The sequence below is a fragment of the Aythya fuligula genome, chromosome 5 (genome assembly GCF_009819795.1).
Source record: "Aythya fuligula isolate bAytFul2 chromosome 5, bAytFul2.pri, whole genome shotgun sequence".
Taxonomy (NCBI): domain Eukaryota; kingdom Metazoa; phylum Chordata; class Aves; order Anseriformes; family Anatidae; genus Aythya; species Aythya fuligula.
The window spans coordinates 19,654,426-20,189,410 of NC_045563.1; the positions used below are offsets into that span (position 1 = coordinate 19,654,426).

General features: G+C 57.7%; 57 protein-coding genes, 2 long non-coding RNA genes and 3 other non-coding genes across 79 annotated transcripts in view; 24 read left to right on the forward strand and 38 right to left on the reverse strand.

The window, feature by feature from the left end:
* The first annotated feature begins 3,121 nt into the window (after positions 1–3,121).
* Positions 3,122–4,066, forward strand: LOC116489510 (olfactory receptor 8I2-like). Its single transcript, XM_032187933.1, has one exon. The coding sequence runs from the start codon at positions 3,122–3,124 to the stop codon at positions 4,064–4,066; it is 945 nt and encodes a 314-aa protein (XP_032043824.1).
* Positions 4,067–6,253: 2,187 nt separating this feature from the next.
* LOC116489511 (olfactory receptor 1052-like) lies at positions 6,254–7,228 on the reverse strand. Its single transcript, XM_032187934.1, has one exon. It carries the CDS (start codon positions 7,220–7,222, stop codon positions 6,254–6,256), a length of 969 nt encoding a protein of 322 aa, XP_032043825.1. The 5' UTR covers positions 7,223–7,228.
* A 3,928-nt stretch (positions 7,229–11,156) lies between these two features.
* On the reverse strand, positions 11,157–13,569 carry FEN1 (flap structure-specific endonuclease 1). Its single transcript, XM_032189120.1, has 2 exons — positions 13,524–13,569; positions 11,157–12,910 (listed from the first exon to the last, which is right to left on the reverse strand). Exon 2 carries the CDS (start codon positions 12,907–12,909, stop codon positions 11,764–11,766), a length of 1,146 nt encoding a protein of 381 aa, XP_032045011.1. The 5' UTR covers position 12,910; positions 13,524–13,569; the 3' UTR covers positions 11,157–11,763.
* Positions 13,570–13,669: 100 nt separating this feature from the next.
* On the forward strand, positions 13,670–14,983 carry TMEM258 (transmembrane protein 258). The gene is made up of 4 exons (XM_032189147.1): positions 13,670–13,729; positions 13,952–14,061; positions 14,158–14,310; positions 14,830–14,983. The coding sequence occupies exons 1-3, from the start codon at positions 13,727–13,729 to the stop codon at positions 14,282–14,284; spliced, it is 240 nt and encodes a 79-aa protein (XP_032045038.1). The 5' UTR covers positions 13,670–13,726; the 3' UTR covers positions 14,285–14,310; positions 14,830–14,983.
* Positions 14,984–15,559: 576 nt separating this feature from the next.
* Positions 15,560–77,249, reverse strand: MYRF (myelin regulatory factor). Of its 4 annotated transcripts, XM_032189089.1 has the most exons (28): positions 77,097–77,249; positions 52,878–52,965; positions 51,720–52,055; positions 47,685–47,746; positions 43,181–43,493; positions 42,572–42,744; positions 42,263–42,386; positions 33,091–33,286; positions 32,577–32,653; positions 32,167–32,277; positions 31,788–31,878; positions 30,067–30,267; positions 29,267–29,375; positions 28,693–28,802; positions 27,188–27,348; positions 26,599–26,671; positions 26,191–26,279; positions 25,958–26,026; positions 25,213–25,293; positions 23,171–23,256; positions 22,795–22,956; positions 21,941–22,046; positions 21,753–21,841; positions 21,114–21,201; positions 20,698–20,772; positions 20,444–20,546; positions 19,939–20,013; positions 15,560–19,562 (listed from the first exon to the last, which is right to left on the reverse strand). In XM_032189089.1, exons 1-28 carry the CDS (start codon positions 77,140–77,142, stop codon positions 19,476–19,478), a joined length of 3,381 nt encoding a protein of 1,126 aa, XP_032044980.1. In that variant the 5' UTR covers positions 77,143–77,249; the 3' UTR covers positions 15,560–19,475. The 4 variants fall into 4 exon arrangements, with proteins under 4 accessions (XP_032044980.1, XP_032044978.1, XP_032044981.1 ...); XM_032189087.1 differs by having other exon boundaries at positions 21,753–22,046; XM_032189090.1 differs by lacking the exon at positions 51,720–52,055 and having other exon boundaries at positions 21,753–22,046.
* Positions 77,250–90,903: 13,654 nt separating this feature from the next.
* Positions 90,904–155,205, reverse strand: DAGLA (diacylglycerol lipase alpha). 6 transcript variants are annotated; one of them, XM_032189092.1, is made up of 20 exons: positions 155,121–155,205; positions 126,830–126,968; positions 126,069–126,280; positions 123,570–123,671; positions 122,824–122,962; positions 119,374–119,461; positions 114,852–114,986; positions 114,105–114,182; positions 112,739–112,863; positions 111,447–111,603; positions 111,067–111,150; positions 110,864–110,941; positions 106,648–106,728; positions 104,295–104,437; positions 102,617–102,685; positions 101,549–101,621; positions 100,270–100,466; positions 99,778–99,907; positions 98,575–98,756; positions 90,904–97,870 (listed from the first exon to the last, which is right to left on the reverse strand). In XM_032189092.1, the coding sequence occupies exons 2-20, from the start codon at positions 126,922–126,924 to the stop codon at positions 96,943–96,945; spliced, it is 3,096 nt and encodes a 1,031-aa protein (XP_032044983.1). In that variant the 5' UTR covers positions 126,925–126,968; positions 155,121–155,205; the 3' UTR covers positions 90,904–96,942. The 6 variants fall into 6 exon arrangements, with proteins under 6 accessions (XP_032044983.1, XP_032044984.1, XP_032044986.1 ...); XM_032189093.1 differs by lacking the exon at positions 155,121–155,205 and adding an exon at positions 129,846–130,196; XM_032189095.1 differs by lacking the exon at positions 155,121–155,205 and adding an exon at positions 129,258–129,387.
* A 19,640-nt stretch (positions 155,206–174,845) lies between these two features.
* Positions 174,846–197,627, forward strand: SYT7 (synaptotagmin 7). 5 transcript variants are annotated; one of them, XM_032189105.1, is made up of 13 exons: positions 174,846–174,916; positions 183,387–183,490; positions 184,812–184,891; positions 186,121–186,252; positions 186,819–187,034; positions 189,339–189,704; positions 190,909–191,034; positions 193,241–193,376; positions 193,767–194,037; positions 194,169–194,338; positions 194,889–195,003; positions 195,095–195,294; positions 195,407–197,627. In XM_032189105.1, exons 1-13 carry the CDS (start codon positions 174,886–174,888, stop codon positions 195,509–195,511), a joined length of 2,052 nt encoding a protein of 683 aa, XP_032044996.1. In that variant the 5' UTR covers positions 174,846–174,885; the 3' UTR covers positions 195,512–197,627. The 5 variants fall into 5 exon arrangements, with proteins under 5 accessions (XP_032044996.1, XP_032044992.1, XP_032044993.1 ...); XM_032189101.1 differs by lacking the exon at positions 186,819–187,034; XM_032189102.1 differs by lacking the exons at positions 186,819–187,034; positions 190,909–191,034.
* Positions 197,628–199,623: 1,996 nt separating this feature from the next.
* LRRC10B (leucine rich repeat containing 10B) lies at positions 199,624–200,481 on the reverse strand. Its single transcript, XM_032187936.1, has one exon. It carries the CDS (start codon positions 200,479–200,481, stop codon positions 199,624–199,626), a length of 858 nt encoding a protein of 285 aa, XP_032043827.1.
* Positions 200,482–203,256: 2,775 nt separating this feature from the next.
* On the reverse strand, positions 203,257–205,145 carry SDHAF2 (succinate dehydrogenase complex assembly factor 2). Its single transcript, XM_032189143.1, has 4 exons — positions 205,106–205,145; positions 204,330–204,559; positions 203,699–203,808; positions 203,257–203,545 (listed from the first exon to the last, which is right to left on the reverse strand). The coding sequence occupies exons 1-4, from the start codon at positions 205,118–205,120 to the stop codon at positions 203,415–203,417; spliced, it is 486 nt and encodes a 161-aa protein (XP_032045034.1). The 5' UTR covers positions 205,121–205,145; the 3' UTR covers positions 203,257–203,414.
* Positions 205,146–205,624: 479 nt separating this feature from the next.
* On the forward strand, positions 205,625–212,369 carry CPSF7 (cleavage and polyadenylation specific factor 7). The gene is made up of 9 exons (XM_032189116.1): positions 205,625–205,717; positions 207,602–207,820; positions 208,036–208,139; positions 208,418–208,563; positions 209,822–210,230; positions 210,325–210,443; positions 210,532–210,700; positions 210,808–210,981; positions 211,086–212,369. Exons 1-8 carry the CDS (start codon positions 205,664–205,666, stop codon positions 210,974–210,976), a joined length of 1,389 nt encoding a protein of 462 aa, XP_032045007.1. The 5' UTR covers positions 205,625–205,663; the 3' UTR covers positions 210,977–210,981; positions 211,086–212,369.
* Positions 212,370–212,647: 278 nt separating this feature from the next.
* On the reverse strand, positions 212,648–213,761 carry TMEM216 (transmembrane protein 216). Its single transcript, XM_032189144.1, has 5 exons — positions 213,739–213,761; positions 213,541–213,642; positions 213,349–213,441; positions 213,035–213,236; positions 212,648–212,962 (listed from the first exon to the last, which is right to left on the reverse strand). Exons 1-5 carry the CDS (start codon positions 213,749–213,751, stop codon positions 212,947–212,949), a joined length of 426 nt encoding a protein of 141 aa, XP_032045035.1. The 5' UTR covers positions 213,752–213,761; the 3' UTR covers positions 212,648–212,946.
* Positions 213,762–214,052: 291 nt separating this feature from the next.
* TMEM138 (transmembrane protein 138) lies at positions 214,053–216,489 on the reverse strand. Its single transcript, XM_032189142.1, has 5 exons — positions 216,457–216,489; positions 215,653–215,887; positions 215,393–215,564; positions 214,562–214,637; positions 214,053–214,421 (listed from the first exon to the last, which is right to left on the reverse strand). The coding sequence occupies exons 2-5, from the start codon at positions 215,778–215,780 to the stop codon at positions 214,309–214,311; spliced, it is 489 nt and encodes a 162-aa protein (XP_032045033.1). The 5' UTR covers positions 215,781–215,887; positions 216,457–216,489; the 3' UTR covers positions 214,053–214,308.
* Positions 216,490–216,548: 59 nt separating this feature from the next.
* Positions 216,549–219,108, forward strand: LOC116490165 (cytochrome b ascorbate-dependent protein 3). 2 transcript variants are annotated; one of them, XM_032189131.1, is made up of 6 exons: positions 216,549–216,653; positions 216,949–217,157; positions 217,305–217,513; positions 217,597–217,751; positions 218,229–218,391; positions 218,548–219,108. In XM_032189131.1, exons 1-6 carry the CDS (start codon positions 216,565–216,567, stop codon positions 218,569–218,571), a joined length of 849 nt encoding a protein of 282 aa, XP_032045022.1. In that variant the 5' UTR covers positions 216,549–216,564; the 3' UTR covers positions 218,572–219,108. The 2 variants fall into 2 exon arrangements, with proteins under 2 accessions (XP_032045022.1, XP_032045023.1); XM_032189132.1 differs by lacking the exon at positions 216,549–216,653 and adding an exon at positions 216,700–216,717.
* A 475-nt stretch (positions 219,109–219,583) lies between these two features.
* TKFC (triokinase and FMN cyclase) lies at positions 219,584–223,950 on the reverse strand. Of its 2 annotated transcripts, none has more exons than XM_032189111.1 (18): positions 223,919–223,950; positions 223,046–223,187; positions 222,787–222,976; positions 222,595–222,705; positions 222,339–222,520; positions 222,177–222,255; positions 221,890–221,979; positions 221,749–221,783; positions 221,588–221,672; positions 221,403–221,492; positions 221,185–221,301; positions 220,915–221,040; positions 220,674–220,811; positions 220,377–220,483; positions 220,193–220,296; positions 220,081–220,114; positions 219,884–219,973; positions 219,584–219,791 (listed from the first exon to the last, which is right to left on the reverse strand). In XM_032189111.1, the coding sequence occupies exons 2-18, from the start codon at positions 223,049–223,051 to the stop codon at positions 219,639–219,641; spliced, it is 1,737 nt and encodes a 578-aa protein (XP_032045002.1). In that variant the 5' UTR covers positions 223,052–223,187; positions 223,919–223,950; the 3' UTR covers positions 219,584–219,638. The 2 variants fall into 2 exon arrangements, with proteins under 2 accessions (XP_032045002.1, XP_032044999.1); XM_032189108.1 differs by having other exon boundaries at positions 223,882–223,944.
* A 65-nt stretch (positions 223,951–224,015) lies between these two features.
* Positions 224,016–240,218, forward strand: DDB1 (damage specific DNA binding protein 1). The gene is made up of 27 exons (XM_032189091.1): positions 224,016–224,185; positions 224,709–224,857; positions 224,958–225,074; positions 226,089–226,310; positions 229,249–229,363; positions 229,472–229,569; positions 230,929–231,087; positions 231,494–231,577; positions 231,758–231,874; positions 232,237–232,339; positions 232,500–232,575; positions 232,655–232,763; positions 232,940–233,118; positions 233,218–233,381; positions 233,470–233,577; positions 233,947–234,154; positions 234,624–234,719; positions 234,984–235,095; positions 235,678–235,801; positions 236,153–236,317; positions 236,666–236,760; positions 236,917–237,087; positions 238,044–238,153; positions 238,363–238,532; positions 238,875–238,977; positions 239,186–239,309; positions 239,466–240,218. The coding sequence occupies exons 1-27, from the start codon at positions 224,125–224,127 to the stop codon at positions 239,547–239,549; spliced, it is 3,423 nt and encodes a 1,140-aa protein (XP_032044982.1). The 5' UTR covers positions 224,016–224,124; the 3' UTR covers positions 239,550–240,218.
* A 2,564-nt stretch (positions 240,219–242,782) lies between these two features.
* On the forward strand, positions 242,783–248,377 carry VWCE (von Willebrand factor C and EGF domains). The gene is made up of 20 exons (XM_032187937.1): positions 242,783–242,892; positions 243,324–243,418; positions 243,515–243,604; positions 243,729–243,857; positions 243,937–244,053; positions 244,130–244,246; positions 244,403–244,531; positions 244,613–244,935; positions 245,012–245,105; positions 245,175–245,257; positions 245,668–245,755; positions 245,890–245,975; positions 246,113–246,230; positions 246,446–246,531; positions 246,896–246,992; positions 247,099–247,181; positions 247,421–247,511; positions 247,613–247,695; positions 247,801–247,891; positions 248,244–248,377. Exons 1-20 carry the CDS (start codon positions 242,783–242,785, stop codon positions 248,375–248,377), a joined length of 2,244 nt encoding a protein of 747 aa, XP_032043828.1.
* Positions 248,378–248,802: 425 nt separating this feature from the next.
* Positions 248,803–250,801, reverse strand: LOC116490159 (pepsin A-like). The gene is made up of 9 exons (XM_032189123.1): positions 250,746–250,801; positions 250,515–250,659; positions 250,270–250,387; positions 250,080–250,198; positions 249,793–249,992; positions 249,428–249,544; positions 249,196–249,340; positions 249,020–249,118; positions 248,803–248,952 (listed from the first exon to the last, which is right to left on the reverse strand). Exons 1-9 carry the CDS (start codon positions 250,799–250,801, stop codon positions 248,803–248,805), a joined length of 1,149 nt encoding a protein of 382 aa, XP_032045014.1.
* A 726-nt stretch (positions 250,802–251,527) lies between these two features.
* On the reverse strand, positions 251,528–253,779 carry LOC116490160 (pepsin A-like). Its single transcript, XM_032189124.1, has 9 exons — positions 253,724–253,779; positions 253,279–253,435; positions 253,043–253,160; positions 252,762–252,880; positions 252,458–252,657; positions 252,237–252,353; positions 252,026–252,164; positions 251,797–251,889; positions 251,528–251,677 (listed from the first exon to the last, which is right to left on the reverse strand). Exons 1-9 carry the CDS (start codon positions 253,777–253,779, stop codon positions 251,528–251,530), a joined length of 1,149 nt encoding a protein of 382 aa, XP_032045015.1.
* Positions 253,780–255,983: 2,204 nt separating this feature from the next.
* LOC116489514 (pepsin A-like) lies at positions 255,984–259,874 on the reverse strand. The gene is made up of 8 exons (XM_032187938.1): positions 259,617–259,874; positions 259,355–259,472; positions 258,603–258,721; positions 257,474–257,673; positions 257,275–257,391; positions 256,965–257,109; positions 256,535–256,633; positions 255,984–256,136 (listed from the first exon to the last, which is right to left on the reverse strand). Exons 1-8 carry the CDS (start codon positions 259,872–259,874, stop codon positions 255,984–255,986), a joined length of 1,209 nt encoding a protein of 402 aa, XP_032043829.1.
* A 4,516-nt stretch (positions 259,875–264,390) lies between these two features.
* On the forward strand, positions 264,391–267,569 carry VPS37C (VPS37C subunit of ESCRT-I). Of its 2 annotated transcripts, none has more exons than XM_032189121.1 (5): positions 264,391–264,508; positions 265,565–265,680; positions 265,761–265,932; positions 266,428–266,510; positions 266,776–267,569. In XM_032189121.1, the coding sequence occupies exons 2-5, from the start codon at positions 265,588–265,590 to the stop codon at positions 267,514–267,516; spliced, it is 1,089 nt and encodes a 362-aa protein (XP_032045012.1). In that variant the 5' UTR covers positions 264,391–264,508; positions 265,565–265,587; the 3' UTR covers positions 267,517–267,569. The 2 variants fall into 2 exon arrangements, with proteins under 2 accessions (XP_032045012.1, XP_032045013.1); XM_032189122.1 differs by lacking the exon at positions 264,391–264,508 and adding an exon at positions 265,239–265,269.
* Positions 267,570–269,610: 2,041 nt separating this feature from the next.
* CD5 (CD5 molecule) lies at positions 269,611–274,000 on the reverse strand. The gene is made up of 9 exons (XM_032187939.1): positions 273,949–274,000; positions 272,330–272,605; positions 272,191–272,253; positions 271,780–272,079; positions 270,820–271,104; positions 270,606–270,737; positions 270,168–270,221; positions 269,803–269,925; positions 269,611–269,696 (listed from the first exon to the last, which is right to left on the reverse strand). The coding sequence occupies exons 1-9, from the start codon at positions 273,998–274,000 to the stop codon at positions 269,611–269,613; spliced, it is 1,371 nt and encodes a 456-aa protein (XP_032043830.1).
* Positions 274,001–277,027: 3,027 nt separating this feature from the next.
* On the reverse strand, positions 277,028–280,169 carry CD6 (CD6 molecule). Its single transcript, XM_032187940.1, is given in 11 exon segments — positions 277,028–277,110; positions 277,657–277,675; positions 277,677–277,792; positions 277,906–278,001; positions 278,080–278,190; positions 278,268–278,387; positions 278,472–278,612; positions 278,898–279,197; positions 279,288–279,596; positions 279,708–280,034; positions 280,112–280,169. Coding segments are annotated over 11 exon segments (1,680 nt in total).
* A 2,321-nt stretch (positions 280,170–282,490) lies between these two features.
* Positions 282,491–287,651, reverse strand: TMEM132A (transmembrane protein 132A). Its single transcript, XM_032187941.1, has 12 exons — positions 287,513–287,651; positions 286,858–287,072; positions 286,551–286,778; positions 286,102–286,454; positions 285,859–286,005; positions 285,409–285,601; positions 285,184–285,327; positions 284,901–285,103; positions 284,443–284,719; positions 284,153–284,344; positions 283,796–284,074; positions 282,491–283,612 (listed from the first exon to the last, which is right to left on the reverse strand). The coding sequence occupies exons 1-12, from the start codon at positions 287,571–287,573 to the stop codon at positions 282,956–282,958; spliced, it is 2,949 nt and encodes a 982-aa protein (XP_032043832.1). The 5' UTR covers positions 287,574–287,651; the 3' UTR covers positions 282,491–282,955.
* A 1,237-nt stretch (positions 287,652–288,888) lies between these two features.
* TMEM109 (transmembrane protein 109) lies at positions 288,889–289,850 on the reverse strand. The gene is made up of 3 exons (XM_032187942.1): positions 289,632–289,850; positions 289,434–289,536; positions 288,889–289,338 (listed from the first exon to the last, which is right to left on the reverse strand). Exons 1-3 carry the CDS (start codon positions 289,848–289,850, stop codon positions 288,947–288,949), a joined length of 714 nt encoding a protein of 237 aa, XP_032043833.1. The 3' UTR covers positions 288,889–288,946.
* Positions 289,851–290,967: 1,117 nt separating this feature from the next.
* Positions 290,968–294,842, forward strand: PRPF19 (pre-mRNA processing factor 19). The gene is made up of 16 exons (XM_032188372.1): positions 290,968–291,103; positions 291,209–291,358; positions 291,500–291,576; positions 291,659–291,800; positions 291,877–291,950; positions 292,027–292,089; positions 292,199–292,240; positions 292,333–292,407; positions 292,678–292,753; positions 292,985–293,094; positions 293,251–293,406; positions 293,487–293,556; positions 293,720–293,805; positions 294,171–294,341; positions 294,520–294,625; positions 294,709–294,842. The coding sequence occupies exons 1-16, from the start codon at positions 291,085–291,087 to the stop codon at positions 294,804–294,806; spliced, it is 1,515 nt and encodes a 504-aa protein (XP_032044263.1). The 5' UTR covers positions 290,968–291,084; the 3' UTR covers positions 294,807–294,842.
* A 654-nt stretch (positions 294,843–295,496) lies between these two features.
* On the reverse strand, positions 295,497–299,483 carry ZP1 (zona pellucida glycoprotein 1). The gene is made up of 11 exons (XM_032189017.1): positions 299,321–299,483; positions 299,010–299,131; positions 297,489–298,929; positions 297,035–297,205; positions 296,759–296,946; positions 296,565–296,662; positions 296,351–296,478; positions 296,075–296,264; positions 295,856–296,006; positions 295,685–295,769; positions 295,497–295,603 (listed from the first exon to the last, which is right to left on the reverse strand). The coding sequence occupies exons 1-11, from the start codon at positions 299,481–299,483 to the stop codon at positions 295,497–295,499; spliced, it is 2,844 nt and encodes a 947-aa protein (XP_032044908.1).
* A 1,761-nt stretch (positions 299,484–301,244) lies between these two features.
* On the reverse strand, positions 301,245–302,881 carry LOC116490259 (acyl-coenzyme A amino acid N-acyltransferase 2-like). Its single transcript, XM_032189290.1, has 3 exons — positions 302,419–302,881; positions 302,084–302,286; positions 301,245–301,832 (listed from the first exon to the last, which is right to left on the reverse strand). The coding sequence occupies exons 1-3, from the start codon at positions 302,879–302,881 to the stop codon at positions 301,245–301,247; spliced, it is 1,254 nt and encodes a 417-aa protein (XP_032045181.1).
* Positions 302,882–304,706: 1,825 nt separating this feature from the next.
* CCDC86 (coiled-coil domain containing 86) lies at positions 304,707–306,194 on the reverse strand. Its single transcript, XM_032187944.1, has 4 exons — positions 305,962–306,194; positions 305,735–305,864; positions 305,225–305,299; positions 304,707–305,063 (listed from the first exon to the last, which is right to left on the reverse strand). Exons 1-4 carry the CDS (start codon positions 306,192–306,194, stop codon positions 304,944–304,946), a joined length of 558 nt encoding a protein of 185 aa, XP_032043835.1. The 3' UTR covers positions 304,707–304,943.
* A 5,501-nt stretch (positions 306,195–311,695) lies between these two features.
* On the reverse strand, positions 311,696–314,198 carry LOC116490327 (membrane-spanning 4-domains subfamily A member 12-like). Of its 2 annotated transcripts, XM_032189411.1 has the most exons (7): positions 314,052–314,198; positions 313,528–313,647; positions 313,327–313,383; positions 312,814–312,945; positions 312,335–312,448; positions 312,180–312,263; positions 311,696–312,074 (listed from the first exon to the last, which is right to left on the reverse strand). In XM_032189411.1, exons 1-7 carry the CDS (start codon positions 314,139–314,141, stop codon positions 312,054–312,056), a joined length of 618 nt encoding a protein of 205 aa, XP_032045302.1. In that variant the 5' UTR covers positions 314,142–314,198; the 3' UTR covers positions 311,696–312,053. The 2 variants fall into 2 exon arrangements, with proteins under 2 accessions (XP_032045302.1, XP_032045303.1); XM_032189412.1 differs by lacking the exon at positions 311,696–312,074 and having other exon boundaries at positions 312,196–312,263; positions 312,335–312,441.
* A 1,145-nt stretch (positions 314,199–315,343) lies between these two features.
* Positions 315,344–315,780, reverse strand: LOC116490235. Its single transcript, XR_004253350.1, has 2 exons — positions 315,666–315,780; positions 315,344–315,590 (listed from the first exon to the last, which is right to left on the reverse strand). It is a non-coding gene; the product is annotated as an uncharacterized LOC116490235 (long non-coding RNA).
* Positions 315,781–318,493: 2,713 nt separating this feature from the next.
* CBLIF (cobalamin binding intrinsic factor) lies at positions 318,494–320,513 on the forward strand. Its single transcript, XM_032187946.1, has 8 exons — positions 318,494–318,575; positions 318,696–318,875; positions 319,039–319,182; positions 319,278–319,421; positions 319,497–319,901; positions 319,990–320,134; positions 320,216–320,334; positions 320,423–320,513. Exons 1-8 carry the CDS (start codon positions 318,494–318,496, stop codon positions 320,482–320,484), a joined length of 1,281 nt encoding a protein of 426 aa, XP_032043837.1. The 3' UTR covers positions 320,485–320,513.
* Positions 320,514–321,723: 1,210 nt separating this feature from the next.
* MRPL16 (mitochondrial ribosomal protein L16) lies at positions 321,724–323,094 on the forward strand. The gene is made up of 4 exons (XM_032188743.1): positions 321,724–321,791; positions 322,130–322,192; positions 322,276–322,424; positions 322,567–323,094. Exons 1-4 carry the CDS (start codon positions 321,749–321,751, stop codon positions 323,050–323,052), a joined length of 741 nt encoding a protein of 246 aa, XP_032044634.1. The 5' UTR covers positions 321,724–321,748; the 3' UTR covers positions 323,053–323,094.
* Positions 323,095–323,196: 102 nt separating this feature from the next.
* On the reverse strand, positions 323,197–326,589 carry STX3 (syntaxin 3). The gene is made up of 11 exons (XM_032188394.1): positions 326,543–326,589; positions 325,809–325,889; positions 325,635–325,734; positions 325,481–325,555; positions 325,325–325,392; positions 324,490–324,598; positions 324,293–324,366; positions 324,065–324,199; positions 323,749–323,859; positions 323,545–323,645; positions 323,197–323,475 (listed from the first exon to the last, which is right to left on the reverse strand). Exons 1-10 carry the CDS (start codon positions 326,570–326,572, stop codon positions 323,568–323,570), a joined length of 861 nt encoding a protein of 286 aa, XP_032044285.1. The 5' UTR covers positions 326,573–326,589; the 3' UTR covers positions 323,197–323,475; positions 323,545–323,567.
* Positions 326,590–327,667: 1,078 nt separating this feature from the next.
* On the forward strand, positions 327,668–332,645 carry PATL1 (PAT1 homolog 1, processing body mRNA decay factor). Its single transcript, XM_032188392.1, has 17 exons — positions 327,668–327,682; positions 327,854–327,965; positions 328,064–328,353; positions 328,986–329,180; positions 329,263–329,364; positions 329,470–329,559; positions 329,700–329,914; positions 329,989–330,078; positions 330,250–330,433; positions 330,643–330,766; positions 330,856–330,953; positions 331,037–331,096; positions 331,183–331,331; positions 331,534–331,693; positions 331,990–332,145; positions 332,271–332,362; positions 332,453–332,645. Exons 1-17 carry the CDS (start codon positions 327,668–327,670, stop codon positions 332,604–332,606), a joined length of 2,286 nt encoding a protein of 761 aa, XP_032044283.1. The 3' UTR covers positions 332,607–332,645.
* Positions 332,646–333,175: 530 nt separating this feature from the next.
* On the forward strand, positions 333,176–337,872 carry OSBP (oxysterol binding protein). The gene is made up of 15 exons (XM_032187947.1): positions 333,176–333,305; positions 333,408–333,591; positions 333,840–334,048; positions 334,128–334,375; positions 334,454–334,652; positions 334,968–335,070; positions 335,144–335,198; positions 335,293–335,424; positions 335,506–335,751; positions 335,823–335,943; positions 336,039–336,142; positions 336,243–336,338; positions 336,440–336,621; positions 336,694–336,914; positions 336,989–337,872. The coding sequence occupies exons 1-15, from the start codon at positions 333,176–333,178 to the stop codon at positions 337,129–337,131; spliced, it is 2,373 nt and encodes a 790-aa protein (XP_032043838.1). The 3' UTR covers positions 337,132–337,872.
* A 260-nt stretch (positions 337,873–338,132) lies between these two features.
* Positions 338,133–338,205, reverse strand: TRNAK-UUU. Its single transcript has one exon. It is a non-coding gene; the product is annotated as a tRNA-Lys (tRNA).
* Positions 338,206–338,612: 407 nt separating this feature from the next.
* TRNAL-UAA lies at positions 338,613–338,695 on the reverse strand. Its single transcript has one exon. It is a non-coding gene; the product is annotated as a tRNA-Leu (tRNA).
* A 288-nt stretch (positions 338,696–338,983) lies between these two features.
* TRNAV-UAC lies at positions 338,984–339,056 on the reverse strand. The gene has a single exon. It is a non-coding gene; the product is annotated as a tRNA-Val (tRNA).
* Positions 339,057–339,509: 453 nt separating this feature from the next.
* On the reverse strand, positions 339,510–341,316 carry CABP4 (calcium binding protein 4). The gene is made up of 6 exons (XM_032188396.1): positions 341,083–341,316; positions 340,563–340,593; positions 340,172–340,315; positions 339,976–340,085; positions 339,664–339,811; positions 339,510–339,569 (listed from the first exon to the last, which is right to left on the reverse strand). The coding sequence occupies exons 1-6, from the start codon at positions 341,314–341,316 to the stop codon at positions 339,541–339,543; spliced, it is 696 nt and encodes a 231-aa protein (XP_032044287.1). The 3' UTR covers positions 339,510–339,540.
* A 1,403-nt stretch (positions 341,317–342,719) lies between these two features.
* Positions 342,720–343,835, forward strand: GPR152 (G protein-coupled receptor 152). The gene has a single exon (XM_032187948.1). It carries the CDS (start codon positions 342,720–342,722, stop codon positions 343,833–343,835), a length of 1,116 nt encoding a protein of 371 aa, XP_032043839.1.
* A 210-nt stretch (positions 343,836–344,045) lies between these two features.
* On the forward strand, positions 344,046–347,624 carry CORO1B (coronin 1B). The gene is made up of 11 exons (XM_032188393.1): positions 344,046–344,073; positions 344,630–344,832; positions 344,930–345,052; positions 345,144–345,273; positions 345,370–345,551; positions 345,666–345,785; positions 345,862–345,966; positions 346,044–346,189; positions 346,276–346,333; positions 346,443–346,742; positions 346,993–347,624. Exons 2-11 carry the CDS (start codon positions 344,632–344,634, stop codon positions 347,116–347,118), a joined length of 1,491 nt encoding a protein of 496 aa, XP_032044284.1. The 5' UTR covers positions 344,046–344,073; positions 344,630–344,631; the 3' UTR covers positions 347,119–347,624.
* A 2,360-nt stretch (positions 347,625–349,984) lies between these two features.
* Positions 349,985–353,096, reverse strand: RPS6KB2 (ribosomal protein S6 kinase B2). Its single transcript, XM_032188408.1, has 15 exons — positions 353,007–353,096; positions 352,520–352,554; positions 352,335–352,455; positions 352,160–352,228; positions 351,921–352,068; positions 351,759–351,816; positions 351,548–351,648; positions 351,383–351,473; positions 351,203–351,293; positions 350,993–351,100; positions 350,825–350,887; positions 350,666–350,743; positions 350,445–350,552; positions 350,245–350,357; positions 349,985–350,156 (listed from the first exon to the last, which is right to left on the reverse strand). The coding sequence occupies exons 1-15, from the start codon at positions 353,076–353,078 to the stop codon at positions 349,985–349,987; spliced, it is 1,428 nt and encodes a 475-aa protein (XP_032044299.1). The 5' UTR covers positions 353,079–353,096.
* Positions 353,097–354,577: 1,481 nt separating this feature from the next.
* CARNS1 (carnosine synthase 1) lies at positions 354,578–360,695 on the reverse strand. The gene is made up of 10 exons (XM_032188941.1): positions 360,625–360,695; positions 359,782–359,799; positions 359,153–359,384; positions 358,940–359,029; positions 358,337–358,821; positions 357,932–358,112; positions 357,402–357,487; positions 357,002–357,233; positions 356,640–356,911; positions 354,578–356,476 (listed from the first exon to the last, which is right to left on the reverse strand). Exons 2-10 carry the CDS (start codon positions 359,782–359,784, stop codon positions 355,259–355,261), a joined length of 2,799 nt encoding a protein of 932 aa, XP_032044832.1. The 5' UTR covers positions 359,785–359,799; positions 360,625–360,695; the 3' UTR covers positions 354,578–355,258.
* A 1,539-nt stretch (positions 360,696–362,234) lies between these two features.
* Positions 362,235–364,551, forward strand: PPP1CA (protein phosphatase 1 catalytic subunit alpha). Its single transcript, XM_032189288.1, has 7 exons — positions 362,235–362,319; positions 362,652–362,783; positions 362,873–363,103; positions 363,347–363,451; positions 363,539–363,762; positions 364,027–364,161; positions 364,266–364,551. The coding sequence occupies exons 1-7, from the start codon at positions 362,265–362,267 to the stop codon at positions 364,374–364,376; spliced, it is 993 nt and encodes a 330-aa protein (XP_032045179.1). The 5' UTR covers positions 362,235–362,264; the 3' UTR covers positions 364,377–364,551.
* Positions 364,552–364,580: 29 nt separating this feature from the next.
* Positions 364,581–366,751, reverse strand: RAD9A (RAD9 checkpoint clamp component A). The gene is made up of 11 exons (XM_032189289.1): positions 366,701–366,751; positions 366,521–366,591; positions 366,266–366,391; positions 366,050–366,164; positions 365,872–365,971; positions 365,676–365,785; positions 365,500–365,606; positions 365,353–365,417; positions 365,185–365,286; positions 364,891–365,107; positions 364,581–364,812 (listed from the first exon to the last, which is right to left on the reverse strand). The coding sequence occupies exons 1-11, from the start codon at positions 366,732–366,734 to the stop codon at positions 364,714–364,716; spliced, it is 1,146 nt and encodes a 381-aa protein (XP_032045180.1). The 5' UTR covers positions 366,735–366,751; the 3' UTR covers positions 364,581–364,713.
* A 2,753-nt stretch (positions 366,752–369,504) lies between these two features.
* CLCF1 (cardiotrophin like cytokine factor 1) lies at positions 369,505–378,192 on the forward strand. The gene is made up of 3 exons (XM_032189510.1): positions 369,505–369,520; positions 376,491–376,657; positions 377,701–378,192. Exons 1-3 carry the CDS (start codon positions 369,505–369,507, stop codon positions 378,190–378,192), a joined length of 675 nt encoding a protein of 224 aa, XP_032045401.1.
* Positions 378,193–379,706: 1,514 nt separating this feature from the next.
* On the reverse strand, positions 379,707–380,379 carry LOC116489822. The gene is made up of 3 exons (XR_004253320.1): positions 380,274–380,379; positions 380,087–380,204; positions 379,707–379,806 (listed from the first exon to the last, which is right to left on the reverse strand). It is a non-coding gene; the product is annotated as an uncharacterized LOC116489822 (long non-coding RNA).
* Positions 380,380–380,917: 538 nt separating this feature from the next.
* LOC116489820 (glycine N-acyltransferase-like protein 3) lies at positions 380,918–382,973 on the forward strand. The gene is made up of 6 exons (XM_032188509.1): positions 380,918–380,974; positions 381,093–381,174; positions 381,573–381,680; positions 381,752–381,872; positions 382,168–382,288; positions 382,380–382,973. Exons 2-6 carry the CDS (start codon positions 381,097–381,099, stop codon positions 382,798–382,800), a joined length of 849 nt encoding a protein of 282 aa, XP_032044400.1. The 5' UTR covers positions 380,918–380,974; positions 381,093–381,096; the 3' UTR covers positions 382,801–382,973.
* Positions 382,974–383,287: 314 nt separating this feature from the next.
* Positions 383,288–384,020, forward strand: POLD4 (DNA polymerase delta 4, accessory subunit; the record flags this gene model as incomplete). Its single annotated transcript, XM_032187949.1, has 3 exons — positions 383,288–383,435; positions 383,526–383,637; positions 383,716–384,020. Coding segments are annotated over 3 exons (285 nt in total), but the record flags the coding sequence as incomplete, so codon positions are not given.
* Positions 384,021–384,836: 816 nt separating this feature from the next.
* On the reverse strand, positions 384,837–390,010 carry SSH3 (slingshot protein phosphatase 3). Its single transcript, XM_032187950.1, has 14 exons — positions 389,996–390,010; positions 389,210–389,247; positions 388,937–389,090; positions 388,329–388,447; positions 388,188–388,259; positions 388,006–388,071; positions 387,242–387,430; positions 387,041–387,134; positions 386,833–386,961; positions 386,707–386,753; positions 386,477–386,623; positions 385,889–386,089; positions 385,461–385,731; positions 384,837–385,281 (listed from the first exon to the last, which is right to left on the reverse strand). The coding sequence occupies exons 1-14, from the start codon at positions 390,008–390,010 to the stop codon at positions 385,084–385,086; spliced, it is 1,740 nt and encodes a 579-aa protein (XP_032043841.1). The 3' UTR covers positions 384,837–385,083.
* A 205-nt stretch (positions 390,011–390,215) lies between these two features.
* On the reverse strand, positions 390,216–394,550 carry ANKRD13D (ankyrin repeat domain 13D). Its single transcript, XM_032188510.1, has 15 exons — positions 394,404–394,550; positions 393,828–393,963; positions 393,612–393,736; positions 393,289–393,334; positions 393,073–393,216; positions 392,668–392,857; positions 392,515–392,581; positions 392,355–392,436; positions 392,009–392,070; positions 391,798–391,928; positions 391,559–391,716; positions 391,341–391,472; positions 391,033–391,196; positions 390,839–390,918; positions 390,216–390,577 (listed from the first exon to the last, which is right to left on the reverse strand). The coding sequence occupies exons 1-15, from the start codon at positions 394,491–394,493 to the stop codon at positions 390,349–390,351; spliced, it is 1,836 nt and encodes a 611-aa protein (XP_032044401.1). The 5' UTR covers positions 394,494–394,550; the 3' UTR covers positions 390,216–390,348.
* A 440-nt stretch (positions 394,551–394,990) lies between these two features.
* Positions 394,991–401,823, reverse strand: GRK2 (G protein-coupled receptor kinase 2). Of its 2 annotated transcripts, none has more exons than XM_032188508.1 (21): positions 401,672–401,823; positions 401,470–401,546; positions 401,065–401,138; positions 400,683–400,784; positions 400,500–400,574; positions 400,032–400,093; positions 399,697–399,748; positions 399,335–399,426; positions 398,990–399,089; positions 398,813–398,891; positions 398,559–398,689; positions 398,103–398,197; positions 397,919–398,026; positions 397,779–397,845; positions 397,313–397,413; positions 397,151–397,217; positions 396,979–397,074; positions 396,723–396,885; positions 396,488–396,624; positions 396,182–396,292; positions 394,991–396,003 (listed from the first exon to the last, which is right to left on the reverse strand). In XM_032188508.1, exons 1-21 carry the CDS (start codon positions 401,782–401,784, stop codon positions 395,842–395,844), a joined length of 2,064 nt encoding a protein of 687 aa, XP_032044399.1. In that variant the 5' UTR covers positions 401,785–401,823; the 3' UTR covers positions 394,991–395,841. The 2 variants fall into 2 exon arrangements, with proteins under 2 accessions (XP_032044399.1, XP_032044398.1); XM_032188507.1 differs by having other exon boundaries at positions 394,992–396,003; positions 396,182–396,295.
* A 1,629-nt stretch (positions 401,824–403,452) lies between these two features.
* Positions 403,453–441,987, reverse strand: KDM2A (lysine demethylase 2A). The gene is made up of 22 exons (XM_032188883.1): positions 441,940–441,987; positions 441,505–441,532; positions 440,161–440,265; positions 427,602–427,740; positions 426,314–426,392; positions 425,310–425,356; positions 424,753–424,931; positions 423,973–424,079; positions 423,307–423,400; positions 421,959–422,112; positions 419,929–420,044; positions 418,677–418,803; positions 417,196–417,611; positions 410,363–410,446; positions 409,088–409,354; positions 408,734–408,865; positions 408,567–408,656; positions 407,005–407,717; positions 405,779–405,942; positions 405,291–405,449; positions 404,923–405,138; positions 403,453–404,780 (listed from the first exon to the last, which is right to left on the reverse strand). Exons 1-22 carry the CDS (start codon positions 441,957–441,959, stop codon positions 404,599–404,601), a joined length of 3,618 nt encoding a protein of 1,205 aa, XP_032044774.1. The 5' UTR covers positions 441,960–441,987; the 3' UTR covers positions 403,453–404,598.
* Positions 441,988–443,354: 1,367 nt separating this feature from the next.
* Positions 443,355–444,687, reverse strand: RHOD (ras homolog family member D). The gene is made up of 5 exons (XM_032187951.1): positions 444,529–444,687; positions 444,133–444,220; positions 443,838–443,947; positions 443,607–443,741; positions 443,355–443,522 (listed from the first exon to the last, which is right to left on the reverse strand). The coding sequence occupies exons 1-5, from the start codon at positions 444,685–444,687 to the stop codon at positions 443,355–443,357; spliced, it is 660 nt and encodes a 219-aa protein (XP_032043842.1).
* A 733-nt stretch (positions 444,688–445,420) lies between these two features.
* Positions 445,421–447,288, forward strand: LOC116489984 (mas-related G-protein coupled receptor member H-like). Its single transcript, XM_032188795.1, has 2 exons — positions 445,421–445,560; positions 445,811–447,288. The coding sequence occupies exon 2, from the start codon at positions 445,847–445,849 to the stop codon at positions 446,762–446,764; it is 918 nt and encodes a 305-aa protein (XP_032044686.1). The 5' UTR covers positions 445,421–445,560; positions 445,811–445,846; the 3' UTR covers positions 446,765–447,288.
* Positions 447,289–448,501: 1,213 nt separating this feature from the next.
* On the reverse strand, positions 448,502–450,322 carry LOC116489950 (mas-related G-protein coupled receptor member H-like). The gene is made up of 2 exons (XM_032188749.1): positions 449,860–450,322; positions 448,502–449,587 (listed from the first exon to the last, which is right to left on the reverse strand). Exon 2 carries the CDS (start codon positions 449,549–449,551, stop codon positions 448,598–448,600), a length of 954 nt encoding a protein of 317 aa, XP_032044640.1. The 5' UTR covers positions 449,552–449,587; positions 449,860–450,322; the 3' UTR covers positions 448,502–448,597.
* A 4,009-nt stretch (positions 450,323–454,331) lies between these two features.
* Positions 454,332–455,321, forward strand: LOC116490361 (mas-related G-protein coupled receptor member A2-like). The gene has a single exon (XM_032189468.1). The coding sequence runs from the start codon at positions 454,332–454,334 to the stop codon at positions 455,319–455,321; it is 990 nt and encodes a 329-aa protein (XP_032045359.1).
* Positions 455,322–475,433: 20,112 nt separating this feature from the next.
* Positions 475,434–479,786, reverse strand: LOC116490395 (proto-oncogene Mas-like). Its single transcript, XM_032189525.1, has 2 exons — positions 479,746–479,786; positions 475,434–476,408 (listed from the first exon to the last, which is right to left on the reverse strand). The coding sequence occupies exon 2, from the start codon at positions 476,385–476,387 to the stop codon at positions 475,434–475,436; it is 954 nt and encodes a 317-aa protein (XP_032045416.1). The 5' UTR covers positions 476,388–476,408; positions 479,746–479,786.
* Positions 479,787–487,846: 8,060 nt separating this feature from the next.
* LOC116490011 (olfactory receptor 4S2-like) lies at positions 487,847–488,776 on the forward strand. The gene has a single exon (XM_032188836.1). The coding sequence runs from the start codon at positions 487,847–487,849 to the stop codon at positions 488,774–488,776; it is 930 nt and encodes a 309-aa protein (XP_032044727.1).
* Positions 488,777–493,464: 4,688 nt separating this feature from the next.
* On the forward strand, positions 493,465–496,014 carry LOC116489528 (olfactory receptor 1509-like). Its single transcript, XM_032187952.1, has 2 exons — positions 493,465–494,357; positions 495,942–496,014. Exons 1-2 carry the CDS (start codon positions 493,465–493,467, stop codon positions 496,012–496,014), a joined length of 966 nt encoding a protein of 321 aa, XP_032043843.1.
* A 9,830-nt stretch (positions 496,015–505,844) lies between these two features.
* LOC116489529 (olfactory receptor 5AR1-like) lies at positions 505,845–512,353 on the forward strand. Its single transcript, XM_032187953.1, has 2 exons — positions 505,845–506,753; positions 512,219–512,353. The coding sequence occupies exons 1-2, from the start codon at positions 505,845–505,847 to the stop codon at positions 512,351–512,353; spliced, it is 1,044 nt and encodes a 347-aa protein (XP_032043844.1).
* Positions 512,354–525,951: 13,598 nt separating this feature from the next.
* Positions 525,952–534,985, reverse strand: part of TPH1 (tryptophan hydroxylase 1) — a 12,360-nt gene continuing 3,326 nt past the window's right edge. Inside the window, exons 2-11 of the mRNA XM_032188903.1 lie at positions 534,752–534,889; positions 533,630–533,813; positions 532,094–532,194; positions 531,359–531,426; positions 529,657–529,853; positions 529,039–529,174; positions 528,385–528,511; positions 527,193–527,288; positions 526,427–526,560; positions 525,952–526,126 (exon numbers count right to left, since the gene is read on the reverse strand). Coding sequence (XP_032044794.1) covers positions 525,952–526,126; positions 526,427–526,560; positions 527,193–527,288; positions 528,385–528,511; positions 529,039–529,174; positions 529,657–529,853; positions 531,359–531,426; positions 532,094–532,194; positions 533,630–533,813; positions 534,752–534,889 — 1,356 coding nt within the window. The remainder of the gene's footprint in view (positions 526,127–526,426; positions 526,561–527,192; positions 527,289–528,384; positions 528,512–529,038; positions 529,175–529,656; positions 529,854–531,358; positions 531,427–532,093; positions 532,195–533,629; positions 533,814–534,751; positions 534,890–534,985) is intronic.

Below are 534,985 nucleotides of genomic sequence, written 5' to 3' on the forward strand. Positions count from 1 at the left end.
CTGAGTTTTCTGCCTTGGAGCATTAACCATTCCAAGCAGAGCCTGCTTAGGCTTTCCTGGCAGTCAGTGGACAGGTTGGCCTCCTGAAGGGATGGGTCAGATTTTGGCTCTCTGCTGCAACCAAGTTAATGCAGGAAGGTACCAAAAAATAATTCAGGCTTGACCTGAAATAATTCAGGTTGCTGCTGACCTGGCATCAAAAAATGTGTTTAGATGAATAATATAGAAGGTATTTAGACGAACATGTAAGCCATTTTATCTACATTTTCCATATGATGCTCCATCAGTTTTTCTCAGAGTTCTGCTCCTTTGCATCTTGTGTGTGCTGGGTCTCTCCCAGCCTCCTTTTTGGAGAGAAAAGAGCGTTTCTTTCCAGTAGTGTAAAAAAGGGTTAATTCTCCTACCTGCTACCCATCCAGCAGACCACAAACTCCCAAATGTATGTAGCCCCCTTAATTAACACATATACATGGGACTGGATTCTATACCCACGTTTGGTCAGATGAAGTAATTTCAGTGACCATTTGGGTACTAAACGGGATGAGGTGTGAGATCCAGCTTTCATCTTCATACTGTGTGGGAGCACTTTTGAAATTGCTACGCTCTGTCTGACAGAACTATTATTTACCACTTAACACGTCACAAATACTTCTCAGCACTTTCTGGTGCACCGGCAGTTTAGGTTCAGGGAGAAATCTGAGCATTTTGTTGGGAGATGAGTGCCTCAGACTGATGGGATACATGTCCAGACCCCACTGATGCCTTCTGCTTGATGCTTGAGTGTTGGGATGTTTATGACGATGGAGAGGCAGCCCGATATGTGTTTGAGTCATGAGCCGAAGGACCAAACACAGCCTCTGGGAAACCTCCACTCAAAGTTTGAGGAAATAACCAAATAAAAAAAATATATATATCTGTTTGCTTACATGTATCATGTATTACTGAGAGTTTTATGTCTCAAGTGCGAGCACATTAATATGAAAGCTCGCATTAACAAATAGATTTCAGATCACATGAGTCTTCATTGTTTCTCAATATGACAACTTACTTATAAACAACTAAATTTGAAAACATTTCAAACTATTTTTCCAAGCCCTGGTTCAGTCCAATATTGAAAATAATACTAATTACAGTGCATCCCTGCTCTCCTATGCTTCAGACTTGGCATTACTCAGGGAGCAAGTCCCAAAGGTCAGCAAATGACATCTCCCTTATAAACACACATACATCTGCCTTATAACCATGCTTATATAAGGCTCAGAAAAATAATTATGTGCAGACACTTGCATAAAAAAATATTTGCATCTCGCCTGTACATCCCTACTGAAAGAGCTGGACTCTACAGCTTTCATGCCATGGCTTTGGTGACACAGATCAGAGCCTGTTTTGAAGATGCTGCTGGACAGACTTGATCTCTTTCCTTAGGAAAAGGGTAAGAACTACTCTGTTGTAAAGACAGACTGGCGAAAGCCCCTTAGTGGCAACTTCAGAATGAAATAAGCTCCAGAACAGCTTTTCAGCACTAGGCCATCTGTAGCTTCATTTTCTTTGTCTTACCACACTTCAGGAAAGAGCTGGAGGCAAGAGTAGAATCATCTGTGTTGGAAAAGACGTACAAGATCGTCAAGTCCAACCTTCAAAGAGAGTAAAGAGAAAAGATTCTGGAACAAGTGAGCACAGGGATGTACAACTGAGAAAGGGGGGTAGATAATAGAGGACTTTGGGGGTACTTTTGTTTATACCTTGTAGATTTTATAATTGTTTTGTTTTCCAGTGGTCAAGTAGCAAGCCTAATCAAAACAGACCAAAACAAATAAGCAAAAAGAAAGAAAAACAGCCTAAATTGGTATTTCTGTTTATATGGCTGACCAGCAGCCATTGTCACACATTTCCGTTGGGATGAGAAGAAAATCCAGAAAAAAACCTTCTGCTCCATGAAGCCCTGCAGTGTGTGCTCATGCTCAGAAGGAGCTTCATCTGTGTCGGCAAGGTCTTTAACATCTTGAATATTCTGAACTTTGAAGCAGGTTAAGTAAGGTCTGCTTTGCTCCAGGGCTGGGGCCTCATGCGGGAGGTGGTTGTAACAGATGATCTCTTTGGGATGGGATTGTACATCTAGAGGTCACCATCAGTCTAATTCCTTTGATGAAACTGGATGATTTGTGCCCTTAAAAGCACACTTATTTCTGTTGACAACAAATGGAGGCTATGTCTACATTTCCAGCCTGTGTTGTCCTAGAAGATCTTAGTTCAGTAGAATAAAATGAGTGACCAGGAAATATGCTCAAAGAACATGCTCCTGATCCCACCTAAAACTGATCCAGAAACATTTTAGATGGCTAGCTGAGGTGTAGACATCTGTAGGCAGATCTTCCACCTGCAGAGTGACTGGACATGGGAAATGGAAATGTCCAGGTAGCAGCTAGCTGCAACTTCTGAATTTTGGCTTATATATTTATTTTAAGACCATTTTTAAATAGGTGGATGTTTGAGTGGGTTGTAGAAAGCTTGCTGCAAGCTCAGCAAAGCTGTGCCAGAGACAACACCTCTGCTGTTCCCCCTACCTAGCACTGACAGGGATTTTTCTTCAAAAACAGACAAATTAAATAAATAAATAAATAAATAAATAAATAAAATACCAATTGCAAGTGCAATACTTTGCGTCAAAATGAAAAGGCTGTACACCAACTGGTGATGCTATAGAAGAACAATGATTCTGTCTGGGGGAAAAAAAAAGAAGAGAGAAAAATCCTTAAAATTTCCAGAAAGCAGTAGTGGGAATTCCTAGCTTCTCTCTTTTACACATCTTGGAATATATTTATTTGACTTTGATTTGTTACACTTGAATAAACTTTATGGCTCCTTAGTATACATGTATGCTATATAAATCACAGCAGTGTTTATTTGCTTTTAATACCTGTGTGATTATAGCCTTCGCTTGTTTGACTTGGAATTTTGGCTAACGACAGAGTCACCTTATAATTTTCTAAAAATTATACTACTTTCTATTGCATTTACTGTATGGGTGAAGCTGTGATTCTTCCACAATATTTCTCTCTTGGAGCTTTATTTCACTGATTCGTTTTATTTCTATACATCTTCACCATAACTTAATAAAAATATGGATGGTGAAAACTTCACAGCTTTGTCTGGCTTCATCCTCTTGGGATTCTCTGGTGTTCCAGAGCTACAAATGCCCATGTTCATTATTTTCTTATCATTGTATGCACTATTGGTGATGGGGAACCTGCTGCTGATGCTGCTGATTAACACTGACCCCCAGCTGTACGCACCCATGTATTTCTTCCTGACGCACTTGTCCTTCATGGACTTCTGCCTTTCCTCTGCTGTCATCCCCAAAGCCCTGGAGACCTTCCTGTTTGGGACAAGCAACATCTCTTTTGTGGGCTGCTTTGCCCAGATGCATGTTTTCCTCATGCTCGTCATCTGCGAGTGCTTTCTCCTGGGGGTGATGGTTTACGACCGGTATGCAGCCGTGTGCCAGCCACTGCACTACACTGCCCTCATGTCCTGGGCACGTTGCTACAGGATGACCATGCTGGTGTATGCTGCAGGCTTCCTAACCTCGCTGGTACACACGGTGATGGCGGGGAGGTTGGCTTTCTGCCGGGCGAGGAGCATCGACCACTTCTTCTGCGAGCTGCCTGCCCTCCTGCACCTCTCCTGCTCCAGCACCCGCCCCAACCACATCCTGCAGGTCTGCAGTGCTGAGCTCAACATCTTGGGCTCCATCCTGGTGATCCTGGCATCCTACACCTGCATCCTCTACACAGTCCTGCGGATGCCTTCTGCAGGGACGCGAATGAAGTTGTTCTCCACCTGCACCTCCCACCTGGCTGCCATCACCATCTTCTACGTGCCAGGGCTGGTCACCTACATGCTGCCCAGCAAAGCTAGACCACAGGGCGAAGAGAAACTGGTTTCTGTCTTCTACACTGCAGTGACCCCCTTGCTCAACCCCCTGGTCTACAGCCTGAGGAACAGGGAGGTGAAGGGGGCTCTGAGGAGGCTGTGGGGCCAAAGGCTGTTCCCACATGTGCACTGACTTTGAAGCCACATTGGGAGCTCTGCAGCGCTTTGGCGGTAATGAAGGAACAGTCATCAGCTGGCGTTATTGTTGAGCTTACAGACAGGGAGATCACACAGCAATAACAGGTACAGAGTACCACACAGCAAATCATCCACTTCAAACAATCACGATGCATTTTAATCATGGCATGAGCCTTCAATAGTCCGTCAGAATAATTGTCAGCGCTTGTGCAGCAAAAACAACATGGTACCCTGATGTTTTGTGTATAGGTCATTTTCCCTGCTGTAAAGAAGAAACATCAGAAACCACAAAGCCATGGCATTAGCTCAGGGGACTTGTATCTGTACCAACAACTTGCCATGGGCACACGTAGATTAATTAGAACATTGCCAGAAGCACATCCCAATCAAAATCTTCACATAGATCTTCTTGGGATGTGTTTTTGTTTGTTTTGTTTTGTTTTTACATCTACTTATCTTTTCTTTTTGGATAATTAGAGTCTCAAATTCTTTGTGTGGCAATCACTGAACAACACCTGACAGAATTATGTCTCTTCTGCAGGGTGCAGCATGACTGAGGTGAAAGGTGTTCTAGAGAGAACAGTAGGCAGAAAGATTTTTTTAATGTTTAATCAAGACATGCCCTATATGTTCAATGAACTATACAATTTATGGAAGAATGTGTACAACCATTGTTGCTTGTATAAATGCTGAAGTCAATAAATAGTGACTTATTTAAATAAACATCTTTGTAAACTACGTTGTTGTTGTTTTTTTGTTTGTTTGTTTTTCCTAAAAGAGTCATAATGAAGAACGAATGAATGAATGAAATGGCAACCAGTTAAAACCACTATAGAGCTTTTAAACAAACCTTGTGGTGGAGCTTGTATGAAAAACAGAGGCATTTGGGCAAATCCCCACAAGACAGAGAGAGGGGCTGCTGAAATGCTTATTCGGGGTGACTCAGGATAGTGGGGCGAGAACTGTCACACACAGCAGAGGAGCTCGGCACTCCTTTCTACTCCATCCTTCCACCCATGGTGCAGAGGAACACGTCAGAGGAGGTGAAGCGCAGTGCTGGACCTGTTTAGGGTGCTGGGTGGGAAACAAAAAAAAAACGGTTCCTATCTTGCTGGGGCATCAGAAAGGGCAGCCACGGTCATTGTTCCCACCTGGGGCATCCACCTTCAGCCAGACGTCCACATGTCTCTTCACTACCTCCAGGGATGGGGACTCCACCACCTCCCCAGGCAGCCCGTCCCAATGCCCAACCGCCCTCTCAGTGACTAAATTCTTCCTGACCTAAACCTCCCCTGGAACAACTTGATGGCTCCCAATAGCAAAACACATGAACTGCTCCTCAGGTTGGGCAAGACCATCTAGTGTCCAAGCTGAGAGTAACACAAGCTTTTGTGAAAGGGTTTACAAAGAATGTTGGTTTGTTTTCCTGGTGTTGTCTCTTGTGAAGTGAGCCCTGCTAAGCTGGATGCTCTGGGCAGATTTTATTTTATTCTATGTTATTCATCCACAATGCAGACCTTTACAGCTGAGAAAAAATATAAAATAAAATAAATAAAATAAAATAAAATAAAATAAAATAAAATAAAATAAAATAGTTAAGATATTGTAATAACCAATGCAGTTGTTAAGCTTAGGTCATGATCCCCATGGCCATCAAAATAAATCATGGTCACTCAACTATTTAGCATCTTGATAAATACACCAGATCACAACATGTAGACTTACTGCCCTCATCACCTGCTCACTCAGTGTCTCTGCTCCCTTTCTCTTTCCTTACTTTCCACAGCACATCCTCCTGGAAGAAAATGAGATTATTTTCTTGTAGTTTGCAGAAATGAGGCTTTTTTTGGTAATACCTCCACAAAGCCCTCCAGTTCTTGAGCTTGCTCCTGGAGGGAATCACTACTTGAATTAGTGCAATTTCTTATGAAACTGAGGCTAAAAGGGAGAATCCTTTTGAGCTTATTTGTACCACCTTCTCTGATATTACCTAATTTCTGAATAAAGCAAGAGATGACAAGGAAATGCTTATGAGACCTGTGAAGGCAGGATGTTGGGTAACACGGAGTCTCTGCAAAATTTAAAGCAGGGTTAAAATTTGCTGCATCTGTTTCTCTACAAGTATGTGACTCCTTACTACTCTGGAGAGCCAACACAAACCTCTTGCCTCTTTCCTTTTACATCAGCTGATCGGGGTCAACTTGGTCAGTGGGCAGCTCGCAAAAATGTTTTTTGCCGTGGCTCTTCTGAGCACATCCTTGACCTCTTTGTTCCTCAAGCTGTAGATCATGGGGTTAAGCATAGGGACAACCATGGTGTAAAACACTGCGGTGACTTTCTCCATTTGCAGCGAGTATTTGGAAGCCGTCTGCATGTGGCTGAGTCCAGCGGGCACGTAGAACAAGGTGACGGTCAGCAGGTGGGAGGCGCAGGTGGAGAAGGCTTTGTGCCTGCCTCTGGCAGAGCTGATCCTCAGGATGCAGACGAGGATGTATGCGTATGAGATGAGGATGATGAAGAGCACGGACATGGAAATGGTCCCATTGAAGGTTACAAGCAAAAGCTCATTGAGGTGGTCATCAGCACAGGTGAGTTTCAGCAGAGGGTTGGTGTCACAGAAGTAATGGTTGATGACATTGGGCCCACAGAACGGCAAGGGCAACAAGCAGCACGTTTGGGTTAGGGAGTTCAAAATCCCTCCCAGGTACGACCCAGCCACCAGCTGCACACAGACTCTCTTGGGCATGGAAACAGCGTAGAGCAGGGGGTTGCAAATAGCTACGCAGCGGTCGTATGCCATCACAGCCAGCAAGAACACCTCTGTGGTCACGAACACAAGAAAAAAGAAATGCTGGGTGAAGCAGGCAGAGTAAGAAATGGTTTTATTTTCAACCAGGAAGACAATAAGCAGCCTGGGACAAAAGACAGAGGAGTAGCAAAGATCAACAACAGACAAATTGCAGAGGAAGAAGTACATGGGAGTGTGCAGCTGGGGGGTTGTCGTGATCAGAGTGATGAGCCCAAGATTGCCCATCAGGGTGATGAGATAAATCACTGAGAAGACTATGAAGAGAGGAGTCTGCAGCTTGGGCTCACTTGTCAGTCCTAGGAGGATGAACTGGGTCACCACGGAGCTATTGCCTTCAGCCATATCACCACGTATCAGAGTAGCGTACCTGTTGGAAGGAGGAAAAACTGGGTAGTATGTAAGAGCAATGGCATGGCTTGCATATGATGCTGCTATCAGCAAGTACCTTATGTTGATTGCCCATTAAAAGTAAAAAGCTTTGATAGTCAAGGCACCAGCTAACTCTGGTTAGGTTCCCAGCAAGCCCCCACGGGCAGAGCAACTCACACGAAGCCCTTCAGAAGCTGCGTTTTGTCCTCTTTAGTCATGAGGCTGAATTTAAAAATGAGTTTTCCTTTTCAGAAAAAAAAGCCAGTAACGCATGATTCGAAAAAACATTTGGAGACGCTGTGGTGGATTTGTGAGGACTTTACAAATGTGCTGCCTTTCCCCATGAGAAGGCTCAGCATGCCAGGGTCATGAAGTCGCAGGATGGAGTAACTTCTCCCTAACCACTGAGAGAAGGGAACGTCCCCCAGCCAGTGTGGGAATTCAGAGAAATGGGGTTTTGTTACACTTAACGTGTGTCTGCTCCAGCTCAATTAGTATTTACATGTTTTTTCTCCTCCCAAGATGGGCATTTTCAGGCTGGGCTTCAGCATTGCAGGACAAAGATGTGACTTGTACACAATACATATTTAGTAGAAATCTGTTCGTTGTATCCATGGAAATCCAGGCGGTGAGGAACAACAACAAAAAATTAATCATGTATTAGAAGGCTCCATACAATAGAAAGAAAATTGGTGCCTTCACTTTTCAAACCACAAAACACTGTGCACGTGGTATTTTTCTAATCAAGACCCTCCCGTCCCCATTACTCACTCTTTCTAGTAGAGCACAGCAGATTTCAGGAATCCTTCCTATGCCTGGAAGCCTGGTTCCTGGTATAAAAAGCTGTTCTCATGTTAATTATCAATAAGATGATTGTGATAAACTGCAGTGGAAAACTTTGTGTAGGGAAACGTAGGGAAAAAGAAAAAGGTAGTGGAATGAGATGACCCAGAAGGCAGGCAGGTGGGTGGTACTTGAGATGAACAGCAAGGAAAGAGGGGCCCTAATTCAGAAGCTCCTTGAAGCAAACTTGTGCCACCACATCAGGAAAACCTCCTATGTGTGGCTCAGCACCCTCGTTCCCCTCCTTCTGCTTCTCTGCAATACGGAGGCCTCTCCCTAATGCTCAGCTGTCTCATAGTTTTCAAAGACCCTTGCTCTCCCTTATTAAAGGCACGATTAGCACCTACCCAACTCGAGCGTGCTGCTGTTTTCTCTACAGGACATTGCCCTGAAGCATGACAGGATGCAGGGGGCAATGCCTGGTGGTTCTGCTCATGCACCAGGCATCAGTGAATGTGTTACTTAATCACCTGTGTTGTAGTGGTTCCCACCAGGGAACCCAAATTTGAGATCTATTGCCACATCCCACTTTTCCCACATGCAGCTAGAGTCCTACTTACCGTTCCATAGCAGACACTGTTCTCAGTTTACAGATCCCTTCATGAGTTGCCAACAACCACAGATAGCTGCTAGGATATTTCTAGGTTTTGGCTGCAGCTGCTTTTCCCTTCCACTAAATGACCGTTTTCCTGAGTGCACCTGGACATCCTTACCACATAGAAAATCCACCCCACCCTAGTGCTGGGACCAAGTTCTCTCTTTCCCAAGCAATGATCAATATTCCATCGGGAGTTGCTCCAGGCACTGCTGCACAGTTTTATTCTGCTTAGAGAAAAATCCCCATGGCCAAAACTCCCGCAGAACCAAAAGTTGTGCTGATTCCTCACAGGCTGAGACCTGTGCAGGTCTCCCAGGCTGCACGGCTTCTGTGTGTGGCCATAACATGCTCCTACCCTTGTCTTCCCTCTGTCTGCTCTATTCATTTTATGTGTTCAGGGCAGGAGAGTAGCTCTTCAAATGTTTTCTCTGAGATTTTGTCCCAATCAGATGGTGACGCCTACATAGGAAGCCTCCAGGTAACATCTAGTCATTAGAATTTCAGATGTACGGAAAATGTAGAGTCCAGGTATATTTTGCTAAGCTTTTGCTCTGTATCAATAATCTTACAAGCTTGAATACTGTGTGATTTAACCCTACACTGGATTTGAAGTGTGTGCCTACAGTCCTGCTTTCCCTGCATAACACTGCGCTCTTACCTGGCATCCAAACGTGTTTCTGCGATTTGCACACCAAATGTGCACGTTGTCCTAAGGTAGAAAGAAGAAATGGGATCCATTTTTCTCCATTCTTAGAAATATTCTGATATTAGACGTGGAGGGAAGTTTGCAGATGTGCCGCTGAGAAGCGAGGCAGAACGGCCACAGCAGCCTTTTGACCAGGGCGGGTTACGTAGCGTCCCCAAGGGCTTGTGCAGGGGGGCAGCTGCGGGATGCATTTACTCCTTTGGCTCTCATTGATAAAATCCCCAAAGTAAATCGCAGCTCAGCAAAGTTTCACGCCAACCACAAAGGGGATCATTAGAAACTCTCGTAAGAATCTGGGTAAGCATGGACTTGGATCTGGTCTCCCCCGGCTAACCATGTGGAAAGTGCTCATTAACGTTTGTTTGTTCAGCGCTGGTGTGGATGAGGTGAGATGGGTTGGGGGAAGGAACCTTTATTTTGGCAAAGCCACGGAGGGAAAGAAGCTATATGACAAAGCTTGATGGGATGCCAAGGTTGGGCAGGCATGCTCCCCAATTCCCGTGTTAGGAAGATGGCTCCTAGAGAAGTGGAAGTCTGCTCAAAATGAAAGTGACTACTTCTGGGTGCCTGCCTGAAGGCACCTATCGGGGACATAGATACCCAAGCTCCTTATAATTCAATCAAGAGTCTGATCTAGCTCTCCAAGCTGCTTCTGCAGGCAGTGAAGGAGAAACACATTCCGCCCTGAAAATGCATCAGAGGATGCGTCCCATCTGTGACTGCAGATCAGGTTCCTAACATTTAGACAAGCAAATGAGAACAGATTTGTAATTGCTAACAGGTGTGGGTTTGTTTTTGCTTTCTGTTAGTTTCTTCATTTTTGGGCAGTGGTTACATTTGTTCCCTTCACCATGAGATCTTCCCCGTGATTTAAGACGCAGCAGTGCCCACAGCCAAGGAGATTGGCACTGGAACCTTTGTCAAATCCCCCAGACTCTGTGGTTTTGAACACACCAAAGAGCATGTGAGTAACAAGGCCTTTCCAGCCCAAGCAGTGACTATTTGGCAGCTTTTAGGTGTAACATTAGCTTTGAGCACTGTACGTAGCCAGAGCACTTGGAGCACCTGAAGCTTCAGATCAATTTCCCTACTGAGTGGTGGAGGAGGCTTAAAAATCAGGGTTATTTTAACAATGTTAATAGAAGCCCCCTCTGAAACAAGCCTGGTTTCTTGCTGTATAAGTTTGTAAAGAGGTGACCCACAGATCTGTTGTCAACAACTCTTTCAAGTCACTGTTAACACCTGGATTAAAACATGGATTTCCTGTATTCAGGCCTCAGCTTGATTTATTGCCTATTTTCATTAATGAGTTTCCTCATGAAAAATGAGATTTTACTTTACCAGTGCAACCTTCAGCAACAAGGTTTAACCTATCAGTCCAGAGAATTTAGTAAATGTATTTGCATATAAATTTTATTCTGGAAAGAAAAAAAAACCACACATCGTTTTGACAAGTAAAAGGTTATGCAAAATACAGAACAAAATTAAAAAAAAAAAAAGGCATTGTTTTTTTTCTCCTTAGTCTGGGATCTGTGTCTCTGTGTGCACAATGTGGAAGGATGTGTTAAGAAATCAAGGGGCTGAGGAGGTTTCCATTTTAGGTTTATTGACATTTTTCTTATTAAACATAAAATTGAGCCTAGCAGGGAGATTCAGGGTTGGAGAGCTGCAGTTTCAGGTCAGCTTGTCAGGTCAGCTTATGCATTAAGAGCAGGGCAGGGCTTTGGAATCCATGATACAGATTTTTTATTTTTTTTTTTTTAAAAGAAAAATGACGACAGTAAGGGAAGGAGGAATCCAGTACCTGAGGTCCTCACTAAAGGGAGAAGCTTACCTCATTATTTCAAGTCTCCTCCCAATTCCACCTTGCCTTCCGTTCATGTCTCCCCATTTTCTGCCTTTGCTGCTTGCACCTTACCTCTTTTTAGATGAGCCGTGTCAGGGAGAAATCTCTCCTCCAATACCTGTACCTGGTTCACTCTGTAGGTGCTCAGCTTTTTACCTCTTAAATCAAAAGGGGATTTGTGGTTGGGTGTCACCTCCCATCCCTGAGGCCTCAATGTGAAAAGCCTCCAAGTGACAGAGGCTGCAGCTGAACTGCTGAACGCAGCCCCCTTGTTCCTCACCCACCACCTTCTCACCCCTTCCAGCTCCCCCAAGCTGCAGATCTCAGCCCTCTTTGCCCCCCAGCCCCGCGTCTTACTACCGCTGCTGAAGCACTCGCATCTTTCACTAGCCTAGCCTTGTCAGAAGGACTTTGACAGCAACCTACCAAGCAGTGACACACAGGACAGAAAGACAACTGTTTGTTATTAGCCAAAAATTCCCAGTGGAGCATAAAAACTAACGGCTGGGGTTTGAGTCTGGTTATTTCCCCTTTTTGAACTTGGCTGCGGCACTGTTGGTCTTGGCTTTCTTCTTTGCCGACCCCTTGGACTCGGGCTCCTTGCGCTTGGCTGATGTGATGGAGCCCGTCACCTTGAAGAAGTCATCCAGCCGGCCCTGCGTGCTGCCCTGACGGCTTTTGCTCAGCCTTTTGACGCCGTTGCGGACGCGCTCCTCGTTGAACTGCTTCTCCACGCACATGAACTGGACGAGCTCCTCTTCGTTTGGCTCCGTCCACTTCAGCTCAACATCGTCAGGGTTGACCACGTCCGGCTCTAGGAAGAGCTTCTGGGCCTCTTTGTGCAACCAGTTCTCGGGCAGAGGGTACTTCTTGGTGTCTATGTGCTGAACGATCGCCTCAATGGTTTTGTGCTGCCTGATGAGCTCAACGGCCCGCTTGGGCCCGATGCCGCGGATGCTCTCGCAGTAGTCGCATCCCAGGAGGATGCACAGATCCACAAACTGTTCCCAGGTCAGATCGAGGTCCTGCAGGATACGGTTCAGGTGGAACTCCTGGATGGGCAGCTTCTTAGCCTCGCTGGCGGTAAGATGCCGCATCAGCACGGGACTGCCGAAGGTCAGGCAATCCATATCTTCCGTGGCGGCCGCATAGACCTTCCCCGCCTTCACCAGGGTGGCGCAGCTGGCTTCCGCCTCCCCCGGCGCCTCCACGTAGGGGATGCCCATCAGCATCAGCAGCTTCTTGCACTCATCGGTGTGCTGCTGGGTCACCTTGACCAGCCTCTTGCTGAACTTCTCGATGTTGGTCTCCTCTCCGGCCTGCTGGGCCTCCTGCAGGTGCTTCTCGGCCTCGGCCCGGCGCTCGGTTCTCTTGGCCAGCTCCCCCGACTTCAGCTGGGGCGGCTTGCCGTCGAAGACGTACACGGGCTTGATGCCGTTCTCCACCATGCGGATGGTGCGGTAGAACATGCCCATCAGGTGGCTGGTGGTCTCGCCCTCCTCGTTCTGCAGCACCTCGGCGCCCTGCCGCACGGCGATCAGGAACTGGTAGATGCTCATGGAGGCGTCGATGGCCACCTTGCGCCCGAAGTACGCCTTGATGTCGTTCTCGCGGATGGCGCCAGGCGCCACGTCGGCGATCAGCTTGGCCAGGCCGTGGATTCCCATCCTGCGGGGCACAGGGGCTGCGCTCAGCGCCCGTGGGGGCTGGGAAGGAACAGGGGGATGGGGACGGCCCCCCACAGCACCGGGAGTATGTGCCCTGCGGGATGCAGACCCCGAAACTGGTCCCGGTCCCAGTTCCAGCCCTGGCCCCAATCCCTGCTCCCGGTCCCTGGCACTGGTCCCGCTCCCAGTCCCTAGTCCTGGTCCCAGCCCCCAGCCCTGTTCCCAGGTCCCGGTTCCCATTCCCAATCCCGATTCCAGCCCCTGGTCCTGGTCCTGTTCCCAGTCCCTGTTCCCATATCCCGGTCCCGGTCCCATTCCTGTTCCCGGTCCCCGTTCCCAATCCCGGTACCAGCCCCTGGCCCCAGTCCCGTTCCCGTTCCCTGGTCCTGGTCCTGTTCCCATTCCCGGTCCCAGCTCCCGGTCCCGCTTCCCGTCCCCGGTCCCATTCCTGTTCCCAATCCTGGTCCCGGTCCCTGCTCCCAGGTCCCTGTCCCCATTTCCAATCCCGGTACCAGCCCCTTGCCCCGGCCCCGTTCCCATTCCCTGGTCCCAGCCCTGGTCCCGGTCCCGGTCCCGTTCCCAGCCCCCAGCCCCGCTCCCCCCGCCGCCATTACCCTCCCGGTGCCGCCGCTCCCGCGCTCAGCCGCGCGGCCCGCCGGAGCCAATGAGCAGCGGCTCCCTCCCGCCGCGCCCCGCCCCCCGTCCCGGCACGCTCCGCTTCCGTTTCCGCTTCCGCTTCCGACGAGGGGCGGGCGGCGGCGGGAGCCGGGGCGACGTGTCGGGAGCGGACGGGACGGGCCCGGGAGCTGGGGCGGCAATGGTGGGAGCGGCACCGGGAACGGGGAACGGGGACGGGAACCGGGATCTGACTGAAGGGAACCGGGACCGGGGGCTGGGAACCGGGAATGGGGCCGGGGAGGAGAGCGGGGCCTAGGCCGGGACCGGGAACCGGGGATCGGGGGCTGAGGAGGGGACGCGGGGACAGGGCCCGGGGGCCGGGGATCCCCGGGAGCCGCCGCTGCCCGCCGCCGTGCCCCCGCAGGAGCTGGAGGCGATGAGCCGGTACACCAGCCCGGTGAACCCGGCCGTGTTCCCGCACCTCACCGTGGTGCTGCTGGCCATCGGCATGTTCTTCACCGCATGGTTCTTCGTGTATCCTGCGGGGACACCGGCACCGGGACGGGCTGGGGTGGGGGTGGTGTCGCTTCGCTGTGCCCCCGTTGTCGCCTTAACCCCCCCCGCCGGCAGCTACGAGGTGACCTCCACCAAGTACACGCGGGACATCTACAAGGAGCTGCTGATCTCGCTGGTGGCCTCGCTCTTCATGGGTTTCGGTGTCCTGTTCCTGCTGCTGTGGGTCGGTATCTACGTCTGAGGCTGCCCGGCGCCCCCCCGACGGCTGTAAGCTGCCCGAGACCTTTGTGCTGTGCGTGCATGGTGCCTGCGTGCAGGGGGTGCCCGGAGAGCTGCCGCCAGGGCAGCTGCTCTGTACCAAACCCAGATTCCTTCGGGGGCAGATTTAGGGGATATAAATGGCCGTGCTCTGATCTCAGCCTCCTCAGGGCAGCCCTGGGGTTTAAGCAGCGCAGCGGCCTCGCAGCACACGCCTCTGCTGCTGCTCTTCCTCCATCAGCTGCGCTTCTGCCAGTGCTGAGCTGCAACGCAGCTGCTGGCTGATTTGGGTGGAGAGGGGTCCCGTGCCCTCCAGGGCAGAACCGGTGTTCAATTTGAGGCAGTGCGCTCCTCTGCTCAAGGAGTGTTTCTGACCCAGCAGAACCTGGTGGGGGATCTGCCCCACGCTGTGGGGCTTTTTGTGTGCTCACACAGCCCTGGCAGGCTGCAGTTGGAGCGGCTGCAGCAGCGTCCAGGGCTGCTCTGGGTAAAGCTGTCTCACCTCCTTCCTCTCTCCTTTGGTTCTAGGTGGGAGGCCCTGCAGAAGCTCTTTTTATATTTCTTTTACATTTCTACAAGGAAGCCTGTGTCAGGCATGGACTGTGCTCCTGTCAGGTGACTGCTGCCAGCACAACAAACCAAACCTGAATAAAGCTGGCTTCGTGATGCACCTGCCTTTGGACTTGCGGTTTGTCTTTCACCTGGCTTTTCTTTTCACCGGGCTTTTTGAAACAGCCTTGATTTCTGCACAAAATCCATGAGCTTTGGGATGGTCCCTGTGTTGCACCTGCAATTCCAGCAGCCGTCTCCTTGGCTGATTTCAGCAGCTGGAGCAGCTGTTTTGTAAGGAATCGAGCACAGTTTGTATTTCCTTCTAGGCTATTGAACACACAATTGGAATTGAGCTGCAGAGTTACTGCTGTGAAACTGCAGCTGGTGGTGTGTGACACATCCCTGGTGTCAAACTTTCCTATTTGGTAGAGGAGCTTTCCCTCTGCGAGTGCTCTCAGATGCTTTTGGGTCTGGACCTGACCTTTGAGGCATGAGCCAGAACTTAAATCTGGTCAAAAGCGTGTGTGCTGCGTAGCAGTGAGCAGCCACAGCCTGCAGTTATCCTGACCCCAACCTGTGCACGTCTGGAAGCTCACGCTGAGCAGGTGGCACTGGGGTTCCTCAGTCTTGTGACAAGCAGCGTATAACTACTGACCCAAAAGGCTGTTTTTTCATAGCAAGGGAGGAACGCAGCCAGGAGCCATCCTTGGATACAAAGCAGTATTTATATATTTATTTATATGGGCGTATTTACCTTGAGCATAAAACAAAGTCTAAATAAGCCAAACAAAAAAGTGGGGGATCCGGAGACTCAGCACTCAAATTCGGCAAAATATAAATATAAATCAGAAAGAAAGGAGGGAAACCACGCTTGTTTCCCACAAATAAAAACCGATAATCAATAATACCTGCTAAGAAGGCAATTCTACAAACTTGCTGGCAATATACAGTGATTAAAGCTGTGACAGCAACATTTAAACCAAACAAATTAGTGCTTTACTCTTTTTTTTTTTTTTCCTTAATTCTTGCAGTGGTGGCATAGTCTCTATTTACAGGCTTTAAGCTCTAACAGTAGGACAGAATGTTTGTGAATTTGCTTTTGAAACAAACTCCAAAAGAGCCAAACTTTGGCAAGTGGCCTCGTATCCACGCTCGTCTTCCTTCCTGCCAAGAATGTCTAGAGAGATGAAGCATCTTGTTTCCAGCTGAAGAGAGGGTTTTCCCCAGGCTGTGAGGCTGGAGACATCGGCTCAGAGCTCCCTCCGTCTCATGCAGGGAAAGGCCTGATTGTTAACTCTCTTGTTACTGATTGGGGATGGGGAACACAGCTGTAGTTACCGGTGGGCAGGGCAGGAACCTCGAGGGGCAGCCTGTGCAAACAGCTGTTTCTGGGGGCTTAGAAGCAATCCCGTGACCCTTTCATCACTACAACTCCCCCTCTGAGCTCGTTCCTGCCTTGCTGTCATACTGCTGTGCAGCTGCCCGTGGAGCTGGTGTATGATTTGTGGTGTACTTTAAGACAAAAGATACGGTTTTCAGCAACATAAGATGCCGAAGATGGCATTCTGAAGCTCTGATGCTGTGGATCGCTGTCAGCCCGTGTGGTTTTCTGCTGTAAAACAGCTGTATGGGGGCTCAGACCACCCTTTGCACGTTAGCTATTGCCTCCCCTCATTTATTGAGCTAACTGGCCGCTGGTTTTGAGGCACGCAGCATTCAGCACACGCATGGGAAACCACCGTTCCCTTGTACAGTCCTGTTAGCAGAAAAAGGCACTAGAGATGTTCCCGTAGCCCTTAGGCACTTGGTTCGCTGGGGCCCTCATAAACCCCATGGCTAAGCATTGCGGGGACACCTGAGAGGCTCCATCTCCCCCTGGGCCACTGCTGCTGGCGTTTCCAGTGATTGATTGCTTCCTCCCCCCTCGGAGCAGCTTCCCCTGCGGCAGGGGAGAAGCAGACCCGGCTCTCAGCTGCCCTCAGCCATGACCATCAGTGAGGGGGGCGGTGGTGGGGATTGCAGGCAGCACTTTCAGCTCTGGCCCTCACGGCACTGCCCGGTGCCCCTGCGGGGGCTGAAAAAGGGCACGGGCATCGAGACCAGTTTGGCAGTAAGGGAAAACAGTGGCTGAGAAGGGTCTGAGAAGGCCACCCCTCAGCTGAGCAGCCCTCGAGGAGCACAAGGCATCGCTCACCTCAGTAAGGACTTGCCAGGCTGGGCCACTGATTGCCAACTGGAGAGTAGAAGCTGCCAAGAAAGCAACTTCACAGGTTAAGGCTGGGCAAGAACGCCTCGGGCAGGTGGAGAGAAGAGCAGCGAGCATCCTCTCCAGAGCGCTTTGCTGCAGGGTTTCCCTACCAGCTGCAGGCAGCAGAAAAGCCTGGACATGGAGCTGACTGACCTGTGTGTGCGTAGGCACCCCCATGCCTTTGGACCTCTTGCTCTCTCTCCAGGCTCCCCAGAGCGGGGCAGAAGGCCTCCGTGAGCTTCATTCCCACTTGCCTGCCTGGCATTCCCTGCTCACCCTCCGTTTCCTGGCTGCCCAGGCTTCAGTGCGTTTTAGTAACCGGAGCGCATCACCGATGTAGGTCGCTGTTTGCTGCCCACAGGCACGGCACGGGAATGAAGACCTGACCTCGAATCTGCCCTGCAAACAAAGGAAGGGGCCAGGTCCTCTGGAGGCAGGGACACAAACCCCCAGTGATGCTGCAAGGAAGCACAAGGCTACGGCTGCTCTGCTGGGAGAAACTCAGAAGGGAGCTCTGAAGCAGGTGACAGGAGATAAAGCTGCTCCCCAGGCTGGGGAGGGAAGGCAGGGTAGGGTCCCACGAGGTGCACGTAGGAACCATCTATCGGCTAAAACATCTTTGCAGCTTCTTTCTCCGGCACAGCCGAGCCAGCTGGTGGTGGCAGAGGGACTGCTGCATCCATCTCCACTGACAGGAACAAAATGCAGCAGCCGGAGCCTGATGCACTTTCCCAAAACCAGTTTGGTTTGAGCCGCCTGTGTCCAGTGACGGGGCCGCAAGGGGCAAGGTTGCTCTTCTCTGAAGCCAGCTTTAGAGTTTCCTTCAGGACTGGAGAGTGGTGTTTCCCCCTCACTGCCCTTCCACAGCAGTGGCTGCTGCTTCCTTGGAAAAACGAGTCACAGCTGTATGGTGGCTCAGCCTCCAGGAGTGCAGAGGGCTCCTTCTTCAGCGAGAGGGGCTGGGGCAGGACGCGTGAGCGCTGGTCACTCTGACATGTCCCGGCACAGCTGTAGCAGTCAAGCTTTACTGTGGAGCTCAGCAGTGGCCCCCTTTGGTTTCCTATGTGAGACACGACGTAGCTCAACAGGGACAGAATTAAGAGACCCATTTTTATACGGCTTAAAAAAAAAAATAAAATTCAGTAGTTTAGCAAGTTAAGAACTTGTAACAGTAAAAATACCCAAAGTACACTCAACATCACTGCTTTCTGAGAACGGTGACAGCGAGGACCCACAGTCACTGCTGTTGTCTCCTCCTTTGTGGGAGAAAATCAGCCTCTTTTTGCCAGTGCCTGGCAGAGATCTGTTAGCCTGGTGGTGCAGTGAGACCAGGCCATGCAGCCCCAGTGACCCAGCCTGGCTCTGCAGGGTGAGCTGTGTGTTGCCAGTGGTCATTCTCAGCACGTCTGGGTGGAGCAGCTGCGTTGACTCGAGACGACTGGGCAGCTCCACATGCACTGCAAGAGGCCACGCGCTGCTGGCAAACGAAGGAAACGGGTCCCCACGACACTTAACACAGGTGGCTTGGGGTTAATTTTTCTCCCATGGGTTGATGGCAAGCATCCCCACGCGTGGTTTGGCCTGGGCACAGCCTCAGCAGCATCTTCAGTGGGGTTCTTAGGTTTATCCATCCAGACCTGGATACGGTGACGGAGCACAGCGAGGAGAGGGGGACAGGGAGGGCAAACGTGGAAGCTGCACCTTCTCTTGCTGTCTGCAGAGAATGGTCTGTTCAGGGTTCCTGGGGTCTCCAGGGGTCTGCGGAGGGGGGCTGCAGGGGATGGCCCTGGGCCAAACTAGAAGGAACAGCAACTCCAGTGTACGACTTCCAGTACGTCCAGGCACAGCCTTCCTTTCCAGGTGAAACTCCAGCGTTTCCCTCTTGGAAAGGGCTCCAGTGTTGAGCAATTCCAGTGTTGCGGAGAGCTGACGTGGCACATCTGGGACCAGTGGGCCAGTACAGGATGGAGCTCCCATCCGTGCTGCGGGACGTGGCAGATCTGTCCACATTCAGTCCAGTGTAATGCTTTCAAATCCAGTGTCACAGGGGGCAGGAGAAGCGACGGGAGACACAAGCGTCCCCCATAAGGGATGGAGAGGTGTCCAGGGCGTGTGGGGTGGCAGGAGGTGGTGCTGGGTGAGTCCAGGAGACACTGCAGGGCTGGTTGTGTTTCTGTGGCTTAGGTCCTATGTTCTGTGTGTGCTGTGCTTCAGTGTCTGCATCGCCAGCCACAGCCAAACCAGCTCCACGCCTGAAGCGGGTGATGGGGGTAAGGTGGGGCTGGGGGCTATTGGAGGAGGGTGTACGGGAGTCTCCCCAGTGTCACCAGTCCCCCTCCTCTCTCCAACCAGAGGGCACTGGTGCTGCCAGGACTCACTCACAGAGCCAGTAAAACTGGAAATAATAGTCAGTGAAAAGGTGTCCCATCTGCTCGGGAGTAGTGCTGCAGTTGGCTCGGCCCTATGTGAGAAAGCAAGAAAAAGAGCTTACAGACAGGCAAGATGCATGCTCCAAGGGGGGGGGATTGTGCCTGAACTTTGTGCTGGCACAGACAAAGATCATAATCTGTTCTAGGCCTGCGTGTGAGCAGCTGGCTCTGTCGCACTGCCCTTCCCCATGTGTGGGTAGGCACTTGTTCCCCCCCCTCCCCGCCCTGAATTACATCCCTCTACTACCTGCGTGGCTTGGAAGGGAACAGCCATGCTGGAGAGGGCTGTGGAAGGCTCCCCACACAATGTGGGCACGAAACCTGTGCCACGATGGTGCCACATTCCCATCGCTCTCCTTCCACTTAGCCCTGGACAAGAGGAAAGGCAAAGCAGCTGCTGGTACTCACAGGCTGCGCTACTCTGAAGTGGTAGGTGAACTCCCTGAAAGACATCATCACGAGAGGCCAACGGTGCGATGTTTCCTGGGGAAGAAAACAGAAGGGGGGAGATGAGACCCAGGCTGAGCATCCCGGGATGTCCTCCTAGGGCAGACTAGCAAGGAAATGCACAACCCCCCTCTGTCGAGTGACCCTACAGCTGTCTCTGGAGCAGAAGTACCACCTCCAAGATCAGCAATAGAGCTGGATTGAGAGTGGGGCAAGGAGGTACTTAGACATTTTATCCAGCTCCACAAGCATCAGAAGCACTGAGTACTACATGACCAGCTGGTGCAGGGATATCTGAGGTACATTTACAGCAGGCAGTGCAGAGTACAGCTATCAGAGCACAAAGTCCCTTCAGCAACTCTTGTGCTGCCCTGGCCAGACTGCTGTAGTCCTTTCTGGAGGTATCTGTGTTGTGTTGGTGGTGATGCTTCACAAATGTGGATTCTGTGAGCCCAACCCTCCCTACCTGCATGTCCGTGGCATTGGTGGAGCTGTCTGTGCTCACGGTATCCTGGCAGGGGTCGCTGGAGACAACATCACAAAGGGAGATGGTCAACGTGGAGGAGGAGCTGGGGAGACAAGATGTGGTGAGACCCTGGAAGGCACCAGCCTCTGCTGTCTCTTACAAGGCTGGGCAACAGACACCGCAGTGACATGGCACAGTATCCTGCTGACTTCGAGGGTACAGAAGCACCAAAGAAAGCAGCCCTGCCCACTCACTTCATCTCCAGGGTCAGGTTGGTGTTCACTGCTGTGAGCTGGCTGACAGGGATGCGGTAGGTGAAGTTCCCAGTCCTACAGGGAGACAGAAAGTGCATTAGACCTGACCGCAGCATTGCAGCTGGCTGAGAGATGGTTGGGACAGGACCCAAAGTCTCTGTTGGGTTGGGACTTCAGAGGGGAAGGCTTCCCAGGCTAATTCCCAAGGGAGAACTCATCATCAAATGCAGTCTTCCTGCACTGCAGGTGAAGGAGCAGGGCTGGACCCCAAGCCCCAGCTCCTCTGTCCACGGAGCGGCAAGGGCTGCCTCTGGGTGATGGTAGGAAAAGGCCCAAAGCTCCAGGAGCTGCCCACCTGCTTCTGGAGCTCCCCAAGATGCCACCACCGTGCCAGCAGCTATCCCAGCCTTGCTCACCTGCATGCGTTGCTGGCTGTGCAGTACTGGGACTGGATGGCCATGTCGATCTCCAGGATCCGGATGGAGCGCAGCACTGGGCTTGGCCCTGCAGGTGGGAGACGGGCAATGTAGGAACGGCAAAGGGATGGCAGCTGGGGCAGCCTGGGTGAGGAGGGCTGGAAGGGACGCCGGGCACTGAGACTGTCTTTCTGCATCCCCATGCCATCAGAGAGAAGGGTCACCCTGCTGCAACACTGCGCTAACACCACGTCCAGCCACAGAGAGCCACGAGCCTGAGGCTCTGCTGCCAGTGGCTGGTCAGCAAACTCCTTTCCCTCTGCTACCAACATGACTGAACCTGTGTGTTTCTTTCTCTAAATCTAATTTGGAAAAGGCTGAGTGGTGGGGCTATGAAGGGAGTTGCCGTAATGGCAGCCTCAGAAGGGAACCAAGGGACTAACTCGACCAGAAAGCGTAGGGCAGCAGGGGGAGGAAGCGCAGAGGTGGAGATTGAACCCGGCTGCACTGGAAGAGCTGAGGATGAACAAGCCACAGCCCAGGGACACAGTGAGGGACCCAGACAACGGAGGATACCCCAAGAGGCTGCCCGGGGGTGCGGTGCTGCTGTGGGGATGGAAGAGGAGAGGGCCCACCTACCATCCGTGCTGGGATCCTTCGTGCGGGGCCACTCGCTCACCGGCTGCTTGATGCTGCGCTGCTGCCGGGCCTGCCCCAGTGGGGAGTTGCTGCGGGAGAGCGAGAGGTTGGAGATGTACTTGGATTTGCCCTGGAGGTGGGTGAAGGGGGAGGAGGGGCTGGCATTGGGGCTGCCGAAGCTCTGAGACCTGTCAGGCGTCTTTGGCCACTTGGTGTAGGAGGTCGCTTTTCCGGTGACGCCCCTGGATTTGGCTTTGATATTTGTCACTGGCAGGAGTGAGGTCTGACTTTGGTCTGCGAAGGAAAGGGAGAGAGGTTGCGCTGAGAGGCAGAGGCTGGCAGCATTCCTGCCTCCAAGGCCAGTGCAGAGAGAAGGGCTGTCAGCTCTGGGCTTGTCCTGTCCCAGTGTCTCCTCCAGCATTACACCCCCGTGTGTAACAGCCTCCGTGCCTGGAGGGAATGGTGCAAAATCCTCGCAGACAGGGAAGCTGTGACAGGCTGTGGGAACAAAGAGCGGGCACTGCACTGCCCTTGCACAGGGCAGTATTTAAGGCATGACTCCAGGGCTGTTACAGCTCTGCTCTGACTGCCTGAGGTGCTGTTGCTCCTGCAATGGTGATGGAGTAAGAGCTTGCAAAAGCCCTGCTTGTGCAGCCAAGAGGCAGCGCAGCTCCTGGCCTGCCCAAACCCTGCTCAAAGCAAACACAGGCCTGGCATAGCCTCTCATGGCCGAGCTCCATGGGGACCTTCCAGTCCCCACTTACCCTGGCAGCATGATCAGGGATGTACAAAACCACACCGCACAGGCAGCAAAGGCTGAGCAGCCTGGCAGTCCTGCTTTGCCCCCTGGCTGCATGCTGGAGCAGGTCTCAGCCCCTCCAGGCAGTGGGTGTGGAGGAAACTGGGCACCTTGCGGAGGCTGCGTGTCATTTTCATAAGGTGAAGAGGTAGGTGAGAAACTAGGTGAGGGATCTGAGGTGACACAGTGGTGGGACGGACAGCACAGAGTCGTCCCAGCACCTCCTGCTGGGCTGGTACTTACCTGTCCTGTTAGTGGCATGAGTAGGGCTGGTCTCAGACAGGGCGATGGAGGAGACGTTGGTGGGAGCAGCAGAGCAGCACATGGAGAAACAAGGTGGGTTGAAGCACGCTAGCACACTGTGACCGGGGGAACTGCTGAGCAAGTCAGGCACATTTGCTGTGACTGCAGGGCAAAGAGGAGAGACACTTGGAATAAGCCAAGGGAAGGAGCATCACATGCCATCAGCACCCTGTCTATAAAACCACAGCCCCAGGACCTCCCAGCATGCAGACAGCTCCACGCCAGTGAACCCATGGCAAGGAGCTACAGCTGTGACCATCACCCAGCACCACAACCCCTGTGTGTCTGCTGTGCCCCCTGCCATGCTGTGACCTACCATGCTGTGGGGGGGTCTTGCTACTGGCTCCGCCTGACGCAGCTGTGGACCGCACCATCTGCGTTTTATCAAAGTTCTGGCTTGCCCTGAAATGTAGGAAAACACGAGTGAAAACCTCCACTGCAGGGAACCACGGTGTCACTTGTACGGGAAGGGAGAAGCAGCTGTAGCAGTGAGTGGGTCGATGGGACCAGGTACACAGAGCAAGAGCAGGCACAGAGTGCAGTGGTAGTAGACTGGACTCCGGCAGTAAACTGGAGTGCTCTGGGAAAGGAAAGCAAGGCAGGAGAGAGGCACACAAGCCACAAAGACAGCTAGGAGAGCTAGGAAATGTCACAAAAGATGGTGTGGCTGTCCCATGGCACGGACAAGCCTAATCTGGTTCAGAGGACATGAGCAATGCTCCCTTGGTGCTCACTGTGGAAAAGACTACTCAGTGAATTTACTTTCTAATAGTGATCTCTGGGGTGGATTTACATGCCTGGGTCTCAAGATTTGAGATGGTTCCTCACCTTGTGTTTGTTTTTTTGTTTGTTTGTTTGTTTGCTTGTTTGTTTAGAAATACACACAATCCCACCTAGATTTGTCCTACTCAATTTCAGGCATTTCACTGAAGCTGAGGAAGCCACAGGCACCTCATGTGGGTGGTGGGGCAAATATGAGAAGTGAGTAACCACTGCCTGGTGCTGTTTTTCTCCCCTTTTCATTTTGTCTAGGCACCAGCTACTGCCTGTGGAGAGATGGGATAAACACAGCCTCTTGCCTTCACAGACTGCAGCTGCCCACCAGGCAGAGATTCCTACTCAGTTCCTAACAAAAATTAAAGATTTCACCTCTCCAGTCCCTCCTCATTTCAGTTTTCTCTGTCCCACATTTTGCTTGTCCTGCCTGTCCCCTTAGCACCAATCAAGGTTTATCAAAGATAAATGGAGCCTTTGTTCATTTAGAGAAACCCAAATACCACTGTCACCTGCAAGACTTACCTGATTACATATACTTCTTTTTTTAGTTAACAGAGACACAATAGTGGTCTCCTGGAGGACATGTGGACACCAGCCTCTGGAGCCAACCTTCATCCCAGCTGAAGATCTACCTCTATCCCTCAAGGTCCTCCATTTCCTTTGTCAACACTTTCCATGCCTGGTTTTATCTTGCATCCCATGAGCAACTACTTTTTTAATAGCTTCTTGTGAAACACTGCTGTGTAGTTCTAAAAAGAACAAATTAACACGCCTTCCACTGCTCTTTATGCAGCACTTTGTTGAAAGGGTGCTGATAGACAAATAAGACCTGTTTTCCTTTAAAGGGAAGTATGTTGCTGCAGCCCTGCAGATCACATCAACAAAGATGCTTTACGTGTCTGTTCCTAATTAGTAGCTCAGCCAGCTTTCCTGGTGTTGCAGTAAGATATTTAAGGCCATACCTCTCAAACACACTTTCTATTTATTTTTCTGAAGATATTGCTTTTCCTGCAGTGGCAAAATATAGGAGTGGAGTTTATAAACCAGTTGGACACTTCAGTAACTTGCCTGTTAGTGAGTCAGACACCAGGAGAACTGAGTCAGTACCTTCCCAAGCATTCCCAGTAGTAATGGCTCATATAAAGAAACAATTAAGTTGTGTTGTGTTTTTTTTTTGTTGTTGTTGTTTTTTTTTATGTCCTTCTTTTGCACACTAAGCTGTCCTATAATTGAGAGTGACCCTTCATAATAAAACTACTCATATATGAAGAGAGGGTAGGAACATTTTTTGGGCTAATTCTTCAGTTTCCATCCTTTTTAAATACTCCCTTCACGTCTTTCATACTGCCTGCTCCTGCTCTACCTGCAGTATGTAACTTCTTTATTTAGCCTTTGATTCACTGCCTCTTCAATCCACTATTCCTCCTGGAGCTCCAGCTGCTGAGCTGTATTTGTATCCCTTTCTTTGCCTTCATGTTTTGCCTAAGATTCTTTGTCTTCTGTGGTGTGGATGGAAGAAAAAGAGGAACTGAGAGAAAGGATGCAACAATTAAATAACAGTAGAATGAAAGAGTAACGTACCGTGGGCATAGAGCGACCGGGACCCCGGGACCCCTGTGCCGAAAGAGGGCCAGGAGACAGGCAGTGGGCACAGCAAAAGAGCTACAGGGCAGTGAAGGGAGAAGGGAAGAAAAGGAGGGTTGGTAGAAGTGAGGAAGGGCAGGGGGGAATGAAAGAGGGCATGGAAGATAATGGAAATGGAAGACAAGAAAGGGAAAATTAAAGTGAAAGTAGAAAGAAAATGGGTTGGATGGGAGATGTAACCACAACAAGAGGGAGAGGACAGGGAAAAGAGAGAAAAAGAGACTCATTATCTGGTATCGTGAGCTCCCAAAGGAGTGAAGTGTGCTGAAACTGAATGCCCAGCCCAGGCTAACCGTGTGCACACTGCTGGGGCCATTCCCTCGATACTCTCTGCACATTAAGGACACTGCTTGCAGTCTGTACCCTTGCCTTATGCCCTTGCCTGGTCCAGCCCCACCAGAGGCAGTGGGACTGTGCTGTTTTAATCCATCAGAAGAGGCAACCAAATAACATTCAGACAGGCCATGAGTATGTGAGCAGACAAACATCAGGACATTTTCTTTTTCTTCTCTGTTCTCACTTCTTGCTGCAAACAATGTAAGGCTTGGATACATGGACACATTTGGCTGGCTTTACAGCGTGGCTCACTGGAACCGTGGTCAGTAACCCCACGGTGGCTGCTCTTTCTGCCTCAGACTGCCCCAGGCACCACATCCTTCCCACAAAGCCCAGAGGTACCTACCCATCGATGTCCACAAGGTCCTCCTCACTGCGCAAGCTCAGCACATAGAGTGTGGACATGGACACCACACTGAAAAGACAGAGAGAGGTACAAGCTGAGGACAGGCATGAGACCACTCCTTGGAAATGAAGCAAACTGTGTTTCCAGCACTGCCTGTTCAGTTGGCCCAGCCTAGACCAAGCTGATGAGCTGGAGAGAGATGGTGAAGCAGCAGCCTGGGTATATGGTCTCACCTGAAGGCCATGATGATGACCAGGGCAATGATGGTGCCTTGCAGGAAGCGCTGACTGATGCAGGCCTGCTCCGGGACAACTGATGGTGACTACAAGACAGAAAGCGCAATATCAGCTCAGGACTCTTTATCGCTCTGGTCCTCTCTGCTTCTGAACACGGATCCCACCCATCACATTCCAAACTTTCCTCCTGTTCCCCTGCAAGCCCTGAAACCCCTCAGAGCAGAAGCCAGATAATGCCTTCATTAGGCATGGACGAAAAGGAAAGAGAGATGAGGAAATGGGAGCAGTCCGGGTCTCTCCCTCTGCAGCATGTGCAGGAAAACACTGGAGAACCATGCAGAAGACTGATCCCAAGCAGACCACCTTCCCCTGCACAGCAACACTCAGCTGGGAGCAGTCCCTTACCTTGCTGGCTACTTTGTGGGGCCTCTTTTTGTGGGGCATGCTTCCTGCACGGCTGAACTGGCTTCCTGCTTGGCTGCAAGGAGAAAGGAGGAATCGAGCTGAGCTGTGCAGGGACAGGCCCTGCCACTGCACCTCGAGTGGTTCTCAGGCAAAACCGTGATTCTCTGCCAGGGAAGAAATCTCTTTGTGACATGACAGGCACAAACCCTTGTCACTCAGCCTGCTCTGGGGTGGAGGGGGATGCTGGTGCATTGGCTCAGAAAGCCTGAATTCTGCCCCAAACCTTCATAAGCTGACATAGGTCAGTATAACAATTTTGGAAACGCAAGAAACTCTTTGCTCTGAGAATGCCACTCACTAATCTGGAAAAACATGGTGATGATTTCATAGTGTTTTCTGGGGGGCTGGTCTGAGAGCAGGATTTTGGTATGTGTATGACAGATCCGTGAGCTCTCTGAATCTACTGCAGACCAAATAACTTGCCAATGCCCCATCCCTCCTTCCCATCTCCTCTTTCCCCAAATGGGCTGCCATTCAGGGCTGCCTGGGCTCGAAGAAGAGATCCGTTTTGGCTCCCTTGCCCTCATACCTGAATGTCCCAGAGCTCACAGTTGATTTCATGCTGTCGAGCCGTTTGAGCTTGGCCAGCTTGTGACTCCATCTCTCTAGCTCATCGATGCGAGTCTCCAGGTTGTCTGTCAGTTTGCACAGCTCCTTCACAGCTCCCACGTTCTCCATAAATATACGCTCCTGCCAGGGAACAGGTCAGAAGTCTGAGTGGCTGGGCACATGGAGGCACGCCTTCTCCCCACTATGGATCCATCCACTCTGACTGCTCTCCTGTGCCCTGTTTCACGGGAAAGCCTAAATAACACCCCCCCAGCACTGGGGGAGTGGAAACGAGACCCACCCAGTAAGGCACACAGCCCCTGGTTGCGAGAACAAGAGTTCTGCTAAAACCCAACCCAAACAATAAGTGTTAGTTCAGGATCCCTGAGAACTGTGTCCTCTGCTGGTGTTACTCCAAGGAGTCCTCAGTCACAAAGGACAGACACAAAGTACTCATCTTCATCAGGAGCCCTTGGTTAAATTAAGTGAGGAATTCTCCCCACTTGCCCTTTCTCTGCCACTTCCCAGCCCTCCAAGTCTGTCTCCTGCTTGCGGTGCAAGCTGTTGGAGCTATTTTGCATCATTATCCAACATCCAGTTGATTCAGATCAATGGAGAGCCCAAATTCAGAAGCTTCTGGAGAGCAGCCTTCCCCTTGCAGCCCCTCTGGTAAAGGCAAGGCTTTCCAGCACAAGCACATCCCTCCAGCACAAGCACAGCTACATCCCACATACTGCTGCTGGTACTGTGGCATCACCCATGCCTCCTATCCACCCTCAGGATCTGCTACTCCATATCCCCGTGCAAAGCTCCCTGAGGCGAGGCAGCACCTCACTGGCATGCTGATACAGCACTGAGCTCAGAGGGTTTTGGACACTGTGGAAAAGCCCATGGTCCTGGCTACTGCTCGCTAGTGATGTAACTGCAGGGATCTAGGCTTCCACAAAGAAAAAACATGGCACTAAGCTCAGTCCTGGCCATTCATCCTCTGGGCACTGAGGATGGACTGATGCAGGAGAAAACTGGCAGCTTTGGGAGAACGTCAGGGATGTGTGCTATAGGAGGCTGTCTCCTCAATGCCCAGAGCAGCAAACAGGCTGCCACAGGTTATGGTGAGGTCAAGTAGCCAGGTGCTCCTGGTTATCTTGACATAACCACCTTATCTTATCTAGAAAGGAGAGATTATGACTAAGAGCCTCCCTACAGGCGGCTGCCAACAAGGAGTCCTTCCCGAGGGAGATGCTGCCAACTTTCACCAACATCAGGCTAGTTCCTCCCTGCAGATGTCTGCTGTCCACCCAGGTCTGCTCCTGACATCTGAAAGATCAGCCAGGTCTGAAACTTGTACAAGTGGTATTGGCTTAGAAAGATTTCCCGGGCACCATTATTTCCTTCTTCCACTTCCAGCTCCGCAACTCCCTTGACCCAGATTCAACAACCTCCCCAGCTTCCCCACCCTTCCTGTCCCTTTGGGCTGCCACTGACCTTGTTTACCACCAGGAAGTTCTCGAGGGTCTTTCCATTGGAAAAGACCAGGTCCCCAGTGTCCTTCACAGCTTCAGGAAGGATCTCCTTTACCTCCTGTGCAATGACACCTGCGTGGAAATGATACAGTGGGTCACAGGGATCTGGACAGCACTCCTGCCACAAATCTTTCTCTTGCCCGTGCGGTTGTTGGCAGGAACCCTCCAAGCTGGGGATAAAACAAAGGCTGTCTTCCCCTTCACCCCAGTCTGGGCAGGGCTGAGCAGAGCTCCTAAAGAGGCCCCATCACCTGGGCATCCCACAGACCACTGAGTCTCAGCTGTGGAAGAAGAGGCCGTTCAGACAAGGCTGGGTACATGGGAAATGCCTGTGGGAAATGCCACTTTCTCTCCAGCTCACTAAACAAAGAGCTTTATTAGATGCCTATGCTTCAGTTAGTGAGAGCCCCCCCACTCCAGCCCTGTGCCTGGTGGGGCTGCCCCATGAACAAAATTCTACTGTAGGTCATAGAATATAAGGTCTGCTGCCACAGATGTAAGCAGGAAAACACAGCAGGGTGACACAAGGCCCGTACCTGTCTCAGAAGTGTTGTCAATGCCCACTGTGGCTGCAAACTCGGGCTTGTAGTTGTAGTGTACTAGTCGCATACGGGAGATCCTCTTTAGCTGCTCTGTGGTGTCCACCTGGCACAAAACAGACATGTGCAACTCCTAAGTGGGGTGTTGCTTCTTAAGATCCCATGACTCTGACCCCAGGCAGCAAAACCCACTACAGTTCGTGTTAATGCTTTTATGACAGGTCCCAAAGGCAAGAGGTACTCCATGAAACAGCCCTGAACCCTACTCAGACCAGCCACGGGGACAAAGAGCATTTGCACTGGGATTAATCTCCAGTTCTCATCATTGGATATGTTCCTTGGGCAGAGAAGCCAGGAGGAAACCGAGCCCCATTGCACAACCAGGCACAGGGCAGAGGCAGTTTTCATAAATATGAGACACAACTGCACCAAGCTTTCCTGTACAGGGACATCCAGCTGAGAGGACTTCAGAGCAGAGCTGAGCCTCTCACTCAGGCTCTGGCAAGCCCCAGTGTGCTGCCTGAGGTATTCACTTGTTTTCAGGTTTGTCTGTTTTGCACGTGCTAGTTGTGGTTAGCAGTGGAAGTGCCAATATTCTTTAAGACATAATGGACTGGCTGTGTTTGGGACACACAGAGAAAGACAGAGTGCTAACGTCATTCCTCACCAGTCAATAAGAGCTCAGGCTTCCTATGAATTTGTCAAAATCATCTGCTGAAACAAGCTCACAAGAACACCTACGCTTTCTGCAGTGCCTTTTCAGATCCCTGATCAGCCAAACCTAGCCTGGCTCTTACCTCCTGGATGTCCTCCTTCACTCGGACGTCTGACGGGTGCATCAGTGAACCCATGACCTTCACATTGCCATGGACCACGAGGGCTTCATCAGGGCGGTCTGTGTTGATGCCAACCCGGCCATGGTGGAAAACAGTATCAGGGAGCTGTGCCCGCTGCCAGAGCACGTCACTGTCGCTCTCAAACTGGCCAGGGTTGGAGGCCTGTAGAGAGACAGGAAATTGGGAACTGGGAAACAACAGTAAGTAAACCAAGAAGAAGAATGCTGCAGTGCTGCTGGGCAGAGGCATTCTGAGACATGGCCAGAGGGGTGTCATCCGGAGAGCCCCACAGTCCTGTCCCACTATGCACCTTGCAGAGGAACTGGTTTGAAGGGAAGGCCACAGGGAACTGGTGGACATCAGAGAGCTCCAAGCACACTGTCCCCCTTAGTGTGTGTGGGAAACAGCTGGGAAACAAAGTTGGGGATAAGCAGAAGCACTGTGACAGCACAGCTGTCACGCCTCTGCAGAAGGGAGCCAGGAATAGGGAAGGTCTCAGCTGAAACTGGGGCATGTTGATCCAGGTGGCCTGAGAAGCCAGAGGGGAACTTTGGGATGAAGAGTTCAAGGCACAGGATCTTGGCAGGGATGCCCTCTCCATCCCACAGCTCACCACATGATGGCCCAAAGAATATCTCAAGGCCAAGCTGTGACAGCACCAGCAGGAGGGACAGCAAGCAGTTGAGCAGACAGTCACAGCAGAGGCAGAAGAGAACAAGCAAGGCCATGGAGGTGTGAGACAGCTTTGCAGCAGCACAATGGAAAGTGGCAGGGGCAGGGATCCATTGCCAGCTCTGGGAACAGATCCCAGCCTGCCCTTGCAATCTTGGCATTCATCTGCTTGTCCTGTCTAAGCCTCTTCCAGCAGAACCAAATTTATGCCCACTCTGCTCCTCTCTCTAAAGGAAAGTCCTTGCCTTCTTGAGCTGTCTGTTATCTCAGCTTTCAAAGCTCTTCCAACAGTTCCAACCAGAACCATGCAGGACAGCTGGAGACCATAATTGATATGGCTCCTGAGCCCCAAATCCTGGGGTTCTGGCCTGCTGCCACAGTTTTGTAACCCACTCACAGGTTGGGATGGGGTAGTCCAGGCTGCCTGCAATTCTGTGAAGTTCTGGGCACCCTGGAGGCTATGTAACTAACTCATCATGCCCTTGTCTGAAGACCCCAATGCCCCTCTGTGCGTGTTTTACCCCCTGCCTTCAGGCCACAGAGCTGGCTGCTCTCCTAACAGAGCCCTGGGAGGGTCTGGGGATGGTGCCTCTCTCTTCCTGCTCCTCTGCATTCCCATTTGAGCACTGCCACCTTAGCGTGTGCAAAACATGCAGCCCTGAGAAGGCACCCAGTCTTCCTGCACCAGGAGGTCTTGTCCCTGCTACAAAGTCCTAACAACTGTTCCCTCACTCCCAACAGCTCTGGCACTAGGGCAGGGCTGGGACAAGAGGACACCTTCCCTGTCCTGCACCAGGTTCTTGCATGCCCTGAAGCTGCTCTCACCAAACAGATGTGGAAAGGCTGGAGTGAGAACCCAGGCACAGACAGGAATAGCTACAAGCAAGGCAGTGACAGTTTGGAGAAGGTATTCGAGGGCTGGGTGGGGAAAACCAGAAAGAGAATTGCCCAGGTCACCCAGTGAAGGGCTGGAGGCACCCACAGAGGCTGAGGGAGGAGGGAGGACTTACTCGGACGATGATGCGCTCAGAAATGTGAGCTGCGAGTGTGTAGTTCTGGTTCTGTGCGTGCGCTTGCAGGGCTACCACGAGCATGAAATACCTGCCAAGAGAGGGGAGAGGTCAGGGTGCCGTCCTGCACTGGGAACTGCTGAGTCTGCCCCAAGGCTGAGGCACCAGGCTGTCACAGTGGGCTCAGCACATCCCCTCTCCCCTGTCCGCAACCCCTCATAGAACAGGGACAACCATTCCTGTGGCCACAGCAGACATCTCTTTTCCTCCACACAGACAAGGAGGGCCAGTGATGGACCTGCCACGCCCCCAAGGCTGGGGACTGGGACATCCAGAGGCCTTGAGAACTCAGAACAACTTGAAGGTGTCTGCTCCTCACCTCTGGTCTGGGTTGGGTTTGCCTTTTTTCCGCATGTTGTTGGCCGTGGTCTCACTAAAGTGCAGCCGCCCCACAGTGACCTTGGTGACCTGTTCTGGAGGCAGGTTGACCCTGGGGAAGGGGAAACACAGGAGAGAGTGAGGATACTGCTGGAGAGGTGGGTCCTTAGGGAATGGCCATCTCCTGGGCTGCTCCACAAAGGTAGGTCTATGAACTGGGCATAGAGTGGAGCGGGGAATGTAAAGAAAATAAAACTTTGCTGTGGGCAAAAGAGGATAAAACTGGAGGGTGTGCTACCCACAACACAGTCCCTGAGGCCTCTAGCTCAGCTCCCTTCCCCACCCTCTCCTGCTAATGCTTATTCCCCAGCAGCAATTCCCCGACATGAATGCAGCCTGGGCAATACTCACGTGACAGGGTTGAAGGGCCGTTTGCTGCGGTCAGACTGCGACTGCTCTATGTTGATTGACTGGTTCAAGGCCTCTAGCTGGAAAGAAAGGTTTGGGTACGTGACAAAGAGCCCTTCCCCTTCCCACCGCCTCTTCCCCAGCCTCCGCACATGCCAGCTGTCTGCCCAGCCCCTCCTGCAACGCAGCACAACTAAGGTGCAACACCGAGCTTGGGTGCCATTCTTGTCCAAGCACGGGTGCCTCCCTTGGCAGGGAGGAGGTTGAGGGTGAATGGATCTTCCCAAAGTGCCTGCAAACCTCTGGAGCCAAAGGTGAGTGAGAGGCAGCCCTGGGTGTAATTGAGTCTGTCTTAGGACTCATATTTCAAGGTCTGCCTTGTTCTGGCCTTCAGCACTCTCCTACAATCACCCTTATGACTTAGCACATGAAAGACACGATGTCGTCTGATCCCAGCTGTTTGCCAAGCTCCCCTTCTCCCTGCTGGATTTGCTCCTGGCCCTTAGCTCCTGCTTGCCTTCACTCCGTGCAGCTTCAGGTAGAAGCACTCTAAGGGTTTCAGCCCCTCAGGGGTCTTCACATACTTGGGATCTCCAAGCATGCCGATGTAGACCGTGACCTGGAAGTGATTCTTCTTCTGGCACACAAAGGCGTCATCACCCACTGAGAAGTTGAACCCCTTGTCAGCATCGACACGGTACGTGAGCATGGGGCTGTGGAAAAGGCAGCAGATGTTAGACCAGAGCACTGAGCACACCACAAGAGGCTTACATTTGTGGGGGGCAGGATGAGCCATGCACAAAGAAACAGAGGCAACAAGGGGTCTGTAAGGCAAGGCACATGTCCCAGGTAAACCACCCCGTCTGGGAAGGCCCCTGGGCTCACTTCCACATGCCACCACAGACAAACAGTGACTGTGTCATGAATGGTCCCACCTCAGCAGACTGAGGAGGCCACCTCTCCTCACATGTACACCCACAAAATAATCCTGAGGCACAGCAAGCACAAAGAAGGAGGGTGTAAGAAGTTGGGGCAAAGGAGACAGCATCACGTAGCTGCAGAGCACCAGCACATGCTGCACTGGTCGTGCAGGCAGTCCTTCTTGCTCTGCACCAACACTGCTCCAGGATTCCCTGGTTCAGACATGAACCCAACACCTTGCCCAAGCCCTGCACAGAAATCTGTCCTGCCATGCAGGATAAGAGGCCGGAGAAGGTCCCTATCATCCCGTTAGAGCTGCAAGCAATGCTTGAACAAAGCTTGAGTCTTCAACCGGAAAGAAATGTGGTTCCTGTGATTAGGATTTGATGAGGTTGCTGGGGTGAACATCCCTCTATATGCTAAACTACAGTACTAACACAATAAAAGAGAAAAGTATAAGAGAAGAAGTATAAGAGAAGAATAAGAGAAGTGCTGCCTGCACGCCAGACTCCTGCCGACACCACTGACACCTGCCCCGGCTGCTGCCAGCAGCTTCCAGCTCCCACCAGCACATCCAGAGGAGGAAGAGGGGGCCCTGGCTGCCCGGCCAACAGGCACCAGCTGGGGAGGTTTAATCTGCATCTCCCTAACAGGCTGGTGACCATGGGAACGAGGGAAATATGTGGCCTTTGCAGCAAGTCCCCTTTCTCTCACCATCCGAGAGCCCCAACCTGGGCTGGTGGGCCCCCGGGACGTGCTGCCCGCCTGGAGGAGATGCCTCTCGGCTTGCTTCCCCATCAACAATTTCTAGCAGAACACCAGAATCCCATCTTTTTGCCATTTTTTTTGTACCTACAAAAGTATTCAGGAGGTGAAAGGTAGCTCAGCCTAGTCTGACATAAATCTTAAAAATTACTGAGTACTCTTCCATGAAAACAAACTACCTCTGACTTCCACCTCTAGGTCTCAGTACAGACAGATGGACACTGGGGAGGCGTACAGACTGACAGTGATGGATGGGGCAGACCACAGAGGACTCCAGGAAGCAGAGACATGCAAGGGCCACTCTCACTCCCCACACACCCACGGGCTGCCACCTCTTTTCCTCTGGGACAAGAGCCCTCGCACAGTTACTGCCAGGTGAAATCTGGGGGGACTTTCCAGGCTGTCGTGGATGCCTGTGAGCAAGCAGTCATTGCTCACACCCGAGGGACCGCGGCTGCCCGTGCCGTCCCTGAACACAAACCAGACGGTGGGAGCAGAGCGCTACCTTAGCCTAGAAGCATGAAAGGAATTCCCCTTTGCGGTCGCCCTCCTCCTGGCCACAACCCCGAGTTCTTCATCTACTTGTCTCGCTTGGGCTGGCCCTGGCACCCTCTGTGCTCGCCCATGGGTGCTGGAGCCCTTTTCCCAGCTGCTTCCACCAAGAGCTCCCTGCCCCTGAGCCACCCCTGCATGCCCATTGCAGAGGGTATTAACCACTTGCCGCAGTGGCTTGTAACAGAGAAAGCAGAGGAATGGGAAGGACTGGCTGAACTTCTAAACCACAGATGCTTCCAAAACATGCTCTGGTTAATGTCACTCAAACTGATGGCTGCTAAACACATGCCGAAAACAGGAAGACAGGCTCCCCCTGTCTCCAGAAACACGTGGCCCCTCCACAGGCCCGTTTTCAGAGCCCCCCTTTCCTCGAGCTCCCAAAGGACTGAGCTGTCCCAATGGCCGTGACCAGTGCCAACCTCCAGGGTGGGGTCCCTGCTTTCAGAGTGCACCCCACTGCAAATGGTGCACGGGCTGGGGTATCTACCGGATTGCAAATCCCTCCTGGAAGCAGCAAAGCCACGTCCCCACTGCCATGCAGCTTTTCTTTTGCCCCAGACCCTGTCCTCAGGAGCCAAGCTGGCAGCAAGTCCCTCCTGAGAGATATTCTTCAGTGGGTGGCTGCTGTGAGCACAGTGGGAATGGCCCCAGGCCAGGAGTTGTTCCTGGGATTAGGGAAGACATCAGTTAACGGCTCGGGGCCATTCCTGGGATTAGGGACAACACCAGTCAACGGCTTGAGGGCAGCCAGAGCAAGGCTGGCTTTTCCCAGAGAGACCTCAAGGGCCAGAGGGCAAAGCGTCAGGAATAAAAGGTCTGGGGTCAAATGGATTATTTTAGCCAGAAGGTCCCCACTGACAAAAGCAGATTACCACAGGACTCAGGAGGCCAGGATCAGAGGAGGGGAGGTTTCAGAGCTCTCTCCCTGTGCCAATTGAGGGTGAGAGGTTACAAACTCCCCACGGACCATGTCTGGCATCCACACTTGGAGGAGCAGGGAGTGCCCTCATCCACTATGTGAACACACAACACTAAGGGAAAGGAATTGCAAAGAAAAATCATGTCTCTGACAGAACGGGACCTGTATTTAGATCCATGCCAGAGAACGAGATTGTCAGAGGGATGTTCTCAGTCCATCAGCCATTCCCCTTCTGGAAGAAAAAATCTCCTCCATCTCTCTCCTTTTACAGGTTCCCCAGTATCTCAGCCACACCTAAGACATGATGTCTGGAGTCCCCCTAATTCAACCACTCACTAATTTCACGCAGTCTCTGCTTTGTTTCTCTTCCAAGGCACAAGCACCAGGACGGAGGACAGGAACCCACAGTCGAGCAGCACCACTGTGCCCTCTCAGCCAGTCTGTATCAGACTGATACGGCCACGGCCACACTGGCGTGGCCAGGGCTCAGCACCCATGGATGGTCCCTGAGACACACCATGAGGAGGTGAGACTCAGTGATCCATTACCAAGGTATTTCCCAGGCTGGACTTAGCCCAAGACACTTTTGTCACTCAACCTAAAACACGTCCAGCTGGATGGGACTGTGTCACGTTGCTCTCTGTCTCCTGCAGGATCTGCAGCAAGGGTAAGCTCAGTGCTGTTTGTAGGCACAGTTCTTCCAAATGAGGCTTCTGAAAGCCTGTGGGCATGGAGAGCACCGGTTTGCCTGATGGGAAGGGAACAGCACCAGCCCAGTTCCCAGAGCACAGAGGCAGTGGCCTCGGTGTGGAGAGGTTTCTGTGGAGCGCTGCACTACCCTTCCCCAGCTGCCTTACCTCAAACTGTAAACAAATGGGGAGAGGGAGGAGGGAGCCTGCTGGCATTTATCAGAGCACACTGTCAGGGAGATGAATTACTCCTGCTCCCAGGAGTAAATTAGTGAACTGCCTGGTTCCAGGCCTCTTCGGCACCGCTGCTGGAAACTAGCTAACCCTTTTGAAGGTTCAGCGAGTCTGAAACCACAAGACCAGTGCAAAAGGCCAAGGAGAAACATACTATCAATAAAACTAATCCAGAAACCTTCGTCTCCTTCAACCAACACAGATTCCTCAGCCCACATAACCAAAGCCTGAGACATCAGCCCACCACGCCAAGACACAGATTTCCAGACACTTCCACTTAAATCCATGCTGCAACCCTTCCTTCCTTTCTTCCCTTTGTCCTCTCCTTTGCTTCCTTAACCTAGCCTGCTTCTAGGAGGACTGTATACTGAAATGACACACGTGCCCCCCAGGTGAGCCTGGCTCCCCTTTGCTCTTCTCCCAGCAGAGAGGGCTGCTGCACCCCCTGCCTGGGGATGGGCATCTGTTGCCATTAACAAAACAATATTCATTTGTGCTACGTGGGTGTCAGAAGGCAGAAATGCTACCCAGGAAAGGCAGGATTAGTTCCAATTCCCCCTGTGGTGTTCCCATGTCATCAAGCTCAGACAACGGCTGAGAAGGAGCCTGGCCCCAAGGTATAGCACAGAACAGCAAAAAAAAAAAAAAAAAAAAAAAAAAAAAAAAAAAAGAGAAATAGCCAAAAGGCCCCTACCCTGCAGCTTTCTCCAGGAAAACAACTGAACAGAGATGAATTTTTCAACATATTTATAAGCAAGAGAACGCAAATATGATCTGATGTGACAATGTCCACTCACTGCATAAGAAAAAAGAGCTGTTAAATGAGCCTGAATGGTGCTGATAAGAGCTGGAACAGACTCTCATGGGGCTACTGATCATTACAAAACATAGCAGTAAACTTCTGAGGAACAAAAATCTTTCAGCATTGCTTACTAGTGACTTCACCAAGAGCAGCATGAGTAAGGAGAAAAGGTCTCCTCATGTCCCATCACCAGCCAACACTAACAGCAGTGCCATCAGTTCTTCAGGAAGCCTCTGTGCAAGGAACTGGAAAGAAAGGCCAGAGTGGCATCCACATATATGAAATGACAAACAAGTGGAAGGGGGAGGCAAGTGGCTGTCAGTAGATTCACAGGTGAGCCTGTGCAGCTAAGCGCTGGATGCAGCTCCTTGTGTATGCAGAGCACACTGCATGGCAAGGAGGTTGCTGTGAACTGTGTGCAACGTGCACGTGTTACTCATCCTTAGCCAAAGAGTTTGGGACCACGTAACTTTTATCTGTTCCCAGGCGACGCTGCCAGATCAGACAGCTGGTGGGCACGGTGAATGTACGTGCAAAGTCCTGACAGAAGGCTGGCAAGAGCCCAGCAGCTCGAGTTCCTCCCCAGAAAAGCAGTACAGAGAAGGTGGTACCATTGGTTGACACAGACAGACTGCTGGATCTCCAAGAAACTCCCAGATCCCACCAGGTTTCAGCATCTCACAGCAAGATGTTCACAGCAGAAAGACAGTCTCGTCTATATCTCAAATCTGGAAAAATCTCCTTCTCAGCTGATCAACCTCCAAACATAACAGACTTCGAGACACTTCTGTCCTGCTGTTGGCAGGGGGACCTGCTAAGGGACCCAATTTTGTGAGCGCAAGAGAAGCAGCATTGAAAATCATTTAGCTGTATTATTTGCCCTGTAAGATTACACTTAGCATGGAACATTGTACATAAATCCACAAACATTCTATTCTGCATAGGTTCAGAAACATACTCGAGTACTGACAAAGCAATTACTGCACTAACTCAACAGAAAGTGTTGTGCTTAGATGCAGGAGCAGATTCTCTTCCAGGCAGCAGTAAGTGCTGGACTGGCTTTCTCTGAGGCAGAACAGGAGGAAGATCAAACACTACGAACCAGAGAAACTCGCCCCCATGGAGGCTGGGTGCAAGTTCTTCTCCCTTATGTCAGGGTGGATTACAGTGACTGCTTTTTAGAAGTCAATCTCCTGCACATGCCAGGGCTCAGAGCTGCTCTTTGTGTGCAACAGTCACTGCTAAAACACTGGCAAGCTCTTGACTGGTGAAAGCCATGACAGGCTAAGAACCTGAACAGCTTCCTATGGGCTCGTGCTCAGTCTCTCTCCTTAACGTGCCTTTCTGGTCTCTTTTCTTAAGAGCAAGAGCAGGGAATATCAGATGATTCAGATGATTCAAATTCCTGGGGCTGTGAATAGGTTGTGGGCACCTGGATCACGGGGGGAGGAATATGTTCCCTCTAGGGACAGGAAACTATAACAGCACGTACAAACTGCAGGACAGCTTCCAGCAGAAAACAGACCAGGAATGGCTGGTCTTTGCTTAATGATCTCAGAGGGAACTAAATCATTGAAATATTCATGGATCTCAAAGAGACACAGATGCCTGCTCATTTGCTGAGTATACCCAAAAGGTAGAAAAGAAGAAGGAGACTCCTACCTGCTAAAACATGAGTTGGTTGACCAAAAAAAGCTCTTATAGAAGAAAGAAGGGAAAGTTAAGCTTTTGCAGTTCCTCACAGGTCTATTTTGGTGCAGTGCTGTACCAAGAGAACTGTCTAAGTGACTGTCCACTTCAAAACAGATGTAAGCTCACCATGCACTGCCTCTCCTAGAGCTCCCTGACTGCTAAGCCACCAGAAAAGAGCAGGAGCCCACTGAGGTAGTGCACAACAAAAAAATGTAATCGATCAATCCTTGACCTTAACTTTTTATTTGGGTCAAATCCAGCTCCACACCAAACTGCATGTGAGTTCCTAAAATCTACATGAAGTCATTTCAAAGGAATTTATCCATTACACAACTGGATGATGACCTAAATGCTGCAGAAGTAGGTTTGTTCTGGCTTTCACCCTAAATCCTAAAAGCAGGTATTAGCAAGTGACCCCAAGCAGAGATCCAAAGAACACAGTAGTGCAGAGCTGGGGTTGTGGGAGTTAAAAGCTGTGGTTTGCAGCAATCCAGCGACTTCTCTGCGCCCAGCAGTAAATACTGTGTAGTCTGCATCTGCCATTGTGTCTGTACAATACCGGGGTGCGTGGCAAATCTCTGGAACAGGAACCGTAACATCTGCAAACCGTCTGTGACAAGCTGAAAGAGCTGTGACGTGTTTCAGATGAGAGACCGTTTACCCAGCACAGGTAAACAGTGAGATGGAAGGAAAAGGGGGACTCATTATGTCAAAGAGAAAAGTGAGGCCATGTGAGAGGTCTGCTCCACAATGCATGGAGCTCTTTGGACCCTGCTGACTATAAAAGGTGCATTCATGCTTCTGCCACACAGCAAAAACAGTGCTGAGACTGACAGTGGAGGAGAGGCCACTTCAGGGACCAACAAGTTGTGACCAAGCATTGCCCAAGTCAGAGAAGGGGAGATCACCTCTCTTGATCTCCCTTCTCAGAACCCCTTTGACATGGGGTAAAGACACTGAGACTTACAGTTAGAGGCAGTACTGGCACAAAAACAGCCTGTGAGAAGCAAAACAGCAGCAGAAGCCAAAGGTGGCTTTGTCAGGTGGGAAAACCTCAGCACTGTAACTGCCCAGGGATGGCCAGGCCCTGGCTGAAAACCAGGAGATAGAGAAGATGTGTCCAGGCAGAGTTTGAGGTGGTGGGGGCCAGCTACAAACACTGCCCTGTGCAGAAAGCAGGAGCCTCGTATGGGAGCTACAGCACGCACGTACGTGGTCAGCTAGAGGTGGCCAGCTTCTCTTGTCCCACAACCTGCAGAAAAGCAAAGTGAAGGTGGAGAGCAGGGGAAGGGCTGCAGGACTGGACTTTGGAGCTACTCATGAGTTCCTAGAAGTAGCCCTCACATCAGTGCAACACATGATGGGAAAAGTTCGGCACTTGGGCAGGTGCCAGGCCATGGCACCCTAAAGACAAGATTTCACACCATGAAGGAAACACTGAAAGCTGAAGAAAAGCTCTGCAGAGGAGTTGCCCACTTCAGCAAACCACCAAATACATTGGGAAAGAGGATACCAGGCTCCATCATGGATTTAAAACTACTGTACAGGCAGAAACTGCATGAACTTGCCTAAACTACACAGTGAACACAGTCACAATGCAGAAAGCAGTGGAGAAAATTACCAGGGAGGGAAGAGGAGCAAAGTCTAGTGGGTAGCAAAGAGCACTCTGCTGTTGGTGAAGAAGGCAGCCTTGCGTCTCAGGGTAGAAACTACTAATTATCACGTTATTCATCTCCCTTTTTTTCCTTCCCCCATAGGAATAGGTCAACTGGGGTGTTGATATTCTACCTGAAGGTGGGAGATGCTTCTTTGATGGAAACAGTTTAGTAAAACGGACGCAATCACCTCCCCACGTTACCCGTCTCCTGCTGTGCTTGCGAAAACAACCACAACCAGAGTCTTTGCAAATGACAGGATGTCACCAAAGAAGTAACCAACTAATGGCCACTGCTCTGCAGGGCAACAACCCCCAGCACACCATGTTAGCAGCAGAGGTCTGAATTAAAGGCAGTATGATGACGAGGACAGACTGAGATCTGTGAGCAGGAGCTCTGGGGCTTGCAGCTGCAGCCTCCCTGCACATCACAGACCCTTCCCTGCCTCCACCACTGCTCTCGCCAGGTATCCTCGGTTCCCACCCTGAGCACCGTCTGGGCAAGCTATGCTCATAGTCTTGGGTAATTTGGTATCACAAACAACAGAGCACCCCCTCCTCCACGTCCCCTGAGAGGACCCTACCAGCCCCTGGCTGTCCAGAAAGAGGAGGAGGGGAAATGGGGGCGTTTGCTCAGTTCCTGGAACCCAGCCTGCTGCTTGCCAGCTCTCTGTCACCTCTGAGGAATGCAGGGAGGATCCACAGCGGTTTCCTCCTGAGCACTCTTTCCTATAAGGCTCATCCATGTGCTGTCCCCACCCTCCTCTGCCCCAGCCTCTCCTGCAAGCTCCTGACCCCCACTTCCCACCCAGCCTCTCTCTGCTCCCCCATCTGCCTCGGCCACCCCAGGCTTTCCTCTCCGCCCGCTCCCCAGCCTCTCTGGCCCTCTGCCTTCCCTCAAAGCTTCCCTCAAACCCTTCTCTTTTCCTTTCTTTCTCTCCTCTTCTCCTCTGCCCACCAACTACTCCCACTCCTCCTCAAGCTCCTTTCTGTGCTGCTCTCAAGCTGTGCTGAAGTGGCTCTGGATTACCTCCAGTCTTTCATGCTATCTATTGTCCTGTAAATCCTAACACACATTTTAAAATCCAGGATATTTTGTAAGCCTGGGAAGGGGAAAAGTGTGCTGCGGATCCAAACCACGCTCAGGCAAGGCTTGATTTGCCAAAACAACCCCCCATGAAAACCCAAGGTCTGCTGAACTGCTTTCTGCTGGCTCCTACAGAACCAGCCCCATATCTTGATCCTCCACCATCCCTGTAGAAGTGCAGGGAAGTGACTTTCCCAATGGCAAAGGCACCACAGAGAGAGTATCTCCACCACAGTGCAGGCAAGCAGAGATCAGAAAGTGATAAAAGACAAGCGGAAGCCCAAGGTGAACTTTGTGAGTGGATCCTCCCAACCTCAGTCCCTTGACACCGATAAATGAAAGGGGAATCTGACTTTGGGTGAATTACTCACAGTTCTTTGTAGTTGGCATCATAGAGAGTTGCCCATTTGTTTTGCTGATGCGGCTGCCACTTTATAGACTGGTAGTTGGGATCCAGGTAGGAACCATTTAAACTGTCATTGTCCTGAATCAGGCCTGCAGCGAGGGGGAAATACGTGTTTCAGTCACCCCAACACAGCATCCACTCGGGTTAGAGCACAAGGAAGCGATTTGCATCACCTGTGCTGCCAGCCTCCTGATGGCCAGGGCACAGTGCGAGGTCTGGGCCTGGAGGGACATGCTGGGGATATTAAGGGACTGGGGGGCTGAAAACCACATACCTGGTGAGAGCGGTCCCGGCTGGTGCCAGGGAGGTGTTTGGACTCTGTCAGGGTTGAGCGGCACGGACCCCATACCTGGCTCCTGCTTTATCAGCCCGTTGAGCATTTGTGCATTGAGGGTGTTGGGGGGTGACTCCGAGTGTTTCCTCTTCTTGGCAGGGTGCACCGGGAGGCTGTGAGACCAACGGGAGAGCAAAAGCTGAGCAGGAAAGGAAAAAGCTGCCATCTCACACACAAAAAACCAAGAACTTCTGTGCCTGGAGCCATGGGCTCTTTCAGCACCCTCACCTCCTTCTGCCACCAGGCTCTGCCCACCCACCCAGTGACGGCCAAGTCCTGTGCCTTGAGTTACACCTTGGCTTTTCTCTTGCCTCTCCCCACCACCCAGCTCCAAGCTGTGCACTGCAATCCCTGCCCCACATTCTGGGTCATCTCTACCTCAACACCTCCCCAGCCCATTCCCAGAGAACCAGGACACGCTGGTTAACTTGTGGTTAAACCCAGCAATTTGACTCATGCACCCTGCAAGATCCATCTCCCATTGCCCCCCATCCCGCCAGGTCCCCAAATCACCCCAAGACCACACAGCCCAGTGCCCCGAGGCCTTACTCTGCTCCGTGCTGCTGGAGTAGCTGGTGCAGCATCTGCGACTGCTGGGCATGGTGCAGGTCGGCCGGTGCCATGCCCTGCCCGATGCCGTAGGGTGGCATCAGGGGCTCGGCCTTCATGTACATGTCCCGCTGCAGGCCGGGGAAGTGAGGGTTGTGCTGGGGCTGGTGCGGGTGGGGAGGAGGTGGCGGGGGGCCCTGCAGGTGGGGGGGCGGTGGCGGCGGAGGTGGCGGTGGAGGGGGGTGCTCCAGGCGAGACGGGGGAGTCATGTGGCACATGTTCTCGGGGGTCATGGTCCGAAGGAGGTGAGGGTCTCGAAAGAGAGAGAGAGACAGAAAGAGGCACGCCTGTTAGAGCAGCAGGCAGGGCCACCACTGTGCTTCCAGCCCGTGGCCAGCCTCTGCTCCACACCCACCCGTCCGAAATTCTTACTGGACACTCCTCTCCCCTCAAAACCATCCCAACCTTGGCTACTTTCACAAACCCGTACCTCCCTACCTCTTCTGCCCAGCCTCAGCACAGCTGCGTCCCCGCAGCCACCGTCTGCTTGCAACAGCCGCCTTGCCCTGCTCTGACTTCTCCTCTCAGGCCCCGCAGTGCTCCTGGCATCCCAGGCACCTTCAGGGATACCCAGCACGAGAACTGGAGCACAGCTTCCCTTCTCGTACCCACACCACAGGCTCGGTGCCAACCTCAGACACTGCCCAGGCGAGCACGTAGCCAAGTGCTATCTGCGGTGCAAGGATGCAGCAGGGCAGTGGCTGGCCAGCTGACGGGGGGACACACAGCCCCACCAAACCTGGTGTCCTGCACTGTCCATCTTCTGCGAGGAGGTAAAACTGGAAGCACAAAGGAAGCAAGGCCCAGCATCTTGAAGCTCAAACAACCAAAACTCAAAGGAGAAATAGGTTCTCAGGCTGAGGGACAGCAGGGAAGATTTTCACAAACATTCCTGATATTTCCTAAACCTAGGTTACTTGCATGGCTGTTCTGTAGTGAAAGCATGTCTTTAGAAACTCCCAGGCAGCTCTTGTGTTAGCTTTGTACATCCCTTCAAGCAGAACAACCACCAGGCACAATATTCCTGCAGCACCAAGGAACTGCATGGGCCATGAAAGTGCAGTGGGAGGTAAAGGCTCAGCCCCAAAGCCTGTGCCTGGAAACACAGAGCTACAGAGAAAGCACCTGGACTTTGCCTAATTTTACTGATTCTAGGAGTGGCCCAAAGAACGTGCCCAGCAACATGTTCATGTGCCAAAGGCCAACAGTGCCCGGGGCTGCCCTGAGGGCACAGCCCTTGCACAAAGCCAGCTGGGCTGCCCAGAAACCAGGGGTGCCTGGACCAACCCCTCCGTAGTCCCTGCACAGAGATGTCCCAGGGATGTCCATACCCTGCTTGGGCCAGGGGCAGCCAAAAAGCCGTGTTGATGTGTTAGAGTGCTACTACACGCTACTAAGGACACTCACTGTGCTCTTCTCCGAGAGCTGAGGCAGACAAGGGAACAACTAGAGAAGAGCAGGGACAACTGAACACCTCCAGCTCATCAGCGTCACCGATGAGGATTTCTATGGGGGCAGCACTTGCTTGCCTTTTATTTTTTATATTTTTAATTTAAAACAGAACGAGACTTTGATCTCTAAATTTAAATAAACAAAAAAAGGCATTCAAATGTGATCCTATCTTCCTCCTCCTCAATGAGAAGCTGGACACTAAAGCGATGCCATGATTAGGGTTGATTTGACTATATCACCATCAGAATAATTGCTTGGCGTCCAGAGGGGCACGCAAATCCATCTCTCTGCAGCTGCTTATCCATAACGTCAATGCCCAGCAATGCCAGTGTGCAGCACAGGGCTTTAACTAAAACCAAAACCCTTTTGGGATTTAAGAACAAAAATTAAAGTGTGTAAAGTAAAGATGGATGATTGAATATCACTCAACTTGTCTACAGAATGCCTAGAAATTGACCAAAGGAAACAGTGCTCATAATTGTACTAAAGAAAACCAAACACATTGGTAAGAAAGCTGGTGCACTGGCAAACCTGAACAACCTCAGTGCTCATCTCAGAGCAGGTAATGACTTCTGTGTTCTCTGAGCCCAGGTGCGTTTGTATGACATTGCCTTCAGAACAGTCCTTCTCTTCCATCCTAACATTGAAACAGATCTTAGGCGTGCTCCAAAAGCCTGCACTTGCTAAGGAGATCAACAACAGGGCCCCTGAAGTGACAGCAAAAAGAGCAGCTAAGCTCAGGCTGCCCTCCAGGGACCTCCCCAGAGCCCAGCCCACCAAATCCGCACCAACACAGCACACGGAGACAGCTTTGGCTGAAAGCTGAGAGCAAGCCAGGTGCCGATGTCTGGCTGAAGCACTCCACCTGAAAGAAGCTGGGACCGAAAGGCCCCAGCAGCCCCAAAACGCGCAGCTGAGCTGCTGACGGAGAACAGGAGCCCTCTGCTGGGCCCCCGCCTGGGGAAACGGGTGGCCTGTTCCCCAGCTCCACAAAACTATCTTCCACTGACCTCTACAACAGGACAAAGCTGCTCTGTTTTCACAGCCTGGGGATGTCTCTACATCGGGCATGTTCAGGTGTCCCTGCAGGGTGCCAAGGTCCCTGCGGAAATGAGGCGCTTGGCCCCGGGGTGGGAAGGGACAGTGACTTCCAAACACCAGACAAAGCTTCTCTACACCCTGCTATGGACACCCGGACATGTAAACTAAGCACCAGCACATTGCACGAGGGAGAAAACACATGCAGGGACCAGCCAAGGCTGTTACAGGCCACTGGCACACGGAGGGGATAGCAGGGAAGACGTCTGCTTGGTCTTTGCTAGGCTGCTCCCCTAAGCAGGTGCCACCAGCCAGCCTAAAGCCGGACACTGAGCTGGGTGGACTTTGGTCACTCAACCACCAGCCAGCAGCTGATTAATGCGGCCAAAACTCTTGACCAGAGATCAGAAAACTCCTCCTGCTGCGAGGTCTGGGAAGGAAAGGTGTATTTGCCCAGAGCCCTCCTACCGAAGGCTGCTGTGAGGAGAGCTGCTGCTGCCTGTTCTGCTCCTCAAAGGCTTTCTGCTGCTCAATGAGATCCCAGAGCATCGCTCTGCTTTTCAGCTGGGCACAGCAGGCACCGTGCATGCCATCCCCCTTACCCAGCTCTGCTCCTGCCTTCCTGACCAGCACTCGGCTTCCAGCAGTGTCACCCGGGGCACAGACTAGCACGGCTCAATGACACGGCCACCAGGCAGCTTTGGCACCACTCAGCCGATGGGTGAAGCTTCTAGGAGCCTCCCAACAACCCGCAGACCGAGCCCCTACAGACAGCTGCTTCAGGGCTTCCTTAGTGACTGTCCTGTCCCTGTGGTGTGGGCAGCCTTGGCACTGGCAGCTTTCAAGGGGCAACCCGCACACGCGTGTGCGAGAACATGCCCTCATGGCAGACACTCTGGACACCGCGTCTTCGCCATCTCCACAGCACATCACAATTTCCACAGGCTTCCAACCCAAGGAGGGGACTGGGGCTGATGCGTCTGCTGAAGGCAGGACACATGCTCCCAGCTCGGGTGCTCTCCGCAGCCTCCTCTCCTCCCCAAGCAGAGGTGCTGCCGCTCCGCCAGTACGTCAAAGCAGCTCTCCCTGTGGTGAGCAACCCGGCCTCTTTGTTATATTTAAGGAAGGGCCAGGAGGAATTCCAGGGATTTTTTTTTAGCAAGATAAACAGAACTCTTGACCTCTTCCATCGAGAAAAAAAAAAGAGCAGGCGCTGTTCCTGGTAGGGACTGGGCTGGAGCCTGGGGAAGAGGGTGCTGCTGATGAGGGGGAAGGGAGACCAGAAGCAACCTTCCCTCCTCACCAAGGAGTTTCTGCCACCATAGAGCTGTGAAGGTCACCACAGGGACTGAATAACGCTTGGTGGCTTCCCTGAGGGGAGCCGGGAGGGCCTGGCAGTGCCCCTGGCTGTGCCTGGCCGGCTGGGAACTAGCTCTCCCTTGCCATTTGCAGGGGCAGCAGAAGACCCCCAGGATCAGCTGGCCCCACTGGAGGGAAGGGAAGGGCTGGGAAGGAACTTACTGCTGAACGGCGGGTTCATTTCGGTCTCCCCGAGCCAGGCTCCATTTCAGGGACGCGCTCGCGCTCCTTGCCTTTTGCTCACCCAACGCAGAGGGCAGGACAAGGAGGCTCGCAGGCTCCACATCCCACCCTCCTGGGGACAAGCCACACTGCCGATCTCTCCCCACGTAAATGGATTCACACCTCGCCTTCTCTCCTGTTCCCTCTCTTGCTCGCTCTCCCCCCTTGCAAAGACTAGCAGGCGAACAATAGGCGAAAGTCTAGGGATATTTACTAACTGATAATATCCCCACGTATTGCAGCCGCCTGTTTTCTCCCGTCTGATAAAGATTTCAGAGCCAACCACTTTCACAGAACAAGAAGGGGGAGGATGTTGGGTTTGGGGTTTTGATTATTAAACTTTTCCCCCCGCCTCTCTCTTGGAAGCACTTACCATTCACCTGCTGAGGGGAGTAGGCTTCTGATCCAGAGTCCGGGGGAGAGTCAGGTAAAGTGCTGCAGAGCGATCGGGAAAGAAAAGGGAAGGTCATTTTAAACCAGCTTCCAGCACAACCGATAGGACCAGTTTGATCACGGCACCCTCCAGGCTTTGGTTGGAAGTTCCAGAGTGGATCCCCATCACCCCAAGCGTGGCCAGCGGGCAAGCTGGGGACTGCCATCGCTGTCACCACTGCCCAGATCTCCGCAGTGCTGCCCTGGACCTTGGCCACAGGGACAGACATTATGTTGGTGTGCCTACGAGACTGCCCCTCTGCTCAGCAGCTCCTGTCCAGTTGAAAGAAGTCAAACGGAAATATTCCCCAGAGAAAGACCCTGCGCTTCACCACGGGTCAATGGGTGGCTCTGGGGGAGCTGGGACCTGATGCGTGAAAGCAAAAGCTGGGAAGCCTGTGGGCTGGATTCTGCCGTACGACCTGTACGCACCTGAGTGCCACCACAGCTGCCGGCTGTATCACCCTGGCTCTACTCCACTGGCATCAGGAGCAGGATTTGGCCCTGACTGCCAAATGCAACCAAATAAAAGTGGGAGCGTTCTACAGCACACCCACGGCTTGGAGACTGCAGGACCGATGACTAGACCCACTGTGTGCAGTGTCAGCAGAGGTGTATGGCAGGGAGCTTTTTAGCTTCTGCTTCTTCCCTTATTTTACCTGAAGCCAGAGCACACTCCAGGCCGCTGGGCCCTTCAGCCATCTCCAAAGCTCCTTCAAAATTAGTTTGAACCAATTTTTTCCTTCTCCTTTGCCTAGCCCCTCCTCAACATGCATGCTCCTGCAGAAGAATCTTCATCTCTTCATCTTGGCCTCGTACATCTTCAGGCCAAGGTAAATCTTGCACTATGCTGGTACACAAGCGATCAATTTGTTCGTCTCAGACACCAGTTCTTCTTTGGCAGTATTTTGCAAATCAAATGCATGGAAAAAATTGAGATACCAGCTAGATTGAACCATGGTCACCACAAACCAAAGCTGCAGCAGGGATAAGCAGGGAGATGGCAGCTCTGGTGGCTGGAGCAGTCATTGTCTACACTGTAGAGAAAGCCCATGCAATATGCTCTGCCTCTGTGAAGGCCTGTGGCAAAGAGATATCATGGTAGAGAACGTCTTGGCAGGGAGGTGTCTTGTCTGCCCACTTGTACCCTCTGCATCCTGGGTGACATCCAGCCGTGACAAGCCCCACCATGTTTCAGCAACCCAGCTCTCTGGCAAAGCCTGTTCCTTCTAAGACAGGAATGGCTGCTTTCCTCCCTATCTCCCAACACCACACTTCTCATCACAAGCAGATTCTACGCGGAGATCCTTTTCCATTCCCCCATCTTACACCATCAGCTTGGTGGCAGCAGAATAGTCCCAGACAAACCAGTGCTTCTTGGACAAAAGCTGTCCAAAAAGCAAGGAAGATGCTTAGGGCTGCAGGGGAGAAAACTACAGCGCACCATGCACACACCATTCTGAAACCAGACCCCGCTGCTCCTGAGGGCACCCACAACAGCTGTGAACCAGGACACCCACCAGCATCTTCCTGCACCAGAGGAGTCCACGACGCAGTAAATGGGTTCTCCGTGACCAGGTGGTGTGCAGCAGTTGTTGGAGAGGAATGGGCTGGGGTAACCCCGACAAAGAGCCTTCAACATAGTTCCCTCATGCTCCACCTTCATTTAGTGGCACCTTTCCATTCCCCTCCTATGCTTGGTCTGGAGCATGCATCAGCCTTATTTTCAGGCCCTGTCCAAGCTGTCCACAATGTCCTATGATATTTCCTGTGAGTTTATCAGGATTTGTGTCTCAGCAAGCCTTGTTTTGGACAACAACAAAAGGGTGAGGGACAATTCAGGGAACAGTAGACACTGGAAAAGGAGTTGGAACAGAAAAATGGGCACTACCAAACTCACGCAGGCAGGTTGTGCAGGCACAGCCAGCCTATGGATGGAGTTTGTTGGTACTCAACACTGAAACATCTTCTCTAGGAAAAGCTTAGTACAGCAGAATGAGTCATTCTGTGATGCTGAAGAAATGCTGCCACCAACGCTGAACCAGTTCATCTACACCCAAACCATCTCCAATAGTAAGGATTTGCTATGAACCCCACTTCCACTACATGCGATGATCACCAGGTCCCAGTGGAGCCCACTCACATAGCCACATGATCCACCAGAAACAAAGCTGCATCTGTCCCCAACAAATGCCCCAGCGACAGCCCTAAATGATTACAGAGTTCTTCTTTCCCCCACAGCAGTTTCTGATGTCTCCATGAGGAGTTTGTTGTCCTGGTACAAGTCAAGATGACACGTAGCCAGCAGACAGGTAATCTGGCCTGGTTTATGAATGGAGGAGTGCTATGATCTCGCTCATGTATTCTCACATCCTGGAGAATGCTAGATGTATGCAGAAGAAAGGGATATGACAAAGGCATCCCGTCGTACCTTTGGGTATAGTTCCCACTCAGCCACATGCAGCCTTCTGGGTATACAGCAACTGGAATAAACTACGTGCAGATCTGTTTAGATTGTCACATTCTGGAAGATCTTTTCACGTTCATGCAAAGGGCCAAAGTCATCCCAGTGGAGCTACATTAGAGCTGAATCATTCGTTCAGTGAGCTGGTGGCTTCCGAACCCAGGAATCACCACGCCGTACTGGCTGGCAACACTAGAGGGCACACAGCAGAGGGAGAAAAGCCAGACAAGGGCTTGTAGAGATGAGCAATCCTGGGCCCATCCTTGCTTCTTCGTCCCTTACATCCACAGGCTCCGCTGGAGAAGGCAGAGACTGGTTATGCAGAGAGCACAGCATGACCACCCACCTCCTGTGCCACGGGGACGGGTTGGACCACGACACTGTTCCTTGAGGTACAACCACCACCAACTGGTGAGGCCTCCTGCTGATGGATATGTTGCGGCACGCTTTGATTTCCATCTGCCCAGTTTCAGATCACCTTCTTGTTTCACTCCCCCGTGGCTGGGAGGGAGCAGCATGGACCAGAGGGATGAGGAGGAAGAAGACACAAGACATAGTCTTCTGTGTGGATCTCCAGGTAGCAAAACTTCACGGAAAGGACGGCAGCCTTAGAGAGGTCCCCCTCCCACCATGCCAGCTCCTAGCCCAGATGCCACTGCCATACTCTCCTGGCACACCACACCGAAGTGCTCTCCACCGAGGTGATCACTGCAGATGGCAGCTGCCACTTCGTCATGCTCTCGGCAAGGCCGTCACATGGAACAGGAACTGCATCCTTCCTCCTCCAAGGACTTGTTCTCCAGTTGAGTCCATCAGCACTACTAAAACTGTTATCCTCTTCCCCTTCACCATCCACAGCTTGTTGCGAAGGAATATAAATCCAGCTCAGACACTCTCTCCTCTTGAGTGGAGTCTCTAAAACATCAGGCCAAGAGAAATGCATCTTTCTGCCCAACTTAGTTAACACTTTCCCCTGGGATAGTCATGGGCACATCCTGGAAACTGAGTTTTATTTTGTTCAAATGTATTCTGCATCTCTTCCTTCTTAAACTGGACGATACCACAACATTTACCACAACATTCTGATTTATTATTTTGTTTTGGGGGGGTAGTCCTTTGGAGACTCAGAAGTTGGACTCAATGATCTTTGTGGATCCCTTCCAACTTTCCAACTCAAATATTCTATGATTCTATGATTCTCCCATCACGTGCTTGCAGATGTAGAGCATGGACAACCCAGTCATCCGTCTACCTGCAGAAGTGTGGGATGTCACTGATCCTCCCTAAATCCATGCAGACAGACAAGACCCAAACTGAACAACCTTTCAGGAAACTTCAGGACATACGCTTGTGAAAAAGCCTCTCTCTGTGAAGCAAGGGCTTAAAACAGACTGACGTAGTCAGCAGTTAAGGCACTGTGGGAAAAGCTACCTCGGGCCTCCGAGCACCACCAGCCTGGAGGAACACCAGTCCCACCACGTGCCCTTGTTCTGCCACCCCAGCCCCACTTACCCAGGTGCGTAGGAGGCCTTGGGCTCCGATTTGATTGGAGGGACCACGTTGTTTAGGCAGTGGCCACCAAGGTAGCCCTTGGGCACCACCATGCCATTGTTGTTATTGCAGTTGAGGTGAGCACCGTAGCTGGGTCCGCAAGGGTTGGCCAGAAGAGGACCATGACGGATCGGGATCTGGCCGCCCGGGGGAGGAAGGTGGAGGGAACCGCTGGGAGCGGGGTTGGTGACATGCCCAGCACTGGCGACGGAGCTGGGAAGAGGTGCGCTGATGGCAGCTGAGCTGGAGGGCTGGGGGTGCGCATAGCCAGCTGAAGCAGGGATGTCAGGGAAACAGCTGAGAGAGAGAAGGGGACAACCTCAGCAGCAGGACAGGCAGACGGTATCTTCCACCCGCTACCCAGCCCTTCAGCAGTGGGGACAGAGCCATTTGGGTGATCTGGGACACCCAGAAGATGAGTGAAACAGCCAGCATTGTGGTGGCACGAGCAAGAGCGTACAGGTTGGTCACCCAGGTCAATGGGACTGATGCAACCCCAATGGCACAAAATCCACCCATGGGGCTGTAAAGGCCAGAAGTGCCAAGGAAACCAACCTCAGAGTTTTTGAAGGCACCGGGAGACAGTAGGATCTGTGCTGCACCTTATGGACCAGCACAAGAAAGCTGCTTTGTCGCGTCAGCCCAAGACCCTGCTCCCACCATATGACCTATGGCCCAGACCCCACTGGCTGCTGCCCAGGTCTGTCTTCCCCCCCATTTGCCGGTGCACACAGGGAGACCCTTCCCTTCTCCACACTCATGCTGTGCTGGGGATTTAATCTTTCACACCAAGCTGCTACTGCTTGCTTTCACATTGCTCGAATTCAGAAAAAGTCTTTTGCAGTGCCTTCAAGGAGGGAGAAGAGAAGAGACAGAAGACAGTGGCTAAGAGACAAGAAATTCAAAGGCAAGAAGCAGGGAAGAGATAGGAGGAAGAACTAGAAATAAATAAGGGAATAAAGAGCTATAAAGGAGGACTCTAGGAGGGACAGAAATACAGCTAGGGCACACAGTGATTTCCAGATTATTTCTCACATTGCAGGACTGGAAATTGCTCAACACCTCCACAGAAAACATCAATGAATACTGTTTCTGTTGTGGAGCAAGGGAAGCACTTACATATCTGGTGAGTCCTCCTTGCTGATGTACTCTTCCAGGATGCTAGTGTCGATGTTAGATGGCTCCAGAGCTCCATTAATGTCATGGCCTGCAAGGGGAGAGGAGGCAGAAGCAAGAGCCATGAAAAGGGTATGAAAGGCAAAGGCCCTCTCCGTGCAGGTCAGAAACACCACCAAAAACCTTTGCTGAGTCAAGAAACCAATCTGAGAAGATCCTTTGTTTTGAAAAGGACCATCTGTCCATACCCATCTGCACCCCACTGTAAAACCAGACAGGAACAGTGTGTGTGGGACAAGTCAGGGTGGTGACACAGCCTGGGACGTTGGACACACAGGTGGGGCTTGTCTGCAGCAACCTGCAGGGCATGGTCCAGCCGTGGGTCAAGCGGGCTTTGTAGGGGCTGGGTTCAGGACACGTGGGAGAAGAGAGGTCATGGAGCCAGGCCTGAGCTCCATGGAGCACGAGAGCCAGTTCTTGCTCAACCACCACTGACTTGGCCCTGATGCAGCGCACAGCAGCTTTGTCAGCAAAGCTGCAAAGGGCACCAGCCTAGCTGGGGCTGCAGTTAATGGCTGATGGAGGGGCCACAGCACAGAGTGATCCGTGCAGAGGCCAGGGCCCTAAGGCAGGGCTTGGCAGTGCTTTGGGAAAGCTGGAGTCCTTCCCTTTAGACCCTTGCCTCTGCTCTGCAGAACGCGCTGGAATTTCTCCACCACTGCCATGATGGCTCTGGAGCGGCTCTGGATGCCGCAGGAGCCCTCCTCCCTCTCCTCTCTCCTGCGGGGGCAAGCGGTGGACTTCCCTCTCCTTTCTCCTGGAGGGCTCCTCCTCCCCTCTCCTGCTCTGGGGAAGCTGGGCCGGGTTTTGTTGACAGAAAGTGCTTTCTTTATCTGTCTCTCTGAAGTGGGAGTCTGCAGCCCTCTGGGGTCGGTGCCAGCCCTCGGTGCCAAAGACACTGCCAAGAAAGTGGAAGAGAAGGCCCGGCCCCCCCTGCCGCCCCCAGCTCTGATAACGAAGACGGGCCCTTCCCGAGAGGCCCAAACACTTCATGTCCAAACACAGTGTCCCCGGCCCAGGAGGAGACCTGCTCACGGCCCCCACCTCCCGCAGGCGAGGCGGTGGGGAAAGGTCAGCCATTGAACCGCAAAACCGAAAACGGGGGGTTTCAGCTCGCACCCGGCCAATTGCAGCACTCCCCTCTGCAAATCCCTTTCATACCAAGACAAGCAAATCGGCAGAAATAAATCCAGCCAGGAATTCTGCCAAACGGACAGGGTGTGTGTGCGGACGGGGGATCTCTCCTTTAGTAACCCTGCCGAGGGGGGACAATCCCAGGCATCCGTTCCATTGCAGGACACCTAACACTTTGTGCACCGTGCGCCTCCATGGCAGATCCCGGGGACAAGGAGGTGACACTCTCCTGTGTGAATCCTCATTACAAAGGGACACATCCAGAGCACAGACATGCAATGCTAGTGCTGGGCTGGCACTGCAGTGGGACGAGAACAAGGCAGGCAGAGCCTGTGAGGTCCTGAGCTGCACCAGCACCTCCCTCGTAGAGCCGCAGATACTCCTTCATGACAGCCATGTCCTCTCAACTCCTGAAGTGGCAGGGATGTGGTAGCGACCATGCAGTTGTCCTCCTTCAAGTTGTGCTTGGCTGGAAGGGCTCATTAAGGGCCAGCACCACGGGTGCTTGTGTCCCTCACTCAAGCCCCAGGATCTTCGCTATACCCTGCTCCTGATTCTTCGCCACCTATGGCTCCACTAAGGTACCTCTTGTGCAAAAACCACTCCTCAGCCTCCCCCCTGTGAGCATCATCGTTGGCCAAAACTTTCTGCCAGGGGTGAGCACTGCCCCTCTTTGCCACCTCACCCTTGGTCAGACACCAAGCTATAAATCACGATGCATTTGGCAAACATCCACCTCAAAAGCTATTGGAAGGCCCATCTTCATCTCAAGGCCCAGGGTGGGGGCCCAGGTTCAAAGAAGCAAAAAAGGCACTTGACCGATTTTGCTGCCTTTTCACAAGCTACTGAGCCTGTCCATAAAAAGATCTCAAGACATCTGACCCCAACAGGATCCCCTCAAACCTACAAACTCCAGCAGCTTCTCCATGGTGGAAGAGGAACCTGGGACCTGTCCAGAAAGGATGGGAAGCCCTCAAGAGACAGCAGAGCTGCTGGGCTCTGATATTTTTCTGCTACCTCCTCTTAGAAGTCACCTTCAGGAGCGCTCAGCTGAGACCCAGGCAAAGGGTGTGATAAGCAACCTGACGCGAGAGGTGCGTCAGCTGTGGCGCTGTGATAACAGAATGGCGGGGGGCTGGCTGCGGATGTGTGATGGGAAAAAAATCTGAAAAATAAAGGACTTTCCTTGGCCTGCGGATGGAAGCAGTCATGCCAGCTACAACAAAGCAGGAATGTTGGGGCAGCGGGTCTCGCCAGCATGCCCGCACGAGGAACATCCCACTACCCATAGCTTCCATGCAGGCCGGGCTCTAACCAAAAGCCAGCTTAGGTGATTAATTAAAAGCTAATACTTCTCCACAGAGTCACGAGCTCCTAATGACACTAACAACAATCCCTCCCCCTCCAACCTGGGGATTAGGAGGGAGTAGGAAGCCATGAAGCAGGGACCCTGGGAAGCATAACACCCACACGGCCCTGCACGAGACGGACTCCTGCATCCCCTTCTCCCAGCAGGAGAGAGATGGAGGAGCCCATGGAAGCCCCAAGCACTTCTGTGCTGCCGGCATTCGCCTCCTTGCCATGGGAAAACAGCAGCAATGCCCACGTAGCACCTCCTGCCCTACGACCCTGCCTCTATACCAGCACCTGCTCCAAAATGTTCACTAGAGGTTTTGTCACCTGTAACGCGCTGATGTCCCTGAAGCTCAACAGGACGAATTCTGCCCTCCAACCTGGAGCAGTGAGCCTGGAGAGGTGCTGCAGTACCCCGCAGAGCTGCCCAAAGAGCACCTTCTTGCAGAGCAGCTTATTAGCGTGCTCTGCACACGATGAGCATTGTGGGGCAGGAGGGCACCAGGGCCAAGTAATTCAGCCACGCTGTACAACCCCCCTGCTAACATGCTGACCTCCCTGTACAGACACGGAGAGGCTCATCAGATCAAACTCTTACAGCAAAACCTTCCATTTCAGCCCTCCTTCAGTCCGTGCTGCAAACAAACTCCCAAACCTACCAGATCCCTTTGTCCTGCCTTCCTCTTGACCCCCGCATTTCCACCCCTTCCTCACAAAAGGAAGGAGGAGACCCCAAAGGTAAACTCTGCCCGAAAAACAAGATATTAAACCCGCAGCACCCTCCTTGTGAGCAGCGCTGGGCGAGCAGAGGCCCCTGTACGTGTGAGAATGTCAGGAATCCCAATGTTTGGACTGGTTTTCTCTGCCTTCCCCAAACCTCCAAACACGATCGACATCCAAACGGAGGTGCTTCCTGCACTGCTGTCTCCCCACTGCTCTGCTTGGATGGAGTGAGTCTGCCAGCTCGTCTCTTCTGGTGACATCCTCTTGGCTCAGGGTGCTCCCTGTCCCCTTTTCAGGTGCTCTGCTGCATCCTGTTTCCCATCCGAGATGGGCACGCGGCCTCGGGGCTCTGAAAGAGTTAAAGGTGTCTGGCCCCTGCAAGTCATCATATTTACAGGTCTGAGAGATTAAAACCAGAATTTACCTCGAGTGATAGGCTGATAAGTTTATGGTATTTCTATTTATAACAGTCCCTCCCCCACCTATTCTTGCTCTGTTGCCTGTCTTCTAATCGCCCATAATCCTGCCTGGGTCACCTGCGGGTGGGAGGAAGGGAGAGAGCCGAGGAACTTCATCCTGGGATCTGCTAACGAGAACCAGATGTGGGAACCTGGAGATGACAACGAGGTCAACTGTTTTCACGGGCTGGGGAACATCAGTGAAGGGTGGGGGAATGCCAGCGATGAGGAGGAAGAGAAGAGGTTGTGCCAAGCCGAGGGCCTCCCCACGGCACTGTAGCCATGCACCAGAGGCTGAATTTTTGTTCTCAGTTTCAGGGACCCACCGCAGGGGTGCTGGTTTGAATTAGAAATGAAGCACTCTGCCCCGCCCTGAGTGCTGTGAAAGCCAGTGAAAAGAGGACTGCAATGAAGACAAATGAAAACCCACAGACACTGGTGAGTGTTTGCTGCACGCTTCCACCCCTCTGCCGCCATCTCAGCACTGTTTGGCTCCCAAAACAGAAAGGCTCAGGAAAGGTACCTGCGACAGCCTCTGCCACGCCTGCGCCGATGGTCTGCCTGTTTCCCCAGACACTTCTCCTGAAGTGCCGCAGACGTCAGGGCTGTAGTGCTGCTGTGCACTCACTCCAGACAGGACAAGGAGCTCCCAAGGCGCTGTGGAGGCCAAGCCCTGACCCCATGGCCAGGATGGGGGCAAATACCCGTGGTCTCCAGCACATATTGGAACAGGCGCCGAGCCTCAGGAGCACACCAGGCTGAGCAGGACAAATGCTGCCGGGCACTGCTCCCAGCAGCCAGGCTTTGCCTGGTTCAGCACAGCATCACTCAGCAGCGGCACACCATGCCCAGACGGTCAGTGCCGCAGCGAGGCGCGTGGCCCAACCATGTTCCCCCCCAGGTTGTGCAATCGGCAGGCTGGGCTGCCGCATCGGCACATTCCCGGGGCCCCACGCTGCTCTGCACCCCCTTCACCTTCCTCCCATGTTTATCCTTCGGCCCTGGAGGATTGGCTGCCGGCCGGGCCGCGAGCACGAGGAATCCGGGCCACGGCTCGCTAACCAAACACCGCCTAAGCCCGGGGAGCTGTGGGGCCAGCGCTTGGCTTCAGATCTGCTCCTTCCAGCCGGCTCTGCCCAGCACTGTCCTGCTCTTTCAGGGAATAGCATCCCCCTGTGCCCGTGCTGCCCTGGGATGGGATGCAGCGAGGGACAGGAGGCCACGACGGAGTTCTGTCCCTGCCCAGAGGCCTGGGTGACACAGCAGCCAGCTGGGGACAGTCAGCCATGGGGACAGAGCGCGCCTTGCTGAAGGGACAGCGGGATGAGCTCCCCCTCCTGCCACGCTCCCAACCCAGAGCTGCCCAGAGGGTGCGGAGGGGGGACACAGGAGGGAACGCGACCCCGCAGCCCCTGCCTCCCCCCAGATACCGGCCCAGCATTCCTCCTTAATTAATGCTCTTTATTACCTGACTGTAACGATAACCAGTCACTCCCGGCAGAAGTGGCTCCTGTAACCCGAGTGGGACGCCAAGCCAGACCTCTCCCCCGTCTCCCCTAAAGCGCTTTTGGGACCACCCTGGAGTGAAGCCTCTGCTGCCCACAGCACAGAAAGGCCCCCCGGGTCCCCTCCCTGACCTGCAGCACGTCTCCCCCCGGGGGTGAGCCCCTCCTGACACATGGCTCCCCTTCAGCCCCTCCAGGACAGCCTGCTGGGGTCTGCACAGGCTTCCAGTAGGGGAAACATTTATGTGGTGCCACACCATGCATCTCCATCACTTTGGGGACCTTCACTTGATCCAAGAGCAATGGAGCTGACCTGCACCAGCTGATTACTCACCCCGACATGCCATCACCAAGTGGCTCCAGCTGCATTAAGACACCCTTCTCCAGCACGCACAAACCCAGTGAGTGCCCCTTCCCACCACAAAGGGCAGCACTGCCTCAGCTGATGCAGAAGTACAGCCACTACCCCACATCTCCTCCCAGGGACATCACGTTGTCAGCCCACCACCAAGGACATCACCTGCCCTCCTGAAGCAATGGGGCGGATCCTGCATCCCCACTGACACAGAGGTGGGGTTTAGCCAAGGCTCAGGATTCCAAGTGCTATAGAAAGAGCTGTAGGGTCTACAATGGCCAGAAAGACCCTGGCGCAAAAACTGGGCTGAACACTGAGCCAGCAGCAAACCTCCCAGATTACAAAGTGCAACCAAAACATCGCTGGGCTGCAGCCCAATGCCAAGGCAGCAGCAGCCCCACATCACCTGGAAATCCCCCCTCTGCTCTCACACAGGCCCACATCTTAGCTTGTGTGCACAGAATAGATCTGACAAAAGTGCCTTCGGATAATCCAGGAAGTGTCCCTAAGTGTTTGACTTGTCCTGTCTCAGGCCCACAGCAACCCTTCCTCCCATACCTGTTGCTACTCCTGACCTCTTAGTAGGGAGGTGATATGAGCCAGTATATGAAGCCTGTATTGGTATACAGATAGAGATAACATCCTCTCTCCCAGGTTCTGGGGAAGACAAGGTGTGTGGCGAGACATCCCAAGGCAGAAGAGGAGCCAAAGGAAAGCACCACTCTACACAACAGCAGGGCAAGGGCATGTCCCTCAAGGAGCCTTGCAGTAAAAGGCAAGTGGCTCCATACAGAAGAGGTGAGTGAGCCCCATCCTCCCTCCTGGACCCTCTTCTTCCTCCTCCCACCTTCCTTCTGGCCTCTCTGCCTGTCAGCACCTTCTCCCTCTTCCAGGCCCTCCCAAATTTCCCCAGCTCCCATCTCTCCTTGTCCGCTCCCTCTCAGAGCCGCTATCCCTCCGGACCCGAGGCCCTTCTCCTTCCGGCTCCCCACCCTGGTCCTGGCCTCTCCTCCGCCCTTGCCAGCTGTGAACCTTGGCTTGGATAGAGCCATTGTCCTCCGGGCATCGGGGCCGAGGAGGAGGAGGGGAAGGTGTGAGAGGGGACACAGTGGAGCGTTTGTGTGTGTCCCCGCTGCCGTCAATGCCCTGCTTGTCAATTCATGCGCTAAGATGGCAGAAACAGCAGCACCCACACAAGCGTCGCCATTTGGCGGGTCCAAGGTGCCTGTCCAGGGGGGCACATTGCCCTGTTTGTTTGGAGAACCAGAGGCAGAAGATAACGCCTTTATCTCCCTCCCCAGGCTGAGGGTGCTGGAGGGCTGGCAGGGAGGACAGCAGGACCAGAGAAGGCCACTCCATCCGAGCGCACTGACGGCTCCCGCAGTCGGGCTGCAACAGCTCCGCTTGCCCAGCCTCAGGTGAAGGACAGGGCAGAAAAAAGGAGACCTCTAAGCCAAAGCTTCTGCTCTGGCACAGAAACCACAGCTGTGCTGCTCTTCTCAGCCACTGGCTATACATAGATATCAAATTTTGGGGACAGGAGCTTCTGTCGGGTGACGTCCGTGAAGGCCTGCCTCAGCTCTCTTCCCTGTCAGTGTAAGCTCTCTTCAATGAGAATTATTATCCAAACATATTGGCGATACATGAAAAAAAAAGGATATGCCAGTTACATATTAACATTAAGCAGAGATTATGACCCAGTGCCCCGGGCCATGGTCAGCAGTGACTGGGAAAGGAAATAAAGAGTCAGGGAGGCAAAGGGACTTGACAAGGCTGGCAGAAGGTGCCTGTGCAATGTCACTGCCCTGCTACTGCCAGGCAGAGTGCCCCAGGGACACAGCCCTGGACACTGACCTTGCTACAGGGCCACTGGCACTGCCGGGCTCCTAGAAAGGCTTTGAGGAAACTCAGTGGTCCAGAAGCCATGCTGGGGCCCACTTTCAGCCCTGTTATGAAGACCTGCACAGGAGATTTGGGACTTGGAGCTGCGCTGCTTCCCCTGGAAGCCCCCCAGCACAAAACAAACCTTGGGCGTGAAGTTGAACAATCAAACAGCAACAGAATACAAACCTACAGGCAGCCAAGCATCGCCAGGAACACCATGTCCAGATCAGGCGTCTCGTTCCTCCCTTCTAGCTGGGAGGCAACAAGGTCCCTCCTGTCCGGCCTGGACAGCCTCCAGAGGAGGCTGAGTGTACGAAGGCAGAGCTCTTTATCCAGATGGGACTTCTGCCAGGGATTGGGGAGGGCATTGCTGCTTTTGTGCAACCAATCTTTCACAAACAGGAGCATCGGGTCATTGAGATCTTCCTTCTCACACTGCTGGGACATGCAACTGTGCAGCATTTGCTCTCGGCACTATATGGCAATAGCATTTGCTCCAGAAACACTCCTGCAAAAACCACAAAGGGCACCAAGAGCTTCTTTTATCGCTGGTTTCCCCTACCATCACTGCAGAAAGTCCTCATTCACCTCTGCTTCACTGGTGGCACAAACCTCTCAAGACCCAATACCACTTCCCAGGTCCCAAGAGCAGAGCAGCACGACCAAAAGAAGCAGACAGGTTCAGGGCAGTCATTTCTTTCCCCAAGGAGGAAAGAAGATTCAACGCATCCTGCTTCAGCACCCCAAGTCTTGCTTGGCAGCCACAGAGTACGAACGGTGTGTTTGTAGGTACTGCCATGGGTGCACGCTGCCCTAGAGAGCAGTGGTGGGGTTGCCCAACATGAATCTTCCTGCTCTGCTAGTTGGGTCCGGTTCAGGACTGCTTCAGGAGCTGATGTGCCCTTCTTGTGCTCTTGAAGGAGGGATGGACTGAAGGACACTGTAAACACTATTTCTCTGACTTCATTCATCTTAAGACAATACAGACTTATATCCCCAAGTCCACAGAATTTTACTGTGTCCCCCACCAAACCCAGAACTTCTCGCTGCACTGGACGCATCCTTTGGACAGATGCAGTCCTGAATTAAGCTTCAGCAGATCAATTCATCTCCTGAGGAAGGAGAGACACTAATAAACCTGCACCCTTTTTACTTTGTCTCAGTTTGCATGATTTATCTCCATATCTTTACCTACTAAAGAACCTTCTGCTCTAAGAAAGCTACTTCTCAGCAAGGCGTCCATGGACTAGCTCAGTCGCCTTCATACTTTGCCTTTTCCAGAGCTAAACTAAACTTCTCTAGCCAATAATAAAAAAGGCTCAATTAAAATGGTTATTTAAAATAAATAAATAAATAAATAAAATTAGAGATTATTGCCATACCGGCTATTTCCATATAGGCTTCAGACTGAATGTTGTTTTGTGGTTTTGTTTTGTTTTGTTATTTATTTTATTTTATTTTTATTTTACTTGCTGTTTATATTTTCTGACCAACTGTGAGCTTTCTCCTGCACTGGAACATAGCTCCCGCACCAGGGATTTAGCAAACAGTTACCAGACAATACAAATCAGATACGGAACGTGCCGTTTGGATCCCATCCACCCTGCAGGCTCTCTGTGTGTTCTGGGTCTCACTTCAAAGCAGCACGCTGTCCGGAGCAGCGCAAGAGAAGAGAGGGAAGGTGCCTGGCATGCTGCTGGAGGACATGGGGTGGGGAGGGCAGCACAGAATATTCAAAGGCACTAGAGGACAAGGAGGTCAGCCTTTGGGAGGCACTGGCTGCGTGTGTGCCTGGAGGCAGAATGGCTCCCAACACACAGAATGAGCAGTGTCCACACAAAAGACAAGTAGAGGCAAATTCTGGCACTGAGAGGCGGGCGAGATGTACCCAAAGCAGCAGAACTGCGAGACAAACCTCATAGCAGCACGGCCTGGGCTGCAAGGGGCAGATGACAGCGGGTGAGAGGTATATATTCAAGTAATGAGTGCAGAAGAGATGCACAGGGAAGGTCAGGGACCTGGGAACCAAGCTGAAAGCCCTCTCCTGGCACCTCAACCTGGGCAGACCTCTGGGAGCCTTCCCTCCTGTCCTCAGCACGGAGGCCAAGCGGCAGCAACAGCGGCTGCTGCCCAGCGCCGCTCACCCAGCTCCTGCCACGAGAGCAGAGTTCACGCGCAGCTCCCGTGTTGCAGCACCTGCTGGGAAAAGCAGGTCCCGGGCGAACCAGGCAGCCCGCTGCCAGTGCTGTGACACAGTCAAGTTACGAGGGAAGGCAAATCACACGAATCGCGTGAGTCATTAGATCAACAGATTAACAAAACTCTTAGAGCCTTCTGTCCAGGCCAGCACAAGGTCACTCACTCCCAGCTTGCCCCGCGCCGTGCGTCTGGACTTTCATCGCTTCCATTCGGGAGACAATGCCGCAGGCCCACACTCAAAAGTCTGGCTTCTCTCCTCGAAGGCTGACCTGAATGCTCCCTTTCTTATCTCCATTCACTGCCAGTGCCTAAATAGCACAAGGATCTCACAGCTGGGCCATTCACTATCTCCTAGCCACAACTGCTCACAGGCCAACTCCTCCAGTCTCGACTGCCATCAACCTGACATTATCTGTCTCCTGCGACTGTCTCCAGCCTGTGCACAGCAATCCTCTCACTATCACCTTCCATTGCCACCCCAGCATCTGCCACAACCAGCAGCAGGAAGGCAGGCTGCCTCTCTCCCTGGCAGTATCTCTGGAATTATTTTTCCCCAGGTGCACCTTGCTTTGCTTTCCAAAAAGCGAGGGACACAGCTTCAGCTGGGCAGAACCACAGCTCTTCGGCTGACATCATCAGCAACGGTGCAAAAAGCCCAGCCTTCCTGCAAAACATGCTTTTTGTCCTTCCGCTCTGTGTTTGTGGTACCAGCAGCATCTCGAGGTTGCTGTAGACACCTGTTAGTGAGGTGACTGTAACAACATGCTCTGGGGCTGCTGGGACCAGGGCTGTCCATTCAAGTCCCTGCCCTGAGGGTCTACAGTCTTGAATTTCTGCAGTGCATTTCACTTAATGCCAAACGACATCCTAATTAGCAACTTCCCCTGCATGGAACTGGCAGGGAGAACAGAAGAGAGATCAAACACCGTATCACTGACAGAGCTAAAATACCGCTGCTTATACCAAGACATCAAAGAGCAGTGTAGTTACTGGCAGAGCCCCCCAGGACTGGTACCAGCACCAAAGCCATTCAGCATTTCTTACTCTTGATCTCTGCCTGGCAAAGTTTGTTGGTGACACACTGACTGGTGGGATAGCAACAAAAAGGAAAAAATATATATATTCGTTCTTACAGAGCGTCCAGAATCACCACCTGAATGCAGCATGTACAGGCTGGGAAACACATATAAAAAATTTCTAATAGAAAGGCTCCAGTATTTAGGACTAACCACAGCCATACGAGTCCTTGACATGACATGGCATCTATGGTGGTGACCGCAGAGTTCTCTGTGCACAAGCATCATCGGGCAGACATAGGAGAAATGGTCCTGGCTTTCTGCACACCACTGCTGGAGTCCACAGCCCGCTCGGTGCAGAGGAGGATATGGAAATATTGGAGAGGCTTTGGCAAAAGTTGAAGTAATGCTGCCAGGGATGTATATAAGAAGCTTTACAAAAGCAGGTCCCCGCCTGGCCTATTTGTTGCTGGGAGGCCGAGTGGTGGTGGTTCGATCCTCACATGTAGGAGCTCACATTTGGAGAAAGCACTCTGCTGGGAGCGAGTTGCAGCTTCACAGAGAGGATATGGCAGCTGGCGTGCGAGATTTGACAGTGTCAGCCACGAAAGGAGATGTTCCTGGCAGGGAAGAGCAGCTCTCCACGAGGGGTGAAACCTGCGAGCCGGGGCCCATCTGCTCCTCCGTGCCTGCAGAGCGCAGCCGTAACAGGCCCAAGGCCCTTGTGCACGACTGCAGTACAGACAAATCCTAACATTACTGGTCACCATCTTGGGACCTGTCAAAAACCACCCTCAAAGCGATGCTCTAGCAGCAATTAGACTTCTCAGACATCATGGAGGCCCCTCTTACTTGTAGGGCTGACAGAGCCCTGAATCCCACACCGCAGAGAGGCAGCAGGAAGCCTCTCAGCAAAAACACAAGAAGCTCAAGGAGACAAGACCAACCTTGCTCAGCACAGAAGGCCACCACCATTGCCTGCTCACCGACTGTCCTTCAGGTTCCTCACATCACTGGGTAAAGGTTTCAGAGGTAACTAGGTGATTACAAGTTGATTTAGGATTTTCCGCTCTACAGGAACGATCTGGAAAATATTTTCCTATTTCCTTATCCCCACTGTAGCTCACCAGTCCTGCCAACTGCAACTCCCAAACTCACGAACTGTCCACAGAAGGGGAGCAGAGAGTGCACTGACTTTGTCCCGCTGCCCCCAGCACCAGCACAGTGTGTGGGGCTCATCCCTTGCCCAAAGGCTTCTCACAAGAGAAGTGCTAAAATCTACCAGGGAGCTAAGCTCCCTCCAGGGGCTGCAGGACAACTCCTCGCTGACTGTGAACAGCAGCAGGAGCTACGAGTGAAAGATGACAGAAGAGGCTGGAACGGCTGCGGTGGTGGCGATGACCAGTTCTGGGGGGGAAGCCGAGTCAAGAGCATGAGCGATGAGAGTCAGCCACCCACCCAGCCCCACGGCAGCACAGCCACTTTGCTTTGTTACCCCACTCTCTTTTGTGACAGACCCCAATATACCTTTGGAACAGCACGGGTGTAACCCACAGCCAGGCCCTACCCCACCAGTGACCCGCTGTGCTTCCTTGGAGGGCTCACTGTGCGCTGGGCTCTGTCACTAAACAAAACACCCCTTTTGCACGTCCCTGGGTCTCCCCTAGCAGTCCCTTCACACACTAGGAAAGAGCAACACCATATCACCAGTCATGTATGTCAGTGCTATTGCCTTAGGTCGAGAGCTGAATTAGATGGGACATTTGGCATGATACGCCACTCAGGGAACTTCCCAGAGCCCTTCCACCCCGCTGCACCTGCAGACTGGAAGTGGGATGCCTTTGTCCCGGAGAGGCTGACCATCCGTCTGCCCCCCGTGTCATCTGTGTCATCTGTCCCCATCCTGCTTGCCACAGCAGGAGGGTCACGAGCCATGCGGGGACAGCAACTGCTGTCCAAGGTACCGCTGCTCCTGCACACCCACTGCCGCACCGGAGGGGAGAGCTGAGATGTCTCTTTCCCTGGACTGTTCGCACCCACCGAGCAAGCACAGCGATCTCCATAGGCTGTTTTTACTGTACTGGCTCATAGAGCATTGGATCCCATGACATCTCTGCTCACAAGGGGAGAAGGCAGTTCCCAAGATCACTGGCCTCTCAAGTCTTCGCAGGGGACTATGCCAATGCAGGTTTTTAAAGGTTACTGCAAATGAATTTCTGACGATCTGTGCTAAGTCTCTTTGACTCAGTGTCCCCCGGGGAAGTCCTCAGCCCAGGCAGACTCCCAGGGCTGAGCCAAGGGCAAAGGCTATTTTGCACAGTCCAATTGAATGTATGCTTTCCTGTAAAAGCCCCCAGCTACACCTATGTTTTTATTTATTTGTTTTTTCACAGCTAAAACACAACCCCACAAACACACATGATGAGAAGTCCCACAGTTCTCCCAGCAAGGCTCGGATGTGAAGATCAATATTGTGGGTAAATTCTCACTGGCAGCAAACACAACCATCCCATTGTTCCTCCACTGCTTTATCTGGAGGTTGTGCTGCTCAAGGCTGTTGCATGGGTCAGGCTAGAAGACCTGATAGTCCTCTTTGGCCCGAAACTCAGTTAAGCATCATTATTTTAAGTAAGGGTATTTCCGAAGTAGGAAATACCAGAAGGTAATTTTATCAGAAGATGCTGCCACTTATGCTGGGCCTTATGAAATTCGCAAGGAAAGAGGTGCAAGTAGCGCTAAGAACAGAGGCGAGAGGTCACTATCCCAGGCAGTCCTCAGCTGTCTCTGTAGGTAGCGAGGCTCATCTTCCACCCAGACCATCACAACTCGAGGGCAGAGCCTGCCTCTCGCTGCCAGCCTGAAGAGCTGCCGTGCAGCCAGTGGTGAGGGCAAGCACCTCAAACTTCCCAGAGGCTCACTGACACGAGGCTGCTGGATTTATTAACAGTCCCATGACATTGCAGAACAGCAAAACGAGATTTAACGCTGTTCTCCTGCATTGACAAAAACCAACATCCTGACCCCTTTAAACAACAGGTTGGCCACTACACAAATTCTACAGAAGTTGGGTTTCATCCCTGCCAAAAGAGAGAGCTCCACACGTTTCCTTCAGTGACCATCATCTGGGAGCAGCCTATGTTCCTGAAGCTCATTCCCCTTCCCATTTGCTACCGTGAATTGTTCACTGGCTGGTCATTGCCAGCTCAAAACACAAAATAAGGACACATCCGACCAACTTTCTCCATCCCGTTCCTATCTAGCTCTCAACACTCACTCTGTGTGGTTTAGTTTCCCAAACTGCAGAGAAGAGGGCTGACATAAAAAGCTAAATAAAACCTCACTACCACTCCCCCTCAGAGAGCCAACTGAAAGCACGCCAGCCTGTGTATGAGGGGCCAGACCTCTGCTAGTGAAAAGCACTGTGAGTGCCTGGTGAGGCACTGCTCTGCACCAAGGGGGGCAAGCGTTTGTGGTGTCTGGTTCCAGGCTTGCAAACCACCACAGCCCACCGTCACCGGTACCATCCTCATCTCTTTCAAAGCCAGACTTGGCTTGGGTGAAACACGGCAGGTTCTGGACAGCCCAGTGGTACAATCACTGACTTATTTGTGCCTTGGCTAAATTAAGAGAACTGTGCTGAAAAGTCACATTAAAAAGCTGTAAATTTCAGTACAAACATCTATCAGTGACCATCCATGATGTGTTTCAACCACAGACACCTCCTGAGTGTAACAGGGACATAGTGTCTGTGTCTGAAAGCAGAGGAGCAGAAAAGGTCCCTGCCCTGATGTTCCAGAAGAGCATCCTGTTAGACTGCGTTGACTTTTGACCAGTTTCCCCTCTCATGCCCCTGCAAAACCTCCAGCAGCTGAATATTTCATTCCAGGACAAGAAGCCCTGTCTGCAGGTCCCGCATTGCTCTATCTGGTGTTCCTTCAGCTCCCGCAATGCCAACAATGAAATTAGTTGTGAAACATCGTTTATCACCCCTCTTTCCCCTCTCTGTTTTCCACTATGCTGCATGTGAAAACTCATCACCATCCAGCTGTCCATCCCAACAACCCCTCATGAGGGTTGAACTAAAACAGGGGAGATGGACGGGTGCCCTCCTCCTGCCCACCCAGAACTCCCCACTGACCTCAGGTTTCGATTCGGATGGGATCTCATCAGGGACAGGACTGTTTCTGCTCTTACACTGAGCTGAGCATGGATCATATTGTCAGCAGGCAGCCGACTGTGAAATGGCTTGATGGCCCTTATAATGCCCTTCTTAGGCTTTTGCTTTACTTTAAGCAGGTGTTTCATTTCCAATAAAGTCAAAGCGCGCTTTTTAGTGCTTTATTGAATCAATGTCCATAACCATTGCTTGTCATAACAGAAGAGATAAGCCGAGATCAAGCTCACTGATAAATTGTTTGGTTTCCTGTTTATCTGGATTTCCAGCAGTTAGCTGTAATCCGCCCAACGGAGTAAAAGTTATAAATGAAAGCTGTTTATTAATAAGTATTGTCAGGCATACAAACCAAGTGAATCTGCATGTTCCAAATTAAGTTTTATTCTCTTTATGCAACGTTCACTCCTCAAGGCTGCAAGCAAGAGCGGCTCTGCACGCTCTACAGTCCTTGTCATTAAAGCAGACAGACAGACAGACAGCTTATAGGACCTAGGCTTCCAACTCTTTGGGAAACTGCCTGTGTCTTCCCCAGATCCTGTCCCATGCCCACCCCACACCTTCTGCATCATCTCCTCCGCATCAAGTACTATCATCTCTTTGGAGAAGGAAATCAGATCTGTTTGGCACTCCAAGTCTCACAAGGCAATACACCACTGCAATGTTAGGGTGAGAAGGAGAGCCTGCAGAAGAAAAATTCAGTCCCAGAAAAAACTGCTTTCATCACCCTTTTATAAAAATCAGAGACATCAAAGGCTAGACCATGGCTGTTGGCACTGCATGTGCCTATCAGCTCCTTACTCACTTCTGGTCCCTTCCCACTCTGCTTCAGCTAGCCTGCTCAGTCTCTATTCACACTATGCACTGGTTTGCAATCACAGCCCCTCTTGTTTTGCTCTTCCCAGTGATGCGGTTTGTGACTACTTAGGGTATAATTCAGTACATCTCCTTCAACACACTGCAAATGAATAATGAAAGCTGCAGAAGAAAAGAGGATTTGATAGAGCAAAAGGGATGAGAGATGAAGAAAGGGAAGAGTGGGGAAAAAGGAAAAGTTTATGCAGTCTAGAGAGGTTAGGAAAACCTTAACCACCGCAGACTGATGGCAGCTCTTCTTCCACTAAGCCTATCGCAGCAACTGGGGTGTGAGAGAGAAGCAATGATGCAGCACCAGAGGGAATGGCTCCCACCCCTGCCTGCAGCCCTGCACACCAGCCCTAGGCCTGGACACGTCATGGGTTATGATCACAGCTGTGCGGCACCACACCAGGACCTCATCCCCCTGGTTCCCCCTAGCCTCTGCCCTCAAATCCCAACACCAAGGCTATTTAAAACTCCGGTCTTGGCCCTTCCAACCAGCCCTCCTCCCCAGCAAAGCCAGCGAGTGTTTGCTCTCATTCCCCAGCAGGTCTGGTGTCTCTGCTTTGCCCCTCTCTCCAGCCCCGCAGCCCTGCTCCTAGACCTCCCTTTCGCCATTTTCCGTACCGGCATCAAAACAAAGTTCAGGGAGATAAGCGCAGACCCTGAGTATCACGTTGCACTTTCCCTCAGGAAGGAAGCCTTTCATTCAAACATGCCTTGAACATGCCCTGGGGCATGCTAGAAGGAAGGTGTGCTGGATGTGGAAGGGTTTAAAGCATGCCAGTCAGGAGGAGCAAGAGGTTGTATCCATGAGACCCGATGTGGGAGCCAACAGGTAGCCAAGCACAGCGTCCAAAGCAACCCACCCCCTACATCTAGGAGCGCCCCTTCTCCCCACACACAAGGGTCTCCTCCTCTGGGCTCTGCACCTCCCCTGCTGGTCTGACAGGCTCGTCTCTCTGTCCACCCCGAACTCTGGAAAAGCCCAAGGTATCACAGTGCAGGATCCTGCAGGATGCTGCCCCCTGAGCGGGCGCACAGGAGAGGCAATGGCAAGCACCAGCTTGGGCCCAAGAGCCACGAGCCCCTTCCTGTTTGTGTCTCCAGTCACAGCTGCTCCCCTGTCCTCTGGCAACGCACATGCTAGTTAATCATTCCTCAGACACATTTAGCTTATCGGAGGGTGCAAAGTCCAAGCCCCTACCAGCAACACCACTGGAGAGAGGCAAAGGGGTTACCCAGTGAGCTCTGCCACAGCAACACCACCCCGAGCAGGGAAATCCCAGGCAGAGGTGCACCGTGGGGACACCAAGCCACGGCCTGGGACCCTGTGAGGGTGGCACCGAGGACAGGCAGACTCCAACAGCACTGCTGTGGGCCAGGGGTCCGTAGGTCACACAGCCTTGCACCATGCTGGCACAGCTCCCAGCTCCAAGGAGTGTTTCGGTCTCACCCCAGCCACAAGGCCGCAGAGCAGAGCAGGACAAGTGCAGCACGGTCCCATCTCACTTCCATCTTCAACAGGCTTCTTCTGGTTTTATTCTCACCAAATGACCATGGTTAGAGAGTGACAGCAGGGTAGAAAGTGGTGTGGAAGCAGAAAATAAGAAGAGGCCACAACCACTCGGGTAGGGATGTACGTCTGGGCAGTGCCCAGCTCTCTGCAACGCTAACCTGGTGGATGCTCCATCCCAGGGTCCTTGCAGCCAGCAACACAGCAACTGGGATGAGTCCGGCCCCAGACAGCCAGCCCCAGCAAATGCTTTGCTCTAGCAGAAAAGTGAGAGGGCAGAGAGAAACCCTGCCTTGCCTACAGCTCTGTGCAGCTGGCAGGTCACTGGTCACAGGACACCAAAGAGGAGGCTCCAGGGCTCCACAGAGGCTTTCACCATCTCTCCTCAGCCCCCAGAGTTCATCAGGAAGCTGCTGAGATGCTCTGCACTTCCAAGTGAATGTTGCCAGGTCACAACATCTGCTTTTCTTCCCTTACCTTGCAAGCAGCCTTGATTCCAGTGAAGAAGCCAAAGCAGCTGGTGCCCCTGCTCCTCATGGGGCCCAGACACCAAAAAACATGGATGGGCAATGGGTGGGCTTTTGGAGAAGTTGGTGGTGCTGGTTGTGCATGAAAGCTTTCCTCCTCCAGACTCTACAGTCCCTTGGGCCTCTCTGTGAGATACCACAGGACAGATGCCAGCACACATCCCAGGTTGAGCTCAGTGAATGATTCTCAAGCACCAGCTCCTGCTTTGTACCTTAGGGGGAAGCTGGCTTTAACCTCCTGGGCAAGATCCACACGCTTAGATCCTACTCACATCAGTAGTTCTAACCCTTTTGCCCCCCAAAGCTATGTGAGAGCTTCCACATCCACATCTGCTCTCCAAAAGACCTGAACCACTCTCTTCCACTGCTGCCTTCTTGCACTCATGTCTGTGCCCAGCTCACTGACATCCCAGCAGAGAAACACCCCCTGCAAACACCTCTACGAAAGGGCAGCACCAAGGAAAGCAGAGATCACATCTGTGCTCCATGGCACTGGCACTTTTCCCTCAGTCCTTCCAGACCCCCAGTCCTCCCCCTCCTGTCAGCCATCTCCTTCCCTCAGCAGCCCTTGTGCAATCCCAGCCTGGGAGCAGCCCAGGTCAGCTCTGAGTCACCAGCACGCCCGTTTCCACCGGCCCGCTCACACCTCCACACACTTCCCTTCATCTTCCCTGATGCCCCCCTCTCGCTGCCACCTCCTCTCCTCCCAGGCCCTGCCTGGTCCCTGTCCAGCCACGGCTCGCAGGACGCCGGCCTGTGGAGGACACATTAACCAGAGCATGGGCAAAGTACCTCTCGCCGACCCCACTGAGCCTCCGCGGGCGTGGGCGCACGTCGCTGTCTGAATCACAACCCACCCCTTATCAGACATCCTCGGGGACCCGCCCTCCTACCAGCAGCTCCCTGGCCTCGCTCCATCTGGATATCCCCCATCCTTTTCCCCCAGGAGCTTTGGGGAAGCTGAGGAGAGAGGGGAGGGCTGCCCCCAGGGAAGTGCCAGCACACTCACAAGGCCACTCTGGAGGCGCCACCCTTGCCCCGAGAAGCAGACAAGGACAAGTGCTTTGGCTGAAGGCTCTCAGGACCTCCTGCTGCTGGCCCTGCCAGGACGGAGGTAGCAGCTCCCTCTGCCCAGGAACGCCTCCCAGAGCTGCAGAGGGCTCAGGAGAACGCTTTTCTCTCCTCTCTTCCTCTCTCCTGCACCCAGGGCCTGGGATGGAGCCGTGCTCCCCAGCAGCCTCACGTTACCTGCCCTCATTCATCTGCTGAGCGGATGCAGACACCAGGCTGGTCAGGCAGGGGAGATGGAGATGGAGGGCAGAGATGGGAGGTCCAGCAAATAAACCACGCTGGAAAAAGAGATGGAGAGGGCAGAGAGGAAAGAAAGCTGAGCTGTGGAAGGCAAGGAGGGATCTGTGCAGTTACCTGCCCGGATCCAGCGCATCCTGAGCATGGTGAGAGCAGATGTCAAGCTCCCGCCGTGTCCCTGCTCTCCCCCTCGGTCATTATGCTGCCTAGCTCAGCTTGTCCAGGTCCCAGGGCTGCTGCCTGCTGGTTTTTCTATTCCCCCAGGGAAGAGTGGGAGGGCCAGGGAGGAGGCTGGGAGGCTGCTGCTGCTGCTGCACTCTGGGATTTGGGCCTGCGAGGGGATTACCAGGAGGGATGGTCATGTGTTTGTGCTGTACCAGGTTCCCCAGGACCACTCTGTCACGGGCTAACTCTGCTCAGCAAAGCGCTGCGCACAAAGCCTCTTACCTTCCCCGCTGCGCCAGCCCGGCCCCAGGGAGATGGTCACACTGCAAAGCCACCACTTCCCTGGCCAACCCTTCTGAGAGCCAGGTCTCTGAACGGAGCACCTGGAGCAATGCACAGCAAAGATCACACCATGCTTTTCACATGGAGCCTGTGATTCTCCACAGCCTTTCACCAGTGCTTCCCCTCACTCCTGTAAGGCCAAAGAGCTCCGCACGAGCACTGTGGGTCAGCCTCGCTCCAGCGTGGTCACAGAGCTCTGGGATGCGCTCAGGGACGCAAGGGCAGACAGCAGCTGGACAGGCAGAGGCTGAACAGCGAACATGAAACCCAGCTCACAAAAAGCCATTCCACTCTGTAACTCAAAGGAACCACTCTGATCCTCTGTAGTTACATCACTACGTCAAGACCTGGTGTCAACAAATGCACATGGGGACAGCTGTCCTGGCCCATGGCCGGCTTCTGTCCCTTCTGCCACCACTCTTCTCAGCCACAGGAGACCACCAGTCTCCTCTCTGCACTCCTAAATAGCCAGGAAGCCTCCAAAGCAGCCCCTTCTTTCTCTACAACTCTTTTGTGCACTCCTCCAAGGTTTGTCCCCCGGCAGAAACAAGGTCGCCATGTGCTCAGCAGTCCCCAGTGAGCTGTAACTCACAGCGGGGGTCACCAGCACTGCCAGCAGCAAGAGCTCCTCCAGCTCAGGGCCGCCTTCCCCAGCATTTTGGCCAGCTCTGAAGAAGAAAGAACGATTCCTCATCCCTCGGGCTCACTGCTTTGCAGTTTCACATTGGCGAAAGCTTCACTGGTGGAGTCCTCTGCTGGTTCCTGCCCATCAGCAGATCCCCGTGCGGGCGTGCAGCACACCCAAGCAGCATGCAGACACAGCCCTCATGACGCAGCACGGCGGACAGGGTGCGAACCCACAAGTCCTGGATTCAGCTCTCTGCCTCAGCCCCCTCGTTTCCTCTCTCTGCACCCAGGGAAGACGGGGCGATGGCCCTGACCTCCTCCTGCAGGGCAGCATTTCCTACGCACACGTGGAAAGTGCTCCATAACACACAATAAAAATCACCAAGAAAGGAACCAATACCATTAACACACATATGCAAGCACTCCTACGGGTGAAAACATTCACTAATACAAACACACTTGCTGCCTCACTGATAAACCAGCCGGTGCTCGCCTGCTCCCCGAGCTGGGAGACTCCAGCGACTGCCCCAGCAGCGAGCACAGCGCCCTGTGCGCAGGGGCACACGGATACACGGCCGCCCCGCTTCCGACTGCTCCAGCCACTGGTGCACAGCAAAACATCGTGAGGACTGAGATAAATCTGCTGCATTTCACGGCTCTCACTGAAAATCCAGCCCTTTTTACTGTCTTTCCCAACTGGAGTTCAACTCAAAATCCTCTAAACTCTTTGCATTTGCTATTTCTTCTCCATCTCTTGCCCTATCCCTGTGCAGCCATCTGCCAAACCGCCCACTCCCCTGCCCCCCAAGCCCAGCTCTGCACATCTTTCCCGATATACATTCTTTAACAACCTCTTATCTCATAAATTAGCCGAGAGAGAGAGGGATCCCGAATAGCTGAGCTCTGTCGTAACTGTTTCCCTTACGCGAGTGGTAGGCAGGGAGGAAGGTAAGGTTTCTCGCAGGATGCCAGCCAAGGGTCAGACACTTTCAACTCCCTACTTTTCCTTTGATACAAAATACAAGCGCTCTGGATAAACACTCCCAATACTATGGAAAGACCAAACTGAGCTCCTTTACCTCCGTGCCAGAACCCCCAGCATCCCACACTCTCTCCTTAAAGGTCTCCCAGCCGCCTGCCCGCAGCTCTCCTCACCTTTCTCCTAGTCCTTTCCCAACATCAGAGCAAAGTCCTAGACGGTTCACATCATTCTTCTGCTTCTCCATCCTTGTGCAGTCTCAGATCTCGCTGTCAAAGAGCAGACAACTACACCCCAGGGAAATAACAATACCCTGCCCCAGCAGATGCACAGAGCCTGCTTTATGAAAATCAGGGCCCATCCCTTGAAGGTGAGAAGACCAGAGCCAGGACCCCGGATCTTGGGTGTGTTTGCTCCCCAAGACAAGCCCCACTCTGCAGCCAGGAGCCACGGCACCGTCGCCGCAGCCACGCACCAGGATTTGCCCTCAGCAGACACCAGCTCTCTGCCACACCTCGGGCGAGCACAGCCCCCACTCCCCAAAAGTCTGCGAGAGACCAGTTAATCCTTGTCTGACACTTTGAAATACCGAGCGCTGCTCAAGCACTAAAGGATTACTCTTAAATATGGTGCAGTTGCCTGCAGCCGACTCAGGTATTGTGCAAACCAGCTTCAGGCAAATGAAAGGGAATTCCCTAATTATTTCAGGGTTTTCAGTGTACAGGAAGAGGATCCTTTAGTTTGAACTCTCCACTTGAGAGAAGATGATCTGTGAGAAGAAAAAAGATTTTGCTATAAAAGAAAACTGCAGTTTGAACATGTGTTCCCTGCAGGAAGGGGAACAGCACACACCTTTGAAGAAGTTATAGGGTACTGAGGAAGCCAGTTCCACTAACAAATTTAGCCCTATAAATTAATAAACTCTAATAGGTCCTTTGTTCATCGTTATATTACACATCCAGGAACCATTAATCCTTCCACACACTGAGATTCCAGGGCAAATCCAACTCTGTGCTGCAGGACTGGCCATTTCAGGCGCTGCCCTACACTTCCAAATAACAGGGTCGGTTTGGCCGCTGACTCCTTCAGAGCACCACTACTGGAAGCGTGCACAAGAGGGAAGAGTCTCGCTCCTTCACCTCGCTGCATCAACCGAGCAGCAACCCTTCGCGCTCAGACTTTCTCCCCGTTTCCCTTCTTGCTCTCAAGCACCATGTAAAGAGCCACGTTGGACTCTGTGAAAAAGCTAAGCTCAGAGAAGTTCTTCAAAGGAAGACACACAAGTAAGCGAATAGCAAAGATGGAGACATCTCCTTCAGCCCTGGTTTTCCTCACTCTGTTTTTACATAGACAAGATGTTTTTGGTTCGAGAAGGAGAAAGAAAGAGAACTAGAACGACAGAAAGAGGGAGAAAATAAAAGAGAGAAAGACAAATATAACAAAGAGAAAGAAGGAAAGATAAAGAGAAGAAGAGTCCCAGGATAGTTGAGGCTGGCAGGGATCTCCTGAGGCCATCTTGTCCAACCTTCCTGCTCAAGCAGGGTCACCTACAGCACCCGGAAAGAAAGTCAGATGGACAGAAAAAGAAAGAAACCCTCCAGCCTAAGAAAAGATGCTCTGGGAGAGAGTGAGAGAGAGATTCCACTTTTTCAAGCAAAAACAAGAGGCAAACGGCTGAAGCTTAATGCCTGTAGATAACGTTGGGTGCTGAGCGAGGGCAGCGTGGGGTGCTGGGGAGGCACACGGTGTGCTGAGGACAGCAGGTGGGTGGGCAGGGTTAGGAGCTCGGTCCCAGTGGAAACCCCAAAACAAAACAAGCCCCCTGAAGGCTGAGGAGAAAACAGGCTGGGAGCACATGATAAGAACCCGTGTGGCGAGGCTTCCGTCCTCACTAATCCTGTCGCTCCCAGGAACCCAGAACCACAGCTGGAACAAAGAGGGGATGCTTGGGCCTCTGAGGAGATGCTCTGAGCAGCTCGAGCCTCCGCTCAGTCCCAGCCTCTCCGGAGAGCATCCTCTGCTCGTGGCACACCTTCCTCTCCCTCCACAGGTCCAGTCCTCCTGCCAGCCAGAGGAACGGAGGGGCTGTGGTGCTCCCACCCTGATGGTGCAGAGCGAGTGCAGCGGGCAGCACGCTGCCCAGTGCCCCTGCAGCCAAAGCACAGCACGAGGACCCCCGGGGGGGTCCCACGCTCCAGACCTGACCCGTGCACACAGACAGCTCTCTGCCAGCTACGGGCCAAGCCCCAGGCTGTGCTGCCACCAGCACCGGGACCCATTGACGCAACGAAGCCTCGCTGGGACGGGTGTTGTTGCCCCTCGACGGGCCCACGGCCCACACAACCGAAACGTCCGCCTGGGAACGGGCCCACCAGAAAACAAGGGGCACACGGCGTGGGGCACAGCACCGAAGGGAGAGAAACAAAGATAGCGAGCGGGGAAGAGAAGCAACGAGGGTCAACCAGGAAGAGAGGAACGTGCCAACAAAACCGGCCCAGGGAGAAGCTGCGCTGAGCCAAGGGAGGGACAAGAAAGGGCATGAGGGTCCCAGCGGCACAGCGAGCAACCGCGTCTCACCCCTGCTTGACAAATTCTCTTTGCAATCACTTTTCCACCCTGGGCTTTGGACTGGGCTGCCTCCAGTTCGCACTCTGGTGAAGGAGGCTGCGCTCTGTGATGGGGTCCGGGCTGCGGGCGGACGGCAGAGCCCTGCAGACACCGGCTGCGGGATGGTGCAGGGTCCCCTGCCAGCCCCCCGAAGGGTGCCGAAGACGGGCGACGTCCCCGCTGAAGCTCTCAACGGGGACCCCGTCCCGGGGAACACGGGGGGGCAGAAACTCGGCCCCGAGGCGAGCCGAGGGGGGGAGCAGGAGCCTCGACCCCCTGCGCCAAACTGGCTGCCAGGAGCCCGGCCCCGAGGCACGGGTTCGGTCCCCGCGGGGCGGCGGGCGGAGAGCGCGGCGCTGCCAGCCCGGGGGCGGCTCCGCGGGGCCCGGAGGATGCGAGCCCGGCCGGGACCCACCACCCCGGGGCTCCGCTTACCTTCAAAGAAGCGCTGCAAAGCCTCCGTCTCGTCCACCACCTCCATAGCTGTGCCATGCACCGGGCGGCCGGGCTACTGTCCGCCGCGGGGCATCCCCCGGGGCCGCTCCGCAGCGCTCCGCAGGGCTCCCGGAGCCGCCGGCCCGGGCTCGGGCTCGGGCTCGGGGCTGCGGCTCCGCGCTCCGCCTCCCCTCTCCTCCGGCCCCGGTCCCGGCCCCGGTCCCGCTCCGCCTCCGCCGCCCGGAGCCCCCCTGGCGGCCCCGACGGGCAGCGCAGCCGGGGGGGGGGCGGCCCCGGAGCGGTCGGGGGGCGGCCGGCGAGCGGAGTCGGGGCGCGGGGCGTAAATGAAGTCACAGTTGTCCGAGCGCAGTTAACCAAACGCCGGGCCCCTGCCAGGCGCAGACTGTGGGACCATTCTCTCCGGGGCAGATAAAGCGCACAATGAGGTTTTGTCCGTCCCCACAACCCAATTCAGAAGGGCAGATTCTCTTACATATATAAATATATTTTTCTCGCTCCCACAGCTGTGCAGTGACCAATTCTTCTCTGGGGAGGGGAGGGGGGCTGAGGTTTGGGGAGAGTAATAGGTCTATTATTTCAGGGATGGAAAGAAAGAGCTCAACAGCCCTTTTTTCTTCTCTCTCCCTCTTTCCATTAAGACAATTGTTATTCTCTGTTACCCCACGGCCCTTGTTCCTGGGCACACGCACTCACATCCCCCCAGCTTCGGGCACAAGCTGCGTGGGAAGGAAGCAAAACATTTTCTGTGTCGAAGTTTATTCTCGCCATGGAGCCCGAGGGCCAGCCCAGCCAGACCCACAGCTGCTCAGGGCCAGGCCAGGCGCTGGGCCCTACCAGGTATTAGACCCCAGAATTAAATGCTCCTGGATCTGATGAAGGACCCCACCAAATGCAGCCAGGGTTAACTAGTGACTGGGTTGCTCTCCAGCCCCTGAGCTTGCCCAGATGTCTGGGAAATTGCCTCCAGTCTCCTACGCACACAAGAAGTAGGTACACGCAGAGTAAGATACTCCTTGCCGTAAATAAGGGTATGCCAAGGAGGCCCTTTAGGATCCCTCATGTCTCGCATGCATCTCTGCCATGTCCCCGTGAGTTCCCGAGCATCACCCGGACCTCTCTCCTGTAATAATTTACAGGAGTGGCAGGAGGGAGCCGGAGCTTCAGCTGCTCAGGCACAATAAAACAACAGGGGAAGGCCAAGGCTATTCTGGGTCGCTTCGCTGGTGGCTGCCAAAGCCAGCAAGAGAACCTGTAAACAGCCTGAGCTGGCAGAAGATCAAGTCCCTGCCAGATATGGCGTTAGACCCTAAAGTTGAGTCCAAAGATGATCCAAAGACTTGAAAGGCGAATGACCCTCAGACCGATCCGCCTCGGATCCGTATCCCGCTGGATCACCTGCGCCGTTCCCTGCCTGGGATTCCCCACCCCAAGGAGTGAATTCCCGTGCGTTGACCGGCTTCAGGCAGAACTCAGTGACCTCTTTGCTTTCCCTCAGCAGCCACACCGCAAGCTGGGGCATGGCAGAGCAGCCAGACGCCGTTGTGCTCTGAGAGCATCCCGCTAGCGACTGGGATGCAGCAGAGCAGCTACCAGCCACGAGTTTGCCTCTCAACAAACACCCCGTGTACCTACGGGGGGAGCAGGATAAACAAATGCTCGGGTCATTTGTCCACACCACGGAGTTATCATAAGAACAAGCAGGCCGATGGCCCAGAAATAATTTCTGAAATAACTCGGTGTCTTTGGGCAACAGCACGAAGCTCGCCAGGTATTTGCGCACCGCGCACAGCCGGGGTATCCCAGACTCAACGTGGTTTTACCTGTGTGGTGCCATTACTGCCGTATCACACACTTCATTATCTTAGTAGTAAGAGGCGTCGGTGATTAATAACCGTTACTCCCACTTCTCACGGGGAAGGCAGAAGTCCCAGCTGGCAGCCCGTGAAACACAAGCCACGGTTCCTGATCCCAAGCCAGTGCCTGGTCCCTTGGACTGAACTCCCCCCCAGGGCTGGTGCACCCGTCTTTGCTGCACCTGGACCACTCAAGGTATCGGCTGTCCGCCCTTCTCACCTTCATTTTTTTCTTGCCTGTTTGAATCTCTGTCCCAAGGAGTGCTGCTGTCTCATTCCTAGACTAAATTAAACAGAAAAGACAGTTTGGGCACACGCTCCTGCTGGCACCAAGGCACGCACTCAGGCTCATCCCTTCTGGAAATGGGACAGTGCACCTGGTCCCTCGCTGCAATGAGCTCCGACCCTGGCATGTCAGGGTCGTACTTGTGCAACCCCCAAGAAATACTGGAGAGTTTTGAACCCAGAACCACTTCAAGGTATTTGATCTACTGTTGTTGCACACTAAGCAGCACCAGGGGATAGAAATCCAGCCCCCATCACAGGGGGCTGTTTGCTTTCCTTCCCGCTGCCTCCCCTCTGCCACTCTCCCTCCCGTTCAGCCCGTGTCCTCCCGTTTCCCCGTCTCTCCCCCTCGGATACACACACACACTCCCTTCCTCATTTCCTCCGGGTCACGCTCTCTGTAAACACTGCTCTCTCTATGCCATGTGGTTGGTCGGGAGCGCGAGCCAAGGAGGGGGTGGAGGGATATTACTCATGGAAGGTGTGGCTGTTGCTCCCTCCAGCGCTAAATTTCAAAGTCCAATTGAAAACAAAAAAAATAATTCAGCAGTGCCCCCCGCCCTGCCTCGCACCCCAGCACCCCAGCAAGCTTCTCAGACACAGCCCTAAGTCTTTTGGGTCTCTTTTTACCTTCCCTCAGCCCCTGTCTTGGGGGCCAGGTTAGCAGGCACATGCCCCCAGGAGCCAGAACCCGCAGCCCAGCTGAGGTGAGGTTCAGTGGAGCAGGGTGCTTGGGCACCAGACGTGGGGTTGCCCTGACGCAGCTGTGCCATCAGACACCAAAGGAGATGCTGGAGGTGCTGGAATAGTCGGTGTCTCACACCAATGGTTCCTGTGTTACGTATTCGGCACATGTACACCCCTGGGTTTAGCACCTTCACGATATATCAGTTTCAAAGGTGGTTAAGGGCCCACTCGGGTTACAAGAAGTGACGGTGCTCAATTTCACCACAGAAAAAAATCAGGGGCAGCGGGGCGTGCCCGTGTCGAAGCGGTCGTACACCAGCAGTCTTCGTGCCTTGTTCCTTTGTGTCCTCTTGGGAAGCGGGCTTACAAAACCGCCCTGTGCTTGCTGCTGTGCCTGCCCTGACTCCAGCCTGTGCTGGTCTGCCTCACCAGCATTTACTGGAGACACGACTAGGGCAAACTGTAAACATTTTACATGCACTAAATAGGACATACTGACACTTCCCCATGGACCCTGTGAATTGCGTTCAGGTGGCCTCCTTAGCTACACAGTTTTGGGATGCTTCCTTTTGGATATGTCAGCCAGGACTTGGATTCAGTCACACTGCACATGGTTAAAAAAAAATATAAGGCACTACGCACCGGGCTTAAAAATCAGAGAAACAATAATATGGCCAATCTACTGTCACCCTTGAAGCCTGCGAAGAAGGGCTGTAGAAAGCAGGCAATGTTGTTGCCAGTATTAGTACCTGTATAGTGTTCGGGTGAGAAGGGAGCTGCTGCGTAAGGGCTTCATGCGGGGATGGTCCATGCAGCCTCCCCTGAACTCTGCCCAGTTAACATCTGCTCGGGGCTTGGAGTCAGCTCAGCCCCAGGGGCTGTGCAGGACTTGTCTTTCCCATGGTTATCTGGCTGCACCGAGGGACAGGGAAACTTCTCTCCTTGACCCCACCTGACTTCCCTGGGGAAGAGCTGGTGCTCTTATCTGCTGTGACAATGCTTCTTTGAGCCAGCCAGCGAAGTCAGTGCGATCACACGGTGATCCAGAACCTCCAAGCCAAGACTACAGCTTCGATTAGTAACGCCACGGGAATGCAGGCAATGAGGGGAGCCAGCAAGCTGGTGCCGAGGCTCCTTCTCATGTAGCACTGGCCTTGTGCACCCGTGTGCTCGGTTGTTTTACAATGCTTAAGTTTGCGGGATGGTGCTGGCAGGCAGGGCTGGGGAGCTCGCAGACCTCACCAGCTCTCTAACTGGTTTGGGGCACTTTGGGAAACCCTCACATGAGCTTGGGAAGAGCTCATCAGATTGACTGACCTGGTTAAGGAATTTACAAAGCCCACAGCTGGATTTCAAGGGCCGCAAGGCAAGTGACAGTGCTTAGGAAAGACTCTGTGGGTGCAGGATTCAGACCTGCATTCTGTACAGCGCGCTGCTCCTCTGGGATGCCGTCAGCCACATCAGCTGCACGCTGCTCCTCTGTGCTACCACTGCACAGCTATCGGCAGCTTCCATTTTTGATCCAACAAAAGAAACCGCCAAAGATGATTACAGATTTTAAAGCTGTAAACTTTAGCTTGCTTTAAAATCACAACAATCTAATATTTCCAGTATTTATTAATTTATCAGGGCAGAAAGAATGAATTTAGAACTCTGAAGAGTCCAGAAGTCCCAACTTCCTAGTGCGCCAGAGAAAGCACCTACTTTCTTGTTTCACAAATCCCTGCTGCTATCCTATGTAATGCCTTCCAACCTTACCAGTGCTCCTGAAGTGCTCTCTCTCCTGACACGTACGTAAGGATGAAGTGCCGATAGGAATCAATGGGGGGTTGGAATCAATCCCCATCAGTTTTCAGTTGGAACCAGGAAAATAATAACACCCTTAGCCAGCGTTTGAGGCTGAAATCCCTTAAGGTAATGTAGTGTAGTGGGATGCAGAGAGGAAGGATGTTGGGATGGAGGAAAAAGTATTTGGAAACCTCACTGAGACAGGATGAGCAGCTTGAGGCTTGCAGCCAAAGGCTGGTGTGCAGTCTCTTGGATGAGCACAGCTGAGAAGGGGATTATTTTGTGTCTCAACAGCAGAAGGCAGGTGGGATGGAGGGTCAGGTTTTGACCTACACTGTGGTAGTGGCCAGCAAGATGCTGCTGCTGGCATACGTAAGAGCAGTGGTATCAAGCAGAGGATGCACAGCAAAGGGTGCGAACTAGCTGGCAGGATTACACGGCATTTCGGGTGCCTGCTGTTCTCTCCCATTCTTACCTCACTCGATGGCCTCAGGCAGAAGGCACTGCGGTCTGGATGGCTCAGAAGGGAGACAAATGTGGGGAGCACACGTGTGACATTTCTGCTGAGCTGGAGGCACAGGGGAAAGGACGAGAGCCTTAACGCTGCTCTGCTTCCTGCTACCATGCTCTATCAAAACTTCCTTTTGTTGAACTCAGACACCTTCCTCCTGTTCCTGTAATTGGGCTTTGCCTGAGGACACAGAAAGGCAGAGGGAGATGCAAATAGAGCAGCAAGAGGTAACACCAGCGCACAGTACAAAGGAGAGTGTCATTCGCTCGAGGGTCATTGGCCTTGTTAGCTCCAACGCCGCCGATACGGTTATCACGGATGTGTAAGGTACATCCTAAATTGCTCTGCCAGCACGCCAGGAGCAGCTTGCTGCCTGCAGAAGCAAACCCACTCCTCTCTGCTCTCCCTCTATTGCCAGACACCCCTTGCCACACCTCCAGCACTTCCCAGCTCAGCAGAGCTCACCCTGCTTGCACACAAGGCGACGCTGAACGAAGGCAAGGTGGGAACAGCCAGCTCTCCGTGCTCCCTGACATTTCAAACCCATTCTCCCTTGAACGTTGCTGACGTAACTGGATTCGGCAAGTCTAAATAGGCCAACTGAAGAACCAGGGATCGCGCCACAAGTCCAGTCAGTTGATTTCTTTCCTTGGTTTTGCACTTACACAAATATTGCCACCTTCAAGACCCTTTCTCCTTACCCTCCAGCCTCACACAGCAAGCATCCTTTTCTGTGGGCTCCTCTGAGGCAGCCAGCAGGCAATTCTATGAAATCAAGGTACACTGAATTCTTCCCCCAGCCCCCAAAACGCATCTCTTCTTCTCCGTGGGTCTGGCTGTCTCTTTCTTTCTCTCTAGGCTGCCCAGCAGCTTTCATCTTTGTGTTATAGCGTCTCCTCGCCTCAAACACTGCTGCAATTCTTCCCCTTGTCAGGGAGCATGGTTATTCTGGGAGCCCCCTGCCAGCTGTGCAGAACGAAGGCATTTCATAATGGAAGTTGTGCGGCCACCTAAACAAAACACTGCTTGCTCGGGCTGCCTCTCACTTGCAACTCCTGCCAGTTTCTAGGCAAACTGGAACTCCAGCGGGCCTTGCTGGGAGCCGCTGCCTCAGCTTGAAGGATGCAAAAATGCTCAGGGAAGAGCCTCCATTCCCAAGAGCTCTGATTTGTCTTTAAAAAAAAAGAAAGGGAAAAGATGAGCAGGGGTACTCCCTGTACGTTTGGGGCAAGATGTCTCAAATCAACACGCAGCCACAGAGGGCGACCGGTTTGGCTCCACCGGCAAAGGACTGCACGGAACAGAAACGTCCCAGCAGTGGGCTCAGAGGCCTTGGCAGAAGCGACAAACTATCAAAGCTGAGGAACATGTCCTCCAGTGAAGCCCCCAGAGATCAGTACTGATCAGCGGGGCTGGTGCAAGAGCACACACTCGTCCACGTACAAGCATCTTGGCCACCTGGGCACACAACCACCACCAAGTGGACCAATGCAGGCAGGTGGAGCTCGGCCAGCCCAAGGAGGTCCATCCCGTGGATTCTTCCTCAGAGGAGCCTCCTTTTGCTGAGTCCTTGTGCAGAGGCTGCAAACCTCCTCCGTGATCAGCCAATGGCCGGGGTGAGACAGCAGAGGATGCAACCTCACCCTTCCCCAACGCCCCGTACACACCCAAGGTAGCTCCCACACTGCTGGAGGCGGAAGCTGACTGCTGCAGGCTCGCTCTGTTATCTCCTCTTGGCAAGAGAACGGCGCTGATAAATCGCTCGCTGGTTATTCATTAACTGCCAGAGGTTTGTTCCCAAGATGGAGAGAACACCACCATTGATTTAGAAAAAGGATAAAGGAAGGTCACCAGCGAGACACCCATTCTGGGAGACCTCTGCGCCCTGGCACCCCAGCTGCTGGCAGGAGCACGGGGGCTCGCACGAGCACTGCTGGGATTCAGAACAACCAGGGTAGAGAGGGGAGCATGAGAAACTTGAAAACTCCTTGGGAAGGTGGGAAAGGAGCTCCTGCTGCGCTCCTTTCTGGGGCTTTCCCCATGGAGTTCGTGCCAGTTCACGGTACTGCTGAGGTCTGTTATCCCCAGGCCTGCACTCAGCAGCAGCACAGCAAGCAGTGGGAGCAGGCAGAAGGCAGCATTTTAGGGAACCCCTACAGAGGGCAGGTGCCCAAGGCAGGCAGCAGTGAGCACGGGCACAGCACCCTCTGCTGCAGCTCGGCCGAGCGACGCGGGGCACCACGGAGCGGGCACACCAACCGCAGGCAGGGAAGCATCGTACGCCAGCTTCTGCATCTCCAGACAATCAAATCCAAGCTTGGCTGAGCCCCTGTGCTGACTTTCGTAGGAACAAATGAACTCAGATGCTAGGCTTGCCTTTCAAGGAAGCTCGGTTACTGGAAGTAACAGCAGCATAACCAGAGATCGCTGAGAAGGCAGGGAAATTCAAGCAGTTATTGCTAGAGAAAAGCATGGGTATTCGGAGGTGCTTGGTTTCAGAGCAATACATGAAGGCAACGCAGCCCTTCACTCTGTGAGTCTCACCCCTCTGCATGCCCAGCGCTGCTGTTGTGGCCTGACACACCACCACCCACCCCTCTTCCATTTCTAATTTTCCAAGCTTCTCCTTACAGCGGGGCAGGCTGACCTGACTCCTGCTCGCTTTGTACTAATCTGGCCTCATAAAACAAGCAGAAATCACCCTGCAATGGCAAGCAGCATCCCTGTGTTCTCTACTGTACTATTAATTGAAAGAACTAAGTTAGCTAGACACACCACCTAGCTATAAATCCTTCCAGAGGTTCTTTTTATTTCCCTTAACATTCCTCCCAAGAAAGATCGCTTGGTCAAGTAAGGCTTTATGTAATACAACTGACCAGACCATTACCTCTTTTGAAACAGTACAGACTAAATAACCTTTCACACCTTGAATTTTTAAAGCATACCTTCTGCACAATCACCTCCAAATCTCTGTTTCTTAACCTTTTCTTTTTCCTCTTTTCTAACTGAAGGACAACCTAGCACTTGAAAAAAAGACAATGAACCAGCTTGTGAAGTGTTGTTACTGTGGTTGCCATTTAGGAGTCATTTAAAAATTAGATTACAGCTTTAATTTACATATTTTCCATTAGTTGACACCCATTTTCTTTTCTTCCTTGGGAATGCATCAGTCTGGTTTACAAATTGTCAGAAAAATTGTTTTCTGGTGTAACTCTGGATGCTTTATGGGCTGCTGGTTGGAAAATGTTCCTCAATAAGCTGTAAATTTCTCCAACAGCCACCAACATACCAAAAAGCCAGAGAGTCATCTGGGAAATAGCAGCTACATCCCTCGCTATATCCAATAACTAAGGCTTTTTATAGCAAAACAGGTTTTAGAGCAACATCCACAGCGCCTGCTGGGTACACATTCATACACTTTCCCTCAGTAAGTGTATTAAAGCGGGCGCTCTTAAGCATGGATTATTCCATGTTTATACACGAGTAGTATGCAGAGTTTAATGTCTTTCTTTCCTCATGAGAGGAAGTGTTTATAGAAGTAATATCTTTTTATGAGACTACCTGATATAGTTATGGGCAGGGGAAAAAAAAAAAAAAACGGAAAAAAAAAAAAAAAGCGAAGCATCAGCAAGCACTTACACATACCATCACTTTTTACAGGCATTTTTATAGGAACTCAGTAGTTCAGCCACCTTTGAGCTCTTAATTCCCTGATAGTACTTAGTCTCTTCAGGAACAACCACTGAAACTATTCCATGCAGCCATTAATAGGATTATTTTCTTCCAGGCATTCCTTTTCCTGCCTGTATTTCTAATGGTTGGTCAGAAAGCTCCCGTTCCTCTGCTGAACCTGTTCCACCAACTTCCCATATTTCTCCTTCTCCCTCTAACATCATAGTCCCAGTTTTGCTTTTCCCTTTCTAGGATATATATAACTATGGCATTATTCATCGGGAAACAGCACCAGGCCTTACAAACCTACACAAAGATGTGTCCCTTGCCCTGCAGGGCACTTACTGCCAAGCTTCTGTGAAACTTGCTCCCCAGTTTGAACTCACCTTCTTTGCAGAAAAATTCCAGCACCTTGCCATTTTCCCTACGCTATTCTTGCTTGCACTCTCCCTGCCACTTTCCCATACCTTTCCAAACAATCGCCCTTACTCAACTGCCTTTGTTCACACTAATGTCTTTGCGTATGGCATGTTGAATTTCAGTACTTGATAGCTAAAAGCATCAAGCAGAAGAGAAATTGCTAGAGCTGAGTCTCCTGCTATTTCCACCCTTGGCTGCAAAGGGCCATGCCAGAGCTAGTGACTGCAGCACAGAAAGGCAGGGCTCTCTAGGACGAAAGGCTTTCGCTTATAGGACAAAAGGGAATGGCCTCAAGCTGTGTCAGGGGAGGTTCAGGTTGGATATTAGGAAAAACTTCTCAGAGTGGTTAGACCTTGGAACAGGTTGTCCAGGGAAGTTGGAGAGTCATAATCCTTGCAGCTGTTGAAGGAGAGGTCGGAATGTGGTACTTCAGAAAGTGGTTTATTGGGCAATAGGGGTGGTGGATGGATGGTTGGACCAGATGATCTTGGAGGTCGTTTCCAACCTTAACGATTCTGTGATTCTAACATAAGTGTCAAGGAACAGAGATGCTTCCCCCATTCCATCAAAGACTGAGATCCAGAAGAAACAGAGCCAGCAAGGAGACAAACAGCCCCCTTTGGCACCTGAAGTGTTCCCTAGAGCCTTCCAGACAGCTGTAGTGATGCACCAACACCTTAGGCCTTGACCCACTGCAATGAGAGAGCACAGTGTGGGTTTTTCCAACTCTCAAACTCACGCACAATCCTTTGGGACATGACCCCAGGCAAATCACAACTATCATTCTCCAGGTCAGGCTTGGGAACAGTCACATACACCAGTCATGCTTCTACATCCATTTTATACACAGTGCCATACAATATACAGAAAAGTTTATATACATATATCTTTATATAATATGCTATATTAATCTGTATCTTTCTTTACAGCAATATTAGTTTAGATCTTTCATACATAGGTACAAAAAGTCACATGAGAATGGCACATGAAGAGTGCTTTAGTTTCCTTGTAGTCTTCATGCTGGGGCAGCTCGGAGCAGGGATCTGAAGGGCAGCATTCCTGGGACAGGCAGTGCCCTGTCGGTTGAGCATGGGGACACAAGATCCTGTGCTGTTTTCCCCCTGATTGCATATGCAAGTGCTCCAGGTCCTGCAAGAGGCAGTCAGAGCTCCCTAGAAGGGCTGCTTCACCCATAAACACAAAAGGCTTTACCTATAAAGAGGCAATTGGGGTCAAAGAGTTAAATTCACAGCTACCCTAGAGTCTGAGCTGCCCCAGCACATGACGTGAGATAGGTGACAGCAGGCAGAAGGGCTTTTTCCATAGAGGCATTGGTGTCTGCTGAGAGAGGAGCGGGAGGCAAGGGAGTTGCTGTGTGCCACTGCTGCGTGGAGCGCCCCACCAGCAGACAGCTCCTGTCACACAGAGGCCGTGCAGCTGGGCTCCACCCAGCACGGCTGGCACTAAAGAGCACAAAAAGAGAAGGGAAAGCAGCTTCCCACAGCTCCTCAGGCCTTGCTGTCTCTGCTCGTTCACAGCCATAAAGGAGGAGAGGCAAGACTAGTGGCTGTCACAGCAGGACATGGCAGCAGACAACTGAGCTAAAGGAAAGGGTCTTAAAGGGCAGAGCGCTCCTCTCCTGCTGTCCCAAGCATGCAGATATAATCCCTGTTGACATTAGTAATTAAGTTTATCACAAAGAAAAGAAGGAGCTTGGGACTATTCCCTGGACATCACCTCTGCCATCAACTGCAGTGTTTGTGGAGGGAAAGCTGGGAAGCTGTGTAGCCTCAGCAGCCGCAGCTGATGCCGCTGGGCCACCAGACAGTGAGCACTGTGGACATGCTGATAACAGAGATAAGACCCTAAAAAAGGTGCCTGGTAGTGGCCTAGCAAGCACACCACATTGCGATTGCTTTGCGCAGACAAGCCGCCTGAAGCTACGCATCACGGCAGGACAGATGGCACAGGCAAATGCTGCCCAGGCGGTCTGAGCGCTGCGTGATGCACGTGCTGCCTTGGGCTGCTCCCTCGGCCTGGTACTGCCAACACGCACCAGGTACCTCCAACTCTGAGCCATCAGAACTGCACAAAGCACCAGATGGAAAGCAGGGCAGTGGAATCCCAATTTGAAAAGAAAAAAAAAATGTTAATGCTTGTTTCTGTGCTGCTGTGTTTAATGTTCTTGCAGAAATAAGTAGCCAGATGAAGGTTCCCTCATCAGACAGATACGCAGGGCGGATAGGAAGGTTCAGTAAGTGAAAAACAAAGTGCAGGGTGACGTGGTGAGGTCAGGCCTCAAACACAGCAGTGACAGCTGCAAGAATGCCCAATCCTTCAAAATAGAGATTACCTGTGGAAGATGGCTGTTCCAGAACCAGTCTGGGAACGTCAGTAAAATCAAAACTGCAGTGGACAGTTCAGAACATGTTAGGTCCCTTTCAGCATAAGTCCTTGCAAAAAAAAAAAAAAAAAAAAAAAAAAGTAGTCAGATCTTGAGTAGAGGAGTTTTACTCCTGAATTAGACCTGAGAGGAAGTTTTACTCACGAACAGACCTGTTGAACACTGGCTGAGGTCACATACGCCACAGGTAAGAAATGCTGGGAAGTCCTCCCTGCCTACCGCACAGGAGGAGGCTGCAGGGTAACTGCGGTGCGGGTAGGAGGAGGCATCCTGCCTCAGGCCAGGCTTTGCTGCTGGCACTTGGAGATGACCTGAGCGAGCAGGGGACAGTGAGGAAATCCGACAAGTCCTAGCTGAGGCAGAAAGAGGGGGACCTGAAGCAAGGACGACTCTGAACCAGTCCCTGGCCACACCACATCTCCTTTTGTACAACCAGAGAAGAAACACCACAATGTGGGAGAGGAAGGTAGCTGTCTGATCCCAAGCAGGAGGCTGCACCTCAAGCCAATGGAAAACAAAGGCACAACAGGCATGAATTCAGGAAAATAAGCAGAAAAGAAACCAGCAACAATGGAGAGAGCAAAGTGCTTCCGGACAGCTGTGTGTGTTTCCTGGTGCTTTTTAGGACTGCAAGTCACTGTGACAAAACTAGGAACTGCTCATTGATTGCTTTGTATTTCCAGCATGCAAGGCCTTCAGCAGCCAAAGTTTAGGCTGGCAGCATCCTCTCATGCTATGCGCAGAGCATAACAGCTCTTAGGGAAGTGCTGGATGCAGGTACAGTTGGGAGATGGTGAAGAAAGAAGAGCAGAAGTTTGGCAGCCTGCAGTGCTCCTGCCACACAAGAAAGCCAACAGCCTTGCTGCTCCGCAGAGCATACTGCCCTCCACACAGCAGGGAACTGTCATACAATGAAAGATTTCCCTCCTAAAACACTTCTCAGTTCTAATTCATAAACTGTTGGTAGAAGAGTTTTGGTTTGGGGCTCACACACCTAATCCCCACCCACCCTGGCAGTGAAGGCCCTGCTCTGAACTGGAACATAAAACTCTGAAGCGAACCAAGCTCAGGCTGACCCCTGCCATCCAACCTGTCACATCTCACTGTTCCCTTCACTCCCTCTTCCCGTACCTGCAGAGAAAGAGCAGTGCTTGCCTCCCAGCAGGATGCGCTCTGCCTGTGACACACAGCATAGCCTCCTCCACGCAGGAGCACCATGAGGGGGAGCTTTGGCACAAGAGATGCAGTTCTTCCCTAAATCCAGTTCTGCAGTTCAGTACTGAATGGGCCCTGAGAAAGATGTGCAACAAGCCTGATTCAGATAATGCTTTCCCAGTGCTTCAGAGGTGCATACTCCTTCAATTCAGAGCATCAGAGCAGTGTGTGCAAAACAACTGCTGAATTTCCAACCCTCCCTTTCGTCAGGCAGGTAAGGAGGCACCTGTACACTGCAGACAGGGAAGAAGCTGATGTTTCACCTGCTAAGAAACATATCCCTGTGAAATCTTTGTTTTTACACTGAGCTTTCAGGTTCAGTTGTTAATTATTCTACCATTTTCCTTTCACTTCCTGGTATTTCTGTAACTCATTACTTCTGCTGCTACAGAACTACCAATGAAGCATTCAGACAATAAATATTTACTCACCCTATGCTTTTCCAATGAGAAAGAGGATTGCAGAGATTGTCTTTAGACTTCCTAAAGTGAAGAGGAGTTCTGAGAGTCTGTTGGCAGCAGCATAATTAAAAAACAGCTCAGCAAAAATCCAGCTTTGGTGGGGTAAGTTTAAACAGGAGAAGGGATAACAAACAAGTGACAGCATAGAAGGATTGTCAGCAAAAGGCATCTCAGACTTCAATTGTCCGAGCAGAAAGAAGTGTAATGCTACAGAAGGGAGGAAAGCTGAAAGAGCTACTAAGCAAAAAGCAAAGCTGCTAGGTTTGTTGGGGACCAGAGGCTATTTTAAATGTCTGCCAGTATTTGCATTACATTTGGAGACTTTCTAAAGGTCTTTGAAAACTTTTCAAGTATTTCAATGTAAACCACTTCATTGGCAAATTACCAGCCTGTGTGGCTTAACATGGCTGCAACTACTGCCTGCAGAAGGTCATCCCTTAAAAAAATTAAAAAAAAAATAAAAAAAAAAAAAAAAGGAGATCAAATACTACTGCTACCCTTGCTGCAAAGCAAGAACAGCTGCTGCAGCCACAATGTCCTCTTACTGCTGAGGGAAGAGAATATTCCAGCAGTGGGTGTGCATAAGCACAGCGTGAACACGGCACCAAGCAGAGCTGTGGGCTAGCCAGTCCCTGGGTTCTGAGTCAATGCAGAAGTGCTTCTGCTGAGTGTGGAAATGCAACAGGGTAGGCTAGAATGCCCTCCAGTGTCCCAGGCCTCGTGAGAGCTGGATGTGGTCAGCACTGACAAGTATACGCAGCACTTGCATGTGCAAGTGGCATCCAGCAGAAACAAGCAGGAGCTTGTAGCTCAGTAGATAAAAGACACCCCCACAAATTTCACTACACTTAGAAATCCGTTTCTTCAGACTGTAAGATCCGTAGAAGAGCCCAGGCACTGTCTGCATAGGCAGGGTAACACGCATCCAGTTTTGCTACCAGACCTGACAAGTATCCTAGGAAAGCGGCAAGTATCAGGGTGCCAATATGATGAAAGGACAAAACGTGCATTTGGGGCCGGCTGAGACTGAAGCTCCTCTTCCCTGTCTTCCTTGCAAGGATATAGCTATGAAAGTAACGTTCTAAATACAGCAACACATGCGTTTCAGCAACAATTAATATCAGTTAAGTGCATGAAGAATATATTACAAGGGGACATTTTTACAACTCAACAGGATGCTCTCAAGCATGTAGAGATCCGATCACTCAGTCTGAAAACAGGGTGCAGCAAGGATTAAAATGAATTTAAAACTGGGAAGCAGTATTAATCAAAACCATGGAGAAGCTCCAGAGAACATTAAGACTGAGACGACTGAATCCAGAGCAGCAACAAATCAAAAAGACCCCTGAAAAACAAAACAAAATCATCCAAGATATTTAAGGGAAGATTTTAAAAACCTTCCTAATTAGGCCCAGATTACAAACACTGAAACTGAGCAGAGGGCAACCTTAACTAGGAGTACCTTAAAAAGTACCTAAAAAAAATACCTAAAAAATAATGCCATGTTCATTCATTTTGCTGGGCTTCATGCACATCAGCCCTATTCTCTTTCCTCTGATGGAGACCAGGTACAGAGTAACAAAGGACTCCTGCAGCAGGAAAAGCTCCAAGGAGCATGTGCACCAAACACACTTGGTGCTTCTCCTTTCTCATGTGCCCTTGTTCACTGGCAGCAGCAACTACTTCCCACTTAAATCCTACTGCTGCTTGGGATCTGCTGCTGCTATTGCAATTTACCTAACAAGATCATAAAAGCACATAAATGGGAACCTTTGGGTTTGAATACCTGTGCTCACAACTAGCTTTGGCAGCTCAGTCCACGGCAGAGAGCAATGCGTGTCATACAACTGCAGTTTAATTTGAATAAAGTTCTTAAAATTGCAGAAATTATGAACAAACACTGAAAAGAGTGACCGGAAACAAGGTAAGCAAAGCTGGAGATACCACATCTGCATCTAACAACCCTCTTGGTGTTGAGAATGCTTTGACCTTCCTACATAGCCTCATCTGCCACAGAAGGCAGCAGCTTTCTCAAGTGCATCAAGAATCCTGGGAAGACACACAGCATCTGGAATCCCATTCCCCCGTGTTTTGGGTCATCACGAGATCATTGGGGATAGCTTTTTAAGTAGTGCTGCCAAGGATGTGGACTAAGACACCACTGACACCATCATCCCGAGATGGTGTAACCACAACGACAGGTAAGGTAGCTCCTGGTTCGGTAACAGGAACGGAGAAGAGGAAAGGTTAGAGAGACAGCTTTAGGAGAAAATGCTCGTACCAAATAGAGAGGGAAGCTCCACAGAGAAGGAGAGGGGATAATGCTAGGTTTCGGGGAAGGGCTGTCCTTTTGTTTAGCGCTTGTGCATATTAACACAGCAGAATCCTGCCTATGTTGGCACCACTGCAATTAAAACAATAATAAAAGCAATTATTGTTGATGCAGAAGAGCCTCCAAAAAATGCAGCCAGCCAGCATTACATGCTAAGGGCTTGGTTATCAAAGCTTCCTAGAATATTATCAGAAATTTTCTTCCACATTGGACACACCCAAAAGGGTTGGAGGGCAGCCTGTAGACATGAAAACCAGACAGCAGTACCAAACCCTTCACAACCTGTGAGCAAATTCGGGGCAGGGTCAGAGGCTGTTCTCTAAGTTGTTGGACAGTGTTCAGACAGACACCTAGCTAACAGCCCTCCTTGTTGCCCCCAAGTGTTTCAAGGCCTTGAGATCACATTCCACTACTGTCTGCTGAGAAGATCAGGAGCAAACATGCCAAGTCCTATTCTTATGCAGACAGCTGAAATCTGCTGCACCAGGGGATGGTGGAAAGATTGTGCGAGGCTCTTTGGCAAAGCTGCATTGGTGTATATTGTTTCACTTACTATGCTTTGATTTTAAGGTGCACAAAACCCACTCTCTGCTTTCCAGGAACCTGGTGGTCTTAGCTCCACTCCTCTGCCAATAAACCTCAGGGGATTTAAGGATGTGCTATCGAAATGGGTGAACTATTGTCTGTTTTACTGAGGTTCAGCATGTCAGGCACTACAAGCTGCTCTTCCAGCACTGCCTCCTCACGGGGTGGAACATCCCACCGAAATATCAGGGAAGCATACAAACATTAAAAGGCACAAAGCTTAAGAGCAGGAACCAGAAGCTGAGAGATCAAGAAATCTGAAGAAGCTTCTTGTTTCCAAAGAGAGCTACACATCAGAGTGGAGGGAGGGCAGAGAAAGCAAGCAGAAGTATGCAGTAAGAATGAAGGAGGTAGCTACAGGTTTAGCAGGCATTTGTACCTTTCCAGATATGCTTTGTCAGGATGGAATAGGAGACCAGCCTGTCCAAACAATCCTACAGCATCGGAGGGATAAGAATGAAGACACTCGGTCATTTAAAGCAGAAATAATGCAAAGAACATGGAACTACTTAGCAAGGGTTTTTTTTTGTGAGGACTGGAAACAGATCTGTTTGTCAATAGAGTAATGGAAAACAGGAATCACCCCCAATGCAAAGCAACTAGAACTTTAACTTTGATGTCTCTCTTGTACTTTTACTGCCTTGGTATATGGCAAGGCCAGGTCACAAGCATTAGGCATTTCCAGGCTTTTCAAAAGAAGCCTAATAATCAGAGAGCACAAAACAGAAAAATCCAGCATGCCAAGCTGTTTCCTACTACAGCTGGTCGGGACAAGGTCACCCCATTCCCCCAGGATGCAGTTCCAATGGCACAGAGAAGGAAACATTCACACAATGATTGTGTTTTCCAGGACATAAGGGAGGTACCCAGGTCAGAAGTGACTTTCTAGTGCAATATTGCAACCCATCGCAATGGGTTGCTATTGAAACAACTTTTTCTTAAGAGGGAGGTTATCCACCTTCCTCACCTTGAGTCATCTCCCCACCATCCTCGGGTAGGGCACCAGTAGTTCCACCTAGTCTCAGAGAGACTTCTCCTAATACCTCACTGCCAGGGACAGAGATGATTCTTTCATCAATGTTTGTAAAGTGCTTTGCAGATATAATGCTCTGCCGAAGTGCTAAGTGTTATTACTCCCCACCTTCTGCCAAAAATTAAAGGCAGAAGAGAAGATTGAATCCTTTTCCCCACTGTACGTGCATGTCAGCAGTCTGCACTGGGAGCTGAGCTAGCCTGCTAGCCTCAGTCTCCCCATGCTTTAGCTCCCTTTCTCAAAACTACCCAGTTCATTGTACGTATTCCTGGACACCACCTTTTTAATGCTTCTAGGCTATCTGCAGCAGTTCAGCCTTACCCTGTTGTCTGCAATAGTGGATGACCTGATGGCACTTACACAGCTGCTCTGTGTGAGCTCTTGAACTGTACAACCTCTCAGCAAGGGAAACACTGCTCTGTTCTGAAGGACCTACAAAACAAAAAGTAATTCTTGCTGCTCAGAATGAAATGTTTTTTTCTTTTACAAATTACATTGAATTCAGAGGGACTTCTTCCCTCCAATTCAAGACTGTATAGAAGAGGTCCCCTTTGGAACCCAAAGCACAGGGACGATATTTTACTGCCCATTTAACAAAGTCCCTGCAGTTCTAGAGGCCCTGTAATTTCTAAGGAGCAGGGGATACAGTATCCCACATTAAATGGAGTGGGAGATCAGCACTTGGACAAAGTCCAGTTCGTTTCTGTGCACCTGAAGTCATTTACATCAATGCACACTGGCTCTAAAGGGCTCCTGTTCTGATGTGATGGTATTTGATACCATTTGTGCCTGGTTTGTGCGGCACCCAGGCCAGCAAAGCCCTGATCCACCACTGGGGCTTCCAGAGGCCACTCAGCAAACGCAGCCAGAGGCTGAGGGATACCAGGAGCCCAGGGAGTTGTCATGAACCAAGCTCCTGGGAAGCACAGCATCCTCCCACAATGGAAACACCACAGCTGAATAGGGGGAAGTAACACCCCTAGCATTATAGGGATGTTAAGAGAGGATTTTCTCTTCCACTGAGGGAGGACAGAGCTCCAGTGAGACTGACTGGTAACTCCGCTGAGCTTTGATATGAAGGTGTTTTGTCAGTTAAAGGATTTCACCAGGTCACAGTATGTTTAACTTTCTAGATAGGTAGTTTCTTTCACGCTTCCACCATCAGAAATTCACTGCTTAGATAGCTCTAGCAGGCTCCTCTGTGCACCGAGGCTCTGCACAGCAGTGCTCAGGCAGTTTTGCTAATGACTTGGTCCAGCTTTGTAACACGTTGTGCAACAGGGAGGTGGACAAGGGACGCACAGTTTCCCCCAGACTCTGATCCTAGGGGTTCTCCCAACACCCTACTCCACTTCAAAAGCAGGGGACTCGCAGTCATACTTGTGCACCCTCTCTCCCCCTCAGTCGCCAGAGGGAATGGCACAGGAAGGACAGAATGAACATGCTTCTTGCCTAGAGAAAGCCTCCCTGTTTGCTTAATAAATACCTTCCATAAAGCTTAGCAGCTCTGTAAACATACAAGAAATTTCAATACTTAGTAAAAGTTCATCTTTTCCCTGAACTCCCAATGAGAGAGGCTGGCACTGATCTGTGATTACTGCATACGGGTGGTGTGAAGACCCAGCGGGGTCCAGGAGAGGCTCCCAGGCTCCGCGGGGAGCTAGCAAATAATGCTGGGTGCTGACAAGCCTTTTTAAATATTTTTAAGTTGATCCATCCATGAAGCTCCGAGATGAGAATCCTGTCAGTCCTATAGGAACGTCGCCAGCTCAGAGCAGTCCAGGGAACTGAGAAGTGATGATGATGGCATCCAGGAGGACTCTTTCCAGCAAAGGAGGGACATGGCAGAGGGCTTTTGGCTCTTCAGAACAATTTCCTTTCCTCTCAGGAGCAGCCTGGTGGTCATTGAACACAGAAGTACTCAGGGGAGAGAAAACAGTGCCAGAACGATTCTTGCTGTGCCTGGCCAGGGAAAGGGAGGCTGCATTTGGGGAGAATACAGCCCCAATGGCTTTAAAACAAGAGTGTGTCCTAGGAAAGCAATCCCCGTGAAAGTGTGACGAATTGGATCTTGGGCCAGATCCGACATGGTAGTGCAACAGGGCCCAAAGTCTCAATCCGCTCATTTCCAAAACTACTGAAACGGTACCAAGGGGGTGATCTGGCCTGGCCCCCTTGCTTCTGTCTATCTAATCCTCAAGCTTCAGAGAAGCTTTACCCCAGAGGACTCCCTGAAGCAGAGCATCTCGCTCCCAAACTCAGCAGGTGCCCTTGGGCAAGGAATCTGCCTCTTCTATGAAACGAGACAGGCTGAGGTAGGGAACTTGCATCTACCTTTACTGACTCAGACCCTCTCAGTGTAGCAGGCCTCGTGAGGCAATGCTCCTTATCCCAGCTATACGCATGGGACTCGAGCACAATCCATCCTCCAGATAGTGTGCCACCACCGTGTCACCCCAGAAGGAATGTTTCCAGCTGTCTCCACCGATCTGAACTGCCTGATGACCACCTCCTCCAAGTATTATCCCAGCACGCAGCCTACGGGATCAGCTCTCAGAGCCGCACCCCTTTGCCCTGCACTAAAGGGCAGAAATCATGAGGTCCTCCTGCTTGGCAGGGCTGGTTACATGCCCAGTGGGGGTGGAAGTCCGGATTTTGTCAGTGGCCAGGCACTCCTGGCTGCTCACGCCTGTGGGAGTGATGTCCATGAGTTCTCCAGATGAACTAAGGGGGAAAGAGGGTGAGACAGAGATGCCCGACGAAGGATCTGTTGAGCCTGCAAACAACCTTGGGGGCTTTGGGACTAGGTTGGGTTCATATTGCGCCCTCAACAGGATCTCCTGATCACTGACAGACTTGGGCATCTCTGCAAAGTCACTGGAGCTGTCAGACACCATCATGCAGTAGATGTCCTGGAAGGAGCTGCTTTTGCTATCCAAATTGAAGAGGCTGTCTATGAACTCAGCAAACTCCAGCACTTGGGGACTGGGAACATCAGTGAGCCGTCCATTCTGGAGGGACAGCTCCTCACGAGGGGCTAAGGAAACACGGTCCCCCTCACTGCTGGCCCCCTCCTCACTGCAGCGTCGCTGGGGGGTAGTGCCACCACTGTTGAGTGCATTCTCAGGGGGCTGAGTCTCCTGGGAGTGCTTGGAGAGGCTATCAGCAGCCAGCAGCTCTGTCCGCGAGCTGAGGGAGGGGTTCTCCTCAGGGATAGCAGGGTCTATATAAAAGCAATGCGTCTCGTCCTTCTCCATGACAGCATGGAGGCTGGGAGAGCCCCGGATGCTACGAAAACCAGAGGAACGCCTTGAATCAAAGCTGTAGATGGATTCATTGTCAGAGAGGCTCTCCATGGTTGCAAGAGGAGCACGTCGGTCCTGTAGCTCCACAGACAGACGTTCCTTTGTATCCAGGAGCAGCAGCTCCACGGGGTCTTTCTGCACAGGAGAAAGTGGCTTTGTCTCATAAAACCCCTCCAAGCTAATTTCAGAATGGGACTTGCTCCTGCAATGAGAAACAGAGACAACGTGAGACTGAATTACTCAGAACCAAAAGCTGCCAGAACAGCCAGAGGAACCAAGCCTGGGGCACAGACTGCAGGGCACAATTCTTACAGAGGGAGAAGCAAGCAGGAATGCTTATGGCAATAAATTGCAAGAATACACACAAAACTGTTTTCACTTTACAAAATCATTAAAGGTATGAATGCCTCTTAAGATGGCCTCCTGTTTCTATCATGATTCCTATTTGCTCTCCAACCACAAACCGTCTTAGAATCATAGGATGGTTTGGGTTGGAAAGGACCTTAAAGATCATCTAGTTCCAGCCCCACCACCATGGGCAGGGTCACCTTCCACCAGACCAGGTTACTTCATTCTCAGTTTCTCACTTCCCTGTTTCGTCTGCATGGCGCAACTCCTTCCCCTGCAAGCTTCGTCTTTGTGGTTCCATGGAAAATCCCACTTGCCTTGATAAGAAAAGGAAGTTTCTGTACCTTCAACTTCTAGGTTCCCCTGACCTTTCTGCACTAGCAGATTTTTAAGCAACACAAAGGATCCTTTTTCACCTAGCACAACACAAGACATACTGAAGCAAAATGAAAGTCCCATACAGGCAGCCCTTGGATCTATTCTTCCCACTAACATCAATCACAGTGGACCCACAGGAGAGCCAACGATCCTACAAAGAACTCAAAGATGTAGTCTTACTTTGTACTGCTGTTCCTTCTGTCCACTGTTATGGCTCCAGTTCCAATCTGCACTGAGGGTCCACTAGGCAAGGGCTGACTCTGGAAGATCAACTCTGGGGTGAGATCCACTTCTGTAGGACTCACCATCACTTTGGCAGCGGAAAGTAAAGCTGTTTTCCCCTTATTGTAATTCTCCAAGACCTATAACAAGGCAAGCAAAGGAACAATAGTGCTTCACTGGAGATAACTTCGCTGTTCTTAGCTCAAAACTTCCAAACTGCTGGATCTGCCATTGGTTCTTACTGAGGTGTTCCACAAGCACAGAGCAAAGTCTTGACATAAATGATTATATCAGTGAATTTTGACGTACTCTATCCTGTCAGGATGCCTTGCTGGGAATCCAGTGCTGGGGAGATGCCCAGAGATGCTGGCAGAAGCAGCTTTCACACCAATACAGTAGAGAAGATTTGGCTAACTCTCTATGGCAGAGCTGCATGGCTACGAACTGTAGTTTAGGAGCAGAGACTCATTCCACAACCATTACACATAAGCATAAGCTCAGCCACCCTGCAGACTAACAGAGCAGCTGCAACAGTAGCGTGGAGGACTTCTGAAATACCCCATGCAGCTGCATGCACAGACATCCAGTGCTGTCACAGCTCACTAAATTTCACTTGAACTGCATGCTGTAACAGGCAGCTTTGAGAGAGTGAACCGAACACCACCCAACCTCATATTATTATGGCATTAAAATTGGAAACAGGACCTAGTTTGGGACTCTGGGCATTGGGACTGAAATCTACATTCAATTTCCAGACCTCATCACGTTTGACTCAAAGAGCCTACACATATTTGACCCAGAGTTCAGTCTTCTTTTCTCTTCCCCCACAAAGGGAAAGGTATTGTGTATTTAAACAGCCTGCTCTCCTGGGTGAGGACTACCTGAAGGCCTGTGATAAGGCACTGGTGTTATTAGGGCATTTTAAGTGCTCTTGCATTATGAATGAATAAGCCCAAACCCCACCAAAGGGATTCCTGGCTCTCCAGCACACACACACAACTTTGGCTCTGTGGACATTTCGTGTCTACAGCTCACCTCAACAGCATCATCATGCCAAGCCTTTCCTGCCCAAACCCAGGCCTTCCACACATTCAAGCCAAAGTCCATGCTATTGAACTGAGTGACCCCTCCCCACCCCCTGATCCCAATTTTCAGCATTACCTTGTTGAGCCCTTCCATGACCACGTATGGGAGGTGTTCGTGCAACATCGCTGGTGAGATGATGACTTCATTAAACGCCTTATTGTCACCCCAGATAGCAAAGTAAGTGGGATCCTCTTGCTCGCAGCAACTAAAAGAGGAGTTGGGATCCAGAGGAGAAAATGGGGAGCAGGGGATGAAAGAGCAGGCCAATGTTTTGGCATGCAAAAGCATGAAACAGAAGGTTACAGAGACAGAAAAAACAACAGGAGGAAAAATAGAGGGAGGAAATATTAAATACACATGCTACAGCCGTTGCTCTAAAGCACTGCACTAACAAACAGCAACACAAGTGTCTTTCTATCCTCACAGCACGGACACAATCACCATCACCGTAAGGCAGTGAAAAGTCACCTCCTTCATGGATGGATTGCCCTCTTGGGAAGTCTTTTCCAACAGAAGTTTTTCAACCCCCCATCCATAGGCTGACTTCACAGCTCTGCATATACTCACCAGCACTGCTCTGCAGGATGATTGTGCACCACGTGGATGATGCGGCCAGGCGGGTAGAGCGGTGTGCTTGCAGACAGAGCAATAGTCAGATCACTGGGATGGGTCCAGAGGCGATTACTTGTTACTGAGTTTTCTTCTGTCTCTTCAGGGAGCTCTGACTTGGGTATGCACTTGGTAGCACCCACAATGATTCGCCACTGTCCAGCACAAAGGAAAGGAAGGAGAATATGGAGAAGAGAAAATGATCAGAGAAAGAGCCATCTCACGGGACACTGTAGGTAGTTTTATTTAAACTGAATACCTAATATCAGAAAAGAGAAAAACAGAGCTCATGCACCTGTTGCTTGAATAGTAAACCTAGAGAGAGATAACACCCTTGCTCAGAAAAATTACTTCTCTCTCCCTTCCTTTCACAATTTTAACCTTAAAAGTGGCAAAATCTTGTCCATCTTCTTTTTGCTGGATGCTTTTGTAGAGTTAGGGATCTAGAGCAAACATATTTGTCCACCAATGGATAGCTTATCTTCCAGGATAAACAAGGTAGACAGAAACTGAATATTTAATGTACCAAAAGAAGCAAGACTACAACTTATGCAGACAAAAATTCCCTTTATGTCTTTATGTATAAAAAGAAATCCTAAAATCTGAAAAAATGCCAAAACCCACAGAATTCTATCAAGAAAAGCATTAGCTCAGTTGTTTTTTTTTTTACCCTCAATTGATCATTTATATAATATTTTACCCCTAAGAATCTTCAAGTCTTATGCTTTTCCCATCTCAATGTAATAGTAAAGAAGACAAGGGAAGAACAAATTTACACATTTCTTATCTCCAAAACATTAACAGGCCACTTGTCCTAGAAGGGCACCATCCAGAGAGCACACAGCAATGCCTAGAAGCAGACAACTGTTGCACTTCAAAGCCTGTTACCATTTGTTGTTGGCCCCGAAATGCTAGGCTTGGAAAAGAGTCTTCAAAACAGGCCAAGATTAGAAAGCTTCCTGCTCTGCTGTTTTAGACATGTAACAGTGAAGTTACAGCACATGAGCCAGAATTATCACAGAGTTACAACTCAGCCTGCAGAGCGTAGCCCCTAACCCAGACCTCTCTAGGCGTCTTCTTGCTGTTGCCATCACTCCTCTGGTTACGGAAACAACACACATGGTGGACCTGAGGAGACCTACAGTGCAGAAGTCTGCAGCATTGTTATATGACACGGAGCTATCATCATCACTGCTCAGACGCTTGCCTTCATAAGTCTTTTAATCTTCATTCTTACCTTTGGTTTGTTACTCCTCTGAAGAACATCCAGAAGCTGACGGCGAAATCCCTCCAGCTGAGAGAGACCAATTCTGGAAAAGAGGAAGATGTGGTTACAACAGCTGGGCAAGGAACAGCAGGCAGGTAACAGGATAGTAGAGACATACAGCACAGAAGAATGAGAAGTTATGCTACAAAAGAAACAACAATGCCATAACGTAGATCACTCCAGAGGTGAGTTGAGGCATCACCTGGGACCAGTGAGCAGGGTAAAAGGCCACAGAAACCACTGTGACCACAAACCAGTATGAAATGCGATAGCAGACTCAGAGTGGTGAACGCACATGAAAGGTCAATGATGAGATGAGGGAAATGAAGCCATCAGGGAAACAAGTGAGCAAGAAACAAATGAAAGATAGCACAGAGCTATACAACACCATTAAGCAGACTTCAGGATAGACAGGGTTTTGTTATACAAGTTAACAAGAGGTATACTGAATATTGTAGTAGTTTTCCTCCACTGAACTCTACATGCCTAATATTGTACATAGAGAATTTACCTGAAGTCACACAACAGGGCTGAGGTAAAAATAAAACTCTGGTTGATTGGCTCCTAGTTCAATGCCCTGTTTACCCCCCTAGTTCAGGGGAATATGTCACAGCAACAAGAGGTGAGAAATGCCAAGACAAGAAATGAAGGAGATGACAAGAAATCAGCACATGTAGTTCAGGGCAGAGTAAAGAGGTCTGAGATAACACAGACAACCAGAAGGATGGCATTGACACATCAGACACCACCATGAGTATTATTACAGAGGCTGGCTATTCACCTTTTTCTGTCATACAGGCAACTGATGCAGAGATGGGGAGGGATATGCCTATAACAAGGTGTGTGAAACACCAATATAGGCGTGCAGTAAAAGATGCAGCAGTACAGGTAAACTAGGAAGACAAGTGAGAAGCATATAAGGATAGGTAAATGAGGACACAAGACAGGTATGATCTGGGTGTTTCTGAAAGGAAACAGGTGACTTTGGTAGAGAACAGCAGATATTTAATCAAGAAATTTGGACACTTCTCAACTTGCCTGGGCACTAGATCTTTGCCAAGCACGACTGCAGTCACAAACTCTTTTGAATACTCCATGGCATCCTCACTGGAAGAGAAACAGGACCAAGAAGAAGCAAACAGGGTTTCACTAGCAGCAAACTGCACTTCATTCCCAATTTGCCACTGGTACCTGAGAAGTTACTAGACTACAGTGAACCTGGGTCATAAAACACACAACACAAGCCGCTCGACGCCCTCAGGACTTGCACGCTTTAAAAAGACGAGCCTGATATTCACATCCCATGCCCCAAGCAACACTGCTCTGTAAGGGTATAGCTCAGATAGCACACCTCCTCCTTTCTTACCTGTGAACAGCTCTGCATATACTTAGAAACAGAAGTTTCTCTAACTCAACACCTCATAGCAGTTTTCCTGTGCTTTGGGAATGGCCAGGTGACCAGAGAGGAAGAAGACATTCCATGCTCTTGAGACTACTCTAAAAAGACACCATAGTAGAACTAAGATGGCCACTTCCTGCAGCAACCTGAGCACCAAGACAAAAGGAAATCAAGGCTTCCACTCCATGAGCTCATTCTGCAGTCAGCTACCTTCTAAAGACTTTTCTTCTGAATCAGTCACCACGGGTAGAGGCCACCAGCACCACTGACCTAGAGATGATCCTGGGCACGATGCAGAGTGCAACAGAAGTGTGGCAGTCAGAGGCACCTCCTTGAACTCAGACAGTTGAGGTGGCACAGTACTGTTTGGCCTGTGCTATCAAGGGAACTCAGGAGGGAAAGCTCTAAGCAGAAAGCTAAAAAAAAAACTCTCAGAAAACATTCTGCAGAGCAATTCCTCTCTAGCTGCAGATGACTAGACATTATTGTCACAACAAGGCATGCTAACGTCCAGAATCATTAGCAGGATGGTTAAAATCCATTGGCTGCTGCTGGAACATGATGCAATAGCTACAAAAGAAGGCTGTAATCCATAGGTCCTTCTAAGTGCACTCACTGTACCCATCATGACTGGAAAGACCTTATTTCACAAGTGGGATGTTATTTGGCTGCCATATAAATAACACGATCAGCAGGTCTGCTCCAGTTCACAGCAGGAGAAACTCACAATACCTTTCTTCAGGCATCTGAGGCAGCTACCCTAGATTCCCCCTACAACCAAAGGAGAGAAACAGGCAACAAAGCAGCACAACCTCTCTGACCTATTTTAGACACCCACTTTAGAATGACAGAAATCACACCCTGGAAGTGCTAATTTCTTTGTCAGTTGCAAAAGGAGCCCAAACTGATCTGATGTTTGACCAAATGTAAACGCCTCCATCTCCCATTCTGCACACCTATTCACAGAGGATGGGGAGAGGACACATTGTCACTGTACAAACAATAAGCAAGGAAAACGCACTGTCTACTCAACTTGTGTTTCCTACTAGTCAGGGTTAAATAAGAGCTATAGAAGTAAACAAAGCTGAATATTTGGGAGTGGTCACCTGTGATCATATCCTAAACTCTAAACTACAGCAGAGAACAAGGGCTGCCAACAACTCTCAGGTCCTATAAATTGACACTACATTTTTTTACGTGCTTCTCAGGGCAGAGACTTTCTTTTATTGCTCATCAGAACATCACAACCAGGATCTTTCCAGCTACGGCTACACCCCCCCCACACCCTGTCACCAGACCTCCTGACCCAACACCTACCTCAGCAGCCCACCTGGGGGAGAATAGGCAAAGCACTTCAGTGACGGGTACTGCGGACGCAAAAGGAAGGACAGGATGGCAGCTGTGCCAGCCCCTAGGGAATGGCCAACCACAATCAGGCCATAGTGTTTTGTTCCTCTCCCCTGAAAATGAAAAACAAAAGAAGAAATTGAAGTCAGACCAAAAAGAAACTTGACAAACCTCCAAATCTGTTCCTTTCCCCAGCTTCTGAGTCTTTGCTATATGTGAGCACTCCACATTCCAGCTAAACAATTCCTCCTTCAATGGGAACTAGTTATGTTATATTTTGAAACAGGAACACAGCTTTGATTTACAGTGGCTCTACTATGTCACACAGGAGCTGGGCACAGGGCACATTCCTGTCTTCCAGTAGCGCTTGTTCTGAGGGAACATGGGAATTCATTCTCCTACACTTCCATGAGTCAGCATTTGATCTACTGGGTCTTCCCTGAAAAAAAAAAAAAAAGGGAATGTACACTCAAGTTGTTTGAGTTACTTGGAATCTGATGAGCTTTTTGTTCCTCCTCAGATCTGATAACCATCTGAAAATATTTGAGCCTAGACTCACAGATTAGAGGTCTCCTTGGTTCTAGGAATTATGACTTGCTCTCATTAATTTCACTACTTGTGAATGCTGAAAAACAGAAATCCTAACCTGCAGTTGGAACAGCAGTCTTTTGAAGTTCAGATGTCCCCAACAGCTGGCAATTGTACAAGTAATTCAAAGACAAAACTATTCTCTAAAAATTTCTGCTGTTCTTGTTATTCAGAGGCGAGAGCACTAGGCATGGCTTAGACTCTAGCAGTTCATTAAGACAATGTTTGAGAAACTTTGATCTTGTTTTAATGCCAGATGTCAGAGCTCTGGCCATGCCTTGTAGGCTTTACACAAGGACAGAGAACCCAAATCCTACTCTCCACAGTATCTGGTCACCACAGCTGTGATTATAGATTTCTGCATAAGGTGAAAAAAAGAACACAGACAAAGCCACAGGAAAGAAAGCTCCTTGTATCATTTTACTTCAAGACCACTTCTAAGTCAACATCATGCCTTCTACAGTCAGTGAGGTTGAGGTGAATACTGGGAGAGAATGGAGCCTTTATGCATTTCACTTGTTACTGTATTTTCCTGAACATCTGTTGCTGGCAACTGTCAGAAACAATTTACTGGGGTAGACAAACATTTGGGACCTGGGACAGATGGCATTTATGTTCCACCCATACCACTTCTTCATATATTCTTCAAAGTTAACTTCAGACTACTTCATTTCCTAACCCAAGCCAGTAGTTCCATCTCATTAATGAAGTTCTCTCTCTACCTTTGTGGGTCAGGTCCAGCTAATTACGCTCTATTACATCCATTAGAAATTGGACCCACCATGCATAAAGCCAGCTTCAAACAGAACCAGACGTGTTCCTTGTTATCACACACAGAAGGCAACCAAAATATAGAGCTTCTAATGCCACCATATCCTTACCAGTCAGATAGCAACCGAGCTCTATAGGAGAGCAGGAAAAAATCCTCACAAGCAACAGCTCACTTAAAATCAGTGAGTTTTCTGGGTATAGAGGAATAAAGCATGATAAAAGAAGTCAGATGTCTATGTATCTCTTCTTTCACCTACCAAACATCACAAGACAGACGCTTCTGCACTGACTTCGTGAAACACCAGTTCCAGGGAAGCATCAAGCCTTTTAACCCTCTTCTCCTTTTCTTTCTCCCTTGAGCTGTGGCTAATTTCCCATGGGCCTGCTCAGGCCAAGACATTATTTGGGCACAAGAAAAGGACAGCTGTCTGGCAGCAGGGAATCAGGCAGTTCAGAAGATCCCTCCCCAGCAGGGAGGGTGACTGTGCCTTTAGTGACACAGAAGCTAAGTAAGCTTGTTCGTAATGTCTCTCTCGGGTTTTCCTATAGCTTTCTATCACAAGAAATGTGCACACATAGACAGTCAGCATGGCATCCCACTGCTGTCTCCAAAGAGAATCTCCATAGAGATGGGATTTTAGTTCCTGTTGATTTGTTTTTAATCTTCCCTGTTACTGCATTGCCAATGAATGGGGCTTCCTGCCTTAGCTTTGCCCGAGGAATAAAAAAAAAAATCTGGAGCTCTGCAGTACTGTTGGGTAGAAGGCTTCAAAATAAAAATAAGCTTTGTGGGAATAAGTAACTCATGGCCCATCTGGAAATCCAGAGGGACAGGAATTGGAAGGAAGATTTTAGAAGTTAGTACAACAGATTCAGGGACCTGGAGGTTGAAAATCAGCATTTTAGGGAAATCTCAACTTCTTTACAGCCTGCAGTGATTAAAAAAAAAAAAACTAATGCTCACCAAGTCTCGTCCAAAAGCTTGAGAAAGCACCATTTCTTGCTCCAATTTCTTCTTGATGTACTCGGCAGATAGCACCATTCCCTGAGGGCAAACACAAAGACAGAACAGGACATTAACGGCTGCAGATCAGCACACTGATGTGAACACCTAGGTGGCACCAAACTGCCCTGAACATTGTACAATCTCTAGAGTGCCACACAGCACGTGCCAAGGCTGAGGAAGAATACTGACTCCACTCCACGTTTAGGAAGACTCCGTTAGACACGTCTTGACTCACTGATTACCAGAGCCACAGATTGTTTAGGAGTAATGACAGTTCTTAAGTTATGACAACCCTCATAGATCCTATTCCTAGGCTTGTGGTGTAAAGTCTGGAAAAAAACACACACCATACCCTAACTTAAACACAAGGCTGTGTATCTGGTAGTTCAGCTCACACCGAGACCTGCAGTAGAGCTGGAGAACCAAACTTTGATTTTCTGCATGTCAGTATCTTAACAACAGAACTGTAATCTTCCATGGAAATCTGCAAATCAGAGCATGAGCTAGCCTAACAAGTTCACAGGGCAACAGCACAAACACCAAGACATAACTGGAGGGAAAAAGTGGCAGCTCTATGTGTGGAGGAAAGAGTTACTGATGACTGCAGGCAGCAGCAGCTATTAAGTGGATTCAGCTGTCAAAGGACATTAACTGCAAATTTTTAAAGCTTTTTATTTCCTAGAAGCTAAGAACTGCTGGAGGATGGGAAAAAACTGATAGTCTGGTTCTAAACATCTACCCTTTCTCCCAGCTGACGGCTGCATTTAAAGAGTTTGTCTCCCTCTGCATAACAGAGATGCAGCTAAACACTGATATAAACAAATGGCTAGAATTTGGTCTGTTGCATAAATTCTTGGTTATGCCTTTATTGCAGTTTATATTCAGTGGTGAGCAAGCCTGAACTGCAAAGGCTAAAAACAGTGATGTAGTCCAAGGTGAACGCAGGTAAACAGAAATTGGCTACTTCTAATTCATTGATTACATATCTCAAGTAATTCACACTGCCTAGGCTGGCCAAAAACCAAGGAGGATCATCTCCTCTGCTATTTTCCATTACACTCCTACCTGAAAACTGTACAAAACAGTACGAAATGAATATTATTGAGCACCGTTTAATCTCAAAGACACAAAAGAATTCACAGACCCCTCAAAAAGCAAAGAAATGTGGAATTGTCAAAGTCCTCGATATCAAACATACCATCAAACCCATCTGCCTATTGAAGAAAAAGAAGACAGGTGATTTTGCTGAGCCCAGAAATGGGACATCTGTAATGCTACTGTCATTATCAAAAAAAGCAGATGCCATGATATTTCATGCCTGTGTTCAGATCTCTCAGCAGCTAGCCAGCTTCAGCTGCATTCAGAAGAGTCTCCATTTCCAACTCTAATGAGAAGTGAATAGCAGGCTACTTATATAAATTTCTAACATGAATTTAGGATCCTATTTTTGAAAAGCATGACCTAAATCCGCGGTGATATCACTATATCACTAATGAGTGGTTAGTCAGCCTTATATCTTTTTTTTTGCCCTTTTTTTTTTTATATATATAATTACAGCATATTTTAACATAGACAGTGATTTTAACATTATGGAATGAGACTTACCAAAGTTGCATTTAAGCTTTCTGTTAAACACGACCTTGTTTCACAAGTTTCAATGGAATAAAACTACCTGGGTTTAATTTTAAATGTGTAAATAACCAAACAGCCTGGAGATCTAGGAAAAGTAGGAAACATTCTGTATTCTTCACCAATTGACACCACAAAACTTCTATGCAATATTTGAATTGTGTATGTGAAAACCCACAAAAGAGGGCATTTATGTGGTAGAAAAGAGCTTGAAAGTTATTGCTATTACTGATTGTTCTATCAAACCAGTGAGGGCTGCTATCACGGCTGAGCTTTCAGGGTTTCATTCTTAGCAGCTACTCACTGTCATCCTAGCTGGCTCAACAGCATGAGACAAACCTCTGTAACGTCATCACTTCAGCAGCTTTGATCTATACAGGTTCAACAGAACTAACCATGAATTCATGCCCTTCACTTGTGATTATTTTTAAATGATCTTTGTTATAAAATTCAATGGATTTTATCTCAAATGGCAAAGTTAGATCTTTTTGTTGTTAATTTCCTCTTTAAGTTGCAATAATCCCCTACTTATATTCTTTTTTGGCACAGCAGCCCATAAACCTTAGTTACAGCTATGTTCTTTCTGACCCAAAATAGCTCAGAGACCTAACAAATGTTAACTGTGGCATTCACAGCAACCCAAACAATCAAACACTTTCAGCTGTGGTACCAGTGGAGTGATAAGAAGGCTCATGTAAACATCAAGAGTTTTAATTTGTAAGATGTCTGATCGACACTGCGTGAAGCAGCTTGACAGGCTGGCTCCCAGCCTGCTGGGTGTGCAGGACAGAATCAGCAAGAAAAATAACAGAAGCCAAACAACTTACAGGAAGCTCCCAAATGGTCCAATACTTTTCTTCAAATTAAATGCGTTAGCAAGATACGTCACATACTTTTATATTAAAGTTGACTTCTGGACATTAAAAATGCATCAAGACAGGCATTTTTAAATTCTATTATCTCCATTAGTTTCCCTCAGGAATCAACAGTACATTATTTTCTGAAGATTAATATTGATAATAATTTGAGATAAAGCTGTATTTCTGTATGAGTAACAATAGAAAAAGAAATAATACAAACGCCAAATAAAAAATCAATATACAACACAGGAAATGATCTGATGTTTCATGTAAGTTATGGGCAGATGAATATTGTTGTACAAAAGAGATCAAAAGGAAAAACTAGCTTCTGCAGGTATTACTGGTTTTTCTGCACATTTAAAACAGAACAAATTTCCCTTACTTTCCTTTGGTTTCCTTTTTTTTTTTTTTTTTTTTTTTTTGAAACTTATGAACTGCTTATCACAATGATTATGTGAAGCCCTTTTGAACTAAATGAATGAGTAAAAAACCAAGTAACATTCTCTTCAGCAGCAGGCATAACACTTCAGAAATGTTAAATGAGTAGTAAAGGCTCGGATATCTAAATAACAATTATGTGACAAAATGCTTCCTCAGGTATCTCTGTTTCTATACGATGTCCTGTGTAATCACTATATTGATTCATTTTCTCATTTGGGGGAAAAAAAAAAAAAAAAAAAAAAAAAAAAAAAGAAGCACTCATTGTCCAAAGAGGAGCTACAAAATATTGCTTTCAAGAACACACTTTCTGGGAGCATGTCAGAAATTCCTTCAAGACCACAGAGTCCCAACAGCACTTCCTTGGGTATCTGGCTTCTTTATCAGACCTGTATCTAAGCATCTGAGCACGCAGTTATCAGCTACTAATGCTCCACTTCCTAAAGCAAAGCATCAAAGCACAGAAGAGGTGATCTGGAAGGACACTGGCCATGAAGCAGGAGCTCACAGCTCACGGCTGCCAAAGAGCTGAGCTCAGTGTCCTGCCCTGAAGAGACCCTGACCAGATATCAGCGGCATCTTGTCTCCCTGAACAGCAGCATTTCCTAGCAGCCACTACATTCCTTCCAACACACACAACCTCCAGTTTGTATTTTTTCTTCCCAGTCTGGCACGGCATCTTGAGAGGCTGCCAAATTCCTGATAATCTTAAAACTCGGCACGTGTGTCATTACTTTGCTGGACTGGGGCAAAGGTGAGTTCTGTACCAAATTGATTTAGTCAGCCCACTCCCGATCATTAACACAGACACACAGCGTCAGTCTAATTACACAGTAGCAAGTCCTGCCAATATCGTTTTACGAGGTTCAATGACTATCCCATTGCAACAGAATTTTAAACATATTGTTGGGGTTTGATTGCAAATTTTGAAAAGGTCATTGGAAGAAAAAGTAATTTCAATGACACCAATAATTTTGTTCTAGGTCTCCACGGTTTCCTTTTGCAGCTTGGTTTTTACTAATTGCATGTTGCTTTTTTTTAATGTTTTATTATTATTACAGATTGATTTTAACTGTTACAATTTAATGATTTATTTATTTTACATCTCATAGCCATTTCACTGCAGTTACATAACACCCTTAACACCTCAAGCAGTTTAATACTTTTTTTTTTCCCTTTTTTATTTTTTTTTTTTTTTTTTTTTTTTTAACTCAAAACATCAAAATAAGAAGTGTTTTCTTACATACCTTGTGTCCCAGCCACGTCCCATGGTGACCCTCCACTGGAAGGCGCTCTGCGTCCCCAGTTAGGTCAGTCAAGGCATCCTGAAGAAAAGAAGTCACCGTGTTTCAGATAAGTCAAACAGCAAGGGCAAGTCAAGAAGGTCTCAGGCTATCCTGAAAGTTTGCTAGGGCAGCCCGGGGTGGATGAGGTCTCACAGTGCACTTACTTTTGGAGACAGCGTTCCTCGGATGCTAATGACCACCTTCTTCTTATCATGGTCCACAGCCACATAGAAAGGAGTTTCATAAACCTGGAAAAGATCCACTGCTGTAGCACTCAGGTGAAACATTCCTGTTTACATATTCTCCTGCTCAGGAAAAAAGAGCAGCTTGACAGACCATCCCTTACAGGTAAGCACTCCTCTGAACGATCTGATTTGGGCAGTAAACAAATATTTCTGTCGAAGGGGCAGAATTTCTTGGCAGAGAGACAGGAAAAGGTTCAAGTTCCCTTCTTTTGTACCACTACATCTGGAAGCATGTGAGCCCCATTAGGAGGGACCGTAGGAGCATGCCCCAGATATGAAGGGGGCTGCAGACTCCTTACCGCATCATGGCAAGAAGTATAAACGATGTCCACCGAGGTCATGTTCTCATCCAAGAAGTGGCGCCGGATGGCAATGGCATTGCAGCCACAGCAATTATCCTCCTCAATGGTAACACTGGGTGCGTAGCGGGGACGTGAGGGACAGAGACAGCAACATCTGCAGAAGAAAAAAAAAAAAAAAGAGAGCTTTGAGGAAAGAGGAACGTGGAAGAGACTGGATTTTAGAGTGGAATGCCTAGAGATGAGGGAAAGGAAGGGGGACCCTGCAAGACACACTGGCCTCGTCTTGACAGCAATGGTTTCCTTCAGTTGTTGAAGCTCTTGCACAAAACAGCACACAACTCATGTTTCGGCATCAAAAAGGGGCACTGGGCTCAAATGCAGTTTACTTTCTGAGCACCAGAGAGAGCTACAGTGCAACCAGTCTCCAAGGAATCACTGCATGGTAGGGCTAGGATCTCTCCTCAGGGAATACTGTGCTTAATTGCACAATTCCTCTATTGCTTCAACACACAAGCAGATAGCATTTATTAGATGTGTATCTATTTACAATAAACAACAAACAGGTCTAGACTCATCCCAGAGCCACAACAGAAGCAGATTCTTTCTTCCTTTCCTTTCCCTGAAAGATGCTTCACAGCTAAAAGTGAAAAGAAATTGCTTGCATAAGTGCAAAAAGCTCAACCCCAAAGAGAATCTGATGACAGCATTACAGCAGCTAAAAGCAAACATTTAAAACTATGCAATCCTGAACTGTACTACAGCATTGCTACTGTGAGGTGAGAACTGTATAGCATGGCAGAAAAAAAAAACAGAGAGCACAGCACAAACTCTGGCCAAGTCTTATTGATGCTTTAATAAAGACCCAAATGTCAACTCCCTGCATATCTGGGCTTGCTGATAAATCTGATTTCTGCACTCTACAACAGCTATTTTGACTCAGCGTGAAAGCAGTCTTGTGCCAGATGAGTTCTCTCCACTGTCTGTCCAAACTGCACAGGACTGGCGTGATCCTTAGTGCACCAGAGAGGATAGAGCATATGACAGTCTGGTTTATTTAACAAGGTAAGAAGATAAGCAACTGTAAGAAAGACATGAGAATGAAGGAAAAGAGGTAGAGACAGCATATGAAGTGAAAAAGGAATAAAAGGAGAAGAGCAAAGAAGAAGGAAGTAACTGAAGAATGAGGGAGAGAGCAAACTGATGAAAGAAATGAGAGTTTTAAATCAGGAAAAAACAGAAGGGAAGAGGAAAGAAGAGAAGGCAGAGCGATAGACAGGACGGCCACTCACGAGCAGGATCTGGCCAGGCGACAGAGTCCACATGTGGGCTTCCTCATCAGGTAAATGGGCCAGCCATAGGCCGCCAGGGCAAACAGCATGTAGTAACACACCTCTTTGTATCGCTGCATCTCTTGCTGAAAGAGACAAGAGACTCACTAAAGGCCTTATTCTCTTAACGCGTTGATTTGTTCCTGTTTCCCTTTTTCCATCTTAGTTAGACTACACCCTTCTTTCTGAAGATCAGCGTTCACTCTTACCACCACTAGAACAGCAAACACTGTCAGCATTTCCAGGTGGCTGCAGGAGAGTGCGCTGGTTATGCTCTAGCAAGATCCTCTCCCTCCCCTCCCAGTATAGCTATGCCATTGTTGTGATCCGAGGGGCCCTGCTAGCTGCTTAACAAAGGCAGAAGTTAGTTCTATAGGCATTCTCCTCTATGTATCAAACACCCTGCTGCAAAGGAAGGTCATTCTCTGTGGGTTTTACCCCACCCAACCCTCTCTGAACGTAGGAGAAACTAATTTAAGTCTCAGAAAGATGAGCTCTCTAAATACACTGCTCCACATGGGCACAGGCCATAAGGAAGATGCCCAGAGAGGACCATAAAGACAGGGTGAGGCCACGTGCCCCAGTGCTGTCTTCTATAAGCCATGCTGATATTGCTCCCCGAGCACCCTATGCAGAAGGAGACAGGCTGAACACAAGCAGGATGTTAGCATTAAATGCAGCAGAGTACAGCATAGCCACAAGCAGGTTAATCACAGAATTGCTTGATCAGAGATACTGGGATTGGGTCAGTCTTGCATCTCTTGCAGCAGTATCGTCTAATCAAGGAGTGTGAATATAGCCCAGATGAAGGGCTGCAACAGGAGCATGCCAGGAGAAAAGCCAAGCTCAATTTACATAAAGCAGACTGCAGCCATTTCCATCCTGAGAACTGCTGACAGAACCAGCCCCAGGAAGGAAGGCCATCTCGCTCCAGGAAGCTCCCTTCCCTCATCGTGATGGAGCCCTGCCTGCTGGGCTTCACGAGCTCTGCTGCTGGTGCCACCATATGGAGCTCTGCACAACATTCCTGGCTGCAGCACTGAACTCGTACATCTGGCTTCGGAGACGCCTCGCATTGTCTTTCCCTATCTGAGTGGAAATACTACCACTTCCCGCCACGTGGAGGACAGAGGCAGATAAGGCTTTAAAAGTGATCTGAACACAAAGCTTCGGGAGAGCAAGCGTTTTTATTCTATTGTACCAATCTTAATTTCTGTGGTAATTCCAGAGGGGCAGAAGAAAAGAGAAACCACTGAAAAAAAAAAAAAAGAAAACAGGCTACACAGGAGGTATGGTGAGTTTGCAAGATCACAGTCCAGTGACTTACCGCATTTTTCAGATCCAGATACTTTGTGTTCCTGGTCACTGGCATCCCAGACAGAAAAGCTAAAATGTCATTGTTTGCCTGTAAGTCACAAACAGACAAAAATTCTTCTCTGTGACACCAAGACAAAAATCTACATAAGAACTATGTATGTAACATGGGACAAGATTGTTAGCAAGCATCTTGACCAGTCTCCTGTATGGGTTCTGATTTCTGCCTGATTTGATCACTGCTGTCTGAACATCACCTCTGAGGAAAGAAAAAAACAAAAAACAAAACACAACTTCTCTATTGAGTTAGCAATCTGGAAATCTCAATGCCAGTAACAGCTTGAGAATTCAGGATTTTTTCCCTGATGTTCCTGCTGCAGTTCTGTCCAAATGCTGAAGTCTTCTCTACATCACTGTATAGAAGGAGTAATCCTCCTATTCACTTCAAAGTAACTGCCTCCTCCTTCAAGGCACTTGCCCATCTGGGGTCTAGAGCTAAATCTGTATGTATCACCTGCCTAGAAAAGACAACAGGTTTCAAGCCCAACTTAGTGTCATTTGGGCCCTTTTGGGAGTCTTGGAAAAAGGATAGAACTTATTTTACAGCTCAGTGACTGGCAACAGCCCCTCACACAACAGAAACAAGGTGGGCAGAGACATGCAGTTCTCACACAGCAAGTCACAAGAGCAACAGGTTAAGTCAGAGGCCAGGTGAAATGCCTACCACCTCCTTGCACAGCAGCACGCCCCCTCTACCCACCTCATCCAGCACAGCATTGCGCTTTGCCCGTTGCCGTTGCCGCAGAAGAACCAGGCCTGCAATGATGTCAGATGGGACGATGTCAAGGTCTCGGAAAAACTCAGCAAAAAGGTAGGCGATTTCAGAGTAGGCGTCCTGCAAAATCCACGGAGAGACAGGTTTAGGAGGAGTTTGGGTGTGGGGAGCCTCAAAACAGGACACAGAATGAAAACCAATGCGGCAGCAATGGCCTCATTTCTGTAGTTCTCTCCAAAACATCCATGGGATTCCTTCAGGGAACACCATATCTGACCTAATCGTTATTAATGCCCTTCGTATTTTACGTAGTTGCACGCATAGGTCTCAGCTGAGACTGAATTTGCACTGTGCTGGTTGCCTCCGTGTGGATAAACAGACCACCTCAACATCAAAACAGGCAAGGCAAACACAAAGGGAGGGAAGGGAAACATTTTCATCTCTGCATTGTAAATAAGGCACAGGAAGTAAGCCAAGAACCAAACAAATCCCAATCCAATGTCATCTCAGAGTCCTACTTTATCCTCAAAAGCAATTTCAGTAGAACAAAGGCGATTCAGGAAAAGTGCACCAATTTTGTTCTATTTAACAGTCTCTTCAGTTCCGTAACTCTGTCCTGGAATCATTTTCCCCATACTTAAGCTAGACCTCACCATCCCTGGTACCCCACAGAGAAAGTGAGGGATTTCTGAATCTTGCCACTGAACTCCCTCTGTTGCTTACATTGTTTGTTATCACACTCTTTGTTATACAATTTCAAAGAGTTAAATCACGACAAGCAGGTGTTACATACTACAGCTTGTGGTACTGAAAGAGCTGAGCAAGTTACCAAGCTTTTCCAAGTTTATCTTGGACCACACCCAAGCAAAAGGGCCTGAAGAGAAAAACCTGTAAAAAGAGATCTGAGTCATTAAATGCAGAGTTCCAGCAGAGAAAGTGACCACCCCCCAAAAAAAGGAAGACACCACAGAAGGGAGGGAAGTGGAAGTGATCTTCAAAAGTCACCCAAAGGCTGTGAAGCAGAGTGACATAGATTTTGATGAGGAATGTTGTTTTCCCTTTGGCTCTGTACCATGAAAGAACACGGGGCCTTGAATGAGAATGGTTTGGGAGGTTGGAGATGGGCTGGACTGCAAGGTGATGCGTCTGGCCATCGCTCAGAACAACGAACTTAAAGGCAGAAGTGACCCAAGGGATAAACAAATAAAAAGCGGGACTTAGCAAGTGCTGTGGGACATAGATAGTCAGTATTTTCACTCATGCCATTGCTAAACCTTTCCTATGAAGATTTAACAGTCTCGTCCTGAACTTCCAAGCCTGTATTTTCATAGCAGCCTTTACTCAGAGTTCAGGCCACGTGACTGCAGTCTGGTCTGTAGAAAGCCTGGGCTGTTCAAGAAAGGCTGGTCTTCAGGTCAGAATCTCTCCATCTCTTTGACAGGCAAGAAAGTAAGTCCCTTCTCCCCCTAGCAGGCTGGTAGGCAGTGACCTACATTCATTCATCTCTGACAAACTCCTGGAGTGTGAGATTACTTTCTGTATTTTTTCACATGCCTACAAAAGGAAGTTAAATCATCTTTAGGAATGGGACTTCAGGTGCCAACTGTGCAGGTTTCCACACCAGCTGTGCTTCTGAAGAGCAAATGGACTTGCATCAACCTCTCCAACATTACAACCACGTAGTCCTCAAAGTACCAACCCCATAAATCCTACCACTGTTCCTACAAGCATGCAAGAAATGCAAATGGACTCAATATAAAATAAAACGAAATAACAAACCCTCCTTTTAACACTCTGACCAAAATAAAAGGTCAGAACAAAGAGTCCAACACATGTGTTTTGTTCCAAAGGAGGGGTTTCTGCTGGAGCACTGGATATGACACTGTGGGATTGTCTGCAGTGTTCTGCTACAAACCCTGGAGGCTCTGGGGCTGGCAGAGCCTTAGTGCTGCAGACTTGACTCCAAACCCTTAAAACAGATTCTTGCCCTGATGCCACGTCCGCTCAGAAGAACTCTATTTTCCAGCTCAGAGGACAATCATCCCCTGCTAGAACATTTTTTCCCATGAAGCCTGGGAGAGGCAGCAAAGGATTCATTTCTGATCCATTACATATGCATTCATTCCACACACTGCCATGCCAGGACAAAGTCAGAGCTTGTTTCTTCAAAGAAAAGAGCCTGGAAATCACACAAGCTGAATGTAAAGTGGGAATTCAATAGCACAAGGAATTTGAAGATTCTGGTATCTGCTTTTATGCTCAACTAGAAAAAAAAGTAGAAACCAACAGTCACAGCAGAATGAGAAGTTTGTTTAAAAAAAATCCTGACACGAGGTGAAATATGTTGCATTCCTAGATAAAATACATTTGTTCAGGAATCAGGACATTTGGCTGCCCCTCAGGGCTCCCAAGCCAGGCTGCAGTGCCCGCACTGCCCTGAGGGCAGGCGGCTCTGGGTACCCAGGCAAGGCACCTGGAGGTGCTGCCAGGCAGGAGGGAAGCTGGTGCACCCAAAAAGCAGAGGGGCAGAACGTAACCACCAAGGGAACGCTGCTCTTTGAGCTGCCACAGCACAAAGCTTGTTTCGTTGCAGTTTTCCAGACAGATTTTCCTAAGCAGTTCTAGCAGATCTGTGAAGGTCAGCAGTCCTGGGCCGTTCCTCCTGAGCAGGACAGCAGCTCAGGGCCGGATGTCCCCCAGGAGCCACGAGGTGTTTTGTCCAGTACTGCAGGAGCACCTGGGAGGACCAGCACGCCAGAACACTTGCTGGATTTCTGCAGAAGGGCTGTGACAACTCCTGCAGCCATCCACACTTCGGAAACCGCACCCTGAGGATAACTACGCAGCACTTACCAACAACCCTTTTTAATCTAACTCATACTGGTTGCCATCTGTGATGAACACATGTTCAGGTAGCCTGCACCTGACTCTCCATTATTTTTACATGGCTTTTCATCTTATTGCACCTTTTCCTTTTGAGGTTAAAATCCCAGTCTTATTTCTCTTCCTATACAAGCTCACGTCCCTTCTATTACGCTCCTCTTTCTGCTGCATCTTTTAGGAGATCAAACTATATTTAGTGAGAACATCACTGATCTGGCCGGTCCCTTGATGGCTTTCCTGTCATTTTCTATGCCCTTCCACTGAAGTTAAATGTTTTTTTCTGGGTGTTTTTTTTTTTTTTTTGGTCATTGCTGTGCAGTGATGTCTTTGTTGAGGTGCCCTTGATAACTCCTAGCTCTTTTCCTGAGAGGTTGTAACTAATTCAGAGCCTATCAGCGTATGTGAGTGATTTGTTTCTTCAAATGCGTACGTATCACCTCATCTTTTTCTATTATGACTTTCGTTTATCATTGATAATTCCCTTGTTCTGCTTGGTCCTTCAGGAGTTCTCAGATACTCTTAATTCTCACCAACCTAAATAGAAGAGTCACCAGCAAAATTCTTTACCTTATTATTCACACCTCCACCAGGTCATTGGGAGTCCTGCTGAATACCACCTTAACATATAAAAACCTGCTCCCACTGCTTTCAGTAAGAATGAATGCACTGATAACTTTTATGGAAGCAAAAATCAACCCCTTACCTTCCTGTGTTCCCTCTTCCCAAACCCCTTCCCACCCCCCAAGCTGTTTTCTGGGAAAGAAAGTACCAACTGTAGCACATAAAAACTTCAAAGTGTCAATCTTCATTTGAATTCATGGATTAGATGGTAGGTTTGGACCACTTGGTATCTAGAAATACTCCTTTACCAATTCTGACAGGTTTACGTTTTCCCCGCTTTCAAAGAGGTCTCTTTTTGAAGTATAAAAGACAAACTCAAACAGTAAGAGAAACTGCCTAAGCAAAAGGAAACTGAATCTGACCAAAGTGCTGTCAAGTGCTGAACCTAAATTGATGAAAGATGTATTTTTCCACCAGTATCTTCACTTAAAATCACCCCAGTTTGCCACAACAGCAAGGTAAAGAACAACTTCAGGAGAAGAGCCTAAAACTGACAAACAACATTGCTTTTCTGTGCTATTACCTGTCCTAGAGAGCATCCTGTAATACTCAAAAGCAGAAGGTTAAGACTGGCTGTTTTGAAAGAGACAGCTGCCCTCCCCAGCAATGTTGAAAGGTGAAAATCTGCACCTAAAGGGAAACACCAGCTTCTGTTTTTGCACAGAATACCCAGGTTTCCTCCTGCAGAAATACAAGTTTTAATTCAACCCACTCAGGCTAAAAGGAAGGAAAAGGAACTAACATACAGCAAAACTTCAAGACTTTTCATTCTGGGAGGCAGCTCAGCTTGCTGCTTCTTGAAGGACATTTTCGATCCTTGCATACACTGTTCTCAAGGCTTACTGGACTCATTGTGGCTCCAGATCTCAAAGAACATTTACAGGGAAATGAGATACGTCCAGGTTTGACAGCAGGAATCCCACACTGCTGTGCTCTGCTGAGTCCCACGTACCGTCAGCCACACACGGAGTTTGCTCTCCGATAGGAGATACTTGGTACCTACCGACTGAGAGTCTTTTGTCCGCGTGCAGCAAAGAAAAACTTTGAGTCGGCGTGTCCAGCTGCTGGCCTGCCCTTCTTCCAGGCGGTGTCTGCAGTAAAGAAATAAAGGGTAGGTCAGCACATGGGGGCAGGCAGAAGAACATGACAAAACAACAGTATGATCAAATAAACCATGCAGCCACAGGTAAAATGCATCCTAAGCCTTACTCTTATATTTATGTTGCTCTGGCAGAGAAAAGGAGACCTCACACAGTTTAAAGACTGAGCTCATTTCATAGGAAAGTGAACTTAGCAATGTTCTAGCCAGGACCAAGCCTCTGTTTTTATATAGATGGCATCCTTTCTGAGCAAGATGGTTGTTCTATATCATCTGCTGAAGGCAGCATGTCCAAGCACCTGGTGGTGCACAGAAGAGGTGTTCCACCTCTTTGGAACTAGATGATCTTTAAGGTCACTTCCAAGCTGAGCCACTCTGATTCTCTGAATGGAAGGAGTATCTACTGGAAACTTGGTAGCTGCATCAGAAACTTGGTAGTTCTGACATACCACCACTCAGTGCTAACACTTTACCTTGGGCGGGGAGGGTTACAAAAGATACTGAGTACTTAAAATAAGAGCTGTGCAAATCTTTCCAATAAATTGCTTATTTGGAAAAACATATTTATGCTAAGTAATGCAGTAATATAGAACTGAAAAAAGCCTGTTCTTTTTTCAAGTACAGTGCATAACTTTAATCTGAAAAGGGAAAAGCAAGCTAAACGTTCTCTTTCAATTTAGAAAAGGTTAAAAGAGCCTGAATACAGAAGGTTTCACTCAACCCACATTTGGTTTATATGACATTTCAATTTCAGTTCAAAATTAGCTAATCGGACAACCCTATTTAAAATAAACTACAGCTGAGTTCATTCCACTGTCGTGAGCTTGCCCTAGTTACAACACTTTGCAGGGTGACAGTCCCTTATGTTTAACTAGCATTCCTGCAGAACAAACCTGAGATCAAGTCAGACTTGGCACTGTTGAAGCAGGTGACTTTTTTTTTTTTTTTTTTTTGCCAGACAGCCATGCCACCTGCATGTGAGAAAGTCCACAGCTCTTCTCATGCAGGATCTTTTTAATGTGAACACTAACTTCACATGGGGCAGACCCATGTTAATCAATCCAGACCAAATCAAGACCACCACCATTTTTCTGCCAAATGATCACGTCAGGAAGATCCCAAGCACAAAGAGTGGGTTGCACCTGGCAGAAAAAGATGCTGGTAAACAAGTACCTGCCTGCAACAGGAGGAGGAGATTCTACACGGCTATCCATCAGCTCATGCCTGAGCATTATAAAACTGCCCATAACCTCCAAGGAAGATTCCAAAGAGTGGAACAGGAATACGTGGGTCTTAAGACAGAGCTGGCAACGCCAGTTTGCTCTACAAAACTCCAGAGAACTCAGGCAGCAATGCAAAGAACTTCACAACTCCACCGCGGGGGCTGAAAAGCCAGTGTGCTCTGAGCTATTTTCACTCCAACTTTTCCCAAATTCTTTCTTCCTAACAGTGAACTTCCACACGTTTGTTATGAGCCCCAGAGCAAGTTTCTTAGAAAAGTCTCAGCACAATTAATTGCGTCATTTGTTTTGTTTTGATTTATTTTGTTAGCTCTGCAAGATTGTAAAAGCCCCCACACATCAAGATGCCACTAGTAAAGGAAAACCACTGTGTAGCAGAGTCCAGTAAGTTACAGAGTACCACAAAAAGGAAGACAAAGTCACGTTTCCTAATTGTGACAAACAAACCAAGTACTTTTATGAGTTAAGACAAAGGAAACATGGCTCAGATTAAGGTAATGCAAAGGTCAAATTACTGCTGTAATGTCAGAAGGCTCTATCAGACCGAGGGACTTCGATAGGAATGGCTGGTCCTCAGCATCTTGCAGAATCATAATCCAGAAACAGGCTGAAAACTTCAAAGCATACTCCTCAGAAAGATTGTTTTAAGTGGAGAATTTCAAAATATACTCTGGAAACAACTGCTTTAGCAGCAAACCTGTAGTAATATTTTATGTTTCCCTCTCACATTGCAGCCCAGAGCACTGTGCTTGTTAACATCTGTTAACGCTCCCCTTTCTACAGTAGAAATCTGCAAACAGCAAGCACAAGCTCTCTGAAAATGTTACAGGCCTGGAGGGAAAAACCTGGCCATGGCCCAAGGGACAAATACCTTCACTCAGTTGTCTGGGATCTTAAAATTCCAGAGGGCAGATCATTTTTGGTGTTTTGTTTTGTGCTACCTTAAGTTCTCCAGCAAAAAGAACTTCGTAACCTGTGGCACTCAGTTTTCCCTTGGGGAAAAAACATGGATTAAACCCAACAGTTTTTATTTTTTGTGGGGTACAAGATCCACAGTATCTTCATAGCGTCTTCCAGCTTCTCATCCAGACCTGCATGGGAATGTCTTGATCATAATGCAGCAATTGCACACATTAGGCTTACATGGCACTAACTGAACATCCAAGGACAGCGTTAGTAACATACTGGAAAGGTAAGAAAGAGCATCTTATATTCTGCAGTAAAAACCAGGCTCCTTCAAACAAAGCTTGCCTTCAAAAAAAGCTTGTTGTGTGGCCCTTAGAAGAGTCTAAGTACGTTTTTCCTACAGAAAAATACAGTCTGAAGTATCCCATTTCAAGACACTGAATGAGCACATATCCAAAACACTCCTTGAATATACATTCCCAATGAGAAATACAAAATTTGCAGAGTATTTTTTTTTTTTTTTTAAAAAGTCTCATTTTTAACATTCAAAACATAATGCCCTCAGTCCTACAAAGCCACATTCCTTGCTGACAGTTACATATGTCAAGACTGCATAATAAAACAAAAGCCTGTTTGTGTTGTCCCACTACTGGAAAAAGCTTCTGAAAAATGCCTTGCTTGGTGAAAAAAGCTTTCACATCCCCATCTGGGTAGCTCAAAGATGCAATCAATTCTTAATTAAAACATCTAGCTTCCAACACAAAAGAAACTGTTTCCTGGCCAAAACCAAATACAAGAAATCTCAGGCCAAAAGGTCCTATTTTGCAGATAAAAATAAAGGAGGAAATGGCTTTGGAAGGAGATGCCTCTACCTAAGCAAAATCTAAGCACTGCCTTGCTGTTACTAGGCAAAACACAATGTTACAGGACAGACAAACAAGCTGTTATGATCAGCACTGTGGTTCAAGGGGCTAGCAAGTATTTACAAAACCAGTGACTAATGCATAATCCATCCAGATACCTCGTTGCTTTGCCTCCTTTAGATACAGATGCCCACACACAGCACCTGACAGTCTGCGCTGCATTCCTCCAAAATCACCCTCACCAAAGGGAAGCAACGCCTGAAGCTGAACGCTCCCTGAAGCAAGGCAGGGAGAATGCCAAGAAGCAAAGAAAGCAGGGCACCCTTCCAGAAATGCTGCTTTACCGCAGGTTGTATGTCCTCAAGTTGCGCTGTCTCCGCTTCGTGGCACGCAGTTTGACAAAGGTCCGGCCTGTCGGGTCGAAGACGCACAGGACCGTGATGCAGACGCTCAGGATGACAACCCAGTTGCACACAACCATTCCTACAAAGAAAGAAGAGGAGTCAGGTGCTCTGCCCTTAAGTCTTGGCAGCATCATCATTCTCTGCTCTTCTCCACAGACATCACACGTACCTCTCCGTTGCTGCAGGGCAGACAGAGGAATTTAACCCAAATACTTTTGCAGCCAGCTGCAGCACAAGTAAATATCCTCTGCAAAGGCTTCTGACCACAGCTAGGTTTTCCAGCTGTTTTAGGAGATTGCCCGTGCAGCAGGCCATTAAACACTCATTGAGTACCTAGGTGGACTGTAACATTACCATTGGCCCCCAACCAGTCCGCTGAGGGATTGAAAAGAAATTCTAGAAAAATGGTAAAGCCATTTTGACCAGAAGAGGAACCAGGTCTTTCAGACTCCCCAGCCAGACCCTTCCATGGGAATGTGAATTCTTGCCTCGGTGCAGACAGCACAGACAAATGAATAGAACAACTGTTCTGAGCTCTAATGTCTCAGGGAAACAAGCACCACATTTACAGCTACAATCCACTTCCAACAGTCAATCCCCACATGCATGAATGAATTAGCTCTCCAAGGCAAGAGGATGTCTGCGCATACACAGGACTGCACACAAACCACACTCCAAATACATACCCAAAGTGACACTCTTTGCGGTGATATCATTGCAGGAAGTGTAGTACTGCGTTAGCCAAATGATGCCCACAATAGCATACACAAACTCAATCACCAAGATAGCTGAAACAAAAGGAACACAATGAATAGTAGCAGCATCTCCCTAAGGATTAATGACTGCCTCTCCTCATCTTCTGGAGAGGAATCTCAAAGACAGGTTCGTTAGAGCAGTGGCATAGGCTAAATGATGGCAGGACTGGGCCCCAGTGCTTTGGAAAGGAGTTATTCAAGAAAGCTAACCAAAAACGTAATGCCTCTGTAACAGTAACTACTCCTAAGTGACACAGGGACCACACAGCTCTATGTGCAAGTACTCTGGCTGCAGAGGTGTGAATCAACCTTCCACCCATGGCAGTGGAAAGACTCCCAGGTAATAAGAATCACCACCTAGGTGATTCTCAACCACCTCAGAGAGCTGGCCTGATTCAAAGAAATGGAGTAAATAGGGATGTGTACCCAGGATTAATTCTGCTTACTACACTGAGCACATGTTCCCATCACCTCTGTCCTTTGCAGTCCTTACAGCAACAGTTGCCAGGATGCAGTCCTGCAGGAAGCATTTACTGGCTCCTCAGTTCTGCACAATACCCTGGCAGCGAGCGAAAAACCTGGGGGTTAACAGTGGTTCAACAAAGAAGTTGGGGAACGCAACCAAGTGCCCATCCTCACTTTCTCAATGCATTACCACCCCGAAGTATAGACGGGGAGCCAGGTACTGAGAGGGTAAGCAGCTTACTTTGATACACCTAGCATGCTGTTGGTGGAGCTGAGACTGAACCCACGTTCCAGCCTGATGACTGACCATCCACCCTCCTCATCTACGCGTGGGCATGGTATCAGGCGGCAGGTGGTCTGCTAGAGACTCTCACCATCCCAGAAAGACTGGTTCAAAGAGCCAGGTAGCAAACAGCTTGTGAGAGCAATGGGCCAGAAACCAGAGCTGGACCCAGCCCCTCATCAGCGCAACCTACGTTCTGAAGCAGCACTTGGCATTGCCCTCCTTAGCTGACCTCCCCTCTGAGAGCGCCAGCTGCAGAGCAGGAGCAGCAGCAGCAGCACAGACAAGGCTGTTGTGGGCTCACATCAGAGCTATATCCTTTGGTTTGCAGGCACTAAATATCACATGCTGAAACAGGACAATCACACGGACCTTGCCCATGAAAAGGTCACAGCCCTACGTCTATCATCAGAGCTGACAAAACCGTTAAGAGTAAAAAACATCAGCTTTTTTACATAAGACCCGTGTTACAGTGTAAAAACAGAATCTGAACATGGGTCTAGTTTAACACAGACAGGGAAGAAATCTGGATTATTCTTGGGTAGGAAAATGGCGCTTTGGATTCTCTCTCCTTCCCTTGCCCCATTTAGTCTGTTTTTAACAGTGTTACTCAAGCTGTCAGGCTCTACGTGCTTCCCTAGGGAGACCGCTGTGTGTCTGGGAAACTGGAGAGAAAGATTTGTTTGCTCTTCATGTTAATGATTTGCACTTAGCACTCAAAGGCGGAAATGTCTCCCAGACAGAGCTTTCAAGCAAGGTTACCCATATTTTAGCAAATTTTGCATGAAAACAATCCAGCAAAAACATGCGATGCAAAAACATGCAATGCTTTGTTGGAATGGACTTGACCCTGCCTCTCCGAAAGATTCTCTTAGAATCGTCACCTAGCAGAAAAAAAAATCCAATCAAGTTTCTGTATCTAGAAGAGAATAGCAGTATTCTATTCTGGAACACCAGAGGAGAGAAGAAAAACTAAAATGGAAACCCTGAATGACAGACTAAAGAACAATCCCTTTTACAGCCTAGTTCTTAGTGAGTGTGCAAAACAGGAAATGTTTTTAGGAACACAAGATATATATGCACCCTAAGAGAGAATGCAACTAGTGAGCAGGTGGCAAACCTATTTATCTCCAAGTGCCTGGAGGTAGAGTATCAGAGTGCAGGTTGCTGGATGGAGAGATGCATCACATGTGAGTCAAGAGGTCAGGTACGTCTCGAGGTAGGTGGATGCAGATTTAAGTATATATATGACAGGCAAGGACATGCACATGCCTCAGGGTGAGAACAGCCATGATTTACAAAGGCATATGTCTGTATCATAGGAAAACTTGTGGAAAAAAAGGTGGGAGAGAGGTGTAGATGCATCTCACTGTGGCAGATCTGTGTTGCAAGACAGAAGGGGAGCATATTTTCTTAGAGGAAAAGGATGTACCTGCATCGCAATGAGGATGACAAGTTAAAGGTTTGCTAGAAAGATATTTGGGGCACTGCATGAGAGTCTTACAGCAATGACAGGGTGCAGTATATGTGATGTATTCAGATGCATATCACATACAAGTGGCCATCTGGATGTCTTTCAGAAGCTGTGTGTTTGTCAGGGTGTGGGGAGAGAAGTCTTCTGCGATAGCAGATGGCAGTGTGGAGGCTGAGTCATTAGGAGGCCTCAGGCCGCTGCCTCTTACCCAGTCTGACATAGAGCACATACTGCATGGAGTCCCGGGGCTCTGTGTACAGGATACTGCCTCGCATGCTGAGCCAGATGATTGCCACCTCTGCGATCATACAGCTGAGCAGGATGCCCAGGTAGCCTCTGCCGTGGTCCACCAGGTTAAGCGAGCAGGCCTCGTTGGGGTTGTACACCAGCCCGAAGAGCACCACGGAGAGGATCACAAACCTGCCAGTCACAAACCAGCTCGTTACCACAAGAAGCCAAAGAAAGCCACATGCAACATCCCACACCTGCTGTCCTCAAAGTTACCAAGGATCCTCAGTGTCCCACCTAACTTGGCTGCCGACAACTAGTATTAATTTGTTCTGGAAATCCTCTCCCCACAAGCCATCCATGCCAGCCCCACATCAGAACAATTTGATGATCTATGTCAAGGCACATTATCCCATGGGATCTGCTACTCCAATTGCTTTTCCTGTGCCCCTGTCCAGAAACATTGCCCCAAACTCCAGTGGACAATACTGGGTAGCTCAGGAGGATAAAGGGAGCTCTGGTCAGGCTTTTTCTTTGGAACTGGAACTTAGAAGAGCACTCCTCCAAACAACCAACAGCTGGAAATATGCTGGTGTCCATCAGAAATGCCCCACAGAAGCCTTCCGGACACTTGTATAAGTGCAGGAAGAATTACAGCTGTAAGGAACAGGAGCAGCAAAAAATAAATAAATAAATAAATCATGGAATTATTCAAGCCATCATCCTGCCTTTCTCACTTACCAGGTGGTATGCAGGAGGAAGAGGAAGACTGCTGGCAAAACGAGGTCATCGCTGCCTACAGACCAGCGACGGCGGAACACGACAATCCCTGGCATGGCTAGTGGGTCTGAGAAAGTTCAGCAGGCACGACACTCACCTCCTAGAAAAGAACAGAATCAAAGACACTGCTGATCCTCTTCACCCCCAACAGCAGAGCCCCGCAGCCCCATACCAGCAGAAGGACCACACCTGAGAGCTACCCTATTTTTACACCAAAGATGGCAGAGCTTCTTCCTTCCAGCACCAGGGGGCATGGCACGCTCGAGAAGGAGCACACAGGAGAAGAAGGTACAATTTGAAGGGTGGGAAGGATTCGGTGACTTAAACACCTGCTTCACCCGACAAAATCACCACTCACCCAGCTCCACTTCACAAGATTACCAGGAATCCTGTTGCAGCTCTGTGTCAGTAAGTAGCCAGGTGCTTTGGACAGGTTATGCGGGGGCCTCAACCCTGAACAAGGTCCTATTACCGTGTTCTTCCACAGACGTACCTGCTGCAGCCTCTGCTCTCATCCAACAGTGCCCTCCCTCACTTGGCTCAGCAAGCCAGAGCACCATTAACAGTTAGCAGTAGCATTTGACAAAGCTATTGACTGACTCCCAACAGAAAGCACTCAGCCGAGGGAGCAAACTCCTAGGAGATCTCTCTCTCAACCACAAGTTGCACAAAGCACCCTGCCAGCTCCACATCTCCTTTGTCTTCAACGTTGGCCCTGGCGGGGACTAGCAATTAAGAAGGTCGAAGATTGAGGGGCTGGCTGTTCCTCCTCGCATTTTGTTTGTGCTCCTATTTCTAAAGCTCCACAAACCCTTTTTAAAAAAAGAAACAGCAGTGATATAAGTCACAAGACTCCACAGGGCTATCCAGACACCTCCTCCCAGCAGAGCTCTCCCACACCACTTCAGTTCTGCTGTGCACGCTCCAGCCTGCTCCAGTCCAATCCTGCGGGGTCAGACCAGTCCCGTCTGTCCCCACAGCACCCCCTCTCCCCTCTGGCATTTCTGGTACAACACACTCGGACCCTCAGCAGCAGCCGTGCCTTCTGTACAGTTTTGTCCACCTTCTACTTCAGAGATCTCACCTCTGCACGGTCTGCCCACAGCCACCAGAGATCCAACTGCAGCGATGGTCGCTTCCTCCCTCACTCACTCCAAACCCCACCACGCTCCCGACCTGCACCCTCCTGTGCTACCACAGACCAGGGCACCACACGCGTTGGCCTCCCCTCTGAGCGTCCCCCCAAGGCATCTCAGTCCCAAATCACAGCACGGCTCCCAGCCCCTGCCCACCCTCCACCTGCACGTGCCACAGCCGGGGCGCTCCAGCCACGACCTGTGGTCACCACGCCGCTCCACAGCTGTGTCTTGGAAGCAACAACAGCTTTTCATACCGATCTGGCATTTTGCTGCTAGGCAAAAAGGAAAGTGTCCCCGTTTGTTACTTGTGATGTAATCAGGACTGCCAACAGCATTTTATGGGGAGTATCATCTGCTGCACCTCACACACCACACAAAAAACTTAACTTGCACGTCTCTAAGTGCTCCGAGTTTAAAAAAAAAACAACAACAACAACACAACGGTACAAGTTTCATGGTCACATTTAAACTAGTTTGAACCTTCTTCACTGTAACACGAGTGCTGGTTCTGTGACAGACCAGACTGTATCACAGCACCAGCTGCTGCAGGTAGAGAAACCTCCCCGTCCTACCAAGGCGTACTCAGTCACACGCAGTTACCCCATCCCTTTCCCACGGTGCAGACCACCCCAAAACAGAAGCCTCCCTGCTGTGCTGACACCCAGGGCCACCGGCTCAGCCCCACCTACCTGCTTCAGTCCCCAAGCACCGAAAACACGCACAAGTCTTGTGCACTTTCCGGGAGACTCCATAGCGAACAGGCTGACGCTTCCAGCACGTTACTCACTTGGGCGAAGGAAACGCTCCATTCCACAAACACAGCGAATGTGCAATTACAACACCATTTGGATTCACACTTCCTTAGCACATAATAATCAGAGCACTCGGTACATTGCAGCTCTACCTTCAAACTGCTCACTCCTCTGGCCATCTGGCAACTCCTTCCAGCCTCGCCGCGAATAACCCGCCTGCATGACAGCCCCTGTGCTTCCAGTACCGCTAGCCCCGCTCCGTATACGTGGATGCACTTTCCGACATCCTCATTTGCTCTGCCTCTGGCCGAGCTCAGCTCCCGTCATCCCCAGCTCACGGCCGTGTCCCACCGAGGAGCTTTCCACAACTCTTGGACCCCTCCAAGTGCAGGCAGGCGCTCTCCGCCTGCTTTCACCGCCCCACCAGCTCGGGGCAGGGTATCAGCAAGAGCAGCAAGCACCTGATGGGAATTCCTCGGGCAGCAGCCCGGCACTCACCGTCACACACGAGACCGGTCACCGTGGGGCTGTCGCTCCTAGCTGTATGCTTAGCAGGCAGCCAGCACGCTGCAAAAAGAGTCCCGATTAATTTTCAAAGACTGCCCGTGCCAAACCTGAACTGTGAGGCCCAGGGCCTCGTCCCTGGGTTGGGAAGAAAGGAGATGATAGAAGGCCTGAGACTGTAAAGCCCACAAAAAAAAAAAAAAAAGGCACCACCATAATGCTGTCACTGTGAAGACTCTGGCTGCGTGCCAGGGTAGCAGATCCCAGGAGTTACATTTCCAGAAGATGAAGATGGGAGTTCCAGCAGGGCAACTGGGAGGAAAAGTGGAAGGTCAGAGTGCAAACAGCCCTGAGACCACTGACCCTAGTTTGCAACAACAAGAATCCCTTGCACCGACCCAAAAATTGCTCCAAAGAGTGGAAGAATTCCCAGGACCTTGAAATCTGAACCGTGGTGCGAGAAGCCCCAAGCTCCCAACGTGAAATTCGGGGGAGGCACATGCAGGAGCGAGCTTTGCGTGCAAGGAGTCCAGAGCCCTGCCCCTTGCATCAGAGGCAGATGTATGGAAGCAGAAATCTTACATGGCCCGCGGTCCAGCTGCCGCTCATCCTTCTCTCCCGTGAGGGCGTTTCAGGAGAAGAGCACGTCCACGGCGCCAGGCATCACGAGCGAAGGAGGGAGCAGCAAACTCTTCTTGCAGCCATTGAGGAGCCCGGGCGGCGGAGGGAAGGACGGCGCGCTGCCTGCCTGCTGCCCACGGAGCCGGGCAGCATCCTCCCGGCAACTCCCTCTCCCCGCGAGCCTGGTTTCTTCAGCGGGGCTGCCGAGAGCCGAGCCAGGGGTCGTGACTCCCCCTTCCACACCCCCGGCACCCTCTGGAAGGAAGTGACATCATCCCTATTCTGAGGAGATTGTGTGCGAATTGTGGGAAGGATGGGGAGCAGCGAGAGCGGGCGACGCTGTCAGATGCGTGCGGGGAGATGGGAGGGAAGGGAAGGCTCCAGCAGCGCCAACCTCGAGCCTCCTCCTCCCGCAGCGAGGCCGGCGGCACCGGGAGCGCCGCGGGCACGGCCACGGCTCGGAAAAGCACCCAGGCATCGGGAGGGTGCTGAGCCCGGCCGGGAAGGCCTTGGGCCACCGGCATCTCCTCTGGCACGCACTGAATGACCAGGGGGAGGGGAGCTGGACGGGACACAAAAGGGGCACACAGAGGGGGCCACCCGCCGCAGAAAGGAGAGCCTGTTCCAGAGGAGCAGCCTCTGCCGGCCTTTTCAGCCGCTAATTCCTTGTGACACGCTCTGGGGTATGACAGGATGTGGGGGAAGGGGAGAATTAGCCGGCTGCAGGGGAAGGCTTAGAGAAAAGAGCAAGGGAGAAAAATGCTACAGCGAGACAACATTCCAGCTAAACCTGGGAGATTTAGTCTAATCCAACATCCCATCACGGCTGACATTAGCCTGGGAAGAAGGCGGGCGAGCACAAGCTGAGCCCAGCCCCAGCCCAAGGATAAGGGCTGCGCGCGCCCCGTGCCGCAGGAGCCCACCCACGCCACGCCAACACCCGCAGGAGAATCAGCGCCTCCCGGCTCCCCGCACCACGCAGGCACCCGAGGCTCAGCTGCACCCACGCAGCCCACGCCGACTCCTCGTGAGCCCCCTCCAGAGGGTCCCCCAGCCCCAGACCCGCCGGGCCGGGGGCTCGCTCAGCATCCCCTCCTCGGCTGCCCCAAATGCTCCCCAGGTCCCCGCTCGGCCTCTTGTGTTTCAGACCGTGACCCGCTACTCCTGCCAAGCTGAAGCTGCGAGGCCAACCGCATGCCAAAATCCAATCCCGCACAGCGCCACAAGTTTCTTCTCGCTCTGACGGACCGCTGGTGATGTCCATACAGAGACACTCGCGGGGGGACGCCCTGCTACCCTGGCACACTCATCATCTCCCCCTGGCACGAGGCGGTGACCTGTGTGCGACAAGACACCATGCAGGATGATGGAGCAATCCCAGCCCTAAGGGTGGCTCTGCAGACACACAGCAGTCACCGCAGGACAAGGCCCCTCGCTGCCCCGGCACTGCTCCTTCCAGGGGGAACGGCCCAGGACTGCCGTTTTTCACAGAGCTGCTTAGGAAAACCCACCGGGAAAAGTGCAACGAAACAAGCTTTGTGCACTCTGCCCTTCCACTGGCCTGTGCGGTCTCAGCAGAGGTGGCTCCGGGTACCTGGGCAAGGCAGCTGGTGGTGCAGCATCTTCATTTCCAGAGGGACGTGTTCCAGAGATGCGTCCTCTGCCTGCCACCACGCAGGATGGCACTCACGAGCACTTCCCGCAGCGCTGTGCAACTTTCCGCGTCTCCTTGCAGCAACAGGAACACGTTCTGCCCCTTGTCAGCATGCCGGCATGCCTTCACCTTCCTAAGTTACTTATTAGAGCTATTGAAGCTCGCTGGATTTCTTGTGGATGCCTGCATTTTTTTTTTTGTATATACTGAAGTGAACTCAGAAAGCAACAGCACTGGAAAATAACCACGTTTGTCACATTCAGGTGACCAAAAATGCCATTCAGCATGATTAACCAGACAGCTCCCGACCCTTAAGTGTGTGCTGCTTCATAAAATCCGAATCCTTCCCCTGCAGTAACAGCACTTGGGGAGCAGGCAGGGTTCCAGCCCTGCCTGAAGCACACAGCCCCCCTTCCCCTCCTCACAAGCACACCCCACAGCCACCACAGGCAGCCTGCCCCACGTCGGGTCGCCACCCCTGCGGCTTACAGAAGCCCCCTGTTCCTGCTCAGCATGCCTTTCTTAAGCACTTACTGTACTTGACGGAAATCATCAATTAGAACTTGGACCCGACTTTATCAATCCTTGGCCAGCTATTTTTAAAGGCCTTAAATGAAGCTCTTTCTGTTTCTGAGCTCGGACCCTCACAATCTGGGAATTGTTCCTTGCAGCGAGACGCAGGGGATGTGGTTTCATCCCCACTGAGATGTCCCGAGGCTGGTCAGGCGTTTCCTTGCCGGTGTCTGCACGCTTGCAAACCCATCTGGCCCCATCCAGGACATGGCCTGCGGCAGGAGCTGGACAGCGAGGTCAGCTGCGTCCAACTTCCCTGCACAATCCACCCACTAGCAAAGAAAAGGAAGAAATGAGCCAGGTGACAGATGAAAGAAAAGCATCCAAACCTTCAAAAAAAAAAAAAAAAAAAGCATCCCCTGGATGGGAATACCTCAAAGTAACATGGAAGGATACCTACTGAGTGCACAAGGTGAAACGGAGGCTTGTACTGTAACAGGAAGACAAGTCCCACAGCACCAGAGGAGGACGAGTTCTTCCAACACAGGGCTGCCTTTTGCAGGCAGCAGCGAGTCCGTATTGCAAGCAATGCCTTCAAGAACTGCAGGGAAAGCTCCTTCCCTGGGGGGAGATGGAAGAGCGGCTGCCAGAAGGCTGTGAGGACAGATCTGCCGTAACTGAGCAGGCTTAAGGGAGCAGATTTGTATTTTGAAGAATATGACACGTATTAACGTAACGTCTAGGAGCCACATTTACAATCAAGTCACAAGCTGCTCGGCACGAGCAGACAATGCAGGCAAAGTCACGGCTGTTGGAGTACCAGTCTCACACCTACTTTGAAGATCCTCCTCCGTACCCTCCTATTTTCCAAGCAGAAGGAAATAAAGTGAGGCAGTGCCAGAGCCACGAGGTCAAGTCACCAGGTCTGAGCCAGGAAAGGTTCAAAAAGTCTCCTGTGGCCTGGCCCGCTTCAGGCAGGGCTCCCCCACACCACGCTGTCACCAGCAGGGAACTGCTGCAATTAGGTCAGACCCAGAGCCACGACAGTGCCCACTGACACAGACACCCAGAGCACACACTGAGTACAACCTGAACTTCAAACCCCACGCGTGGGGCAAGCACTTACCATTACGTCCTGCTTTAAATCCCAAATTTTGGTTTAAATCCCAAATGCGGGCATGATCCTGCCCTTGGAAATGCAGTAGTGATGGCTGCCAGACTAGGCTGGTAGCAACAGAGCAGCCCAACACGCTGGCCTGTCCCCAGCTCTTCATCTTCGTCCCTAATGCTTCTTCAAAGCCCCCGTCCTCAGGCAGAAGCATCAAAGTGTCTTCAGGTGATTCGTCCCATCAAGGTGGGACAGCTGGACTAGATGATCCTGAAGGTCTTTTCCACGCTTAATGATTCTATGATTCTAATTGCACGTGCTCCTTGCTTACATCCATTCCCTTTGTCTCTTACCCCAGACACCTTGGGGAGAAATTGCTCTCGTGAGTCCTGCTCCATCTTCAGACAAACAACTTCTCCCACCCATTTACCTTCTTGAACCTCACAGCCTTGCAATTTACACCTGGGAATTTCAAAAGCCTCTTATCAGAGAGCTGTTCTGCTTCGTTTTAAGAAACAGTGCCTCTCCTCTAACAAGGAGAAAAAAAATCAGCTCTCAAAACCTTACTACTGAAGCAGGGGATGTTGTCACATCTGCTACACACTCTGAAATGGCTATTTTCCTGTAGGATGATGCCATACAGAGCACACCACAAAGGGTCCAAGATGGAAATATCACCCGCTTCTGAGCGATCATATTGCTAGTCCCAAGTGATCAGAGCTATTAACTGAGATTTAAAAATTCACAAGTGTATTTCCAAGAAGAGATGCTCCCATTACCATCTTTCAGTTGGATTTCAGGGTTCTGCAGACAAAGGGTTCGAGTTTCCAAGCATTTTTCTGCAACTGCAGGGACTGTAACTTCTTCCTATCTAACAACAACACGGGAGATAACAAGCATTTAACAACAACAACAAACACGTTGCGAACTGGCAGCGTATCTGCCTCCCTTCAAAGGAGCCTCACACAAACGGAGTGTGTGAGGGAAGAGCAGGTGACACGCTCACCCTTGGGCTGGGACAGTGCCTTGCTTCTTTGGGAGGGCTGGCTAGCCGTGCTGCTGCTGCCTTCAGCATGCCAAGATGAACACGTTTTCTGAATGATTTTTCTTCTTGAGACACACACATACAGACACTGGAACGACCGACACATCTGCATGGCGTGTGCTTGCCCACAGTGCTGCCCTTCTTCTGGAAAAAGAAAGAATTCTACCGACTCTCACTGTCCTTACTGTGAGAAGATGGATAAGTCCTAAGCAGAGCTGAACGATACCAAAATGCTGCTACTACTACTCGCAGCGCTCCTTCACAGCTTTCCAGCCAGCGGTTAAAAGCAGGATGAGGAATCCACGGAACTGAGAAGGAAGTGAAGACGCTCTCCCCCTGGCGAGATGTTCCCACGAACCTGCTGCGATGCCCGCGGCGCCCCTGGCACCAGCCAAGCCCGCTCTCCTGGCTGTGCTCGCAGCACAGCTCTCCTGAGCACAGCAAATGCTCCCAGCAAGTGTACTTCAGGGGTGGCTTCGCCAAGGGGGCTGCCCGCCATTCTCTGCTGCAATTAGCGAGATGTGTGTAAATAGGAGAAAAACTGGCAGGACCTAAAGTTCCCCTCCCTCCTCCCCCCAAGTTGGCATACCCCACAGGCCAGGATTTATCCACGGGCAGGCAAGGGACAACTTGGCAGGGGTAAGCACAGTCCTCTTAAAAGCGTCTTCAAGTGCCAAACAAGTTAGCGCATAAAAACAGAGATCCCCATGAGAAACCTGACTGCCCAAATTCAGGAAGAGTGATGTTCAGTGATGTTCTCGGATGTGAAAACAGCCTCACTCTACAGCTCCAGGACGACCAGGGATTTTATCTCAGGAGGTCTCACCACAGCATAGCTCCAAGCTTCAGGATTGTCAGGCTACAGAACGTTAAAAAGTCTCCACAAATAACTGGTCAAGAAACAACAGAAGCCGACAGACAGCCTCACCTTAAAACGAGCCACTTTACTGGAAACTTAGGAGTACAAAAAGGAGCACAATCCAAGTCTGCTGACATTAATTTAGTTAAAAACAACACCCCGTCGTTGTATCAATGCCGACATATCTGCAGCCACCTACATTTTGTGCTAGCAAAGCCCACAATCTGAGCTTTCTGACGATTCCAAGCTCGAGCAAAAATAATGTCCAAGTTGCTAGGGGAAAAAAAATGTATTAAAAAGTGAAACTAATTTTGTATTTCAAATAGAACTTACTGTTCTACAGGGTAATAAAACCTGCTAGTGTTTAATAGCCAGCAGTCAGTGACAAGAAAAGCCTGGCTTGATCAGGGAAGGAAAAGGATGCTGGAAAGTATCACTGGCACGAGCCAGCACAAGTCTGTGGGCAAAGCCAAAACGCCAGGCATCCCAAGCCCAAGTGGCATCAGCAGGCAATGCCAGCACAATACTGGCCAGCCCATGTTTGCATACGAGGTACAGCAGTTAATTTTTCCTGGACCCATCCACTGGGGATTGCAATTCTTCGTTTCTTGTTGTAACATCTCATGGCTGCCTTCAAAATTTGGTAATTCACAGTTGTAAACCACACAACTATTAATTCGCCCTTAGCAAAACCAACCAGGGCTGGGTTAAGTCAGCCAGGGAGAGAACGTGGTAAGTGGTGCTTTAAGGAATATTTTGGATGTAATCAACCGCTGCCAACCTGCCACCCTTGTTTCTTCAGGCAAGCTATTTTTCACTACAATCCTGGCAAATTCAAATCTGTCAGTTTTACTCCACCCTGCAACGCTTCTCAGATCAGCCAGGAGACAAGATCTCAGATCGACCAGGAGAAAAGAATCAGGAGCAGCGTACCTCGGGGTGGAAGTAAATGAAGTCGGCGATGGTTCCCTGCAGTGGCTAACCTCCAAGTGCCCTGTCCGCAGGAAGAGGGGAAACTCCAGCCACGCTGAAAAACAATTGCCTTTCTGCGATACCACAGCCAGGCTCCCCGGCTTCCTACTTTACACTAGTGGGCAAACAGTTTTCCCAATAACTTGACTCATTGCTTCGGGAATTCCCTAGAGGATGAGTCACATTACAGGGAAAGCCACCAGTCATTCTACGGGGAGCTACACGGACCACCGCTGCCAATACGAGAAGAGTGAAAGAAGTGGGAGAACAGAAGATCAGTGCCAAACTCTGGAAAACGGTGCGGTCAACAGCACTCCTTGGCACTCCTTCCCTGCTCCCCTCCCCAAAAAGCACGCAGGAGTGCTCGCGCCTGGCTGTGGAGAGGTGGCAGCAGGCTCCCAAGCCTCACGGTGGGGCACTGGAGGGAGGAAGCGCTGGCTCTGCTCGCATCAAGAAGCGCCTGACAGAGGAAGGAAGGTGCTGAGGAGATAAAACCATGCACTGTGGGGAGTGGAACGGCAGCACGAGGGGCACAGAGCTGCAGGGCCCCTCACTGCATCCCTGCTCAGCAGGGACCTCAAATAGCGCTGCTTCTGCTGCCTTACGACCCACCACAGCTTATACTGCAATTTTTCCTTTCCTCCCATCCCATTAGGACGTTCCTAAGTGCATCCGTGCTCCAGTCAAAAATGCTGAGAATGCCTGCTGCACGGCAAGGCTGCATCCTAAAGCACCTTTTCATAAAGCCACTTGCAATTGTTAAACGGGGATGCTAATGATGTGAAACCGTCAGGCTCATCTGTGCTGGAAATTCACTTCAGCCAGGCTAAGGCTTACCTGGCTGCTGCTGACGCTCACCTCCTGGAGCTGCATGTTTGCCTGTTTGTTTCAGTGATTTTGCCCTCAATTGTCCCTAATTGCAGGACCTGGGCTGACAGCTCCATTTCTGCTCAAACAGCGGGTCCTGGTGTTGTTTCTCCAGTCTCTGTGTTACGTTTGCACTGACAGGTGGCATCTGTAAGTCTTCTTGAGCACCATGTGCCTTCACCTGGGTTCAGCTCCCTCCATTTTGGGTGATGCATCACCCAAAGGCGTGCATATTCAGTCCCGTCCTTAAATCACCCAGGACAAGACCTGAACTTCAGAGCTCTTGATTGTTGGAAACGACTCCAACAACTAAGCTCTCACCATTTCTCCATGCCATCCACCTCTAGGGCAAGGCGCTGCGTGTTGTAAGAAGCAATCCCTTTCCTAACCCTTCTCCCATTACACCTCTGCTCCCACGAGCCACCCTGTGCACACTTGCTAACCCACCTCATGACCTTGTTTTCATGAGTCCCCCCCAAAAACCATGAAGCCTGGGTTCCCACTTTCCAATAGCTCACTCCCACCCAGAGCAGCAGCATCATACATTTTCAAGTAGGAGCTCCTCTTTTTCTTGCCGCAACTTGGGATTCCTTAGAGCCTTCACTGAAAATTAATTTAACATTAACTGATATTTCTGCTTGCAGCACATCCCATTCTTCCAAGGAAATTTAATAAAACAGAACCTAAATCAATATTCACAGTATCCTGTTTAGGAAACCAAACTCTCCTACTGCCACCATTCCCCCTCCTCAGTTTTTTGGACTCCTGCAGGGCATTATTTATGGAGGCAGACGCAAAAAACTCTGGCTTCACAGAAGTAGCATCAAAACCCAAACACCCTAATCCATTTTTCCAACAAGATCTTGGGAAATTTAATAATCTAACATCCCAAGGACCGCTGCTTTCCATAGGAGGGCTTCCCTCAGCAGGAATCCAGGCCACGTACCCACATCACAAAGCATATCCAGTTGCATTTCAGTTTACCCCAGGGCATTAAGGGAGCAGAGATCAAACACCCGAGGCGCTCGATCTGGTGAAGGACCTACCTGTGCAGCTCCGGACACACGAGCACGTGCACGGGCAGGCGCTTTTCCCGACACAAGCGTCAGCCCAGCAGCGACCGCCTTCACCGTCCATCCCGCACGGCACAGCCACCGCATCGTATTTGCTAAAAATCCTATAGCAGAGCTGCGAATTGCAGCTGGGAAGTTTCCTTGCCTGGGGCAACGCCCGCCATACCGCTCGGTACACGCGCTGTAAGAGACCTCTCAGCAGGACAGCAGAGCGCTGCCCTCGGCTGTTCAGCGCCTGTATCCAAACGCTGACCCTCTGCTGCTCCCCGTCTGTCACCTGCGGTCTCAGAAGCCTTTCAGACACTAAAGGAAAGGCACTTTGGAGGCAGGTGACAGCAGAACGGCTTTATATCGAGTAACGTGCTCTTCTCACCCTAAAGCAGCCCAAATCACGCAGGTGAGAATCGCTCAAAGCCTTCCCCGCTGCACCTAAGCTCACAGGGAACCTCGAAAGCCGGACTGGATTCTCAGACGCGGGCGTTTGTCGCTGCAACTTCAGAAGAAATCCGTGGTTCTGCCCCTCCCTTCTCATGGCTTCCACCTCAGTGCACGAGAACAGCCCTTGGAATAAAACAAAGGATTGAGCTAAGTACTCCCAGAAGAAAAAAATGTTTCCTTATTCCTGCCTGGAGAACGCAGCCTTCTAAAGAAAGCTGCCAGCCCTGACCCAGCTCATGTAAAGCGTGCTAATTACAGTGAAAATCCAAAGAAAGCAAGAGCAGGAGGGAGGGAGGGAGGGAAAGCCAGACTCCAGCTCGCTGGCTCACACAAATGACAGCTTGAGCAAACTTTCCCTGCCCGAGTGGCTGCTGCCATAAATAACGCCCTCCAGGAGCCCAAGCCCCAGTCACGGCGTGGGGACGGCAGCAGCGGCACCTCGCCACCCGGAGCAGCCCCACTCCTGCACCACTTTCTGAAAGCCGCCCTTGTCTCCTCGCCCCATCCTGCAGATTTGATGCATCTCTCGCCTCTGGCAACCCACTCCCCCATTATGCTGTCATTCTTTTACTCCCTTTCCTTTTTCAGTCTCCGCATTTTCCGTGGCTCCCCTCGATGACACCGCTCTGCAGCTCTCCATCGATTTCTCCAGGGCTTTGTTGCTCTGGAGGATCCCCACAGGAGCCGGGCTCCTCCTTCCAGCTGCCAGCAGCTGCTCTCCGACCCCAAACACTTGGCCATTAGGAACCTAAAGGCAGCCACCGAGGAACACAGCACTCCTCATAAAGTGAGCTCCTTGACCGCTTGCTGCACGCAGCTCCAGCCCTCTCCTGCTTTAGGAAATTAAGTCCCAAATTCAGACCCAGGGGAAGTCAGACAGGTAGCTCCCTGTAAGTTGGCTCACTTTTCCTCCAGCCTTTCTGGTGGTGCTGTCCCAGTCACACGCACGCAGCGCTGCTAGAAGAGGCTCGAGGGACAGCGTGGGTCCTGCACCTTCGTATGCCGCCAGTTGCTGGGACAGCAGACCGACAGCTTCCTCTTCCTCCTGAAAACTCCTGGCTTTCCTAGCAATGTGGGAAGATAAAACTGAAGCTGGGGCTGAATGCAGCCGTGCTCTTCCAGAACCTCAGCCCTGGATGCGTGTGATAGCGGGCGGTAAGCCTATTTTCAGTTTGGTACGCAAGCAAGGGTGAACGGAGCCCAGGTTTCTCTGATCTTGCCTCGTATTTAAGCCACATCAAAGGCATATTTAAGACAGAAATATGTAACCTGGAAACCCAGAACTAAAAGCCCTTTAGCTAAAAGTCTGGCACAGCACCGGGGCTGGACCCCACTGCCCTGCCATGTGAGCGGAAGAAGCGCTTCCTAGCTCCTTGGTTAGGTAGGCAACTCGATTTTAGAAGCTCACCCATTCAAGCTGGACCAGCCTCTACTTTTCCAGCTGTGGGTCCTGTGAGCACTCTTACTGTACTGTACGGCTCCGTTGCAGAGCTTATGTAGACTTCTGCCACTTTTATCTGCAGGTTACAAAAAAAAAAAAAAAAAAGCCTCTATTTATTGCTGTTTCTAATACACCAGAAGAAGCCAAATGATTTGGGAACAGCAGAACACAATCACTTCATTTGACAATTAATTCTGTTCATCACCACAGACCCTGGAGCTGGAACAGCTAATTCCCATCCCGTCCTCTGCTCTCCAAATGTGAAGCTCCACGCTCCAGGCAGCACAGCCACGTGCTCCTGCCTTCGGCCAGGGCGCCTCCCTCTGCTCCTGACGTGCCCAAGTTTCCATGCTCGTTTGCTAAACTGTCACTGCCTTGGTCTTGGCCGCCTGTACCTCTCTGCCCCTGCACAGCCCTCCCACACACCCCAGCGTGCTCCCTGCCTGCCTTTCCTCACGGCTCCAAGAGGAGCACCACGCCACAGGCGGCCTCAGCTCTCCCTCCAAAGAGGCTACGCAGGGGGCCAGACACAGCTCACCTTTGCACGGATGTTTGCACGATGTAGCTCACAGCTAATTGCACGGGATCGCAATGTAATCAAAGCATTTCTAGCCAGTCCCAGGGCTGCCCTGACATTTTCACGAAGGCAAATATTTTCTCCCTGTTGCCACAATCCTCCTTGTTTTCCTAAACTCCTCGCTTTGTCTCGTTAGCAGCTGCTGGAGAAGTGGCCAAGCACACGTTGGCAGGAGCTAGGCGAGCGTGTCAGCGTCGCTATCCCCTTGGCATCCCTCTGCTAACCACCAGGTTAGCAAAGACATACAAAAGGGAGGCGAGGAGGAAAGCTGCAGCAGTAGAATACCCCGGCAGAACATTCCTTGGCTTCATGCAGTTGTCCAGACATGAACTGCACAACATGGATTACAACTGCCTGCTTCAGTGGCTAACAAGTGGCTGCACTAGAAGAAAATCGGGAATAATCCTTCCCCACACTAACGGAGCAGAAGAAACACAGGCCAGTCACGCACAGGAGTTCCCTAACCCTGGTGTCGCAGACTTAGAACTACTGTAGGAGGTACAAAAAAAAAAAAAAGCAGGCCACTATTCAGAACATAAATCAAAAGCAAGGTTACTAAAATATAGATAAGCACAAAAATAAAATGAAAGGGATCAGAGATCACAAAAGAGGCGCTGGGAAAGGAGCAAGGTATGCTCCTGCCAAAAGAGAAGTCAGACAGAATTCAGTTACAAGCTTCATCTAAATGTCATCAGCTTGGGGCCAGCGAACTGCCAAAGAGATGGAAACAAGACCGGCCATCTTATCTGTGAGCAAACAACACTGAGCGATAGGCCAGACTAAACAGCTCGGCTGCACCACTCGCCTGGCAAGCAGCTGCAGACATGCCTGAAAAAACACCCCGCGTGCCCCACGTTGGCTCAGCTGTGCTACTCTTGTTCGAGAGGGCGATCCGACATAATGTGCTCCTCCTAAAACTTGTCACCAAAGCCCACATCCATCAGAGTTAACCAAAAAATAAAAAACACGTCGTCTTCCCTGAAGAAAATCAGCAGGGTCATCCTCCGAGCTCTCCAAAGTTATCCACGTGGAAATAACACTTTCTGGAAACTTGAAGCATCGGGAACTTCACAGCTTTGGCAAAACAGAGGAAAGCAGTAACGCTGCTCTTCCATCGGTGAGAAAGATAAAGAAGAGCAGCTGACCCCAAAGCTCACCTGGAGAGCTTCCCAACGGAGAGGGGGCTCACGCTCAGGAAACAGGAGGCTCCAGCAGCTCCCCGGAAAGGAAGCGTTTTGAAGTTGACTTTTGTAAGAAGCCACCTTTCCTCTAGTCTGGCAGACGAGATTTTCAAAAGCTAAATGAGTCTTCGCACTTGAATTTATAATCCAAACAGGATTATAAGAAAAAAAAAAAAAAAAGCTGTTTATTCAGATGTATTCCAGGACAAGCGATTGGCTCTGAGCCGACACACAGAAAGACAGATTTAGACTATTAGAAGAAAAAGTACTTCTTCCTCTCATGCTGTAGGCAATATATCATTATCCCTGTAATTAAATTTAGTGCCTTTGTGGCAATGCCTTCTGCAGAATTTATCTAAGTGTGGACTTTTTTTTCCCCTTTCCTTTAATTATAGTACAATTAACCATGAAGCGTCCGGTCATTTAAAGCTTTTCAATTGGGCTTCAGAAGTAGGTGCCTGAAGCAGGCTTTGGTGGGAGTGCTGTAATAATCTCAGAGCAGATCACGAGCACAAGACCCGGGGTTTTGCTACTAATTCACCTTTTGTTGTTGCAAGGGAATTTTCAAAGCTTGCAAAAGATCTTCATTTCATCTTTTGCAGTTACAGCACCCGATTCAAATCTTCATCCTTGATTAGAGCTCAAAGGCCTCAGAACAGTATTAAATTGCAATTAACCCAGCTGATGAAGGCATAATCAAGCACCTAAGTATCAGGCATAAGCCCAGCCCAGGCCTGAGCAATCCTGCATCATAATCCCATGCTATTTTTTTTCCCCTCGATTTCTTCACTGTCACTTAAATTCTGGACATGGCCACAAAGATTCGAGCTGAGATTTCCTACTGCTCTTTTCTGGGCAACGTGGGAAAATGTTTCCAGCCTTTCTGAAGAAACCTTACAGGAATTACGCCTGCATTCTTGCAGAAATGTTGTCTGACTTACGCTCTGCACGGACCTCTCAGACCACAGAGCCCAGCCCGCCGGCCTAGCAAACCACGCTTGAATCAATCTGAGATCTGCACATACAACAAGATGCAAGGACAAAAGGTACAGAAGAGCTTGTCAGATGGCTCCACTTCTTCCCCCAAAATAGGACTGTAACCACAGTCTCTGAAAAGGGGATCTCCTGAGTACTCATTAACAGATCACACAAGGACTGCACTGAGATGCCAGGTAGCTTCTTGCAGACCTTCGCAGCGTTCCTGAAGACAGCCTTTCCCACAGGCAACGTGCTTTCCCCAAAGATCTCTGCCTCTAACACCTGACAGCGTTAGACCTGACACAACCTGACAGTCATGGGGACCTCAGGAACCCACGCTGGGTCAAGCACTCGCTTCTCTCCAGCTGCTGAGCTGCAGGTAGCTACCAGTCCGCTTGGTTTGCTGCATTCCTTTCCTTCCTTGAAACTTGTAGCTCCAGGGGACGTGTCAGGAGTTGCTTTACAGAAAGGTGACATGAAAATATTGAAGTATTTTTACTGTGTGAGGAATTCATCATCAGAATCAGTGATTAGGCTACGGCTGGAAGCGAGAGGATTAAGAACTCTTATTTATCCATATTAGTGTCACTATTCATACGAACACCTGACTATTTTGTACATCTTATGATGCACAACATCCCGCCCATCATGTGGCAGAAAGCTGCACAGATAACTTAAGATTTTATTTGCATGGCAAAGAAAAGAGCAGAGCAGACAGTTCCAGAAAGCGTAGTCTGCTACAGCGTGCAGCTCTGAGGATTGACTTGCCCAACACCTGGTGAACTTGAGCATTCTTTCAAGGGGAAAAAAAAAAAAAATGAATATCTATAGGCTTCTTCCTTCCTCGGAACTCCTCGGTCACAGATCAGAGTGTCCAGCCAAAGAGCTGGACACCCTGCACACCGCAGTGTGCTGCACACAGCATCCTACTTCAGCCGAGAGAGTCATACCAGTGGGCCGACGATCACTCTGGAGTAAGGAAACAAGAACGCTGGCAGAATGACACCATAAATAATTCACTGAGACTTCAGTGATCTCTCCTGGCACTACTGAAACTTTAAAGGTGCTCCAGCTGCCAGACTGAAGTTGATCTGGAAAAGGAAAAAAGTATACAAAGGACATAAGAATGACCCCGCTGCCTTTCCTCAAGTACTCTTCAAACTGAAGCATCAGCAGCTGCACATCTTCCTCCTTCTCTCCTTCCTCTCCCCAGCTCCTCTGCTTTACCCTAATTAGCCAGGGAGCAGACAAACACAGGAAAATGGAAAGCTTCTGCGTTTCCAGCACTGGGAAGCTGTATATGGGAGCAGCAGGGGAGGTGCAGTGAGACAATCTGGTCTCTGAGATGTGGTAGGTTACAGGATAATACGTGTAACCTACCTAGATGTGCGGGCCTACGGGGACTTGCACGCTCAGCCTCACTTCTGGCTGGATCCGGGACAGCGCTGAAGCCTTGCCACTGCTCAGCTACCGGATTTGGCACCCCTAGCCAAACACACAGGAACAGCTCGCTCTCTGACACCGTCAGCTGGAAGGAGTTAGGGAACAGTAATGTCATCAGGACGGGAGTCAAAGAATACAGAAATAAATCATCGAATCAGAGGCAGGAAGGAAAGAAGATAAAGACCCTGACGAGTACCACAGCAGCCTGCCCCCTTAACGCCCCTCCCGCGGCTGCCAGCAGCAGGCATCACGTTCTGCTGCCTGCTGCCAGCCAGGCCCGCAGCGACCTTTCCCACCCGCCCCCGGAGGACAGGAGAGCCACGCACCAGCACACTACACCTGATTTTCCTTCAAGCGCCCACTTCTTCAGCACGTCCTAACTTCAGGGCAATCTGAGATGAGATTCCGTGCTGGCTTTTGCAGTTAAGAACGGGAGCTCGTAAGAAAAAGAATTGAGGGTGGGTTTTTCTCCCTCCACGAGGAAGGTGAAATCATGCTCTTTAAATAGTTCCAAGTCCTCAGCAAGCGCCCTCAGTACGAAATCTGCAGAGAAGGCAGAGCTGTCCTTTCACTCAACCACTTGATAAAAATGCTCTGCACATGTAACCAATCTTAATTCAAATTGCATTTTACTATGCTGGCAAGGCACAAAGCAGAAGGACTATGAAGAAACAGCACCGCTTCCCACTCACCGCAGCGGAGCAAAGTTTGCAGTTACACCGCAGGCACTGCATTCCACGCCAGCCACCGCCTCAAACGAAGCCCGCAGCGCCGGGGGCAGACTGGTCGGCTCCCCACGAGTAGAACGAAGCCCTGCCCCGGGGCTGCAGTCCCCAGGCACCCAAACGTGACCCCGACAGAGAGCAGAGGTGCTGCAGCCGGGCCCCACAGCTCCAGGGGTGAGCCATGCTCACGGTTTTGCTCGGCAGCCAAATCGCATTGACTTTGCTACGGGTCAAAGAACCAGGATGTGCAGCTACAAAGCGGGGTGAAAAAGTGCATTAAAGGGAGCTGTTTATAAGAGGTAAGTGCAAAACAATGGGGTTTACCCATGCGAGAAGGTCCATCCCCGAACGCCTGCTGTTCCTGAGCCTTTCGCTGCTGTCACAGACTGCTAAACCCCCCAAATTTCCTCCTTAAGCACGCCACCGCCAGGGAGCAGGTGCGCACCCATCTGAGGGCCAGGAAGGCACCGCCCCAGGCAGGTGCCTGCCTTCCACTGAATTTCGTTGGAAAACAGGATGACAAAACTAAGCCTCTTCATGAATACCTTTTTTTTTTTTTTTTGGGCATTTCCTTCCAAGCCCTCAGAAAGAGCAGCCTAACTTTGGAATCGCAGCTCCTTTCTGGTGGCCAAGCGCAGGTTTCCCTGACCCCATGTGGGTTTGTCGCCAGCCTTTGCATGCGGGGAGGTCAACTGATCTCCCCGAAGATCAGTGCTGGGCGGACGGGGCAAAGTCCCGCAGGTAACAGAAACTGCAGGAGAAACAACAGCAACTGTCTGCCCCAAGCACCAGTCCTACTTTAAACAGGGAGGTAAAAGTGGATTCAGAACTATTTCCTCCAGCCCATCCGCTCGGGTGGTTGCTAACCCTGCTCTTCAAGCACAGCTGCTCTGCAGAAGCCCCCGGTCTTTTTGCTGCCCACCACGCACAGAAGAGCTCTGAACCACCGACTTGGTCAAACAGCAGCAGGGCGGGCTCGTGCATCTGGCCACCCGCCTTGTAATTAACTCTGTGGCAGCGGAGCAGCCAGGCAGCCTTGAGGACGCGGCACAAAATCCCATCTCCTCTTCAGCGGAGAAAAACCGTAGTCAGGAGCCGATCGGGGAGAGAATGAAGCATATTAGTTTCCCACTCCACTCAAAGTAGAAATCTTTTTCCCACCTTTCTTGACAAATCCCCTTATAGTTGAGAATCCAAGCCCTTGCATCTCCTAGCTGTTCCCATAGGAACCTAACAGCCACAACTGCTTCCAACCCCACCGTTCTCCAACAGCAGAAATATCTAATGAAGTCTTGGTAGCCTTGCTCCTCCGCAGCAGGGATGTTACGCGTGTTTGAAGAACAGATAGAGATCACGCTCCTCATCTCTTCCACTACAGAAAGGTCACTTTCCCTACAGAAAGGGTCACTAACCCCAGGATAAGCATATCTTCCTCCCTATTCCCCTCTGCTAATTGGCATCTGCCACGTTTTCTCTCCAAAAAAAAATCTAGAGTTGGAACAAAAACTCCATTATGAAACACCAGTTCCGGGAAAACTCCTGCAGAGAGGCAGCAGTCAGGTGCAAGGCACTTGAGCAAACACCACCGTAATCAGCTAGAGTACAAGGAAGCCACCACATTTTGGGGAAGCAGAACCTGCTGATTCTCCAAGCCCGGACAAGCAGGTTCAAGGAACAGACCAGGAAAAGAAAAAGGGGCCTCGTTCGCACTCCCCACCCAAAAGATTTTGTATGAAAGGTTTCAGGAAGTAAACCAAACATGCCATTTGAACGAAGCCTGTTGGAAGGACTGAAAGTTCAACTTACTCTTTTCTTCGGGAGCGTTCAGCCCTTGTGGTTTAGGCCAGAGGCTGAAGAGCTGTATTTTCTCATGCTAGTCCAAGGGAGTGTTTTGGCATAACACCAGGTAACTTACAGCCGAGTGGTTTGCAAAGCAAATCTATGTTAACATTGAGATTTTCATGTCATAAATCAGGTAATTTAAAGTGAAAAGGTTCCTGATTGCTTTAGCCACACCCTTTTCTGCATTTGCTCTCAAAAGGATTTCATTTCATGGCCACAATATAGAAGGGGCAGTGACATGAAATGTAACTGACCTGCAGCTACAGCAACAGGAACAAGTACAAGTCCTTCCCTTTCTGCTCAACTCTGTTGTTTTCCAAAAGAACATGCCTCCTTGTCCTTGGGATCACATAACAAAAGCAAAAAAGGCCTTATTCCTTATGAAGGCATTAAAGTGGGAAGCAAGACTAGAGCTTTCGTCTTTTGCTCTCTTCTGTTCAATTAAAAAACAATCCATTTTGCTGCTTTCAAGTCTCCTTTTGTTTATTACAAATTAAGAGTTCACTAGAGAAGAAATATGAGCTGAGCGACTGGAAAAGCAGAAGTTTTCATAGGATAAACACAAGAGCAGCTTGGGACATAAAGGCCTGTCCTTCGCACATCATTAGTGTTTCAAAGAGTGATTAGCTCAGAGGACAGGCTGAAATATTCAGAGACTTCCATGTTCCCTTTAACATCTCCATCCATCCTCCCCCCACACTAACCAAGCAACTCACCTCACTCAGAGAGCTGGCAGAAGCATCCCATACACATCCTGCAACTTGCTTTATATTAACGTGCATTTTCTGAGAAGAGAGTGAATTTCCTTCCACCTTCTTGACATGAGAAATACTTCTGAGAGCTCAGAGTCATTAAAAGCAGCCTCGGAACAATTCTGCTGTTTCACCACTCTGGTTGCTACAGCATCGTCTCAAAATACAGAGCAATGCTAAGTTCTTATCAGGCTTTCAGTCAACACTATGCTAAAAGTTCAAGTCCCGCAAAAACTCATTTCCTCATTGCGTCCTTGATGCCGAAGGCTTTGGTCACCAGCTCATTTCTCTGCTGGCTATTGTCTCCAAACATCCCTTTAACCGCACCCCACCACCATCTGCAGACCCAAGCGCACACAGGAGCACAAACAAACATTTCTCTGCTCTTTGCTGCTCCCAGTAGGAGGGAGATGACTATTTCTGTGGCCATATCATCCCCCTGGAGCTGGTCAGAGTAGCTCATCATGAAATATGCGCTGCATGTCCCAAAGAACACGGACACAACCATCGTGCCTTTGAGCTCCTAGCAGACGACTCTCCAGCTGTTCCAAGGAACAAACACCCGAGGAGCCAGGAGGATCAGGGACACAAAAACATAGCTTTCCCACACTGAAGAGCAGTTTGCATTGTTTGTTTCCTCCGTGCAAGTTAGCGACTCAGAAGCACGTGTGCCTGCACTACTCAAATACACGTCCAGCAAACTTGCACGCTCAGTTACAGGAACAAACATCTCTTCTCCCCAAACACCCAGTACCCACCTCACGGTGGATTTTCAGGCTCCCTACCCACCCCTCCCTGAACAAGCTTCTGCACATCACCCTTCGCTGGCACAAATTAAACATACTTGATACTTCCTGTGCTTGCGAGCAAACTCATACGCTGCACACTCCCAACTCACCAACCCTGTAAATATTACCAGCAGGCTCCCATCAGGCACTTGAGATGCATGCACCACACTTACTCAGCCGCCCGTTCACAGAGGAACGAGCATTTTTCTGCAGCGTCCCACATGGCTCCCACCTCCGAAACCGCCTGTACTAATTCCTCCACCTTCATCTGAGAGAAAGTCAGACCGAGGCCTCGGGGAATTGATAGATTCTCTTCCCCACCAGCAGCGAGCTGCGGTCCTATAAAAAGCAAGGTAAACAATTAACTAGCTAGCTACATGCAGCCCACAAAGATCTTTATCTCAGACTCTTCTAAGCCTGCAGAAGGCATCCAGGACAACACCGCATTTGTGGATGCCCCAGTTTCCCGTGGAGTTAAAATTGATCGCGGCCCCTGAGGCATTCAAAAGGGTTTGCTCTTAGAGATCTGGAAAAAACATGTGCTACTTTTTCTTCTGTCCACGAAAATCAACAGGGATAAAAGACCGGTTTCCAAAAGCAATGCACTGAACCAGGAATAAGCATGACATTTGGAGAGGAAAGGGCTTCTGGTGGAAGAACACCATGGTTTCCTGCAGAGAGAAATTTTAGCACCACATTTATGCAAGGGCGTTTTGCCCTGCTCTCCAATAATGCCACTGAAGTTCGAGGAAAGCTCTGCTCTTTCCGGTTTTAGAACACGCACGTAACGTCTCAGGAAAAGCACCTCTCCCTCCCTCTGCACTTCATTATTCATGTGCCAAGTAGCTCTAGCCCCGTATTAACCTTGGAAGGAAGACTTGAAAGAAAGAGCAGCCTCTTTCTCTGCTAGAAAATAAGTGAAAATGACAAAGGTGAGGGGAAGAGCAATCCCGCAGCATGCAAATAGAGAATCGTTAAAGAAATCTGTCGTTATTCTGTCTGTTCTACACAGGGAAGAGCATCCACTGCAGCAGGAACATAACACAAGTCACAAAGCGCTGCTGCTTCATCTTCTTTTAAGGAAGAAACTTACCCACCGTTCAACAGAGCAAACGGGAACTTTTCCCTTTCCTCTGATGGAGGATCACGGGCACAGGTTACCCTCAAGTAGTACCTGAACGCCCTCCTTTAGGGGAGCAGCTGTCACCAGCAGACACTGGGCTACCACAGAGATGGTGACAAACAAGCGAAGCAGGCAGAGCACAGTAACAAGGAGGGCGCCGTGGTTTACAAGGTTAAATCTGGCTGAGAGGTAACGCAGTCACACGGGACCTTCAAAGCAGAAGGACAGATCGTCTCGCTGGGGATATTCTGGAAAAAACTCCTCCGTTTCCAGAGGGTCAGAGGCAGATGCTCGAGGAGTGGCGGGCATGCTTTTAAAAGAGGGCTTTTGGGAGTTCAGCAGCAGACGAGCAAACAGAGCAGTGCGCTTCCTGCTGCCGAGCCATTCGGCAACGGAGAGCCACAAGGAGTTCATTTACTGCTTCTCACATCTGGATCACCGGAATCTGAGCTGCATCTCAACAAGGAAAGAATATAAGTTTTGGCCGTTCATTTTTCAATTTTGCCACATATAAAGGGAAGTTATAAGATGGTACTAGGTTGAATTTTGAGGAAGAATGTGCTTTCGACAGGTCCTGATGCGCTCTACTAATAGGGTATGCAAGACAACAGAAGAGAGGATTTGCCTTATTCAGGGTAATCACAGGCTGACTGAGATACTGCAAGCTCACAAAAAAGCATCTGACTTGCTCTTCTATTATGGGAGGTGAAACAGTTAATCTCCCACACGAGAAAAGAGCACAGCTCTGCAAGATCATCGAGCAGATCACCTGGGGAAAAGGCAAGCCCCCAGAAGCTCAGACATTTGAGCTGGAATCTATGTTCCAAAAATGCACCGAGGTTGTATCTTCAGCTGTAAACACCAGCAAGCACATTACAGAAATGGTGCCAAATCGTTTTTATTCTTCTTCCTAAAAGATGCAGAGCTGTGTAAATTCCAACTATATACATAAATCTGACAGGAAACCTTTCAGGGGAGAAATGCACTTAGGAGTTTTTATCCCTACCAGCCTGCCCAATTCTATTGTACTTACCGCAGTGACACGGTAACAAGATCCTGAATTTCCCCATTTCTTCCTATTATCCGGTTCAATTTTATTTAAGCTGGCCTAAGGGATTCACCATTTCATTTGCACATCTGTTGTTCTTCAGAGAAGACTGACTCAGTCTAGAGGCCTGCCTGGATCTGAGCTCAGGATCTCCCAGGTCTGTGCCGACGATCACACCTCTAGGCCAACAAACCCAAAGCAGACGTTACACAAGACAGACACGGCAAAGGCTTGCAGCACCTACGCGCTTAAGGTAGTCCTTGCACATTTCTTGACTAATGACTCCTAGGATCTCCAAACACTGGTTAAAACTATCTCACCACAGCTCCACAAGAGGAAGAGGATCTCCTACAAACCACCTGGGATCAGCAAATCTCCCTTTCAGCAAGGGAGCACCACTCCTCAATAACACGACAGACTCACTGCTTGGATGCTCCAGCAAACCTCCTCACCTCACACACCACCAGGCTGCACCACCTAAGGATCCCAGCAGCAAAGGAGGGCAAGCAGGCTCCCACAAAGCATCACCAGTGCTCGCCCACAGGAGCCCTGAGCACATCTGGCAGCTGTCTCAAGGCCCCTTGGGGCACAAGGACGCTCCCACTCCGAGGAAGACTCCGAAGAAGGAAGCACGCACAGCAGCACAATCCTGCCTCCTTTTTATGCACCTTGTTTGTGCATAAGTTTAGGGAAATGAGAGCAGCTTAAACAACTCCATGGGAGACGCTGCATCTTACTGTTAGCTTGCTAGAGAAGTTACTGCTGCACCAGGTTTCTCCCTCTGTCACTGCCTGCTGAATAGCACCTTCACCTGATGAAATGGTACATGAAAAGCACAAGGAAAATTACAATTTTTAAGGCTCTAGATTGCATCTTGCTCCATCCTGTTTGCAGGGAGAAATTCTTGTTAAGGTCATGTAGCCCACTGAGGAATCTACTCATAGTTTTAATTCCACACATGGGGAACGCGCAAGAACCAAAAGAGGGCTGGCTATCGAGTTAACTTGAGTGGAACTAAAAGCCGTGAATTCTCATGCAATTCCCCCAGACATTTAGAGGCAACCTGAGGGAGACCTAGAGGAGGGGCAGAAACCGCAGTGCAGGAGAAGGAAAAATTTCCAGGGGGCTGCCAGAACCCCACCGTCTGCAGGAACTTGTGTCCAGTTAAAGGAGCATTCGTGCAGAAGCAGACTGACTGTACACTGGGGGGTTAAGAGCACACATTAAAACTCCTTGTTCCACAGGCAGTCTGCTTGCCACGCACATTTTTCACTCTGCTGATTATTTTACTCTTCCTTGCAGCAAATCTTTTTTTATTTCATCTTTTAATTTGACATCTTTTCAAGCAAATCCAGTCTATGAGGTAGAGAACCTTCAGCCTTTCACCGGACAGGGCAGAAGAAAGAAGGGGGATGGAAAAGAACAGAAAAGAAGAAATACATGACTGAAAAGAGAGGGCACGTTTCTTCCTCGGGCTCAGTAGGAATTTAATTCAAAATCACCACCAAGATACAGCAGCATTATGCTCTGCATTTAAAACCAAATTGCATATGCATTTTGTATTAGGATATTCCGTTTCTCAAACATAAAAACGTCAGTTTTCACGTTCCTTGTTATCACTCTTTAAAGCTCGCACTAGCGCTTCAAGCAGTTAACTGACTCGTTAAGCAGATCACTTAAGGGTACATTCCTGTATATGCTCAGTTCTATAACGCGCTTAAGATCCAGATGCCAGGCACCATATGACAAACCCAGGCACCCAAACAAGCAAGCAGGATAAGAAGAGCGCTGAGCATCTTGTACTACAGAATTGCACATAGAGCAATTGCACTCGGAGGAGACGAAATGCATACGGTATTACTGGAGAGCAGGCTGAGATCTAGTGAACAGGACCCTAGTTTTTACTTTTTCCAGCTTACACTTTTCTCTATTTCTTATTAAAACCAGAGAAATAGTCTTAATTTCTTCCTTCTTAGCAGTTCAAAGTTAGAAAGATTGTGCAACAGGCCTGCTTTTTTTTTTTTTTTTAAATATATGTATTTTTTTTCCTGAGATGTCTCTTCAAAAACACAAGAGCCAGCAAGTGTTAGCTTGAAGCTGAAGGAGCGTAGTTCTAACTAGAAGCATCACAACCATTCCCACCACCATCAACATGTGCCACGCGTGTTTGTTCTGACAGACGTGCACTTAAGCTAGATTCTCACAGATGTACACTGAAATAGAGAAATATCGGCACAAAGCAGCTAAAAGCTTGATTTATTCATGGAGAATCTGTTCCAGCAGGAATAACCATCCCAAAGCTATCCACACATCTCAAGAGTCCCCTTGTCACAGTTCTGACAGCACAAAGGGCACTTTCATAAACCCCTTCCCTGTCTGAAGTCTTCCTTCGGAGAAGTAACTGGCCCCACAGCTCTCTAAAAGAGAACTGAAAGAGTTTCACTCCTCTAAGCATCTCCACTGCTGTCTCTTTAAATATAACTTCCTCAAACTGCAATGCTGAATCCAGCTCAGGATGTACTTATTCATCTGCTGGATCACTGTCAGCACCAGACTCTCAGCTTTAACCATGTACTATTAACTGCTACCTAGGTGGCACGCTGAAAAGCCAAGTGGGGTGTTTCCTTAGAGGAAAAGCAGGGTACAGGCAGACTGCCCAACATAAAAACCACGTGTTCCAGAGGAGATCTAGGACTTCGCTACTCAAGGAAAGAAGTCTCAAACAACTTTCCCCTGCCAGCAGGCTGAACAGAACCCCTGCTGTTTTAATGCAAGGAAGATCATGGAATTGTAGGCAGGGCCGTAAAGGATTCAAAGCGCCTCATTACCTAGCTGAAGCTGCGCAGGGTACCAAGCATCACGGGGCTCACGCTCAATCGTTAGCGCTCATGTGTTTCCTACGTGCTCCCACTTTCTGGTCCTTCCCTGGTAGGCACCCACAAAAGCAAAAAGATTGAGATTTGCATTGCTTCAGGAGGGTTTCATAAGTCACAAAGGCTTGGCAGAAGTGCACGAATCCTGCTTGTGAATTCATACAATTTTATTGCAACTCCGAAAGCAAAGTGACCTAGTTTTCATGATCTATCTCAAAATTAATTCACTGCTGGAATGAGGCTGCATATGAAACACCTCTCCGCCCGGTTTTGCTCTTGGCACTCTTAAAAAGCAGTGGAACATCTGCATCTTCAGCACCCTAGGATTAAAGCTTGCATCCCAAAGAGCCAACCTGAACTTCCCCTGGATTACATGATAATCCACAGCTGGCATGCTCGGATCCCCCAGGGAATGCCAAACTTTTGCAGAGGGAAGCAAAGATAGGCGGGGCTGAAAAAACATGCAAATTAAGTGGGTCTGTCAAAGGGTAGCTAGACAGCTTGCAAGTCTTCTTCGCCAGCCTCTGGTTAGATATACACAGTGCCCAAGGGATGCATAAAAATCTTCTCTGTCTTTGAACAAACTGAGGTAGACGTGGGACAAGGAACACAGCGTCTCTGTTTGCACATGAAATCCAAAAACACATCCGTGCACTCACGTATACTCCAATTTCTCTGTTGTCATAATTACTTGCACACATGAATTTTGAGTTTCATAAAATTAAAGCTGCCACAACTTAGTAGAATGCACTGAGAGACAAGTCTTCTCAACTCTTTTAAATGGTTTCTTATCTAATTTCATTCATTTTTTATCAGGCAGACCAACGGGTATTTTCATTTACCTTATTTCTCCTCTAGTTTTTACCACAGCTTTGTCATCAGAGGGGCTATTTTTGACCTTTCCACTTTTCTTCTGTGTCTAGTGGGTTTCTCAGTTTTAACCACTCAGATCATGTTGTTGCGCAACCTCTCCTTCCTAGGACTTGAGAAGAGGAACTGGTAGACACAGCAGAGTGAAGTTTGCCTTTTTCGTTGCCCATTTCTGGCAATGATTGAGCCCCGTAGCCATCACAAGGCTGCACAGATACACGTTCCCTAGGCTGAGCAGTAATACAATCAGCAGCTTGAAGAACCCAATGCAACTTTTATGCCACAGAAAGCTAACACCTAGCACAACGACAACTGGGTAACTTCACCCAGACCACGTATCCTATTCTGAAAACATTCCAGCAGTGCCTAATAGATACCCCTTTCTCCTCAGTCACAAGCAGACCTCCTTAACAGTGTAGATACTTCACCACTAGACACACATTTCACTGAAGCAAATGTCATAAAACCCAGAGATCAAAGAATCTGTCTTTACAGAAGCCACTTCCTACAATTTCATTATCTCCCAACCACGACTATTTTAAAAACACTCAGCCTGACCGCAAGAGCTCAGATGCTTCTCCCTGCTCGACCAGAGAACGACAGTCAGCGGGATGTGGAAACTCCTCACCAGGTAACACGAGGCTTTATCCTCGCAGGCGGGTAATCTCCTTCCCACCTTGGCAGAGGTTACACTTTCCTCCAGACCCATTTTCTTTTAACGAGCTGGCTAATCCATCCAACAGAGATTTGCGGCATTCAATACGCAACACTTACAAGCGCTCCAGCGTCCCAGGAGCTGGATATACTTACTACCTTTGGCAATCCCTGGGCAATTTTCCCATTCGGCACCGGCTGCAAGTCCCGCACCGCCTATAGCAGGACGCGCAGACTGTGCAGCCACCAATTCTGTATTCCAGGCGGCAACCGAGCCTGTCCCAAAGGCAGAGATTGGTACCAGCTCCCAGAATGTGCCCAGCATGAGCTGTGGCCGAGCAGCCTGGCAGCACCTGAGACCCCAATGGGATGGATGTACCCTTTTACCGTGAGAAGCACACAGCTCTCTGACCTTAACCGTGGATTCCTCTGGCCAGGGTTCGCCTCACGCCGTGGCGGACACATGTCGCAGGAGTCCCTCCGGAGCCGGGAAACTTTTTCACACGCCGGTCCCTGCGGAGAAGCGGTAACGGCTGACAGGGGGCAAAAACCCACGCGCCACACCCGCCACCGAGCCCCCCGTCCCCGTGAGGCACCGGCACCGAGCCCTAACGGGCGGGGCCGGTACCGAGGCCTGCCCCCCGCCGGGCCCCGGGGCAGCACGGCGAGGCCCCACCGCCTGCCTCAGGGCCTCCCCGGGCTGGGCCCGACCCGGGGGCCGGGCTCCGGCCGCAGCAGCCCCGCTGCACCTGCCGCGGGGCCTCCTGGCCGCCGGCACAGGCCTCGGAGGACGCCGCCTCCCTCCCTTCCTCACCTCTCTGCCGCCGCCGCCGCCGCCAGCGCCTCAGGCCCGGGGCCGCCGCCGCCGCCTCCATCCCGGGGCCTCGCGGCCGCCCCCCCGATTCTCCAACGCCGCCTCCGCCCGTGCCGGGGCCGCCCCCGCCCGTGCCGGGCCGCCCACTGCGTCAGCTTCGTAAGGGCCGCTACGCACCCAGCGGTCGCCATGGCGACGGCTGCCAGGGGAGGGGGAGCGGGAAGGGCGGGGGGAGGCGGCGGCGCCCCCTGGCGGGCCCGGCCTGAGGCGAGAGGGCCCCGGGGGCACCGCGGTGGGCCCGGCACGGTCGCCCTCCGCTTATCCGCGCGGGGAGACCCCCGCCCGATGTCCCCCAGCGCTGCCCCGGTCCCCCCAACGCAGCCCCATCCATCGGCGGTGCCCCCCAGCATCTCGCAGCCAAAAGCTCCCTCCCGGTGTAGCGGGATGGAGAGGGAAGTGAGACCACTTGTGATACCCCAAGGGCATCACTTAGAGGCTCTTACTGCAAAAGGATAGGAAAGTGGCAAAAAACATCTCTGGTGGTACGAGTACAGGTCCCAGAAAGCACACAGGCTCATCCCCCGGGGTTAGCGGCACACACGTTTCGGTCCGTTCCTCTTCAGATGGCCCACCCGGGGCACAGCACCGTGCCTGCAAAATAAAACGGCCCAACAGAACTAAAGGTGGTGGGAAAACTTCCAGCAAAAGCTTTGAAGCTCCGGTGTTCACTGATGCTGAGATCTCTGTATACCGCACAGGCAGTAAGATTGCATTCGTGCTCGTTTTAAGTCCCTTTATCTTGCCAGACAGGTGTAAAGTGGCTCCGGTTTAGATGAAAAGCTGGTGCCAAATTTAGTGTTTGCAGAAATCGTTTCACCCCGCCTTGTGGCACTTCCGAGGCCTCCTGTCAGCACGAGTCGTTCCCAGCAGAGCTGAGCCAACACGGTGGGCAGGCGCCCCTGGGAGCTCTGAAACCTGCAGCAGACAGAAGCAAGCATCTCATGGAAGCTCTACCTGACTTTTATTAATGAAAAAGCAATCAGCCGCTGTCCAAGCCATTCAATTCAAGCGGTGGTAAGGAGTATCTAACAGTCCGGATGCTGCCAATTAGCCTGCACAACTCATCACAGGCAATTAGCCTCATCCAGCTCAGGCGGTCAGCATGAGCAGCCCCAGCCACCCGTGCCCGACTGGAGCTGCCCCTCAAGCAAGGATCTGACCACATTTACAGCCCAGCCCCAGCAGCAGAGCACATCACAGCTATTGCCAGCTCTTCATCAAAACTCCTGTGGCAGTGACACAATTTACAAACAAATTTGGACTTCCTGTGTACTGATGTTTCCTTAACACTCCCTCAAGTGTTAAGGGAAGGACTCAACACCCCTCAGAAGTCCCCCATCTCTGCCCCTGCGCCACACTGGCATCGCCCTCTGTCCTCCTTGCGAGGGTGGGTGGAGGAGCACTGCGGGTAATGATTGCTTGCCAGAAAATCTGCCTGATTAAGATATTAATGGGAGCGCATTATAAGAGAGGAGATGTTTGCTAAGCCTCAGAGAACCACCTCAGCCCTGCTAAACCTGATCCTCACCTACATCCTCTGTAGCAAGAACATTACCTTACAAGCTTCACAACCTGGGGAAAATGAAAGAGTTCGGCTTCGAGTGCCCAGGGCGATGGCACAGAATTGTACATGCGTCAGTGACAAGCCCTACATCTTAGGAGAGATATAGGAGAGCAGAGTTACAACATCAAAGATAACATACATCATCTGGGTCATCATCATGGATAGCTCAGACACATGCCTATTAGGGCTCACTTACACAGGCTGCTTGATTACCTCTTCATCAGGAAGTCAACTCCACCGACACAACTGCTGGTTTCTCAAGAAAGCCTTTAGCAGCAACTCTGGCTTAGTAAATTGCTGCCCCTTACTCACGCTTGGACAGTACCCCACTTTGTGGGGTCACGCTCAGCTGAAAAATAACCCAGGGATAAAAGATGTCACCACGTCCCTGGATTGCTGATGCCAGACATCCAGGACAAGCAAGGAGTCCAGACCACTGCAGCCAACCTTGGCTGGGCTCTGGCAAGCTCTGTGACATGCCAGCAGTGTACAGGAAGGATGTGATCAGAGGAGAACCAGCAGCTCTGCTGATCTGAGGGTCCTGTGGAAAGCCAGCGGGATGCTGGGGTTAAGGATCACATCATCCTAAGCCTTAAAGCAAAACGAGATCCTCCATAGGAAATTTGGAAAAGTATCAAGGCTCTGAAGTATACAAACCCAGGAGCCACCAGCTTCTAAAAATAGCTGCCTACATGGGAAGCTGTTTTATTATTATTATTATTATTCAGTTTGTTTTAGTTACCACCACCCCCAAGCACAGCACATCCAATTGAACTGCTCTTAAATCAGGCTCCTGCTTGCCTCACAGAGCCAGACAGCTCATTACTCCATGGTAATGAACCCCTCTCCTTGGTCACAGCCCTACCCGTTTCCCTGAACTCCTCCATAAGATTTACGGTAATATCATAGGGGGGAGGAAAAAAACAAAACAAAACAAAACACACACCACATTAACAGAAATCCTACATGGGATCTTCCAAGAGCACAGCAGCCTCCTTGACACCAGGCTTCAAACACCCAGGCGCCTTCTGCCTCCTGCTGAAGCCCTGTGACACCCCAAACCGGGGTAAGCCCCATCACCCGGCTTTGTGCCAGACTCTCCTCCACTTCCCTGCAGGTTAAAACTGCCTCGAGATCACTTTTGAGGTCAGTTTTTGGGGTCCTACCACCAGACGATTGTCCCAAAGCTTTTTCCACCACATGTGCTAGGAAAGCAAGCCATCTCCAGCTGCTCTGTGGTGCCTGAGCGGCATGCAGAGAGAAGCCAGCACCCAGCCCCTGTGGAGGACCACGGGCACAGTTTTGCACAGCTAAATTCAAAGGGAAGGCTGCTAGGACAGGCAGTCGGCAGCAGATGAGGGATAACGTTGCCCCAGTATTCCCTCCACACCTCACCTGCCATCTCTCATTCCAGGTCTCTCACTACCAAGTTCCCACAGGAGAGTACCTGCAAATCAGAGAAACACTGCACTGTTGCCAATGCCAGAAACAACTAGAATTGAAGAACTTAAAAAGAGCCAGTAGGGTTGCCTGGCCCCCATTTCCATCATATCAAGTGCCTGTCTTTGCCTTCAGCACTGCCATAGCCATGCCCCCCCAGCCTGCCAGCTCTCCTTCACCACCCAGCGTCAGCTCCTGCCTGCAATCAGCCTGAGCCATCAGCTCCTAATACCCAAGAGTTTCGAAACCAGTGCCTTCAGGCTGATTCTACCCAGTTCAGGAGAAGCTCCCCAGACTGGCCACCAGGTCTATCACTAGCCACGGCCAGAGCTCCCTGGAAACCTGCTCTGCCTCGGTGGTCACAGAAACAGCCCCAATCCCAACACACACAGCCACCACATCCCAGGAGAGATGTTTGGGTCCCGTTGGGGACAAAACCACAAACTCATTCAGTGCAAGCTCTGTCTTGTCCCCATTCATGCTTTTCAGAAGGCTAGGGTTGCTGCAGCCTGGAGTAGCCCAGCATCTACATCTGTTCCTGTCCCATGCTGTGTTCTCGAGTCCCTGAAACAAGTTCCTTCCTGCAAGCTGGGGCTCACTTTGGAGATCAGAGCTCCCCAGCCTCAGCCACTCTAACCTGGGGACAAATGTTCTGCAGATGTTGGGAGCACAAAGCCAGGCTCCTAGAGGGACACGCCAGGGCTTACAGGCTGCTCTGGAGCTGAATCCCCAAATCAGGCAGGGCACACCTGGACCTCTTCACTCCCAGCAGCATCTGCCAGGCACCTGAAGAGGCAGAGCATCACCGAGCTGCGGGGCTGCAGCCAGGTCCCAGTGGGACAAGCTGGGCAGTGCACTGCCAGCACGCTCCCAGCTAACCCAGCAGCTCCTTGCCTCGTCGCTGCTCCCCGGGCTCTGCTGTGCAGGATCCGTCCTTCCTGCAAGCCGCCCTCCACCCAGGGAGCCAGGGCACCACACGCCTTCCGTGCTTTGGGCTCACTTTCGGCAGGGTAAATCCACGTGTGCACACACAGTTATTGTACAAGCTTAGACAAAAAGCCTAGAAACCGTTTCCCCCCTCCCCAGGGTTGCGCTTGGTAATTCAGCGCAACCCTCGCTGCTAATGATTCCAAGCACAAACTCATCCTCCAGCTGCTTTTCTAAATCTGTGCCAGATCTAACTATGGAAGCCAAGCCTCAAAGACTTGCTATAAATCCCGCCAGCGCTTCCCCCTCCCAAGGACATTATCCAGCATTACCCAAGCTGTGACTCCTCAGCCCAGAAATTTCTCACTGGTAAATAGCCGTCTCCACTGAAGAGGAACATTAAATAACGTTTCACTGGAGCTCTCCCTGCTGCTGCGGCTGGTTAGCAATGCTCAGGGCCTTTTCCTGGCCATCAGTTGCAGGTGGCCTCTCCATCAGAGAGGAGCTGGAGGGTGGTCAGAGCAGTGCTGGGGGCTGTTGGTACGTTGGCCATCCGCCTCCCTCCTGGAGGAACCCCTCAATCTCAGCAAGCTTTTTTTTTTTCCTTTTTTTCTCCTGTTTTTTTTTTTTTTTTTTTTTTTTCCTCCCTGTGCAATCCAAGCTTGCCTTGGATTGTAAAGCCTCATGGCTTTGCAGGAAAAGGAAGCAGAAATGAACCCTAGAGGCTGAGAGGGGACAAAATGCAAGCCCATGAGCTCCTCATCCTGGGGGCCTGACTCGAGGTGCTGCGCTTACAGTGCTGGCAGCCCAGCAGAGGGCCTGGCTTCAGCACAGTGCTGCCTAATTCGGGTGCAACAAATGCTGCTTTCGTCTGCTCGACCTCCCCCCCCGAATTCCTGTGTGCTCTAATTCCTCCCCGCCGCCCACCTCTCAAATGCCCCTGGCTCCATCCTCCTTGCTAAAACCTCACTCGGAAGGAGAGCTCCAGCCCAGAAATGAATCAGGATTTTTAACAGGAGCTTTAAGGGACGTGGGATGCATTCACCCCCACAAGCAGGAGAGCTGGCCTTTTCCCAGGGCCCTGCGGGACTCAGTCAGGTGGCATGAGCACAGCTTCCCTGCAGAGGAGCTGCAGCCACGGTGCCAAACCACAGGAGCTCACCCCATGGGCTGACCAAAAACGAGCACCTGCCCTACTGCTGGTGGCTCGCAAAGCTCCTGGCAATGGCAGTGGCAATCATCGCTGCAGCAGGAAAGGAAAGTTTGCGGTTCAGCTGTGTTGTGCCTGTCAGTGACAGAGAAAAGCGGTCGTAAGAGAGCACTGAGCCTGCCACATCCTCACCACGCAGCTCCTGCAGCCTCCCAGGAAGCAAGGGGGCTGCGAGCACCGCTGTCGGATGTGGGCACTGCCCAGAGGATGCAGGTGCTGCCCAGAGGATGCCGCTGCTCCCCAGTTGCCTCGCCTGGACATCAGTCAGATGCAATTAAAAAACAGCAGCTGGAGCCAGGGCACTTGGATAATTTCATTAGGCCAAATGCTCTCCTGTCTCTGCTAGCCTGGGAATCCGTGCTGGTTTCTGGAGGTGATCATTAGCAGGAGTTAGGCAGTTGTACTGAACAGAGAGCTTTCACATCAGGGATTCCTCTCTGGCTCTGCTCCTGGCTCCTTTCCCACGCCTCACACCAGGCTGCGGGGCCATCCCTCAGTTCTCCAGAACCTCAAAGACCTTTCTAACACACTTGGCTTCAGCCCAGCTCTGACCTGATGGAGGGGAAATCTCTGCTATCGCCTGGAGAGTGCTCCCTAGGGAGAACCTCACTCAGAAATATCCCAGAATAATTCCCCCGTGGAAAAATTCCCAATTTTCCCTTGCAGGCAGCAGCTTCCACTTGTACATGCAGCACAGCAGCATACCCAGACTCCCTCAAACACAGGTTGCTCAGCGCTTCCAGCAGCAGCAGAGGTGCCTGAGATGGCCTTGGCTTTGAGGAGGGCAGCCTGCCTCTGGGGGTCTCTCCTCCAGGAGGAATTTTGGGTTTGGTGGTACACCACCAGCCTTACCCTCAGCCCCAGAGGGGCAAGATGGCCCAACCAAAGCACTGCATCCAGGTGGCTTCCTAGAGCTGTCTTCACTGCCCAGAATCAATTTCTGATGGGAGAAGAGCTGCAAATCCCCAGCTGTTCCTTCTTCGGGCACTGAACCACAGCACGGGGGAGAAGCAGAGAGAGAGCAAGCAGCTGGGGTGAGGCGGCAGGCTTTTAAGCAAATGTGCAGCATCTGTGGGGTGCCAGCTTCCCCCGCCTGCTGGGGCTGTGAAGCAGAGGCAGCACGAGGATGGGGAGCCTGAGCAGGCAGTGCCAGACACCCCGATTGCTCGGCTGCACCTGGAACAGGGCAGAGGAGCTGGGGAGCTGCAAGCACCCTGAGCCCCAGCTGTGTCCATGCACCTTGGCTGCTGTGATTTGAGCCCTTCTGTCCTGGAAACTGCCAATTCAAACACCCACATCATCTGCTAAACCAGCAGCCATCAGATTAACGCATGGCACAGCTCTGGTTCTGCCTCTCCAAAGCCACTTCCCTAGAAATTAATGTCTCATCTTTGCCCTGCGGCAGCAGCAGGCAGGCCAGGGCCCAGACATGCTGCAGGGACACGAGCAGTGCCAGCCCCCAGTCCCTGCGCAGACCTGGAAGCATGATGCAGGCTGAGGGAGCAGCGTGTGGATCAGGCTGAGGGAGCTGGAAAAGATCAGGCTGTAAAGAAATAGCCAGCACGCAGGCGAAGACACCAGCGCCCGCCCAGAACGTGAGCAAACACAGAGCTGTCACAACACGAGCGGGACACGTCCCCGCGTGGGATGGCATCATGCCTCTAGGTGAGGAGCCCGTGTGACAGTGACAAGCAGGAGCAGTGATCCAGAGAGCCGAACGCAGGAGAAAAGGGAGCCGAGAGAGGGTCTGACAGTCGGGATCTGCTTTAGCTACCTAATGAAGAAGAAGAGGACAAATGGTTGCTAGGGGAAATGGGACAGATGGCTGGCACCGAGAACTTGCTGACTCCTGGAGACTTCAAACTCTTTTTGGGGGGTGGCAGAGGAAAGCAGGCAAACATGCAGTGACAAAAGGAAGAAGATGACCGCTGCCTCCGAGTGTCAGGACAGATCCCTGCCTAACGAGAAAGGTCAGACAAGCAGCAGGAGACGCCGGGTGCTTGCACATCAGCCTATGGAGAGCTCTGCCCTTGGCAGCACCGGGGGCCAGGGACACCCACACCCCCCCCCACCCCCGCTGCAGGCACAGCACTGCCCTGCCACAGGACAGGGCAAAGTCACGGCTCTGAGATCTGGGATGCTGGCTCCGGAGTTCAGGCTGTCTGCAAAATGCCATCGCTCCTGGACATGCTGTCTCTGAGATGCATTCACACCTCTCCCTGACATTTAAAACCATCTGAGCCTTTTGGCTTCTGCTGCTGTCAACCCGGTGCCAGGTCTTTTCTGGCTCTAGAAGTCTCCAGCTCGATTTCCCTGCAGAGGCAGCCGTCCCAACAGGTCCCAAACCACAGCGGCAGGGCAAGGAGGAGCGGGCGAGGGCGGGAGGCTCTGCTGCCATGTCATCTGCTGGGGGTGGGAGAGGTGCCAAGAGCCTGTCAGATCCTGACGGCCATAAACAAGTCTCTGAAGGGAAGAGCAGAGAAGGGAAAAAAAAAAAATCTTTGGCAGCAAAGGCGGCAGAGCTCAGCCTGAGACACGCACTGCCACGGCGCTGAGCAGCATCTCTGCACTGGGGTGCAGGGGTCCAGCAGGCAGAGCACCAGGGCTGGGGAGCCCGAAACAAGCTGCCTCCCATCCCACCACCCACGGGGTGGCACGAAACAGAGGGATCTGCAAAACGCAGCCAGGTTCCAGGGGCAGCGAGCACGGCACCGCTACCCAAACCACTGCCATGGGCACCTCGTGGAGCAGGAACCACCTGGAAGGCCCACCAGGCGAGGCTGCTGCGAGCCACCACGGGTTAGCAGGGAGGAGGAAGGTGAGGATGGGCACGAGCACCGGCCCGGAGCCACTCACCCATCCCGTCCCGCTGCCTGTGTGGGCAGCTACATCTCGGAGCTACACTCGGAGAAGCTGCACATGTCAGCAGCTACCACATTGCGTGCCAAACTGCCACGGCTGCTGTTGAGATAAACCCACACAAACAAACAGACGCTCAGGCAAGCCAAGAAAATATATTATATCAATGCTGCTCGCATGCCACGGGCTGTCCCCGGGCTGGCTGCTCTCCAGCTTGTCCCCTCCCTGTGGTCCTGCTGGGGAGGAGAGGCCACTGGCACGTCTTATCCCTGTGCAGCAGGGCAGTGGGAGGGCGGGCGTCTGCAAATGACACAGCCCCCTCCTCGCCAGCCCCTGTTGTGCCTGGGTGACAGCAGCCTGAATCGAAGCTCAGGCATGCGGCAGCCGGTGCGCAGCCCCGTGCTGTTGGCAGAGCCTGCAGAGGGGTCACAGCTCTCCTCCAGCCTGGGCAGCCCCTGGTTCCTGCTGGCTGGGGACCCGCAGAGGGTCACCTCACTCCTGCTGGTCAAGTCCCACGTGGAGAGCTCAGCCTGGGGCAGGGGGATGAGATGTGCTCTCCTTGCATGCCTCCACCTGCCCGCTTCCACGCAGGATGAAGAGTTCCCAGGGACTGAAGCAGCCTGCTGTAACTGCTGATGAAGACCACAGCCATGCCTGACCTCCCCTCTGGCCATCAAAAGCACTTCTCACTGGCAGAAAACTGCCCTAAAAGCAAGGGAGTATTTCAGAAGAGCCTGGTAGAGCCCACACACAGCTGGTTGGGCATTCAAACACACCTGGAGCTCCAGCCCAGGAAAGCTCAAGTCGTTTCTCTGAGTCCTCTCTCCTCACCCCACTTCCAAGGTACTGAAAATACACACAGAAAATAAACACAGAGGATGGGGGGGGGAAGGAAGCTGTCCCACTCCATTTGCTTCCCTTTGCCCATGCACCCAGAGCTCTTCCTGCATCCACTGGGGTGCCAGTGCCCTCCGGCACCTCTTTGGAGGCTCAGCACCAGCTGGAGGCAGCTCCCCTGCTGCACAGGGCACTGCCACAGCAAGGGGACCCCTCAGCTGGGACAGATGCGCTCTGTCCATTTCTGGTGGCCTCAGGGCTGGGGACAAGCGGGCAGCGTGGCACGAAAGCTGCCAGCTGCCTGGAATTTGGCACAGCAGCTCTGACCGCGAGATGGCTGTCCTGCAAATGAGCCTGGCAAGAGGTTAAGAGCCTGATTTTCAAAATTAGCCTGGTGTAATTACTCACATCCTAAAAGCACCGGGCCCAGCTGCTCACGGTGACACCAATTACACACCCATGGCCACACAGTTGCAGCCTGCTGCTGCCGGAGGCTCACCCCAGCATCCTGCTACCGCAGCTGCTCACGAACCGTGGAGCACAGCACGGCCACTGCCAGCTCCAAAGTTTATCAGGGCCACCAGCAGCAGCCCGTGCCACCAGCACAGGGACAAAGTGACACCACAGGGAGCTGGGAGGTCTCCTGCATGGTGCTGGGCCCCGCAGGGATGCAGGCAGCGTGTCCCCAAGCAGGGCAGCATCCTTCTGACCGCAGTGACCCCACAGCAGGGCTTGGGCCAGCCCAGGGCCACAAACTGGGGTTCAGCACTTACCTGGCCCTGCAGCCGCAGCAAAGAGCCAGAGGCTGCCCAGTTCTGAATGAAAAAAAAGCTGTATCTGCCCTGGTCCTGCTCTTATCAGGGCAGCCCCACGCCAGCACCCCTCCTCTCCAGCCATCAGGCTGATGCAGCACACCTGGGGTCCCACCACCCGTCCCTCCTGCACTCCCCCTGGCGTTACCCCCATGTTTTTGCCCCAATCTCCTCGTGATAACAGGCCTGCCTGTCTTCCTCGCCCCCTCCTCATCCAGGCAGAGGCCGATTTCCACGCCTTGGCCCCACGTAGGTGCAGCGCGGAGGCAGCGGCAGCTAATGAGGGAGCTCGTTTAGCCGCTCACACCGCTGACCTAGATATGCCGCCGTGCTCTGCTCCCCCGCCTCAGCGCCTCTGTAATCCGGAGTGGGAGGGGGAAAAGCCAGCCCCCTCCATCCCTGCGGGGATCCCCGCTCCCCACAGGGCTGCTCCTGCTCCCCGCAGCTCCCTGCTCCCCGCTGCTGCCCCCCTCCCGCTGACAATACCAGGGAAGGGGGGGTCTCCGTGCCAGGAACGTGGGCCGGGACCGCGCAGGCAGCGGTGGAAGATTCCAGCACGGCCAGCCTCACCTCCTCGTTTTCGGCTGCTGCTTTTTAAAGCCCGCTTCCCCCGGGACGAGGCAGCTAATTTAGCCAGAGGTCGGTCTCTCTGGGTCAGGGCTGAGGAAGGATGCAAATGGGACAGCTTGCTATAAAAAGCGGCGCGCCGCTACCTTTCCGTGCAGCCAGGGATCGATTTTCCCTTGCCTATCTCCAACCGGTGCCTACAGCGTGGTGGGGGCACCTCTGCCGGCTGGGAGCCCCCCTCCCACGACAGCCTGCATCTATCTGGCATCTTTTGGGGTCCCAGCCCCCGAAATGGCCCCATCCCCTCCTCTCCCCCCTTGCTGCCAGCTGTGCCCTCACTGCTCCTGCTTCCTAACAAGGGGACCCCGGGGGGCAGGCGCTGTGGCAGCATCTCTGGGGCTCCCCGGGTGCCGCCGCCCCCCGGTTCCAGCCTCCCGCGGAGGAGCAGGGTCCTGCCGGCTCGGGGACGCGGAGGGTCCGGCGGAGCCCACCCGGGATGTCCGCTGGGCGTCCCGCCGCCGGTGCCCGGTTGTTCTCCGCGGGAGCCACCAGGAGGAGCCTTCAGACCGCGCCCGCTGCCCCAGGCGCATCCCGCTGCTCCCGGCGCTGCCGGGGATCCCAGTGCTCCCAGTGCTCCCAGTGCTCCCAGTGCGTCCTGCTGCTCCTTAGAGCATCCCAGTGCTCCCAGAGCTCCAAATGCTCCTGCTGGTCCCAGCGCCTCCTGATGCTCTCGGGGTTCCTCGTGCTCCCGGTGCATCCCAGTGCTCCCAGTTCACCTCAGCCCTTCACACTGGTCCCTGGTCCTGCCCTCCCAGGGGTGCTGGCAAGGCCACAGCACCCAGCAGCACTCCAGCCCCGTTCCTACCCTCACCCCTCAGACCCCACATCCCCCTCGGCTGTCCCATGGGAAGGGCTAAATTCAGAGCAGGGCTTTCCCAGAGCCCTACAATGGTCCCTGGAGGAGCTGGGGGGCTGCTGCCGTGGGTTTGATTCCCGAGGTGGCAGGACAACAGTGGGATGTGGGGTATTGCCAGCAGGAGGGTGGGTACGAGGGAGATGGGAGCAGCACCTGCATCTGCACACACGTCTGGGCAGGGATGCGCACGGTGCCGGAGCTGTGCTGCTGGGCAAGGCTTCTGCAGGAGGCCGTGGACCTCTCCCCTGCTGTCGGGGCCAGTTGCTCCTTCCTGGCCGCCGGGGCTGGGGGCATCCGATCCCTCCCGGCTCCCTCCGTAAATCCCATCCAAATCCTGCGCCGGCGCTGGGGGTGGGAGGATTTGCGTCAGCGGGTGACACTCAGCCGCGGAGGGGGACTCCGTCGGGGGAGGCAGCTGCGGCTGAGTCACACAGGGAGAAGCTCCCCAGGGTGGGACGGGGCCTGTGGCAGCCCCGGGATGTGCAAAGATGAGGGTGGAGGGAAAGGGGGGAGAGGAGCCTTTTGCTGGGCTCCCCCTGCAGCAGCACTTTGCCAGCTCCCGGCTTCGGAGCTGCTGGGCTGGAGCCATGCACGGGGACTCTGCCAGCACCCCCTGGCTGCAGGGGCTCCCCGGAGCCCAGGAGGGCTGAGCCAGCGCCCTCTGCTCCCTCTGTACCACCCAGTAGGTTGGGGTGGGAGGGATCATGGGCTCACTCACACTTGAAACCCCAAAATATTGCAAACAGGACCAGAAACACCCTGTTTAGATACTCCTCAGGGGGGCACTTTAGCCATCCCATCCCATCCCATCCCTACCCCCTACCCCATTGCCTATCCCACCCTATATCCTTTCCCATATCCCACCCCATCCCCTGCCTGTCTGGGGGCTTTCTTCCAAGGAGGTGAAGACTGGCCCCAAAGCCCCAAGGGGGCAGAACCCCGTCCATCTGGGCTGAAGGGGTTGCTCTGCCTTTCCTCTCCCTTTGCAATCAGGCTGCCTCTAACGAAGGCAAGACGTACCAGAGCCCAATTAAGCACTGGCACTGCCCCAGCACATGCACATCAGTGCCTGAAAGTGCCTCCTCGGGATGGCATCGTGAGCCCATCGGTGGAGCGGAGGAGAGAGAAATGAGAATGGCAAATCCTCGCGCTGCTTCAATCCGTCTGCCAGCTCCTGCCTCTGCTGTATGACGCAGCCCCAAAGTGCACAATCCTGCTGCCTGCGCCCCAGCCCCACGCTGCTGCTCCCCCCAGGGATGTCTGGGGGGTGGGGAATGCCTGGGGCCCCCCCGTACCCTCCCCAGTGCTCAGGCGGACACGGGGAGGGGAGTGGCAGGCACTGCAAACTCACGCTTGGGTGACGAAATGGCCCGATCTCAAAAAGATGCTCGAGGCTCACACATCCAGGCGAAGCTGGCAGCTGCTCGGCAGCCAGACGCTGTTTTTAAAGCGCCTTTGGGAATTCAGGCTGCGAGCGTGGGGATGGGAGGGGGACGGTGTCAGGCGGCAGCGGGTGCCGACGGTACAGCAGCAGCCCCAGGGCCCGCTGGCAAGCGGCGGCGCGGCTGCTGGCATCCGCGGGAGCTGCCGGGAGCTCTCCGATGGGGCCCGTGGCTGGCGTGGAGCAGAGCCACTGCCCGGGCAGCCTTCTCCAGCGTCCCCATCCCCAGACGAGTGGAAATCCTCCCACCCTGCGAAACGCGGTGCTGGAGGCTCCGTTCGTGATGTTCGGGGGGAAATCGGGCGCCTGCTGGTGCTGTCCCCATTGTGGAGGGGACGGGGTGAAGCCTCTGTCCCCGTGCTGGCTTGGGGAATGGCCAAGGATGGACACCTGTGGCCCAGGGAGGTGGCAGGGAGGGGGCACAGTGGCATGGCCCCATCTGGGTCCTGCAGGCCTGTTGCAGACAGGACGTCCCCAGCCAGGGCTGTGGGACCAAGGGACTCTGCCCTAGGTGCCACTGCCAAATCCCCCTGGCAGCCTGTGCCCCCCAGCCCCGCGTGGGCAGGGGGCTGCGGGTGGGGGCTGCTGGCCGCCAGGCTGAACAGCGGCATCTCCATCCACTTGGGCAGGGGCCAAGTTCTTAATGCGTGCACCGTGGCATCGCTGAAAGGCGCAGAGCCGCTCTGCCCTCTGCTCCCTTATCTCCTTCATCAGTGATTACGTTTAAGGAGGCTATTAGAGGGGTTTGGCACAACCTGTTCTTAATAAACCCGCGTTGCTCGCCGGCTATTAGAAACCTTTCTCCTAAGCACTCGCATTACCGAGTGCACTCCCCGCGGGCAGCTGTGCCTCGCAGGGGCGGGATGGCCGGCTCATTTCCCACCTTCTCTCCCCGTGCCCAGGTCCCTCCTTGTCCCTGCTCCTCCCCAACTCGAGGCCAGGGCTTCTGCCTCCCTCCTGGGCAGGTGCTGGGCCTTTTCCTGCTGCACCAGTCTGATCTCACTGGCGGTGGTGAAGGAAACCAAATCTGTTGGGTTTCCAGCCCTGTGCGGGATGGAGCAGCTTGTCCCATACCCACCCTCACCAGCAGCAAGTTTAGCCCCTTCCTGAACCCCTACTGCCTCCGGCCATCAGCCCATCCCTAATTGCACGGCTACTCGGCAGAACCTGGCCGCCTTCCTACCCACCAGCGAACCCGAGGATGTACTGCAAGAACTCCTGATGGGGCTAATAGCATGCCTAATAGAGGTCACTGTTCGTTACGGCGCCGCGTACCGCAAATTATGTGAGCGCCAGGACGCGGAGAGCTTTTCTTCGGTGCGCAGAGAGAGCCTGGGGCCCGGCTCGGCGTCCAGGAGCACTTTGGGCGGGCAGGAAGGGCAGCGGCTGTGCCTGCCCAAGGGCAGCATCTTCTTGCAGCGCCGCTTTTCCCAGCCATCGACCGCCAACGCCTTCCAGCGCTCATGAAAAATACATGGCCCGGGGGCAGCCCTGAAGGGCTCGGGGAGCGGCAGGGGGAGGACAGGGCTCAACAGGCTTTGGGGGGGGGCTAAAGGGGAGAGCAGGGGCAGGCACTGCAGTGAGCTGCTCTCAGCCTGTCCCTCCTGGTCACATCTTGAAGGCGCAGCGTCCCATCCAGGGGGTCAGGGAGCTGTTGGCACCCAGGCACAACCACGGTGCCTGGCTCTGCTGTCCGGCGGGGCGGCGGGACCTGCTGAGTCAGGCCAGCGGGGCTGGAGTGAGCATTTGCTAATTGATCGCAACCTGACTCCCAAACCACGAAAGCTGTGCTCCAGAGACTGCTGCTTGCTGCGCGGCCGCTGCGTCGCTGCCCAGCCCTGTACCCCCTGCCCCTGGTGTGGGGCTGAGCTGCAACCAGGTCCTTCGTGTCAGGCTAGGAGCTGGAGCAACTACCCATCCCTTTCTTTAATGGCAACTCAAACAAGGGAAGGCACCGCCCGGGAGTAGGGCACAGCGCAGCCGGCAGCGCCGGTGGAAGGAGGGGGAGAGGTGCGGCTGCAGCCGGCAGCAGGGGGGGAACCCGGCACCAACCAGCTTTTGGTTTGGTGCTGCTGGAAGGACCGAATGTGGGATTCAGGGGGGCAGCACTGCCAAAACGCACTGCGAGGCCTCCCGGGGCACCACTGCAGGGCCCCTTTCACCCTGGGGCTGCTGCTGCGGGGGCAGCGGAGCCTCAGCGCTGTGCCACCTGCCGAGCAGCTGCTGCCAGCGCGGGCAAAGTCTGCGGCGCGACCTTCAGCCCCCACCTGCCACCTCTCCTGCTGGCCCCGCTGCTTGGCAGCCACCTCACTGTGCCAGGTCCTGTGCCGGCACTGCCCCTGAGCATCACGGTGCCCAGCATCATCCCCACGGCACCGAGCATCGTCCCCAAGCAGGGAGTTGCAGCAGCACCGAGGATGCTCGGGGTGAGGCCAGAGAGGTTGGTCAGGAGCAGGCAGGGATTTGGGTGGCCCCGTGCACAACTGCTGCTCTCTCTTCTCATCCTCCTTTGCATCATGTTTACATTGAGCCAAAGGGGCATGAAAATGGGGTACAGCCCTGAGCAGAGGGCACAGGGGGCTGCGGAGTGGCTGAGTGACAGTGAGGCTCCATCAGCTTCACAGCAGCACTTATTTGCTCGAGGCTCGGCAGGGAAGAGGTGCCCAGTCCCTTCCAGGTGGAGGAGAGGAGATGGGGGCTGTGGCGGGGCAGTCCTGGTGCCCCCGGCTCGGCCAGCCCCCAGGCTGTGGGAACGGCGCCGTGGCCCCCCCGGCTTGCATCTCTCCAGCCACGCCACTGTCTGCAGCATTTCACATTGATTATAATTCATGGTTCTGGTTGTGTTTCTTTTGTCCTTTTAACAACATTTGCTGCCTGGGAGAGGAGAGGCAAGGAACTCCTCCAACTGGAGCTTGCACCGCACCAGGGCCAGAGGGATGCGGTGCAGCACCCCACTGCCCACAGCCCCCAGTGCCCACAGCTGCCCTGGAGCTGCACCCGAATTGGGAAAAACCTTTGTGCCATGGGCTCGTGCTGCTAGAACAGCTCTCTCCATGCTGGGGTCTCCCAAGCTCACCACACAGATCCCAGAGGGCTTCAGCCACGCCGAAAATCCCAACGTGCCTTCTTGGGGAGCCACCACCTGGGCTGACCTGTGCCCGGGGACTTGCTGTCTCTTTGCACTGGTGTGGCACGGCAGTGTGCATCCCCAAGGGCTGGTCTCTCCGCGCCAGTCAGGCAAAGCAAACAGGCAGGCTATGCCCACGGCAAACAGCGCCAGCCACGACGGAAATCTCCTCCGAGCCCAGAGCAAACGCGGCGCCCTGCATCTGCGCTGCAGGAGCAGCCCATGACGGATGCTCTCCCGGTAATTAAAATACACGCCAGGGCGTTCGGCCACTGCCAGCCCAATTATTCACATGCCAGCCTCCCCAGGAGAGGCAGCGCTCATCTGCCCCGCAGCTCGTGGCTGCTGCTTGTCTCCCCACGCCTTTGGGTCCGTGCGGGTCCCCGGGGTGCAGGCAGAGACACAGCAGCGCTGAGCCCGCTCTGCTGCCCGACTGGTTCTGTCCTGCTCTGTTTGCACAGGAAGGCAAACACCGCGCCGTGCCGCCTGGCTCCACTTCCACCTGGCTGGCGGATAAGGGCAGGGAACCTGTGCCCTCTCAGCCACCACCTGGGGCAGGGGCATGGTGCTCAGGTGCCCTGCCCTGGGATCCCCCTTCCTTGTCACCCCTGGGGACAACGGCGGAGATTCGAGATGCCTGAAGGAGAAGGAAGGAGATGGGAGGAACAGGAGAGCCGCCTCGTTGCTGCCGCTTCATTAACATTTTTATTAGCTGTAACAAGTGCCAGGTCACAGCCTGCTCTTGTTAAAGTTGCAAAATAGTTTGCTTTCTAACCCCCTGTAATTACCCCCATTAGGCTCTGAAAATTTCATCATTTTACATGAAATTTCCCCAGGCTTGGCCTCCGCCCAAAGATTAATTTGTATAAAAGGCTGAAACGAGGGAAAAGAAAAGAAAAGGTTCTCCCCTTTCAGTGCAAAGGCAGAATAAGAAATACCCATCTTCTCCCCATCGACAAAATAAAAGAGGAGGCGAGAAGAAAGGCGTATAATGACCCTTTTCCAAGCAGCGCAAGAGACGAAGCAGTTGGGAACTGAAAACTGCAATTTGGCAGCAAAAGCCACCTTTGCTGGGGAGCCCTGTGCTGGCACCTCCCGCAGAAATTTGGGTTGGTTTGCCAGAGCCATGGCCGGGTGGGAGAGGTGGTCCAGGGATGGGGACCAGGAGGTTGGAGAGGGGCTGCTGTTTCCCCACGCTGCCAGAATCAGGAGCTGGAGCCTCTCCGCTCCCAGTGCTGAGCCCTGAGAAGCAGACAGAAGTGTGCCAGCCCGGGGGACGCAGCGGTCCCCGCAGTGCCCAGAGGGGCATGGCCAGCACCATGGCAGAGCCACAGGGGCATCTCCCTGCCCTGTGGCCCAAGGAGAGCACGGCCACAGGGCAGGGCAGACACGCTGGGCTGCGCTTGGAGACGACCATGGGGTTTGGGGTGGCAAGGCTCAGCTAGGCCAGGGGTTTGGGATGCCCAGGGTAGGTCATACACCAAGAGAAGGGCTGGAGAAGATGAGGCTGGGACTCATATCTCCAACACAGTGAGGCGGAAAGCGACGGGGTGCCTGGGTTGGAACCAAGGGCCACCCGCACCACCTTGGTTGAGCCAAGCCTTTGGCCAACCTCCTCGCTCCCCCGTGGCTGGACGGGAAAGGGAAAAGCTCCCCGGCGCTGCTCAGCAGCCAGCCGGTGCCGCGAGGTGCCGGGCCCGGCCCTGCCGTGAGTCAGCAGCGCCGCACACCCACCCGGCCCCGGTGGAAGTGACGGCGTGAGGCGGCGGCGGCGCGCGGCTGCGTGGGTGCGGGAGGTTACGGCGCTGCCGGGACGTCTGCGTGCGGGGACGGGGATTTCAGCGCTCGCTGAAGAGTGCGTGGGAAGCGAGCGGAGAAAAGCGGAGTGAAAGCAGGGGTTTGTGCCAAGGGCTTAATGAGAAGGTTCCCACGGGAGGGGGGGATAACAAAAAAAAAAAAATCAAAATAAAGCTCTGCACTTCCCCGTGACAAGGCTTTTGGAGGGGGCAGACGGTCGTGCTGGTGCTGCCCACTCCACAGCCTGCCCTGTGGCCCCAAGGCTCACACCGAGCCATCCCCTGGCTGGGCTGCGTGCACCAAAACCTTCCTAGCAGGCAGCCCCCAGCCAGGGGATGCGGGTGGGCACCCACCCCGTGCCAGGCCATCAGGCCAGAGCAGGCTGCAAGGAGCCCGAGGTGTGATTTGGGCACATTGGACCTGCTGCCTTGTGGTCCTTGCACACCTCCGCCTGCCCCCTGCTCAGCCCCATCCCCAAACACGGACCCACAGCCTCTTTTAGGAGGGGGCATTCCCTGCTTCCTTCCCTGCTCAAAACCCAGCCTGCGGGCAGGGCAAGCCGAGATTTGGTCCCAAGAGGTTCTGAACCACCCCGGCATGGGGTCCTGGCTCTGCCCAGCCCCGAACAGCTCCAGGGAGCACCCACCTGAGCCCCTCCATCCCACGAGGCCAGCTGGGGCTCTGCCCCTGGGGGCTCCACGACACCCTGGCCGTCCAGGCGAGCATCCCACCGCTCCCACGGTGGGGGCTCCCCCTGCCCCGCAGCCCCTCTGGGGGGGTGCTGGAGGCGGAGGTGCCGGTGTTTGCACACCCCCAGCGCTGCGCAGAGCCGCGCTCCCGTTTGTTTGCTCTTCTCCTGCATCTCTTTAGCAAATGGTAACGAGGCAATAAAAGCCGGGCAGAAATTGCCTCTGCGTGCTGGGAGAGGGTGGGGGGGTGAGGGAGGGAGGCAGCGAGCGCACGGCTCGCACCCGTTCCGCGCCCCCACGGCTCCGCTCCGGGTTTTCCTCCGCCCGCCGCTGCCGCCCTGCCCGCAGTGCCCCGGCGGCGGCCGCCGCGCCCCGGCACCGGGAAAACCGGGCCTGGAACCCGCCGGAACGGGGCCGCTCGGGGAGGCTGCGGGGTTGGGGCGCCGTGCGGGGCGTGTGCGCGCGTGGGTGCGCGCGTGTGCGCAGCCCCGTGCCCGCGCCGCGCCCGTGTGGGCCCCCACGCAGCGTGCGCCCCGCGCCCGGTGCCCCCGCCGTGGGCGCGCTGCGTGGGGGCGCGCGGGCGGCGCCGGCCGCGGTTCCGCGTGGGCGCGCGGGGGCCGGGAGCTCCCGCGTGGGCGCGGCGCCCCGCGCGCGTCCCCGCGTCCTGCCGCGCGTGGGCGTGCGCGCCGCGCCCCGGGCGTGTGCGGCACCCGCGGCACACGCGTGGCCGCGCCGCTGCTCCCCCCCCACCCCCGCCCCGTCCCCCACCCACCCACCCACCCCACCTCCAGCCCCGACGCCCCCCCCTGCCCGAACCCCCCCTTTCTCTCCCCGGCGGCTGCAGTTTCCTCTCCCGCCAGCAGCGAGCAGCAAGTGGATGCGCGGTCGGGGCACACGCGCGCACACCCGCACACACACGCACCCGCACCCGCGCGCCCGGCAGCAGGCAGGCAGCGGGCGGGCAGCACGGGCTCCGCGGGGCTCCCGGCCCCCCGCCGCCGCATGCGGGCCCCCGCGGCCCCGCCGCCGCCGCCCGCGGCCCCCGCGCCCGCCCCGCCGCCGCCCGCCGCCGTCTGATGAGCCGCGGCCCCGCCGCGCCCCGCCGCCGCCCGCCACCATGTACCTCGACCCGGAGGCTGCCAGCGCAGGTGAGCCCGCCGGGGGCACCGGGAGGACGGGGAGAAGCGGGGGGCACCGGGGGTCGCCGCTGTTCTCCCCCCCCCCCCCCGCCCAGCCCAGCCCCGGGTTGCCCGCACCGCTCCCCATCGCCACCGCCGCCGCCGCCGCCGCCGCCGCCCCCCGCCGCCCTCTCCGGGCTGCCCGGCTGCCCCCTCGGCTCCCCGGCTGCGGCTCGGCCGGAGGTCCCGGCCGGGAGTTAGGGCACTTTGGGGACAAAGTCACCGCCGCGGCTCCCAAACGAGTCACCGCCCTGCGGAGCCGCTGGGGCCGGGGCTCCCCAGCCACCCCCCCCCCACAAAAACCGGCACTGCCCCAACCCTCGGGGCCGGCACCCCCCAAATCGGGCAGCGCCCAGAGCCCGAGGCTGAGTGCTCGGTGCTGTCCCTGCAGCCCCTCCCCAGCCCTCGCCTCCCGGGGTCCCCCGGCCCCGTTCCTCCAGCGCCGCCAGCACCGCGCCAGGGCTTGGGGAGGGGGCTCTGGCCTCCGCCGTTTTGCTGAGCTCATGCTCTGAAGGCAGCGCTCGGCCTCGCCTCGAGGGCTCCGGGACACCGCCGGGGTGCTTTGGGGCAAGGTTGGCAGGAGGGATGCTGCTGGCACGCGGCGGCTCGCCGGAACCCCGCAGCCCGCAGCCTTGGGGTCCCCAGGCCCAGGGAGAGGGCAGAAGGACGGCGTGTCCTGCGGTGGCAGGGGACGTGCCGGCGGGGATGTGGCGGAGCACAGGGAGCGCAGGAGCTGCCGGCGCGCCTTGCTGGGGCCAGCTGCAGGCAGAGCCAGGCCTGCGGGAGCCGGCAGCGTGGGGACACGCCGGGGACCGCCACCCGTGGCACCCGTGGCGGGTGACAGCGCCAGGGCTGCCCGGGAGCCGGCGGCCCCGGTGAGCAGCCTTCGAGGGGAAGCTGTCGCCTCCATGGGGCTCGGCGCTGCCGCCCGCTGCGGCACGGGAGCAGCTCGGTCCCACAGCGCTCCGTCCCCACAGCCTCACCGGGGTGGGATGCCCTGCGGACAGGGGAGCGCGACACCGCCGGTGGCCTGGCCAAGGTCACCCGGTGGCGTGGTGGCAGAGGGGGGGACGTGAGCCCTGTCCCCGCCGGCACTACGCGTGGCCCTTCCCTCCCAGAGCCCGAGCGCTGCGCCCGAGTTGCTTTTCCCCCCGAACTTTGCACCTGCCCCCAGTTTGCCCCTGCCCCTTGCCCCCACCGTGTGTCCCCCTTGGCACACGCTGGGCCACCAGCTGCTGTGCCAGGCTGCGAGGTTGCACGGCAGAGCCTGAGCTCTGAACAGGGCGCAGACCCCTTCTGTTCCCCCAAATCTGTCCCTGGCTCTCCCCACACACAGGGGTGTCCCCGCAAGGCAGGCTCCGGGGCAGCGGGGTGCTGCGGTGCCAGGCACCAGGGCACCATCTGCTTCGCCCGTCGGTGCCCCTGCTTCCCTCTGCTCCGCTGGCACCTGCGTCTGCCCCTGCTCCTGGCAGCCCCTCTGGGTTTGGGAAGAGCCAGGCTGCGTGGGGCCCTGGGGGGGCACAGAGAACATGGGGGTGCCCTGGTTTGGGGAGAGACCCTTCTTGGGCAGAGGGTGCCATCAGCCCGGTGCTGTGCTCCTCTGGGGGCAAAGCCCACCTGGGGGGTGCAGGGTGGTGGCTGTGGCCCCCGGTATTCCCGGTGTGTTTTGGGGGGCAGATGTCTGGGGTGATTCGGGAAGTGTTGCCACCATCTGTGACGTGCCCAGGGCAAAGGAGCCTCAGAGGGCAGGGAGCAGCCAGTGGGTGTTGTGGGGATGCCCGAGGAGGCAGCTGCAGGGGGTGTTCAGAATCGGGACCGAGCCGGGGGGGGCTTCCCAAAGCGGCCACATCCTGCTGGGGGGCTGGGGGGGCTGCTGGCAGGGCCCTTGACCGCGGTACCGCGCCCTGCAGCGTGTCAGGGGAGCTGTGGCCGAGGGCAACGCTCTGAAGATTTGGCTTTGAAGCCAACGGTGCCCTCTGTGCCACCGGGACGATGTCCCCCACGCTGGTACCCCCCCTCCCCACTGCCCTGCCACCCGCCGTGCTGCCAGGCGAGACGTCCCCTCCGTCCCTGCTGCCGGTGCCAGCTGTCCCCTCTCCGGGCAGGTCCCTCTTCATCCCCGCACACCAGGCAGCTGCTGGGAGCTGCAGCCGCTGCTCCCCACCTGCGTCCCCGTTCCCAGGGGCTCCGTTTCTGCTGGCCCCTGGGGAGGCGGTGGATAAATAACCCGCTGCTGCCTGCGCCTTCCCCCGGCGCTGTCTCGGGGAGGGCTGCGCGCTGGCACGGCGGGTGCCGGGGGACGTCGGAGCGGGTGCCGAGGGTGGGACAAAAGCTGAGAGCCGGCTTCGAAACGAGACGAAGCGCCCGGCAGGAGCACGGCCGGGGGCGGGCAGGGGGGGGGCTGGCGCGAAGGGGCTGTGAGGAAGGGGGGAGCACGGAGCCGGGGGAAGGCAGACAAAGAGCGGAGGGCTGGCAGCGCTCGCGGGCTGCCCAGCCTCGCTGGGAGCCAGGCACCTGCTGCAAACACGCGTCCCGCACGGCGCGGGCACAGCACCTTTGTCCCCTGCCTGTCCTGCCCCCTCCCTGTGTCCCTGCCTTGCTGGGGGCTGGGGCTCCCCCGTTTGCCAGCCCCCAGCCCCCCCAGAGCGGGCTTCGTGCTGCTGCCGGTGCCCCAGAGCATCCTCTACAGCCTCCCCCCATCCCCATCGTCCCCAGCTCTGGCAGCGCCCATGTCCCCCCCCCGCTGGCTCCAACCCATCCCCCGTGGCAGTGGGGTGCCTGTGGGGGTGCTGAGCCCCCCGGGCTCTCGCTCACCCATGGGTGCTGTCTCTCTCTGCCCACCCCCCCGAGCAGTTCAGCTGCCCACAGAGGTGGCAGGACGGGGACGGGGACAGGGACGGGGACGGGGCTGGCCGCGGGGGGTGTGGGGAAGGGGACGGGGAGGTCTGGCCGATCCCCCCCGCGCCGAGGAGCAGGAGAGGAGCTGGAGGCGGCTTTCCTCCGCCTGATCTCGCGGCTTTTCAGCCTGCCGGGGAAGGGCGGGGGAGAGGGGAATGAAGACAGATGCAGATAATATCGCTGCCACCCCCCGGCCCCTGGGGGCTCAGCTACAATATCTATTATAGATGAATTCAGCAGGGGAAGGGCTTTCGAAGAGCCGACAGCAGGGCTGGCGCGCAGGGACTGTGTGCAAAGGCAGAGCGCCAGCCGGGGCGTCGAGAGGGGACCTGGGCTCCTGGGAACAGGGCTGGGGGGCCGGGGGCACGCGGGGGCGTCCCTGGAGGGCTCGGGGGGCTCGTCCCGTACCCCACGGTCCCGGCTTTCTCGCCGCGCTGGGCTGCCGTGCGCCCACCCGTGGGCTCGGGGTGCCCCGTGCGGGGTCCCCCCGTCCCCTCGCAGCGTCCCCGGGAGGCTGGGCTTGCGGCCCTGCTGCAGGAGGGAGCAGGTCACCTTGGGGGGAGTTAATGAGGTTTGAAAGGGAAGCGGCCGGTGGCGCTGACGGAGATGGAGCCGGGGCGATGGAGGAGGCTGGGGCGGCGAGGGAGGGAGCGCAGCGCAGCGGGATGCGCCTCTGGCTGGGGGGGTGACGGGTGGCTGCCCCCGCTGCCCCGTAGGTGACCATCCCCGCTGTCCTGGGGTCTCAGCACATAGCTAAAGGTTCTCCCAGTCCTTTCCATATCCCTTCCCTAAGGGCTGTTATTCCCTTCCTCTCTCCTCCCCTCCCAGCTGTGTTTCTTCCCTTTCCCTCTCCTTCCTCCCCCAGCACCACCAGCCTCTGTTTTGGGGGCTGCCACCGTGCTGAGCATCCCTCGTGTGCTCGCAGCCCCTGGCACTGAGCCCTCTGTGGGGCTCCCATCCCCACAGTGGTGTTGGGGACGCTGCCTGGGCAGTGCCGGGGGCTGGCAGGGGGCTGGCAGGGGCGAGGAGGAGGAGGGGGCGAGGCCGAGGCTGTGCGTGCAGGTGCTCAACCTGAGCGTGCCTGCTTTTTGGGGGAGATGGCACGGGAGAGGACAAGGTGGGGGGAGCCGTGAGGGATGGCACAGGGATGTGGGGAGGTGGGCTTGGAACAGGGAGGGTGACGCCTCGTGGGATGGGTGGAAACCCACAGGTGTAGAAAGTCCTGGGGGGCTGGGGGGGGCTGGCACTTGTCGGGAGGAGCGGCACGGTGGGGACCACGAGGCGCAGAAACCACGCGCGTCTCCGGAAATCCTGAGCCGAAAATAGCCCGGACATGGGAGACCACTGGGGGAAGAGTGTGCTCACGTGCCAGATTCTGCCTCCACCACAAGCTTCTGCGCTGGAGTGGGGCACGGGTGCTCCCAGCTGCTGTGGGCATGGGGACATCGTGCCCTGGGGGCAGCAGGATCCGGCCTCACCGCCCTCCCTTCACGCGCCACGTACGGTGGCAGTGGCAGTGACCGTGCCATGCACACAGCCTGAGCGCCAGGAGGGCTCCGGGCACCAGGATGGAGGTGTTGGGGGGTCCCTGGGGGTCTGGAGACAAAGCCCCCCAGGGCAGGCTGCTCCCCGTGGGGGAGGCAGAGACGGACAGATTGACAGCTCCGGGGGCTGGACAGATGGCTGGATGGAGAAGCAGCTGTGTACGAGGGATGGATGGATGGAGAGATTGATGGATGTGTTGGAGAGGGGGACGCACGGATAGACAGACAGATGCACAGATGGAGAGCAGACGCCTGTTCCCTTCCCTCTCGCCCCGGGCGCGCCTGGTGCGCTGAGCAGCGGCGCTCGGCGCGTTGTCTGCGCAGACGGGTGCCGGGTGGCAGGACCACGGCCAGGAACCTGCCAGGGTGGCAGGACGGCCGCAGGGCTCCAACATCCCTGCCACGCAGCCGTGCTCCCCTCCGGGGACAGCCCCGGCCCCTCCTCGGGGGGGTTTCCACCCCAGCACTCCCCCTGCCCGCCGTGGGGTCCGGGTCTCGCCGCCCGCTCTGCCCATCCCACCCCCGCTGCGCCCGGCATCCCGCACAGGAGCGAAAGCTGCAAATTCACAGCTTCTCAGCTGCAACCTAAAAATAAGAGGTTTGGGAAATATCTAGCAAATGAGTGGGAGGATGAGCAGAGGAGGAATTAACGGCCTGGCGCCAGGCAAACAGCATCTGGGAAGCCCCGGTGTGGCAGAGCGGCCACCTCGTTCCCCACCCCGCGGCCTCCGGCACGGCACAGCCCTCCCGCGGAGCACCGGGACGCTCCGAGGCTGTGCTGGACAGGATCAGGCTCCCTCTGCTCCTCCTCATTGCCGCGTCCCCTCTCCGTTCTCCCCATTTGGGCTCAGCATCGTGTCCTGCTGAGGCTGCGAGGCATGGCTCGCTTGGCACCCTCGCCCGCTCCCCCTCTCCGCGAGCGCTTCCGCTGCCGGGCTGGCGAGGCGCGGGGCTGGCGCGGGGCTTGGCGCATGGGGCGGGCACGCTGGGCACCCGCACGGTGGCGGAAGGCGGCTTGGCACGGGGAGAAGTTTCTCTGCGTGGAGCTGTGGCACGCCGGCTGCGGGAGAGGCTCTGACGGCGCTTCCCGAGAGCGCAGCAGCAGGCGGGGTGGGGAGGGGATGGATTTGGGAAGCGGGGAGGGAAGCTCTGCACGGCTTAAGTTTTTCCTCCCCGGGAATCGTTTGGGAAATTGGCTCTTCCCTGGGTTCTGCGCCCAAAAGCAAAGCCCTGCGAGGCTGTGCAGGGTGGGCATCCACGGGGCACCTGTGGAGCAGGCACCGGAGGTCAGAGCCAGCCCCGTGCCCACAGATGCTGCCAGCTCGCACCCACCCCTCGCCCAAGCCCTTTCTGTCCCTGGGAGAGATGCCCAGCTCCTTCCACCGGGCAGAGCAGGCAGGAGCCGTGATCCCTCCAGGTGCCCCTCGCAGGTGCTTTGCCCACCCACTGCCACACTGAGGCACTGCCCAGGGCCAGCGTTGTGTGGTGGCAGCTTGGTGACCCCGGGGGGTTTTTGGTCGAGTCGGGCTCTGGATCTGTCTGTGCCGAGCTCCAGCAAAGCCCATCCTGGTGCGCGGGGCCACTGAGGCATGCAGCACCACCCAGGCCAGGGAGCAGCAGCCCCCGCTGTCCCCCCTCCCTCCCTCCCAGCCCCCCCGGCAGCACCGGTGCCGCCGCTCCGCCGCGTGTCAGATCCGTTGGCATCAGCACTTCTCGCCTCCGCCGGGCCGATCTCACGGCATCTCCGGCTCACGCGGCGCTTAGGAAACCATCATCCCTCTCACATTTCCCTGCGCCCTCGCTCGTGCTCAGGAGCGCCTGGTGGCTCTGCAGCCCCCCTCCCCAACCCCCCCAGCCCTGATCCCCCGCTCCCAGCCCTTCCCATCCCCGGCACACGCAGGAGACCCGTGGGGAAAGCAGCGCTGCGTTTGCCACGCGCTCCCCGGGGCTGTGTCCCCACCCGTGCCACCCCCAGCCCCACCGCCCTGCTGTGCCCCAGGCAGCACCCGTGGCTGGGGACGAGCCAGGAGCTCTGAGCTCAGCTTCCCTGTCTAATTAAGCGGCACTAATTGCCCAGAAAACAAGTCATTTAAGCCTCTGCTGCAGCGGAGCCTAGCGTTTCCCCATTGGCGCTGGGGGCGCGTGGCCCCACGGGGGGGGCAGGTCCCCGCTGGTGTCACCGGGGCAGGCATCGAGCATCGGCACTGCGTGGTGCCGGCAGGAGCCAAAGTCCCCTTGGTGACAGCATCCCCGATTTCTCCTTCCTAAGCAGGATAATCCTCGCAGCCCGGGCTCCACGGTGCAGGCAGCGCGCATCCCTTCCTGCTTTTCTTCTCCCCTTTTATTTCCCTTTACTGGATTATACTGGAGATGAACTTGACCCTGCGAGCACCATGGCATCTCCTGAAGCTGCTGGCTAAGCCGGGGGGGTCACAGCCGCCACCGGCACGGGGACACTGTCATCGCATCCATTAGCTTGCCTCTTTTGGAGCAGCTGAGCTGGCATTTTCCAGCCTGGCCTTGCTCAGGGCGTGCTGAGCCTTCCCAAAGCCCTTCGCTGTCCCGCCTGGCTCCCCCCTCCCTTCCCCTGGGGACACACAATGGACATGGTGGCTGGGGACATTGCAGGGATGGGGCAGAAGCTCAGCCCCAGCTGCTGGGGAGGCCGGCAGGGCGCAGGGATGTTGGGGACTGGGAGCACTGGGGTGCCACTTCCCCTGCCCGGGGTCCAGCGCAGCACCAGGTGAGGTGTCCCGGGTGTCACCGTGTCACCAAGCAGGTCTCGGGGCCACGGGGACCAGCAGCAGGGTGAGTTGGGGGGCAGAAGGAGAGCTCGCCCCCGTCCCTGCCCACACCAGGCTGCCCAGTTAACCAATGCCGAGCGCTCTGCGCCCCCAGCAGCTTCTCTGGCTGCAGTTTATAAATGTTTGAAATTAAGGGCTGGTCCCAAATTCCCTCCTAGGCAACAGTTGCTAAGCGAGTTTTATTCACGGGTCCTCGTGACCGAGCGCTGGAGCCCCCCCGGCCTGGTTTTGGAAGGAGGCAGCGTGTGTGTGGGCTGGGGCTGACAGGGGTCCCAGGACCCCAGCCCACAGGGAGCCCCCAACCCCATCCCCACCACCCCGGGGCTTGCACTGCCACCTCGCAGCCCCAGCAAGCACCCAGCTCCGGCCGAGGCAGCCGCTTCTGGGGCGTTTGTAAAACTCCCCAGAGTCCTCTTCACTGCCACCATCACCCCAGCCTCTCTTTTTCATTCCCCCCCGAGGCCGGGGGCCACCGCTGCTGGGGCCGCTGTGTCCCCCCTCGTCCTTCTCCGGGTGGCAGGCGTGGGAGCGGGGCGCCGGGGTCCACGCCACGCAGCGGGGGGATGCTGGGGCGCTGGATCCAGCCTCTCTGACTCATGTGAGCGCCTGAGTCGCTGGCAAATTTCATTACAATAACAAGGTCTGCGGGCGAATTAATTATTAACGATTATTGTTTAATATTTATACTGCAGCACAGCTACGGGCACGCTCGCTCCGGCCTCGCTGCTTCCCACCGCTGGCTGGGGCGCGAGCGGCGGCCGGTGCCCACCCCAGGCTGGCAGCGGGGATGGCACGGCACAGATGCCACCCCAGGGGGGGTCCTACACGGGGGTGGGCCTGAGCGGGGCTGGGGGCCCGCCAAACCCCCCCGCTGCAGTGGGGAGAGGTGTGGGGAGGAGCGGGGTGGCACCGGGGGCGCTCAGCCAGGGCTGCCACACGGCCCCGGTGTCTCCCTCCCCTCTCGTGCCCGGGTCCCCATCTCACATTTATTGCTGGGGGGCAGCTCCCTGTGCCATGGCCCCCGGCGGTTTGAGCAGAGGGGTGAGCGTGGGGGGCTCTCAGGCTGCAATGCAGGGGACAGAGCCAAGGGGACAGAGCCGGGGTGCCCTGGGGTGGCCATAGGGCAGCCGTGGGTCCCCAAAAGGGCCGTCCCTCCCCGTCCCCCACCTCAGCTCTGCTCTGCTTCCCCCACAGGGGCCCCCTCCCGCGATGTCATCCTCGTCTCAGCCATCATCACCGTCAGCCTTAGCGTCACCATCGTCCTGTGTGGCATCTGCCAGTGGTGCCAGCGCAGACTGGTAAGTGGCCCCGGGGCTGGGTGCCCGCGGGGAGGGTGGGGGGGGACAGCGGGGTGGCCGTGCCCCACGGGGGGGCCGAGGGGTGCGGGGCTGCCTGCAGGCAGAGCCCAGTGCCGAGCACAGTTTGCGGCGATGCCGGCTGCAGCTTTTATTTTGCTCTTTAGGAAAGGCGATAATTAAATGTTTGGGTGAAACTGTTTGTGCGGCACGGAGGGAAGTTTCCAAATACGTATAGATACGCGCTTGTGGCAAGCTGCAACGAGCTGGCCCCTGTCCTGCTCGGCGTGCTCTTTCCTTCTAGAGCCCGGCGGGATGGCAGCCAGCCTGTCCCCATCCCCGTCCCCGTCCCCACCGTGGGCTGTGCCCCCCAGCACCTCCTGCACTCCGGGGTGCCCGGCGTAGCCGAGCCCCCTCACCGCCCTGCCCGGCCCTGGCTGCATTTCCTTCACGACGAGATCCAAATCTGGGTCAAGTGCTCTCAAGGCAAAGACTTGTCTTTTGTGGCTCTCTGCACGGGAGAACCCCCCCAGCCAGAGGGGGAACCCAAACCAGCCCGCAAAGGGAGGCGGCGGCTCCTGCGAGCGTGCCCGTGCGCGAAACGTGGGAGGAGAAGGGCAAAGCTGGCAGAGGAGCAAAGAAACAGAAACCGGCCGGGAATACATCCAGGCTGGGAACTGGAAGCCGTGTCCCCAACCTTCGATGGCACGCGGGAGCCACGGCCAAGCCGGCAGAGCCGCCAGCCCCGTGCTGGCACACCTCGGGGGACGGTGGCGGCGGTGCGCCTGTGGGCACCGTGCCGCGGACAGGCCCCGGGGGTGCCGTGGTGGGGGCTGGTCCGTGCCCCCAGCCCTTCTCCCGTCCTGCTGCAGTCTCCGGGCACCTGCAGCGCCGCTCCTAATCGTTCACTAATCAGCATTAATTGCGCTCTTGTCCCCCCTGGAAGGGAGCAGCACGCTGAGCCCACGGTAGGAAGTCACGGCACAGCGCCCTGATTACAAGCCCCAGTTAGGAGCGAGCGCGGCTTTGTTAGCATATGGCACCGCTTCCCTTTTGCTGGGAAGGTGAACTCAATTAATCCAACTTCAATTAAGCCTAAAATTACACGCTCCTGCCCCGTGGCGGGGCGCGGGGTGCAGCTGCTGCTCCATCCTGGGGACGGTGCCCGGCGTGGGGACGGAGCCAGCCGCTGGGCAGGAGGCACCCACGGGAGGCTGTGAAGGCGAGGGTAAAATTTGGTGCCAATTTGGAGGGCACGAGGCGCAGCCCCCCCCTGCCGTGGTGGGGGCTCCGTGCTGCCCCTGACCCTCTGCTGTCCCCCTAGGGAAAGCGTTACAAGACGTCCCTGGAGACCGTGGGGACCCCAGACTCCAGCCGAGGCCGCAGCGAGAAGAAAACCATCAAGTAGGTGCTAGGGCGGGGGGAGAGGGGCAGGGGCTGCGGTGCCAGCGGGGGCCCCGGCACAGCCACAGCCCACACAGCGCCCTGCCCGCCGTCACCTGTGCGGGGACACCGGGATCGAGGTGCCCTGAGCCACCCAGCCGCGGAAGGACCCTCCCTGGGGACAGAGGTGGCTGTCCCCTCTGCTCCCAACAGCGGACGCTTGCCCAGCTCTCTCCCGCAGGCTCGATTTTAGGTTGGGGACGCTGGGTGATGGGTGGTCCCCCTGTGGTGCCGAAGCATCCCCCACTCCTGCAGTCACCCATGGGGAGTTATCGGCCCCTCAGTCAGGGCGGAGGCGCTCCCACATCCCCCAGCCCCTGCAGGAGAGGGTCTCAGGGACACTGGGGGGTTTGCGCCTCTCTCCAGCACCCTGGGGTGCCCCTGCCAGCTTGCCTTTTGCGTGGTGTCCCCAGGGGTGTCCCCGAGCTGGGCGTGCTGAGCCCTGCCCCCCGGATGGAGGGCTGGGACAACCAGGGGTGTGTGAGGGAGTGCGGAATTGGGGTGGGTATGGGGGGCTGGCACCCCCTGGCACCGTGGGGATGGAGCGCACCTTGCCGTGGGCAGAAAACAACCACGGTCCCAACCAAGGGCTGCCTCAAACCCTGGCCTCAGTGGGGTGCAGACACCCAAGATCCTGCTCTGGGACGGGGCCACATCCTGCACGGCTCTGCCTGTGCAGCCGGCAGCATTTTGGGAGCAGCGCGAGGGCAGAGCGCTGCCTTGGATGCCCATGGCTCGGTGCTGGTGGCAGCAGGAGGCGCGGGACCCGCTCCCATCTCCCCACACTGGCAAAAGAGGGGGTCCCAGCATCGGGGTACCCAGGCACAGCCCCCTCCCGTCACCGCCGCTCGTCTCCCACCCCCTCAAGGCACAGCGTCGGCCTCCGGACCCGGCTGCCCAGGACGCCAGGATGCGGCCCCCTGCCCAAACCCTGCGCGCGGGGTGGCAGCGCCAGCAGCTCTCTAACCCCTCTGCGTCCTTCTCTCCTTCCCAGCCTGTCTCTCCGCAGCTCTGCCCCGCTCCGTCTGTCCGCCCGCCCGCCCGCCCGTCCGTCTGTCCGTTTCTCTCCGCAGGGCTCGGCCGCAGCGGCTGGCCGGGGGGCGGGGGGACCGCGCTCCCCCCGGCAGGAATTCAGCTTTCTCTCTCTTGTATTTCCCTCTTCTTTCTCCCCTCGTCTCCGGCCGCTGTAGCGATCTAGACAGAGACTTTTGGAATAACAATGACAACACAGTGCAGCAGAAATGGAGCTCGTACCCTCCCAAGGAGTTTATACTAAACATTTCACCTTACGCCCCGTACGGTGACCCGCGCCTTTCCCTCAAGTGAGTCTCTCCTTACCGGGCTTGCTCGCGTCTAGTGAGTACATGGGCAGCACCCACGCGCCTTCCTCCTCCTTCTCCTCCTCCTTCTCCTCCTCCTCGTCCCCCGGCCCCCCATGGGCAGCCCCATGGAGACGAGCAACCCCCCCCCACCCGCTCCCCGGTGCCCCGGGGCCCCCCGGCAGCACGGGTTGGGGTTGCGGGTTGGGGTTGCGCGTTCGGGACAGGACCCCAGCCCGGGGCCCCTCCGCCTCCTCCCCCCTTCATTTTGGATTTTTTTTTTTTGGTTCTGCCACCTCCACCAGCCCCCCCACACACCCCGCACACCCTCCGGCCAGGGGCCTCCCTTTGCTTTTTTTTTTGCAGTGCTGATGTCTCTCTCTCTCTCTCTCTGTCTGTCCGTCTCGTCTGTCTGTCCACCTCTGGCTCTCTCTCCTCCTCCTCCTCGTGTCCCCCACCCCACACCCCCCCCCGTTCCCCGTACAAAACGGCTCCCCCCACATGTCCGTCTGTCCGTCCGGCCCCTCTTCGTGTCCGTCTGGGGGGGTCCGACCGCCGGCCCGGCCCAGTGGCTCTCTGTTATCAGGGGCTAAGCTGACAGCGTCGGCCACCGCGGGGTTGGCGGGGGAGCGCGACGGCCGCCCCGGGGAGAAGCAGCGCGGCGGCGAGGACGGCCTGAGGAGCAGCATCTCTGCCCACAGCGAGCCCAGCATGGGGAAGGCGGCGAGGGGCCGCTGGCACACGGTGCAGAGCCACTTGGCTGCAGGGAAGCTCAGCCTGTCCAAGTGAGTGAGCACGCACGCTCCGGCACAGCCTCCCCGGCCCCCCCCCCGATGGGGGCAGCAGCTCGGTGACGCCCCTGGGGCAAGAGCCGTGTCCCCACAGCACGGGGATGGCGTGGGGATGCGCGGCAGCACCAGCCCCGTGCTCCTTCCCGTGGTGCCGCTGCGGGACCTGGCACCGGCACCTCGCTTGCAGCTCTGACGCCGGGGGTGGATTTGGGCAAAGCTCGAGCAGGATCAGGGCTAGGGGAAAAAAACGGCCTTCGTGTAGGACTCGCCAGCTGGGGAGCACGTCGGGCGTCCTCAGCTTGCCACCACCAGCGTGGCTCTGCGGGTGGGACCACACTTCTGGTCTCCGCTCCCCAAAAATGGGGCTGCAGCAGCCCCTGCTCGTGGGCAGCACCGGGCAGCGGCGAGCATTTGGGGCGTGCTGGGACGCACTGGGGGGCGAGAGGGGAAGGAGAGCGCGAGGAGATGGTCCAGCACGGGACGTCTCCGTGCCCGGTGCCAGCGGAGAGGGGAAACCCCCCGGGAGGTGCTGAGGCAAGGCACCGCCACGGCAGGGAGTCAGGCAGGGGCTGCGGGTGGCCAGGAGCCGGGCAGACGGATGGACGGACAGACAGCTGCCACCACGGGCTCTGCTCGCACAGGCTGGCAGGGGCAGGGTTAAGGGGACGGCTGTGATGCCTGCAGGCTTTTTCAGCCTCTTTTCCGCAGAGCCTGCTGGTGGTCACGTTTTGCTGCGTTTCAGGTGTTTTGAGGGGGTTCTTTCCTGCCGGGGATGATCCCCGCCGGCAGCAGGCTGCTGTGCCATCCCGGTGCCACCATCCTACGGCTGCTCGGTGGTCCCAGGGGATCCCAGGCTGGTTTTGGGGGGCTCAAGGGGGTTGCAGTGCCCCGTCCCCAGCCGGCTCCCGCGTGGCATGGTGCTGGCAGAGCCCGCGCCTCCAGCTGGCTCGGGGCCGAGCCGAGCCAGATTTAGTTTCCTGTGACGGAGAGGTTGTAAATTGAACTAATTTAGGATTTGATAGGAAACCGAAAGGAGGTCGGCGGCAGGCGCGGGGGAGGCTCAACACCCCGCGTGCCTCCAGGTCCCGGCCATGGGGCCGGATCCGTCCCAGCTCTCCACTCCCCTCCCTCTCTCTCTCTCTTTCTCTCACCTCTCACTCTTTCTTCACCTCTTTTTTTTTTTTTTTTCTCTTTAATTTCTTCTCCCCCTCTCTGTTCCCCCACTGCTGCGATGCACGACGGCACAGCTTCGCCCCACGGTTGCAGCCATCGCCCGGCCAGCCCCAGGGCAGCGCAGGGACCGGGGTCGTGGTGGGGGGGCTGCTGCTGAAGGCGACTCTCCTGTGCCGGGGGCTCCCCGTGCACCGAGGACCCCCAGAGGGCTTTTGCCAGGCTGGCTGGGCTGCACACCCCTTGTTCTGGCGGGCTGGGCGGCTGCTGCAAACACCCGCTGTCGGCGCTGCGTCTCCCTTGAGCCGCTCTGCACGCCCGCGGTGCCTCCAGGCGCACACCCGGCCACGCGTTTTGTCCCTGTCCCCGTCCCTGTCCCACCGCTGGTACGAGCCATGAGCTCTGCAGGCTCCGTGGGCATCGCAGGGCTGTGCTGGCTGCGCCCCGTGTGCCTGCAGCCCCGGCTGCCTGGGCAGTGATGGGCATCCCCGTGGTTTTGCCTGCTCGTCCCCCCTCACCGGGGGGGCAAAGCCCATCCGTGTTCCCCGGCGCTGCGTCCCCACCGCCCCCCTGCTGCCTGGCTTGGCCCCGGGGACACCCGGCTCGCTGTCCTGGGGCTCGGTCCCCATCGCTGCGGGGACCGCCGCCGGCACGGTGCTTTGGGGACGGCGAGGCTGCGAGACCCCGCAGTGGCACGGGCTGGGTGCTGGGCTGGGAGGGACGGGGACGGGGCTGGCTGGCTGGCAGCACGTGAGCGGGCGCCACGCGGGGCACCGAGGGATTCGCCTTCACGCAGCAGCCTAATTAGCTCGCAGACGAGGTCGGTCGGCCGGCAGGCTGGGAAGGCGCCGCGGCAGCAGGAGGGCACCCAGCCCCTCGCTGCCGGCGCCCGGGAGGCAGCAGCGGGGCGGCCGGCGAGATGGCAGCAGCGCGGGAGCCCGGCGCTGCCGGGGAGGCCGTGCCGCGGCCGGGAGGCAGAGGAACCGCTCGCTGCAGCCGCTGGCCCCTGCCGGAGCGCTCCCTGCGCTGGGGCATCTTCTCTCTAACTCTCTTCTTTTCCTTCCTCCAATTTTGCCCCTTCACCTTCTTCTCCTTTCTCTCCTCTCCTCTGCCCTTCCTCTCCCTAAGTTTCGAGGACTCCACCTTGTCCACAGCCACTACCCTTGAGTATATCCCCACCTCAGCAGGCGACCCCAAATGCCAGAGGCCCCGCACGCTCATGCGCCAGCAAAGTCTGCAGCAGCCCCTCAGCCAGCACCAGCGAGGCAACCACAGCCAGCCCACCACCAGCCAGAGCCTGGGCCACCTCCAGGCCCACAGCGGCTCCTCCGCTGCCGGCAACCCCCGGGGCTCCCGCGGCGGCCAGGGGCGCCAGGGCATCGCCGCCGGCTCCAAGCATCGGACAGCTGGTGGCCGGAGCCGCTCCAACCCCGGCAGCTGGGACCACGTGGTGGGGCAAATCCGCAACCGCGGCTTGGACATGAAGTCCTTCCTGTAAGTTCGCTCTCGGTCCTTTCCTCTCCCCCGGCGGTGCCTCCAGGCTCGGGTAAACGCTGCGCGCGGCCGGCGGCGAGCGCCGGGTCCCCCCTGTCCCATCGCTGCCTCCCTGGGGGCTGGGACTCCAACCCCAACGCGGGGGGCTGGGGAAGGGGGTCCCAAATTCCTCCGGCTCGCCTCCCACCCTGGCTTTGCCACCTGCAGCACCGCAGGGATGCAGGGATGCTCCGGCTTCGATCCCGGGGCGGTGGGGGTGACCCTGGGGGTGCAGCCCTCGTGCAGGGCGACCGGCTGCGCGGCCCCGATATCGCCGCCTGCCTTCCGCCTGGGCTGTGATCTGCAGGGGCAGCCGGGCGGGAGCTGCCGGAGGCGTGTGATCTTTAATCTGCCTGAAACGCAGCTCCCCTATCAGCGCTGGCTTCTCAGCCTCCAGCGGCAAGGACTAATCTGCGCCCCACGCGGTCCCCATATCTCGGCACATGACATCGCCGCGGCTCGGCACACTCCGTCCCCTCCTTCCTCCTCTGTCCTCCCCGCCGTGCCCTCCACCGGCCCCCGACGCCCTGGGGGATCCCTCCCAGCTGTGTGTCCCCCCCCGCTCCATTTGTCCCCTTCTCACCGCTGGTGGGGACACCTCCAGCAGCCCCTCTCCGCCGCGCACGCAGCCTCTTTGCTCCCACGGGCAGCCTCCTCGCCGGCTCCATTTGCCGGCTTCCTGATTTATAGATGAGGCTCATTAGCCATCCCCCGGGTCGTGTTCCTCTCTGTTTACCCAGCCTTGTCGCCGGTTCCAGCCCTAATTGGCGGGGGGGGGGGCCCCACGGAGCAGGGCCGTGCTGAGCGTGCGGCGCTTCCCCGCCGCAGAGCCGCTGCCGCTGACCACCGCCGCGCTGCGGAGCCATGAACGTCTGCTGCTTCTGCTCCTTGCCCCTTTACCCTCCCGCCCAGCTCCTGGCACCATGGTGCGGGCACAGTTTCGGGCCCCGGGATGCCGTGTTGGGCAGGAGTTGGTGCCTTTCTCCCCGCAGCCGTCCCAGACGCTGTTTCCTCCGCAGGGGCCGGTGGTGGAGTGCTCCCCACGCTGCCGTCCCTGCCCGCGGGGCCACCGCTGCAGCGGGTCCCCCGCCTGACGCTCTGTTCTCCTCTCTCTTTCTCTCTCTCCCGTTCTGCTTCCTCCCCGCGTGCGGGGCCGCCTGGGCAGGGAAGGCCGGATGGTGGTGTTATCCCTGGTTTTGGGACTCTCAGAGCAAGATGACTTTGCCAATATCCCCGACCTGCAACCCGCTGGGACGCAGCCGAACCAGCCGAACGCTCAGGGGGACAAGAGGTATGAGTAAGGAAGAGGGCAGTCCCGCAGCAGGAGGAGACCAGGGCCTCACCCAGGGTGGAGGAGGAGGAGGAGGCCGGCCTCGCGGAGCGCCCAGGTTGGAGCGGCCAGGCAGCGGGCACGGCGACGTCTGCAGACGCCGGCAGCTCTCCTCGCCACTGGAGCGGCGACGCCGAGCAGACCCCGACCCCTTCCTCCCCCTCCTTCCCTCCCTGCCTTCCCTCCGTCCATCCCCATCCTCATCGCCGCCAGCGCCGTGCTGTCTGCATGCCGGGGGGGGGCTTGGGGCGGCCGTGGCACCGAGCAGGGCAGAGACGCCGTGCCGGGAGAAGGGGGAGTGGGCAGGGAGCGGGCACGGCGCGGCCAGGCTTGCGGGGACCCCACAGCGCGCTGGCAGCTGAGACGCATCGCATCCCAACGCGCTTCTCATCCGCCACCGGTGCCCAGGGGCGGGCAGCACTCGCCGGGACGTGGGGGCAGCTCTGCAGCGACCTGCGGCCCCACCAGGCTCCTCGCCGGGGTCCACCCAAAGCTCCTGCAGCTGGCGCCGGTGGCAGAGCCCGGCTGGACCGGGGCACAGGGAGCAGAGGAGCCCCGGGCGGTGTCGATGCCGTCTTTGGGGAGGCGCGAAGCAGGCGGGTGCTGCCTCCCCGCGTGATCAGCGTGTTAATGAACCGGCACCGTTCTCGCCCACCGGCTATTTTTACCCTGCTCGGCTCGGTTTCGCTCCATGTTTTAGCACTTCCCCCCCCCCCCCCATTTTACCCAGCGCCGCGCAGCCGCTCGCAGCCCCGTCCCCGCCATCACAATGCGAGCATGGCCCTCATGCCTCCATCTCCTTCCCCTGCCCCCTCGGCCCCCTGGGGCTCGGCCGGCGGAGGGGACAGCTCTCCACCAGCACTCCTCCGCCTCGAAACGTTTCCTCCGTCCCCATCTCTTGGCTTCTTCCTTCTAGCCCATCCCCAGCGGCTCCAGCCAAGCGCCTGGGTTCGTCTCCTGTGCCTTTGGCCAAGCTCTCTGTCCACCCTGCTCCTCTCTCTCCCCTTCCCTCCCTCCAGGCCGGCCATCCCGCGGTGGAAGACGCTGCTCCTCCTCCTCTCTCTTGCTCTTCCTCCCTTTCTCTTGCTGGCCCACGACCGCCGCTGGCGCACACCAGGCAGCTCCAGCGACACCACACCCGCCCGGCCCCGCCGCCGCTGTCTCTCCTCCGCCTTCACTCTGTTTTTAACCTGACTTTGCCTCTCTCCAGCTCTCTCAGTTTCTTCATCCTCCCCGTGCGCCGTCACACCTGTGTGAGGGGGCTGCCCACAGCCTCCCCCTCCACCCCCCAGCGCCGCCTCCATCCCCACTGCTCCCAGGTCTCCGGCGTCTCCATTGGCGCGTGCCTGCGTGTGCTTGCCGTGTCGGTGGGCGTCCTGTGTGCATGCGTGGCTTTGCCACCCCGGGGGCAGCGCTGCCAAGGTCCGTGCGTCCCGGTGCTGCGCCTGTTGTCCGTCTGTCAGTTTGTCCCCGTGCCTTGGCTTGTGGAGGAGCCGCGCCATCCCCGCGGCCAGGGCGCAAGCGCGTGTGCACGCGCGTGCCCCCTCCTTCCTCAGGTCTGTCCCCACCGCCGTGTGCCTGTGTCCCCCGTTGTCCCTGTGCCTCCTGGCAGCGTGGTCCCGGTGTGTGCCCGCCCGCCTCCATCGCTGCTCTGTCCGTCCGCAGCTCCCCCCGGCTCCATGCCCAGCATCCCCGCAGCCGCCAGGACAGGCGCCCGAGACCCATATGGGGCCAGACGGGGTGGGCGTTCCGGCTGCAGGACACCAGGGAAGGTGGCCCTGGGTCAGCGCTGACCTGAGAGGGGATGGTTGTCAGCCAGGCACTGAGCTGCAGCACAGGGCACCGGGGCTCGGCCACACAGCCAGCACTGGGTGGGTGCAGCCAAAGCCGGGGGTGCTGGAGAGGACCCCTGGGGCCAGGAGGCGGCCGGGGGCAGTGGCTGCACCTCGCTGGGCTGATGGCATGCCCGGTGAGCTGGCTGTGAGGGTCTGACCTGCGCACCGGCACCGGGCTGGCACCACCAGGGATGCCCACAGGCTGCTGTGGGTGGCCGGCACCTCCACAGCCCGGCTCTGCCTGGCTCCAGCCCACCGGGGCGCCCCAGGCTGCGGGCATCTCCTCGGGGTCCCCCCGGCCCCGCTCTAGGGCGCTGCTTCTCTTTCCCCAGGTTGCCAGCCGGCGGCAAGGCGGTGAACACCGCACCCGTGCCCGGGCAGACGCAGAACGACGAGTCCGACCGCAAGACAGAGCCGCGCTCCTCTGTCTCCGACCTGGTGAACTCCCTGACCAGCGAGATGCTCATGGTGGGTGCCACGGGTGGGCAGGGGCGCCGGCCTCCATCCCTCGCCCGCGCCCATCTGGGCGTCCCCTCGCACCCCCCTCCGGCAGTCCCAGCCCGCGCCGCTGAGTCCCCGTCACGGGGAGCGGTGCCGGGGCCGTGACGGACGGGCTGTCAGGAGGGATTTGGCTAATTGCTGCTCCCCGTCCCCGCGGAGCGGAGCCAGGAGTCATCCGAGGGGACGGTTGTGGGTGAGACGGGAGAGGCTGATGCCCGCTGACAGCTGCCGCCGCAGAGCCGGAGACGCCAGCGCTCGGGGCCCTGCGGTGGTTGTGGCTCCAGCCTGGCACGGCGCGGCCAAAACGGCCCCGAGCAAGGCGTCCGCCACTCACGACCCCTTCTTCCCCCGCCGCAGCTCTCACCGGGCTCCGAGGACGACGAGGGCCACGATGGCTCCAGCCGGGAGAACCTGGGCCGCATCCAGTTCAGCGTCGGCTACAACTTCCAGGAGTCCACCCTGACCGTCAAGATCATGAAGGCCCAGGAGCTGCCGGCCAAGGACTTCAGCGGCACCAGCGACCCCTTCGTCAAGATCTACCTGCTCCCCGACAAGAAGCACAAGCTGGAGACCAAGGTGAAGAGGAAGAACCTGAACCCGCACTGGAACGAGACCTTCCTCTTCGAAGGTAGGGGCTGGGAGGGACTGGGATGCCCGGCCCCAACACCCCGGGGTGGCTGCCAGTGACGAGAGGGGCCACCACGGGAACCTCTTGCAGCTCTCGGGCTGCCTCCTCATCCTCCTCCGTCTCCGTCGCAGGGTTCCCCTACGAGAAGGTGGTGCAGCGGGTGCTGTACCTCCAGGTCCTGGACTACGACCGCTTCAGCCGCAACGACCCCATCGGGGAGGTGTCCATCCCCCTCAACAAGGTGGACCTCACCCAGATGCAGACCTTCTGGAAGGACCTGAAGCCGTGCAGCGATGGCAGCGTAAGGCCCGTGGGGACGGTCCTCGGGGGGGGCTGCCCCTGTCCCCGCAGTGTCCCAAAGAGGGGACAAGTCTTGGGGCCGCCCTGGGGGTGCGTGCTGCCTTGGGTGCTCCTGCGGGGTGTCCACACGGGGCTGCTCGCGCCTCGTCATCCCCATCTAGCAGTTATAGGAAGGCATTAAGTAGCCCAAACCCAGCGCCTCATTTGGGGTCAGGCTGAGATATTTCAGGGAGAGCTAAAATTAAAGTTTTCTTTCTCTCCTGCCTCTAACAGGAGCAGAAAGCATCCCACAGGGGTTGGCCCCAAAAGCATCCCACAGGGGATGGCCCCAAAAACAGTCCCACTTGGGACGGTCCTGAAATGTCCCACTGGCAATGACCCCAGAAATTTGTCCCCTCCTCGAGGTTGGCCCATTTTTTTCTTGCCCGGTCCCAAAGTCCACTTTTGGGGTGGCTCCGGGTGCCCCCAGCCCACCGCCCCGGTCCCGTGGTGGGACACGGAGGGGTTTGTGCACCTGGGGGGGCCCTAAAAGCCTCTGCGCCCCCCCCCAGGGAAGCCGCGGGGAGCTGCTGCTGTCGCTGTGCTACAACCCCTCCGCCAACTCCATCGTGGTGAACATCATCAAGGCGCGGAACCTCAAAGCCATGGACATCGGGGGCACGTCAGGTACGACCCCCAGCACCCACCCTGGGGGGGGGGCCGGGCCCTGTCCCCGCAGCCGGCCGGGGCTGAGCACCACGCTGTGCCCCCCCGGCAGACCCCTACGTGAAGGTGTGGCTGATGTACAAGGACAAGCGGGTGGAGAAGAAGAAGACGGTGGTGATGAAGCGGTGCCTGAACCCCGTCTTCAACGAGTCCTTCTCCTTCGACATCCCCACGGAGCGGCTGCGCGAGACGACCATCGTCATCACCGTCATGGACAAGGACAGGCTGAGCCGCAACGATGTCATCGGCAAGGTGGGTCCGGCCCCAAAAAATCCCGTGGGTGAGGGGCTGGTGTCCCCGGGGGGGGGCCGTCGGAGGGTCGGATGGACAGAGGGACAGCGCGTGACGCTGCGTGTCCCCGCAGATCTACCTGTCCTGGAAGAGCGGCCCCGGCGAGGTGAAGCACTGGAAGGACATGATCGCCCGGCCCCGGCAGGCGGTGGCACAGTGGCACCAGCTGAAAGCCTGAGAGCACCCCCCCCGGCCCCGGCCCTGGGGCAGGACAGGGGTGGGACGGCGGTGGAGGGTGGGGGACAGATGGACAGACGGACGGAGCGCCCCCGTCCCCATCCCCAGCGCCGGGCAGGTCTCCTGCGAGTGCTTCCAGCCACCGTCCCCAGGGCCCAGCCGCCCCCCCCTCCAGTATCACCCCACATTTTGGGAGGCTGCCGGTGCGAGGGGGGGTCCCGCTTCCCCCCCTTTCAGCCCAGTCAGACCTCTCCCAGCGTCACCCCAGCGGGAGCCACACACGTCCTGCCCAGGGACATCCCTGCCCCCTGCCCCATCCCATTCCCACCCCCCCAGCCCCGGGGGCACCCAAGGGATCGGAAGCCATGCCGCAGTTCGTTAGCCAAAGCGGGCACATCTGTCGCTGCCTGCAGCGGGGTTTGCTGCTTTACCTCCCTCCCGGCACGTCCCCCGTGCTCCTGATGCCACTGCGCCCCCCCCGCGGTGGCACCCAGGGGTGCTGCACCCTGGCTGTCTCCTCACGGGGTGGCCCGGGGCCCACGCGAGCGCCCAGCGGGGGGGGGGGGGGGTCCTGCGTGAGGATGGAGCGGGTGCCACCGTCCCCACGCCGTGCACAGCGGTGTCCTTGTCCCCACTGTTGGCTGCAGGGGGCTGGCACCCAGCGGCTGCGTCCCCAAGGTGCCCGCACCGCCCCGTTGGCGCCCCGCTGTCACCACGGTGGGTGTCCCCCACGTGCCACGGTCCGGTGGCATTGGAGGCAGCAGGATGGCAGCAGCGCTGGCTGTGAGATGTCCCCAGAAGGTGACACCACTCGGTGTCCCTCCCCAGGGCTCCCTGCCCCACCAGGGGTGCACTCGGGGTGTCCCCATGCCAGGGCCCCCGGCCAAGCCCTCCCACAGCGGGGCTGCTGCCACCTCCGCAGCCATCTCAGGTAGGGCACGGCCACCCCCTGCCCACCGCGGGGACACCGAAGGGGCCGGGCTCTGCACCCCAGTCTTCCTGTGGCCACCACAGTGTCCCCCAGCACGTGCCAAGGACACCGTGTCCCCCCCACCCATGGGGACCAGCCTGAGAGCGGGGTGCCACCCACCCAGAGCACCACGGGCTGCGAGCATCGTTCCTGCGTCACAGTGTCCCCCTGGGCACCCTGGGGTGCCCCGCAGCTGGGACACCCCCACGAGCATCGGTGCCATCCCTTCGGGCTGAGCTCCAGCCACTGGGGTCAATTCATTGCGTGGGGGACCCTGCGCCAGACATCCCAAAAAAAAACAAGGAGCAGCCATCAAGGGGATGCTGCCCCCCCCATGTGTCCCCCCCCCCCGGCTGCCTGCCCTCCTTCTGCCACAGGGGACTCGCTGCTGGGGGACAAGTGGCCCTGGGGACACGGTGGCACCGTCCCTGTCCTGCCGCCAGCAAGTGTCCGGCAGCCACCGGAGCCCTCCCCTCCCCCCCGTTAGACCATTTCGGACAATCTGGAGAGAAGTCATAATTCTGCTACTACAGTAATAATAATGCTTTTAGGGACATTTGTATTTTTACCACATTTCTCTCTTTTTTTAACATAACAGAGGAGATGGACGCACCTGGGGAAGGGGCTGCAGCTGGGCTCGCGCACAAAGCCAAGGGGTGGCGGGGCCCCCAGTGCCAGGCACTGCGTCGGGCTGTGCCGGGGTCCCCCAAAAGCGGGGTGTGAGGGCAGGGGTGCCCGTCCCCCCCTGCCCCCCCCTGCTCCTCGGGGAAGGGTGGGCTCCCCGGGGCCGTGTGTTCATTTTTAACTCTAGAGCTCTTAGCCGTTATCTTGTTCAGGTATCTCTCTTCTTCATGTGACGGTAACATCCAACTGGTGTGTAAAATAGAGAAAAAAAAAAAAAAAAAAAAAAAAAAAAAGAAAAAAAAAGAAAAAAAAAAAAAAAAAAAAGAAGCCCAGAGCGGCCGGCGAGCGGGTGTGCTGTGGATGGGGCGCACTGGGTGATCCCAGGAGGTGGGGGCAGACGGGGGGCACGGCCCCGGCGGAGGCAGGGGCGCCTCTTTGCAGAATCCTATTTTTGGGGAGCGGGGCCCCTCGTTTTCTGGAGGCAGCCCCTGCTCTCAGTAATAAAGGACAGTCAGAACTGCCAGCGTGCCTCGTCTCTGGGCTGGGGGGGGGCGGGCTGGGGGTCCCCGGGGGGCTTTGTACCCGCTGTGTCCAACGCCACCGTGCGCGGGGCCAACCCACCAGGGCGCCTGTCCCCAAAGCGGGGGGTACACGGGCTGCCTGCGAGCCCGGGGCGCCAGCGGCACCACAAAGGCTCGAGTTGCTGTGATAAATAATTGAGCTGGTCTTGAATAAGTAAAGGAAACTCCAGACGCGGGGCTGGCAGGGGGTGATGTGCCCGGGGCAGCGTGGCGCTGGATGAGGCCGGGGCGCTTTGCGGGGGACACACACACCGGAGCCTGGTTCTCCTCGTGACCGGGGTCTGTTGGAGGAGGAGGGCGGCTGACGCGCTCGGTGCCGGTGCTCCCGTCATGCGGAGCCCGTCCTCGCCGCAGCGCTGCCGGCGCCTGCACCTTGGTGCCCGCAGTCAGCGGGAGCAGATGGAAATAGCAGCACGCTCCCAGCTGCGGCGAGGACACGCGGCGGTGTGCGCGGGGAGCTGCGAGGAGGCAGGGATATATATAGAGGCCGACGTATGGATGATGCACTGCACGCACGCCTCCCCAAGATGCCAGCAGCCCCAAAGGCTCGCACGGAGCAGAAACGTGCAGGTCCCAGACAGCAGCCCCAGCCCGGGACAGGCACAAATCCCACACCCGAGCTGGGAACCGGGATGCGGGGTGGGAAGAGGCACTGGAGAGGCAGGGACCCCATTTGCAAGCATCACCTTCCACGCTTCCCTGCACGTGGATCTCGTCCCTGCTGCGGGGAGAGGCTGGCGGCACCCCCGGCTGCCTGCACCCCGCGGCGGTGGCACAGCCCTGCTCGAGGGAAAGCAGCTTCTTAATGGCATTGAACGCAGCCACGGCTCCTGCTGCAAAGAGGATGGAAAGCCCCAAAGAAGGCAGAGGATGTGGTGGGCACGCGGGCTTGGCTGCCAGCCGCCCAGCCCAAGCCCTCACAATTAAAAGCGGATGCGCGGTCTGTGCCCTCCGGTGAGCCGAGACCTCAGAGGTGGCACGGGGTGTGCCAGGAGGGCTCGGGGGTGGGCAGAGGGAACGGGACCGCATCCAGCCCTAAAAATAAGAATAAGCTGGCCCTGCTGCGCAGCACTGACAGGCTGAGTTCAGCCCCCTTCCCAAACACCTCCCCCTTCCCTGCTGCAGCCCCCCCACCCCGAGAACCAAACCCAAAGCCTTTCCACACCAGATTTGCTGGGTTTGTGCTTTTTATTGCCAGAGTTTGGGACAAATGGGGCTTGAGGAGGGGAAGAGGGACGGTGAGCCTGCAGCCCTGTCTCCAGAGCCTGATTCTGGGCAGGGCACGGGACTCCTCTTCCCACTGCAGAGAGGCAAACCCCTTCGCAGGCTTGAGAGTGGGTGCCCAGGCGAGGCTTTCCATCCTCCCAAGCCTGGAATTTCCATCCTTCCATCCTGGAAGCAGCAGGTGGGGGGTCTCTGGGTGCAGAAGAGGTTTGTGCGTTTGTCTCAAACCTTGACTCTCTTCAGGGCAACGGGGTCTGCAGGCAGAGATGCAGACAGCATTGCTTCTTTCCGTCTTGCCCCGTGGAAGCAGGAGCAAAAGGCACCCGTGGAGGCGGTGAGGCACCTGCAGCTCGGTGTAGGAACGTCCCCAGAGCCGTGCTCCTGGGACACCGGCTTCTCAGGGACGCCTGTCCTGTGGGTGAGCGGGCTCTGCAGGGCCGCCCACCAGGCAGAGGGAGGCTTCCCTTGTCCGATGCTCAAGCCCCGTGCATACGCACGGCGCTCTAGGGTGGACTTGTGGATGCAAGCCGTGAGCCCTGTGGGTCCAGGTGGCGGTTCTTTGCGGTCCCAGCAAACTGGGGACTGCTCTCCCTCGTGCAGAGGCCGCAGGCTTCCCATTCTGCATGGTGGGAGATGCTGGTCCTCGGCAGCCCGGCGGAGGCTCCCCATCCCTTTGCAGCACATCCTGGGGGTGTCCAGCTGCGGCACAGCACCTCACGTCTCCCCGGGGCAGCCCGGCAGGGCCGCGCCTCCACCCTCCGCGTCCCCCAGCAGTGGGGAGCCATCCCCGGGGGCCGCCAGGGAGGCCTCGGCGCCTTCCTCCTCCTCCTCCTCCTTCTCGCCCTGGCTCCGGAGGCCCTGCAGGCGCTCCTCCCGCGCCTCCATGTACTCCTGCGCCCCGTCGCCCACCAGCCGCACGGCGTCGGCCACGCGGGGCGGCCTCCGCACGGGGTTGTGGTCGTAGGAGAGCAGGCGCAGCCCGGCCAGGCCGGCCAGGTCGGGGAAGCGGGCGATGCGGTTGCGGTCCAGGTCGAGGACGCGGAGCTGGCCCATGCGCAGCAGGGCCGGGGGGAACTCCTCGAAGCGGTTGCTGTAGAGCCAGAGCCCGCGCAGGCCGGCCATGCGGGGCAGGGCGGCGGGCAGGCGCGCCAGGCGGTTGTCGCCCAGCTGCAGGCTGCGCAGGCCGGGCAGGCGCAGCAGGGCGCGGGGGAAGCGGGCCACGAAGTTGCCCTCCAGCCAGAGGCAGCGCAGGCTCTGCAGGCGGGCGAAGGCGGGCGGCAGCCCCTGCAGCCCGTTGCGGCCCAGGTAGAGGTAGGCCAGGCGCGGCAGGCGGCACAGCGCCTCGGGCACCTCCAGCAGCTCGTTGCCGTCCAGGGCCAGCGTGCGGAGGTGCCGCAGCGCCGCCAGCTCGGCCGGCAGCTCCCGCAGCCCCGCGCCGCTCAGGTACAGCTTGACCAGCCCGCGCTGCGCCCACAGCGCCGCCGGCAGCCGCCCGCCGCGCACCTCCAGACGCTGCTCCGCGCCCCCGGGGCCCTCGGCCGACACCGGCCGCGCCGAGCCGCCGCTGCCCATCGCCCCCGGGGCGCACCGAGCCGCCGACACCCGGCACCGGCACCGCACGGCGGGGAGCCGCGGGGAACGCCCCCGCCGCCGGCAGGCCACGCCCACGAGACCGGGACCACGCCCCCTCCGCGCTCAGACCACGCCCCCGAGTCCGGGATCCCGTCCCCCCAAGCCGGGACCACGCCCCCCTAACCAGGAACCACGCCCCCTCCGTGGTCAGACCACGCCCCCGAGATCAAAACCACGCCCCCGAAGCAGGGACCATGCCCCCTACTCGCCAGTGACCACACCCCCTAGCCACCCGACCACGCCCCGTTTAACCAGGGACCACGCCCCCTCCGCGCTCAGGCCACGCCCTCAACTATGACCACGCCCCTTTAGCCCGGGGTCACGCCCCCTAAACCAGGGACCACGCCCCCTCCGCGCTCAGACCACACCCCTTGCGCGTAAACCACACCCCCATCGCGCTCAGACCACGCCCCCGAGTTCTAGACCACGCCCCCAAACCCCAGAAAACGCCCCCTCTGCGCTCAGACCACGCCCCCACACCCCCAGTGCCCACACCCCCAAGCTGAGACCACGCCCCCCGCCCTCAAACCACGCCCCCTCGCCCGTGACCACGCCCCCTGAGCTCGAAGCCACGCCCCCCGCGGTCCCACTCCTTTAATGCCCCTCCCCAACCTTTTTTTTATGGGGTGGGGGCCGTGAGCCCGGTGCCGCTGCCGCCCCCCAGCGCCGTGCGCAGGTTGTTGGTGCTGAAGCCGCTGGGCTGCGGGGCCTGGACGCCCCCCAAGGGCCGCGCCGTGCGGCTGGGCCTGGGCTGTGCTGTGAAACCGAGGGGTCAGGGCTGAGCCCCCTGCCCCATATCCATGCCCCCCATCCCGGCCACACTCACCCGGTGCTGCGGGGCACGGGGTCCACGGGGGGGTCGCGGCCCAGCCGTTGTTGGTGGTGAACCCCGACTGCTCCTATGGGGGGAATGAGGGGTGGGCGCCCGGCCCCGTGGTGCTGGGGGTACTGGGGGGGTCGGGGTGCGCACCCACCATCCTGCCGGTGCTCTGCTGGCCCCGCAAACGGGCCTGGGCCGGACGAGGGGCCTGCAGCCCCCGGGAGACGAGCAGCACCGGGGGGCAGCGGGGCAAGACCTGTGTGGGGACAGCGGGTGAGGCTGGGGGGACACACGGGACGGGGATGGGACGGGACGGGAGCCACTCACCGGCACGCTCAGGGGGCCCCGAGGGGTCTCCCGGCTGAAGCCGCTGCCTCTGTCGGAGCCCCGCGCCAGCACCGGGAGCACCCTGCCGCCCTGTTTGGGACGGGGAGGGATGGGACGCGGGGGTCCCCAACTGGGGGTCACCTCACCGCCCCATCCCTCTTACCGTGCCGCCAGCGGGGGGCAGGTAGTCCGTGGTGGTGGTGCTGGCCCCGAGCTGCAGGAGAGAAACGCGTGTCGGGTGTTGGAGGGGGAAGAGGGGAGCCAAGGGGGCTGGGAGCTCACGGGCTGGCCCAGCGGTGCCGGCAGGATGACGCCGCTCATGGGGGTGGCCCTGGTGAAGCCCGTCTCCTCCTTGGCACCGATGGTTGTCCTCTGCAGGACGTCTGCGGGGTGGGAAATGGGGTGGGGGGGCTCAGCCCTGCTGCCCCGGAGCTCGCACAGCCTAGGGCAACCCCCTGCTTTTTGGGGTTGTGCAGGGCAGCGGGCTTCTGGGACCCCCAAACCTTCCAAGGCTTGGAGCTGACCCCCCAAAACCGTACCTGTCTGGGCAGGATCGGCACCATACTCCCTGGAGGCGAGCGGGGGGCTCACCGCCCCGGCACGGAGGTGAGGGAGGGGCTGCTCGCGGCTGTAGCCGCTGCCCGGCTGGTGGACGTGCCGCGGCAGCAGGCTCCGGCCGTCGGGGAGCAGGAGGGGCTGGAAGTGCTCGGCCACAGTGGTGTCCCAGAAGGGGCTGTGGCGAGAGTTCAGGACGGCTGTGAGCAGGGGGACCCCCAAAAAGTGCCCCTGTCCCCGCCCCGCAGCGGGAGCACGCACCCCCCTGCCGCGCTGCGCGGGCGGATGAGGCCAGCGGCGTCGGAGCGGGTGTTGGAGACAAAGCCGGCGCCCACGTGGTGGCCGAGGAAGGGACGGAAACCGCGGTGGCCTGGGTGACACAGGGGGGCTCAGCCAGGCTGGCGAGCCCCCTACAGCTCTTGGGGGGGGAGTAGGGCTGCCCCACACCCCTACCGTAAGCCACGGCATAGGTGGTGGCATAGAAATCCATCAGGTTCCCGCTGTCCCCCGCGCGTGGCTTCGCGCTGAAGGGGCCCAGCCCCAGGGCAGGAGAGCCCCAGGGCAGGGAGCGCAGCTTGGCGCGGGGACAGACAAACGGATGGGTGGATGGCATGCTGCTGGGGTGCCCGCTGTCCCCACAGTGCCACCACAGGGAGCCGGTGGCTGCAGGACGTCGCTGCGGAAGCCGGGAGCGCCGTGCCGTCTCCAGGTAACCGGCACGGTGACGCGCAGTGACCGCGGCCACACGGGGACTGTCACCGCTGCCTGGGGACACCGGCCCGGCTGGGACACCCTGCGGAGGGCACTGGGGACCAGCTGTGGTGGCACTGCAGGCTCCCAGGGTCAGGTGGAGGAGCACCAGGGGTGGCTGAGGGCCCACAGGACACCGCTCACCAGGGACCGGCCACCCCCTGGCGCGCAGTGGAGCGAGCTCCCCGCGGCTGCCACCTCCACCCCAGAGCAGAGCCCGGCGTGCAGCAGGAGGGGCAGCCAGGCAAGGCGAGCGCCAGGGCTAGCAGCCACAGCTTTATTCATCAAGCCCTGAGAGTCCGCGGGAGCCGCTGCCAGAGGAGGAGGAGAGCAGGGAGGGCGGCAGCGCTGGTGTTTCTGCAGGGCCCCCACTGCCCCTCCTCTGCTCCAGGGGGCGGGGAGGGGGAAGGACAGCCGCCCGTCAGCGTGGGGGCTCGAAGAGGTACTCCAGGTCCGGCTGCCGCAGCCTCTGCTCCTTCTTCTTGTTCTTGGCAAACTCCCTCAGCATGGCCATCACCTCGTTCTCAAACACAGCTGGCGTGGGCTTCGCTTCTGCAGCAAAAATAAGAAGAGCAGAAAAATAAGAAAAGCAAAAATAAGAAGAGCAAAAATAAGGAGAGCGGCCCCACGCAGCCCCAGGGCGCCCAGCACACCAAGCCCAGCTCCTGCAGCCTGGTGCAGTGCCACCTCGGTGGCCGCACGTACCTGTGGCCCAGTAGTAAATGTCCCAGTCGTTGCTGGGTTCATTGATGAGCCGGTCGTAGAGGTTCAGCTGCCGTTCGCTCATGCGGTTCAGGTTCTCCTTCGCAAAGAGGCTGGAAGGGGGAGGCACGAGGATGAGTGCGGGGCGTGGAGGAAGAGCAGGGCTGGCACGGCGGCTGCTGCCTGGCTCTCTACGTGACACCAGAGGACTGGGAGGAGCTGCTGTGTGCTGCCTCCTGCCCTACACCTCGGGCTAGGCTTTGTTACCTCCCACAGAAGAAGCCCAGTAGGCCCCAAAAATCCTCCCCAAGGATTTTGGACTCAGCCACCAGCTAGGAGCTTCCTCCAGCCCTCTCACGTGCTGCCTCTGGCACCCACCTGCCAGCAGCTGCACCGACCAAGCGGTGATTTATCCGACAGCTCGGTGCAGCTCCTCAGATGCTTGCCAGCTCCCCCCAAGCAACACAACATCTCCTCAGGGGTTGGAATCTGACCGAGCCCTGCCCCATCAAGCTGATTCCTGCAACACCCAGAGCTTTTCCTTGCTAATTAAGGGATGTAGCAGTGAGCTGAGTTGTGTGGCAGCTACGCTCGCCTCCTGAGCGCCGGAGGGGCCGGGCAGCCCGTGCCTCACCTGAGCAGGATGCAGTTCTCCAGCATGCCCCTCTTCCTGCTCTCGTACAGCAGCCGGGCCCTCTTGGTGGGCAGCGGCTCGTCGGGGCGCTCCTGCCAGGGGGGCAGGGGGATCTCCAGCACGTCCTTCCCCGAGTCGCTCGGCGAGTCCCCGCGGTAGCCACGCTGCGAACACAGCAGCAGGGGCCGGCGCAGGGCCCAGCGGGGCAGCGAGCAGAGCTGCGAGAGGGGCTGGGGCAGCACCGGGGGCGTCAGGCACCAACCTTAACACAGCCCCAGGCCCCAATCCCCCCCAACACCAAGCCCCCCCACCCCTAATCCCCACCCACACCCCTGGACTCCAATTCCCCACCCCACCCACAGCACCCCAATCCCCCCCCCAAGCCCTGCCGCCCCTAATCCTCACCCCACCCCAAGCCAGGCCCCACATGCGAGCCCCCCAGGCCCCAATCCCCCCCCCCCACCTCCCCACTCCCCCCCAGCCCCCACTGCCCCTAACCCCCCCCACGAGTCCCCCAGGCCCCCATTCCCCCTCCCCACCCCCCAATCCCCACACCTTGCCCCTTTTACCCCCCAGCCCCAATCCCTCACCCCACATGCGCCCCCTCAACCCCCCCCAAGGCCCCAATGCCCCAATCCCCGCCCCCCCACAGCCCCCAATTCCCCCCCCCGCCCCCATAACCCCCCCTCCTACATCCCCCAGCCCCCCATTCCCCCCCCCAGCCCCCCAATTCCCCCCAATCCCCCCCACTCCCCCCCACTCCCCTCCCCTCTCACCCTGCCCGCCGCCATGACACCTCCAGCACCCCCTCCCCCCTCCCTCCCCCAGGGAGCCGCTCTACTCCCGCGGCCCTCCCATCTCTATGGTCAACCCCGGGGCGGCGGCCGGAAGGGGCGGGGCGCGGCGGGCGGAGGCCGGAAGGGGCGGGGCGAGGCGCGGCGGCGCTGGCGGTGGCGGTGAGCGCGGGGCCTGCGGGCGGCACCGGGAGGGGCGGGGGGGGGGGGAGGGGCCGCGACCCCTCCCCTTGAACCCGGGGCCGGGACCGGGACCAGGCCGGGGCCGGGGGGGGCGGAACCGGGACGAGGGGGGCGGCACCGGGCCGGGGGGGGCGGAACCGGGCTGGGAGGGGGGGCCCAGGCCTCGGGGAGGCCGCACCGGGAGGGGGTGGGGGGGGAGGGGGGAACCGGGGGCACCGGGGGGAGTTGGGGGGCACCGGGGGGGGCCGGCAGTGACAGCCGCCCCCCCCCCATCCCGCAGTGCCCCCCCTTAGTGTGCTGCTGCTCGTCCCGGTCCCGGTCCCGGTGCCGCCCCGGTCCCGGCCCCCGTCGGGAACTATGTCCGAGGGAGTGGACCTGATCGACATCTACGCCGACGAGGAGTTCAACCAGGTGAGGGGCTCCCCGCGGGCACCGCGAGGCAGCGGGCACCAGCCCCCGGCACCCGAACGTTCCCCGGGGAACCCCCCCGGCACGGGAACGGGAGAGGCGGGGGGCTGAGCGCGGGAGGTTTGGGGAAGGAGAGCGCCCACAGGGCCCCGTGCTGCCCGTTGAGCCCGCAGTGAGAGAGCAGCATCAGGAGATCAGCGTGAACCTGGGTGAGCAGCACGGGAAGGTTCGTCCGGAGGGGCTGGGGCACGGGGCACAAAAGGGCTTTGACAGAGCCGGCGGCTTCTCGGAGCTGGAAGTGATTAGGGCCGGCTGGCCCCAAGTGCCAGCGAGGGTAAGAGGCTGCTGGAGCACACCCCGAGTGCCGGGACCAGGAGCTGGGTGTTATTTTCTGGGAGCACCGCGGTTCTTAAACAGCACAGCACCGAAAGCTGAGCGGGGCAGGAGGATCCCCAGCAGCTCCCAAGCTGCAGCGTCCCCCAGCTGAGGGCTTCCGAGGGATTTCTGCCCCAGCCACCTCTTGTTGTGCGGGACTCGCCAAAAGTCAGGCACCTTTCAGGCAGAAAGTTTGCAGCCTTGGGCCTTGCCGGGGGGGGGGGGGCAGCAGCGTGGGAGGCAGCCGAAGCAACCAGCTGGGCTGTTTTGAGAACGAGGACGAAAATACTTGGCCCTGTTGATATTCCTGCAGCCTTTTTATCAGCTCCGCAGCTGAAAGTGCCGGACGCTGAGCGGTTACGCCTTGCCTGAGGAACAGCCCTGGTTGTCAAAGGGTGTCTGTGGGTAAAGGCGTGGATTTTGTGTTTCTGCGATCCCCCGAGGGCTGCGTGCTGAGCAAATTTCCCCGGGGGCACCACGAGCTCCTGCAGTGCCGTGCTGTGGGCTCACAGCTCCCTGGCTGTCAGCACGGGGGTTTCACCACCTCGCACTGGTTCCCTCAGCGTTGGATCCGGGCGAGCCATCGGGACGAAGGGACGTAGTAAACACGGCGCTCACCGTACGCTCCAAATTAAATATAGCACGGAGCAGGAGTGGGAATGGGACAGCGGATGTAGGACACTTGATTTCGTGGCTGAGGAGCTGCTTGGGTGGCTGCTCCGTGCCGCGTAGGGCGCAGTGGTGCAAACGCGGCCCCGCAGGAGTTCGGCTGGCCCGAGGGGGAGCAGGAGGAAGCCACGCTGCCCGCCGGGCGAGGCGTTGCTTAAATTTGGTTTTGTGCCTCTGAACCCATCCCGCTGCGTATCGCCGAGAGCCCAGCTGCTTCCTGGTGCGAGGAGCAAGCCGAGTCCTGCCCGGGCGCGCAGCTCGCGGCGAGCCAGCCCTTTGCCCACGCGGGGGAAGTGTGTGGGGAAAGAGAAAAGCTCGTGGGTGAAATCAGGAAGGGGAAAGTCAGCCCCGTGCAGCCCCGGGGCTCTGCTCTGGGAGCATCCTTCCCCTCCCCGCCTTGCGGCAGGGTCACGCCGAGCATCGCGGCGCGGCGCCCGCTGCCCCTCCTCCGTGCCGAGCGGGGAGGCTCAGGGATTTCCGTGCCGGCGGGGAGGAAGCGCAATCCCGGGGGTTTCCACACGCCGAGGGGTTTATTTTTGGCCTGCCCAGGGTGCTGCGCGGTTTCGCAGGGTGGTGGAGAAGTGGAGAGGGCTGGCTGGGCCCGGGGGACTTCTGGCTGCACAGATGAAGCCCTGGAGGTGAACGCATCCATGAGGAGATCGCAGCACGCTGTAGCTTCACTCATGCTCACCCGGAGGGGGATGAGAGTTGGCTTCTGCTGGGGGGTTTTAGAGGACTTGAGCGCATCAGGGCAATCCTACAGAGCCCCGTGCATGGCCACGGACCCCTTCCCAAGCCACGTTCCCCTCCCCGGGCCTCCCCTCACGGTCTCTCCCCGCGCAGGACTCGGAGTTCAGTAATGCTGACCAGATGGATCTGTACGACGACGTGCTCGCAGCCAGCTCGCAGCCCCCCGAAAGCCGCACCAGCAGCTCGGAGCCGCCCCCCGAGATCCGGCAGGAGCCGTCCCCCAAGCCCAACAACAAATCCCCTGCCATCCTCTACACCTACAGCGGGCTGCGCAACAAGAGAGCCGCCGTCTACGTGGGCAGCTTCTCCTGGGTGAGTGCTGCGGGGGGTCCTCCAGGGAAGCCCCTGAGGGCTGCGGAGCTGCTGGGAGGTGCTGGTTCTCCTCAGGCCACGCTGACGAGGCGTTCTGAGCTGGGCTTGACCCTAAAGTGCGAACGGGAACAGGGTTTGGAGCCCTGGGAGGCTTGGGATCCCAGCGGGACGGGCTGCAGGGGCTGACGGCAGCCTGTCTGCCCTGCTGCCCGCAGTGGACGACGGACCAGCAGCTGATCCAGACCATCCGCTCGATCGGCGTCTACGACGTGGTGGAGCTGAAGTTTGCAGAGAACCGGGCCAATGGCCAGTCGAAAGGGTGAGAGCTGAGGGGGAGCACGGAGGAAACGGGGCGGGGAGCCTGGCCCGAGCGGCCGGAGCTCTCCCCAGCGGGCGCAGGGGTGGTGAAATGCAGGCTCCTGGCAGTGCCAGCACCTGGAAAGGGAACCGATGGGGACCTGAGGCTCCAGGCTGGTGTCAGGCGGTGGTGGGTGCTGCAGGGGGGGCAGATTGGGGTTCTGGGGGGATCCTACCCCTGCCGGGGGGTGCAGCACTTGGGGCTGGCTCCTGCTCGCTGAGCGCTGGGCTTCCCCGCAGGTACGCAGAGGTGGTGGTTGCCTCTGAGAACTCGGTCCACAAGCTGCTGGAGCTCCTGCCCGGCAAAATCCTCAACGGGGACAAGGTGGAGGTGAGGCTGGCCACCCGGCAGAACCTGTCACAGTTCGAGGCGCAGGCTCGCAAACGTGAGTGGGGCGCGGGCGCGCCGTGGGTAGGGGGGGGGGCACCTCCCGCAGGACCCCGCCGAGCTGTCAGGCCGAGCCCTCGGGGCGGGGGGACGCTGCCAGCAGCCCCCGGGGGTGATGTCCTATTGCTGCCGAGTCCGCTTAGCTCCTGACTCGAGTCTTTATGATCCCCTTTTAGGTGCTCACACACTGCGAAGATCCCTCGTAGCCTCCTCCTCCTCCTTCTCCAAACTGAATGGGCTTAAGCTCTTCAGCCTACCAACATAGCTAAGACCCTCCATAGCTAGTAGTAGCTCTTCTCTGGATCTCCTCCAGAATTTGTCCATCCCTGCGGAGGTAAGGTGCCCATCACTGGACGCAGGATTCCAGCTGGGGCCTGGCCGTGGGCTTCCTACAATGGCAATAGGTGCTCCTTGCCTCACTCCGCAGCGATGTGACACCCCGGCCCCGCGCCGGGGGGCTCTGCGGAGCCGCAGGGACTGACCTGGCAGGAGCACGTACGAGGAGGTCTTGGCCAGCTGTGGCCGTTGTAGATCCGTGACCCCGTTCCATGCGAGGAGAGCCCTTCTTTCTGAACGCTCTGCCCTTTGCCCCTTCCCTTCAGCTCCAGCACCGGTCGCTGCTCAGCAGCGCCGTTAGAGCCCTCGTGGCTTGGTGGAGCAGAGCACGTCCCCTTCTGGAGTTTTGGCCTCCCTCGAGAGGCTTTGTGGTGGTCTCGGCAGCTCCCCCAGGGCTCCTGCCCCCCTCTTTCCTCTCCTGGCTCATCCTCAAAGCCTCTTTGGACATAGCAAGGGTTCCTGCCCGTCTCTTCTAGGGCACTGAGTTTTCCTTCCTCCAGCTGTCAGCGCTTGCATTCTGTCCCCTGGTGTCCCTCCACACCCAGGCTGGTTCAAATCCCTTCCCATCAGCAGCTGGCGGGTGCTCTGGGTTGTCCGATAGCTTCTGGGACTTGGGACTTGGCCACCTCTCCCCGTTCCTCGGGGCTTTTCACCTCCGTCCGTGTAACCGGCTTGCTCTGCGACGTCCCTGGGACGCCGTGCGGGCGGCCGGTGCCCCGCTGAGAGCGCGGGGCCCTCCTGGAGGCACGTGGAGGCGGAGGCTACGCTTGGCTGGCTGCATCCATCTCCGGGCACCTCCAGCTCTTCAGAAACCGGACCTCGGTGGGCGGGCGGGGAGGAGGAGGAGGAGGAGGAGGAGGTCTCCGAGGCGTGCGGGGCCCGCGGTCACAGCTCACGGCCCTTTCCCGTGCCGCTTGCAGGTGTGCCGCCACGGGCCCACTCCCGGGACTCCCTGGACTCCGTGGACGGCCGCGCCACGCCGACGGACAACGCGCTGCCGCCCGCCCGCGTGGAGAAGCCCCCCTCCATCCTGCCCTTCTTCAACCGCCCCCCCGCCGCCCTGCCCCTCATGGGGCTGCCCCCGCCGCCCATGCCGCCCCCGCCGCCCCTCTCCTCCGGTTTCGGCGTTCCCCCGCCGCCGCCCGGCATCCACTACCAGCACCTCATGCCCCCGCCGCCCCGACTGCCCCCACACCTGGCCGTGCCGCCCCCGGGGGCCGTCCCCCCGGCCCTACACCTCAACCCGGCCTTCTTCCCCCCGCCCAGCGCCGCCCTGGGGCCCCCGCCGGACACCTACGGCAAGGCCATGGCCCCCTACAACCACAGCAGGTGAGCGGAGGGCGAGGGAGAGGGGGCTGGGTGCCAAACGGGGTGGGGGCAGCCCTGCCGACTCCCCCCCACCCACACGTGTGTCTCCGCGCAGCCGGGAGCTCGGCCCGCCGCCACCCGCCGTGAGCGAGGTGGAGTTCGAGGAGATCATGAACAGGAACCGGGCCATCTCCAGCAGCGCCATTTCCAAGGCGGTGTCGGGCGCCAGCGCAGGTAACGGTGACCCCGTCCCCGTCCCCATCCCCCTGCCCCGACCCCGCAGCTCGCCCGCATCCCTCAGCCCCGCTCCGCTCCCGCCCAGGCGACTACAGCGACGCCATCGAGACCCTCCTGACGGCCATCGCCGTCATCAAGCAGTCCCGCGTGGCCAGTGACGAGCGGTGCCGCGTCCTCCTCTCCTCCCTCAAAGACTGCCTGCATGGGATCGAAGCCAAGTCCTACAGCACGGGCGCCAGCAGCAGCTCCTCCAGGTACTGTGCCCGTCCCGGGGTCTCGCTCTCCGTCCCCTCTGCGGGGAGACGCCCGGCTGCATCCCCCTGGGAGGTGACCAAAACATCTTTTTCTTCTTTTTCCCCAGGAAACGGCACCGGTCCCGGGAGCGCTCTCCCAGCCGGTCCCGCGAGAGCAGCCGGCGGCACCGGGACCTGCTGCACAGCGAGGACCGGCACGAGGACTATTTCCAGGAGCGGAACCGGGAGCACGAGCGGCATCGGGACAGGGACAGAGACAGGGACCGGCACCACTGAGACAGGTGAGCCGCAGCCAGGCGCTGCTGCACCCTCCCCTGGGACTGGAGACGCCTGTGGGGGTCTCCGGAGCAGCGCTGAGCACCCCTCTCCTCCCTGTGCCCCGCAGGAGTTCGGCAGTAAGTGGTTTTTAATGGACTCGGATCTCCTCACCTCGACCAGGACTGTGCCACCGAGGCCGCTCCACCCCCTTACCCTCTCCCCGCCGCCCCCGGCTCTCTCCGGGCACCCGAGGAAGGGCCTGGCTGCGCCCCGCCGCCTCCCTCCGACACCTCGTGGCCTTGGGGCCTGAGCCCTCGCCCGCACCCTCCGCCGCCGCTGCTGCTTCCCGGGGAGAGGCTGGAAGCCGGGGAGCCCGGGGCCGCCCCGCTCCGCGGATACTTGGACCCAAAGAGAAATGGTGCTTTTCTACCACGGAGGGAGGTTTGTGAGCCTTTTCCTCTCCGCAGCCCTTTGGGGTATGTCCGGAAGGGGACGGATCCCCCCGCAGGCGCGTGCAGCAAGAGGGTTTGGAGGCGTGCAGCTCACGCCCTGCGTCTGTAGGGCCAGAGGAGGCGCGGGGAGTTGTGCCTGGTCCCAGCGGGATCGCTGCCGCCGGGCACCTCTCCCGAAGCAGCAGCTCTGGCCAGCAGGCAGCAGCGGGGCCCCGCGTGGAGCCGGCCTCTCCCGCAGAGCCTTCCTTGTTTTAGAGGAAGCAGAGGAGGCAGGGCGGGCTGCCACCCGCAGCCGGCGGGCCTCGGGGACCGCGCGTTCCCCGCCAGGGGCTGCCCCCTTCCCTGCGGCGTTGCCCTGACCCCCCTTTCCCAGCGGGTGGTGGCACCCCGGCTGTGTCACGCGGTCGCAGGCTGGGACGGGGTGGCGGGGACAAGGCCGGGAGGTTTCTGTGCCCGTCAGGGCTGCGCAGAGCTGTGTGCAGCCGCTTCGAGGCCAGGGAGCAGCCCCCAGCCCCACAAGGATCCCTCCGGCACAGGCTGCATGCTGGAGGAGCCCAAGGGGGTCGGGGTGGAGACCCAGAGCGATTTCCAGCCCCCAGCGGGGCGGGCTTGCCCTCTGAACTGTGGCCGGACAGGAGAAACCCGGCTCCAGAGGTCTTTTTAGGCTAAAATCACACAAAACAAAAAAGAGAAAAAAAAAAAAAATTCTGTAAAGTACCACGAGGTGCCGGCTTAGCGGGTGAGTGCTGGGGGGAGCATTTGGTGGGAGAGTTCTGTTTTTTTTTACTTAACGACACAAATTTTTAGTTTCTTTCCAAATAGTGGGGAAAAGTGCAGAGCAAACCCCTATTAACCACCCGGCGAGGCGCTGCCCCTCCTGCTCGCAGTGACTAGATTTGTTTGTCTTTCTGATAGGTTGGAAATTGTGTAATAAACTTGATGACGTTGTCAGTCTTTTATATGGCGCTGTAGGGAGCTTCTCTCAGGGCTTTTAGGGGATGGACGTGGCGGGGGGAGCGTTGTACGGCCCCTGTGCGGAACGAGGCTGCACGGGAGGGAAGGGCAGCAAGAGCCAAGTGTCCCCGCTCTCCTGTGGCACTTCCAAGGGGCTCTTTGTGCCCCCCCGGTGAGCTCTGGGCAGTGCTAGCAGGGGGCAGCACAGGCAGTGCTGTGCTAGAAGCTCTTGAGCGCTCTGTGCCCAGCCTGCTGCCCTGTGGGACGCCAGATGCCCAGGCACCAGGTAAAAATAAATATTTATTGGAAAATAGTGACTGATTCTGAGAACACAGTAGAAAAAAATAATTCTCCGTACCTTGAACTGAGCTGTGTGGCACCAGCCCCGGGGGGCCGGGTGGCAGCAGGGCAGGCGCTGCCCGGCGCGTCGCTCGCTCGCTCATGCTGCGGGCGAAGCGGAGGGGATGGGGCAGCGGGGAGACCGCTCCTGGGGCTGCCCACGGGTGCCAGCGTGGGCCTAGGAGCCGGGCTGGCTCACTGCTGCCTCGCGTACCTGTGCCTCGGGTGCTCCGGTGCAGGGCCTCAGTACGCATCGACGCTGTGAAGGACAGGGGATGTGTGAGCAGAGCGGCCCGCGGCACCGCGGCGCCGCCCTCACCCCGCGCGGTACCTGGAGAAGGAGAGCAGCGCCAGGACGCCCAGCAGCAGCTCCGCGGCGTAGAAGAGCAGCAGGATGGCGCTGAGGATGGCCTCCAGGCGCAGGGCGTAGGTCTGCAGCAGCAGGTAGTAGGCTGCCATCACGGCCGCCGGCACGGTGAGGGCCAAGCTGACGGCGAGCGGCACCTTCCGCTGGCACAGGTTGCCCTTGGAGCCTGCGGGGCGCACGGTCAGCGGGGCGGGGGCTGCCCCATATCCCCCAAAACCCCCGGGCTGGGGCAGCAGCAGCAGGGAGGGCCATGAGGAAGCCCCTTCGCCAGGACTCACCGAAGAAGATGCGGGTGGCCTCGGTGCCCAGGTAGAGCAGCAGCAGCGCCGCGTCCAGCAGCAGGTTGCTGGCGGGGTAGGGCAGCAGCAGCGCTGCGGGCACGGCCGGCTCAGCGCCCCCGCCCGCCGCGGGGAGAGGGAGGGCGAGAGGAGGATGAGGAGGGACTGGGGGGGGGGGGGAGGAAGGCTCACCCTTGTAGGCGAAGATGAAGGCCTCGGCCACGAAGTAGGTGGCGCTGTACCAGCCGTTGAGGAACAGCAGCACCTGCAGCGGCGCCGAGGAGCGCTGGCGGCCTGAGGGGGAGCCCAGGGGGGGTCACGGCCCCGCTCCGAGCCCCCACACACACCCCTCACCCCCGGTCCCCGTTACGGCCCCGCCGCGTTCCTCACCCCTGGGCGCCATCTTGCGTCTCCATGGCAACCGGCGGGGAGCGCGCGCGCCGCTCTGCCCGCCCTCTCTATGGTTCTGGAGGACCGAGGGACAGGGGCGCGGGTTCGAGGCCCGCGGGTCCCCTGTCCGTGTGTCTGTCCGAGGGGCTCCCCTGGCCGTGTGTCTGTCCCCTAAGGGCCACCAGCCCGCTCTGTGACCCCCCAGCAGGCTGGTGCTGCGTTTTCTGCTCTCCCCACAGCCCCACAGCAGGCAGGGATGCTCCCCACAGAGGGGGAAGACCCCAGGGACACGCAGACAGAGGCAGCCTCTGGAAAACGCAGCGAGTTTATTCCTTTACTACCCACAAAAACAGCCGAGTCCCACCAGGGGCCGTGACGCAGGGGCAGACCAGGACACACCAGCATCCTGCTGATCCCTGCTGTCTGCATGAGCCGTGCCAGTGCTGGCCAGCCTGGACGCTGGAAGCACAAAGAGCAGAGCCGAGGGGCCCGGCCCAGCTCCCCCGGCCGCTGGGATCCGTCCCTCGGGGCGAGGAGTTGCAGAGGGAGCCACCAGCTGGAGCGGCGCCGTCAGCCGCGGAAGTGAGCAAACTCCTTGCGCAGCCAGAGCGAGTCCTGGTAGAAGAGGGGGTCGCCCAGGTGCACCGCCGTCCGCTTGTAGAAGTAGCAGTAGAGCACGGCCGCTGCGGGACGGAGGGAGGGAAGGAGGTGAGGGCAGGAGCTTTGGGGTCACGGCCAGAAGGGCCTGGGGTGCCCACACGGCCTCCAGGAGCCCCCAGCCTCCCTCTCTGCTCCTGCTGCCCCAGCCGATGCGAGCCCTTACCCAGCCGCTGGAAAACAAAAAGCGTCTGCAGGCCCTCGGTCCAGACGAAGCGGCCGGAGTCCCTCCACCGCAGGTTCTGTCGGGGACAGGAGGAAGGACACGTGCCTCAGCTTGGGGGCAGCACCTCCGGCTCCCATGGCCTGGCCGCCGCTGATCCCGGGCCCATGTGATGCTGCTGGCTCCGGGAGCACCCGCACCCCAAAGGTTAAGCGGCTCAGGGGATTTGGGCAGCGAGCCAGGACCTATTCTGGCCTCGCTCTTCAGATCCCTGCAAATCCCCATCAATCCCCTGCCCGGACAGCCTGGGCAGGATGGCCCCGGGCACTACCCCGACGTCCCTGGGGCAGCGGGGTGGGGACAAGCCCTTGCCCCAGCCCTGTGGAATCCCCATTTTGGGGACTGGCAGCTGGGACAGGGGACAGGGGACAGAAGGGGACCCCCGGGGCTTGAAGCCAGCAGGAAGGGGCTGCCCCCAGCCTCCCTGCACGGGCATTTGCTGGGGATTAATCCCAGGTAAACTGGGAGCTGCTGCCACAGCCTTCAGCAGGGATCGCTCCAGCAGGGGCTTCTGTGGCAGCACGCAGCCAGAGCCGCCACGCTTTCCCTGGGGAAAGAGGATTTTGCAGCAGGTCGCAGCGCTGAGGGCAGGGGCTGGGATGTGGCAGCTCCCTACCGGCCCAATCAGGGGGGCAACAGGGATGGGGGCACACCAAAACGTCCCCAGCAGTGGGAAATCATGCCCTGCCTCTCCTAGGAAAGGGACAGAAGGCAGCAGGGGGTGGTGGCTGCTGCCTGTGTGCCCTTGGGTGAAGCAGGCGGCCCCCAGCCTACCATGACCCAGACGTGGAAGGAAATGCTGAGCGCCAGGTAGGCTGCGGACAGCAGGATGGTCCCCTTGAACTTGTGGAAAAGGAGGTTGACCAGCCCGGCCTGGAAGACGAAGGTGTTGAAGAACATGAGGAAGATGATGATGACGTTGAAGAGAATGGCGATGTCCTGGATGCTGAGGGAGAGGAGAGGCACGGTGAGAGCTCGGTGGTGGGGGAGAGCCCAGCCCTTCTGCCCCGCTGCCCTGCCCAGCTGGCACTCACATAAAGAGGATGAGCTGGACAGCAGGGGCTGTGCGGAGCAGCTCCGAGAAGGAGTTGACAAACAGGTCATAGAACAGCAGCAGAAATTGCAGGAACAGCACCAGGCTGTAATTGCTGGTCTGGAGCATCTTCCTTCCCAGGGGGCTGGAGCCCTCAGCCCCGGCATCCCCAGAGGTGCAGGCAGCTCATGGTGTGGTGCCAGGGGCTCAGCATCGCCGCTCCCTACAGCTGGCACCTGTGGGGGAAGCAGAGGTTTTGCTTGGTAGGGAGCCCAGCTCCTGAACCCTGCCACCTTCCTCCGCCAGGAAACTCAAAGCAGGGTGACAGCCACAGCGCGTCCTGACGGCTCCCAGCACAGACACCGAGCTGCGCTCTCTTCGCCCGCTCTCTCCCACCCTCCAGGCTCCGACTGCCCCCGATTTCACGGAGCAAACAGGAAAAAAAAACAAAAAAACACAGGGACGAGGAGGACGTGCGAGCCCTGGGGGACCGCGGGCAGATTACTCACGCCTCTCCCCGGCAGCGCTGAGCAGGCCACGCCGTGCCCCAGCACCGCTCCCCGACACCTCACCCCCTCACCCCCGGGGCCGGGCGGGGAGGCGCGGGTGAGGCACGGGCCGGGGGAGCGGGGCCGGGCCCTTCTCTACCAGGGGACCCCCGGGGCTGGGAATCACCCCCCGGACTCGCAGCCCGCCGATCCCCGAGCGGCCCCAGCTCCCCCCCCGAGCCTCCCGGTGCCGTCCCGGCGGTGCCCGGCTCCCCCCGGCTCCCCCCGGTGCCCCCGACCCCCGGCCCAGCGCTCACCCCCGGCCGCCATCTTGCGTCTCCATAGCAACGGCGCGCGCGGGAGGGTGGGGGGGAAGAGGAGGAGGAGGCGGAAGCGCGGGGGGGCCGCTCTAGCCGCCGCTCTCTATGGTTCTCCCCGGCTCTCCCCTGCCCGGCGCGGGGGGACCACCGAGTCGGGCGGCTAGAGCGTCCCCCCCCCAACATGGCGGCGCCCAGTGAGGGCGAGGGGGAAGCGGGGGAAGCGGCGGAGGGGGGGCCGGGGCTGCTTCCCCGCGGCCGGTGAGGGGGAGCGGGGCCGGGGGGAGGCGGAGGGAGCCCGCGGGTGCGCAAGGGGCCGCGGGGAGCACGGGGGGGGGTTCCCGGGGCTCCCCCCCCACGGGAGGCGTGTGGCAGGCGGCGGGGCCGCCCCCGGGCTGCGGGTTCCCGTTTGGGGCCGGCTCCTCCCCCCGGTGCCTGCACGCAGCGGGGAGCCGGGCGGGGAGGCTGACGGAGCTCGAATTTCCCTTCCAGGCTCGGCCGCCCCCCCGCTGCCGCGATGCTGGCCGTGCCCCTGCGGCCTTTCTGCGCCTTCCTGGCCGGCCTGGGCCTCCTCTGCCTGGCCTTCGTGGCCTCCTGGTGCCAGCGCTGGCGCGGGGGCTTCGCCTGGGACGGCAGCGCCCGCATGTTCAACTGGCACCCGGTGCTGATGGTGGCGGGCATGGTGGTGCTCTACGGAGCAGGTGAGTGGCGAGGCGGCTCCTCCCTGCTCCCCTTTGTACCCCCCCTGCTTCCCCCTGTTCCCCCCTGCACTCCCCATCCTGCCCCCTCCCTCTCCCTGTTCCCCTCTGCTCCCCCCCGGCTCCCCCTGACCCCTCTCGCCCTGCCAGCGGCCCTGGTGTACCGCCTGCCCCCCGCCTGGCGCGGCCCCAAGCTCCCCTGGAAGCTCCTGCACGGCGCCCTGGCCCTGACGGCCTTCGGCCTCACGGTGGTGGGGCTGGTGGCCGTCTTCGGCTTCCACAACGCCTCCAAGACGCCCAACATGTACTCGCTGCACAGCTGGCTGGGGCTGGCCACCGTGCTGCTCTTTTCCTGCCAGGTGGGTGCGTGTTCCATCCCCCCCCCCCCCCACCCTGCGTCCCAGCCCCCCAAATTTCCCTTCCTCATTCCCTGTCCCCGCAGTGGCTGGCTGGCTTCAGCGCCTTCCTGCTGCCCTACGCGCCCCCCTGGCTCCGTGCCCTCTACAAGCCCGTCCACGTCTTCTTCGGCTCCACCATCCTCATGCTCTCCGTGGCATCCTGCGTGTCGGGCATCAACGAGAAGCTCTTCTTCAGCCTGTGAGTGTTGCAGCGGGGCTCTGCTGGACCAGCCACGGGGAAAGCCCCCGCGGGGCGAGAGGCTGGGGAGCTGGGGCTGTATTTTTATCTCCGCGCTTGCAGTGGTATCAACCGAAACTAAGCATGGGTTTAACTAAGGGAAGTGAAAACTTTCCCCCCACCCCAGGTGCGTGGTTAACCACCACAGCTCCCTGCTGCAGGGTGGATAAGGAGTTCTGTGGGCTGCGGGGAAGGCTGGACGTGATGAGGAAGGCTCTTGGTGGGTCTTAACCCTCCAGACGTCACCTCCAGCCCCGTGCTGCTTTGTATACCGGCCGCTGGCGGCTCCTTGCAGCAGCACCCTCAGGGGCCAGGGGGCTGTCATGGCCTCAGACGGGACAGACAGCCACGGGAGCAGTGTTATGGGGCTGCTGGAGTTGTGGGGTTGTTCCTGCTGTGCTGGGGGCACAGAGCCAGCCCTGTGATTCTCCTCCGCAGGAAGAACGGGACAGCGCCGGCGCCCTACAACCGCCTGCCCCCCGAGGCCGTCTTCGCCAACACTCTGGGGCTCCTCATTGTCCTCTTCGGGGTCCTGGTGCTGTGCGCCCTGGCCAAGCCCGACTGGAAGCGCCCCGAGGACGGCTCCACGGACACGCGCCAGGTACCCGCAGTGCTGTGGGGCTGCACATCGGCTCCCAGGGTGGCTTTGAGGAGCCGAGCCGGGGGTCTGCCACCCCCCGTGGCCCCAACCGGTCCGTCCCCGGGCTGGGCTGGGCAGGGGAGCGCAGGCTCCAGTCTCACCCACGTCTCCCTGCAGCCCCTGCTCGGCACCGAGCGCTGACGCCTCCGAGATCTCCCCCTGCCGTGCCGGGGCTGCCAGCCCAGAGCTCTCCGACCCCGTCGCTCTCCCGCCTGCCCCGACGCCTCGCCTTCTCCGGGCTGCCTGTGCCCAACGCTCTTCTGTCGGTGGGAAGAAACGGGGTCAGCTGCCTCACAGCAGAGACGCTGCTGCAGTGGGGACACCTTTTTGCCTCCCTTGTGGCCCAGCACTGGCCTCCTGCCAGCCTCAGGCCGAGAGCAGCTGCAGCGCCCAGCTCCTCGAGCCTGCGTCCTCGTGCCTCTGCCTGCCAGCTCTTGCGGGGTCCGGCTGTCCCCTCGCGCCTGGACTGGGATCTGTGCCAAATCGGCTGCCCCTGAGCCCTGCGGTGCCATCTCGGGCACCTCGTCAGGTCAGAAGCTGCCAGAGGAGCGCCCCGTGACTGACTGGTGGCGCTGGGAGCCAGCACAGTGCGGGCTGCCCCAGCCCTGCCTCCTCCGCGGGGCCGGCAGGAGGCCTCGCAGCGTGCCTTACCCCTCGGGGGGATGCGTGTGTGGTGGTGGGACCAGCTCAGCAGCCCTCAGGGACGCTTAATAAAGCGCTGGCTTCCGCAGCACTCTCGCACCTGCGTCCTTTGGGGCAGCCCAGCCCAGTCCCCGTGCTCACTCTGTGGTTCCCCTCACCCCGTGGTGCAGGGCAGGCTCTGCCCCGGTCCCCAAGTTCCTGTTTTGCCCCCTTTCTGGAGCCTCCTCCACACCCCGTGAGCGCAGCCATGTGAGCCTCATGGTTTCCCCAGCCAGCCACGGGGGCAGAGATGAGGGCTCGTGCGCGGCCCAGCAGCTTCCTTCCTCCCCAGCCGTCATGCTCAGGGCTGGCTGGATCCCCCCCACCATTGACATGGGGACCAGCCGCCTCCCCCCAACCCCAAGCCCCACCACCCCACCCCTCTCTGCACAAGGACAGACACTGAGCCAACTTTTGGGGACCACAAACATTCATTGGGGGCACGGGGGGTGCGCTGCTGCATCTCCCATCGCCTCTGCAGCCCTGGGGAGCCGAGGGGGGGGCAACCACAGGCCGGCCACCCTCCCTCAGCCCCGCAGCCCCTCCAGCACGGCGCGCAGCACGGCCGCCGCCGCCACCGCCCCGGGGTCAGGCTGCAGCAGCTGGGCCGAGCTGATGTAGCTGGCTCTGCCCGCGCCGGCCTCCATGTGCCGGGTGGCTTCTGCCGCCTCCTCCGCGCTCTGCCAGGGGAACGGGGAGCACTCAGGGCACGCCCGGTGCGGCCGTTTCCAGCCCGTTCTGCCCATCCTCTGTCCCCACCCAGTCCCTGTACCTGCACGGCGGAGGCCAGCACCGTCAGCAGCTCGGCTCCGGGGCTGCGCAGGGCGTGCAGCGCCTGTGCTGCAGCACACAGCGAGTCCAGCTGGGAGACACGGGCAGCGGGCTGAGCGCCAGGGCCGCCCACAGCCCCCAGGGCAAGAGGGCAGCGTCGGGACCCCGTCACGCTTCCCCTTTCGTGGTGGCACTCACCATCGTCCTGTCCCCCGGGGCAGCTCCTCCGTACCTGCGTGGCGAGCACAGCGCTTGGCAGGAGCCCGCAGAGGGGCTGGGGGGGGTCCCGCGGGGGTCCCGCCGCACTCACCGCCGCATGGCTTCGATGCCGGCGTCCATGGCGTCAGCCCAGGTCGGGAGGTCGCTGCGGTTGTGCAGGGGCCGGGCGGCCGCCGTCAGGAAGAGCCCGTAGAGCTGCGGGGACAGCGGCCCCGTCACCACCGTGGTGGCAGCGGGGTAAGGGGGACAAAACGGGGGTCCCGATTTGCGCTCACCACACCGGAGGAGCCGCCCATCTTCTCCAGCAACAGGTCAGCCAGCGCCGAGAGGAGCTGGGCCGGGGCTGCCGGCGGGGGCCGGGCACGCACCCACTCCTGGATGGCTGCGGGGCAGAGGGGTAAAAAGGGAGGCTGTGGGGATCCAGCAGCGTGGGGGGGCCCTGTCCCCCAGCGGGGGCCATATTTCAAGGCCTGGGGGTCCTCGCTGCCCACCAAGGGACGTGGTGGAGCAGCCCCTGCTCCTCCGAGGGGGCAGCTGGGGGTGCCCTGGCGCAGGGAAGGGGTGGCACCCACCTCGTGCGGCCCGGGCGTGTGTGTGGCCGCAGTCCCCGTCGCCCGCCGCGCGGTCCAGCTCGTTGAGCTTGTCCTGCAGGCCCAGCAGGGTGCTGCACACCCGCTCCAGGACCAGCTGCACCCTCTTCGTGCCAGGCCCTGCAGGGAGGAGCCGTCACCCCCCTGCCTGGCTTTGAACTCAGGGGAGGCAGGGAAACTGAGGCAGGGAGCGGGGACGGCTCCTTCCTGCGGCCGCCCTGACCTGTGCTGGGTGTTTGCTGAGCTGACTGCGGCTCTGGTCCTTCGTTTGGTGCCGGCACCTCTGGTCTCTGGCTCACGGCGGGCCCCGCAACCAGGTTGGGCCAAGCCATGGCTGTGGTTTCGGCATCTGGAGCAGCCGGTGAGGAGGGAGGCAAGTGGCAGCTCAGCGGGAGCCGCCGAATCTACAGCCCCAGTCCCGTGTGCCCACGAGTGCTGGTGTCCAGGGCCACCCCATGTGTCCCGTGCCACCTCCCCGCCTGCGGGCGCTCACCGATCAGCCCCAGCAGCTCCTCATCCGCCAGCATGAGGGTGAGGGAGACCCCGGCCATCTCCAGCGCCGTCATGAAGGAGCCCACCAGGGCCCGGGCGATGCGGACTCCTCGTCTCTCTGCACGGGTTAAGGGTGGCCGTGAGCGAGGTGGCGTTGCAGGAAGGGTCCCTCAGGAGCAGAGAGCTCCGGGGGGGGTTCCGGGGTGCCCCCAGACTCACCCAGCCCACGCACGGCAGCGCCGGCCACGATGCCCAGCTCCAGGCAGGACAGCCCGCCCAGGTTGTTCACCACCAGCACCACGGCAGCACCTGCGAGGCAGCGAGCAGAGTGAAGCCCCCCCCGCCTCCTTGGACGTGCAGGGGGTGCCCCGGGGGGGCTCAGGGGACACCCGGGGGGGGCTCACCGCGGCTCAGGGGCAGATGGGAGGCGTTGGCGGGGTCTGTCATGTGCGCCAGCATCGTCTCCACCGCCTCGTCCGCCGGCATCACCTGGCGAAGGTGCAGGGGACCGTGAGGCCAGGCCAGGGGGACAGGGAGAGGAGCGGGGCGAGGGGACGCTGCTCACCTTCATCCTGCGGACACCGGCCTCGCCGTGGATCCCTGCAGGGACAGGACAGCGTCACCCCACGCTGGCACCCAGGGGCACGCGGCCCCCGCGCCCGCCAGCAGCCTGGCGCAGGGGGGAGGTGAGGGGGCAGCTCCTCACCCAGCCCCAGCTCCATCTCGTCGGCGGCCAGCTGGAAGGTGGGCTTGGAGCCGGGGACGCTGCACGGGGACAGGCTGAGCCCCAGGGTGCCTGCAGGCGGCGGGGAGAAGGAGGGCTGCGTGCCACATTTCGGGGCAGGCGGCGGGCACGCGGACAGCCACACGGGGAGGCAGGAACGCCACCGTGCCCCGGCCACGCTGCGGGCACGTGGGGTGCCCGGCTCGGGCTGAAGTCCACCCCGTGCTGGTGCCTCTTATCTGCCTCTGGGGAGGGTCCCGCGCGCCTACCCATGGCTTTGGTGACCGCCGACACCCTCTTGACGATCTCATCCAGGCTCGCCCCCGCCTCCGCCAGGGCCCCGGCCACCTGCAAAGGGGGGGGACAGCAAGGGGTGAGGGACCCCTGCGCATCGTCCCCCCCTTAGGGGCACCAGGGGGACCCCCGCGGACCTTGTGCACGAGGACGGTGCCGCACAGCCCGCGGCGCCCAGCTTTCTTCTGGCTGGTGAAGGCGCAGTCGTCCCCCACCACCACCATCTGCACGTCAGCCCCCTCCGCCCGCGCCCTCTCCAGCGCCAGCCCGAAGTTCAGCCGGTCCCCGGTGTAGTTCTTCACGATCAGGAGGGTCCCGACTGCGGGGAGGGGCAGGGAGTCAGGCGGCGGCAGGGCCACCCGCCTCCCCCAGCACCCCAGGGTGTCCCCGTACCTGCCCCAGCCTGCGTCACCGCCCGGATGGCCGCCAGGATGCTGCCCACGGCGGGAGAGGTGAAGACGGCGCCGGCCACCACCCCGCTCAGCATGCCCTTCCCGATGTACCCTGTGGAGCAGCAGGGACGGGAGGGCTCGGGGATTTTGGGGATGGGGTCACCGAGCCCACAACGGGGCTGCGGGCACTCACCTGCATGGGCGGGCTCGTGGCCGGAGCCCCCCCCGGAGAGCAGGGCCACGCGTCCCCGCAGGGCATCCAGGTCAGCTCGTAGGGCCACCCGGTGTCCCCGCAGCAGCCGCAGCCCGGGGTTGCAGGCCACCAGCCCGGCCAGCGTGTCGTCGGCGCAGCCGGCCACCGAGCCCACCAGCTTCTTGGGGACCTGCAGGCACGGAGAGGTGACACGGGGACGGGGAGCAGGGAGAGGGGCCTCGCACTGCCCCCGGCTCACCTCCATGGCTGCGTGGTGGGACGGCGGTTCCTGGGGGTCCCAGTGGCACTGGGGGGGGACGTGAGGCTCCCCGGCTCCGTCGGCTGTCCCCGTGCTGTGGCTCCCGTGCAGCCTTCAGCCTGGGTCCAAATTCTGCCGGGGGCTGAGGGAGGGCAAGGTCCAGCCCCCCCCCGGGATGGGGGTGTCCCGGCTGGGCTGGGCTGGGGAGGGCAGGGAAGGGGGCGTGTGGGGGCCTGGGGGTGCGACCCTATACGTGAAGACCCCTACAAGGGTGTGGGGGAGTAGCAGGGGGTGTGACCCTACACATGGGGACCCCTACCAGGGTGTGGGGGGGTAACAGGGGGTGTGACCCTACACATGGGGACCTCTCTTGGGGTGGTAGGAGGTAATAGGGGGTGTGATCCTACACGTGGGGTCCCCTCCCGGGATGGGGGGTGCCATAGGGCATACCCCTGCACACGGGGACCTCTCTTGGGGTGGGAGGGGGGTAATAGGGGGTGCAGCCCTACACATGGGGATCCCTTCTGGGATGGGAATGGGAGGACCAGGGGGGGCAGCCCTACAAAGGGGGACCCCTCCCGGGATGGGGGGTGCCATATGGCACATCCCTACACGCGGGGACCTCTCTTGGGATGGGGAGGGGGTCAAAGGGGCGCAGCCCTGCACAAGGGGATCCCTTTTGGGATGGAGGGGGGGGACCGGGGGGGGGGCAGCCCTACACATGGGGACCCCTCCTGTGATGGGGATAGCAGGGAGCACCCCCTGACACGTGGGGCCCCCTCCCGGCATGGGGAAGTCCCGGGGGCGCCCCCCAGCAGCGGGGCCCCCTCCCTGACCCTTTTTGGGGATGGGGGGTCCGGTGCCGCCCCCCACCTCTCGTCTCGTCTGCTCCCGGCGGTCCTCCCGGCGGCGCAGAGCGGCGCAGAGCGGCCCTTCCGCTGACGTCACGGCGGCGGCGGGCGGAAGGGGAGGTGGCGGTGGCGGCGGCGGAGAGGCCGCGCTGAGGCCCCGCTCCCGGTGCTCCCCGTGCCCCCCGCGCCCCCCGCTCCGCCCGGCCGGGCCCCGCCGCCGCCGCCGCCATGTCCTACAACTACGTGGTGACGGCCCAGAAGCCGACGGCCGTTAACGGCTGCGTTACCGGTACCGGGGGGATACCGGGGCTGGGGGGCGGCGGGGGGGGCGTGGGGCCTCTGGGGGTGCTCCGGGCTGGGGGGGGGGCCTGGGGGTGCTGAGGGGAGCGGGGGGGGGTCGGGGTTCCTTGAGGGGGAGCTGAGGGAGTGGGGGCGCCGGGGGGGGGCTGGGGGTGGTTCGAGGCTCTGGGGGGGCTGCGGGTGGGTTTTGGGGGGTTGGGGGGCGGTGGGGCCCCTCTGGGGGTGGGGGGGTGAGGTTTTAGGGAGCTGAGGGTATCGGGGGGGGTTGGGGGGCTGCGGGGTGGGGGCTGGTGTCAGGGTCTCACCTCGCTGCAGGGTTTTTGGGGGGTGGCGAGGAGAGTTTGTGGCTGGGGGGCTCCCCAGGGAAGGCGGGGAGCTGGGGGGGAGGTGGTGGGGGTGGTGTTGGGGTCTCGGGATGGGCCCCCCGGGTTGTGAGCTGGCTCGGGGGGAGCACCCCGAGCTGTCGCCCCGCTGCGGTGGGGGCTGACGGCATCTCTCTGTTTCTCTTTCAGGGCACTTCACCTCGGCGGAGGACCTGAACCTGCTGATCGCCAAGAACACGCGGCTGGAGATCTACGTGGTGACGGCCGAGGGGCTGCGGCCCGTCAAGGAGGTGGGCATGTATGGCAAGACCGCCGTCATGGAGCTCTTCCGCCCCAAGGTGGGTGTGCTGCTGCGGGAGGGGGCTGCCTGCCGTGCGGGCGTGGGGTTGCTCCCTCTCAGCCCTCCCCTGACGGCACCCCCCGGCCCTTCCTTCGCAGGGCGAGAGCAAGGATCTGCTCTTCATCCTGACGGCCAAGTACAACGCCTGCATCCTGGAGTACAAGCAGAACGGGGACAGCATCGACATTATCACCCGCGCCCACGGCAACGTGCAGGTGAGCAGCGCTGCAGCTCCTGCTCGAGTCTGGGGGGAGGCAGCTTCTCTTCCGTGGGGCCAGATTTGCCTTGTTAGTGGCAGAGGTGCATCTGTGTGACAGGCATCTGCCTTGATATTTAGGATTTTTTACCTACCAGGGACCCTAGCCGGGTTCAGCTGCTGGCACTGTTATTTCTAAAGGTTTTCTGAGCCAGTGAGCAAGCCTCGGGGACTGAGGACACAGCTCCAGCTGTGTTCTTAGAGCAGTTTGCAGAATAATAAGGTTGATTTGAGGTGCTCCAACTTTAAAGAGATTTAGTACTCAAAACCCAAGTGTATTTTTTTTTTCTCCAAAGTTTTTTTTTTTTTTCTCCAAAATGGTTCCTCCGGTGTTTTGTGACCAGTCCCTACGCACTGCATACCAGAAGCACGACTGCTGAATTTACTTTTGGCTTTGTGGCTGTACAGTGAGCTTAATAACTGTTGGTGTGCTCTGTTCTGCTTTTTGCTGGTTAAAATCACACCTTTCCAGCAGGTCAAGGATCCCCATGTCTTTTTGGCTTTTTGTTGTTCCATATCCAAACGATTTCTGTCAGCTGGCAAGCCAAAATACATCCCATCTGTTTCCAGGTGCTGAGCTTCTGCTGACTGACTGTGAGCGAAGCTGAGCAGGGGGTTAGGGGCAGGAAGCGTAGGTGGGCACGTCCTGTCAGTAATGTGTTGGTGTGTTTGGGGCCAAAAAAGTACTTAATCTTCCCGTGCCATGGTTCTGCCTCGTGACATGGAGGTGCTGATAGCAGCTCCTGACAAGCAAAGCTGAGGGGCCTGCAGGAGGGAGATAACAGTGCTGGATTTTTGGAGGGTGAGCTTTGGTCACGGATATCAGAGCGCTTCACACCAGTGGGGAGCGCTGCCCTCCGTCAGCGACCCTGAGGTCGTTGGGTAGGGAGCTGGGGTTACAAAGCCAGCTGCGGGTTCTGCTCCTGGAGCATGTGGTCACGCTCTTTCCCATCTCCATGGGTCTCCTGCTCAGGATCGCATCGGCCGTCCCTCGGAGACCGGGATCATCGGCATCATTGACCCCGAGTGCCGGATGATTGGCCTGCGGCTCTACGACGGCCTCTTCAAGGTCATCCCCCTGGACCGGGAGAACAAGGAGTTGAAGGCTTTTAACATCCGCCTGGAGGAGCTCCAGGTCATCGACGTGAAGTTCCTCTACGGCTGCCAGGCCCCGACCATCTGCTTCGTCTACCAGGTACCTTGTTCTCCATCCGTGACTCGAGCAGAGGGTTGCTGCGCTGACCTGCACGAGCCAAGGTCTCCTTTCAAAGGTTTTCCAAAGGGGCTGGAGCATTGGTGGTGTGCTGGAGCCTGCGGAAAGCAGTGCTGTGGTTGAGAGGGGAGTAAGAGACAGGTCTGGGTCCTGCAGGCTCGTTTCATAGCCGAGGCAAACCCATGTTCCTTAGTGCTGTGCTTTTCCACTTCTGGGAGAGGCAAAGAAATGCTCTCCCCCAGGAGAGCTGGGCAGCTGATGCTTCTGGAGGGGCCTGTTTCTGTGCTAAATGATTAAGAGGAGCACGTGGGTCCTTCCAGGTGGATCAGAGCCTGCTCAGTTCCTTCATACAAACACGGCTGTGAGACTTTTCCCTTTGTCTTCAAAAAGAAGTGTTTTGTCACAGAGGCAGTGCTTGTGGGCCTCTCTCTGAACACTCCATTTTGAAGCAAAGAGGCTTTGCGGTGCTGGCTGGACGAGGGATTATCTTTGCTTTGTCAAAGCTGGGGCCTGGCTGGGAGCTACTGCGACAACAGCGCAGGATCCGGTGTGAATTCAGTTCACTGTGGTCATGGAGGCAAACTCATACCATGGGAGCTACAACCACGTGGTAGCAAGGGGCTGATTTTTTCCCTGTTTTCAAAAGCCACCGCTGTTATTTTCGAGAGAGGTGGGTGCTCTTGAACCCCACTGGACAGTTAGTGAGAAAAGACCTGGGAGACATCGCTTTGTTGCTGTGTAAGTAAGGGTTCGGGAGAGCAGCCCAGCCCCCCTGCGTCAGGACAGTGCTCTCCCCCTGCCCTGTGCACTTTCTTCCCATCTGCACACCTTGCCGCTCTCCCTTGGCCTCCAAACAAGCTTTCAGAACACGTGGCAGTCCTTGTTTGTCTGAGCGAGGAGCGTCTATGGAGCCCTATTTTTATCCCGTGACACTTTGCAGCTTGGTGTCAGAAGGGAAGCTCTTTTAGCCTGTCCTCGCTGTAGAAATATGCAGCAGGAGTGGCTGGCGATGCTCTTTGTGGTTTTGTCTTGCTTCATGGGTGACGTCCCCAGAGCTGGCAGCGGCAGCGTGCAGCTCGGAGAAGCGCTGGGAGCCCCTGAGGGTTTGATTTGTGCTGCTGCTGTTGTCAGGTGGGGAAACAGGCAGAGAGGGACAGTGAGTTGGCCAAATTCTTAAACTCTGTGTCAGAGCTTGGACAGAAGCGCAAGTTTCCACTCGGTCCTCAAGAGCATCCTAAAGGAGCTCGGTCATCCTGCAGTCAGCTAGCAAAAAGGGTCTTATCTCAAGGAATCTGGCACGTTTACGATACAGACAAACTGAGAGCAATTCTTTAGTAGTTATAAACAGGTGTTGTACAGATAAATTATCTATTTCCACGTCTGATAGATCAATTTTACCCTTGCAGCAGGAGTGAGATGCGAGTTCTGACTCATGAGGCCTTATGTAAAACGCTGGGTTTGCTTTGGTTCCTGGGAGTCTGACTGTGTGTGTGTGTGGAGGGGGAACGTTTCCAAGCTGCTGCTTTCTCTGATTCCTTCTCAATTTATTAATCATTGTCACAGGATTTGGATCGAGCAGAATAGCATTGAGTGTCTGAGATGATTCTTGTGTAGATATGAAACCAGAGGAAGATACAAAAATGAGCAAGTTTATTAAAAAAAAAAAAAAAAGAAAAGAAAAAAAGGCTTGAGAACTTCTGTTGTGTGGAGTAAAAAGGCCTAGAAATGCCAAAGTCACATTAACAGCTCTTCTGCCATTCTAACAGCCTCGCTTCAGCTTTAACACATACAGGATATGCTCTGGTTGTGCTAATTCCTCATCTCTCTCCTCCCTGTGTATCCGTTTCTCCCCGACTTCCCCTTCTCTGTCCACTGGCGCTGCTCGTTGCTTCTCGCCGTGCCCAGACGTCGGGCTGCCGAGTGCTGTTGGTGAGGGTTTGCTGAGCTCAGAGGCTTTGAGGGGTGAGCCAGGAGGTACCCGGCTTTCCTGTGAGTGTTTGCTTACAGGGCCAACAGCCACAGGGAGCAAAACCCACTTTTACTTAGGTCTGGAAAGTGGTAAGGCATAATAAATAAAAAGATGAACGGCTCTTTTAAAGTAGTTTTGCAAACAACGTCTCTGAGGAAACCTGGTTCCTCGTGGCTTAGAGCCTTGTCTCGGCTTTTGAGGCGTGAAATAGGCCAGTGGGTTACGATCAAAGGCTTCTCTGTGCCCTGACTGCTCCTGTGTCCCGTTCCTACATGGGCTCCCAAGTGCCTGTTAGTGTGGACTCCTTTCCTATACCCTTTATTTCCACGTGGGCTCTGCCTCCGAGGCCTCTGTTCCCTCTCAGGTTTGGCTGAAATTGCCCACCAGGGTGGGAATTGCTGGAACAGCAGAGACAGCAGAGGATTGTTCAGCAAGCGAGCAGATTGTTGCCTCAGGAAACCAGGCTGAAAAGGCTGAGGAGCACGGAGCTGGGCGCTCAGCTGCTCTGGCACCTGTGCCGTTAGAGCCGAGCTGAATTCCTGAGCGCCTTGCTGGAGCTGGGGGCGGTGGCAGTGCTGTGCAGTGCCACTCATACCCAGCTCTGCAGAGAGCCGTGCGTCAGATGAGTGCGATGCCCAGAAAATCGCTTGTGGGTATAAAAATGGAAAAATCGTTTCCAGTCTCTTTTGGCAGAGGGATTTCTCTAAAGGTTGGTCTACGTACAGATACATTTAGGGAAAGTGTGGCTGAGGGTGCGTGCGTTCGGGCCCACGTGCAGCTGCAGCCTGAACTGGGGGGCAGGATGGAGAGGCTCAGCAGCTCTGGTCACTGGGTGATGGGGCAGCGCTGCCTTGCTCTGCGGTTGCTCATCGGCTCAGCCTCAGGAGCCTCTGGTGCTGTGCACACAGGGCTGTTGTGGGTGTCCGTGCTCATTTGTGCCTTCTCTTTCAGGACCCTCAGGGCCGGCATGTAAAGACGTACGAGGTGTCTCTGCGTGAGAAGGAATTCAACAAAGGTCCCTGGAAGCAGGAGAACGTAGAGGCTGAAGCCTCCATGGTCATCGCAGGTCAGGCCTTTGTGCAGGATCTTCCCTTCTGTTTGATCCTTGAGGCTGAACACCTTGTTTGTGCTGCACAGGTTCTCTGGTAAGACGTTTCTCTTCTCCCCTGCACAGTGCCAGAGCCTTTTGGAGGTGCAATCATCATTGGGCAGGAGTCCATCACCTATCACAACGGAGATAAATACCTGGCTATAGCTCCCCCTATCATCAAGGTGAGCAACTGCTGACATCTAGAATTGTCCCCTGTAGTTCCTCTGTTTTCAGGCATGTCTGGGAGTGCTGGGAGGGTGCTGGGCCACTTGTAGTCAGGAATTTAAACTGTTCTGGTCTCCAGGTGTGGCCTAGTAGGGCCACTTAATTCTAGAGCTTCGGTGAGCATAGGTGTTTTGCACGATGGCTGACCTGTGTTTTGGAGGACTGAGGGACATGCGTGATCCTTGTAAGGGTGTGTCAGTGTGTGCTTGCACTGTCCTGTGTGGCTCTGCTCTCTGTGGAGTACTCGGAAATGGCTGCAGTAAAGCTGAAATCCCGTTAGGGCCCCAGAGAAACGGATTAATTAGGAGGTAGTGAGTGGTTTGGGCATTGGTCCAGGCCAGCGCCTGGTTTCAGTTCAGGCAGCGAAAGATATGAATGAGCCCCTTGGAGACTTGAGTCCAGCCATGTATGATTGGGGCACTTGTTCAAAGGAAAAAAGACTCACACAGTTTGTGATGGAACTTGAGCTTGTGGTTTCTGTCAGAGGGACGGGCCAGCTCCCACATTTAAATGGTACAGGAAGCACAAATGGCACGGCTGAGGTGCTGCTCAGGGCTGAAAGAGGGCCTGAGCTGTGATCAAAAGGTCCTTTCAAGCGGGAAATAATGATGGGCTGGAAAAGAGTTATAAATCTTAGGTACAAAAAACACTAATTGTTGCGTGAACGCCTACGGGCTACTGGACTGCTGCTGGGGCTCTGTGCTGGAGGGTTCATTATACTGGAGTGAGTAGAGCAGCTCTCCCACACTGCTGGTGTACAAAACTGCCTTGACCTGCAGTCAGAGCGCAGGCACGTTGGCTCTTGAGGCCAGTAGAATGCTTGCATCCAGTGAAGATCTGCAAGATCAGGGTTTTTAAACCAAATCCTTAGACGGGAGGCCAGGCAGCACCTACCCCGCAGAGCAAAACGTCTGCAGAGCTTCTGTCCAGAAATGGAGCAGGCTCGGAGCTCTTCGGGTCCCAGGCAGCATCTCTGCAACACATCTGTGAAAGGCTCAGAATTAGAAAAAAAGGTTCTGATGGCATCGTCCCTGGGCTATGAGCAAGTTAGGGACATGTTATTTGGGAACGTGAAGCACTTTCTAGATACCCAAAGTGAGGCTGTTTGCCCACAGCTGCTGGCTGTGTTTGCTGCTACAGTTGATTACGGGGTGAATCCAGCCCTCTCCCTCCACGCAGGAAGAGTGCCTTGGTGTGGGATTTGGCTGTGGTTCCAGCAAGCAGCTGGCGTGCTGTGGATGTGGTTGTTCCCCTCCGGCGTGTACAGAGGTGGTGCCGTTGCAGTGGCTTCCTAACACTTCCTCCTTTGCACGTAGCAAAGCACAATCGTGTGCCACAACCGCGTGGATCCCAACGGGTCCCGTTACCTGCTGGGGGACATGGAAGGACGCCTCTTCATGCTGCTTCTGGAGAAGGAGGAACAGATGGACGGCACAGTCACCTTGAAGGACCTGCGTGTGGAACTGCTCGGTGAGGTAGGATGCTGCCACGTCAACGCTGTGTCCCTGCTGCTTCTCACCACAGGGTCGGGGGGCTCTGCAGGCAGATGAATGGCAGGAGCAGTGTTTCTTTGGAGCCCAGGTTGGAGTGATATTTCACTCCCCACAGCTGTCAGCTCCAAATGTTCAGTTGCTGGATTTGGCTTGGGGAATTCCTGATTCGGGCATTTGAACGTTTACAGCATTTTCATGGGTTTTTGCAGGGTGTTTGCACACCATCCCTGGGAGAAGTTTGGACTCTGTGGGTTCTGCAAAGGGCTTAAATTCCTCCCCTGTGTCCAGGGTCTTTCTGTTGGGCTGCAGTTCAGGCGTAGTGCTTGGGAGGCATGGCAGAGCCCTTGTCATGCTAAGGATGGTTCATCTGTCTCCTTGCAATTCCCAGACATCCATTGCAGAGTGCTTGACCTACCTGGACAACGGTGTGGTGTTTGTTGGCTCTCGGCTTGGGGATTCCCAGCTTGTGAAGGTAAGTGGGGGCCTTGTCCTAGCCTAATTGTGTGTTCAGACAGGATTCATACATCCGCTTTCATCCTGTTTGCAAGAGGTGTATACATATGGATGGAAACTTTCCTTTCTTTTCCTTTTCTACCTTCTGCTTTCCACTTGACCTTTCTTGTTGGAAACCAATGACTGTGTTTGTTCGTAGCTCAACGTGGACAGCAATGAGCAGGGCTCCTATGTAGTGGCTATGGAGACCTTCACCAACCTCGGTCCCATCGTCGACATGTGTGTAGTAGACCTGGAAAGACAAGGCCAAGGGCAGGTAATGTTGATCCTGCCTTGAAGTTCTCTGTCCTGGGGATGTCTGGGCCTGCAAGGTGTGTGGAGGGCATCCGTGGAAGGAAAAGACTGAAATCCATTTATTGTTAAAAGTATTATCCTGCAGCAGGGAAGGATTTGAGGTCTTTCACTGAAGAGTGGTTATGGGTGGGAGGGCTTCTTCTTGGGCACCTCTGTTAACAAGGAAGTATTTTCTCTCCTGCCATGGGGAAGGGTCAGCTGCCAAAGAGCTTCCTCTGAGAAGCAAGGAAGATGGGGACCCCATCTTAGCCTGAGTCCATCACTGCAAGGAGTGCTGGGGGTGCTTCCCAGCAGCAAGTGGTAAATATTTGCTTTTTTTTCCAGCTGGTCACGTGCTCGGGTGCGTTTAAAGAGGGTTCGCTACGGATCATCCGGAACGGCATTGGGATTCACGAGCATGCCAGCATCGACCTGCCGGGAATTAAAGGTGTGTGAGCTGTTTGGTGCTGTCTGATGCACCCCGTGACCTGAGGGGGCCCAGTGGGGACATTCCTTGTGAGCGGACTGAGGATGGGGTGTGGGTGGGGGACTTCCACCCACCAGCTTTTTGTAGTATTTGCTGTGAGCACGTGGCCTCTCTGTTGCAGGCTTGTGGCCCCTGAGGTCGGATTGTCATCGTGAGACCGACAATACCTTGGTGCTGTCCTTCGTTGGCCAGACCAGGTAAGGTGGGGTTAGGGCTGAGCCAGGCTCTCGGCCGCCTGTTGGAGCATGACATAACAGGATCTCTTTTTCCCTTTAGGGTTCTTATGTTAAATGGAGAGGAGGTAGAAGAGACGGAGCTCACCGGGTTTGTGGATGATCAGCAGACTTTCTTCTGTGGCAATGTGGCACATCAGCAGTTGATCCAGGTAATGCTCCTTCTAGAGGAGACATCCTTCTCATCTTGACTCTGTAGCCCTTTTCATCTGTGGAGGTAATTTAGGTCTGTGCTGTGCATCATGGCAGGGGCTGCAGTACTTCTTTGGGCAGGTGTAAAAAGTGAGGTGTTGTCCTGGCTCCGAGCAGACATGTTCTTTCTCCTCAGATCACCTCTGCCTCTGTGAGACTGGTCAGTCAGGAACCCAAAGCCCTGGTGAGCGAGTGGAAAGAGCCCAATGGGAAGAACATCAGCGTGGCTTCCTGTAACAGCAACCAGGTGGTGGTGGCTGTGGGACGAGCCCTGTATTACCTGGAGATCCGACCCCAGGAGCTCAGGCAGATCAGGTGAGTACACATCTCTCCTCCTGGCCCACAGGCTCTCAGCCTTTCCTGTCTGTCCTTGGGCTCCGGGCTGACTCCTGTCTGATTTCTCCTTCCTGCCAGCTGCACAGAAATGGAGCATGAAGTTGCCTGCCTGGACATCACTCCTTTGGGGGACACTAACGGCATGTCCCCACTGTGTGCGATCGGGCTCTGGACTGACATCTCTGCCCGCATCCTGAAGCTGCCTTCGTTTGAGCTGCTGCACAAAGAGATGCTGGGCGGAGGTAGGGCTCTCCTGAGGCTGGGGGCAGCAGGGACTGACCTGGTTGAGCCGTGAGTGACATCAGCCTTCTCTTCTTCTGTTCCCTGCAGAAATTATCCCTCGCTCCATCCTGATGACGACCTTTGAGAGCAGCCATTACCTTCTGTGTGCCCTGGGAGATGGGGCGCTCTTCTACTTTGGGCTCAGTCTCGAGACAGGTAACTACAGGGCCTAGCACCGAGTGGGCTGCCTGGGAAGGTGGCTGGACTTACACCCTCTTATTTGCTTGATATACTTTTTTTTTCATCCTTCTGGAGATCTCTCTGTCCTTCCAAACGTTACTTCTTTCTCACAGTGAGGTAGTTGTGCTCACGTGAGACTGGCTGTAGGTACTGTGAGTTGGTGGATTTCTCCAAGGGACTGCAGAGAAAGGAGGTTGATGCTTGTATCCATTTCTCTGCTGCCAGCAGGATGCGTTTACTCGCACTCATTTCTTCCCAGCACGTCACAGCCACGTTCCTCTCTGCTGCCCTGCTCCTGCAAGCTCTGTTGGGGCAGCCCCCAACACCACTGCTCCTTTTCTGCAGGTTTGCTGAGTGACCGCAAGAAGGTGACCCTGGGGACGCAGCCCACTGTCCTGAGGACTTTCCGCTCTCTGTCCACCACCAACGTGTTCGCCTGCTCTGACCGCCCCACCGTCATCTACAGCAGTAACCACAAGCTGGTTTTCTCCAACGTCAACCTGAAGGAAGTGAACTACATGTGTCCCCTCAACTCGGATGGGTATCCCGACAGGTGAGCCTGCACCTTGCCTTGCCTGACACAGAGAGGGGGAGCTTTAGGCTCTGTACTGGCATAAACGAGGTGCAGGGTGGGCTGCTCAGCCTGGGAGCTCCATCTTACCATGTCCAGGAGAGAAGTATGCCTGAGTCTGGTCAGTGGGAGAGCTTTTTCCATCAATACTTGCATGGCATACAGCAGTCCTGGCGCTGGATTCTCCCAGGACAATGATCAGTCCCTTGTGCTGCTTGTTGGGTCTCTCATGAGAACACGGGTATGCGTGGTCCTGTCTCTTAAGCCCTGTCCCTCTCTTCTGTGCATCAGTAACCCTAGATGTTGCACTGATTTGGCCACCCTGCTTGGATCTGCACAGTATGGGAAGGGGATCCGATGACTAGCAGTTTTGGGGGTGGGAAGAAGAGGGAGATTCTTGGCTGTGCTTGAAGCCTTACAAGCCCCATTGCTGAGTTCTCCTCCTGTACAGCTTGGCGCTGGCCAATAACAGCACTCTGACAATCGGCACCATCGATGAGATCCAGAAGCTGCACATCCGCACAGTTCCCCTCTACGAATCACCCAGGTGAGCCGAGCTGAGCAGTGGAAGGGGGAGTCTGGTTCGAGGGGCCCTTATTCTGCTGCACAGGACAAAACTGGGGGAGATTTCACCATGGGGAGAGGCAAGCTCTGCAGTCAGTGTTCCTATTGCAGGCTCAGTTTAGCACACAGACCAAATCAGTGGCGTGTGCTGAGAGTAGTCTGTGCAAGGAAGCAGGTCTTTCCTTGTAGTTTCTCCCTGGAGCGGTCTGTCCTGGCATTGCTGCTCACACAGCTCTCTGTCCTGCAGGAAAATCTGCTACCAAGAGGTATCACAGTGTTTTGGCGTGCTCTCAAGTCGCATCGAGGTGCAGGATGCCAGTGGGGGCACCACCGCGCTCAGACCCAGCGCCAGCACCCAGGTGAGGGGTAACTGCTAGGTCGTCCCTGAGCTCTGGGCTGTGGGTACTGAAGCTCCTTAGCCCAAACCATGTCGCAGATTTTCCTTAACAATCTTCTCTTCCAAAGCTCTGAGTACAGGCTCTCCCTTTGGCAGCCTGGGAGGAGATGGGGTGGTAAGAGCTCTCTGTGGTGGTGTCAGGGTCTCTCTGTGCTGCTCTCTGGCAGCCTCAGCATGCTCACTGTTCTGTCTGATCACCTTTGTTTTGAACGCTGCTCCTTCAGTCCCTTGTACAGGCTTCTCTTTGGTGTCGAGTGGTTTCCTTCTCTCAGAGGTGCAGACACAAGTCCCCTTCAGGCAAAAGCTGTGGTGGGAACTTCAGCACTGTGTTAATTTTTCTATTAATGCTCTTGCTCAGCAGCATTGCCTCTGCCTGGCACATCGTGCGTATCTGTGGGTGCAGGGAGTGTGCTCCATTCCTCAGGCCCAGGGAGCTCCTTTTCTCCCATTCATCCTCCTGGTCCCCAATTGTCTCAGCCTTCGTGGTGCAGCATGAGGACGTGCCAAGTAGCACGAGGATGTGACCTGTCTTTCTGTGTCCTAGGCCCTGTCCAGCAGCGTGAGTACCAGCAAGCTGTTCTCCAGCAGCACAGCACCGCACGAGACATCCTTTGGCGAGGAGGTGGAGGTGCACAACCTGCTCATCATAGATCAGCACACCTTCGAAGGTACCAGCCCCAAATGCTGCCCGCGCTCTCAGCCACTGTTCCCCTCCGGAACAAGCTCATCAGCGCGTGGCTGATACCTGTGACCTTCACAAAGCTGTGATCTCACACATTCCCTTCAGTCAGAGCATTTTTTCTGGAAGATCAACAGCCACACGTCATAGGTTTAAGGCGTAGTGATTTGGTGGTGGCAGGGAATAGGTGAGGGGATCTCCAGGCAGCCATTGACCCTGCACCTTGTTCGTGGCCTGAGTTTCCAGCTGTTCCTAGGCAAACTGCTCTGCTCCTTTGTGGGGGTGCTGGCTGCTGGGACCCAGGGGACCCAGTTGTTTCTGCCTTTCCCTCTTTGCACAGTGCTTCATGCTCACCAGTTCCTGCAAAACGAGTATGCCCTCAGCCTGGTCTCCTGCAAGCTCGGCAAGGATCCAAACACCTACTTCATTGTGGGCACTGCCATGGTGTATCCTGAGGAGGCAGAGCCCAAACAGGGCCGCATCGTCGTCTTCCACTACTCCGATGGTAAGAGCAAGGTCTTCTTGTGTGGCCAAATCTAGCTGCATGAGGGCAGTCCGAGATCCAGCTGTCCCCAGAGAGGATTTGTAGTGGTTTGTCACTGCTGTGGGTCATCACAGCATGTCCCCTTTTCCCCATCTGCCAGAGGAACCCAGGAATCCCTCACAAGAACCACATTCTGTGATTTGCTTTCTGTGTGTCTGCCCCCTGCTGTCCTGCTGCTCCTGTGTTACTTGCCCACAGATCCTCTAGAGAGCAGTATTTAAAGCAGCTTGTCTGAACAGCCCCCCCAAGGCCTCCTGGCCCTGGGAGCGAGATGCACGTATAACTTGGCACTCTGTGGATTGATTCCAGGGAAGCTGCAGAGCCTGGCTGAGAAGGAGGTGAAGGGAGCTGTATATTCCATGGTGGAGTTCAACGGGAAGCTGTTAGCCAGCATCAACAGCACGGTAGGACTCTCATGAGACCCTGACTTGCTTCATGAGCACATTTCGGAGCTGGAAGCTGTCCAGCTTGTCAGCTGGGTCCCCAGTCTCTTTTGGAGAAGCATGTCCTGGCTGGCACGGGTGTCCATTATAGCTCAGGAGTCGTGTCCCTTCCTTCAGGTGCGCCTGTACGAGTGGACAGCTGAGAAGGAGCTGCGCACAGAGTGCAACCATTACAACAACATCATGGCGCTCTACCTGAAGACCAAGGGAGACTTCATCCTTGTGGGAGATCTGATGCGATCTGTCCTGCTCCTTGCATACAAGCCCATGGAAGGAAACTTTGAGGAGGTATCACTGGTGTTGGATAGTCGTAGAATCGTTTAGGTTGGAAAAGGTCTTCAAGAAAGAAGAGGCCTTCACTTCTCTTATCGCTGTAGATGCTGTAATTTATCAGACAAGTCCAAAGATATTGTTTGCTGTCAGCCAACAGCACAATGGGTGTTTTGGCTGAACTGCAGTTTTAAAACAGATACTACAGTTTCTGCAATGGTATCTAACTACCAAACATTAGAACTAGTCACCGAAACAATTTCAGGTTACAAGCATTAGAGTTCTAGCAGGTATATTCTTCAGGAAGAACATTCACTCGGTCAGAGAGGTGCTGGGAGTGTGCATTACCTGTTCCAGAAGACTCTGGGCAGGTGAAATGCTGTTGAAGGTAGTAAATGGAGGAGCCTGGCTCACCACACCTGCCAGCCCTTGAAATACAATGATGTAGGTTTGTGCACAGAGAACAGGGTCACCTGGTGACATTCTCTTAGGCAGATCTATGTGGTTCCTGGAGGGACAAATCCCGGGGCTCCTGAGGAGCTGAGCTGTGTGTCAGCAGCTTTGTGAAGTGCAGGCTCGGGAGGTGTGCTTGTCACCTGCCAGGAGTGGGAAGCTGCCACCCAGACAGCCTGTTGTGCATTCGGGATGGCTCACTGAGACCACTGCTGCGTCTGTCAGCAAATGCAGCGTAGCTGGGGCTGGGCCAGGCAGTAGGGCAATCTGTGCGTGTAAACTGCAAGAGTGGCTTTGGCGTGGGCTTGTCAGCATTTGCCCTGGCATCATCTGAGTGCCACTAAGGCCAGGGCCATCTCCACCAAGGCAGTTGGTGCCTTTTGCTCAGCTTCTTCATCCAGCAGAGAGGGCAGACGATCCCACCTTGCTCCCAAATGTGGGCGTTGGGTGGAATGAAGATGTTTGTTAACAGGGCAGGCTGCCTGCGCACCGTACTGCATCTCCTTTTTGCCCTCTTCCAGATTGCCCGGGACTTCAATCCAAACTGGATGAGTGCCGTGGAGATCCTGGATGACGACAACTTCTTGGGAGCAGAGAATGCCTTCAACCTGTTCGTGTGCCAGAAGGACAGGTGGGCTGGCTCGGAGGGGGATGTGGCAGTGTGTGACAGGAGGGACAGGGCAGTAGGGCCTTCTGGTCCCCTCAGCATCACAGCTACGGAGGTGTGTCAGGCAGGAAGGTGGGCAGAAGCTTGCACAGCTCTGAGGAGCTGTGAGACAGGAGCGGGGGGAGTTCAGCTGTCACCCCAGCACAGACTGAGCAGGGTGCTTTGGGTTTCAGTGCTGCCACGACTGACGAGGAGCGCCAGCACTTGCAGGAAGTGGGGCTGTCCCACCTGGGAGAGTTTGTCAACGTCTTCTGTCACGGGTCCCTGGTCATGCAGAACCTTGGCGAGACGTCCACTCCGACACAGGGATCGGTTCTCTTTGGCACAGTCAATGGCATGATAGGTAAGGGTCAGGGAGCACCACCTTGGGCAGGAGGGTAGCAGGTCCCCTTCTCTGCTGCTGGACCTGGTCTGGGGTTTCCTTGTGTTCTCTGTCATCAGCCTCGCAGTGCTCTGTGCCGTACTCTCCTCAGACACCTACTTTTCTCTCTGGAGAGCTGCCAGGAGAGGAAATTGCTCTGAATTTCTTTGAAACCCCTTCCTTATCCCAGCCCTCTCAGGCACCAGCTTCCAGTCCAGCAGCATCTGCTCCCTGCCTGCTGGCAGCTGCAACAGCGTGGCCCCAGGGTCCCTGGGCTGCCCTGGGTTGAACCCTGAACCCTCATCACCATTTTATCCTTTGCAGGACTGGTGACCTCACTGTCGGAGAGCTGGTACAACCTGCTGCTGGACATGCAGAACAGGCTGAACAAAGTCATCAAGAGTGTGGGCAAGATCGAGCACTCCTTATATCCTTCTGTGGCCCAGCCAGGAGCCTGCAGCAGCAAATGCTGGGGGCTGGCTTGTGAATCGGGGCACAAATTCTGTGATCCTGTCGAGGCAGTGTGGTCAGTCTGCCTCAAGCAACTGCTGTGGATGCAGTGGGGGGAGGTTTTTTCCAGACACGGTGTGGGGTTGGTGTTACTCCCTGTGGGTTTGCCTCCTTGACGGTGGCACCTGGAGATCATTTCACACGGAGCGCAAGACAGAGCCAGCTACGGGCTTCATTGATGGCGACCTGATTGAAAGCTTCCTGGACATCAGCAGGCCCAAGATGCAGGAGGTGGTGGCAAACTTGCAGGTGAGATGGGTGATACGAGCTTGGGCTCACGAAACTTGCACTAGGAACCCCGCTCAGAAGTTCAGACCGCACTGAACACGAGCCCTCCTTGGAGGGCATGCATTCTTCTGCACCTGCTGCTGTCTCCACCCTCCCCTGCCTTTTCTCTCCCTGCAGATTGACGACGGCAGCGGCATGAAGAGGGAGGCCACCGTAGATGACCTGATAAAGATCGTGGAGGAGCTGACCCGGATCCACTAGCAGGATTCGGGCTCCTTCCCTAGCACCTGCCTCCCCACCAAGCAAGGGGGGCTTTTCCCCGCCTGCAGCTGGAAGACCCCTGACCGGCTGCACTGAACACTGGCGGGTGGCCCTTGCCCGAGGGGAGGTGGGAGAAGGAGTTTCAGAAGGGGAGCCAGTTTGCTAGGGATTTGGGGGGGGGGTCGTTGGCCAGGCACCACGTCATTGCCAGCTTGGATTCACAAATCCTACGGACTCAGCTGCTGACCCAGAGCTGGGCTTCGCTCGTCGCTCCTGTTGGGTGAGCAGTAGCACCCAGCTGAGGCGATGCCCTTGCCTGGATTCACTCTTCACTGTTGTCTTTAGTAATTTTTTTTCCTGCTTTCGGTTTCGTTTTCAATTCTTTTTGATCCGTTGTGGTTTGTTTTTTTTGTTTTTTTGTTTTTTGGAAGGGGAAGCAAAGCTGCCTCTAGGGTGAGGGCGAGGGCTGGAGGATTCATGAGGGGCTGGTGAGACCTGCGGCCGTGGAGGGGGAAGATCTTTTTACATCTGGGTGAGGAAGCTAAGAGGGACAGCACGCTCCTCTCTCTCCACAGGATCTGTGGCTCGCTCAGGGAGGGAAGTTCTGGGAAGCTCAATCAGTTGTGGAGTCTGAGTTTTACCAAATAAAGTAGTCCAAGAGGAAAGAAAGGTCTGTCTCCTGGCGCTGAGCAGCTCATCGCCACAGCAGGGGTGGCAGTACCCGCTCTGCATGCCACTGTGTGCAGCTGTGTGCTCGTCCAGCCAGAGGAAGCCTCCTTCCCCAGCCAGCGCAGTGCCCAGAGGAGTTTCCTGCACTGAGCCGTGTTCCTGTGCTCGGTGGCGGTGAGAGCAGCACGGGGGGCAGTAGGTCTGGCAGATCAGCAAAGGGGTCAGCCAGCCCACGGGTGCTGGGGAGCGTGTCTGCTGTCCAGATGCATTTTGCTGGCTTTTCTCTGACTCAAAAGAAACTTGAGTTTCACTTCTTGGTGGTGACCGGTGCAAACTGGCTGCCAGTGACAGTGCTGAGTGCCTCTGCCAGGGAGGCACAGCTCTTGCCAGATTTTTGAGGAGACCTTTCCAGACCCTGTGTGTCCCTTTAGAGGACAGAAAGCTGCAGCTTGCCTCTTCCCTGTAGCCGTCTCTGGAGCAGCACTGCTTGGCAGCACATGGGACAGCCTTCTCGTGGGGCAGCAGCCCTGCAGAGGTAGAGGAGGAAGGTGTAGGGACACAGTAATGCTCACAACCTACCTGGGATCAGCCCCCACGTGCCCTACAGACATCCCCCACTGACCAGAGAGCCTCTGCCTGCTGATGGTTGATCCCTGCACTAAGCAGGGATGGCTTTGTAAGCAAGGGTGGCTTACAAAGAGGGGTCCTGGATTTCCACAGGTGCCGTGTTCCCAGAGGATGGTTGGGATGGGATTCCTGCCCAGCTCAGCGCTGCCAGCCCTTCTGTGTGGGCATGCAGGAAAGCAGCTCGCTCCCCTGGGTGGCAGCTCCCTCTGCTTAAACTACAGATTAATAATTAATAATTATCCTTCCAGGCTCCACACAGCTCTAACCTGTCCAAGCCGGGGGCTGCCCAGGCTCGCTGCTGCAACGATCCCTGCAGCGCTGCCAAAATGCCCAGGAGGAGGCCGGGGCAGTCCCTGGCTGTCCTTTTCCGCGTGGTGGTGGCTGTGCTGGGGTTATCCTGGGCCTCTGCTTGGGTCCAGCCGTGCTGGGCTGCACCTCGCTTGGTGTGTGCATCCCATCCGTAACGGAATGGGGACCTGGAGCCTGGGAGCTCCCAGCCTGTGCTCAGTGAGATCTGGGCCACAGCAAGAGGGGAGAAGGAAGCCAGGATCCCAGGACAGGTTTTCTCCCAAATTCTTCCTTTCCTCCAGCAGCACTGCCAAAGACGTTGGGGCAGCATCCTGAAAGGCGAGCCTGTGCTGAAACGGGAGCTGGGCTTTCAGCAGGTCTGAGCTGTTGGGCAAGCCCTGCTTTCTTTGAGGAATTCACGTGGAGGCTATATTTGGCCATCTCTGCCTGTGTTTAGGAGGGGGGAAGTGGACTGTGACCCTCTGCAGCAAGCCTGCAGCGTGTGCTCGTGCTCCCTTTCATTAGCTTGGGAGCTCCTTTTGCCTGCCCAGAGCTGCTCCAGTCCCTGGCCTATGGGGCCAAGTCCTGTTCTCCTTCCCCACATCCAAACCCAGCTCCCCAGCACCCTGAGCAGCGCGGGGCTGCAGGTGCAGACACTCCCAGCCTCCCTGCAGCAGGGATTTTGGCAAATTTGGTGCATGGCCCTCATCCCAGGCTTAAAAACCCTGCTCCATATTTACCCCTCCACATCCCCTGCATGTGGCACCCCAGAGCCGTGCACCCCACAATGCTGGTGCATGGGGTGACCGTGCTCGGGGCGATGCCACCAGGGAAGGGTCCTGCCCATGTCTGGGCAACCCCGGGAAGGTTTTTAGGGCCGGCACGGAGCTGTGGGCAGCGGGAGGGTGCTGCCACCGCAGGGACTGACCCCTTGTGACCAGGGGCCAGCCGCCCAGCCCTTTGCTCCCTGCTCAATCATTTACCTGCCCGCGACCTTCGCTTCGGGGCGAGGGCCATGGGGGGATGCGCGCCGTGCCGGGGGGGGCCCCGCAGCGCCCCTCGCCCCTCGCTGCGCCCTTCCCCACCGGCCCCGCTCCACTTTGGCCCCTTTATCTGCTGCGTGCTCCTCTTTGGTGGGTCCCCGCGCAGGGCTGGGAAGGCAGCCCAGTGCCGCCAGGAGGAGGAGGAGGGGTGGGGAGAGGCCAGGCCGGAGCTTTGCCAGATGTGGGAAAGGAGAGAAGGGGGGACGCTCGCCGCTCGCTCGCTTCCCCCCCTGCTCCCTCTCCATGCAGGCGGCCTCGGGGACCCCATCCCGGGGGGGCACACGGCGGTGTCACCGAGCCGGGGGCGAGCGCGGGGGCTCGGCGAGCCGGGGAGGCGCTGGGTGAGCATCCCCACGCGCGGGGTGGGAGGAGAGCCGGGTCCCCCCCGGCGCTCCCCGCTCTCGCCTCCCTCCACCCCCCGCATTGTTCCCGGCCCGGCGGGCGGGAGGAGGAGCAGGGCCAAGGGCCAGCATGCGGTAGGCGCCCGTGCCGTGCCGTGCCGTGCCGCGCCGTGCCGCGCCGTGCCGCGCCGTGCCGCCGGGGAAGGCAGGCAGGCAGGAAGGCAGGCAGGAAGGCAGCGCTGCGAGCGTGCTGGAGCCGCCTGTCATGTTGCTCGAGCTGCTCGTCCAGGCTGCCTGTGTGTCCCTGTTCCTCCCGGGCGGCCAGGGCAGGGTGTACCCCGGGAGGAAGAAACCAGCCAGCTTTGCCGTGGAGAGGTAGCCGGGTCCCCCCTCTTTTTTTTCCCTTCTCCCTCTCGCAGCCGCACCTGGGAGCGGTGGCACGCCGAGCCCTCGGCTGCCTTTGGGGCTCCCCGTCCCGTCCTGGGGCTGGCACCCGCTCGTGGCTCCGTCTGCACGGGGGCGAGGAGAGCGTGAGCCTCACGTGGGGCTCACCACCCTTGTCCCTGTGCTCCTCGGGGACGTTTCTCCCCTGTCACCATGCGCTGGGGCGCTTGGACCAGCTGGGGTGCGAGTCCTCTCTGGCTGTCCCATCTCGTTGGGGGCTCACTCCATGCCCTGGTGCGCCCCGAGCCTGCCTTCACACTGCATGGGATGGGGCGTCTGTGGGCACGTGGGTGCCCGCTCCCACGTGCGTCCCCCTCCCCGTCCTCATGGGCTCGGCCCCTCTGCCTCTGCCCCTCGCTCAGGCGCCGCGTGGGGCCCCACGTCTGCTTCTCGGGCTTCGGCAGCGGATGTTGCCCCGGCTGGATGCTGGCTCCGGGCAGCGGGCAGTGCACCCTGCGTGAGTACAGGCGCCCCAGGCCCCACCACGCTCCCCAGGATGGGGCTGGGGGGATCCCCGTGCCCCTGACCGCTGCCCCGTCCCCGTGCCCTGCAGCTCTCTGCCCCTTCGGCTGTGGCAGCGGCTTCTGCATCGCCCCCAACCTCTGCTCGTGCCCGGATGGAGAGCAGGGCATCACCTGCCCAGGTAGGGTCCCTATCCCCTCCTGGGGCAGGAGCGAGTGCTGTGGTGCCGCAGGGTTGGAGGGGGGAGCGTGGGAGGGTTCCAGGGGTGGCCCCGGTGCCCCGCGGAGCCCCTGCTTGCCTTTCAGAGCCCCCGGGGACGTGCGGGGAGTACGGCTGCGACCTCTCCTGTAACCATGGTGGGTGCCAGGAGGTGGCCCGCGTCTGTCCCCTCGGCTTCTCCATGGTGGAGACGGCCAACGGCGTCCGCTGCACCGGTGAGCCGGGCGGGTTGTTGAGGCGCGGCGGGGGGCTGGCGGCGTCCCCCGGCTCCTAGATGTCCCCCCTCGCCCCCAGACATTGACGAGTGCCTGAGCGCCGCCTGCGAGGGGCTCTGCGTCAACACCGAGGGCGGCTTCGTCTGCGAGTGCGGCCCCGGCATGCAGCTCTCCGCCGACCGCCACAGCTGCCAGGGTGCGCGGGGCCGGGGGTCAGGCGGGGGCCAGCGGGGCCGAGCTGGGCCCGCCGAGCCTCAGCCTCTGCCCGGCAGATACGGACGAGTGCCTGGCCACGCCGTGCCAGCACCGCTGCAAGAACAGCGTGGGCAGCTACCGCTGCTCCTGCCGGCCCGGCTACCACCTCCACGGGAACCGGCACTCCTGCGTGGGTGAGCGCTGCGCGCCGGCCCCTCTCCGTGTCGCGACGAGCCCCATGCTGCGGGGACAGTGGGCACCCCTGTGCGTCGTGCTGGAGGGGGTTTCTCTCCCCCGTGAGCCGGCTCCTGCCTCCTGCCCAGGCACCGATGAGTCCTCGTGTTCCCCAGATGTCAACGAGTGCCGGCGGCCGGGAGACAGACGCGCCTGTCAGCACGCCTGCCACAACACCCCAGGCAGCTACCTGTGCTCCTGCCGCCCCGGGTACCGGCTGAGCGGTGACAGGGTCTCCTGCGAAGGTAACTGGTGGCTCCTCTTGCCAGGGCGGGTGAGCAGGACCCCACGTGCTCCCTGAGTGATGCCCGCTCCTTCCTTTCTAGGCTTCCCCAAGTCCATCCTGGCACCCTCACCCATCCTGCAGTCCCTGCAGCATCCCCCCACGCTCGTCCTGCTCCCTCCCGGCCCTGGGGGACCCCTCCTGGTCCCCAGGGGCTCTCCCTCTTCCCACCTCCCCGCCGCACCTCCGGGCACCCAACCTCCTCCCTCCTCCCCCACCACCGTGTCCCCGGCCACCGAGCTGTCCCCACGCGGGGAGGGAGCCCCCGGTACGGCCGCGCCAGCCCCTCACTGCTGGTACCGGGGGGCCCTCCGGGAGCCGGGCACTCGCTGGATGGAGCCGGGGTGCCGGAGCTGTGCCTGCCAGGTAAGCTCCCTCTCTCCCCGTACCGCTGCTCGCCGTGGCAGCTGGCCGTGGCGCTGAGCTGTGCTTGCCCCCGCAGGGAGGACGAGTGCTCTGCGAGGCCGTCAGCTGCCCCGTGCCTTGCTCCCACCCGCTGCCCGCCCCGGCCGGGGGCTGCTGCCCCAGCTGCACAGGTGAGCCCCGGCAGCCCCCAGCCCTGCGCCCCAGCACGGGCCCCCCCTTGACCCTCCTCTGGTTTGCAGGCTGCTTGCACGAGGGGGTGGCCCGTGCCGAGGGCGACGTCTTCTCCCCGTCAGATGGCAACTGCACCGTGTGCGTGTGCCTGGTGAGTCCACGCCGTGCTGCAGGGGGGTGGGCTGGGAGCGGGGCCCGGCTCCCATCCCTCATGGCACTGTTGGGATGCCTCGGGCTGGGCTTTGTCGGCACCGGGTGCCCGTTTTGGGGAGGTGTCACAGTGCTCGGGGAGGCGGCTCCGGAGCTGTGGGGCAGGGGCCAAAATGGGAGCTGCAGGTTGAGATGGGGGTGGGTGTTTTGGAAGTGCCACCCCACAGGAGGTCCCCATTGTGCTCAGCGTCAGGAAGACAAAGCCATTTTCTTCCCTGGAGGAGCAGCTCCCCAAAATTGTCACCGTGGTGGTGTCCAGCGCTGCCAGGCCCTGCTGGGGTGATGGACTGGAGTTCGTGGGGCAGACGCTTGCCTCCCCATGACCTCACCGGGCTCTGCTCTGCTCCACAGGCTGGAAACGTCTCCTGCATCTCCCCCGAGTGCCCCCCGGGCTCCTGCCCCAGCGCCTCGCCGCCCGACTGCTGCTCCTGCCAGCCAGGTGGGACCCCCAGGCGGCGGGGGGCGAGGGGCTGTGGGTGGCGCTGCCGGGGATGGGCCGTGGGGTCGTGGCGAGGCAGGACCGTGCTCTGCTCCCCAGCCCAGCCCTGCCCTCAGCGCCTCTCTCCTCCCCAGCAAAGTGCAGCTTCCGCGGCCGCACCTACGTGCACGGAGCCCGCTTCAGCTTGGACGAGGACGACTGCACCACCTGTGTCTGCCGGGTGGGTCTGGGGACCCCACAGCAACCTGCCGGGGGGCCCGGCCTTTGTCTGGTGTCCCGTGGGGTGGAGGGGACGCCGCGGGCAGGACGGGTGGCCCCAGCACGGAGCCGCTGCGTGAGGTGTCCCCGTCTCTGCAGGGTGGCGAGGTGGAGTGCTCCTTCGCCCCCTGCCCGGCGCTGGACTGCCCCCAGCACCAGCGGCACCTGCGGCCCGGGCAGTGCTGCTTCACCTGCCGGGACCCCCCGCGCCCCTCGGGTGAGCCAGCACGGGGGTCCCTGCGGGCTGGGGCGGCTGGGGGAGCTGCATGTGGGGACACACGGGGATGGGATGGGCGTTTGGGGGCACAGTCATGGGGTTTTGGGCAGGGAGCGGGCTCGTGCACCACCCACGTGCATGGAGAGGCTGGTGGGCTGGGTGCCCGCATCCCTGTGGGTGTCCCTGTCCCCACCCGGGTCTCTGTCCCCCCCCAGGCTGCTTCGTGGATGACAACGGGGTCGAGTTTCCCGTCGGACAGATCTGGTCTCCGGGCGATCCCTGTGAGTTATGCATCTGCCAGGTGAATGAGAACCTGCTCTGCTTCACTCCTCCTACCCGTCCCCGTCCCCATCCCCTGCATCCCTGGGCGTGCGGGGCGTGGAGAGACCAGCTCTGGGAAGGAAAGAGGTTTAGACACCGAAGCCAAGTCCCTCTCCGGCTGCCTCCTGCCTCGAACGTGCTGCCTCTGCCTCTCCTCCAGCCGGGCTCCCGGGACACCCAGCCCTACCCTCGGGACACCAGGCTGCTTGTGGCCGTGGTCCCTGGCAGCTCCCCAGCTCCGTGGGCTTTTGCCCCTTCGATTTGGGGTTTAAACCCGTCAGTTTGGGGTTTAAGCCTACCAGCACGGGCCCAAAGTCCCTGCCACGTGCCTCTCCCCCCCGCAGGCTGATGGCTCGGTGAGCTGCAAGAGGACGGACTGCGTGGAGACGTGCCCCTACCCCATCCACATCCCCGGGCAGTGCTGCCCCGACTGCTCGGCAGGTGACAGGGACCGGGGGGACACTGGGAGGGGCCGGGGTGAGGCTGCCCCCAACAGCCAGCCAGCCTGGGGGTCTCCAGGGCTGCAAGCCTGCTCTCCTCCTGGCAGGATGTACCTACATGGGACAGATCTTCTACAACAACGAGACCTTCCCGTCCCTCCTGGACCCCTGCCTCAGCTGCATCTGCCTGGTGAGGGCTGCGGCGGCCAGGTTTTGGGGTGGGTGCCTTTCCCCAGGGTGGGGGCCGAGCCCACGGCACCGGTGCGGCACTTTTGGCCCGGAGCAGAGGGTCCGGGTGCTGCAGGATGCTCTTGGCTCCCGTCCCTCTGGCTTTTTCCCATCGTAGGACGAAGCCGCTGAGCCTCTGGGGGCTTCCCCCCCCTCCCCAAACCCGCGCTAACGCCCAGCCCTCCCGTCTCTCCCTGCCAGCTGGGCTCGGTGGCCTGCTCGCCCGTGGACTGTGCCATCTTCTGCACCTACCCCTTCCACCCCGAGGGCGAGTGCTGCCCAGTCTGTAACGGTGAGAGCCCGGGGAGGGGGCACAGGACCGCGGCCCCCACCCTGCCGGTGCCCCCCCGCCCCGCTCTGAGCGCTGCTGCCCCCCCTCCCCGGCACCCCTAGACTGCAACTACGAGGGCAGGAAGGTGGTGAACGGGCAGACCTTCAGCCCCGAGGGACAGCCCTGCACCCGCTGCACGTGCCAGGTGAGCCCGTGGGGCACCCGTGGGGCTGCGCCGGGGAGCGGGCGGCTCTCCCCTGCCTCCTTCCTCTTCATCCTCCTCCTCCTCCTCCTCCTCCTGCCGCTGCAGCTCGGGGAGGTGAGCTGCGAGGAGAGGCCGTGCCCCCACTCCTGCACCGAGCCCCCTGCGCTGCCTGCTGCCTGCTGCCCCGCCTGCCAAGGTACCGGGGGCTCGGCACCCGTTTGTGTTGTGGCTTTTGTGTCCCCCCCCCTCCACCCCAGGGACACTGGGCCAGTGGTGATGTTAACCAGGAGCATCTCTCCCTCCACCGCAGACACCCAGCTCCCACTGCAGAGCAGCGACGTGTCCCCGTCCCCGTCCCCATCCCCGTCCCACAAGGAGCCCACCGGCACCCCCCAGCCTCCCCGCCACCGCCTGGCCCAGCTCCTGCTGCACGCTGCCCCCTTCGGCCCCTCTCCTGGGGGGGAGCCCCCTTCCACCACCCCGAGCCCCCCCCAGCACCGTGGGGGGCTCTCGGCTGCTGCTCTGCCCCCTGCTGCCCCCCCCTGCAGAGGCCACGGGACCCCCAGCTCCCACGGGCAGCCCTGGGTCGAGGCGGGACGCTGAGGGGCATCCCGGGGACGCGGACCCCTCGGCCGTGCCAACAGCCAGCAGGGAGAGCCCCGGCGGGCACGCGGCTCCCTAGAGCCACCCTGCCTGGAGGAGGAGGAGGAGGAGGAAGGCTGCAGGACCAGCAGGCCTGGCTGGCCAGGCGTGGCTGGGGACGGGGCGCTGAGGCACGCAGGTGGCCGTGCCGAGCACCCCGGGGTGGTGACACGTCCCCGCGCCCCGCTCTCTTGGGCGGAGGGCGCGGGGTCCCCCAGCTCCTCACCGCCCCATGGCGCAGGAGGCTGTGGGGCCAGGGGGCCAGTGCCAGCTACTCCCTCCCCCAATAAAGTCACCCTGGTATTTATGCTCCCTGCTCCTGCTTGCGCCCACCAAGCCCAGCTCAGGGTGGTTTGGCACGGTCCCGGAGGTTCTCGTCCAGCCCGGTGTGGCTTTGGGGGCAGGAGGGACCTGCCCGTGCTGCCCAGCTGGGGACTTTATTGTGGCCAGGCGCCGTGGCATGCATCAGACGGCAGGTGCCAGCCCCACCATGCCGTTGGCCCTGTCGAAGACGCTGTAGTAGCGGCGCAGGAAGATGTCCCCAAGGATCCAGAGCTCGCCGGTGGCCGTGGGCAGGGCGTAGCCTTCGAAGCCGCTCATGCAGGAGCCGTCCTCCTGCTGGTGGGGACAGGGTGAGGGGCAGCAAGGCCTCAGGTGCCAGGTGCCCCTGCTCGGTGCTCACCTGGAGGATGTAAGCCTGGGGGGGCAGCGGGAACTGGGTGCCGGCAATGACGAAGACGATGTCGGGCAGGAGCCGGATGAAGCTGCAGCTCACCAAGTACTGCGGGGAGGGGACAGCGTGGCCTCAGCCCTCGCAGGGAGCCACCAGCTTCCCCGTCCCCGTCCCCGTGAGCTCACCACGCCGCTGGGGCTGCGCCTGGCCCCCATCTCGTAGTGGATGTTGCCCACGCTGCGGCTGGGGCCGGCCAGCAGCGAGGTGCCGCTGTCCACGATGGCCTGGCAGCCGTAGGGGCAGGCGATGGGGCGGCCGTACATGGTGATGCTGGGGGGGCACAGCGGGCTCCATGAGGCCAGGCGCCTCCCCCCTGTTTGCCAGGGCCCCCTTCCCCCTGCCACGTCCCGGCGCTACCTGTCCACCTTGATCTGCCAGTAGGACTGGGCGCTCAGCGGGATCCAGCTCAGGTTCCCGGTGAAGTAGGTGTCGTCGATGCCGCCGAACAGCACGAAGCTGCCGTTCTGCTTGTTGCTGGGTCAGGAGGAGGCAGGGAGGGGAAGGGCCGTGGAGCTGGGGGTGCTGCTGCCCCCCAGCCCCCCAGCAGGAGCCGTGCACCTCAGAGGGCTGCTGCCGAGAGCCCGGTGCTGCACGTGTTGTTCCCAAAGCAGGTTCTGGGCTCACCTCGATGAGAGGCTTTCCCCATCATTTGCACTGTGTGGGGCCACCAGCTTACCCCGAAAGCACGAAGAGGGGTTTGCCTGGATCCTGCCAGCACTTACGGGGTCAGGTAGATGGAGAAAAGGTCCTGGGACACCAAGCCTTGGCTCATCATGTTGTCAAAAATCGGGGTAGCGCCAGAGGAGGAGATGCTGGGGAAGGCCAGCCCCAGGAAGCCGTCGAAGGGCGCGCGGGCAAGAAAGGAGCCAGGCTCCGACAGGCTCAGCCCAAACACCTGGTTCGGCACTTGGATGTTCCCAACCTGGTGGGGAGAGTGGGGAGGCTCGGGGATGCCCCTGCCTCACCCCCCGGCCCAGCTCCATGCCCCGGCTCGCCCACGGGTGCTCACGGTGACGGTGTCGTAGCCCAGGACGCCGACCATGCTGCCGGTGCCGTACCAGGTGGCCACGCTGGTGGTGGTGCCGCGGTAGGTGGAGGAGCGCGCCGGGTCGAAGCGCCGGTGGTTGGCTGCAGCGACGGGAGAGCTGAGACCCACCCACCCGGGGGTCCCCGGCGTCCCCCAACCCCGTGACACTCACCGCAGGCCCGGCTGGAGCAGTACACCGAGGGCACCCACAGGTTGGCTGAGCCGGTGTCGAAGATGACGGAGAACTCCTGCGGTGGCGTGCCGATGGAGATGGTGCCCACGTACTCCAGCTGCCAACAAAGGGCACCGAGTGTGTGTGTGTGTGTGTGTCACTGCCCCCAGCCCCCTCCAAACTGTCCATATCCCCCCCCACATGTCCCCGTGTCCCTGCACTGGGGTTCCCTGCCAAGCACTCACGTCCATGTAGTTTGCCAGGGGCTCGGTGGCGGCGGTGGGGTGATACCTGGCTGCTGGGGAGGGGGTCTGCTGCAGCAGGACGCTCCCCAGCACCCCGCCATCCAGCAGTGCTCGCCGCAGCGATTTCCTCCGGTGCAGGCTGACCCTGCATGAAAGGCTGATGCTGAGCACGGGGACGGACGGGTTTGGGTCCTGGGGTCCTCCTGCCCCGACCGCCGGTGTCCCCCTCACCTGGTCTCCAGGGTGTGGGCAACCACCACCACCCCCAGCAGCCACAGCCACCTCATGGCGCAGGGACGTGGTGCGGTGGCACCGGGGCACCTGCCCTTATGCCTGAGGGCACGGAGGCGTTTCCGGATGAGGCGTGCCAGGCACCCCGATAAGCCAGCCCATGCACCCCGGTTGGTGGCATGGCTCAGCACTTATCGGCAGCCTCCGGCCCCCAGCGAGCGAGGTGTGGGGTGTTTGCACAGCCGGGGGCACCGCGGGGAGCAGGCAGGGGCTGTGCCACCGGTGGGACCCGGAGGTGGCACCGGGCAGCATCTGCCACCATCCCCTGCATCCCCAGGCAGAGGTGCTGGATGCCCTCTGCACACGCAGGAGCCACGTGTGGCTTGCCAGGGGCTGGGGAAGAGCCACCCAGGAGCTCTCGGGGGCTCAGCATCCTGTGCCGGCCCTCCTGGCGAGCTGTGTGCCAGGAACAAACACGGCGTGGGCGAGCCGTGCCAGCGCGGCAGCGGCTTGTCCCTGATAAACACCCAGCCAGCAGCGCTCCTGGGCAGCATCCGCCGCGGCAGGGGGTCACCTCCCCGCGCTGAGATCCCACCCAGCATGACCTCAGCCCGACATTATGGGGCCACAGCCTGCCCACGCCGCGGGGATGTGGGGCCCGGTCCAGCCCTTTCCAGAGAAACTCAGCACGCGGATGCTTTTCCATGGCTTTATTGTGCGCAGTGACAGCACCAGGGGGGGGCAGGAGCGCAGGGGCCGGCCTGGCCTGGGGGAGTGTGCGCTCAGGCCAGCGGGGACAGCCCCACCTTGTTGTTGGCCCTGTCGAAGATGACGTAGTACTCGCGGATGAAGACGTCCCCGAGGATCCAGAGCTCGCCCGACTCGGTGGGGGTGTCCATGCCTTCGATGCCGAGGCTGCAGAACCCATCGCTCTGCAGCCGAAGATGTGGACAAAGATGGTCACCAGCTGCCCGGACCCCCCCCCCCACACACACACCTCCCCCTGCAGGGTCCATCCCTGTCCCTGTCCCTGTCCCCGCGGGGTGCTCACCTCTATCACGTAGGCATTGGCTGGCACGGTGAATTTCTTGCCGTTGATTTTGAAGGCGATGTCGGGCAGGCTGCTGACGGCGCTGCAGCTGATCTGCAGTGGGGATGGGGTCAGCAGCCACCCTGACACAGCTGCTTGTCCCATGGGGACCAGCAGCCGGTTGGCTTTGGCCATCAGAAGGGACAAAACAAGGGGTCCCCAACAGTCCCATGCTCCCCGCCCGCCTCACCTCGCCTTCGGAGTTGGCACCCAGGGCTTTATAGATGCGTTTGAGGGCGAGGGTGGGCACAGCCAGCAGCGAGGTGCCGGTGTCCACGATGGCCTGGCAGCTGAAATAGCAGGCGACGGACCTCTCGCCGACGAAGACTCTGCAGGAGACAGAGGGTGAGCTCCCGGAGGGGCCAGGGGCCGAGCGCCCACAGCGTCACCTCCAGGAGTACCTCTCCATGGTGATCTGCCAGTAGGTTTCGGCGGAGAGCGGGATCCAGCTGATGCCATTGGTGGTGTAGGCAGGGTCAATGCCACCGAAGAGGACGAAGCTGCCGCTCTTGTCGTCCCTGAAGGGGGGAACCATCAGACACAGCCGTCCCGTGGCTCAGGACCCCGTGCTGCCGAGGGGAGAACGTCCCCTGGCAGGGCTGGGCGGCTCCGCAGGGCTTACTTGCTCAGGTAGACGGAGAAGAGGTCCTCAGCCACCAGGCCCTGGCTCATCATGTTGTCAAAGACAGGGGTGGCCCCGGAGGAGGAGATGCTGGGGAAAGCCAGCCCCAGGATGCCGTCGAAGGGGGAGTAGTAGAAGATGGTGCCGGGCTCGGTCTCAGCCAGCCCAAAGATCTGGTTGGCGACCTGGATGCTCGAGACCTGGTCAGAGAGACAGGGAGAAGGGGACAGGCTGGGTTGGGGCGCACGGTGTCCCCGTGTCCCCGTGCCCCATGGGACGGGCAGCCAGCCGGCCGCTGCCTTACGGTGACGGTGTCGTAGCCCAGGATGCCGGTCATGCTGCCGGTGCCATAGGCAATGGAGACGCTTTCGTTGGTGCTCACGAAGGTGGAGGACTCGGAGGGGTTGAAGCGCTTGTGGTTTTCTGCGGGTACGGGAGAGGGACAGTCACGGCCTGTCCCAACACCCTGCTGCCACTGCGGCACGGGGCTGGCTGCGTCCCCAGCGCTCGGCACCCCCAGGGACGGGGACACCTCCTGCAGCCCACCCGGGGGTCCCCGGTGTCCCCCCGCCCCGTGACACTCACCGCAGGCCCGGCTGGAGCAGTACACCGAGGGCACCCACAGGTTGGAGGAGCCGGTGTCGAAGATGACGGTGAACTCCTGGGCCGGCGTGCCGATGGAGATGGTGCCGTAGTACTCGTTCTGTCAAAGTGGGGAGGGTTAGGCAGGGGGACAGGAGGGGGAGGAGGGACGGGATGGGGGCAAGGGGGATGGTTAGGGGCCCGCAGCCCCACGGGGGCCATGCTGGTGCCACGCTCACGTTCATGTAGTTCTGCAGAGGCTCAGAGGAGGTGGTGCCGGCGAGGATGGGGAAATATTTGGAGGCCTGGTTGTGGGGGTGCTGCTTCAGGAAGTGCTCCAGCAAGCCCTGCTCCTCCAGCCTCTGCCGCAGGGACTTCATCTTCCTCAGCGGGATCCTGGGGTGCGGGAGGGGACGGGGCTCAGGGCAGGGCTGTGCTGGGGGCTGCGCTGTGCCCTCGCTCTGCGCCCCTTCCTGCAGCCCCTCCTAGGGACCGTGGCCACCCGCACTGTGCCTTGGCCAGGGTGATGGCTGGGGGGCTGTCCCCCAACCCTGCCGTGCGCCACCCCAGCCGTGACCCCTCCACGATGCTTTTACAGCCCAGTTCCCCCCACATCATCCTCAGGGGGTCCTGGGGACCACCCCAGCAGCATGCCCACCACCCAACCACCCCCCCAGCGCTCACTTGGAGGGGAGGCATTGGGCCAGGGCCACCAAGCCGAGGAGCAGGAGCAGCTTCATCGTGGCTCTTCGCAGCGAGGCGCACCGGAGCCAGCGGAGAGGCGGCGAATGTGCCCGCTGCCCGGGCTGAGCTCCCTATATACAGCGCCGGGCTTGTTTGGCCGGCTGCCCCGATAAGAAAGGCAAACGGCAGGGTGGGCGTTATCGCAATGTCCGCAGAGGACACGGGGGGAATGTCAAGCTGAGGGCTCGCCATCTTCAGCGGGGAGCCGCACGGCCTGCCCGTGGGGATGCTTGGCGCAGGCTGGGCTGGGGAAGAAACATTTCCTGGTGCCCTGTGGTGTTGCTGGGAGGCCCTGGGAGTTGTGGGGCCAGCGTGGGGCTGGCTGCGGTCCCCAGGCTGCTGCAAGGTGCAGGGCAAGGACCCCCCGGTGTCCCAGCCCCAGTGGGTGCTGCACCGAGCCCTCCTGCACTGCCTGGGGAAGGGACAGGGGGTGGCCACGGCCAGGGGACAACACGGTGGCTGTGAGTTTGTGATGGGTGAAGGGGCTTGCACCAGGGGCTCCACCGAGCACCAATGCCAGGGGCTCAGGAGCAGCACTGGAATGTGTTTGCTTAAACATGCACCGACGTCCAGCAGGTAAATACGGGGTTTTCCTTGACAGCTTCACCAGCACAGGTGCCAGGTGCTTTTCCCTTCACACAGAGGTGTTTCTGTCCCCTTCCCTGAGGGCTCCCAGCCCTGCTCCTGGCATCGAGCAGGAGCTGAGACCTGAGGTTCTTCCAGCTCCTTGCCTTGCCCAGGGTGACAGCAGCTCCTGATGGCCCGGCGTTGAGCCCTTCCCTAAGTAGCGCTAACTGGGATCCTGGCTTTGGCTCGGGGACATGCAGGGCTCCTTCTCTGTCACCCCCTCGTCCCTGTGCAGGGCCATCGGGGTGATGCAAAACCCCAGTCCCGCACAGACCAGAGGAACCGTGCTGCTGGGGTCCTGGTTCGTCCCCATCCGTCTGTCTGCAAAACTGGGACCCACTGGGGGACAAAACTGGGACCCACTGGGGCAAGAATTTCTGGGGATGCTGCCAGCCAGGACAACACAAAGGTTGCCTGTGCTGGCGGCATCAGAGACACTCGGCTCTGGTTCGGGCACCACAGTGCCACATCGGAGCTGTGGCTGCGGGCACAGTCACCTTGTCCTGCGCATGGGGCACTGGAGGAAAACAAAGAGGGAGCCTGCACCAGCGAGCACCAGCCTCAGGCCAGCTCCGAGCAAGGTGAGGACGGAGGATGGTTGCTATCTGCACGTGGGAGAGGAAGGAAGAACAGCCTGGGCTTGGCTGACCCCTGGAATGGAAAGTCTGGACCCAGCGGGAGCTGCAGGCTCCAGCCCTGCGTGGAGCCCTGGCATCGCGCTCCCCGCTGGCCCTGTGCCGCCTGCCCCTGCCCGCATCCTGCCAGGATTTACGGAGAAAAACGGAAATGTTCCCAAGCCGGGCAGCTGCTCCCACTCTTCAGCTAGGCTGGAGATGAAAATAAGAAGCCTTGCGAGCCTTTTACCAGCTGAGCTGGCTTTTTTTTGCAAAATATTTGTCACACCGGGCACAACGCTGCTGGGGAGACCCTGGGAAGCAGAAGGGATCGCCACAGGCTGGCATGGCAGCCTTCTTGCTGGGGAAGGTGCACAAAGCAAATAGGCAAATGCTCTTATTGCATTTAAAAACTAAACTGGGAAAGCCTCGTGTTGAGGATGGTGTTGTAGTGAGATGACAGCATTCTGTATCCTGGTTGTCCTTGTGGCGATCTCCTTCCTAGCAACCCAAGCTCCAGAGCAGCAGCGAACAGAGCTGAAGCTGAAAGCCAGCCCCACAAGCAGGTTGTGTTGTGCCCTAAAAACGTATGTCCTGTGTGTATGTGCTGATATACAGGGCTCTGGGTGAAAGGGCCCCTTCTGGACACGCGCAATTATATCCCAAATTCCGCCTCCCCCTTCCCTGTGTCATGCAATAAAGACTCCAAGCAATTTCCAATCTTTTTATTCTCACCGCAGACCCGTTACTGCCCAGAACCGTTGCTAAAAGAACCAGACGAGCGAAGCCACCCAGGATCCGGATTGCATTTTTGCAACAGAAAGAAATCATTTGTCAAATTCTGACAAACTCGCTCCTCCGTCAACAGACACCGGGGCCGGGAGCCGATGAATCTGCAGGCTGCGGAAGCCCCCAGCACGCCGGGCTCGGTGCAGGGGGTGCGGGGGTCCCTGGGGCACTCAGCACTGCTGCGCTGCCGGGGCTAAGCCCACCCGGCGGTGGGCTCTGTCAAAAACACTGTAGTACTGGCGGAGGAAAACCTGACCCAGGATCCAGAGCTCCGTGGGGACGGTGATGCTCTCAAAGCCGCTCTTGCAATAGCCGAGGTAGATCTGCAAATTTAGGGCAAACAGTGAGCCTGAATTCTCCCCGTTCAGCTAGCTGCAAAGCTCAGGAAGCAGCACAAGATCCTTTTAATGTGTTAAAATCCCCAACGTCCATATTTAGGGAGCATTAAGATGGACCAGGGCTTAGATGAGAAGCCTTGAAATACAGCTGGTGATCGCAGGGAAGTTTAATAGCAAGTGCTGACTTGATAGAAGTTAATAGCAAGTTAAATAACTAAATAATAATGAGCTATTAATAATTAGTAATAATAATAATAAGTTAAAAATGCTGTGCATATATATATATTGGTGGCATGGTGCAGCCCGCCCGTCACTTATGCCCTCGTGCCCTGGGGCGGGGGAAGAAGAGCTGCCCCCAGGCTGGCTGTGCGGCAGGCACTCACCTGCTGGATGTAAGTCTTGGCAGGCACGGGGAACTTGGTTCCCCTGATGACAAAGATGATATCAGGCAAGCTCTTCTCGGCTCTGCAGCTGACCTTGTACTGCGAGGGAAAACGCAGCATGAGGGGCTGAAAGCAGCACGCCACGGGCGATGCTTCCAGAGAGCACCAGGTGAAGAGAGGCAACCTGCGGGGACGGCCCGGGGGTGGCTGTAACTTCCAGGCAGCGAGCTGCCTTCAAGGAATCGTGGAATGGATGAGGCTGGAGGCACCTCTGGGTCCACCCAGAGCAAGGTGCCCAGGACCACGTCCCGGTGGCTTTTGGAGATCTCCAAGGAGCCTCCACAAGGAGGGCGCAGAATTGGCAGCCCCACCGGTGAAGGCAGGACCTACCCTGGTCCCAACCACATGGATCCTCTCCCCCTGCCCTCACCTGGCCGCTGGGGTACTCGGAGACCCCAATGTGGCGCTGGATGGTGGCGACGTCTCGGGGGGGTCCGGCCAGCAGCATGGTGCCGCTGTCAACCACGGCTTGGCAGCCCCTCGGGCACGCAACAACCCGGCCGCGCATGATGATGCTGGAAAACAGCCCCAGAGAGCCTTCTGCCTACGTGTGGGCGAGGAATTCGCGTGGGTCCTGCCCCATCCCTTAGATTTTGTGAATTTTCTAAGCTGAACGTTTGGCTTTTGTGACAGATTTCTCCCTTCTAGGAAAGCTTTGGGTTGTGCAGAGCAGGGCTTACCGGTCCACAGCAATCTGCCAGTACGTTTCGGCAGAGAGGGGGATCCAGCGGAGCCTGCCGGAGAAGCAGGAGGAATCCATGCCTCCGAGCATCACGAAACTGCCCGTCCTGCTCTTGCTGGAGGTGAGAGGGGACAGCAGAGGCATGCTGAGCAGCTGTCTACTTGCGGACCGAGGGGGCTCCGCTGGTCCCCACTTACGAGCTGAGGTAGATGGAGAAGAGGTCCTCGGCCACCAGGCCCTGGCTCATCATGTTGTCAAAGACGGGGACGGCCCCAGAAGAGGCGATGCTGGGGAAGGCCAGCCCCAGGATGCCGTCGAAGGCGTGGTGGGTCAGAAAGGAGCCGGGCTCCTTCTTGCTGAGGCTGATGGCCTGGTTGCTGATCTGGATGTTTCCAACCTTGGTAGAGAAAAGAAGGGAAGAAGATGTGCTCCGTTCTGGAAAAAAACACATGCTTTGCCCCCAGAGAGAGCGGGGAACCCTCTGGAGCACTCCCCACATGCTCCGTCCTCTCCTGGGAGCCCTGAGATAAGCCAGCACCCAGCTGTGAGGAATGCACAAGGCAACGCTCAGCTCTGTCCTGCCCTGCGGGGCTCTGCCAGGCTGGTGGCAGCAGCTGCCCGCTCTGCCCGGCGGCAGAGGGCACCAAACCCCAGGCAGCATCCCCACGTCCTCCCCGGGAGCCGGACGGGGCTGGAGGGGAGCCGGGAGGCTTTTAGTCCTGGTCTGCTCGTTATTGATGCAGCAGTGGCTGGGATGTGATTATTGTTCGATTAAATCCCCAAAGAGTGCTGCTTGCTCCAGAAAAAGGGCAGATTTCTATGTTCTGGTGTCCAGGCAAGGCTTGATTTGCCTCCCTGCATGCAGGAACCTTACCTGGGCTTGTAGTGAGCTCAGACTACACAGGAGGGCTAAAGGACTTGTACAGAGAAGCACCCAGCAACTCCAAAAGGCACCCTTGCTAGAAAGGCTCCAGTTTACCCGCCAACACCTTGCACTGGCACCAGAGGGAAGGCTTTTTCATTTTCCTGCTGCCAGTCACTTGTGGATGACTGGGACTCAATTCACCCTGCTTGGAAGCATCTCGCAGGCTGCTCAGCACCTGCTTGGCTCCAAGCAGCCACAGTACGCAGTGTTTGCTGTCCAGCTGATGGCAACAGCGAGAAGGTCTGAGAGCCCTGAGAGCACAGGACAGGGCTGGAGAACCACCAAGCGAAGAAGCTTTGGAAATGCAGGACACGGCCCCTTGCAGGAACCAAGCTTTGGCTCTGCCCTGTTTCTATCCCGCCTTGCAGCGCCCCTTTGGGCACCGCAGGAGCTGGACTCACGCGTACGGTGTCGTAGGCCAAGACCCCGCTCATGCTGCCGGTGCCGTACTGGATGGAGACAGGCTGGCCGGTGGCCTGGTGCGTGGCAGACAGCCTGGGGTTGAAGCGTTCGTGGCCGACTGCAGGGGCAGAAGGGGTGGCTGGTCACAGCGCTGACCCTCCCCGCAGAGAAGGGCCAAGGCAGAACCCACGGGAGGATTCCTTGAGCTCCCGAGGCCATCAACATGGGCAGGCCCCGGTACCTACCTCCAAGGGCCGCTTTGGCCCCAAGATGGGCCAAATCCTTGTCCTCTGGGCAATATCTGCTCTTGCCGGAGGAAAGGAGATCTGTTTCCTTCTAGCCTGCTGGCACCTGGTGCTGTACAGAGCTAGCACACTGCTAAATGACCATTTGAGCAGCACCTGGGCCAAACCATGCCTCGGGCTGTCTCTACACAGCTCCAGGTAGCAAATGGACAACACGCTTCACTGGCATCCACCCCATCTCACCTCGCACATCACTCTCCGGGCAGGCCTGGGGCTGCCTCGAGGCACCCGCTGGCTCTGAATTGCAGCATCTCCCGCAGCCTGCAGCCCCGCTCTCCTCGGGGAGAGCCTCAGCCTTCTCCCCGCTCACTCTCTGCCTGGCGCAGCAGCACCATGACTGCCCGCACCAACAGGAGGAGTGTCGGCGCCCCACGCTTGCTCGGAGCAATGGGCACGGCGCGGGCAATGCCAGCCAGCCCTCGCCCGGAGCAAGTCCCACCGCTCACCGCAGGCTGGGCTGGAGCAGTCCACCGAGGGCACCCACAGGTCGGAGGAGCCGGTGTCGAAGAGCACGAGGAACTGCTGGGGCGGCGTGCCGATGGAGATGGCGCCCACGTACTCGGCCTGCCACGGGGGAGAGGGAGGGTTTTGAGGGGAGCAGAGCTATTGACAGCAGAATTTCCTCTTTTACAGGGCTAGAACTTCTCAACACCCACCCCGAAATGAGCAGACTTATGGACATCAACAGCACCCTCCGGCCACACTCACATCCATGATGTTCTCCAGGGGCTCTGTGGTGACACCACTCGTAAGGCCGGAGAAGAATTTGGATCCCACGCGGGAAGGCAGCGTGTTCGGGGAGGCCTCCAGTAAGCCCTGCTCCTCCAGCCTGTGCCTCAGGGACTTCATCCTCCTCAGCGGGATCCTGGCCAGCGAGGGGTGGCAGAGATGGGCAGGGGGTGAGAGGCTGGCCTCACATTTGGATAAGCCGGTGCATGCAGCGTGGCGACAGTGCCACAAAATCATGTACTGTCAGCATCAGTCAGATGTTATGGGGACCCGAAAGCTTGTGGATTTGGGTGTACGTGTCATTTTGGAAATTAAAGTTCAAAATGGTTGAAATAGAACTCACACATTGCAAGTAACAGCAAGCAATGAGCTCCGTCAGGGTACGCTTCGGTGGTCTAGTTCAGACGCTTGCCATAGAATCACACTTCCATAGCTGTGCCCGTGGGAGGAGGCTTGGGTCCAAGCACAGGTCTCCCCCAGCACCTCAGCCACCAGACCCCTTCCTGGGCATCCCCGTGGCCATGGGGAGCCAGCTGAGCATCTCCCCCCGCTCCTCCTGCTGCCGCGAGGGAGAGCCACGAACCCCGCTGCACTCACCGGACGGCGCCGCGGGCGAGCAGCAGCACAGCGAGGAGCAGGACCAGCCTCATGGCCAGCTTGGGGAGATGAAGAAACACTGCCGGAGGGGGTGAGGCCCCGGGGCTGCTGCCTGTTTGCTCACACGTCAAGTTTTTTTTGTGCGTGGGTGGCAAGCTCGATAAGAAATGCAGGTTTTTTCCACCAAGAGTCCTCAAGGAAGTTTTGGGGAAAAATGCGTTCTTCCCCAGCTTTGCGAGGTCTAGCCACTTAGCGGCCAGATCTTTTCCTGATGGACAGCAGACTGTGAAGGGGCAGAACAGGCTTGGAACAGAGTGTTTCTGGTCATTTTAATTAAGAGCAGAAGGAGGAAATGGATCACGGGGACCTCACATCACAGTTATGGGTCACTGTTTTTCTGGTGTGGTAGTAGAAATGCCCTGTGTGGACATCCCCATGCGATATACACCAGATAAACCCAAAGAATCTGAAGCACACAGTTACTCAGGTAGACGCGAGGCTAGGAGGCATCTCACTGGGTTTGAGAACAACCCCTGCAGCTCTCCCCACCTTTGTCCCAGGTTTCAATCCAGACATCACGGGGAAAACAAGCTTCCCTGTAGAAACTGGAAAGGAAAGGCTGCTCAGCATGGCAGTGCTGGAGTGCTCTGTGAGTGGCAAAGAGCCCTGGGTTAAATCCCTGTGTGCATGCACAAATCCCCGTGCAGCTCTGCCAGGAAGGCAATGGCCACGAGGCTGGAGGCAGTCACAGCAGATCAGGCCCGACAGCCAGGTGCCCAAAAAAGTCTCAGTGGGAATTGCCCAAGACTGGGCACCGACACTTACACTGCCTTTAACTATCATGTGGCTCATCCCACGGGACAAACAGGACTGTAAGTGGCTATTCAGGCTCTGTGTGGCAAGGGACTTTGCTGATAAAGCTCAAACTTTATCATTTGATAAAGCCCTATCAAATGGATCTGGTGCTGGGCAGAACTATCCTTGCTCTGTTTAGGAAAATACATCAATTCCTAGAACTCTTATCGGTGCCAGCTGGAAACGCTCAGCTTGAAAAAAAAAAACACCTTACTGATATATACTTTATCTTGGTAACAGAGATTAAGGAAGCAAACTTGTTTTCCTGTCCCTGTTCCCAATCTTTCCTGACCCTTCTGTAAGGGCAGACTGTGAGGAGGAATGGCTGGTTTGATGCTCCTGTGACTTGAAGTAACAACTTTTGATTAACTTCCCCACTATTAAGGCAGGCCCGAGAGACGTCAGCTCCACTGCTGGGTGTACTTGTGAGGGGCAGGATGTGCAGGTGGTGAGGGCAGGTCTTGCTATCTGCTGTGATCACCGGCCGGGGGCAACCAACACAGCCTCTGTGGCTGAACCGTGTGGTTTGTGAAGCCTTCTGGTTACACAAGAGCAAGCACAGGAAGAGAATTGGTTGGGTTGTGGCTTGACAGATGGACAGCCAGAAGTGCATGTGTGACATGGTATCCAGAGCAAAGAGAAGTGCTTTCTTCTCATAAACTCACAATTAAAAGATAGATGGGATTCTGAGAAAGGCTCTTCTGCGGTTGGAACCCTTCCCTGTTCAGGAAGATAACACTGTCTTGAAAATAAACAGGGTCACGTTAAAAAAAAAAAAAAAAAAAAAAAAAAAAAAAAAAAAAAAAAGAAACACAGCACTATCTTTTTTTTTTCCTTCTACAGGAAAAACGCCCCAGATTTCCTATGACTCTTAAGCTCAAAGGAACAGTCAACCAAAGCCGCAAATGAACATGGCCAGACAATAAACCAAAGGCAACATCTGACAAAGGATCGGGGCTGCTGAGTTGAACTCCTGTACACCTGACATTTTTTCAACCTTGCACAGACTGTGAGTTACTTTCCTCCCTAGTCTTGCATTGCCACCCTCCACCTCAGAGCCCACAGAGCCACAGGCAAGTCGAATGCACTCATTAAGTCCTCCCTTGACAGCAGCACCCCTGGCATGTTTCCGTTTTACTCCAAAACACTCATGATGTATCACAACAACCAGCTGAAACCATCTCTTACACAAACTAAGGAGGCGAACAAGCAAGCAATGGGCACATCCTCCACATGAAGCAAAAAACACCCATTTTCCAAACTTTTAATTGCTGGGAGAACACTTTGCCATTGGCACTGCTTTCCCATTCTGTTTCTTACGTCATTGCAAAGAACAAATTGGAATGCAAGCTTGTTTATCCTCTACTCAGTCCTTATAGCTTGATATAAATGGTGAACTGGATGTGCTCCAGCCATTCCACAATGCTGGAGACTGCTCCTCAAACAAGCCTTGGAAATACCAATCTCCCTTTGAAATGTCAAGTCCTTTTCCTGCAGTAACATTAGGTCTTGACCCGGTTATCAGCCCTGCTATGAACAAATTGGACCACAGAGCACTGATCCGGATCCATATGACTCATGTTTATTATTCAGCAGCCAACGGGCCTCACGTGGTGCACGAGGACCAGAGGTGCCTTTCCTGAGACGCTTCTGCTCTACCTGCATGACCTTGCCTGGCCACCTGTAGTCCCCTTCGCTTTCCTCACCACCCTGAGCCCCTCTCATCCAACAGCACAGAGCTTTTCCTTGTCCTAAAATAATCTGTAGACTGGTTTGCTCCCGCAGAAGTGTGGAAAACTGAAGGATGGCTTCCCAAGCAGCATGGCCTGATCAGGGCTGCCTTTGCCTCGCTGCTCAGGAACTTCCCTGTGTTTTATCTTGAGAGGGATTTACTTTTATGTCTTGGTTCCAGCTAAGCCACCTGAAAATGTTGTTATATGAGTTTTTGCCACATGGCAGAGGCATCTCAGCCCACTGTAATTACACCTCCCCTGCCTTCTTGTCTCTTGCACTTCCACCAATTTCTATCCATCTCCAGCTCTGCAGTACCTTTACTCCCAGCTGCCTCCCCACACTCACTTTACCCCATCCCTTCACCCCTGAAGAAGCTACAGACTGTAACACTAAACTTGGAGGAGTTGTGGACTCTGATGAGGGTGGAAAGGCCTTGCAGAGAGACCTGGACAGATGGGAGAGCTGAGTGATCACCAACCGCATGAAGTTTAACAAGAACAAGTGTCAGGTCCTGCACCTGGGATGGGGCAACCCTGGCAGTACGTACAGACTGGGCGATGAGACGCTGGAGAGAAGCCCTGCAGAGAGGGATCTGGGGGTTGTGTTTGACAGCAAGCTGAATATGAGCCAGCAGTGTGCCCTGGCAGCCAGGAGGGCCAATACCCTGGGGTGCATCAAGCACGGCATCACCAGTCGGTCGGTGAGGCCTCACCTCGAGCACTGCGAGCAGTGCTGGGCACCACAGTACAAGAAGGACATTAAACTGTGGGAGAGTGTCCAGAGGAGGGTGATGAATATGGTGAAGGGACGAGAGGGGAAGACGTATGAGGAGCATCTGAGGGCACTGGGCCTGTTCAGCCTGGAGGAGAGGAGGCTGAGGGGGGACCTCGTCATGGTCTACAACTTCCTCATGAGGGGGAGTGGAGGGGCAGGCGCTGACCTATTCTCCTTAATCACCAGTGATAGGACCCGCGGGAATGGTGTCAAGCTGAGGCAGGGGAGGTTTAGGCTGGACATCAGGAAGAGGTTCTTCACCGAGAGGGGGGTCAATGACTGGAACAGGCTCCCCAGGGATGCAGTCACTGCACCCAGCCTGCCTGAATTTAGGAAGTGTTTGGGCTGTGCGCAGAGTCACAGGTCTGAATTTTGGGGTAGACCTGTGTGGGGGCAGGAGCTGGACTCGGTGATGCTTATGGGACCATTCCAACTGGGGACATTCTGTGCTTCTGTGACTCTGTGGCTGCCTGACTCCGTGATGCAGTGACTCTAAGCTTTATTTCCACGTCACACAGCGCTGTTCTTACCGGGCCTGCCCTCAGCAGCCCCCAGCCCTCCCCACCCACCACCCGCCCGTGAGACCGCCCCCACCCCGCCACAAGATGGCGGCGGCGGGACGTACCACCCGCCGCGCTGCGGGGGGGGGGGGGGGGCGCTCCCCGCCCCGCGCGGTGGCACCGCCCACTTCCGGCCCCGCGCCGGAAGCCGGAAGCGCGGAGAGGCCGGGGGACGGCGGCGGCGGCGGCGCCTACCGGGGGCGCCGGGCGCCGGTACCGGGCCGCTACCGGGCGGCCCTGCCCTCGCTCTGAGCTGCCGCCGAGCTCCGGGCCGAGCCCCGCGGGGGCGCCGCGCCCGGCGGAGCGGGTAGGACACCGGCGCCGCCCCCGCCCGCGTCCCGGTGCGTCCCGGTACGTTGCTGCGTCTCAGAAGCCGTGGCGCGAGTGCCTGGGAGCCCCTAAACGTGCCCCGGCAGCACAGGGCTGTTTGAAATCAGGCAGGCAAGCAGTGCGGCAGGGCCATTATTTCCCCCATTTCCCCTTATTTCCCCGTATTGCCCCCCCATTTGCCTTTTATTGCCCCCCTTTCCCCTTATTCCCCCCCTTTCTCTTTATTTCCCCTTTATTCCCCCTTTATTCCCCCTATTTCCCCCTATTTCTCCTTCATTTCCCCTCCATTTCCCCTTTATTCCCCTCTTTCTCCTTATTTTCCCCCATTTCCCCCCATTTCCCCTCTATTTCCCCCATTTTCCCTTTATCTCCCCCCATTTCCCCTTTCTTTCCCCCATTTCCCCTTTCTTTCCCCCACTTCTTCTTTCTTTCCCCTCCATTCCCCTCTCTTTCCTTTTATTTCCATTATTCAGCAATCTTTAAACCTCCGAGCGTTGCACCGAGCTCCCCACCCAGCCAGCATTGAGCAACGCCGTTCCCAGTACCAATTAGCGAGGGAAGCGGGGCCACCCCACAGGCAGGAGGGAGCCCAGCAGATGGGGCGAGGAGCTGGAGAGCTGGCCAGGGGCAGGAAGACGTGCGGTGGCAGTGATCCCTGAGCTCTTGTGGGTCCTGAGCACGGAAAGCAGGTCGGGGAGAGCAGGAGTTGTGAATGGGATGGTGCAGGGAGAGCCAGCTGGAGCCTGGGAGTCAGCGTGACGTCGTCCTGCTATCGAGGGGCTGTGAGTAGGTGTTTCCTTGACAAAAACGTCTGGCAGGCGTAAGTGATTCTTCCAAGCACGCTGTGAAAAGGAAAAAAAAAAAAAAAAAAGTCAGCTGCCAAAGAAGGAATGGTTAGAAACGTTCAGTTTTCCTTCTCAGTCTCAGTGGTTCTTTATAGCATAAGGGAACTTCTCTGGCATAGCTGTTTAGAGTGGTTCAGCAAAGCTGTTTTTAACTCCGTAATAGGATTAGTGCCTATTTGCAGCGGGCTTTAGGAAACCTCCTCTTCATCTGCCATCCTTTCCCCCACCCTAGGAGCCCGCAGCCGCGCCGGGAGGATGGACACCCTGAAGAACCGGAGCGTGGAGGAGCTCCGCGAGCTGCAGGAAAATGCTGAGGAGATCGAGCGCCTGGCCCTGGAGTCCAGGGAGGTAGGCAGGGGGCAGCCGGGCGAGGACTGGGCTCGGGGGGCTTCACCAGCAGCCCCGCGACTGCCGGCTCTCCCCAAAAGGTCCAGGAGCTGCAGCTGGAGAGGGAGATGGCGCTCGCCGCTAACCGCAGCTTGGCCGAGCAGAACCTGAAGTTCCAGGAGCCCCTGGAGACGGGGCGCTCCGACCTCTCCCGCAAGTACGAGGAGCTGCAGGAGCTGGCCGAGCGCTGTAAGGAGCAGAAGGCGAAACTGGGTGAGTGGCTCTGAGCCCTGCACCCCGTCCTACACGGTCACCTGGGCTGTAGCTGGTGCAGCGCCCTGCCCTTCTGCATCTCCCTGCCCCAGCCGCACTGAGCAGAAAAATTCATTCAGGGTGGCAGCAGTAAGGACTCTGCTCTGTATCAAAGCTGTGTTCCCCTCTTTTCTGGTCCAGTTCATGGGGTCAGGTTGAGAATGCTGTCTTGGCAAAAAAAAAAAAAAATCCAGTGCAGCAGTGGTTAAGGTTCTTTCCTCTTCTGTTTTCCTTGCATCAACATTTTCCGAGGTAGGAAGGCACTCTCGTGCAAGCGGATTGGGCACGGAGATGTGACATCGAGGAACAGAGCTCCTTCTGTTTTGTGTTTTGAGTGTCTCGCGTTACAGAGCTGCGGAACAGATGACAAGCACGGGCTCTGTAAGACAGGGCCGTGTGCTGATGTTTTTGTCCCGTTCTGTGTTCCATGTCTTGCTCTGCTGCTTGTTTCCGCAGAGAAATTTTCAGCAGCAATGCATCCCCAGATGTTGCTGGATCTCCTGCAGGTGGAAAGCCAAAAAATCGAAGAGGAGTCTGAGGTGAGCTTAAGGTTTAAACCCATTAGCAATTCCAGCGATTAGTCCTCCAGGACTTGCACTTACACTCCCAAGCCTAATCCCTTAAATCAAGGATTATCTCTTCGTAGTTTGACATTGTTGCTCCAAAAAAAATGGGATTTCCCTTTCTTGGCTTGCGTGTGGTGCGGTGATCCTCTGCGCGCACCTGAGGGAGAGGCGGAAATCCCGTCCTGTAGGGGGTTCGGGGAGGAAGTGCTGAGGGATGCGGCGCTGTCTTCTCTTGCAGAAAATGGCTGAGAAGTTCCTGGAGGGTGAGGTGGCCCTGGAGACCTTCCTCGAGCAGTTCTCCGTGATGAGGAAGCTGGCCCACTTGCGCCGGGTCAGGGTGGAGAAGCTGCAAGAGATCCTGCGGAAGTCAGCAGCGCCGCAGGAGCCCGGCGGGGACTCGAAGCAGCGGCAGCAGCAGCAGCTGCCTCCTCAGCCCCCTGCAGACACGCCGAAGCCGCAGCCTGTCCCCTCGGGGGCACCTTCCTTCCCTCTGCCCTACAACCCGGCCCCAAGCATACCGGTCGGCCCCACAGCCCACGGAGCTCTCCCACCTGCTCCTTTCGCTGGCGCTCCGGTCACCGTGGGACACGTGGGTGCCTCGCAGCCCGGCACCCAGCCCGTGTTTCCCTGCCCGCCTCCGGATGCCAGCTACCCTCCTGCTCAGGGTGCCAGCTCCGTGCCGGGCTACCCCCGGCCTCCCTCGGGAGCCCCCTCCTCTGCCCCAGCCTACTCCTGGTCTCCGTCCAGGGGCCCGCCGCACGCCCCCTCCTTCCCGGGCCCTCTGCCCTCCACTCCGCCGCCCAGACCCGGCTACCCTCCCTACGCACCCCCCGGGGCAGGGAGGCCGCAGTGCCCCTACCCGACCCAGCCTCCCCTTCCCAGTTTCCCAATCCCCCCGCAGCCTCCCTATCCCCCGGGGCCTCCCTTTGGGTACCCCCCGCCTCCAAACCCTCAGCGCCCCGCTTGGCCCGGCTACTAACCTGGCACTCGCGGGCGGCGTGCTCTGCTGCTCCTTCCTCCCAGCAAACCGAGGAAGAGGAGCGAGCCGAGAGCGTCCTGTAGGGTGAGAGACGTGGCAGGCGGTCACAGCTGCAGCTCTAGGCTGGGTTTGGGACGATTGCTGGTGGGCTGGAGCGGCCGCTCTCCCCAGCTCCATTATAAAATGCGGGGAGTCATCGAGGTACTGCTGCGGGGAACGTGGGAGCGACGCACACGGACAGCACCCACCCCTCTGTGCGTGTGGGGGCGACTGAGAGACCCTCACTGCGTGCCTGCCCTTTGCTCTTTGGCTGACACACGGCACGCAGCAATTCTGAACCTTTGCACAGGTGCTCAGGAGGCACGGTGGGAAGCACTGGCAGTATTTCTGACCCAAAACACTCACGGCCCTCCTGGAATTGAGAGGCAGAGCCAGCCAGGCTGGCAGCCGGACTCGTAATGCGCTGTAGCAGGGGGAAGCAGCGAGCCAGGCCTCGAGGTGTGGCTGTGTGTTTACGCTGCTGTGGGGTGACTTCCAAACCAGTTCTGCCTGAGGTGGTCCCACTGCCTGTGAGGTTGGGATTCCCTCGGCACAATCCAGGTGCTCACAGCTCACTGGGGAGCAAAAACTGGGGCGGTTTTGTGGGGTGCTGCCGGCTCCAGCCGTCCTCGTGTTCCCCTCTCTCCTCAGGAAACACTAGGTAACGGGGGGTGCCCCCAGCTTGTAATGCAAATGGGATTTGCTTTGCTCAGCACTTTATCCTCCGAATCCTGCTTGTATCCCTGTAAGTTATTTATAAGGTATGGTTACTAATGGACTAGAAAAAGAGGAATGCTTTGGGGGTTTGATGGACACAGTTCCATCTCGTGGTTAATTACAGTAATAAATCTCAATGAATTGCACGTGAGGTCACTGCAGTGGTTGCTTTCGGAAACGGCAGGGCGTCCAGCTGGCACTTCTATTGATCTTTTAGTGCCATCCGGGCCTCCTTACATCCACTTCCTCTTGGTTTTGTCAATAAAAGCTTTCACCCTCTTGCAGGACCCTCTTCTGATTTGCCTTTCCTGCTCTCTTGCTTTCATCTTCCCTAAGGGGCCCATTGCTGTGGTGCCGTGCGTCAGCCCAGCTGGCCCCTCAGCACCATTTCTCTCTCCCCCTGTGCAATGCGTTTTCCCTCACTGGCTGCGAGGTTGCCGGTCTAAGGAGCAGCACTGGTGGTAGTAGAAGGACAAGAACAAGACATAAATACTAGAAAAACGATTTTATTACAACCACCACTGCTCGTTAAATATCTCAGATTTGGTTCCCAACATTTTTACCCTCCCTGCGCTCCTCGCGTCTGCGCTTTGCTGCATATGTGGGCGCAAATCTCACACTGCACCCCACAAGCACGGCCGAGCTCACATCTCTGCAGCCTTGCCCGAGGAGCAGGGGTCCTGCTGGCGAAGCACGGAGCCCTGTGCGTGCACAGCCTCCTGCGGGGTGGAGGAGCGTGGTTATCCCAGTTTCGGGGTGGAGAGGCCGGCAATCCCCCTCCGAGCTGTCGTGAGCGCGGCTGCTCCGTTCTCGGTGCGCGTGCAAAGCCTGCTGCAACCCAGCTGCCTCACAGACTCATACAAAAAGCTTGAAAAGCCCCCGCCTTGCACTTTCCCAGGCGGGAGGCCCCGGGGCAGGGTTGAGGAAGCTTTCTCGGAAGGGTGCTCGGTTAGCGGGGTGCTGCGGCACCCCAAAGCCAGGCGGGGGGTCAGAGCTGAGCACTGCTCGGCCTGGGGGGAGCTCAGCGGGCGGCGGGGGGTGCAGGCAGGTTCAGCTCCAGCTCTGGCAGGGACACGGCGAGAGGCAAGGTCTCCCCACGAGTGGCCGCGTCCCTGTGAGCAGGACAAGCTCTGCCAGGCCGTGGGGGGACACGGGGGGGGCTTCCAGCACAGGCATTGATTTGTCTTCTCCTCCGCTGGCTCTGCCCAGCTCGTGCTTTACCTTTCTCCACGTGCTGAATCCCACCTCAGTCTGCAGGGCGAGGAGGAAGGGCAGGAAGCGAGGTGGTTTGCCAACACGTGAGTAGCCGCAGCTGGGCCGCCCCTACCTCTCCCGGGGTCACAGCCTGCGGGCGGACTGCAGGTCGTAGTCGCTGTCGGAGGAGTTGTCTGGAGGGTTGGAGGATCGGGCTGCGCCTTCCAGGGCTGCGGAGGGAACCCAGCAGGGCACAGCTCCTTCCTGGGGCTCGGGAGGGGGCCGCCAGCCCCAGGCACCCCTCAGCCAGCATCACCAAACCGTCCCACACCTCACCTGCGTACGCCGACAGGTGGGAGCTCTTCTGGGGGGGCTGCGCGTAGTCGTTGTCCCCCCCCTGCGCCCTCTGCCCGTCCGCCCGCGGCCTCAGGGTGACGGTGCTGTTGCGGTGGAAGGAGACTGCAAGGCAGGGCAGCTCAGGGAGGGGGCACGGTGCTCGGGGTTGTTCGAGCACCCCCCCCAAGCCAGGTGGGCCCCCTCCCGAAGGGCTGAGTAAGAGCGGGAGCCGCTCGCCGCCCGGCTGAGTCAACGCCGCCCCGGTGAGTCAACGCGGTGGCAGGAAGCGAGAGCCCCCGCACGCCGCCGTGCCCCGACCCAAAACCCCGCTCCCTGCCCGCCGCCCCCGGGCTGCTGCTGCTCACCGTTCTGGTTGAGCCCCGTGGGGCCGATCCACTGCCGCTGCTTCTTCTTGGAGACTGCACGGGAGGGAGGCGGTGAGGCCCGGCGCGTCTCCCCAGGGAGCTGCCGGCTCGCCCCGCCGCCAGCTTCTTTCCCTCCGGCTGCCGGCCCCCCGCCGGCCCCATCTGCCGCCCTGAATAATCCCCCCACCGGTAATCCCCCCGGGACCCGCTGCCCGCCTCGTGAAACGCGCCTTTGTGCACCTAATCCCCCCGCCAGCGCCACGTGGGACAGCAGAGGGACAATGGGGACAGGGGCTGTGGCACTGGCACCCCGTGGTGGCACCCGGCTGGGGAGGGGGGAGAGCAGCGCGCGCGTGGCCCCAAACCCTGGGGATCCCACGGGCATCGTGGCGGGCACTAATTGGAGGTGCTGGGGGGAATGGGGAGCTCGCCACCTACTTTTCTTCATCAGCCACCTGTAGGCGGGAGGGCCGCAGATAAGCAGGAGGATGCCGAAGAGGAGCAGGGCCAGGCAGATGCTCGCCACCGTGCCCGCTGCTACACCGGCGGGACGCAGCTTCGAGTCCTGGCCTGTGAGAGGACGGATGTCACCGCGCGGGGACAGCACCTGCGGGGTCTGGGGGAGCCCGGCGGGGAGCTGCTGGCCACTTACACACGACTCGGGTGCGGGAGCAGGAGCGGAGCGAGCGGGGGCTGTCCGGGCAGAGGTGTAGGTGGCGGACGTCGCAGCTGACCCCCTTGGCAAGGGGCTCCCGGACCTCGGTGCTGGAGGAGAGGTTGCCGCAGCGCAGCTCCCTGCACAGCTGCTGGCCCCGCTCGTTGCGCAGCGCCCACTGGTCGCACAGCACCTGCCAGCGGCCCTGCTGGAACACCTCAATGTCCCCCTCGCAGGGCGTGGGGCCACCCGCCAGCCTCCGCACCGCCTGCGGCTGGGAACCTGCGGGAGAAGAGACCTGGTGGCCGGGGTGCTCGCCGTGCCCGCCTCTCCCTTCCCCCTCGTGCCGCGGGCGTTGAGGGCTCACGCGAACGGTGGCAGAGACGTCAAGGGGCTTGGAACCGTCCCCGTGGCGAGCACGGCCGTGAAACCCCCCCGGCAGCTGCTGCGCTTCATCCCGTTAAGCCCCCAGACCCCGCGGTCTGGCTTCAAAGCCCGAGCAGATGGAAGGGCTTGGAGCGAGCCAGCCGCTCGCCCCGGGGCTTGGCTCTCCCGGCCTTGGCACGAGCAAGGGGCTGCTCGGCGGGGAGCCGCGAGCTGCCTGCGAGCTTCCCCCACCACACCGCTTGCAGAAAACACAAAGGGGGCACGGAGGAGAGCGTGCCAGACCCCGATGCCTTCCTCCCTGGCGCGCGTTGGGTTTCAGGGTGCTGGCTCCCCAGTTTTCCCGCTTGTAGGCTCAGAGCAGGGTCTGGGGGTGCAGTTTCCAGGAACCCAGCGCGCACGGGAGATTTCCTGTTTTGTCTTCATGCACGGAAGAGGCAGAGCGGCAGTGGGTGGAAGGGGCACCGCTGCCACCCAGGGGTGCTCCCAGCTCCCCGTGCCCACCTCCTGCGTGCCAAAAGGGAGCGGTATCCACAGCCCCCCCGCCACAGCATCCCCCGGTGCGCCTCTCACCTGAGCAGGTGAGGAAGGCGGGCGCTCTCCCACGCCTGGCCCGGGTCCTGTTGAAGCAGTCGAAGAGCTGGGGGCTCCTGCACGGCTCCAGCGCCTCCCACCTCACGAGGAGCTGGCTGGGCTGCGGGGTCGCGGGGCTGTCGATGGGGCTGCCGCAGCCAAGCGCGCTGCAGATGCGGGCACCCAGCTCCATCCAATAGCCCGGGCTGCTCGCCACGGCCCCCCAGCGCCCCCGCACGTGGAGCTCCACGAAGCCTGAGCAGCTGAAGTTGCCATCCACCAGCCGCAGCCTGGGGGGGCCTGGAGAAGGAACAGGGAGATCGCAGCCATCGCAGGCGGGATTTGGGCTCCCCAAATTCCCCAGCAGCCACGCGAAGCCCTGCCACGCCGCGCGGGCAGCGGGGCTCTCACCGGTGGGCTCCGGGCTGGTGGTCGGTGGCGTAGTAGGAGGCTTGGTGGTGGTGGGTGCTGGCTCTGAAACGAGAAGGGAGGCAACAGGTAGGGGCAGCGGGGGCACAGGGGGGCTGGGGGAGGGTTGCGTGATGCTCACCACTGCAGATAAAGGTGGCGTGGCTGCTGCAGTTAGCCGGCAGCCAGCGGCACCTGCCCGTCCCAGTGCAGCGCATCGCCCGCACCCATGGCTCCCTGTTGCTGTCCACCACCAAGTTGCTGGCGGCGCTGAGGGGGCCACAGCTCAGCTGCTGGCAGATGCTGGCTGCTTCTTGCTTCTTCATGTCCCCGCACACGGGGCTCCAGCCTCTCTCCGTGTACACCTCCAGCTTCCCGGCGCAGCGGCAGCTGCCACCGGTGAGCCGCAGGAGGGGGGCTGTGGGGAGAGCAGAGCCATAAGGGGCTTTCCTCCCCTCCCCGCAGCCCCCAGATGGTTTTCCAGCTGGGTCTGGCTCGGTGCTGCAGTGAGGCTCAGCACCACGGCGGCAGCTGGGTCTGCTGGCAGCATGGGGCAGGAAGGAAACGGGGCTTGCTCAGGGTGCACAGGGGAAATGGAGCCATGAAAGCCTCGGGACCCCGTACCACACACTCACAGCGGGCACCACAGCACCGCTGCTGGCCTCGTGGGACCAAGAGGGTTCGGCAGCCCCAAAGCCAGAGCTGTGGGGCCAGAGCCACCGTGATGCAGCAGGCACTGGTCCAGTCCAAAAGGCAGCGTGCTAACAAGCCCCAGGTGGTCCCGGGGAGCTGCTCCCCCCCCTCATGCTCACCTTTATGGTCCAGGGCCGCTCCTCTGTGGCTGCAGATTGCTGTAAGAGAAGGGGATGGGGTCAGCTGTACCTGCATCCCACACCCCCACCATGAGCAGCGTCCCCAGCCCGCGACCTGGCAGCAGGAGTTCAGGAGGAGGAAGGTGATGCTGGGCGCTCTGGGCAGCCCTGCCACAAGCGGGGAGGTTGGGGAGCACAGACCCCATAGGCCACTGTTTTGTTTCTTGGCAATAAAAGAGCATTTTCCGGCTTTCTCGGTGCATTTGCCCTCACCCCTACTCCTCCCTACCTTTCGTTAAATACAAGCAGCCTCCCGCAGCCAGCCGCAGCGTGCTGGTGGATGGCTACTGCTGAAAAACAGACGGAGGAGCACAGCACAGCTGCTAATTGCCACTCACTGGCTGCTGTCATTACTGGTAGGAAGCCCAGGCCAAGGGCTGTGGGACAAGGACGGGGCGGCTGCTGGGGGCTGGGGCAGCCCGCGCCCTGCTGGGGGCCGCTTTGGAAGGAGCCGGTGATCCGTGAGCTGCTGGCACCCGGCTGGGAGCCCAGCACCAGGGACACTGGGGTTTTGGGGACTGGCACCCGCTGGTGAGCGCCCTCATTTCATCTCCCAGAGCCCCAGCAGCAGCGCGGCAGCACTGTGGCCTTGTGCTCGGCCAGCCCCTTTTGCTTCTCCCTGTCCCCAGAAGTTCCCCGCAGCGCCATGTTCAGGGCGTGCGCAGGGGACCCTGGCAAGGGGGTGACCCCCAGCACAAGGCACGGGGCCGAGCCCCGCGCCCTGCCCAGCAGCGGGGTGCCACCACGGGCTCCGTGTGATCTCAGGCTTCTGGCCAGGCTGGGTTTCCCCCACCCGCTGCCCGAGGTGCTGGCGCTGGAGGGACGGTGCCGTGCACCCAGCAGGCGCCCAGCACCACCCAGACCCCACGCCCGGCCCCTCCGTACTCACCCCATGCCCCCAGCGCGAGCAGCAGGCGCAGGGCAGGCGGCCAGGCTGCCATGGGGCCGCTGGCTGCCTCCTCCTCCTCCTCCTCCCCAGCGCTGGCGGCTGAGCACGGGGCACCAACGCCTCTGTACCCGGGCCGGGGAAGGGAGACGAGGGGGGGACGGGGAGGAACAGGCTGTTTTTCCTCCCTCTGTGGTTTTCTGCGTCACGTCTCGCTCGTTTGAAGTCACAGCCTGCCATCTGCCTCGCCGGCTCCTGCAGAACCAGAGAGAAACTGAGAGGCTCAACTTCATCCGCATCCCCACCCCGTCCCCTCCCGTGTCCCCGTCCCCATCCCACCCCATCCCCATCCTTGTTCCCAGCCAATCCCCATCCTATTCCCATCCCATCCCCACCCCTCCTCCAGCCATGTCTCCATCCTCACTCCCCATCCCCTACTCATCCCAACCCATCCTACCCCATCCCATCCGTGTTCCCATCCCATTCCCACCCCATCCCATCCCAACCCCGTCACCATCCCAGCAAGGGTTCCCCCGTCAGCCCCTCATCTCCTCGGTGGGGTGAATGTGCCCAGCACTGGGGGGCGAGGGGGGCCCCAGCTCTCCCTCGGGCCCCCACCCAGCTGCGGGCACTGTGGCCGAGCCAGACCCTGGGGTGCTGGAGCTGGCACCCATGGGGAAGCTGGGGGCTCCTGGGTGTTTCTGAGCACCCAGAGCTGCACCCGCTGCTCGAAACCGGCCTCAACAGCAGCCAGTGGTGGCCACTAAACCCAACAGCAGGGTGCTGAGCGGGGCCGGATCCCACCCTCGCTGCAGCGGGGAGCCCTGTGGCCGCCCTCAGGAGGCACGGTTTCCTGCCACAGCTAGCTGCCCCGTGCCGGGGCTGCTGCCTCGTCCCTCCGGGCGCCTCGCCATCGCCTGTGGTCACCGCTCGGGGCGAGCACCGCCGCCGTGCCGGGGCAGGAAACGTGCAGCGCTGAGCCCCACTGAGCTGCACCATGTCCCCGTGTGCCTGGAGCACCCCAACGCTGGCACCAGCCCTGCTCGTCCCTCTTGCAGGCGTCCTGGGGACACCGCGTGTCCCTGCCGGGCACGTGGGTGGCAGCGGTGACAGGCAAGGGACGGGAGAGGCGCCGATTGATTGCGCCCTAATTAATTCCCCTGAATCCAGGTCATGCGTGCTGACGAAGGCTTGCCATTGACCCAGTGGTGTTCCTGTCAAACGGCCGTGCCATGGGGCCGGTGAGAGCCCCACTGCCACCTCCTGCTCTGCCCCGTGGCCACCCCATGCCCTGCATCCCCAGGGCGCCCTGCTCCCGTGGGGCTTCCCCCACCCCGAGACCCCGCTCCAGCCCCAGCCCCAGAGCGGGGCCTCGGCTCCCCTGGGAGTTTCCTGCCTCCGAGCTGCCTCTGGGCTGAAGATGTTCCATGACTCAAGAGGAAGCTCGCTGGGGCGGCCGCAGGTTGCTGCACAGAGCAGCTCGGGGCAGGCGGGTGATGCTCTGAGCCCCGCTCCGCGCCCTGCTCATGGCTGCGGGGTCCCCTTGGCCGGGTGGGGACCCCCAGCTCCTCCTGAGCCCGGCCAGCATCGGGTTTTCTCCCTGTCCCCATGGGCTGGAAGGGGAAGGCACGGCCGTGGTGGGAGTGGGGGCAGCCTGGCTGGCCGCTCCCCATGCATTTCTGGAGAAGGACTTGTGCAAGGAGGGCTTTGCCCCATTTTTCACCCCCTCCCGTTTCCTTTAGAGTAAAGAAGGGTGAGCTCACGCTGCTCTGCGCCGCGGATCTTTCCATGGTTACCACGGGCTTTCAAGAGCCTAAGCAACGTTTTGGCTCGATGGAAAATAACAATTTCAGCAAATTCCCCCCCGACGCCATGCCGGGGATGCCCATCGCCGCCCTTGGCCATGTTCCCGCGTGCGTTCAGCCGGGTTTCACCACCTGGAAAGCCAAATGGGCTCTGCCACGCTCCGAGCCAGCCCCGGTGGCACCTGTAACCCCAGCCACCCTCACAGGGAGCCCGGGGGAGCCTCGTGCCACATCCCTGAGGGTGCCAAACCCAGAGGACGTGGGCACTGGGGTCCAGCCCTCCCCTCCTGCCGAGGAGCTGCAGCTCTCAGCATCCCCGCGGGCTGCTGGCAGCGCGAGCCAGCTCGGCACCATCCGTGTGCCGCGGCAGCTGACGGCTGTCACATCTTCCTGGAGGGGCTGGGGGAGAGCGACGGGGACGTGCTGATGCGCTCCGTGCCCGTGAGGAGCCTGCTGATGGGCAGGGAGCAGCCTGCGGGCTGCCAGCACGCCACCATCGTGCTGCTGGTGGTGGAAGCAGCACCGCCGAGCGCCCAGCGCTGTCACACGGCTGCAGAACGTCCCCGGCCGATGGCACCCGCGTGGCTCACAAATCGCACAGCAGGCCCCGCGGCCCTGCCCCAGGCACCCCACGGGTGCCGCAGCGGGTGCTGCTCCCGGCCCCGTTCTCGCCTCCCGTCTCCTCTGCCCTTTGTCTGGGGCTTTGTTGCTATTTCGGTGCTTCCTCCGTTGTTGCGGCGTGGCCCCTTTGTTCTGGGCTGCCGGAGCCGCTCGGCTCGGTAAACAGCTGAAGGATGTGGCGGGGGGCAAATTTTCCACTGCGGCAGGTCGGAGCCCCAGGCAGCGTCGGGGAGCTTGGCTTCCCCGTGAAGGAGCAGGCGGTGAGGGAGGGCATTTGGGGTGCCTGGGGCCCCCACGGCGATCGCTGGGGGCTGCCTGTGGGCTGGGCTGGCCACGGTGGGTAGCACATCCCCAAAAAGGTGGCCCAGGATGGGGAGGACCGAGGGCTGGGGACCCGGCCTCGCTGCGGGGCTGCTGAGCAGCCATCCCCATGGCCCAAGGACACGGTGACAAGCTGGGAAAAGCCTTTAATGGAAGCACGTAGCCTGGCACAGCCTGCACCGAGCATCCCCCCGGGAGCCCCTGCGCCTCTGCCCATGCCCCAGCACGGAGGAGGTGGCTGGAGCAGTCCCAAGGAGATGTAAGCAGCGTGGTCGTGAGTCCCCCGCAGCACCCGCAGCCCCCTGCCCACCGCCCAGTGCTGCCCATCCCCATCCTCAGCAGCCAGAGCCCTGGATGTCATCGTAGTCGCTGCTCTCCGAGGAGTTGGGGTCCTGGGGGCAGGACGGAGCCGGCCAGCCTGCGGGGATGGAGCCCGTCAGGCAGAGCGGGGCCGTGGGGGGACGCTGGGGGCAGGAGCCCTGCCAGCACGGGGTGCTCACCGTGGTGTGGGGACGGGTACCCTGGCGGCTCGGTGCCCTGCACGTTCTCGTACCACTCCCCCGAGGAGGTGCTGGAGCTGTCTGCGGGGTCGGCAGCTGCTGGGGGCACCGGTACCTGGGGCTGGGCGAGCGCTGGGTCGGGCAGGCAGGGCACAGCTGTGGGCACTGGGGGAGGCAGGGGCACACACTGGCACCTCCCGTCCCTGCTGCCACCCCCACAGCACCCATGTGGCCTTTCCCAGGACCGTCCCCATCCTTGATCCCATCCTTGGGGGTCTCCCCATCCCCATTCCCATCCCTGAGGGGGGTCTCCCCATCCCCATTCCCACCCCGGGGGCTGTCCCCATCCCTGCTGCCATCCCAGTCCCCTTGCAGCCCGCTGCCCCTGCTCACCAGTGCATGGCTGTAGGGTGCAGCCAGGGGCTGCAGGTGCTGCCAGCTGGGGGGGGCTGTAGGCCGGGGGCTGCGGGCAGGGCCAGTCATGCAGGGGGGGCGCGCTCTCGTTGCAGTAGGGCTCCATGGAGGAGGAAGAGGAGGAGGAGGAGGAGGACAGGCTGTTTGCCCTGCCCCACGGCTGGGAACACAGCGTCGCCGCTGGCACTGCGGGGCACGGGCCATATGTCACCGGGGGGATCGGGGCCACACCGCTCGCCCCACCCATGGGCAGGCAGACGGGCGGTGCTGTGGGGCAGAGGGACGAGGGGCTGGCACACCTTCTGCAGGGAACGGCTCCATCCCGTCCTGGGGGGGCACCAACGGGAGCAGCTGCTCGCCCGACTGCTGCTCGCCCGGCTGCCGGCGCAGCGAGTCTGCGGGAGGGCAGGGGGGGGACCCGGTTAGCGGGGGGGGACCCGGGGAGGCAGGGGGCTGCTGTGGCGGGGGCTCACTGTAGAAGGTGGAGAGGGCCACGGGCGGCTTGCTGCTGAAGTCGTAGTGTTCGTAGTCGGAGTCAGAGGAGTCAGAGCCCTTGGCAGCGGGAAGGGTCACGGGCGAGGGGGCTGCGGGGCGAGATGGGGCTGATGGGGGCCAACGGGGGTTAAGGGGGGATAACGGGGCAGGCGGCCCCCGGACCCACCTGGTTCCTTGGGGAGGCTGGGGGGCATCTCCCTGTAGTTCTTGCAGATCCCAGAGGGCGCGTCGGGGCCCTGGGTGCTGTTGCTCACCAGGACCGGCCCAGGGGGGCACACGGTGAGGGCTGCGGGGACGGAGGGGGTGCTTGGGATGCAGCTGGAGGGCATCGGCCCTCTGCAGCCTCCGCAGCCTTGGGGCTGCTCCTTACCACTCCTCTTCCTCAGCCTCAGCAGCGCGGTGGTGAAGGCCAGCAGGGTGAGCAGGAGCAGCGCCGCCAGCACCAGGCAGGGGGTGAAGAGGGGCGCGTGCAGGAGGGACTGCGTGCCCTCCACCACGGAGCCCCCCTCAGCTGGGGCAGAGAACGGACACAGGCTGTGATGCCCTCAAAGCCCTCCCACCCCCCAGCTCCCCCCCAGAACCGGGGGAGGCTGCAGCCCCGTTAGCACCCCTCCCCGACCCACGGTGTGGGGAACTCACTGCTGAGCACCGTGATGCCGCCCGGTGTCACCGTCACTGTCGGGGCTGGTGTCTGCAAGCCCTGGGAGCCTGCAGGAGAGGAGGGGAGAGGCTGCAGCCCCCCTGCTGGAGCGGTGAGCAGCAGGGACACCCCCCTGCAGCGCCAGGGGTCCCGTACCATTGCAGACCACGCCAGCTGCACGGGACTGATGGCAAGGCGCCGACTTGTTGTAGGTCCAGCGGCAGTGCGCCAGCGAGGGCTGCCAGCTCGAGCACACGTAGAGCATCTTGGTGGGCAGCGTGTGGGGGAAGGACGGCCGCTCCAGGGGCTCCCCGCAGCCCAGCGTGTGGCACAGCACGCCTGCCTCCACCTGGTACCAGGAGTTGTCGCACACCGTGCTCCACGTCCCACGGAAAAACACCTCCACGCGCCCCGCGCAGCCGTCACGGCCCCCGGCGAGCCGCCACTCCTGGTGCTCTGCAGGGAGGGGGCACGATGGGGGGCGTCTACCCGGGAGCTGCCCCCATCCCCCGGGGCGCGTGGCCGCGGCATGGCGCGGGGACCCACCGGAGCACACCACGCCGGCGTCCTCTTTGTGGTGGCAGTCGTGCTCGCCCGTGGCCGGGCACTCCCAGAGCCGCTGCTCGTGCCCGCCGCAGCTCACCTCGTCCCGCAGGATGGGCCCGCTCCCCCTGCCGAAGGAGGCGTCGCCGCGGGCGTGCAGGGCCCAGCCGCAGCCCAGCTGCCGGCACACCACCATGGCATCGGCCAGGTCCCAGCCGTCGTCGCACACCGTGCCCCAGATGCCCGCCTGCCGCAGCTCCACGCGGCCCTCGCAGCGGCTCCGGCCGCCCGCCAGCCGCAGCGCCAGGGCAGCTGTCGGGATGGGGGAACGCTGCTGGCACTGCCAGGAGCCCCCACGTGCCGGGAGGCTGTGGAGGCAGCCACCAGCTCGTGCTGGCACCAGTGTGCCCCGGTGGCTCTTACCCGTGCAGGTGACGCGAGCCGGCCCCGCGGCGCAGCAGCCCGGCTCGGTGGCCAGGCGCAGCCAGCACGGCTCCAGCTCCCAGCCGCTGCAGTTGGTCGCGGCCACGGGGCAGCTGTCGGTGCTGTCCCATTCCCCCGGCAGGCTCGGCAGCGTGGCGTCCTCCTCGGCGTCCCCGCAGTGCAGGCGGCGGCACAGCTCCTGGGAGGCTGCGGCGTGCCAGGAGCGCCGGCACACGGGCAGCCAGCGGCCGCCCTGCAGCACCTGCACCGTGCCCTCGCAGCGCTCGCTGCCGCCAGCCAGGCGCAGCACGGCCTCGCCGGGGGGACCTGCGGACGGCACGGGTGGAGGGTGCCGGGGGGGCCCTGGTTCTGGCTGCCCCCCCTCCCCGGACACCCGCTCTCACCTGGTTCCACCGAAGCGTTCCCAGCCGCGCCGCTCTTTGCCCTGCTGGGGGTCCCCATTGGCTCCGCCGGGGCTGTGTGGAGGGGTCGGAGGTTTGGGGCTGAGCTCTGGGAGCCCCCGGCCCTGTCCTCCCACCCCGTGTCCTCGTCCCAGCCGTGTCCCAGCTGGGCAGGAGGCGGCCAGGGTGATGCAGTTGAAAGACCACCTGGCCTCGACGTGCCCCTGTGTCCCCCACCGACATCTCCAAATTGATCCTCAAAGCCACCGGGCTGCCCGCGCCCCGTGTGGGGACACCGGGAGAGGGTGCGGGGGTGCACACCCCGGCCCCCCAGCGCGTGCTGGGGAAGGATGCACAAAATGGCACCTAGAGGCTGCCACAAAATGGGGCCCGGGGAGGCCCGTGCAGGAATGGCTCTCTCCTTCCTAAAACCCAACCTCTGCGGCTACGCGTCAGCCGCCCGCTGCAGGGGGACGCGACCCAGGGGAGAGCCCCCAGCACGGCCCCCGCTGCCCGGCCAGGCCCGGCCGGGGCAGTCGGCGCTGCCTGGACGCTGCCACCGGGGTGGCTGCAGGGAGAAGGCTGCGAGGGCAAAGCTGCAGCGTGCACGGCGCCGTGCACATGCTGCTGGCAAAACCTCTCCCGCCTCCGCCGGCAGCAACGGGCTGCAAGCCTGCAGCCTCGGGCCTCGCTCCTCAGCTCAGGAAGGGGAGCAGCTATTGCAGAGATGGTTTCTTACAAAAAACAAGGGCACTTTTTTTTTTTTTTTTCGCAGCGCATCAGCCTGCGGTGGTGGTGAAGCCCGCTTTCGCCTTCGCTCAGCGATGCTCCACAGGAAGCAACACGCTCCATTCCCATGACCTGCGAAACAACAGCCTTGTGCAAAAAGCAGCTTTCCCTGCGAGCTGCTGCCCCACGGGGGACCCCAGCCCGCAGCCCCCGGACGTGGCATTGAGGGTCGGTCACAGATCGAGCAGCAGCAGGGCTGGTGGCTGCTCCTGGCAGCCATTTCAGGGCTGAAACCTCCCTGAGCCCTACAGGAGCTCAAAACCTGCTCCAAAGGCGGTGGTCGGTGGTGGGATAGGGCAGCATAGGGCAGCCTTTTGGCTCGTGCCAATGGCGAAGCATTTCACCTACCTGACAGCAGTGGGGGGACTCAACAGGGGCCCTGGGGGTCCCCACGGTGGGGCAGAGCAGCATCCTCAAGCCAAGCAGCTGAGGGGTGAGACCCACCACTGCCACCTTGGGGGCTGCCGAGGTGCGCAGGCACCCCTAAAGTCGCTGGAGAAATATTTTGGGGAGCAGCGCAGCAGCCACGCAGCCCCTTGCCAGAGCGGGTCGGGGTCCTGCCCACGCCAGCCTCTGCTCAGGGGCAGCGGGGACAGGACGGCCCAGGGAGCACCTTTGGGGTTCCCGAGCTCAACAGCCCCCAAGCAGGGATGTGGCGAGGCGAGGCGAGCCTCGGACCCTGCCGCCCACCTCGCGGAGGGCGAGGAGGCCACGTCTGCAGAGCACCCTCACTCCACGCCGCACCCGAAGCGGTGCCGGTGACACCCCCGGCACGCAGAGGAGGCTGAGGGGGGGAGGCCGGGGACGGCGCCATACCTGGTCCGGGAGCCGCGGCACAGAGAGCCGCCACGAGCAGGCACAGCACCTCCATCCTCACCGGCTGCCGGGCAGCCCCATGGCGCTGCCCCCTTCCCGCTGCCGGGGCCGTGACCCCCGTGCCGCCGCCGCTCGGCTCGCACCGTGCCCGGCCGAGGTGTGCAGGAAGCCAGCCCGGCACCCCGGGGCTGGGTGTGGGGGTGGCTCCATCCTGCCACAGCAAACCGCCGCACGCCCCGGGGGGAAGCGGCACCCCGGGGGCGGACGACGGAGGTGGCCCTCGCTCGGGGACCTCGCCACGTGCTCGCAGGGTCCCCACCGTGCCTCGGGAGATGCCCAGGGCGCTGCGGGACCGCACAGTGCCGCACCGCGTCGCGCTCGGGACCCCCAGGGTGAGGGTGTCGTGGGAGCCATGCTGCACAGATCCCAACCTCCCCACGGTCCAGGGAGCTGGGATGGGCAGCACGGGGTGAGAGGGGTCCCCCCAGGCTCTGGGAGCACCCTGGGGTGAAAGAGCTCCGTGCGGGGCTCCCTCCTCCTCCACCGTTTTCTGTGGGTGCTGGCGAGGCCGTGGGCAGGCACCCACGGGGGTCGGAGCTTCACCTCCCTACCCGCAGCCCCTCACCCCCCATCTGAGCCCCTGGGCTTGGGAGGAGAGGAGCCGGAGGAGGTGAAGGGCCCCGTGGCTGTCCTCACGGCCCCGCTGTGCCTGGGGGAGCCACCACGCACCCCCAGCCCCCGCCCGCTCCAGCAACACCACGGCACGGGCACGGCTCGGCTTTTTTAAATATTTTATTTTTGTAACAACGTCAGAATTAAAAATCTTCCATAAATAACAGGCCCCCGCAGCGGCCCCATCCCACAGCGGTATGGATACAAAACGGACGTGTGGCCGGGGAGTGGGGGGGGTGGGAGAGAGGGGGGCATGGGGCGCTCCCCGGGTCGGACCACAGGACTCATCATCAGCACTATGAACACAACGTCGCAATGAGACCCACAGCAAGGGGCGGGCCGCAGCCTCCCCGCGCCCTCCGGCACCACGGCGGGGCCGGGGTGAGGAGACCCCCACCCCCCCCAAGGAGGGATGCTGCGGGGTGGGCGGCTGCCACCCCAACAGCCTTGGGGCCAGGCCCTCCGGTGTCCCTGCTCAGGCCACCAGGAGGGATGGGGACAGGGAGGAGGCTGGTCCCGTAGGGCAGAGCCAGCTCGGGGAGGGGGGGTGGGCTGGGGCTGCCCCCGGGGTCAGGAGCTGCCCCGGATCCTCTCCATGTAGCTCCTGAGCTCCTCGGGGTCCCGCAGCCCCATGTCCTCGCACACCCAGCGGATGTCGTCCTCGCTGGCCACGAGGATGGACTGCACGTTGGGGGCGGGCTGGGGGGGCTCCTCGGGGGCCCGTGGGGGCGCGAAGGTGACAAACTCCACACGCTTCCGCCGGCCGCCCCCCGGCGCAGCCCCTTCCTTGCGGGCCGGGGGGGTGCCGGCCGGCGGCGGGGCTGCGGGGGGAGACCCCGCGGTGGGCACCTGGGGGTCCCCGCAGCAGCAGCGCCCGGCCTCGGTGCCCAGCTGGGGGGGCGGCGGGGCAGGGGGCTCCGGCTGCTGGCGGTCCAGCTGCCGGCTCAGCTCCTCCTGGTCGGTGCCCAGCCAGACCCAGTTGTGGGGCTGGGGGGCCGAGGGGGCGGCCCCGGCGTCGGGGGGCTCCTTCTGCTGGTAGCGCAGCACGAAGAAGATGCAGTTGACGAGGAAGATGAAGATGGCCAGGCAGAAGACGCCCAGCAGGACGTACATGCCGATCTCCAGGTCGGTCACCCGCGCCGGGGCCTTCACCATCTCCTCTTCCTCCTCCTCCTCCTCCTCCTCCCTGCCCGCACGCCCGCGGCCTGCCTCCCCCTGCTCCTCCTCCTCCTCCGAGGAAGACCCCAGCCCCTGCAGCTTGGTGGAGGCCGGGCCCACGCCGCCGGGGTTCCTCCTGCGGGGCTCACCGCCCGCCGTCACCGCCTCCCCCGACATGGCCCCCTCGGCCCGCGGGAAGGGCGCGGGGGGCCGGGGGCTGCCGGGGGGGGTCCCGCGCCGGGCAGCCCCCACCTCCAGCCAGGCAGAGCCGGTGGCCAGGGCGGCCGCCCGGTGCCGGCCGCGGCGGCAGGCATCCGGGGGGTGCAGGCTGAGCTGCAGCAGGGCCCCCCGCCCCGGCCCCTCCGCCAGCACCCTCGGGCGCCAGGAGGGGGCCCCGGGCAAGCCCCCCGCCACGGTGACCACGGCAGGGTCCTGCGAGGCCACGGCCAGCGCCACGTCCTGCCAGCCGTACAGCTCCAGCGGGGCCAGCGTGCCGTCGGAGAAGGACAGCCAGACGGACAGCGTCGCCTCCTGCCAGGACGCCGGGGATGGCAGCGGGGCTCCGGGCACCGCCAGCACCCCCACGCCTCCCCGCTGCACCCCCCTCACCTGCTTGGGGGTCCGCAGCGAGCCCGTGGCCTGGCAGGTGGCCGTGACCACGCCGGGGTGGCCCGGCTCCGTCCGCAGCGCCAGCGCCAGCCCCGCCACCAGCTGGGCACGCAGCTCGGTCACCGTCACCTTCTCCTCCGACACCACCAGCATCTGCTCGCCCAGGATGGAGTCCGAGACGGGGGAGCGGACCTGGGGACACGGGGGGCACCTCGTCAGGCCCCTCCCCAGCCCCAGCACCGCCACCCCTCCAGCCCCACGCTGCCCCGAACGGTGCGCCCCGTGCCTACCTCCACGGAGGTGATGCCGGGCTCCCGGCCGACCACCACGGTGTCCCCCTCCAGCGACGCCACACGGGGGTCCTGCACACGTGCCCGGCCAGCCACCAGGTGGGTGACATCCAGGAGCCACTCGGGGCCGGGCAGGTAGGAGAGGTGACGGCCACCGTCCCGCGGGTGCGCCACGAAGTGCGCCAGGAACCGCACCGACGTGCGCTGGTACTGGGGCCGGCAGCCCCGCGCCCGCCGCTCAGCCTCCTCCCCGGGCTCATCCGCCTCCCCGTCAGCACTGGGGACAAAGGGACAAGGGACATGTCCAGCACCAGCCCCACGGGGCTCTGCGGGGCAGGGGGCTGCAGCAGGAGGACGTGGCACGAGTGCCGTGGGGCTCGGCACCTCCTCCTGCTCCCAGCTCCCTCCGGGCCCACGCCACGGCGGTGGCTGGTGACAGCAGGTTGGGACCTTCTCACCTCTCGGTGGCACCGGGCAGGCGCCAGCCCCGCACCTGCTCCAGGGTGGTGTCGCCGAGCTGGATGCGGAGCGGCAGCAGCGGGGCCCAGACGGTGAAGAGCAGCGAGGCGTGCAGGCGGCGCGACCAGAAGTCCACCCTTGCCCCCCGCGCCCCCCGGCTCTCCTTGCCCCCCACGAACACCGCGTCGCAGCTGTCTGCCACCTGCGGAGGGGACACACGGAGGGGCAGGGGGCTGCCAGCCCCCTGGGGGGTAGTGCCAGGGGGGCCGGGACCCCGCTCACCTGCAGCACCTGCTTGTCGGCCGACTCGCAGCCCAGCGGCTCGGTCACCTCGGCCACGCCACCCCCTGCCTCCACCGTCACCAGCGTCACCGGCACCGCGCGGGGGACGCCGGTCAGCGGGGCCGTGTTCAGCAGCTCCAGCTCCTGCGGGCAGAGCGGGGCTGAGAGCGCCGCGCAAGGCAGGGACGGGACGGGGAGGGACACGGGCACCGGGGTGGCACCCACCTGCACCAAGGGGACGAGGGCGCGCACGTCCCGCTCCGACACCTGCACCTCCCACACCAGCTTGTCCTTCTGCGCCTCGGGGTCCTGGCCGGGGTACTCCACCTGCCAGGTGAGGGGACGCGCCGGCGCCAGCCCCCCCGTCCCGTTCTCCACGGCCAGGTCCAGGTGCAGGAACTCGACCGCCTCCGACGCCCTGCGAAGTCGTGGCCCTGGCTGGGAGCTACTGGGGTGGGGCCACCCGCCACCCCAACCGGGATCTACTGGGACCTACTGGGATGGAGCTGTCCTGCAACCTACGATTTGAATGGGGGCTATCCCACAGCTCCAGCCCCCCTGTTGGGCCATACTGGGATAGGAGCAGCGCTACGCACGGGTCCCCATGCCCCAGCTGGGCCATACTGGGCTACACTGGGTGCCACGCAGAAGCCCCCCCAGCACTGCTGCCCCTACCTCCAGTCCCCGTGGGCGTCCCCGCTCCGCCGGCACGTCACCACAGCCGTCCAGTGCTTGGGGCCGCGGGTGCGCTCCAGCTGGACGGCCCAGGCAGGGTCCCCGGGTCGGGCCGCCACCACCAGCAGCCCCTTCTTGGCCTTGATCCTGGGGAGACAAGGCGTGGGGGGGCCACGGGATGCGTCACGCCGTGTCCCCCCTGACCCCTGCCCCCCAGTCCCGATCCCACACGCGGGGTCTCACCGCAGCGTCAGCTGCTGGGCGGTGAAGTTGTGCCGCAGGGCGAGGGTGGCGGCGAAGCGCTGCCCGGGGCGCAGCGTGGCGTCGGGGACGCGCAGCAGCACCCGCTCATCCAGCCGCACCTCCTGCCGCCGTGCCGGCGCTGCCACGCGCAGCTCCAGCGGCCCCAGGTACCGCGGGGCCTCCCGTGGCCCCGTGTCCATCCCCCCCCGGCCCCCGGCACGGCCGCACGCCCCCGGCCCCAAAACGCCGTAGTGGAGCTCAGCCGGCTCCAGGGGGGCACGGGGGGCAGGGGCCGCCGGGGAGAACCAGCGGGGGGGGATCTCCAGCTCCACCACGCAGACGCCCAGAGGAGCCTGGGGGGGGGATAAGCAGGCTCAGAGGAAAGGGGGGGAGCCGAAGGGGGGTCCCGCAGCCCCCTCCCCACCCCAGCCCCGGTGGGCAGCACCAACCTGCAGGCGGCAGGCGCCCCGCGCCACCCGGCCACGGTGGTGGGCATGGAGGGTGACGCAGGGCAAGTCCCGCTCCCCGGGGGGCTCCCGCTGCCCCGGCAGCCAGTCGGGGCCCCGCAGGTGGAAGAGGACGCGGGCAACGGGCTCGTCCGGGGACACGGCGCTCTCCAGGGACACGGCACGGACAGCCCAGCCCTCCTTCTCCGGGGGGCTCTCGGCGGGCACCTCCTGGAACAGACGGCGATGCTGGCGGGGTCCCAACAGCCCCGGGGGCTGCAGGGGGCTGGGAGGGGGGCTCGGGCATTACCTGCCGGGTGCTGAAGGGTGTGTAGGACGCCCGGAGCAGCGGCTGGGCGCTGGAGCCGTGCGGCAGCAGCAGGAAGGTCTCGGTGCGGGCGCGCAGGGAGGTGTTGGCGGCCAGGTCCCCGTCCGCCCGCTGCAGCCGGTAGTGCTCGGGCACCGCCAGCACCTCCAGCTCCGCCGGCAGGAACACGGGCTCCGGGGGGGCCCAGTCGCCGCTCGCTGCAGGGACGGGGACGGCTGTCACCGGCCTCGGGGACGGGGGGACGTGGGGAGCGCAGCCCCTACCCCTGCGCTCCGCTCTGGGGCCGGTGCCGCCCCCCCGGGGGTGCCCCGAGGTGGGGACCCACGGGCGCTGGTGCCGGAGCCCCCCCGGGGCTGGGGGAGCGCCGCGGGGTCCCGCAGGGTGGGATCCGGGCTCGGGGCAGCGGGATCCCGGGGGTCGCACGGCGCCGGTGCCGGCTGGATCCCGGGGAACGCGGTGAGAAGGGGCGGGGGGCGCCGCGCCGGGGAAGCCCCGCTGGGTGCCGGTGCGGCGCCGGGAGCGGATTCCCGGCGGCTCCCGGGAGAGCCGGGGGGGGAGATGCCGGAGGGCGCGGATCACGGGATGCCGGTGCCGGTACCGGTGCCCGGTGCCCGGTGCCCGGTGCCGTTGCGCTCACCTGATGCCCCGAGCAGGGCGGCGGCCAGCAGCGCCAGGCGGGCCCCCGGGGCCGGGGCCATGGCCGGTACCGGGGCCGGTACCGGGGCCGGGAGGGCTCCGCGGCGCGTCCGTGCGAACGGCGCCGCCGCTGCCGTCCCTCCGCCTCCGCGCCCAGACAATGGGGCCGGGGCGGGACCGGCACCGGCGCCGCCTCGCCCCGCCGGGTCCTAAACTCCCTGCACCGGGGCCCCGCCGGGGTGCGCAGCGCCGGGAGCACCGGGACCCCCGGCGGGAGGGGGCGCTGGGGGGGCCGGGAGGGGTGGGGGGCACTGGGGGGGACTGGGAGGGACTGGAGGCGCTGCAGGGACTGAGGGGACTGGGAGAATTGGGGGCACTGGGGGGTACTGGGCACACTGGGTGGAATGGGAAGGGCTGAGGGGACTGGGGGCACTGGAGGGACTGGGGGCACTGGGAGGGACTGGGAGGGATGGGGGACACTGGGGGGACTGGGCACGCTGGAAGAGAAGGGGGCACTGGAAAGACTGGGGACACTGGGAGGGACTGGAGGCACTGGAGGGACTGAAGGTACTGAGGGCACTGGGAGAACTGGGGGCACTGGAAGAACTGGGGACACTGGGGACACTGAGTGGAATGGAAGGGCTGAGGGGATTGGAAGCACTGAAGGAACTGGGGACACTGGGGGCACTGGGAGAGCTGGGGACACTGGGGGCAAGCAGGGGGGCCGAGGGGGCCCAGCGCAGGGACATGCAGAGGGCAGCGGGGCCGGCTCCTGGCACGGGCATCCCCCTGCTCCCCGCCTCAGCAAACACACGGGGACAGCGCGCGCTGCCCCAGCACCTCCCAGTCCCAGCCTGCCACCGTCCCCAGTGTCCTCTGTGTCCCCCCCAGGCACCCCGAGCACCCCGAGCACCCCGCAGCGCTCCCCCCTTCCCCACGGGGTGGGCCAGGCAGCACAAGGACACTGTGAAACTCTTTTATTTGGCACCGCACAGCAAAACCACTCAACAAGCAGCTGCAAAACCGAGCCGGCAGCGTGGGGCACGGCCGCTGTCCCACGGGGGGGGTGGCACCCATCTTTGGGGTCCCCTTCTCACCCCACAGCCACCTCCGGAGGCGGATGGACGGACGGACAGGCTGCCCCCTCTGCTCCTTGGTGGGCAAAAGGGGCTGGGGGCTGCCGGCGTGCCCCCTGGGGGACAAAGCAGCGTGGGCTCGGTGAAGGCACTGAGGGGGGGGCACGGCGAGCGGCTCCCCAGCTTTGGGGGGCAGCGGGACGGGGGCTGCCGGGACGGCGCCTGCCCCACGGGGTCACCGGCCACACGCGGGGTGGCGGAAGGGGCGAGCGGGGTTGGGGGGGGCGCACGCAGCGGGGGGTCCCACACGTGGGTGGGGTGGGAGGGGGGCAACGCAGCCCCCCCCACACTGCTCCCCCTCACTCCTCCTGCCGGTTCTGGGCCCCCCCCCACCTGTGCCAGCGGCACAGCTCCTCCACCTTCCACTCCAGGCTGCGGACGGCGGCTTCCAGCCGCGCTTCGGGGCCGGGGGGCTGCTCCCCGCCGCCCCCCAGCAGCAGGTAGAGCCCCCAGAGCCCCAGCAGCATCGCCGCCTGCGCCGTGGGGCTGCTGCCCTCGGCGGCCGCCACGCGGAGGAAGGCTCCCAGGAAGCAGCAGAGCTTCAGGCAGCGCAGCGCCGGCCGCAGCGGGGCCAGCAGCAGCCCCAGCAGCCGCGGCAGCAGCCGGGCCCCCGCCAGCGCCGCCAGCCCCCACAGCAGCACCCGCTGCACCTCGCCGGGGGCCAGCGCCGCCCCGCGCACCAGCCCGGCCCCTGGAAGGGGGGAAAACAACGGGGTCGGCGGGGTGCTGGTGGCGTGCGGGGGTCGTTTGGGGGTGCCCCCCCCCCCCCCCCCAGCCCAGACTCACCGCCCAGGCCGCAGGCGCTCAGGATGTCCCCCGCGATGGTGCTGAGCACGGCCAGGGCGGCCGAGATGGCGGAGGAGACGAGCCACAGCACGGCGGCCAGGCCCTGCGGGGGGGGGAAACAGGGTGCTTGGGGTCTTGGGGGGGGCGACACCCCCTCCGCGTCCCCGTAACCCCCCAACAAAGGGGTGTGGGGCTCACCTCCGCCAGCAGCCGCAGCGGCTCGGGGCCCAGCCAGCCCTCCAGCGTGGCCCAGGCGGCGTGGCCCAGGCGCCACAGCGGGTCGGTGCTGGGGGCTGGGGGGCTCCCGAAGCTCTCCGGGCCCCCCCCCGCCGCCGCCGCCCCCAGCGAGGGGGCCCAGGGCAGCGGCAGCAGCGCGGCCCCCAGCAGGGCCCGGCTCCCCCCGGTGTCGCCCCCCATCCCCGGCGCTGCCTCTGGCCCCGGGGCTCTGCGGGGAGCAGCACCGTGGGGGGGGGCAGCAGGGGCAGCAGGGGCTGTGCCCCCCCCGTACCGCCCCCCGTGCCCACCACGTGTCCCCGCTCCCCCCCAGGACCCCCCCCTGTGCCTGGTGTGACCCCCCCCACCCCTCTGCCAGACCCCCAGCACCCCAATATAACCCCCCCTTAACCCCCCCAAAACAACCCCCTATTACCCCCCAGTGTACACCCCCATTTATCCCCCCCACCCCCCAAAATACCCTTCAAGCGTCCCCATTACCCCCCAACACCCCCGAACACCCCCCTAACCCCCCCAAATTCCCCTGTAACCCCCCCAAATCCCCCTAACCCCTCCAAGTCCCCCCCTGACTCCCCCCAATCCCCCCACAAACCCCCAAATCCCTCCCTAACCTTCCTAAATCCCCCATAACCCCCCCGAATCCCCCCAAAACTCCCCCAAATCCTCCCAAATGCCCCCGTAACCCCCCCAAATCCCCCCTAACCCTCCCCAAATCCCCCCGTAACCCCCCCAAATCCTCCAAAATGCCCCCGTAACCCCCCCAAATCCTCCCAAATGCCCCCGTAACCCTCCCGAGTCTCCCATAACCCCCCTTCCCCCCCCCAAATGCCCCCGTAACCCCCCCAAATCCCCCCTACCCTCCCCCAATCTCCCCGTAACCCCCCCAAGTCCTCCCAAATGCCCCCGTAACCCCCCCAAATCCCCCATAACCCCCCCTGGCCCCCCCCAAATCCCCCCTTACCCCCCCCAATCCCTCCCTAACCCCCCCCCCACACCCCCCTACACCCCCCCAAATCCCCTCCTCCCGCCCCCCCCGCTCTCCCCTTCCCCCCCCCCGAGCCCCCCCTTGCCCCCCCCCTCCCCAATCAGCCCCCCCCGCCCCCCCCCAATCTCTCCGTGCCCCCCCGCCCCGTGCCCCCCCCCCGTACCCCGCCGCCGCACGGGGGCGCTGCGGGGGCGCGCGCTCAGCCCCCCGCCCCCCAGCCGCGGGGCACCATGGGAGTTGTAGTCCGGAGCGCCTCCGCGGCCCCGCCCCCCGCCGCGGGGCACGCCGGGAGCGCTTCCGTTTCCGGCGGCGGAGCCCGCGTGAGGCGGCGGGAGCGGCGGAGGGGCTCCGCGCGCCCCCCCCCCGACACACCGGGACCGGAAGCGGAAGCGGGAGGCGGAAGCGGAGCGGGGCGGCAGCGCGGGGCCCGCCATGGCCCTCATCTGCTCCAGTGAGCGCGGGGCGCACCGGGGGGGGGGGTTGGGCCCTGCCGGGACCGCGCTCGGTACCGGGGGCGGCGCCAGTGCCGCGCCGTGACCCGCGGCCTCCCCCCCAGTCTCCAACGAGGTCCCCGAGCACCCGTGCGTCTCGCCCGTCTCCAACCACGTCTACGAGCGGCGGCTGATCGAGAAGTACATCGCGGAGAACGGCACCGACCCGGTCAACAACCAGCCGCTGTCCGAGGAGCAGCTCATCGACATCAAGGGTAACGGCGGCCACCGGGGCTGAGCCCGGCCGCACGGGGGCTGCACCGGGACGAACCGCCCGGTGTGGGCACGGCAGGGGGGGCTGCGGGGCGGGGAGGAGGCGGCTGACCCCCCCCCTCCCCGTGCCGTCCCGTCGGCAGTCGCCCACCCGATCCGGCCCAAGCCGCCGTCTGCCACGAGCATCCCGGCCATCCTGAAGGCGCTGCAGGATGAGTGGGTGAGTGGCAGCCCGGGGATGGGAGCGGGGGCCGGGAACGGGGCTGAGCGTGCGTGTGTCTGAGCGTGCCCCGTCCCGGCAGGACGCCGTCATGCTGCACAGCTTCACCCTGCGCCAGCAGCTGCAGACCACGCGCCAGGAGCTGTCCCACGCGCTCTACCAGCACGACGCCGCCTGCCGCGTCATCGCTCGGCTCACCAAGGAGGTCACCGCCGCCAGAGAAGGTGACGGGGAAAGGAGGGCGGCCGTGAGCCTCGGGGAGACAGGGCAGGGCCTCACGGCGCTCCTCTGCCTCCGCAGCTCTGGCGACGCTGAAACCTCAGGCCGGCCTCATCGTGCCCCAGACCGTGCCGTCCTCCCAGCCCAACGTGGCGGTGAGTCCCCTCTGCCTCGCTCTGCGCTTTTCCCCGGTGTTCCCTTCCCACATATAACTAATTCTGTGCCTCACAGGGAGCTGGGGAGTCCATGGACCTGGGCGAGCTCGCCGGCATGACCCCCGAGATCATCCAGAAGGTGAGGCCCTGCCGCTTGTGCCGCTGCAGAGCTCGGTGGCTGTTCTCCAGCCTGCCCCTGCGCCTAGTTCTCCAGCCTAGGCTGCAGCCGCTGTCCTCTTGTTTTGCAGCTTCAAGACAAGGCCACGGTGCTGACCACGGAGCGTAAGAAGGTGAGCAGCCCCCTCCTGCTCCCGAGACACTGCGGAAGCGAGGACGTGACGTGTCCTGAGGTGTTCATCCCTGCGCCCTTCTCCTTTTGCAGAGAGGCAAGACGGTTCCGGAGGAGCTGGTGAAGCCGGAGGAGCTCAGCAAGTACCGGCAGGTTGCCTCGCACGTGGTGAGTGCTGCGATGCGGGATGGGCACTCAAAAACACTCTGCTTGCTGCTGGGTACGTGCTTGGCAGCATCAAAAGGTGATGGGTCTGCTGCTGGGCAGAGCTAGCAGAGGGTCGTGGCTCTTCCCACGGGGATCTGTGCTGGGGTGCACGTGGTACGGGCTCCTACAGCTGAATCAGAGCACCCTGGGCTCCCCCCAGGGCCCTCTCTGTTCCCTGTGGAGCATTTTCTTGCTCGCAGCACTAACCTGGCATCCTTCTGCATCGTGCAGGGGCTGCACAGTGCCAGCATCCCGGGGATCCTGGCCTTGGACCTCTGTCCTTCCGACACCAACAAGATCCTCACCGGTAAGGGAGCCGCCTCCATGTCACGGGGAATCTGGTGGCAACAGAGAGCCCGCGGCTGCTTGGGAGCAGGGCTTTGTGCTTCTGGGGGCTGAGGGGGTCGCAAAGAGGCGTGAGGAATTCTCTCAGCTCACGGCAAAGCTTCCCAGGGCAGGGCTCTCCGGGAGCAGCAGGGAGATGTTGGACGCGGCTGGCCTTGCTGCATCTCTCCCAGCTCCCCGCTGTGTTTTCCAGGCGGGGCTGATAAAAACGTCATCGTCTTCGACAAGAGCTCAGAGCAGATCCTGGCGACACTCAAGGGCCACTCCAAGAAGGTCACCAGCGTCGTGTTCCACCCCTCGCAGGTGCGCTGCTGCCCCTTCTGGCCTCTTCCTTCGTGGCCAGACTTGCCCGGATCGTGCACCCCGTGTCTTTCCCTGGCCAGATCCTGCCTTTAGCAGCTTTCAGACAGAAGCCCGGCGGTGCTTTGGTGTTAACCTTCCTGCCTCGCCCCTCTTTAGGAGCTGGTGTTCTCGGCTTCTCCCGATGCTACCATCCGGATCTGGTCCGTGCCCAACGCCTCCTGCGTGCAGGTTGTGCGTGCCCACGAGGGCTCCGTGACCGGGCTGAGTCTGCACGCCACGGGTGACTACCTGCTCAGCTCTTCTGATGACCAGGTGAGGCCCGGACCTAGCTCAGAGCATGCAGACCCCCCGTGCTGTCGCTGTGTGCTCAGCACCCTGTTCCTCCCTTCCAGTACTGGGCTTTCTCGGACATCCAGACCGGCCGTGTCCTCACCAAGGTGACAGACGAGAGCTCTGGCTGTGGTAAGGCTGAGTGTGCCCACCCGGGGGGGGTTTCCGTGACCGTGCAGAGTGGTATTTTGTGGCCTCTCGGAGCATGGGAGAACTCGTCTGGGGGCTGTTGGTGGAAGGGCTGTCCCAGGACAGAGCCTCCTCAGCCCTCTGCTGTTTCCCTGTTTCTCTGCAGCTCTCACCTGCGCCCAGTTCCACCCGGACGGGCTCATTTTTGGGACAGGGACGATGGACTCTCAGATCAAGATCTGGGATCTGAAGGTAGGGCTGGCCAGGGGTACGCAGGGGGTGGGGAGTCAGCGGTGTGGTGGGCTCGGTGCCCAGCGGCTGTGCTGTGCTGGAGCCCCGGCACAGGGGCAGCTCCTGCTGTTTTCTGTGCTCTGTGCCGGCTCGCTGGGCCATTTTAGCTCTGCAGCAGCCCGACTGTGCAATCTGCCCTGGGCTGAGCTATGTGGGCAGAGCGAGAGGTGCAGGGATCTGCTCTCCAGTGTCCCTGGGGCTTTCCTCATCCCTGCACGTGCAAATTCTCGCTGTCCCCTGGGGGCTGTTGTCCCTCTCCTGCCCAAGCTGCTCCCCGAGGCAGCGTCTCCCTGCCAGCAGCCCGTGTCTGACCCTCCTGTCCCCAGGAACGCACCAATGTGGCCAACTTCCCGGGGCACTCGGGCCCCATCACCAGCATCGCCTTCTCCGAGAACGGCTACTACCTGGCCACAGCTGCAGACGACTCCTCCGTCAAGCTCTGGGACCTGCGTAAGCTCAAGAACTTCAAGACACTGCAGCTGGACAATAACTTCGAGGTGCGTGGCAGTCCCTTTTCCCCTCTGGCAGCCTGCTGGGCCGCTGCTGGCCACCCCAGCCCTGCTGACGCGCTCTGGGAAGCCCGAGGTGGAGGTGCCACAGGGGTGTTGGGGCAGAGGGGAGCAGCTGGAGCTCCCCGGGTGTGTCCTGAAGCCTTTTCCCCCCTCTCCTTCCCAGGTGAAGTCTCTCATCTTTGACCAGAGCGGCACCTACCTGGCGCTGGGCGGGACGGACGTCCAGATCTACATCTGCAAGCAGTGGACGGAAATCCTCCACTTCACCGGTGCGGGGCGCGGGGCTGAGGGCGGGAGGGAAAGCGCCTCGGCCCGGCCTAACCCTAACCCCTCTGCTGCCTTCCCTCCGCAGAGCACAGCGGCCTCACCACAGGAGTGGCTTTCGGCCACCACGCCAAGTTCATCGCCTCCACGGGCATGGACCGGAGCCTCAAGTTCTACAGCCTGTAGCCCCGGGGCCGGGGCCGGCAGCTCCCGCTGCAGCGCTGGGGTTTGGGGTGGGGAGGGAGGGTTTCGGGGGGGTTGGGAGGGAGGGAGGGAGGGAGGGGGTTTCGTTACTCCTTTAGGCTCCCCATCTCTAGCTGGTGGAGAGGGGAAGTTAGTTGGATGTCGCCCTCCCCGTGCTTCATGGATTTGTTGTTTGGGTTTTCTCCTTTTCCAGTTTTGGTGTTTGTCTTTCAGGCTTTGGGTTCTCTGCCGTGGCTGTGAGCGATGCGCCCAGCGTGCGCGGGTGGGAGTTCGTGGGGGGCACGTGTGGAGGGAGGGAGGGAGGGAGGGGGACCCTGTGCAGGTTTTGTAAGCAGTTACTAGTTTCAGGATGGAAATAAAGAATTATTCACCTTAGCAGCGCTCAGCCTGCTGGGGAGGGGCGCGCTGCTGCCAGGGCGGGGGGCGAGCAGGGGCCTGGGGGTGCTCCCCTCCCTCCCCCCCCGGCTCTGTGCTGCCGGAGGGGCCGTGAGCAGGGGGCAGAGGCTGCGTGGCCACAGCAGCTCCAAGGCTTCAGCCTTTTTCTTTTGCAACGGAGCCCAGACAAAGCACTGCCAGCCTGCAGCCAGAGCTCTGCTCTCCTTTGGTTTATTTTTTGGGGTTGAGGAGGAGGAAAAGGGCAGCCCGTGCCCCAGGGAAGCGGCAGCGCAGGGCTCAGCCTCTCCCCGCCGCAGGCCTCTTGGGGAAGACGACTCGGCCCTGGGAGGTGACCGTGCCCACGGCGTTCGCTGTCCCCTTGTCCCCCGCTGCCCGGCGGGCTCCTGGGGAGGGGACATCACGAGGGTTGGTGTGGGGGACAGCCAGGGGTGGTCAGGCCCCTCCCCACACCAAGCCCAACTTACGGGAGGGCACAGCCAGCTGGCAGGAGGGCCGGCAGGGCTCGGGCTGCGCCAGGTGGCACACGGAGGCGCTGCACTGGATGTACACCTGCGAGCAGCGGGGACAGATCACAAATTGCTCCGTGTCCCGCAGAGCGAGGGGACCCCTACAGCACGGGGACCCCCACCCCTCACCTCTCCCTCCAGCACCGCCATGGAGGGGGTGTCCACGAAGGCGAAGGTGGAGACGACGAAGCGCTGGTAGTGGCTGGGGAAGGGCAGCTGCGGCGAGGCGGGGCCCACGGGCACCAGCTGCGTCCTGTAGTTGTCCCCAGCGAAGGGACACCTTGGGGAGGGGGCGCGGGGTCAGGACGGGCAAAACTCCCCCCGGCCACCCTCTCCCCGCCTGCTCACCCGTCCACCAGGAGAGGCCACTGGGGCTCGGCCGCCGGGCCGGTGCTGGGGGCCGCCCAGCACTGGTGCAGCACCAGCACCAGGTTGGGGTCGGTCTTCTGCAGCAGCCGCACCTCCACGTAGATGGGGTCCCGCAGCACCTTCACCAGGGGGTACTCGCCCTCCGCGTGGTAGGCGCCGTAGCTCTCATCTGCGGAACCACACGATGCTGAGCGGGCTGCGGCCCTCGGCGGGTGGGCAGGGGGGCAGCCGGGGGGGCTCCGCGGGGCCGCTCACCGGTGGCGATGCGCAGCTGCAGGCGCAGCGGGCCCGGCTGCGCCATGGGGGCGGCGGTGGGGGGCACGGCCACCTCCAGGCGCAGCGGCAGCAGCTCGCTGGCGTTGTAGATGCAGCGGGCATGGAGGCTGCAGGGAGGGACCGTCGGGGTGAGCCGTGTGGTGTCGGGGGGGTCCTGATGCCTCACACCCCCACCCCACGTCCCCTTCCTTACATGTAGACGCTGTCCCGCGTGATGGAGCCGCGGGGACCCGGCTGCACGTCGATGGTGGAGATGAGCTGGTTCTCGTAGATCAGCCGGTCCTCGATCACCTGGGGGGGACACGTGTGTGTGTGTGTGTGTGTGTGTGTGTCGGGCTCCCCTCGCCCACCTCCCTTCCCCAGAGCCCCGGGGGCTGCATCCCCAACCTGCACGGTGGTGCCGCACTGCGTGACGGGGAAGTGGAACATGACGAAGGCCTCGGTGGTCTGGGCGGGCTGGCAGCCGGGCTGGGTGCTGCTGGCCAGGCGCACGCTGTCCAGGTTGTAGGGCTGCACGGAGAGGCCCCGCGGCACCACCAGCACGAAGTGCCCCTCGGGCAGGCACTGCACGGTGGCTGCGGCACGCGGCGGCACCGGTTACGGGCAAGGCAGCGGCCGCGGGGCACTGGTAGGTGACGGGGAGACCCCCCCCGAGCCCCCTACCTGTGTTGCCGTAATAGCAGGGCGTTGCACGGTCCGTGTCATCGTAGCAGCACCCCGCCTGCAGGCAGGCATCGCGGCCCTGCGGGGCCATGCAGGACAAACGCCCTGCTGCCACCTGGCACTGCTCCCGCGTCAGCTGCATGCCTAAGAGGGCAGGGGGCTGGGAGGGGGCTCCCTCAGCAACCCCCTGCCCATCCTGAGCACCCCTCTGCCCTCCCCAAATATCTCCCTACTCACCCTCAGCATCCCCTCGCCCACCCCAAACATCTCCTACTCACCCCAAACACCCCCCTGCTCACCCCAAACATCTCCTGTGCAAGCATCCCCTACCCACCCTAGTGTCCTCCCACCCAAGCATCCCCCCTGCCCACCCTCAGCACCCCCCTGCTCTCCCAAGCCCCTCCAGCAATGCCCCCGCCCTGGCTACAGCCCCCTGCCCACCCCCCCGACCCACCTGCCCCTGCCGAGGGGTAGAAGAGAGCCGTGGGGCGCAGCAGACCGGGCTGGGGGTGAAGGCCAGGGTGGAGCAGCCCCGGCTGGGCTTGGGGCTGCAGCCCCGGGTGCACCAGCCCCGGCCGAGGCGCAAGGGCTGGGCGCAGGAGCCCCGGTCGGGGCTGGCCGTGCTGCAGCAGCCCTGCCTGGCTCTGGAGGCCGGGGCGGAGGAGGCCAGCGTGGGCGTGGGACTGAAGGCTGGGGAGAACAGAGCCCGCCTGGCTTTGGGGATGAAGCCCTGGGCGTGAAAAGCCGGCTTGCGTCTGAGCTCCGGCGTGCACCGAGCCAGGCTGCAGGCCGGGGGGCACCAGCCCAGGCTGGTGCTGGAGCTGGAGCCCCGGGCGAAGGAGACCCGGCTGGGTCTGAACCCCAGGGTGCACCAGTCCGTTCTGGCTCTGGGACTGAAGCGCCGGGCGAAGGACACCAGTTTGGGTTTGCCCCCCGGGGTGCAGCAGCCCGTTCTGGTTTGGGGACTGAAGCCCTGGGCGAAGGAGACTGGTTTGGGTTTGCACCCCTGGATGCAGCAGCCCAGGCTGGTTTGGGGGCTGAAGCCCCGGGCGAAGGACACTGGTTTGGGTTTGCCCCCCGGGGTGCACCAATCCGTTCTGGCTTTGGGTTTGAAGCCCTGGTCGAAGGAGACCGGTTTGAGTTTGCCCCCCGGGGTGCACCAATCCATTCTGATTTGGAGACTGAAGCCCTGGGCGAAGGAGACTGGTTTGGGTTTGCCCCCCAGGGTGCACCAATCCGTTCTGGTTTGGAGACTGAAGCCCCGGGCGAAGGATTCCCGTCTGGGTTTGCCCCCCAGGGTGCACCAATCCGTTCTGGTTTGGGGACTGAAGCCCTGGACGAAGGAGACCCGTCTGGGTTTGCGCCCCTGGGTGCAGCAGCCCAGGCTGGTTCTGGAGCTGGAGCCCCGGGCGAAGGAGGCCTAGGCGGCTCTGCCCCCCGGCGTGCACCGCCCCGTGCTGGTTCTGGGGCTGCAGAGCCGGGCGAATGAAGCCTGGCTGGGGCTGGCTGAGGGGGCGAGCTGCTCCTGCCTGGTTCTGGGGCTGGAGCCCCGGGAGCCCGAGGCTGGGCTGGCGCTGCAGCCCCAGAGCTGGCTGTGTCTGCGCCACGGGGTGAACCTGGTCCCTGGGGGGCCGGGGGGGCAGCTGGGGGCCAGGGACAGCCAGGGCGGACTGGGATACGTGCTGCAGGAGGCCAGCCTGGGGGACGAGGACCTCAGCCTGGCTCTGGTGGACGCCGTTGCCCCGAACGGGCTCGAGCTGGCCACGCAGGCTCGTGGCAGCGACGGTCTCGTAGTTGGCCGGCTGCGGGCAGGTCATGTTCACCTCGTAGGAGGCGACCGCCACCCCGCTGAGCAGCGTTTCCTCCAGCTGCACCCTCAGAATATAGCGGTCATCCTGTGGGGGGGGCACAGGAGGGGCCGTCACGCCCCCTGTCCTGCCCCACCGGGCACCCCAGGGGCGGGACGCGGCCTCACCTTGACCAGCACGTGGCAGCCCTCGTAGCCAGAGGAGAAGACGAACGCGCCGTCCGCCCCGCTGTTGAGCCAGTGCAGGCAGATGGAGCAGTTGGCCACTTCAAAGTGGGTGCCAAACTCATCTGCGGGGGTGCCGAGGGGGGACGTCAGGTGGCCCTGCACCCACATCCCCTTGCTGGCCCCATCCTGGTGCACAGCACCGTGCCGCGATGCTCCCCGGGGATGCGCAGGGAACCCCCCAAACCCCACAGAAGCCACGTGGCTCAGCCTGGCGTCGGGACGGCACCGGGGTCCCTGAGCTCCCCACTCACCCACGACCTTGAAGCGCACGGCGCGGCCCCGCGAGGCGTAGGCCAGCAGCTGCATGCCGTAGTCGCCGCAGTCGTAGCGGTACTGCAGGAGTGCCAGGGCAGAGCGCGGCCCCGCGGGCAGCAGCAGCAGCAGCGGCAGCAGCAAGGAGAGGCTCCAGCCCATGGCGGTGCTGAGAGCAGCGCGGGGCTCTCCGTGGGGCAGCGGCGGGGCCGTACCTTTATATCCATGGGGCTGGGGGGCAATCAGATGACCGGCAGGGACAGGACGGTGCCTCCTGCCCCACACGGGGGACGAGCCCTTCCCGGGGTTCCCAGGCCAGCACGACCCCGCTGCCACAGCCCGCCAGGGCGATGGCAGGGCGGTGGGGGGAAGCGAAAGTTGTTCAAAGGAACGGCTTGTCCCGCGGCCCCGCGAACGGGGAACCGAGACTCGGTGGCGGCAGGATGCGAAGCTGGACCCAGAGCAGCGACCGAAGCGGCACCACGCGGGCACCGCTGGGCTCCTTCCTCCTCCCGTGCCGCAGGGCGCGGGGTCTGGCACCAGGTGACGGTGACAGCGGTGGCATCAGGTGCCCTGCTGGCCATGGGACCAGGAGCACGTCTAGGTGGGGGCGTCTCCAAAGGGTCGGGGTTGGAAGGGATGCATAAAGACCACCCAGCCCCACAGCAGGAACCTCTTCCACCAGGTCGCGGTGCCCAAAGCTCCTGTGGCACGCCCAGCTCCTGCAGCAGCACCGTGGGGTCCTTGGCACGCTCCTGGGGCGCTGAGGGGAGCAGACACAGCCCCCCCATTGCAAAGCCCAAGGGGGGGTTGTGCCCTGATCCCCCGGGCTGCCGCTCGCCCTCGCCCTGCCCCGCTTGTGGTGCTGCGGGGGAACCGAAAGTCGTTGGAAGAGCACCGTGCCCCGCTGCTGCAGGGCTCAGGAGAACTGCTCCCGCAAATGGGGAATCGAGACTGCTGCTGCCAGCAGGGCACAGGGCCAGGGGTCCCCACCGGCCACCCCTCGGCTCTGCCCTCACCTCCCGTGGCTGCCCCTGTGCCTGCGTGGCACCGCTGGCCCTGCCGAGCCTCGTGGTGCTGGGGTGCCCAGGGCAGGACCCGTGGCGTGACCAAGGGATGGACGGGGCACGAACACTGGGTTTTGCCCAGGCTGAGGGGCACGGGCAGGGCTGCTCGGCCCCGCAGTGCAGGGAAGGACCTCGCTCCCCTCGGGTCGCTGCTGACGGCAGCGTTTCGTGGGTTCCCTCTGCACGCTCCCCTCCCAGGCCCCCGTCCAAGTTTCCCTTCTGGGTCCTGCCCTTATTGGAACTTAAACTCCATCACCCCGACACCGGCACCCGCTTTGGGGTTACAGCCAGCTCCAGACCTGTCCCAGCCCTGCTCCAGCCCCATGCAGGCAGCTCTTTGCTGCCAGCTACGATGCTGGGGTTTGAGCTCTGCTTCTGGCAGCCACTGTCCTGCACCACAAGGAGCCCCGGAGCCACCGCTCCCTCCTGGCGCTCAGCCCCCAAGCCCCAGCTGCAGGAGCCGGGCACCCACGGGGCATCATTCCCCCTTGCAGGGTGATAAAGTGCAGCTCCATGGAGACAGCCGGCCCCACAAAGCAGGCTGGAAGCACGCTTGGTTTTCACCTTTTTTGGGGAAGGCTTTGGGTTTTTTTGTGGCCACAGAGCAGCGGACGCCCCTGCCCCTTTCTGCTGTCCACCAGACGGCTTCCTGAGCATCGCCTGGGGAAAAATCCCTTTCCAACAGGCCCGAGCTCCCACCAGCTCAGCGCACCCACGCCCAGGACAAAGGGCTGAGCCATGGCCGCTCTGCTATCAGCCTCATTAAACCTTAACGAGTGGCAGCGCAGTGCTCGGTCAGCAACTGCAGGAGCACACAGGCCCAGGGTCGGTGCCCAGGGCGCTTTTATTGCAGGGCTCACAGCTTGATGGAGGCGGCGGGGCCCAAGTGCAGCTCCAGGAACTGGATGATCTCCTGCCACGAGTGCTCCTGCGCCTTGGCGTGGGCCTGGGGCTCCCCGCCCCACACCACGGGCCGGGGGCTGCCCCGCAGGCTGGAGACGCTGCAGAGGGGCGAGCCGGGGGGCTCGATGAGGTGGCCGGCCCCCGGGTAGGACAGCAGGCGGTAGGCGTCCTGCCGCATGCGCGCGGTGGCCAGCTGGGCGAAGAGCTTGCTGTTGAAGCTGCGGTCGGCCTCCCCCACCACGAAGAGGACCTTCCCCTGGATCTTCTCCACCGGGATGGCCGAGGCGCTGCAGGCGGGGTCCCGCGGGTCGGCGAAGATGGCCGAGTTGTCCATGGCGCCCAGCTCGGTGAAGAGCATGCGCTCGGTGTAGTAGGGGATGGGGGGGATGTGGAGGCCCTTGTAGGTCAGCGGGTTGCCGTGCAGGAAGGCCGTGCCGTTGATCCACACCGTGGCCACCACTTGCGGGAGGAAGGCGGCCATGGCCAAGGCCACCTCGCCCCCTTTGGACACGCCGACGACGCCCAGGCCCGGGCCTCGCACCTACAATGGGAGAGGAGAGGGAGCACCTGGTGGCACCACTCGCCCCGTGGGATGTCACCACGGTGTCCCCTGGCCACCAGCATGTCCCCAGAGCCAGGATGTCCCTGGGCACCAGCACACTGGAGTCACCCGGCCATCTCCAAGCACAAGGAAGCCATCCCTGCTCACGGGACAGCCTCGTTGGAGGGGACACCCCCAGTCCCCGGGACGTCCCCACTCACAGGGGCCACCCGCCGCCCCGCAGCACTCACCTTGGGGTGCTGGAGGAGCAGGTTGGCCGCCTCCTCGAAGTACTCCAGGTCCAGCTGGGTGAGGGTGCGGGGCAGGTCATCGTAGGCGAAGAAGGCCAGCGCCAGCACCGCGAAGCCCCGGCTGGCCAGCAGCCCGGCACGGAACTCGATGAGGCCACCCGCACCCCCAAACAGGTCAATCACCGCCGGGAAGGGACCTGGCCCTGTGGGGCAGCACGGGACCCGTCACCACGGGGGTGACACCGGGGAGGGACCCCCCAAGCTCTTCTCCAGCTTCGAGCCACCGGGGTGGGGGCCCGGAGACCCTTTGGGTCTGGGGGCGCCCCCGTGCTCACCTGGAGGCAGCAGCAGGGCCCCCCGGACCCGTCCCTCCCGGATGGGCACCCGCTGCACGCCGGGGCCCACGTACCACCGCTCGGCCGTGCAGGAGGCCAGCAGCTTGTCCTGCGGCCCCGTCACCAGGCAGAGCCCGTCAAAGACCTCCAGGTGGACGAGGAAGGGGCTGCCCGCCACGTCGCGCTTCACCAGCCGTCGGAAGAGGCTGTCGGGCTGCAGGAACCAGAAGAGCCCCATGGGCCAGACGCCGGCGTAGTTGCCCCCCAGGGCGGCGTGCTGGGCGGCATCCACCTCGCCCGCCTCGTCGGCGCGGTAGAAGGCGCGGGCTTGGAAGCGCTCGCCGTGCTCGTCCGTCAGCCAGGCCCGCAGGGTGACCAGCTGCGAGGGGGACAGCCCCCGCACCACCACCTGCACCGCGCGGTCGGCCAGCGAGGACTGCGGTGTCACCGTCACCTCCACCATGGTGGACCTGGGGGCAGAGGCGCCGTGCGTCACCCCCGGTGTCCCCCCCGCTCACCTTGACCCCTCGTCCCCGGCACCGGCCGAGGCAGAGGGGCTGCGGGTGAGCTTTGGTGTCAGGGTCCCAGCCCCCCAGCTCCACGCAGCTTCTGCTCAGCTCAGCCTGGCCACGGCAGAGCCGGGAGCTCCGCACAGCCCCGGCACCAGCCCTGCCCAGGGACGAGGGGCTGCGCTCACCCACACGGCACGACTGGGAAGCCACTCACAAGCCCCAAAACCACAGGGACGGGCTCCGAGCTCCCTCTTACCATGCACAAGCGAAGCCTGGGCTGGTGTCGGGCACTGGGACAGGCGGCTGGGAGAGGCAGCGCCTGCCACCCACCCTGCCCCACGCGGTCTCGTCAATCATTAACCCAGGAAGCAGTGGGAGCGCTGCCCGCCCGGACGCTGACCCTCGGCTCCGCCGCGCCCCACGGCTCCTGGAGGGTCCTTCACCCCTCCCCGTGCTCCCCCTCCATGGGCGCTGCGCAATTCCCCTCCCTCTGCTTTGGGGGAGCTTTTGGCTTGCCCCCCCAGCACTCCGCCCAGCCGCAGTGCTTCGGTTCAGCACGGGCAGAAGGCGCAGCCAGGAGCAGGAACAGATTTATTGCGACCAGGAGCGCAGCAAACAGCACAGGCAGGGCCCCTCGCCGCTCTCCTGCAGCCGTCTCATCCCACCAGGCACCAGGAGGGGACCCAGGCCACGGGGGGGGGAATGGAGGCAGGTTCCTGCTGGCGGTGGTAGGCGAGCCCTGTCCCTGCCCACCTCCCCATCCACCCTTATCTAACAGGCGTGAGGCTCTGGAACACCACAGTCAGAGCAATTAAGTAGACGAAAGCTACTTTGGTTGGAGCGGGTGCCTAAGGCAAGGCAGCCCATGCTGCCAAGCGGGCTCACCACGTGAACACGTGGCTTTGGGACTGGTGCAACTGACAGAATTTCGGGTTTTTCGATCCCAGGAAGGTCTAGGTGACGCCAGGCCTGCTGGCACCAGGTGGGATGCGCCTCTCTCAGAGAGGGGTAAGGATTTGGGCTCAGGAGGTGGCAGGGCTGGTGGATAGGGCTTTAAACTAGAGCTGGAAGGGGAAGAGGAGAAAACCAGGCATGCTGGTGCTGAGTTAATGGGCGGTGCACTATTATCAGAGGGACTGGGTGCCAGTGAGGTCCTTTGGTCGGCTCCACAAGGTGCTGTGAGTAGGGAGGTGCATTTGAAGTGCTTCTACACACACACACAGTATGAGGAATAAAATGGAACAGCTAAAAGTCTTGGCCCAGTCCCACAGCTACAACATCAGCATAAGCGAAAGCTGGAGGGAGCAGTCCTGTGGTCTAAACTTTTTTTTTTTTTTTTTTTGTCACATGGTCTAAACTTTTGGGCAGACCTGTGTGGTGGCAGGAGTTGGACTCAATGATCCTGATGGGTTCCTTCCAACTCTATGATCCTATGATAGGGCAAGAAAACCAAACCCAAACACGAAGAGGTACACGTGGATCTCCAGCCCCAAGCCCCTTCCTTCCTCCCCCCTCCCTGCTGTCCCCCAGCCCACCCCAATGCCCTGAGAGAGGCAGCAGGAGGCTGCACTGCCCCATGCGGCCCCTCTCCAACTTCTGCAGCACAGCAGAGGTGCCCCCACCCCAGTGTTTGTTCTTGTGGGGGGAAGACCCCCTCCTGGAGGAAGGGGAGCCTTGAGGGACAAGGGGTTGTGGTTCTCTGTAACCCTGGGAAGACAGAGGGAGACCAGCAGAGAGATGCCAGCCTTCCCTTGAGCCACTGGAGGCGAGCCCAAAGCAGTTCCTCTTTGTTTTTATACAGAAAAGGCAAATTTGGGCAGCTGAAGCAGATCTCCGTCCATCCCCAGGCACCAGCAACACCCTGGGGCTTCACAAGGCAGGGGGATGCAGCAGCTGGATCCTGCAGGTCACAGCCCCGCGTGACCCCCCCAGCTCCGTCCTGCTGTCTGTCCGTCACCGAGGCCCCAGAGAGGCGCGGGACCCGCAGAGCCCCGGCCGCCCGGTGCCCTGGCCTCACTCCGTGGCTGCTTTGTGCCGCACGGGCGCCTTCTGCAGCGCGGCCAGCGTGTCCCGCTTCTCCACCCGCCGCAGCTGCTTCTTCTTCGCCCGCTTGAGCTTCGTCGGGTTCCGGATCTGAGGGGAAGAGGCAGCTGTCAGGCAGGTGGCAAGGCACTGCAGCTTAGCCTAATGCTCCTGGGAACGTCTCCGGGCTCCTCCAGCTCCCGCGGCAGGGAGGAGGCAATAATCTTCACCCCACCACCCGCAGCTCCCAGGCCTCTTCCCACCGGACTCACCACTTGGACAATTTCCGCCTTCCGCTCGTTCTCCAGGCGCCGCTTCAGGTTCTCCTCCCGCCGCCGCTTCTTCTCCTGCGGGCGAAGCACCAAAACCAGCCCTGCAGCTCCCACCCTCCACCCTTAAACCCCAACCAGCGCTGGCCCACGGCGCAGCCGAGCTGCCAGCCAGGGAGCTGCACAGCTACAGCAGCACGTGCACCAAACCCACTGCACGAAGCCGAGCTGTTGGCACGAGGTCTGAGCTGATTGAGCGAGTTTAGCCCACGCCAGCAACTCGCAGCTGGCAGGACACGTGGCAGGACAGTGGGGCAGGGGGCTTGGTGCCCTGCCTGGCCGCACCGAGGGTTGTGGGACAGCTCTGCCACGACAGCCCCGAGCCCAGGGCACGGGCACGGAGGCGACACCGTGCAGTGAGGAGAGCCAGAAGCCTCTGCCCGCAGCCTGGCAGCGCTCAGAGCTCGCCGTGCGCCCCCAGAGGGGCTGCACCCCACACCGCAGCCCCGTTACCTCGCGCTGCCGCTGCTTCCCCTCCTGCAGCTGCCGCGCCAGCTCTCGGACCAGCCTCCTCTCCTGCCGCTCCTTCACCTTGCGCTCCCAGGAGGCGCGCAGGGGCTTGTCCCGGACCATCAGCGAGAACCTGCCGGGGACACGGGGCCGTGCGGGCAGCGGGGCCGGGCGGGGCCGGGCGGGGCCGCCCCCCCCCCGCAGCCCGGTGCCCCCGGCGCGGCCCGCACCTCTTCCTGCCGGGGTCCTTCCACACGCGCCCCGATTTGGGCCTGCCCCGGGGGATGGCGGCCACCGCCGCCTCCTTCCGCTTCTTGGCGGCCTTGCGGCGCCGCGGGGCCGGGCCCGGGGCCGTGCCGGGCGCTGGGGCCGAGCTCGGGGCCTCCCCCCCGGGCCCCGCCGCCGCCGCCGCCCCGTCCCGCTCCATCCTCCACGAGGCGCCTTCCCGGCGGCGCTGCGTCATGACGTCATAGCGCGCCCTGCTTCCGCGCTGACGCCGCCTTCCGCCCTCCCGCCGCCATCTTGGTGCCGGGCAGAGCGACCCCCCCCGACCTCAACACCGCCCTCCTCCTACCGCGCCGCCATCTTAGTGCCGGGCAGCGGCCGCCATGTTTGTGCCGGGCAGCGGCTTCACCCCCCCCTCCACCACCACCACCACCACCGTCCCGGTGCTCGCCCCCCCGCGGGCACGGGGAGACGCGAGGCGGCGGCTGGGGGTTGGGGGGGCGTTTATTGGGGGTCCCGAGGGGCTTCCGCTGAGGCTTCGGAGTCTGGGCCTGCTCCGTGGGGCCTGGGCCTGCTCCGTGGGGCCTGGGCCTGGTCCGTGGGGCCCGGTCCTGCTCCGTGGGCCCGTTCCTGCTCCGTGGGCCCGTTCCCGGTCCTGTTACAGCGCCTGTGGGGCAGAGGCGGAGGAGGCCGTGCCCAGGCCATGCCCAGGCCATGCCCAGGCCGTGGGGGACACGGCGGGCGCAGGGGCCGCGTGGCGCCGCTCACCATGCGGGTGTAGCTGTGGCGCCTGACAGCCGAGCAGCCGAAGGCCAGCGCCGCCACCGCCGTGCAGAACTCGAGCAGGCAGAAGAGCACTGCCACGGCGTCCAGCCCGTTGCTCAGCGCCTGCCGGCAGCGGGACCCCTGGGGCTGGCAGCTCGCCCACCGGCAGCTCCCGGTGCCCCCCTCCGTGCCCCCCGGCCGTACCTTGGTGTTGGGGTTGAAGCACCACTCCTGCCGCAGCTGCAGCAGCGGGCTGCCCGTGCAGCCGGGGACGCTGCGGGTGATGGCCGTGGCGTGGATGAGGGTGGCCGCCAGCGTGCTGAGGATGACCCCGGCGTTGAGGACGCAGCAGGCCTTCACCTGCAACGGGTCGCAGCGCTCAGTGGCACCGTGCGGCTGGCACTCGGATGCCTGCCCTGCCCGGAGAGCCAGCGAGGCGACAAAGCCGCAGGAGAAGCCGCTTCGAGCAGCGCCACCCTTTGTGACGCTTCTCCTCCATCATCTGAGCGCAGCGTGGCCAGGCCTTGTAGATGCCCTGAAGGCTGAAGGCTCGGCCACACGCCGCTCGGTGCGCAGAGCTGGGCACCTCCAGGGGTGGGATGAGCCCTCGGTGCACGCCCGTGGGGATCCTACGGGCTGCTGGGGTAGGCAGGGGTGGCAGAAGCAACACAAAACACTTACCAGCAGGATGTTCTCTCTTTTGTCACTTTCCACTAGGAGAGAACCTGAGACCAGGAGCTGCTTGGGAAAGAGATGGAGAGAGTCAGCAGCTGGCCGTGCCTTCCCTGTCACACGTCCTAGAGCCCCAGTGGTGTTTGGGTCTGCCCTCACGAGCCCTCCATCCCCAGGGGGCTGTGGGCGTGAGATAAGGGCGTACGAGGAGATCCTGGTGACCCGGGGATCCGCCCCTAGCAGCAGATCCCCTGGGATCTCTCAGGTGGTGAGGGGCTGAACCCCGGCGTGCCCTGCTTACCAGGACCCCGAGCCAGAAGAGGATCCCACTGGCCACAGGGAGGGAAAAGTCCCTGTGCTCCGCCGCCGTCAGGATGATCCCGAAGCAGAAGTGAATGATGCCGGTGACGATGTGGATGGTCTGGGAAAGGACAGGGGAGAGGGATGCCCAGGCACTGTGTTGGCGAGGACAGGCATCGCCGTCAGCCCTGTCCCACCCCTATCCCGCTGCCACCGGCACGGCACCGAGGGGCTTTGCCCCCGGGACGTCGCGGTCTCACCCCCAGCAGTTTGGGCTGCGATTTTCTGAAGCCCTTGACTTGGAACGAGGACACGGTGGGCGCGGGCGGCACGGAGCTGGAGGCCAGCTGGGCTGCACGTGGGTCCGTGGCCGGGATGACCTCCGTGATGATCCTCACGCCGCCGGAGTCCGTCACCGTGGCTGCCATCGCCTGCGGGCAGAGCGGGGCCGGGGAGGCTGTAGGATGGGGTCCTGGGGACACCCCGTGGTACAGCCCTGCCCCACACCTCGCTCCAGGCTCGCCTTGCTGCTCCTGCCAGCGGTCCCGGTCCCCCCAGGGGTTTGCAGGAGCAGAAGCTGGCCGGGGAGCGTGGCCCCGCTGCCCTTTGCTCCCCACAGGAAGTTTGTTCATGGAAATCCCGTCAGGCCCCTCTTGCTCAATGAGGGGGCTTTGCCAACAGGAGGGACAGAGGCTGCGAAACCCACACACGTGTGAGCCCGAGGTGGGCACCCCCGCATGGGGCTCGGCGTGCTCCAAGCCCTGCCCAGGCTGCCTCCTGCCCACGGGCCCTCGGCTCATCAGCGCTGTAATCAGCCACCCACCAGAGCCCCGTCTGCCTGCCCCGGGGCAGCACCTAAGGCTGCCAGTCACCCGTCCCAAGTATTTGGCTCCTCGGGCAGCTCCTTACAGCTGCTGTGAGGTGTCCAGCCCCGGTGCTTTCCTCACGGGGGAAAAAAGGAGTGAAACAGGGCACGGTGCAGACATCGCAAACCCCGTCAGTCCACGGAGGCGCTCAAAGAGCTCCCCTGCTGCCCTTTCGTGTTTTTCAGGGTTCTCCTTCCCTCCCGGATGCCCTGATCCCGCGGGCCTGTCCCCGCTGACAGCAGCCCACCCGCAGGCGCGAGCTGGGGGGCTCGCTCCCCTTCCGAAGGGAGAGGGGATGCGGTTGTTTCCGCTAGGAAATGAGAGCTCAGCCTGGGAACGCAGCCACTGCACATGGCGAGAACTCCCGGGGGGCAGCTGGGGGGCCCCTTCCTCCCTCCTCGGGCCACCGGCTTCTGGCTCTGCCAGAAAACAGCCGCTTCCTCCCCGGCTGGAGGAGCAGCCGGGGTGGGGGGGACCCTGCTGCTGGCAAATCAGTGCCCGTGGGACGAGCAGAAAGCGGGCACCCACCCCGTTCCCTCACCCTCTCCTGCAGGCAAAGCACAGACACAGCCCCCCAGCTGGGTCCTGCCCCCTGTGACAGGCACAGGGAAGGTTTGGGGGGCAGTGGGATGCGTGGGAGCACTTCCCAAGGCCGTTTTGTGGTGTTTCAAGCTGCCGGGCCATGGTGAAATACACCTGAGCTGAGCACGGCCACCGGGCACACGCCCTGATGTGGGAATCTGCACAATCTCCAGCCTCGGCGCTCCCTCCGGGGCTCTCCGCAGCACGGCTCCAGCAGGCGGTGTTTGGGGCAGCTTTCTGAAGTGCCTTTTTCTTTGCTTTGGCCCTAGAGGGAGCTGGGACGCTTGCTCTGGTCTTGCTCAGCTTCCTCGGGCGGCCGAAGGCAGCGCTGGGCTGGGAGCCCACAGGGATCAAGGGGGACGGGGACACCGGCGTCTGGGCAGCCCCCTCGTGGTGCCCCCACGGGCACGGAGGGACCGGCAGCTCCCCAACTCGCCGCTGGGTTTGCAGAGACCCCAGGGCAAGGCTGCTCTGCCACACAGCCCCACAGGGCTTTATTTTCTTCCGGGGACATTTCCAAAGGTTTCCATGCCTGCCAGGGAAGATGCCCGGGTCTGGAAGCTCCCCACAGCGAGCCAGGCTGCGTCTCACCTCGAGCTGCAGCTTTCCAGGAGAAACACGGGGACGGAGGAGTTTCAGCCTGCTGGCTGTGCTCCTGACAGCTCTGAGCGCTCGGTTTGTGCCGGTGAGGAGGTGACACCGACGCTGATGCGCTTGTGCTGGCTGCACGCCCGCCGTGGCGGCACCCGGGAGGGCACGCCACAGCCCCCGTGGAAATGCCCAGATCCCGCTGTTAGCCTTGGAGCAGGCGTGGTGTCCTCCACCGGGAGCAGCGGCTCGTGTTCCCAGCCGAAACCGCCCGCTACGGTGGATTTCCTCCCAAATCCACGTTTTCAGGCTCCTAAAGCATTCCTGGAGTTTCAGCCTTTCGGCCGGAAACAGCCGTGACCACGCTCGGCCCAGCAGCAGGACTCGCTTAAGTGCCTTAAAACCCCGTTTCTGAAGGGGGGTGGGGGGAGCCGTGGAGAAAGCGCGCTTCCCTTTCTAAATAAAGCCAGGTCCAGCTGGGGATGGCAGGGGCCCAAGCTAGGATGTTACAATTTATTTTGGAAACCGGTGCCAGAGGAGGTGAAGCCTTGGAGCGCCTGGCTGAGCAGATGCAGGGAGGTGGCAAGCCCTGGGCGCCGCAGCCGGCCAGCCCCCATCTGCCTCGCCGCTGTGACACGGCGACGTTGTTAAAGCCGGGATTTGCTCTCCCGACAGCTGGAAATCCTTCCCCCGCCGCCCCGCCTCCCCCCAGGCTCCTGGGGGGAGCGCAGGGACGCAGCCTGGGGGGCGCGGGTGCTGGGGAGCCCCCCCACGCCGAGCCGGCGCCTCGGCCAGCCTCCTTCCCAGCCAAACCCCTGCCTCTTCCAAGGAAAACAGAGCGTGAGGGTAATTGCTTTTCACAGAAAGTTTCTGCTTCCTGTGAAAGACTTTATATCCCCATAAAAATACCGATAGTCAATATTTGCCTTCTCTTCCAAGCCCGTGTTTTCTGGCAGGGCCGTTACGGCACCGGCTCCTTAATGAGAAAGCCACGTTTTCTGGGGCAGGCTCCAGCTAACAAAAGAGCTGGCTTTTATCTCCGCCTGTCCCTGGGAAGACGGAGCAGCCCCGGTGTTTTCACAGCAGACACGTGCTGCTCCGCGCTCCCCGTGCTGACATTGGCCCCGGACACTGAGCCGTGGAGGGGCCGTGCCCTGCAGACCCCTCAGACTTCCCCCACTGCTAACCTAGGACCCCCCCCCGGCCCTAAAAAGCAAGGGCAGCCCCCTCCTCCAGGCTTGGCTGATCCCCGAGGGCCCTTTCCCTCCAGCAGGGACCCCAAAGAGCAGCTCCTGCCTCGTGCACGTGGACACGGATCCCCTGTGTACTCAGCCCCCTGGAACCTGCTGCTCGCTGTCCCAACCCCACAACCTTCCCCCACCTCCCTCCCCAGGGGTTTTCAAGTCTGCAAAATCCCCAGAAGAGCCTTAAAACATATATTCCTGCCCAAAAAGCTGCCCCGTGTTGTTGTTGTGTCAATGCCCAGAGAGCGGGGAAGGGGCACCCTACAGCTCAGCCCAGTGCAGGGGGGGATGTGTGGGGACCCCATGGGACAGGGTGAGGGTGGTGGCCACAGGTTCCCAAAAATGCCGGCACGGAGCTGTGTGGACGGAGGGGCTCGTGCCTCAGGAGGAGCCAGAGTTTAATGCACTGTGACCGCAGCGCGAGCGGTGAGAGCCTCCCCTTCCGCGCTGCCTCCCTTCTCTGGGGCTTTTCCTCCCGAACCGGCTCATTATTTTTTCAGAGCTGGGAACAGAAATAACTGACAGCAAGTGAATAATCCATGAGGTTCTGGCTGAGCGGTGTGAGCACGGGGAGGGGTTGCTGAAACAAGAAGGAAAACACAGAACTCAACCCAAAACCGCTCCTGAGCTGTGGCACGGCTCCGGCTCCTCACCTGACGGCCAGCAGCTGCCACGGGGCAGCCCCCGGGCTGAGAAACCCCCCCAAAAGAAGCAGAGCCAGGCCCGGCCTCAGCATTTATTTCCAAGACACAACAAAGCCGGAGCAATACGAGCCCGGCTGCTGCACAGCCTCCAAGATAGCAGCGGCACTGCTGCCCTCAGGGGGTCCAGGCCCCCAGCCCCAATGCGCAGAGCCCCCAGAGCAGCCAGCGGGCACGAGCAGCCCCCCATAAGGGCGAGCCAGGGGCAGGGGTGAACCGAGAGTCACCAGCAGGCAGGAGGGAGGGGGGCAAGCTCAGCGGTGGGGCCGGGGGCTACCAGCACACCCCAGCCCACCAGGAGGGGGATGCTCCAGCTTCAGGTGGCTTCGGGGGCACCAGGGGACCCAGTGCCACTCTCAGGGACATCCTCAGGGCCTGATTACACTTCAGGGGCGACCAGCTGCAAAATAGAGAAGCACAGGGAGATGGGTGCCACTCAAGGGTAAGGGGGGGACCCCCAGCACCTGAGGGGGCTGGGGACCCCCTCTGCGGGCCCCTCGGTCACCTCGGTGTAGCTGGGTGGCTGCGGCAGCTCTGCCGGTGGCACAGCCAAGTCTGGCCGTGTGGCACTGGGCACGATCAGCATGGCCTGGGGAGGGATAGAAAAGGGTCAGCGCTCAGCCCCGCAGGGGTTGAACCCCCACGCTTCGCCCCCCTTACCTCGTTGGAGCTCAGGCGGGTCGCCCGGCACCAGAAATTGGCGGTGGCCACAGCAATGCAGAACTCCAGGATGGTGAAGATGAGCAGCACGATGGAGATGCCGTTCCCTGCGAGCTCCAGGGTGGGGAAAGCACCATCAGCAGACCCCAGGCTCAGCAGGGCAGACCCCACCCCGCATTTCAGGGCCAAGGGTTTTCCCCCTCCCCATCTCCCCCTGGTCCCAAACGCAGCAGCTGAGCCTTCGTGGGCACCAAGGTTTTGCTCTGTGCCCTTTGCCTTGCTACTTTCACGGTGCACAGATGGAACCGGGCACTTCCAGGGTGCCTGACCCCACCGGGTGGGCAGCACCAGCCCTGGGCTCCCCAAGGGGGCTGGGAAAGAGCCCCCATGGCTCAGGAACAAAGGCAGGGAGAGGGTCCCCAGGAGGCTGGGTGCCACCCAGGTGGGGGATGTTGAGGCACACCTTCACCCCGGCTTACCAGGACGAGGTAGCTGTAGTAGTCGAAGCCAGAGCGGTACAGCCCGTTCAGGTTGAGGTCAACGATGAAGGCGACGATGCCCAGCAGCGCGAAGATGGCGCTGATGACGTTCATGGCCTGGCTGCCTTTCACCTGAGGGTGCGGGGAGGCTTTGGGGCTGGCAGCGAGCCCCTCCACCCCAAGCCCACAGCCCCCAGTAACGGCTCTGAGCCGGCCCCAGCATCACCCCGAGCCACCCCCAGATCTCCCAGCGCTGGCACCGGGACCCCGGCACCCCCCGAGCCCCCCAGCGGCTCTGCTGACACAGCAAAAAGGGCTGGTTTCCAGCCCAGCCGGGTGCTTTTTTTCTTTCCCCTTGCCCATCATCCTTCCCTCAAATAGCTCATTTACAGAAATAGCCTCAGCACCGCTTCCAAACGGGGACACGGCTTCGCCCCAGCGGGGTTCGCCCTTGCTCGTGCCGCTTCCCCCCCCCTCCCCCTTCCCCAAAATCGGGGCTGGGGGCACACTCACCGCGCATTCCGTGGGGCTCTTCTCTGCCCCGATGGAGAGGCAGCCCGAGATGATGAACTGCACCGGGAGAGAGGGGGCGGTCAGCTGCTGCCCCCCCGGCCCCACACAACGCCCCCACAGCACAGGCATGCCCCCCGACCCCATCCCGGTCCCCAGACGGAGGGGGGGCAGGGCAGGCAGCCCCCTCCCCGCGCTACGCACGGACACGCCGCCCAGGAAGGGGATCTCGCCGATGACGAAGACCGAGGTGTAGACGTTGGTGAGCGTGGTCAGGACGATCCCGAAGCCGATGTGCATGAAGCCGGTCATGATCTGGATGGTCTGAGCGGGGCGGGGGGGGTAAGGGCCATATCCCCATTCCCCTGGGGCAGCCCCACAGCTCGGGGTGGGGGCAGAAATTGGCTTCAGCCCCATGGCAGAGCTCAAACCCCACAGGAGGGGAGGGGGTCTGGAACCCGCAGACCCCGCACAGGGCAGTGCAAGGCATAGGGGGGGTAGGCAAAGAGCACACACACCTCACCCCCACCCCAAATTGACTCCTCGGTGCTGGGGGGGGGGGGGATGTCCCCGTGCCCCCCCACACACACTCGGGGTCTGGCAGCACCCACAGGGACCCAGCCCCCCGGGGATGCTGAGGGAGGGGAACTGGGGAGGCGCAGCGAGGATAGGGAGGGGAGAAGGAAGGGGGCGAGCAGCGCAGCCCCCCCCCCCCGGTTCCAACTCACCCCCATCACCCGGTTCTTGCCCTTGGGGAGGGTCTCGGCCGTGTACATGACGGCGCGGCTCCCCAGCCGCAGCGTCCCCATCCCCTGCATGGAGGCGGCAGGGGCAGAGCGGCCACCGGAGCCCCCCCGCCTCCATCTACACCCCCCGAATCCCCGTGCCCCCCCCTCCCCGGCCGTCCTCCCCCCCCCTCCCGCACCGACGGGCGCCGATTGGAGCGGCCCCGTGATGTCAGGGGCGGCCCCGGGGGTGTGGGGGGGGTCTGGCAAGAGGGGGGGGGGGGGCGTCCCGGTGCCCGGACCCTCCTACCGGAGGGGTACCCAGCGCCCGAGTGCCCCCCCGGTCCCCCCTCCCACCCTACCCACGCGTGGGCTGTGATGGGCACGATAAAGCCGGGACCCCCCCCCCCCTCCCCGCATCGCAGCCCCCATCGCGCTGTTTACAACTCAAAAGGGAGAGAGGGGAAAAAAAAAATAGAAAATAAAAAGCCCTGCAGCGAGTTCCTGGAAGAAGGCTCCATCAAGGGCCATTAGGCGCAGGAACGTCTCCTCCCCTGGGCACCGCGCAGAGCCGAGCCCCCCCCAGCCAGTGCTGCCGGGGGGGGCTAGAGCAGGAGCAGCCCCCCCGCACCCCCAGCCCAGCTGGAGCCCCCCGAACCCCCGCACCACAGCCCCCAGTGGGTGCCAGCTCTGCCCCCGGTTGCTGGAGTAGCCCCCGGAGCGAGGGCAGAGCTGGCATCACCCCAAATCCCCCCCCAGTGCCCCCCGCAGCAGCTGTGTTGACCCAGCCGGTCACGAGCACCAGTACGTCCCAGTACATCCCAGTGCCAGCTCCTCTCCCCCTGGCCCAGGGCCACCGTATGGCCTCGCCCTTGGGCTCCCGCTGTTTTGATCCTTCTCCGGGGCACCCTGCCAGGAGCGGGAGCCGAGGGCTGGGCTGCAGGGGAGCAAACAGCCGCTCACTAATTAAACATCCCGCATTCCTTGACCCGGCAGCCCTCACCTTGCTGTTGAGCAACAGCAGCCCCCCAAACCGCGTCCCCTAATGGGGACACGACCCAAAACTCACCCCTTCCCCACCAGAAGCCCCCTGTCTGCCCCTGGCACCGGCTGGAGCACCCCCAGCCAAGGGATGCCTCCTCTTTGGGTGCATTTTTGGACAACGCAGAGGGAAGCAAAGAAAGCTGCGAGCCCCCAGCACAGCGGGCAGCATGGGGTGCCCACCGGGACACTTGGGGGCACCAGGACAAGCCCCAGCACCCAGGGACACCCCCAAGACACCCCACAGCAATCCATCTCCATTCCACCTTTATTTCCAAAGCAGGCAGGCTCACGCAGCAGCAGGGTCCCCCGGAGGAGCCTGGGCACCCTCAGCACCCGTAGGGGCCATGGCCACGGCACGGGGCTCCCCTGGTGCCACCGCCTGGCGCCGGCTGCGGTAGCGCCGCGCGGAGCAGTAGCAGCCCAGCGCGCCCACGGCGGCGAGGACGGAGCCCATGGCCACCATCACCAGCGTGGTGGCAGGAACGGGGAGCGCTGGCCCTGCGGGGACAAGCCAGGAGGTGAGGGGGCACAGAGGGGGAACCCCGCACCCCACGGCGGGCCCCCCGCACTCACCTGAGTCCCTCTGGTCCCCGCGCAGCACCGGGGCCGAGGGGCGGCTCGGCAGGGCTGTGCCAGGCTGCGGTGCCGTGGGCGAGCCGGGCAATGCCGAGAGCAGCCGCAGGCGGAGGCTGGCTGCACCCAGCAGTCCTGCAGGGAGATGCCGTGGGCAGCGCTGCGCTCACGGCACCAGCACCATCCCGTACCCCCAGCTCTTACCTGTGCCATCATCCTGCCGCCGCCGCCGGCCCCTGCAGCCACCCGGGGAGCCGCAGCAGGAGCAGTCGGCACCGTCCGGGGAGCGCCAGGCGGCTGCTGAGGGGTCGTAGGAGCAGGTCTTGCTGCCACCGGCCCCCGCCACCGCTGCCCGCAGGTGACAGCGGAGGAAGATCTGCGGGGACAGGCATCCTCCTGCCAGAACTGCCCCACAGGGGACCCCGCCATCCATCCCCGCACCCCCAGCACGCACCTGGGGGCTGGAGGCGTTGGGGAAGAGGAAGGAGTCCAGCTGGAAGCGCAGTGCGCCGTCCCTGCGCTGCGGGAGGAACCGCGAGCGGCCCAGCCGCCCATCCAGCAGGCACCTGGGGGGGGACACGGAGGGGACAAGGTGGGCACGGCTGCCCCCTCAGCGTGGGGCACGGCGTTACGCACACCCCCATCCATCCCCAAACTCACCCACCATCCCCAATGAGCTGGTACGACACCGGCGACGCCGCGCCAGGGCTGGCCACGCACTCATCCACGAAGACTCGGAGGGGCAGGCGCGTATCGGCGGCCACTGACGCCTGGATGTTGATCAGCTCGCCCAGCACGAAGGTGGGCAGGGGCAAGCGGGAGGTCCAGGACCCTGGGGACAGGCAGGTGTGGGTGCCTGCTGCCACCCCCCGGGTGCCACAGGGCCCTGGGGCTGCAGCACTCACGGTCGTACGCGTCCAGGGCGAAGCGCAGGCGTCTCCGGTGGGCGATGGTGGAGCCGAAGGGGACCCAGGTGGGCTGCACGGCCCCCGAGGAAGCGCTGCCCCTCCTGCAAGGCAGCACCCTGCAGCGGGGCGGGCGGCACACCAGGAGCAGGGCTCCTGGGGCAGGCAGGGCGCTGTGCTCACCTGGGGTAGCGGCACTCCACGGGGACGGAGAAGGGAGCGGGGCGAGCCGCAGGGCCCGCAGCCAGCGGGCGGTAGCGGAGGAGGTTGGTGTAGCGGATGGTGTCCGGGAGGAGCTGCGGGAACCACGAGATGCAGGGCCAGAGGTGTCAGCCGGCTCAGTGCAGTGTCCCCTCCCTGCTCCCAGCACCCATTTTTGGGGGAGCAAAGCTTTACCCGCCCTGCTGCACCCACCCCAAACCCCGAGCCATGCTTCCACCCAGGCACAAGCACCCCAGCCCTCCAGGCTCTGCTGGGATCCGCTCCTCAGGGAGCTCCCCTGCAGGTTGAGGAGCCAACGCGCTCACCTGGCGTGACTCCCTTCCCACAGCTCCCTTCCCACAGCTCCCAGCCCTCCCATGGGGGCACAAATCCCTCCAGACACCCCAAACGCCTCCACTGTGGACACATGGAGGTACCATTCCCATGCCCTCACCTGCAGGATGGTCCCACAGGCTGTGAGGGGGTGCTCCAGCCAGTACCTGTCCCCATCAGCACCGGTCACACCGCAGCCAGAGCCCAGCCACAGCTCCCTGAAGGCTCCAGCCCCCAGCAGCCCGGCCGGCACCCCCACCGAGAGCCGCCTGCTGCCACAGCGCACCTGGACTGGGGTGGGACAGGGAATGAACTGGGGGGACACAGCACAGAGGGACCAGGAGACCCCCCATTTACAGCCAGAGAAGGGATCCCCACGGAGCTGTGGTGCCCCAGAGCCTCTCCCTAGGAGGAGGAGGGGATGCAGGGCTCCTACTGAGGCTTCCCTCGCTCCCAACACAGCCCCCCAGCTACAGCCCTTAACACAAACCCACCCTGGAGGGGGAGAAAAACAACGTGGGGCACAGCCACCACAAACAGGGGCACCCCCTCGCCTCTTACCCAGGGCATCCCATGCCCGGGCTGTGGTCAGGAGGAGGAGCAGGAGCCACCCTTGGGTCTCCATCACAGCAGGGAGGAGGGAGGATGGGTGGGGGGGGCCCCTGGGGGCTTTTACACCTGGCCCGATGCCGGCTGCCCCAATGGGAGGGCGGGTGGTCCCCGCCGCCCCCTGCACCCAGCTGCGCCCCATCACTGCCTGCCTCTGGCCCCACTCCTGCCCCTACCCCTGCTCCCCCTGGTCCCTCCCTGTCCCCGGGTGGCGATGCACAAGGGGGACAGTCCCCTGCTACACCTGTACCAATGTCTCCACGGCTCAGAGCCATGCCATGGGACACCCGGGAGGGGTTGGTGACCCCACCACCTCCTCAGTGGCTCCCCGGCAGCACCCAGCTTTCTCCCTGGCGGCAGAGGGTGATCTGCACGCACCGGAAGGGTCATTTTGGGGCCAGTTTGAGGGGCAAGGGGTCATGGCACAGGCATATCAGGTAGGGCTGGTGCCAGGCACGGTGTTGGTGTCAGTGCCAGGCACGGTGTCGGTGCCAGGCACGGTCCCAGTGCCAGCTGGGCTCGGCCCAAACCTGTTGAGCTGGTCCCAGCCCCGTCCAGCCCAGCCCAGCCCCATCCTGCCGCACCACAGGCCAGCTGGTATCCTTGAAGCACCCTTGGGTGCCCGTGCCAAGCCTGCAGATAAGCCACTAGGTGCTTGGTGGTGCCAGGACAGCGGGAGGGCGCAAAAGGTCCCCCCTCTCCATTGGAGACAGCTTAAAAAGAGAGAGGGCGCGGCGAGGGACAGGCACGGCGCGGACTGCTGGCCCTGAGGACGGGAGGATGCTCAGCGCAGCTCTCAGCATTGGGGTGCTGCTGGCCCTGCTGGGCAGGGGGGCGGCAGGCACGGCTCCCCAGGGCTGTGGTGAGTGCCAGACCCCCCCCGGGGACGCTCGCCGGTGGAGGGAGCGGGGGCCAAGCCCGGCAGGGAGGGCGCGGGGTCTCGGGCAACGTCCCAGCGAGCCCCCGCTCCCTCTCGCCCCAGACATCCCGCCCCAGGAGCTCACCCGGATGCTGCAGATCCTGGAGAGATCGGTGGCAGAGTCCGAGGTGCCGAACCCCAGCGTGCTGCTGGCCTTCAACCTGGCCGGGGCCACCGGCAGCAACGCCCGGCAGGAGCTGCTCAAGAAGATCCAGGAGGACGCGGTGAACAGAGCACAGAAAGGTAGGGGGGGGCTCGGGGGGCAGCCCTGCACCCCGCCACCCCCGCTGGCACCGGAGCTGTGGGGCCGGCTGTTTTCCCCCTACCGGCGGCAGCTCGGCCCCTCTGGGGTCGGGGTCCCTGCTTTGGGCACCCCGCACGCCCCGGCTGCTTTCTGTCCCCACAGACATGTCCTCGGGCCAAGTGGCCTTGTACACCCTCGCCCTCCTCTCCTCCTGCCGCGATCCCCAGCACGTCGAGTCACACAGGCTCAGCGTCAACCTGAGCCGAGTCCTGGACCAGAAGACCCGCAAGGAGGTGGCCAGACTGGGTACGGGGGCTGAGGAGGGCAGGGGGCGGCGCAGGGACCCCACTCCCCGCCCCGTGCCGCCCCTCCGTGGGCTCACGGCACCCCGCTGCTTGCAGAGAAGGACGGCGTCCCGCTCACCACCCTGTACAGCGTGGGCCTGGACGTGCTGGCGCTGTGCTTGGCGAGGACGGGTGACTACGAACAGGACGCCATCCTCCTGGCCAAGCAGCTGCTGAGCCCCGGCAGCCAGATCGACGTGGGTAAGGGTCCCCCCAGCCCCGTGCTCCCGGTGGCTCTGCCCCCGCCGAGCGGGCGGTGACACCGGCACCGTGCAGACACCCAGGCCGTGATGGCGCTGGCGCTGGAGTGCGTGTACGACCGGACGAAGCTCCCTGACACACGGGACCTGCTACAAGAGGCCTTGGAGGAGGTGTCCAAGGGCTTCCTCGACAAGCAGGCGGAAGGGAAGGGCGTGATCGGGAACATCTACAGCACGTCGCTGGCCATGCAGGTGCTGGAAACCGCCAGCAAGTTCTACGCCCCACGGGAGTGGGACTGTGCCCAGGCTTTCTCTGCCGTCTACAGCCACCAGCTGCAGCAGCCCATGGCTGTAGCCCAAGCGGTGCCGGCCCTGGTGCACAAACCCTACCTCGACGCTGCCAGCCTGGACTGCAGCGTCGTCACCGTCACCATCCCGCAGCTGGCCCTGTCCCCAAGCCAGGCCACGACAGCTCAGGAAGGTACTGACCCCCCCCAGCCCCACGGGACGACGCTGTGGCTCTGCTGCAGCCCCCAGCCCACCCCTCTGCCCCCCTCTGCACCCCTCAGGGCCCCCGATCACGGTGCACTACACCATCACCAACAACCTGAAGGGAAAGCCCTTCCAATTCTCCACCACTGTGAGCGTCCCGGCCGGCTCCACGCTGCTGGCCGTGCTGCAGGCAGCTGAAAAAGCCGATCCCAAGGATTTCAGGTGAGCGCTGGGGGCAGTGGGCGCTGCTGCCAACACCCTCCCCCCTCTGGCCCCGATCCCACCGCCCGGCCTCGCCCACAGCTTCGAGACGGAGGCGACGTCGTGGGGCCCCATGGTGGTGTCCATCCATGGGCTGGCGGGCAGCGAGAAGGACAGAACCTTCTGGGAGTTCTTCAGCGGCGCCGACTCGCTGCAGGAAGGTGGGCAGCAGCCGGGGGGGTGCCCGGCGGGGGGCCGTGCCGGGGAGGAGCCCGGTGGCTTGGCCTCACGCCTGTGCTCCCCCCACAGGGGTCGGCACCTACAAGCCGCAGGATGGGGAGCACATCCGGGCCGTCTTCAGCACCTACTGATGCCGCCGAGCGGCACCGCGGCGTCAATAAAGAGCCATTTGCAGCACAACTCTCTCTGCATCCCCTTATGGCTGCGCCTCGTGGTCTCTCTCCCCTCAGCGGGGGCAGTGGGATGGGGATGGGGCCCCTCGGGGGAGCGGGGTACAGGAGGAGGCTATGCCGGGGGCCCTGTGGGCTAGGCAGTGTAGTGGGTTTATGTGAAAAGGTTTTGGTAGCAGGGGGCTACAGGGGGGGTTTCTGTGAGAAGGATCTAGAAGCTGCCCCATGTTTGGGAAGGGCCCCATTGTTTTCCAGATCTGAGCCAATAAGCGATGTTGTTTGTGTCTCTGTGAGAGCATATTTAAGACAGGGAAAAAAAACGCTGCGCCACACAGCAGCTGGGAGAGTGAGAGGAGTGAGGAACAGCCTTGCAGGCGACAAGGTCAGTGTAGAAGGAGGGGGAGAGGTGCTCCAGGCGCCGGAGCAGAAGTCCCCTGCGGCCTGTGGTGAGGACCATGGTGAAGCAGGATGTCCCCCTGCAGCCCATGGAGTACCACGGTGGAGCAGGGTTCCACGCTGCAGCCCCTGGAGGAGCCCACGCAGGAGCAGGTGACCTGGCAGGAGCTGCTGCCCGTAGGGGAGCCAGGTCGGAGCAGTTTTCTCCTGAGGGATGGACCCCGTGGTACAGACCCATATCTGGAGCAGGTCTGAAAGAGCTGCTGCCTGTGGGAAGCCCACGCCGGATCAGTTCATCAAGGACTGCATCCCGTGGGTGGGACCCCACAGCACAGGGGACGAGAGTGACCGAGAAGGAGCGGCAGAGAAGAAGTGCTGTAGACTGACCATAACCCCCATTCCCCGTTCCCCTGCGCCGCTCGGGGGGAGGAGGTGGAAAAGGGTGGATGGGGGGGGGAAGGTGCTTTTGTTTTTTTTTTCCTTTGTTTTCTCACTTCTCTCGCTTGTTAGTTGTAGGCAATAAATCTTACTATCTCCTTATGCCGAGTCTGTTTTGCCCGTTACAATAATTATTGCGTGATTTTCTCGTCCTTATCTCAATCCTTGAGCCCTTTTCACATATTTTCTCCCCATTCCTCTTTGAGGAGGGGGAGTGAGAGAGCGGCTGTGGTGGAGCTCGGCTGCCCACTCGAGCGGAACCACGACAGCCGGAACCTAAGTGCCGCGGCTGGCCGAGCAGGGAAAGGGGACGGACCGGCGGAAGTGCGCCCCGCCGGGCGGCTCAGGGGGACGGACCCGGATGGCGGCGCCCTGAGGGGCACTTCCGGCCATGGGGTGGTGGCGGCTGGCGCGGCCCGCGGCGGCCGGAGGAGGTCGGGGGGGACCGGGGGGCACCGGGAGGGACTGGGGGGTGACCGAGAGGGGCCGGGGGGGGCCAGGAGGGGACTGGGGGGGCGGGAGGGCACCGGGAGGGACTGGGAGGGGCCGGGAGGGGGGCCGGGGAGGACCGGGAGGGACCGGGGGGACAGAGAATGACCGGGGGGGGGGGGGGCCGGGAGTGGCCGGGGGAGGCTGGGGGGGAACCTTAGGGGGCCGGGGGGGATTGTGGGGGTCGGGGGGAGGCTGTGGGGGGCCGGGCGGGGCCCTCCCGGGGCTGCCGGTACACGCGGCCCCCCCCCCGGTGCCCGCTGTGACCCCGCTGTGCCCGCAGGTGCCGCCGGCGCCGCTCCCCGTGCGGCCCTCAGGAGCTGGGCGATGCCCCCGGACTACAGCGGTAAGGGCTGGCGGGGGGCGGGGGCGGGTGGCAGGGCCCGGTGGCCGGTGCCGGGTGTCGCGGTGAGCCCCGTGTCCCCGTAGGGGTGACGCTGCCCGAGAGGCCGAAGCTGAAGTTCATGGAGAAGGTGCCGGCCGTGCCCAAGGTGCGGCGGGAGCCACGGCGGCTGCGGGACATCCGAGGACCCTCCCGGGAGGCCACCGAGCTGACGCAGGGGCAGTACGGGATCCTGGTGAGCAACGGGGCCGGCAGCCGGGGGACGTCACCGTGAGGCTGCTGCCCCCCGGAGAGGGGGGAAGGCGGAGGGGGAATGCGGGGGGCACCGGTGTGACGCAGCCCCCGGCGGCTGCCCCTCAGCGTGCGCCCTCCCGCAGGCGCTGGGGGGCGGCTACCTGCACTGGGGGCACTTTGAGATGATCCGGCTGACCATCGGGCGCTGCATGGACCCCAAAACCATGTTCGCCATCTGGCGCGTGCCCGCCCCCCGCAAGGCGGTGACGAAGAAGAGCCTGGGGCACCGCATGGGGGGCGGCAAGGGCCCCATCGACCACTACGTGACGGCGGTGAAGAGCGGGCGGCTGGTGGTGGAGGTGGGCGGGCGCTGCGAGTTCGAGGAGGTGGAGCCCTTCCTCACGCAGGTGGCCAGGAAGCTGCCCTTCCCCGCCGTCCCCGTCAGCCGCCGCAGCCTGCAGGAGATGCGGCGGGAGGAGGAGGAGAGGAGGCTCAACAACCAGAACCCCTGGACCTTCGAGCGCGTGGTGGCCGCCAACATGCTGGGCATGCGCAAGTACCTCAGCCCCCGCGACCTGGAGCTGAAGGGACGCTACTGGGGCAAGCACTTCCTGAGGCACAGGGTGTAGGCAGCGGGCGGGGATGGGAATAAAACCTTTTTTGAGAACGTACGGCGGCTGCTACGGCTCCTGGAGGCTCGCGCGTGGGGATGGGACAGCGGGAGGTGGCTGACGTGTGACCCCAGACAGCACCCCGGGGCAGGGCGTGGGCGATGTCTTTATTCAGAAGGAGGGGCCCGGTGCGGGTGCGGCACGTCTGAAGAGTGGCGACGCGGAGGGGTGGCCGCGGGCGAGCTCCAAGCGAGAGGAGAGGGGAGCAGAGCCTCCTCCTGCCGCCGCACGGGGCTGAGCCCTGCGGCAGGGGGGAGCGGGAGCAGGGCAGGCGACCTGCACTCCTCCGGGCTGCGGTGGGACGGCGTCCGTGGGGCTTGGCAGGCGGCTCCCAGGGCTGGAGCCGCGGGCGGGATCATCCGGGCAGGAGGGGGAAGCCACCTGCTGGGGGGGGGGGAGCGGGGGAGGTGGCTGTCCCCACCCGGGGAGGGCTGCCACCACCCCTGTCACCTGCAGGCAGCGTGCGGGGCCGCTCAGGCGAAGATGCTCCCGATGCTGGCGGCCAGGATGATGGCGAGGATAATGCAGCAGATCATGATCATGATCTTCTTCTGCGTGGGGGGGGAGAGAGCGGCGCTGAGGGGGGCGAGGGGCGGGAGGGGGGTCCAGGAGCGAGGCGGGGAGGAGGGCGCCGTGGCCGCCGCTCCATCTCACCCTCCTGGCCTCGCTCTGGTACTTCACGGCCTTCTTGGTGTCGGCCACGGCGCGCTCCACGAAGCCCACGGACTGGTCCATGTTGTTCTCGATGCGGTCGATCATGGCTCCCTGCGGGGCGGGGGGCAGCAGAAAGAAGGGGGGGGGGAAGCACAGCGCGGCTCCTCGCGTGGCTGGGGGCACGGGGCGCGCTCCCGGGGGGAATAGGGACGCTGCCCTCTCCCCGGGGACTCCCGCAGGGGTCCCTGCCCGTCCCCGTCCTGTCCCACGTCCCACCCAGGTCCCCGGTGCCCCCCCGGCCCCCCCCGCGCCGTGCCTGGTTCTCCACCAGCATGGCGATGTCGACGAACATGTCGTGCAGCTCCTTGATGCTGCTCTCCAGCCGCACGATGTCCTTGTGCCGCCCCTCGATCTCGCTCAGCGCCTGCTTCGAGATCTGCGAGTCCACGATCTGCGGGGAAATTTTGGGGAGGGGGTCAAGGGGGGGGCAGGCCCAGCCCCCCTGCGTCCCCCCCCGTGTCCCTCCGTGTCCCCCCGGGCTCACCCCCGAGGTGAAGATGGCGGGGTTCCCGCTCTCCAGCATCTCCTCCAGCTCCTCGTCCGTCGTGTTCTTGCCGGCTGCGCGGGGTCAGGGCCACCACAGGCTGCGCCCGGGCCACCAAAAAAGGGGGCGGGGCGTGTGGGAGAGGCCCCGCCCAGTTTTTTTTTGGGTGGGGGGGAGGTAGGGGAAGGGGCACGCACTGATCTCCAGCTGGCGCTGGATCCGGCCCTTGCTGCGCTCTCGGAAGTCGACCTGCGCCTCGTTGTACTTGGTCATCACGTCGACGAACTTCCGAGACAGGACCGAGTGCTGTGGGCGGGACGGCGGGACAGGGACATCGGGACGGGGACGTCGGGACGGGGACGTCGGGACGGGGACGTCGGGACGGGGACACCGCGGGGGTGGCGTGTCCCGCCCCAAGGGATGGGAGTGGGGGCACTGGGAGGGGGGTGTGGAGATGGGGACGCCTTGGGCATGGTGCCTCCCAGCCGCAGGGAACAAGAAGTAGGGGCGGGGACGGGGACGTTGGGACGGGGATGTCGGGATGGGGACGTTGGGATGGGGACGCTGGAATAGGGACACTGCAGGTGTGGGCAGCACCAAGAGTTCAGGATGGGGACATTGGAGTGGGGACATTGGGATGGGAAGAGCCTGGGTATGGTGCGTGCCACCCCAGGGAACATGACTGAATGGGAGCATGGGGATGGGGACATCGGGATGGGAATATTGGGATGGGGACACCTGGGGCACAGCGTGTCCCAGCCCAGGGAATGTGACTGAATGCCAAGGATGGGGATGGGGACACCGGGACGGGGACATTGGGACGGGGACACCCTGCCCACGGCACGTCCCAGCGGCAAGGACCAGCACCACGGACAGGGCCACGAGGCTGGGGACGCCCACGGGCAGCGGGGACAGGAACCAGAGACGTGGATCCGGGGCCACCCAGGCAGGGCCCGTCCCCAGACGTGAGCCCAGCGCCCGGGGGGTGACACCCCACCCCCGGGGGACAGGGACGGTGCCACGGGGCCTCACCTGGGACTTGCGTATGCGCAGGTCGGCGGAGGAGCGCTCCTCATCCTGCTCGATGTTCCTCTCCATGCCTGCCAGCAGCGAGACCCCCCCACATCCATCAGGGCACCGTGCGCCCCCCCGGGGACCCCCCCTTGTGCCGGGGCCGCGGCCGCTCACTCTTCAGCTTGTTCCGCACGCTGTTGGCCATCTTCTTGATGTCGGCCGTGAGCTGCTCCAGCTCGTCTTTGGTCTCTGCGGGGACAGCAGGGCCCTGTTTGTTTGTTTTTTTTTTTGGGGGGGGACCACGCACGCACAGAGCCCCCCCACTCACTCTGCTCGGGGATGGGGGCCGAGAGGATGACGCTGTAGAGCTTCTTGGCCTCCTCCACGTTCTCCGAGATCTTGTCGATGTTCTGCCGGGTCTCCTCGATCTTTTTTGGGGGGGTGTCAGGTTGGCAGCCCCCTCCCCACCCCCAAATCTCCCCCCCCCCAGCCCCCCCAGCACCTCGGCGAAGAACTCGTCCATGAAGGCCGTGTTGTCCACGGCGATCTCCAGCTCGTCGGCATCGTCCTCTGCATCCTGCTTCTGGGGGGGAGCACCGGGGGGGCGCTCAGGGCACCCCGGGGACACCCCGAGGCGGGTTGGGGACACGGGGAGGGGACACGGGGGACCCCGAGCGGGGAGGGGAGGGGAAGGGGTGTCTGGGTGCCATCGGTGTGGGGCGCACAGCGGGCCGGGGGGATTAACGGGTACACAGCGAGGGGACGGGGACGGGGCAGGGTCCTGGGGCACCCCGGTACGGGGCCCTACAGCACGGGGGCTCCCCGAGGAGGCCTCCACCCCCCCCCCCCGACCCCCCCCACCCGGCGCTGTCCCCGCTGGGGTAAAAATAACACTAATCCCCCCGCGCCCTCCCCAGCCCCTGATCCCGGGCGCTGGCTCCGTAATCCCCGCTAAATCCCGGCCCCACGGGGGGGGGCAGCTCGCCGTAGGGAGGGGCGGCGCCCCCAGACCCCCGCCACGCAGCGTGGGCCGTGGGACCCCACTCGTGCCCCGCACCCACTCGGGAACCGGGGGGCTCAGCCCCATTCATCCCCCCCTCTCCCCCCCGTGCTCCACCGTGGGGGCAGCGCGCGCCGTCCGGGGGACGCCCCCCTCTCTCCCCCGTGTCCCCCCCCACGCGTGTCGCCCCGCTCCCCACGCGTGTCCCCCCCGGCGCGTCCCCGCGGGTCGCCCACCGCCCGCAGCTGCTCCAGCCGGTCCTTCATGCTGCCCGCGGGCCGCCGCCGCCCCGCATCGGCCCCGCCGCCCCCCGGTCCCGGCCCCGCGTTAATCCCCGCTGACGGGCACGGCGGCGGCGCACCGGGGCAGGGACGAGGCGGAGCCGCCCCCACCCGCGCCCGGGGGTGGCCCCGCGACGTGGCGCGGGCACGCGGGGGGGAAGCGAGGGCGTCGGGACCGAGAGGGGGGCGGCAGCACACGGGGGGGGGCACGGCTGGGGACACGGGACACGTCCAGGGGGGCAAGGATGGGGACAGGGGACACGTCCAGGGGACACAGCTGGGGATGGGGACACGTCCAGGGGGCAGGGCTGGGGATGGGAACACGTCTAGGGGACAGTGACACGTCCAGGGGATATGGCTGAGGGGACTCATCCAGTGTATGGGGCCACGGCTGCGTAGGGGGACACGTCGAGGGGATGTGGCTGGGGACTGGGACACGGTGGGAGATTGCTGGTGGGAAGGGGTGACACCAGTGGGGACATGGCTGGGGGTAAGGGACACGTCGAGGGGACAGGGCTGGTAGGGCACGTCTGGGGATGGGGCCGCGGCTGAGTATGGGGACACGTCGAGGGGACAGGGCTGGGGCAGGGGACACGGTGGGAGATTGCTGGTGGGCAGGGGTGACGTGAGCGGGGTCACAGCTGTGGGTAAGGGACACGTCGAGGGGACAGGACTGGGGTGCACGTCCAGGGTACGGGGCAATGGCTGCGTATGGGGCCACGTCGAGGGGACACATCCAGGGGCCGGGGCTGTGCAGCCGGAGCTGGGCTGCGAGGCGGGGCCATCCTGGGCACGGCGTGGCGGTGGGGGGGAGAAGGCGACCGCGCAGGCAGCACGGCGGGGGGGCCGCCGGTACGGCCCCGGGCGGCGAGGCGCAAAGCGGCGGCGGCCCCTTTAAGAGCAGCCCGGCGGGGCGGGGCCCCTTTAAGGCTTCCCGGCGGGCGGGGCTGCTCACGGCGCACGCGCCCGCGGCGGGTGACGTCATGCGCGTGCGCCCGCAGCGGCGCATGCGCGGCGGGGCCGGAGCGGGCCGCGCGGAGCCTGCGGGCGGGGGGCGCCGCCGCCGCCTCCGCCGCCGCCATGTTCCGGTACCCGGTGAGCGGGGGGCGGGCGGAGGGGACGGGGCGGGCCGGCGGGGCCGGGCTGGGGCCGGCGGGGCTGGGTTTGGGCCCGGGGGTGGGTTGGGGGCTGGTCCCGGTGCCGGTGCGGGTCCCGGTGCGGGTCCCGGTGCCGGTCCCGGCGCGCTGAGCCGTGCCGCCGCCGCAGTCCCCGGAGGAGTGCCCGCTGGACGAGGAGGAGGACGGCTTCCAGGCGCTGGGCGAGGAGGACGAGGACATCGACCAGTTCAACGATGACACCTTCGGGGCCGGCGCCGTCGGTGAGCGCTGCCCCGCTCCCTGCCCCTCTCCCGGTGTCCCCCCCCCCCTCCATGCCCCCTCCGGCCGCTCACCGCCTCCCGGTTTCCCCCCGCCGCAGACGACGACTGGCAGGAGGCCCACGAGCGGCTGGCGGAGCTGGAGGAGAAGCCGCGGGGCGCGGGGCAGCGAGCCCTGCCGGGCGGCGAGGACGCCGAGCTGCTGGGCGAGCCCGAGGACACGCTGGCGGAGCGGCTGACGCGGCTGGTGATCGACAGCGAGCTGGAGGACCCGGCCATCATGAGGGCCGTGCACACCAGGGCCCCCGGCACGCAGCCCGCCCCGCTCAACACGGGGATCTGGGACGGCCCCGCCGTGCTGCGGCGCATCCGCGGGCCGCTGCTCGCTCAGGTATGGTGGGGGGGGGCCCTCCCGGCTGCTCTAGGGGTAGAGCTGCTGGAGGATGCTCGGGGAAGGGTTGGGGAGAGGCTGAGGTCTCTTGGTTTGTTCAGCTCACGAGGGGAGCAGAGGGGCAGGCGCTGAGCTCTGCTCTCTGGGGACAGCGACAGGACCCGAGGGGACGGCATGGAGCTGGGACAGGGGAGGGTCAGGCTGGGGGTTAGGGAAAGGTTCTGCACCCAGAGGGTGGTCGGGCACTGGGGCAGGCTCCCCAGGGATGTGGTCACAGCACTGCCAGAGTTCAAGAAGCCTCTGGGCGATGCTCCCAGAGAGAGGGTTGATCCCCAGTGGTGTCGGTGCTCAAGGTTTAGGAACGTCGGTTTCTCCCAGTACTGGTCATTTTGGTCACCAGTCACTTAAGAGGTAGGGTTTTAAGTGCTGCATGCCCAGCCCTCCCCCTGCTCTCCAGGAATGCCAGCTGTGGGGTCTCTGACACCGGGAAAGCGTGCTGGGACGTGGAGGAGCTCGGCACCCATTGTGCTTCCCCAGCGCCAAAAAGCCTGTGCAGATGTGGCAGCGACTTGCCACCGTGTTCGGCCCCGGGACTCTTATCTCTGGGGCTTTTCCTCCGTTTCCACTCGCAGGAGATGCCGTCGGTGTCCGTGCTGGACTACGCCCTGCCCCAGAGACCCCCGCAGGCTCGGGAGGAAGAGAGGGACCCCTCTGAGCGGGCGCTGCCCCGCCGCTCGTCCTCCCCCGTCATCGGCAGCCCCCCTGTGCGAGCGGTCCCCATCGGCACCCCTCCCAAGCAGGCGGCCGTGCCCAGTTTCAACCAGCAGGTACCTCCCCGGGGCCCGGTGCTGGCTGCGGGCTGCTGCGTGAGGAGCCAGCAGCCGAAACGTGTTGTCTCCCTGCTCCTAGATCCTGTGCCCGAAGCCCGTGCACATCCGGGCCGGCATGCAGCAGCGCTACCCCGCTCCCTACGGCGAGAGGATGTCCCCCAACCAGCTCTGCAACGTACCGGTACCGGGATGCCCCTCGCTCCTCCCCGCCGCCCTTCCGAGCACCCTGGCTGCCTCGCCGTGCCAGGGCTGTGACCGGCGGCCCCGCTCCCTTCTTTTCCCTCAGAACTCCTCCCTGCTGGGCCACCCGTTCCCCCACAGCGTCTCTCCCGTCCTCACCCACCTGCAGAGAGCGCAGCTGCTCGGAGGAGCCCAGGTATTGCCCCGCTTGCTGCCCTCCTTGCCCCGCTGTCTTCCTCTTCACACCTCCCCAGGAGCCAGCCCCGTGCTGGCCGTGGCCACCAGCCCTTTCCTTCCCCCCCCCGGGGCTGATTAACGCTCCCTCCTCCCCGCCAGGCCGGCCGAATGTCTCCCAGCCAGTTTGCCCGAGTCTCAGGCCTCGTCGGGAGCCCGCTGCCCTCCGTCAACCCCAAGCTGCTGCAGGGCAGAGTGGGGCAGATGATGTCTCCAGCCGGCGGCTTTCGTGCCTTCTTCGGGGCTGCCCCAGCTCCGCCGCCCCCATCGCAGCCGCAGCCCCCTCCAGGCCCCGCGTCCCACCTGCAGGGCTTGAGGTAGGCGCCGTGCCCCTTTCCCCCGGGGCCACGCGCCTGCCCCGTGCTCACCCCAAGCCCTGGGCTCCCCGCAGGCCCCAGCCGCAGATGTTCCGGCCGGACACGACCCACCTGCACCCCCAGCACCGCCGGCTCCTGCACCAGCGGCAGCAGCAGAACCGAAAGTGAGCAGCGGGGGTGGGCAGGAGCGCGGGGAGAGGGGGCTGCCCGGCACCGGGGGGGGCATCCCCCCTGCTCCGGGGGGCCCCGTGCTGCCGGGGCTAGCCTGTGCACCGCTCTCTGTCCCTTCCTGTAGCTCCTGTGTGCTCACGGGTGCCCTTCTTGCCTCCTGCCAGCCAGCACCGCAGCCTCAACGGCTCGGTGGGGGACCGAGGGGGCCACCGGGGCAGCCACCAGGAGCAGGCACGCAAAGACCCCTACGCCAACCTCATGCTGCAGCGGGAGAAGGACTGGGTGTCCAAGATCCAGATGATGCAGCTGCAGAGCACTGACCCCTACCTGGATGATTATTACTACCAGGTACGGGCGAGGCGAGCGGCAGGGAGGGCGCAGGAATCATCCTAACCCTGTGGAAAACGGGGGCTGAGGAGCGACCTTGAGCTCCTCGAGGAGGACGTGAGCATCTCCTCACATCCTGGGAGGAGGATGGAGCACAGGCTGGGGAGTGTTTTTGAGGAGTACTGCTGTGTTTTTGGGGTCCCAACCTCTCCGCTCCCCCCCCTCCTCAGAACTACTTCCAGAAGCTGGAAAAATTGGCAGCGGCTGAGGAAGTCCACGGGGACGGCCCCAAGAAGGAGCGCACCAAACTCATCACCCCTCAGGTGGCCAAGCTGGAGCACGCCTACAAACCAGGTCAGCGCCCCCTTCCCGGGGCCCCCCCGGCTCTGCGGGGAGGGCGAGCGGCGTGCTGACCCCTCCCCACGCCCCTCCTGCCCCTGCAGTGCAGTTCGAGGGCTCGCTCGGGAAGCTGACGGTGTCCAGCGTGAACAACCCGCGGAAGATGATCGACGCGGTGGTGACCTCCCGCGGCGAGGATGACGTGAGTCCTGCGCCCTGCTGCGGGTCAGGCCCCCCGCGGGGGGAGCTGCCGCATGCTGACCTGCTCCCCGTCCCTCCCGGCAGGAGACGAAGGAGAAGCAGGTCCGGGACAAGCGGCGCCAGACGCTCGTCACCATCGAGAAGGTGAGCGGCACGTCCTGCGTCCTGCCCCTCCCGCGGGGCTGGTTCCTTCAGCCCCTGCCCCCCGTCGATCGCCGTCTCTCCCGCAGACCTACAGCCTCCTCCTGGACGTGGAGGACTACGAGCGACGCTACCTCCTGAGCCTGGAAGGCGAGCGGCCGGCCCTGATGGGCGAGAGGAAGCAGAAGATCTGCGACATGTACGACAATCTGCGGGGCAAGGCGCCCGGGCAGGAGAGGTGAGCAAACAGAGAGGCTGCAGCCCGTGGGCGCTCGCAGCAGCTGGTGCTGCTTCTAATCATGCAGGCGGGATGGATGCGGGGGTGTCACTGCTCTCCCCGTCCCTGTTTTTATTTCCTGTGGTGTCGGGGCGCCTCTGGGAAGCCCCCGGGAGCGCTCTGGCACGCCGCTGAGTCAGCTCCTTCCTCCCCTCTGTGGCAGGCCGAGCGATGACCACTTCATGCAGATCATGTGCATCCGGAAAGGAAAGCGCCTGGTGGCACGCATCCTCCCCTTCCTGTCCCCCGAGCAAGCGGCCGACGTCCTCATGGCGACGGCCAGGAACCTGCCCTTCCTCATCAAGAAGGACGCTCAGGACGAGGTGACCGCACCGGGGCTGGGAGGCTTCCCCTCGTGTGGCCCCCACCCCGAGCTGGGTCTCCACGTGCCCCAGGGGTGCCAACAGCAGCTTCCTGCTCTGGGCCAGAGCTCAGGGTGAAAAGAGGGATCTGCAAAATCAGCCCCAGCTCCTTTGGCAAACGGGGGAGGCTTAAAAAGGGAAACCACAAGCCTGAATTAAAGCCTGTGCGGTTTGGGGGATATGGGGGGAGGCTGTCAGCACGCAGGGGGAGGATGCGGGGCCGGAGGGGCCTCTGACCTCTCCGCCGCTCCCCGCAGGTGCTGCCCTGCCTGCTGAGGCCCTTCTCGCACGTCCTCTACCACCTCCCCCTGGGGACTGTCACCAGCCTTGTGCAGCAGCTCACCAACCTACCTCAGAGCGCCACCGCGCCCGCGCCCACCAACCTGCACCTCGCTGCTGTGCTGCAAAACAAGGTGCGTCTCCCTGCCCGCTGCGGGGCGAGCAGCCAAGGGAGGAGCCCCGGGGCTGCCCTGCGCTGCGCGGCCCCCCCCCCAAAAATCCCTCAGGGCCCCCCTGACGCCCGCTGCTCTCCCCGCAGTTCGGCCTGTCCCTGCTCTACCTGGTGCTGAGCCGCGGGGAGGAGCTGCAGAGCTCGGACACCAGCACGGAGCTGATGCAGGACAACCAGTGGTGAGCACCGGGGGGGAACGGGGGCTGCCCGGTGCCGAGGCAGGGCCGTGCCCTCCCCGTGCGCTCAGCTGTGTCACCGTGTCCCCGCAGGACGGAGCTGATGCTGCTGGCGAGCCGGGAGCTGCTGCGGATCCCGGCGGCCGCCCTGGCCAAGCCGGTGTCCCCCCCCTCCAACCTGCTCTCCCTCTTCTCTCGCTACGTCGACCAGCAGAAGCTCAACCTGCTGGAGACAAAGCTGCAGTGAGCTGACCGGCGGCACCCCCGGGGGGCACCGGCACCGGGGCCCCCCGCGGCTCCTCGGCACCGGGGCGGCCGGGCGGCTCCCCCGCTGCCCCCGGTGCGGCTGGGGAGCCCGGCCCCGGGAGCCCCCCGGCCGCCCCCGCGCCTCTTTGCACACTCGCCTCGTCTTCCCCGCCACCCCCTCCTCCCCCCGGTGCGCGCGCGGGGCTCGTACCGGCACGCGGAGCATTTGCACAGCCGGGGCCCCGCGGCCGCGCTCCCCCCGGTGCCCGGTGCCCGCCGCCGGGGCCGGGGCTCTGCCGGTTGCGCCCCGGCACCGTTTGTAACTTTCCATTTTTATAAGGATGTAAATAAAGAGCCTTGTGTACTGCCGCCTGCCCTCCGGTCCCGGTCCCGGTCCCGGTGCCTTCGGGGTCGCGTCCCGGGGCGGTGCCGACGCGTCCAATCGGCGCGCGCGCTGACGTCACCACCCGCTTTCCCCTCTCCTCATTGGCTCGCGGCGGAGACGTGCGCGCGGCGCGGCCAATCCCCAGGCGGAGCGAAGAGGGCGGGCGCGGAGCCTCAGCCGGACCAATGAGAAGCGCGGGGCGGCCGGCGGCGGCCAATGAGCGGCGGGGGGCGGGGCGTCTGACGGCGGCGCGGCGGGCGGGGCGCGGCGGGGCGGCGGCGGCGGCCATGGCGGAGCTGCGCGCGGCGGGCGCGGGCCCCGGCGCGGCGGCGGCGGCGCTGCCCGGCCCCATGGCGCTGCCCGCGGCGCCCGGCGCGGCCCCGGCGCTGCCCTCACCGGCGGCGGGCGGCGGCGGAGGCGGAGGCGGCGGCTCGGGGAGCGGCGCGGCCCCGGGAGCGGCGGCGGCGGCGGGGAGCGGCGGCGGCGGGTCCGGTGTGGGCGGCTCGGCGCGGGAGGGCTGGCTGTTCAAGTGGACCAACTACATCAAGGGCTACCAGCGCCGCTGGTTCGTGCTCAGCAACGGGCTGCTCAGCTACTACCGGTACGGCCCGGCACGGTGACCCCCCCCCCGTCCGCCCCGCCCCGCTCCGCTCCCGCTGACCTTGGCCCGGCCCCGCCGCGCCCACGGGGCACGGAGCCGCCCGCGGATCGCGGCTGTCGGCTCCGGGAGCTGCCCCGCGTCCCCCCTCCCAGCCCCTCCCCCGCCGCCCGGTGACGTGGCGGGGCCTCCCCGGGGCTGTCGGCCCGGCCCCGTTAACGGTTCCCGGCCCCCGGCCCCTCCCCGCGCAGCTCCAAGGCGGAGATGCGGCACACGTGCCGCGGCACCATCAACCTGGCCACGGCCAACATCACGGTGGAGGACTCGTGCAACTTCGTCATCTCCAACGGCGGCGCGCAGACCTACCACCTGAAGGCCAGCTCCGAGGTGGAGCGGCAGCGCTGGGTCACGGCGCTGGAGCTGGCCAAGGCCAAGGCCGTCAAGATGCTGGAGGAGTCAGGTACCGGCGCCTTCGCTCCCCCCCCGACCCCCGGCACCGGTGCCGCCAGCCCCGCTCTAACGGCCCGTCCCGCCGGCAGACGACTCCGGCGACGAGTCCGTGTCGCAGACGGACAAGACGGAGCTGCAGAGCACGCTGCGCACCCTGTCCAGCAAGGTGGAGGACCTGAGCACCTGCAACGACCTGATCGCCAAGCACGGCACGGCCCTGCAGCGCTCCCTCAGCGAGCTGGAGACCCTCCGGCTGCCCGCCGAGAGCACCGAGAAGATCAAGCAGGTGAACGAGCGCGCCACGCTCTTCCGCATCACCTCCAACGCCATGATCAACGTGAGTCCGCTGCCGGGGGCGCGGGGGGGACGGCCCCGCTCCTCTCCCCACACCACACTGACCGGGCGCTGCCTGCAGGCCTGCCGGGACTTTCTGATGCTGGCCCAGACGCACAGCAAGAAGTGGCAGAAGTCGCTGCAGCACGAGCGGGACCAGCGCATCCGCCTGGAGGAGACGCTGGAGCAGCTGGCCAAGCAGCACAACCACCTGGAGAGGGCTTTCCGCGGTGCCACCGTGCTGCCCGCCGGCACTGCTGGGTCTGGCGGCTCTGCCAAAGGTACCCCGAGTGTCCACGTCTTGTTTCGGGGCTGGCTGGGGGGAGTGAGGCGTTGTGGGGCAGGAGGGGAGGGGAAGCCAAGGGCAGTGTGTTCTGCGTAATGCAGTGCTGTCAGCCCATCTCCGAGCCTGACATCGCTGTCCACAAGCAGTAGGCTTGTTTGGTGTCTACCATACGGCCAAGGGGCCCTGCAGCCAGGTGCTTGTTCCCGTATCTCACCAAGCCCAGCAGTAGCAGGGATCCCGTGGTGCCCCCTGTCCCCTGCTGCACCGGGGTGAGCGCAGGCACACAGCCCTTCTCCGTCCCCTTGCCCAGATCCCTGCTGCCCTGCAAAAGGAGACCTGAGTGACGAGGATGAAGAGAACGAGTTCTTCGATGCCCCGGAGAACATCGCTGCGCTGGAGACCATGGGCCACAAGTGAGTGCCAGGGGGTCGCGCTGGGGGGGGCAGGGGCAAGCCCGGCCCTAACGCTGCCTCTGCTCCCCCCCAGGCGAACCGGCAGCAACATCAGCGGCACCAGCAGCGACATCAGCCTGGAGGAGCAGGTAGGGCGGCCGCTCTGGGGGTGGCTGCGGGATGGGGATGGGCCAGGGGGGTTGCAGCGGCTTTGTGACATTGCTGCCCCCCCCCTCCCGGCAGTACAAGCACCAGGTAGAAGACACTAAGAAGGAGAAGAGAACCCGCATCCCCTACAAGCCCAACTACAGCCTCAACCTCTGGAGCATCATGAAGAACTGCATCGGGAAGGAGCTGTCCAAGATCCCCATGCCAGTGAGCGGGGACGCGGGTGGGATCTGGTGGGTGACTGCCGTGCGTCCCGGGCCCCCCCCCTCACCTCTCGCTCTCCTCCAGGTGAACTTCAACGAGCCCCTGTCCATGCTGCAGCGCCTGACCGAGGACCTGGAGTACCACGAGCTGCTGGACCGGGCGGCCAAGTGCGAGAGCTCTCTGGAGCAGCTGTGCTACGTGGCTGCCTTCACCGTCTCCTCCTACTCCACCACCGTCTTCCGCACCAGCAAGCCCTTCAACCCGCTCCTGGGGGAGACGTACGAGCTGGACCGCCTGGAGGAGAGCGGCTACCGCTCCCTCTGCGAGCAGGTACCGCGGCCCTGCTCCGCGGGCCACCCGCTGGGGCGGCGCGGCCGGGCTGACCCTCCCGTCCCCGCCAGGTGAGCCACCACCCGCCGGCCGCCGCGCACCACGCCGACTCCAAGCACGGCTGGACGCTGCGCCAGGAGATCAAGATCACCAGCAAGTTCCGGGGCAAATATCTCTCCATCATGCCTCTGGGTGAGCGTCCGGCTGGGCGGGCTGGGGGCTGTTGGTCCCCCAACAGAGACCGGTGGGCTCGAGGGGACTGATCCAGCGCTGCTCTCCCTCCGCAGGCACCATTCACTGCGTCTTCCATGCTTCTGGCAACCACTACACGTGGAAAAAAGTCACCACCACCGTGCACAACATCATCGTGGGCAAGCTCTGGATAGACCAGGTGGGTGCCAGTCCCACGTGGAGGCGTTGGAGGTGCCTCGGTTTCCCCTGTCAGCGGGGAAAGGAGTCCCAGGCTGAACCCGACTCTGTTTCCCCCGCAGTCAGGTGAAATCGAGATCGTCAATCACAAGACGGGCGACAAGTGCAACCTCAAGTTCGTTCCTTACAGCTACTTCTCGCGGGACGTGGCCAGGAAGGTAGGGTGTAGGGTGGGCAGGCACGTGGCACGTCCCGGTGCGGCACCGCTCTGCCTGGGGCACCGGGGTCACCGGGTGGGACGCGTCCCCTGTCCTGGTAGGTCACCGGGGAGGTAACGGACCCCACGGGGAAGGTGCATTTCCTCCTGCTGGGCACCTGGGACGAGAAGATGGACTGCTACAAGGTGGCCTCGGGCAGCGGGGACAACGGGGCAGAGGCGCGGCAGCGGGCGCACGAGGCCGAGGACAGCCGGGTGCTGCTGTGGAAGAGGAACCCCCTGCCGTGAGTGCGGGGCCGGGGCAGGGGGCTTGGAGCCCTGCAGCGGGACTGAGCCCTCCCTCTCTCCCGGCGCAGGAAATACGCGGAGAACATGTACTACTTCTCGGAGCTGGCGCTGACGCTCAACGCCCCCGAGAGCGGCACGGCGCCCACCGACAGCCGCCGGCGCCCCGACCAGCGCCTGATGGAGAACGGCCGCTGGGACGAGGCCAACGCCGAGAAGCAGCGGCTGGAGGAGAAGCAGCGCCTCTCCCGCAAGAGGCGCGAGGCCGAGGCCGCCAGGGCCACCGAGGACGGTAAGGAGCGGGCGGGGGGAGCCCCCGAGCCCCCCCCCGTCCCCGTGGCGCTCACCCTGTCTCCGTGCCCCCAGGCACCCCCTACGACCCCTACAAGCCGCTGTGGTTCGAGCGCAAGAAGGACCCGGTCACCCAGGAGCTGGCACACGTCTACAGGGGCGGCTACTGGGAGAGCAAAGAGAAGCAGGACTGGACCCAGTGCCCGGACATTTTCTGAGGGCTGGGAGGAGCAGCGGGGCCGAGGCCTGCGGGGCTGCCCGGGGGGAGCGCCGTCTGTCCGTCCGTCCGTCCGTCTCACCGCCCGCTGCGAGCGCCGGCCGCGCTCACCCGCCGGGGTTGCCTTAGCCCATCCACACTCACCTTGGTGCTGGGGAGCGGGAGCCAGCCCGGCCCCCCCCCAGCCCCGGGGGCTCCCCCGTCACCCCCCCACGCGTGCGCTCATCCCTGGACCCCCGGCGCAGGAGCGGCGGCGCCCCGGGCGGCTCCCGGGGATGGATGGGGACACGGCCCCCCTGGGGTGGGCACCGCGGGGTGAGCCCGAGGCTGGCCTTGGTCTCTTCTCCCCCTCCCCTCGTTTTTCATCTCCCCTTTGCCCCCAGGCAGTTGGGTGCTCTTGGGGGCGGGGGTCCGGCCTCACTCACCCCACGCGGGCCCCCCCGCCGTGCCCGCAGCCTGTTCTCTAGGTGTACGTTATATCCATGTAGAGACCCAGCGGGGGCCCCGGTTCCCCCCCCCTCCTTGCTCGTACCCTGGGGTGTGCCCCCCTCGCCGTGCCTTCCTCTCGGGGCGAGGGGCCCGGCTTCTGCCCCCCACACTCCACACTACAGCGGCCCAGAGATGTGCTGGGGGCAGCGCGGGGGGCGGCGCGGGGGTCTGTAGGAGCTGAGCTGCCCCCCCACTGGGGGCTTGGGGGGGCGAGCAGCGGCACTCCATGCAGCGGAGAGAGCGGGGGGTGTATGATGCCTTTTTTTTTTTTTTTTTCTTTTTTTTTCCTCCTCTCCTCCCCCCCCACCTCTCCAGGAAAACAACTAAATTAAAATCTGTGAATGCCCCAGCCTGGCTTCGTGTGCTGTGTTTGTGGGGTTGGGGGTATCCCCGGGACCCTGCACAGCCCCTACCCCACAGCCCCGTGCTGCTGGGGGTGCCCTGGGGGAGCTGCAAGTGCTGGGGAGAAGTGGGATGGGGCGCAGAGACCCCAGCCCCAAAAGAGGGAGGTATCGCCCGAGCAGGGACTTGAACCCTGGGCCCTCAGATTAAAAGTCTGATGCTCTACCGACTGAGCTACCCGGGCAGCTCCTGGGGGAGGGGGGGTCGTGGGGGGACACAACATCTCCCACCCTCCTCCTCCTCACCTGCCCCAAGGGGCTGCTCACATTCTCCAGCCGTTGCCCCCCCATTCCAGGGGGTCTCTGGGAGCAGGAGTCCCCCCAAGGATCCCAGGAGCAGGGCAGGTTGGGGGCCCTTGGAGCAATTTAGGGTTCTTGGGGCACTTTGGAGTCACCTTGGGGGAAAATTTGGGGTCCCCTAGGGCAGTTCAGGGCTCCTAGAGGTAATTTCAGGTCCCCAGAGCGGTTTGGGGTTCCCTGGGTTTGGGGTTCCCTGGGGCAGTATACAGTTGTTTAGGGCAATTTGGGGTCCCTCGGGCTTTTTGGGGGTTCCTGGGGTGATTTGGGGTCCCCTCCCGGAACAAAACAGCTGTACCAGAAGTGGGGTTCGAACCCACGCGGACACACGTCCATTGGATCTTAAGTCCAACGCCTTCACCACTCGGCCATCCTGGTGCTGCCCCTGCTGCTCCCCCCGGGCTCTCGGCCGGCTCCCCGCGGGTGGGGGTCTGGGGGGGGCTCCCCCGGCCGGCCCCGTGCCGTGTGGGCAGCAGTGATCACGTCTCCTCCGCACTCAGGAGGGCTGGGTTTGAGCCCCAGCAGAGCCGGCTGCTCGTTTCCCCCCAAAATGGGGATGGGGGCGCATTGTGGGGGCTCCCCGCACCCCCCCAGCGGTGACACCGTGTCCCACCCGTCTCGGTAAAAGGGGCCAAGGGGGAAAAGGCACAAAAAATCCTTGTGGGGTGGCTCCGCTGGGGCTCGAACCCAGGTCCTTCTGCGTGTAAAGCAGACGTGATCACCGCTACACCACAGAGCCGCTGCTGGGGGGCTCCCTGAGCCACCCCCCCAGGGCTGGGGGGGCTCCGAATGGTGCTGGCTCCGTGCAGGGCACCCCAACCCCTCCTTGTCCCTTTTTGGGGTCGCTGTCCCCTCTCCTGAGACCCCCCCATCCCTTGCCTCCCCCCCAGCTGCTCCCCACGTGAGGTTTGGGGCAGTTCAGGGTGTGCTGGGGTCGGTGAGTGGGTGCCATGAGGGCGAGGACCCCTCCCCACTCCATCCCCACCCCGTATCCCCCCCATCCCAATGACCGGTGCCATCCTCCCCGTCTGAGCAAGGAGCTTTATTGGGCGGCCCGCAGCCCCCCACCACGCTGCCAGGGGGTCCTGGTGGGCGCCCAGGGGTGGGCTCGGCTCCCGCTGCTCGCTCTGGACCCCAATAACACGGGATGGGATGGAGCAGGAGGTGCTGGGGGGGCAGGAGCCGTGTCGATGCCCCGGGTCCCCTCCTCTCCGGAGCCTTCCTTAGCGGGAGGACAGCATCATGACGAACTCTGCGGGGCGAGACAGGAGGCGAGAGGGGCATGGGGCTGCCCCGTGCCACCCCCCGGGCTGTGGGGACATAAAGAGGGGACGGGGAGGGCTCACCATCGAAGTCCACGTGTCCGTCCCCGTTGAGGTCCACGTCCTGCAGGATCTCGTCCACCTCCTGCGCCTTCAGCTGCTCGCCCAGCAGCGCCGCGATGGCCTCCCGCATCTCCGCGCTGCTGATCTCCCCGTCCCCGTTCATGTCGAACTGCGGCACCCACAGGTTGGGTCCCCTCCCCGCAGCCCCCCCCACCCCCCCAGACACCCTGGGCCGGGGCCAGCCCCTGCTCTGCCCGTGGTCATTGTCCCCTGCGTGTCGGGGCCGTCGATGCCGGCGGTGTCCCCGTGCCCGCGGTGTCCCCGTGGCCGTACCTCGCGGAAGGCGATCTTCAGCTCCCTGACGCCCACCATGTGTGCCGTCTCCTCCCGCAGCTTGGGCCCCATCATCTGCACAAAGTCCTCGAAGTCCACGCGGCCGCCCACTGCGCCAGGGACGGGGACAGCCTCAGCGCCCCAGCCCCGGCTCCGCGCGCACCTCCGCGTGCCGCTGCCCCGGCCCCGCGCTCACTCCTCATCTTGATGTGCTGCGAGATCTCGATCAGCTCCATCTCGGTGGGCATGTACCCCAGCGTGCGCATGCAGGCGCCCAGGTCCTTGTAGCTGATGAAGCCGTCCTGGTCGGTGTCAAACTCCTTGAAGGCATCCAGCAGCTCTGCCCCCGCAGGCACGCGTGGGCACAGGGACCCGTCAGGTGTGGAGGCCGTGGCACCGCACCCCGTGGCGGCACGTCCCATGGCCCCGCATCCCACGGAAGGTCCCTCCATGGCAGATGTCCCCATAGCAGATGTCCCCATGGCACCACGTCCCATGGAAGGCCCCCCTGGGACATGTCCCCATGGCTCCGCGTCCCATGGCAGATGATGCCGGTGTCCCCCACACGTCCCAACCCCACCACTCACCGTCCAGCTCCTCCGGCGACAGCTCCCGCTCCTGGACCAGGGTGTGGGGTGCAGTGGGGTGGGGGAGAAGCAGCATCAGACCCAGCTCAGCCCCCGCCCCTCCCAGCAAACCACGGTGTCACCTTCGTTAAGCACGGGCCAAAATTAACTCCCGCAGGAGGGATTAGACGGATTGGAGGCAAAGCCCTGCCTGCCCCCCTCCCCTGGTGCCCCTGCTGTCCCCTTCCCCTACACCCACCTGGGACCCTCAGCCCCAGCCCCTAACGGGGTTCTCAGAGGCCGGGGGCTGCCCTGCTCCGGGCTGTCCCTGGGGTAGCACCATGGCTGCGTGTCCCTGAGCCCCACGGTGCCCAGCCCTGCCTCTCACCCTCCCCAGGACCCCCACCCCACGGTGCCCCCGTTGGACTCCATATAGGGAGGGAGGAGAAAGAGCCCCCAGGCCTGCCCCGCAGTCCATCCCCAGCATCCCCAAAGCTCCCCCCTGCCCCTCCACCCACCGCCCCCCGGCCCCTGCCCGCACCTTGCCGAAGACGGTGTTGAGGAAGGGCGAGTAAGCCTTGGTGGCGGCGGCGTGCGGGTCCCCGGCCCCCTTCTTGCTGGTCTTCCTCCCGTGCCCGCCGTGCCGGGACTCAGCGCCGGGGGAGCCGCCCTCCTCGGGGGGCTTGGGGGAGCTCTCGCCCCCCTGCTCCCCCTTCCCCTTGCCCGGGGCCTCCGCGTCCTTGGGGGCCCCCTTGTCCCCCCGCGTGCGTGGCATGGGGCCGGGGGCTGGAGTGGAGGCAGGCGGCGGGAAGCAGGGCTGGGGGGCGGCCGGCCCTTAAGAAGGAGGCAGGGAAATCCTCTTACCTGCCCCACACCCCCCGCCCCGGGGAGGGCAAAGCCAATTAGCGGTGATTACGGCGCCAGGAAATGAGCCGTCCCACCATGTCCTCGTGCCAGGGCACGGCCACGAGGCCACGGCACCCCCGGCCACCACCCCAGTCCCCAGCACAGCGGCGGTGTCCCCAGCACCCATGTGCCTCGGCCACCTCCAGCATCCCTCTGCTTGTCTTAATCCAATGCTGATGCCTCCTCGGCCCCCAGCACAGGCACAGGCCAGTCCCCACCCTCACCTGCAGCACAGGGACGTGTCCACGCGCACGTCCCATCTCCACAAAGCCCCCACGACATCCCCACGACGTCCCCACGTCCCTGTGCCCTCCAGCCCCCCGGGCATCCCCCCCGTCGGCTGAGGCTGCAGCGAGGAGCGGTGCCACGGGGCGTGTGGGGCCCCGGTCCCCCTGGCCCCCCGATAGCATCGCCCCGACTCAGCAGCTGCTGGCGGGTGGCAGGAAGCCAGCGCCCGGCAGGGAGATGCCGTCACGGGGATGCCGCGCCACCGGCCCTGGCATGCAGCAGCCAGCACGGCCACCCAACCCCGCCCTGGGGCTTCCACGTGCCCCAAGCCCCCCTGCCTGGCACCGGGTGGCTGTGGGGTGGGGGGGTCCTGCTGGAACCAGCCCATGGGGACCGGGTGACCCCATGAGGGCCACGGGGAAACCACCCTCAGCAGCGATACTGAGGCCGCTTCCGTCCTGTCTGGCAGCAGCTCCCTGTCCCTCACGGGGGGAAACTGAGGTTTTTTGGGGGGGGTCATTGCCGGAGGGGGAGCAGATAGGGTGGGTGGAGCTCCTTGATCGCTGCCCATCCCAGCCAGACCCACACATAGGGCACCCTGCAGCCCAGGAGACCCTCAACGTCCACTGCCCGAGCCTGTGCTCGCGCTGCTGTTACGGTAGGTCCTACACTATTTACTGGCCTGGGGGGCTTGTCTGGTGCCCGAGGGACTCGTGGGGTGCAGGGAAAAACAGGAGCATTGCGGGGATGTTGTGGGGTGGAGTGGGGCACGGCTGGGGGATGGCGGGTGGGAGACCCAGGCAGGGGAGGTGAAGGTGGTGGGCACCTGGGGGGCACAAAGGTGAGGGGCACGAGGACGGGGTGACATGGAGGGGGCAACGGGATGGGGAGCAATGGGGGCGATACGGTGAGATAGGGAAAAATGGGGGGGATCCAAAGGGAGGGGGTACAGTACGGGGGGAGAATTGCAGATACTGCCACAGCAGACAGTGACATGCCAGCAGGTGCTGTAGACAGGGTGCCACTGCCCCCTGCGCTCGGCCGATGGAGCTGGAGAACGCCACGACGTCCCTGTCCCCGTCCCTGTCCTCATCCCCGTCACCGTCCTCGTCCCCGCAGCCCCCGACCGCCCTGCAGTGGGTCTGGCTGCTGCAGCTGGTCTGCGCGGTGCTGGGGCTGCCCGCCAACGCCTTCGTCCTCTGGCTGACGGGCTGGCGGCTCCGCTGCCGCGGCCTCGCCATCTTCATCTTCAGCGTGGCCGCCTCCGACTTCCTCTTCCTCGCCAACTCCACCCTGCAGATCTGGACGGCGGCGCACGGCCACCGCTGGCCGCTGGGCACGCCGCTGTGCCGCCTGCACCGCTTCCTCCTCGACCTGGCCTACTACGGCGGGCTCTTCCTGCTGGCCGCCATCAGCCTGGACCGCTGCCTGCTGCTGCTGGCCCCGCTCTGGTACCACTGCCGGCGCCCGGCGCGTTGGCCGGCGGGGCTGTGCGCGGCCGCGTGGCTGCTGGCTGGCTGCTGCAGCGCGCCCGGCACGGCCTCGGCGCGGGCCTCGGAGGTGCTGCCGGGGCTGGTGGTGTGCCGGCGGGAGTGGGGCCGCTGGACGGAGCTGCTGGGCTGGCTGGAGGTGGCCCTGGAGGGGCTGCTGCTGCCCGCGGGCATCCTGCTGCTGTGCAACGGGGCCGCGCTGGCCGTGGCGGCGGCGCGGAGGCGGCGGCAGCGTGGCGGGCGGCTGCCGGCCCGCTTCCAGCGCCTGGTGGCGGCCACGCTGAGCGGCTACCTGGCCATCCACCTGCCCTTCCAGCTGGCCCAGCTGCTGAGCCACGCGTTCCCCCGGCGCTTCGCCAGCCTCGCCTACTTCGCCGGGCTGGCCTTCAACGTGGGCAGCTGCCTCAACCCCTGCCTCTACCTGCTGCTGCACTCCGGCGCCTGCCGCCGCTTCGCCCGCGGGGACACCGGCCCCGCCGCCCCGCTGCCACCGGGCAGCGTAGCCCCCGCGCCGCCCCCCAACCCGCTCCCGGTGCCACCGGGTGCCGCCACCCCGCTGCAGCTGGACACCGCCGCCCCGGTGCCACCGGACGCCACCGCCCCGGTGCCACCCGGTGCCCCCGTCCCGGTGCCCCCGTCCCCCCCCCGCCCCGCCCTGCCCCCACCGTGACCCCGCCCCCTCTGTGGCCCCGCCCCCATCCCCGTAGCCACGCCCCATTTCCCCGTTGGCCCCGCCCCCTCGCTCCCCTCCCCCGCCGCCCGGTGCCGCAGTGCGCGCGCGCGGGGCGGGGCCGCTCACTTCCTGCCGCCCCCCCCCCCGCCCCGGTCCCCCCCGGTCCCGGCTCTGCCGCCAGCCCCGCGCCCGGCACCGGCACCGGCACCGCCGGCACGGCCCGGCCCGGCCGCCGGTGAGTGCGGGGCTCCCGGGGGGGCTCCCGGGGCCCCCTCCGTGCCCCCCCCCGGCCCCATCCGTGTCCCCGCTCCCGGTGCCGTCCCCGCTCCCATCCCTTTGCCCCCTCGTCCCTGACGCCCCCTCCCCCGCCGCCCCCCACCCCGGGGACCCGGCCCCGTCCCGGCCAGGCCGCCCCCATCCCCACCCGCGGCCCCGTCCCCGCGGCCGTGCCCCCCCGGTGTCCCCCCCCCGCCCCCTCCACCCCCATCCCGGGCAGGGCGGTCCCGTCCCGTGCCCCCGTCCCCACGGGTGACCCCGTCCCGGCAGGGTGGGGTTTGTTTGCCCAGCCCTGGTTTCCCGCTCGTGCAGGGAGGGACGGGGCCGCCCTTTACCCGGGGCAGGGAACGGGGCTCAGCCTTCCCCATCACCCCCCCACACCACCACCAGTGCCGCCACCAGTCCCCGGGGCTTACCGGGCACCCACCGGGCCCTGCGTGGCCGCCCCGTGTTTTGGGGTCACCGTGCCCTGCTCCCTCCCTCCCAGCCTGACCCCAAGGCGGGGTGCGCCCCAGCCATGTCGTTTCGCAAGGTGGTGCGGCAGAGCAAATTCCGGCACGTTTTCGGGCAGCCGGTGAAGACGGAGCAGTGCTACGATGACATCCGCGTGTCCCGGGTCACCTGGGACAGCACCTTCTGCGCCGTCAACCCCTCCTTCGTGGCCATCATCGTGGAGGCCAGCGGCGGCGGCGCCTTCCTGGTGCTGCCCCTGCACAAGGTGGGAGCGGGCGGTGGGGTGGGGGAGGCTCCGTGGGGACGGACGGACGGATAGACGGACGGACACGGTCGGGTGACCCCCCGCCTTGTGCTCCCAGACCGGCCGCATCGACAAGTCGTACCCCACGGTGTGCGGGCACACGGGCCCCGTGCTGGACATCGAGTGGTGCCCCCACAACGACCACGTCATCGCCAGCGGCTCCGAGGACTGCACCGTCATGGTGAGGGGCGGACGGGAAACCGGGGAGATGGGGAGAGGGGTACGCGGGGGGCTCTCCCCCACACCCCCTGCCCACCGCCCCCCTCCCGCAGGTGTGGCAGATCCCCGAGGGGGGGCTGAGCCAGCCGCTGACGGAGCCGGTGGTGGTGCTGGAGGGGCACTCCAAGCGCGTGGGCATCATCAGCTGGCACCCCACCGCCCGCAACGTCCTGCTCAGCGCAGGTAGGGAGCTGGGGAGGGGGCTGGGGGGCCAGCTGGGGCTGGGGGGGTTGGGGGGGGTCCGGCCGAGCCGTGCCGCTGCTTCCCTCCCCGCTGCAGGCTGCGACAACGTGGTGCTGATCTGGAACGTGGGCACGGCGGAGGAGCTGTACCGCCTGGAGGGGCTGCACCCCGACCTCATCTACAGCGTCAGCTGGAGCCGCGATGGCTCCCGCTTCTGCACCGCCTGCAAGGACAAGAGCGTGCGCGTCATCGACCCCCGCCGCGGCACCGTGGTGGCGGTGAGCACGGCTCCGGGCTGCCGTCACCCCCCTGCGCATCCCCCTCTGGGGTGCCCTTGTGCCGCGCCCCCATTCATCCCGGGGCGCTGACCTTGCCCCCCGCGCTCCCCGCAGGAGAAGGAGCGGGCGCACGAGGGTGCGCGGCCCATGCGTGCCATCTTCCTGGCTGACGGCAAGATCTTCACCACCGGCTTCAGCCGCATGAGCGAGCGGCAGCTGGCGCTGTGGGACACGGTGAGGAGCCGCCGGGGTCGGCCCCGGGGGGGGGCCGGGCTGCGGCGTGGCACCGGGCTGATGTCCTGCCCCGCAGGAGAACCTGGAGGAGCCCATGGGGCTGCAGGAGCTGGACTCCAGCAACGGGGCCCTGCTGCCCTTCTACGACCCCGACACCAACGTGGTTTATGTCTGCGGCAAGGTGCGGCCCCGCTGCTTCCCCCCACCCCCCCTACACGCCCCATCCCCGCCTGGCCCCTTCTAACGCGGTGCCCGCAGGGAGACTCGAGCATCCGGTACTTTGAGATCACGGAGGAGCCGCCCTACATCCACTTCCTCAACACCTTCACCAGCAAGGAGCCGCAGCGCGGCATGGGCTGGATGCCCAAGCGCGGGCTGGACGTCAGCAAGTGCGAGATCGCCAGGTGGGGATGGGGGGGCGGCAGGGGTGAGGGGCGACCCCATTTTCCCTTTGTTGCACCCCCCGGTGACGCTGTGTCACCCTCCGCAGGTTCTACAAGCTGCACGAGCGCCGGTGTGAGCCCATCATCATGACAGTGCCAAGGAAGGTGAGTGGGGACAGGTGGGGGGACACCCAGCGGGTCCCTGCGCGGAGCCGGCCGGGGGTCCGTGGCCGCGCGGCGCGTCCCGGTGGGTGACACGGTGGGCGGGGGGCAGTCGGACCTCTTCCAGGACGACCTGTACCCCGACACGGCGGGCCCCGACCCGGCGATGGAGGCGGAGGAGTGGGTGGCGGGGCAGACGGCGGGGCCGGTGCTGGTGTCCCTGCGCCAGGCCTACGTCCCCAGCAAGCAGCGCGACCTCAAGGTGAGCCGCCGCTCCCTGCTGCACGACGCCCGCCCTGCCGCCGCCCCCAGCCCCGCCGCCCCCGCTGCCCCCAGCCCCGCCGCCCCCGCCGCCGCCTCCGCACGGCTCAGCGCGCCCCCGGCACTGGGCACCGGCGCCCCCGCGCCCCCGGTGAGTGAAGGGGCGGGGCCTCTAGGAAAGGGGGAGGGGCCTCTGGGGAGGGGCGTGGTCTATCGGGATGGGGCGTGGTCTCGGGAAATGGGCGGGCTCTCTGGGGAAGGGAATGGGGCAGGCTAGGGGAGGAGGTGGGGGCTCGGGGAAGGGGGCGGGGCCTTTGTGGGTGGTGGGCGTGGCCTTGTGGGTGGTGGGCGTGGTCCGGGGGAGTGGGCGGGGCCTCGCAGGTGACCCGGGGTGTGCGCAGGCGGGCGGGCGGCTGGACGAGGTGCTGCAGGAGGTGGCGGCGCTGCGCGCGCTGGTGGCGGAGCAGGGCCAGCGCATCACCCGGCTGGAGGAGCAGCTCAGCCGCCTGGAGAACGGGCATGTCTAGGGCCTCCCCCACACCCCTGGGACCAGGGCACGCGGCCGGGGATGTGTCCCCTTTGTGTCCCCCCCCCCCCCTCCCCGCATACAACCAGGGACCACACCGCCGCCCCAGGGTCTCCTCCCCTCGAGACCTCCCCCCTCGCCCTGGGGCTGTCCGTCTGTCCATCCTTCTCTCCCATTTTGTACACCGGCCACTCCCCTCCCTGACCCCACTGCCTTACTGGGTGCTGCCCCCCGGATTGTGGACCACTACCCCCCCCCTGCAGCTCCCCCCGAGGGCCAGGGGGGGTCTCTGGGATCAAATACTAAGCCCTGCCCCCCTCCCAACCCTCCCACGTCCCCAGGGTGGGGTGGGATCTTCCCCTCTTCCAGTGGGGCTCCAGCATGTGCCCCGCGACCGTGGAATCCTCCCCCCCTATATTGTGGGGCTCTCCCCCCCCCTCTTTGTTCTCCCTACAGGGCAGGGTCAAAGTCTATATTTTCACTCCAAATAAAAGTCTTTATAAGAAAGGTGCTGGGTGAGGCTAAGAGCTGGGGCAGAGGGCCCTGGCGGGGGGGTGTGGTACCGTGAGGGTTATGGGGGTTTCACTATGGGTTTGTCAGGGGGGAGGAGTGGGGCTGGGGTGTGCTGGAGCTCCCCCAGGCTGTGTGCATGGCCCCACGGCCGTGCGGGTAACACAGGCGGGATGCAAAGTGCAGTGGTTTTTAGCACAAGCTGAGGCAGGGACTGGGGACAGAGCAGCAGCAGCTCAAAGCTGCGGGGGCAGGGAGGGAGGGGGCATCAGGGCCCCCATAAATCAGGGCACTGGAGGGGGGTTGGTGGCCCCAGGGCTGGGGGGGGGACAACATGGGAGCCCCCAGAGCCTCGCTGGGGCATGGAGTGCAGGCAGTGCACCCCCAGCTCTCATGCGCCACCTTGGGTTTCCGGGGCCCTTTCCATTTCGGGTAGGCGGGGGGGGGATGGGGACAGCACCCGCCTCCCCCCGCATCGATACATCCGCTGCTGCTGCTGGGGGGGGGCAGGAAGCACGGGGGGGCCCCCCCAGCACTGCTTGCGCCTGCGGCACCCGGACCTGCTCCAGCAGCACCCAGCGATGGTGAGCGCCCAAAAAACACAGGGGGGGGGTGGCATGGAGCAGACTGGGAGTGAACTGGGGGGGTGGGGAGGGGTTGATGCACCCCCCCCCTCCTCCCCATGTCCCCAGCCACAAGCATCAACTCCTGCCTGCTCCCTTGGTTAAATTTGGGTGGGGAGGGGTTCACACTTTGTTGCAATTCAGCCTGTGCTGTCCTGGGGTGGGGGGGGGGCATAATAGGGGCAGCAGTGATGGGGCTCTGGGGTAGCCCCCTTTTCCCATGCCTGGGAGGGGCATTGGGCTCTGTGGGATGGGTGACAACAGGGCTGTGTTCAAGGGCTTGAGGGGTAGATTTAGGGGGGAGAGAGGTGGAGGTTGGGGGCGCCAGGCTGGGCTGGGCATGGGGCAGATGCTGGGGGTGGTTGTGCTACAGGGATTGGGGCTGCTGGGGGCTGCCTGGGGCTGATGCGGGGGCAGCCCGGCCTGCTGCAGGTGCTGCAGCTGCTGCCAACCGCAGCTTCCCGTCACGGGGCACCTGCCCCAGCACCAGCCCCTGCCCTTCTGCACGGCCCTGCTCTGCATCCCCCCCCCCGGTGCTGACCCCTGTCCCTGTCCCCGTCCCTACAGGCTGGAGCGCGGTGCCCACCGGCCCCGCCGCTGCTGCTGGTGCTGGCGGGGCTGGCGGCGGCGGGGGAGCCGGTGGGGAACCACAGCGACCGGGTGGTGGGCGCCCTGCTGGGGCTGCTGCTGTGCCTGGCCGTGGGGCTGGCCCTGGCCTGGCGCCACCTCTGCCGCCTCTCGGCCGGCCGCTACCACCCCCGGCCCATGGGCCGCCGGGCCCTGGCGCTGCTGCGGGGCCGCTGGCAGCAGCTGCAGGGCCGGGACGGCCCCGCCAGGTCCCCCGGGGACGGGGACAGGGACGGGGACGCGGCCCCGCCGGCCGAGGAGGAAGAGCTGATGCCGTGGGCCCAGCACCAGCGGCAGGAGGACGAGGAGGTGGAGGACGAGGAGGAGGAGGAGGAGGAGGATGAAGAGGAGGCCGTGGCCCCGCTGGAGGCAGAGCAGAGCCCCCCGGGCGAGGGGCAGGCGCTGGGCGGCAGCGCGGAGGCCCTGCTCAGCGACATGCACGCCTTCTCCGGCACCGCCGCCTGGGGGGACGCGCGGCCCCACGTCACCGCGCTCTGATGTCACGCCCCCATGACATCACCGCCCTCTGACGTCACCGCCCCCATGATGTCACACCCCATGGTGTCACCGCGCCCACCCCCAGCCCCGGCAGAGCCTCGCCATTGGCTGCGCGGGCCCGCCGCTGACCAATAAAGACATGTTGCCACCCCTGGGGGCGTGGTTTGATGAAAGGGGTGGAGCTTGGGGCGGGGACAAGTGGGAGGTGGGAGGGGCCTCGAGGAGGGGGCGTGGCCAGGGGAAGGGGCACATGGGCCAGAGCTGGGAGGTGGGGAAAAGGGGCGGAGCCTGTGGATCGGGGTGGGGGCGTAGTGGGCGTGGCTATGCAAATGAAGGGGCACCCCCCCAGCCCCCCAAGCAGAGGGCAGCCAGGCCTGATTAACGCTTTAATTGGCACTCTCCCCCCCCGGGGGCACAGCCCCACAGCCCGCACCCCCCCGGCGGCAGCGGCACGGGGCCGGGGGGCAGTGCCGGGGGCCCCCCCGCCGTGCCAGCACCGGCAGCTCCGCGGGGCCCCCCCCTCGCCCCGCGGCCAGCAGCGGGACTGGGGGCCCCCCCTGCCCCTCCTCACCCCGTGGCGCGTCCCAACCCCCCCCCCCGCCGCCCTCCCTACCTGGGCACCCGCCCGCGCCCCCCCTTGGCCTTCTTGGTGCCCACGGCGGTCTTGATGGGCAGGGGGGCCGTGCCCTCGGGGGGGGGGGGCAGGCTGGGCCCCAGCTCCATGGGCTCTGCCGCTGCCGCCCCCGGCTTGAAGGGCTCGAAGGGGGAGAACTTCACGGGGCTGTGTGGGGAGGGGGGAGGCAGTGAGGGGGGGGCACGCTGCACCCCCTCGTCCCCACCCAGTGCCTCTCCCCCCCCAGCACGGGTACCTGACGGGGGTGCGGGGGCTGCTGTTGAGGCGCCGGGGGGAGCGCACCTTGGGCTGGAAGGAGAACCCCTCCTTGATGCTCTCCAGCACCGAGGGGGCCACGTAGGTGAAGCCCTGCACAGGGAGGGGGCAGGTCAGGAGGGGGGGTGGGTCAGGGACCCCCACCTCGCCCCCTCCCCTGGTGTCCCCCCCCCCCGGTACCAGGAAGGCCTGGTTGGCGCTCTCGCTGATGGCCGCGTCGTCGGGGCTGTCCACGGGGGTCTGGCGGGTGAAGCGGGTGTCGAACTGGCTGACGTCTTCCTCCGACTGCTGCGGGGAGGGGGCTGCTCTTCACGGCCCCCCCGCGAGGAGGAGGCAGAGCTGCCCCCCCCCCCTCATCCCCCGACCATCCCAAATCCCACCCCTACCACCACCACCAGTACCAGGCAGGGCTTGAAGGGGGGGTCCAGCCTGCGGGCCAGCAGGTCGTCCCAGTTGATGTGGCGGAAAAAGGGCTGCTTCTGCAGGAGGAGTGGGAAATGGGGGGGGTCACCGGGGGGGGGGGCATCGCTGGTGACACCTCCCCCCTGCCCCATCCCTACCTGCACATCGGCTGCGTCACCCGGCCCCCCCCCGACCCGCTGGCTGGGGTTCCTCTTGAGGAACTGGAAGAGAAGGGACAAGGGGGGGGGGGTTCCCAGTGCTGCCCCCCCCCGAGCAGGGGGCACCAGGGGGGTGTTTTGGTGTTTTGGGGGGGGGGGTTCAGGCACCTTTTTGAGTAGGTCACGGGCGTCAGGCGTCAGGTAGGGCGGCAGCACGAGCTTCCCCTTCAGGATCTTGTCGATGGTTTTCTTGCGGTTCTCGGCCGTGAAAGGGGGCTGCGAGGGGAGGGGGTGGCAGCGATGAAGGGGAGGGCCCCCCCCACCCCGGGACTGTCCCCCTACCCCCCCCCCCAGCCCGTGAGCAGGAGGCCAACTTGCCGATCCGGTGAGCATGTCGTACATCAGGGCGCCCAGGCTCCACCAGTCCACCGCCCGGTTGTGCCCGCTGCGCACCAGGATTTCGGGGGCCCTGGGGGGATTGTGGGGGGGGGCACCCTGAGCACTGGGCCCTCCCAACCCCTTTTCTGTCCCACCCCCCCCCCGTCCCATCGGGCTCACATGTACTCGATGGTGCCGCAGAAGGTGTGGGTGACGGCCCCGTCGTGGATGGACTCCTTGCACAGCCCAAAGTCCGTCAGCTTGATGTGCCCTTTGTGGGGGGGGGGGGAAGGAGTCAGCCCCCAACCCGCTGCCCCCCCCGGCTCCCCCCGACCCCCTGCCCACCCTGGCTGTTGAGCATGATGTTCTCCGGCTTGAGGTCACGGTAGATGATGCCGTTGGAGTGCAGGTGGCCCAGCGCCAGCGTGATCTCGCTCAGGTAGAAACTGCAGCAAGTTGGGGGGGGGGTGTGGGCAAGCAGCACTGGGGGCCCCCCCGCGCCCCCCACATCGCCGGGGGGGTCAGGACGCGATACCCCAGAGCCAGCCGCCCCTACCAGGCGGTGTCCTCCAGGAAGATGCCCTCGCGCTCCAGCTGCATGAAGAGCTCCCCGCCTGCAAGGCACAGCCCCGGGGGGGCCCTGAGCCTTCACCGGGCTCCGTCCCACCCCGTGCGTGCCCCCCACGCCCCCCCACGCCCCCCCGGCCCGGAGCCGCACCGCTGAGGCACTCCAGGATGAGGTAGAGTTTGCCGCCCGTCTGGAAGGCGTAGATGAGGTCCACGATGAAGGGGTGCTTGACGGCCTCCAGGATGTTCCGCTCGGCCCGCGTGTGCGCCGTGTCCTTGGCGTTGCAGGCGATTTTGGCCTGGATGGGGGGGGGGGGGGGGGCGGGAGGAAGAAGAGTGGTGAAGGGGGGGGCCACGCCGGTGGCGGGGGCGCGCCGGGGGCCGCGCTACCTTCTTCAGGACCTTCATGGCGAAGATCTTGCCCGTGTTGGTGCCCTGCACTTTGCGGACCTGGAAGACCTGCGGGGCGGCGGCGGCGGTGGGGAGGCGGCTCGGGAGCGGCCCCCCCCTCGATCCGATCCCCGGGGTCCCGGTGCCGGCTGCCGGGGGGGGGCAGCCCCCCCACCTTGCCGTAGCCGCCCTTGCCCAGGACGCGGAGCAGCTCGAAGCAGTGGGGGCCGATGTGCTCGGGGCCGTTGTTGACGCTGCTCTCGGAGATCTCGATCTCCTCGTAGTGCCCCACGGGCCTGCGGGGACGGGCGGTGAGCGGGGACGGGGCCCCCGCCGCCCCCCCCGGCACCCCGCACTTACTCCAGGCCGTTCCCCCGGGGCTCCAGCTCCATCTCCTGCGGGGGGGACACGGCGTCGGTGCCCGGGGCCCCCTCCGTCCCCCGGTCTGTCCGTCCGTCCGTCCCCTCGCCCCTTGTCCCCAGCGCTGCCCGGTCCCGGTGCCCCTCCCCGCCCCGCCCCAGCCCGGCCCTATCCCGGTGCTCAGCTCCGGCCCCGTCCCGGTGCCCCACCGGCTCCCGGTCCCCGCTGTCCCCCCCCAGCGCTCAGCCCCGGTCCCGGTGCCCCCAGCCCGTCCCGGTGTCCCCGGTCCCCGCTGTCTCCCCCCGCTCCCCCGTCCCCCACGGGTCCCGGTTCCCCCTCCGGTCCCGGTCCCCGCTGTCCCCCCCCCGCTGCCCCGTCCCCCGCCGGTCCCGGTGCCCCCGTCCCGTATCCCCGCCGCCCCGGTTCCCAGTTCCCAGTTCCCGGTTCCCGGTTCCCGGTCGCGCCGCCAGCCCCCGTCCCGTCTCACGGCGCCCAGCTCGGGCTCCTCCCCGTCGCTGCCCTCCTCGGTCTCCAGGTCGATGTCGAACACCCCCGCCATGGCGGCGCCGCACCGGGACCGCCGCACCCGCCCCGCCCCGCCCCGCCCCGCCCCACGTCACGGGGGGACCCCGGCATCCCCGCCGCGGGGCACCACGGGAAATGTAGTCCGGGACTCAGCCCCGCCCCCTCCGCCGAGGCCACGCCCCCCGTCCCTTAGGCCACGCCCCCGCGGCGGCTCGGGTGTCGGGCTGGCCCCGCAAAGGGCAGGGGTCGGCCCCAAATGTCAGCCATGGCCCGCGGGGGGGCCCACGGGGGGCCCGGGGAGGGGAGAACTCAGAAAGTGGGACAGCGACACGGCCACGGGGCTCCACAGCCTTTATTGGGGGGTCTGGGGCACGGCGTGGGCCGTGTGTTATTGTAGGGTCGCTGCTGCTACTGGGGGTCTAGGGCACTACATGGGCTGTGTGTTATTGTAGGGTCACTGCTGTTAGTGGGGGTCTCAAGCACTACATGGGCTGTGTGTTATTGTAGGGTCACTGCTGTTAGTGGGGGTCTCAAGCACTACATGGGCTGTGTGTTATTGTAGGGTCGCTGCTGTTACTGGGGGGTCTAGGGCACTACATGGGCTGTGTGTTATTGTAGGGTCACTGCTGCTACTGGGGGGGTCTCAAGTGCTACATGTGCCATTGTTGTAGGGTCACTGCTGTTACTGAGGAGTCTAGGGCACTACATGGGCTGTGTGTTATTGTAGGGTCAGAGCTGCTAGTGGGGGTCTTGGGCATTACATGGACTGTATTATTGTAGGGTCGCTGCTGCTACTGGGGAGTCTAGGGCACTACATGTGCTGTGTGTTATTGTAGGGTCGCTGCTGCTACTGGGGGGTCTAGGGCACTACATGGGCTGTGTGTTATTGTAGGGTCAGAGCTGTTAGTGGGGGTCTTGGGCACTACATGGACTGTATTATTGTAGGGTCACTGCTGTTACCGGGGGGTCTCAGGTGCTACACGGGCTGTGTGGTTTTTTAGGGTCACTATTCCCCCCAGTAAGGGGGGTCTTGGGCACTAGATGACTACATGAGCTATGTTATTGTAGGATCACTGCTGTTACTGGGAGGTCTCGGGCGCTACACGGGCTGTGTTATTGTAGGGTTGCTGCTGTTACTGTGGCATCTGTTGCTGTCAGACCCCTCAATGGTGACGAGGGGTGACAGGGCAGCAGTGGCTATCACACACTGCACTGCCACACAGCATCTCCTGAGGGCCCAGCTTGTCCTCGGGGACCCTTCCCAGGGCCATATGTCATGGGAACGTCTCCCCATGTTTGTTATGGCAGGGTCTCCCTCACTCTGGTTTGTTATTGTAGGGTCTACCCAGTGATGGCATTTCCTCACAGGGTCTCCCCATGCTCATTTGCTATTGTAGGGTTTCCCCATGTTCATCTGCTATTGCAGGGTCTCCCCATACTCATTTGTTATTGTAGGGTCTCCCCATGCTCATTTCCTATTGTAGGGTCTCCCTACACTCATTTATTGTAGGGTCTCCCCATGCTCATTTCCTATTGTAGGGTCACCCCATGCTCATTTATTGTAGGGTCTCCCCATGCTCATTTCCTATTGTAGGGTCACCCCATGCTCATTTATTGTAGGGTCTCCCCATGCTCATTTCCTATTGTGGGGTCACCCCATGCTCATTTATTGTAGGGTCTCCCCATGCTCATTTCCTATTGTAGGGTCACCCCATGCTCATTTATTGTAGGGTCTCCCCATGCTCATTTCCTATTGTGGGGTCACCCCATGCTCATTTATTGTAGGGACTCCCTACACTCATTTATTGTAGGGTCTCCCTGTGCTGGTTCATTATTGTGGGACCTCCCTGTGCTCTCTGTTATTGCGGGGTCTCCCTGTGCTGCCTGGTCCTACTGCCATTGTGGGGTGGCGCAGGTGCCATGGGGGCCACCCCATTACCATAGGCTCGTTCAGGAGCCCCCTCCACGCCTCCCCTGGGGACAGCACAGGGATGGTGGGGCAGGGGGCTCGGGACTCCCCCTGGGCTCTGTCCCTGTGCCATGGGGAGCGGGCGACACGGGTGACAAGGTCCAGGAGGGGCTTGGAGGGAGGGGGTGGCAGAGAAGGGGACACATTGGGGGGCCGGGGGGGAGCCGGGGGGCGTCGGGGGCCGGGCAGACGGGGCCGTGGGCTGGGACCTCCGCGCCACCCCCCCGCCCCGCTCCCCGCCGGGGCTATTTGAAGTGGGAGAGGAAATGGTCGACGGGGTAGCGCGGCGAGTCGATGCCCAGCGCCTGGCACAGCCCCAGCAGGCGGCCGCAGGCCTCGGCCGGGCTGCCCCCGGCGCAGGCCACGCTCAGGCAGGGCTCCTCGTACTGCCCGCCCGCCTCCTCGAACAGCGGGTTGAGCCGCACCAGCCCGCGCCGCTGCAGGCCCTGCAGGGCCGCCAGCCCGCCCTGGCGCAGCGCCGGGCCGTGCTCGGAGGCCAGGCACATGACGCCCGCCAGCTGGGCGCGGGGCGCGGGGCGGGCGGGCAGCATGGGCGGCAGCCCCAGCGCCACCAGCACGGCCGCCAGCAGCAGGTCGGGGCCGTAGACGGCGCGGATCCAGTCGCGCAGGTAGAAGCCGCCCATGCGCGGGTTGATCTCCAGCAGGCGCGGCCCGCCGGGGCCCAGCTTCAGCTCCACGTTGAAGACGCCGTCCAGCAGCCCGCAGGCCCGGCAGCACTGCAGGGCCGCCCGCACCAGCTGTGCCTGCCGGTCGGCGGGCAGGCAGGAGGGCAGCACGGCCGCCGTCTCCAGGAAGGCGGGCAGGCGCGTGGGGCCGTTGTCCGACACCCAGGCGCCCAGCAGCCGCCCCTCGAACAGCACCAGGTCGACGTCGTGCTCGGTGCCCGGCACGTACTCCATCAGCAGCATGGCGTTGCCCCAGCCCAGCCCGATGCCCGGGTAGTCGGCGTCGGCGCGCAGGTCACGCCACAGCCGGGCGGCGTGCGCGTGGCACTGCCGGGCGCTCTCCACCAGCCGCACGCCCACGCCGCCCGCCCCGAACTCCAGCTTGGCCACGGCGGGGAAGGGGACGGCGCCCGCCGCCCGCTCCACGTCCCCGTGGCTGCGCAGCCGCCGGCAGGGCACGGCGAAGGCGGCGGGCGGCGGGCGGCCGCGGCGGCAGCACTGCAGGTGCTGGTGGGTCCGGCTCTTCTGCTTGGCCAGGCGGACGGCGGCGGGCGGGCTGCCGCGCAGCCCCAGCCGCTGGCACACCAGCGCCGCCAGCACCACGCAGTCGTCCCAGTAGGAGAGGCAGGCGTGGGGCCGCAGGTCCCGGGCGCGCACCAGCTCCGCCACCCGCTCGGCGTGCTCCTCGTCGCGCTGGTGCTCCCGGCTGTCGTAGGGCAGGAAGGTCTGCACCAGCCCCGCCGCAAAGTGCTCCGGGTCCGACTCCACCAGGTGGATCTGCGCAGACACCGCACGGGCGTCACCGTGGTGTGGGGATGGGGTTCAGGTGCCCACCCCCAGCCCCTCGCCGCCACCCGCAGCACGAGCACTGCTACGGCACAGCCGGGGCGGTGCCCGGTGTTCACTCTGGAACCTACTGACAGCCTCATTGCCTCCTTACCCTCAAGCCATATTCACGGGCTGCTTCCCAGACGAAGCTCTTGCTGACACCGCCGGCCCCGATCAGGAGGATGTCCTTGCCCTCTACCAGGTGGCACTGTGCCCGGTGCAGCAGGGCTTCTGCCAGCAGCCGGGGCAGGTCACCGGCGGGCTCCCCCACGTCGCGCCCCATGGCCTCAGCCAGCAGGCAGGTCTCTAAGCACCGCTGGCAGTTGGCAGAGAGGGCCACCAGCTCCAGGGTGTCATCCACACACGACAGCAGGAAATCCACACCTGGGGGACACGGTGGGGACGGCGCACTCAGCACCCCGGGGCTGCCCTCCCCCTGCCCCTGCAGGAGCAGCCCCCGGGGCTGGTGCTCACCGAGGATGTCGGTGTGGGCTCGGGCACCGCCACGCTGCGTGGGGCTCAGCTCTGCTTCAGCGGCCAGGAGGGTGGCCATGGCGTCCTCAGCAGCCCCCCGCAGCCGCTCCGCCAGTGCCTGCCGGTGCCCCGGGTCCGCCAGGCCCCACTGCTGCAGGCTGGAGTCCAGGCCCAGGGGCAGCGCCGCCCCGTGCCGCACCGGCGCCTCCGCGCGCCCCATGCCGCATGCCACCTGTGGGGACACGCCGCCACCGCCACGGGGACATGGGCCACCCCCGGGGACGCCCAGAGCCGCCAGGTGCCACCCCCATCACCAGGCACAGGGGCTACGTGAACTGGGGAGGGGGTTCCCGACCCCACCCAAGTGCGTGGTGCCCCCACCCTCGCGCCCAGGCCGTACCTGGCAGAGCTGGGGCCGGTCCCCCCAGGACCGGCAGACGACGGTGCAGATGCGCAGGGCCATGGGCAGCCGCGGGGCTGCGCTGCCTGGGGGGCGAGGGACAGGGCAGGGACGCGCCGCAGCCCGAGGACGGGAACGTGGGGAGGGGGCCCTGACGTGCACCCCCCCCCCCAAACCCACCCTTGGTCACAGGGCAGCCCAGTGTGGCACCACCACCGCCACAGCCACCCCTAGCCCCCCGGGATGGTGGGGAGCCAGGGACGGTCCCCTCATCTCCCCACCTGCCCCCTTATGATGGGTGCTGCCCCCCAGCCCAGGGGACAGCAGGGGGACAGGGCAGCCACCTCCCCCCCCTCCCTAGGGGGCTGCAGGGATTCGGGGCATCCCCCACCCCTGGGTTTGGACACGAGGCTGACAGAGCGACCATGGGAGCTCCGGGGGGCCCTTCCCAGGGATGGTGGGAGTTCCGGGGGGCCCTTCCCGCCCCCCTCGCCCCCCGGGGGTGGTGGGCGCCCGAGGGGGGGTCTTACGTGGGGGGGGCGCGGGCAGGCGGGCGGTGGGCACCAGGGCCTCCAGCAGGACGCTCTCCTCCTCCTGCAGCCCACTCAGCCGGGCCACCACCGCCGCCGCCACCGCCGCCCCCTCCGCCTTCCCGTGGGTGCTGCGGGTGCCTGTCCCACGCCACCGCCACCCTGCCGGCCGCACCGCCACCTGCATGCAGCACCATGTCACCCCCTGCCACCTCGCCGCAGCACCCCTCGCCCCCTGCCACCCGCTCCCACCACCACCCCACAGCCACCCCACCAAGCCGCACCACCTCTCGCTGCCCCTGACTGCCACCCCACAGCCACCCCCGAGCGTCCCGCTGCTGCTCCCTGCCCCCGTGCCCCAGCCCCGCAGCCCCCACCCACCCCGCGGTGCCACCCGGTGCCCACCTGGCTGTAGGGCTTCATGGCAGTGCCCCCCAGGAAGGCGCACACCTCCTCCCGCACCAGGCTCTCCTGGCCCTGGGGGTCCTCCAGCCGCACCAGGCGCACCCCGGGGGGCGCGGGGTCCTCAGGCAGGGCCCCCTGGGTTCCCAGGACGAAGGCCAGGGTGGGGGGCACGTGCAGGCCAGCACGGGCAGCCAGCACCCGGCGGGTGGCCACCGGGTCCTCCAGCCACCGGGCCAGTGGCACTGAGCCCCCCGTGGGGCAGTCGAGGTCGCGGGCCAGCTCGCCCACCCAGCTGCTCTCAGTCCCAGGGCTGAAGGTGCCCGTCACGTAGGTGGCCCGCCGGGGGGGCACAAACACCTCCAGGGCGCTGTGGCCCCCCGCCTCAAAGGAGACCCCCTGGGAGAGCAGCAGTGACCAGGCGCCTGGGGACGTCTCTGAGGGCACCCGGCTGGCCCAGGTGGGTGAGAGGCACAGCACCATGGCACCTGCGGGTGGGCAGCAGTGTGGGCAGTGGCCGTGCCCCCTGTGCTGGGCACCCACCCTGGGTGGGACGCGGGGGGAGCTCGTGGCTGCCCGTTTTGGGGGGCTGGGGGCTGGACGCACCTGGGCAGCGGGAGCCGCCCTCCAGCAGGACAGGCAGGAAGGCGGTAGGGGAGCCCAGGATGCAGACAGTCATGTCCAGTGGACCGAATCCTGCAGCGAGGTGGTGATCAGCAGGCATGGGACCGCATTGCCACCCTGTCCCTGGCACCCCCGTGCCCCCAGCCTGGCGCTGTGTCCCCAGCCGCCAGCCCCCGTGACCCCCGTGCCCAGTACCCGTGCGGGGCTCCTTGGTGCGGTCCACGGTGAGGGGCAGCCCCTCCTGGCGCAGGGCACTCTGCAGCAACTCGTAGCCGTGGGTGGCTGAGTCGGGGTCCCCGGTGTCCTCGGGGACCTCGCCGTCAGGCACCTCCTCGTCCAGCCAGCCCGGGCACAGTGCCTCCGGCCCTGCCCACTCCTGCTCCTTCGGACTCATCGGCTGCTCCACACTGACCTGGTCCACTGAGAGCTGTCGTGGGGCACAGCCGGGGCTGGGACCAGGTGCCCGCCTTGGGGTTGCCACGGGGCACAGATGGGGCCAGCGGTGGGACAGATGAGGGGCGAGCACAGGGGTGATGGGGCTGGCGTGGGGGCGTTGGGGTGGGTGTGGGGTTCGGGGCAGCATGGGGCAGGCATGGGGCAGGGCTGCAGCACGGGGCAAGGGGGCTGTGGGGCTGTGGGGGTGCCCAGGCACGGAGCCACCGCCTTGGGGACAGCAGGGCAGTGCCAGCTCCCAGACAAAGCGTCCCCTTGTCCCCGCGGGGTCACGCGGCGGGTGGGCACGGCACTGCCACGCCGAGTGCCCGGTACCGCCGAGCCCTGCTGGGAAGAGCCCCCCCCGCCTGGACCCTCCCGGGACCACTCACCATCCTGGCGTCGGGGGGCTGCAAAAGACAGAGGGGCCGAGTCAGCCGAGTTGGGCGGGGACCCCCGGGATGTCCTGGGGTCCCCTCGGTGCCAGCCCCGGTGTCCCTGCTCCCCCCGCACCCCTCGGTGCCAGCCCTGCTGACTGGGGCAGCTCCGGCTGAGCCCCTGCAGGGATTATCCTAATCCGGCGGCAGCTCAGCCCCACCGGGGACCCCCCTGCGCCCGGTGCCAAGGTGCCCTGGGGCTGTGGGCCCTGGCGCGCCCCCCCCCGGGTGCCCCAGCCCAGCGGCTCCGGCACGGGGGGGGAAACTGAGGCACGGGCGTCCCCTGGCCAGCGCCGACAGCCGCGGACCCCACGGGGGGGGCCTGAACGGTGTCCACGCGACGGGGGCGACCCCGGTGGCGGGACGCCCCCCCCCGCCCCCCGGGCAAGCCCTTTCGCCGCGGTACCTGCGCGGGGCCCGCGGTCACGCGTGGCTGGATGCCTGCCCCCGGGAGCGCCCCGCTGCAGCCGGGGGAGCGCTCGGAGCCCTTAAAGCCCCGCGGTCCCCCCCCCCAGGGGGCCCGGCCCCGTGCCCCGGATTAGGCGGCGGGCACGGCGGGCGGCACAGAGCCCCATTGTCCGCGGCTGCCACCCGGCCCCTGTCGCTTGTCGCCTGTCCCCCCGGCGCGGCGGAGATGCGGCGCCGCACGTCCCCCGGCTTAGCGAGACAGCTGCTGTCGCCGTCCCCGTCCCCGCAGCGCTCTGAGCGCGCACGGACACGCGTGGACAGCCGCGCACAAGTCCCCGCACACGCGTGCACAGCGCGCACGCACCCCCCCCACACACCCCCGGCACCCACCGGCGGTCGCTGTGTCGGTGCCGGTGCCCGCGGCTGTCGCTGCCCGCAGAGCCCTGTGCCCGGTTCTGCACCGGCGGTGCTTCCAGCCCCCGGGCGGGGCAGCCCCGGGGGAGGGCGCGGGGCGGAGACGGGGGGCGGGGGGTGCGGGGACGCGGCCAGCCGGGGGTCGCCCGGGGACAGCGGCGCAGCTGACACCGCGGGGCTGAAATGTCACGGACGGGGGCCACGGGCACGCGGCCCGGGGTGGCGGCGCGCGTGGCACGCGGGGAGCGGACGGCAGCGGGGGCACGCGTGGCACGGCGCGGTTCGGCACGGCACGGCGCGGCACGCGAGGTCTCCCCCGCTCCCCACGGAGGCCCCCACGGGAGTCTCCGCGGCACGGGGTTGGCAACAGCCTCCCGGCAACGGTCCCGCGTGGCCGCACCGGCACGGCCCCGAGACGCGGCCCCGCCGGGCGGGAGCGGGCACCGGGGGGTGCGGGCACGGGCACGGGCACGGGGCGCGCACGGAGCGGGACGGCGGGGGCAGAGCCGCGCCCGTCCCCCCGCGCCCCCTCGAGCCCCCCCCGGTGCTGTCCCGTGTCCCGCGTCACGTGTTCCGGTGCCTCCGTGCCCCCCGCTGCTGTCCCCTGCCCCCTGTCACGTGTCCCGGTGCCCCGCTGCCCCCCGGTGCCGTCACATGTCCCGGTCCCGTGCCCCCCCGGGGGTGTCCGTGCCCCCCGTGCCCCCCGTGTCCCCCATCCCCAGTCCCGTCTCTCTCACGTCGTCCGGTGCTGTCCCGTGTCACCTACCCAACTCCCCCCCGGTGTCCCGGTGCCCACCGTGTCCCGTACCCGGTGTCTCCCCACACCCCCCGGTGCTGTCCCAGTGTCCCGGTGTCCCGCCGGTGTCTCCGTGCCCCCCGGTGCTGCCCCCTGCCTTATGTCCCATGTCTCCTATCCCGCTGCCCCCCCCCCCCCCCCCAATATCTCACTGCCCCCCGCTGCCGCCCCGTGTCCCCCACACCCCCCGGTGCTTCCTCTCTCCCCACCTCCCGAGTCAACCCCATGTCCCCCGCTGCCGTCCCGTACCCCAGCGCCTCGGTGCCGTCACGGTGCCTCCGCTATGTCTCCGTTCCCCCGGTACTACCCCTTGTCCTATGTCCCGCGTCCTGGTGCCCCGCGTCCCTTATCCCGGTGCCCCCAGTGTCTCGGTTCCCCTCCGGTGTCCCGGTGCCCCCCGGTGCTGTCCCTTGTCCCTTATCCCGGTTCCCCCCCGGTGTCCCGGTTCCCCCCCGGGTGTCCCGGTGCCCTGCGGTGCTGTCCCTTGTCCCCTATCCCGGTGCCCCCCGGTGCCCCCCAGTGCCCCCCGGTGCTGTCCCTTGTCCCCTATCCCGGTACCCCCCGGTGTCCCGGTGCCCCCCGGTGCTGTCCCTTGTCCCCTATCCCGGTGCCCTCCGGTGTCCCGCTGCCCTCCGGTGCCGTCCCTCGCCCCGCGTCCCGGTTCCCCCGGGGGCAGCCCCGCTGCCGGCCTCCCCTCTGGGTGTCCCCGCGACCTCCGTGCCGGCAGGGGGCGCTGCGCCGCCGCCCCCCCGAGTCCCCGCGGGCCGCTCCCGGTGCCGGGCGGGGCGGGCGGCGCGCGGGGACGCAGCGTCCGGCGGCCATGGCGGAGACCGAGAAGCTCAACCTGGACTCCATCATCAGCCGCCTCCTGGAGGGTGAGCGGCCCCCGGCCGAGCCCCCCCGGCCGCCCCCCTCCGCCACCGGGCCGCCCACAACGGCCCCGCCCGCGGCGCTCAACGGGCCCCGGGGCACAACGGCGGCTTCCGGGCCCCGCGACGGCACCGGGGGGGGAACGGGAGCGGAGGGGGGGGGTGAGGGGAACGGGGAGGGGAGGAGGGGAACGGGGAGGGGGGGGGGGGAACGGGAGGGGAAATGGGGGGTGCGGGGGGGCACGGAGGGGGCTGGGGGCGACCACCGGCTCCGTTACCGGCTCCGTTACCGGGAGGGGGGGGGAGCCGCTGACCGCAGCCCCCCCCCCGCCGCACAGTGCAAGGGTCGCGTCCCGGGAAGAACGTGCAGCTGACGGAGAACGAGATCCGCGGGCTGTGCCTCAAGTCGCGGGAGATCTTCCTGAGCCAGCCCATCCTGCTGGAGCTCGAGGCGCCCCTCAAGATCTGCGGTGAGCACCGGCACCGGGGGGGCACCGGGATGATGGGGAGGGGAGGGCAGGGCCGGGTGTCACCCCCTGCTGTGTCCCCCCCCCTCCAGGGGACATCCACGGGCAGTACTACGACCTGCTGCGCCTCTTCGAGTACGGCGGCTTCCCCCCCGAGAGCAACTACCTGTTCCTGGGCGACTACGTGGACCGGGGCAAGCAGTCTCTGGAGACCATCTGCCTGCTGCTGGCCTACAAGATCAAGTACCCCGAGAACTTCTTCCTGCTGCGCGGCAACCACGAGTGCGCCAGCATCAACCGCATCTACGGCTTCTACGATGAGTGTGAGTGCCGGCACGCCGCCGTGCCCCCCTCCCGCCCCGTCCCACCCACCTTTCCCCACCTTGTGTCTCCCCCGTGCTGTCCCACACTCGGCCCCGTGTGTGGTTTCTGTGACCATCGGGAGCCCCTCGCCACCCCCGTGCCCGCCCCGTGTCCCCATCCCACGCTGTGTCACCCGGTGACATCCCGCGGGGCTGGCGAGGCTCCATGGGGGTGTCCCCGGCACCCACACCGCTGCCTCGCAGGCAAGCGGCGCTACAACATCAAGCTCTGGAAGACGTTCACCGACTGCTTCAACTGCTTGCCCATCGCTGCCATCGTGGACGAGAAGATCTTCTGCTGCCACGGAGGTGGGCACGGCCCCTCTGGGTTAGCGGGGTGCCCTGGGGAGGGGGGTGTCTCCCCCAGCAGGGCCTGACGCCCCCCGCCCCGCGCAGGGCTGTCTCCCGACCTGCAGTCGATGGAGCAGATCCGGCGGATCATGCGCCCCACGGACGTGCCCGACCAGGGGCTGCTGTGCGACCTGCTGTGGTCCGACCCCGACAAGGATGTGCAGGGCTGGGGCGAGAACGACCGCGGCGTCTCCTTCACCTTCGGGGCAGAGGTGGTGGCCAAGTTCCTGCACAAGCACGACCTGGACCTCATCTGCCGGGCACACCAGGTACCACCGGAGCAGGGGGGCTGGCTCTCCTTCTGGGGTGTTTGCTCTGGGGACACCCCGGCTCCCTATAGGCAGGGGTCTCCAGGGGGGATTCCCCTCAGGGGGGGACTTTTGGGGTCTTGGGGGCGCTGCCCCAGGGGTGGTTGGGCTCCGTAAGCTTGTGGAATGGAGGCGTTTGTCCCGGGGGACACTGCAGGCAGGGCACAGGGGGATATCTGCCCCAGGGCAGTGGGGTTGCCCCAGCTGAGCCCCGAGGCCCCGCAGGTGGTGGAGGACGGCTACGAGTTCTTCGCCAAGCGCCAGCTCGTGACCCTCTTCTCGGCGCCCAACTACTGCGGGGAGTTTGACAACGCGGGCGCCATGATGAGCGTGGATGAGACCCTCATGTGCTCCTTCCAGGTGGGCTGCGGCTTGGGCAGGGGGGGGCGGGCAGGCGGGCCTGCAGCTGGGGGAAGCGGGGGGCAGCCGCCTGCAGCCCCCCTCACTCATCCCCTGCCCCCCAGATCCTGAAGCCGGCCGACAAGAACAAGGGCAAATACGGGCAGTTCAGCGGGCTGAACCCCGCCGGCCGCCCCGTCACCCCTCCCCGCAACTCTGCCAAAGCCAAGAAGTGAGCACCCGCCACTGGGGCCCGGGGCCCGGCCCCCCATCAGGTCGCTCTTCTTTCCATTTATTTTTTATTTGTAAGATCCTGCCCCCCCCCCGCCACCCTCCACCGAACCAAAAGCCCCCTCTGGGGCAGGGCCCGCCGGGGGGAGTGGGGCAGCCCACCCCTGGGGCAGCAGCGGAGGGGGGGGCAGGAGGCTTTTTTTGGAAATAAACTTGTAAAGGGTCACCGGGGGGGGTCTGTGTCGTGGCTTAGGGGGTCTGGGGGGGCACATCCTGCATGCCCGGGCAGTGCCAGCTGCCGCAGCGGGACCCCTGGGCTGCTGCCAGGGGGCACCGGGGGTCTCAGCACTCGCCATCGCTGTCCTCTGCCAGCACCTCCTGGCTGGGGGCCGGGCTGGGCCCCCCCGATGTCATCACCGAGCCGAAAAACAGCGAGCGGAACTGGGGGGGGAGAGGCACGTGTCGGGGGGGGAGCACGCCCAGCCCCTGCCCCCCGACACAGCCGTGCCCGTCCCCCACCTTCTTGTGAGGGGGTGTGCCTGGCACAGCTCCATCCTCCTCCTCCTCCTCCTCCTCCTCCTGGGGGTCGCTTTCTATGGGATGAGGGGTGCGCAGGGGGAAGGTGGGGCTGGGAGGTGCCCCCGAATCCTCCCCGTAGCTTTCGGTTTCCATGGCAATCATGTAGGACTCGAGGTCATCGGCGAAGTCATCCGAGGGGGCAGGCGCGTGGGAGATGCTGTGTGGGGAGACGGTGGGTCAGGGGGGGTGGCGTGGGGGCCGTTCACTCTGGTCCCTACTGCTGGCAGCGGTTACCCGTTGGCTGCGGGGGGCTGGGAGCTGCTCTCGGGGTCCAGGAGGGTGGCCAGGACCAGGTGGGCCTCCATCAGGGGGTCTTCCAGGCTGAAGATCGCCGGCCTGGGGGCACAGAGGGGCTAAGCACAGTTGGGGAAGCACGGGGGGGGCTAGGGCGGCTGCTCCTACCTGCCAGGCGCGTCATAGTGGATGGTGAGGGGCAAGTTGGAGGCCTCGGCGAAAGCCAGGAGTCCCTGGGCGGAGATGAGACCGGGTGAGACCCGAGCGGGTGAGGGGGGGGAGGACGTTTGGGGGCGGCCCCCGGCTCCCGCTCACCCGAAACTCCTTGAGGCAGAAAGTGATGCGGGAATCCGGGACCACAGCCACCGCCTGGAACTCATCCGGGGCCAACCACAGCTCCGTCACCATCGCCTTGCCCAGCTCTGCGGGGAGGCCGTTAGGGACGCGGGGCGGGGAGGCACCCCCCGGCCAGCCCCCGGCCCCCCGCTCACCGGCCTCATCCTCCACGTAGCTGCGCAGGCTGATCCTGCCCCCGGGGCCGGCCGCCAGCGTCACCTCCGCCAGCGTCTGCGGGAAGTGGACCACGGCCTCCGCCAGCACCCTGGCGGGCACGGGGCGGGCTCAGCGCTTTGTGCCCCCCCCCAAAACACAGACAGACGTCTCCCCGCAGCCCCCCGCTGCTCTCACCGTGCCGGCGCGCAGAGGCTGCTGGCGCAGCGCTGCGTGTCGAAGACAGCCTGCAGCCGCTCACACTCCTGGAAGGCCAGGTTGTGCGTCCGGGTGATGCCTAGGGGGGGGTGACAGGTGGCTTAATGCAACCGGGGCGGCCCCCCCCGTCCCCTCCCGGTGCCCCCCCCCCACTCACCGTACTTGCAGTGCAGCTGCAGCACCAGGCGGCTGGCGCGGGGCCGCAGCAGCAGCAGGCAGCGCTCCACCGTCTTCTCCAGCGCCGGCAGCGAGCGGAACACGCCGAGGAAGCTCTGCAGTGGTGGGGGGGGGCACAGCACAGCCGTCAGCCCCCGGGGGAGGTTACCGGGGGGGTCACCGGGCGGTCACCGGGCGGTCCCCGGGGGTCGCTCACCTTCATGTGCACCTTGCAGCGCGGGGGCGCGGCGGGGGGCCCGGGCTGGTAGAGCTGGAAGAAGAGGGGCGCCAGCAGGAAGGAGGCGAAGGCGGAGCGCGAGGGGCTGGCGGCCCGCAGGGACAGCTGGGGGGGAGCGGGACAGCGGGCCGTGAGCGGCGGGCACGCACCGGGACCGGGGGGGGGTTTCGGGGTTTGTCCCCCCCCCCTCCAACCGGCCCCGGTGCGGCCCCGTCGCGGTGCGCGGCCCCGTACCCCGCTGCCGGTGGGCTCCAGGTACAGCTCGTCCCCGATCCGCGACAGCGCGTGCACGGCGCGGCCCAGGGCTGCGGGAGCGGGAGCGGGAGCGGGGCGGTCACGGGGGGGCACCGGCACCGGCACCGCCGCTCCCCTCCCGCTCCCTGCCCCCGCCCCCGGTGCCGGTGCCGCGCTCACCTCTGACGTTGCTCCCGGCGATGACGCACTTCATGGCGGGGGGCACCCCCGCCCCGCCCCGCCCCCGCCTGCCGGTGCCGCTCCCCCCCCCCCCTCCCGGCCCCGCCGCTCCCTCCCGCCGCGCCGCCGCCGCCACCGGCCCCGCTCCCGCCCGCCGCCTTCCCATTGGCCGCCCGCCCCGCTCCGCCCCGCCCCCCGCTGCCTCGCGATTGGCTGGCGCGGATGATTGACGGCGCGCCGGCGCGCCGCGAGCCGCGGCCCGTCACGTGACCGCGGGGCGGGGCCCTTCGCCCGTCTCCCTCCGCCCCGCCCCGCTCCTCGGCGGCCCGCGAAGGGGCGGGCCCCGCCGGGCCGGCCGCCGTTCTATTGGGCAGCGGAGCACGGGCGGCGCGGAGGATTGGAGGACAGGCGGAGCGACGTGCCGCGCGGCCAATGGGGCCTCGACGAGCAGAGGCGGGGCGACGCCGGCCGCGCTCCCCTCCGCCGGCCCTCGGGCCACCGGCCCCCCGCTGCTGGGCTCCGGGGCCGGGCCGGCGGGAGCCTGCCCCGCGTGGGGCTGCTCGGCCCCGGGGCACGGGGCGGGGGCCAAGGGGCGGCACCGAGTGGCCCTGGGGAGGGGGGGGGCAGGGCTGCGGCTCCCCGGGGCGAGCGGGACCGGGCTCGGGACCGGACCCCAAAGCGGGGACCCCACAGTAGGGCCCCCCCCCGCCCGTCCCGTCCCGTTACCGGGGGAGCCCCGCGGAGCCGAGCGCTGCCCCCATCGGCAGCTCCCGGGACACCCCCCGGGGGGGAAACGGGACCCCCTGCCCGCCACGGGGGGAGCGGAGCGCACGGGGGCACCGGGCACAGCCCCCCCGGGACCCCCCAGCGCCAGGGCTGGGGCAGCGCCGCCTCCCCCCCCCCCCATACATCCCCCCCCCGGTAGCCCCGGCAGTGCCCGGTGGCCCCCTCGCCCCAAGCCGCTTCGCTGCCCCCCGGGGGCGCTGAGCGCTCAGCCCTGTGCCGGTGCCGTTTCTCCGCGCAGGGGCTGTCCGAGCAGTTTGGGGTGGGGGTGTCTGTATTTAGGGCTGGGGTGCTCTTGGCGTGCTACGGGGATGCGGTTGCTCCGTGCTGAGCCCCAGCGAAGCCACCCTCTGCCTCCCAGCCCTTGCAGCTGCCGTGCAGGGCTTTTGTTTTATCCAAATTTTTTTTTGGGGGGGGAGCCAGCGCAGGCAGGGCTGCGCCCCTTGGCATGACAGAATCCCCCTCTGCCAAAAAAAGGGGGCGCGAGGCTCGCCTCTGCCCCGGCACACGCTGTGGGTCGCAAGAGGAAGGGGCTGGCCGCGTGTCCCGAGCATTTCGGCCACTGGTCCCCCCCCCCCCGGTGGTGCAGCCGCCCAGCCGAGCCGTCCAGGGGGGCTCTGCACCGTGCTCGGCCCCCAGGGTCCAGCCGAGCGCCCCCGGCCCGCTGAGGGGTCCGGCAGCCTCCATTTGCAGAGCGGGGTCGCTCCTCTCGGGGCAGGTTGATCGCAGCCCAGCCGCCTGGCAGCAGCCTCGCAACATCCCCGAGCAGCCGCTCGCGGGGCCGGGGGCAGAGGGCTGCGCAGGGCGAGGGCGGTGGGCGACTGGGGCCGGTCCCCAGGGGATTGGGGCCGGTACCGGGGCACTGGGGCCGGTCCTCGGGGGATTAGGGCCGGTCCCCGGGGCGTGGGGCCGGTCCCCGGGGGATTGGGGCCGGTCCCCGGGGACTGGAGCCGGTCCCCGGGCGAGTGGAGCCGGTCCCCGGGGAATTGGGGCCGGTCCCTGGGGCGCGGGGCCGGTATCCGAGGGGTTGGGGACGGTCCCAGGGGGGTTGAAGCCAGTACCCGAGGGATTGGGGCCGGTACCCGAGGGATTGGGGCCGGTACCGGAGGACTGGGGCCGGTACCCGGGGTGCTGGAGCCGGTCCCCGGGGGATTGGGGCCGGTCCCCGGAGGATTGGGGCAGGTATCCGGGGAATTGGGGCCGGTCCCCGGGGGATTGGGGCCGGTCCCCGGGGCGCGGGGCCGGTATCCGGGGGATTGGGGACGGTCCCAGGGGGATTGAAGCCGGTACCCGAGGGATTGGGGCCGGTACCCGAGGACTGGGGCCGGTACCCGGGGTGCTGGAGCCGGTCCCCGGGGGATTGGGGCAGGTATCCGGGGAATTGGGGACGGTCCCAGGGGGATTGGGGCCGGTACCCGGGGCGCGAGGCCGGGGCCCACCGGGCACGGGCGGCAGGACGGCAGCGATGCGCACCGGGAGCTCCGCCGGCAGCCGGTGTGGGGGTGAAGAGGGGGGACACCGGTGCCCCGACGGCGCCGGGCCGGGCGATGCCGCGGCCGCGCTGCCGCCGCCGCCGGGGGCTCGGTCACCTGCCGCGGCCCCGGGGCAGCGCCGAGAGGTCCCGTCGGAAGCGAACGGAGCGAGGCGAGGGGCGGCCGGGGCGGCGGGGCCGGGGCGGCGGGGCCATTCGCCGTCCCTCCGGCCGTCCGGCCGTGCCGCCCCCCGCCCCGCACCGGCCGCCCTTCCCCGGCGCTCTGTCTGTCTGTGTGTCTGCCTGCCTGCCTGCCTGTCTGTCTGCCTGCGCCGCCTCTCTCCGCCTCTCGCTCCCCCTTGCCCCGCGGCGGGGCGGCAGCCTGGCACCCCACGCCCCCCGCGCCCCCTCGCCCCTCGCCCCTCTCCCGTCGCTGCCCTCCCCGCGGGGAGCGGGGCCGCCAAATGGGAGCTCCCAGCCCGGCCCCGGCGCAGCAGCGCGGCCGCCCCGCAGCCCCCCTGCGGCCAGGACCCCCCGGGCCGCCGCCCCCATGGATTTCCGAGCAGGTAGGAAAAGGAGCCCCCCGCCCGCCGCCCCGTCCCGCTCCCCGGCCACTAACAAAGGGCGAGCGGCAGCCAGGGCCCCCCCCGGGAAGCGGGGAAGAAGGGGAGGGGGGCGTGAGGAAGGGGTCATTCCCCCCAACCCCCCTTTTTTCCCTTCTCCGGTGTCCCCCCCCCCCCCCCCTCCCCGGTTCTGGTCCCCGTCCGCTGCCCCGCGCGCGGCGCCCGGTCCGGCCACAGCCTCCCCAGCGCGGCCGCGGAGCCCGGGGGGAGCCCGGGGGAGAGGGAGGGGAATGAATGGAGCCCGCTCTTGTGTACAATTGCATCAAATACATTCTTGAAAGCAACCTGGTTCTGCTTAACACTTGAATTTCGGAAAAAAAAAAAAAAAAAAGGAAAAAAAAAAAAAAAGGGAGGCAGCAGCTTGGAGAGAGGGTGTATGCGAGCTCGCGTTTTTTTTATTCTTGCATTCCTGGACACCAATCAAAAGAGCAAATCAAGGGAGGTGGAAGGGGGAAAGGCAGTGAGCGAGGGAGCCGGAGCGTGGTGCAAACCGTGCACACACTCACACACCAAAAAAACACAGCCCAGACAGCTTCTTCCACCTAACACCCAAGCAAACACAAACCAAAACAAATAGGGAGAGGAAAAAAAAAAAAAAAAAAAAACAAAAAAAAAACACCCGAGCGAGCGCGAGCGAGTGCGAGCCAGGGCAGAGGAGAGCAGGCAGGCTTCGCCGTCAGCGCGGGGCTCGGGGCTCGGCGCAGCACCAGCCCCACGCCCGGGCTCCTCGCGCCCCCTCCAGCCCCGCGCCCTGACTCTACTATGCTAAATGTGGCCGGGGAGCCCCCAGGTAAGAGCGAGGGGCCGGGGGCAGGGGCGGGGGGCTGCTGCGCCTGGCGCGGCTCGCTGTGCCGAGCCGCTGCTGATTTTAATTTGATTTGATTAAAACGTCTGTCTGGCTTTGGGATTGATTTAAGACTTTCCCCCTCTGCCTCTTTTTTTTTTTTTTTTTTTTTTTTTTTTTTTTTTTCCCTTTCTCTAGTTCCCTCTTTTCCATGCATGTTTGTGATTACCAGGGAGGGAAACGCCGCTTAGCACGGAGAATTAAAACCCAGGACTGACAGAGGGGAGGAAAATGAAAGTCCCTGGGACTCGGGGGGCAGGAAGAGCCGCTTCTCCTGCCCGGGGCTCACTCGCGGGGCAGGCGGCGTGAGCGCAGGCATGTGCTGCAGCCTCCGAGCCCCACCGGGACGTGGCTGACGCTTTCGGGGGGCGCTGGGGAAATGCCCCCCTCCGCAGAGGGAACCCGGCACGCCGCCACTGCCCCGGGGCTCCGGCCACAGCTGCCGGATGGCTTTGTTACCCCGGCCCTGGCGGCTGGAGCCGCCCCGGGGGCCCTGGGAAGACGGGGGGCTGCCGGCCCCATGGCGCGGAGGGGCTGCGTTGGGGCTGCCTGGCGCAGAAAGGAAGGGGAAAAACGCTGGAAAACAACCCTTAAAAGGTCAAACTGTGGGCGCTGTCGGCCGGGCTCCCGCCTCGCTGGGCGCGGGGCTGGGGACACGAGGCCGGGGCCAGGTTTTGTTCAAGCTCCCGCGGAGCCGGCGCGCCTCGGGGGAACCAGAAAAGTGGGGCCGGCAGCCGGGGGCTCCGGCTCCTGGCCCCGTCGCGCCTCTGAAGCCCGTCCCCAGCTCGGTGGAGGTGGCGGGGAGCCGGTGGCACCAGGAGGCTGCCGGCCGCGGCCTGCGGTCAGCCCGCGGCACAGCTCGTGGCGGGTGAGGGAGGGAGGGGGATGCTGAGGGCCGGCCGCCGCTCCGCTCCCTGTTTGAGGCCGTCCCCAGCCCGGCGATGTCCCGGGGACGGGGCTCGGGGATGCCGGGCTCCCACCAGGAACCGGTGTCCCCGCGCCTCGTTAGCAGGCTGCGCGAGGGCACGGTCCCCGCGCACATCTGGGCTGCATTAGCCCCAGCCCGCGAGCAGCCTCTGAAGGGAAATGCAGAGGGCTCTGCTTACAGGGCTGCGCCGGGGGAAGATTTATGCCCTGCTAAGTGGCACATTTCGCCATAAATCACCCCCTTCCCTGCGCCCACCTGCCCTGCTGCCGGGAGCTGCCTCCTCCTGGGCTGGGGGGGGCTCATCCTGGCTCTGTGGCCCCTCGCGTGCCCGCCAGGTGCCCACGCAAAGATCCCAGCAGGCACACACAGGGACGTGCTTGCGCCCACCCGCCCTCACCGGCGTAGACGGGACATCTGGGTGGCCAGCTCTCCCACTTGTGCCAGCGAGCCACCGGGCTGGCAGTGCCGTGGGTCTGGCTGGCCCGTGGATGATGAGCCCTTGCCTGGTGCTACCGGGGCAGCGGGGCGTGCATCGCTGCCCCAGCACGTGAGGTTTCCCAGGGCACAGCCATCCCCACCGCGCCTGCCAAGCGTGGCGGCTGCTCCCCTGCACACCCGCCGGCAGCGTGGCACGGGGCGGCTGGAGGGAGATGCCAGCAATGGCGGCGGGTCAGGGGCTGACGGCACCCACGGCACCCACGGCACCCACGGCACAGGGCTCGGTGCTGCCATGCGGGCTGGCACCGGGAGCCCCAGCTGGCCCCACACCCCCAGTCCCCCCCTGTGCTGGGAGCTGCCGCTCCCCTCCCGGGCTCGGCCCCCAGCTTGCCGTTTCCGCTCCAGGCCGGAGAGGGGCCAGGCTGCCTTTGGCGCTGGGCTGTCCCTGGCTCCGCCGCCGCTCCCATAAAAGCTCCCTCGGCTCTTTGTGCTGTGGCTGCAGGCACAGCCGCCTTGGCCCTCGGCGCCACAGGGGACGCGGGTTGGGGTGCCTGGCGTGGGAGGGATTTTTGGCACTGTCAGCCCTCGTGCCAGGAGTGCCGGATGGGTCAGCGGGCACCCGTGGTGGGTGCAGTGAGGATGGGCACGGGGGAGGCTGTGCCGTTGGGTCCCGCTGGCGTGCGTGGTGGTGCACGGCAGTGCGTGCCGGGCAGGAGCTGCGGGTGCCCTCGGGCAGCACCACGCGGGGCCGGCCCTTGGTGCAGGGTCTGGTTGGGATTAGGGGCCTGCGCCCCTGCCTCCGGTTGAGGGGGGGGGGCTTCCATCGTGCCGCTGGCTGGAGCCGGATGGGAAATCCAGGCCCAGCTAATTACGGCCTCGCTGGAGTCTCCCGTGCACGGATGCATTTATAAACACACGGAGGAGACAGGATGTAAACACTCAGCGCGGGCTGCAAGCTCATGCATGGCCGGAGGGGCGCGGGGCCGGGCTCCCCCCTCGTGCTCCCCCGACGCCCCTGGGGATGTGGCTTTGCTCTCAGGGACCTGCACAGGGCGCAGCAGGGCAGGCACGCTGCAACTCCTCCTCCCGGCCAGGCCTGTGGCAGGTCTGGGGGATCCCCACTGCTCCCCGCTGCCTCTCACTGCAGGATCTGGGGGCAATCACAGCACTTTGGGTGCAGGAGAGATCAGCCACAGGGTGCCTGCGTCCCTCCTGTCAGCGCTCGGGGACCGCAGGACCTGGCGTCCAGGTGCGGGGAGCAGTGTCCTCACGTCGGGCCCACGGGGCTGCTGTCAGTGTTACAGCCCCGGGGACGCGAGGTGTCCGTCCCGGCCCATCCTGCCCGCAGCATCTCCCGGCCGGCTCCCCGCCAGCGGCTGGCGGCGGCTGCCACGTTGTGCAAGAGCCCGTCCGTGAGGGCGCGCGGGGAGAGCCGGGGTCGGGGCAGCCGGGGCCGCTGCTATTGTCTGCTCCGTCATCGCTCGCGGGCTCCACGCTGCTCCCCGCTCCTCAATGGCGCGCTCACGCTGGCTGCCGCGGGACGTCCCGGCTCTGTTCCCGCCCCGCGGCCGGGCGAGCGCCGCGGAGGGGCCGCGCTCCCAGCGGTGCCGGGCTCCGCCGTCCCTTGGCCGCCAGCCCATCAGATACGGCAGCTCCCGCCGCCGCCTCGCCGCGCTCGGGGCTCTGGGCTGCGCGCTGGTGCGAGGGGCCGGCAGGGCGGGGGTCCCCCCTTCCCCAAAGCCTCCGGAGCCGCTTTGCTCAACACTTTCGGGAAAAGCGGCGCTGGCAGCTTGCGGTCACGCCTGACCCCGGCAGCTCGCTGCCCACGGCGTGCCCAGGGAACAGCTCAGCGCCGCACAATGGCAGCGCCGGCTCGTGGGGGGGGCTGCTCGGCGGGGGGGGGGGGGCAGCATGGGCAGGCCCCCCCCCGCCCCAGCCTCATGGCAGGGCTGCGGTTCTGCCGCTGCCTCCCTGCTCCGTGCTGTCCCACGCCTCCAAAGCCACGCGGGTGGTGGCCCCGCCGTGACGCACGGGGGCACGGCCGGGCGAGCTGTCCCGGGGCACTGCTGGCGGCCCCCTCGGTGCCCGCAGATCCCCACCCGTGCGCTGGGGCAGTGATGGGGGGAGGTGTGCTGCTGGCTGGTGCTCGGGGGGGGTCAGCTCCCGTGGCCCTAGCTCTCCACCTGCCCATGGGGCCGGCCCCGCAGCCGCTCCGTGCTTTGCTTACGTGGGCCGGGAGCATCCTGGCCCCACTCCAGGGCCGGTTTTGAAACCCTCGGGCTCTTCCTCTCGACGTCACTGGGATCCAGCTGTGCCGGCCCCGCTCGCCGCCTGCCCCCCCCTCCCTGCCGGGCCCGGGACTGCGTGGCTGCTGCCTGTGCCGGTGCTGAGCCCTTTTCCACCCAGTGCCGAGCCGTCGTGGCCGAGGCGGGTGAGGGAGAGCGGCTGCACCGCGCTGGGCTTCCCGCTGCAGTCACCCCGAGCAGCCCAGGGCTGTGCCCAGAACCACACGGCCAGGTCGGTGCCACCGCTGTGATGCCACCACAGCCAAGCATCCCAGCCACCACCCAGCCCCGGACATCCACATCCACCAGGCGCTTCCTGGTGCCCCCCTTCATCCTTATCCTCATCTCCACGCTCCTGCAGCCCCGCACCCCAGCTGCCTGCCTGGGAGCTGCTCCGTCCTCGTCCCCGTTCCCCCCCCGCGCCCCCATCCTGGCCCCCCCAGCTCTGTTTGCCTTGGCCGCAGCAGGGCTGGGGCCGGGTGTAAATCCCTCTCTGGAAACCCGAGCCGGTGGCGGGTGAGGGTCCCGCCGGCCCCGCTGCGCAGTGCGGGGCTGCGAGCGCCTGTGCCGGGCTCGGCCACGGTGGGGCCGGGCCAAAGCAAACACCCGGGGGCGGGTGAGTCACCGCCATGCGGCCCCCCCCCCGCCGCCCTCGGCCCACGCTCGCACGCACACTTGCACGCACGCAGCGGGACCGCGGTGCGCCCCCCACGCTCACCGTGCCGGGACCCATGGGCTCGGCCGTGCGCGAGCGGCTCCGCGTGCTCCCAGCGGCATGGATGCGGTGTGGGGGCACGCGGCGCCCATGAGGTCACCGGCACGTGCAAGGGTGTGTGCAGGGGCTGACATCAGTGGCACACGCTGTCACGGTGCGTCTCACGTGTGCCGTGCACAGTGGGTCTTGTGCTTGCGCGGTGCACCACGCTTGCACAGTGCACGGCACTCCTCCATGCCACGCGGCACGTCTTTGTGCTGTATCCCACGTCTGCGCCATGCCTGCCACACGCCTGCAAAGCGTGCCACGAATTCATGGTGCACATTGCACGGCTGCACAGTGCCTCACGCGCACGGTGCCTCGTGCATGCAGGAGCTTTGCGCAACGGCACCTGTGCAGGGCGCACCGCACGCCCTCAGGGCACCGTGCATTACCAGGGGACGGCATCCCGCGGCTGGTGGGCGCAGCCGGGCCGGGTGCCACGCGCAGGGACTGGCGCAGCCGCAGCCGGGGCGTCCCCACGGGCCCGCGTGCGTCACTGGAGCTTGGCTGCTCCTGGCTTTCCAAACCTCCCGGCAGCGTTTGACGGGGAGTGGTGACGTGTGAGGGCACCGCAGGGCTCCCTGCCGCCCTCGCCTCCCCGGGGGGCCTCCAGGGGCTGCCCGTGCCGGGCAGGGCTGGGAGCTGGGAGCAGGGCCGTGCCGTGCGGGGCCGTGCCGCGGCGTGCCGGCAGTGGGATGTCCCCGCGGAGGAGGTGCCGGGAAGCGCGGCAGGGCGCGCAGCGAGGTGCCAGTTGGACGGAGCCTCCTGGAAGCGGCCGCGACCTCTCGGTGAGCGGGGCTGGCTTTCGTAACCCGCCCTGACGTCAGGGCGCTGGCGTGGCCCGGCCGGCGGTTTCCGGCAGAGGCCTCGGCAAAGGTTGCCCCGCGCCCCAGCCGCCCTGCGGGGTCCTGCCCCTGACCCCTGCCCGGCCCCTGGCTCCCAGCAGGGCAGGGCCAGATGGGATGGGAATGGGGACGGGGACGGGGATGTGGATGTACTGCTGCAGTCCCGCAGGGTGCCCAGCGTGCTGTGATTAGGAAGGCAACCAAGCCCGCTCCGGCATTGGTGGTAGGTGACTCGGCGTTCCCAAATATAACCCGGGCGTCCCGGCGGGAGTGCAGCAAGCAGCGTTTGCTCGATTCCATATAAAGGATTGTTTCTGCAGTCCGCGGTCGGCAGCGCACAAAGGAGAGGCCGTGCTGGGTGGTGGTCCCAGTGGTGCTGGTGGGGACGCTGGGGTCCCCAAGGCCCCTGCTGCACCAGTCCGGGCTTCCCGTGTGGATGCTGAGCGGCTCCGCTCCATGCCCAGACCTTCCCTGCCTCAGTTTCCCCGGGTGCAGGATGAGGCTGGGGCTGGCGGTGAGCGTGCCAGTGGCACAAGGTCCCTGGGGTGGCAGGGCGTCCCTGTCACCGGGTGAGAGGAGGAGGTCTTGGGTGCCGTGGGCAAGCCCTGACCTCCTCAGGGGGGTCTGCATCCCCCCACCCAGGGAGGGGGGGAGTGCAGCAAAGCTCTGGTGGAGCCGAGTGGTGCAGCCGCCAGGGTGCTGCCACATCCCCAACACCCCGGGGCCCATCACACCCCACCGGGGTGCCCGGGGGTGTCCAGTTTCCCCCTCCCCGTGCCGCAGGGACCCCCCTGAGGCAGCGCCGTGTCTCTGCAGGAGACTCTTGGGGGATCTTTGCCTTCCTGTGTGCTGCGCTCTGCAACCTGCCGGCAGTGCCCGCCCTGAACGGCACGGAGGAGCTGGGCGCCGGCCAGTCCATCCAGAAGACCTACGACCTGACCCGCTACCTGGAGCACCAGCTCCGCACCCTCGCTGGCACCTATGTGAGTAGGGGGCTCACCCCCCCCCCCCCCCCCCCCCGGCTTGTCCCTCCCCCATCTCCCTATTGGCACCGCAAGCCTGGGGACCTCCTGCTTTTTTCTGCGTCCCCACTAGCGTGGGGACCCCCCAAACCTCTCCACGGTGCAGCATCGGGATGGGGGTGGGAGTGCACCTGTATGCATGAGGCTGTGGGTCTCCACCCGTGCTGGAGGCCAAGGAAATGCCTCATCGGGAGAGGCACAGGGCGGCTCCCCCGGCCCCTGCCCTCATCCCAGGTCCAGGCATGGGGCGCGGGCATCTGCACACCCCTGGCTCCCTGCCACCGCCTCTCCCTGCCCGCCGGCGGCACCGGCCCACGCGGAGGTTCCCTGTCTCTGCCCTGACGTGCCCCCGGTGCTGCTGGCGTGGCACAGCTGGAGGTGCCCCGGTGCCATTGCTGTCCCCCCCCCCACTGCATGCAAGCTCTGGTTGAGCTCCCTCGGGTGCTCCTGTTGCTGGGATGTGGGGACACGGTGGGTACGGGAGGGGGAACGTGGAGACCTGGGATGTGGGCTCATGGGGAACCGGGGATGTGGAGCTCAGGGATATGATGCACAAGGGGATGTGGAGACTGGAACACGGTGGGCACATTCAGCAGGGAGCCACGAACCGGGGGTGTCAAGCACATGGGGAACTGGAGACATGGTGGGCATGGTGCTTGAGGACGTGGTGGGGCAGGGAGAGCTGGGTAGGGGACAGGAACACGGTGGGCACAGCCAGCTGGGGGGCATGGGGATCCAGGCAGTCAAGGGCATGGAGACCAGGGATGTGAAGGACAGGGAGAGGCGGTGGACAGGGGCACGTGGAGACCTGGGAGGTGCTGGGAATGTCCGGCTGGGGGCCATGCAGAGCGGTGACACAGTGGGCACGGAGCCCAGGGGCACGTGGGCAGGAGGACGCAGGGACACGAGACACGCTGGGCACGTGGAGCAATCAGCTGGGGACACGGGGGACAGTCCCACCCCGGTGTCCCCCAATTCCTGACCCCCTCCCTCCCCCCCTGCAGCTGAACTACCTGGGCCCCCCCTTCAATGAGCCCGACTTCAACCCCCCGCGGCTGGCGCGCGCCGAGCAGGTGCCCAGCGCCACGGTGGACTTGGACCTGTGGCGGGGGCTGACGGACAACGCGCGGCTGGCGGCCAACTACCGCGCCTACAGCCGCCTGCTCTGCTACCTGCGCGGGCTGGACGGGCAGGCGGGCACCGCCGAGCTGCGCCACCGCCTCGGCCACTTCTGCTCCAGCCTGCAGGGGCTGGTGGTCAGCATCGCCGGCGTCATGTCCTCCCTGGGTTACCCGCTGCCCGCCGGCCCCGCCGGGCCCCCGCTGCCCCCCGGCGCCCCCGCCGCCCCCAATGACTTCCTCAAGAAGATGGACGACTTCTGGCTGCTGAAGGAGCTGCAGACCTGGCTGTGGCGCTCGGCCAAGGACTTCAACCGCCTCAAGAAGAAGGTGCCGCCCGCCGTGGTCACGCTGCGCCTCGAGGCCAGGGGCTTCTGAGACCCCCCCCCCCCTCCGCCGATTTGCCAAGGTGGGGGACGGGGCCCCCCCCGAGGCCACCCCACCAACGCCTTGCTGTGCCTTAACAGATGGGGCTTCAGAGCCCGACTGCCACCAAAGCCACCCCACGTCCCCACCAACACTACTGTGCCTTAACAGATGGGGATCCTGTCCCAAAGTGCCACCAAGCCCACCCCACGTCCCCACTGCCAGCTCACTGTGCCTTGAGATACGGCGCTTCTGACCCCAAAGTGCCACCAAAGCCACCCCACACGTTCACTGTCACCTCACTGTGCCTTAACGGACAGGACTTCTGACCCCAAAGTGCCACCAAATACACCCCACATCCCCCCACCACCACTGTGCCTTAACAGAGGGGCCTCTGTCCCTAAGTGCCACCAAAACAGCCCCACATACTCACCGCCACCCTGCTGCACCTTGACAGGTGGGGATCCTGACCCCAAAGCGTCACCAAAGCCACCCCGTGTCCTGTCTCCCCCCACCACCACTGTGGAGATGGCTTCTCACCCCCGAGTGCCAGCAGAGCCACCCCACATATCCATCACCACCTCGCCATGCCTTGAGAGATGGGGATCCCACAACTTAATGTGCTGCCACGGCCACCCCGTGTGCTCACCTCGCCGCGTCCCAAGGGACGGGGCTGCCTCGTGCCCCTGTTCCCAATGCTACTCACCGCCGGCCCCGTGGGGCTGCCCCATACCCGTGGGGCTGGGGGCAGCGGTGCCTTCGCAGCCCCCCCAGCGCCCCGCTGGCCCCAAGGGACCCAGCACCAAGCCCCGCCCCCATGCGATTTAGGCCACGCCCCTCCGCCCCAAGCCCCGCCCACCAACCTGTGTAGCAAGCCCCTCCTCCCTAAAGAGGCCACGCCCCCTCTGCCCTCAAGCCCCGCCCACCCCGCGGTCGCATAACACCCTGGTGGGCGGGGCCAAAGCACAGGGGGCGGGGCCGGGGGCGGGGCCGGGCGTCTCGGTGCGTCTATGAGTGTTTATTTATTGGAGATGTTATTTATTAGGGTATTTATTGCAGAAGATCTATTCTTGTATTAACGAATAAAAAGCCTTTCTCCAGTGCTGCCGTACGCTGGGGGGAGGGCGGGCAGCCGGCACTCGCCATCAGTAGGGACCAGAGTGAACGGGGTGGCAGCCCCACAGCCCGGGGGTGGCGCCCCCATTGCGCCCCCAAGCCGGGCGCTGTGTGGGGGTGCTGAGCAGCATGTAGAGGGTGCCGGGCTGCGGCAGGAAGCCGGCGGCGTGCAGGGCGCGCAGGGAGGGCGCGTTGCAGGGCAGCACGCCGCAGTACAGCGGGAAGCCGCGGGCGTGCAGCTCCCGGCCCAGCGCGGCCAGCACCAGCCCGCTGAGCCCGCGGCCGCGCCAGGCGGGCACGGTGTAGCCGTGGCTCAGGCAGCCCAGGGGGTCCACCAGGCTCCAGGAGAGCGGGCGCCCGCGGGGGTCCAGCAGGCAGGCGCTGGGCAGCGCCCGCACCAGCCCCTCTAGGAAGCGGCGGCTGCGCCCTGTGCCCCCGAAGCTCCACGTGGCGTTGAGCAGCGGGACGTGGGACGGGGACAGCGGCGCCAGGCGCAGCCCCGCTGGGATCCTGCAACGGGGTGGGATGGAGCAGGGACCCCCTCACCCGGTGCCACCTAAGGACGGGGTTGGGGACCCCCGTGCCACCCAGGAATAGGGCTGGGGACCAATGGGACACGTAGGGATGTGGGGAGCACTGTGTCACTTGGAGAGGATCGGGGGCCCCCCTGCCACCCAGGAATGGGATTGGAGACACTGATGTCACCTCGCACCCCTCCGCCAGCTGGGGCTGTGCCCAGGGACCCTTGTGCCCTCCCCAGGACCAGCAGAGCCCTCCCGTCTCCACTCACTGCGCACGGGATCGGGGCGGCTCAGGGCTCAGCATCGCTCGGTACCGGAAAACCTTCACCTGCAGCCCCTTGGCTGCAGCCACCTCGCTCACGGCCTCGTGCACCCCGTCCTGCATCCCTGGGGACAGCCCTGTCAGCCGGGTGCCTGGCACGGGGGGCTCGGCGCACGGCTCCCCACCCTGCTCACCCTGCATCTGGAAGGCTCGGCTCCAGTCCACGGCCTCGGGGCTCCCCAGCACCGCCCGCCAGGCGCCCTCCTCGCGGTAGAAGGCGGTCAACTGGTTGGCATAGAAGTCCCCGGGGTCCGCCAGCTTCTGGGGGCACGGCGGGGACACTGAGCACCCAGCGTGGCCGCCCCGCCCCGGTCCCTTTTCCCCAATTTCCCTCCCCAAGGGGCACCTCTGGGTGCAGGCGGGTGAGGACGACGGCGAAATCGGGCCACGAGTCCACCAGCACCTGGTGGGCCGCCGGGTTCCCCCGCGCCACCGTCATCACGGCCCCCAGCACCTGCAGCGGGGAGGGATGAGGGAGATCCGGGGAGGGTCCTCCGGTGCCGGTCACCGTCACGGCGATGGCACAGGGGTCCCCCGGTGCCCCCCCAGCCCCGTCACCGGCAGGGAGGCGGGCAGGCTCCTCCGCAGGGCGTCCTCCAGGCGCTGCAGCTGCCCGGGGCACGTCAGGATCCGCATGGCTCCGCACCGGGGCAGGCTGCGCCGCCGCCGTTCGGTCCCCGGGAGGACACGGGGGGCACGGGGGGGGGCACCACCACGTGTCCCGGGCACGCGGGGACGGGCCCTGCCCACCGCCCGCCCCGGGCACGGGGCACTCGCCCGGCCGTGACGGCCACCCTGAGACCTGCCGGTGTCACCGCCCGCCCGCAGCCCCAGGGTGAGTGCCGCGGGGACCGGGGAGCCCCGGGGGGGCGGCTGGGACCGGGGTACTCGGGGGTGTCCGGGGGTGCCCGGGGGTCCCCACCCGCCCCCCGCTACCGCCGGTCTCCGGGCAGGGCCATGCTGATCCTGCGGTGCCCGGCCCGGCTGCAGCGCCTGGAGGACGCCCTGCGGAGGAGCCTGCCCCGTGCCCTGCCGGTGAGCGCCCCGCCACCGCCGGTCCCGGTCCCGGTCCCAGTCCCGGTCCCGGTCCCGGTCCTCCGCGGGCATCCCGTGCCAGCCAATCACGGCGCAGACGGGCTCCGCCCCAGCCAATGGCAGCCCGGCCTGCTTCCAGCCGGCCAATCCCCTCCCGCGTCCGCACCAGCCCCGGCCGCGCCGGTGCCACCGCCCCTTCGCCCCCTGCCCGCCCCTCCGCTTGGCCCCGCCCCCACCCAGCAACCTGGCAGCAGGCCCCGCCCCCTCCGCCTTCACCGCCCGCACCCCGCAGTGGGGCGGCCATCTTAGGTGAGGGCAAAGCGCCCGGGCCAAGCGAGGCCGTGCTGCCCGAGGGGGGGGCCCCGACGGCCGCCCCGGCGCTGACGCCCGCCCCGCAGGTGTACGGCGCCGTGCTGAACATCAACCGCGGCAACCCGGGGGACTTCGAGGTCGCAGTAGATGCCTGGCCTGACTTCGGTGCCGTGCTGGCGCGGCGCAGCGGAGAGGTGGCTGCCGGGCGCTTTGGGGTGCGGGGCTGTGGCTGTGCCGGGGGGCTCAGAACTGCCCTGCCCCACAGGCACCAGTGCACGACTCCTACTGGAACCTGCAGGCCGCCTTCTACCGGGATGTGGGCGCCTACCGGGCCCTGCTGGAGACCCCGGGCTGCCTGCGCTGGGATGCCGCCTTCCACATCTTTGGTGGCTCCAGGGCACCGAGGGGCTGGGGTGGTGGGGACACTGGGAGCATGGGTCGGGGGGATTTGGGGGGCTGCAAGTGGTGGGTGCTGAATGGCACTGGGGTGCTGGAGGTACTGGGGACATGAGTTGGGGCACTGCGGGGGTACCAAGGGCAGGGACTGGGTGAGCAGGGTCCCTGGGGAGGGTGCTGGGGGGGGAGAGACGGGCAGTGGGGGTGTCCTTGGGGATGCTGGGGGGCACAGTCGGAATGCATAGGGACAGGTAGGAGTGGGGCACCTGCTGCTGCCACCCCCAGGGCTGCAGGATGGGGTGGCCACGGTGTCCCAGGACATTGCAGCAGCCAAGGGCGTAGAGCTGGAGGTGACTGAGTACTACACATACCTGCACCCTGACCCCAGCACCCTACCTGAGCCACAGTGAGCACCATCCCCATCCTGGCCATGTCCCAGACCCTGTCCCATCTCTGTCCCACCACCACCGCCCACGCCCCGTCACTCTCCCCGGCAGGCTGGACCCCGACGTGCGGCTGGGCACGCTGAACCGGGCCCACGTGGAGCTGCTGGACTCGACGTGGGCGTACGGGGGGAACGCGTGGAGCCGCCGCTACCTGGGGGAGCTGCTGGAGCGCTTCCCCAGCCTGTGCCTGCTGAGCCGGGCCGGCCAGCCGCTCTGCTGGGCGCTGACCGACGGCTTCGCGGCGGGGGCGCACGGCTTCACCCTGCCCTCCCAGCGCCGCCGCGGCCTCATGCGGGTGCTCACGGCCCTGGCCGCCCGCCGGGCGCTGGCCCGAGGCTTCCCCGCCTACGGGCACACGGCCACGGGCAACGGCGCCATGCAGCGGCTGCAGGAGGCGCTGGGGCACCGCCGCCTGCCCGGGCTGTGCCGCTTCGTCCTGCACAACCCCGCCCTGGCTCGGGCTGCGCCCTGACCCCCCCCCCCCCCGCGGTCCGTCCGTCCCCCCGGGGACAAAAAACACCCACAGGAAAAAATAAAAGCAGAAATAAAGCCGCAACGCCCCAACAGCCCCGGGGACGGCCCTCCGGGGACGGTGTCAGCGCCGGGGGGGGCACAAACAGCAGCCCTTCCGGGGGGGGGCGGCAGAGGCAGAGCGGCAGGGGACGAGCGGGGTGAGGGCACCGGGACACGGCGGGGGGGGCACCGGGGCTGTGCGACGGCGGCCGGGGGCAGCGGTGGAGGAGAGGGGGACGGAACAACCGGGGGGGGTCGGGGACAGCACGGGGGGGGCGGTGCCGTGCCGTGCCGTGCCGCAGCCGCCCCGTCCGCAGGCCATGGAGCGCACCGGGCTCATCACCGACTCCTTCCCACGGCGGCACCGGCGGCCGGGGCGCACCGACAGCAAGGCCGGCCCCGCGGCGCGGCGGGGGGAGCGCGGCAAGGGGCGGGGGCGGCGGGCGGGGCCCGCGGTCGTCCCGCCCCCGCGCCCCCCCCCCGTACCCACGCAGGAGGCAGCCCAGGAGCCCCCGTCGCCCCCCCGGGTCCCCCCGGATCTCCTGGACATGCTGCGGAGCTTCGACCTGGCCTGGGAGTACGGCCCCTGCACGGGTGAGCGCCCCCCTCCCAAAATTCATAACGCCCCCCCCTAATTCATAACGCCCCCCAGTTCATAACGCCCCCCCCGTGTTCCTCCCATAGGCATCACCCGCCTGCAGCGCTGGGAGCGGGCGCAGGCACTGGGGCTGAGCCCCCCGTTCCCAGTCCGCGACGCCCTCCTGGAGCACTGCGATGACCCCGCAGTCACCTACAGGTGTGTATGGGACCGGGGTGGGCTTGGGGGGGCAGCAGGGACTGGGAGCTGCTCGTTGACCTCCTTCTATCCCCCCAGCCTCTGGCATGAGTACGGGCTCTGAGCCAGCGAAGGGACATGGAGTAAAGAAAGGCTGGTGTGGATGAGGTGGCTGCAGCGTGGCGTGTGCTGGGGGAAGCGAGCCGAGAGGCTGTGCGGGCACAGAGCGTTGCTGCCAGCACCGGGGTCCTGCGGCATGACACCCGGTGGCATCGTGCCGCAGGACCCCGGTGCTGGCCAGCCTCCCCTGCCCTGCGTGGGGATGACGGCAGCGGCGATGCGAGGCGCCCGGTGGCAAGGATGAGAGGGCTCAAGGGGGACCTGGGGTGGGAGGTAGAGGGGTGCTGGCGGGGGGCTTGCAGGTGAGAAGAGGGACAGTGGGGGGAGAGGGACAGCTGAGGAGGAGAAGGGGCGCAGGCAGAGCTGTCCCTTCTGAGGTGACCAAACTGCTCATCCCCCGTTGAGCTGAGGTGACCGGGGTAGAGGCAATGCCAGAAGTGTTTGGATGGGGCCACTTGGATGGCCCACGGGAGCCCGCATTGCGTCTGCCTCCCAGAGGCGTGGGGGGGGTCAGTCCTGTGGGATTGATTTGATTGTTAGTAGCTTTGCTGTTTAATAGCGTGCAGGATCGTGTAAGCACAAATTAATAAAAGAGTGAGTTTGTTAATTATTTAGGCTATCGGTTACTTAATTTATTAGCCTCCTGGTGGGCCGTTGGCACACCACCGAAGCGTGTCGGCTACGTGCCAGTGGAGCGCTGCAGCCAGCCACCGTGAGACCCGGGACCAGCCCCGCACCCTTCAGCCGTCCCGTCCCGCTGTGGGGTCTCCAGGCAGCTCCCTACGTGCGGGGCCCCCCCGGTGTAGGAGCCCAGCCCCCGGTTCCTACAGCCTGCAGGCTTCACACCCGCCCCCCCCCAGCCTCGCACAAGATGGCGCCGCAGCCGCCCTCTGCCCGGACCACATTTCCCATGAGGCCCGCGGGCGGAGAAGCCGGGCGGGGCGCGGCAGCCGCGCGCAAGGCCTGCCGGGAGTTGTAGTGCGCGGCGCCTCCTCCCCGAGCTGCCCCGACCCCACTGCCGTTACCCCGCGCCGCCCTCAGGGCAGCCCCACGCCTGTCCCCACCGAGCCCCCCATGCAGAGGCAGGGTCCCCACGCCAACACCGTCCATAATGTGCTTTATTGTCAGGCTGGTGCCGTGCTGGTGCAGGGGGCCGGCGTGGCGAGGTGTGGCCCGGGGGCTGTGTCACCCCCCAGGGGTGCAGCAGTGCCCCGGGTATGGGGTGAGGCAGTGCCGCCCCGTGCCCCAAAATGCAGGCTGGGGGGTGGCGGGCAGCGGGCCCCTGCCCTGCCCCATCCCCTGGTGCCATGGCAGGGGGCCTGCCCCTTGTCCTCCTCCCCGCTGGGGCTAGGGGGCAAGGGGGGAGGTGGGGGCAAGGGCAGGGTCGCAGCCGGAGGCGGGTGGGCTGGGGGCTTCTGCACCGGCTGGGCCTCCATCCACACTGGCCTGGCGCACTACACGTCGGGGCCGGGAGCTGGGCCGTGCCCCCGGGGGTGACCCCCCTGGGTCCCCAGGGTCCCCCGGCACTTCTGTGGCCTCAAACACCTGCGGGAAGCAGGAGGGGCTTCCAGACAGAGCCGCAGCACCCCACGGCCCCCAGCATCCCCAGCCCAGCACCGTGTACCTGTGGCCCCACCATGGTCAGCACCCCATGGGCCATGCTTGGTGCCACAACCTCACCCCGTCCCCTGCCCTCCCCCGGTGCCCCCTGCCCCGGCACTCACCTCCCCACCGAGGGGCTCCCCCAGCAGCTCGGGGGGCTGCGGGGACTCCATCAGGCTGATGCTCCGCATGACGGCACAGAGGGAGATGCGGGGGCGCTGGGGGGCTCCCGACAGCCCTGGCCCCGCCGGCTGCCTGCTCGCCTCCTCGGGGGGCTGCGGGGACGGGGCTCGGGGCTCGGGCAGGGCCCCCTCATCCCCTGGGGCAGCCTCCTCGGGCTCCGGCTGGGACACGCGCTCTGCCGCCCGGGGCTCCCACAGGACGCTGTGCCGGCTGCCAGGGGAGCACCCGCGGTCACCCGCTACCCCCAGCCCCTGCCGGTGAGGGCGGGGCTAAAAAGGCCAAGGGGGCGTGTCCCCATTTGGCCCCACCCACATCCATCGAACGGGCGTGGTTCGTGTGACCCCGCCCAGCCGCTCGCCCCGCCCACCTGGCGCTCAGGATGCCCTGGTAGAAGTCGAGCTGGCGCATGAAGCCGGGGTTGGGCAGGACGCCGGGGCGGCAGCACTGCACGTGCCGCAGCGCCCGCTCCAGGGGCCACCCGAACTCCTTCATGGCGTAGGCCAGCACCGTGGCGGCCGAGCGGCTCAGCCCCATGCGGCAGTGCACCAGCGCCCGGCCCCCGCGGGCCCTGCGGCAGCCGCACTGCGACACAGCTCCCGGCGCCCCTAGGGACCCACCGTCCCCAGGGACCCCGGGCCCCTCGGCCGCCCAGCTCCCAGTGCCACCAGTAGCCCCAGTGCCTCCCTGCCCACGTGTCCAAAGGATTACCCGTGTCCCCAAGGACCTATTCCCAATGGACCCCGTGTCCCTAACACCCCCGACGTCCTCAGAGACCCAGAGTCCCCCACCTTCCAGCATCCCCCAGGGCCCCCAGCACCTCAGCCATCAAGATGCCCCCTCCCTGCACCCCTCTGCCTCCCCGGTCCTGCCCTAGGACCCCCACCGAGCCCCCCATGCTCCGTGCCCCGGTGACCCCTGCCCTGCCACATCCCCAGCACGCCCTGTCCCCACTGACTTGACGTCGGAGAGGAAGAGGAAGGTATCGTTCCAGTGGGGCAGGAGCTCGGCCGCCTCCTCGTCGTACACCCGCACGTTCATGTAGGTGAACAGCGCCGGGAAGAAGTTGTCAATCTCCCGCGCCACGTTCAGGATGTGGGTGATGCTGCAGAGTGTAGGCGCGGAGGATAGGGGCCGTGCTCCCCGCTGCCCCCGTGCCCGCCCCGCCGCGGATAGCCCCTCACCCACCGGTTCTGCTGCAGCTCCTCCAGGTTGGCAGCGTTCCACTCGGAGCCCTGTGCCAGCAGGGACGGTTGGGGACAGCCGCTCCTGCAGCCCACCCGTGCCCTGCCCACACCCTGCCCCGCTGCCCACCAGGTAGAGGTGCGGGAAGATGCAGGAGGGCCGGTCCATCTGCGCCAGCACCAGCAGCATCTCGTTGTCGATGAAGTCCTTGTGCTGGGCCAGGCTGCGCCCCGTGCGCCGCTCCAGCTCCGTCCGCACCTGGCACCGAGGGGGTGAGGGATGCGAACGGGACCCCCCCACCCCATTCCCCAGCCCACCCCCGGTCCCTGGCACCCACCTCCTTGGAGGTGACGCTCTCCAGGTCAGCGGAGGCCAGGACGTCGCGCAGCAGCGCCCGCACCGCCTGCTCCGTCAGCTCCGGCACCGCCAGCCTGGCACCACCACGGCACCTCAGCCTGCGCCCCCACCCCGCAGCCCCCCAAACTGGAAGCACCCCCCCAACCCTATCCCAGGGGGGCAGCACGGGGCCGGGGCTTACCCCGAGGGCTGGGGGGAGCCGGGGCGCACGGACTCCAGGTCGGCCATGGCCAGCCACTCGTTGAGGCAGCTCTGCTCCGAGCTCAGCGCAGCCGCGTAGTCCCGGGCCCAGAGCAGCGCATGGCCCCCGGGGATGTGCCCCCCGTGGGCCGCCTGCTCGCAGGCTCGGTGCAGCTCCTGCAGCACGGCCCTGCCGCACAGGAGCCTGGCACGCGGCCCCCTCGCCCTGCCCACACCGCGGCCTCTTCCCAGGACCTCATCTCCCAGCCCCACACATTACGGTGCCTGTGACATCGCCCCACGGCCCTGTGTCCTCTGCCCGCATCCAAAGCCCACCCACACAGCCCCTGCTCACGCCTGTGTCCATGGTGATGCCCACACCTCCCATGCCCATGTCCCCAATGCCATAGTGGTGCTCACATCCCCTGTGCCATAGTGGTGCCCATATCCCCTGTGCCATAGTGGTGCCCATATCCCCATGCCATAGTGGTGCCAACACCTGCCATGCCCACGTTCCCCATACCACAGTGGTGCCCACATCCCCCATGCCATGTCCCAAGTGCCATAGCTGCGCCCATGTTCCCCGTGCCATAGAGGTGCTCACATCCCCCTGTGCCACAGTGGTGCCCACACCTGCCATGCCCACGTTCCCCATGCCACAGTGGTGCCCACTTCCCTCGTGCCCACGGTGATACCCACATCCCCCATGCCCACAGTGATACCCACATCCCCCATGCCCACGGTGGTGCCCAGCCGCTGGCTCACCACATGGTCTGGACAGAGATGGGCTTGAAGATTCGGGTCTGCCCCCCCGACATCACGCTGAACCCCCTGGGCACCACAGGGACACACACGGGTCAGGGTGGTCACCCCTGCCCCACTCCTTCCTGCAGGCTCTGTCCACCCCACCAGCCCCCTCTCCACCTCCCCAGGAGGCTCCCCCTTACCCGTCACCATCGAGGAAGACCTGGGTGTCGCTCCAGAGGGGCAGCACCATGCCCAGGGTGCAACGGGTGGACCTGGGGTGGGCGCAGGTCAGGGGGGCAGGCTGCCTCTGACCCCCCCCTCGGTCTCCCAGCTCCACTCACCCCTCGTGTGGGAAGTCCACACCCAGCAGCACCGTCTGCCCCTCGGCACCTGCCTCCTCCGGCCGCACCACCAGCAGGTACCTCACCCGCTGCGGCCGCACCGACTCCAGCCGCACCGCCTGGGATGGGGAAGGCTGAGGGGAGACCCTGCACCCCCGGGGCAGCACAGCTGCTCTGCCCCCTGCGCCCGTGGGGCTGGGGATGACCTGCAAGCACCCTGGGCCCCGACGCATCCCCAGTCCTGTTACCATCACCATCGCTGTCTGCATCCCATCTCCTCCCCATCCACCCCATCCCAGTCCCTAGCCTGTCCCTATTGCCATGCCCATCCTGACCCATCCTGTCCCTACCCTATCCACATCCCATCCTCGTTACCATTCTCACTGCCATCCATATCCTGTCCCCATCCCTGCTTCACTCCCATCCTCATCCTCATCTCGTCCCTATTCCCATCCCATCAGCACCTGCATCCTCATCCCATCCTTGTCGCCATCTGCATCCCGGTCCCCATCGTGTCCCCAGCCCATCCTCATCTCCGCTATTTCCCTGTCAACGTCCCCATTCTGCTCTTGTCCCATCCCATCCCCGGGGAGGTGGCCGTGCCCTACCAGACGGATGGCATCCTGGGGACGCAGCAGCTGCATCATGAGCTGGAGGTGCTGCTCCTGCCGCCCCGGGGGCGCAGCTGGGGGGGGCTCAGCCACCAGCGGCTCCTCGGCAGGCAGCAGCAAGGCAGCTCCCTTGACCATGACGAAACTCTGCCTGGGGCAGCAGGGCTTTGAGCAGGACACGGGGTGCAGCAGCGGGGAGGGGACAACGCCGTCCCATCCCCACCCCGGTGCCCCAGGCCCCCGTCCCATGATTTGGGGACCCCTTCTCACCGCCGCTGCAGCTGGCCGCGCCTGGGCACATTGTCCTCCTGCAAACGTGGGGGGGGCAGCGCCCCAAGGGAAGCGTGACCACGGGCACGGCGAGGCCCCCCAGCACGTCCCACTGGGACACTGGGGTGGGTGCCCTGGGACAGCGACACCCTGCCCCTCCCTCTCTCCCCCTCACCCCCCAGCATGGGCACAGCAGGGTCCTACAGGGACTGGGGAGGGGTCCCTGGGAGCTGAGACCCCTGGGGAGGTCCTGACCCCAGCCCCCCCTCCCACGCTGGGCGCTGCCCAGGGGAAGTGCTGGCAGGGGCTGTGCGCCCTGATAAGGCCCAGCGGTCGGTGCGGGGGGCGGGTAGGGGCTGGGAGCTACTGGGACAACCTGTTCCCAACTGGGAGGCACTGGGACAGCCCCGGACTGCCCCGAGAGTCCCCGGGACAGTCCCTCCAGCCAGCGGGATCCAGGGGGGCAGCCCCCTTAGCGAACATACTGGGAGCACTGGGGACGAGCGGGGCTTTACTGGGAGCATCTGAGGACATCGCCCCCCCCTCTGCTCAGCGGGCAGCCCCCGGCCCCGTGCTGGGAGCGGACGAGAGGGGCCCGAAACCGCGGCGGCCCCGGGAGCGGTGGGGGCTGCCCGCAGCTCCGCCACCCCCCCCGCGGCGGCGGGGCCCGTCCCAGCCCGGCCCGGCCCGTTCCGGCAGCACCCGGCGGCCCCCCCCATCCCGTCCCGTCCCGCCCCGTCCCGCCCCGGTCCCGCACTCACCGCGGCCCCCCCCCGCCCGCCGCACGGTGACCAGCGCCATGCCCCCGCCGCGCCGCCCCGCACCAGGAAGCGGCGGGCACGGGAACGGCCCGGGAGCGGCAGCGGGCACGGCCCCGCCCCGGCCCCGCCCCCGCCAACCCCGGGGCAGCCCCTCCGGGGGCACGGGGCCAGGTCGGCCGTCTGGGGAGCCCCCCCCGTCCCCCCCCCGGGGCCGCCCCGCGGCCAGGCACAGTCGGACACAGCGCGGTGGGTACGTCTGTATGTATAGCCTATGTACAGCCCCGACGGACCCCGCACGGCACCGGGGGGCACGGGGGGGGCCGTGCCGGGCCCGGCGGGGTGCGGGGGGAGGGTCCCGGTGCCGGGCCCCCCCCCGCGCTACTTGTCGGTGAGGGAGAGGCGCAGGATGCGCTGCAGCTCCTCGTCCTCCTCCCGCCGGCGCCGCTCGCGCTCCTCCTGCTCCTGCTCCGACAGCGCCATGGCCAGCCGCAGCTGCTCCGCGAAGCTGCCGCCGTAACCGGGGGGCGCCGCCGGGACCGGGGGGGGGGGCGCCGCCGCCTCCTGCCCCCGGTGGGGGCCCCGCCGGGGGGGCGGCGCCGGGCCCCGCCTGCAGCAGCAGGCTCTCCTGCAGCGCCCTGCGGGACAGCGCTGAGGCCACGCCCCCGGGGCAAGCCCCGCCCCCAACACAACAAGCCCCGCCCCTCCAATCAACCCCCGCCCCCAGCCCCAACTAACCCCGCCCACCTCCCCACCCACCCCGCCCTGATGCCTCCGAGCCCCGCCCCTTCCAGCCAAGCCCCGCCCACTTTCGGGCGTGGTGGGCGGGGCTCCCCCCTCAGACCCCGCCCCCCCGTGGGCGGAGCCTCACCGCTCCAGCTGCAGCTCCTCGTCGTAGGGCGGCGGGCGGGCGCCGGGCCGCGTGTTGGTCAGCGCCTCCCACACCGTCACCTGCGGGGGGCGGGGCTTCGTGCGAGGGGGCGGAGCCTCGCGCGAAGGGGGAGGAGCCTAACGGGGCGTGGCCACGATGTAGGCGGGGCCTCTCCGCGGGGGGCGGGGCCTCACCTGGTCGGTCTCGGTGCCGGCGTCCAGCAGGCTCTGCTGGATGGCGAACTGCAGCAGGTCGTCGTCCTCGTCCCGCAGGGGCTCGCTGCGCCCCGCGCCCAGCACCGTGTAGCCCGGCGGCACCTCGAACACCCCCGGCTCCACCTCGCACGGGAAGGGCCAGCCTGCGGCACCGCCACCGCTGGGGGCACCGCCACTGCCCGTGGGGCACCCCGCAGCACCCCGCAGCGCCCCGCGCTCACGCCACCCCCGTGGGGATCCCCCCGCCCCGATGCCCCCACCCTCCCCGGGGCACCCCCATCGCTCACCTCCAGGGCCGGGGGGCTGCGCGCCGGGGGGCTGGGCAGGGGCGCAGACCCGCACGGAGCCCAGCGGCTGGTCGCAGCCGCAGAGGTTGCTGAAGGTGATGCGGGCGTTGAGGACGTGGAAGAGGGGGATCTCTGGGGGCACCAGGGGGGGTCAGCGGCCCCGTGCCGGGCGGGCCCTGCCCCTCCCGCAGCCCCCGGCCTCGCAGCCCCAACCTCACCGATCTTGACAGGGAAGCCAGGGGGCAGCTTGAGGGTGATGAAGTCGCGCAGCTTGGCGAAGTGGGCGTTGGAGATGGCCATCAGGTCGATGATGGGCGTCACCTGCTCCGCCAGCGACAGCGGGTGCTGCTCGCATAGCCACAGCGTCGCCTTGAACCTGCCCGGGCAGCGGCGTGGGCACAGGGAGCCCCCCGCGCCCCGCCACCGTGTCCTGCCTCCCCCCGGCCCCGGTGCTCACCTCTGCACCTTGCTGGACACCTCGATGGGGCGCCCGATGTTGCGGGCCTCCAGGTCGAAGTGGGGGTCGAAGTACTCCTCGGGGGTGATGGCCGTGGGGTTGGTGGGGCTGGCCGCCTGCAGCACGGGTGCCTGGGGAGGGCGGCGGCAGGGGGCACGGCTCAGCCCTGCCCTGCCCCGCATCGCCCCCAGGCCCCCTGCCCACCGCTCACCCCGTTGTGGGTGCCGTGCTGCTGCGCCAGGCCCAGGAAGGAGTGAAAGGGAGTCCTGGAGCCTGCAGGGAGACCCCGAGGTGCAGGGGGTAGTGCAGGCAGGCACAGTGCACCCAGCACCGTGCCCCACATCACCCCCACGTGCTGCCCCACATCACCACCCACGATGCCCCATATCAATCCTGCTCAATGCCCAATGTCACTCCCCACAGTGCCCAGCATCACCCCCCAGGCTGCCCCACATCACCCCACATGCAGTGCACCCAGGAAGGAGGAGGGCCCTGACCCGGGAGGGGGGTGAGCCCCCACTGCTGGCAGCCCCCCCCACGGTCGCTGGGGCTGTCACCTTTGCTGCGTGACTTGTCCTGGTCAGAGAGGTGCTCGGTCCTGGTCTTGGTGACCAGCTCCACGTTGCTGGCGCTGTACACCTGCAGAGACAAGACACAGGGACAGGGTCAGCCCTGGGGACACCACGGCCCCCCTGCCCCCCGCCCCACCAGGCGCACCTTGGCCTCGTAGCCACTGACCACCTCCATCTTCTCCGAGCGCCAGCCCCAGATCCCCGACTTGTTCCTGGGAAGGGGTGTGGAGGCATCAGGCCCGCGGCCACCGCGCCTGTGCCCTGCTGGCCTCCCCGCCACGAGCACCCCCCCACGCACCGCTCAAAGGCGATGTTCCTCGTGTCGAGGTGCGTGGAGACGATGGGCGACGTCAGCCGCCCGGCCACGTGCTCCTCCGAGGGCTGCATGGCCGCCAGCAGCAGGTCGGGCTCGTGCAGGGCCAGCGCCAGCGTCTCGGTGTAGACCACCTGCTTGTCGTGGTCCACCTCCATCACCACCGCCCCCTCCTCTGCACGTGGGGAAGGGGGGGTCAGCGCCTGCCCTTGGCCCCACCATGCCCACTGCAGGGATGGGAACCCCTGGCACCCAGTCTGCCCCTGCCCCTGGGGGCATCTGGGGTCTCCGTAGGGGATCCAACGTCCGTCTGGGTGACTACGTGCAATGCACGGGTGCCAGGGGGACCCCTGGGGGGTGGCTGCAGGGTCTGAGGGTGCTGGAGCCAACCTTCTCCCTTGAAGATGTAGCTGCGGCGGCCCCGCTGCCATGTCATGTGCTCGAAGCCCAGCAGCGTGGTGTCAACCCGGAGGCTCTCGCCCCGCTTCCAGACGCGGTAGACGTCGCTGGGGCACACCTTGGAGACCAGCGGCACTGCGGCACCGGCACCCGTCAGCAGCAGGGTGGGGGCGGCCCCCCCCGGCCCCAGCCCCCGGCCCTGCTCACCCCAGCTCGTGAACTCCCACTTCATCTCCACGTAGAAGTCGGAGGCCTGGAAGAGATGAGGGCGTCACAGGGCAGAGGGGTGACACGGCGGGGGGGCTGCAGCAGGAGGGTCCCAGGGGGAACAGAGCCCCAGTGGGGATCCTCGGCAGAGGCCGAATTGCGGGTAGGGGGTCTGGGGAACAACCAATTGGGGGGTCCTGGGGGAGATGGGCGTCCTGCGGGGGGCCCCAGGAGCTCGCCAGCAGCCTCCGTGACCCCCAGTCCCCAGCCTGGCGGGACCCCAGCGCCAGCGGTGCCCGGTGCCCACCCCGGCAGGGCCGTACCCGACGCAGCTTGCTGAGCAGCTCGGGGATGCCGGCGAGCCGCCGCGTCGCTCGCTGGTAGTCGCGGTACTGGAGCACCAGCTGCACCATCTCGGGGTCCCCCGTGCTCACCGCCTCCTGCAGCACTGGGGCACGGGGTGCCATCAGCCGGGCGCCGCCGGCGCCGGTGTCCCTGCGCCTCCCGCCCTGCGCCGGCGGCCCCCCGTGCCCACCTACCTGTCCAGCCGTTGGCGTTCTCCCGGCCCACGTTGGCGTTGTGCCGCAGCAGCACCCGCGCCGACTCCAGGTGCCCGAGGGACACGGCCAGTTCCAGCGGGGTCCGCCCGCGGGGGTCCATCAGCTCCACATCGTGCTGCGGGCGCGGGCAGGGTCACGAGGCGCCCCATGCCCTCCCCGTCACCCCCCAGCCCCCCCAGCTCCCTGCGCCCCCAGCTCCCCCCTGTCCCCAGCAGCCCCCGAGCGCTCCCAGCCCCGGTCCCTCGGTCTCAAGGCCCTGTCCCCGCAGCGCTCCCCGTCCCCCGCTGCCCCAGCACCCTGTCCCGGTGCCCCCGGTGCCCGCAGCCTCCCCGTCTCCCCCCTCTCGCAGCCCCCAGAGCCACCCCAGCGCCTCCGGTCCCCTCCCATCCCGGAGCCCCCTCCCGCAGCTCCCAGCACCCCCACCCCCTCCTGTCCCAGCGCTCCCCAGCTCCCCCCCGGTGCCCGGTGCCGGCGGTGCGGATCCCCCCGGTGCTCCCCCCCCCTCCCCAAAAAAACCCCGGCCCCCCGTCGCGGCGGCGGCAGCGCGGCGCCCACCGATCCTGAGCGCAGGGCGCTGTCCAGCGCCTGGTGCCGGTTGTGCCAGACGAGGCGGTGCAGCGGGAAGGTGTCGGCGGCCCGGGCCATCCCCGCACCATGTCCCCGGGGGGGGGGGCCGCAGCGGGCCGGGCAGGGCGCGGGGGGGGCCGTGCCGCGGCTCCGGGCCTGCCCGCAATGGCTGCGCGCGGGGGCGGCGGCGGCGGCGGCGCAGCGCGGCGGCGCGGGGCGGGGCCGGCACCGGGCACGGCGGCCGGGAGCACCGGGGCCGCCACCGGCACCGCGGAGCCGCCACCGCGCACGGGCACCGCGCACGGGGACCGCGGGGGCCCGACCCCTGCACCGCCCCCGGCTCCGGGACCCCCGTCTCGTCCCTCAGCCGAGCGGGGGCAGCGATGCCCCGGGGGCTCCCCCCTCCGCCCCCCGGTCCCCTCCCGTCCCGTCCCGTCCCGTCCCGCCGGCGCTGGGCACAGCCCCCGGGCGGGGAGCGGCCCAGGAACGCCGGCAGAGCCGCGGTCACCCGGGGACAGCGCGGAGGCTCCCGCCCCAGGATGCAGGCGGACGGTGTTTTTCCACATCTTTATTATAAAAACTCTTTTTTTTTTTTTTTTTTTTTTCCTCTCTCTCTCTCTCTCTTTTTTTTTTTCTCTCCATTCTCACGTCTCCGCTCATTAAAATCTCACTCACACCCAGGCCCTGCCCCGTGGCGCCCCGCCAGCATCATCCCCCCGGAGCGCAGCGGCTGCAGACCAATATTTACAGATGCCACCAGGGCTGGGGGAAACGGGCGACGACGGCACCCCGGCGCTGGGGACACGGGCAGCAAGGCGACAGCACGCAGAGGGGGACCCTGCTGCCCTCTCCTTGCCCACCCCCTGCCCGGGGGTGCCCCCACCCAGCGCAGGGGGGGGACGGAGGGGCAGGGGACCCATAGCACAGTATTTACAGGGGTCCCCTAGGCAAGCACGCACGCACTCACTCTCACGGGCACATCAAGGACTTGGCACCCACAGGACGGGCACAAAAGGGGCCAGGGCAAAGGCTAGGGGTGAAGGGAAGGGGCAGGTCTTGACCTGCGTGGAGGGGAGGGGGGGCAGCCGCCCGCCCTGTTTGGCACAGATGGCGGTGGTGAAGCAGGCACCAGGCTGGGGGCAGAGCAGCAGGCGGGGAGAAGGGCATGGGGCTACCTTCATCTCAGCTGGACAGGTCGCAGAGGACCGGGGGGACGCCGGGGAACGAGCCACGTGGCCAGCACCAGCTCCCTGCTGGCGGCTGAGCCCCCTCCACGCCTGCCCCCGGGGGTGCCAGGGCACAGGGCTGGATGTGGCACGGGGCATCCCCGCAGTGCCTGGCCCAGGGATGCCGAGGAGCGGGGGCACGTGGGAACCCAACCCAATAAATTAGAGGTGGGGTGGGAGGTGGGGAGGAGGGCGCGCGGTCAGAGCCCGTTGGCGGAGCGCTGGATGAACGGCACTTTGCTGAGCTCCACCACGGGCGAGCGGGGCTTGCTCTGCATGCGTGGCACTCGCTGCAGCAGCTGCTGGGCCTGGCGCTGGGCGTCCCGCAGCTCCTTCCGCCACTGCACCAGCTCGGGGTCACTCTGCGGGGCAGGGCACAGGTCAGAGCAGGGCTCCCTGTGGCACCAGGGCTCAGGGCTTGCCAGCACCAGGCAACGTGTAGCCAGTGCCCAGCCAAAGTGACTAGCCCTCCCCCAGGGGATGGCTAGCGAGGGGCGGGAGGTGGCCAGCACCCAGTGGGCTGGCCCAGGGCACACTCACGTCACACTGCAGCACGAACTGCTTGCCGCCGCGGATGCGGAGCAGGATGCACTTGCGCTCCTTCACCTGCGTCTCCTCCACCGAGTCGATCTCATCCATGGTGAGCAGAGACTGCTGGGGGGACAGGTTCAGCCCGGCCCCCAGTCCCTACACCCACGCCGAGCCCCCCACGTCCCCGTGCACCCTCTACCCCTCACAGTGCCGTGCCTGTTGGTGCACATCCCGCTGCCTTGAGCCCCCGCTGATGCCCACCAGCTGCACCCTGCACGGCTCGCCCTGCTCCCCCCCTGCCCCTGCCCGCCTTACCGGCGACTCGCCCTCCCCACGCCACTCCAGGCGGTTGGGAAAGAGGTAGAAGTAGCGGCGCTGCCACTGCGTCAAGAAGGGGTTGCCCAGCTTGGACATGTACCCGTGCATGATGCAGTCCTTGCCCATGGCATAGTCTGTCTCCGCAGCACCAGGGGAGAGAGTGTCAGCGCTGGGACCGCCCGGGCACAGCCAGAGGCAGCGGGGGACCCAGAGAACACCCGGCCCCACTCACCCTCCTCATGGCCCAGCTGCTTGTTCTTGGCTTTCTTGCGAGCCTCCAGCTTGTCCGTGTCAGCGTTGACAGCGTCAAAGACCGTCTCTGTCACCTCCTGCTGCCACCGCTCTGAGATGGTGAGCGGGAAGTTGCGGTACAGCTCCTGGTCGCTCTCTAGCAGCTGGCAGGGAGGCACAGGGTCAGCACCAGGCGCCCACCCCAGCCCCCCGCCTCCCTGCACGTGGGCAGCAGCCCAGCCCCGCCGCCCCAGTACCTTGATGCCCTTTGTGTCCTCCTCATCAAAGGAGCCGATGTCGAAGGCGTCAGCTGCGTTCACCTCGCCCCGGGGTGGGATCAGGGGCGGTGGGTACTGCAGGTGGGAGAGGGGGCGTCCAGGGGGTGCCTCCTGCGCCCCCGCACCCCCGCCCCTGTGCCATGCCCCTCACCTTCTGCAGGAAAACCATCTGCCAGTCCAGACCCTTGAAGAAGGGCTCCTCCTTCACCTCCTGAGCCCTGAGGAGCAAGGGAGGAGTGAGCGCTGTGGTTCCCCCGGGGGCTGCGGTGTGGCTGCAGTGGGCCCCTTCTTCCCCCTGCCCACCGGGACTCACCCACGCCCCATGCAGCCCAGCCGCCGGTTGACGTCCCGCTGCAGCAACCCTTCGAGCAGGGAACGCAGCTCAGGGGAGAAGGAGTCGGGCAGCTCGATGGCCTGCGGGCGAGGGCACGGCTGCTCACACCTGCACAAGCGTGTGAGGGCACGCACGCACCATGGCATGCATTTGATGACACGAAGAGTCAGGCACGCATGTGCACGGGGACCTACGCGCACCTGAGATGTTCTGGCACGCAGAGGCGCACGCACTGACGTGTGCGCATGGTTACAGGTGCCCATGCACATACACCCATGTGGAAACACACACAGCACGCGTGTGCACGCACACAGGTGTCACTCTGCACGCACACACACGCATGGAGGTGGCACCAACACACGCTCTGAGGGCTGCTCACCCCCCAGGGACCCTCTGTCCTCACCTCCCTCCATGCTGAGCCCGATGCCCAGCGCCCCGCACTCACCATGGTGAGGGTCATGCGATCGATCTCGTGCTTGTCCTTCGTCTTGTGCTGCCTGAAGGGGCTGTGCCTGTGGTCGTGGGGAGTGGGGCTCAGTGGTGCCCCTGTATCACCCCTCCTGCCCCCCCTGCCCATGCACTCACCCCCGGAGCAGCTTGAAGAGCATGCAGCCTAGCGAGAACCAGTCGGCGCTGCTGTCGTAGGCCACTCCTTTCTGCAGCACCTCGGGGGCCATGTAGCCGTGGGTGCCCCTGGAGGCACAGAGCAGGGTCAGGGGCAGTGCCAGCAGGTGGGGGAGGGGGGGCGGGGGGGCGCAGGCACACTCACACACTGGCATGGGGCTTCTTCTTGGAGAAGTCGCAGGCCAGGCCCAGGTCTGAGATGCGGACGTGCCCAAACTCGTCCAGGAGGATGTTTGCTGGCTGCCGGGACACAGCGCTGCCCCTGAGCCTGAGCCCTGCCCGCAGGCACGGGTGGCAACCGAGCCGGGCTGCCCACGCGTGTCAGGCTGGGGCACTCCACGGGATACGGGGTGCCCACAGGCCCTAGGCACCTGCAGGACCTGCAAGCACCCGCTGAGGTCCCCAGGGTGCCCACAGGGTTTTTTCAAGGGTGCCCACGGTGCCCGGGGGCTTCCTGCTGGGTTGGGAGTGTCCATGGGACCTGGGGCTGCCCATGGGGTCCAAGGGCTGCTGCAGGGTCAGGGGTCTCTACGGGGCCTGGGGACATCAGAGGGGCCTCCTGATGCCTGCGGGGTCCATGTGTGCCCATGGGGACGGTCACCTTGAGGTCACGGTACACCACAAAGCGGCTGTGCATGTGCTCCAGGCCCAGGATGATCTCGGCTGCGTAGAACCGCATCTCCGCCTCCGAGAAGACGCCGTGCTGTGAGAGGTGATAATGCAGGTCCCCCCCTGCGGCAAGGGGGACCAGTGGTCACTCCAGCACTGCCCTCTGCTCCCCCAGGGACGCCCAAACAGGCGGGGGCTCAAGGGAGTCCCAGCCCTGGGGACAGGGAGCAGCCACGGGCCTCTCACCGTTCATGAGGTCGAGGATGAAGCTGAGCTTGTCAGGCGTGTGGAAGGCGTACGACATGCACACGATGAACGGGCAGTCCTGGCACGAGAGACGGGGTCAGGCAGCGCTGGCGGTGCCCAGGAGCACCCCATCCGTGGCCAGCGTGCCAGCCCGCTCCCACACCCGAGTGCCCTCACCCCAGTGCTGACAAGGGACAACATGATGCGCTCGTTGAGGGCCAGGGTCTCGCCCTGCTTCATCTTGATGCGCTTCTTGTCCAAGCACTTCATGGCGTACCTGGGGGACAAAGGGTCCCTGCAGGGTCCCCTGCTGGTGCTCGTGGCGCCTCGTCCCTGTGCCGCCAGCACCCGCAGCCACGTCACCGCACCCAGCTCCCGCCCACGGCCCCCCTGACGTCCCCGTGTCTCCAGGAGAGCCGCAGCCATGGTGACACCGCTGCAACCCCTAACACCTATCGTCACGGCAACGCCACCGCATCCCCCACCCCTGCGGGACCACGGCCACCCCCTGCCCCCCGTTACATTTTGCCCGTGTCCGCTTTCCGGCAGCCGTACACCTCCCCGAAGCCGCCACGGCCGATGATGCGGTGAACGCTGAAGTCGTTCATGGTGAGCTGGAGCGGGCAAGAAAGAGGCCAGGGTCACCCCTGAGCACCTGCACGGCACGTCCCGGGGGGGCTGTCCCGCACGCTGCCTCAGTTTCCCCGGGGAAGGAACGTGAACACCCTCAAGGTGAGTGCAGGAGCACCGCCAGCACCCGCGGGAGCTGCCCAGGGGATGCGAGGGTGCCCCTGCCCTGTGTGGTGCCCCTCCGAGCGCCACGGCAGCAGCCTCCTCCCCGGCACCCACGTCCCCTCTCCAGCAGCGCACAGATCCCTGCTCACATGGATGTTCAGCTCCACGTTCTTCCACTGGCAGAACCGCGTGAACTTGTCGCTGCAACGAAGCACAGAGAGGGCCAGAGTGAGGGACCCCTGCGGAGACCCCCCCGAGACCTGTCGCAGAGCTGCGGGACCCCTGGGAGTCGTCTGGAGACAAGTGGGACCCCCGTCGGGGGACACAGACCTCAGGCCAGACCTGGAGGTGACGAGCCCTGAGGACCAACACCCCTAGAGCTCCTCACTAAGAAGGGGGCCCTGACCCGCCCCAAGGCTGGGAAACCCTTGTCCCCATTGGGCTGGGACACCCTGGTCGCCGAGGGGCTGTGCGCCCGCCTCACCTCTCGATGAATTTCTGGAAGATGCCCCCACGCAGGTTCTGGCAGATCTCCTCAATGTAGGGCTGGGGGACACAGGAGTCAGTGCTGCATCCCCAGTGCCACGCGTGCCCCTCGGTCCCATCGTTACCTGGGGTATCCTTCCCCGCCCCCCGATTTCTCACATCCCTGCTGCCACCCAGGGTCACCCATGTCATCACTGCCAGCCCCTGCAGACCCCACTGTTACCCTCGGTCACCTCTACACCTGGTGTCTCCACCACCACCCTCCGAGGAGTCAATTAATTAACCCTTGTTAATTCCAGCCCCAAGTGACCCAACAGAACCCCACAGGAACCCCCCCGCTCACCACCTCCCACCAGCATCCCTCAGGGTCCTCGCACCTTCTGGGGTTCCCACAGCCCCCTGTCACCACCATAAGGATTAACCCGAGGTGGCAGTGCCCCCCCTGTCTGTCCCCAGCGCTGCCCACCTGGAAGAGGTCTGGGGGCACCTGCTTCTTGCTCAGGCGGCTCTGGACGTGTTCCGTGGCACTCTTGGAGAAGGGCTGTGCGGCGAGACGAGACCGGGTCACCCCAGGAAGACGGGCTGGGGGCACAGGGCCCACGCAGGGCTGTGTAAACGAGGGTGTAATTCCCCACAGCACGGCACTCACGTGGGAGCAGGCCAGCAGCTCCTTCATGATGTAATGGTCAAAGATGTGGCGGCTCCGGGAGGCTCGCTCCTCCTCCGAGTCCAGCTTTTCGTACTTCTTGATCTGGTGAGGGCACAGCTCCCATGGCACAGCGCTCCCCACGGGGCTCGGCCCCACGCAGGGCACACGCAGCCCACGGCGGGGAGTCCCCGGGGTCCAGCACCCTGGGGAACGTGACCCCAGCCCCACCGGGTGCCACGTCCCGCTGGCTGGCACCCGTGGCTACCAGGTGCCGGGGTCCCAGGGCACCGTCTCCCCTGGGTGCCCCGGGCACACCGTGTATCGGTAGGGTCCGCAGGCATTGAGTCGCGCTCCCGGCCCCCTCCTGCCCATGGGATCGCACCTCCTCGTAAAACTCCATCAGGGGCTTGGCCTCCTCTGCCTGGTTGAGGGCAAAATCCCGGAACAGCAGGTACCCTGGGGAGGGGCAGAGCCACGGCGTGAGGGGCTCCTGCCCCACTCCACACCCCCCCAGACCAAGGGACGGGGGTTTGGCAGGGTGAGGGGCTCGGGGGGCAGCGGGGGGGGGGTTGGCGTGGGTGGAGGGCGCGGGGCGGATGCGAGGAAACCACCAGCGCTGCCGGGAGGAAGCCAGAGGCGCTTCCTGCCCCGCTGGGCAACGGGCTGGGGAAGTGACAGGGAGGGGAAGTACCGGGGGGGGGGGGGGGACACAGCCCCGGGGGGAGGGATAGGGGCTGGGGGGGGAGCCCCCCGGTGCCCCCCGGTGCCCCCCGGTGCCCCCACTCACCGATCCTCTGCGCGAAGATCTTGTCGAAGGCCAGCTCGCCGCGGTCCTGCAGGTATTTCTGCATCACGCTGCGGATGCTGCCGGACAGCGCCGGGCTCAGCGCCGGGCTCGGCACCCCCCGGAGCCCCCCCCCCCCCGGTGCCTCCCCCCCCTCCCCGCCCCCCGGCGGTACCGGACCCGGGCCCGGGGCGGCGGCGCTCACCTGGGCTCCGGCAGCAGGATGCGCTTGCTGGCGCGGGCGGCGGGCGCGGCGCGGCTCTTCTCCATGGCCATCAGGTAGCTCACGTCGGCCAGCACCGCCTCCAGGTCCGCCATCTTGCGCGGGGGCCGCCCGCCGCGGCCGGCACCGGCACGACCCGGAACCGGAACCGGAACCGGAACCGAATCGCCCCGCCCCGCCCCGTCCCGGTGCCGGCCCCGCCCCCGCCCCCGCCCCCGCCCCCGCCCGGGTCAGGCCGGGCCTGGCGGCGCCTCGGCGGGGCGAAGGGCACGGGCTCGGCCCCGCCGCCCCGAGCCGGAGCGGGGCGGGCCCGGTGGCGGTGGCGGTGTCGGGGCCCGGCCCCTTCCGCCCGCCCCACCCCCGGGGCGCCTCGGGCCTGGGGGGGGCGCCTGGGCGCAGCCGGGCCCCGCGGGAGCCGCCCGGTGTCAGCCCCGGCCCGGCCGCCAACGGAGAAACGAGGGGCAGAGCCGAGACGCCGTTTTGTTTTTTTTCTTTCTTTTTTTTTTTTTTTTTTTTTTAACTTTTTATTCCAAAAAATTCCGCCCCCGAGAAACAAAAGCATCGCCCATAGAGGCCGGCGGCTGCCCTCCGCCCCCCCCCGCCACCGTCGCTCCCCTACCTGCCGCAATACGCCAAGACCCTCTCCAAAACGGAGACCAAAGAACGCTTATAAAGGAAAAAAACAACCAAACAAACCAAAAACAAACAAAAAATAAAGCCAAAATAGAAAGAAAACGACAAGAAAAATAAAAGGCCAGCTGGCTCCCCCCCCCCCCCAGCCCGGCCCCCCCAGCCCGAACCGTGCCAACGGAGAGAGCGCGAGACCGGGTTTGCTTTTACCCTTAATGCTTACATTTAATTTTAAAGCACAAACATCAGAGATGGACTCTAAATCGCCAACAAAAAATATATATTTACAATATTTCTCCGGGGGTGGGGGGGGAGGGGGGAAGAGGGAGGGGACTGAAACAGAACAAAAACACAACCAAATCCTTAAACAATAGTGACTTTTCTTGCAGGACTTGTCTTTAGGGAGCAGTCTGGGTTGGTTTTAAATCACTAAGTGATTTTATATATATAATTCTCTCTTTTTCTTCCTTGTGGATTCTCGCCCGCCAGGGGGGCCGGGGTGAGGGCTGGAGTCCCTGCAGCCGGGGCTCCCCGCGCCGCCCCCAGCTCCTTGTCAGCTCGGCCCCACCTCTCTCCCTTCTCACGGCAAAACTCAAAAAACCCAATCCAAAGGAAAAAAGAAAAACTTTGATTCTTCCGCTGTCTTTTCACGGGAGCCACCGCCAAGGAGAGCGTCGGGGGAGAGGTCCCCGCCGGGTGCCGGCTCCCCCCGTCCTCCTCTCGCCCGGGCCGCTTTCTGCTCGAAGCCCCCCCCCGTCCCCTGGCAGCCACCGCCGTGTCCCCCTCCAGCCGCCGGCCAGGGAGCGGGGCCGGGGCCCGGCCGTGGCTGCTTCTCCTCCCTTATTGCTTCTGCCCCATCCCTACCCCTCGGCGCTCCTCAGGGCTGGGGAGCGGAGGCACACGGGGGCTGCCTTGTGCCGGCCGCGCACGCCGCAAGGGGGGAGGCAGCCAGGCACCGGGGAGATGGGGAACGTCCAGGCACAGGCAGGGCAGGGAGGGAAAGAAAATAGTGACCCAAAAGAAGATTCCAACCTTTTTTTTTTTTTTTTTCACCTCTTGCTTTTTTGTTTTTTTTTTTTTTTTTTTTTATTTTTTCCTTGTTTTTTTTTTTATTTTTTTTTTCTTTTTTTTTTTTTTTTTTTTTTTAAAGTGCAAAAAGCTCTCTGCTGCCCGAGAGAGAGGTTCTTTGGACCAACCATTCATTGCAAAGGAAAAACGGCAGCTAAAATGGGGTGGGGGAAAGGAGAGGACAATGCAACGGGGCGTTTGTGCCAGTTCAGTCCCAGGCTGAAATGCCCTGGGCAGACAGAGCAGCTGTCGCCCCTCTGGCTGGTGCGGCCCCAGAGTGCTTCGTGAGTCTGGGCCACGCGCAGGGAGCTGGGGAGGAAGAGGAGGCAGCTCCCGTCCCCCCCAATGTGCTCACTCACCCTCAGCTGCTGCTCTGGGTCCTCCCTGAGCTCTGATGTACCTGTTGTTTCTCCCCTGCTCCCAGCCAGTGCCCGGCCCCAGTGCGGGGCTGCCTCGGGACACGCGGTGCTCCAAAAAAGCTGCCACCGCCCCAGCGTGGAAGCGCTGTCCCCGGCCTCACCCCCTGGGGCAGGGGGAGAACGGCCCGTAGAGCCTCTGCTTCCAGCCCCGTGGCTGGAGAAGCTGCCAGCCCCTGGCTGCAGAGCTCCTGCCCTTGACACCAAAAGAGCCACCCAGACGCACAAGAGTGGGGGGAGAAGGAGGGGAACTCGATCACAGCCCCCGCAGTCAGACAAGGAAAACCGTAATTAGTGGGGCTGAGAGAGCAGGGCGAGCAACGAGCTGGTGGTGGCACAGACAGGGAGGGTTTGTTCCAGCTCCGCTCCCTCTTCCTTGGAGAGACCTTGACCCTCGAGCTTTGTGCTACCAGGGAAGTGACAAGTGTTTCAAGGCAAGGAGATGGCAGGGAGGAGGGGAAAAGCAGGGGGAAGAGGGGGCCCCGTTTCTCTGCACAGAGATCTCTGTGACAACCTCCACCTTAAGAGCGGCCAGCCTCCACGCCGAGGCTCCCTGCCATTTGCCCGTTCCTCCTCTGGTACTGGCCAGCCTGGCGGGACATCTTCATCGGTGGAAGTCCCAGGGGGAGAAGGAGGAAGGACGGTGGAGCGAGGCCAGCAGCGGCCCTGCCTGCCAAGTCAGGTGGGAGGCAACAGCAGGACACAGAGGGCAAGGTGGGGATGTGGAGGAGCGGCTCTCCAAGAGGGGTGGGTTGGGCTCTTATCCTTCTCCTCAGTCTGCCTGGGGGAGGGTCTCTAGCTGATTTTTTGGATCAGCTTCTCATCGGACAGGCAGTAGAGGCTGTTGATGGACAGGTCCGAGATGAAGTGCTCACAGGCTTTGCGGGTGATCTGTTTGCAACCTCGCAGGTCAATTAGGGTGACGTTGGAGATGCGGCGCAGGTACAGCAAGGCCTGATCCGTCAGCTTATTGCAGCCTGTGGGGGAGAGGAGAGGAAAGGTGAGCTGCGATGCCTCCGTGAACCCGGCCCTGAGCTCCCACGTCAGGTTGGGGAGGAAGAAGCCACTTTGCGATGCCGAGCCCAGGCAGCCAGGCTGCCCCCAGCCCCATGTACCCACCTGCCATGTTGAGCTCGGTGAGGGAGTTGCGCGTGGAAGAACCCACGGCCGTGAGGAGGTTGGCCGACTGGTCTGTAAGGTGGTTGCAGTGGCTGAGGTCGAGGCGGGAGAGCAGGGGCATGTGGCGGATGATCAGCCGCAGCGTGGCGTCGGTGATGTCCAGGCCGGCGAGCCGGAAGTCGATCATGTTGCGGAGTTTGCTGCGATTGTCCTGACCTGCAAAGGGAGGGGAGAAGCTGAGCACGGACGCGCAGAGCTCTGCCCTGCTGGGCTGGGACGCTCCAGATCCAGCACTGCCTCCCTGCCCCGTGCCCGAGCGCGTCACCCTTCTCCGGCTCGCTCGCCCCTGCCCCGCGGCAGCAGCTTACTGGGTTTGTCTGTTGGAGGCGTGAGCAAGTCCCGGATCTGAGGGTCCTTGATTCCTACTGCCCACCGAAGATCGAGGGTCCTGAGAAGGGGGCAGCTGGAGGTACTGAGAGCACAGACTGCAGACCAGGAACAGCCCGCCAAGATGAGGTCTTTCAAGCCTGCCGGGAGAGGCAACAAGTCAGCCGGGCTCTGCCCGCTCTGAGGTATCTCAAGCCACCGCCCTTTCTCCAGGCGCAGGAGGAAGCGGCTCCCTCCCTGCCTGGGGTGGGACGTGGAGCCACGCTCCATGCAGGAGCAGTTTGAACAGACACAGGAAACCACATCCCTATCGGCTGCTCCCCAGGCGACAGGATCCAGACACGCAGGGGTTCTCCCAGCGGCGGGTGCCAGGGTTGCAGAGCCCACCTCTCAGCGTGGTCTGGCTGTTGGGAAGCCTCAGCGCCGGCTGGCGGCAGGGGCGAGGGACCCCTCGTTGGCCCACACTCACCTGGCAGCCTGTTGACAAGCCACGTGAGCTGTTTTTTGGAGATATTGGTCCAGCTGAGGTCAAGGCTGACTGGCTGTCTTTTGATGATGCCGCTCAGTGCCTGGGGGGTGATGGACTTGCACCTGCTCAAATCTATCTTTGTCCACAATCTCTTGTCACAGCACCTGGGGACGAGCACAAGGTTGGGAGTTGAGCGCTGTGGTGGGAGAGGCCATAAATCCGGGAGGACCCCGGCCCTGGCACAGCCCTGGCTGCAGCACAAAGCCGTTCTTCCCAATTTGTCAGGGTTCCCCAGACGTGTGGGGATGTGCGGCCACCCAGGGATGCCCAGAACAGCCCCAGCAGCATTTTGCTGCCACGTAACAAGACTCCATATGGCAGCTGCCAGCCTGCTTGCTCCCCCCTGGGTGCTCCCCTGCTGGGGCAAATATCTTCAGCCTCCCTGCTCCCAGCAGGCAAAATGCTCAGCCTGGTCCCACCCCATGGCCTTGGCAATGCTCTCTGCTTCACCAAGAGCCACAAGAGAGCTTGGATGTGGCACAAACTATTCCTCTCTCCCAGGAGCCTGAGGACCCAGTGCATTCCCTGCCTCTAGAGCTGCCACACCGGCGGCAGGGGAGGGGACGCCCTCCTCCAGCTGCCAGGGCACACCATGCCCGCTGATCAAAGCGGGACAGCCCCTTCCCACCGAGCCATTCCCACTCTCAGCAGTTAGAAGCCTCCCGGTTCCCCATCCCCATCTGTTCCCAAGCCCTCCATCCACAGCTGTCCCACTGCCAGCATTGTCTTCAGGCCTGCGCCCCCCGAGGCGCTTCCAGGCAGCAAACCCATCTCTGCCTCAGCCTGCGCTGTGGGGCCGGGAAGGGCAAGGAGCACGCAGGGCGGTGGGAGAGGAGAGGGCATTAACACCTCGCCAGGACACCGTGGGGGACACAGGGGACACCCTGCGGCCATCTTCTGATGGATGGGACAGGAGGAAGGCGCTAGAGGGGGGCAGCCAAGACCAACGCACACGTGGAAGGGGCAGCAGGGCTGCCACAGGGCCCAAGGGTGATGCTGCCTGGCAAAAACTAGAGATGGGGAGGGGAGGGGAGGGGAGGGGAGGGAGGCACCAGCAGCGCAGGGAGCAGGATGCCACCCCGCTTCCTCTCTCCGGCTGCCTGTTAGGATCAGGACACGAGCGGTCCAGGCGGCGCTGCCCCTGCCCGTTGTGCCCCCACACTCACCACTTGTACCAGGTCTTGCACACCCGCATGCACTCGCAGAGCTCCCTGCGAGTGAGGTAGCGGAAGACGGACATCCAGACCTCGCGCTGCATCCAGCTCTCCTCGCCCTCCTGCGCCCGGCCCCCTCTGCCGTTGAGGCGGGCCACCCCCCCCTCCTCCGCGTTCTCGTCATCTTCATCGTCCTCCTCCTCCTCTTCCTCGGCAGCCAGCTCGTCCTCCCCACCGCCCCGGGGGGGCATCCTGGCTGGCGCGTGGCGCATGACCACGCGGGGAGAGTGCTGCAGGTTGGCGGAGGAGGCTGTGATGGCTTGCAGCTTGGGGACAATAGAAGTGCCGTGGACGTCTTTGGTGGGGCGCTGGAGCGTCACGGTGAGGTAGGAGCCGTGCAGCTTGGCCTTCTCCACCTCCGACAGCTCCTTCTTGCCGCTGGGGTTGTTCTCCTTCTCCCGCACCATGGTTCGCTCGGTGGCCTGGAGCCGCAGCAGCTGCCGCCGCTTGAAGCGCTCGTCCCTGCTGGCGCTGTGGTGGTCGCTGGGGCCGGCCCCGGGGGACGAACGCGTCACCATGCCTCGTGGGGACGCCGGGTCGTGGATCAGCTGCAGCATGGGGGTGGGCGAGTTGGGTGGAGGGGTGAGGGGCTCCTCGCAGCTCCGCAGGGGCCGCAGCACCTTGGCTTGCGCCGTGTCATCGTCGCTCTCCTCTACCTTGCGCTTCTGCAGGGAAGCGGGACGGGTGGCAAGTTAGCAGGGGTGGGGCCACACTGCACCTGGGGAACACGCCTGCTCTCCTCTTCCACTCACACCAGCAACCAACATCTCCACCCCTTGCAGCAGCAGTGTCCTCCGAGGTTGGGGTGGCCTCCGCTCTGTGCCTAACAATCAATCCCCTACCTCCTGCAGCAGAGACTCCCCGGTCACAGCTCAGCACAAGACACTGGGACAAGAGGTGCTCATCGTGCCCACCTGAAGTGCCGGGGGACCCAGGAGCCACTCAGATGTGCACCCCCAGCACGCGCATCACCCAGAACGTGAAGGTGCTGCAGCCTCCCCCAGCCTGGCTTGCCTTGGCTGCACCGCTTCCATCTGCGGTGGTGGACACAGTCCTACGGGGGACGTGGTGACCGTAGGCTGGCCTCCTGGGCAGTGCTGGCAGGTGCCAGCGGAACTGCTGCCACCGCAGGCAGCCCACTCGCCGTCTGACCGAAGGACCCAGCCAACCTCGCTGCTTCTGTGGGAACCTGGCCTTGGTGCGCTGATGAGCTCTCTAGGACCCGCAGACAGAGCAGGGGCTGTCAGCTTGCCCCACTGCAGGCCCCAGAGATGTGCTGCAGCAGTGTAACCACCCCTGCAGGTCACTACTGAATGGCCTTGCTGCTGCCCAGCTGGTATCCCCTGGTCGGGGCTGGTGCCTGCCAGCCTCCAGCCCACCCCACAAGCCTGTCTGCACCTCTAGGCCACCACTCTGCTCCTGATGGCCCGAGTCCTGCCTACCCACGGCAGGATGCAGTGAGATGGACGATGCACGGCCTGACCTCCCCTACCCCGGTACTGCTCGCCTCCTACCTGGCCCTTCTCCGCGTCGTCACCCTGGTAGCATTTGGGACATTCCCAGCAGTTGGGGAGCTCGTCGTTGAGCAGTCCTTCTCCATCCATCTGCAAAGCAGAGCACAATCAGCAGCGCCCTTTCCCGCAGCCCAGCCCTGCTCAGCCCTGGCACACGTGCTACTTGCCTGCAAGCAGCCAGGGTGAACAATCTCGTTGCAGATGCAGCACTCCATGAGCTTCTTCTCGAAGTCCTGCGAGTCCTCATTCTGATCCACCTCCCCACAAAGTGCACACGTGACCGAGTGAGGCAGCCTGGGCTACAAAGGAAAGCAGGGGTGATACCAGGGCAAGGAAGGATAGCCTCCCCCCCTCCTCCTCCTCTACCTTTTCCTCCCTTCCCTCACCACCCAAACAATAGGGAAGGGGCCAACTTCTCCCCAGGAATCAAACTTGGCCACTACCCTCTCCCTGACCAGCCCCGCAGAGCTGCTGCCAGGCTGCGGCGGCCTCTGGAGAAAAGGATCAGGCTACAGACTCACCGCTAAGCACTGCCGGAGGACGCAGGACTGCTTCATGCGACCAGGCCCGCCAAACTTCTTCATGTCCCTGCAGTAGTGGCACATGCCACACTCGCCTTGCATGCAGGCCTTGCATTTCCGGCACCGCACGCGCCTCCGCCGGGCACCCGACACGATGGGAGAGACGGTGGGCCTGACGGGGGTCGGGCGGGGCGTTGGCTTCATGGTGTGAGGCTTGGTGATGGGGATGGTGGGCAGACGGACCCTCAGCCGTGCCTGCAGCTTTAGCTGGTAACAGAAAAGAGAGAAGCATGAGAAGGGCGGATGGCGGCACTCTGTTCGGACCTGCAAGCTTCTGGTTTTGCCCTCTGTGACCTCCAGTCGCATGCAGGGAGCAACCCCGCTCCCTCGCTTCCCCGTGGACAGAGAGCTCGTCCTGTCTCTGCAGCCAGGTTCCTCTGCCAGCCTCACGGGGATGGGGCTCAGCTCTGCAAGTGGTGCTCCCGTCACCCCTGCTGCCAGCCCAAGGTGTGCTGAGAGCAACCAGTTCCTGCTCAGGGCACGGGTGGGAAGGCGCAGCTCCTCAGCAGACATCTGCCCCACTGCGTCCCAGCAGCAAACTCACTGCTGGCTGTGGCATCCTCCTGGGAATGGCTGTGACATCACGTACACCCAAAAGGCCAGCGCAAGGACAGAGCTGCGGGTATGCCAAGCATTTGAGTGCTGCACCCAAAGCATGGAAATATCTCCAGAAAAGCTGTCTGCGATGCACTGCAGCACGGGCAGTGTGCTGATGGGGGCACAAGCCCTGGCACACACCCACCTAGCAGTGAGGGGCCAGCCTGCCCGCCGAGCAGGCAGGGGAGCTGCTGATCTCACACCCACACCTCACCCTTCACCTCTCAGGCAACACAACAGCGATGCTGTCCCCTGAAACGCCATCCAGGCCGCCCTCAGCAAACTGAGAGCTTCAGTGCAAGGTCCCTCCAGCAACCACCCCCCAAAAACACCAAACTCCAGCCCCTCTGAGCACAGCTACAGAATGCAGAGCAGCCGGGGCTGCCCCCAGCACCAGTGCAGCTGGAGACCTCTGCAGCTGCGAGCACACAGCTCTGCCCACAGGGCTGCAGAGGCAGCTGAACCCTGCGCCCTGCTGCGCTCCCCCACTGCCCACGGGCTCCCGAGGGAGGCGCAGAGGTTGCACCACTGCACCCCAGCTGCACAGCAGGTAACAGGCCAAACTGCACGTGGTACCCTCCAGCAACAGCCACCCCTGTCTCTCCTTGCAGCACTTACCTTATCTCTCTTGGGCCACTGGACGATGGGGACGCCTGTAAGTGCCAGTTTGGGGTCGCTGTTTGCGTATTCTTCTAGCAGCAGCTGATGGGGAGAGGGAGGGTGGGAGGAGGAAAGAAAAAGAGACAAAAAGGACAGGTGTGAGCAGAGCAAAACAATGCTCCTGTCAGCCAGGCAGGCTCTGACCGGATGCCAAGGCCAGCGTGCTTCAAACATGGCACGGAAGGAACCCTCTTCCACCCACAGCCGTGAGCAGCGAGCCCTCCCCACATTACAGACAAGCTCTGTCGAGTCGACGTGCACGAATGCTTTCATCAACTGCATTTCAGCCCCGAGGCCCCGCGCTGCGTGGTGGCTGGGAGAGAGCGCCGAGCTCTTGCAATCCAGCAGGATTCACGGGGGAGGAAGCGAGCGGGTCCCTCGCTGCCCCCCGCAGCTGCTGTGCCCCCGGCAGCCCTCTGCAGCCTGGTGCGAGCCCGGGAGCGGCTCCCCGGTGGCATTGGCAGCTGGACGCGCTGCCTCTGCAGGCCCCCTGCCTGCAGCCCCCTCCCCACCGAGCCCACCCGCTGCAAAAGGTGCTTTATTTACTCGGTGTCACCATGGCTACGTGAGCGGCAGCCTCCTGCCGGCATCCCTGCACGGGGCTGCGTGTGGCCGAGTGTCCCCGGGAGCTGGCCGCACACTGGGGCTGGCTCCAGCACCGCGTCCCCCGCCCTGCTCTGGGGGTGGCAGGAAGCTGCGGCCTCCCCCAGCTCCCCAGCACGCTGCCTGCAGACCTTCCGCCTCCCAGCCAGCCGGCCCTGAACACGGGCTGGAAGGAGAGGTCGGGGACCCAGGGTGCGCGCGCACACGTGTGCGCAGGGAACCGCAGTCTCCCCGTGCCTGGGGCCCAGCGGGGGCTCAGGCACGCTCCAAACTGGTGGGGAGGGAAGGGGGGGGTCACTCATTGGGGGTGCCAGGGTCCTCGGGCTGCAGATGGATGGAAGCCAGGACGGGTGCGGGTCGCCTCAACCCCCCCGGGGGCAGGCAGTAGGGAGGGGACCTTCCGAGCACGCCGTGCCATGCCGCGCACCGCCCCGGCCAGGAGAGCTGGGTGGCAGCCAGCACGCCCGGGGGACGGGGAGGGGAGAGGTGAGTCCAGGAGCCAGCCCGGGACACCGGGGGTGGGTGGGGGGGGGCGAGGGGAAGCTGGGGATCCCCGGGTCGCAGAGCCCCGCGTCCCCTCCCCAGCCCGCGAGCCGTGCCAGCTGCCTGACCTTGCGCCTCTGGGGCTGCCGCGACTCCGGGGCGAAGTTTGCCGAGCCCTCTTTGTTTCGGTGCCTGCGCCGCGAGCTTCGGGGCCGCCCCCCCCTCTCCCCCCGGCCCCCGCCGGGGCCCGGCTCAGAGCGTGCGGCCCCGCTCCGGCCCCCGGCTCCTCAGGGACATGGCCGGGAGCGCGGCCGCGCCCCCCGCCCCGAGCCCCCCCGGCTCCTCCCCGGCTCCGGCAGCCGCCCCGCCGGCCGCGTGCTCCTCCCGAGCCCTGGGGCAGCGGCGGCAGCTTCCTGAGCCCGAAACAATGCTGCTGCGTCACCCACATGCGGTTCCCAGCAATGCTTTGCAACGGGAAGATGGCAGGAGAGAGAGAAGGAGCGAGCCGAGAGGGCAGAGCCGTTCTGCTGCAGCGCCGGGAGGGGCCGGCTCGGCGGCGGCGCCGCGCGGATTGGCGCAGGGGCCCCGGCGGCGCGGCCCCCCCCCCGCCCGCCGCCACCGCAACCGGAGGAACGGGGCGGCCCCCCCCGGGCTGGGCCGGGCCGAGCCGGAGCCCCGCTCGTGGGCAACCCCCCCCCGGAGCCCTTCTTTTGTCTCCTCCGGGGCGCTTCTGCGCGTCCCGTGCTGGAGGTGCCCCGGGAGAGAGCTCCCCGAAGAGGGGGGCCGTGCCCGCATCCCCCCCCCACCCCCCGACGCGCAGCGGCTAAGTTTGGGAGCTGCCGGAGTCCCAAAGGCACCGCCGAGCTCGCCGCTAGAGGGGGACGAGCCCCCGCTGGGTGCAGCGAGGTCCCCCCTCGGCAGCCCCAGCAGAGCCCCCCGCTTCGCTCCAGCCCCCCGCGATTAAAGTGGAGGAAGCTTTTACATAAAGCGAGCCCCCCGAAAGCACCGCTCCCACACCTCGTTGTCACCTGCAAGCACCTCCGGCTCTCATCCATCCCGGCCCCGAACAGCCCAAGGAACAAGTTGTGCATGGACCTAACCCCGCTGCCTGCGCTGCCTCCACCTCCGGAGCCGTGCTCCAAGGCAGGGTGCGGGGCCCAGGGCACCGCCAAAGTCAAGCACAGGGAATGGCACGCAGAGGTCACCTCTGCTCGGGCAGGACAGCAGGGACTCGGGCCCAGCTAGCTCCATGAGAACTGCCAACTCTGCCCTGAAAGCCATACCCACGCATTTCAAAGCAGCCCATGCATGCTTCACGCTGTGCTTTCATCTCACCTCACCTGCAGGCAGGAGCGGGGCCAGCACTGCCTTCCCACCACAGCTCACCGGCCACCCCGACCCTTCACCGTGCAGCCCTGGTGGCAGCAGCCCCTGTTCCTCACCGAGTCCTCTCAGCCTCCCAGCACCTGCACGAAGCAGGGATGGGGCAGACACTCCCCATGGAGTGCCCCGAGACCACGCACCCCTCCCAAGGTTGCTCATCAGCACTTTTTACATCTTCTGGGTTTCAGCAAGCTGCCATGTTCACTGCTTCTCTTTGACAAAAGCAGATGGAAAACCAAACTGTCTTGGGAACAGACGTGACCCATGGGAGGAACAGACCTGGCAGAAGAGTGAGATGTTGTCTCTGATACCGAAAGACTGTGCAACACTGAGCCAGGTATGTGGGAAGCCAGACCAGAGGCTGTAAGGAGAGATTCTGGAGACAGGATCCTCAGTTTTGGGAGAGAGACTTATTTTTGTAATGCCTGGTGCTCCAGTGCTGCCAGGCAGAACCCAAATGCAGCCAGTTTGTGACTGTTCCTGAGGCCACGGGGCTTGGCAGCACTGCAGCAAGGTAAGAGCTCAGGCAGGGACTCAGCCTGCCCGCAGCCAGCCAGCACCAAGTCCAGCCACTCCAGAGACAGCTGAGCTGCAGAAGGAGCCTGCTCCCCTGAAATCTAAGTGAGGGAAAGCAGCACACCCCAAGCTAGGTCAGGAGCAATGGACAGAAGCAGCCTGAAGGTGGTAAGACCTCTCACACATCCCCTCTTTGCCAATGATCCAGTGACTCCAGTCCAGGCCATGAACGGAGACATCACCAAACTCAAGGAGATTTTTCAGCAAGGCTCGGTGCTAGAAGGTGATTGTGTGTCAACTTCATTCCCCAAAAGCAGATCTGCTCCTGAGGCAGTGCTAGAAGTCACTGATTTCTGCAGGCCCTCGCATTTAAGCCACGGCAGAGCAGAAGGAGCAGAAGGCAGCAACTTGGTGTTACCAGGAGCAGTCCAAGGGACGTGGCAGGCAAAGCTAGGAGGTTCTGGTGGAGGTAGAGGTGGCAACGTGCTGCTTTTCTTCCTACTCGCAGTGCCTGATGCAGCCTCGGCTGGGGTGGGTTTCAGTGGATGGACAGTTCCTCTGGCTGGCAGCATAGCTTTGTCGCACACAGTGTCAGGTCCCACTATGCTGCAGCTCCAGGCTCAGCTCACGGCAGGATGCAGAAGCACAGTTCTTCACGTGGCCCAGCACACAGGTGTGCGATGACCATGAGTTCAGGACAAGAGGCAGTGGCAAAAGCCCAGAGCTTGCAGCCTGATGCTCTCAGCAGCCCCATCCTGCTCTTTCGGGTGACAGATTCCAGCTTTGTCCTAGCCTCAGAGCAGCCACGTTCCTTGTGCCACCTCCAGGTACTCCAAGAGCCACGGGAGCTGTCCACAACGCATCTCCCTAACTGGGAGGCAGCTACCCAGCGATGGCAGCAAAGTTGGTAAGTGCCAAAATCACCTTGGTTCTGTGCTCCCCTCCATCAATTCTGCTGGGAATGTAAGGGTACAAGTACCTGCTACCGAACGACGGCCCCAGAGGCAGGCTCAGATGCTGGGGATGCAGGGAGGTGCTGCTGACCGTTTCCAAGTTAAGGCACTCAAACCGGATTAGGCTCTAGCTCTCTACCAGCGCATAAAGAGACACAGCAGAGGAATTCAAACAAGCTCCAGACCAGAAGAGACCCAGGCCCAGGGTGCAGCATGAGGGATCCCACCTGCACCATGGCAGCGTGGGTGGCACAGGAGGGCAGGAGCACCAGAATGAGACCCGCCAGGCATCTCAGCAGGAAGGGCTGAGCTCACACTGCCCAGGTACCGCGTGAGAGCGCTGAGGTTGTCAGAGGAGGGAGTTGTACATGAATCTGCATGAGAAACATGACCCAAACAGCTGATGACTAAGGATTTTTGTGCCATGTGGGCACCCTGTAACAGGTTTGACCTGTGATGCTGTCAGTCCCGAGGGACCAGCCCTTGCACCTCAGCGTGCTTTTGAACCCAGAGGACAGCTGGCATTAGGGAGCGAGGCCTTCAGGGGAGCCTGAGCAGCTCTGCAGTGACTTCCACCCCCAGCTCACCTGCCAGCTGGGCACGGGGCCCGTGGGTCTCAGGGAAGCTTCCCCTGCACAAGTCCCAAACCCAGCTCAGCTCTGACAACCTCGAAGGCTCTGCCTCAGACACACGGCGCAACACACCAGTTCCCCTTGCTGGGTCCAAGGGTGAAACACTCTGCGTGCTCCCAAGGCCACAGCACAGCATGCTTGAAAAACCCACATGAGAACAGAGCTGCAGCTCCCTAACAGCACCCATGCTTGCTGCTGCAGCCAGGCACCAGTGGTGCCTGCAAGGCTCAGGCGCCAGGGCCCCGAGCTGCACCCTGCTGCTCCCAGCACAGCATCAGTTTCACCAAATGCCCTGTAAAGTCTGTAGACTGCAAATAGAAACAACAGCACAGACCAGGGTACAGCCATGGCTGTCAGTACAGGCAGCCAGCTGAACAGATCCCCATTAGCAAGGAAGGGAACAGGAAGTAACCATGGTTTGAGGGACTAAAATCACAATCACAGAACAGTTTATGTTGGAAATCGTAAAGGACCTTACAGATCATCTGATTCCAACCCCTCGCCATGGGCAGGGACACCTCTCACTACACCAGGTTGCTCAAAGCCCCATCCAGCCTGGCCTTAACCACTTCCAGGGATGGGGCCCTCCTCTGGACTCATTCTAATACATCCATGTCCTTCTTACGTTGGGGGCCCAGCAGTACTCAAGGTGTGGCTTCACCAGGGCCGAGTACAGGGGGACAATCACTTCCCTCTCCCTGCTGGCCACACCACTTCTGACACTAGCCCGGACTCTGTTGGCCTCTTGGCCACCTGAGCACACCGCTGGCTCCTGTTCAGCCACCTGCCAACCAATCCCCCCAGCTCCCTTCCCTCCAGGCAGCTTTCCAGCCACTCTGCTCCCAGCCTGCAACCTTGCACGGGGTTGTTGTGCCCCACGTGCAGGATGCGGCACTTGGCCGTGTTGAAACTTGTCCAGTTGGCCTCGGCCCATCGCTCCAGGTCCCTCTGCAGAGCCTTCCTGCCCTCAGGCACATCAACACTCCTGCCCACCTTGGTGTCCTTGGCCAGCTTGCTGAGGGTGCACGCGATCCCCTTGTCTGATCATTGGGGAAGATATTACAGAGAACTGGACCCAGCACCGAGCCACGACCCTCTGGGCCTGGCCACCCGGCCAGTTTTAAACCTCACAAAGTGTACTCCCGTCTAGGCCTTGAACAGCCAGGTTCTTCAGGAAAATGCTTCAGAAATGGTGTCAAAAGCCTTTCTGAAGTCTATAGACCACATCCACAGCCTTTCCCTCATCTACTGAGCACGTCGCCTTGTGGTAGAAGGAGATTGGGTTGGTGAAGCAGGACCTGCCTTTGATAACCCCATGCTGACTGGGCCTGATCACCTGGGTGTCCTGTAAGCGTTATGTGACTGTACTCAAGCTAAGCTGCTCCATGAATTTCCCCAGCATAAGAGGTCAGACTGACGGACCTGTAGTTGCCCAGACCCTCCCTCCAGCCCTTCTTGTAGGTGGGTATCACATTTGCTAGTTGCCAGTCAACTGGGGCCACCCTGGATAGCCAGAACTGCTGCTAAGTGACGGAAAGCGGCTTGGTGAGCAATTCCATTAGCTCCCTCAGTACCCTCAGGAGGATCCCATCTGGCCCCATGGACTTGCATACCCAAAATGGATTTCTGAGGTAGAACAAGGCTGAAATTCCCACCTTAGTGCTGAAAGGGCTAAAACACCAAGGAGCTGGACTCTATGATCCTTGTGGGTCCCCTCCAACATGGGATATTCTGGGATTCATGGAGTCAGCACAGGTTGTAGAGCAGGACAAAGGTTCTCACGGAACCCAAGATCATACCCTGCAAAGCACCCTAAGAAACAAGGCCAAATCCACCTGGGGCAAGGAAAGGGCTCAGCATCCAGCAGCCTAAGGAGGCCTGAGCCAGACCTGGAAATAAGTCACACTGAACAAGCACTAACACCTGTAAGGGACACAGGCAGGGCCCAGAAGACTCTTGGCCATGTTGGCCAAGAGCAGTTGTTGCTCCTGCTAATCCCAACCCAAAATCCAAGCTAGGGCTGTCCCTCAGCATCAGCTGCTGTGACATTAGCCTCAGGTAGTGGAGGAAGAGATCTGTGAGCCTGCGGACACATCAACCCCTACGCCAGCACCAGGGTAAGTCCAGGGTCACCTTTCCACCTCCGATGCCACCAGGAAGCGGGGACACCCTGGCAGTCCCGAGGAACGGCAGCACTTGTGGCTTCCTCACGCCTACATACCTTGACATCAGCAATGAGGGCGTCCTCATCTTCGATGCCAGTGGGAACACACTTCTTGTGCAGGGGGAGCGACTCGAGTTTGTCCACCAGGCAGCGCAGCCCCTCCAGCTCGAACTGCGTCAGGTGCACCCTCCTGTTCTTGCGCGGGCTGCCGCCGTGGGGGTCCCAGGCCTGGCCGTTTTGGGAGCCCCGGCTGGAGTCGGAAGAGTCCATGGAAGGGCTCTTCTTCAGACCTGTCAGGCTGCTCCGACAGCTCCTGCCCAGTTCATCGTAGTCCACGTTGGCACCATTGGCTACGGGGCTGGTGAGAACAGACCGCCTTGTGACTGGTCGCCTGGGTTCCTTCCCTGCTGCATCCTCCTCTTCCTCCTCCTCCTCCTCCATGTTCACTGAGTCTGAGGAGCTCAGCTCCATATCTGCCATGAAAGAGTGAGAGAAGAGCACAGTGGCCGGTCACTCAGTCGCAGGAGACATTTCGTTTCTAGAGGAATCCCCCCAGTCACTAGAACAACAGACACACACGGGACATGACAGAGAAAGGATGGGGGACACAGCTGCTAGTAAAGGATAGCTAAATCCCTTGCACATTCCCAGAGTGTTTTGTCAAAAGCCAGGCATGGGAAGCCTCAGGAAAACGACATTAGAGCTGTATTTGGCTGGATTTGCTTAGGGATCTCCAGCCATCTGGTCCTGGGAGTGACTTGAGACCTCAGCCCTGCCTTCATGATGGGAAACAGAGGACGTGGACTTGCTGGATGGCCATGAGGTCTCTGAGCCTGGTTGTGCATAATGAAGAAGCCTCCCCTAACACTGACAGGAGCTGGGAGCGATTTCTCCACATTGCCAAAGGGCTCTAGCTGTGAGATGTGCCCAGGAGTGGGTATTTACAGCCCCCAGGTGGAGGCAATCCAGCTCTCTCCCACTCTGAAGGGTCTCTGTAACAAATCATTTCTTGAACCACTGCATGGCCCCTGTCTGCGTTGGCTATAAAGCCAAATAATCCTTTTGCGAGAGACCCCCTTGACATAGCTCTCCAGACTCTGCATGCAGGAAGGCCCTGATCAGCAAGAAAGCCTTAAAGCCCTGCAGCCCACAGCAAACAATGGTTACTGCTGCTGTCCTCCCTCTCTTCTGTTAAAGGCTTTGTGTGTACCGCCAAGGCCAGGAACTTGCGTCCTGGTTTTACAGCTGAAAGGAACCTGTTGCAAGGGCAAAGGAGGAAGCAGCCATATGGCTAGTTTTGACTTCTTGCTCAAAAGAAAAAAAGCAACAAAAAACCACACAACCTTTGTTGAGTCTGCAACGCCCTCTGACTGTTCTGCAGAGCAGACATGGAAAAGAGAGGAAATACCCAAAGAAACCACCTTGTGAAATTGAAGAAGTGATAGTCCCTTGCTCTTCCCACATAACCCTCCCTGCCTAACACACGGCTGAGCCAGGCAGGGCCCGCAGGGCTGTGTGAGGAAGGAACAGGGGCTCACCCATGCTGAGCGATTCCTTCTGGAAGTCCTTGGTCAGGTGTGAGCGGCTGGTGATACAGTAGACGTAGCGCTCCAGCACATACCAGCACATCTCGTAATAGAAGGGATAACGAAACTTGTTCGGGACCTGCAAAAGAGGGAAGGGGATCAGTTCAGACTGGCTTCTCCACAGGGCTGCACAGAAACCACTCTGGCTGCCTCGAACCAGACTGATCCCCTCCTGAGGGGCAGGAAATGCACGTACACGTGTAACAGCACCATTCCTGCTTCTGGCAGCAGGATGTGACTCTCCTTGTGGAAGGAGAGCAGAGAGCAGGTACTTGCTGTTAATGGCACTTGCAAGCCATTAACATTTTGTTTGTCTGTTAGGGTCGCAGCCCTTTGCTGTGCTTCCCCCCCCAGGCCTCCTTCTCACTAGTACAGGACAACAGCAGGTGCCACAAGAGGTTTCAGTTGAAGGTAAAGGTTCAAGCCCTCTTCCCAAGCCACAGCACAGCATCTGCCAGTACACGTACATAGAAAGGGATGGCCTATTGCAAGAGGAGTTGTCAGCTCTGTTAGACAGTGGGGCCACCAGGGCTGTCCCATCAGTGCTGGCAATTCACATGGAGGCAGATGGCCCTGACCCTGCTGCCTGCCTCGCACCTTCCTGAGGCTACACAGCCCCGGGTGGAGCAGGCACACAGTCCATCCTCCTGCATCTTGGTTCCTTTGAATATTGGCCTGGCATCCAAGTGCTAACCCACAGTTCCTGCCTGCTGCAGCACCTTGAACCTTTTCAGAGAGGCCAAGGGTCTGTCATAGCCCAGGTGCATCCTGAGGCTTCTCTGCAGGTACTGAGGGCTGCAAAACCCACGCCTCCCCAAGGAGCAAAGGAAAGCACCCACTTGTCAGCCGTGTTCTTGGCTCAAGAGCTCAGGAAGCCTTTCACTTCAGTCATTTTTACCACATCAAGCTCTAGGATCAATGCCAAACAGGAGCAGAAGGCAACTGGGTATGGGAAGAGGCAAGGTCTGCTGGATGCATTCCCATGACCATGCTGCTGCCACCTTCTTCCCTGGCTGCCTTGCCTGGGGAGATTCCCACCACGCTCCCTGCAAGGTTTCCTAGTGTCAGACTGAAGGCAGCAGGAAGGAACAGCTGGAGTTCGAGCAATTTGTCAGGGGGGGAGACGCAAGTGTCCTGCCTGTGCTGTTCCTGGCTGCACCCTCCCTGCCATCCCGGGAGGCCAGATCCTCTCAGCTCTCCTTACCCGTGTGCGGTCTTCGATGCTGTAGATCCGGAGCTGCATAGGGATGTTGAAGCTGTGCAAGAAGTTGCCTCCAAAAACCAACGTGTCCATGGGAGTGTACACAGCATGGATCCAACCTTGGGCAGAAAGAGTTTGAAGAGTCCTTCTGAGCAATGAGGTCAGGACAAAGTCTCTCAAGCGTGTCCCTGCTAATTCAAATCCTTTGCAATCTCTTATGAACTGTGATCTTCAGAGAAGGGCTCTCAAACTGCACAACCTCTTCCATGCTACTCAGCTAAGTCTACTCTGATAGATACAGCCTTAAACTACTCCTACACCTAGGGTAGCTGCTAACACACACACAAGCTACTGATCCCACACACATCAGCCAGTACAAGTGGCAGCAGGAGGCAAGGACGGGACCACCTAGATCCCAGCTCTTCAAGGTCTGATGCTGTGTTACCACAATGCGCACTCCTGAAGCATCACTGCTGAGTTACTCAATACTCAGCTCACTTTACCCACTTACGAGCTAAAGACAGATTTGTATTTAGGCACTTAAATACATCTGTGGGCCTGGCCTCACATCTTCCCATGGTAGTAAGTGTGTCAGTATCTACCTCCTATCCGTAGATTTTTGTCACCCTGTCGTCTCTGCAAAGTTGCTTCCTTGTTGCATTAGACCTAAGAACACCAGCAGCGAGGAGAAAAGTTTTCCAAAGTTTGTTGAACAATTCAGAGAACAATAAAAAAGTAACTCTTATTTTAAAGGCTAAGCAGTTCAGACAAGCCCAAATTTGGCAGATTCCAGCACGGCTTTCCTTAGAGCAAGGCCACTCAATTCAAAAGAAGTTCACGGTACCATGACTCAAATGAGTAACTCGTGCAATCCCTGGTGTTTTCTTCTCCTGGTCCTGCTGTAAGCTACAGGAGCATGCGTGTGCAACACAGCTTATTCCTGCGCTGCAGGAAACAGCAGGTTACACCATTCTTTGCCATCAGAGAGCCTTATGGAAGAAGTTTTTATGAAGCAGTTTTATTAGAAGCTTTGAAAGGGGTCCAACAATCCTTCTACTTACAAGGGAATATTCCCTAGCGCAAGCACATTTTACAGACATCCCAGGTCCAAATCACAGGTCCTGAAAGGCTGTGAGCCAGTCCTTGTGAACAACCCGGTTCGGGCTGCTGTTCCACCCACCTCATTGCTTCTGCTTTGCTGCTTTCTAGCACAGCACTGCACTAATTGTGCAAACAAGACATTGTTGATGCCCTCCAATTCATTCTGCTTGCTTAACCAAGTTAGGCTAAAGATTTCCCTTAACTTGCTTTAGCCAACTATGACCACAACGGAGGGATCTCTCAGGGAAGGAGCCAGGATCAGTGTTCTGCTTCTTTCCCTGGACCCCTCAGCTCAGAGCTTTGAAAGCGTTCCCACTCCCAACCTCAAAGTCTCCTTGCTCAAGCCTTCTGCTGTTACCTGCAAGTCTCTCCACATTACAACTTCCCAGCTCCCTATCAGGTTTCAGAATTTTCCAACATCCACTTCTAGCTCTACATTTTCTATTTCTCCTGTCTCCAGTACCCCAGATAGCCATCATCCTTCCTCATGTCCAGAGCAGTCACCTTGTTCCCTAAACACACACACTGGCTCTCTTTCTTGCTTCACAACTTGAAAATAACTCTGCAGAGATTTCACAAGAGAGCCAGGAAGTAGAGGAGCTGTGCTGTTTGGGCCAGCCTCTATCATCAACACGCGCTGCTCTGCATGTCAGCATGATGGGCCCTGAGAAAGCCTCCTTTAGTAATTCATCAAGCATGATGTGAGCCAGATGGAGTTTTCTGGTCACTTGAGTGGAATCCACAGTGCTGTGTCAACCATGGTTCGGGAGCCAACAAATAAGTGGACAGAGCCCCATAACATCTCCCTCTCTGTTACTCATGAAGGAGAAAGCTAAGTTCTGCCTGTTCTGATTCTGCTCGTGTCCCAGGAGTTTCAGCCTCTTGCCATAGCCCTGGCAAAAGCCAGGATGCAACTGCCCACCCTACTGTACCTGAGGGGATGACAAATGTGTAGCCCTGCTTGAGCTCGATGCGCTGGCACTCTGACACTCTGTCCCCAAGAAAAATGTCACCCTGCTTCCCTGAGAGAAGCCAGTTTTCATAGAGCTCCAGGTTCTGGGGTGTAGGAGGGATCAGCCAGAATATCTGCAAGCAAAGAAAATACATATATGTAAGCAGAAATCCCCTGTCAACTGACCTAACGGCTGTCCCATCTGAGAGGGCAAGCCACTGAACAAGGGCCTTCCCAACTTAATGCACCAAGCATCACATCTAGACTGAGCCTGGGATGTCCTGTAAGGTGTTATTTACAAAGACAGTGTTGATAGATGCAAAACCCACTGAAGACACCAGAGTACTTGGAAACGAATGATATGTTTACCTGCACCTTTCTGAACACTACCATGTTATTCAGAGACAACTGAACTAGAGATTTGCATTTGTCTGTCTCCACGCTGTACAGGTGGGCAAGTAGATATCCATCCACCAAATAGGCTCTTCAAAGACTGTTAGCCCATCTTTTGAGGAAAATCACTGAAGCCACAAACTATCAGAACCACTGGGGAGCCTTGCATCTCCTTTGCAAGATGTGGGTGAAAAGCCCGGATTATTTAAGTAGGGCAGAGCCTGTTGCCTTCCCTGAACCTAGACTAAGTCAGTGGAGAAAGATGGGATGAAATAATTGCCCAGGAGTTGTCCTTGTAGTCCAAGCTTCATCCTAGAAATCTGTCCTCACTGACTGCAGAGGGAGCCCCTCCAGCTGGACAGTTCCTTCTCAGCAGTTAAAAGCGAAAGGGCTCCCTGCCACAGTGGCTGTCCAAGGCCCTTTCTCAGAAATACAAGCTTCTTAAATACACTCCACGCTATTACAGTGGTAATGCCAAAGCCTAGACTAGATCTGTGATAATGGGCACATCCACACAACAGCAATTACAAGGGATGTTCCCCCAGCAAGGACTTGATGTTGGTTACGTTTCATTCTCTGAACATGATTGTGCTCTCTAGGGCAACTGAAGTGCTAGCAAGTGACTGACTTGTGCTAGCTAGCCAGCCCCTTCGGTGTTACCGCACTGAACTGCTACAGATCTGGTTTCTGACAGTTAAGAGAACAGAACCAACACCCCACCTGTAAGGGGAGCTTAAGGTGCAATTCACCCTGCCTCAGGGCAGGTGGGAGGACTGGCACCTTCCCAGTTTCCCTTCCAGAGGGACTTCCTCCAAGCCAGACACCAGTGAAACACGTAACTGGGTGAGGAACACCCATGCAGAGATGTCCCTGCACAATTCTAACTGGAAGTCACCCATCACGGAGCAAACGCTGCACACAGATGAAGTCTGTACCTTTCCCCCTCGGTGGATATGGTACCACACAGAAGTACCTCCGAAGTCCACGTGGAAATCTGTGTAGCAGCCCTTGACGCTCATCAGACAGTACCTGGGGGAAAGCAAGACAACAATAAGGTGTAAGTGGGAGGTGACCCATTGTATTCAAAGTGAATGGACTGCCTAAACCCAGGCCAATAGCTCAGTGCAGTGCCAGCAACTAATCACTGCAGTGCTAAGTACTTCAGGTGCAGGGAGGTGATGGATTGCAGGAGAGCTCACTTGACATTTCTATCAAATCCCCTCAAAAAGATCTAGTCCAGACAAGAGGAGAGCTTCCGTACCCATATACCGAGCAGCTCTAGAAACCCCCAAGCCACAGGTCTGGCCTACAGGTTGGACAGGCAACACCTAGCAGCTCCAACAGCTCCAGATGCATCAAGGTGGTGAGCACCAACAATTTCCCCAAAGTCCAGAAAGCTCCTGGAGGTGACACGACTGCCCTTCTGCACAGCATTTGGCAAGGGCTTAAGTAACTAATTGCAGATATCACCCACTGAAATAAACAGGGGGAACATTTCTCCCGCTTCCCCTTGGAACAAACTGCTTCTCCCTTGGGCTGTTTTCTTGCACGAGATCCTGAGATGTGCCAGTGGCAGCAGGCAGGAAAAGCAAGTCACTTACTTTTGCACCTTCGGATACTGCATCTCCAGGATAGCATTCGTGGACTCCGTTTGACTCTCCTTCAGGTGCCTGGGCCACATGTTATCAACCCAGTCAATCAAATCCACCTGTGGCAGAAAGGTGGGAAATATGAGTAGGGTTAAAAAAAGGGGTCACAGTACCCCTGCAATGGACATGCCTAAACCATTGCACTGCTGTGCACAGATTGCCAGAAAACCCACTTCAGAGCAGGCCCCCGACAAACTACAGGACCAACGAAGGGAAGGAGGGCCTGGTGCTACCTGAATGGCCATGATACTCCCATTTTAGCTCCCGCACACCCCAGCAACCTTTCCTGTTCCACTGCTGCAATGCTAGAGCATTTGGGACCAGCTGTTCTCACTCTGGTGAGCCTCTGAATTCACACAGGCAGCGAACACTGCAGCAAGATCCCAAGCATGGTACCAGGATGCTGCACTTCTACTAGGGGTCAGCCAGGAAACGCTATGCACTGGTCTTATACAAAACACATGCTGGGCAGCATCTGCCAAGGTGGGCTTCAACTCGCTAAGTTTCAGGAGACAGAGCCCACAGAGATCAGCTGCAGCTGCTGGATCCTAGTCAAACACAGAACCAGCTCCAGCAGCTTCCAGAGTGTGGCAGGGGCATCCCTGGCTGAGCCCATAGATGCTAAGAGCAGCTCCTCTCCTGCTGCACTCAAGCATCAGGCAGCGCCTTGACTGCAGAGAACCACAAGCACAAGGGAAGGGACATCCCTGCAAGAGGAAGAGCCATACTGACCGTAGCAGGTCTCTGCACCAGGTTCTCCAGCTTGGTGTGGCTGAACTCCAGGCTGATGACGTTGTAAAGTTTCTCCCGCTCGGCCTCAGGTGTTTCGTAGTAGCGTGCCCACTGCGCCATAGACATCTCGATGTCCCTCTGCGTGTTCACATCCATGACATCCACCATCCGTCGGCTCCCTGCCAAAACAGACAGATGTCACTGGAACCAGCTCTGTGCACAACTGGCCACCCAGAAGAGACGCTCTAGGAGACACGGGTCCTTCCTCAGAGAACCCACCCACACATGTGTGACATCTTGGCCTCTCCCATAACTTCATCTTCTTCCATTCCTACATTGAAACAGAAACTGCTTCAGGTCAAACTAGATTCCTCAAGCAGGTAAGAGCTGTGATCCACTAGCAAAGGACAGCTCATGTTCAACCAGCTACATGCTGGGGGAGCCACAAAACCTGACTTCTAGCTTTGATACACCCGCTGACTCCCAACTTCTCCCTGTCTGCCCAGGGCGCAACTCAGGCACACTGTGGTGGTCCCCAAACAACAGCAGACACTTACCGACGCACAGCCGCACATCATTCACGCTGAAGTCCGGATCTGGCATCCTGCAGGACAAACACCTTGCTAAAAAAATCATGAAGTGCTTCTGGCTGCAGACCATTCCCAGCTGTAACCCCACATTGGCGCGCTGCCTCTTGGGTGTAGGTGAAGACATGGGTAAGGATCATGCATCTATATCTCTGGGGGCACAAGTCTGGACTGAAGCACTGGGCCCAGCTTCCGGCTAGGGAAGCAGGAGTGATTTGGGAATTGGATATAACATCTCCAGAGTACAGTGACTGCTGGTAAATGAGTAAGCAGGCCTTGAGCTAAGAAATCCTAGCTCTCATTTTAAAAGCTTTAAAGGTAAAGGACATAGTTAAATCAGGAGAAACAGTGTATTTCACTGACACAACGCAACCATTCTAACTTATCCGCACAAACACCACTGTCACAAACAGGAAGGGCAGGCATCTGTTCAAGCTGTTCTAGACCCATAAACATAACCAAAAGCTCAAGAGAATCCAGTTTCACCCACACTGGAGTCCTCAGTACTAAACACATACCCTCCCAAGTCTGAGCCTGGCACAATTTGCTAATTCAGCAGATTACAGTACATCCTGCACTGCCCGTCCTCTCATAGCCAGTCAATGAGGTTAAGAGTAATGCTGCTAATACTGGCTGGACTATCTGATAATATTTGCCCATATTATTAGGCAAAAAAACAAAGCTAGATATTGCATCAGAGCAGTAATAGGACCTGCCAGGCATTCACTTGAACTGTGATCACCTACAGCCAATTCTGTCCTCTCGTTTTAAGCCCAAACAGACTAGCAAGAATAAGATATGTGAGCTGGAAGATGCTTTCCTCTGCTCACTCCACAACAATGCGGACAGGACGCGGTCACATCAACTCGACAGAGCACAGATCCAGCTACCAGAGTCAGATCCCCAAAAACACTGAGACAGGCAAGAAGTCAGGCCGGAGTCACCCAGCCATCACTCTTTACCCTGACACTTACTTTATCCCCAAGCCATCAGAGCTCCTGAAGATGAGAGGGTCTCTCAGGCCACCCCGCTGGATGTATTCAACTGTGAAGTCTGGTGTGGGGAGAAAAGAAGAGGGAAGATGTTAGGAGAGACTCCCACAGAGCATTATAGACAACATGAGTTTAGGCAGGATCTCTGGTGATCTCTTGTCCAACTCTGCTCCCAGCAAACTAACTTCAGACTTGGCTCAGACTGTTCAGGACCCTGTCCAGTTGAGATCTGAAAACCTCCTCACATCTCTGTGGCACTGCTAGCCAGTGAGAGAGCCCTGTCCCTTGTCATTTCTACAGTCCTGCAGAGATCCTGGAACTCCTTTGCAGCAGTTCTGTAAGCAGCACGGTGTTTGCTGCTGACAGACCTTAGACGGGGCCCCCCCTGGAGGGGGAGGAGGAGAGCTTGCTCCAACAGGCTGGGCCAGGCAGGGGAACAGCACGGTTTTCTGGTCCTCACTTCCCCAAGAAGCTCACAGCAGAGCAAGAGCTCACTCTCATGGTAAATCCTCATGAGGACTTGCACTGGTTACACGATGAAAAGGCATCCCACTGAGCCATGTGGATGGTGAAAAGAAAGCGGGGAGATCCCACAGGCTCTTTGAGTTAAGCATCCAGCAGACACGTGGCTGCAATTACAGGTGCTGACCCAGGCAAAACCCCTCGCTCCTGCCTGCCATGTGTCCCAGCAAGCCCGCAGCACTGCAGAACAGCCCGCTGCTCTCCAGACTGAGCAGCTTCCGTGCCATTTCCCATGCATACTCCCTGTTACCAGCTTTCCTGGCTCAAGGGCTTAGCAGGCTCGAGCCAAACCTTCACCAACATGCTCCACATTGCCTTCAAGCTTCTTGGGGACCGCTGCAGGACTTGCAGAGAAGCAGGCATAAATGTTACCGCCTCCTCTGCTCCACTTGGGTTATGCAAGTAAAGCAGTTCACAGCAGAGGAAAGCACAGAACTCGTGTGAACCGCAGCCAGTTTCCACAGTTTTAGTGAAGAGTAGAAAGGAAAAGGCAGCAAAACACAGGACGGTGGGAAGGGATTTCATTATCACCACGATTGCCTTGTAACCGCCCTTCATGTTGGCAGACAGGAAGACTCTGGGTGTAGTCAGAGGCAAAGAGTACATCCAACTGCGATCCCTGCTAGCTTTCTCCTGAAGGCTCGGGGAAAGGTCATCTCACACGCCATGCCTCTCTGGAGAAGTGACTAACCACAACAGCTGTCTGGTTACAGACAGCAGTAGCACACGCTGCGGCCCCAACACAAACCTTTGCCTTCCATGAAGACGACGAAGGTGGAGTTAAACTTGTTGGTGGAAAGCTTTTCCTCGAGGTCGAATGTCCTCTTCCCTTCAATTTCATCATCAGAGATGCCGTCGTCCTCGTAACGCCGCCTCATCGTGCCACGCTGAGGAGAGACCAGACCAGAAAATATGAGCTATGGACCAGGAGCGACCAGCTTGCTTCCTCCCCCAGCTGTCCCAGAAGCTCACATCAACCCCACGCAGCTCAGGCAGGAGCCTGGGGACCCTTGCCCTGCAGCAGGCAGTCTCTGGGAAGTGTACACACTTTTGCTCCCAGAGAGGAGACACCACGCCACTGTGTTGTCTTATTCCCAAGCTCTCTAGCTCAGCAAGCAGCGTTGGTATCAGTTTTCAGCAGACACACAGATCTATTCAGGCAGTGCATGTCTGGGATCCCAAACACACCACTGAAACAGCAGATCTGCTTCTCCTATAATCAACAGACTTGCACATGTTGGGCCATGTGGCAGACAGGTAATCCACTCCTAAATGCTAACACAGACAGGGGAAGAGGGGAGAGAGCCGGTCTAACTGCGGCAAAGGAAAGAGAACCACTCTCCCTCTTATTTTTTTTAAGCAGGTATGTCAGTATTTTTCTTCGCTGGAGGTAAAGGCATTTGTCAATTTAAATCTCTGCTAGAATGCCAAGTAATAAAGGAAGGGGCTCACGCTGCAGACAATTCTCGAGTTTGGCTATGCTTGTGTGCAGCAGTTTGATTTATTCCCTCGTGCGAGGTGGAGCAGGTTGGGGGAGTAACCCTCTTCTTAGAGGGTCTGATAAGTATGCCTGTGCTGGGATTCCTGACAGACGTCTTCCTCTAGGATAGCTGGATCTGGAAGAAATTACTGTCCCCAGCTGTTAGCCACCCCTCCGGAGACTGACCATGTTCTGGCAGAGCCATTCGTGGGAATGCTCCCTAATTCCCCTCAGACAGCAGTCAACCCGGTCTGAATTAGCCAAGCTGGCTTCCCCCAATTAGGGATGCTCCCGCGACAGAGCAATCCCATCAGTTGTTCTGCCAGCAGCCAGACGGGGATGGGGATGGAACGGAGCGGGAGGCGACAGCGCAGCTGCCCTCACGCCTGGCGGCTGCTGAGGCACAGCCACGCTGGGGGGGCCGTGTCCCCAGCAGCCCCCCAGCCCAGGGACCCCTGTGCAATGGGGACAGTCGGTGGCACCGGTGCCTGCTCCACGTGGAGCGAGCGCATTCCAGAGCTCCTGCCATCCTTTGGAGCCTCCCAGAGGCAGACGGCTCCCCTTCCTGCCTGGGAGCAGCTGCCTCCGACCCCAGCACCCAATCACCCAGTGCAGGAACACGGAGGAGATTTCTCCCCCTTCTTATAATAAATTCCACTTCACAATTTCTAGGAGGCTGATCAATTCGCAAGTTGCTTGCAGCCCATTAGGGCAGAGCAGCTTACCTCTCCCTGCTGTTAACACCTCGTTAACTTTCCTCAACTTTCCAAAAACCCCCGCAGAAACCTGAACACAACAGGGGCACGAACAAGAGGCTGCTCCTGAATGGGGCACACATAGGGGCACTTCAGAAAGAGCCCTAAGTACCCCGAAACAAAGTTCTCCAAGGGCCTGTCCTTGCAAGGTCCTGGGTGAGGAGCAAGGTCCTACCTGTCCGGGGACCTTGCTCCTCACCCAGGAGTCACTCAACCAGGGAACAAGTGACCAGAACTGTAAAGGCTTTGTGTTCACAGCATGAACAGGACACAGCCACAACACAGAGGTGCAAGCACCTTGAGCCGGGTTCCCTTCACAACGGGGAACTCGGGGCTGCAGAACATGGAAGGAGGGGGACTGTCTAGGGCTCAAGTTGTCACCAGCACAGCATCAGCTGCAAAGCCCCCTCCACACTCAGCCAGATTCAGCTTTGCTTGCTCCTGTGGGCAGGGAAGCGTCTGGATTCCTGATGTGCACAGTGTGCAGAACAGGATCCCAGTCACGGCTGAAGACCCAGAAGCACTGCCACAACACAAAAAGCTCCGTTGGTTATACAACACCTCTTGTGTACATGGCCTGGGCCACTGTGCTCTAAAGCCATTGTTGTCTGGAGAGGGTGGGGAAAAACAGCATTTGGGTGAGCAAAGCAGACAGGAAGGAGAAAAGCTGCTGCGTTTCCAAGCACACGTTTTGGGAGAGACTGCACCTGCAGGGACTCTGGGCAAGTCTCTGCAGCTGAGTTCTCCCTGGAGCATGCAGCTTCCCTAGAGCAGCTACACAAACCATGGTGCCCTAGATCCCAAACTGCATCTCCATACTGGGCTAGATGCAGTCAGCATACGGGTATAGGGCTTGTAGGGACACCCCAAGACCCCTTTCTACACCAAGGTGCTTAAATCTTCACCTGCCACACAGCTGAATTATTCACCTGGCTGAATAACTGTTAAGAGATGCACACAGCCATGCCACGCTAACGCTGGGCTCACCTTTACGCCAGCATTTATTTATTTATTTTTAAGAGCTGCACAAATCCTTCCTACAGCACAGCCTGATCTCTTTCTGGAGGAGCTGTCCCCCATCCCACATCTTGGCTAAGCTCCCCTGCCCGGCAGGCTGCTGCAGCCCTCCCAGCTTTCCTGCTGCTTCAGTCAGCCCCATCCAGGAGCTCCAGCACGTCCCAGCCCCGGGCTCGCTCACGAACACCACTGGGATTCTCCCAGCAGCAACTGTCAGTCCCAGCAGGGACACACAACTTCCAGAAGTGACACTGCCCCCTGAACAGAGGCTCTCCAGTGTCCCAGACAAAGCCCAGCCCCAGTCACGTCACGTAGGGAGCACCACCAATATGAATCCTGCAGGCCGCTCCAGCACAATCCCTTCGAATCTGACGCTGCCACCTGCAGCCTCCTCCTCCAAGGGATGCTGCGGGGAAGCTCCTCTAGCAGCCCCACAGTGCTGCTCCCCACAACTTCCTTGGACACCCCCTTCCACCAGCAGCCACCTCCAAAGGAAGCGGCAGCCTGCTGGGGATGCCCAGAAGTCTGCTCTCCTGCAGGTTTTCTGAGAGAAGCACAAGGTCGCATTTAAACAGAACAAGATGTCCTTTTGCAGAAATATTTACAGAGCAAAACCAACAGCATTTGAGTCACTTCCTGCCCTGTCTGCTGCCATCCCCTCCTCGAACTTCCAGCACCTCCATGTCCCAGTCCCCAGGACGTGCATCCTACTGTGCCACAGCCCCTTCAGGCCAGAGCACCCCTCCCTGTCTCTCTCTCTCCCCCTTTGCCTGCCGTTTTTCCAGAGCAGCTTGCCTCCCACGAGGCTCCCATATGCCTTTGGAGGAGACGCAGGAACCCGAAGAACGCTGGCAAGCTGCACTCCTGGACCTGCAGGTATTGTTACGCCACCTCGCTCCCCACGAGAGCGGTGCCCACTTGCGTGTCCTCACTGGGTGCCTCCTGGCCACGGTCCGTAGGTGTACTTTGCTGAAATGCAGCCAGACTGGTAATTAGCTAACGAGCAATACTCTCCTCAGTTTATAAATTCAACATCTCACACGCTTCTACAGCAAAAAGCTCTTCCCTGGAGTAGTCCAAACCTTCGACATTCACACAAACTCATTCATGGGTGCTTTAATGTCAGGCAAATACATGTGGCAAGACAGGGCCGAGCTCCACCTGAGATTGTGAGCCACCCCAAAAGGCCAGGTAAGATCTGTTACACCGGTGGGAGAAATCCTATTCCTGCGGGGAAGAGCTGGGGGCAAGCAGCCCATCAGCAGCAGCGTTGGTCTCGGTGCAAGCCTGGAGGCCAGCCGACAGCAGGACGAGCTGGAAGGCAGTTAATTTTAGCAGCGCTGCGTGCCCTGCCCAGGCAGTCACCTTTGGCAGACAAGGAGAGCGCTTCAGTTTGCACTTGTAACAAACTGGACACACACAAGGAGTAACTGGGGAATTCACACATCGCTGACCCGCAGGCTGTCAATGCCCACATGAGCCACAGCACCCTGGAGCACAGACAGACCCTGCCTCGATTCCACAAGCACTCAAGAAAGCTCATGAGGGACCATCAAATCTGCCACCACACCACCTTGCGGGACAGAAAACCCATCCTCTGAGCCACACAGACTGTCCTAAAAGCTGCTCTTAGATGTAAAACCTTGCTACTTCTCAAGCAGCTCGAGCAAATCTCTCTCAGTTACCTTCCAAGTCAACAAAACCCAAGGGAGAAGCCTGCTCTGCAGAGCCCTTTTCCTGCTAGGGTTTCCCCAGCACACACGTTACGCAGTCAGGTGGGTAGGCATTAGCAGCTCTGCTACCCCTTTTGCTTTAAGTAGGTAATGGAGCAAAAATGGAACAAAATAGACTAAACTTCTCCAAAGAGGCAGGCTTGACCATTACACACGCTTTACCCATTTCCTCCCAATCCACACTGGGTGCTGCTGCAGTCCCAATAGGACTTGGAGCTCAGGAAATTCAGAATACTGCTTGGCTCTCCTCTCATGGGAAGCACTTTGTACAGATGCTCTCAGAAACCACACACCAGCACCCAGCCAGACCCTGTGGCTCGCAGCAGGGCTATGCCAGCAGGCTGAGAACAGCATCTCCACACCTGGGGAGCAGCGTCCCAGGCCACCCAGGGGCACGGGCGCTCACCAGGTTAGGCAGCAGAGCCCGGGAGCACGGCCAGGTTTGTCCTCTGGGTGGCAGAGGGAGAGTGGGTTTCACCCCCCTGTGCTGCGTGGCTCTGAGCAGCTGGGCTGCCCCACCAGGAGGTCTCACCGCTGCTGAGAGGGGCACTTCTCCTCGCCCCCTGCCCCAGGACCACCCTACCCTCTGTCCTGTGGGAACACGCGCTGCTGGCAGCTCTGCTCCACTGCCGGCTGCCTCAGCTCGACCCCAAGCTCACAGCTGCGTGGCACCAGGGGCACACAGGGGAGCAAAGGGGAAGCAGGGCACCCTCAGGCTGCAGCAGGACAGTTCAGGCTCTTCCCTCGTTATTATTTACTATTTTAAACAGGTTGCTTTGCTCCCGCCTCTGCCATTTGCTCCTTTTCCTCTCCAATTTCCACAGCACTGCCCCGCTTCTCTCACCCCACAGGCTTTTACCAGGCAAAGGAAAACACAACACCAAGCAGGCCCACCCCCTCCATATCTCGTTCACAGCAAGAACACATCTCACCAGTTGGGAACTGCTTCTCTAGATAACAGCCCTAGCAAGAAATGTCCCGATCCTTCCCCTGGTGCCTTCTACCACACGGCTCCTCTCCCAAGCCCCTGAGGACTGGCTAGCACACGGCAGCACCGTGCTGCAGGCAGCTCTCAGCCCTGAGGACCAGCACGAACGAAAACCACAGCTGACGATCACACCCGGAGCTAAACCTTTTCCTTGCCAAAAAAAAAGGTGTGGGGTGGCTTTACTAAAACTCTTGTTTGTGTAGCGTGATGGCTAAGAGACTGGGAAAGACAAAGTGTTTAACATACTTCAGGGAAAAGATTTTGCTCTGCTCGCTGCATATATGACCTGCTTTAACCAGCCGCCACGAAACCTACCTGTGCCCCACGCCACAACTCGCTCACACACACAAGCAGTCAGTGCTGTGAACCATTCCTCAGCTCTCCTGGCACAAGGACCCGTGCCCTTCCTGGCACCCAACCCACTGGGAGTGCTGCAGACAGCACCGCTCCCCTCAGAGTGCTGCTCCCCAAGCAGCAGCCCACCCACCTCTCCTCACCGTGCTGCCACCCCGGGCAGATCCTGGCCCAACACCTCCTTCAGGCTGAGTTCCCGGGACCTCCGCGGGCTCCAGCTCACTCCGTTCACCATTAGAGCTGTTTCTACAGCAACAGAGATGCACAAACACAGCCCCACAGAAGCAGAGCGGTGAGAAAGGCACCTCCTCTGCCATCACCGACTTGCAGGCTGTACTTTGTCCCCAGGATTTATCCGAACCACTTTGAGGGGCAGCAGAAGGGCAACAAGCAACGCCAGCGTGCAGCCACGCATCTTCTTCCCCTGGCTCCTGGGAGATGGGGGTGAACAGGGAGCATCAGCAGGCACAGCAAGCTTTGAGTTTGTCCATGCTGTGTGAGCAGAGCTCTTCCAGAACCAGTGACCTACAGCAGCTCTCATTTTTGTGACGCCACCCTGGAGCCTACGGTTTCCCCATCAGATGGGCAGGGACGATGACGGGAGAACCCATGTGTTCTCCACATGAGAAACAGCCCCGGCTGCCAGCAGGTGGGCCAGGCCATGTGGTACAGAGCGCTTCCCAACTGCCTGAGAAGCACCGCAGAGGTTGGAGAGAACCTGCGGGCACGTGAACGTGGACAGCACTAGCACAGGGAAAAGGAAAGAAGAACTGAAGTGCCCGAGAGCACCCCCAGGCTGCCACCCTGCCCTAAGGCCTCCAGAAGAGGAACCAGTCCTGGACCAGCACAAGCACAGCTATAGCAGAGTTCAGTCCGTGCCTCAGCCAGGCCAGGGCACCCAAGAGGAGAGCTGTGATGCTGCTTTCAGGTTTTATTGGCAGGCTTTTTGGGGTACAAGTGCAGTTACGGGGATTTTCTTTACTCCACTTGAAGCAGTCGAATCTCACTTCCCAAACGTGTGCATGTGCCTACTCGCTGCTCCTTCCCGGCAGGGAGGGCCCTGCATGGCTTTGTTCCCACAGCCCCCTCCCCACAACACCAGACCTGAGACCCAAGCTCCCCAGGCCAACAGGAGACAAGCTCCAGTTCCCACACTGGGAGTACTCCCCACCCTTCTTGGCCCCCAGTGCTTTTGCCAGCCTTGGTATCTCGAATTAGTATCTCAGATATCCCATTACAGGCCCAGCCATCCTACCGCAGGCTTTCCTCTTCCACTTTGCCCTTTTGCTTTTCCCAAGGCAAGCCAACAAGACCCTCCTACACCCCCAGCTCCCTACAAGGGAGGTTAAGGACCACTGCAAGGACCTGCTCCGCCACAGTGACTGCCCTTCTCCCCACCAGGATCACGCTGCGGGTGCTCCGTCCGCTGTCCCAGCAGCACAGTGACACGCAGTGACTGCAGGTTTTACGCACCCCGTGTCCCTCTGCCCTCTCCCAGTCACCCCGAGAGGAGTGAGCCTGGCCAACCCTGGTAGAAAACCCGCTCCTGCTTATTAACCGGAGGCATCAGTGCCACTTGCACATTTTGTTTAGGAACTCACACGTAACTTTAAGTGCTCCCGTGCTGTCTGGTGCAGCTCAGTCAGTTCCATGGCTTCCAGGACACTCGCAAGGTACAATAAGAGGTCAGCAGAGCTATTTACCTCCCTGCTGACACGGAACCTCAGGGCCATATCGTCCCAGGGACCAGTGGGATCTTGCATCTTTCAGGATCCAAATGCTCACTGAACTTCTAAAGCTTTCCAAGTTGCTGCTAGAGCAAGACTCCCCCTTCCCAGTCCCTACCGCTGCCCAGATCAAATCTGAACAGCGCGCCTAAATTATTTAGGGCTCAATGATTATACCTGGGTCATTTGGAAAGACTCACAGGCAGTGTTTTCAGTTTGAAGCAGAGGCGTGAGGGAGAGATTAATTACCCTGATAGCCCAGGTCCTGTCTAGACTAGGAAACTGAGGTGTGTCCAGCAGTGGAGCAGTGTTTGGCCAGCCAGGTTTCATACCAGGCTCTCTGGCGGACAAAACCCACGTCCTAATAGGCAACAGGAAGGTGCATTGTGCGACAGGGTAAGTGTCACATGCAGCGTAGGTCCAGGTTGGTGGAACCAACCCTGCAAGAGCTGGTAAGAGGCCAGCAGGACCGGCCTCTGTCAGACACACCAAGATCTGAGCACGACAGACGGACACAACTGCAAGGGATCGTTACCTGGTAGGGAGCAGCACTGCAGGGGGCACAGACGGGTCAGGCTGCACCCGACAGACAAGCATTACTCTTTGCATCCCACGTTCGGGACAGCCTGAGCCCCTCAAGATATGCAGGGAAGGCAGGTGCTGCATCCTCCTCTGGTACCCCGACACAACAACTTGGAAGGCAGGAGATGAGAGCCTCCATGCTGCAGGAACAGTTTTCCACGTGCCCCGAGCTCTATCTCTTGGCTGACGACTCTGCGTGCTGCAGAGCTCACGTGAAGCCTTACCCAGGGGCAGCGTGGACACCGACATGTAAGGACAGGTCTGCTAACTGTTGTTTATGGGAGCGGCCCCAGGCTTCAGCTGGTAGGGACAGGCCTCCTCTCACATTTCACGCAGGGATCTGATCAGAGGGCAGGGCAGGCCAGTGCTAAAGCAAGCCAGGGGCTGCCCTGAGCGACAGGAGAGACAGCGCTTTCTCCCCAGCTTTCCCCTGAGCCCCGGCTCCACAGGGCAGCGCTCCCGCGGCCCGGCAGAGGGTGCGGCTCCACCCCAGGCTCTCTCCAGCAGCAGAGCCAGTTGAAGAGGTTCCTACCCCACCCCACCTCCCCAGTGCAGACCTCTCCAGTCTGGTTGGGTTTGCTGGAGGCGGGGGACAGCTAACTAGCCCAGCACAGACAGGCAGAGATGCCTGCCTCTCCCTCCCCCCCCCTCAACTTCTCTTTAGGGCACAGTTGTGCATCCCCTGAGGCAGCATCCAGCTCCGGGGCATCAGCTCCAGAGGCAACTGCAGAGGGAGGCTGAAAACCAGCTCTGCCTGTCCTACCTGGGAACCACGCCCGAGATAAAGACTGCTGACTCCACAGCATTAGAGACCATGGCTGGCAGGACCGGTCCCTCTCCCGCTAGGCTCCCCACTGCAGCCGGCCCGTCCCGAGGTGGCACAGCGCTGCTGCTGCCCTCTTCCCTCTCACCAAGTGGCATCGAAAGCTCACGGCACCGCTCCAGTGACGTGCTGATCCCAACTCTTAACTTACAGGGTTTTGCTAGTCCCTTCTCGCAGTAACAGCCTGGCAGGATCAGCCCTGAGGCAGACAGGAGGTGAGATTTCTCCACACTTCCCATGCCCGGGAATACCAAGCACTCCTCTGAAGAAGTACAGGGGGACGCCAAGCCCGCAGTGTGCCAGGCAGTCCTTCAGCAGCTCCACAGATCCACGCAGGCAGAGCAGCTCCATGCGTGGCAAAGAACTCCCCCTTCAGCAGGGCACCAGGCCAGCACGCCCTGCTCGAGCACCCCAGCCAGAATTGCTCCCCTAGTCACTCCTGCCTCAAACAAACTCAGGCTCTAGGCGCCAGCGTGCAGCGAGCTGAGCAGCGTGCTGTGGCATGGGCTGGGCGAGACCACCCAGTGCCAGCCAGCAGAAGGCTTCCAAGTCTCCGAGAGGAGCCATCACATTGTTAACGCCAGGGCTGGACCGTCACTCCAGCCTCGGGACACAATAGAGCATTTCAGCTCCTCCATGAAGGGGCTACACAAACATGTGGCTGCAGCTTCCAGAGCCAGCACCTCGCACCAGTCCCCGCAGCACTGCCTCCTTACACTGAGGAGCAGCAACACGTGTGCAGACGTAGCAGAGAAGTGCTCTGCAGCCCGGCAAGTCCTACCCTCAGCTCCTCAGGGCGCAGGCTGGCCCTACCAAACCTGTAGGTGAGGGATATGGCTGCCCTGCACGCTCTGTGCTCATGCAGCACCGTACACAGGTTGCCTTCCCCGACCTGCAGCAGCCTCCCAGAGCATGCCAGGACACGGCTTTTTCCAGGTTTAGTTGTGGAAGATGAGAAGAAGACACCTGCACAGGGACAAAGCTGTATCCAGACCAGCTCACCCAGCCCTTTGTAAATTTGGATGCCGTGGCTGTACAGCTTGAGCCAGGAGGCAAGCACAGGGCACTGCGAGCCACCTGATGCACCATCAGGCTACACAGCGATGTGTGAGCTAGCAGGAGGGTCCTGTAGGACTGTTACTACGCCCAGAGCAAAGGTAAATTTCTCTTCAAAATCTGGATCTTTCACCAATGAACTCATTCAAAAAATATACACTGATCAGATTTTTGGTGAACCAGAGCAAGGCAGCAGTGTCACTCACTGAAAGCGAGGCAAAGTACTTGAGGCTGTCTGTGCATCCTGAATGACACTGATCTGGTCTCAAGACCAGGACGACGCACCAAGAGATGCTCTAAGTGTAACTGCCCCGGCACACCAGACAGCAAGCTTCTGTTGACATCTCAGGCCACAGGTATCACCTAGCCCTGCTACCAGCCCACGCAATTAATTCAGCCCCTTCAACGCTATAAAATATTCTGGTCAAGGTTGCTTGGCTGGTAAAGACTATTCTCACACATGGATTTTTTCTTTTAAATATGTTACCTTTTGTTTCACACCCACATTGATCACCAGTCACACTCTTTGTGAGAAACAAAGCACAGATGTGTACTCTACTACCAACCACCTGTTTCCCTACCTAGAAGGGTTAATATAGGCATGCGAAAATCAGCTCCCAAGAACGATGTATACGTAAGAGTAGCATTTTCAAATAAGTCATAGCCATCACTTTTGTCTTCCTGGATAGTTCACCTATGATACTGTTCTGGCCCTTGCAGAGCAACAGCAGCTAAGAGAACAGCTCCCCACAGCTCAGACAAAGTCAAGAGCACACATCTAGGAAAAAAAAACACTAAACATCTCTGAAAGATCCTTCAGCAAGGAAGCTTCACGGACACTGCAAGAGCACAGCGAGCAGGAGCTCCCAGAAGAGCCAAGCAGGAGGCATGAACCAAGCCTCACCAAGCACGCAGGGGTCACACCTCCTCCTCCAGGCTGCGGGCCAGCACAGACACAAGGCCACAGACGCCTGGGTGAGCCTTGTCCTGTGCTTGCTGCCCGTGTGCCTTCCCAAGCCCCTTAAGCACGCAGCTCATCAGCACGCAGCCGTTTATCCAGCTTAGCACATTCTACTGGAGTTAAGGCCACGTACGCTCAAGACAGCAACTCTTCCTGCCAGTTTTTATTTGTGAGATTATAAGCATTTTTACACTGGTGAATTCCTGGCTGCTAGTCCCATTCCACTGCTGCATCCCTGTCCAGCTCTTTTGGGCTACTTCAGCTGGGTCGCTGCATGGCTAAGGCTGTGGCTTAACCAAAAACTGAAGCCTTGCTCCAAGAGAAGTTATCTTGCCGGCCTGACTGCTGGCTACAGAAGTGGTCACCTTCAGCAGCCCAAGCTACGTATCACACAGCTGTGGGAACAAGCATGTCAGGACGAGGGAGGACTGCAGCTTTTGGCAGCGTTGCCAAATTGAAGCACCCACCAAAGCACTTGGGGAAAAAACAGCCAGCTTGAAGCATCCACAGATGTATTACTGTTGGCTTTTCTTACAGCACTCTCTCAGAAAAAGAGAAAAGACTGAAAAAACCTTCAAATCAGAGTTACTTCAGCTCCCCAAAACAGGAAAAGGCTGACTACAAGAGTGTACATGACTGCCACCAAACTGTTTTGTGCTACAATCCTCTCCGCAAAATGTGACCGTGCAACAGATGCGGCGAAGCCCCAGAGAAGGAGCACACCTCCAGTAACCCAGGTCTGCAGACAAGCCACAGCTGCCTATGCAATATCTTCCTTCCACAGGGGCCAGGCCTGGAATATCTATTTGTGCCCTCACCACAGGGTTTCCACCCCAGGGCCTCCTGCAAGGCACGTGCCAGCTACAGCTCCCCAGCACTTATGGCCAGGTACCCGGCACCAACAGAGGAGCAATGAGAACCACTCACATCTGAGGGCAAAGCTTAACACAGAGAGCCATGCTGCCTCACAGCAAGTGATGTCAGAGCATTAAAGGATAAGGATTTAACTTCACAGGCAGCACCTCGAAGGTGAGGGTGCGTGTACTGCTGTGACTGAGAGACGAACCCTGTCACAACCTCAGTTATCACAGAGTTAATGCTTGCACTTCCCGCAGGGTTTACAACTGCCTCAAAGTGTGATGCTGGGGACACAGCAACTTCCCTCCTTCCCTGAGAATAGCATCACAGGCTCTTGGAGCAGCTGCTCCCACACCACTCAGTTATGACCCAACTCACAGACCAGTTGCCTCAGGCAGTCCCCCAAACAGCAGCACAAACATCAGACGAGCCAGAGCTCCTGACAAGGCCTAACCAGGTCCCGAACTTTGGAACAGCTCCCCCAAAAGAAAACAGCAGGAGACACATGCACAAGCAAATTTGAGCTTGAACCTGAAGCTGGTTTTCACTGATTTCACACAGTGCTCAAATCGAGTCCAACACAACATAACGGTAACACACATCATTGCACCTTCTCCAGTTGCTACAAACACACAGAGAAAATCTGCTGTGACAAAAGCTACAGACACACACTTTGTATTTCTATCCAGCACCTTCCCAAAGCATCTTATGCAGTTCCAGCCCCCAACACTCCCCTCTTCCAGAGCTCAGTCAATCAGTGCCCTCCGTTAAGGCAAGCATTGCGATGCAGACAGGACCCACAAAGCCATCCAGCGCACCACCGGTCGAGCAAATACCTCAGGACAAGCTGCAGCAATTCACTACAATGTGTTTTTTTGTTTTGTTGTTTAAACCTGTTGCCAGTTAAAACCTTTTCTTTCTTCAGTTGAAGAAAGCCAAGAACAGGATTTGATCAGTAACGGCCAATACTGACCAATCTTTGGCTGTAGCGGATCCTTTCTTCTTCAGGCTCCATCTCCGACTCTTCTGAAGAGAGTGAGAAGGACACTCCAGGGCTGCTGTCGTCGTCCTCTTCCTCCTTTGAATTCAGAGGGAAACAGTGAAGCAGGTCTCAGGGACATGCAGCACCTACGTCCCTCATTTCTTCACTCGTTTTGAGGTTGAATCCGAGCCCCATGAGTGGGTCTAGCTCAAGTGAACCCAGGGGATGAGCCCACCTCAACTTTAATGCTCCCATTCTAACTTTAGGCATGACCTAGGGTAAATGACTTTGCCAGCTGTTCTGTAACACATGAGCTGCAGGTCCCCAAGCAGGAGAAGGCCCCTGCTCCACCCAACCACCGGCACGAGCGGCAGCTCAGCAGCCTCGCACCGGGTACAGGAACCAGGCAAGCTGTGCGCCTGCTGTTAAACATTTGACGGCAGCAGGGGAGCAGCCTGGTTTCCCCAGAGCGCAAGACTACGCACGAGAGAACCGGCTCCTCCAAATGACACGGCTGCTGTCCTCTGGGTATCCTGCACCGCAGCGCTGGGCAGCAGCTGCATACACACAGAACATCTCCCTCAGACAGGGAGCTGTACGGGACCTCGCTGCAGCCCTTGGGAGCAGCTGGGGGTAGGGGACTAACTCCCATCTTGAGGAGACCTGCACGCTCCCATCTCCCAACCCGCCACCTTGTGACACCACGCCGCACACGGGAAAGTTTCCCAAGGTGTCAGGTGGCATCTCAACTTTTTTTTTTTAAAGGAGCAGAATGAAAGCAGCACCTAGCTACACCGCAGCTCCTAACCCCACGCCTACGACTTCGGGGCAGGACTCTGCCGTCCCGTGCGCTACCACGGGACCCGCTGCCGTAGCACGGGCAGCACCGCTGTCCCCCCCCCCGAGCTTTCTCTGCCCCCTGCCCCTCCGGGGAAGGTTTGACAGCGCAGCACCGCGCTCCCCCCGCCGCCAGCACCGGGACCGGCCCGAGCGCTGTTTGTAAACACCCCCCGAGCCCCGCGCCCCCTCCCGGCCCTGCCCCGGCCCGGCGGGGCCCGCTGCCCGGCGGAACAAAGCGGCGCGGGGGCTGTCACCCCCCGGGGAGCTGTCACCGCCGCCCGGCCCCCCGCCAACTTCCCGGAGGGGCCCGGCCCGACCCCCCCGGAGCGGCCCGGCCCTCCCGCTGCCCCCCGGCCGGCCCCCCGGGGGCGGCAGCCGGCTCCCCCGGCCCGGCCCCTCTCCTCTCCTCCTTTCTCCCCTCCCCTCCGGGGACTTGCGGAAACTTGGCGACCGGCGGCCGGCGCCCCCCCCCCCGCCCCGCCGCGAGTGGCTCACCAGGTCTCTCCTGCGCCTTTGTCCTCTTCTAGCGCCGGCCGGGCAGAAACACAACAGACGGCAGGGGACGGAGCCCCGGGTCAGGCGGCGACCGCGACCGGGCCCGGCCGCCCCGCCGGCCCCGCCGCTCCCCCCCCCCGCGCCCGCCGCCCCCAGCGGCCGCTGACAGCCCCGCCGCCCGCCCGCCCCCCGCCACCACCGGCCCCCGCGGGCCCCGCTGCCCGGCCCGGCGCCGCGTCCCCCCGCCGCCACCACAACCACCACAACCACCGCCGCCGCCGCCGCCACCCCGCGCCCCGCACCGCCGCCCCGCGGCCCGCTGCCGGCCGGCCGCCACCCCGCCGCTCCCACCCCGCCGCCTCCTCCTCCACCGCCGCCGCCCGCCCCGCCGCCGCCGCCGCCGCCCCCCGGCCGGGACGCGCTTCCCCTCCTCACACAGGAGCCGCCGCCGCCATTTTGAACCCGTCAGAGCCTCACATACACACTGCCTCGGCCGCCGCACTGCGCCTGCGCCGCCCGCAGCCGCCCCGCGCCCCCCCCCGCCGCCTCCCCCGGCGAGCGCCGCGCGCATGCGCCGCCCCCCGCCCGGCCCGCCTCGGCCGTGCGCGGCCGCGCGCACGCAGCCCGCCCGCCCCGCCCCGCCGGAGCGGGGAGGGAGGGGGGGGAGGGAAGCGGGCGCGCATGCGCCGCCACGGGACGCGCGCGAGCGCCCTCCCGCGGGCCGGCCCGCCGGCCACGCCCCCGCGGGCCCCCGCCCCCTCCGGCCCGCCCCGCGCATGCTCGCGGGGACCCGCGCGGGGCACGTGGGGGAGCGGGGCCGCGGGCGGGAGGGGGGCGAGGGGGCCGCGCACGGAGGTGCGCACACACATGGACACACATGGGCAAGCACATGGACACACCACACACATGTACAGACATGCACAGACACGTACACACATGTACACACATGTACACACATGTACACACATGTACACGCACACACATGTACAAACATACACACGTACTCACATACACACACGTACACTCATGTACACCCATGTACATATGCACATGCACACGTACACACATGTACACACATACCGACATGCACACATATACGCATGCACACGCACACATGTACACACATACAAACACATGCACTCACTACACACGTGTACATACACACATGTACACGTACACACACATGTATGTTCACATGTATCCATTCACACACCCATATACACAGATGTACACACACATGCACACAGATGTACACACACATGCACACACATACGCATGCACATACACACGTACATACACACATATACACACACACATGTACAAATGCACACACATTCACATGCGCATGGACACGCACATGAACACACATTCACACACACATGCACACGCATGCACACACGTTCACACACAGTCACATTCACACACACGTACACACGTACACGCACATGTGCATACATTCATACACACATGTATGCACACATACACACATGTACAAACACGCACACACACATTCGTACATACGTGCACACACATGCATGCACGCACGTTCACACACAGTCACACACACACACACACACGTACACAAACGGTGCCGTGGCTGTGTCTTTTGAAGCCCCAGCAGGTGCCCGAGGCTCTGCCTGCGGGTACCGCATGGCGCTGTGCTCTCTGAGCTTTAATGGCAGACCCGTGCCGCGGCCGCTCAGCGCCTGTCCCCCGCCCGGCCGGCGGGTCTGGGGGCCGGGGGTTCCCCGGGTCAGTTCTCAGCAGTGGGGCGGCTGCGGGCAGGCTCCTCTCCATGCACGGGGGTCTCCGTGCCTGCCCCACGGTGCCCGGGCTGGGGGTGCGGGGTCTCAGCAGAGCGTGCAGCCCCTCCGGGTCCATCTCCGGCGTCGGGTCCGTCGGGTGGAGCGCAGCGCGGTGGCGCAGGTGGCAGCGAAGATGTCCCTGACGTTCTCCTGGTACCTTGCTGAGCACTCGAAGTAGGACACGGCGTGGACCTGCCGGGCCATGGCCTCCCCCTGCGGAGAGCGGTGACAGGGGCTGAGCCCCATCCTGTTGCCCTGTGCCGGGCTCGTGTCCCCTGCCGGGGTGGGGACACCCACCTGCTGTGAGGTGACGGGCTCCTGGCGGCCCTGCCGCAGCTCACGCAGCACCTCGGGGTCCTGCCGCAGGTCGGTCTTGCAGCCCACCAGCAGGACGGGGACACCTTTGCAGAAGTGGTTCACCTCTGGGTACCACTGTGGGGGACAGGGGGTGGGACAAATGAGGGAATAGGTGGGCAGCCCCCTTGGGGAGGCTGCACGGGGCGGGAGCAGCCCCCGGCGCTGCGTTACCTTGGTCAGGATGTTGTCGTAGCTGCTGCGGTTGGTGACATCGAAGCACATGAGGATGACATTGGCGTCCGAGTAGGACAGCGGGCGAAGCCTGTCGTAGTCCTCCTGCCCTGCAGGCGCAGCAGCAGACCCTCAGCAGCCGGCTCCCCGACGGACCGCGCCTGTCCCCACGCCGAGGGGACGTGGGGGGGGGTCTGGGGATGGCAGGCGGCGGGGACACCCGTGGGGGACCCTGTCCCCAGTGCCTCCGCACACAGGGGCACACCCGAGGCTGTCCCCTCCCATCCCTTCCCACCTGCCGTGTCCCAGAGGTGGATCTTCACGGGCTTTCTGTCAACTTGGAAGGAGGCCGTGTACTTCTCAAACACCGTGGGGACGTAGACCTGGCAGGGGACAGGGGGTGTGGGCAGCGGGTGGCTCGGAGAGGCCCCCGGGGTGGGGTGAGGGACTGGGGGGGGGGGGTGGACAAGGCCCATGGGGAGGCAGTTGGGATACTTCTGGTCTCCTGCAGCAGCACCGAGCCTTGGGTGGGTGGCTGGGACCCAATGGGACCCGCCCGGTGCCAGCCAAAGCCACGTCCCACGGCCCCATCCCCAGCAAGGGGACCCGCGGGGGGGCTGTGGGCATGGGGCTGCACAGGGCGAGGGTCCCGGTGCCACCGGGGGCATTGGGCGGGCAGGAGGAGCCTCACCTTGGGGAAGTCCCCTCTGGCAAAGACCATCAGCAGCGACGTCTTCCCGCAGCCTCCGTCCCCGACGATGACGGCCTTGATCTCAGCGGCCTTGGTCTCGGCGGCCACGGCCTCGGGGGGCCCCAGGGGTGGGCTCTGCCCCCCAGGCGCCTGCTGCATGTGGGCACGGTGGGCCTGGCCGCGGGGACGCCTCTCCGGGCCCCAGCACCCTGCGAGGACCCTGCGCGTCCCACTCCCTCCCTGGCCTCCGCCGGTTTTATCGCCCCGAGCATCCACCGGAGGCAAAGTCCAGGGCGGAGGGAGGCACGGGATGACTCACGGCTCCTCCTGGCCCAGCAGGTGACTTGTGGAGCCCTGTCCCTCCCTGGGCCCGGCTGCCGGTGTCACCCGTGGCCCTCGCCCTTCCCGTCTTCCCTCCTGCAACTCCCCCCCCGCGTCCCCTGCAGCCTGGCCCCAGCTTGAGCCCATGGCCCCGACACCGAACCCCCTCCCGGGGACATGACACGACGAGCGTGGACCAGATCCTGTGGCCAGGCCTCGCCGGGAGGCTGAGGGGAAATGCAAACAGTAATGAACCATCTCAGAAGAATGCCAACATTAGGGAAGAGTAGGGGGGAGGAGAATGGAGCACAATAAAACAATTAAGAAGGTGGTAATTACCAGTCTAATGAGATATAAGGTTGGATCCTAAAAGCACCAAGATTCTTTCACAGCAAGATGTAGCTGCTGCAATATTTCTCCTCTGGGATATCCTCTTGGGCAAAACATTTCCTTTCCTCCAAGACCAACAGAAATTTGATGAGGGAAGAGGCTGGGAGATGCAGCCACTATCACCGAGAGAGGCAGAGCTCTCACCACCTGACCAGTGCTCCTGCAGCAACGCCCAAGGAGCAGCGCTGTTTGGAGGGGCACGGAGGAGGCTCAGGTCTGCTCAGGTCCTCTGAGGACACAGAGACACGAAATCTCCTTGCCTGAGAGGACGCTGGCAAGGACGGCTCCAGCTGGACAGGGCGCAGACCGCTGCCTGGAAAGGTAGGGATGGGGGCGAGCCTGGACCAGGGCGCTGCTGGCGCCTCCCCTGAGGCCCCTGCAGCCCCCTCGCCCCCCTTAACCCCCTCCTGCAGCCCCTTGCCCTCTGCTCCACACTCTGCCCACCACTGGCAGGGCAACCACCTCCTCAGCCCTCTGTCCCCAGCATGTCCCCAGCCCGGCCATCCCCTGAGCCCTGCTCCCCGCCTCATCCCACTCACCCTCGGGGTCCTGCTCCCTGCTCTGACCGCAGCCAGGACCGCACCCCACCACCGCCTGGCCTCCTGCCATGGAGCCCAACCACACGGCCCCGTCTCCTCCGCCACCCACGCCGACGGCCGAGGGAGAAGATGTGTGCAAGATAGATGTCCCCGATGTGGCCATGGACGGCGCCACGCTGCTCATCTGCCTCTGCGGGCTGGTGGGCAATGGGGCTGTCCTCTGGCTCCTCGGCTGCCGCATCCGCAGGAACCCCATCACCGTCTACGTGCTCAACCTGGCCGTCGCTGACTTCACCTTCCTCCTCCTCATGCTCACCTCCGCGCTCCTCTACATCCTGGAGAGCCTCTCCTGCAACACCTTCCCTTTCTTCGTGTACCTCAAGTCGTTCCTCCTGCCCCTGCTGCTCACCCACAACATGGGCATGTACCTGCTGACAGCCATCAGCATCGAGAGGTGCGTGTCTGTCCTGTGCCCACTCTGGTACCGCTGCCACCGCCCCCAGCACCTCTCGGCCGTGGTGTGTGCCCTGCTCTGGGCCCTCTCCATTGCTGTAATTGCTGTAGTAGCTGTCCTGTGCCTGTCACACCAGCAAGACCAATGCCGTCTGTCCCTCATCTCCATGTATGCCCTCAACTTCCTTATTTTTGCCCCACCCATGGTCATTTCCAATGTGATCCTGTTCATTAAGGTCCAGTGCGGCTCCCAGCGGCGCCAGCCCAGGAGGCTCTATATCGTTATCTTCCTCACTGTCCTCTTCTTCCTCCTCTTCATGGTCCCCCTCAGCATCTGGAATTTCCTGCAGCAACTCAGTTACAGTCCGGGGCACTCCCAGGTTGTTTTCCTGCTTGTAAGCATCAACAGCAGCATCAACCCCTTCATCTACTTCCTGGTGGGGAGCTGCTGGAGGCGCTGCTCCTTGGTGTCCCTCCAGGTGGCCTTCCGGAGGGTCTTCGAGGAGACAGGGGTCACTGTGATCTCCAGCTGAGAGGCCACTGTGGTTTCACCATCTGCGCTGTGTCCCCCAGCTTGATGCTCAGCTGTCCACACCTCTTCATGGCCACCCCACGGCTCACCTTCCCATGGCTGCATGTCAGGATGTGTTTGTGTCCTGTCGTTACCCCATCCCTATCCCTGTCCCATCCCCAACCTGTCCTCATCCTAGTCCCATCCTTTTCCTGCCCACATCACCATCCCAGCTCAGTTCCCATCCTTCTCCCTCCCTGTGCCATCCCATGCCATTCCCTGTCCCAGTCTGGATCTCCCATCCTGTCTCCATCCCCTTCCCTATCCTTTGCCATCCCATCCCAGTCCCTGTCTGGTCTTTGTCCCCATCTCTATCCCATCCTAATCCCATCCCTGTACCCACCCTGTCACGTCCTGTCCCATTCTCTCCCCTCCCCATCCCCTTCCCTGTCCCCATACTAAACCCTGCCCTGTTCCCATCCGTGTCCCATCCCGATCCTCATCTCTGTTGCTGTTTTTTTCCATTCCCATCCCCATCCCCATCCCCATCCCCATCCCCATCCCCATCCCCATCCCCATCCCCATCCCCTCCCAATACCATCCCCATCCCATCCTCTTCTATCCTGTCCCACGCCCCTTCCATCCCATCCCCATCCCCGTATCCGTCGGGACCCTTTTCTCGCCCCGTCCCATGCCCGTTCCTTCCATCCCCATCCCCTCCTGTCCCCTCCAGTCCCGTCCCCGCATCTCCCGGCCACCTCGACGCGGAGCGCGGGGCTTTGCTGCCCTCCAGCGTGGAAAGAGGAAACCGGAGGGCTCCGCGGAACCCCCCGGAGAAGCGGCGCTTCGACGCTCGGTGCGGGGGCTCCTCCGGCCCGGGACGGGCTCCGTTGCGGGACGCCCCCGCACAGCGCCCGGCGCCCCCAGCCCCCGCGTCCCCCCGGACCCTGGCTCTGCCCCCAATAAAGCCGCTGCTCTGCCGCTGCCTCTCGTTCCTCCTCTTCGTGGCCTGGGGCTGGGGGCACCTCTGGGGGCTGGGGCTGGGGGCTCTGCGCGCAGCAGGACGCGAGGAGTGGGGAAGGCGCACGGGGAGCTCCAGCCCTGGGGCTCAGCGCCTGATCCCAGCAGGCGGTGGCAGGGATGGGGTTCGGGGACCAGGATGGGACTGGGGAGTGGGGCTTCCCTCCGGGGCCTGCATGCCACGTGTGAGGACATCGGCAAGTGCCCTGCGGGATGGGAGACCTCCCAGCCTGGGCGTGGGCATGGACCCCAGGCTGCTCAGGGGTGCTGTGTATCGACACCAAGCCGCAGTGACGCAGGAGCTGGTCCTGTGGGAGCACAGGGCATCAGCAGAGCCTTGTAGGGTGCCCCACTGTTGGCATTTCTGGAGCCAGAAGGGGGGCAGAGCAGGGGGGAGGCTGCACAGGGCATGTGGGAGAGGAGCTTAGGACACTGGGCAGGTTTTTCCCCACTCGCACATGAGTCAGCCTTTCCCAAAGGCAATACTCATCCCAAAAAGCAGAAATGTGGCAGTCTGACAGCATGAGACGGGAACTCTGCCCTCTGGGGCACATTCCTTTGGGGAACAGTACTGCTGGGGAGGGTTGTGGGGATGAGGAAAGCTGTGCAACTGCAGGGAATCCTGCCAGGAATCCTGCCCCCCGCTGACCTCCAAATTACATAATTACGTTTTCTCTTCTTCCCCCCCTTCCCTACCCGCGCCCCGTTATTGTCTGCAGGGAGCAGTGAGAGGGTGACATCTGTGGAAACAGGGCAGACATTTATTGATCTGGGTCCCCAGTGAAACCCACAACCATCATCTGGGGGGGGCCTTAAGCAGAGTAATAGAAAGGCCTCAACAGACTGGGCTCAGCGTGTCCATCGTGTTATTGTCACTGCACATCGTGTCATCGGCCAGCTCCTCGAAGACCCTCCGGAAGGCCACCTGGAGGGACACCAAGGAGCAGCGCCTCCGGCAGCTCCCCACCAGGAAGTAGATGAAGGGGTTGATGCTGCTGTTGATGCAGGCAAGCAGGAAAACAACCTGGGAGTGCCCCGGACTGTAACTGAGTTGCTGCAGGAAATTCCAGATGCTGAGGGGAAGAGTGAAGAGGAGGAAGAAGAGGACGGTGAGGAAGATAACGATGTAGAGCCTCCTGGGCTGGTGCTGCTGGGAGCCGCACTGGACCTTAATGAAGAGAAGTATGCTAGAGAAGACCATGGATGGTGCAAAGACAGTGAAGTTGAGGGCATACATGGAGATGAGAGCCAGACGGCATTGGTCTTGCTGGTGTGACAGGCACAGGACAGCTACTACAGCAATTACAGCAATGGAGAGGGCCCAGAGCAGGGCACACACCACAGCCGAGAGGTGCTGGGGGCGGTGGCCGCAGGGGCTGCTGGAGCAGACGACGGACACGCACCTCTCGATGCTGATGGCTGTCAGCAGGTACATGCCCATGTTGTGGGTGAGCAGCAGGGGCAGGAGGAACGACTTGAGGTACACGAAGAAAGGGAAGATGTTGCAGGAGAGGCTCTCCAGGATGTAGAGGAGCGCGGAGGTGAGCATGAGGAGGAGGAAGGTGAAGTCAGCGACGGCCAGGTTGAGCACGTAGACGGTGATGGGGTTCCTGCGGATGCGGCAGCCGAGGAGCCAGAGGACGGCCCCGTTGCTCAGCAGCCCGCAGAGGCAGATGAGCAGCGTGGCGCCGTCCACGGCCACATCGGGGATGTCTATCTCGCACACGTCTTCTCCCTCGGCCGTCGGCGTGGGTGGCGGAGGAGACGGGGCCGTGTGGTTGGGCTCCATGGCAGGAGGCCAGGCGGTGGTGGGGTGCGGTCCTGGCTGCGGTCAGAGCAGGGAGCAGGGGGTGAGCAGGACCCCGAGGGTGAGTGGGATGAGGCGGGGAGCAGGGCTCCCATTGTGGATGTGAGAGGGAGGCGTGAGGGCAGGGGCAGGAGGCACCAGAAGCTGCAAAAGGGCAGCACAGGGCAGGGGAAAGGCACTGGGGAGAGCACAGCTTGTCCGCAGGAGAGCAGGGAGGGAGGGAGGTGCTGGCTGCGGGTGCTGGAGGAAAGAAAAGTGGGGTAGGGCTGAGGAAAAACATTGCACTTAACTGTTAGCTTTGGTGAATCAGCAGGCTAGGGCTGTTTTTCCAGAAGGGCTTGTGCAGATCCACGTTGGTGTCCTGGCATCTCAGGCTCCCCTCAAATCCAGGTCCTGAAGAGGATTTCCCTCAGGCCAATTGTGCAATGAGGAACGTTTCCTGGTCACCAGGGTGTCCCCGGACTCGTCACTTGGCTCCTCTCTGTGCCTCTATGCTGCATGCACGGGCTGCCCCAGCCACAGTGGGGTCGCAGTGGCATCGAGAAAGGTTTTGTAACCACTGCTACGTCAGAGCTCTGCTTCCTTGTTTTTATTTATCTTGATTTTTTTTTTTTTTTTTTTCCCACAAAGGAAGTGGCTTTTGCCAGAAACTATGCAAGAATTTTGTGAATGGCTCCTCATGCTTTTCTGATTAAATACGCCCAGCTCTCACAGCTGCTTTCCCTCTCTGCCTGATGCATTTCTGTCACTCCTTGTTCCACTCCCCCACAGCTCCGGGCTTTCCAGCCGCACAGGGTGGGCATTGCCCCGCGGCGGAAAAGCGTGATGCTGGTGACGCTGGCAGGGCCACTGCAGTGCTTCTCAGAAGCAACTCCCCTTGTGGGAAGTATGTGGGAATTATCGCCAAGATATCTCCCGGGCACGAGGGAATATGCGTTCAAAGCAGAGCCAAAACCTAGTTTTACTTGTCGAATTTGGGCATTAACAGTTTATAAATTGTCTTTGAATACAAGAACAAGGAATGGTAGTTTTCACTGGCACTTACAGCCCAGACGGGTTACTGCTAATACCCCCTAATGATACAAATACAGATACCAGGAAGGGTGCTGTCAGTGCTGTGCTTCCCTTCCAGCATGCTGTTGGAGAGAAGTGCAGCCCCCCCAGCCCTTCACCAGGGGCACGGTGGTGGCATGGGAAGTCCACATCTTCCTCCTTGCTCTTGGGAGCACTTGTGGTTGTTTCCCACAGTGCCACCCCTCTGGTAGTGCACAAATCAGGGGCTGTGGCTCCTGACCTCAGTGTGGTTGTGGTTCAACCCTCCCATGGCTCCTTGGGGGCACAGGCCCTCCACACCCACTCTGGGCAGGTCCCTCAGCTGTAGAAGACCTTTCCCAAGGGAACCCACCCTTCTGTGCCCTACCGCTCCTGTAGATCAGTGTCCCTGTGATCGGCCACTCCCGGCTGCTGTCCTGGCTGCCAGGCTGAACATCTGGTTCCTCGCTGACTTTATTCTGCTCTAAAATAGGTTGTTTGCTCTCAAAGACATCAGATTCATCCCGCCATATAATTCCAGTCCCAATGCTCCTGCAACAGAAGAGCTACTCCTAAGGTCTCCTGTTAAAGTCACTCCCTTCAGCAGAAGTTGTTTTGCACAAGCACACACCATCGCCCCATCCTCCGAGCTCTGCCCCTCACTGGCATCTCGCTGAGGGTGGAAGCTGTGGATACAGATGGTGGTGGCTCCACAGGAGCCTTCACCGAGCTCAGCACTGGCTGCCCAGCAGCAGCCTGGCCACATCCGCAGCACCTGTGTTCCACCCAGTGCCTTTGGTGGGACTGGGTCCCGTTGGAAGAGCCAGCAAGGGAAAAACATTGTTGGTGCAGCACTCCTGAGTGCAGGGTGGCAAGGGCTAGAACAGGCAAGGATGCACATGCAGATGTAGTGCTGAGTACCTGCAGCACCATGTGGATTCAAGAATGAAACCTCCTGGCCCCAGTCCATACCCTGTCTGCTTCCCTGGGTGGAGAAGTCCCTGCTCTGGGGCCTTGGTGCCTGATTGTAAAGCACTGAGCATCCAGTGCCTTGATCCTCACAAGCCCCCGTACTGGAGGAGGTGATGGAGAGGGACAGAAAAGAAGCTTTCATCTCCCTCTGTCCTGGTATCCTCCTGCACCACTGTTTGGCAGAGAAGGTCTGTCTCCCTCTAGCTGATGGAGCTGACAGCATCATTCAGCAAACAAATCTTGACACCATCAGGGGGTTTAACGAGGGAGGCAGGAAGGGACAGGGTAAAGAGGCAAGTGCCTGCAATCAGCACTGGGCCAGGCTGGACAGAGGATGGACAGACAGACAGGCAGGGGTGGATGACCATTGGTAAGTGCAGTTCTGTGCGTGGGGTGAAGAATCCCATGGAGCAAACTGCGTGGGCAGTCCTAAATAAAGGGACAGGAACAGAGAATGTGAAAGCTCTGGCAGGTGATAGCTCAAAGAGGGTGAGCTCTGCCTACTGGACAGTTTTATGAGCTTGTGAGAAACAAAGTTGTGTTTTTTCAGTAGAGAACTAATTTTCTGTATTCAAAGGTAGTTGTGTAGTCATAACAAGGAGCAATGCTAAGTAGGTAAGTGGATAGTAGAAGGCCTCACTGTTCCAAAATACGGTAGAAGGTTGAGAAAAACAGGATGAGCAGTGTGAGAACAGTAAAACAAAGATCACAAGTCCTCAAAACATAAGAAAGGAGAAATTAAAGGGTAGAAAAAAAAAAAAAAAAGAAAAAAGAAAAATTGTATATATATAGTGTAGAGGAGCATCAAGTAGCTTGTGCAACTGTAGTACTCAGCCAGTGAGAAAACAGGAGAGGTGATCAGGCATTGGGTAATAGGGAATAAAAGGTTATGATTTGTTCACTAAAATGCACTCCTGATTGACAGGCCGCCTGCCATTGCAATCATGAATAAAATAGCTTCACAGAAGATCCTGTCTGAAGAAAAATTAGATGTTTCTCACAAGCTCTCCTGACATACAGCAGTGATTGCTACCCCAGCCATAATATTTACAGAACATAGCTTCTGCTGAAGATGTATGAGCCTAACGTTGACACAAACAAGTAACTGATGTTTGTAAATCTTGTGTTGGAAATAAAAATTTAGGCAACCAATCCCAGGATGTTGCCTGCAAAAGCAGAAGCCAGGAAACCCTGGGTAACTCTGCTCTTTCTCAGAGCACATGGGCAGTGAGCATAATCTTGCACAGCACTACACTGGCATACCTTGGAGCTTTCTTATCATTACTTGTTTGCACTTGAAGGGACTGATGTTGCAGGGGGGGGGTATCTGGGGACACAAAGGCAGTGCCAGCAGGGGATTGAGGAGGAGGTCTCAGCCCTGGAGCCCCCACATGCTCCAGGTCCAAGCAGGAACACCCCTTCCTCTCGGGTGCAACAGGAGCTCTTTGAACTGCAGCCACTCTGGGTAGGACTCATCTCACTGAAGTTCAGCTCTCCAGAAATTATTGTCTTAGGAAGTCTCAGTTAGTTTTGCTGCTCATAGCAGCATGCTCCTGGAAGCTGTGTATTTGAAGGTCATGTGTCACTGTGAAGTTGTGGTATATAAGTGGCAATCCTAGTTTTGAATCGGACAGAAATCTTAGAGCAATGCCATGCTTGTAGCACAGGGTCCTAGAGATCACTGCCTGAACTACAGGAAAAAAAGTCTGTCCAGTTCAAAGATACAAAAATTTTGGGATTGGGTTTGCTTTAAAGTGAAATTAAAGAGGAACCTAACAGAAAGATGTTTTGTTTTTCCCATAGGGCTAGCTTCTGAGACTTGTTAGTCATTTCCTGTATGAACGTAAGCATAGACTATAACCAGAACCCTGATATCATCAGATGCTATGAAGCAGTTTCATGTTTGCAAGAGCTCCTGAGAACGCAACAAAGCAGTTTGTAAAAGGGCCCGAGAAATGTGCCGTGCTGGGCGCCGCACAAGCTCAGCAGGACAGGCATGGTTCAGTTTATAAGCGGTAATTCCAGAAAACCTCATGAGAAGATCCTGTCACAGGACAGCAGCTGGCAAGCAAGAGGAAATGTGAGTCTGCAGCACGTCCGCTCCAGTGAAGGTCTCCAGGCTGCGACAGAAAAGAAGGTCAGGCTTTTCCAGGTGTTTTATTCCCATCCTAATCAGTGCACCCACTGGCCTCCTCCTCTCCCCTGGCCCGCTTCTCTCTGCTCCCCCCATCTCCTTCTCCCCCCACCCCCTTGCTTTTGAACCTGCTGGTCATTTGCATCAAATCTGATCGGAGAACAGCAGTTCATTAAGATGTACAAATATTTGGGGAAAGATGGTAGGGGAATACTGAAATGGGCGTCTCACTGAAGGAACCTAGCTGCTTAGTAATACCAGTTGTAATATGAGTCCATGTCAGATCCACCCACAAAACTGCTTGCTCTTTGACATCTCCAAGGACAATCCCTTCATCCTCCTATTTCCCTCCTCCAGATCTAACCTGTCCAAAGCCAGGAAAGAGGCATCTCTCTAGCTTTTTCTCCATTCCTGTACATGCTTTAGTGCCAGGCATGTTATACCCATCTCCCCCATCCCTCCTGTTCCTCATTTTTCTTTGTGCTTCTCCATGTGGAAGATGAGGTATGGCTGCAAGGACCTTAAAATCCTGGTGTGGGGGCACACCGGAGCTTCTGACATGCCTCTGTTTCTTATCATCCCTCCAGCTGTGCAAGGGGAAGGTGAAGAGGCAGATATTTCACAATGAGCGCGCCGTTCCCTACCACAGGAAGAGACAGCCCTGCTTGCTGGAGCTGGCCCAGTGGGATGGCGCATGATGGGGCTTGGCACCGTGCGCTGATGAGGCAGGCTGCCTCACATGAGGACGACTACAACTGGACCGACTGTGAGGCCGACAGTTTGAGCGAAGTCCCTGCCACGCTGCTCATCTGCCTCTGCGGGCTGGTGGGCAACGGGGCCGTCCTCTGGCTCCTCAGCTCCCACATCCGCAGGAACCCCATCACTGTCTACGTCTTCAGCTTGGCCATTGCTGACTTCACCTTCCTCCTCTCCATTGCCATCGCCCTTGTGATATTTTATGGACCATTGAGCTTTTGTCACAGGCTGGGCTCATGGGATGTGATGGCTATGTTGAACATCATCATCATCTTCGTTTTCACCACCAGCATCTACCTCCTGGCAGCCTTCGGTGCCAGCACGTCCCTGTCTGCCCTCTGCCAGGCCTGCTGGCCCCGCTACCGCTCCTGGCACGTGCCAGCACTTGTGTGTGCCCTGCTCTGGGCCCTCTCCTTCTTGCTTACCGTGACCCTCTACTTCTCCCCAGTGGCACTTGTCATCTTCGTCCTGAGCTACCTGTTGTCGGTGCTTATCCTGATTCTTTCCAGTCTAACGCTTTTTGCCAAGGTCTTGTGCTGTTCATGGCAACATCCCCTGAGGAAGCTCTGCGTTGTGGTTCTGCTTGTTGTCATCTCCTTCCTCTTCTTCAATGCTGGCTTTCCTTACTGGCTCTTGCTAAGATTGTTTGATTTTTCAGTTCTCTTCTTTGACACGCCTCTCCTATTTGCCTGTGTGAGCAGCAGTATCAATCCTATTATTTATTTCCTGGCAGGGAGCTGTACAAAGAAGTTCCCAGTCTCTGCTAGGCTTGCTTGTCAAAGGGCTTTTGAAGACGTCATGGAGCCTGAAAACAGAAGTGAAACTCCCAGAGAAAGCTCAGTGGAAATAAATGTTTAACCTTCTCCAGCCCCTCCCTGGGAGAAGATCCTCTAGGGATGGTGGTGTCCTGTGAGACAGGGTGAGGCAAGAACGATGGCTTTGGTGCTGCACAGAACTAGCTGCAAGACAACACAATGTGCTGGGCAGCACAGGAACCTGTGCCTGGGGTTGGCACTGGGCAGGTGGTGAAGCACCCATCGAAACATTTTGCTTTGAAATCTTTGCTTTGAATCTGTCCTGTCTAACAGGTCTGAGCCGTTCCTTCTTCAAAAGTAAGCTTGCTCTAGCCAGTGTGCTATTAAAGCAAAGCCAAAGCCATGGAGGCTCTTAGCTCCTGTTGGTGCTTTGTTTTGGTGTGTCTGCTGAAGAGCTGAGCACTGCTGGATGCAAGAGCCTGGCAAAGCAGGGCAGAATAATGCCTCAGCAAAGCTTTTTGTGTGCAGCCTTAGTGGGTGTGGATACATGCAAAGACTACGCAGAGAACTCCCATTCGGCTTTGTGAAGAGGGAAGTAGGCGTGTGTGTGTGATCAGCTCCAGAAGGCTTTCCCCAAAATGCAATGCTTCTTCTGGCAGCAAGGCGGACGAGTTTTGTCCACGCATCATGTTGGCCATCTGCACACAATGGTTTGGACTGGAACTGGCTCTTGCAGTCCTTCCCACTCTCCTCTGGGCTGTCATATGGTTAGCCTGAGCACATGCCATTTTGCAACCACAACCTGATGATTGTATCCAGCTCTGGTGTGTTTGCTCCTTCTCCAGAAAAACAAGAGGAGTAGCGTTAGGATCAAAAACAAACAGAAAAGGACAGCTCTGCTTGAAGACTGTAAAGTCTGGATTTTCAAGGTGACAGAGGATACTGGGCGATGGAAGGAAAACAATTAACTTTTTTATGGAAACAACCCTGCTGAAGCTGTGAGAACTGAATCCTGGTAATAGGCATCCACCAGGTGAAAGGAGCAGTGCCAGTGCTTCCTTGGCTCCTCTTCCCTTGGGTGCGTTCCTGCCCTCCACATCTGTCAGCCCGTCCTATGAGGAGCTGGGGTCTGGAATGAAAACTGGTCACTTGGTGCTCAGCTGTTCCTAGGAAGAGCTTCCAGCTCTAACATGGTGGTGGAGCTGAACTGCAGGCTTCTTGCAGGCAGCTTCTCTGCTACCTGCAGCATTCTGGGCAGATGCTGTCGGCTGCCCAGGGCCCTCGCAACGTGAGTGGGGAGGTCTTGTCACTGCTAACAGCTGCCGCATCCCAGCTGTTCCAGTGCTGTTCCAGCTGCGGTAGGATGAGGCACAGCATGCTTGGGAGGCACCTGTGCTCCCCATGGACAAGCCAGGGGCTTAGAAATGAAAGGGATTGAGCAGTGTTGTAGGAAAGACAAGCCAGGCCTGCTCTGCTCAGCAGTGACAACCCATGCAGCAATGCCTGTGCATGCAGGGTGCATCATACCAGATCCACCATCTTCTCCAGGCAAAAGCTTCAGAGCTAAGAAAAGCTTTCTTTTTTAAAATCAGGTGCACCTACACTCTCAGCTGTGCTGAGGTAGGGAGAGATTTGTGTGAGCTGGGGGCTAAGCCAGCTCTGAGGGCCTATGTGCAGCCACCGAGTATACATGCACACCTTCAGAGGTTCATTCACCGCACCTGCATGAAGACAAAGGCTAGAGCATCTGCTTGCATCACTGTCTCTTTGGTGAGACTGTGGGACAACACTAGAGAAGCAAACTTGAAAGAGGTGCCCCCTTCTCAGTGTGAACAGCTCCACCTGCTTCAGGGTGCGAACCAAGGATTCAGGGCTGGAGTTGTCTTGGCACATGAAAGCCAAGGATGTGAGGATGGCCGCATCCCCTCCTGTCAGATCACTTGCAGCCATTGTGTGTTTTAAATTCCTTCCCTGAAGTTGAAACCCTGCATAAGTTTGAAAGTAATTAATTGCAAAATGGTTCCTGGAAGCTTCCAAACACGTTCTCCACCTACCAAGACTATATCACCCCTTTCAGGCAGAGATAGATGCCGGTCTCTGTAGCAGAGACTGACAGAGGGAAAGAATAATGGGGGCAGAGATACCTCTAAGATATTCCTAGAGAGAGAGCATTAGACTGAAGACAGTGTGTGAGACTGAGGTGGGGAGAGCAGGCAAAAAATAAAGGGGAAGTGCCAGGAACATTTGGGAATAAAGACTGGGTATGCTGGGCCAGCTCTGCCAGCAGCCCTGGAGCTGGGGAATTGCTGCTGGTGCTGTGCAGGATCCATCCCAGTGCAGGATGTGTCCCTGTGCTGGATGTGTCCCAGTGTTGGATGAGACCCTGCAGCCAGCCAAGGTCCCAGAGCTCCCGTTCCTGCTCAGGGAAACCCCCCTGGGTCACCTGGTCCGAGAGGGAGATTTTGGTGGGGCTGCATTGCCAGCGAGCCTCTCCTCACCGGTGTGTCCTGTGTGTGCCTGAGAGTAGGTGAGAAGGAGGAGTGAGCAAGAGTAAGAAAGAAAAAGAGGGCAGCATCCAACAGTGCTCTTCCTAGTGTGTGACAGGGCAATACCCTGCTCAGCCTGGGGCATGAAGATTGTTAAAGTGACCTCTCTGTGGAATCTTTTCATGGTTTATTGAAACCATTGCCAAGTTAGTCTTGTATTTTCTTTGACCATACTTCAGGAAGAAAACATCACAGGAAGTATGAAATGTACAAAAAGAATTATTATTATTATTATCATCATCATCATCGTTATCGTTATCATTATCGTTATCATTATTTTAATGTTATGAAAAAAAACAAACAGTGTTAAAAATGTTATAAAAACAGATAACCAACATTCTGGAAGAAGTTTCTTTCAAGTCAAACAATGATTTAGTTTGTTTCTTATGAAATATAATAGTACCCCTAATAGTACCCCTAGAATAGTACCCCTAGAAGGGCCCCTCAATCGATGTTCATGTTGTTACTGCTATAATGCTTGTCAGAAGGGATCTCAGCTTTAGTTTGGAGGAGAACATTGTACTGGGTCTGGCTGGGATGGAGTTAATTTTCCCTGCAAAAGCCCATGTAGTATTATGCTCTGCAGCTGTAGCTAGAACAGCACTGGTATCACACCAGTGTTTTGTCTACTGCTGAGCAATACTGGCACCTCATCAAGGTATCCTCCAAACCCCTCCAAGAGCCAGCAGGCTGGGGGTGGGCAAGAGGTGGGGAAGGGACATCACTAGAGCAGATGACCTAGACTGGCCAAAGAGATATTCCATGCCATATGGTGTCAGGCTCAGCAATTAAAGGTGGGAAATGGGAAAGAGGAGTGGGTGCTCTTGTTATGAAAATCTGTCCTTCTAAACAACTGCCATGCATATTGTGGCCCTGCTTCCCAGTATGTGGCTGAACATTGCTCATTAATGGGAAGTTGAGAATATATATTTTTCCTCTATATATGCTTCTGTGTGGCCTTTGCTTTTTTCCTTTTCCTTTTCCTTTTCCTTTTCCTTTTCCTTTTCCTTTCCTCTCTTCCTTGTTCCCATTTCAAGGTCACTAGGTGTGTTCAGCCTAGAAAAGAGGAGGCTGAGGGAAGACCTCATCACAGTCTACAGCTTCCTCACAAGGGGGAGTGGAGGGACAGGCGCTGATCTGTTCTCTCTGGTGACCAGCGATAGGACCAGAGGGAATGGAGTCAAACTGCGACAGGGGAGGTTCAGGATGGATATCGGGAAAAGGTTCTTCACCAAGAGGGTGGTCACACACTGGAACAGCTGCCGGCAGTTGCCCACCAGGAAATAAACAATGGGATTGGTGCTGCTGTTCAGCAATGCCAGCAAAAAAGATACCTGGTGAGGAAATAGTTCCTTTGCGGGTGGAAGATCATGGAAGATCGTAGACCCAGGCTGCTGAGGTCAAAGAAGTGGCACAGAAATCCAGCTACAATTTCAAGTTCTATATAGGAAAAAATTATATGATTAAAGAGAGAACAAATTGTTAAGCTCAAAAATGCCGACATGAGCAGAAAAAGGAGGAGGAGCAGAGAGAAGTCAGCAACAGCCAGATTTAGGATGTAGACAGTGAAGGGGTTCCTCATGTGGGAAAACAGGAACCAAATGACTATCCCATTCGTCACAAGTCCACACAAAGAAATCCCCGTACAGAAACCTAAAAAGACCAGAGATTCGTAAGATAGCCTTAAGCACATGTCCGTGTCATTTCCAGAAGAGTTCAGATATCCAGAAGCTGTGTAGCTCAGAGAGAAGTCTGTTGTGCTGGTCTCTGCCATGGTGAAGTTCCTGCTCCCAGCACCTCCTGAGAGACAAGGAAGGAGAGAGAGAAGAGGAGCATCGGTGCTCCCGGCACTCACCATCTCTGCCCGTGATCCCAGGCTGTGCCCAGGACAGGCTCCCACAGCTCCAGCCCCATCCCTGGCCAGCAGGCATCTCCCACCCACCCATCGCTGGCCTCCCACCTCCCAGAGCTCCTGGGAACAACACTGGCACATGGGGTCTCTGCGGGGCCAGGCTCACCAGGAGAAAAGGGCTGGTGACAGATGCCAGGGCCACCCTGCTCTGCTTCAGCCTCCTCCCTCGTGCCGCAGAGCAGACCTGTGCCCTGAGACTGGGTCCCGTGGTCAGGAGACTCCTCTCACAATCTCATCTCATCGGTGACAGCTTCCCCTCACATGTCCCACAGTGATCTTGTCAGTGGGAGCTGGCCATGTCACCTCCTTCCGTCCCCCTCTGCTGTTTTTTATCAGGAGGTTTTGTTCTGTTATGGTCTCAGTTAGAAATACTCCAGGAAATATCATATAAAATGCCTTGTACTCAAGATGAAACCTTAAAGAAGGAGAGGATAGCACAGACAATCTTATGTCCATTCAGGTGCTGGGAACCCCAAATCTTGCATCATCAAATTGGCCTCTTATCAGGGCAGCCCTTGTCCATGGAAGTGTTACCTCATCATGGTAACTTAAAGTATTACAGGATTTTCTTAAAAAAGAGAAAAACACATAGTTTCTACTGTCAAACAAAATGGATGTTCACTTGAGAACCGTTTTGGCACTCTTGCCTTGATAAAGGCAAGGACACATAGGCGGTGGAAGACTTCCATAGCTCTCACCTGTTAGCTAACCTTACCGTCTGCATCACCAAGGGGACGGTGGGGAAGAGATTTGGCAGGGCAGGAGGAAGGTAGAAAGTTGAGAATGAATGAAATGACCCAGGAAGGGACCATTAGCAGCGTGGCTGAAACAGCAGAATCATAGACTCATAGGCTCACAGAATGTCTCAGGTTGGAAGGGACCTTAAAGATCATCTAACTACAACCCCCTGCCATAGGCAGTGATGCCACCCACTAGATCAAGTTGGCCAAAGGCCCCATCCAGCCTGGCCTTGAACACCTCCCGAGATGGGGAATCCACAACCTCTCTTGGCAACCCGTTCCAGTGCCTCACTACTCCTACAGTGAAGAATTTCCTCCTCTTGTCTAGCCTAAATCTATCCTCTTTTGGTTTAAGACCATTCCCCCTTGTCCTACCATTATTTACCTGAGTAAATAGTCCTTCTCCATCTTTTTTACAAGACCCCTTTAAGTACTGGAAGGCCACAAGGAGGTATCCCCAGAGCCTTCTCTTCTCCATGCTGAACATCTCCAGGCTGAACATTCTCCAGGCTGAATATACTGAGCTCTCTCAGCTTTTCTTTATAGGAGAGGTGCTCCAAGCCCTCTAATCATCTTTGTAGCCCTCCTCTGGACTCACTCTAACATGTCCACATGTTTCTTGTGCTGGGGGCCACAAACCTACCTTTTTACAGCTGATCTACCTTTTTACAGTTGCCCTTTCCTGGGTCTTGACCATTACTGTTGTCATTGTTGGCACACCCTCATTTTTTTGAGCCCCAGAGCATCATATCTGCTGTGCAGGGGCACTTCAGGGGCAAGAGGGGGATTCCTCACTATGTTTCAAGCAGAGATGAGAGTCCAGCCACCCTTGTATTGTGAGTCCATCAATTCTGTTGGTTTCAGGTTGGAAGCCATTTTACCATCCTTTTCCAAGGATTTAAGGCAAGTCAGATGCCCAGCCCGTGCCAGCACATGATACCACGTGTCGATCTCTCGCTTGGATTCCTGGATGCATTGCAGACTCTTGCAACCTGGCAACTTGCTCAGAGAGTGCGTCTATCCGGTCACACTTGCACCCATGACATCCAACTCTGCCTTCAGGCCCTAGGAGGACCTCCAGATATTGGAGCTCCCTGCAACAGATGGTCTGGGTGGCTCTTTCAGTCCCTGGGAGGTCAGTCTGGGTAGGGGCATCTACTGGGGGGGTCATAGCCCCTCTGTCTGGGTTTCAGTGTCAGCCCTGGGGGTGTGGTGGGTGGACATCATTTTTACCTCACTGGAAAGCTGCTTCGTGGTGCTCCCAGAATAGAGGGTAGCGAGATCAGTCCACCTCCTGCTCTCCCTGCTCAGCAGAGATGGGGCTTCTATTTTTGCCCGAGCCTTGTCAGCTGCCCTCATGAGGGCTGCCAGGTCCCGGTGGCTCCCTCAGCTGCCTCAAGTGGCCTCGATGCACGAAACCCCAGCACACTGAGATCCCCCCCTCCACTGCAGAACGCATCTGCCCCGGAGCTGATTGCATTGGCAATACCCCTTGGAAGTCTCTTGCAGCCTGTGGCCTTAACCCTCCTTCTTCCCCACATCATTCCTCAGGTGTAGAATCACTCCCAGTTGTGCCAATCTGTTTCCCGCCCCCCTGGGGCCCTATCACACACCCATGCCTTGCACCTGGGATGCCAACAGAGTACTCTCAACAGCCACCCATAAGGCAGAGCTCTGGCCTTGCCTTAACTTGCCATGAAAAATCACCGGTGCTCAGATACACAACAACACAAGGGCTTTGCCCTCTATCTCTGATCACATCCCCGTCATGTCTTCTCTAAGATTACATTTTGTGGGGTACATAGTGTTGCATATGTACTTTTATCTACAAGTGGTTCCTGTCTCACGATCTGATTTCACATAATAAGGGCTGCCGTCCTCACTGCTTATATTCTCTTTCATGCATTTTCCATCTTCTGAATACCTGTTCTTAGGAGTTATTGCCTATGTTTTTTCTATGATTTTTTTATTTTTATTTTTTGCCTATGTTCATTCACAGAATGATGTCCTCCAAGGATATCTTTTGATTTCACATAGTGAATGTACAGTGATGAACCCAGCCCAGAGTCTCTCTGAGGGGAGCCAGTCTTGGGCTGCAGGAGATGGGGACCACATGTAGACCTAAAACAAGGGTAGAGCTAATTCCACCCATGAGAAGATGGTGGTGAAAAGGCTTCCAACAGGTGTAACACCTTCACAATGCAGGCAAACCCTGGGTGCTCAGGCCTGACCCTAGCTGGGTCCCATGGTCCATGGGCAGGAGGTTAATGGGTGGGGTCAGGACAGAAAAGGGGCTGCTGTTGCCTTCAGGGCCCTGGAAGAGGGAATCAGAGAGTCTCAAAGTGTACAGGTTAGTGTGCTGTGGTGTTCAGTCATGCTTCATGAATTGAAGTTCCAGCCTCTTCATTTTCCATTCCCACAGCTGGGCCAATCAGATCATCAGATCATCATTGTCCTTCAGTGACAGCACTTTTTTTTTTTTTTTGTGTGTGTGTGTGTTTGTTTTTTGTTTTCTTCACCACCACTATGAAAAACATTTCCCAGTACCAATTTCTTCTATGGCTTTGTAGCATTGCATTTGTCACAAGTGTTATGTTCCATGCTTTGACACATTAAAGCAAAGCCTTTGTCTGGGGGAAAAGTTTCTGAAATAAAGTTGGGAGAAGTCTTTGAGCACCAATTTACATGTGTTTAGAAGCACTGAGCAAAGACTGCATGCTGTTGCACTTCCGCACATCAGACGTTACCCACTGTTGAGGGTCCCTGCCTGGCCTCTCTCACTTTCACCGTTCTGCCATTCTCCTGCCCAGGGGGTGACTTACATGATGACTTCTGACACAGAGCCTTCCACACACAGACAAAGGGTGCTGCTGGGAAGTAACAGTACAACACATTAATCTGCAAATCTGTTCCCAGAGCTGCCTGGTACGAGATGATCCTTCCTTCAAACCCCTCTCACTTTGTACTTGAACAGTCCAGACAGCATGGTCATTCACTGACACCATGCTTCTCTCCCTTCCTTTACGTCCAAGCAGAAGACTTGTTTTCACTTGGCTCGGCAGGGATTTTCTTCTACAGTTGTGTGGTTAGTTGTGGTACATGCCAGGTTTGCCACACATTATGGCAAAGGCTCTGTCAGGGTGCAAAGTGTCTCAGGAGACAGCAGAAGAAAGTCTTCCACACACAGTGAAACCCAGCAGCCCCCAAAATGGCAACACAAAGCTGGTGGATGGGGAGAAGAAAAGGAAGGGGGTGACGTGGCCAGCTCCCACTGACAAGATCATTGTGGGACATGTGAGGGGAAGCTGTCACCAATGAGATGAGATTGTGAGAGGAGTCTCCTGACCACGGGACCCAGTCTCAGGGCACAGGTCAGCTCTGCGGCACGAGGGAGGAGGCTGAAGCAGAGCAGGGTGGCCCTGGCATCTGTCACCAGCCCTTTTCTCCTGGTGAGCCTGGCCCCGCAGAGACCCCATGTGCCAGTGTTGTTCCCAGGAGCTCTGGGAGGTGGGAGGCCAGCGATGGGTGGGTGGGAGATGCCTGCTGGCCAGGGATGGGGCTGGAGCTGTGGGAGCCTGTCCTGGGCACAGCCTGGGATCACGGGCAGAGATGGTGAGTGCCGGGAGCACCGATGCTCCTCTTCTCTCTCTCCTTCCTTGTCTCTCAGGAGGTGCTGGGAGCAGGAACTTCACCATGGCAGAGACCAGCACAACAGACTTCTCTCTGAGCTACACAGCTTCTGGATATCTGAACTCTTCTGGAAATGACACGGACATGTGCTTAAGGCTATCTTACGAATCTCTGGTCTTTTTAGGTTTCTGTACGGGGATTTCTTTGTGTGGACTTGTGACGAATGGGATAGTCATTTGGTTCCTGTTTTCCCACATGAGGAACCCCTTCACTGTCTACATCCTAAATCTGGCTGTTGCTGACTTCTCTCTGCTCCTCCTCCTTTTTCTGCTCATGTCGGCATTTTTGAGCTTAACAATTTGTTCTCTCTTTAATCATATAATTTTTTCCTATATAGAACTTGAAATTATAGTTGGATTTCTGTGCCACTTCTTTGACCTCAGCAGCCTGGGTCTACTTACAGCAATTAGTGTGGACCGGTGTGTCTCTGTTTTCTTCCCAATCTGGTATCGTTGCTATCGCCCCAGGCACTTGTCTGCCATTGTGAGTGGGTTGCTCTGGGCTCTTGCTGGATCTTTTGTTTCCTCAATGTATCTTAGCTTTTACTTTGATGTGCCATATGAGGAAGCATTTGGAGGTATAGCCATTGCAATCACTGTGACTTTATCATCAGTGATGTTGATTTCCAACCTGTCCATGTTCATCAAACTCCGATGTGGCTTTCAGAGACGACACCCTGGGAAACTCTATGTTGCTGTCCTGCTCAATGTCATCTTCTTCTTTGTCTTTGCTATTCCCTTCAGCATAGAGGTATTCCTCAATCTTAAACACACACAGAATCTATTTCCTCACCAGGTACCTTTATTGCTGGCATTGCTGAACAGCAGCACCAATCCCATTGTTTATTTCCTGGTGGGCAGCTGCCGGCGACGGCGGATCCAGGGCTCTTTGAAAGCTGCCTTCCGTCGAGTGTTCAAAGAGATGGAAGTGAGCGAGGAGGGGAGCCGCACGCCCAGGGACATGGCATCGGAGGCCGCTGTGTGAGGCCCCGCTGGGGAGGAGGCCTGGAGGCATGGAGCCTGGCAGGCAGCTCGGAGCCTGCTTGCTGCAGGGAGGGACCATGGCTGGAGCTGGGCAGGGGGCGCGTATGGCACGGAGCTGGCATGGCACTGCTAGGCCGAGCTCAGTCCCCACACGCAGGCTGTCTTCCCCACTGCAATGCCCCTTGTTGTGCTGGTCCTATGAATAAACTCTGGCTCCCTCTGGTCAGCAGATGAGTTTCATGGTCTTTGGGGAGACATCCTGCCCGGGGAGAGTCTGGCGTGTTAGGCCCTGGGGGAGCTCTGGCTGTCTGCTCTGCAGGCAAGGCAGGGTTCTTCAAAAAGGATTGCAAAATTGGGCAAGCCAGTGGGTCCATGTTGGTCATGGGAAGATTAGTGGGATAGAGAAGAAGACATGGGGTAACGTAGTATTTTTTGGGGAGAGGGAGGAAAGTGAGGCAGAGAGAGAAGGAAAAAGAGCATGTGTAAGGAAACAGGAACGGGAATGGGAACAGGAACGGGAACGGGAAAGGGAAAGGGAAAGGGAAAGGGAAAGGGAAAGGGAAAGGGAAAGGGAAAGGGAAAGGGAAAGGGAAAGGAACAGGAAAACAGTAGAGGACATGGAGCTGTCTCCATGGTGCTGATGGATGAAATTTAGTAAGACAATTTCTTAAAGATAAAATCCCATTTGCAGCTCTCTCTAACCTTCATCTGCAATCTCTAAGGTGACGTGTCTGGGAAGTTTGATCAGAGGCAGTAGGTAAAGCCTTGATGCTGCTGCACATCCACACACTGTTGATTTCCCAGTGTAGAGGGTCTCCTGTCCAGCACCAGGTACACACAGAAAAACCCAGCAGCCCCCAAAATGGCAACACAAAGCTGGTGGATGGGGAGAAGAAAAGGAAGGGGGTGACGTGGCCAGCTCCCACTGACAAGATCACTGTGGGACATGTGAGGGGAAGCTGTCACCAATGAGATGAGATTGTGAGAGGAGTCTCCTGACCACGGGACCCATTCTCAGGGCACAGGTCAGCTCTGCGGCACGAGGGAGGAGGCTGAAGCAGAGCAGGGTGGCCCTGGCATCTGTCACCAGCCCTTTTCTCCTGGTGAGCCTGGCCCCGCAGAGACCCCATGTGCCAGTGTTGTTCCCAGGAGCTCTGGGAGGTGGGAGGCCAGGGATGGGTGGGTGGGAGATGCCTGCTGGCCAGGGATGGGGCTGGAGCTGTGGGAGCCTGTCCTGGGCACAGCCTGGGATCACGGGCACAGACGGTGAGTGCCGGGAGCACCAATGCTCCTCTTTTCTCTCTTCTTCCTTGTCTCTCAGGAGGTGCTGGGAGAGGGACAAGGTGGCCACCCAGAGCAGGAGCTTCACCATGGCAGAGACCAGCACAACAGACCTCTCTCTGTTCAATGATTCCTTGGATGCTGGAAGGAACAGAAGAGGGAGCAGGGCTTCTTGTGAATTACAGGCTTTTACAGTTGACTTTTTATCTCTGTTTTGGTAGTGTGTTTGGCTGTGTGGGTTGGTGGTGAATGTGATGGTTGTATGGTTCCTGGGCTTCCATGTGAACAGCCCCTTCACCTTCTACATTTTGAACCTGGTCATTTGGTCATTGCTGAGTTCTCTCTGATTATTTTTTTTTTAACCATTTACATTACACAGTGCAATGTTTGTTTGAACTTCCCAGATTTGATCTTCACTGTAGTTTACCTCACGTTTCTCTTCTTTTACTTTAGCAGCATGTATCTCCTGACAGCGATTGGTATGGAGCAATGACTGCCCTCTTCCCAGTCTGGTACTGATGCCACCACCACAACCACTTACCAGGCCTCATCTGTGGCATGCTCTGGTCTTTCCCTGTCCTTTTCATTTGCTTAACTTCTGTTTGTTGCAATTTTAACATAATGTCTGTCCGTGGCAACATATTCAGTTCTGTTGCCACTACCTCAGTGTACTACAGAGAAATCCAGTGGTGCAAATGTCATGTGCTGGGGAGTGGGAGTGCTCGGGCAGGGGAGAGCAGGGGAGCAGCAGGTCCCAGGGATGCTTTTTTTTTTTTTTTTTTTTTTTGAATCTCTGCCTAAAGCAGGGAAAGAAGGGGAAATGTTTTGATCAGAACACTCAAAGAAATAACAGGGGGTCACAGCCTTTCTTTTATGTTTCATTTGCTTTTTACAGATCTGCAATTTCACTGAAGCTGTTTCATGTCAGTTAACAGAATTTGGAGAACATTTGATGATTGAGTACAATATTGTTTTAGGAGAGACATGTCTAGAAACTGTGATATCTGCTTGCTGTCCTCTCCCCTTTAGTCACACTCTCAGCTCCACTGGTTGTATTTACTGGATCCCTGTAGTTATAGTGGGGTTACCTGACATGCTAGCAATTCCTGCATTGCAGGAACCCAAAGTCCAGTCACCTAAATCCTACTGTGAAAAGGCTAAAGACATATTTAGATCATCCCAAAGAGATTTAATTTATTTCTAACTGAAGTTTTCTTCAACAATAGAAAAGAAAATCACCATATAAATAGAAGTATTGCTGTTTCTTATGGTAGTCTTGGGATACAACTGAGAGAGGATTTGTAGGTATAGGCAGTATCTCTGGACCTTGTGTTATTCACCTGCCAAAAAGCAACTGCAGCTGTTAAATACTAGACTAACGAGGCTGGAAATAGCTGTACAAAAATAAAATAAAATAAAATAAAATAAAATAAAATAAAATAAAATAAAATAAAATAAAATAAAATAAAATTCTATTTTCTGTCCTTTTTCAGTGTATTCTGACTTGAAGATTTTTCTTGCATCTTACATAAAAAATATTTATGCAGTTCAATTTCCTTCTATCTTCATTCTTCCTTTTGTGTCTTTTCATTACAATCTGTCTTATTATTAGTGCTGTCTTTAACAATAATTCACGTATTAATTCTTCTACCACACATTGTGCAATAAGTATTCCTCGTTCTTCTCAGATCCCATCTTTTTGACAGGAACTTCCAACAAAGTTTATATTGGTGTTCTGATGCAAAGCACAGCTATGGATGGAAATACATCCTAAGGCAGTTCTGGAATAGGCATAAAGACGGAGAAATCAATATTGCCAATCCATGAGATTCATCAATTAAGAATGGAGAACAATAAAAATGCAAAACAAAACAATTTAATAGGTGCTAATATTCATGTAACTACTAAAACAGAAACAATCTATATAAAATAGAAATATCTGCCGGTAAAAATAAATAAATAAATAAATAAATAAATAAATAAATAAATAAAATTCTATAGCTGTTTATCTTATGAAGTTTCTTTTCATTAGTCATTTCCTCTATCCAGAGAAGATTAGACGTCATGAAGCATGATCAGCTCAGGAACCAGACCATACTGTAAAGATGTGTTTGATCTTGCACAGCCCAGATAGGATGTTCCCTGAGAGGATTTGGCTGCTTTTCCCAGAAAAGGAGTTCTGACTGTTGGTAGCTGAGAGAAATCTTCCACCAAGAATTACAAGCAGTTACTGGGACATGCTGGGACCGTGTGGCCATTACACTTCAATCCAGTTCCCATAAGGATGCAATTCAGCCTGCAGTGTCTTAGATGGCAAGGAGGGCTGGACACAGTCTCTGTTCCTGTCTGAAATGTCTGCTCTGCTGCCTCTCTCTTCCTCACTCTCCAACACTGCCCTCTATGCATATCCTTCCACAGCTGATTAAACAAAAACAAAAACAAAAACAAAAACAAAACAACAGGAGGATCTCTTTCTTTCCATGACTTCACTTTGTTGCTCCCTGAACCACCCACCACTTCTGCCTGGGCTCAACTTGACAGTGTTCTCTTTCCACTTGGCTCCCAGCTCTGCCTGTGGCCCTTCTGTCCCCGTCTCTTGCTGTCAGCTGGCTCTGGCTGACTCCAGCTGCCCATGCTCTCTATAGTGGGTTTCTGTACTGGGGTGGGCTAGCGTTGGCTGAAGGCCAAGCTCCCCCAGCTGTACTCTCGCTTCCCCTCCTCACCAGCACAAGGAGAAAGCCTTTGGGTTGAGGTAAAGGCAGAGAGACCCCTTACCAATTACCGACACGAACAAACCAGATTCTACCTGAGGGAAATTAATTTGATTTATTGGCAACCAGAATCATAGAATCATTAAGGCTGGAGAAGACCTCCAAGATCATCTGGTCCAAACATCCCCCTACCACCAATATCATGCGCTAAACCATGTCTCTAAGTACTACATCCAACCTTTCCTTAAACACTCCCAGGGATGGTGACTACACCACCTCCCTAGGCAAACCATTCCAGTGCCTGACCACTCTTTCTGAGAAGTATCTCCTAATTTCCAGCCTTAACCTCTCCTGGCACAACTTGGGTCCATTTCCTCTAGTCCTATCACTGGTTATCTGCAAGAAGAGGCCAACCCTCAGCTCCCAACAACTTCCTTCCAGGAATTTGTAGAGAGCAATAAGGTCCCCCCGAGCCTCCTCCTCTCCAGACTAAACAACCCCAGTGCCCTCAGCTGCACTTCATGATTTGTGTTCCGGGCCTTTCACCAGCTTCATAGCCCTTCTCTGGACACACTCCGGGGCCTTGATGTCTTTCTTGTAGTGAGGGGCCCAAACTGAACACAGTACTTGAGGTGCAGCCTCACCAGAGCAGAGTATAGAGGGGTGACCACCTCCCTGGCCTGCTGGCTACAACATTTAGAACAACGCCTTTCCTGCCCCTTCTTCTCAGCCCAGCTTCATTCCCTTGCCCCAGAGTCCTCTTTCATCAGCAGCATAGGAGGGGATGTTGGGTCACACAGGGAATGGTGGGTTACACACAGATGATGGGGAGGGAATGGCAGGTTACACAGGGAACGGCAGACTACACAACAGCTGGCAGGGTACACTGGGCATGCTGGTTTACACATAGGACAGCCAGTTACAAACAGTGTGGCGGGTTACATGCATTATGGCGTGTTACACACAGCAGGGCAGGTTACACGCAGCACAGCACGTTGCATGCAGAACGGCAGGTTACAAGCCCTGAACACCTCTTTTACAAAGCTCTGTTCCCCTCCCATTGCTGCCCTGCTCCAGTGCGGGCCCTGCAGGGTCTTGGTACCCGCAGCCCCTGCCACCACCACGGCTCTGCCCCCACGGCGCTCCTCGGCCTGCCCGGGCCGAGCCCGGCTGTGCCCGGCAGGGGGCAGCCCCCGCCTCACAGAGGCCTCGCTGCCGGCCCCCGCCTGCCGCCGGTGATCTCCCTGTCACACCTGCGTGCGTTTCTAGGCAAGTTTTTCCTCTTAGCATGGAGCTCATCGCCTGCCACCACCTGCATCAGCCTGCAAGTTCTGCATGGAGAGACTGGCAGAGAGGAAGCGCTGCCTGTGGGAAGCCCCTTCCTTCTGAGGTACTGGGCAGGGAGGAAGGGCAACCTGTCTCTCGAATGCACTCGATTCAAGTTATAACTGAACAGTTGTTTTTCTTTCTTTTTGTGCTCAGATCTCTCCCCCAGCCACCTGCCCCAGCCCGTGGGGTGCTCAGGCAGTTCCCCGTCGGTTCCTCTCTCTTCACGGCCAGGAGCCTGGTTGGGCTGTGTCCCTGTCTTTAGGAACCATTCCTCCATTGCCACGTCTCTGTTCAGGCTGGTGTGTGTCCTCCTGTCCTGCTCTGTCACCTTTGGAAAGATGAGGAACCCACCCCCACCTGACATTTCCTCTACCTACCTCCATCTTCCTACTTTTCTCATCCCAATGTCTCTCTCTACCTCCTTTGGTCCCACCTCCACTTCCTCTCTCTCCCTGTCCCCCCATTTTCTGTGTCCTGGTTTCTCAGTTGCTTTCCAGCTTGATCAGGATTGCTTGGCCCAGGACATGAGGATTGGGAGGGCCTAAACAAAACACCCAGAGAAGCAGTGTTTTGAGAACGCCTCTCATAGCAGATGTTTCATGTTGACTAAGCTATAAAGATGTCTCCTGCATCCAGCCCCGGGAAAGGCCAGTGAACCTATAGTTTAACTGAATACAAAACAAATATTTCAGTGCAGAATGCGTTTGTGATGCCTTGGTAGTCATTCATCTGAGTATGGGGGAAAATAATTATCCTCTGCTTCTTCTGATGTGGTACAAGGGGCTCCATCACCATCTGCATCCTGAACATGACTGCTGTTGGTGCTGGTTTCTGCCTATACATAACTGTTTCCTCTTGCTGGTTAGTGTAATTGACTACTTCTGTTCTACTTTCAAAGCTGTGAAATTAACAGTACTAAGGTAACATGCAAAGGCAATTGCCCATCAGCCCTGAGGCCAGTTAGCATTTTGGTGGCAGTAGTTCCCCTCCTGGTCCAGCAGTGAGTCTACCAACCCAAGAGCCTAATGTGCACCGTGTGATGCAATGAATTTTAACAATGAAGATACATGTAAGTCCATCCTTATATCATAGTTCATGATTTGTTTATATTTGCTTCTGATTCCCCTTCTCATTAGCATCTAAAGCATAGAGAGAGCAATATCAGCTAGGAGAGATCTACATTCTCATTACTATACATTCCTATTCTGCATGACTTTCTCCTCAGTGAGCATTTCCCATCAAATTTTTAGCTGGTCACCACATATTTCCCACAGACATGTTCTTGCTGTATACAACAGCAGCTTTTTTTTTCATCCATTACCCAATGAAGAATAGCCCAAGAGGATCAAGACTTCTGTTGCATTGTGGGTAATTTCTGAAGAGTAAAACAAAGACTGAAGGAAGGAGACAGCTCCTGTAGAGAAACAGTGGAGGAGTCACCTCAAAGAATAGGGTCAGCAGTTGGGCTCAGAGCAGCTGTTCTCAGAAGGTAAGTGACCTGAAGTTTGCTAAGTTTAGTTAGATTGGTCTAACAAAAGGTCACCTCTCCCTGCCAGCAGAGCTGTACTTCTCTCCTTAGCCCACCTTGTTGACAAAGGTACATTTTCTTTTTAGATACTGTAACATTTTGTGCCTTGTTTTCTAAATAGTTCAAATTCTTGTCCATTTCACTTCTAGGGAAGATGTACTGGTACTTTACTAAGCTAAATGGGAAAAGCAGAATAATAGTATGTGTGCTTTCATGTTTGTGGTAATTTTAATGTCTTAAATAGCATTACAATTTTACTTCCACTCTCAGATGATATCTATTCTGTTAACCAAAGTAAATGACCTATTGAGGATTGACTCTGAAAACACAGACACCATGGAGAGTATATGAGAGCCCATGGTGCATGCATGGTGCAGCTCTTTCCTTGGCTGAATTTCCTGAATTAACCCCACTTGAGTTCATATGGCTTTACTGCAGGGGTACATGTATGTCACACTATTACAGATTTGCTCAGGATGTATCCTTAGTTGCCTGAGCTGGGGATGGAGGAGGGAGAAAAGGCCTCATTGCAGCTGTTCAGGTGCTTTTTGAAGGCACACAAAAGGACTGAAAATCGAATCAACCATAGAATGGTTTGGGTTGCAAGAGACCTTTAAAGATCATCTAATCCACCCCCCCTGCCAGGAACAGGAACACCTTGTGTCAGATCAGGTTGCCCGGAGACCCGGTCAGCCTGGCTTTGAATACTTAAAAGCATGGGGCATCTACAGCCTCCTTGGACAACCTTGTCCACTACCCTTGTGGTAAAAACTTCTTCCTAATGTCTAACCTAAATCCAGCCTCTTTCAGTTTGAATCCATTATGTCTTGTCCTATCACTACAGGCCTTGGTGAAAATTCTTTCACCATTTTACCTGTAAGTATTAAATGTATTACCCTTTAAGAATTAAAAGGCTGTAGTAAGGTCTCCCTTTAGCCATCTCTTTTTCAAGGATAAGTGAGGAATTATGTCATAAATGTACATTTGGGCAAGAGGATGTCCTTGAACAGCACTAATCCTGTTCATATGTCTCCCCATATCATTCCCCAAAGGGAAAAAGGAACCAAATCAAGGCACCAGAGAGTCTTTTTGACTCTCCTGCACATGGTGAAAACTGAACTGTTCTGAAGTGTGCCCATGACCATACAGATCCCTTCCTCCAGGCCTTAACTGCACTGCAGAAATACTAACAGTAGTGTGTGTGCCTTCTGCTGAAATCAATGAGAAAACGGAGATCATTACAAATTCTGGTGTCAAGGTCTTCTAAGAAGAGTGGAGTTAGGTTTGCTGCTGTTAAGGAACAGGTGATGCCATCCCTCACAGTCATTTCATGCTGCTGGCATTTAGGCCATGTTGAGGAGAACGCTCAAAACTTACACCCTGGGCTGGCTGTCTCCTTTCAGTTGTCCCCAGGGAGGCAGAACTCTGGGCTTTTTTCAGAAGTACTGGTGGCCCCTGTACTGTCCTCATGCATGACCACTGATCTTCTGGGTGCTTTGGGGGTCTTTCCTGAGACACAAAGCAATTCAGAGGACAAATTTAATTCAGATGCTGATTACATTCTCCCTGGTAGGCTGAGTTGGCTATCTTGGTGTTAGTTCAGGGTGAAAGATCCTGTGAATGTTCCCCATTTCATTGCAGATCCTACCACTGACTTCTTTTGGACCACAGGAAATGCACTGCAAATATCTGGCTGATGGCACCTCGTAGAGTGCCTGTCTCATACCATGCGTGGTCGAGGGTGTTTACAGTTGTCATTTATATCCAAGTGTCACCTTTTAAATGCCCAGGGTTGGATGTAAAAGTTGTGTTCACACTAAATGCCATGTGTCTTCATGATGGGTATGCTTAAGGGATAAACTTTTATGATGGAAAGTTTTTCACAATTTATATGCTATATGTTTTTATCAGTTGATGTCTTCTTCTGAGCACAGAAATGTTTAGTTTTTAATAGAACTTGCTTTCCTTTATTTTTCTTAAAGGCTTGTAACATTTTTAATAATAAAGGAAATGAATTTTTGTTCTCCCAATGAGAAAATCATTACAGATATTAAAAGGAAAACATTTTAACATGTATTCTGATAAATGGATGGTCTCTTCCCAACTCCAGTAGAGGCTGGAAGAACAAAAAATCTTACTGAAAATAATTGATGGCATAGACCTAATCTGAATCAACTATGTGTACACTGCAGAAAAATAGCATTAAAAATTAAAAAATAATAGAAACGGAACTCAAGTTTCAGCTTTCAGGAACTGTAAATGGGAAGCAAAAAGCAGCCACAGACATTAGGGTGACCACTATTTTTAATTGTTGTTTTTCAATATTAATAAAAAGACAAATGAACAGAGAAAAGAGAATAGACAGGAGAAGAAGGCAAGTTTCCTTTAGGAACATATTTACAGATGAATGCATGAAGAGGAAGCCTATAAGGTTTCTCAAAGAAAATTACTTGTGTTGCCCTCTTCCATCAATTTAAGTTGAAAGAGCAAATATTGGGCAGTCTGATAGTCCAACATTTCAAAAAATCGTATCTTGCATCTCCAGGAATTAGGTCTAGAGATCTTATTTATTTATTTACTTATTGTAAATTGTGTTATTTATTTGTTTTTCTTCTCTTTCCTATGTTTTCCTTATCCTTAAACTTATTTTTAATGGTAGGTCAGGAAATGTTAGAGGCCATGGGTTCTTATCATCTGTCATTCTTAAAGGAAGAAAAAACAACCCAATGGATGTTGTAGTTAAATGCAGATATTTTGTGCTGTGTTGGAGGAAGCTAGAATAATATGCAACTCCGGCTCTGTATTTCTTTGAAATGCAAGAAAACGAAGCATGCGACTCAGTGCATGAAGTTGCAAAGAAAGTTGGTAGGGGTTGGAGCCCTTTTCTGCTACATCACAACTCTGTGGTATGAAACACTCCCTAATTAGTAGGAGAAAGGGACTTCTGTAACACAAAGCATTTCACGATTTGAAATGCTTACATTAGGAAGCAAAGAATTGTGCACCCTACAAGCCACAAAAGGCTGCATGTGTTGCTGAGATACACGTACTTAAAATTAAGGGAGATAGACTGTCTTACAGGAAATTCGTGGTTGATTTCAAAGGAAGAGGATGAATCCCATATCATCTTCAGAGATCTGAGTAAAAAAGTGACTATTTATGAATGTCAATTCTGGTTTGCTCTGAAAGAAGAGCCTTTATTGAGTGAGCTGTAAACTCTGGATGGGATTGCACTGATGAAATACAGGCATCAAGACATTTAACCTTATCACATCAAAATAATTTAATAGTCACTGAAAATAAATAGGCACTTTCAGTGTTGTCCTAATACAGATGGAGATTCAAATAACTAGCGAAAGGATAGACGTCTCCAATGAAGACATTAAAGGTTAGGTGAGATGATCCGCCTCCCCCAATACATCAGAGTTCTTCAGTTCTGTAAGCAGTCAGCCCACAACTCCAGAGCACTGTCACTGTATTAGGCACAGCAGGGTATTAGGAGGACATGGTTATCGTGTCACGGGTTTCCCGTTCATCTTTGTCATCTGCTGAATCTTCAAAGGCCCTCTGGAATGCCAGTCTTAGGGCGAACTTGATTCTTCGATCCCTGTAGCTCCCCACAAGGAAGTAAATGACTGGGTTGAGGCTGCTATTCACGCAGGACAGCACAAAGCCAATCTCAGGGGAGTAGAGAAATTTGTAGCCCAAGAAATCAAAGAGGATCAGGACGCTCAGAGGCACAGCAAAAATGAGGAAGAAGAGGACAGTGAGCATGATGACGGTGAAGAGCCTGCCTGTTCGGAATTTCTGGGAGCTGCACTTGACTCTGAGGAAGAGGGTCAGGCTGAAGATCAGCATAAGGGGTGTGCAGAAGAGGAAATCCAAGACTCCAATGGTGATGAGCAGGGGCGAACAGCTGCTGGAGGGGTGAATGGTACACGATACATATCCGAGGGTGTTCAGCAGCAGGGAGAGACCCCAGAGCAGACCAGCAATGATGCTGGACAAGTGCTTTGGGCGGTGGCTTCGGCACCATATCGGACAGAGGACAGACAGGCACCTCTCAATGCTGATGGCCGTCAGGAGATACAAGCCAGTCCCATACATGAAAAGATCCAGGAAGAGGAATATCCCAAACTGCACCCCCACGTTGAACTGCATCAAGTACTTAACGGTCTCGATGGCAATGCAGAGCAGATACCCAAAGTCAGCAGCAGCCAGGTTTAGGATGTAGACAGTGAAGTGGTTTCTGCGGATGCGGAAGCCAAGGTACCATATGACCATGCCATTTCCCACCATCCCACAGGCAGCACTGATGAGGCAGAAGCTTTCCATGAACTTGAGGACAGCATAAGATGCCTCTGCCTTTCCTGCATCACCACTGTGATTAGCTCCTTGAGCTTGGCTGTCTGCATTTGGAAGGAAGAGTGATGTAGTTGAAGTATTCATTATGAGTGATTTCGCACAGACCTGTAAGCAGAGAGAGGTGGTAAATCTCATGCAACTTTCCCTCTTGATAACTTGGTGGTGTTTCCAGAGTCGTTCTAGTTCTTTGTAGCCAGAGCTAGATTCAAGGAGGGATTGCTGTGCTTGGACTTGGAGTGCAGTGTTTCAAGGCACTGTTCAAAGCATTGCATCTGAGGCCACATTACATATGACACATAGGACAAATTAAATTACAATGTGTTTATCACTTTTTTTGATTCATGTTGTGAGGGTCTTTTTACTGTCAGCAATGGGAAACAAATATCTTAAAATGAGCAATAGTAACTCAGATAAATCATGCCTGAAAAGTACATCTTTTACTTCTCTGAATAAAAAGAGAACCCAGTGTTAACAACTCTGGTATAATTGTCTTTGCTTCATGCTGCTAGGATTAAGTGAGATGAATTTTGCCAAGAATGTATAAAAGTTGCAGGCAATCAGTATACAAGTTTAAGCAGTATTACAGACAATTAAGTTTTGTCATACATAGATGCAGAAAACACGGTAAAGGCTACTCAAAATAGCTAGTAGTTTTTTTATGTTGATGACTGATTTAGATTTTAGTAAGGTATAGTTTAATATGGTTCATTTGAGTCAGCCCTTAATTTCCTTCTCAGAGAGACACTGTAAGAACCTTATGTGGGACAAAATGTCTGACCCTCACAGGATATTGGAATCTGTAGAATCACAGAATGGTTTGATTTGGAAGGGACCTCAGAGATCATTTAGTTTCACTCTCCCCTTCCACAGGCAGGGACACCTCCCACTAGACCAGGTTGCTCAAAGCCCCATCCAGCCTGGCCTTGAGCACTTCCCTGAGTTCATCCTCCTCCTTTCCCCATGATAATGGCATCTGAGTAAGAATCTTGCAAAAGATTCCAAACCAAGCCAACTAACCAACCAACCAACCAAGCAAACTAAAACAAAACATGAAGCCCAAAAGTAGAATTCACACTCTTTTTTTTTTTTTTTTTTTTTTTTTGTCTGATGAGATCAAACAGTGTGACCCTTATCATCTTTGCCCACCAGCTATTTAGACTTGGAAGGTGGAGAAGTGCCTTGAAAGACAGCAGCAAGAGATAGTTAAAAAGATGAAAGGAACAAGTCAAAATGGGGAGGGCTGGGAAGAGGGGAATCATTGAACTGGCACAATGGTTTCTTCCCTCTTTGTAAAATGCTGCAACATGCTTGCAGATAGATTACCTTAACAAGTGAAGTGTTACAAATTGAATCATCATTGTTTCATCTTGCCACTCCAAACACACCCTCTTCAGTACTACATCGACCAAGACAAGATAAATGCCTGATGCAGGTCGTTTCCTTGCTCAGCTGATGGCCTGGGACAGTGGGGACAATCTTGCTGCATTAGCCTGTAGCAGGCACACGCTTGGTCGGGCATCCAACTGGGACAATTACTCCTAGCTTTCTCCATTAAAAATGCAAACATCTCATGTAATATAACCATTAAAGCTTCAATTTGAATTGACGGAGGTTTATGAACACCTCTAGGATTCATGTATTTTTTCCCAAGATAGGTGTCTAAGAGAGGCATACAGTCACCTGCCTGTCTTTCCTGGCAGCTGATACATTGCAGAATGCCAATGTTAGTGAGAGGTTTAATGTGCAGACAGCCAAAGGGATCTGAGGTGAACTCCACTCTTAACTTCATCACAGCTTGCAGGATGAGAAACCTTTAGGGTTTACTGAAAACAGGGAACTTCTGGCAATGCACAATATTCTTTTTAGGAAGATGGATATTTCCATCCATGGCTATTAAGTGACATCATATGCTTCTAGTGTTAAAACTTCAGAGACCAATGGTCTCTAAAGAAAGAATTTAAGTGCACGCTGAAAGGGACTGCGGGAAACAAAAATCATCATCTCCTTCTGAACACACAGAATTTCTGTTTCAGCACAGTGTGTTTCACAACAGGTGTGTAAGCCCTACATGGAACATCCCTGAGTCAAAACTCATGTTCTCTTTCCTTACCTGGGGAGGGTAGCATACTGCCTGATCAATAACACTAGCAAGCCTCCGCCTTCCTGAACATTTATAGCAAGCAAATTGAAAAGATACGGCCTTATAACTTTGTTCACTTCCTCTCTATCTGCTTTTTGGGTGGCAGCAGGACTCTCACAATGAAAAATTATCAGACCTTGATTCACAGTGGAAAGTAGCTGAAACAGCCTCTAATTCTGTGATCTGAGTCTGCTGAGAGGAGAAAGGAAGATCCAGTGGTTAAATGCTTTCCTAGCCTTTAGAAGATTAAATGCAGTACTCTCCTTCGCCACAATCTGTCTGTGTGACCTGAAACAAAATTTTAATTGGTTTAAAGAGGGCCCAAATATCTGAGTGTCACTTAGCTCTCTGTAAGCCCACTCCAGCTTTCTGACCAGGTGCCTGTTTTAGGGAAGCAGTCATTCAACCTCCCTGCTGCAATTGTCTCCAGAAGGCAGTTCACCTCATCCTCCAGCGATATGTCTGTCTGTGCTGGGAATTCAGACAATGGCAGGCAATTAGCTGTCTAACTTAGGCTGATCAAGCAGATTTTCCTAATGTTAAATGCCATGGCCTTATGCCATTGATAGTATATGCATAAAGACTGCCAGGTACAGCTACTAGCTGTAAGAGAAGTCCTGTGGATAGATGACAAAACATCAATAATTTTTCATTCCACTGTAATGGAAGTGAAGAAATCCTTCTTTGAATTCTGTAGACTGTGGAAAAGAAGACCAAAAAAGTAACTTCTGTTTCTTATATACCTATTTTATAAGAGTCTACTTCCTTAATAAAACATTATTAGTGAAAGCTTGCATCAAACATCAGCAAACTGAGTCTACGTGACCCTTCAGTCCCTTGAGATTAAACATCTTGCCTGTGGTTTACAAGCTGAGTACCACATAATTCTTGTGGCAGATGTCAGTCTGAACAGCCTTGACACCACAAAGTAATTTTAGAGTATGGATATGAAGTTAAGCTGTTGTGTTTTCTTGGCTAATCTTAGCTGAGCATCTAAGATAAAAACTTCTAATGCTAGGTCTCTGAATAGTGGCATCTTCTATTACAGAGGTGTATTTAAAGCAATACAATAGCACTTGTTCATGAAAATGGCTTGCCAGGATGAAGCTTTCCCTAACTTGAAAATGATCAAGGCAGTTATGTGTCTATAGCCAATTTCTAACCCTCGAGCGAGGGAAATGTATGATTTCCTTTCTTCCATTTTTTTCTCCTCCTGTCCCATTCCATCTCTGCAAAAGCATGACTGACAGAAAACATCAGACGAAGTGCAATGGTAAAGATAGTCATCTAAGAATTTCTCACCTTTTTGTGAATTCCTTGGAACTTCAGTGGCTGATTTGCAGCAGCTGCCTGGTATGGATCTGCTGGGGAAAATTATAACCTGAATCCTGTGACATGTGGTCCAGATAAAATGCTCGTGTCATTGCTTGTGTCAGCACTGTAGTGCCAGGCTATTTAAGCACTGTTTAAAAAGCTGTGGTCAATGTAATGTCTGAGAGCCAGCGAATCACTTTCTGGAGGAAACATTTAGTTTTTTGTGTGTGGTCACTTAGACCTGAACTACTTCCCCTTTCCCTCTTTGTACAGGACCTGTCGCTGTCATGTCTTAAGAAATGCATTTTTACCACTTCTCCCTTCTTCAGCCAGTCTAACAATACTAAAAAGCAAAAACATTCTGTCCAAAATTATATTCTTCCTCTTGCACTGTTGCTTCACTTCCCACCTGCATCCATCCTTGGGGTGCTCTAGTTTCACAGTCCATGTAGAGGATGCCTTACTGTTGCTTGGGGTGACACGGGCTGAGAAACTGCCAGTCCATTTTCTGTAAACCCTGCTGCTGATTTCGCAACCTCCCCCAGAACAACTTCTCATTCCCAAGGGCCGATTGTCCCTGCCACTTTCCTTAATGCCCATCACTGCAGAGTGTGACCCCAGCCTCTCCCAACACAAGTGGCCTCGCAAATCGGTTCCTACTGAGTCACACAACTTGCCCTGGAGAAGGATCTGCCCCAGCACACCTCAGTAGCCACAATTGCACGACCTGTCCTAGTACTGCCTTCATCACACAATGCCTGCTCCTCATGTCACCATCTTTTTAAAGGCAACTTCAAACCCTTCGCCATTACATGCCACTTCATATTGTCTTTTGGCACAGTCCTTCACCACACCTCAGGCACTTCTGATTTCACCAGCTCCAGCCTCATGCCTTCCATTTCCAGTTTCACAACTTGCCCCCAGGCAGTGCCCCATCCCCATCCTGCTCACCATGGAATTCATGCCTCTTTCCTGCCTTGTCAGCCCTTGCTGCCCATCTTCAGCACCTCACTCATCTACTCAACATGCACAGCACTCCTCAGCCACATTGTAGCACAGACACTGTGGGTTCCTGGTCTGTGTGCTAAACCCAGTGGAGTGAAAACAGAGTAAACACCTTTCCCCATTCCCGTTGATTTGAACCTGTGCACTACGTCTCTTTTAGTAGTCCATTTGGCTGGGGAAACAAAAGGAGATGGGTATGATGTTAGCCCAATCATTGCCATATTTATCACTGGGTACAAAAACTAGCAGGTCTGGCCCAAATTAGTTTAGCATGCCAAGTACCCGAGGATTAACCTTTGACTTCTATCAGCTGTTGTTCCTCTTTTTTTTTTTCCCAAAGACTGTAAGACTTTCTTACCCGATACTCTATTAAACCTTATTAACCTGGCCAGGACTTCAGGTGTCCCTTTCAGACTTAATCCTATCCTAAAACCAGGTCCAAGATAGATCAGATGAGTCCACTTCTGGAGAGATCTGTGTCTTTCCATAGGACAGCACAGAGTGACAAAGTCAGAATCAAATCAGCTGACTTCCATAGGCATAAAGTAGCTGACTTGCTGTCTTTGGTTTCCCCATTTGTAAAAAGAAGTTGTTTTTTTTTTTTTTTTTTTTTTTTTCTTCCTTTGTAATTCAGACTTTTGCTAAAACATGCAAGTTCTAGCATTGTGCTTTGCTCACTGGATTTTCAGTGATGAAATTTCATGCAAAATAGGACTTGATGAAAGCTCATCAAGAAGTGACTTCTGCCTCTATGGAAACTTAGATTAATCGTAACCACTGGTGAGAGAAGTGTGCCCAACCTGCAAGGGTTACCTAAAGGATTACCATGACCAATCTTCACCACCCCTAGAGGATGGTGCCTCTCTCTATACCAATAGGAATCTTTTTAATTTTTAAAAATGAAGCTTTGTGTTTCATGTAGTTCTTGTTTGTTTTTATACACTAAAAGTACTGTGTTATTACTCACAGCACTAGAAAACCAAAGCAGCAGATCTAATGGACCTCTATGCTTAGGAAAACCATAGAGCTCTCAGCCTGGTTTAAGTAAGGACTCTGGAAAGGGTTAACTGGACTAATTCACTGCACACACTTGTCCAGTTTAATGTTCAGCTAACCCATTGGCTGTTATTTGTGGTGGAGAAATCCTGAAATGCTTTCAAAATGTCATTAGCATTGACTCATGACTGTTTCTTTAAAATATGTTTGTTTAACCTTTTCAGTCAGGACAGAATTCATGTCTCCTTTGCCCCTTCCTGTCATGCCTTCCTTTCACTAAGCCTCCATGTCTCCCTCCTGCAGCCCCAAGAGCCCTCCAGGTGAGAGGTTATCCTCAGAGAGGGCTGAAGAGCAGTACTTAAATGCTTTTCTTCTCAGCCTTCCCTTCTGCGTCTGGGTTATGAATGTAACACTCAGTGCACACAGGCTACATTATCCAGACAGACCATCAAAGCAGTTCTCACATAGGCAGGAAATACCAAGATACACTTGTGACAAAGGAAAACAAGAAACTAAATTAGATGGGATTATATAGAAAAAGGCATCTCATAAGCAAGTGTTGGAAGCTTTCCATTCTATTTTCTCTAAAGACCCTGTGCTCTAACACATCCCTACCAGGGAACAGAGATGTAGATGAGATAAAACCACAAAACCCCTACACAAAAATGTAGGCCTCCAAATACAGAGAAGATAACTTTTCCAGCTTATCCATCTTTATTTTCTCTTCTGTTCACTTACTTCTCGTCTCTTCCTACTTTCCTTTCCTCTTCCTTTCTTCTTGAACAAATATGAAAATAGAAAAATAAATTTTCACTGAAGTGATCAACTCTTATCTTTTGCTGGAACCACATACAGGGCAAGTTCTGCAGCCCTGGATTAGATAATTTTATATTTATTTTTTTGTTTCCCACTAACCACCTGAAGTTTTAGGGGATGATGCGTGCAGTATGGAGAAGGTAAAAATTCTCATCCTTTTTAAAATATTAGCAGTCTATATGGTATTTATTTTACTTTGCAACTGATTGCATCATATCATACAGCTCTAGTCTCTCCTGAAAAGGTTCTTTAAGAGGTAAGACATATTATGTGAGAATCCCCCACTGAATTAGTTCCTGTGATCCTCTTAGAGTCAACAGAAAGAAATACGTACCTCCAGCAAGTAATTCATCACACCTTTAAGTAGCCAGCTTAAGCTGGTCATGAATTGCTCTGCAAAGGCAGAAGTGTGGATATGACTAGCTCAGATACAGAATTCTATGTGACATAAGTCAATGAGATGGTGTGAGGCAGATGAATATTTTGTAAAATGCAATTTGGTGGTGATGGCAGGGACCTTACCAAGAGGGATACACAGTGAAGCTGGCTGTGCTGCGAATGGGTCTTTACAATCCTTTCAAGAATATACATCTTGGTTTAGCTTAGGAGTTTCCCACCTGCTGTGTAGTTTTCCTTGTTCATTTATCATTTGGTCACTCCTTTCTGAACCACTGATTGCTTAAATGTGACCCTGAGCCTGGTGGGGTTTGCTTCGAGTTCTGGCCTGGATGGAGCCCAACTGTTTCTCTTCCACTCGGTACTGCACAGCTGTATATGGGCACCCATTCTGACTTTTTATTTTCTGTAGGAAGGCTATGTGAGTGCTAAGTTAAAAGAAGAGGGAGGGAGAAAGGGAGAGAGGGAGGGAGGGGGAGAGAGATGGAGGAAGGGAGGGAGGGATCACAATTCGGTAAGGCTAGGCAGAAATCAATATGTCATTGTTCTTATCGATTGTTTTTTTTTTTTTTTTTCATGAAGATATACTGGAAAAGGAAGGACCCATGTCAATTTTACCCTTCTTCTTGATTATCTTTTGTCCACAGTTAGAACAACTGTAAGCACAGGAAAAGTCCCTAACTTTCCCCATTTCCTTTCTAGTTTGTGGGTTTGAGAGTAATCTTGGGTTTTCTCCATTTCATTGTTTCCTGTAGATGCTGATGTTTTTTGTCTGCACAAGACTTTCTGATTATGCTGTAACTTTAAATGGGGGCTCAAAAATTTGCATTAACTCAATCATTCCACATCATTCTCTGCTAAGAGATCACCTGCACAGTCAGGAAGAACAGATTGTGGTTTCATTGGGCAAGACTTGCACTGGTGATGTTTAACACCAGTTGACTGGGAATGTTTCCATGATAAAATACATCCTATACAGTTGATAATTTTATTCTAAAAGTGCCTTTTTTCTTTCTTTTTTTTTTTTTTTTGTAAACTCTATACAAAGTTTAATATACTGGTTTCTAGACATCTTTGACCAAAGGAACTCTGATGGTCTGATTGGATAAAGGTAAGCTGTTAATGGCTATTAAGTCTTTTTAAAGATGTAGTTCACTTATTTACGAGTGACATGTACTGCTCTGGAGCTGTACCTGGAACTGGCTGAACCAAAGAAGCCCCACGAACATGCTTGAGTGTGACCATGTCTGAAAAGAGAAACTAGAAATTTAGAAATGCCCAGGAATAAGGAGTTCAGCCATAACACAAAAAATAGTATGGCATTAGGGAAAGCTCTGAGCTACTTTCAGGGTACAAAAAGGATTATTCCTTGAAGTTAACTTTACCCCAGTGATGTTAATTTACTCAGGCTAGTCAATGGAAAAATAAAGGGCTCTGGAACTTTAATTTATTTTCTCTAATTTAGCCATTCTGCCTATATATAGAGAGATTTATACTGACCATTGTCTAGATTAGATTCATTAAGCAGATATTAAATCTTGAAAATATACCCCAGAGTGCATCAGAAATCAGTCCTAGGTAGAATTCATACAGTGTTGGGAAAAACAATCTGAAAAGATCCTTTCATTCTTCCTTCCTCTCAAATTAGAATTGCTAAGATTTAGAGCAAGCAAAATACTAAAATCATATGTGACTACAGAAATTGCTGCTTTCTCCATGATAGGTAAGTTCACCAGAAGTCATTTTTCAGCCCATGATATTGGAAAATTGTGTTTCAAAATGTATATACAAGAGATTTTTTTTCCCTGTGAGTGGTTTCATTTCCACCCTAAACAACAATTCAAAGATCATCATCACTTGTAAAATAAATCAGCACTCCAAGCAGTATTTCCAGGTATTCTTGAAGGCATTGTTTTTACAAAGATTGTTATCATGGACTTGTTCTACAGTGAGGGGAAACATGGGCATGATCTGCCCTGCAGCCCCTGTAGTGCCTGAGGTGCACATACTGGCCTTGTCCGTAGCACACTGACCATAGACCCAGGCCTTACAAATCCTGAAGGACCAGGATGGAGGAGCAAATCACAGAGTGCACCTGTCTCGGTTCAGTAATAGCCATGGCTGAGGTTTCATCAAAGGAGAATTAAATACCTACACTAAAAAAATATGCAAAACAATCACTTCATAAACTTGAGAGTAACCCAATCTATTTAATAGTCTGCAAGCGCGTCTGATATAGAATTCATTATTGATAATGACAGTGCTGATGAACCACGTGTCTTTATTTTTCCATGTGCATAGCCTATCCAGTACCTGCATGGTACTATCCAAAGGTAACTGAAGCACTTCCCTTTTATTTCTTCATTTACAGTCTCTATAAATGCTTGCTCCTGTGTTACACCTTAACATCACCTAAGTAGGGTTTAAGGTTACAAGGTGTTCCTAGCCCAAGCTAGGGCTTATAATTCTTTCTTTCTTTTATTTTTTTTTTTAACTTTGTTTCTTCGCTTTTGGCTGCTGCTGGGCAAAAGTTTGATCATACCTTATGGAAGGTGTCACTGAAAATAATATAAAGAATTAAACAATACCTTCTGTATTTTGCATTGTCTGAGTAAAAATACGTGATAGGCAGTGAGGACTAACCACAATCCTTTCTAAAGTTTTGAAATGATTTCCTGTTTTACTTCCACTTTTTTTTTTTTTCTTTCAAATTTGTACAGACCAGATGTCTAAGGAATAGCAGTCCACAGCACAGTTTTGATATTTATTTGCACTGTCAACATGAGATAGTTAGAACAAGTTAATACAGAATAAGTACACATATCAGAAATACTACCTTAGGACAGAAAACAGAATTTATCTAAATGTCATGTGTCATTCCTTTACTCCAGGAACATTTGATTGCAAAGCTAAAAGAAATAAAAGTCTTGCAAATGGCCAGCTGTGATGTTTATCTGAACCAGCAATGCTTCCAGAAGAAATACATGGCCAATAGTAAATGGAGTCTATCTGGACAGCATTAAAAACCCAGCCATCAAACAACCAAGCAGGCAAATCATGCACGATGTAACACAGTCTAGATGACCACACTCTAGTGTCACCCTCCAGAGACTACCTTAACAGTATGCAAAGTACAATTTTTAGCTGTTTGTCCACTGACGACTTCTGACAAAGAAATCTTCATATGCCTCTGGGATCTCATTACTCCAAGTAGTCTTGTGCTTCTGCTGCATGATACACTTTAAATATTTCTGCTTCAATTTCCCCATCTTGTGAGAGAGAGCTGTTCTTGCAGATGCTCTTGGAAGTTGTTTCTTGCAAAATGAGAAACGCAGATGGAGAGTCAAGTTGTGGTTTTCAGCTGCTGTAGCTTTCAGAATTGGCAGAGGTGTGGACTGCTCTTGTGACATCTAAGCAGCAACTTGCACTTCAGCCATTTTGATGAAACCACCTAAACTGGTCAGAGGAGGTCATCAGAGGAGCAATAGCAAGTAAACTCTTGGAGACTGGCAAACATAAACAGTGTAAGTTCTCTGATATTGTTACATCATTCTGTTCAAGCATGACTGCGAAATCCTGCTTTTAAAAAATAGAGAATTCTGTAGAGTGACTTTTGTGAGGTCCATTTTATGAATTAGAAAAACCTTAACTACAGACCTCAGGTTTTAGCCCTTGTTTTAATTTGGGTTTTTAGTTGCCTTTCCCCCCCACCCCCCCCACCCCCCCATATCCTGTTCCCATAATAATCTGTCAAAAGCATGTCAGTGTTAGAGAGGACTCAGAAGCTGATGACAGCATTTCCTATGTGCTCAGTCTTACATTGTCCCCCCTAGCTGTACATCAGAAATCAGTGGTCACAACACACACACTTGGGTTTTCCCCACAGTGCTTTCCCTCTGGTCTTGGAGGAGCACAGAGATAGGGTTGGAGACCCTAAAGACCATTTTCTCTGCTGTGCTGAATGTGTATAGCTAGTGGGTGAGGCAGAGAGCTCAGGAGATAGAACTGAGTGACCTGTGATTGTCAAATGGGATTCATACACCAGACAATTTACTGGTGTCACAGACAAGGTTGTTACATCCTCGCCACCTCTGTTTTCATATATAAATTGAACACTGTGGATACTGTATGGGAGTCAGCAGGGGTGCATTCATTAACCCAGATGTATTTATGAGGAGTTCAACATTCAGTCCAGGGCCTGGGTGAGGTATACAATCCCCCTTCTAACACACCATTAATGCAAATTAGCTCCAGATTAGCTCATGCATGTACTGTAAGAAAGGTGGTCCAAGGAAACACTGGGCAGCTCTTTCTGTGACAGCTTATACAGGTCTGTCACAGTCAGAGAGATAATAAGGAGCGGTACTGTTGCATTCCCTTAGAGGACTGAAAAGGAAAGTACATTCTCTTCTTGAGCAGGGACCTTCCTCAGGCCATGACTAAAGTTTTGGGAGTTGAATTATAGCTGCATTGTCCCTTTGGTTCAACTTTTTATTTCAAAGTCGACAGTATTGGGTAAAAGTGGGTCTTGAGGGAACTTAGTAGTCATCTTTTTTTTTTTTAAGAGACAAAGGTGAGAACTAGGATTCTTGAAGGTATTATTTCTACCACCTTCCTCAGGTAAATAATCTGAGCTTCTTATTATACACTTCAATAATACATTCTGAGTTGGATAGCAGCTTTATTCCTTGAGGGAAGCACTGATTTTAAATGGAAACTGTCCCGTCCCCCCCCGCCCCCCCAAAGACATCAGTGGAAATATGATTAGTATTTAGCATACTAGTGATGAATATGTTTGTGTACTGATACCATCCTATTTCTAATGCTGTATCTGGCAGCTCTTTTCTTTACTTCAGGTCCTGTCTACTTAGTGTCTATGGAGAACAAAAACAATGTGACAGAGTTCATCCTCCTTGGACTCACACAAGATAAGACAACAGCAAAAGTGTGCTTCTTGTTATTCCTAGTCTTGTATGCCATTATCATTTTTGGAAACCTGCTTATCATCATCACTATAAAGACAAGTGAACGGCTGGACTCTCCCATGTACTTCTTCCTGAGCTACTTGTCTTTTTTAGACATAAGTTACTCTACTGTAACAGCTCCCAAACTCATTTATGACCTTCTTGTTGGTAAGAAGACCATCCCTTTTGTGGGTTGCATAGCTCAGCTGTTTATGGGCCATTTCTTTGGCTGCACTGAGATCTTCCTTCTCACAGTGATGGCATATGATCGTTGCGTTGCTATACACAAGCCACTTCATTATACAAATGTTATGAATAAACATGTCTGTGGCTGTCTGGTGACAGCTTCTTGGGTGGGAGGCTTTGTCCACTCACTGGTGCAGGCCCTGCTGACCATTCAGCTGCCATTCTGTGGACCCAATGAGATTGACCACTATTTCTGTGATGTTCACCCATTGCTGAAGCTGGCCTGCACTAACACCTATGTCATTAGTGTCCTTGTGGTTACCAATAGTGGTCTGATTTCTCTCACCTGTTTTGTTGTCCTTGCTGTTTCCTATGTTATTATCATGGTCTCTTTAAGGACATACTCTTCCAAAGGGCGTCTCAGAGCACTCTCTACGTGCAGCTCCCATGTCACTGTTGTAATTCTGTTCTTTGGGCCATGCATTTTCATCTATATGCGCCCTTCCACCACTTTCTCAGCAGACAAGATGATCTCTGTGTTCTACACCATCATCACGCCCGTGCTCAATCCCTTGATCTACACCCTCCGAAATGAAGAGGTGAAAAATGCCATAAAAAAGTTGTGGAGCAGAAAAGTGAAGAGGAGTGAGACATGAAACAACACAGTGCTTGCTTGTACAATGACGTGAGCTCAGAAAAAAAAAAAAAAAAACACGGGGAGGAAAAGAGAAGTGTTCAGGAAGGACTTTCCAGTAATGTTGCTCTGTTTTTAGCACAGCTTCTTGGAATAGAGCTGAGGCTAAATTCAAGGATTTATGCATCTTTTATTTTCTTCGGAAACTGTCAGCCAAAAATATATTAGGTTGTTGTCACCTATCAAACCTGAGTGTTGGGGGTAGTATTGTGGTGTTTACCTTCAAACATGTCATAGCTGTATCTTGGGTATTTGTCTAGGCTTCTCCCAGCATTAAGAGTAAAAATCAAGTATTTTGGGAAGTTCTTTCCTACTATCTCCTACAAGTTTTGGAGAGTGGTGTCTCCTTACGTTTCTGCACAAAGGAGTGATGGTAGTTCCGAGCTTCTATGAGTAAACAATCCCTTCAGTTCAGCATGGCATTGGCAGCTTTCATCTTGTGTGTTTTTGTGTGCTAACATGATGTGTTTACAACTGAGCAAGCTGATGAGTCAGCAGCCTTTGGGGAGATGGGACTCATTTCAGGGTAAAATAGGAACATGAGAGAAACAGGTTATGTTAGGGCAGGGAAAGATGTCAGATTGTGCTGAAACATCAGCAAATAAATAAATAAATAAACACCAATATGTACATATTAAAAATGTTCTTCAGGCAAAGCTTGCTGTTACCAGAGGGTGAACTTTCAAGCATGCAAATTCTAGCTGCTCTGCAGCCCATGCAGCTGCAAAATGGTGGCCCAAGGTTTCTGCAAAGCTCATCGTTGCCTGCTGCTAGATGCTATCATAGAATCATAGAATAGCCTGAGTTGGAAGGGACCCATAAGGGTCATCGAATCCAAATCCTGGCCCCACAGAGGTCTACCCAAAAATTCAGAGCATATGGCTAAGAGCACAGTCCAAACACTTCTTAAACTCCAACAGGCTGGGTGCCAGTGAAGAACTTCTTCCTGATATCCAGCCTGAACCTCCCGTGTTACAGCTTGATTCCACTCCCTCAGATCCTACCGCTGTTCACTAAAGAGCGTGGATCGGCACGTGCCCCTCTGCTCCCCCTTGTGAGGAAGCTGTAGACTGTGATGAGGTCTCCTCTCAGCCTCCTCATTTCCAGGCTGAACAATCATACCGCTGGATTTCCCTGTTCTTCTTACAGTTAATGCTTTCTTATCAAAACCACATTGTCATATGCTGACTCCATGAGTTAGCTATTAAAACACTGGTATTAGGTGCTAGTTTGGTCATTTGCTGATGCAGGTAACAGGAGAGGAATCTTCTCCACTTCCCCTGCCACTGCAATTTCCAGTAATAATAATTGCTCTTATTACTGCTCAGTGTCAGTATCATGATGCAAAAACTCACTAGGCTAATAGCTAAAAGGGTTCCTACAATGGAAAGTCTGAACTCTCGTTTTTTTATTTGGTATTTCCTGGTAAATGTGCTATCCACTTCAGTGTTTTTCTCCCTCCTGACCCTGGGTCCCCAAAACATTCAGAATCTAAACTGACCAATGAAAGACAACACATGTAAGATGTGTGATTTATTTCCCAACAAAACTCATGCACTACAAACCTAAAATCACAGCTGCTCTTGACTGGATCAACTTAAAGGAGCCCTGCTCTCTAACACATTTCCAAAGCCTTGACTTTATGTCATCAGTGACCTTCATAGCAGATCAGTACAGCAATCCAAGAACTGTTAAAATCTATAAAATCTTCATCCACCGTCCACAGGAATTATCAGGATAGTTTTCATAGCTTTATTTAGACACTGGATGAAGTTTCATGTTTTGACCAGTTCTCTGGAAGTATTGCACTATTGCACTAGTATTATCTATAGGATAGGTATATCAGTGGAAATAGGGTGATTAAATCTCTCTCCATGATGAAATACAACCCATTTCCTAGCTGAACACTGAAAATGTTCCTCATCTTCTTAATAAGAATGTTATTGTTTGGCTGATTTTTCCTCAGCTGTTTCCAGTAAGGAAACTGAAGAATCTCTAAAAGGGATAAAGTCAAGTACCAAACACAAACTGCTTTGATACTGCAGAGCCCATTTCAGCCTAAGTTTAAAAGTGACCATTTAAATACTGAAATGAGAGTTTGAGGAAACAAATTCAAGCTGTTTTTGATTTGAGACTCAGTTTTCAGTGACGCACCACCTCTGACAACATATTTGGTCTGCCCAGACTTTCTTTTGTCTTGGTGAATGAATGGTGAATGAATCCAGTCTATCCCTGTGTGACTGCAGTTTCCCACTATGGCAACTCTGCAGCTCCTCTGATCCAAGCAATGTTTCCTGGTGCCCAACATTTCTCAATGCAGGGATTGTTCGTACGACTCTACAATTATGTTTGTTTTATTAGGAGCATTTTTTTTTTTTTTTTTTTTTCCCACACAAAAGGCCCCTGAGTGTGTAGAAGTGCATGGTGCCTTGTCCTTTCCCGTCAGCCTTCAGGAACAAATTGCTGTGTTGTTGCACACCAGGGACCCAATCACCAAATCTCTTTAATAAGGCCCTGGGCAGCTACTTGAAGTTTGGTAACAAAACAGTTCTCACAGATCCAACTCCACTACTAGAAAACTACCTTCCATATCCAATACATTACAGGAGTATTTATATGTTGTGCTAGGATGGTCTGAGTTTAAGAAGGGAGATGCAGGAAACTCTGAGGTCAGCTCTGAAAGTCTTGAAGGTGTTGCCTCATTGGATCTCTCTGACTAAATGGTAGATGGAAAACAGGATATTGATACTATCACAATATAATATGTTTGTAGCCTGCCAGGACAAGAAAAATTGCTAGAAAATCTTGTGAAACAAATTTCTGTGCAACAAGAAACTTAAACAAGAGTAGGGTGTGGCAATTACAAGCAGAAGGAATAAGAGTGGAACAACGCCTTGTCAGATGAAAACAAAGTAGAAACAAATTTGGAGTGAATGATTATAAATGTGTTCAGACGACAAATGCTGTGGAGTTCAGACTTGGAAGTTCATGTTGTAACAACATTTAGTAACTTGGTACAGTAGCAGCCTGTTTTTGTTGTTGTTGTTTGTTTGTTTTGTTTGTTTTTAAAATCTCATCTTTGTCTGTGTTTTTCGTATCAGCCATGCCATATTAAAGAACATGTGTGGTTGTGTGCATCCATGTGAAAGGCTGAGAGAAATGCTTGGTAACCTGTTGAAAATGTACAGAAACATGTAAATGCTACTGTAACACTTTGGCCAGTTGGATCCTTTCAGGCAGCTTCATTTAACATTGATTGCAATTGAGACACCTAGCATGGGACAGGTGTCTGCTCTCCATTTATATTCAGACAGGTGTGCAAACTTCTAGGGTATAAGCATCTCATTGTAGTGCGATGATCTAAACAAGGTAAACTTTATAGAGTGTTTGTTTCTCTTCATTGACTATACAGGGAGCCAGTGCTGTGATGCCTGTACTGCAGGCATCTGTCTACTACAGCGTGAGGGGTCACTACAGACAGATGGCCAGTCATCCCCTCTGCAGCTGTGCTAGCTCTGGAAGATTACTGAGCCCCTGGGGGAAGAGGACAAAGTGGGACCATTTCTAAACTAGTGTTTGATTTGCAGTCATATATTCTGAATTACTCATGAAGCAATCCTGTTTGATGGGAAAGAGAAGCACTCTGAGAACTACTGCAAAGTGGTGGAGAATAGAGTAGTAACCAAATAAATTGCTCAGGTATTAGCAAAAGGTAAGAAGCATGTATCAAAGGCATCAAATGCTTTCTTAGCAGTAGTCTCCTGCTTGCTGACTTATAAACTCTCAGAGAAAAATGAGCAGATGAAGAATTTTCTGGTGTGATTGTAAATGAAAATGAGCATTTTACCAATGGTCATATTTTAACCTCTACAAAACAGGGTATACATCCACTGAAGAACTTTAAAGATGTCTCTGAGTAACACAGAGGGAACATAGAATGCATGAAGTGTTTTGCAGCTTATGCTATGTTAGAAAATATGTTCTTCAGAAGAGCATGTGCTGTCAACATCAGGCCTAAGACAGCAATCAAGCTACCAGACAACTGCTAGCTCAGTGGAGAGGAACACCAGTGAGGAACCTCCCAGGCCTGGCTTCTGTGCATGTATCTCTAGTTTCAGAGCTGACAAGCTAACTGGAGAACCCTTTTGTCAGTTTAAAGGAAAGCAACTAGGAAGAGAGCATGGAACAGCTCGTGGTTCAGCCATATATTGTAGACATGATGCTTGGGCATAGCAAGTATTTGCCTTCCATGATGGCACTTTATACTCCCAGTGGGTGAAAGGATGGTAATAGTGTTTTTCCAGCATTCATATCTCTCATCCTTTGAAAGAAGAATGTGACTCCTCCCTGACAGAATGGGAATATGCGCTTTGTCATATCCATTACAAAGCAGAAAACAGTGGTCAGAGTAAGTTCAGGGATGAGGGGCTGGAAGCCTGAAAAGGGAGTGGGCAGATGGGAGATGAAAGGCAGCCAGTACTCTCTGCAAACTCTCACTGTAATTCATGATGTGACTCTGCTTTCTGTAGCATGCAGAATAGGAGTAATGCATCCTTCCCTCACCATCCATGAACCTTGGAGCACATCTCTTTCTCTTCCTGGCCAGCCCATGACTTCATGCCCACACCTGCACCGTGGAAGCCTGATGCCATGACACTAGGAAACTTCTCCCGGGTGACTGAATTTATCCTTCTTGGGCTTTCTGATACAAGGGAGCTGCAAATCTTCTTCTTTGCCTTCTTTTTTCTGTCCTATGCCATGGTTCTCCTGGGGAACCTTCTCATTATTGTGACAGTCAAAGCTGACCCCAAGCTGTCCTCACCTATGTACTTTCTGCTCTGCAACTTGTCCTTCATAGATATCTGTTGCACCTCTGTCACCTCTCCCAGGATGCTGGTGGACCTGCTCTCACAAAGGAAGACCATTGCCTTTGAGGACTGTATAGCCCAGCTGTTTTTTCTGCACTTTGTTGGGGCAACAGAGATGTTCCTCCTGACAGTGATGGCATATGACCGCTACACCGCCATCTGCAAGCCCCTGCACTACACAGCCATCATGAGCCGGCAGGTATGTTGGGTCCTGGTATTCGCCTGCTGGGCTGGGGGCTTCCTCCACTCTATCGTCCAGACACTGCTCACAATCCAGCTTCCCTTCTGTGGCCCCAATGCAATAGACAACTACTTCTGTGACGTGCCTCCTGTCATCCGGCTTGCCTGCATGGATGTCCGTGTCACCGAGTGGCTCATGGTCTCCAACAGTGGCTTAATATCCCTGGCTTGTTTCCTGGTGTTGGTCACGTCTTACACGTTCATCCTGGTCACAGTCAGGGTCCGCTTCACTGAGGGGCACTGGAAAGCACTTTCCACCTGTGCCTCACACTTGATGGTCGTCACCCTTTTCTTTATACCCTGCATCTTCATCTACCTCCGGCCCTTCACTAGTTTTTCCTCTGACAAGCATATCTGTGTGATCTACACTGTCTTCTGCCCAGTGATGAACCCACTCATCTATACCCTGAGGAATAATGAGGTGAAGGCATCCATGTGGAAACTCTGGCAGCGCTGCAGATTCTTCTGAGACAAGCTGGCTGTGCAGAAAACCTGGTGTTACCTTCCTACAGACCAGTGGCAGATCAGGATATGGGAACAGTGTTGGAATTCAACATGTAGGGCAGTATCTAAAACCCAAAGGATGTTTAGTTCCAGTTCAGGAATTTACCTAACATTGGTTTCTTCAGAGTAGTAGATTTCATTGATACCGTTGTCTGTTTTATGGGCTTTAGGTCTCCTTAGTCCACCTCTGAATTTGTCGCTGCTGCAGCACAGATGAGACATTTTTAAAGGTTGTTGCTCTTCACAGTGCCTTGCAATTATAATTGCAGTTTCTGATAGTGATTAGGGCATCCTCCTCTGCACCCTCAAAGAGAAGTCAGGAGGACCAGACTTGAGTAGAGAAGATTTGATGGTATTATACATTGAGCCTGGTGAAGCAGTGAGTAAATTAGAAGTTTTTCTTGGGCAGAGCTCAGATGTTTGGAATGAAATTCCAATAGAAAAAGAATTATGCTGTAGGATAAAGCAGAGTCTAAAGAAAAAAACATTTGATCACAGTATCTGCTCAAGTGGGAGTCATTGAGCAACCTCTGAATACTGATTGGAAAAAGTGAACCACCATTACGCAACGGAACTTGTGCTAACATTTCTACTGTTTATTAAGAAACACGATGAACTTCTTCAGGCACGGATCATTCTGTTCCTTGAACTAAAAAGTAGAAAGATCTGAATAACTGTGGTCTTTGTCAGTGTCTTTTTTTTTTTTCCTTTTGTCTTTCTTTTGCTTTTCTGTGTTTGTTTCCATAACGTTTGTCTGTTTCTTGTAACAATGGATGAACTTTTCTCATCACCACAACCCATTCTTTGCCACAGCACATGACTACAACCCGTTCAAAAATGTTTGAGATCCCATCTTAAGATACTACCTGCTGTTATCACACCAGTCTGGTGAGAGAGGGGTTCTGGAGCCTGAGTGATTCCTCTTTCCACTGTTTGTGAAAGAAGAATCATTTCCTCTGTGTCAGCTCTGAAACAGTTGGTGTGTGGAAGAGAAGTCTGTACTATCTACAGAGGCTGATTTAGGCCTCTTGATTCTGACCGCTTCTTGGTTTTGGGACTGCTTCTAATAGGCATTTTCCAAATTATCTGAAATAACAGAGACAAAGCCTGCTTACTATTAAAATGACTTAAATTTTGCAAAGCGCCATTTCAGGACAAAGTAGAACTAGGTTATTACAGGCTAGGAATCCCAGAATAGCCTTATTCTAGTTTTAGTAGCTCCCAGCACTGTAAAAAGCAGCTGCAGAAGGGCTTGCATAAGGTTAACAATGGAACTTTTATGTGTAAGCACAGGCATCAGGAGGTCAATGTTCTTTAGGGAAATCTGGCAAGTAACCCACTCCTTGCTAGAAAGACTTACAAGCAGTTACACAGCAGCTTATGTTTGTGTCATAATAGAATTTCTGAAATGAACTTTGAGGTTATTTCCCAACTCTGAAAGCAAACAACTCTGCCTGTGTTGAAATCCAGTGCTACAGCAGAATTAAGTGGTGCACGAATGTCTTTCATCATAAGGAAGAAACTGCAAATGGTTAACAGGTATTTCACCACTAGTATTCAAGGCCTAGAAAACCAAGTTTCCTACTAACCTACTAACCAGTTGTAAATATTGAATTCCCTACCACCAGAAGCAAGAGTTAGTCTTTTTTTTTTTTTTTTTGACCTTAGTATGTATTATGTGTGAAAGACCTTTAGTGCAACCAAGTAGGATGGCTATACCTGACAAAATCGATATTTCATAATGCGTCAAAAAGTAATGGGTCTATGTTTACATTCCTTCAGTCACTGGAACCCCCCAGTTTGAAGGACAAGGTGTGCATTTTTGCTTTCTTCACTTTAGCTTTTGGTGATATAAGGTCTATGATCTCAGGAGTAATTTTCTTCATTGGTGTTGTACATCTGATCTCCTTTATACTTAACAAATATGATTTGCATCCTAGAGTATGACCGAGTCTATTCTCAGAGAAGATGAACAGTACTTGATAAGTACTTTTTTTTTTTTTTTTTTGACCATAAGGGAAGCATAGAATGATGAGGTCAGATGGACTCACTTCCATTGCATTTTTGGGTGATATCAATCAATGTACTTATCTGTAGTTGGGGTAACTTGGAACACCCTGTCGCTGAAGCTTATAGGTAGATTCACACAGCTATTTGAGCAGAATACGTCTGATATCTTTTTGTCACCACATTAAGATACAATGCAATATTACACAAGATCATACACTATCAACAAGCAGCTGCAGTAAGCAATAAATATCACCATGCAAAGTATTTACAAAAATAAGCTCTTCAACTTATGCGTGTATATCTATATCTGAAAATATTAAGAACAAATGTCAAAAAATTGAAACTGTCTAACCAGTTTCATTGGGTGGAATCAGCACGTTCAGAGCAGTACGCCCGGCAGAAAAACTCCCGGCTGCCGGGTGCTGTTACTGCGTGTCAGCACCCGGTAGCAGAGGCACAGGGGCCGTGCACCAATGCTCCCTACAGGTGTGCTTCAGGCAGCTGAGGTTTTGGCGGTAGGATTTTCTAGACTTGAAAGGATGCAAATTTTTTTTTTTTAACTTTTCAGAAAATAGTAATGATTCTTTCACACAATTAAATTACTGAAATATTACAGGGGACAATATGAAAAGGAAGAACTGCCACAATCCAACATTTTATATGTGGAGAAAGCAACTGTATTTGGGGAAGAAGAATATAAAAAAAAAGACACTAGGAGTTTGCAAGCTGTCTTCAATAGGTGAAATCTCCACCTTGCAGTAATTAAATTTCCGTACTCCTTCTGCAAACTTAATCCTTTAGGAGGGTAGTAATTATATGACAAATCCATTAGAAGTTTACCATCTGCCAAGAAGAGACTAGAGTAAGTTTGTGCTAGAGTGACTGAGGTTTAGGATTGGATTCACCCCACCTACACTTAGGCATTCCACTGAAGCATCACATTCCAGTGCCGAGGGGGCTCCAGGTCTCTTAGAGAAAAGGATACCTTTAGAGGGGAAGAACAAAACAAAACAAAACAGGGATTTTGAAGGTGCAAAATTTGGTGCAGTCTACCAGTAAGCTTAAGCAACTGTCAGCTGAGTCTGATCTAGTGAATTAAGCTCCCTCAGCACCTCTGTTGGATAGAGAGACAGGCAGTTCCTGGAAATAATCACCCCATCCTCAGGAAAAATAACTTTTTGAAGATGCTGATTTCTTTCTTTCTGATACTCATCAGAATATCAGAGGAAGCCTGGTTAAATAGGTCATTTATGTGCAATGAGGAAATGCAGTGAGGAAATCTTCCTGTACGTTTTCCCCAAATGTTTTAACGTTGTTTAACGTTTAAGACACCAGATCACCAAACTTCTGTGGCATTTTGAAATTAGAAGAGCTTCTGTATCTAAGTGTAATGATGGATCAAAGTCAAACTATGGAAAAGAAGTAAAAATAGCTTAAAATATACGTAGATCAGGATCACTTAAACCATTGGCAGAAATGGCAGTAACATACAGAAAGCAGTCACCCAGTCTCAGGGCAAATGTGCTGTATTCTGCTTGCTGAATCTCTGCTTCCTTTAGCAAAATCCCTGGTCTAAATAGTGCTCTAGTGATGCTCACTAGAGGGCTCTAGTGACCTATGTAGGTTAAACTTGCTGATGGAGGATTAATGGACTTTGAATTTGTACGAGTGGCCCTGTATGCTTTTCTGGGTGAACACAAGCAAAGGAATTGATTGGGCAGTCAGTTCAGAGAGGACTGATATGAGAGAGAGGTATTCCTCTCAAAGAGGCAGAAGGGATATAACAAGCTATCTTTGCTGTTACTGTCATTCATGAATCTATTTCCAAATCAAGTTTTAGATATTTATGGGGTACCTAATTAGGTTTAAACTCTAATGGCATAGAGCGTCAGCCTATTCCATGCAGCCTTACAATGAATTCAGCCTGTGAAGTGTTTGTTGGCCTCCCTAAAGGTGTAGAAATTTGGTATATCCACTCCAGATTACATCTCAGTGCTAGTATTGCTAGTGCTGAACTTGCCACTGGATGCTACAGTGAAACAAGTCAGTCCAGGAGTGTTTTTTAAAAAGTAAGAACTATGGCAAATGCAAAAGGGGGATGTGTGTGGGGAAGGGGGTGGGGAATTTAGGTGGCTAATCTATAAGTATTTCTGCATTTCTCTGTCATACCAATCTTTAAGTACTCAAGATTTATCAACTGAAGATAATTGGGAATGTAATCATCGCCCAGGACTCACTTGTGGGAAAGATGTCTGCATATCTGCATGGGGGTGAAGGTAGACTGAAATAGCAGCAGGTAGCACTATGGTTAAACTGAAGGGGCTCAGCTGGACTTTGGGGACAAGTCACAGGATGGCTGTGGCGATGAAGTCTAGGAGCAGAATTGACCCCCTGCAAACCAGTATGTGTCTGCTGAAGATGTGTAGATAGCTTTCTCTTTGCAGTTTCTGACCACCTCACTGTCTGTTATTGCCTGAAACAAGGCAAGTGCTAGCCCCAGGTTGGTGCAACATATTTTGCTGTTACCACTGCTCAGTCCTTGCTGCTGCCTGTGAAAGCCAAGCCAAACACCAGTCCAAACCTCTGGCTGTTTGTCTATGCAGTGCTCTAAACAACACTTCTTGCTCTAGTTTAGGACACTTATTTCAATTAGACACATGCCTTCTACTCCCCACTATGCTGCAGCATGTCTCCTTTTACTGTATTGTCCCTCCTCCATCCCAAGCCAGGAGCCTTCTGTGTAGCCAAACCCACTCCAGCACAGCAGAGCACTTCCTTCCCCAAAAAGCTTGGGAGCAGCTGTGTGCCTTGCTCTGCCAGCTCAGCCACATCTTGGCACGCACTCTACAGACTTTGCTGGTGTTATTGGCAGCAGCTGGTTCAGCCTCCCACCTGTGTAGGTTCCCTCATTCCTGGGCTGTGAAGATGGCCTTGCAGCAAGTTGGGTTGTCCTTGGTTTGGGCTAGTATTTTAACCCAGTATTTTATCTGAACTGTGCTGCTGTACAATGAGGCCAGAGTGGTGTCTCTGCATGTTTTCATGTTGCGTGAATGTATTTTGCAGTGCCAAAGGTCTTTTTAGAACAAGGGACTGAGACCTGTGTCTCCAAATAGCTAGTTACCAGCCTTTGTCAGTGTATGTGGGTTGATATGTATGGGGAGATGGGATGGAGACACCCTTGTATGTTGGTACAGTAGGGAAAATGGCAGAGGAAATTACGCTTTGAGAGCTTTGATGGAACTAAAGGGTAATCATGAAGCAGAGTTTGGGATATGAGCTGCCCTGGCAGCTTTTATATCCTTTGAATGTCCTTGGGAATATTCAAAACCTTCCTGGACACAGTCCTGGGTCATCAGCTCTGCCTGACCCTGTTTGAGCAGGGGCAGTGCGTGATTGCAAGATGTCTCTTCCACCCTCAGAGACTTCATGAATTTGTGATTCTGTAGCTTGTGTTAAGAGACAGCCCTGAAGAGCTGGAACATACTGCTCATACCAAGGAGACAGGAGAACAAGGGCACAATTGCTAGTTTTGGGAGGGGGCTCTTCCTTCCCCTCCTTGCTCTTTTAGTAACCACCATCCTCTGTCACCCACTGCATTTGTCGGGATCCTGCTGTGTTGGAGTCATGGCCATTTTGTGCCATTGTTAATCTGCTGCTTAAGGCAATCTGTTTCAATCTTGCTACATCTGGGATGCAGACCAAAGTAGGCAGGATTAACACATTGGGCATGATGAGAGAGAGACCCTTGGGCTAGTAAGTGGGTAGATTTTTGAGAAGTACATGTTCAGTTTCTAGTTTGGCTTTCTGAGATCTTTGAGAAAATTAAAAGTTTGATCCTGTCTTTCCATCACATGGCATGGCATAAGACTGTGGAACAAATCCCATGAATTTTAAAGCTGAAAAGGACCTTGCCATTTGTCTGTGGAAGCTGTGGCACCTCGACCTCCTACAGGACATATACTTCACATTTCAACTATTTTACTCTAAAAGCTTTCTTTGCATGAGCTAGTCAGTTCCATAGATTGTGTCAACGAACATTTGAGTTCAGCACAGGATTTCCAATCAATTGCCTTTTTTTTTTTTTTTTTTTTTTTTCTGTGTTAAGGTATGGCCCATGAAGAAGAAATGTTTAAGCTGGGAGGCAGAAGGGAAGGACTATGCAAAAGATGCACATCAGGCTGGTAACTCTTAGTGGCTGACTAACAATTTTTGAAAGATGATAATGTACTATGAGAAACAATGCTGACTTTCAGTTGTTTCTTTAACCTGTAATTGTCAAACTGTAATTTCCTACTTTTTTTTTTTTTTTTTAAGGTTCCACATTTTGGGTAGGGGAAATTTCTGCTATGTCCTTTGCTATTCTATGAGGAAACACGGTACAAATTACTACACGTATTTGAAGCAATCACTCAGATTTTTTGACAAGGAAGTCAAATGCAAACACCATTCAGTTTTTGGGAGCCCACGTCTCAATACGCAAGGCAAACTATTTAACATAATTTGTTTGTCTCTGCAGGAAATGACTTGGGATGATTCTAATAAGGTCTCAGTAGATGCAGTTTAAAAAGTTGGTGCCTGACAAACTGCAATGACGTAACTGGGCAAGAGAGTTTAAGTGTGTTTAAATTGGCTCCACTGTGCATCGTTAGGATCTCAAGCTTTCTCTCCTGGAAATTAGCAGCTCCCCAAGCATACAGCCAGGTTTGATTATGGCTCTAATCTAAGGGGAAGTGAGAGACTGTCTCGAAGGAAAAATGTCCTGTGAAAACTAGAAGGATTTCTACAGTGCTTTTGTTCAATCCCAAGAAAAGGGAGGGGATCCTTGCTTAACCCATTGAATTGCAAGATTACAGGTCAAGCAGAGCTAGCTGCGTGCCCCTGTTAGGGGCTGGCTTTAAAACTGCTTGGACCGGGCTGTTTTCAATACTTCTCCACTTTTCTAAACTCAGAAATGGTTCTTGAGGAAGATGAGGCCAATTCAGAGCTGTCCCTGTTCCCTCCAGCTCCCTAGGGCTCCTGTCCTGCAGATCTTTTCAGGGGGCTCCTTCTTCCCAGATCCTGGCAAATATGAGTCAATGTCCTGAATAGACTCCCAAATTCTGAATTTAATTTTAGAAGAGATGACATTGTCAGAGTGTGCCATTGCACACCTGCAATGTGAATTGCAGTGCGGAATTATTCCCTTGTGAAGTGTGAAGATGGGAGAATTCCCTCCAAGGACCTTTTCCCTCTATCAGAAACATGAATGGCCAGCAGAGAAAAGGGACCATTTTTGTCTTCAGTTAAAGGCAGCAGCTGATTCTGTCATCAGTCTTGGGTCACAGTAAGCGTTACTAGCTGGAGACCTGACAAATCTTATTAATCCCGCCGTTAGACAAAGTGATTTGATTTTGACGTATCTTAGGGATGGTCCTGCCATGAAAAATATTCATAATAGAGTTTCCACTGTACTACATATAACCAGCATCTTAGGTATATGGGACAGTAGTGTCTGGGGGAGTTATACCATCCAAGTAACTCCAGACTGCTTTGAGGCATTACAAGGTGAGGAAAACTACCTGAGAAAATTGATTTTTTCCTTGAGGCAGAATAACACCTTTTCTACAAGCACTATTATGTATAGGCATCTGATCATAAGGCTATTTTATTCCCTGAGCAATATGTCAGAGTTGCTGCAAATTCTGCCCATGGATTGAGTATTTCAGTGTCCAGTTCATGCAGAGGCTAGTAAGGCTAGTCTTACAAAACATTTATGTAAAATTCACTAGGCCTTGGTAAGCATATGGCAAATAAAGCTGACTAAAATAATTTTATGACCCAGGCATGGCTGAGGAATCTCTTGGTAATTGCTGATGGCTTACTTGAGAGCTTAAAGACTACATCAGCATGTGGTACATGATAGTGCCTGTGAACTACACATGCCACTATAATCTTGGGGGTCGGTAATATCATTTGCTAGCCTAGTTATTTGTAGGCTAGGGCTAACAACTTCACTAATGACTTCACTAAATGGAAAGCCTGATCAGGGTAGGTTAATAGCATATCTCACATACTGTCCTGTGCTTCTACTTCTAATAACCTAATTCAACTAAGAGTATCCCTGCAGTGGCATGAGCAGCACATCTGAGGACCAAATGTGGAATTGAGACAGCAGCCCAAAGTGCTCTTGGTGGTGCTGGTTGACTGCCACTTAGATAGGCCAAAGCAGCCATGCTAAAAAAAGTGTTTCAGATATGATGTGAAACTCTCCTTAAAGGGGTCTGTACTCATACACATTACTTATATGACTGCTTTTTACAAGTCTGCCTTTTGGCGAAATAGCAGGCTACCACACGTACATCATGCTGGTGGCTAGTGAAGAACAGTTGAGCAGAATATCAGACAATGTTGTACTAAGGATAGATTATCAACGCTGGACTTTAAACATAAGGCCTGAGATTTTAAATCCCAGGAAGTAGTAAATAACCTACACTTAGGTAGGAGGCCCCTTTTTTGTGGCCGGTACTTACACATCATCGCTTGGCTGCTGGTACCACAATGTTCTTTGGCGCCTTGTACCGCGTCCAGATTTTGCATTGCAATATCGCCCTCCAGTGGCTCTTCGACGGAAAGATGGGTACCTGCAAAGAGCTTTCAGTTAGTGGAAGTGCCATTATGCCAGTTTAGGAGGATGAAAGAGCACAGTTTTAGTTTTGCTCAAAGGTATGGATGCAATTGATCTTCGGTGTACATATTGCCAACCTCTGGGTTTATTACAAAATGATTAGCTCCATTCTTTGTTGCAAAACTTCACCAGAAGTATGATGTCTGATGATCCTAGGGCTGACTGCAGTACACAAAGGCAGACTGGGATAACGCAAACTTCTTCCAGCCAAAGGTATATACAACCATTGCAGGATAGGCCTGTGCTTTGTAATCCTTGGAGAGCTCCTTTTTATCTTGTGATGTACAAAATTAATATTCCTGTGTATGAGTCCCATGCTGCAAAGACTGTGAACAGGCTTTAAGAATGATTGACAAACAATATAATTCATGTTACCATTGTAGAAGTTATGGGCAGGTAATACTGGAAAAGAAACAGATCAGCCACTCTGTACATCACATGGAAAGTGGTGCTTCAATAACTGAATGCATGGATGCTTTCTCGAATGAGGAAAATTGTTTTTTGCTCTTCAAGGTAATGCTGGTAACTTATGTTCATTCTTACAACAGGGTACACATCTGTTTCAATTCGTGCATGGCTTTCACAAGTTGTTCATCTTAAGTCATTGCTGTAGGGGCTATACATAGTTAAAAGATTGCTCCCATACAGGAATCAGAGATGGCCCATAAAATCCACATGGCAGGTGTTTGTGCTGGCACATGATGCTGTGATACCTACCTTGTAGTGCTCCACAGCTGCCCCACTGCTGTCATTTAGGTTCTGCCCTCTACTCTACAAAGAAAGCCTGAATGTGTTACCAGTGCCCTCTTTTAAGGTATATTTTTCTGCAGAGGAGCTGTTGCCAAATTTATTTTGACCTTTTTAGATAGGTGAGATTTCAGGCACCAGACCAAGACAAGTTAATTTGAAATCAGTTTGTGATCAAGTCTTTTTAAGACAGTACTATAACTTAAAAAATCAGAACACTGGACCCCTGTGATATGTAAAACTTCAATAATCTGAAATGACACCTGAGGTACACTGGTAGGACCCAGATAAAATGATGCCATCTATTTCCTCTGCCCGAGTAGACTCAAGTATCAAACCACAGCTCTGTGGGAAGGTTCTACAACATGAAGGTCAATGGGAATCAGAGAAATTGTTTTATCACATTTCTAGCTCACCTTGACTCTTTGACAACACTCTGAAAGAGCCTCATATGCACTAAAGGAAGCATCCAAGAAAACTTCAGAGACACTTGTCCCTAGATACACCCTCAGCGCATATTTATAAAGCCTCATTGAAAAAGAGACTTACTTTTGTAGTCAGGCTATCACCTTTGCCAGTGCTTGCAGATGATCTTTAAAATTCTCTTCCAACTCAAACCATTCTGTGATTCTATGTATGAATATGCCTGTGCTGCTAAATTCAGACTCATCACTTCCTTGATAGATTGGTGTTCCTAAATCTACAGTGAAATCATTTTTCTTCTGTCATGTAAATATTTTAATCAGATGTAGAAAGAAGAAAAAGAACAGTGACGTTTCCTGGAGATACAGACCACTGTATATTACCAGCAATTAATTCTTTGTTGCAGTGAGTATTTGTGTGTTTCCACTGTGTTGCAGCTGAATAACCTCACAACTCTAAGAACAAGTGATGCTCTGATTTGAAACACCATGTGCCTTTTATTCATGCTGGCCTAAATACTTCTTATGGTGTTTTAATACTTCTTATGGTGTTCTGACCTTGGTCCCTTTCAAGATGGAAGCAAGCTTATATAAGAACGAGACGACAGCCAAGCCTATCTCAAATGGGGTATCAGTCTCCTATTTTAGTTGTTTCTCTGTATCCCTTATGAATGAGAATGTGTTCTGATATTCACACCATCTCGTGTTTCAATTTGCAAGTAAGGAGGTATTTGTGTTGTGCCTTGCTTTATCTCTCTCTAGAACTACTGTGTGAATTATTTCCACGAGTTATGTTTAATGTAGCAATGATGTGCTATCTCCTTAAACTTCGTTGAATTGGGAGAAAGAAAAAAAAACATCCAGTCACGTCCTGAAAGTATTAACATTGATGTGAAAGCCCAATGGGTAAAGTTTATTGAGAAGAGGAAGATCTTTAATTAGATACTGGGTTATATCCCATTTTATCCTACTGGATATAGCCAAAAAAAATAAATGTATTCTGGGTATATACCTTCTGCTGATAACCAGGGTTTTAATTCCTATGTGGTAGCATTACTCACTTAAAAATTAGGTCTTTAGTTTCTATTAGTAACCCAGACTTCTTTGATGATGATAGTATCGTAAAATTTATATTGAAATGGTTTTTAGAGATCTGTGTTCCTACCCTTCCCCTGTTCAGAGTACAGCTGCTTTCAAAGCCCAGTTGGGTTGCTTGGAGCCATGTTCAACCAAGCTAGTCACCACAGAGGGGAGGTATCTTTGTATTCAACTTTTCAGCTCCCCAGTCTGAGAAGATGACTTGCACTCAAAGAGTTAATTTTTTTTTTGGTTAATCACTGTTAAGCTTAATACTATTTTTAGCCTTTATCTTACATATATGAGAGCAAAATTCAGATGTTGAGTGTGGTGATGCAAACTTACAAATGTATTTGAAATGCAAAAGAGATTAAAAAAATCACACTGTTTATAAGGAAGTGAAATTTTGACTATTACAACTTTTTTTTTCTTTTTTTTCTTTTTCTTTTTTTTTCTTCCAGGTACACCTCTGCAATCATTTCTACAATGAAAGATAAGATGCACAGGGTCAACACATCAACAGTATCTGAATTTATTCTCATAGGCCTATCTGATGCTCCAGGGGTGCGTTTTTTTCTTTTTGTGCTGTTTTTGATCATCTATTTGGTCACCATGGCAGGCAACATCACAGTCTTTGTTGCCATTAGCACAGATACTCGTCTGCACAACCCTATGTACTTCTTCCTTGGCAACTTATCCCTACTGGATATCTTATGCCCCACTATTACCGTGCCAAAGATGCTGGAGGTCTTGTTGTCTGAGAACAATGTGATTTCATTCAGTGGCTGCATATTCCAGCTGTTCTTCCTCATTGATGTTGTAGGCACAGAGATTTTTCTCTTGGCTGTGATGGCATATGACCGTTACGTTGCCATATGTCATCCACTGCAGTACATTAATATTGTGAGTATGAAACTATGTTCTCGCCTAGCCATTGGCACCTGGATAGTAGGATTTTTTAATTCTCTATTGCACACATCTTTGATTTTTACACTCTTTTTTTGTGATTCTAATGAAGTTGACCAATATTACTGTGATATTCCACCTGTGATGGCCCTCTCCTGTTTACCTACTTACAGTAGAGAACTAGTGATTCTTACAGTAGCTGGGGTCCTTGGAAGCAGTGCCTTTGTGGTCACTCTGGTCTCATATGTGTATATCCTTTTGGCTATCCTGTACATGAACTCTTCTGAGAGCAGGCACAAGGCTTTCTCCACTTGCAGCTCTCACTTGACAGTGGTATGCCTTTTCTATGGGACTACTATTTGCACGTATGTACGGCCTTCTTCTGCCTACTCACCTGATCAGGATAGGATAGTTTCCATGCTCTATGGGATCCTCACTCCACTGCTAAACCCCATAATCTACAGTCTGAGGAACAAAGAAGTCAAATGTGCCCTTGGAAGAGTAATCAGCCAGGTGCGAACTACTTTAACAAAATGAGAACATCTTTCTGTTTCTGGCCTCCTCTGGAAGCCCAAGCAATTGGATAGGGACTGCTGGTAATGACATCTCTTACTTTAATCATCTAAAAGACAGATCCTGGAAAGAAACTCCTTCTCTGGGCTCCGTTTACAGTTAAAAGGGAGAAGTATGCATCTCCAGACAGCCAACTGGATGGCACAACTCTGGGTCATTATTACAGGAGGAGGTGACCTTGGCTTGTAATCTTTTCCTCCATTGAGCATGGAAGAAGCTTAGATGAGAACCTTGGTCTTAAACATGGGTGTTGCCAGCTAGGTACTGTAGGCACACTTAATGGTGCACACGCTTCTGCTAAAGTAGCTTATAGAACTGTTTCCTCTTCCTGACCATTTCATTCCTGTGGAAAATAATGTAACTGTATCCTCTCTGGGAGACTGACTGGAGGGAAAGCTCCTTTGCCATCATTTAAGCTCATCAGTCTGGGTGTTTTCAACTGGCATGCCAATAGTTCAACAAGCATATCTGGCCATAGCTTGTGCCACGTATCTCTGCCAGCATGTGAATCAGCTCCTACAAACTGGAGATATCGGCTATGTTGATGTCTATACAGTAAAAGGAATCCTAGAAAACTATACCAAGTGGGGCAACGGGGAGGCTTTTCAGTCATGGACTTTCTGTGACCACTGTCTGGGCCTGCCCTGGCTTTTCACAGTGTTGGTGGACTGAAGGAAGGCTTATCAAGTGTGCTTTAGGTCTGTGAGTCCATAACCAGGAACAGCACTTCCAGGTGAAAGCAAAGGTATGGCTGACAAAAAGGTGGAAATGGATGCAAGAGAAAGGGAGTGCTGTGCCATCTCCTTTGTGCATTGTGGCTGTAAATCTGTGTATACCTTAACTATGTGCCTCTGTGCTGGGGTGATAAACTTACAGCTTGATGTGGACCTGAGGCTGTGTTAAAACAGTGTGCTAAATAGCTGATATTGCACATGGTTCCTTACAAAAAAAAAAAAAAAAGTGAAGGATGTCTTTTAGTGGCCTTTCCTGTGGTTGCTGCCTTGGCATGAAGGCTAAACTAATGACTTATCTGCAGGAAGTCAGATCTTAGTGATAACAAATGCGCATTCTTATACTATGGAAGTAATCTGAACTTCATTCTTATCTGTAGAACGTTTGCAATGGGTTCATGGGGCAACTAATAACCAAAAGAGCTTTTGCCTATGGTAATGTATTCTGAGTTGTTGTTTTGAAAATATTTCACCAACTTAAGAAATGACATGAAAGTCTATCCAAGGACATTTAAGTTTCAATGCCAAGTTTTAAGAAGCAGCTAAAGCCGCACATGTATCCATACCACTACAAAGTCTCCAATAGAATTCAGTGTGCTGACTGACCTACAGTAATCATGGGATTAAGTCACATAAGCACGTTTTATTAATGACCCTAGTCATCTTTCCTGGTCCCTAGTTTATGCTCAAAATTAATAAAAATAAATAAAAAACTATAATAATAATAATAATAATAATAATAATAATAATAATAATAATAATAATAATAATAATAATAATAATAAATAAATAAATAAATAAATAAAAAACCCAGAATATTCAGTCCTGTTTCATTTCCACCAGCTGGCTGAAGAGATCAGAAATCCTGTGAAATATGGGGGTAATTACCTATTACGTGTAGAGTGACAGGTATTTCCCTGGTGTTATCTGTGATTCTTGATCTATGACAGTAGAAATAATTTTCCAGAAACAGCCACACTGATTCCTGAGCCATCTGACAAATTGCAAAGCATTTATCAATGCAGACAGAGGGACAGTCTGCTGTTCAAAAAATGAGCAGAGAAAACTTGTTATAGGCTGGTGCACCATTCCCCTTCAATGGTCATTAAACAACTGCTCTGCAGGGTCAAAAAAATTACTGTGGAGATGATGTGGGGATGGGGAGGAGCAGCTATGCTGGTTCCTTGCAAATCCAAAGATTCTGGTTGCTAGATCTGGAATTCCAAGATCAGACTTGCTCAGGAAGCATTTCTGTTTTGCACCTCATGAGCTTTTTGTCCACTTTATGTCCTATATGTTGGATAAGAGAGTAGCAACCAGCCTCATATGTGCTATGGTTCAGCATTAGTGGCCTGTATGTGCCTGGGTGGGCTGGGACAGACCCGCTGAACAGAAATGCCTGCAGAGCAGTGGATGTGAGAGTAATGAGTCAGGCTGTAAAAGGAGAATCCCACAGCTTTGTAGCAGGGGGCAGCCCCAACCTGCACGTCATGGCCCCAAGCAGAAGTGGTCAGAGGGGTGCTTATGGCCATGTTCTCGATGCCACAGTTCCACTGTCCAAAAATCCATCTCCTGTGTGGAGTTCTCAGACCATCTGCTGCATGCCCTGGAGCAGACGCTTCATGGCTCACTGAGTTTTGCCCCTGCTTCCACCTCTTGGCAATGGACATGCCAGCACCAAGGAGTATGCGGGGAAATGCTGAGATCTGCATGGCAGCTGCATGGGTGTGATGGTAAAATAGATGTTCCTGAGGCCAACAGTCTGGGGTGAGCTGTCTGAGGATTCAGAGTCACTGCTAGGGCCGAGCAAAGACAATGAGGAAGCACAGCAAGTCAAGGGGAGATAAATGGGTTCAGAAGGGGAAGAAAAACCAAAAAAATGCCCGTAAAACAAAGACCACACCCATGCATTAATGACAATGTTTTCTTCTACTCTGGCTAGGGCCCTTCCCTTCCGGAGTATATTCTGCAAGGGAGGAAACGGTCATCCTTGCCAGATCCTAAAAGAAGTGATCATAAGAGCTGTGGTGGTGTACTTGTGTGTACTCTGCTTGCTACCACACTCCTCTTCTGTAAGAGTATTTGGTATGCTGTTACTGAGAATGCCTCTCAAAGTGCCTCAGTTGAAAAACCTATAGCTAAATGAAAATAGATCTTAAACTGAATCAATTTCTGAAGTAGCCTCCTTTAATTGGGATTAAAGATCAACTGCATACTTCAGGAGACTTTAGAAGAATGAAGCACTGCTGAAGGACTTATTTGGGAAAGATTAAAAGCTGCCTTCAGTTCAGTTTGTAGGGCTTAACCACATCATTCAGGGCATAGTGTTTCTTTGTTATAGAAACTGATGTAGAAAGTCGTCCATGGGGGTGAGCGTACTGCAGTGGATGTGCTGCTCTAGACCCTTTATGCTAGGCATGCCTGGTGTTTGTGGGGCATGCAGCTGCATAATTTGTGGAGGCCTGGGGTGCTTTGTGTCAGCAATATGTTGCACGTTGATTATCACACCTCTCACTCATCCTGGAATGGTTCAGTAGCAGCAGATGTTGGAGCAAGACCACCCTTCTGGTGTCTTTTCCCTTTGGATTTGAGGAAAGACCTGCTGTCACCTCCATACTTGTTCTGATTTCATTCTTCATTTCCCTGTATTGGGGAAACTGGTGGAAAAAAAAAACAAACCTGGTGTTGTTTCTCAGACACAGCATTCGTTCTTATTGAAGGGTTATAGAAGATTCAATGGAAGAGGCTATATTTTTTCCTGTGTTATCACAGAGCAGCATCTTCAATATCGTCTTTTCTGGCTTCAGTGCTGGTACCCTTTATTCTTCAGCTAAGTACTGTGACTAATTCCTTTTCAACACAAACATCTCTCCACCTAGCTCAGGAAGGCCACACTTCAAGTCCAACACTCTCTAAAATGCACTCATATGTGCATTCTTCTACTGCTTAATGACTTATTTTCACTTGTTCTTTATAAGTTAGTGATACTTCAATTTTCACCTAAGGACTAATTCAGATTTTCCCATTGAGATTTAAATGAAAAGGTTCTGTCCCACCCATTGTGGACAAAAGAAAATATTTTGCTCCTTCCAATTTTTTAGGCATTTTTCCACTATCAGTTAACACAGCAACTTTTTAGGCATAGTATTTTTCCTAGATTGCCTCCTGAATATGGTTAGGTCATTTTTAAAATGATACTGAATCAAAGAGTTTGTTCTCATGTCAAACGGAATGTAGGCAAAACGAAAATTAGAAAACACAAGTCACACAGACTGAACAAAGTCAGATTGTTTTAAGCAATACCTATATTGATATACTGGGGGAAGGGGAGGGGGGGAATTCCTCCACACCTGGAATATAGCAAAGGTTTAAAAAAAATACATATTTTTTTAAATAGTCTTTTGTATTCATGCTTACCACAGAACTTCTGCTTGCAACCCTGTGACCTTACCAGACACGCATTTTAGTGTTCTGTTTGCATTGCTGTTTCTGCTCTTATCAGTAGACTGTCCTGTAAAAAAAAAAAAAAAAAAACGGGAAAACTGGAGAGTAGAGATTGTATGACGGACAGACACCAACTCTTAATGTGGATTTGACTGCAAGGTGTGCAGTTTTTGTTGGCTCCAAATGAGAAATTTCTGTTCTCCAAAACCTGAAGGGAAGAGCCAGAAAGAGCTTACTTACAGAAGAGGGAGCTCTTGTACTCCTTATCAGAAAGGATTTTTTGTTGTTGTTGTTTTGTTTTTTAGCAGTTGTACATTCTCATACGTGTACTGTGTTTGGGGGTAGGATTCCTGGTCAGCCACAGACTCTGAACCTGAGACAAGGCAGAGAAGGGCCATTAGAATTGACTTTCATTTCCTATGGATGTAGCCTGTCCTCTCTTTTCCTGCATTTAGACAAATGGACTTTATTCCTCTCAGATCTGAACTTTTTTTTTTCCTCCCAAGTGATCCTTTGTATGTGTGTTTGTTTGTTTGAGTTGTTATTCTGTTACTTGGACTTCTGTTACTCTGTTACTGTGGACCAAAAAACCACTAATTTTCTGTACTGGGGAGGGAAACACTGTAAATGAGGAAATGTGTGTTTCTGTTCAGGAGGGAAGAAGTCTCTTTTTCTAAACTGGTCAGAAGCTGCTTAGAAATTCCAGCCCCATCAACCTTTTGTAGCCTTCTGAGAGTCCAGCACTTGCAGGGCTGAATTAATCCCCAGAGAAATTATACTTGAGTCTTGCTGTATGTTTGAAGGAAGCCCTTCCTCAGGTTGCTGTTGACATCAGACTTGTCCTTCAGCTCATTCTGAAACACACTGAAGACAAAAAGCACAGGCCTGAGCTGCTGCTTCAAACACTTTCAGTCTCTAGGGACCCTTAAAGTGTGGAATATTTCAGTAAATTTGTTTAATTACAGGCAGAAATTAATATTCCTTTAAGATGTGTCAGGTAAGCTGATAACTTGTTTTCCCAAAATCAAGTCCAGCATGCTACTTCTTTTCAGTGCTCCTTGGTGAGGAAGGACACAGACAAAACCACACACATGGAATAAGATGAAAAATATACACATACACAAACATGGCCTACTGAAAACACCGAAGTGTCATGCTTCACAGCTGATAAAAAGGACATTTTAACAGCTTAGTTGGAGTAATGAGTGCTTCCTTCAGTCCCTAAAGGCTAAAATATTTTCACATCTATTTAGACTAGATATATTCCCTGTCTCTAGTTACATCTACCAGCATTTACAGGCAGGGCAGAGTATTCTCCAGCAGCAGCAGGCATCTGTTATGCTATGGTGGTGATTATGTTAGCAAATATTTTGTTTTCTCAGGAGAGATCTCTAGGCAGGAGCTGTGTAGCTAACCTGGGTGGGTTGTGTCCACCAGTTTATGTTGGTTCCAGCTTAATTCCATGTCAATAACAAAGACAGCAGTTATATTAACAGTATGATAGTCATTCTGGTAGCATTGCACTGACTTCTTTGTAAACATTTAAGAATTTCTATTTGTGTTTGGAATAATAGTCTACATTGTTTAACTTAAAGTTTCTAAATTTGGTCAGATACTGTGCCACAAACTTTTGGTAGCACTGGACAGAGATTCCTCTTTATCCAGACAGGCAGCATACCTGTAGAAGCAGGGACTTCTACCTGTAGAATACAGGGACACTGTACATGTTTGTAGGGGGAAAATTCGTGTGGCCAAAGCCCAATTAGAGTTGAAGCTGGCCAGGTCTATGGGAGACAATAAAAAGTTTTTTTTTTTTTTTTTTTTTTTTTTTTTTTTTTTTTTTTTTTGTTTTTGTTTTGTTTGTTTGTTTGTTTGTTGTTTTTAAAAATATGTGAATGGGAAAAGGAGAACAAGACAAAACATAGGTCCACTACTTGACGGGGAAGGTCACCTCACAGACAAGGACATAGGCAAAGCAGAGACACTTAATCCCTTCTTTGCCTCTGTCTTATAAAGCAAGTATGTAGTCTTCAAAGAAGATCTCACATACGTAGAGTTTTCAACTCTGAATTTTATGAGGTAAGCTTCCTTCTCTAAGAGTATTTACTCAAAACAATCCATTTGATGTTTCCAACATCACCAATACTACTCAACAGCAGAGTAAGTCTCCTACAATTTAAGGATAAGTGGGCTGGTTTTGGTTACCAACCAAATAAAATTGGTTGGAAATCACATTTACCAGGTAAAGTCAGTTCAAAATGCAGGACAAGCATGGAAATTTCTCACCTGAATGGCAAATTACTTTAGTAAATTTAGGAAAACAAAGCTAGAACAGAAAATGTTATGCTGTCTGTCTTCATACACAGAAGCTACAGCAATATTGAAGTACAGTTGCTTAGATTCGTAATAATGCCTTTCAAGTTCACTTTTCTCTAAGAATCTATGTCCTACTATTCCACAAATCTTCACACAAATAAATTACACTTTCAAAGTGTTACAGACACATTACATGACATGGGTCATGGGAAATTCAAACTTCACATACTTACTGAACCCAACAGATCAGAGACCAAATCAGTATTAGAATGAAAAAGAGGGTTACATTAACTAAAGCTCTTTGAAATGATTAAATAATTTTTCAATCACTGTGATAACATGCATTCAAGTGCCTTAGATATTACAGAACGTCACTGAGACACAATTTCACTTTTAGTCATTTACTGGAATGCTTTACCAACTGGACCAACTCCAGATTTCTCAAATCCAATACAGAAAATTTCACATCAGCCTGAGCAGCAACTATTAACCTACACGGTACCACATGAGCTGTGAGCTGCAACAAAACAGCGATATGGCAGCACATTTTAAAACTGCGTTCATTCTTCCCACACTCTTCAGTTCCATTAAAAACCTCAAGAGGCTCAGCAACAAAACTTAACGTCTCTAACCAGCTATTTTATTGCAGAAGTTACTAGACAATTCACTTACTTGCCCTAAAAGACAAAAACAGTATACTTATTCTTGCTCTTCAGCTTAATTCCTTAAAAATATTTGCATTGAGTCAAAACGTTACATTTAATCACCTTTGGTTTTACTTTACTTCTAAAATTGATTGGACTAATCAAGCATATACTCTGCATAGCTGAATGTAAAACTGGTTCTTTGTCAAAAGACAACTACACTACTGTTATCCCAAAGCATCTACAAAGCTCAGTTGAAGCTAAAACAGTATTGTGAAGCTAGCTTACAAAAGAGATTTATTTTTTTAAACAGACAACAGATCTACAGTCCAGCTATTTGACTTTGGTATTAAACCATGAATCTTCATGCCTTGAAGATTTAAAAAACAAAACAAAACACAAGATTTGACACTTTTTGACATATGATTAAGTACTATGAGAACCAATACTGACTTTCAGTTGTTTCTTTAACCTGTAATTGTCAAACTGTAATTTCCTACTTTATTTTTTTTTTAGGCTCCACATTTCAGCTATGGGAAATTTCTGCTATGTCCTTTGCTATTCTATGAGGAAACACGGTACAAATTACTACACATATTTGAAGCAATCACTCAGATTTTTTGACAAGGAAGTCAAATGCAAACACCATTCAGTTTTTGGGAGCCCACGTCTCAATACGCAAGGCAAACTACTTAACATAATTTGTTTGTCTCTGCAGGAAATGACTTGGGATGATTCTAATAAGGTCTCAGTAGATGCAGTTTAAAAAGTTGGTGCCTGACAAACTGCAATGACGTAACTGGGCAAGAGAGTTTAAGTGTGTTTAAATTGGCTCCACTGTGCATCGTTAGGATCTCAAGCTTTCTCTCCTGGAAATTAGCAGCTCCCCAAGCATACAGCCAGGTTTGATTATGGCTCTAATCTAAGGGGAAGTGAGAGACTGTCTCAAAGGAAAAATGTCCTGTGAAAACTAGAAGGATTTCTACAGTGCTTTTGTTCAATCCCAAGAAAAGGGAGGGGATCCTTGCTTAACCCATTGAATTGCAAGATTACAGGTCAAGCAGAGCTAGCTGCGTGCCCCTGTTAGGGGCTGGCTTTAAAACTGCTTGGACCGGGCTGTTTTCAATACTTCTCCACTTTTCTAAACTCAGAAATGGTTCTTGAGGAAGATGAGGCCAATTCAGAGCTGTCCCTGTTCCCTCCAGCTCCCTAGGGCTCCTGTCCTGCAGATCTTTTCAGGGGGCTCCTTCTTCCCAGATCCTGGCAAATATGAGTCAATGTCCTGAATAGACTCCCAAATTCTGAATTTAATTTTAGAAGAGATGACATTGTCAGAGTGTGCCATTGCACACCTGCAATGTGAATTGCAGTGCGGAATTATTCCCTTGTGAAGTGTGAAGATGGGAGAATTCCCTCCAAGGACCTTTTCCCTCTATCAGAAACATGAATGGCCAGCAGAGAAAAGGGACCATTTTTGTCTTCAGTTAAAGGCAGCAGCTGATTCTGTCATCAGTCTTGGGTCACAGTAAGCGTTACTAGCTGGAGACCTGACAAATCTTATTAATCCCGCCGTTAGACAAAGTGATTTGATTTTGACGTATCTTAGGGATGGTCCTGCTGTGACACAAAGGGTGGGCAACAAAGCCTCTCTCCAATCAAACAGTTGCCTCTGTCCCGTCTCGCTGTATTCAAAGATGCAGTCATGACTTCTCGTTTCTACTGTCAGGAACTGCCAAGCCTGAGGTTTCTCAAATCCAGGTAACTGGTGCGCATCTGTATTCTCCAAATAAATGAGACTTTGTTTTGTTTTGAGAAAATGACTGTTTCATCATAAAATATGTTGTAAAACTGTAACTTTCAAGCATGCATCCTTAGCTAGGAATTTCTTGTGGAGGCCACAACAAAACGAGCAGGGTGAGTTGTAGCAAGTGACTTTGGATGACTGAGCTATTTGGATGAAAAAACATTCATAATAATGAGTTAAAATTAACTCTATCCTAGCTGAAACCAGGACATACATCCACCCCTTATTCTATACCATTTATGTCATGCTCAGGTTACACCCTTTCCTACACATTCCAGTTAATCACCATTTTCATCTATAGTATATACAATTGTGAGATATGTTCATCTGATTCGTGTCAGTATGGAACAATGCTAGGGCCGCATGGTATGATGAATGTGACCTTCTTTCTTACATACCCTTGTATAACCACAAGTCTAAGAAAAACAGAGTGGTTAATGTATATAGTTCTTATATCTTGCAAATGAATGTTTTCGCAATTCGTGTCAATAGAGAGCTTGAAGGGAAATGTATTTGTAGGCTTTTCCTTGAAGTCTCTGATATCTGAGGGGGTTTCAGAATAACTGCTAACTATTATGACTATTGCATGGGACACTATGCAAGTCTCTGATATCTGGGCAGGAGATTAAGGAGATGGGGAGAGCTGAAGAACAACTAAAAGACAAAGCTTGCAGGGGAGTCTCTGACATACAGCCAAGTTGGACAAAGGAGAAGTACAAGAGGGAGGAAGACTATGAGCCTTCAGCATGAGAGACCCCCAGAGGGACCACCAGAGACTGATATGCATGCTCCAGTAGGAGGGTTTGGATTCCGGAAACTAATTATAATAACCCTGTTTGGTTTTTTTAGAAGTAGTAATGAATATGTATTAGCCTAGGAGCATAAAAATCAGCTGCTTGATGTAACTGGTGTGCGTCTTGGTGGAGCAGAGACTCCCGACACACCCAGCGCTGTTTGCTTACCTCTATTCCTTTAATAAATTGTAAACTTTGATTCACAGAATCACAGAATTTCTAGGTTGGAAGAGACCTCAAGATCATCGAGTCCAACCTCTACCTAACGCTAACAATCCCCACTAAACCATATCCCTAAGCTCTACATCTAAACATCTTTTAAAGACTTCCAGGGATGGTGACTCCACCACTTCCCTGGGCAGCCTGTTCCAATGCCTCACAACCCTTTCAGTAAAGAAGTTCTTCCTAACATCTAACCTAAAACTCCCCTGGCGCAACTTAAGCCCATTCCCCCTCGTTCTGTCACCAGGCACGTGGGAGAACAGACCAACCCCCACATCGCTACAGCCTCCTTTAAGGTATCTGTAGAGAGCAATAAGGTCGCCCCTGAGCCTCCTCTTCTCCAGGCTGAACAAGCCCAGCTCCCTCAGCCGCTCCTCGTAGGACTTGTTCTCCAGGCCCCTCACCAGCTTCGTCGCCCTTCTCTGCACCCGCTCAAGCACCTCGATGTCCTTCTTGTAGCGAGGGGCCCAAAACTGAACACAGTACTCGAGGTGCGGCCTCACCAGAGCTGAGTACAGGGGGACGATCACCTCCCTAGCCCTGCTGGTCACACTGTTTCTGATACAAGCCAGGATGCCGTTGGCCTTCTTGGCCACCTGAGCACACTGCTGGCTCATATTCAGCCAACTATTCACCATCACTCCCAGGTCCTTTTCTGCCTGGCAGCTCTCCAACCACTCATCTCCCAGCCTGTAGCTCTGCTTGGGGTTATTGCGCCCCAGGTGCAGGACCCGGCACTTGGCCTTGTTAAACTTCATGCAGTTAATAGTCCTATTTTGAAGACTGAGACATTTATTACACAATGTCCACTGAGTTTGCATAGTCCGTGACTGACTTCGGGCTCCATCTGTTAGAGCAGTCTTTCAGGGCAGAAGAAATGGTGTGTGATGTTGGATCGTCACAAATCGAAGCCCGTTCTCGCTCCATCACATCTCTGTGCTTGTCCAACTCTATCAAAATTCATTCATTATTATCTGCGTGGCTGTCACTGTGATACCATTAATAGGACATTGACATATAGCAATCATGGTAGTGATGACGTACAGTATTATATAATAATTAACATAATACAATTCAACTCATGGGCTATTCTCACACAGTATTAAATCCCCTTCGGGTACACACTAGACCTCCCCATTCTTTTGCATTACCCACCAAGTGCATCCAGGACCCTGAGAAAAAGCAATCCCATGAATGGGTTTGCCTTTTCCTGAGGCAGGAGTAGCCCAGACTGTCTCACCCAACATGTTTCTTATGTGCACTACAGGAACTTTATCCCCTTCTACAGTACGTAACAGGTTTGATGGGGCAGGTCCAGCTTGGTTGGCAGATCCCCTAGTATTGAATAACCAGATGGCCTTTGCCAAATGCATATCCCAATTTTTGAATGTCCCAGCACCCATTGCTTTCAGTGTAGTCTTTAACAGCCCATTGTGTCGCTCAACTTTCCCGCAGACTGGTGCATGATAGGGCATGTGATACACCCACTCAATGTTTTTTTCTCTTAAGATCAAGCAACAATTCTCTGTTGAGCCAGGCCAGTCTTCTTCCACACCAGCTCATCTTTGGGCACATGGGGACAGACCGCTCCTGAGCCATCAAGATTTCCTTCTTGAAGAGTGCCCAGCCTTCCTGGACTCCTCTGCCCTTCAGAACCGCCTCCCAAGGGACTCTGCCAACCAGTGTCCTGAACAGCTCTAAGTCTGCCCTCCAGAAGTCTAAGACAAGGGTTTTACTGGTCCCCCTCCTGACTTTGCCAAGAATAGAGAACTCTACCATTTTGTGGTCACACTGCCCAAGACAGCTCCCGACCACCACATCTCCCACCAGTCCTTCTCTGTTTGTGAACAGAAGGTCCAGCTGGGCACCTCCCCTGGTAGGCTCACTAACCAGCTGCATCAGGAAACTATTTTCCACACTCTCCAGAAACCTCCTAGACTGCTTCCTTTGAGCTGTATTGCATTTCCAGGATATTTCTGGGAAGTTGAAGTCCCTCACAAGGACAAGAGCTGATGATTTCACAACTTCTGCCAGCTGCCTGTAGAATTCCTCATCTGTCTCCTCATCCTGGTTTCGCAGTCTGTAACAGACCCCCCACACCAGGATGCCTGCCTTATTGGTCTTTCCGCTGATCCTAACCCATAGGAATGATAAGGTTGAGTCTCCAGACTCAGTCTCAAGTTCCACAACATCAAAACACTCTCTAATATTGAGAGCCACATCACCACCCCTTCTGTGCTGCCTGTCCCTTCTGAAGAGCCTATAGCCAGTCACTGCAGCACTCCAGTCATGAGAGTGGTCCCACCATGTTTCAGTGATGGCAACCAAGTCGTAGCCTGCCTGCTGCATGATGGCTTCCAGCTCCTCCTGTTTGTTACCCATGCTGCATGCATTGGTGTAGATGCACTTCAGCTGGGCCATTGCCTGCTCCCCCAGCCCTGACATTGTTCTCTCTGGCACACATCTAAGGAGCCTTGTTCCCTCCCCATCCCCATCTGCCTTCCTACCTAGTTTAAAGCCTTCTCAATGAGCCCCGCCAGCTCCTGCTTTAGTGTCTGTTTTCCCCTTTGAGACAGGTGGGACCCATCTGCAGTTAGCAGGACAGGTGCTGAGTAAAACACCCCATGGTCAAAAAAAAAAAAAAATAATAATTCTTGGCATCAGCCTCTGAGCCAGCTGTTTATCAGGTGTGCTTTCTGAGTCCTCTCTGTACCCACCACCACCACCACTGTAGGGATGGAGGAAAGCACAACCTGTACACCCTCTCCATCTACTAGTCATCCCAGTCCCCTAAAGTCCTGTTTGATAGCCTTCAGGCTTCTCTCTTCAATATGATCTCTGCCAGCCTGGACTATCAAAAGAGAATAATAGTCAGAGGGGCAAACCAGGTTAGGAAGCTTTCTGGCAATGTCCCTGACCCTGGCCCCAGGGAGGCAGCAGACTTCCCTACGGGCAGTCAGGTCAACAAATAGGGCCCTCTGTTCCCCTGAGAATGGAGTCACCTACAATAATCACCCTTCTTTCTTTCTTAGCAGAGGCAGTCCTGAGGCGTGGAGTCAACTTCCTCGCCCTATGCATCCTCCTGGGTAGACTGTTCACCTCATACTCACCCACCGGTCTCTCAAGCTCCAGGGCCTCAAACCTGTTGTGTATGGGCACCTGGGGAGGCAGGGCCAGTAGGGAGGGGGGTTGCCTGTGACGTCGAGCAGATATCTGTTTCCATTCCTCCTCTATTTCCTTTGAAGCTGATATTGTTTGATAAATACATACTGGAGATTAAACAAGATGTGAGTCAATTTACTTTTTAGTACCTTTACATGCAGAAGTAAAAATAATCTTAGTCTCAAAGTACATAACTAAAGCATATACTCTCAGATTGATTTTCCTGCAGCTACATACTTTCCCATACTGATATTATTTTGGGAATGACCAAGCTTGCTTTTATCTAAAGGTTTTTAAGACCAGGAAATAATACTATGGTCCTCACCGTGGGAAAGAAATTTGGAGTCATAAATGCACCTGAAAAGTAGCACATACTTAAAAAGCGGAAGTGCACAAGAAGCAAAAGAGCAATGTATCAGAAGAATTGACATCACTAATTTTGTTGAACTCTATCATACAGTTTATTTTTCCAGGGTGGATTACTGCTAATCTATTTTGGTTTACAAGGCATCATTCAAACAGTTAAGCACAAGCCTTGAACAAGGTATGCAAAGGTATGAGTAAACTCCAGGAAGCAAAACATATCTAAACTCTTACAAACTTAAGGCAAAACTTCAGCTGAAGTAAAGTCAGATGGTTTCATTAGCTTTAATATCACTTCACATCACCTGAGCATCAGACTCATTCTGCAGATGTCATCCAAATGCATTAATGAATTGTTCTAATCACAAGTGAAACCAGCAGCTTTCCATAACAAGTGGACAACTTCTTCATACAACAAAGAAAGTAACCTTAGCTTCTCATTCCTGAGTCAATTACCACCTTTGGTCCTTTACTTTGTAAATTTATTTCATCAGATAGACTCCTTCAAAAGCAGTTGAAGGGCCTGGCTTAAAGCCCACTGAGGTCACCAGGCCTTTACTTGCTGTAAGAAACATAACATTCAGACCAATAAAGCACAATTCCTTTTAGATCTTTACCTCAACCTTTTATGGAGTCAAGCATGGACCTGAAATTTGAGGAACTCCTAATTGTCCAAAAGCATTAGACCCACAGGACAGAACTTAGGCCAATTCCTGCCAAATAAAGTGTTAGAGTCTGATCAGTGTATAAGTCAGCAAAAGCAAAGCACCATAACATTCCAAAAGGCAAAAGTATCACAGTGAAACAACTCAAAAAAGACCTAGCATCTCTTCTTCCAAAGCCCCTGAGGACACAGGCTTCTGGTTTTACATATCACATTCAGTAAAAGTCTGAAGTTCAAGGTGATACAAGAAACACAGACTTAGTTTGCAATGCAAGTAGCTTAAAACTTGTGAGTGTCATGCACTGCACAAGCAATAGCAATGTGGAATTTCCAGTGTGTTCTCTACATCACTATTTTTCCCTAGCTCCTACAGAGGCAGACTTACCTACTAATATGATTGCAAAATCCCAACCACAGGCAACTTCTTTTACATGAAAGCCAGACAGGGCAGTGCACAGAAGTGAAACGCAGTACATCTTCTGCGTGATTCAGTCCCAGCTGCCCTTCTTTGTTTTGGCCATGCACAAAGAGCTCTCTAGCACCTGGAATAATAAAAATAAAAAAATAAAATCACATCCACTTGACAGACTAAAAAGAGAAGTCTATACGCCATGAGATCCCGTGACAGACAAGGACAGCTGACTGAGTCATTTTAGGCACTGCAATCACACAAAAAGAGAAAGAACTATTTCTGATGCATAAGAAGCATCTTTGAATAAGCAGTTATATAGAGTCAAGGGAGACAATCTATATAGTAAAACAGGAACCTGTTATCAGAACTGTTTCATACCATTCACACCTCTCTGTATCCCTTCTTTCCCATCATTAGCCCACAGCAGAACCCTTCAAAGACCAGACACTATTTTCCACTCCTTACAGTAGCACTTCTCAAGACTGAATAACTTCCTACTTGATTCCTTCCCCCCTCATCCTCAATACAGGAAAACTGACAGTTTTATATGAAAAGCTGTTATATGAAACAGGTTAAAAAAAAAAAAAAATTGTCCTCACAAATCCATTAAATAACCACAGATAAACAAAACAGAGGAAACCCCCCCAAAATATTAACAAGCACTGGAGAAAATCGCTTTGCAACTAAGCTCAGAAACAAAAGCAAAAGATGGGTGGTAGCACCAAATCAACAGGGAAACACTTTTTTTTTTTTTTTTCAGACTGTCATACATTCCTTGCAAGTGCAATGTTTTTACCAGTGATAACTGCAGAATGTCCCCCTCCTCTAGTAACGCTCAACATTTGCAGGAAACATCTTTCGTTGACTGAGGCACCAGCACATCCTCTTTATGACCAAGACCAAGTTGTCCATAGCTGTTTGCACCCTTCAAATACACACACAAATAAATAAATAAAAAGACAAATTAAAAAAGAAAATAACAAAAAGAGATTCACTCAGCCCTGCTCCTATGAGCCAACAAACTCATCAGGAACATATCACGGGTTAACCTGCCAGTATTTGCTCCTGAAAATCCCCCAAAAAGGGATCTTCAATCCTGCAGCTGTCTCATAAGACCCCCAGGATTACCAACAATGATTGTCCTAGATCTGCTGCCACTCAGGTTGCCACTATAACCCCACTGTTGTAAGAAACATGCTAGAATATATCACAATAAGACTAACTGTAGGCTAATAGCTTTCTGCTAAGGCAGAAAGCCTCATTATCAAAGATGATCCCCACCTGTTTAATTTTAGTTCAAATGGTTCCCACTCATCACCAAGATACCATTTGTGCCAACGCTTTCCAGCAGTATGCCCCCAAAATAAGATGAGAAAGACATGCTACCTTATTCTGCAACCTAAGTGAGGAAAGCAGAACAAACTCTTTTAACTTAAAGTGGGCAAAATGCAAATAGACCACGCATTTATAAAAACAAAACAACAGTTGCTAAACCAATCCCACAAAGCCACTGCTGACAACGTGGTAACACATCGGAGGATGCCTTAGCCACGTCTAGCTCTATTCGATGACGAGAGCCCAACAGCATGATCCCAACCCCTGTTCACAAGGGCGGGCTCTCAGCAACCTCTGGCCCAGCTGGGGATTAACCCACCTTACCTGCGCTCCCCTGCTCTCCCCTGGTGCATCCCCAAAGGGCACCTTCAGCACCTTGTACCTGCAGAAGCGTTAGGCACTTGAGGCAATAGCATCAGGCTGGGCGGTTAACAGGTGGGTGAGATTTCGGGACCTGGGCTCGGGAGGCTGATGCGGTCGCTGTCTGGCAGTCAGTTTTGGAGCGATACCACACGCCAGACCCACCGTCCTTCTCAGGAGGCTGCTCGCAAGCTCTGGTTTTAGCTCACAATTTGCGAGGAACCCGTACGCCGTGAGGAGCAGCAAAGAGGCAGGTGCATGGGCAGCCCGGAGCCACACACGGCGTCTGTGGGGATGAGGCCACCCGTCTTTAGCAGTCCCACAGCAGCGGAGCAAAACGCGAAGCAGGCGCGAAGGGGGCACCACCGGCACCTCACAGCCCCGGCCCCGCGCCGTCAGCTCGCGGCTCCCCCCGGTTGCACCGTCCCCGGCCCCCACCTACCCAGGCGAGCAGCACCACGTCCGTCCCGTCCCGTCCCACAGCCGCCGGGGAGCAAGAGGCGGAGCGGGGACGGGCTCCGGCGGGGCCCCGCCTCAGCCCGAGCCGCCCCGGAGCGTTTCCCCCCTCAGGCGGCCGTTGGGTAACGGCCGTTGAGTAACGGTCGCGCCTCACGCGCGCTGCCTCAGAGGGGAAGCCGCCCGCCGCCCCAGCCACCTCTCACAAAAATACACACCATTCCCAAGGAATGAACGCACGGGGGCAGAAAAGCCGAACGAGAGCGTAAACACACAAAACTTTAGTCAGAAGGGAGTGCTACAGTGCTGAAGTAAAGGTTTATTTGCTCCTACTGATCACCAACAGGGCGTCGCTATTTATTTCATTGACAGTTAAAGCCTCCACAGTAGTTAAAAATACTTCAATTGTCACTGCTCTACACATAGGCAGAAAGGTTGGGTGTGTGAAGCCGAACATACATGTTAACACTGTGAAAACACTTCCTCTATTACTTTTAGCAATACTTACACTTTTGTTACAAGGGTGCAAATAAAGACACAATTGCTGTTTTTTTTTTTTTTTCCAAAGTAGTTGAAATTAGGTACTAATTTAGGAGATGTAAGGTTTCCTACTCAATGAATACATAATTCAGGCAAAGTCTTGTAGTAACACAGATCTATATTTCAACAACATAATAAAATCCCATCATTTCTTTAAGTGCAGCTGAGTATTAACTGTTATCACAGAAGCAGACAGCGCATCCTCCCTCATTGCTCAAAGACTGGTTCTTCTTCAGGAAGAGGAAGCGTCTAAACTCTATTTGAAAGTGTGACATAAACTGTAGATGTTGTAGACCACAATTCTACATGTCCAAAATATTATTAAAAAAAATAATAATAGTGTATTAAGTCACAGGAAAATTAAATCAAGTCTAGATAAACAGTGAATGTGTTTGGAAAGATAGGGCCGGTGATTGCTTATGGAGCAGAAGTAGCCTACCAGAAGGCATATGAAACAAAGTCATTATCAATCACAAAGGTTCTCAAAAGTCCTTTCCAATTCCCAAAAGACTTGGACCAACATCTCCAGTGCATTTGCAATTTCAGTCGATTTTCCCAGTGACATCCACAGTTGCAAACTGTGGCTTTTCTATAGATCTACATATGAAGAATCAGTGCCTAGCATGATATAAAATACACCCTACACAACACAGATCTTCCATTCAAATGTATCATTCCCTGTACAGATATATTCATTTCATAGACAGGGTGGTAGAAACAGCAGGCAGTGCAGCTCTGTAAAGCTACGCAGGGATGCTTGAAACGACTGTGGGACACTGATTCCTATCAAATGTTTGGATCTTTCAGTTATCATTTGCTTGATGGTGAATACAGGTGTTCAGGTCTAGCAAAGAAGAAACTAAATCCATATTTGTGCATCTTGCAAGGTCAATGACGTGACTAAGCTGTCAATAGGATGTTTATCCTTATAAAAAGCCATGAACTTTGGCCATAACTAAGAACTTCAAAATGAGAGCCATTTTAGACCTGAGCTTCACTTAGTCCTGTGAAGCCATTTTGAATATCGAATTGTAATTTGGAAATGGTTTTAGGCATTGTGATAAGTCACTACCTGATGGCTTGCTATAATTGCTATAAATATAATAAAATGGCTAAATTATTCAGTGAGGAAAAAGGCAAATGATATTTCCTTAGTGTCTTCCCTCAGGTGCAATACCAGGGACAGAAACAAAAATCCTGACTCTGAGCTGACAGTAAATCTCTTGAAATAAGCAGAATTAGGATTTCATGCAACAGCTCTGTATCTCTGCCTTCTACTAGAAAGATGCTAATAAGTACAGTTGCAATTCTTTAGGGGAACAAATGATCTCTTTGAAAAGGAGATTTGACCCCTCCATTTTATCATGATGAGCTTCCGGCTATTTGTGACCTGATGCCTGGATCGTAATCAGTCAAGTTTTAAGCTTAATAGTACAGGCATAGAAGCACTGATGACTATAACTTCTATGCTATAAAACCTACACTACTGTAAAATTAGCAGCATAGACTACTAGAGTCAGACAGACATTTCCCTGTACCAAATTATTCTATGATTGCCTCATAAGCCACCCTCTGAAGTATCTGCTCCCAGCCCTGATCCACAGACCACAGCTGTGGTCCAGTCTGGTGATTTCTCTAGTCCTCTGCTAGCTTCTGAAAAGGAACTCTAGGAGTTTTTTATCCAGGGAGGATAAAGGTAGAGGAAATACATTCTGTAAGCGTCTTTAAACAGAGAAACAAATAAAGCGATTATCCTTATGGGCCATTCACTCTTCCATTTGTAAAGGAAAGTTCTGCATGCAGCACATTACATGCCTAGAAAGAAATCAGTGGGGAAAAGAAAAGAGTTGCTGAGCACACCACACTGATGATGGGAATGTTAAACTTCCAGTTGTTTGCCCATCTTGCTGAGGGCATCGCTGACAATGTCTAGCTCATGACGTAGCTCGTTCACCACGCTGGCAATGCTCTTGGTGTCTTTCAGGATCTGCACACTCTGAGTATATGGATTGTACTTCACGCCAAATGGGCGCTTGATGGTTTTTGCAAACTCTCTATGCAAGTAAAAAAAAGAGAGGGAGTTTAAACAAAAGACAAATGCATCCTCTGTGTGCAATACATATCAATAACCACTTTTCTAAACCACTTTTATGATAACTATAATTACTACATAGTTCATCATCTCTTCCGTCCAGTACATGAGAGACCAAACAAATACTGAATTCAGCTTTCCAGCCCCAGAAAAGGTAAGTATAAAACTGTTTTCATTCATAAGAATGAAAAGATTTGATGCTGCTGCTGAGAGATGCATGAAGTCAAACCTGCTTCTACAAAACAGTGAAGAAAAACTGTACCTCATCTTTTCTTTTGCATCTTCAAAACTTTCAGAAACAAAGTAAACCTCCTGGAAAGTTGTAATGAGACATTCTTGCTTGCAGGTGACCTTTGGATCAAAAGGCTTGACTTTGGCACTGCCAGAGAGCGAGTGCTGGGTAACGTAATGTGTTATCGTGTCAGAGGAACATCACCACCAAGAGAATCCATAAGGAAGAAGACAAGAAGCAAAAAGAGAATAATAATAAAAAAATAAAAAAAGATAACGTGAGACCATATTTAGTGTGTTGCTTCTTAAAACATGTCTGCAGCTGAACAGTGGTTTAAGCTTAACTGAATAACTCTGAAGGGTCATTTTCCACCAATAAGGATCAAAAATGGGGTTCTTCAAACACAAGACTTTGTAAACAAGAGCAATATTTTCAGAATCTGGTTAAACCAGCAGAGTCTTATTCTCAAAATAGGTTACCTGGAGCCTAAAGTTAAGAAATACCAGTCATACGATGCTTTCTGAGAACAACACGAGCGCTGCTCAGCACGCACCCAAAACGACACTGCCCTGTAATTAATGTCACACTGAATTCACCTAAAATTCATCCTTACAGTAGATACTGAGTAGCTGGCTGTGTTTTGTTTTGTTTTTTAAAGTATTTTTAGAATTATACCTCATAAAAATGGCAGAAGAGTGACTATAATAATCATACCTCATAAAAAATGGCAGAACAGTGACAATAATAATCAGGTAGGAGCAAAGGAAAGAGGGAAATAAGCAGTGGATATTCTTACCTGGAGCTCACTAATTGAAGAGAGCAAGCCAGCCCCATAAACTCTTAGCTGTCCCTCTTGCTTGCACAAGCCAAACTCTACAGTGAAGAAGTAGCACTGAAACAGAAAAGGGAGGAAAATAATTCAGTCTTCTGCAAAGATGCTGTGGTGAGCTAGATGGGGCATTTCTATTTGCAGGGGGTGTCAAACAGTTTCAAATGGCATACAGTCATCATTTGGTTATCACTCTCAGATATAGAAAGGGGAAGGAACCTGAATGGAAGGGTGAAGAACCACAGGACTGCACATTTCTAATAAGAAAGTCTGATAATATAGTTCACCCAGATAGGCTGGAAGTTGTTAATCCCAGTAGGATCATGGAAATTTAAATATTTTTTGAGAAATATTGTCATGACATGACAGGTTCAGGTTAAAAGAACCACTGGACAGAGAGGACCTTGGTGAACAACAGCCCATTACAGTTCATTCCTCATTTGCTTATTGTTCTAAAAAAAAATAACATTTAGTTTGCTGGATTTCACGATTCCTGCAGGTATATAGCAAGGAATGTTTTTTTCTTAGATGGTTTAATTCTGCTCCCACTGAAGATAGCAAAAAATTTTTACCACTAGCTACAACTGGGGGGGGGGAGGAGGGGGGGGAGCAACCATTTTCAAAAGTTGCATCAATTATTTTTTATGTAAAATGTTCATCTCATAATATTTTGGCCAAAGCATCTAGAAACTGTTATCTGGAAGTAAGATTAATTTACATTATTTGAATTTATTGGCTAAAAAAATCTAATGCTAGTGCTCAACACAGTTAATGACAAGATCTTTCTGTTTCAATTCATTTGACACAGTAAAGGAACAGATTACATTTAAAATCATTGAACCATGTTCCTGGAAATAAAAAAGATATTTATCAGATGAATCAGATTATCAAATTTCAAGCTGGAAGAATCGAGCTACCCCCAGAAATTGCATCCTTATCTGATAGCCAAGTGAAGAAAAATACCACCCACATCTTCCTTATTTATTTTTTCCTAGCATGGAAACTTGCTATATGCTCTAAAAACTGAGAACCTGTGAAACAGGTCTAGCAGCTGGCATGGCTAATGTTGACATGACTCTCCAAATTAATTAGATAGAGTGGAATCAGCTGAGTAAAGCACTAAGCTTTAAAGAGGATCACTGGGCACTGAAACACTCACTGTTGCCAGTTTTTGGACAGCCTCATCTGATGCCCCAAGTGATGCAAGACCAATTTCCTGCGAGAACTGAGCAAAACTGGGTTCAGCCAAAAGAGGGACGTGGCCTAGGAGCTCATGGCAGGTATCACTGGAAAGGAGAAAAAACAAGAAATCTCATCATCTTTCTTTATTGTAGCGTGAAAAAGCAACACCACTAAACAGATACAGCGTCTCATGTGAAACTTTAATAACGAAAAGACAGAGAAGTATCAAATCAAAAGATAGAAGTATCAAATCAAGTTCAGCTGAAAGCAACTAAGCAGGTCATACCAGCCCTACAAGAATACATATCCTCATTCAAAAATCTGAGTTTGTCTAAAATTATGATCCAAGCTGCACATTTATAAGGCAATTGAATGTTAAACTAACTTTGCCCACAATGACACCACTAGGAGTTCTCCAATAACGTGATGTACTTTTGAAAATCCCATACTTCTGAAGGTGGCACTTGAGCATGCCAAAACATCATTACATTCAGCACAAAGACCGAGTCTTTGGCACTTTCAAAAATAAGTTTTCTTGCTGGCATTCTTGAACAGCTTTTCAGTAGCTCGGCTTCATGCAGCAAAATTCAAAAATGCACGTTTCATTGTACCCCGAGATGAAATGACTCACGGCTCTGGTGTGTAGAGAGGGTCCGAGCTGTGTCTGACATACTGAGTGCAGTGAAAGACTCTGAATGCTAATCCCGCCAAGAAGTCCCTGGGTGACAGATACCCAGCAACAGGACGGATGGTGAAACCTGTGCGCTCTAAAAAGGAACAGAATTGTATATTAGTTTAATGTAGAACTTTGTAATATTCTCATCCCTTCTGTAACTGGGGTAGATGCCACTGTGCTACTTAGGCTCAAGAGCATGTGGGAAAATAAGGCCTGACTAGAAACTTAGTCCTAAACTCAAGAATGGTGAGTGTGTAATGAAAACGTCCCTATCCCTGTATTGGATTTTATGCCTACAGCCAACATAATACAATTAGGTATTGCTTTAACCAATCCTGAGTTTCTTTATAGTTAGCATTTGCTCCCAGACATCACTGTTTTTTGTATATCCAGGACATGATGCATTAAAATCCAGTTGGTAGGAAGACCATAATTAAATCAAGTAAATGTTTCGCTTTTTGGTTTCCCAGCTGAAACTAGGTCACCAAGGATCATTTTTGGTGCCCATATAATAGCAGTGTGATTTGCAATGGACTTTAATTCCTTTTTTGTTTAAGAAGATTAATATATTACCTTTCAGGAAGCGGGACACATCTTCCAGCTGGGGAATATTGTCCTCCCTGTACCCACAGTATTTGGTGAGCAAGGGCAAGTTTTTAAGGTACTCTCTGCAGGCATGAGTTGGGTAAAGCTTGTTAAGCTCTCGGTATACAGTCCCCCAGGTCTTGATCTCCTCCTCTGTGAATTCAATCTTGGGAATTGGGTCACCACTAAAAGGAGAAGAGGACAAAAGGACATGCCTTGATAAAAGGCTTATAAGGATGATTCATTTCCTTACTATAATTATTTAACATTCATATGGCTGTGACACTTGGTCAGGTTTAAGAGTTCACTACACTGCAAAATACACAGTGGTATCTGGTCTACACCGTGGAGAGCTTTCAGGCTAATGGGCTTGCTCTCTTTTCCACCTAAATCAACTGATAGGAATCTTTACATTGACCTCACTGGGGTCTGAAAACTTTGGTCTTGTGAACAGTTTCTTAGGTGTTTTAACACCAGAAGCAACATTTAAAATAACGGCAAAACCTTTAGTTTCAGGAGCTGAGAATGCATCCTTTCCCTGTAGTATTTCCCCTATCTGTATACAATTCCTTTCTGTCATCTTTATTTGTTTTAGGAAAAGATAATTCCCTAAATTAGCAACACAAAGAGTGAACGTAGCTAAATATATGTTAGGTAAAAATCATGCTTCTATGCAGAGGAGACAAATGTCTGCCTGAACACGGTAATTGTAGTCCATCTATCCTAATTAGCCCTTAGGATCTTGATTAAAGTAGATTATGTCAAAGCTGTGATCTAAAGCCTGCTGAAAGCAACTTGAGTGTCAATACATTGCTTCTGCTGCCAGCTAGGTAACCAGCATGGCAGGTGCTTTCCGAAGGGAAACTTGACAACACACCAACAGTAACTGCCTGTGTGCCGGTGGCCAGCTGCATTAATGAACAGTGCAGCAGAGCTCTAGACACCCTGTATTTCTGGGTCATTCCCAGTTGAGGAACTTGCCATCTAAATTCACACATGCAACAGCAACAAGAAAATCATGTTCAGAAAAAAATTATAGCGCTGGGCTTGCAGCTTTAAGAGCTCCCTCCCCCAGGCAGCATCTCTAAAGAAAGAAGCTCTTTGAATTTCATTTCGCAGAAGACTTCTTATCTGCGCATCACATGCACTACTTTAAACCAGGAAATAAAACTCAAGTATTAACATTTGCCTAGAGAGTTTATACTTAGTGGTCAATGGGTTCTATACTGACTTCTGTCTTCCCTCCCTCTTCATCACAAAGGAGACCCAAACGCCCTGGTGTAGTATGTATGTGCTGGCACAGGCAGCTGTGCAACGCATTGCCCACCCCCTTTTCTTGCTACACCCACTTCTAGAGAAGCAGGGAGCAAACCTAGAGCCTGAATGAACCACACTGCAGGAAGCCCACGCTGCTGCTGCTGCCCATCCAAGTCCAAGGATCAGTGCTGCCACAGATGCCACAACGGCTGCGCAGCCATGAGCTGATCCTCAGACTGATCAGAGACCCAGGAAGCTGTAAGATGGCCTAGATCCACCTTTTAATCTGCCTTCATTTCACCCCTCCAGCCCTGATTCCTGAGCCAAGTCTATCCCAGTGAGATCAGAGCCCAAGGATGTGAGCTCCTGCTAGTCCACTCTGCTATTATTTCAAAGCATTTGGGAAGCTTATTCTGGAACAAATTGAGCTTACTGTTTGTAGTTCATAGCCAGGTCTGCAAAATACTTCCGTCTCTTGCGATAGACATTGTCTTTGAAACCCTGAGGGAAGGTAATGAGGGAAGAAAAAAAAAACTTAAATGAGCTCATATAAAATATATAAAAAAATATAAAAAATATAAAAAGTATGCTGTGTAAGAATGAGGGGACAGGACAGGAACTGTCATCTGAAACTTTTTTTTTTTTTACTGTAAAATAAGTGAATAGACCAATTCAAAGCAAAGATTAGAGGTTTTATGCATGCACAATATATATTCAATAGACAAAGATTGCTTTTAGTCATATCACTATTTACACAAAATTGATGACTTGTGTGATTATTCTAAATTACAGAATAAATTGGCCATTTGTACAGTGCAAGTACTATTTTGTTTTTCCACTTCTAGTAAGGAAGAAAGAAAGAGGAGGAACGAAGCCTGTCTAGCGACAGCTTTTTTTTTTTTTTTTTTTGTAGTATTTTTATGCAACCACTCAGGGCCCAGACCCAAAGTCCTCACATGAGTAAGCGTCACAGAAAGGCATGGGAGCTAAACCCAGTGACAGCCTTGCCTGCACTACGAAAAGAACCGAAACCCCCACGAGGTGTTCAGACCCACAGAGGCACTGCTGAGGGGAAGTAAAGGGAGGAGGAAAAGCTGCATTTTTTAAAAGCAAATTCCACAAGGTACTTTCCACTAAGGACTGGGCACAGGGAGAGGAAGATACTTACTGGATGGTCAGCATCCAGATCGGACCCATACATCAGCACTCGGTTTGCACACTTATCCAAATCTGAGATCTTCTTTGGAAACCAGGGAATATTCTCCATGTCTAGGGAACGCATGGAATCCACAAAGTTATTAATAATGGCGAGCGTGCTGAGGGAGGAAATGCTACTTTCAAGTATGGCTATGGTGGTTACAAGCAAAATCTATAAATTAAAAGGGTCATGAATAGGACAAGAGAGTCCACTGCCTATCTGGCACCAGCCTACAGCTCACACTTCCTCCTCCGTCACTGCCACTCTGCCCACAGAGCACAGCAGACTCCAAATCTTCCAAGGGAGGAAATAGTTAACACGGGGTTGCTACTTCTGTTAATGTTGGAGTAGCATCTAGAGGCTCCTGCTCAGCAAGGCCTCCTTGTGTGCAGTGCTACGCCAGTCTTCTAGGGCACAAAGCAGGCAAAGGAGCCAAGAATCCATTTGCTTGTGGTCCTTGGGCAGAGCAGGAGTAGGTTGGAGTCCTCCCATCCTGTTTTACTGACCCTGGGCAAGAGACAGTGCTCTGTGCTTACACGTCCCAGAAAATTCAGACTTTGCTGAGGGGTTTGCTGGGGAGTAGGAAGAGAAGGAGGCGATTTTAGCCCTGCAGCCTTAGAGAAGCAAAATTAGTTTTTATCACCGGCTTCTTTTTTTTTTTTTTTTTTTTTTTTTTTTTTTTTTTTTAAAGCTTAAGAGTTTTTATGAAGCTCTTGCCAGAGCTGTTAACATACCACAACAACCAAAGGACTTCTTTCTCTCCCTATGCTCTTTAGATTTCTTAAAAATAACAGGGGAAGTAATTAGATTGAGATTTCTCCTAATTAGGGCTAGAATAAGCAATTTTTATCCAGAAGACACCGTATCTCACGCCCCTCACCTACCAGACTGCACCAAGTGCAGTGACTGAGAAATACATGGGACTGACTTCGTGCTGCCCAGAATTTTGAGCATCTCTTGAACTAGGAGCAAAGGTAAACAGGATGTGAAGCATCCCAAAAGCGAAAGACACCTTTTCTTTCACACCAATATAAGTAAACATTTATGATGAAAAGTGGTTAAAAAAAAAGTTTTTAGGTCAGGAGCTACATGAGGAAATTGCAAAAAACATCTCCCACTCTCTCCAGAACCTGAACTGAACTGGTGCCTGTCAGTACGACAGCTCTGTCACCGTGGTGCACAGGCCATAGCCGAGCTCTGCATTCAGGCTTTGCCTTCGCATTGGTGCAGGGACTCCCACTTGCAGTGGTTGTGATGTGCTGAGGAGGGATGGGAGCACAGAAAAACAAGCAGCCAGTATTTCTAGGGGACAACAGCCAATGCAGCCCCCATTCACATCAACCGCTCTACATTCACAGACAGCACAGAAGCACAAACCCGATAGCTACCCATGGAAAACACTACATGAATGCAGCTGTGGACACCTTAAGCAAACTTCAAACACGCTGAGGAGTGCGATAATGTCTTTCTTTGAGCATTTTTACCAGAGCTGCCCTTCATGCTTACCATCTTCCGGCACATTGAAATGTTCTGTTGGGTTCATAGAGACAATGTTGACATGGGATTTGAGCAGCTGGAAGATCTCATTCAGTTGTTCCCTGTTACTGTCACAGTCAACAAAGATCTCAAACTCGGAATTTCGTCTCTTGGATTTTCGTGACTCGATGTGCACCAGATTTACATGCTTCTCCTGTTTTGTAAGGAAGCAATGTTTTCAAACAGATTGACTAAAAAAAAAAAGTCATTATTCCAAAAAAAATATTCTGTTGCCACAGAATATTTACTAGCTATGAGAGTTTATTTTAGTTATTTGGACCTTCTGTTTGTTTATTGGTGGGGTAAGGAAATAGTTTGATTTTGAAAAGCTTCCCATTGAGAAGAAAACAAATGAATCTGTGTTCTTTTTGTTTCTTTTACACTGAGGAAGCAGAAAGAGACACAGTAAGGAGGTTTAAATTCCTTGACCTTTTTCTTTCATCTCTCCCATAAGGAGCTGATTAGCAACTTGGTCTGGGGAAGTCCATAAAGATGCCTGTCAAGTCTCCATATAATTATCTCACAAGCAAGGGATTTAAAAACACTAGTTTTCCAGGCATAAGCCTCATTATTTATTTATTTATTTATTAATCATATGTCTTATATAAGGAGCATACAGTAACTCCTAGCCTAGACAAGCAGTGCCAGATGACAGAGCACAGTGACACTGCTATGTTCCCTCCAGGATACTCGCCAGCAATCAGAGGAGTACCTCTGTCACCCTCAGTCCAGCCTGGCAGGGTAACAATGGCACTGAAGGCATCAGGTCAACACCCAAGTGTCTACCCACCATCAGCATGTGCTTCAGGTCTGCTTCTTAAATGCTTTAGAAACAATGACAATCCATTCATGGAGTAAAAAGAAGAATCTCTCCCAATCTTTAGTAGGTGCAGGAAAGTTTGTGAAGACTTTAAGCCAGCATCTAATTTCTGAGGCATAAATTTACCTTCATGAATAATTCTGGGTGCTAAGTGGGAGTCATGTTAGGAATCAAGCCCTTAATAAATGGGTGTAATTAATTCTAGTGTGTTCCAAAACAACGTTTAAAATTCAAAAATATAGAGCTGCTATAGACATGAAATTATTACACACCTGGAAAAGTTTCAGGGCTTTCACAAGACCTCCAACTTCATTCTTCAGGGAAAAAATGATGGCCGTTCTTCCTCTTTCAGATACATGGTCTTTGTTTTCTTTATTATCTTCGATCATTGTGTAATTTGACTTAGTTAACTAAATGCAAATAAATTTTTTGAATGGTTAGTAGTGCAAAGAGTATGAAGTTTGATAGTTCAGTTTGTCTTGGAGTAATATTGAACTTTGATCAAC

Bases quoted from the DNA above. Each gene is read 5' to 3' on its own strand.
- TMEM258 (XM_032189147.1), top strand. The intron at 14,062-14,157 runs GTATCCTGCGGG...CCCCGCCGGCAG, and splicing joins TTCACCGCATGGTTCTTCGT to CTACGAGGTGACCTCCACCA.
- PPP1CA (XM_032189288.1), top strand. From the start codon at position 362,265: ATGGCGGAGACCGAGAAGCTCAACCTGGACTCCATCATCAGCCGCCTC. The intron at 362,784-362,872 runs GTGAGCACCGGC...CCCCCCCTCCAG, and splicing joins GGCGCCCCTCAAGATCTGCG to GGGACATCCACGGGCAGTAC. The intron at 363,763-364,026 runs GTACCACCGGAG...GAGGCCCCGCAG, and splicing joins TCATCTGCCGGGCACACCAG to GTGGTGGAGGACGGCTACGA.
- CPSF7 (XM_032189116.1), top strand. From the start codon at position 205,664: ATGTCCGAGGGAGTGGACCTGATCGACATCTACGCCGACGAGGAGTTC. The intron at 207,821-208,035 runs GTGAGTGCTGCG...TGCTGCCCGCAG, and splicing joins ACGTGGGCAGCTTCTCCTGG to TGGACGACGGACCAGCAGCT. The intron at 210,231-210,324 runs GTGAGCGGAGGG...GTCTCCGCGCAG, and splicing joins GCCCCCTACAACCACAGCAG to CCGGGAGCTCGGCCCGCCGC.
- DDB1 (XM_032189091.1), top strand. From the start codon at position 224,125: ATGTCCTACAACTACGTGGTGACGGCCCAGAAGCCGACGGCCGTTAAC. The intron at 224,858-224,957 runs GTGGGTGTGCTG...CTTCCTTCGCAG, and splicing joins TGGAGCTCTTCCGCCCCAAG to GGCGAGAGCAAGGATCTGCT. The intron at 226,311-229,248 runs GTACCTTGTTCT...CTTCTCTTTCAG, and splicing joins CCATCTGCTTCGTCTACCAG to GACCCTCAGGGCCGGCATGT.
- RAD9A (XM_032189289.1), bottom strand. From the start codon at position 366,734: ATGAAGTGCGTCATCGCCGGGAGCAACGTCAGAG. The intron at 366,392-366,520 runs GTACGGGGCCGC...GCTCCCCCCCAG, and splicing joins TGGAGCCCACCGGCAGCGGG to CTGTCCCTGCGGGCCGCCAG. The intron at 365,972-366,049 runs GTGAGTGGGGGG...ACCCCCCCCTAG, and splicing joins GCAGCTGCACTGCAAGTACG to GCATCACCCGGACGCACAAC.
- FEN1 (XM_032189120.1), bottom strand. From the start codon at position 12,909: ATGGGAATCCACGGCCTGGCCAAGCTGATCGCCGACGTGGCGCCTGGC.
- CORO1B (XM_032188393.1), top strand. From the start codon at position 344,632: ATGTCGTTTCGCAAGGTGGTGCGGCAGAGCAAATTCCGGCACGTTTTC. The intron at 345,274-345,369 runs GTAGGGAGCTGG...TCCCCGCTGCAG, and splicing joins CAACGTCCTGCTCAGCGCAG to GCTGCGACAACGTGGTGCTG. The intron at 345,552-345,665 runs GTGAGCACGGCT...CGCTCCCCGCAG, and splicing joins GCCGCGGCACCGTGGTGGCG to GAGAAGGAGCGGGCGCACGA.
- SDHAF2 (XM_032189143.1), bottom strand. The intron at 203,809-204,329 runs GTGAGGCACGGG...TCCCCCTTCCAG, and splicing joins GAGAACTGCATCCTGCTCAG to CCTCTTTGCGAAGGAGAACC. The intron at 203,546-203,698 runs GTACGTGCGGCC...TTTTTGCTGCAG, and splicing joins CATTTACTACTGGGCCACAG to AAGCGAAGCCCACGCCAGCT.
- SSH3 (XM_032187950.1), bottom strand. The intron at 388,260-388,328 runs GTGAGTGGAGCT...CGCCCACCCCAG, and splicing joins GTGGACTTCCCACACGAGGG to GTCCACCCGTTGCACCCTGG. The intron at 386,962-387,040 runs GTGGGTGCCAGG...CCTCGGTGCCAG, and splicing joins AGAGCGTCACCTCCAAGGAG to GTGCGGACGGAGCTGGAGCG.
- LOC116489514 (XM_032187938.1), bottom strand. From the start codon at position 259,874: ATGATTTTGTGGCACTGTCGCCACGCTGCATGCACCGGCTTATCCAAA. The intron at 258,722-259,354 runs GTGAGCGGTGGG...CTGCCCCTGCAG, and splicing joins CTGCTCCAGCCCAGCCTGCG to TCGGCCACGAACGCTTCAAC. The intron at 257,674-258,602 runs GTGAGTCCAGCT...TTCTCTACCAAG, and splicing joins TGGCCTACGACACCGTACGC to GTTGGAAACATCCAGATCAG.
- RHOD (XM_032187951.1), bottom strand. From the start codon at position 444,687: ATGCAGCAGGCGCCTGGGGGGCAGAGCCCACCCCTGGGGCCCCCCGAG. The intron at 444,221-444,528 runs GTGAGGCTCCTC...GTCCCCTGCCAG, and splicing joins CCAGAGGGGACTTCCCCAAG to GTCTACGTCCCCACGGTGTT. The intron at 443,948-444,132 runs GTGGGAAGGGAT...CTGCGCCTGCAG, and splicing joins CCACCTCTGGGACACGGCAG to GGCAGGAGGACTACGACAGG.
- CARNS1 (XM_032188941.1), bottom strand. The intron at 359,030-359,152 runs GTACTGGGCACG...ACCTCGCTGCAG, and splicing joins CACCAAGGAGCCCCGCACGG to GATTCGGTCCACTGGACATG. The intron at 358,113-358,336 runs GTGGGCACCGGG...TGCTGCATGCAG, and splicing joins CCATGAAGCCCTACAGCCAG to GTGGCGGTGCGGCCGGCAGG.
- MYRF (XM_032189087.1), bottom strand. From the start codon at position 77,142: ATGGAGGTGGTGGACGAGACGGAGGCTTTGCAGCGCTTCTTTGAAG. The intron at 22,957-23,170 runs GTAGGTCACAGC...TTTGCCCTGCAG, and splicing joins CAAGACCCCCCCACAGCATG to TCACAGCAAATGTGCCTGAC. The intron at 20,773-21,113 runs GTGAGCAAGGCT...GTCTCCCTGTAG, and splicing joins ACAGCCAGCAACGCATGCAG to GACTGGGAACTTCACCTACC.
- ZP1 (XM_032189017.1), bottom strand. From the start codon at position 299,483: ATGGGCTGGAGCCTCTCCTTGCTGCTGCCGCTGCTGCTGCTGCTGCCC. The intron at 299,132-299,320 runs GTGAGTGGGGAG...GCACCCCCGCAG, and splicing joins CGTGCGCTTCAAGGTCGTGG to ATGAGTTTGGCACCCACTTT. The intron at 295,770-295,855 runs GTGAGGGGTGGG...CGCTGCTCGCAG, and splicing joins TGGCGGTGCTGGAGGGAGAG to GTGTACATCCAGTGCAGCGC.
- LOC116490165 (XM_032189131.1), top strand. From the start codon at position 216,565: ATGGTTCTCCCCGGCTCTCCCCTGCCCGGCGCGGGGGGACCACCGAGT. The intron at 217,158-217,304 runs GTGAGTGGCGAG...TCGCCCTGCCAG, and splicing joins GGTGGTGCTCTACGGAGCAG to CGGCCCTGGTGTACCGCCTG. The intron at 218,392-218,547 runs GTACCCGCAGTG...GTCTCCCTGCAG, and splicing joins GCTCCACGGACACGCGCCAG to CCCCTGCTCGGCACCGAGCG.
- LOC116489820 (XM_032188509.1), top strand. From the start codon at position 381,097: ATGCTGATCCTGCGGTGCCCGGCCCGGCTGCAGCGCCTGGAGGACGCC. The intron at 381,175-381,572 runs GTGAGCGCCCCG...CCCGCCCCGCAG, and splicing joins GCCTGCCCCGTGCCCTGCCG to GTGTACGGCGCCGTGCTGAA. The intron at 382,289-382,379 runs GTGAGCACCATC...TCTCCCCGGCAG, and splicing joins AGCACCCTACCTGAGCCACA to GCTGGACCCCGACGTGCGGC.
- CLCF1 (XM_032189510.1), top strand. The intron at 376,658-377,700 runs GTGAGTAGGGGG...CCCCCCCTGCAG, and splicing joins GCACCCTCGCTGGCACCTAT to CTGAACTACCTGGGCCCCCC.
- LOC116490159 (XM_032189123.1), bottom strand. From the start codon at position 250,801: ATGAGGTGGCTGTGGCTGCTGGGGGTGGTGGTGGTTGCCCACACCCTG. The intron at 250,388-250,514 runs GTGAGTGCTTGG...CTTTGTTGGCAG, and splicing joins CCCTGGCAAACTACATGGAC to CTGGAGTACGTGGGCACCAT. The intron at 249,545-249,792 runs GTAAGTGCTGGC...CTCCTGACCCAG, and splicing joins TTCTCCATCTACCTGACCCC to CAACAAGCAGAACGGCAGCT.
- ANKRD13D (XM_032188510.1), bottom strand. From the start codon at position 394,493: ATGGCCCGGGCCGCCGACACCTTCCCGCTGCACCGCCTCGTCTGGCAC. The intron at 392,437-392,514 runs GTGCGCCTGGTG...TTGTCTCTGCAG, and splicing joins TCAGTGGCTACGAGGCCAAG to GTGTACAGCGCCAGCAACGT. The intron at 391,929-392,008 runs GTGAGCGGTGGG...CGCCCTCCCCAG, and splicing joins AGCACGGCACCCACAACGGG to GCACCCGTGCTGCAGGCGGC.
- TMEM132A (XM_032187941.1), bottom strand. From the start codon at position 287,573: ATGGCCCCGGCCCCGGGGGCCCGCCTGGCGCTGCTGGCCGCCGCCCTG. The intron at 285,602-285,858 runs GTAGGGGCAGCA...ACGACTTCGCAG, and splicing joins GACGCCCACGGGGACTGGAG to GGCGTCGGAGGCGGTCGAGT. The intron at 284,720-284,900 runs GTGAGAAGGTCC...CTTTGTCCCCAG, and splicing joins CTGCCCGGTGCCACCGAGAG to TGCTGACGGGGAGGCGGATG.
- GRK2 (XM_032188507.1), bottom strand. From the start codon at position 401,784: ATGGCGGACCTGGAGGCGGTGCTGGCCGACGTGAGCTACCTGATGGCC. The intron at 400,575-400,682 runs GTGAGTGCCGTG...CTCGCCGCACAG, and splicing joins AGCTGCTGGCCTGCTCCCAC to CCCTTCTCCAAGAGTGCCAC. The intron at 396,625-396,722 runs GTGAGTGGGGCC...CTGCGGAGACAG, and splicing joins GCAGCTGGGCCATGAGGAGG to ACTATGCCATGGGCAAGGAC.
- DAGLA (XM_032189092.1), bottom strand. From the start codon at position 126,924: ATGCCAGGGATTGTCGTGTTCCGCCGTCGCTGGTCTGTAGGCAGCGAT. The intron at 122,963-123,569 runs GTATGTATTTGG...CTTTCTTTGTAG, and splicing joins CGCAAAGAGTGTCACTTTGG to GAATGGTTGTGTGCAACTGG. The intron at 114,987-119,373 runs GTAGGTACCAAG...TGGATTTTGCAG, and splicing joins GGACAAAAGACTCTCAGTCG to GACGCCTACTCTGAAATCGC.
- CD5 (XM_032187939.1), bottom strand. From the start codon at position 274,000: ATGGCAGCCTGGCCGCCTGCCCTGCGCCTGCTGCTCGCGCTGGGGGCA. The intron at 272,606-273,948 runs GTGAGTACGGAG...CTCTCCCCACAG, and splicing joins GCTCGCGCTGGGGGCATGGG to CCCCCCTCCTGCGGCTCACC. The intron at 270,738-270,819 runs GTAAGTGGCCAG...GTCCTCTCACAG, and splicing joins CTCCCGCACCCGAGTCGTGT to GCCAGGACTCGAAGCTGCGT.
- KDM2A (XM_032188883.1), bottom strand. From the start codon at position 441,959: ATGGCGGCGGCGGCTCCTGT. The intron at 440,266-441,504 runs GTGAGCCACTCG...CTGAATTCAAAG, and splicing joins AAAGGCGCAGGAGAGACCTG to GAGGAAGAGGACGACGACAG. The intron at 405,139-405,290 runs GTAAGCTGCTGC...CTCCCTTTGCAG, and splicing joins GCCTCCAACAGACAAACCCA to GTCAGGACAATCGCAGCAAA.
- LOC116489529 (XM_032187953.1), top strand. From the start codon at position 505,845: ATGCACAGGGTCAACACATCAACAGTATCTGAATTTATTCTCATAGGC. The intron at 506,754-512,218 runs GTAATCAGCCAG...TGCTTCCTTCAG, and splicing joins TCAAATGTGCCCTTGGAAGA to TCCCTAAAGGCTAAAATATT.
- PRPF19 (XM_032188372.1), top strand. The intron at 293,407-293,486 runs GTGAGGCCCGGA...CCTCCCTTCCAG, and splicing joins TCAGCTCTTCTGATGACCAG to TACTGGGCTTTCTCGGACAT. The intron at 294,626-294,708 runs GTGCGGGGCGCG...TTCCCTCCGCAG, and splicing joins GGAAATCCTCCACTTCACCG to AGCACAGCGGCCTCACCACA.
- SYT7 (XM_032189105.1), top strand. From the start codon at position 174,886: ATGTACCTCGACCCGGAGGCTGCCAGCGCAG. The intron at 174,917-183,386 runs GTGAGCCCGCCG...CTTCCCCCACAG, and splicing joins CCCGGAGGCTGCCAGCGCAG to GGGCCCCCTCCCGCGATGTC. The intron at 195,004-195,094 runs GTACGACCCCCA...CCCCCCCGGCAG, and splicing joins GGACATCGGGGGCACGTCAG to ACCCCTACGTGAAGGTGTGG.
- LOC116490160 (XM_032189124.1), bottom strand. From the start codon at position 253,779: ATGAAGCTGCTCCTGCTCCTCGGCTTGGTGGCCCTGGCCCAATGCCTC. The intron at 253,161-253,278 runs GTGAGCGTGGCA...CCACTTTGACAG, and splicing joins CTCTGCAGAACTACATGAAC to AACGAGTACTACGGCACCAT. The intron at 252,658-252,761 runs GTAAGGCAGCGG...CTCTCTGACCAG, and splicing joins TGGGCTACGACACCGTCACC to GTCTCGAGCATCCAGGTCGC.
- LOC116490395 (XM_032189525.1), bottom strand. From the start codon at position 476,387: ATGAATACTTCAACTACATCACTCTTCCTTCCAAATGCAGACAGCCAA.
- TMEM109 (XM_032187942.1), bottom strand. From the start codon at position 289,850: ATGGGGGGCGACACCGGGGGGAGCCGGGCCCTGCTGGGGGCCGCGCTG. The intron at 289,537-289,631 runs GTGAGCCCCACA...CCCCCCCCGCAG, and splicing joins CGCTGCGGCTGCTGGCGGAG to GGCCTGGCCGCCGTGCTGTG. The intron at 289,339-289,433 runs GTGAGTCTGGGC...CCCCCCTTCCAG, and splicing joins GAGCGCCTGCGGCCTGGGCG to GGGCCGGGCTGGTGCGCGGG.
- RPS6KB2 (XM_032188408.1), bottom strand. From the start codon at position 353,078: ATGGCGGGGGTGTTCGACATCGACCTGGAGACCGAGGAGGGCAGCGAC. The intron at 352,456-352,519 runs GTAAGTGCGGGG...CCGTCCCCGCAG, and splicing joins CCCCGGGGGAACGGCCTGGA to GCCCGTGGGGCACTACGAGG. The intron at 350,888-350,992 runs GTGCCTGAACCC...CTTCTCTTCCAG, and splicing joins CCCGTGACCTACTCAAAAAG to TTCCTCAAGAGGAACCCCAG.
- VPS37C (XM_032189121.1), top strand. From the start codon at position 265,588: ATGGACACCCTGAAGAACCGGAGCGTGGAGGAGCTCCGCGAGCTGCAG. The intron at 265,681-265,760 runs GTAGGCAGGGGG...TCTCCCCAAAAG, and splicing joins TGGCCCTGGAGTCCAGGGAG to GTCCAGGAGCTGCAGCTGGA. The intron at 265,933-266,427 runs GTGAGTGGCTCT...TTGTTTCCGCAG, and splicing joins GGAGCAGAAGGCGAAACTGG to AGAAATTTTCAGCAGCAATG.
- LOC116490361 (XM_032189468.1), top strand. From the start codon at position 454,332: ATGAGCGCGCCGTTCCCTACCACAGGAAGAGACAGCCCTGCTTGCTGG.
- LOC116490259 (XM_032189290.1), bottom strand. From the start codon at position 302,881: ATGGTGGAGGTGACGGTGACACCGCAGTCCTCGCTGGCCGACCGCGCG. The intron at 302,287-302,418 runs GTGAGCACGGGG...GCTGCCCCACAG, and splicing joins GGCCCTGCTGCTGCCTCCAG to GGCCAGGTCCCTTCCCGGCG. The intron at 301,833-302,083 runs GTGAGTGCTGCG...CTCCCATTGTAG, and splicing joins TGCTCCTCCAGCACCCCAAG to GTGCGAGGCCCGGGCCTGGG.
- TMEM138 (XM_032189142.1), bottom strand. From the start codon at position 215,780: ATGCTCCAGACCAGCAATTACAGCCTGGTGCTGTTCCTGCAATTTCTG. The intron at 215,565-215,652 runs GTGAGTGCCAGC...CCTCTCCCTCAG, and splicing joins GTCCAGCTCATCCTCTTTAT to CATCCAGGACATCGCCATTC. The intron at 214,638-215,392 runs GTAGGCTGGGGG...TGTCCCCGACAG, and splicing joins CCTTCCACGTCTGGGTCATG to AACCTGCGGTGGAGGGACTC.
- OSBP (XM_032187947.1), top strand. From the start codon at position 333,176: ATGAGAAGCGCGGGGCGGCCGGCGGCGGCCAATGAGCGGCGGGGGGCG. The intron at 335,425-335,505 runs GTGAGCGGGGAC...GCTCTCCTCCAG, and splicing joins TGTCCAAGATCCCCATGCCA to GTGAACTTCAACGAGCCCCT. The intron at 336,622-336,693 runs GTGAGTGCGGGG...CTCCCGGCGCAG, and splicing joins TGGAAGAGGAACCCCCTGCC to GAAATACGCGGAGAACATGT.
- CCDC86 (XM_032187944.1), bottom strand. From the start codon at position 306,194: ATGACGCAGCGCCGCCGGGAAGGCGCCTCGTGGAGGATGGAGCGGGAC. The intron at 305,865-305,961 runs GTGCGGGCCGCG...TGTCCCCGGCAG, and splicing joins AAGGACCCCGGCAGGAAGAG to GTTCTCGCTGATGGTCCGGG. The intron at 305,064-305,224 runs GTGAGTCCGGTG...TCTTCCCCTCAG, and splicing joins AGGCGGAAATTGTCCAAGTG to ATCCGGAACCCGACGAAGCT.
- STX3 (XM_032188394.1), bottom strand. From the start codon at position 326,572: ATGAAGGACCGGCTGGAGCAGCTGCGGGCG. The intron at 325,890-326,542 runs GTGGGCGACCCG...GCTCCCCCCCAG, and splicing joins GGCTGGAGCAGCTGCGGGCG to AAGCAGGATGCAGAGGACGA. The intron at 325,393-325,480 runs GTGAGCGGCCGC...CGCTGCTGGCAG, and splicing joins CGTGCGGAACAAGCTGAAGA to GCATGGAGAGGAACATCGAG.
- PATL1 (XM_032188392.1), top strand. The intron at 330,954-331,036 runs GTGAGTCCTGCG...CCCTCCCGGCAG, and splicing joins CCTCCCGCGGCGAGGATGAC to GAGACGAAGGAGAAGCAGGT. The intron at 332,146-332,270 runs GTGCGTCTCCCT...CTCTCCCCGCAG, and splicing joins CTGCTGTGCTGCAAAACAAG to TTCGGCCTGTCCCTGCTCTA.
- VWCE (XM_032187937.1), top strand. From the start codon at position 242,783: ATGTTGCTCGAGCTGCTCGTCCAGGCTGCCTGTGTGTCCCTGTTCCTC. The intron at 243,858-243,936 runs GTGAGCCGGGCG...CCTCGCCCCCAG, and splicing joins CAACGGCGTCCGCTGCACCG to ACATTGACGAGTGCCTGAGC. The intron at 246,532-246,895 runs GTGAATGAGAAC...TCCCCCCCGCAG, and splicing joins GTGAGTTATGCATCTGCCAG to GCTGATGGCTCGGTGAGCTG.
- GPR152 (XM_032187948.1), top strand. From the start codon at position 342,720: ATGGAGCTGGAGAACGCCACGACGTCCCTGTCCCCGTCCCTGTCCTCA.
- LOC116489510 (XM_032187933.1), top strand. From the start codon at position 3,122: ATGGATGGTGAAAACTTCACAGCTTTGTCTGGCTTCATCCTCTTGGGA.
- LOC116489984 (XM_032188795.1), top strand. From the start codon at position 445,847: ATGGAGCCCAACCACACGGCCCCGTCTCCTCCGCCACCCACGCCGACG.
- LOC116489950 (XM_032188749.1), bottom strand. From the start codon at position 449,551: ATGGAGCCCAACCACACGGCCCCGTCTCCTCCGCCACCCACGCCGACG.
- LOC116489511 (XM_032187934.1), bottom strand. From the start codon at position 7,222: ATGGCTGAAGGCAATAGCTCCGTGGTGACCCAGTTCATCCTCCTAGGA.
- CABP4 (XM_032188396.1), bottom strand. From the start codon at position 341,316: ATGCCACGCACGCGGGGGGACAAGGGGGCCCCCAAGGACGCGGAGGCC. The intron at 340,316-340,562 runs GTGAGTGGTGGG...CTGCGGGGGCAG, and splicing joins GTCGCCGGAGGAGCTGGACG to AGCTGCTGGATGCCTTCAAG. The intron at 340,086-340,171 runs GTGAGCGCGGGG...TCCCTGGCGCAG, and splicing joins GCAGCACATCAAGATGAGGA to TGGGCGGCCGCGTGGACTTC.
- LRRC10B (XM_032187936.1), bottom strand. From the start codon at position 200,481: ATGGGCAGCGGCGGCTCGGCGCGGCCGGTGTCGGCCGAGGGCCCCGGG.
- TKFC (XM_032189111.1), bottom strand. The intron at 220,812-220,914 runs GTCAGGGCGGCC...TCCTCCCTGCAG, and splicing joins TCAGCAAACACCCAGCACAG to GGCCTGGCACGAAGAGGGTG. The intron at 220,484-220,673 runs GTGGGTGCCACC...TCTGCCCCGCAG, and splicing joins ACACGCCCGGGCCGCACGAG to CCATCCAGGAGTGGGTGCGT.
- CBLIF (XM_032187946.1), top strand. From the start codon at position 318,494: ATGCTCAGCGCAGCTCTCAGCATTGGGGTGCTGCTGGCCCTGCTGGGC. The intron at 318,876-319,038 runs GTAGGGGGGGGC...CTGTCCCCACAG, and splicing joins GGTGAACAGAGCACAGAAAG to ACATGTCCTCGGGCCAAGTG. The intron at 319,902-319,989 runs GTACTGACCCCC...TGCACCCCTCAG, and splicing joins GGCCACGACAGCTCAGGAAG to GGCCCCCGATCACGGTGCAC.
- LOC116490327 (XM_032189411.1), bottom strand. From the start codon at position 314,141: ATGCAGGGGATGGGGACGCTGCGGCTGGGGAGCCGCGCCGTCATGTAC. The intron at 312,946-313,326 runs GTGAGTGTGCCC...CCGCACCCTCAG, and splicing joins AGAGCCCCACGGAATGCGCG to GTGAAAGGCAGCCAGGCCAT. The intron at 312,264-312,334 runs GTAAGGGGGGCG...ATCCCTCCCCAG, and splicing joins CCCGCCTGAGCTCCAACGAG to GCCATGCTGATCGTGCCCAG.
- TMEM216 (XM_032189144.1), bottom strand. The intron at 213,442-213,540 runs GTGAGCCTTCCT...CCGTGCCCGCAG, and splicing joins CTTCATCTTCGCCTACAAGG to CGCTGCTGCTGCCCTACCCC. The intron at 213,237-213,348 runs GTGAGTCCTGGC...TGCGCCCCGCAG, and splicing joins GGCCACCCGCATCTTCTTCG to GCTCCAAGGGCAACCTGTGC.
- LOC116489528 (XM_032187952.1), top strand. From the start codon at position 493,465: ATGACACTAGGAAACTTCTCCCGGGTGACTGAATTTATCCTTCTTGGG. The intron at 494,358-495,941 runs GTGGAAACTCTG...TTTCATCATAAG, and splicing joins AATGAGGTGAAGGCATCCAT to GAAGAAACTGCAAATGGTTA.
- MRPL16 (XM_032188743.1), top strand. From the start codon at position 321,749: ATGGGGTGGTGGCGGCTGGCGCGGCCCGCGGCGGCCGGAGGAG. The intron at 322,193-322,275 runs GTAAGGGCTGGC...GTGTCCCCGTAG, and splicing joins GATGCCCCCGGACTACAGCG to GGGTGACGCTGCCCGAGAGG. The intron at 322,425-322,566 runs GTGAGCAACGGG...GCCCTCCCGCAG, and splicing joins AGGGGCAGTACGGGATCCTG to GCGCTGGGGGGCGGCTACCT.
- LOC116490011 (XM_032188836.1), top strand. From the start codon at position 487,847: ATGGAGAACAAAAACAATGTGACAGAGTTCATCCTCCTTGGACTCACA.